Below are 521,328 nucleotides of genomic sequence, written 5' to 3' on the forward strand. Positions count from 1 at the left end.
GTGAACGTGTCCCGAAAATTATGTGAGATATATTGGATGTAGGTTTGACACTAGAATAAAAAATTCATCTAAATGGACCTATAGCTATAACAGAAATAAATCGGAGGGTAATGGTTATAAAACCTATAAATAGATTATCTATTTGAAGAAAAAATTGTTCTTATACAGTCTTAGAAATTTCTCAGTTCTGGAGGGCCCGACCCTACTATACTTTTCAAGGTTACCCCACTACATCCATAGATATAAGGTAATACCAGTGGTGGTGCTACAGGGAAATTAAACACTTGTTGGCAAATGTCAATCACAACTGATCACATAGGGGGTTAAGGAACTAGAGGATTTGCGATCAGGGAGGACTAACTAAAATTGATAGACCAAAGGGGTCTACATTAAGAGAGGAACCCAGGGAAATAATAGAGGGGTGCAGATGATTGGGAAGTTACACCTCACCATAAACCTTCTAAATACATCTATAACGTGTAATAGGGGAAGTAATAGGAATATATAAGAAGACCAAAGTTTTTTGTTAAGGCCACAGATGCTCAATTTTGGTAACTCTTACATTCTTTTTCTTGTTTTCCCATGAAACAAATTAGGCCCTATCCACACAGCTTGCTGATTGGCAGGGTCTCAGTGATGAAACCCCAACAGATCAGTAGATCGAGGGGTCTGATGGGGTCAAATGTACCCCAGTGAGACCCCCTGTCACTCCCCGAGTTAAGCGCAGCATCAGGATATGCATGGCCAGACTACCCATTCATCTCTATGAAGCTGTCGAAGATTGTGGTGTCCGGAAATCTCAACTCAATAGAGATGAATGGCGAGTCACACCATGCACGGCCAACTGCTCCGCTCATCCCGCAAAGTGAAAAGGGGTCCCTCTGGATAGGGCCACACTTGTTTTGTAGGAAAATCCCTTTAAAGGTAAAAACATTGTTCTCACAGAGCTCCATACTTCCACTAGAAATGATATTAATGGAACAGCATGATGAAATGGTTTTTCGATGCAGACTAGAGTAGCCTTACATTGCCATGCTCAATGCCAAGCACCAGCTTGAATGGGGAACAGAATGTAGCAGCAATGGACCTCTCCGGAATAAGATCATGTGTCACATGGCCAAGTTAGGAAGTATCAAACAAAAATATGGACACCAAAAACATGATCAGCGGGAATGGACTAGAAATTGGGACAAGAAAAATGGAGTTTAGGAAATCAGGTGTTGAATGTAGGGGTTCAAGGAAGTCATGTCATCACTGAGGAAATACTATAAGAACTGTATTGGGTACAATGATAAGGAACAACTTTGGAACAAAATAACTAAAAGCAGGACCTACAACAGCGACCATGGAACTATGCCAAAAGCTCCTGTGAACCATACATTTACACTAAGACCATCAGTAAGGAAGTGGAGGCCACCAGGATCAAATGCCATCCAATCAGTGGCAGGATCAGTGGATCCTCTGAACCACCGCGAGAGGTGGTACTAGCCGACACCTGGGATCAGAGTCTAAGTGGCTCCTGGTCTTCACCAGAGCCCGCCGCAAAGTGGAATGAACTTGCTGTGGCAGGGAACCACCATGTCATTACAAAGGAGCGACTAGCCCGCGGCAGAGATGCAGGATCAAGTCCAATCCGGGGTCAGCAACGGGAGGTCCAGGCTGGTGGGAACGGGAACACAGGCACAGGGGAGACAGGAACACAGCAACGCAGGAACCCAACAACACTGGTAACACAGGAACATGGAGGGATTCTGGTAACACAGGAACACGGCAACACAGGAACGGGCAAAACAGGACTCAGGAACACACTGGAACGCAGGAATACACAGGAACGCAGGAATATCACTAAGGAGCTGTTTCTAAGGCTGTGAGGCACAAAGATCCGGCAGGGCTTGAAAGAAGAGGCAGGGTTAAATAGATTACCTGAAAATGGCGATTTAAATCTCATGAAGCCAACGTACATCACGACCGAGTCAGGAGTACACGTGCACGACCAAAGACCAAAGCAGGAGCCGGGACCCGTGAGTTGCGCGGGGCATGGGTGAGCCCACAACCTGTGATATGGGTCGCAAGACCACACATGACAGTACCCCCTCCCCGTTTGCCTCCCCTTTTCTTGGGCTGGAGGAATCTCTGCAGGAAGTCCTGGTCCAGGATTTTGTCCTCGGGTTCCCAAGATCTCTCCTCCAGCCCAAACCCCTTACAGTCAACAAAGAAGAACCGCTTACCCCTCACCTTCTTCATATCAAGGATCTCCTTTACCTCATAGATGTCGGAGGAGTCGGCCACTGGAGCAGGAGGAGACAGCTGTCGGGGAAGCAGCTCAGGATGACAGGCTTGAGCAGGGAGACATGGAAGGAGTTCGGGATGCGCATGGTGGGAGGAAGGCGCAGCTTGTAGGAGACTGAATTGATGTGACTCAGCCCCTCGAAGGGACCCAGGAAAGGAGGACCAAGCTGGTAGCCAGGGATCTTAAGCCGGACATACGTCTTTTATCGGCCTGGAACTTGGTTCGGGCTGAAGCCTGTAATAAGGAAAGGCGAGTTTGCTCCCAGATGGCCTTCAGGTCCCGTACTATTTCCTCAACAGCAGGAACATGCAATGACAGGGGTAGAGGAAATGGAGGACGAGGATGCAGTCCATAATTGACAAAAAATGGTGCGGAGCCAGCAGATGCAGAGTCCAAGGAGTTGTAAGAGAACTCCACCCATGGCAACAGATTGGACTAACCATCCTGACAGGCAGAGACAAAATGACGTAGATAGCAGCCCAGGGTCTAATTAATTCTTTTCACTTGTCCATTGGATTGGGGATGATAGGCGGAAGAGAAGTCCAATTTCACTTGAAGTTGGTTGCAGAGAGAACGGCAGAATTTAGAGACGAACTGAAACCTACGGTCAGAGACGATGTGCTGGGAGTCCATGGAGTCGGAAGATGTGACAGAAGAACTGGCTGGCAAGACGTTGAGCAGATGGCAAACCTGGCTGAGTAACAAAATGGGACATCTTTGAAAAATGGTCAGTCACCACCCAAATGATGGTATTGCCTGATGAAGGCCATGGCCACATGAGTCCACGGACAGCTGGGTATCGGCAATGGCAGAAGAAGACCAGCAGGCTTGAGACGTGGTGGCTTATTCCGGGCACAGGAAGCACAGAAACCCACAAAGTCCCGAACATCCTTGGCCAGATCTGGCGACCAGTAGAGTCAAGAAATGAGGGCGATAGAGCGCTGCACCCCAGGATGCCCAGCCACACGTGAGCAATGTCCCAAGTAAGAATCTTCCTCCGTAGAGTCTTGCCAGGAGGTAATTGACGAAGATCCACAGGCACGGCCAGTACCAGTTGGTCAGGAGAGATGACATGACAAGGAGCCGGTTCTTCCCCAATGACATCCGAGGCACAAGAAAGGGGGTCAGCCTTGATGTTCTTAACAGCCGGACGGAAATGAATGAGGAAATCGAACCGGGGGAAGAAGAGTGACCAGCGAGCTTGATGTGGATTCAACATTCTGGAGATAGAGGAGGTTCTTGTGGTCCGTATAAAGGATGACCGGAAACTGAGCTCCCTCCAGGGGGTAACGCCACTCTTCTAAGGTAAGCTTAATCCCCAGGCTTCTCTGTGTCGGGACGCACCAGAATTAGAGCTGAAGCAAACATAGACCTGGAATGCAGGAATATCACTCAGGAACTATGAGGCACAAAGATCTAGTAGGGTTTGCAGGAGAAGGCAGGGTTAAATAGATTACCTGAAAATGGCCAGCGCCAATTGGTGGCTCGCTGGCCCTTTAAATATACTGAAGCTGGCGTGCGCGCACCCTTGGAGTTGGGAGCGCATGTGCACAGCCTAAGAGGATGGAGCAGGAGTCGGGACCCATGAGTTGCGCGTGCGACGTGCTGGCGGGGAGAGAGGGGCATGGGTGAGCACCCGTGACAATCAGTAATATGAGCTGTGGTTCTGCAAAAATTGGGTACAGAAGAACAGAGTTTAGGAAATAAGTTTGAGAACCAGGTGTTGAATCTAGGAATCCAAGGGAGTATTGTCATCAATAGGAAATACTATAAGAACTGTACTAGGTACAATAAGAAGGAACAACTGTGACAAGACAACTTGTAGCAGAACAGCTACAGTACCATGGAACAGTGGCAGAAGCTGCTGTGAACCTTTACACTCTGGCCATCAGTACGGAAGATGGGAAAAAATTCATCAGAATCTGGAACAAAAAATCATTGACTTGCTCAGTCCGCAACATGAGCTTGGAAAATGGAGATAAAGCAAATTAGGAGTAAATAATAAATAAGCGCAGGCCGTTAGGGTCAAAGGTCATCCAATCAGTAATATGAGCTGTGTGTTCCAGTTTCTTAGTAATTTGTCACAGTTAGCAAGAGTACATGGGAGGTACCAGGTACCAGGTACCCAGTAGTTTTAATTATACCACATCATAAAAAGTTTGATAACATGGAGCCTTTTTGCTTTGTTGTGTGTGTTGTGCCACCGCTAACTTAGTGTGGATGACCCCCAGAGCTTTTATTTCATAAGCGAAGGAAACAGCTATTAAAAGCATTATTGAGTTTACGTACAATTGTGTGACGGGAGGTTAATAACACTGTACAAGCTCAATGATGATCGCTATTGTATAATGCACATTTTTCAAAACAGACTCCAAAAGAAAATAGATTGAAATAAAAACTACAATGTGTCACTGTAAGTAAAACACAATAAAGAGTAAAGTGTTACAGCACATTTATGTCTCTGCGGGGAGAAATTGTTGATATAGAAATTACAGCAAACAAAAATATGCATTCATAAAGGGTTGATGGAAGTACAATACATAGAGGAGTCAACCTGCGGAGGCCAATCGGGGGAGTTAAAAAAAAATTCTCGGAGCTGACGAGAAAGTACTGGACAGGATGATAATTTTATGTTGTCAAACTAATGTGGTCCTTACTAGTTTCTACAATATGCAAAGACCACACAAAAAAAAAATTGTTTGACCAAACACGTTAAGCCAAGGTTTGCTTTGTTACATCATTGTGGTAAGTTCTAGAGCCAAAGCCTTTGAAGTATTAACAAGATCACGTAAATGAAAGGGAATCTGTCAGCGCTTTTTGACAAAATTTGAGCCATGAGAGGTTCCCGTATCACTTCTCCAAAATTGATAAAATTTACATTGATTAATGTATCCACACAGGGAATCTAGCGAGTCTAACTGGGCTTGTACTCTATGAGGGAGTCGAGCCACTCTTCCTCATCTTCTCCTTATTACCACACCTCCCCCCCCACGTTATCTGGCCGTCCGAATTCTTGCACGTGCACATTTGCCTCTGCTGGCTGTCGTGCAAAGTGAGCATCAGAGTGGGTCAGCGCCCACCACCATGCGCATGCGCAGCTTCCTGCTTAGTGTTGTTTGTCTAGATTGTGAGGCGCTGGTAAGCAATATGCAAATTCTGTAGCAGGTTGAGTATCGCTCAATGCTTAGCAACATTAAGAAGAAAGTCACGCATGACAGCCGGCAGAGGCTAAAGCGCATGCACAAGAATAAGGCCGGATGATTGAAGTGGGGAGACGTGGTAATAAGAAGGATATGAGGATGAGCAGCTTGACTCCCCTGTAGAGGACACGACCATTTCGACCTGCTAGATTTCCTGCCTGGATATCATGTACGGAAGCAAAGTCCAATTTAGTTGAAATATCAGCCCCAAAAATTAGCGGGTCCTCAATTTTGGTTGGATGATGGTCTCACTAGACTGCTTGCTAGAATAAAACATCCATCTCAAGAAATCAGCAAGATGTAAAATGGCAACACCCTCAGTTTAAACAACAATCAGCCAATAAAAGATATATCTGCCTTTGGGGACCTTGGTCTTAACTGTACATGAGGTTCCTAAAATGCAATCCCAAAAAACCTCATAAGACTTTAAAGTTAAATGGGTGCCATAGAGTAGCCAAGCCCGGAATGAACTGGTGCACCTTCATTACTGCATTTCCTTGCATCTTTTCTTGTGTTATCCAACAATTGGACTGCAAGAAGTGCCAACCTTGGCTAAGTAGCCTGCCAGAAACTCAATCTGACTCGACCAATAATCTCAACTTTCAGCTCCACACAAAACTGTATAATGTCTCCCATCCTCTGGTTTTCAACACTCTAACCTCGATCAGATGACCCACATTCTCTACCAAAGGCACAGAACATTCTGAATCTTCCCAGCAACCAGTCTTTTCACTTAAACCAAACCCCTTTTTGATGAGAGTTCAAAATGGCTGCTCCAAACCAAACCATGTGCCCGGGGTGTAAAATACCTTCTCATAGGTTCCTAATTCCGGAAGAATCCCTTGACGCTTAGCATCTCGTATACTTACAGTGCAGTGCTGACTGTTTTGTAGTCAGACAAAGAACATAGAGAAGAAAGAAACAAAGACAAGAGATAAAACCCTCCATAAAGTAATAATTTCATGGTCTGTAAACAGAACTAGCAATAAATGCTTAATATCCTCCGCAATCTCACTATCCAGCCTGTTCATCAAAAGTAAAGTTTATTGCAATTTTTGAACTCGGAGATAATTTCTTTTACTGAACCGACAGAAAAAAAAGAAATAATTACTCAACTGTTTAAAGTCTTTTTCTTTATCTAATGATAAACAGCAACAAGAGGGATCTATGACCCGTGTCCCATAAACTCCGGACACAGTAGATTCACTTTAGAGCCGGTGGATAACAATGGACAATGAAGCGAAGGGCCTTGGGTTGTGATATTGTCTATTGTATCCGGGTAATGAGCATCGTAAATAATTGTTATGGGCTGGACTATAACAACTGTGTATCTAGATCTAACATACAGGAGCTCAGCACAGTGCAAGCAAAACCAAGGCAAGCAGAAGGCGCAAAGATTCCTTAAGTATGATCTGTGCATAAAACAAGGAACATGATGAACTTTATATGCTTATGTAATGTCCATTCTTTAGTTTTATACCTTAAAGGGATCCTTTACCTATATTGTTCCTCCGCATGCCCGTACTGGTTTTGTTAGTAAACTTGACTCCATAGCTATGCAAATAAGTCCATTTGCATCTAATAATCATCCTAATTTGAGCTGAGTTCAGCATGTTCATGTTCTTCTAGCTCAGCCACACATTCAGCTTCCCCCTCCCTCAGGAATTCTATTCAGTGAGTCACACAGCCAGCATCTCTCTCATTCCTGAGTGGTTAGTTTGGCTGAAAAGAAAGCATAACCCTATGTCAATAAGAAAGCTGGCGGCATGGTTGAGGGGGAAGAACATGTAAATACATTGATGGTGAGTCAACTTTACAAACTGTGGAACTTTACAGGCATGGAGAGGAACAATATAGGGATAGTTCTACTATAGCAGTTTTCAAAGATTTGTTTAGTTAGTGTGTTAGTTCCCCTTGTCCCCTTAAGTTTGAAGGTGTAAAAAAAAATCATACGTGCCTGGGAGGGGGTGCTTGAAAAAAATAAACATTTACTTACCACCGCGGTCCCTCTTGGCATTCCGTACTGCCGTTTTTCTGGTCCACGCCGGGTGGGACCTTGGAAGTAAGTACATGTTTATTTTTTAAGTTTCAAGAATTTTTTTTTTCCAAAATTGCCATACAAGTACAAAAACAGTAGGATAATTACAATTATCTACGGTACCAATATCCATACATTTTTATATCATCTGTCTGTAAATGTTTATTTTTTAAGCAGCCCCCACTCGGCCATGATTTTTTTTTAAGGTCTCAGACAACCCCTTTAATACCATTATGAATACTAATCACAACACATGAGAAACTCATTGTCTCATCCCCCCACCTCTCTGGCAGCTCACCCCTTACTGTCCTAAGGATGATGTTTGTGATATTGGGCGCCGTACCCAATGCCTCCCTCATAATCATTGTCATTCCGGGATGCAAAAAAACTCCAAGTCTGGTTTTACAAAAGTGAAAATAACTCTTAGAAATCCCATAACAAACACATAGTGTAACCTGTACTTGATGTTCTGCCGGAGTGATTTACGCCTCCATCAATTGTTTTACTCCTTTACAACAAAGCTATAAAGATTGCCACTTCATTCTGCCTCTTGCCAGCTCTACCCTCGCTGGAATAGGTATAAAATCTGTTTAATGGACTATGATTTTGATTCATTGTTCCAGTTATTATGTATGAAATGTCCTGGAAGCTTTTTATTGGATTTGGTTACACAATGTATATTGTATAAGTGATATAATACTTTTAATATTACCGGAAGATATGCACAAACACAAGATACATTTGTATCAATTTTGTCCACTTTGTTAGATTACGACATCCCGGTCTGCGGTATATTAGAGTATAAAGGTTGGGTAATTTATGTAATTCTGGACTATGAAAGGCATCCGACAGTTTAATACGGGCAAGGACCAGAAGCTATTGTATGGCTGATTAGCTGTGAATATTCACAAGGGTTATAAAGCAAAGAACAGCAGTCATTTCGGGAAGAGAAGAATGATGATGGGATCTAAGGCCGGCCTTAAGGTGACCGCACGCATTACAATAACATGATTTTGGTTGGTTTAGGCAACTGTATGAAGGTGTCACAACTCTTCCCCAACACATCACATTGATCGATTGGCAGAACACAAGCATGGTCTACCCAGCCGAGCGTGCATGTATCAGGGTTATAAAGATTATCCAGGACTTTCTGATGACTATCTAATTGGTGGAAGGCTGTCACCAGATTTGCAGTCAGTTTGGTGGAATTTTTCCTACTATGTAGAAACAGAGAGCTCTGAGTGTACTGAAGTAACTACACAGTGTAATGAGCGTTGTGCTTCTATCTCTGTACAATGTATAGTGCCGAACCTAACTGTAGATCGAAACAACAGATCGGTACAGGGTCTGGTGCTCCCCCCCCCCCCATTCAGATATTAACATTCTATCCTTAGGAAACCCCCTTAAAATCAACAGTACTTGTTGTGAGTTGTCATTGTAAAGTCACTGTCTGGTGTAAGGAGTCATCTGTTTCTATCTCTGTACAGTGTATAGTACTGAACTTGTAGATTGAAACAGCAGATCGGTAAAGGGTCTAGTATTGGTCCCTCCTGAGACAGATATCAACATCCTGTTCTTAGGACATCCCCTTAAAGTCAACAGTACTTGTGAGTTCTCGTTGTAAAGTAACTACGCAGTGTAAGGAGTCATCTGTTTCGATCTCTGTACAATGAATAGTGCCAAACCTACCTGAAGATCGAAACAGCAGATCGGTACTGGGCCTAGTGTTGGTTCCTCTCGAGTCAGATATTAACATTCTATTCTTAGGACATCCCCTTAAAGTCAACATTAGGGATTAGTGTACTGGATCAGATTGGGCAGATTTGGCTAAACCTTGGAAAATTTTTGAGTATTTTGAGTTTTGAAACCTGAATTAAACTTGAATTGATGTCTTATGCCCGAACCGACCACTAAAACCCTTGATCGTGTGTTGCTAATGCCGGCACAGAACATGGGTGTTAGCTGTGAGGTTGAGACCAAAGTCGTAATGTTTGGCAATGACCAAAACATTGTGGTTCTGGTCCACTCATTCCTAATGAACAGCTATTAAAGCTGTATGAAATCCTTGCTTTGGTGGTGCTCAAGGCAATGCCTTCTAAAATGTTCTACCCACTACCGGCCACCATTGAGTATCCAAATCATATAAATATAACTTAGCTTAACAATGTTGATTGGGTTGTGATCTCCAAGTGCCTATGATAGTTACGCCCTATAGCAATATTGATAAGTGATCCTCCCTGTGTGGCCCCAGAGGCCTGTCCAGGATGTATCCTAATATTGAAGGGGCATTGTAGACAGGTGCAGTTCTCAGAGAGCGGAGGAGCTGGTGCACCGGACACAAAGCATAAATGTATTGTCCCAACCTAAATTCTTAGCCTCTATCCACAGTGTAGTAGATATGTCAGATCTCTGGGGGTCTAGTTCACACAGTGTGGCGGGGGTATTATGCTGCTGACTAAGGTGTGGGGTGTTATACCTCCTTGACTTTTTCCCATAGCGCAGGGGTCGTCAACCGTCTGAACCTGGACCAAAACTGATGAAGACCAGTGCATGAAAAATGATATTTTATTGTACATCGGATTAAAAACCATCTTATGGGACAAAGAGAAGTCCTTAGAAGAATCTCAACAGAGGACCCAGCACCATGCGCGCGACCGTTCGCGCATCTGAATAGGAAGTGGTAGGGCGCATGGTGCGCCGTCCGCGGACCACGGTGCGGGGAAGCTAGTTCAGATATAAAGATTAATAAAGTGTTAAAACTCTTTAAAAACATTTAAAAACATAACGAAGATAAGTGCCGGCACCCGCTCACCCTAAGCTGGTCCACGGCATGTAGTGCTTAGAAGCCCTATCCGAAGTGGTAGGTTTCCTTTAACACATGAATGTCCCAACAATCACGCAGGAAAGTTCTATTCATTTTACCCTTGGCATCAGGGCCACCCCTAGTAGGTTTGGGGCCCCTGACTGGCAAATGTTGTGTCCTTCCCCCTCCCTAGAGAATGATAATCCGGGTCTGTGTACATAGTGAGTTCCCTGCACCTGGGAAAGAAGGACGGTATTCTATGACTTGGGGCCCCTTCTCTTCCTTGGGGCCCCCTGAACACCGTCACGCTAACCCCCCCCCCCCCCCGATGGCAGCCTGCTCGGCCTAGAGCAGCTTCCTCCTATGCTCACTGTATCCATAAAGACGGACAACTTCTCAAAGCCATAGTACACAGAGCGTCAGGTGTGTTTTTGAAAAGCAGTGCCATGATTGATATTTTTGGAAATCTTTTATTTTATTTTATTTTTTTAACGTATTTACGCTTTATCGCACCACTGGCCCCAAATTATAGGATATTAAAGCCAAATGAAAGATTCTCGAGCCTCCGCTGTGCACGACAAATGTGGAGTATTTGGAAAATTAAAAGCTGTGCATTATGGGTATCACCTACGGAAACGCGTCGGCCCGTGGAAGGCGATTATTTGCATCATCACTTAATGGTAAGTTAGCGCGAGCGTAAATCGGTATTTTACTCTTTTTTGAACTTATATTGACTGCACGGAGGAGAAGTCGTCTATTCATCTCACTCCGCGCCGCGTCCGCTGACATTTAATCTTCGGAAATGCAGGTTTAAGTCCCTTATAAATACAAAACACCTTTTCAATGTCACATTGGTGAAATGTTTTCTTTGTGGGACAGACAAGGGATTTGGGACCCTGGAATTTGTGACACTATAGAAAGAGCTAATCTCTACGCACTCATTAATGTATGTTCATTCCGGGGCTCCTCCATACAAAGGCAGCAGACGACGGCTATGCCAGAAGAGAAGAATGATGATGGGATCTAAGGCCGGCCTTAAGGTGACCGCACACATTACAATAACATGATTTTGGTTGGTTTAGGCAACTGTATGAAGGTGTCACAACTCTTCCCCAACACATCACATTGATCGATTGGCAGAACACAAGCATGGTCTACCCAGCCGAGCGTGCATGTATCAGGGTTATAAAGATTATCCAGGACTTTCTGATGACTGTCTAATTGGTGGAAGGCTGTCACCAGATTTGCAGTCAGTTTGGTGGAATTTTTCCTACTATGTAGAAACAGAGAGCTCTGAGTGTACTGAAGTAACTACACAGTGTAATGAGCGTTGTGCTTCTATCTCTGTACAATGTATAGTGCCGAACCTAACTGTAGATCGAAACAACAGATCGGTACAGGGTCTGGTGCTCCCCCCCCCCCCATTCAGATATTAACATTCTATCCTTAGGAAACCCCCTTAAAATCAACAGTACTTGTTGTGAGTTGTCATTGTAAAGTCACTGTCTGGTGTAAGGAGTCATCTGTTTCTATCTCTGTACAGTGTATAGTACTGAACTTGTAGATTGAAACAGCAGATCGGTAAAGGGTCTAGTATTGGTCCCTCCTGAGACAGATATCAACATCCTGTTCTTAGGACATCCCCTTAAAGTCAACAGTACTTGTGAGTTCTCGTTGTAAAGTAACTACGCAGTGTAAGGAGTCATCTGTTTCGATCTCTGTACAATGAATAGTGCCAAACCTACCTGAAGATCGAAACAGCAGATCGGTACTGGGCCTAGTGTTGGTTCCTCTCGAGTCAGATATTAACATTCTATTCTTAGGACATCCCCTTAAAGTCAACATTAGGGATTAGTGTACTGGATCAGATTGGGCAGATTTGGCTAAACCTTGGAAAATTTTTGAGTATTTTGAGTTTTGAAACCTGAATTAAACTTGAATTGATGTCTTATGCCCGAACCGACCACTAAAACCCTTGATCGTGTGTTGCTAATGCCGGCACAGAACATGGGTGTTAGCTGTGAGGTTGAGACCAAAGTCGTAATGTTTGGCAATGACCAAAACATTGTGGTTCTGGTCCACTCATTCCTAATGAACAGCTATTAAAGCTGTATGAAATCCTTGCTTTGGTGGTGCTCAAGGCAATGCCTTCTAAAATGTTCTACCCACTACCGGCCACCATTGAGTATCCAAATCATATAAATATAACTTAGCTTAACAATGTTGATTGGGTTGTGATCTCCAAGTGCCTAGGATAGTTACGCCCTATAGCAATATTGATAAGTGATCCTCCCTGTGTGGCCCCAGAGGCCAGTCCAGTATGTATCCTAATATTGAAGGGGCATTGTAGACAGGTGCAGTTCTCAGAGAGGGGAGGAGCTGGTGCACCGGACACAAAGCATAAATGTATTGTCCCAACCTAAATTCTTAGCCTCTATCCACAGTGTAGTAGATATGTCAGATCTCTGGGGGTCTAGTTCACACAGTGTGGCGGGGGTAATATGCTGCTGACTAAGGTGTGGGGTGTTATACCTCCTTGACTTTTTCCCATAGCGCAGGGGTCGTCAACCGTCTGAACCTGGACCAAAACTGATGAAGACCAGTGCATGAAAAATTATATTTTATTGTACATCGTATTAAAAACCACCACAAGACGACTCAGTGTTTAATGATCAAAAAGTGGTCAACATCAAGTGCATCTTATTTTACTACAGGAACTTAGTACCATATGTGGTTATTGTTTCGACTGACACAAAGGTTTCCATAGTTCCAAAAAAATAAATTTGTATGCATCTTATGGGACAAAGAGAAGTCCTTAGAAGAATCTCAACAGAGGACCCAGCACCATGCGCGCGACCGTTCGCGCATCTGAATAGGAAGTGGTACCGCGCATGGTGCGCCGTCCGCGGACCACGGTGCGGGGAAGCTAGTTCAGATATAAAGATTAATAAACTCTTTAAAAACGTTTAAAAACATAACGAAGATAAGTGCCGGCACCCGCTCACCCTAAGCTGGTCGACGGCATGTGCTGCTTAGAAGCCCTATCCCAAGTGGTAGGTTTCCTTTAACACATGAATGTCCCAACAATCATGCAGGAAAGTTTTATTCATTTTACCCTTGGCATCAGGGCCACCCTAGTAGGTTTGGGGCCCCTGACTGGCAAATGTTGTGTCCTTCCCCCTCCCTAGAGAATGATAATCCGGCTCTGTGTACATAGTGAGTTCCCTGCACCTGGGAAAGGAGGACGGTATTCTATGACTTGGGGCCCCTTCTCTTCCTTGGGGCCCCCTGAACACCGTCACGCTAACACCCCCCCCCCCCCCGCCCCCCGATGGCAGCCTGCTCTTCCTAGAGCAGCTTCCTCCTTTGCTCAATGTACCCATAAAGACGGACAACTTCTCAAAGCCATAGTACACAGAGCGTCAGGTGTGTTTTTGAAAAGCAGGGCCATGATTGATATTTTTGGAAATCTTTTATTTTTTTAACGTATTTACACTTTATCGCACCACTGGCCCCAAATTATAGGATATTAAAGCCAAATGAAAGATTCTCGAGCCTCCGCTGTGCACGACAAATGTGGAGTATTTGGAAAATTAAAAGCTGTGCATTATGGGTATCACCTACGGAAACGCGTCGGCCCGTGGAAGGCGATTATTTGCATCATCACTTAATGGTAAGTTAGCGCGAGCGTAAATCGGTATTTTACTCTTTTTTGAACTTATATTGACTGCACGGAGGAGAAGTCGTCTATTCATCTCACTCCGCGCCGCGTCCGCTGACATTTAATCTTCGGAAATGCAGGTTTAAGTCGCTTATAAATACAAAACACCTTTTCAATGTCACATTGGTGAAATGTTTTCTTTGTGGGACAGACAAGGGATTTGGGACCCTGGAATTTGTGACACTATAGAAAGAGCTAATCTCTACGCACTCGTTAATGTATGTTCATTCCGGAGCTGGTGGTGGTTTAGCTCCTCCATACAAAGGCAGCAGACGGCGGCCTTGCCGGGTATGTTTGCTCATGTTATTTACCATAAGCGCATATTTGTCAAAGGTCTCAGAGGAAAAAAATCCTAGATTAACGTGAAATTGGAATTAGCTGCTCAGCTCCCGGAGGAAAATTCAATATTAGCAGACGGGTGTTTGATAGTAATAAGTATTAAAAGCTGTTGACGGGACAGATGTGGGTGCGGGAGAAAGTATTTGTCCTATATAGTAGAGATGAGTTTGATATGGTGTAACATGGTGCTGTAGAGATGTATTTTGTATTTAAAGTTTGACATTTTTAAGACACAGCACCACTATTGTGCAGAGGCTGGTTCTGGAATTGCAGCTCAGTCAAGGGAACTATATGGTTGGCGGCGGTTTTCTACTATATTCTTATCAGAGTGTAACTTGAGGGTCTGTGGTCTGTGGAGCACTTGTAAAGCAAAGTAGGCCTGGGATCCCCAAGAATTTGCATTGGTTAATCTGTCAGCCCCATAGTATATAGCCTGCCAGCCACCAGTAGTATATAGCCAGCCCTCAGTAGTATATAGCCAGCCCCATAGTATATAGCCAGCCCCCAGTACTCTATATCCAGCCAAACCCCAGTAGTATGTAGCCTGTCAGTCCCTCCAGTAGTATATAGCCAGCCCTATAGTATATAGCCAGCTAGCCCCCAGTAGTATATAGCCAACTCTATAGTATATAGCCAGCCAGTCCCCAGTAGAATATAGCCAGTCCTAAGTATATAGCCAGCCACCAGTAGTATATAGTAAGCCCTAAAGTATATAGCCAGCCAGCCCACGAGTAGTATATAGCCAGTCCTAAAGTATATAGCCAGCCACCAGTAGTATATAGCCAGCCCTATAGTATATAGCCAGCCAGTCCCCAGTAGAATATAGCCAGTCCTAAAGTATATAGTCATCCACCAGTAGTATATAGCCAGCCCTATAGTATAAAGCCAGCTAGCCCCCAGTAGTATATAGCCAGCCCTATAGTATATAGCCAGCCAGTCTCCAGTAGAATATAGCCAGTCCTAAAGTATATAGCCAGCCACCAGTAGTATATAGCCAGCCCTAAAGTATATAGCCAGCCAGCCCCCAGTAGTATATCACCAGCCCTGTAGTATATAGCCTGCCAGCCCCCAGTAGTATATAGCCAGCCCTATAGTATATAGCCTGCTAGCCCGCTAGTAGTATATAGCCAGCCCTATAGTATATAGGCAGCCAGTCCCAAGTAGTATATAGCCAGCCCTGTAGTATATAGCCAGCCCTATAGTTTATAGCCTGCCAGCCCCAGTAGTATATAGCCAGCCCTATAGTATGTAGCTACCCAGCCCCCAGTAGTACATGTAAATTGGAATTATTTCACATGCTTTAAATGTTTCAAATTTTGCACATAAACCAAATGGGCATTGAAAGTTTGGGCAGTTTTTTTTTTTATTTTAATCGGTTACTTCTAAGGGTGTGGTCACACGTGGTTTAAAACGCATCACAACAAATGAGAAGAGGAGATGTGCCTGGTTACATTGCGGTCAGCATGGTGTTTACAAAACATGCAGTAACACAATGTTAACACATGCATGTGTTATTACTATGTTAACATGCATGATAACATCTTGTTAACTGATGTATTTTGGAAATGCCATGTTGACAGCAATGTAATTAGGCAAATCTCTTCTTCTCAACTGTTTTGATGCTTTTGAAAAAACATCTGTTATACCATGTGTGACCGCAGCCTTATATGTCGTCATCTCCCTGGGGTGTGACTAGAGGGCTTAATAATGCAGTCCATGGCCTCAAATCCAAAATTTACAGTAGTGTCCATTCCTGCATATAACCCCTCACATGGCTTGTGTCCTCTCCTGTATATAACCCCCTCACATGGCTTGTATCCTCTCCTGTATATACCCCTCACATGACTTGTGTCCTCTCCTGTATATAACACCTCACATGGCTTGTGTCCTCTCCTGTATATAACCTCTCACATGGCTTGTATCCTCTCCTGTATATAACCCCCTCACATGGCTTGTATCCTCTCCTGTATATAACCCCTCACATGGCTTGTGTCCTCTCCTGTATATACCCCTCACGTGGCTTGTATCCTCTCCTGTATATAACCCCTCACATGGCTTGTATCCTCTCCTGTATATAACCCCTCACATGGCTTGTGTCCTCTCCTGTATATAACCTCTCACATGGCTTGTATCCTCTCCTGTATATAACCCCCTCACATGGCTTGTATCCTCTCCTGTATATAACCCCTCACATGGATTGTATCCTCTCCTGTATATAACCCCTCACATGGCTTGTATCCTCTCCTGTATATAAAACCTCACATGGCTTGTATCCTCTCCTGTATATAACCTCCTCACATGGCTTGTATCCTCTCCTGTATATAACCCCTCACATGGCTTGTATCCTCTCTTGTATATAACCCCCTCACATGGCTTGTATCCTCTCTTGTATATAACCCCTCACATGGCTTGTATCCTCTCCTGTATATAACCCCCTCACATGGCTTGTATCCTCTCCTGTATATAACCCCTCACATGGCTTGTATCCTCTCCTGTATATAACCCCCTCACATGGCTTGTATCCTCTCCTGTATATAACCCCTCACATGGCTTGTATCCTCTCTTGTATATAAACCCCTCACATGGCTTGTATCCTCTCCTGTATATAACCCCCTCTAATGGCTTGTGTCCTCTCCTGTATATAACCCCCTCACATGGCTTGTATCCTCTCCTGTATATAACCCCTCACATGGCTTGTATCCTCTCCTGTATATAACCCCACACATGGCTTGTATCCTCTCCTGTATATAACCCCTCACATGGCTTGTATCCTTCACTGCATATAACCCCCTCACATGGCTTGTATCCTCTCCTGTATATATCCCCCTCACATGGCTTGTATCCTCCCCTGTATATAACCCCCTCACGTGGCTTGCATCCTCTCCTGTATATAACCCCTCACATGGCTTGTGTCCTCTCCTGTATATAACCCCTCATATGTCTTGTATCCTCTTCTGTATATAACCCTCTCACATGGCTTATATCTTCTCCTGTATATAACCCCTCACATGGCTTGTGTCCTCTCCTGTATATAACCCCCTCACATGGCTTGTATCCTCTCCTGTATATAACCCCTCACATGACTTGTGTCCTATCCTGTATATAACCCCTCACATGGCTTGTGCCCTCTCCTGTATATAACCTCCTCACATGGCTTGTATCCTCTCCTGTATATATCCCCTCACATGGCTTGTATCCTCTCCTGTATATAACCCCCTCACGTGGCTTGCATCCTCTCCTGTATACAACCCCTCACATGGCTTGTATCCTCTCCTGTATATAACCCCTCACATGGCTTGCATCCTCTCCTGTATATAACCCCTCACATGGCTTGTATCCTCTCCTGTATATAACCCCTCACATGTCTTGTATCCTCTTCTGTATATAACCACCTCACATGGCTTGTATCCTCTCCTGTATATAACCCTCTCACATGGCTTGTGTCCTCTCCTGTATATAACCTCCTCACATGGCTTGTATCCTCTCCTGTATATAACCCCTCACATGGCTTGTATCCTCTCTTGTATATAACCCCCTCACATGGCTTGTATCCTCTCTTGTATATAACCCTCTCACATGGCTTGTATCCTCTCCTGTATATAACCCCTCACATGGCTTGTGTCCTCTCCTGTATATAACCCCTCACATGGCTTGTATCATCTCCTGTATATAACCCCCTCACATGGCTTGTATGCTCTCTTGTATATAACCCCCTCACATGGCTTGTATCCTCTCTTGTATATAACCCCTCACATGGCTTGTATCCTCTCCTGTATATAACCCCCTCACATGGCTTATATCTTCTCCTGTATATAACCCCTCACATGGCTTGTGTCCTCTCCTGTATATAACCCCCTCACATGGCTTGTATCCTCTCCTGTATATAACCCCTCACCTGACTTGTGTCCTATCCTGTATATAACCCCTCACATGGCTTGTGCCCTCTCCTGTATATAACCTCCTCACATGGCTTGTATCCTCTCCTGTATATATCCCCTCACATGGCTTGTATCCTCTCCTGTATATAACCCCCTCACGTGGCTTGCATCCTCTCCTGTATACAACCCCTCACATGGCTTGTATCCTCTCCTGTATATAACCCCTCACATGGCTTGCATCCTCTCCTGTATATAACCCCTCACATGGCTTGTATCCTCTCCTGTATATAACCCCTCACATGTCTTGTATCCTCTTCTGTATATAACCACCTCACATGGCTTGTATCCTCTCCTGTATATAACCCTCTCACATGGCTTGTGTCCTCTCCTGTATATAACCTCCTCACATGGCTTGTATTCTCTCCTGTATATAACCCCTCACATGGCTTGTATCCTCTCTTGTATATAACCCCCTCACATGGCTTGTATCCTCTCTTGTATATAACCCTCTCACATGGCTTGTATCCTCTCCTGTATATAACCCCTCACATGGCTTGTGTCCTCTCCTGTATATAACCCCTCACATGGCTTGTATCATCTCCTGTATATAACCCCCTCACATGGCTTGTATCCTCTCTTGTATATAACCCCCTCACATGGCTTGTATCCTCTCTTGTATATAACCCCTCACATGGCTTGTATCCTCTCCTGTATATAACCCCCTCACATGGCTTGTATCCTCTCCTGTATATAACCCCTCACATGGCTTGTATCCTATCCTGTATATAACCCCCTCACATGGCTTGTATCCTCTCCTGTATATAACCCCTCACATGGCTTGTATCCTCTCTTGTATATAACCCCCTCACATGGCTTGTATCCTCTCCTGTATATAACCCCCTCTAATGGCTTGTGTCCTCTCCTGTATATAACCCCCTCACATGGCTTGTATCCTCTCCTGTATATAACCCCACACATGGCTTGTATCCTCTCCTGTATATAACCCCTCACATGGCTTGTATCCTTCACTGCATATAACCCCCTCACATGGCTTGTATCCTCTCCTGTATATATCCCCCTCACATGGCTTGTATCCTCCCCTGTATATAACCCCCTCACGTGGCTTGCATCCTCTCCTGTATATAACCCCTCACATGGCTTGTGTCCTCTCCTGTATATAACCCCTCATATGTCTTCTATCCTCTTCTGTATATAACCCTCTCACATGGCTTATATCTTCTCCTGTATATAACCCCTCACATGACTTGTGTCCTATCCTGTATATAACCCCTCACATGGCTTGTGCCCTCTCCTGTATATAACCTCCTCACATGGCTTGTATCCTCTCCTGTATATATCCCCTCACATGGCTTGTATCCTCTCCTGTATATAACCCCCTCACGTGGCTTGCATCCTCTCCTGTATACAACCCCTCACATGGCTTGTATCCTCTCCTGTATATAACCCCTCACATGGCTTGCATCCTCTCCTGTATATAACCCCTCACATGGCTTGTATCCTCTCCTGTATATAACCCCTCACATGTCTTGTATCCTCTTCTGTATATAACCACCTCACATGGCTTGTATCCTCTCCTGTATATAACCCTCTCACATGGCTTGTGTCCTCTCCTGTATATAACCCTCTCACATGGCTTGTATCCTCTCCTGTATATAACCCCTCACATGGCTTGTGTCCTCTCCTGTATATAACCCCTCACATGGCTTGTGTCCTCTCCTGTATATAACTCCCTCACATGGCTTGTGTCCTCTCCTGTATATAACTCCCTCACATGGCTTGTGTCCATGTAGATTTTAGGCATTTGCAACAAAAAGTCACAAACAAAAAGCCAAAAGCCGCACCTGCCAGGATAGGAAACACTAAACTATAACAAGAAAAAATACATGATCATACATAAAGCACAAAAAAGACCTTCCAAATGCCTCAATTATTCACCAAAGGAAAAAAAAAACATGTCCTCCAATGACTCCCTATTAGAGATGAGCGAGTATACTCGTCCGAGTATACTGCTCGGTCGAGTATTAGCATACTCGGACCGGCTCGTTACTCGGACGAGTATCTCGCCGGCTCGAGATCGAGCAGTAAATTAATAAAATAAATTGAATAAAAGTATTTTTATTGTAAAAAAAAAATATTACACATGTTTGCAGATGTTTTACTTGTAAGAACACATTGAAATAACACTATTCTTCACTTTGCAGGTGTTCGCGCGTGTCTCCCGCTAAGTTAGGAGATGTTCAGAACATCTGGAATGTGAAGAATATTGTTCTTTCAATGTGTTCTGCACTTAAATGCTCCTGTGTTCACTGTTTTTAATGTTTTAATTCTATTCTTTACTTTGCAGCTGTGCGCGCGTATCTCCGAACCTATCGGGAGACACGCGCGCACACCTGCAATGTGAAGAATAGAATTAAAACATTAAAAACAGTGAATACAGGACCACTTAAGGGCAGAACACATTGAAAAAACACTATTCTTCACATTCCAGATGTTCGTGAACATCTCCTAACTTAGCGGGAGACACGCGCGAACACCTGCAAAGTGAAGAATAGTGTTATTTCAATGTGTTCTTACAAGTAAAACATCTGCAAACATCTGGAATTTTTTTTTTGCACTGTTCTTTTACTGTTCAGTTTTATAAAAAAAATGCTCGAGTCTCCCATTGACTTCAATGGGGCTCGTTAATCGAGACGAGCACTCGAGCATCTGGAAAAGTTTGTCTCGGATAACGAGCACCCGAGCATTTTAGTGCTCGCTCATCTCTACTCCCTATATATCCAGCTGAGCCACCACAACCCTGGAACCGGTAGCCAGCGCAAGAGCAGGGTAACTATCATTGTTCTTTACTTTTGTCATCCGTTCTGCGGCCCCATGGGGTTCTCAAGCATTCCTGAAAAGTTCCATTAAGCATAATATGAACTCTTTTTGCAAATGTAAAAGGGTCTAAACAGAATAATGAGACTGAATTCTCATGTACAATGTGTAATTTATTTAAAGAAAGTAATATTAAAAGTAATGTGTGATGGCAGAACTTTTCACTTTCCCCTCTCCCAGCAGGAAGTCCCAGCACGATTTGAGAATAATTTAGAAGTGAAATGGCAGCAGGCTGTCACCTGCATATAACTAAAGTTTTTACTGTGTTGAAACTCCAGGAGAGCTTTTTATCACTTGCAACAATGCATAAGTCAACAGTGTATAATTATCACACATATTGTGTGTGTCATGTGACAAACGTGTGGGAGTTGTTGCAAAAACAACATTCGGGGAGATTTACTTACCCGTCCAACTGAGTTCACCTCAAGTGCATTGTCCGACGATCGTGCGCCCGATATCCTGCATGTGTCACTTCCCCGCTCAGGTCCGCCGGAGGTCACCTTCTTCTTCCTGATGCATGTAAGTGCATTGTCTTGGGACACTCAGTCGGATCGTCCGGCGGCACACCACCCAATTTTTGTAGCATTAAAGTCAGCCGTGCCAAAAAACGATCGTGTGCGACCCAATCCCAGCGGAGACCCCTGTTAAATACCTGTCAAAGCTGCGCTAATCCCGAAAACAGCCGAACAGTCCGACGAAAATGCGATCCGCGACCCTTAGTAAATAAGCCCCATTGTGTTGGACATTGTTTTAAGCCTCCTAGACATATTTCTCTTCTTATACATCCTTTTTTTTTAATTAGCTTTATGTAAATTAGTTGCTTTGTTAACTGAGGGTGGGGCTGTGACTACTGTCACACTAGTTTCATACAAATTAGGTGCACCCTCAGTTCAACCTAATTTGCATATCTATGTATATATATTCATTTATATCCGAGAAATAGCAAAGCTGTCTACTAGTTACTACCAGCAATTGGCAGAACTGGGACACTTTGGTCCTAATTGTGACGACACACACACAAGCTTCCCCCTAGATTACTATGGAGTATGTTCAAGGGAGTTGAAGTTGGCCATCAGACCTTCTTCCCCACTTACTGTCTATGGCATTGACCAAGATACCCAAGTGCTGTACCCTGTCCTGGAGATCAGTGGGTTCTCTTGACCAGATCCAGACGATTACTTTTCCATTGGAACAGGGACTTCGGATGGCCATACTTGGTTTTGAGAAGGAATACATTTACTACAGGGGCCTATTGGCATCACCTTATTATTTTTTTTCTAAATTCATTTGGATTACAGCTTGGATATCATGGATCGGTATCATTCTTTGCCCTTAAGTTACTATGATCACCGGGAAGGTTCCATTGAGATTTTAGAACTCAGATTGTTGGATTCGGAGTCCAGAGTTATAACCATTACACCATGGAAAACATACATGTCTCCATATATATTTGGAATCATAGGAATATGCAGTAGGATCCTCTCTATGGCTGAATTTTCATATTTGCTCATATTTTCAAACCTGAGTGGAAGGATCAAAAGGATTTAGCCTTGATCCCCTCTTCCATAAGAAGTTTCCTCAAGGATCTAGATGACACGGTCAACTGACAGATGTGGAATGATCTAGACCAGTGGTGGCGAACCTATGGCACGGGTGCCAGAGGCGGCACTCAGAGCCCTTTCTTTGGGCCATCGCCCCATCAGACAGAACTCAAAGAATGTTCCTGCAGTTCCAAGCAACTTAAAAGATGCTGCTTTCGGTCATATATTAAAGTGATACTTACTTTGCTACTCGGGACTGTAGGAAGAGGGAGAATGAGTAGACAGGGCCAAATTATCTTTGGAGGACCTCCTGCTGGCCCCACGATTCTCTGTGTACAGAGGGACACTGGAAAGAATCTAAAATTATGAAGATTTTCCATCTTGTCCTCAGGAGGCCAGTATGATTGAACGTTGTTGAGGAGCAATAAGTTACTGCTTTAATTTTAGGTTGGCACCTCGCAATAAATAATGGGGGGGGGGGGGGTTGGGTTGCAGTTTGGGCACTTGGCCGCTTAAAGGTTCACCATCACTGATCTAGACTTTCTAGATACTAGACTCTAGTTCTAGAATCATTCTACCTTAAAATAACAAATCACGTAGCCTATTAATACCTTACTCACATCCCTCCCCCACCAACGTGCAACCTAATAAGAGGACGGAACATTCCGGAGCATCTGTTTTTATTTGCTGTCACATTCTCTTGATGCAGGACATAAATACTTTTTTATAAATATACATTAAAGTGTTAAATGGAATTATCTTCCCAGTACTCCCCAGGGATATGAGGAACGGCTTATTGTGGAAATCGTCTTCATTCGGCTCTTTTATTTAATTTGCGGAATCGACTGTCTCTCCCCATCTTCATCACTGTCTCTTTTAAAGTAGACGCCGGGGCAAGAGTGATTGCGCTGCCGAAATTTAAATAAAACATTTCTCTTGCAGATGAGTTTGTAAATGATATCTGCTGGATTTATGATGAAATATTCCCGTCAGAAGCTTGTTACCGGGTGAACTCTCGGTTAGCAGCTCCCAGTGATTTGTTTTTTTTTTTATCATTTTCTAGATTCAGGGCAATAAAAATCAAATGTAAAAATGTCCTCATTTTTGGCATGATGATAGATGATTGTATCGATAGGAATGACGGTCTGTCTGTGTTACACCTGGCGGGGTTATTTATGGGGCAGTACTAGGTATGAGCAGGTCAACTTAGGGTCTTCTCGTGTGGTGGTGGTGTCCATCATTTCTGCTACAGCTTCATGACCTCGTTGGGCTCAAGGATCTTGGATCATTATGGTTATGATTAGATACGATGACCAAGGTCTGGCAGGCAGGGGCTGGCTGGCTATATACTATAGGACTGGCTATATACTACTGGTGGCTGGCTATATACTTTAGGACTGGCTATATTCTACTGGGGACTGGCTGGCTATATACTATAGGGCTGGCTATATACTACTGGGGGCTGGCTATATACTCTATGACTGGCTATATACTACCCGTGGGCTGGCTATATACTACCCGTGGGCTGGGTATATACTTTAGGGCTGGCTATATACTTTAGGACTGGCTATATTCTACTGTGGACTGGCTGGCTATATACTATAGAGCTGGCTATATACTACTGGGGGCTTGCTGGCTTTATACTATAGGACTATAGTCCAAAAAATATATTTGTAAAATGGCTTCATATACGACCATTAACCCATTTCTCGCTGCTACTCCAGATGGCGGCTTGTTCTCTACTCTCCCAACATGTGCTCAGATGCTTTTTGGGGTTTCCAAAACTTCTAGTACTAAGAGATCCAAAAAATTGAAGCGGAAGAGCAGCACTCCTTGTTTTTCAAAATGTATTTACAAGTGGAAAGTACAGTGCAACGGTTCGGCTGGCTCAATGCAGCCATCTTCTGCATTGAGCCAGCCGAAACGTTGCACTGGATATCCGCTGGGGTTTTGAGTCGAATCCCTGGAGCCTGCACCCACTTTGGATTACAATCCTTTAGTCTCACTGTGCCGCCTGTATTTGTTTATTAGTACTTAGAGATAATATTGGATCTGACATTTTGCTATTCCCTACTAAGTTTCCGTTTTTAGTTTTGACCCTGGAGGATTTGGCACTCAGTATCAGACAAACAAATGTGACCGCTATCAAGTTAAGTTGTTGGCAACGTTAGCTCCGGCTTCATGTTTAGGTAGCAAAACCATAACGCAGATGCCAGAAGTAGGGATGAGGTAATTGCCATTTCCCCTCATTTTAAAGGAATTGGCCACTTTTCAATAAATCTGTTCCATTACACATGTTTCTGTATACTATATGTACCTGTAGCTTTGCCTCCTATGATAGTTTCAACCTTTCCTTGTTCTCACCATGATGCCTTCTACATATATACACAACCTCCTCTCACTCACTGCTCCAGCGCGTCCTCACAATCTGCCTCTTTCTTCTCAAAATCTGTCCTCACTAACAGAAGAGGAGAGGGAGCAGGATGAGTCATAACCTCTTGCTACAACTCCTTCTATTCAGCAGAGCTCAGACATGTAAACAAAGAATCACGGAGAGTTTGCAGACAGCACAAAGGTAAATATCAAGACTGCTGAATCACTTGATGAACATTCAAAGCTTATTATAAAGGCAGAAAAGGCACATGGGAAACTTATGTGAAATAGTGGCCAACCCCTTTAAGGCTAATAAATTCCTTCCAAATCCCAAATATAATAGTCCAAGCAAATCCCTGCTTCCTTAACCCATCCCTTGCTATACACTAATACACAGTTTCCTGCTATACTGACGCTACCTTACTTTGGTTGTGGCACATTCAGTAAGTATAGACAATGAAGCGGCTCTTCTAACATTATTACTTCCGTATGACTTCCAGTGGATATGAAGTGAAATTACTGAGCTTTTATGCAAACACTTTCGATAAGAGAAGAACTTGTTGATTCCTCCGGGAAAAGAGTCACTGTTATTATACATGGATAGATAACTTATTAACTGCACACTGCAGAACGGCTGCCAAAAATGTTCATTTTATACGACTGCACAAATAACTCATGTCAGGTTATTATGGATTAAACTAACAAGTGTACGGAAGAGCAGAGCGCTAGAAATAAGAGGTTTCTGAGCCAAAAGTAGATGAAGAAGCAGCATTTCAAATAATGTACACAACACACACACATACTGTACACAATACACTACCTACCTTACACAAACATACTTAATAGTACACACATAAACATACCCAAAACACACACAGTACACAAAAACAGTACACACATACATATGGGCATGCAGGGGTGTGTCTGCCCCTAATATAATCAGAACAAGACTGGTGCCCAGCGTCTTACCTGGGGGAACGATCATCAAGTGTGGACTATCAGTCCCCATTAGGCCCACACAAGGTAACTAACATACTGCATGATGATCCTACCCATGTATTTTGTACTCTGCTAACTGTATATATATCTATTGTGTGCACTGTTTGCCTAGTGTGCCCTTAAGGCAATTAAACATAAAATTAAAACCTGTGTTACACTTTTATCTCGATCCACGAATCCCCACGTCCGTGTCTCGGATATATATATATATGCTACTGGGTTGGTTTCTCACCCTATCTAATCCCGTTACGGCCTGGACTTATAGTAAAGGAGAGCTGGTGGCAGCTTATTTGGGTTGATAAGGTTCTGTTTCACTGAGGCTAGTGAAAAGGGTGTCTCTAAATCACTTCCTGCGCCTTCCAGAATCACTGCATTCTGGGAGTGTCTATAAAAGGATAATTAATTGACCTTGCATACCCCTCAGGGGTCCGAAATGTCATGTTTTCATCACACATATAAAGAACACAAACTGCTAGAAGCTCATACAGAAAGTATATATACATATTGTGCAACATTTTCTTATAAAAAACAATCATATTTATTTGCTGAAATGGGACAAACCATTTAAAGTGGATGTAACAAGTTAATGATTCTGCAATGGGTGACAGCAGCCATCTAGCTAGAAATGTTAGCCATTCGTTGTCCCTCTATCCCAGGAAGTGGAGCAATGTAGGATGATAATGAGGGTGCGGTCATATAGTAATGCTGATAGGGAACCTGTCAGGAGAATTGAGGGCACAAAACCCCCTATTTTATGGACCAGTTGTTTTGTATCCCAACTTACCCCATTCAAGTGCAGTGTGGGCCCAATTTAATAAAACCAAATGTCTAAACTTCCCTATAGATGAATGTCATCATCCGATGTTGTCCTCTGCTCCCGACTCCTACACAATGAGCCAGTCTATAGCCAGGGAAGAATCCTTCGGCTTCCCCATACAGGGGTCTGAGGTCTGGTTAAACTGAATCGCCTACAAGTAGCCCCAAGGTCTGCCATTACTTGATCACTGCGCCATTAAGGTATTTATGTGTCTCCAGTCAGAATCCCTTATCGGATGATTTGGGACACTATACCAGTCGTCCATAGTGGCGCCATTAGGATCAACGTATGTGTTTCCAGCAAACATGCCCGGAGTTTCTATGGCAAGATACATAAGCTGATCCTATTGGTGCCTATATGTTTTTAAATTTGGTACCATCAAAGCTGGAGTTTCAACAGAACTTTTGTTCTTAACAACATTTCTCTTCCCGTATCTTTGAGGTCCCTTCTCCCAAGGGCTTACATTCTATAAGGTATTTAATGTACCTTTATGTTAATTAGTGTGTATTTCCCATAATGCCATCTGCTAGTCCAATTTCCTATTTTCTAGATAGTTACATGGGGAACCAACATTGGCGTTTGCAGTAGACACCTACACTCTGTTATCGCTATAGTTTGCGGAAAAGGGTGAATGTATTTTTGTGCCATCCAGTTGCAGTTTCAGACTCGGGTTCTTGGACTCTTAAGCTAACATGTTCCTGGTGGTCTTTGCTCCATCATACCGGATGTCAACAGCCTATTAATTTGTTATATCCTGGGTAGTGATAAGCAGACCCGTTAAAATTCCTAAACGTGGCCAAATTGAAAAAATTTAAGGCTGAACGTGAACCCCCACCACGGGGAGCGCCAATCCTTCTCGAAATGGTGGCGCCCTACGCCAACGGCTTGCAAGCAAACTGACAGGCCATGCTAGCACCGATCCCAGGCATCAATGGGGAGGAGGGGGGGTTGTGTTGAAACTGGACCAGAACTTCTAATGAAGTTTGGTTCAAACTCCAACTCTGGGGGACGGATCCGCTCAACACTAAACCTGGGCACACCTGAGATTCCTCTGGTTCTCTGATGGGCCAATCCTGCCAGTTCTACTCTGATCTTTTCCTGGACATGACGGGAATATTACATGATCGGATGGATCATCTCATCATAGTAATCATGCAAGTATTATTAAGCATTTATTTGTGATATATTTTGATCCCTCATCATTCAACCCAACAAAATCTCTCCACTTGTCCTTATCACATTTTCTACCAGAACACAGAGAAATACTATCTGAACCTGCAATTATTGGTACGTGGCCTTTACCAGGGTGTTCTTTGCGGTTGTCTTCCATCGCTATAGACTTTCGCAGAGAGTTTTGCCCCCGAGCCAAAGATCACCTTTGAAATGTACCATGCTGGACTTGGCTTGTTTGATCTTGCGTGCATTGCTTTGATCAATGTTACCAGCCAAACTGCTATTTATGTAATATATATTTTGCTTGCTATGTGGATTTAATTAATATTTGGGGAGGGGAGAGCTGGTAATGGAAGGAACATTTGGCTATTTCACTGTTCAATTATTTATGTTCTAGAGGCGGTAGGGATGAAGGGAATGGAATGCGCTTTTGATATAAATAACTAGGCTGAAAAATGAAGAAAAATAATCCTGTATTAAAACGAAGGGAAAGAGGCAATTATTCACACACGATGGCCCTAAGTAACTAATATGTGTCCCTGCTGTTTCTTTTATTTGAAACATTTTTTTACTTTTTTAAAGAACTAAGAACATTCAAACTCTTGGACTTCCATCTCCACCCTCTGAATCGGTTATCTGCCGAAAGTGGAAGTTCTAGTATTGCAATCGGTGGGGTCGGTGAAGTAGGATACATATTTTAAGGAACACTTTTCCCATCCCAACTAAACAGATGATTGGTGTGGTTGGCCACCCAGGTCGCTGGCTGATCTTCTGATTGCAACAGTGCTCTTTTATCACGACGTTAGTGATGGAGCTGGAAGTAGACAACTCTGTCCCTGTTCTATAGTGGCCAACCATTCTCACTGCAGGAGCAAATGGATTAGAGCCATGGATGAAGCTGTCATATTCTGGTTACATCAACAATGTCAATCAACTGATTGGCAACAGTGATTGGTGCTGCTCTCCTCCAAGAAGAAGCCATCAAGGCGAAACTCTGAGTCCGGCAGACACTTGGCATGCTTATCACTTGCTGAGGCCTCATACAATATTTTTTGTGAGTAAAATAAAAGCCATTGTAAGTAGAGTGTGTGTACAATGTACACTATGTGACAATTCCTTTTCTTTGTCAAGTATTATTGCTTGAAGGTATAACAGGATCTGGAACCAAGCAACCGACAACTATTGTCCCTGAAGGAGTACCTGTCGACAGAACCTCAGAGAATTGGTAATTTTAGTATTCCAAAAGAACAAGCCCCCTCTATTTGATTAGGATTGCCTCATAGGATAGATTGTCTATTCTGATCAATAGATAAGGTTTCAGAGGTATTGGGGCAGATTTACTTACCCGGTCCATTCGTGATCCAGCGGCGCGTTCTCTGCGGTGGATTCGGGTCCGGCCGGGATTCACTAAGGCGGTTCCTCCGATGTCCATCAGGTGGCGCTGCTGCGCTGAAGTTCCCCGGAATGCACTGATCTTCACCGGCCTATTCCTAGTGAAGGTAAGTACGAGTCCCGTGACTCTTTTTTTTTTTAAATTCGGCGGTTTTTTGTTCGGCCAAGTCCCCCGATTTCCGTCGCATGCATGCCAGCGCTGATCCGCCACAAACCGATCGCGTGCGCCAAAATCCCGGGGCAATTCAGGGAAAACCAGCGCAAATCGGGAATATTCGGGTAACACCTCGGCAAAACGCGAATCGGCCCCTTAGTAAATGACCCCCATTGTGCTGATTAGATTTCATTGTAATGGAACATGGTAGTAGAGAAGGCTTTAGAGTTTGGGTGATGGACCTTCCCTTTTCTTCCTCTGCTTCACCTTTGAGCTGTTTCCCACTATTGCACGATACGCTCATTCATTTTCTGGTGTTTATTTATTTTTTCATTATTCTTTAGTTTTGTGTTTTTAGTTTATTAGAATTATAAGAAACTTCTTTAACAGCTTGATGGGAGGGCTTCCAGAGAGGTCAGCTAGGTTTCAGAGTAGTCGGCAGTAAATCCCCTTAAAATTTTATCAATAAATGTTATCATTCAGAAGTACCAAACCAGGAATATCCAAAGCTTTTGCCAGACAAATCATTTTATTAAAGTGGACTTCAAGGAATTGTGAATTGCAGTCTGTCAAGGGCTCTTTTAAGCATGTTGTGAAATTGTATTGAATAAGTTCTTGAAGGCCTCAACCAAAGTCAACCTATGCTTTAAGAGTGGACACTACTAGTTCTTGTGTCTGTGATTTTAACATTGGTTTGTCCTCAGCATTTCTCCAATATCTGTCCAAGATTCCACTATTTTTTGTGGTCCCTGAACAAAGAGGCTTTTAAGGGTTTACAGTTTGTCTGAACCCCTGGTGCTCTTTTCCATGGCTTGCTGGTTTCCCACTGAGGCCTTCAATGTGCCACATGTACAGCACTTTCTTCTGTATCACCTGGGGTGAAACCTAATAAGCATGAAAAGGTTTCCTATAAAGCAATGGTGGCGAACCTATGGCACGGGTGCCAGAGGAGGCACTCAGAGCCCTTTCTGTGGGCACCCGGTCCATCGCCCCAGCACACCAGACAGGACTCAAAGAATCTTCCTGCAGTTCCAAACAACTTAAAAGATGCTGCTTTCAGTCATATTTTGATACTTCGCTACTTAGGACTGTAGGAAGAGAGAGAATGAGTAGACGGGGCCAAATTATTTTTGGAGGACCTCCTGCTGGCTGCACATTTCTCTGTGCACAGAGGGACACTGGAAAGAAGCAAAAATTATGAAAATATAAAGTTGTTGAACAGGGAGCAATAAGTTACTGCTTTAATTTTTGGTTGGCACCTCGCGATAAATAAAGGGGTTTTTGGGTTCGGTTTGAACCGCTTAAAGGTTTGCCATCACTGCTATAAAGGAACCATATTTTCTCTACAGGATGCTAAAATGTCAGTAAAACTTGGCTCTGAAATAGTAAAGTTGTCTAAACACAGTCAAAGTCTACTTAGTGTGAGAGCCATGTTCTATCCTGTGAAGCTCTAAAGTCTACCTAGATCTTAGCTGGATTGAGCACAAATAATGGCAGATGCAGTTTGTGTTAGCAGGGAGATACGAAAAAGTATAGGTTGAGGTTGATCCAAGAGATATGGACAACATTATGATTATGTTATTACTATAAGAGAACATGTTTATTTCACTTCTGATGGACCTTGTAGTTTGCAGTCTCCTGGAAAGCCATGCCAGAACAAAAAGTTGCGGACCGAGGAATTTTGGTCATCTGCCATTGACGTAATTTTCTGATTATTCCCCTGTCAATCTCCATCCTACATATGTGAAGGACATACACCCACCACCTTTCAGGAAACTTTAACTTCTCAAACAGCATCTGCATGACGATAATTCATAACAATCTAGAGGAGTTCCTGGTGGTCTTCAAAGCTCTCACAGATTTCAGTAAGCCAGGCCGTTCTAATGCATGACCAACTCTCCGATTCATGGTTAGGTTTCTAATGGGGTCTGACTCAGAGTTGAAATGATCCATTGAAAAGGTCCATTAATCAATGGTGAAAATTATTCCATTTAAGTCCTGCCATCTGGACAATCCATTATTCACCCAGGACTGGTCACATTTGGGCACGAAATGGTCTGCTCCATATCTCTCCCAAACATTAGAGGAGCTCCTCATTGGGCTCCACAAACCGAATGTCTTGTGTCTGGTCTTCCAAACTATAACATCCCCTGGTTTTCAGGTAGCTGGAACTTCTCAAACAGCCCATCCTTATGCATGGCCAACTCGCCTATTCGTGGCTAAGTATTAATGGTGTCTTACTCACAGAGTTACAATGTGGTCAACTTACCATTAGTTAAAATTATTCCATTAAGGATAAATGTTGGGGGAGGGGGCAGCAGGTCTACAGGACTAGGAGCGTCTACGACTTCCATGTGTTCAGCAACTGTTGAGCCCCAGAATAAGAAGACTGCCTGACAGTGAGTATATACATATGTGTGTATGGGAATACTGTATAAAAGTATGGATGTGTATATGTAATGTGTGTATGTGTGTATATAGGCTGCATGTGTGTGCATATGGTGTATGTGCTGTATGTGTGTGTACTGTGTGTATATACTGCATGCATGTGTATATGGTGTATGCTGTATATACTGCATATATGTGTATATGGTGTATGTATGGTGTATATACTGCATGTATGTGTATATGGTGTATGCTGTATATACTGCATGTATGTGTATATGGTGTATGTATGGTGTATATACTGCATGTATGTGTATATGGTGTATGGCAGTGATGGCGAACCTTTTATAGACCGATTGCCCAAACTACAACCCAAATGCACTTATTTACCATGAACTTATTGCTCTCTGTTCTTCCACATCTTTCAATTGTATCAGCCCCCAGAGGCCACCAATACAGTTGACAGAAGAGGGCAAATTCAGACCTACATTGTAGCTTCTCTCCAGGTTCTCTCTGTGCAGGAAGAATGGTGGGTCCAGCAGGATGAGCTCCAAAGGTAATGCAGTTTTGTCAACACCTTATTACTATCCCCGCAGTTCAAAAAAGCCAATAAAGTGTCACTTTAAAATAGCGCTGAGCGTGTCTTAAGTTGCCTTGAACTGCAGGAAGATTCAGTAACATTTGGTGAACTCTGTCCTGGGACAATGGCCTGAGTGCCCACAGAAAGGGCTCTGAGTGCCATAGGTTCGCCACCGCTGGTGTATGGTGTATATACTGCATGCATGTGTATATGGTGTATATGCTGCATGTATGTGTGTATATGGTATATATACTGCATATATGTTTGTGAATTTATGTGTGTATACTATGTGCATATACCGTATGTTTAAATGTATATAGCATGTATAAATGTTTGTTTATGTATAAGAGTATATCAATGTGTGTAAGAGTGTAGAACTTTATGTGTGTGTACAGTATATAAGTATATACAAAAAATATGGTGGTAAGTTGTTCCAGATTAAATCAAATCAAAAGACGAGGGGGCACTGTCTCCGTTTGGAGAAAACAAGGTTTAATCACCGGAGGCGACAGGGCTTTTTTACTATGAGAACTGTCAATCTGTGGAATAGCCTGCCTCAGGCGCTGGTCACAGCAGGGACAGCATAGAGCTTCAAGAAGGTGCCTAGATGCCTTTTTACACCTAAATAACCACCATTGGTGGTTATGCTATATAGGATTGTTTCCCCTAAATCCCTTCCTCATCCAATCCCTTCCCTTCCTTGGTTGAACTTGATGGACAAGTGTCTTTTTTCAACCGTATAAACTATGAAACTATGAAACTATATTGATGGCAATGGGGACTACATGTAGAAGTCTGCTGTGGGGCCTGACCTCTCCCAGTTATATCCCTATTTTTGTGGCTTCCTTTATTGTTTTCAAAAGACGAATGACCTTTGGATCCGCCATCCCTGATCCTCTCTACCATATATTCCCTATATATGGCTTTCATGTCTTCATCATCCTCACTCTTAATCCTACCAACAAAACTTCCTTAGAAAGCAAACAGAGTGAAACACTATGCAACCACATAACGTTTGATATATTGGAAAAAAAGATCTTTATGCTCTCCACAGGCATCGTCAGTATTGAGAGCAGAGCGATGGAATATGTAGTATTATGAATTTTATTAGACTAACATAAACCTGAATTTACAAGCTTTTGGTCCCTCAATTTGTCATCAGGTACAAGTGAAGCCTACCAGGTCTGAAAGCCTATAAATTTAATTTTATGGTCGGCCAATAAATTGTATGACATCACCTATTCAGGCGGCTATTGGGCCGTATAATACATGAATATACACAGATAACACTCTGTATTCTATAAGCTCCAGTAGACATCTGAACTGATGGATTTTATGTTCTCCAAGAACCCAATCGTCTTAGAAGCCCCATTGATCATTCCGCAAATTTATCTGTGAGCATCTTCCTTTTTAGTAGCTTTCGGCTACCGACGTCATGGTTGTGTTTTTAAAAGGGTATTTGTATAATATTTCAGTTTTCCTCCAATAAAAAATGTAGAAGAGCTGGGCTTGACAACAAGGAAGTGATTTTTTATGTTCTTCACCTTCCCCCCACACTACAATAACGTTGACTATGTTGAATCGAAGATGTTGCTTAGTTCGTAAACCTTCCATATAGGACACAACGTCTTCAGGAACCAATGGCCAGTCTCATGGATCTTGCCCATAGCTCTACTCTCATGAGCTGGACCTATAAGGGACTATTTATCATTAGGTTCCTTGGGACAGTTATAAGTCTGTTTTTGAAGCTTCGCTGCCCATCAGATTCATTAAAGTGGCTTAAGGCACTACGATACTGTTGACTATGTTGAATTGAAGATGTTGCTTAGTTCGTAAACCCACCATATAGGTCACAACGGGGCAGATTTACTTACCCGGCCCATTCGCGATCCAGCGGCGCGTTCTCTGCGCTGGATTCGGGTCCGGCCGGGATTTATTAAGGCAGTTCCTCCGATGTCCACCAGGTGGCGCTGCTGCGCTGAAGAGCATCCGAACGCACTGGAATACACCAAGCCGGGCTGAGTGAAGGTAAGTGCAATTTTCGCGACACATTTTTTTTAAAAATGCAGCGGTTTTTCCGAATCCGTCAGGTTTTCGTTTGGCCACGCCCCTGATTTCCGTCAAGTGCATTCCGGCGCCGATGCGCCACAATCCGATCGCGTGCGCCAAAAATCCGGGGCAATTCAGGGGAAATCGGCGCAAATCGGAAATATTCGGGTAACATGTCGGGAAAACGCGAATCGGGCCCTTAGTAAATGACCCCCAACGTCTTCAGGGACCGATGGCTAGTCTCAGGGAGTTTGCCCATAGCTCTACTCTCATGAACTGGACCTATACGGTCCCTTTTGGACAGTTATATGTCTTTTTTTGAAGCTTCGCTGCCCATCAGATTCATTAAAGTGGCTTAAGCCCTTAATGAATGTTCTTATGGCCCAATTACTGTCTGGGTTTTCAAAAAGTCTAATAGCATAAAAAGTCCCAGCACACACACCAGCAACATGAACTTGAGTAAGTGTAAATAACAAAAGAGCCCATCTAAACCAATGATAAATAACCCTTATAGAGTGTAGCCCATCCCTATATGAGGTTGTAGACAAGGCCTCTTACACAATAGCTTGGCTAATCTTAATCTGAATAGGTGTAAATAGTTTACTTTTTTAAAGTGAAAAGTCCCAAATAACCTCAATGCAACTCTTTTGAGACTTTTTTACGCCAAAAGAGCCCAACAAAACCAATGATGATAAACCCCCATAGAGTGAAGCCCATCCCTATATGAGGGCGTAGACAAGGCCTCTTACACCGTAGCTTGGCTCCTCCTAATCTGGGTAAAAAAATAGCTTATTGGTATCCTGTAGCCAGCATCAACCAGCATCCAGGTCATATACCCCCCAGGTGACCCCCACGTAGCGCCACTGCCTATATCCTGAACAATGTTAAATGGAAAGAAAACATAAATATTTAGTTTTCTCAAATTGATGGAAATTTAGGTTTGTCCCAAAAAATCAAACACTTCCATAATTAAAATGAAATTTTGCCTTTGAGGTCTAATTTACCAGATTCACAGTGACGGTCAGTGCTCCCAGATACTGTACAAAATAGATTCAAATTTATTGATGAGAATAGCAGCACAAAAACAAATGTTTAGTCTGACGCGTTTCAGGCTAATATATAATTTTATGGACCATAACGGTCAGAAAATTATAACCATTGAGTATTTTCCTCTAATTTTATGGCGTTGTCTTTGGCTATTCACATCAATAAAGCTAAAGCCATTTTTTCCTGGATCTGATAGTGCCGACATCACTTTGCTTCCATTTTTATACAAAAACAAGGACTAAGAAAGTCAATGAAAGTCAAAGACAATGGAGTCGTGCACCCAGGATCTCCCCACCCTATGTCTAGTTTACTGTATAGGCAATCCCTGGGTTACGTCCATATAGGTTTGTTCTTCAGTTGAAAAGGTCGGAACAGGTATATTCACACTATTTATAGCTGATCATTATCTGGGGCTTAAAGGGGTGTTCCCATTTCGGTAAATGATTGTTATTGTTTATATATATGATGAAAAGTTATACAATTTTCCAATTTAATTTCTGTATTAATTCTTCACGGTTCTCTAGATCTCTACTTTATGTCCTTCTATGGAAAGCTTCTAGTGTACTTCCAGTGGACCGAAATCTGTCTGATATATATAAATCTGATGTAATGAGCCGTGCACCTTTGTGTCCATGGTCAGATTTCTGTCCACTGGAAGTAAACATAGAAGCTTTCTATAGAATGACAGCAAGCAGAGTTCTAGGAAACCATGAGGAACTGATACAAAAGGTATATTGGAAAATGTTATAACTTTTTATCATATAAACAATAACATCCCTTTAAGTAGAGTAAATTACCAGCATCCAGGGGTCATCTTTAGGTTGGGGACCACTCGGTCCTACAGTCCATATTGGAAACAGGTGTTTGATAAACTCCATATATAGATTCTACATGGAATGTAACATATGATGGCAGGGGAGCTCATATCCAATTCTACATATGTGAATAAAGCTTCTCTTATATCTTTATATTATTACTAGTAGATTTTCATTACAAACACGAGCTACGTCTATTAATACTTCTCTGCCATGTCACAAGTCCATGTGGACAGATCAGGAATGACCGTCCTGGGATTCTGTATTGACAAGAAATATGGATGCAGAAACCTTCTCATTTTTTGGGCTGTCACATGCAGTATTATAAAACACCTGCGGGTAGACCGGCACTAGTAAGTCACCGGCACGGGGCAGCATTCTCCTTAAATCATCACGCAATCCCTGGTAAATAAAGTCCTACAGACGTCCTTTTCTCTCCGGTTGTGATAGATGTAATTCAGTCATATTTTAGTTATAGCCACTTCTGGTTCTCACCTAATAGGTCAGCAGTGCAGAATATGGAACCTAAGGCTTCAGGTAGGTTCCTCCTTCCCAGTAAATTTTCTAATGTAAACCTATAATACCGCCATAAGATGCCAAGATCACATTTCTATATATTACCTTGTAATACCACTATATAGTGCACAAAGATAAGCAGCATCCAAACTTCACAATGGAAGAGTGGAAGTTCTGTATTGGGCAGTAGTGGATTATAATATGGGTGGTTTGTGCACTAGCCCGGGGCCAAGGCTTTTAGGGGGCCCATGGCCCACAAATTTTATAATGAGAACCTTCACCCATGAAATCCTCGTAATGTGTTCCTGCTCTCAATAGACATCTACATACAAGCCATTTCAGACACCACTAAAGGTCCTGAAACCACAGACTGAAAGCAGCAGAAGTGACACATCCTCCATTCCCCAAGAAGCTGATTCTAGTACCAGATATATACCAGGAAGTGATTCCAGACTTGTAGGGGCTATAAGATTCATAAAGTCCAGGCCCCATGGTGGTCTTATTCCACCACTGGTATTTGGCATACTTTACTGGGCACCAGTTTGAGGAATGGGCCCCCTGATGTGCACATTGGAATGAGGGTGGCATCTAAACTCCTGGATGTCATTCTAGGCAAGACTATACGGGTACAGGGTCATCATGACACCATGAGATGATATTAGGGATCATAGGAACACAAAAAAGTTGCACGATGTTCCTCATGGGCGGAGAATCAAAATTAAGTAGAGTTAAAAGCCTCCCTTGTTACCATTTTTTGTCAACGCTATGGACCATACCCTCTAGTCATTTGGGACCCCTCAGTAGGATGCAGCAGAGAAAAGGATGGAGCAATAATTGTGTTGAAGATGGAAGAAGTGAAACAGCTGACTTTAGAGGGCCGAGTCAACTTAAAGGAGTTTTACCGTTTTCAAAAGAAGGTAGGCCATCAGGTTGAGATCACTGGGAGTCTGACATCAAGCACCTCCCACTATTACACTTCTGCTTTGTAGGCCATGTACTATGGGGCTTGTTAGTCTCATCCAAGTAAATAGGGCTTCATAACAATAGCAAGCACATCCCGAGTATATAGTATGGTGTTATGCTCGGTAGGAAGTGCATGCGCTATGGCCTTTTGATTTCAATAGTCTTGGACAACCTATTCAAAGGATTTTTACATGGAAGTTGTAGGTGAAGCACTGATTTCATGGAGGACATTTATTAGGGTAGAAGCCCTGAGGTAATCACAATGCCCTGTGAACCACCAGGCATTGCAATTATTATCCCCTTATGTCAGCTCCATGTTGAAGAGACGTGGAAGAGCGAAACCCCGATATTGGGGTGTTTCGGTGTGAGTGGTTCGTACCCTGCGACTGCCACTACCTAGACCATCCAAACATTCACCTTAAAAGTTTGCATGGTTTTTGCACAAAACTTCGCTAGCTATCACCTTATCCTCTAGATGTATCCAGTGGTAGTGGAGCGGCAGGTCTTCTATCGTACGGTAGGTATGATAATTCTCCCCCATGACTCCATCGACGTCCACATAGCATGTACCAACCACTTATGCCTCATTTCCCCTATTGGCTTGTATTGTGTTCCATTGGTGTTACTCCCTGTGAACCCCATTAGATGGGAAAGTTTGGGGAAGGGGAAGTGTGGACGTCTACTGGTGCCTCATGATAAAGTAAGTGTAGCTCAATGGAGTGTAACCATTAAGATTTGTGCCTCCTTAAAGCTTTGTTTGCTAAAAACCAACATTTTGTAATGAGGCATAAAAAACCCACAAAATATGATTCTAATATCGGTAGAAGGTTTTATTTGGCCCGGGTGTTTTTGTCCTAGGAGGCGCTCTACCCTTATGGATTGTAATAGAATTCTTAAGACTACTGAACTGCAGCAACAGTAAAAACGAAAAGTCAGGCCAGTGACTTATTGACGTGAGATGGGAAATATTACAACTCCGCATATAAATTAGTTTATAAGCAGAAACGATGGGACTAAAAAAAAAAAAAGAACAAAAAAGTGATGGAATATATTTTTACCATCGGTGAAACCGGGATGGTGACTCAGTTGATAACCTTTCCCAGTGACAGGAGATGATGTATTTGCGGAAAGTTCGGTGTGACCTAGTCTGTTATGGTTCTAATTGGGCCGTTAATCTGGCTCACATTTACCGCGGCTGATCTATAGTCTCGCTCTTATTCCGTTTTAAGCAAAACTATATTATTTATTATATATATAGCGAGCAGGGCTTAAATCTCACATCCGCCGCACTCTGTGCAGCCGCCCATTCAACAATTAACTGGAATATGGCGTTCACTGTTTTACTTATAGGCAAAAAGCAAAGAATATAATCAAAGACTTGTTTATTCTTCAAAAATTTTCCTTCTCTTTTGGAGAAAGTAGTAAGTAAAAACAAAACATATATACACTCACCGGCCACTTTATTAGGTACACCATGCTAGTAACGGGTTGGACCCCCTTTTGCCTTCAGAACTGCCTCAATTCTTCGTGGCATAGATTCAACAAGGTGCTGGAAGCTCCTCAGAGATTTTGGTCCATATTGACATGATGGCATCACACAGTTGCCGCAGATCTGTCGGCTGCACATCCATGATGCGAATCTCCCGTTCCACCACATCCCAAAGATGCTCTATTGGATTGAGATCTGGTGACTGTGGAGGCCATTTGAGTCCAGTGACCTCATTGGCATGTTCAAGAAACCAGTCTGAGATGATTCCAGCTTTATGACATGGCGCATTATCCTGCTGAAAGTAGCCATCAGATGTTACAGGGTACATTGTGGTCATAAAGGGATGGACATGGTCAGCAACAATACTCAGGTAGGCTGTGGCATTACAACGATGCTCAATTGGTACCAAGGGGCCCAAAGAGTGCCAAGAAAATATTCCCCACACCATGACACCACCACCAGCCTGAACCGTTGATACAAGGCAGGATGGATCCATGCTTTCATGTTGTTGACACCAAATTCTGACCCTACCATCCGAATGTCGCAGCAGAAATCGAGACTCATCAGACCAGGCAACGTTTTTCCAATCTTCTACTGTCCAATTTCGATGAGCTTGTGCAAATTGTAGCCTCAGTTTCCTGTTCTTAGCTGAAAGGAGTGGCACCCGGTGTGGTCTTCTGCTGCTGTAGCCCATCTGCCTCAAAGTTTGATGTACTGTGCGTTCAGAGATGCTCTTCTGCCTACCTTGGTTGTAACGGGTGGCGATTTGAGTCACTGTTGCCTTTCTATCAGCTCGAACCAGTCTGCCCATTCTCCTCTGACCTCTGGCATCAACAAGGCATTTCTGCCCACAGAACTGCCGCTCACTGGATGTTTTTTCTTTTTCGGACCATTCTCTGTAAACCCTAGAGATGGTTGTGCGTGAAAATCCCAGTAGATCAGCAGTTTCTGAAATACTCAGACCAGCCCTTCTGGCACCAACAACCATGCCATGTTTAAAGGCCTCAAATCACCTTTCTTCCCCATACTGATGCTCGGTTTGAACTGCAGAAGATTGTCTTGACCATGTCTACATGCCTAAATGCACTGACTTGCCGCCATGTGATTGGCTGATTAGAAATTAAGTGTTAACGAGCAGTTGGACCTAATAAAGTGGCCGGTGAGTGTATATAGGTCTATGTTAACGACTAACCTAAGTCTGTGCCCTTCGTTGTGTGTGTAAGGGGTTTATGTCTGACTGTAAGTCTAAATCCAACTCTCCCTAACTGCTTTAATATGAATAGTGTATGTATAAAAAGTTTTCATTTTGAAACAATCACTAGGCAGAGCTTAGAGTTTCTAGGTTCTATTTACTTTTCTTCTATGGGATTTCCAATTGTCTAGAAAAAAACTTATGGACTTGGGTTGACCTGATGAGACAAGAACTACTTAACAAAACTTTTCATCAAAAGACTTGAGACATGACCTTTTTGTATTTCCACATTCAAGGCCCTGATGGGATATGGCTAGGATATGTAGCTTTCAGATTGGTAGAATTCAAACAAGCTCCCAATGTTCCTCCAAACATTTTTAGACTTTTTTTTCTCCAAAGTATAGCATGGGCCATATAGGAACATAATAGTGAATAGAACGTCTTGGGGAAAAGAAGAAGCTTTTAAGATCAATTGTAGATCTACAGATTAAGCCGACCAAAGACAACAGTGGAGGGTTGACTACATGGATATGTGTCTCTTGTGGTAGTTATCAATATCAATGGGAGTCCTAGAGATGAGATAATCCAGGTGCGTATCTAGTGTAAGATTGGAAACTGGGGGCATATATAATAATATTAATAATACAATATTTCCCCAATATTAGATTACCCAGGGCATATCTGGCAGAGAGATGACAACTTGGACTTGGGCAATTGGTGGTAGTTTTCAAAATTATTTTTGAAGATTAGAGCATCTTTAGGCAATAGATAGTTGAAGATTGGCAGCTAGGACATGAAGAGTTATCAAAATCAATGTGAGTACCAGAGTTTGGACCAATGAGGTGAGGATATATATTGGAGAGTGGTCTATTGGGCCATGTGCCACCAATTGTAGCTGTCAAAATTAATGTAAGTCCATCTAAGTCCTTGGAAGTAGACAAGTAGACAACCTTGGAAGTAGGCAACCAAGGGACATATAGGTTGGACTTGATGGAACAATGTCTTCTTTTACCTACCATGAAAGATATTGTATGGTTGGCTATTGGGACATTTTAGCTGTTAAAATCATTGCAATGATTAGAGATCAGACCACTCCGATCATGTGCATAATGAGTGAAGGGAAACTGGAAAGTGTGCCTTCAATGATGGTTGTCAAGATCAAACATTGTCCGAGTGATTAGACTACCCACGGTCATATCTAGCAGAAGGTTGGCAAGTCAGACATTTATTTTGGGTAATTGTTGTCAAGACGGTTCTAAATACTGGATTACCCAGAGGCATAGCGAATGGGAGGAGCAACTGGGACATCTTCTTCGGGTGACTGTTGTCAAAGGGTGGCAAGAAGACAGTATTCTGTATTTAGGTACCTAGTAAGGACATTGAACTGAACATTTGCCACTTGACGAAGAATACAGGTGGTCCCCTACTTAAGGACACCTGGCTTACAGACAACCCCTAGTTACAGACGGACCCCTCTGCCCTCTGGTGAAACTCTCTGGATGTTTTACTATGGTCCCAGACTGCAATGATCAGCTGTAAGGTGTCTATAATGAAGCTTTATTGATAATCCTTGGTCCCATTAAAGCAAAAAATTTTGAAACTCAAATTGTCACTGGGGCAAAAAAAAAAAAAAATTTGCCTCGAACTACAATTATAAAATATACAGTTTCGACTTACATACAAATTCAACCTAAGAACTGTATTTTAGTGTTGGCTCTACTCTTAGCTATCACAATATTGTTACATATTTTTGCAATTTTCCATACAATTGCATGATGGGAATGCCCCTTTAAGAAATATTAAACCGGCTTTAATATATTGGCTCTGCTATGAAACAAGTTTTCTTGTGTTCCCCAAATCAACACGAGCCATTAATGAGAACAATAAAGCAAAGTAAAGAAGATAATAGGTTTTATTTAAGCCTGATGAGTTTAGTTCAGTATTACATTTACTCCTCCATAAACCCATAAAACTTACCAAAATCTATACGCAATTTCACTGCTCCTACACGCCGCCGTTACAAATGACTGAAATGCGCTGATTTATTTTTAATTCTCACTTTCCGGGCGGCGCACTTCACTGCAGAGCTCCTGAATAATTCAGATTGTGATCTGTAAAAAAAGCAAAAAAAAGGGGCTAATTAGCGGAGATTTTTTGGTTAGTTAAGCAAAAGCAGCGTTAAAGGAATGAATAGTTTAAAAAATTGAGTTTTACCGTGTTAACAAGGAAAAGTTGGCTTGTTGTGATGGGTTTAACAATGCATCATAATTAAATATTATGGTAATGTCAGATCTGAAAATTGTCTGCGCTGCACAGGCCTGTGGGCGCCGCGCGTTGCGTGCCGCTGTAAAACGCCGGCGTGAACGCACCGCATGAGACGGGTCTATGGATGATGGGAGAGGAATTATACAGGTAACCGCCATCTATAGTATTAGGGATCCATTAGGGAAGGTGACTGCCACCAGTTTGCTCAGGTCTAAGGTTAAAGTAGAGGGCACAGCACATACAGACGGTCCCCTACTTAAGGACACCAGACTTAAAGATGACCCTCAGTTCCAGACGGACCTCTCTGCCCACTGTGACCTCTGGTGAAGCTCTTCGGATGTTTTTCTTTAGTCCAGGCTGCAGTGATCAGCTGTAAGGTGTCTGTAATGAAGCTTTTTTGATAATCTTTGGTCCCATGACAGCCAAAAATGTTCAAAATCCAATTGTCAATGGAACAAAAATTTTTTTTTGTCTGGCGCTACAATTATAAAATATACAGTTTCGACTTACATACAAATTCAACGTAAAAACAAACCCAAATAATCTATATTGTACGTAACCTGGTGACTGCCTGTACAAGTGAGAACGATGAATCTGTGGTATAGCCTGCCTCAGGCGCTGGTCACAGCAGGGACAGTGGAGAGCTTCGAGATCAAGTGCCAAAAATGTGACCCAAAACCCACTAACTTTTCATAAAAAGTCACCAGACAGTACTACCTCCTTGTTTCTAAATTTCAAATACAGTTAGTACACACTGATAGTACAACTTTTCATTCTGGCAATTCTGGACAGATAGTGCTACCTTCTAGTTTCTCTGTCCGTACAGCTATGTACAGTATACATAGCACTACCAGCTGTCTATCTTTCTATCTCGTGTAGACACTGATCGCACTTCTTACTTTTTGCTAGGCACTGGCAGAGTCCTTGCTCTTATTTCTCTCTGTTAATCATGTACATTAAGTACAGATAGAACTGACTCCTTGTTTCTCTACCTAAAATATGTATCCACTTGCAGTACTGCTTCTCTGTGTCTCCTGGACGTTTATGTAGCCAAAATGAAGAAGGTGTTAAAACTGTGCTGTTTCATAGTTTCATAGTTTCATAGTTTATACGGTTGAAAAGAGACACTTGTCCATCAAGTTCAACCAAGGAAGGGAAGGGATTGGATGAGGAAGGGATTTAGGGGAGACAATTCTATATAACATAACCATCAATGCTATTTAGGTGTAAAAAGGCATCTAGACCCTTCTTAAAGCTCTCTGCTGTCCCCGCTGTGACCAGCGCCTGAGGCAGGCTATTCCACAGAGTGACAGTTCTCATAGTAAAAAAGCCCTGTCGCCTCCGGTGATTAAACCTTGTTTTCTCCAGACGGAGACAGTGCCCCCTCGTCTTTTGATTTGATCTAATCTGAAGGTGTTAAAACTGTGCTGTGCCATTCCTGTAATATTCACACCTACTACACCTACTTTAGGTACAGATAGGGCTGTTTCCCTGTCTCATCCTCTAAATGTAATAGTGTTAATAGTTCTGGTTTATTTCCTCAGCAACTAATTTAAGTTTAGATTCCTGTCTCTGCATGTAAATTACACACCGTAGGTACAGATACTGCTGCCTCCTTGTCTCTCCATGTATATGATACACCCTAGGTACAAGTATGAGCTATCTCAGTGTCTAAAACTATGCAGATACAGCTCATACTACGGCCTCCCTGTATGTACTGCCGATTACGTAGTTGTACTACCTACCTGTCCCACCGTATAAATATGTAGGTACAGATAGTGCTGCCTTCGTCTAACTTTCTTCAAACAATGTCCTATGATATACAGATAGTGCTGCCTCCCTGTATCTTCTTGTAAATGTTTAGGAACTAATAGCAGTGCCTTTGTGTCTCTGCCTGCAAATGATATAGATACACATAGTGCTGTCTCCCTGTCTCTCCCTTTAAAGGATATAGGAACAGAGAGTACTGCCTTTATGTCTCTAATTGTAAATGATTTAGGTACATATGGTATTTCCTCTCTGTAAAAGATTATGGTACATATACTACTGCCTTTCTGTCTCTTCAGGTAAATTCTTTAAGTAACATAATACCAACCCATAGCTATAAATGTATATTAATATATTTTGTCCTTATATATAACTCCGAATTTTGAGGCTTGACACTAGATCATTTTAGAGAACTGTTCCAATCTATCCAAATCCAGCTCAATCTCTGAATACACCACAAACCTTTCCCCGGTAATTGGTGGACTCCCAATGGGCCTTTTAGAGCTTCATGCCGGTCAAGAAATAAACATAAGGAATAAATTCTCCATTCACTGCACATGTGTGTAGTCCAGCAGTTCTTGTGCTTTATGCTGGAACAATGGCGCTGGACTTTTCCGCAAACTACTGTATAGAGCCGCTACAACTGTCATGTATTCCTCCGAGATCACTACGAAGACACTGAGTAGCAAAGATAATGATGGAATATTTTATATGTCTCAGTTATTGGGCAAACATGTATATATTGAAGACCTTGCCTTCACTTCTCCTGACACTCGCTGTTCTCTGTTTTTTTATGCAGCCCTAAAAGAAATTCAGGTTGAATCTCGAAATTGGGCATTACTGTGTGCCAAGGGTAGAGCATTCCAGAAAAATGCGGCAGCTTGAGAAAAATCTTGGAAAAAGAAGTAGAAAGTTTCATTTTGGAAGATAGTTTAATAATACTGTCTTTCTTCTATAGGACCCAAATCCTCCTCCCAAGATGGACAATATTGTTCTAAGTAACTGGATCCTCAGAGGGAAGATCACAGTCGGTTTTAAACCTTTCTTCTATATTAGGTATACAACTTGACATGACCTCCTACTGTGAGGCCCCTCAAGCATTAAAATATTGGGCAGCTGTGTATAACCTACCGTGGGGTTGTTGTGAAAGACCTTGTATATCCTGCATCTCCATGATTCTCCACCATACCCTGTGAATCAAGTTAAATATTTTGTCTCAAAAGCTTCCAACAAACTTCAGTATTAAGATACCCCTTTAATGGGGCACCAGCCGTATCCCCAACTCATCCCCTAACCTCTCAAATGTTAAAGCTGGGAGGCCGAAAAATATGCCAATGTATTAGGCAGAGCCAGTCCTTCACTTCCCTTGCCTCTCCATAGCAATTTCAGATGAATCCAGGCCACATTTCCTCTCCATATCAGACCTAGAAAAAGTCAAGTTGAAAGAATCTAAGAGGAATTCATACTGGGAAATAATGTAACAAATACAAAATCTGTGGCATTCCAATTTTTTTTAATCAAATTGGTCCTCCCCACTACAGAGAGCAGCAGTTGACCATAGCAATCAATCTTTTGTCTAATGAGGTCGGTAAGTTCAAAGTTCCATAATCTGAAATTTGATGGGACACCTATACCCCCAGTATTGGGGTTTAAATTCTCTAACCACTTGTAACTTAAATTGAGTAACATCCTGGGCATCGACTACCAGCAGAATAGATTTCACCCAGTTAATCTGTAATCCAAAGAAAATGCTAAATTTCCCAATGAGTGACGTGACTACAGTTGAAGAAAACTGAGTATCGGTCAGAAAAAGAGAGCATCATCAGCATACAGTACAATGCTACGTTTTCCTGCCTCTTACTTACAGAATCCTTTCACTGACTCCCAACCCCTAATATATATAGTCAGGGGTTCTATAGCACTAGCCATGAGCATTGCCACCAAAGCACACCATGTCATCTCTTCCGGCCAAGTCTTAACTAAGGACTTTGAGAAAGGACAACCACTTACCAAATCACTGGCCACTGGTCCCCTCAAACTTCCGAATTTATCCTTCTAGTCCATCCATCAAAATCAACATCCAATCTGTGTATTACTCCAAAACATCTAGGCCTATGTTTTTTTTAATGGATTTACAATAAAGAATTCAAAATTTTATTGGATGTTCTGAAGCCTTTTCACTACAATTTTGGGATTCCTCCAACGAGATATTTTTTTCTAAGATCTTTTAACCCCCTACTCCTGAAACCTTATTAATCCTTAATATCAAATATAAAAAAAATTTAAAAATGAATTCTAAAAAATGTAAAAAAAAATTGGGGGAAGCAAAAAAAAAGTTACTACCCATAACTCTTAGTTTAATACACATTTCTAAGCCTCCTAATAATAACCAATAACACCACAAACATTATTAATACCCTAACTACATGATACATGACAATTTTTCAATCAGTAATGTCACAATTATAATAAAAATACTAAATATAAAAACTGGAAGGAGAAATGGCCACCAATTTCTCTCCAGCAGCCATTAGCCCCGCCTATGCTTATAACAGGTTACCACCCCTGCTTAACCCAAAACTCAATTAAGTACGTAAAATAATTCTTAACTTTCTCTCCACATTTAAGACGTTTTTATAAGACCATCGTCATCAATCATAGACTTTTTAAATACATTGATTCTTTCACCGGATCCATTCAAGTAAAATAATACGAAACCCGGTCTATTCTTACGTAACCCTCCTCCCTGGACTGCGAATCTCTCTAAAAGCTCAAGCTTTATCTCTCAGATGAGACTATTGATTATTTTGTAATGTTCCCAAAAGTATAGCCCCCGCGGCCCCTGGAAGTGAATATTGTGATAACTCCCTATTGAATCTAAGTTTAGTCTTTTGTATCTGTCTCACAAAGAAGAAGCTGTTTGCACTTTCATCCCACCACCAACATAATAACAAGCTGCAAGCTGAATGGGAAAGGTCATCCTCACAGTTTGTCGCTTTATTTGTCATATCCGCGACGTGGACGGTTTGTTTTTTTTTACTTATATAATGTCTTTTCATCAACAAATGCCTAATTATATGCAATTATGGAAAAAAAAACAAGAAAAAAAACAAGTAAACAAAGCATTATGGAAAACAATTAGATTTTGTACAGAGCATTTATCAAAGGCGCGTTGTCACACAACATTGGAATATGGTTTTGCAATCAATAAGACATATCTACAGGGGGAGGCTTGATAATTAATTGCTCGCTACTGAGAAAACATTGTATCCTCTTAAGGCCTTGAGAAAAGAGCTTCCTGCCGTCTGGGCTGCACTCCAAGACGTACGATAAGATAATGTTCAAGGCATGACACACTTGTATCAGGATAACCTACACAAAGATAAATTATTTAGGTAATTACCGATTGTACATTGCAAAAATTTCTTCCCTGAATTTTCTCACAACAATAATTCATTTGGAAAAAAAAATTTTGTGTCATTTTTTTTATTCCCTCGAAAAGAGTCAAAAGTTTTATGAAGTTTAACAAAGTATAACAATTATTTTTTATAATGAGGACCAGCTGTGTTCTCAATTATTATTGTATAATCGGCCCCTTTGTGGCTCTTAATGGCGTGTACTTACAAATTAAACAAATCCACATAAAGTTGTAGATTATTTGGAGGTTCATCCATTGGGGCTTCAGCCTTGCATGGAAGAATAATTGCAGTGGGAGGATGGGTATATTCGACCGAGACATGGAATTTAATTTTGCAAGATGACAATCCGGACAATCCGTAATGCTCATTGCCTGTTTTAATTGCTGTGCACCAAAAATAATGCACCAAAAAAATTAAGTTTGTGCATTCTGTGCAGTCTGTTAAGATATTTTTGCTAATTTATTCAACAATAAAAACTACACATATAACATTGTCATAAGTATTTGGACTCTTTGCTATGATACTCCAAATTGACTCATATACTGTGCATTTCCTTCTGATCCTCCTTGGAATGGTTCTACTCCTTCATTTGAGTCCAGCTTTGTTTAATTAAACTGATTAGACTTGATTTGGAAAGGGATACACCTGTCTATATAGGACCTCACAGCTCACAGTGAATGTCAAAGCACATGAGAATCATGAGGTCTAAGGAACTGCCCGAGGAGCTTACAGACAGAATTGTGAAAAGACACAGATTTGGCCAAGATTACAAAAGAATTTCTGAAGCAATCAAGGTTCCTAAGAGCACAGTGGCCTCCATTATCCTTAAAAGCAAGAAGTTTGGGCTAACCACAACTGTTCCTGAACTTGGCTGTCCAGCCAAACTAAGCAATCATGGGAGAAGAGTCTTGCTGAGAGAGGTAAAGAAGACCCCCAAGATTATTGTGGCTGAGTTCCAGAGATGAGGTACAGAGATTGGAATAATGTCCACAAAGTCACCTATCACTGCAGCCCTCCAGCAGTTGGGGCTTTATGGCAAAGTGTGCCGACAGAAGCTTCTCCTCAATGCAAGACATATGAAAGGCATATATTGGGGCAAATTTACTTACCCAATCCTGTCGCGATCCCCACGGTGCGTTGTTCGACGAGGATTCAGGTCTGCCACTAAGGTCGTGCATCCAATTTCCTTTATGTGTTGCTTCCCCGCTGAGATCCGCCGGAGTTCACCTTCTTCTTCCTGGTGCATGTAAGTGCTTGATCTTGCGACACAATTTCGTTTTTAGATTCCGCGGTGTGTCTGAATCCGTCGGGTTGTCCGACGGCATGCCCCCCGATTTCTGTCGCATGCAAGCCGGCGCTGATGCGCCACAATCCAATCGCGTGCGCCAAAAATCCAGGGCAATTCGGCGCAAATTTGAAATATTCGGGAAACCCGACAGAATCCCGGTCCGCAGACCCTTAGTAAATGAGCCCCATAGAAGGACTCCTAGATGAAGATTAAACTTTTTGGTGCTAATTCTAAGCTGTGGAGAAATACACATATACATATACACTCACCGGCCACTTTATTAGGTACACCTGTCCAACTGCTCGTTAACACTTAATTTCTAATCAGCCAATCACATGGCGGCAAGTCAGTGCATTTAGGCATGTAGACATGGTCAAGACAATCTCCTGCAGTTCAAACCGAGCATCAGTATGGGGAAGAAAGGTGATTTGAGTGCCTTTGAACGTGGCATGGTTGTTGGTGCCAGAAGGGCTGGTCTGAGTATTTCAGAAACTGCTGATCTACTGGGATTTTCACGCACAACCATCTCTAGGGTTTACAGAGAATGGTCCGAAAAAGAAAAAACATCCAGTGAGCGGCAGTTCTGTGGGCGGAAATGCCTTGTTGATGCCAGAGGAGAATGGGCAGACTGGTACGAGCTGATAGAAAGGCAACAGTGACTCAAATTGCCACCCGTTACAACCAAGGTAGGCAGAAGAGCATCTCTGGCTGTAACGTACAGTACGTCGAACTTTGAGGCAGATGGGCTACAGCAGCAGAAGACCATACCGGGTGCCACTCCTTTCAGCTAAGAACAGGAAACTGAGGCTACAATTTCCACAAGCTCATCAAAATTGGACAGTAGAAGATTGGAAAAACGTTGCCTGGTCTGATGAGTCTCGATTTCTGCTGCGACATTGCTGCTGCGAGATGGTAGGGTCAGAATTTGGCGTCAACAACATGAAAGCATGGATCCATCCTGCCTTGTATCAACGGTTGAGGCTGGTGGTGGTGGTGTCATGGTGTGGGGAATATTTTCTTGGCACTCTTTGGGCCCCTTGGTACAACGCCACAGCCTACCTGAGTATTGTTGCTGCCCATGTCCATCCCTTTATGATCACAATGTACCCTGTAACATCTGATGGCTACTTTCAGCAGGATAATGCGCCATGTCATAAAGCTGGAATCATCTCAGACTGGTTTCTTGAACATGACAATGAGGTCACTGGACTCAAATGGCCTCCACAGTCCCAGATCTCAATCCAATAGAGCATCTTTGGGATGTGGTGGAACGGAAGATTTGCATCATTGGATGTGCAGCCGACAAATCTGCGGCAACTGTGTGATGCCATCATGTCAATATGGACCAAAATCTCTGAGGAGCTTCCAGCACCTTGTTGAATCTATGCCACGAAGAATTGAGGCATTTCTGAAGGCAAACGGGGGTCCAACCTGTTACTTGCATGGTGTACCTAATAAAGTGGCCAGTGAGTGTATATATCTGTGGAGAAATACACATGCCATATACACATCCCAGCAGTGACACAGGTAGGGACAGAACCATTGGTTGCAATTGAAGGAATTGGAGGAAAGATGAATGCGGCCAAGTACAGAGATTTCCTGGATGAAAACCTCTTCCACAGAGCTCAGGACCTTAGACTTGGCCAAAGGTTCACCTTCCAACAATAACCCTAAGCCCACAGCTATAATACAAAAGCAGAGGCTTCAGAACATCTTTGTGACCATTCCTGACCGGCCAAACCAGAGCCCGGACCTAAACCCAAAGAAGCATCTCTGGAGAGACTTGAAAATGGCTTCCACCAACGTTCAACATCCAACCTGAGGAAACTGAAGTTGATCTGCAAGGAAGAGGCAGCGATCCCCAAATCCAGGGGTGAAAAACCTTTTGCATCTTCCCAAGACGACTCATGGCTGTACTAGCTCCAAAGCTGGAGAAAAGCTGTGGCCTAAATGCAGAGAACTATTCCAGCCATTATCTGCTGGAGATGTAGCATAGACAGAAGACACCATAAAATAATTGTCCAAGGTCATCAAGAAAGTACATAACACACTGGACGCCACCGTATTCACATATTGGATCCCAAAAGTGAAGCAAATGACAACCCATTTTGGAGGCTTCTAGGTTCTTTCTTCCTAAGAGTTGATAGAGTAGGCACCCAAAACAATTTTATATGGTGGGTCCAGGGAACCCTGTCTTCTTCCACTTTGTCTTGTTTTTTTTTTTTCAGAAAAATCCTTATAAAAACACATCATATCATATTGGATCCCAAAGGTGAAGCAGATGACAACCCATTTTGGAGGCTACTAGATTCTTTTTTCCAAATAGTTGATGGAGTAGGCACCCAAAACAATTTTATATGGTTGGGTCCAGGGATCCCCTGTCCTCTTCCACTTTGTCTTGTTTTTTTTCCAGAAAAATCCTTATAAAAACACATCATGTTGGACCCCAAAGGTGAAGCAGATGACAACCCATTTTGGAGGCTTCTAGGTTCTTTTGTCCTAAGAGTTGATGGAGTAGGCACCCAAAACAATTTTATATGGTGGGTCCAGGGATCCCCCGTCACCCTTAACTTTGTCTTATTTTTTTTCAGAAAAATATTTATAAAAGCAAAATATTTGGGGGACATGCTTAGAATAAACTTACATACCTTGCCTTAGATTACTGTCTTCAGTGATGCACATAGTCAAGCTATAGCTAAGGTCATAGATCCCCATGATGATGTCCTTTTTCTGTGTCCATGACCACCGGGCCAATTCTTCACCCCCTTTGTTTGATAAAATCACAGTTCTTTTGGAGTCACACCCTTGCCGAGAGGTTGAAAGGCAGATGGAGCCAATGCACATGGAGCTTCATATCATGGGCTTGGTCTCCTTCTACGGCATGAACGCCCTTGAGTGCTACACCGATGACATCACCGCTTTCCGCCTGTATGATAGATAACATTACCACTGAAGAATTATGAAGATGAATTTCCCCCGATATTAACGTTGCCTCTGTTTCATAAACCATTAATATTCCTTCCATTTCATGATGTAACTACGTGAACATCTAAAAAGCAAATAACATTTTATGTCATGAGATGTTTAGGCCATAACTTTAAGCTACGAGCTCTTAAATAATATTTATTACCATCAGGTACAAGGTATGAAGTGGTTTTATTAAATTCAATCTGTGGAGAGATTGTATCTATTTGGTTTTATCGTCATTGTTCCACAATAAACATCATATCAGCAAAAAAACAAAAAAACAAAGGTAAAACAACAACAAATAAAGTTAAAAAGTGTTAAAAGAAAAGTTGGGTGAGTAATTCTCAGAACAAAGCAGAATTTTATGGTAATAGTTTGTTTTAGTTTCTGAACAAGAACGTTGTAAATGGAAAGGAATAAATTCCTGTATTATAAGTAAATTGGAGCAAGAACATTGAAGGGATTTTGCATTCATTTGAATTAAAGGGAAATGTTCTCTCTGCTGCTCTGTAGTGTCTATACTGCTGCCCGTACGCTTCTCTCCTTAAGTTGCCATCTCGTATTATAACATAAAGATAGAAGTCATAGTGGTCTCAGATTCCCCTGTGTCCATAAGCCCTGAGGACACACAAGCCGCTACTCTACACTTTGATCTACCTTTCACAACGTGAAATTTAAGCATTGTAAATCCTTCAACCTTCCTGAACAAATGTGGCTTGTGTGAAAATATTAAAAGGAGAAAGCCTCTGTTTTCTAACAAGAACATGGAAGCATGTCTAAATATAGATTTTAGAATAGTCTTTAATAGGGATGAGCAGACCTGTTGAAGCTTCAGTTTGGCTGAAAACAAACCCATTCGGGTACCGATCGCGAGTGTCATCCTTTAACTGCCGCCAACAACCGTCTCCGGCCGCTAGTTTCTCGATGATTGCTGCTCCCCTTTGCCGAATCTATTTAACCTTCTAACAAGACAATGACCCTCAGCACACAGCTAAAAAAACAAAGCAGAGGCTTCAGAACATCTCTGTGACCATTCCTGACCGGCCCAGCCAGAGCCCGGACCTAAACCCAACTGAACATGTGGGTGGAGGGGAGCCGAACATGAACTTTTGGCCAAAATCTACATTCAGGTCTGCTCATCTCTAGTCTTTAAAGGGAACCTGTATCCTCCGCTACCCCTATACAACCACAAATAGTATTTGGTCCTGCAATTTGTAATTCTGCAATAGATGTTTTGTATTGTTTCTTAATGTTGTAGCCTGGCTGTATAAAAAAAGTACTTTTATGCATCCCCTCTCACCCAGGGTCCATTCACCCTGCATACCGCCGTGTGCTGGAGAGGAAGAGGAGGTGACCCCTCCTCCCTCCATAGAGAATAGCGGCGCACGGACGCACACACGCCAAAAGCATGCTCTATCTTTTTGCAGTGTGAGGGCCGGATCGGTGCCACACATTTGTGGCACCGTATCTGCGCCGCGCCGCTATTGCCGTCTATGGGGCCGTCTATGGGGCGCATGTACTTCCCCGCAGACGGCCATGTGAATGTGCCCTAAGATGCAGTCAAGGAGGTGGGGGAGCTGTCAAGCAACCCCGCCTCGTTATGGCTGTTTGCACTCCCCTTTCATCTATGTCACTCTCTTACTCATTGGAATACTTGCGTATGTGCACTGCTCCTGTGATCTTACCTACCTGACCACCTTCACAGGCACATGCGCATGCCCTAGACTGGTGAAATGCATAAACATCACCCACATTAAGACATTTACCCGGCGCTTTACTGAATAACCCATCAGCAACTTAAATCTCAACATTCCCAATAACACACACGGAGGCTCATGTGGGGTGGTGGAAAACCGGTCACAACTTTGCTTTCAAGTTATAAATATATAACAAACATTATAAAACTCTTATAAAAATACAAAACATCTCGAGGTATAACTCTCCAGTGAAATAAACGGCTTGGACTGCACTATGACCATCTGGCCTCCCAGATGACAAGTCGTCCAGACGAGCAAAGCATTATTTCCATCATTTTTTTTTTTTTTTTTTTACCTCCAGCTGCGATTTCAATGCTATAAAAACAGAAAACAAAGCAGTAAAACAAAACAAACACCAAACATAAGGAGGTGGGACTGCTTCCGGTGTTGCAGCGTAAAGAGGGTGAGCACAAGGTGCCAGACCCTAATGACAAGCAAGAAACAGGACAGAGCGGGGAGGAGACACAAAAATAATGCCCCTTCAACCTTAAAGTACCTGTTAACCCCTTATGGCACTTCTCTCCAGCACAGCATTCCCCAGTCTGTGTGCACCTTCCCTAGATAGTCAGGAGTACACCCCACACTACTTCACCACCAAAGCATTACTCAGCTTCATGGTCATGATGCAGGCTGGGTACGCACTGGGCTGTCGCCTTAATCAGAGGACCAGTGTGAATTCGCAAGTACTCCGGCAGGAAAGAGAGTGACATCGACGACAGGGGAGGGTGGGGAGTGCAAACACACGGCTAGAATGCTCCCATACCTCCTGGTCTGCATCTTTTTGAGGAGAGGGGATGAATAAAAGCTACAACATTGAGAAACCAAAAAAAACACCATTTGCAGACTTGCAAACTGCAGGACCGGGTACTATTTGTGGTTTAGTGGGGGTAGTAGAGGAGACAGGATCCCTTTAAGAGTAACAGTAGAACTAACATAGGAATATCTTGATCGAGTCATGTACAATACATTTAGATAACTCATCTCCCATGGCATATTCACACCAAGGCGCTCACAAGATAATAGTAAGAAGCCATGGTGGCACCCAACCGGATAGTTAACAAAGATCCACTTTTTTTCCGTATCTTCTTCTATAGAGTTGACACAGCAGGGAGCTTTACTCCCTTATCTTAGGGGAATTGTGTTCTTTGTACAAGAACTGAATATTTGTTTGTTAATGAACCAACACACAAATGTAGAAGTTTCTTAGGAATGAACAATGGCTCGGCACCCAGATCCTGTATCCCTCCGTGAAGCTTTTATATCCTCCAGCTCCATTGTGGGAAGCGTTGTATGCTCAGTGGCCCAGTAAAAATAAAATATGCCGAAAATATACATACAAATATGTGTTTTCATTACCGTTCCATCCGCTCTTGTCGCCCATTGTAACAAAATAAAAATTAACTTTACACAGATAGAGGCTTTTATACCCAGGCGTTAAAGCATAATCTGTAAATTCTATCAATGACGTCGGCTGGAATAGGATTGTAGTACGTTGCACATTTTTAATCAGCTCGTTTTTCCATATTTCGCACATAAATTCCGCGGTTTTGATACATTCTGCGATAATTTATGCAGAGACAATGTATCAGCTCTCGTCGGTGGAGCTAAACATTTCAAAAATAATTTTCACAATTGGCAACCGATCTAAAAAGGAAATGATCCGCCTAATTAAACCGGCAGAAGCATGGGAGGAACCGGGGGATGTGCATTTAGGACAAGGCTCTATAAGTTTAACCCCTGAAAGGCAGACAACATTTTTCTTAGATAAGCAGCCGGTACAGTGTCCAACTGATTGGAGTCCAGTGATCAGCTGTGACACTTGCAGGATGTCACCGTCCATGTGATACATCGAGGTCTGACAAATCAGAAAATTGCTGAACCCCTGCAGTGACATTGATATGGTTAAATAGGGGTTCTATGGTCCCTCCATCAATAGCCTGTTTTACAGCTCTGCCCTATCTGTCGCCACTAGCCCAGCCTTGCTTGTTACCCCCTGGTATGGGGGTCCTGTCAGTATCCTGCTGCCTAATGCTTATCTCTGACTGTCTCTGTTATGGGGTCCTGTCAGTATCCTGCTTCCTAATTCTTGTCTCTGACTGTCTCCGTTATGGGGTCCTGTCAGTATCCTGCTTCCTAATGCTTATCTCTGACTGTCTCTGTTATGGGGTCCTGTCAGTATCCTGCTTCCTAATGCTTATCTCTGACTGTCTCTTTTATGAGGGTCCTGTCAGTATCCTGCTTCCTAATGCTTGTCTCTGACTGTCTCTGTTATGGGGTCCTGTCAGTATCCTGCTTCCTAATGCTTGTCTCTGACTGTCTCCGTTAAGGGGTCCTGTCAGTATCCTGCTTCCTAATGCTTGTCTCTGACTGTCTCTGTTATGGGGTCCTGTCAGTATCCTGCTTCCTAATGCTTGTCTCTGACTGTCTCCGTTATGGGGTCCTGTCAGTATCCTGCTTCCTAATGCTTGTCTCTGACTGTCTCTGTTATGGGGTCCTGTCAGTATCCTGCTTCCTAATGCTTGTCTCTGACTGTCTCTGTTATGGGGTCCTGTCAGTATCCTGCTTCCTAATGCTTGTCTCTGACTGTCTCCGTTATGGGGTCCTGTCAGTATCCTGCTTCCTAATGCTTGTCTCTGACTGTCTCTGTTATGGGGTCCTGTCAGTATCCTGCTTCCTAATGCTTGTCTCTGACTGTCTCTGTTATGGGGTCCTGACAGTATCCTGCTTCCTAATGCTTGTCTCTGACTGTCTCTTTTATGAGGTCCTGTCAGTATCCTGCTTCCTAATGCTTGTCTCTGACTGTCTCTGTTATGGGGTCCTGTCAGTATCCTGCTTCCTAATGCTTGTCTCTGAATGTCTCCGTTATGGGGTCCTGTCAGTATCCTGCTTCCTAATGCTTGTCTCTGACTGTCTCTGTTATGGGGTCCTGTCAGTATCCTGCTTCCTAATGCTTGTCTCTGACTGTCTCCGTTATGGGGTCCTGTCAGTATCCTGCTTCCTAATGCTTGTCTCTGACTGTCTCTGTTATGGGGTCCTGTCAGTATCCTGCTGCCTAATGCTTGTCTCTGACTGTCTCCGTTAAGGGGTCCTGTCAGTATCCTGCTTCCTAATGCTTATCTCTGACTGTCTCTTTTATGAGGTTCTGTCAGTATCCTGCTTCCTAATGCTTGTCTCTGACTGTCTCCGTTAAGGGGTCCTGTCAGTATCCTGCTTCCTAATGCTTATCTCTGACTGTCTCTTTTATGAGGTTCTGTCAGTATCCTGCTTCCTAATGCTTGTCTCTGACTGTCTCTGTTATGGGGTCCTGTCAGTATCCTGCTTCCTAATGCTTGTCTCTGACTGTCTCCGTTATGGGGTCCTGTCAGTATCCTGCTGCCTAATGCTTGTCTCTGACTGTCTCTGTTATGGGGTCCTGTCAGTATCCTGCTTCTGAGTCCTTGTCTCTGACTATCTCTGTTATGGGGGTCCTGTCCGTATCCTGCTGCCTAGCCCTTGTCTCTGACTGTCTCTGTTATGGGGTCCTGTCAGTATTCTACTTCCTAATGCTTGCCTCTGACTGTCTCTGTTATGGGGTCCTGTCAGTATCCTGCTTCCGAGTCCTTGTCTCTGACTATCTCTGTTATGGGGGTCCTGTCCGTATCCTGCTGCCTAGCCCTTGTCTCTGACTGTCTCTGTTATGGGGGTCCTGTCAGTATCCTGCTGCCTAGTCCTTGTCTCTGACTGTCTCTGTTATGGGATCCTGTCAGTATCCTGCTGCCTAGTCCTTGTCTCTGACTGTCTCTGTTATGGGGTCCTGTCTGTTTCCTGCTGCCTTGTCCTTGTCTCTGACTGTCTCTGATATGGGGTCCTGTCAGTATCCTGCTGCCTAGTCCTTGTCTCTGAGTGTCTCTGTTATGGGGTCCTGTCAGTATCCTGCTGCCTAGTCCTTGTCTCTGACTGTCTCTGTTATGGGGTCCTGTCAGTATCCTGCTGCCTAGCCCTTGTCTCTGTTTCTGTTACGGGGGTCCTGTGAGTAGTCTTCTCCCAAGTTCTTGTCTCTGACAAAGAGAGTAAAAATTTTCACCTCTGCTCCTCTTCATCTTGATCCTGGCACCGCTAAGCTTGACACTCCGGGATCACCTAGAAAAGAAACTTATAATTAGCAGCACGGAGTGCAGGGACAAGATGTCCAGCGTTCCAGGGCTGCTAATTATGCATGCCCTCACCACCTCACTCTCTCACGCTGGGAGCATAGGAAAGGTAGGTGATGTCACATGAAAGCATGGGAGAGGGAGGTGTGGGGGTGCATTATTAGCAGCCCCGGACACCAGACATCTTGTCCCCCCGACTCTGTGCTGCTAATTAAGTTTTGATCCCGGCGTGTCAAGACTAACAATGGACAGCGCCAGGATCAAGATGAAGAGGAGTGGAGGTGAATATTTATAGCCTTTTTTTGTGTTATTAAGTGGTTGTTTTCCTTCAATCTTTGCGTGAACGCCAAGCTAAAATCTTACATAACCTTGAATAAATCTTGTAAATTCCATAATTCCGCACCATGAAAAGTACATGCATATATAATTCCTGTGACATGTTATCTACTCATTATGCATTTCTTGCTATTGCACAGTTACAGAAATATGACAAAATTAAGATGAGCCAATGGAAACTAAGTAGAAGTTTCTAGGGAGGGCTAGTACTGTAGTAGTGCCAGGACCTTATGTTTCATGATTAGATGTTGAATTAGTTATCAGCTTGGGGTGTGTGTAAGTTTAGCAATGTGGTCCCTATGGATTATGGATCCTACTTTTCAACCCTAACTGTAAGTATTACTTTGCCTTTTAAATAAATCCTTATATCATTTTTAGTAGTTTTTGTGTTCTTTGGTCATTTTACAAATAATTCATGAAGCTTTATTGATAATTGGCCAATGTGTGCAATATTAATGGAAATACAATACAATATTTTGTAATTACATAGGAGATTTATGGTCTCCTATCCTCTGGTGAGTTTGACTGAATTGTATTTTATCTGATTATGAAAAAAAAAGGGAAAGTTACCAGCTCACCTCTCCTTTGGCAATGGGCGCTTGTAGTTAGGTCGGCACGGACCACCACGCTGCTCAGGTAAATTCCAAATACGAAAAAGGTCACGGTCCAGCCAATTCTCCAACTCAACAAGACTTTATTTTACATGCATCATAAAAGGTTCCAATACATTTGTAGCGTCTTGATGTCTACGCGTTTCGAGCGGAAGCTCCGCTCTTAATATGTTTGTCATGATTAAGAGCGGAGCTTCCGCTCGAAACGCGTAGACATCAAGACGCTACAAATGTATTGGAACCTTTTATGATGCATGTAAAATAAAGTCTTGTTGAGTTGGAGAATTGGCTGGACCGTGACCTTTTTCGTATTTTATCTGATTACCAAAGAAGAAGATACTGGATGCTACAAGGAGAAGACAGTGGGGCACATTTACTTACCCGTTCCTTGGAGTTCACAGAAAGTGCATTGTCCGTCTATGATATCCTCTGGCGCATTGTGCATGTGTCGCTTCCCCACTCAGATCTGATGGAGTTCACCTTCTTCTTCCTGGTGCATGTAAGTGCTTGGTCTTGCGACACAATTTGAATCTTAAATCCCACGCTCAGTCCGAATCAGCCGGATCATCCGATGGCCCACCCCCTGATTTCTGTCGGATGAAAATCTGCACCAAAATCTGATCGCATGTGACACAATCCCCTTCTAAATGCTAGTAAATAAGCCTCAGTATCCATGATCCAGAATGGAGAATCCTCTTATTACCTTATTGTTAATGACCTCCCTTACAACTGTAATACCATATTTCTCCTGTGGGTGTGCTGTAGGGAAGCTTAACACTTCTACACAGAATAACCCCGATCACTGGAGATTCCAGCAGGGAAAACTTTCCTATCCTTTTATTGGTAAACCACCTCTCTGACAAGTAGGGATTGTCGGAAGCAGAGAAGCCCATTAAGGTTTTTATTTGGAAATGGTCAATGGTTATTGCAGGATTTATACCCCAGCTTTGTGCATCGAAGAAAGTGCATATAAATCAGCGTTTAGTGATTCAGTACTAATCAAGGGACAGATACAAAGTAACCTGGAGAGTAATGTCAGTAATTAGAGACGATCAATGGTCGTTGGATCAGACTTGTGTCAAGGGGCTTATCTATCAAAGTCTTCAAACTAGCGCATTTTAGACTACAAATGAGCAAGTGTCAGTAATAATGCTCTTCAGAAACTACTTAGAAAAATGCACGCCTTCTGGACATGAGTAATGATAATAACATCTAATCTTGCCACAAGCCAGTAGACACACAACATGTGGGATCAAAGCCGAAAATTCCAGGTCACTTGATGTTTTTGGAACATAGGAAGAAGCTTTAGGCAACCCACCAAAGAACAGGAGATCTGGTCATGGTGGACCTTGCCACCGAATCTCAGCCTGAAGGGGGTATCAGCTAGGGTAATATACATAAAAATAATAGCCAGATCCTTAAATCTAAGTGAGTCCTAAGTTATACGACTTACCATAAAGTTACTTTCGTAAATGTTTACTTTTCCAATGACTAATGATTAGTGAACCCGTTAAAATTTCAAAACATTTTTAAAACCTGTGCACCCAAACACAGGTCCAAACCAGTAACAACCAGATGCTGCCATTTTGGGGAGGGTTGTTCATAGTATCATAGTATATAAGGCTGGAAGGAGATGCAAGTCCATCAAGTACAACCTTTAAGAATTAAATAAATGTTTTATCCCCATAACCCGTGATATTTTTTCTCTCCAGAAAGGCATCCAGGCCTCCATTGAACATGTACATAGAGTCCGCCATAACAACCTCCTGCGGCAGAGAGTTCCATAGTCTCACGCCTCTCCTGTAGTGATGATCCTCCCCAAAATGCCAGCGCCCATCACTGCCCGCAAGTTAGTGCTGCTGTGTGCAACCACTTAGTTTTAAAGAGCCAGCGCCCATTGGTGCCATTACCGATTGTAGGTGTTAAAAGCGGTATGTGGCAGTTTCAGCCAAATGGCTTCAGGTCCACTGAACACTACAGTCAATGGGTAATTGGATTAATCATCAATGAAAAGGTTAAACTCTCAGCTCACCATCTTCTCATTAAGTATGGTGCTAATCCCCAATCAATCCCTTGTAAGGCAGAATGGAGAGTCACAAACAAGCAGCTCCATCTATTTTGTATCCGACCCATTCATCTCATACATGAACATCTCTTTGTTAAAATGGCCAGACTGTAATCAAAGGACACACATATCATACCCTGCAATAACCATTGGTCAAAACACCAGTTTCCACCTTAAATTGGTTGTCTTCCTTAGTCAACACGACTAAAAATGTTCCCATATGTCATGTGTAGGTTATGTGTAGGTAATGTACAGTTTTCCAATGCTTTCCTTGACCAAAACTATTGACCATTACCAACATCCTCATTGGTGAGCACACCAGTTTAATGCCCAGAGGGTCAAAACTATCGAGGGCTCCGGGAGGTCAGATAGGGCTCAACATAGAGAAGTGGAATCACCCCATTTGTCTCACCAAGTCCATGCTTGGGTTCCATGACATGGACTTGGTAAGAGAAATTGGACAAGTTTGGGGCTCCCATAACTGGGAGTATGTGGAAGACATCTAACACACACTTCCTGGAGCCTTGTGGAAGCCTTATCTAACCTCTTGGAGCCTTTTCTCAGTCGGTATAAAATTTATGTGAAGATCGGGAGGCTCTCAAAAAGTGACTGCCGATGACTTGAGCAGGGGTGGAGGACACTCCCTAGGAACTGCAGGACCTGAGATACAGGCTGGAATTGGTTTTTTATCTGAAGATCACATTTCCAACTATGTCTTTATCCAAATGTATCTCTAGTTCTGTAGATCAAGCCTGATAGATTCTTATCTTTAATGTGATGTCAAAAAAATGGAAGCTAGGAGTGTCTGAAGTCACACTCTTCAGTGCAGACAAGTCTGCAGCTCCACCAATCAAAGAAAACCTGCTGCATGTGATAAAGCCCTTTTTGCACTGAAGAAGCTACTGACGGGAAGTCCAGGTATTGTGAGCAGGTGAAGGTGGCATCGTAGTCGCGTCAGACCAAGGAGGAAGGAGGAAAGCGACAGGGTTTATGAGAGGCACTGGAGGCTACCTGGGTCATTGCTCTAGGCTTAGTTTTGTAGCTCCATGTAAATAAAGTTCATTTAAAGTTCTCTCTACTCTCCCAAGTTCTGCAGAGGTAAGTGGTAACCTTATCCCTCAGAGACGCAGCTGTCTTAAAGTTGGGATGAAATGCCATGTCAGCACTTCACCCGATCTCCAGGACAGTGGTCAGGAGGGTTTGGCAGTGCTGGATCCTCCTAATCTTAAATCTATAAAAACACAGTCACTTTTCACAAGATTTTTTCTGGCTAAAAAATTCATCTCATAATCTGAAAAATACGATATATTGGGGCACATTTACTTACCCGGTCCATTCGCGATCCAGCGGCGCGTTCTCTGCGGTGGATTCGGGTCCGGCCGGGATTCATTAAGGCAGTTCCTCCGATGTCCACCAGGTGGCGCTGCTGCGCTGAAGAGCATCGGAACGCACTCAAGTACACAGGCCTATTCCTAGTGGAGGTAAGTGCAAGCCCCGCGACACATTTTTTTTTTTAAATGCAGCGTTTTCTCCGAATCCGTCGGGTTTTCGTTCGGCCACGACCCCCCGATTTCCATCGCGTGCATGCCAGCGCCGATGCGCCACAATCCGATCGCGTGTGCCAAAATCCCGGGGCAATACAGGGAAAATCGGCGCAAATCGGAAATATTCGGGTAACACGTCGGGAAACCGCGAATCAGGCCCTTAGTAAATGACCCCCATTGAGTCCATATTATCAGAATCTTTCAGATCAGTTATGGTTTCTACCTTGTCATGAGAACAATCGAACATTCTGTCTTTTGAGTCGTCCACTGTTAGAAGGAAACTGATTATTCCATTTTTATTTAGCAATTACAATAGGATCAGCACGAGCCGCTACCTGCAGCACTGGCCCCGGTAATGCCCCACTGATCTCCCATGTGTAGTGCGCGGGGAAGTTTGTTTTTCACTTTTGCCTGAATCTTTAGAGAATATAGTCAGATGACACCGCAGCTTGTTACGCGTCCTGTGGGTCAGCTCTATTCGCGGTGGAAGCACATTTCTCTGTGCAGTTATTGAGCTCTGACAAAGGAATTCTCCGCTTCTGGCTTTAGATTTTTCTTTTTAAGTCTCATCAAAAGATGGGCAGACTATTGTGTGATAAATAGCCGCATACTATCTTTGAAGTAGACTGGAGTATTGTATTTTTTTACTCCATGGTAAATTGCAGGGTAACAAGAAGCTAATGTACGAATCCCTCAACGTCATCTGCAAATCTCGCTTCCAAAAATAATTTTTTGTAAAGTCTTTTTGTTTTTTAATTGGTTGAGATTCAATAATTACAGCATCCAGCCTACGAGGGAGAATTTAAAGGGACCCTCCATCTCTATATGCAGTATCATATTGGAATGGTTGCTTAGCAGTAGGGTCAATTTGCCCAAGGTGAAACACTTTCTTTACTGAGGTCTTTTGATATCAAAGGCTTTAGATCTTCATGTGTGATGGACTGTACCACACAGGCTCTGCACAAGTACAACGTAGCCCACCTGGGCCTAAGGGTATGTGAGGGCAGATGTTACTCCCGGGAGATGAGTGGCTGATGTCTTGGTCTCTTCCACACTCATAAGGCCCAAAAGGGTGGTGCAAGAAGAGGGGAGCTGTGTGGTGAGAAGTATTTTGGTCCCCAACTTCCGACCTAAGTTTGAGTTCGACATTCAAGCCCACACAGGAAAGTTGGATGTTGGCGACTGAGATATATATCAGCAGAGGTGTATGCATATCGTGTGCCATGAACAGGTGATGCCCGAATTATAAATGTGCTGTAGCTGGCGCCCAAACCCCCATCCCACAGTGGCCCACTCCATAGCCAGACACCGCTCTCTCTGCCCAAGTGGTTAGAGGGGAACCTAATGGCCGGTATTTAGGCATTCAAGCCGTGATAAATTCCCCAATCCCCAGATTGTCCACTTTTTGTGTGTGATTTTTTAAAGAGTAACTGTTGTTTCAGATTAATTTTGCTATTGTTCCGCCTCACTCACTGGAGGAGCACATGATTATCGGCGTCCATCAGGAGCGCACCCGCTCTGTAGCCGTCCTCTGCGGGTCCACAGCCCGTGTCTGCTCATTGATAAGGATGTCAGGCTGTGATGTGTGCACAAAGATGGCGCCCACTGCTCCCACCCACACATGGACACCGCGGAGAGACAAGGAAAGAGCGGCTCCCACAGTACTGGGTGATGGAGGTTAGCAGCTGCTCGCGGGACAGGGAGGGCTAGTTAGGTAATGGGGATGTAACTATGCTTAGGAAGGGAAAAAGCTGACGGTGGCCAATCCCATTAAGGTAAATCTGTTAAAAGAAATTTCATCCCACTCAGCCCTCACCAGAAAAAAACATAATAATAAAATGAATATTAAATATTGAATAAATGTATATTCTATAACACCAGTAACGTATGTCGCTTTGTTTTCCCCCGTGTGCAGACACAGCCAATTCCATCTCTTTATAGAAGAGTAAACGCAGCGTCCTCTGTCAGCGCCGGTATAGAGGAGGAGATGTACACACACAGCCGCTTCCTCTCCATCTGCTATATGTTTGCTGTGTCAGATTTTATGACAGGTTTTAATATATCGCTGTTTATTTTAGATCTAGATCATTTCCTGTAATGTTCTATTGGTGCTATATATCAGCACAGCTCCGCTCCTGTTTGTCTTCCGCATATACAGGATGTATAGTGTATACAGATGGAGCGCTATGCCAAGTGCTGCCAACAAAGGATGTGTACTCCTCCCGAGCCCCCCACGTATATCTATCTATCTATCTCATATCTATCTATCTATCTATCTATCTATCTATCTATCTATCTATCTATCTATCTATCTATCTATCTATCTATCTCATATCTATCTATCTCATCATATCTATCTATCTATCTATCTATCTCATATCTATCTATCTATCTATCTATCTATCTATCTATCTATCTATCTATCTATCTATCTATCTCATATCTATCTATCTATCTATCTCCTATCTATCTATCTCATATCTATCTCATATCTATCTATCTATCTATCTATCTATCTCATATCTATCTATTTATCTATCTATCTCATATCTATCTATCTATCTATCTATCTATCTATCTATCTATCTATCTATCTATCTATCTATCTATCTCATCATATCTATCTCATATCTATCTATCTATCTATCTATCTATCTCATCATATCTATCTCATATCTATCTATCTATCTATCTATCTATCTATCTATCTATCTATCTATCTATCTATTTCATGCCAATTCAATTCAAATAAGCTTTATTGGCTGGACCAAATACATGATTAGCATTACCAAAGCATTTAGAGACTATGATATTGTGGGAGACAGGGTGAGGAAGGGTAAAAAGGTTGATAGGAGGAATAATAATAATAATAATAATAATAATAATTCTTTATTTATATAGCGCAGACAGATTACACAGCAGTGGAGCAGGAAGTGGACTTCATCTTTGGTGGCCTCCTGGTCCTGTTGGCACAGTCTGCTCTCCCTGGGCATGTACGTCTGTGCCACCCAGACTCCATGGTCAGGTTGTGGGCACTCAATCTGTAGCATCACATTGATTGTGGCTACGGTCAGCCGTAATTGGTCCATGTTTGGGTCTGGCTGTGTTTGGGTTCCAAGGTTGCCAGGGACCTCCTGCTTCAAGGCTTTATGGCAGAAGGAATCCAGGTCACTGCTCTGAAGGTGAGCCAGGAATGACAATGCTCTCTTCTGGACTGTCATGTGTAAGGAAAACCCAGTTCTTCTTGACAGTCGCTGTTTGAGGTGCTTTGATGGACTTGGAGAAGGTGATTACAAAACTCCAGGTGGAATATTTCTGTTAGAGTGGAGTCCCACCTTGACCAGAGTGGACCCCAGACCTCACTGCCATACGGGTGATATGATGCAGTTCAAGATTTTTGACCAGACTGTCACTTTGGGTTGGAATCTCTACAATCATCTCATGGCATGATAGATTCTGTAGACCTATAGTTGCCTTAAGTCACAGATTGGTGGATTTCCAGGCCCAAGTCAGTGTACCAGCAGTCGGCAGCTGATCAACATGGAGGAAGGAAACCTGGTTGCTGTTATGTTTCTCCTCTGGAGTAACATGATGTTAGTTTTCTTCGGATTGCTGGGTAGTGCACAAGTGGTGCTGAATTTCTCCAGGATTTCCAGGTTTTCCTGGAGACCTCACTCAGTTGGTGACAATATCAGAAGGTCATCTATAGGAGAAATGTCATTTTAGTAGGGGGAGTCCTGGTGAGGAGGAGACCTCCAGGACTGTGACCAGCTCATTAATGGGTTGCAGCCTAAGCGTTGGACTTAGACTGCAACCCTGTCCGACCGTTCGGCTCTACTGCAAATACTGCATTCTCTTCTGTTTACCTTCACGCTGAAGATGATATCAGTGTAGGAGCTCTTGATGATACCATAGGTTTTCCCACTTATTCTGCTCTCCAGCAGTTTTAAAAAATAGACCAGGGTGCCACAAAAACTCCACAAAACATATATCATTCCCTGTTTTGTCTTGTGGACGTGGTTCTGCATGAGGCTGTGCAGGGTACGATGGATTGGCATGAACCTTGCTTGGCTCTTGCCGGGTGAGTAAGCTGGAGATAATCCTCTTCATGTAGCTTTCCTTACCATCACTGCCCGTGTGGTGCCATAGTTCCCAGAATGAGTTGGTGGAGATGTGGCCGTGTGGCTTTCCTCTCTCGGAGCTGTCTGGATTAAAGTAGGGGCACTGGCCGTGTTATGTAGGCTGCACAGAGTCATGTGGATGTCCCCTCAGTTTACTGGTCTTATTTGCTCATGGAGATCATCTTTGTACCAGACTAATATTCCTCCTGATCCGCAACCCTGCTTTCTGTTCTTATTTTTTAGGGCAGAGGCAGAGATTTCCCTGTATCCAGATGGCACCTGTGATTTCATCTCTTTCTTGGTCCATGTTTCCAGGAGAATTGGTAAGTCTACATTCATTATTCGTCTTTGCTTGAAGTCTGGATCTGAAGGCTGAGGCGTTGAGACCCAGATTGTTCCAGTTACTGATGATAAGAGCATGGTTGCTGTGTCCATATACCTTGTTATGAGCGGTACTATGTAGGACAATCTGGATGTTGACTGGTTGGTTCTGTCCAATCATATGAATCTTTTGCACAAGGTGATGAACAGGGTCATTATAAGGTTTAACTACTTTGACAAGTAACCATAAGGCTATGTTCACATTTGTTCCATTTCTTTCATTTTTCAGTTTCATTATAGCAGAACATCAGGGGTGGATAAGACCACTATGGGCTCTGGGCTGTATGAATATTACAAGACTGGCCATATCTATAAACCAACCCAAAAAACCCCCATCCGTCCCCCGTACAAAAAACTACATTGAGGCTGTCTGGATGAAAAAGTGTAGGTCGGCCACAGCTTTATTAAATAATATTTACAAAACTAAACTGACCTGTGGGAAATCCCGGACCCTTCCCGAATCATTCACCTTGCATGCCTGGCCCCGCTTACGCGGGGCCAGGCATGCTTGTTGGTCCGACAGGTGATTTCGCTATAAGCCGAGAGGGTCCAGATTCCACCACAGGCCACTAGGAGTACAGTGTACCCCTACACTGTGCTCCGACCCCCACACAACAGGAACAGGGCCCTCTCGATGGCGTCCTGCAGGCCCGAAATAAAAATATCCAGGCCAATTTCGTTCAGATGGACCCCATCCTCTCTCATAAGGCCCAAATTATCCCCCTCCAGCTGCCTGTGCCTTATAACTACGCCACCTCTGGACCTCACAAAGCAGGCTACACGCATATTGAGCATCCGCCTAGCCCTCTCGATGGAGTGGGGACTGCGGGCGCCATTCCAGATCACCCGTGGCACTATCTCCAACCACACCACCACTAAATCATTAAAAAAGGCTGAAAAACGCTCTAAATCCGACTTCATCACCAAAATCAAATCAGCGAGCCCCTCCAGGACAGATCTGCGGAGGTAAAGCCTAAATTCCGGCCTTCTGCCCTCCGCGCAGCCCAATGTATGTAGGAATGGCCGACAATCCAAACTTTAGGACGAGCAAACTCTGCAAAGAAAGAAAATCATGTTAATCCAACAGCAAATTTGGGCGAATATAATGCCTAAAGCAATCTGACTTCCACCTGCCAATGCGCATAATATCAGCATCCGAAAGCCCCTCCGAATCGGCCGTCGTCGCGGCCCCGATCCGGAACGAATGGGTCCCGAACTCCGACACAGGCGCACCTGCCCACGCCCCCGTCTTCTTAAACAGAGACGTAAACTGAAATTTCGTGAGGGGGGACCCGTTCTGATGACACAAAAGGGGGGGGGCTTTTGGGCACTGCGCAATGAAACTGCCCAACAAACGGAAAGGGCAAAAGGGGCCACCCACCTTGCCCACTGACAGCCAGCGACCCGCTCAATAAATGTCCGTTTTAGGTCTTCTCACCAGGACCTTAACAGCCGGGCCAAGTAACGCAGCGTAGTAGCCTTAGCCAGCGTTACTGCATCCCCTTGTTCTGCCATCAGCAAACTAAACCACTCTCCCCACGCCTTACCGTGGCTACTCCAAGTGCTCTCCGCCAAAGAGGACTGCATCAGTGGATTCAACTGTGCACCACCAGATCCCACAGGAAAAAGGGGCAGGGGGACCCCTCCTGGTCCACCAGGGGGTGGAAATCCCTGAAACGCTGAAGCTGAAAACGAGATAATACATCGGCAACAACATTAATTTCACCAGGAACATGTCTAGCCCTAAAGACAACATTCAATTGTAAGCAGCGCAACACCAGATGTCTGAGCAAGGCCAACACCTGCAGTGAACTTGAAGTTAAATTATTTAAAGCCTGCACCGTACTCTCGTTGCCCGACCAAAAACGAATCCTCTTATTTCTCATCTCGTGCCCTCACAGCTCCACCACCACCACGATCGGAAAGAGTTCCAGTAAGGTCAAATTCTTAGTGAAACCTCTCTCCACCCACTGCACAGGCCAACGCTCTGCCGACCACTTCTTTTCAAAAATAGCGCCATAGCCTATTGACCCTGCTGCATCCGTATACAGCTGTAAATCGGCGTTGTCAATCTCCTGTTCAAGAAAGGCTGACACTCCGCTATAATCAGTCAAGAAGGACCGCCACACCTTCAGGTCTTCCTTCAAGACCGCCGTCAAACGAATGTGATGATAAGGCTTGACAGTGCCGGCAGTAGCCAATGACAACCTCCTAGAAAACACCCTACCCATGGGAAAAATCCTGCATGCAAACGCTAATTGACCCAACAACGACTGTAAACGCTGCAGCATAATTTTTTCCGACAACAAACACAAATCAATGTCTCCATGTAAGCGTTCCAGTTTTTCGGCTGGGAGGCCGAGGGTCATGTTCTCAGAATCAATAAGGATGCCCAAAAAGGTCAGCCTTGTAGTAGGGCCCTCAGTCTTCTCAGTCGACAACGGAACGCAAAAATAATCAGCCATACAGCGAAAAACATTCAACAGCCTCAAACAGTCCGTAGAACCGCTCTTACCTATGAACAAAAAGTCATCCAAGTAATGGATAATCCAATTGGAACCAGACTCCAAACCAACTACCCACTCAAGAAAACTACTGAACATCTCGAAGTTTCTACAAGATATGGAACAACCCATAGGCAGGCACATGTCCACAATGAAAGACTCATTAATTTTGCAACCCAGCAAGTGAAAAGAGGACGGATGCACCGGAAGGAGGCGGAAGGCAGATTCAATATCCGACTTGGCCATAAGGGCCCCAGAGCTGGCTTTGTTCACCAACAGCACTGCCTTGTCGAAAGAAGTGTAAGACACAGCCACCTCCTCCCGGGGATTACCATCGTTCACCGATTCACCCGCCGGGTATGACAAATGATGGATCAAACTGAATTTTCCAGACTCTTTTTTCGGGACTAGACCCAATGGTGATACCCGCAAATTCTCAAAAGGCGGAACAGAAAAGGGGCCCGTCATTCTGCCCAACTCTACTTCTTTTAACAATTTTTCAACCACCAGCAACTCATTATCCCTAACCAAACGTGAAGCCCTCACGCAACACTTTTGCTTCCTGTTTCAGATGCTATCTGTCTAACCATGGCCGCATCCTATGCACCTGTACTGGTGTCCTCCCCCCTGCCTGGAGCAGCGGATTTAGATGTCTCTTAAAGCAGCGGAGGGCAGAGTGCACCCCGCCACATATGGAACATTCGTGTTTAAATCTGCAGGAGGCAAAGAAGCGGCAGTGTCCCTCATTGAAAAGCCAACAGGATCCCGGTCGTTTGGCGGCCGCCCCAGGCTGAGCGCTCGAGACGGTTCCCACCTGAAAGGGAACCTGAGGCTTCTGTGACATAATAATCTGTATCCAGACATCGGTCGCCTTTGACGCCCAACCCACCTCCGGGCTGTCTGCCAAGCGGCGTCTAAAATCCTCATCATATCTCCACCACCCCGCGCCACCGTGTAACTTGTGCGCAGTGTAAATGGTATCCATGTACACGAACAAATCCTGTGCACACTCAGGCCTCCGCTGAACCACAATACTTGCCATAATCGCGAATGACTGAATCCAATTACCGAAAGTCCTAGCGACCTTCGGTTTTCTATCATCACCTTTCTCGAACCATTTCTCCTTGTCAACAGTCAACTGCTCAGGAGATAACAATCAAATATCAATATATTCGAGCTTTACTATTTTTTTGCGTCACCCCTGGGGATGCACCTGCCTCCATCTTGGGCAGTATCTTGAGGTGTGGTGTTTGTGTTACTACTGGCCCCCAGCCCAAACCACCTGGCCGAGCGGCCAGGTTGTTTGGGTGGTGGGCCTGACTTGTCTACCCCAGCAACCTGCGCTGCGCTCACCGGCGCAGGCAAGTTGCCAGGGAGAGGAGGCACAGGAGCAGTTCTGTCCAACTCTTAGACTTGGCCGACAGCGCTCTGCCGACATCGGAGCCGAGGTCGGGTTCCTAGACGGAGCCCTCGCCCGGCCACTGGATGGCTGCAAAAAAGGAAAAGGGGGGCGAGTAGGGGTGGGGGTCAACAAACAGGAAAGGAAGGGGGGGGGTGAACACTGCCAGTACTGCCACCCCCAGGCTTAAACAGCCTACGGGCTGGGAAGTCTGGAATCACTTCCTACATCTGGTACTAGAAGCAGCTTCTTGGGGAATGGAGGATGGGTCCCTTCTGCCGCTTTCAATTGTTTCAGGACCGTTGGAGGACCTTCAAATGGTCCTGAAATGGCTCTTCTGTACAGGAACAGATCTACAAAGATCTCATGGGTGAAGGTCCTTCTCTGTATAAAATTTGGTGGGTGGTTACAGGGCGTACCACCTCAACCTCCTATATTATAATCCACTACTGGAAAACAGTAAAATTGCCTTGATTCCTCATGCACTATATACACAAGACAGACACCCAGGGAGTACAATAAGTGTGAGGAGTCCATGCTTACCAGGATTATTGGCCCTTTAATGTCTCAGACCTGCACTGATTTGATATTGATTGTAAAGGTTATCAATATCAGTGAGCTGGAATATCCCTTTAAGTAATCAGCAATTAATAGAATACAGTAATCAATAGAAGTGACTGCAAAAACATGTCTTATCAGAGGAAAGGGCTCCTTTCTCACCTTACTTTGGCTTTTATCCACCCATCTTCTTCTCACTCTGAAGTCTCTGCTGAATTTCATCTTGAAAGCAACAAGACAGAAGGTCACTTAGGTGTCAGATTACATAGAAGTCGACGGAGAAGGGAGGTGGAGGAGTGAGTCACAGCAGGTAGGTCTCCTCCCACCAACACAGAGAGCACTGCAAAGATCTCGAGAGCAGAGCTAAGAGCAGCTGGAACAGAAAGATTCAGATAATGACTAGTAATAATGATTCTCCTCAGGTACAAACATTGGACTACTGATATCTGCAAAGTTTGATATGAGAAGTATCAGGTCTGTCCAGGAGGTCAACTACTGGATGTGCAAAGAATACAGTCATCTAAAAAATTTACAGAACCTTAAAGAGGTTTTCCCACAAAGACAAGTTTCTTAACAAAATATTACATTATCTAATTCACTGTTATTAACAAAAATACAGCATTTCACAGATATAATCCCCACCCGTCTCTATCAGTCCTGCTGTACACAAATTCAGTTTCCCCTAGACATGACCCTGTAACTTCTCTTAGAGTCGGGCGCCATCTTGGATGAGATCCTGGACCTGAGTTTCTGTCTGTCTCTGCTGTGTGCCTGTAGCCCCTCCCCCTGCCCGGAGCTCAGAGACTCTCACTGATTCACATCCTGTCAGCACATGGTGAGCAGAGAGAGAGGCTGCAAACTACAAGGTGATAAGTGATCCGGGGGAAGGGGGAGGCAGGCACATATCTGTGAGATGTAGCAGAGCTGTGAGATGTAGCAGAGCTGTGAGATGTAGCAGTGCCCAGAGTGTAACAGTGTAATGGTCTATCACCCTCTGCGTAATAGGTATCATGCATCTCTGATCTGTCTCTTCTCTCTCACTATGTGTCAGTGTGTTAGTACAGAGACCAGATGAAAATGTATATACACCTTGTACCCTGATAATGTAACCACATTGTCACCCCACAGAACTAGATGAATCATAATGGGGCACATTTACTTACCCGGTCCAGTTGCGATCCAGCGGTGCGTTATCCGACACTGATTCGGGTCTGCCGGGATTCACTAAGGACCGTGCGCGCGATATCCAGCAGGTGTGGCTGGAGTTCACCTTCTTAGTCCCAGTGCATGTAAGTACTGATCTTGCGACACAAATTTTTTTGTAAATGCCGCAGTCTTTCGGAATCCGTCGGGTTGTCCGACGGCCACGCCCCCGATTTCTGTTGCGTGAAAGCGCCAAAATCCTGAGCAGTACGGCGCAAATCGGAAATATTCCGGAAACCCGACGAAAGTGCGTCGTTCAGACCCTTAGTAAATGAGCCCCAGTGTGTCTGCTTAGAGATTCCCTGCCCACACCCTGGGGTTTTACACTGAGCAGCCAAGGGAGTAATAGGAGGTAAAACAGCAATAAAACTGAGTAAAATTGTAAAGTAAGGGGTTAAAATGGATCTTTATTGTGTTAACATCACTAGGGGATTGACATGTGAGAATTTTCTTTCCTGGGAAAATCCCTTTAAGATTTCATGTACTTACAAGTAATGTACAGTTCCGATACAGTCGCATTGACGCTGGGTTCTGGGAGGGAGGGGGCAGGTAAGGAGCTAAGTCATGATTCACTCGGATTATAGGCGCTTACAGATTGCCACAAATGAGCGTTCTCTTCTATTATCGGAGTGACAGCGCTGACGCCGAGGCTTTGACTAAAAATAAAGAACCCCGCGCTCCCCAGCTGACCAATTAAAGGGTTTAATTTTCTGTTCTGTGATGTGGAGTGACAATAATGAGCTTTCTCCTGACGGGACTTACAGCCGCTAACAATTCCTGACAAAAGACGGAACATCGAACCAAATTTTCATTTCTGTTTCTTAAATCGAGACAAAAAGAATGAACCGCCGTCCTTTTTTTTTCTTTTTCTTCAAAGTTTTTGATTTTTTTCCCCCTGCTATCCGGATAATTGTTACCTTAGCAGTCAGGTGCGCCGGAGGCTGTGTGGGCAGACGCCACGTACACTGTCTCATCTAACCATCCCACAGTCACTCGGCTCATCCCTCGTTTAATGTACCGCGCCGCTCGGGGCCCAGAGGGAGGGCTGACATTTAAGAAAATGCAGAACAGGTGTAAGAAGTTTTTTTGTTCGGTAAATAGTTTGTAAAATCACCAGCAGTCTGTAGTTAGTAAATCTATTTCTAGTTACTAAACCTATCTTCAGGTATGTGATGGACACGGATGCCGAGAACAGTACAGTAAGAGTTTTCTAGTATTAGGGAAGTGCTAAGAATCTGAGACTCGTACTTCTTCCTCACCAGTGCTCCATTTCTTCTTCCTCACCAGTGCTCCATGTCCACCATGTGACCGTCAAAGCAGATGGTCGTGGACAGTAACTAAATGGTTCAAGTTTATTGATAATGCAGCAGCCAGAATGGTCTATCAATCCCGACACTACATGGATGCCTCCACTGTGCCCATCACCTTCCATTTTCAATTCAAACTAATCACCCTCATCCACAAAGCTCTGCATAGTGCTGCCCCTCACTGCCTCTCCTCTTTTTCCAAGTCTATTGCCCAGCCTGTGCTTGTCGATCCTCTGTGATCGAAGATTCCTTTGTTCCTTAATTTTAACCCCGCACTCACGTCTCCAGGACTTATCCTGAGCTGCACCTATTTTTTTGAATGCACTACCTCAAAAATATGGCTAATATCTTGTCATCCTCATAGACTATAAGCTCTTGTGAGCAGGTTCCTCATTCCTATTGTTACATCTGATTATGTAATGTCTTATATTATTGCACCTCATGATCTGTACAGCATTGTGGAATATAATATTACTAGATAAATAAAGCTTTATTATTATTGATTCTCCTTATCCTGTTCATCCTGAAGTTATTTTAAAGAGCAGAGCATCTCCTAAAATGGAACCTGTCACCACATTTTCACAAATACAGCTATTTACAGTCTTCCATACATCCCTAATAGCTAACTGACACCCTTCTTCTTTTAGCTACATTTTTTTCTACTCACATCCCCATAAAATCAACTTCATGTGATATTACCTAGCATCAGACGGGGCATGACCTGTTTGGCCAGCCCCACTAATCTACTCCTACCCTTCTCAACATGTCATGTCACCAGGGTGATGTCATATAAGGTCCTGTTACATTTGAAATGACTACCCCATGTATGTATCTGATGACCTGAAATCACAGCAGCCTCCATAGAGGATGGGGAGGAGTAAAAGTCCATGGAGGCTGCTGTGATTTCATGTCATCAGATACATATATGGGGTAGATGTTTCAAATGTAATTATGACATCACCCTGGTCACATGATATTAAATGCCACACAGCAGCATGTCCTAGCAGTGTGACCTATCAATCAGCAACAAGGAGGCGGGTCAATGCAGTGATCACAATATATATTACATATACAATACATATACTTCACTGTCATAAAACACTAAAGCTTCCCCTGCAAAACACTGGTTAACCATTACTGATCCCCTGTGTTTCAATGGAAATGCATATGGGATTGGGCTGAGCCCCTCTCCAGATGTTTGCCCCATGTGACTGCACCCTAAACATTCAGATAATACTTTTTCTTTTCTTGAAAGTATCGTATCGGTATCAAGTATCGTGATACTTCTCTGGGTATCGTATCGTACTTCAATTCTGGTATCGGTACAACCCTAGTCAGCTGCTTAATGACACAAGCGGAGGCAACGGCAGTGCACACAGAATGATGTTGGCAAGTGGCTGACGTCATAGTTTGTGTGTGAGCAGCGCGTGGGGACCCGAAGATGGAGCCGGAGGACCGCAAAGGTGAGCACAGAGTTAATTTTTTTTTATAGGCTGGGCATAATCAGGTTAGGGCTGCTGGCTATATACTGGGGGCAGGGGCTGCTGGCTATATACTGGGGGCAGGGGCTGCTGATTATATACTGGGGCATGGACTAGCTGGCTATATACTGGGGCAGGGGGTTGGCTAATTACTGGGAGCAGGGGCTGCTGTCTATATATTGGGGGCTGCTTGCTATATACTGGGGGGAGGGGCTAGCTGGGTATATACCAGGGAGCAGGGGCTGCCTATATAATAGGGGGCAGGGGCTGCTGGCTATATACTGGGGGCATGGGCTGCTGGCCATATATGGGGGGCAGGGGATTCTGGCTATGTACTAGTGGACATGGGCTGTCTATATACTGGGGGCAGGGGCTCCTGGCTATATACTGGGGAAGGGGGCTTACTGGCTATATACTGGGGGCAAGGGCTGCTGGCTATATTCTAGGGGCAGGGGCTACAGGCTATATACTGGGGCAGGGGCTGCGGGCTATTTACTTGCGGCAGGGGCTGTTGTTGTATACTAGGGGCAGAAGCTGCTGGCTATATATGGGGGTCAGGGATTCTGGCTATATACTACTAGGCATGAACTGGCTATGTACTGGGGGCTGTGGCTGCTGGCTATATACTGGGGGAAGGGGCTAGCTAGCTATATACTGGGGGAAGGGGACATCTGGCAATATACTGCCCAAGGAGCACAGAGACAGAATTGTGGCAAGGCACAGATCTAGCCAAGGTTAAAAAATAATTTTTCCTGCACTCAAGGTTCCTAAGAGCACAGTGGCCTCCATAATCCTTAAATGGAATTGGCTGCATTGATATGTAAAGTAAAGCTTTCTTTCTTAGATATTCCTATCCATAAAACAGCTGTCTATAGCAACAGCTGTCTATGGTTTCATTTTTTAAACCTGAACTCTGATTGGTTGCGATGGGCAACTAGAACAGTTCTGCTCTCAAACTGCTTTGATAAATGAGGCCCATTCCCTTTATGGCATTGACGCGTAATGATCCTCAGATCTGCAGTATTCATGTTGTGTGACTTATGTTCTTCTATATGCATACACCTCCCTGACTATTCAGGGTGCAGGGACTTCTCCCCCTTACTAATAATGGAATGGTCCATGTAGAAGCAAGTTAATAGGTTCCGTTCTCCTCATTATAATACCCCTGCATTCATTAATACTAATCAGAGATCTACAAAGACTTCGCTCCCCGCTTTCCATCAGACGTGGCCCCGCGCTCGTGTCTCCACAGATGACTCCAGCAGAGAAGAGTTAGAAATGTATTTGCTAAAAACTTTCTGCCGCTAATTGTTCTCCGCAGCCAATTTAGTCTTTTGTCATAAATCAGCCCCATACGGAGAGAACGGCACGTTCCTAATTTACTACCTGGCGGATCAGCTCATGGTCACTGCCCGCGTCTTCTCCTGCCGCATGTGGAGTTCTCAGCTTCTTGTACAACAAAGAGAGAAACAAAAATTACATGACCGAAGGAGGGGGCGCGGAGGAGCGTCTCAGAACCGACAACCGGCGATAGCGTGTCACCAGATACATAATATCACCTCTATCAACCTCTTCCCTGCCAAACAACAATAGAGATATGCAGTGCTTTGTGTCGTATAGTGGCTGTGCTTGGTATTGCAGATAGATACAGTAGGGCAGGGATCCAAACCTGGTGTCTCGTAAGTGTAATAGCACATATCTTCCTTACTATGCATGGGGGCGCTATAGCTATATCCAAAACTGGATAAGATTAATACTATGTAAGCCGGCGCCATGTAAGGTACCGACCAGAGGAAATGTGGAAACTTCACTGATGCTGGACAATGGCTGCATAAGTCTGTGAATAACAGGAGGGTGCTGCTATTAGCTCTCTGCATCATCACCGCTCCCCTGTAGCAACAGAGGAAGATGAGAAGATGCTGTTGTACCGGGACAGGTGACTATGTTGTGTTTATTTTTAAAAACATAATGGGGGGGATATGAGAGGTGACCCACATTATTGGGTTATGAGAGGAGGGAAAATATGGGGCATATGAGAAGGGGGCAAAATAGGGAGGATGAGGGGACACAATATGAGGGGGAGATGAGGGACCACAGTACGAAAGAGGAAATTAAAGGAAACAATATGAGGGGGAGATGAGAGAAGCCACAATATGAGGAGTAGCAGTAGGTGGGCCCCCAGAATGAATTTCTCTGGTGGGCCCTAGGCCCCCCAAATCAGACCTTGCCCCTAGGAGACAGAGTAGAGAAGACAAGTATATAATATAAAATGTGGGAAATCATTAAGCCCATCATGCATAGTAGCAATAATTTGTATAAAAAAATAAATAGTCAAAAACTTGTTTTTAAGGGAACCTGTTGCACTATTTTACGGTTGTTACATGTCCTAAAAGCCCATAACATGACGTGAGCGCCCAGCTGCGAGCATTGCCGGCACTTGTGCTGTGAGCAGGAGATGAGACTCTCATTGCGCAGGTCAATGACATACAGCGCACCGCGCAACCGCCCAAAAAATGAAAAACTGGCCAAAAACAGTAACAGGCAAATGACCAAATTCTGATGCGTACACTGTCGGACTGGCTCACCAGAGTACCAGAGGATCCTCCGGTGGGCCCCGGCTTTTCATCAGAAAACAACACAATTTGGAGGCTGCTAGAGTATATTTCCTGGGGGATAATGAAGAGTGGGCCCCCAGATTGATTTTCTCTGGCGGCCTAATGAAACCCAGTCCGACACTGGATACGCACACTTTAGTTTATAAGCTCCATAAGGTGCTGATTTCTGCAGGACAAGATGACATTTTCACTGATATCAATTTGAGGACTGGACGACCTTTAAATCAACTTTTACCTAAATTTTAATTTTGCAAACCGAAGCCTTGTTTGTGCCGTCTACTACATGGTACAAGTCTTAAAAATTAATTTGAGAATTTAAAAGCACCAAATCTATAAGAGGGGCAGCAGAGGAGTGAAATATCACAACTAAAGATGAGGAGACCCGATGGTCACCCCCTGGCCAATCATACCCACGGCTATTAGCTAGGGGCATCAATTTGCCGAATTGGCTGTTCGGCTGCCAATCCGGCAAAATGTCAGGGTCAGGCGGCTGATCAAAAGCACTGAATCAGAACCCAACCATCATGTCTCATGACAACATCTGCAAATTTTCTGTACAGGCAGCCCCCTACTTAAGAACACCCGAATTACAAATGACCCCTAGTTACAAACGGACCTCTGGATGTTGGTAGTTTACTGTATGTTAGTCCAAAACTACAATGATCAGCTGTAAGAGCTATCACAGGTGTTTACAATGAAGGTTTATTGTTATTCCTTATGAAAATCCAAAAGTTTTAAAATCCAATTGTCACAGAGACCCAAAAGTTTTTGTCTGTGGTTGCAATTATAAAATATACAGTTCCGACTTACATACAAATTCAACTTAAGAACAAACCTGCAGAACCGATCTTGTAGGTAACCCGGGGATTGCCTGTACTTTAAAACTGCCTATTTGCTGGATAAATCCCCACATTGTGTTATAAATAGATAATTAATAATGAATTTCTGTACCGTCCGCATTTCAAAGGTACAAATTAAGGCTAAAAAGACTCGTGAGCAGTGATCCAGCACCACGAGGACATGCGGAAGAATTGTGATGAGCGCTATTCAGGGAGCCAGCAGAATAAAAGCTGATGGCGTTCGCCTTGTTCAGACCTGAGTCTGCGTTCAGCTGGCAGCCATCGCTGCTTGTCATACTAGACTAATATAATACAGCGGAGAAATGTGAGCCCAGCGCTCCCTCATCCAAGATAATGCCGGGGAATGGTGCCGGAATTAATAGAATTAGAGAAGGCGTCAAGAAAGGCGGCTGTATCCTCCTGAATAGGACTCTTATCATCACTTCTCAGACGGGTAAAAACAAGAGCAGATTTGAAGGAGTTTTCTTTTTTCGGAGAACCAATCCCCAATCCCTCGCACCTTCCATTTAGAGTCCCGATTCCCTGCTGCAATCCGACTCCAACCTACACAGAGGAAATCATTCGGGATGCCAATGCAGCCAATCAGTGTCTGAGGCGGCTCACCACTCCCGCCAGTGATTGGGTAATTTGATGTTTCTAAGCATTTCCTGTGATAACAGGAAGTGGGCGGCAGTGAGGAGTCGGGCAATGTCTCGAGCAGAGGGTGCTTGGGATTGTGGTGAGATTGTGGTGTGATATTCAGCGGTAATAAGCAATTATATGAGCATTCTTATTCCAGTGGTAAAATGGAGAGAATGGATCAACAGATTTCATTTTGATTAACTAAGAACAGAAAACTTATTTTATGAATGTAATTTTTTTTTTCTTCTATTTTGTGTTTTTAATTATGGAGATGGTCCTTTTGGGAGGCCCTTAAAAACAGCATTTAGTGAATAACTTTACAGCAGACTCAACACCATAGGCCTCAATAGTCTGGATCCGATTTATAAAGATCTATGGAAAGTTTTTTAGGCCAGATATGTGCAGGAGATAAACAGACATCATCTATTGTCAGTAGTGATGTAATGATGGGTCAGTGTTATCTATATAGAGGTTATTGTACAGAGAGGAGGAGGAGATAAGCTGTGACATCATCTATTGTCAGTAGTGATGTAATGATGGGTCAGTGTTATCTATATAGAGGTCATTGTACAGGGAGAGGAGGAGATAAGCTGTGACATCATCTATTGTCAGTAGCGATGTAATGATGGGTCAGTGTTATCTATATAGAGGACATTGTACAGGGAGGAGGAGGAGATAAGCTGTGACATCATCTATTGTCAGTAGTGATGTAATGATGGGTCAGTGTTATCTATATAGAGGTCATTGTACAGGGAGGGGGAGAAGATAAGCTGTGACATCATCTATTGTCAGTAGTGATGTAATGATGGGTCAGTGTTATCTATATAGAGGTCATTGTACAGGGAGGGGGAGGAGATAAGCTGTGACATCATCTATTGTCAGTAGTGATGTAATGATGGGTCAGTGTTATCTATATAGAGGTCATTGTACAGGGAGGGGGAGGAGATAAGCTGTGACATCATCTATTGTCAGTAGTGATGTAATGATGGGTCATTACTATCTATATAGAGGTCATTGTACAGGGAGGGGGAGGAGATAAGCTGTGACATCATCTATTGTCAGTAGTGATGTAATGATGGGTCAGTGTTATCTATATTGAGGTCATTATACAGGGAGGGGAGGAGATAAGCTGTGACATCATCTATTGTCAGTAGTGATGTAATGATGGGTCAGTGTTATCTATATAGAGGTCATTGTACAGGGAGGGGGAGGAGATAAGCTGTGACATCATCTATTGTCAGTAGTGATGTAATGATGGGTCAGTGTTATCTATATAGAGGTCATTGTACAGGGAGGAGGAGGAGATAAGCTGTGACATCATCTATTGTCAGTAGTGATGTAATGATGGGTCAGTGTTAATTATATAGAGGTCATTGTACAGGGAGGAGGAGGAGATAAGCTGTGACATCATCTATTGTCAGTAGTGATGTAATGAGGGGTCAGTGTTATCTATATAGAGGTCATTGTACAGGAGGGGAGGAGATAAGCTGTGACATCATCTATTGTCAGTAGTGATGTAATGATGGCTCAGTGTTATCTATATAGAGGTCATTGTACAGGGAGGGGGAGGAGATAAGCTGTGACATCCTCTATTGTCAGTAGTGATGTAATGATGGGACAGTGTTATCTATATAGAGGTCATTGTACAGGGAGGGGAGGAGATAAGCTGTGACATCATCTATTGTTAGTAGTGATGTAATGATGGGTCAGTATTATCTATATAGAGGTCATTGTACAGGGAGAGGAGGAGATAAGCTGTGACACCATCTATTGTCAGTAGTGATGTAATGATGGGTCAGTGTTATCTATATAGAGGACATTGTACAGGGAGGGGGAGGGGATATGCTGTGACATCATCTATTGTCAGTAGTGATGTAATGATGGGTCAGTGTTATCTATATAGAGGTAATTGTACAGGGAGGGGGAGGAGATAAGCTGTGACATCATCTATTGTCAGTAGTGATGTAATGATGGGTCAGTGTTATCTATATAGAGGTCATGGTACAGGGAGGGGAGGAGATAAGCTGTGACATCATCTATTGTCAGTAGTGATGTAATGAGGGGTCAGTGTTATCTATATAGAGGTCATTGTACAGGGAGGGGAGGAGATAAGCTGTGACATCATCTATTGTCAGTAGTGATGTAATGAGGGGTCAGTGTTATCTATATAGAGGTCATTGTACAGGGAGGGGGAGGAGATAAGCTGTGACATCATCTATTGTCAGTAGTGATGTAATGATGGGTCAGTGTTATCTATATTGAGATCATTGTACAGGGAGGGGGAGGGGATATGCTGTGACATCATCTATTGTCAGTAGTGATGTAATGATGGGTCAGTGTTATCTATATAGAGGTTATTGTACAGGGAGGAGGAGGAGATAAGCTGTGACATCATCTATTGTCAGTAGTGATGTAATGATGGGTCAGTGTTATCTATATAGAGGTCATTGTACAGGGAGGGGGAGGAGATAAGCTGTGACATCATCTATTGTCAGTAGTGATGTAATGATGGGTCAGTGTTATCTATATAGAGGTCATTGTACAGGGAGGGGGAGGAGATAAGCAGTGACATCATCTATTGTCAGTAGTGATGTAATGATGGGTCAGTGTTATCTATATAGAGGTCATTGTACAGGGAGGAGGAGATAAGCTGTGACATCATCCATTGTCAGTAGTGATGTAATGATGGGTCAGTGTTATCTATATAGAGGTCATTGTACAGGGAGGAGGAGATAAGCTGTGACATCATCCATTGTCAGTAGTGATGTAATGATGGGTCAGTGTTATCTATATAGAGGTCATTGTACAGGGAGGGGGTGGAGATAAGCTGTGACATCATCTATGGTCAGTAGTGATGTAATGATGGGTCAGTGTTATCTATATAGAGGTCATTGTACAGGGAGGAGGGGATAAGCTGTGACATCATCTATTGTCAGTAGTGATGTAATGATGGGTCAGTGTTAATTATATAGAGGTCATTGTACAGGGAGGGGGAGGAGATAAGCTGTGACATCATCTATTGTCAGTAGTGATGTAATGATGGGTCTGTGTTATCTATATTGAGGTCATTGTACAGGGAGGGGAGGAGATAAGCTGTGACATCATCTATTGTCAGTAGTGATGTAATTATGGGTCAGTGTTATCTATATAGAGGACATTGTACAGGGAGGAGGAGGAGATAAGATGTGACATCATCTATTGTCAGTAGTGATGTAATGATGGGTCAGTGTTATCTATATAGAGGTCATTGTACAGGGAGGAGGAGATAAGCTGTGACATCATCTATGGTCAGTAGTGATGTAATGATGGGTCAGTGTTATCTATATAGAAGTCATTGTACAGGGAGGGGGAGGAGATAAGCTGTGACATCATCTATTGTCAGTAGTGATGTAATGATGGGTCAGTGTTATCTATATAGAGGTCATTGTACAGGGAGGGGGAGGAGATAAGCTGTGACATCATCTATTGTCAGTAGTGATGTAATGATGGGTCAGTGTTATCTATATAGAGGTCATTGTACAGGGAGGAGGAGGGGATAATCTATCTATCTCTCTTTCATCCTCTAGATACCCCTGTTCCCCGTGTCACTTGTCAGTAACCCTCTGTTACTCCAGTAATGAATTCCCAGGAATTAGCATATCAGTGATTATATATTCATGTGTTTAGCCAAGTAGCATATTGCGGAAGTAATCTGCTTAATCTGCTTGTTTTTTAGACACTGTGATAACCCTAAACAGGAATCATAAGCAACAGATGGTAACACTTGTGTGATGTTTCTTGCTTGGTTTAATAAAGCATTCAGATGAAACTGATCGCAGAGTATCCATCGCTTGCCGCGGTCGTTGTCATCATGCAGCCGCCACTTCTTCTCCTCTCGTTCTAGAGATTTGCCTTTATTGAAAGCAGATGTACTTGTTTTTGTTTAAATGAAAGATGAGCAGTATGGCGTCTAGTGCGGAGCCGTAGAGGGCAGGAGCGGACATCGCGTCCTCAAAGATCCTACAGCCAACACTCAATCCACACACATATTTCTGCAGTTTCTGAGCAGTAACTAGCGTAAGGAGGTGATAAACTAAGCAAGATGTGCCCAAACTCTGCTGATATGTCACTCAAAAAAACTCTAACCAGTGGTAGGACCGGGCCAGTTAGATAGGTATGAGAGAGATAGGGGGTCATTTACTAAGGGCCCGATTCGCGTTTTCCCGATGTGTTACCCGAATATTTCCGATTTGCGCCGATTTTCCCTGTATTGCCCTGGGATTTTGGAGCACGCAATCGGATTGGGGCACATCGGCGCTGGCATGCACGCGACGGAAATCGGGGGGGGCGTGGCCGAGCGAAAACCCGACGGATTCGGAAAAACCGCCGCATTTAAAACAAAAAAAGTGTCACTTGGGACGCGCTTACCTTCACCCAGCCCGGCTCGGTGTATTCCAGTGCGGAACGATGCTTTTCAGTGCAGCAGCCCCACCGGGTGGACGGCGGAAGAACTACCTTAGTGAATCCGGCCGGAACCGAATCCAGCGCAGAGAACGTGCCGCTGGATCGCGAATGGACCGGGTAAGTAATTCTGCCCCACAGAGTCTTCAGACAAGGACCCTCCAAGACGCTGAGGTGAAACGTCTCCAATATGCGGATGACCTTCTGATATTATCAGAGATGTCTCCAGGGCAATCTGAAAATCATTGAGAAATTTAGCTGCACCAGATAGATAGATCATTATCCACATAGGAATCAACAACCTACCGGACAAGAGGATAGAAGAACCCTGGCCCAGCTAGCTCACACTACATAGAAAGTTCCTGGCTGCAAAGTAATCCTATCATCCCTTCTCCCAAGAAAGGACATCCTTAACCACACCACTAATGAGATTAACAACCAGCTGGCAGCCAAAATCAGTGCCGCGGCCCACATCACCTGGTACAACACCCCTTCATCAATCATCACCACCTGTATGATAACAAACACCCCAACAAAAAAGTGGTCAGCATTGTGGCTGAAAAGAGAACCCCAGCTTGGACCCTACACAATGCCATGCCAAAACAGGGAGAGAGACATCACAGAGAGGAAAGATGCTCTTCTCCGGGCTCTGGGCAAAGTTCTCCTCTATGGAGACCTCAATGTCACAACTGGGAGGAAGAGACTTCATGACCTTGGATGATAACAACATCTACATAGTTGGAGCAGAGACTGGCTGTGGTAGCCCCATACACACAGATAACAGCAGCTATGACACAAACTGATTAACCGATCCCGAGGCTTAGGACTAGGTGGTAATTTCTGGTCTCTTTCTGGGAGTGCTGAGGAACAGCACACATCACAGCACAACGCCTGCAGACCATTCGTTGTTGCAGGTCTCTGAGCCCAAACCTGAGCCTGCCCTGGAGTACTACATAGCAACTCCTCAGCTCCAGCCTGAAACTACCTGTACCAGGCTGTGAGCAACCTCTGACGAACACCATCCAACCAGTGACATAGAACCAGTTTAATTGTTATCTGCTGTTGTGGCCTCAAAAAGCTGGGCCCCGATGGCCCATTGACACAGTCTGTAAGGAAGCAGGAAACCATGAAAAGAGAGCAGCCAGAACTAGGGTAACAGGGAAGTGTAGAATGTCCCTTATTCGATGGCTAAGCCAGGCTCTGCCTGCAGGTGATGGTCAGCTTCCCCCCGGACTAGTTCTGAATCCGACAACTTCTCTATCTCTGAACACGAAGACCTTTCCAGAAAGTAGGGAAGAGGACTGAAGGATACTATGGTCTGGTGTACTAAATGTCAGCCCCCCCTCCCTAATGAAACAATTGCTGCAAGTAAAACTTGATGAACTAGCAATCCCAGCATGCACACAAACACACGGCATTGGCATTGGCCACAAGACACGACTGCCCCAACACACTGCTGCGTAAAACAGGCAACTCATTACAATTAACTGACAAATGCATCTCCTTTGTGGACCACTTGAAACTAATCACCATTTCTTTAGTTTTAGATGTTTAATTGTAAACTATTAGTAGAGTACCAGAGACTAAATGATCGGTGTGATAAGGCAGTGAGTTCTGGGCGCACACACATATACCCAGATTGGTCAAGGTGAGACTCCAGTCAAACTTAAATATTCGACCTAGAACACTTCAACCTAGCACCTCAAACAGCACCTGTTGAGAACTGGGCAGATTCCCCCTATACATCACAGCCCAGAAGAGGGTGATATCATTCCTGGCTAACCTATGAAACAGCAGTCCAGATTCCTTCCATCATAAGCCTAGCAGCAGTAGGGGATCCCTGGCAACCTGGGAACCCAAACCCAGCCAGACCCAAACATGGACAAACCACAGCCTACCAAAGCCTAAATCAAGGTGATGATAAATAATGAAAGGAGAAATATAAGTCAGTGGAGCACAAAGATAGAGTCATCCTAGAAGCTGACCATCTACCAGAGTCTACAGTGAGACTACCTACTGGTCTTGTACCTGAAGAAACTAACAGACCCTAGAGACCGTCAGATCCTGAACCACTACAGACTAAGCGCCTACAACATGGCAATGGAGTCCAGGCAACACAGATAAACATATGTGCCCAGGGAGAGCAGACTGCGCCAACAGTGCCAGGACCAGGAGGCCACCGAGGTCTACTTACGGCAACACTGCTACAAATACCCAACTGTGAGGGACACTCATTTCAGGAGACTCTCAGATCCCTCCATGGAGGAGGAAAAGACAATCTCAATCCTGCTGGGGGAAAGGAGTAGTAGAAAAGCAGCTCGCCAAATTAATTCAGTTAGTTTCATTTATTCATTAGAGGTATTTCGACCACAAGGTCTTTATCAAGCATGGGGAAGAAGGAGGCCATAGCTGCACAATATGTCACTACCTGCCATCAACTGAGAGACGTGTGATACCCTGGACTACTATAACCCCTCGCACCCTTTGCCAGTCTCCAACATTCCCAAATTCTCTAAATGTTTCACCAATGCTAACTTGTATTTGGCACTGCCAATAAAGCGTCTTTGAATTAATGGAGAGATTTATCAGAAGTGTCTAAGAAAACAACTGTTGTAGTTGCTCTTAGGAACCAGAGCTCATGCCACGAGCAACTAGAACAGTTTTGCTCTCAAAAACTTCTCATAAATCTAAAAAAAAAAAATATTAATAATATTTTTCGCAAATAATTCAAGGCTTAATATATGTTAATAGTGTGAGAGCGGTAACCCCGGGCAGCTGCCTGACACTATCATCCGCTGGGCACATGGCAGTGTTACACGCAATACCTAAATAATGTGACAGATTCTTCCAAGTCTCCACCAGTTTCCAATAAACCTGATAAAACGTTTGGACCCGATCTCCACTTTCTCCCCTGTAGTCTATAAGCTTCTGGCCTCTGCTCCTCTAAGGTCGCTTTGTTCCAGTTTCTGCTCCAGCCTAAGCGGATTAATCTCTTAATTACATGCATGCCAGAACACAAGACGGAACGAGCGCCAACATTTCTCCTTTCCACTGGGTTTTTGACTGCTAAATTGTAATCCATGAATTGTATATAGCCTGATTTCAGCTTCTTGGAACTGAGTTCTTAATAATCCTAAGTGCACACTCTGCAGACTCGTCTGGCTCCATCAGGACCACCAACTGGCTTTCAAGATGCAAGATCACTTCAGCGTATCTGGAAACACTCAGAGGAAAGTCATCTTGACCTCCTTTCACAGCATGTACCATCTTAAAGGAGTTGTCTACATAGGAGCAGCATGCATGCGTGGGCTTTGCCTTTACTTTTCAGTCTTTCAAGTCTTTCTTCATCACCTGTCAATCGTCAAGTGTTACTGTCAACAAGAAGCAGCTCTTATTCTCAAGTGTTGGGAATCTGCAAGACTGAGGATAATTGTAGTCAAAGTCGTCCATCCATCCATCCATCCATCCATATGGGCTCCCTGGAGATATTGGTGGCTGTCCTGTTTGGCCCTGAGTGAATAGTACAACCTCTACTGGACTTCAAACTGAATTTCTTGAAAAGATTATCAAAACATTGGACCCACCTGTCTTTGATGGTGAAGCCCCATCACATAAAGTCTGGCATTTACAAGTATCGTTCTCATAAAAAAATTTGGTCAAGACTCTCTAAAAAGAACATTTAATGGGGTCTAAATGATGAATTGACTTCATAGTATCTTCTACTATCAAGTATTTGACCCTCAAACTATTGACTGTACCATGAAGTGACCACAGAGGAAACACAAAAATAACAGTACTGATGATTATGATCAGGAATTCTGGTAAAAACATTGATATCTGAAGTCAAGGAGTAGACCAACCAAGTGGTGACCTATACCTCAGCATTAGGTATCCTAAAGGTGGGCCAATACACACATTGGAGGGTACATACATTCCTCTTGGCCATTGATCAACTTTCAAGGTTCATGAACATTACTATAATCTATTTGGAAATGGATTATTTGGGCTGCAACCATTTAGTGATGGCTGAGTTGGGATATAAAGTGCAATGGATCCCTTATTTTTCATGCATTTTAGCCAAAAGGGACAGATCTTGATATGGAAGTGATGAGGATATGATCCCAGGTTCCAGTCCCAAAAATAGTCACCAGGTATCAGTTGGATGCATCAGGGGTGATGGAAAGAAAGGAGAGTCAGGAACAGAAGTAGGAGGTCATCATTAGGAGAGCACAGAGGTTGATGCTTACCACAGAACTCAACGGTCAAATCCAGGAAGACTGGACTGGAGCAGGGTCAACCAGAGCTGTGGCTCAAAGTACAATAAGGAGGATCACCGTTGAGAATGATGAGATGGGGAGATAAATTGGACTGGAGCACAAAACCAACTACCAGGTTGGTTGACAAGGAAGCAATTAATGGAATGAGGTGACTAAGGAATCCAGGCAAAGTTAGACAAGGGAGAACCCAGCGTTTAGGACAAGGATACATGAATAGTGGAACCAGAATTCAGTCACGAGCCAAAACCAGGAACAAGGCAGCCAAAGGCATAGTCACAGGTATAAGAATCAAGATGTCATCTGGTTGCCATAGGGACCCAAGTCCTTGCCACCATCAGTATTGACACATATCAGTTACCTAGCAACGAGGTACATGCACCAAAGGAACAGTAGAGGACATTGCCCGGACAGCGAGTGAGAACTACGGCATACTAAGTGTGACGTGGAACTTGGCATCAACTTGCTCCACAGGTTAAACTACCATGTTATCAAATATGAAGACCAACTCACCATACGGGGTATAAATAACCTACCTCAATACTTACTAATAGTATTTAATGTCACAAATTATCTTTCAGCAAACCTTTACAGAAAAATTGTTCATGGGAAAATTTAAAACATGGCAGTCTACTTTTGGGAGTTTATTATCACTGGTTGGTTGTTTTAAGTTGAAAATCTTTAAACCTCCTCCTCCTCCAGAATGAAGGTTTCTGGTCTAGTTGACTTCTAAGTCCTACGACACCTGGGACTATTCTCTTATGTAAATGTTTCTATGCCATGCTACCACCTCATTTACTGACCAGAATTGTCTGACTAAGCTCTGCAGAGCATTGCTTAGGACATCTGTTTGCTGTTTGCCTAGTCCTAGTTCTTACCCTACCATTTGATTACCTACCATTTGATTTGATGCAGTATGGAGCAAACATACCTGGAGAATGCTGTAGCTACACTGATGCAGGATCATATCTTGGTTAATCCCTGAGCTGAGTGGTTTTGCTAGTAAAACAGATATAACATTATGATAATGAAGCTTTGTGGCTTCTATATCTGCTCCAGCGCTTGCTTTCCCGTTTCTCATAGCAGGAGAGTTTCTCTCTGCAGGAGATGATGATGCAATCAGTTTTCTTCCTGCCAGACCGAATAATCAATTGCTGCACCATCCCCCAGCTGCTGTGTATGAGTGATTCAGCTCAAGTTGATTACTGCTTAACTAGTCATTCTTTACTTAGCAACCATTTGTTATTCCAACCTCCCATGTGTAATGTGTTACATGCTGACCCAGCCTTCCCAATGTCCTGAATGTTATAATTATTTTTTTCAACAAAACCACTCAGTTCAGGGATTAACCAAGATATGATCCTGCATTAGTGTAGCTACAGCATTCTCAAGGTATGTTTGCTTCATAATGCATGAAATCAAATATTATTATATGTATTATATTATTATAATATAAGGTGCTGTGCTCTGTGAGAAGTCAAAAGACCACTCTCCTGGGTCAAACAGCTGATGAGATCTGGGTGTTGGACCTCACAAAATCTGATATTAATCCTACCGTTGACTCCAAACTGGCCAACCATGGAGTTTATTGGCAACGTTTAGGGGTGAGCAAACCCAAACAGCAAAGTCTGGGTGAATGAAGACCTATCCTGAAGTTGAGTGTAAAGGCTCCTAAGGCCCACAAAGGCAACCAAGGTATGTAGGCCAGTCAAAGCCACCACATCTCTAAATGTCGGCTCCAGAAGAGTCAGTATGACCTGTTCCTCTTAAACATGTGGAGTAAAACCATCAGTAAATTGGACACTTGTGAAAACATAACCTTTAATCCAGAGGTGAACAATCGATGTAGTAATTGATATCCTCCATTACCCACCTGGTGGCCTTCAACGCTTTCCAGATGCCGCATCCATTCCCGCTAATGCCACCATTAACCACACATGCACCGCTGAATACATTGTGGCAGCTGCGTTGCTCGAGCCTTTATGCCATCAGTCATTGGCCATTAAATGTTAGCAGTTGAATGTATTACTTCCAGGCTGACCTTTTCAGTCACTTCTGAGCATTAATCCAGTGGTCGGGCGAAGCCGCAATATTGTTTTAAGAGCCTTTAGAATCCGATTGATGTGATACATTACAGGATTATCACCCGGATCAATGGCGGCCTTCCAGGGGGTCACTCATTACCATGGATTTATTTTCTACTGTACATTAAATTAAAAATAAATGCTTTGAAATACAAAGTGCGGCGGGCGGGCGGCCTCTCCAACCATCCACAGTGATGCTCATTTATAAGTGAGATCATAAAATAGGAGCTGATTGTGATTCATCTTCATTGACATAAATTGGCTTTCACATCAGTCTGGGAGGATTTACTTGGAGGTTTCCATCTTGTTATTCTGAGTCTCACAGGGAGCAATAAGGAAAGTCCTCCTACAGTCTAGCCAGCTGAAGAGTCCTCCACACCTCTACATGATGACGTCCCCCAATCCGTAATTATCTATAACCAGATATAATTCCCGGGGGAAATGTCAAATTATAGAACGTTATAACCCAAGGCTTGACCTGAATAATCACTTATTAATATGTACAAAGACGCCTTTCTCCAAGAATATTAATGCTCTAATGCTTCCTCCTATACACCAGGCTAAAATCACAACTATTGCTATACTACCTATATAAACATAAATATATATTATATAACACTTCCCCCGAAATATAACAAATAAACTGCCCCTATGTACAAGAATAGAACTACTATAATACTGCCCCCTATGTACAAGAATATAACTACTATAATACTGCCCCCTATGTAAAAGACTATAACTACTATAATACTGCCTCCTATGTACAGGAATATAACTACTATAATACTGCCCCTATGTACAAGAATATAACTACTATAATACTGCCCCCTATGTAAAAGACTATAACTACTATAATACTGCCCCCTATGTACAGGAATATAACTACTATAATACTGCCCCCTATGTACAAGACTATAACTACTATAATACTGCCCCCTATGTACAAGAATATAACTACTATAATACTGCCCCCTATGTACAGGAATATAACTACTATAATACTGCCCCCTTGCTGTGAGGACGTGTATGAGCTGAGCTCCTGAGTCTCTGCATGTCTGGAGCTAGCCCAGGGCGGGGCCACCCTGGGTGGGGAGATTCCCCAGGCAAGGCCCAGGCTTCCAGGCCTACACCGGGAGTGAACTCCCAAAAACCTTCTAGGGATGCAAATCCCAAAGTAAGCAGTAAAGATGGTGGACAGATTGCAGACAATGCGGTTGTGGTGAGAAAGAATGAAAAAGTGGAAGTAACTGAAGTAGCAATGAAAGCGTCAAGTTCTATGAGCAGCCAGCGTGGAGGAGCACAGGTGATGCAGCAGAGTGTGAGATCAGCAGCAGGTGCACAGCCCCCCACTCCTGCACCCAGACAGAGGAGAACATCATTGGAGAGACAGACCCTGCGAGAAAACCTGCAGCAGAGGGATGTGGTGTCCAGCATGGCCTGCACAGGCCGCACCAGGTCAGCAGTAAAGCCACAGAGTGTTACCATGAGCACTGCTAAGTGTGAACAGGCCCCTGCAAGTGCAAGCCACAAGCCTGGGAAGGAGATGGGTGCACCCAAACCATCTGGAGCTGCACCCAGACCAGCACAGCAGGGGAAGGAGACCGCGCGGGCACCGGAGCTGCAGTTGGCGGAGGAGATACCGACTCTGGTAAGGAGGATGGGGGAGCTGACTAATCACAAGAAAATGCTGCAATTGCAAATTGACTGTATGTATTCACTTAGAACTGCGCACCCTGAAAGTAGCACCCTGTATAACACCAAGCTGCAGGGACTAGGCATAGAGCTGGCACAGGTGGTCAGGGATATGGACTGTGTCCTGGAGAGGATGGGACCCCTGGCCGAGTCTTACAGGAACCAGGAGCGCTTCTCCCAGCAGAGGCAAAGCGGTGACTCTGGGCCCCGGGCCCCTACAGCACAAGCAGGACCTGTCCCCCCAGATGTACCCCAACGTGTGACACAGATTCTCAGGCCTGCGAGCTTCTCATTCCAGAAGGGACAGACACCAGATCAGCCGCAGAGCTCTGCAGCAGTCCCAGAGCAGGTGCATGGACCTGTAGTACCACAAGTCCCAGCAGTGTCTGTGCAGCAGCAAGATGGTGAACTTTTATCTATGGGTCAGGGTGATGCGGTGACCCAGGAGAACTCTAACGTGCTTGAGACTGGGGACACTGTAGGACATTCTGCTTTACCTGCGGGGTTGGGGGATGGAGGGGACCCTCAGTCTATCTGGGAGGTACAGCCACCGGAGGATAACATAGAGGTGGATGGGGGGCAGGGGGTGGCGCAGAATGATGCTTGTGACTTCCCCCCTTTAACATCGAGCCCCCTTGTAAAGTCAGGTCTCTCTAGATCAGACCCTCCCCCCAATACCCGTAGTGAGCCCCATCCGGAACCTCCTAAAAACGCCTGGAGCCGCGGCGCTCCCTCCTTCACCTCCGGCGCACACTACTCCGGGCAGGCGTTCAAAAGGAGGAATGTGGTGCGCTTTAAGAACAGAGGCGCAAAGGAAGATCTCCCGGATAGGAGGTTTGTGGTGCGGGATCTCCTTTGTCACCAGATGGGGTTCTCACCAGATGATATCCTGGCAGTCATCAACCTTCCAGACAGACAGGGCTACGATGTCAGCTTTAAGCTAATGTCAAGTCTGGACAGGTTCTGGGATAAACTCCCCCGGTTCAGGGACACTGATGGTTGGAGCAAGTTTGTGTTCGTCCCCATATCCAGGCCAGGTACCGTGGTGGTCAATGTGATATTCTGGAACGAGTCGGTTCCTCCTCAGGACATTCTAGTGTGGCTCAGGCGCCATTGTGATCTGCTGTCTGACCTCACTAAGAACCGAGACGCCGACGGTATCTGGACTGGAGGGTGGAAGGTTCTGGTGAAGTTGAGGCAGTTTAACAACATCACCCTGCACCTCCCCAACTCCTTCTATATAGGCAGAGAAAAGGGCGTCTGCTTCTATCCCGGACAACCACGAAAGTGCTTCAGGTGTGGTACGATCGGTCACGTGGCCAAAGTATGTACGGTAGTAAAATGCAACTTGTGTGGGGAGGTCGGCCATCTCAGTGCCACCTGTGAAATGGTCAGATGCAACCTCTGCGGAGAGATTGGGCACCCACACAAGGATTGCCCGGAGGCCTGGCATAACATCGCCAGGGTTTTTTCTGATGATGAAATGGTGCAGGAGGCAGATGCCTTAGAGAAGGAGGCCCTGGTGTCGGGGCAAATTCTGACCAGGCGGGAGGTACAGGGGTCAGGTGATGCAGAACCCCAGCAGTCAGTCAGCGCTCAGGGGAGTGTGGAGGTTGTAACCCAGGAGAAGCCTCAGGCAGCCACCTCTGTAACATCTACTGAATATGAGGAGGTGAAAAAGAATAAAAGGAAGAAAAAAGATAAATCCTCCCGTAAGCCTGAGGAGTACAGTGCGGAGCCTAAGACCAGGAGGAAGTCCAGCGGTGATGCCGGGGTCATGGTCCTCTCCAACAGGTTTGATGCTCTGTCAGAGTCTGATGGGGACTTTGAAAAAGAGCTAGAAAGAATTGATAATGAGTGTGAGGTGGACACAGGGGATCCTCCAACTAAGAAGAAGCCCCCTCCTGTAGAGACCGCTGAGGATTCAGACATGGAGACAGGTGGAAGACAGGGGGACTTTGACTCTCACTCATGATGATGGGGGTCGCTGCTCTGCTCTTTATCGTTGTAATGGCTGGGTTCTCTCTAAAAGTTGCTTCCAGCAACGTCAACAGCATTAAAGTAAGAAGGACCAGACACGCAGTATATGACCACCTGAGATATCTGGACGCTGATGTCATCTTCCTGCAGGAGACCCGTCTGACCACCTTGGGGCATCTCCGTGAGGCTGAGCGTGAGTGGCGGTCTGGTCCTTCTTACTGGTCACTGGCTGTGGAGCCGTACGCCGGGGTCGCCATACTGTTTAACACCACAGACGTGACGGTGCACAGGCTGACGGAGGTCGCTATGGGGAGGTGCCTGGTGCTAGAGGTGACCATCCATGGTAGGCGGCTCCGGCTGATCAACATCTATGGCCCACAGACAGTGACAGAGAGAATCCAGCTGTTCAATGAGGTGAAGCAGCATTTATTTACCTCTATCCCTGTGATAATGGCGGGCGACTTTAATGTTGTCATGACTTCAGGTGACCGGTCCTCAGGCAGAGCAGTGGTCAGGGACTCCAGGGTCCTACAGAGCATATTATCACAGGCAAACCTACGTGATGTATTTACCTTGGACGGGAGGAAGCCTCGGTACACCTATACGTGTGCTGACAGGCACAGCAGGATCGATATGGCATTTTTGAGTCCCTCAGAGAATGTTAGTGGTATAAGCGAGAAGGTTGTTCCATATTCTGATCATCTTATCTTATTGTTTCACCTAGGAGCCACTAACCGCTCGGACATTGGTCGGGGGTTATGGAGGCTCAATTCTAGCATCCTGGATGATGCCTATGTCCGGAATTGTATCCACTCCCTTTTTCAGGACCAGCTCCAGAGACAGGACTTTTATGACAACATATCTGACTGGTTGGAGAACGTCAAGGAGGAGATCAGGTCCCTCTTAAAGAGACTGTCAGTGAGAAAGGGTAAGAGTAAGTACAGCCAGTATCTCAAGCTGCGGAAAGAATTGGAGTCACTGTATTCGGCGGGAGGGGGGGGAAAACAAAAGATTGACCGACTGAAGTCTGAAATAAAGCAGTATCAGTACAGCCGCTACACGTCCCTGGTTATCGAGCGGGACTACGGAAAACTGAGCGTGCCTGATCCATATGAAAATTGCCGGGAACGTGTGGCCAAGAAATCGATCACAGGTCTCACTGACTCCCAGGGAGTTTTACAGGAATCTCGGGAGGGTATCCTGGGGGTGGTGAGATCCTACTATGCTGAGTTATTTCAGAAGAAGGTTTTGGATAAAGACAAAATGGCTCAATTCTTGGAGGCAACTCCAGGCCCTGACACTAAAGATTTGGACTTTTCTCCTTTGACAGCAGGAATAACAGAGGAGGAGGTTAAAGAGGCCATTGATAAGTTATATCTGAAGAAGGCACCAGGTCCTGATGGTATAACATGTGAATTCTATAAGAAGTTCAGAGACCTCTTAGCCCCGATCCTTGTGGATGTGTTTACCAATTGTCTAGAAAATCACCTGATGCCTCCATCCATGAGGGTCTCATCGCTAATTCTGCTGTCCAAAGGTAAGGAGCCTAGCGACATCAAGAACTGGAGGCCGATCGCCCTCTTGAATGTCGACAGGAAAATTCTGGCAAAAATTCTATTCTCTAGATTAGTCTGTTTGTCCCCGGCACTGTTGGCAGGCTCTCAGTACGGCACAGTAAGAGGGCGGAACATCTCTGGAGCAGTCCTCTCGATAAGGGAGATGTTTGAGAGATGTAAAGCCCTGAGGTGTGGGAGATATGTTGTAGGTCTGGACCAGGCTAAAGCCTTTGACAGGGTTGATCACGCTTATCTATGGGCCACTTTGTCAAAGTACGGTATTCCGGGACAATTTATAGATTGGCTGAGAACTTTGTACAGAGAGGCGAAGAGCTTTCCTCTGATCAATGGTTGGCAGGGGGACACTTTTGAAGTAGAGGCCGGGGTGCGACAGGGCTGCCCCCTGAGTCCACTGCTGTATGTGTTTGCCATAGACTTGTTTCTGCGATCACTGCAGCGGTGTGATTTTCGAGGGGTGCCGGTCCCCCATTGCTTGCCTTTGAAGGTAGTCGCCTACGCGGATGATGTGACTGTGGTGATATCTGAACCTCGTGAGGTGGAGATGTTATCTGCAGCCATCAGAAGTTACTCAGAGGCCTCCGGGTCTCTGGTCAACCTAGAGAAGAGTCAAGCTTTCTGGACATTGGATACTGCTCCTGGCTTTGATCTGCCACAATTCGCCAAGGCCTCCACCCATATTAAGATCCTTGGGGTTAAATTTGGGAGGGAAGATAATGCCAAACTAAATTGGGAAGAGAAGTTGGAAACCGGAAATGTAAAGGTTCAGCGATGGAAGAACTGGAGGCTGACCTATAGAGAAAGGGTTACTCTGATGAAGACTTACCTGGTCCCTGTCTTCCTCTACGTCTCTGTCGTATTTCCTTTGCCAGAATCCTTCTCCGCTAGGCTCTTTAGCCTGTTCTTCCAGCTTTTATGGGGGAATAGGTTGAACCCAATAAAAAGAGGGATCACCTACCTGCAGAGGAGAGAGGGTGGGCTGGATATGTTAAATCCAAGGGTTTTCTTTGACTCCATGTTTCTGAAAGTTAATTTCGGTTGCCTGGACTCAAACAATGGTCTCCTGTGGGTAAGTAGTGTCAGGGACTGGATATTGCCTTTTGCAGAGTCTTGGGTGCGAGGCGGCAGTCTCAAGAGGGGCCGATGGACTCCTGGCTTCCTCCCCCAGTATCTGGAGTATGGGATACGGTGTTTGAAAAAGTGGAGAATAGATAAGACCTATCTGGAGAGTAGGACCAGGAAGGAGCTGTACACTAATATCTGTAGGACCTTCTATACAGTACAGCCAGCTCTGAGGGACTGCACAACGGCCACCCTGCAGGAAAGCCTGAGGTTCCTCAATAGTCTGAGATTCCCTGCAAAGCTCTTTGATATCGCCTGGTTGTCCTTACATGGGAGGCTCTTTGTCAGGGGCAATTTAAAATTCTTGAGTCTCTCTGAGCGTTTGTGCCCCTTGGGATGTCAGCAGGAGGAGACCATGGAGCATTTCACTACTGAGTGCCCGGGAGGGAGGCAGATATGGCAGGAGGTGTCCCACAGACTCAAAATAGGAAGACTGCAGTCTCTGACCTACCCAGAGATCATCAATGGGGTAACACCACAGGTAGCCAGCATAGACCAAGGGACCATGTACCTGATCATCACCACAATTAAATACTATCACTGGCACACCAGGACCAGAGTGTCTGCACACAGTGAGTCCTTCCAGCCCATGACCGCAGTAACCCAAATACTCTCAGAGCTGAGGTGGATACGATCCATAGAGGTTAGAAAGAAGAGTAATAATGTTAAGTTATGGAGGAACATATGTCTGGGGTAACTGATCAAGTAATTATATTAATTTCCACATTTTTTTTTTTTTTCTTTTTACCAGTAATGGACTTTTTGAGTTAAGATTATTATGAATTTATTATTTTCTGATCAGTATGATATTTGTTAATTAACTGTTTGTTCATTCTGATGAGAATGTAGTGTAATATTTTCTGTTTGTTTATACTAATAAAAATTGCCCCCTATGTACAAGACTATAACTACTATAATACTGCCCCCTATGTACAGGAATATAACTACTATAATACTGCCCCCTATGTACAAGAATATAACTGCTATAATACTGCCCCCTATGTACAAGAATATAACTGCTATAATACTGCCCCCTATGTACAGGAATATAACTGCTATAATACTGCCCCCTATGTACAGGAATATAACTACTATAATACTGCCCCCTATGTACAAGAATATAACTACTATAATACTGCCCCCTATGTACAGGAATATAACTACTATAATACTGCCCCCTATGTACAAGAATATAACTACTATAATACTGCCCCTATGTACAAGAATATAACTACTATAATACTGCCCCCTATGCACAAGAATATAACTACTATAATACTGCCCCCTATGTACAGGAATATAACTACTATAATACTGCCCCCTATGTAAAAGAATATAACTGCTATAATACTGCCCCCTATGTACAAGAATATAACTGCTATAATACTGCCCCCTATGTACAAGAATATAACTGCTATAATACTGCCCCCTATGTACAGGAATATAACTGCTATAATACTGCCCCCTATGTACCAGAATATAACTACTATAATACTGCCCCCTATGTACAAGAATATAACTACTATAATACTGCCCCCTATGTACAGGAATATAACTACTATAATACTGCCCCCTATGTACAAGAATATAACTACTATAATACTGCCCCTATGTACAAGAATATAACTACTATAATACTGCCCCCTATGCACAAGAATATAACTACTATAATACTGCCCCCTATGTACAGGAATATAACTACTATAATACTGCCCCCTATGTAAAAGAATATAACTGCTATAATACTGCCCCCTATGTACAAGAATATAACTGCTATAATACTGCCCCCTATGTACAGGAATATAACTGCTATAATACTGCCCCCTATGTACAGGAATATAACTACTATAATACTGCCCCCTATGTACAAGAATATAACTACTATAATACTGCCCCCTATGTACAGGAATATAACTACTATAATACTGCCCCCTATGTACAAGAATATAACTACTATAATACTGCCCCTATGTACAAGAATATAACTACTATAATACCGCCCCTATGTACAAGAATATAACTACTATAATACTGCCCCCTATGTACAAGAATATAACTACTATAATACTGCCCCCTATGTACAAGAATATAACTACTATAATACTGCCCCTATGTACAAGAATATAACTACTATAATACTGCCCCCTATGTACAAGAATATAACTACTATATTACTGCCCCGTATGTACAAGAATATAACTACTATATTACTGCTCCCTATGTACAAGAATATAACTACTATAATACTGCCCTCTATGTACAAGGATATAACTACTATAATACTGCCCCCTATGTACAAGAATATAACTACTATAATACTGCCTCCTACGTACAAGAATATAACTACTATAATACTGCCCCCTATGTACAGGAATATAACTACTATAATGCTGCCCCCTATGTACAGGAATATAACTACTATAATACTACCCCCTATGTACAGGAATATAACTACTATAATACTGCCCCCTATGTACAAGAATATAACTACTATAATACTGCCCCCTATGTACAAGAATATAACTACTATAATACTGCCCCCTATGTACAAGAATATAACTACTATAATACTGCCCCCTATGTACAAGAATATAACTACTATAATACTGCCCCCTATGTACAGGAATATAACTACTATAATACTGCCCCCTATGTACAAGAATATAACTACTATAATACTGCCCCCTATGTACAAGAATATAACTACTATAATACTGCCCCCTACGTACAAGAATATAACTACTATAATACTGCCCCCTATGTACAAGAATATAACTACTATAATACTGCCCCCTACGTACAAGAATATAACTACTATAATACTGCCCCCTATGTACAGGAATATAACTACTATAATACTGCCCCCTATGAACAGGGAATATAACTACTATAATACTGCCCCTATGTACAGGAATATAACTACTATAATACTGCTCCCTATGTACAAGAATATAACTACTATAATACTGCTCCCTATGTACAGGAATATAACTACTATTATACTGCCCCCTATGTACAAGAATATAACTACTATAATACTGCCCCCTATGTACAAGAATATAACTACTATAATACTGCCCCCTATGTACAAGAATATAACTACTATAACACTGCCCCCTTGCTGAGAGGTTGTGTGCAGTGTGAGCTCCTGAGGTCTCTTCATGCCTGGAGCGAGCCCAGGGCGGAGCCACCCTGGGTGGGGAAGTTCCCCATGCAAGGCCCAGGCTTTCAGGCCTTCTCTGGGAACTAATTCCCAGCCACCAAAACCTATGGATGTAAATCCTAAAGTGAGCAGTGCAGTAAATTCTGTGCAGAGTGTCAGGAGTTCCGGTGTAGAAAGAACATGAATGCAGTAAAGAAAGCAGCAGTAGCAGCAGTAAGTACTTCTATGGTGAATCCATCTGCCAGTGTGAGTGTGAAGCAGGAACCTGTGAGTGAGAGCAGAGTGTTGGGAAATCCGCTGGGGAAAGGTGTGCAGGAGCAGAGGCAGCCTCCATTACAGGCCTCAGCTGTGCCCTCTACACCTCCATCATCCAGGCACAGGAGAACATCTCTAGAGCGCCAGACTATCCTGGAGAACCTGCAGAAGCCTGTCCTGATCCGGACTGAGAGAACCAGGTCTGGGAGTGGAGGGAACAGGACTGTAAGATCTGTGGAGGCCGAGGTGAGACCAGCAGGGAGGCCTCAAGCTGCCTCCAGCGCTGTCACTGGCAGGAAAGTGGGACCCAGTCCCCAACATGGACAATGTCACCCCCCAGTAGTGGCAGCCGCAGCACGCCAGAGCCCACCAGCGGCACAGAGGCCCGGAACCAGCAGCAAGTCATTACCCTCAGCATGTAACCAACCTGCAGCCTCTCCCAGTCCTGTGGCTGAGCGTGCACCTGTAGCCTCTCCCAGTCCTGCGGCTGAGCATGCACCTGAGCTCCAGCTGGCTGACCGGATCCCAGCACTTGTAAAAACACTGGAGAAGCTGAAGGAGCAAAAACTGCTGCTACAGAAAAAAATAGACTGTGCATATAAAATGAAAACCGCAAACCCTGAACGACACGAGCTGCTTGACAAAAGACTGGCTACACTGGCTAAAGACCGCGCTGATAACGTTACCAAGACGGAGGCCGTACTGGAGCAGATGGGACCTCTCGCTGAGACGTACAGGAACCAGGAGCGATTTCAGGCTCAAAAACATCATGGAGGATCATCATATCCTGTACTGGAGACCTGCGCTAATGGCGTCCAGCAGTCCTATGCAAAACCTGTACTGCAGCCGGCGACTTTCCCCTATAAGGAAGGAGAACTATACAGGAAAGACATTTCCAGGAATCAGCAGCCACTTACAGAGGCACCACAAGTCCCAGCAACCTGCAATCTGCAGAAGGCTCACAGCCGTCCCTCTGATGTTACCAGAGCAGAGAAAACATCACATGTCCCAACATTCAGCGTGCAACGTGGATATCTGCCTGATGGTAGCGGAGAACAAGCACCACAAGTCCCAGGTGACGGCTCACTGCAGAAGGACTGTGCACCTGATCCTGAAGGTAACGCTGTGGCATCTGAGCAGGATCATCAGGACTCTGCTGGGACTGATGGTACTGACATTGATGGGACTTCAGTGTCTGATACTGCTCATACATCAGTGTCTAATGCCTATGCTCCTACTGTCTGTGATACTGCTGCCCCTACTGTCTGTGATACTGCCGCCCCTAATGTCTGTGACACTGCTGCACCCAATGTGTGTGATAATGTTCCAACAGGGGAAGCGCAGTCTGTGTGGGATGTTGCCATAGGCAGAGCAGTGTATGGAGGCTGAGGACATAGAGGCTGATGGTGGGGAGGGGGTAGTACAGTCTGGTGCTCAGGACTTCCCCTCTCTAGTTGATGAGGTAGCAGACCCTCAGAGTGCAGGAGCCCAGCAGCCCCCGCAGTGCCCCCAGACACAACAGGGTACTGGCCCTCACCAGTCTTTTTCTGGCAACGCCTGGAGCCGGGGTGCACCATCTTTTTCGTCCGGCTCACATTACACCGGTCAGGCGTTTAAGTGGAGGAATGTGGTGAGATTTAGGCACAGAGGGGCCAAGGAGGACCTACCTGACAGGCGGTTTGTGGTCAGATCGCTATTGTGTGACCAGAAGGGTTTTTCACCAAGTGACATTTTGGCAGTAATTAACCTCCCCGATCGCCAGGGATATGACGTGAGCTTTAAGTTGATGTGCAACCTGGACCGGTTTTGGGCCAGGTTTAGAGATGCAGAGGGGTGGCATAATTTCAGCTTCATCCCCATCTCTAAACTTGGTACAGTCACTGTCACAGTCATCTTCTGGAATGAGTCTGTTCCCCAGAAGGATATTGTGCTCTGGCTCAAGAGGCACTGTGACCTTATGTCAGAGCTCACTAAGACCCGGAATGAGGACGGGATCTGGACAGGAGGGTGGAAGGTCCTGGTGAAGTTAAGACAATGTAATAACATAACCCAGCATCTGCCCAACTCCTTCTTCATTGGCCGGGAGAAGGGAGTATGCTTCTATCCAGGTCAGACCCGTAGATGCTTCAAATGTGGTAGAGTCGGTCATATCGCCAGTAATTGCTCTGTGGTCAAGTGCAGCCTGTGTGGGGATATCGGCCATGTGAGTGCGGACTGCCAGAACATCAGGTGTAACCTGTGCGGTGAGATCGGGCATGCCCACAGGGATTGTCCCAATGCCTGGCACAACATCTGTAAGAGCTTCCCTGATGAAGACCTATTGGCAGGGGCAGATGACCTGGGGGAGGAGGAGGCATTGTTATTAGGGTCAGATCAGGCTACGCCAGAACCTCAGCAGGTCCAAGAGTCAAGTGATGCTATACCAAGACCAGACCAGCCTCAGACCCAAACCACAGAGGGAGATATGGAAGTTGTCCAGCAGGTTGCACCACCCTCAGTGCTCATTCCCTCTCCAGCCACAACATCTGCTAATAAGAGGAGGAAAAAAGATAGGTCCACCCGGAAGCCTGAGGGTGAGTGGACCACAGTTTGCAAGTCATCTAAGATCAGAGTGGACAGTGGAACAGACATGACCATGACAGTGAATAGATTCAGTGTCCTCTCAGAGTCAGACACAGAGGAGGAGCTAGAGAGGGAACTGCAGAGGATGGTGGCAGAGTATGATGAGGATCCCGATGGTGACCCCCCCTCAAAACGTAGACCCCATAGGGTGGGGCCAGAGTCTGAATCAGACATGGAGACGGGTGGTGAAGAGGGGGGATCTGATCCAGATTTATGATGATGGGGACACTCTCTCTGATTCTTGTTATAGCTCTAATGGCGAACTTTAATCTAAAAATAATATCTAGCAATGTCAACAGCATTAGGGCAAAAAGGACAAGGCATGCGGTGTATGAACATCTACATTATCTCGATGCCGATGTCTTTTTCCTACAGGAGACTCATCTTAATAGCCTTAGTGTGTTAAAAGAAGCAGAGAGAGAATGGCGCTCCGGGCCGTCCATCTGGTCACTGTCTGTGGAGCCATGTGCCGGGGTCTCCATACTGTTTAATACCCACGATGTCACCATTCACAGACTAACCGAGGTGTCGATGGGAAGATGTTTGGTGCTGGAGGTTACTATCCGAGGTAGAAGGCTCCGGCTTATCAACATCTATGTTCCACAGACAGTGACTGACAGAGTCAATCTATTTAATGATGTGAAGCCATATTTATTTACATCTCTCCCAGTCATCATGGCGGGTGATTTTAACGCCACTAGGACATTGAGTGACAGACCCACTGGTAGACCTATAATGCTAGGGACTCTAAGGTCTTAAATGATATTATCACACAGTCAGGTTTATCTGATGTCTTTGTGCAGGGTGGTAGGAAACCCAAATTTACCTACTCCTGTGCTGGGAGGTATAGCAGAATAGACCCGGCGCTGGTGAGTCCCACAGAGGTCATTGGGGATAGAAGTGAGAAGTCAGTCCCATACTCGGATCACCAGGCCCTATACTTCTACTTAGGTAATACGGAACGTCCAGATATAGGAAGAGGCTTGTGGAGACTAAATTCTACCCTATTAGAAGAGGTTTTTGTCCAGGAGCAAGTCCACTCTCTTATACAGGGGGAATTGTAAAGAGTGTATTTCTATAATCATACATCTGACTGGTGGGAGGACGTCAAGGAGGAGATCAGGTCCCTCTTAAAGAGACTGTCAGTGAAGAAGGGTAAGAGTAAGTACAGCCAGTATCTCAAGCTGCGGAAAGAATTGGAGACACTCTATTCGGCGGGTGGGGATGAAAAACAAAAGATAGACCGACTGAAATCTGAAATAAAGCAGTATCAGTACAGCCGCTACACGTCCCTGGTTGTGGAGCAAGACTATAAAAACTCAGTCACGCCAGATCCATATGAGAATTGCCGGGAATGTGTGGCTAAGAAATCAATCACAGGTCTCACTGACACCCAGGGAGTTTTACAGGAATCTCGGGAGGGTATCCTGGGGGTGGTGAGATCCTACTATGCTGAATTATTTCAGAAGAAGGTTTTGGAAAAAGACAAAATGGCTCAATTTTTGGAGGCAACTCCAGGCCCTGACACTAGAGATTTGGATTTCTCTCCTTTGACAGCAGGAATAACAGAGGAGGAGGTTAAAGAGGCCATCAATAAGTTACATCTGAATAAAGCACCTCTTGGCCTCTTGGCTCCAATCCTTGTGGATGTGTTTAGCAATTGTCTAGAAAATCACCTGATGCCTCCATCCACCCTCCCTTATTCTGCTGTCCAAAGGTAAGGAGCCTAGTGACATCAAGAACTGGAGGCCAATCACCCTCTTGAATGTCAACAGGAAAATTCTGGCAAAAATTCTGTTTTCTAGGTTAGTCTGTTTGTCCCCGGCACTGTTGGCAGGCTCTCAGTACGGCACAGTAAAAGGGCGGAACATCTCTGGAGCAGTCATCTCGATAAGGGAGATGTTTGAGAGATGTAAAGCTCTGAGGTGTGAGAGATATATGTTGTAGGTCTGGACCAGGCTAAAGCCTTTGACAGGGTTGATCACGATTATCTATGGGCCTTTGTATAGAGAGGCGAAGAGCTTTCCTCTCATCAGTGGTTGGCAGGGGGACACTTTTGAAGTAGAGGCTGGGGTGCGACAGGGCTGCCCCCTGAGTCCACTGCTGTATGTGTTTGCCATAGACTTGTTTCTGCGATCACTGCAGCGGTGTGATTTTCAGGGGGTGCCGGTCCCCCATTGCTTGCCTTTGAAGGTAGTCGCCTACGCGGATGATGTGACTGTGGTGATATCTGAGCCTCGTGAGGTGGAGATGTGATCCACAGCCATCAGAAGTTACTCAGAGAACTCCGGGTCTCTGGTCAACCTAGAGAAGAGTCAGGCTTTCTTGACATTGGATACTGCTCCTGGCTTTGATCCGCCACAGTTCGCCAAGGCCTCCACCCATATTAAGATTCTTGGGGTTAAATTCGGGAGGGAAGACAATGCCAAACTAAATTGGGAAGAGAAGTTGGATACCAGAAATACAAAGGTTCAGCGATGGAAGAACTGGATAGAGAAAGGGTTACTCTGATGAAGACTTACCTGGTCCCTCTCTTCCTCTACGTCTCTGTCGTATTTCCTTTGCCAGAATCTTTCTCCACTAGGCTCTTTAGCCTGTTCTTCCAGCTTTTATGGGGGAACAGGTTGAACCCGGTTAAAAGAAGGATCACCTACCTGCAGAGGAGAGAGGGTGGGTTGGATATGTTAAATCCAAGGGTTTTCTTTGACTCCATGTTTCTGAAAGTTAATTTTGGTTGCCTGGACTCAAATGATGATCTCCTGTGGGTAAGTAGTGTCAGGGACTGGATATTGCCTTTTGCAGAGTGTTGGGTGCGAGGCAGCAGTCTCAAGAGGGGCCGATGGACTCCTGGCTTCTTCCCCCAGTATCTGGAGTACAGCTTGAAGAGTATCAGGATGTGGAAGCTGGAGAAGTCCTACATTGTCAGTAACACCAGGAGAGATCTCTATACTAGGATATGTCGGGCTTTCTACCACTCCCCACTTGCTCTCAGAGACTGTGTGACAACCACCTTACAGAAAAGTCTCAGGTTCCTCAATGCGAAGAGACTTCCCTCCAAGTTGTTTGATATCTCTTGGTTGTCACTACATGGGAGGTTATTTGTGAGAGGGAACCTAAAGTTTGTGAGTGTGGCAGATAGGAAGTGTCCCCTGGGGTGTCAGCAGGAGGAGACGATGGAGCATTTCATCTCTGAGTGCTGGGGAGGGAGGAAGATCTGGAAGGAATAGAGATGAGCGAGCACTAAAATGCTCAGGTGCTCGTTATTCGAGACGAACTTTTCCTGATGCTCGAGTGCTCGTCTCGAATAACGAGCCCCATTGAAGTCAATGGGAGACCCGAGCATTTTTCAAAGGGACCATGGTTAGGGAATAAAATGTGTTATTTAATTGAAAAAGAATGTCTTCTGAAAAGTTATCAGATGTATGCAAACATCTGCAATCTATTCTTCACTGTTCCATGCGTATATTATCTCCCGACAAGTTAGCAGATGTGAAGAACATTGAGGAATAGAATAAAAACAGTGTTCGGCACATCTGCTTACTTGTCGGTAGATACGCTGTCCCGGGATCCGCTGCTCTTCTCCCACTGAAGTCTCCCCGATCTCTCTGCCCTTCCCGATGTCTCTGTGCCGCTGCCCCGCTGTCTCGGTGCCTGCCGCTGCCTCGCTGTCTCGGTGCCTGCCGCTGCCTCGCTGTCTCGGTGCCTGCCGCTGCCCCGCTGTCTCGGTGCCTGCCGCTGCCTCGCTGTCTCGGTGCCTGCCGCTGCCCCGCTGTCTCGGTGCCTGCCGCTGCCCCGCTGTCTCGGTGCCTGCTGCTGCCCCGCTGTCTCGGTGCCTGCCGCTGCCATGCTGTCTCGTTGCTTGCCGCTGCCCGTGCTGCTCCCCGTGCCTGCAGCTGCCCGTGCTGCTCCCCGTGCCTGCCGCTGCCCGTGCTGCTCCCCGTGCCTGCCGCTGCCCGTGCTGCCTCCGTGCCTGCCGCTGCCTGTGCTCCTCCCCGGTGTCTCTGTGCTGCTCCCCGTGTTCTTCAATGTGTTCTTCACACATATATATTGTTCTTCACATACTATTTTGTTTGCACCGTTCCGCGCGTATCTTCCGACAAGTTAGCAGATGTGCCGAACATCTGTAAACTATTCTTCACTGTGTTCTTCACTGTGTTTTTCACTTAAATGATCCTGTGTTCACTGTGTTCACTGTTTTTATTCTATTCTTCGTTGTTCTTCACTGTGTTTTTTTAATTAAATGCTCGAACTCGAGCAGGGGAAATACTCGTCCGAGCAACGAGCCGTTTCGAGTACCTTAATACTCGAACGAGCATCAAGCTCGGACGAGTATACTCGCTCATCTCTAGGAAGGAAGTATCTGACCTGCTGAACATCCAGAGACTACAATTCCTACAGTACCCGGACATCATCTATGGTGTCCCATCTCCAGATGGTATTATAGATCCGGGAACCATGTATCTTATAATAACAGTAATCAAATATTACCACTGGCATGCGAGAACCCGGGTGTTCCTACACAGTGAGGACTGTAGTACTGCCCCCTATGTACAAGAATATAACTACTATAATACTGCCCCTATGTGCAGGAATATAACTACTATAATACTGCCCCCTATGTACAAGAATATAACTACTATAATACTGCCCCCTATGTACAAGAATATAACTACTATAATACTGCCCCCTATGTACAGGAATATAACTACTATAATACTGCCCCCTATGTACAGGAATATAACTACTATAATACTGCCCCCTATGTACAAGAATATAACTACTATAATACCGCCCCCTATGTACAAGAATATAACTACTATAATACTGCTCCTATGTACAAGAATATAACTACTATAATACTGCCCCCTATGTACAAGAGTATAACTACTATAATACTGCCCCCTATGTACAAGAATATAACTACTATAATACTGCCCCTATGTGCAGGAATATAACTACTATAATACTGCCCCCTATGTACAAGAGTATAACTACTATAATACTGCCCCCTATGTGCAAGACTATTACTACTATAATACTGTCCCCTGTGTACAAGAATATAGCTACTATAATACTGCCCCTATGTGCAAGACAATTACTACTATAATACTGCCCCTATGTACAGGAATATAACTACTATAATACTGCCCCCTATGTACAAGAATATAACTACTATAATACTGCCCCATATGTGCAAAAATATAACTACTATAATACTGCCCCATATGTACAGGAATATAACTACTATAATACTGCCCCCTATGTACAAGAATATAACTACTATAATACTGCCCCCTATGTACAAGAAAATAACTACTATAACACTGCCTCCTATGTACAAGAATATAACTACTATAATACTGCCCCCTATGTACAAGAATATAACTACTATAATACTGCCCCTATGTGCCATACTATTACTACTATAATACTTCCCCCTATGTACAAGAATATAACTACTATAATATTGCCCCCTATGTACAAGATTATAACTTCTATAATACTGCCCCCTTTGTACAAGAATATAACTACTATAATACTGCCCCTATGTACAAGAATATAACTACTATAATACTGAACAAGAATATAACTACTATAATACTGCCTCCTATGTACAAGAATATAACTACTATAATACTGCCCCCTATGTACAAGATTATAACTACTATAATACTGCCCCCTATGTACAAGAATATAACTACTATAATACTGCCCCCTATGTACAAGAATATAACTACTATAATACTGCCCCCTATGTACAAGAATATAACTACTATTATAATGCCCCCTATGTACAAGAATATAGCTACTATAATACTGCCCACTATGTACAAGAATATAACTGCTATAATACTGCTCCCTATGTACAGGAATATAACTGCTATAATACTGCCCCCTATGTACAGAAATATAATTACTATAATACTGGCCCCTATGTACAGGAATATAACTGCTATAATACGGCCCTCTATGTACAGGAATATAACTACTATAATACTGCCCCCTATGTACAGGAATATAACTACTATAATACTGCCCCCTATGTACAAGAATATAACTACTATAATACTGTCCCCTATGTACAGGAATATAACTACTATAATACTGCCTCCTATGTACAAGAATATAACTACTATAATACTGCCCCCTATGCACAAGAATATAACTACTATAATACTGCCCCCTATGTACAAGAATATAACTACTATGATACTGCCCCCTATGTACAAGAATATAACTACTATAATACTGCCCCTATGTGCCATACTATTACTACTATAATACTTCCCCCTATGTACAAGAATATAACTACTATAATACTGCCCCCTATGTACAAGAATATAACTACTATAATACTGCCCCCTATGTACAAGAATATAACTACTATTATACTGCCCCCTATGTACAAGAATATAACTACTATAATACTGCCCCCTATGTACAAGAATATAGCTACTATAATACTGCCCACTATGTACAAGAATATAACTACTATAATACTGCCCCCTATGTACAAGAATATAACTACTATAATACTGCCCCTATGTGCCATACTATTACTACTATAATACTTTCCCCTATGTACAAGAATATAACTACTATAATACTGCCCCCCATGTACAAGAATATAACTACTATAATACTGCCCCCTATGTACAAGAATATAACTACTATAATACTGCCCCCCATGTACAAGAATATAACTACTATAATACTGCCCCCTATGTACAAGAATATAACTACTATAATACTGCCCCCTATGTACAAGAATATAGCTACTATAATACTGCCCACTATGTACAAGAATATAACTACTATAATACTTCCCCCTATGTACAAGAATATAACTACTATAATACTGCCCCTATGTGCCATACTATTACTACTATAATACTTCCCCCTATGTACAAGAATATAACTACTATAATACTGCCCCCTATGTACAAGAATATAACTACTATAATACTGCCCCTATGTGCCATACTATTACTACTATAATACTTCCCCCTATGTACAAGAATATAACTACTATAATATTGCCCCCTATGTACAAGAATATAACTACTATAATACTGCCCCCTATGTACAAGAATATAACTACTATAATACTGCCCCCTATGTACAAGAATATAACTACTATAATACTGCCCCTATGTGCCATACTATTACTACTATAATACTTCCCCCTATGTACAAGAATATAACTACTATAATACTGCCCCCTATGTACAAGAATATAACTACTATAATACTGCCCCCCATGTACAAGAATATAACTACTATAATACTGCCCCCTATGTACAAGAATATAACTACTATAATACTGCCCCCTATGTACAAGAATATAACTACTATTATACTGCCCCCTATGTACAAGAATATAACTACTATAATACTGCCCCCTATGTACAAGAATATAACTACTATAATACTTCCCCCTATGTACAAGAATATAACTACTATAATACTGCCCCTATGTACAAGAATATAACTACTATAATACTGCCCCCCATGTACAATAATATAACTACTATAATACTGCCCCCTCTGTACAAGAATATAACTACTATAATACTGCCCCTATGTGCCATACTATTACTACTATAATACTTCCCCCTATGTACAAGAATATAACTACTATAATATTGCCCCCTATGTACAAGAATATAACTACTATAATACTGGCCCCTATGTACAGGAATATAATTACTATAATACTGCCCCTATGTACAAGAATATAACTACTATAATACTGCCCCCTATGTACAGGAATATAACTACTATAATACTGCCCCCTATGTACAGGAATATAACTACTATAATACTGCCCCCTATGTACAAGAATATAACTACTATAATACTGCCCCCTATGTACAAGAATATAACTACTATAATACTGCCCCCTATGTACAAGAATATAACTACTATAATACTGCCCCCTATGTACAAGAATATAACTACTATAATACTGCCCCTATGTACAAGAATATAACTACTATAATACTGCCCCCTATGTACAAGAATATAACTACTATAATACTGTCCCCTGTGTACAAGAATATAACTACTATAATACTGCCCCCTATGTACAAGAATATAACTACTATAATACTGCTCCCTATGTACAAGAATATAACTACTATAATACTCCCCCCTATGTACAGGAATATAACTACTATAATACTGCCCCCTATGTACAAGAATATAACTACTATAGTACTGCCCCCTATGTACAAGAATATAACTACTATAATACTGCCCCCTATGTACAGGAATATAACTACTATAATACTGTCCCCTATGTACAAGAATATAACTACTATAATAGTGCCCCCTATGTACAAGAATATAACTACTATAATACTGCCCCCTTTGTACAAGAATATAACTACTATAATACTGCCCCCTATGTACAAGAATATAACTACTATAATACTGCCCCCTTTGTACAAGAATATAACTACTATAATACTGCCCCCTATGTACAAGAATATAACTACTATAATACTCCCCCCTATGTACAGGAATATAACTACTATAATACTGCCCCCTATGTACAGGAATATAACTACTATAATACTGTCCCCTATGTACAAGAATATAACTACTATAATAGTGCCCCCTATGTACAAGAATATAACTACTATAATACTGCCCCCTTTGTACAAGAATATAACTACTATAATACTGCCCCCTATGTACAAGAATATAACTACTATAATACTGCCCCATATGTACAATCAACGCGACGGGTAAGTAAATGTGCCCCATTAACTGTTAAAATGCTGTCTCAATTTAAATCTAACTATTTCTGGATCCCTGGCACCTAGAAACACAATTTTAGGTTAATTTGAAAGAAGAGATTCTCCTCTCTCAATGGCCACTTTGCCTACCCATAGTGTTGGCCCTGACAGTCTGTCTTCTTTTGAGTGAACTTCACTTCCTCATTTCTTCTCCGTGTCTTTTATTCATCCTCACTTCTCGCCCCTGCCATACGATTTCAGGTTTTTGTGCTGTGTCCCAGACTTTTTGGATCCCGCTGTCGGCACTGATAATATTACAGTATAAAAGTGAGATGATCAAACCCCGGACGAATCAGAAGCCTCTTCCTGGAGTAATGCCCTGTGACATTAACCCTTTCATGTGTATGCAAATCACATCTCTCCGGAGGCGAAGCTGCCGACCTCAGGAGCTTTACTCCGAGACCAAAAACTAAATGGAAAAATATCCCAGGACTTCTCCCCGGGAGGATTCATGTTCTGGCGGCAGGTGTCAGCACAAACACTCACATTAGTCAGCGACCGGATGACAAATATAGAAATCCACATCATCTCATAGAAACACAAATGTTGTGATGATGGAATTCACTTCTGCCAAGTCATCCAGGAGGTAGATTTCATATGATCTCATTTAGTGCATTCTACAAATTTTTTATGAAGTTTTTGAAGTGAAAATTGGGGTATTTTGTATCGTAAAAAGACCTGATCCCCAACCGCCTGGCTGCTCTTCAGGACTGTGATCGCTTTGGCTCCATCATTTCCCTATTGAGTCTCTGCCACACGCATAAGAGCTTGTCGGATTCATAGCCGGACACAGGAATGTGGGAAATATTTGGAAGATTGAGGTGGGGGGATAGCAGAAAAGCGGGCTACAAAAATGAAATACATTACATACATTAGATTATATTACAGGCACTACTAGAAAAGGGTCATAAATTGGGGGCAAATAAAAGGGCGCATTATGGGTGGTTTCAGAAAGGAGACATCTTAATTGGGGCCGAAAAAAAGGGGGAGACTGCAGAGTGAGGGGTCACAGGATGGGGGCATTATACTATGGGCGGACCAGGGGCAGATTCAGACCATCATGGGCCCTGGGCTGTATGGATATTACAGCTCCTACAAGTAGGGAATCACTTCCTAGATCTGGTACTAGAATCAGCTTCTTGGGGAATGGAGGATGTGTCCCTTCTTTCAATCTGTGTTTTCACCTTTCACCTTTGGAGGACCTTCTAAGGTCTTGATATGGCTCTTGTATACATGTGTATTGAGAGCAAGAACAGATGTATGAGGATTTCATGGGTGAAGGTTCTTCTCAGTATAAAACTTGGCTGGTGTTTTGGATGGCCATGGGCCCCCTTGAAGACTTAGGCCCCTGGCTACTGCCCAAACCCCCTCTAAGGAGCGCATTCAGCAGTGGTACTTGAAGTTGATGGGTCCCAGTGCAAAGTCTGTCCCCTGAGCGCATTACATTGTACAGGACTAGTAAGGGGTGAGGATTTATTATAATTTTTGGGGATACTAAATTAGGGACAGAACCTGAAAACTGAATATTTGTATATTTGTAAAGAGCTACGGAATTTGATGGTGCTATATAAAGTCTATACAGTATTTGCCTCATTGTCTCTTGTTTCATCTCCTCCAAGATGCTACATGCAAGATGAAATAGTCGCCCCGAGGTCCTTGTAGAGGGCAGTAAATCATATATTTCATCCTTTTATATTGAGCACGAAATTTACAAAATTATTTATACCACAATCTTTCCATATAACCCGACACAAATAGAAAAACGTGACCCCAAAGTCCTTATTCTGCCGCCAAGCTGTGTTCATTCTTATCCCGGGAAGTGTCTCATTGTTGGTCAAGTGTAGATAATAAAGAAGACGTATGTGGAGAGTGACTTCTCCCGTCCGGGGAGTGCGGATAATGGAGGCGTTCTGCATTTCTTTATTTGTATCTACGCTTCTTGTATTGACAAGTATTTAACCAATGTAATGAACTGTAACCACCTCCTCATTACATGGCACTTTCCAGACACAGCTGATTACATACTGCCGGGAGACGCCACTGACCGTGAGCCGCGGGGGGGTGTAAGCGCCAACTTAAGGAACACACAAATGGACTGTTTCCTCTGATGTATTTAGTTGCTTCACCTGTGATGACTGCACTTAGGCGTCCAGCATTAATATTTAAAAGTGGACTTTATGCAGCGAGGATATAGAGGGGTAATTGAGTTAAAGTGTCTCAAGTACAAAGCCAGGTTCTCGGATACGCAACTGTGGAGCGGGAGCTGAGGAGGCGTCGGGGTAATCTCACTAACCTTAATGTGGTGCTAAAGAAAAGTCAGCAGTTTACTTAAAGGAGAACATCAGTCAAGTCAGGGAGGGAGACTCTATTACGAGTCGGTAAAAATGGAGCGCCGGCCCGTGAGTCTTGTTTGTGGGAAGCCCTATGGGAAATTAAAGCATGGACTGTAGAGGATGTGCTGTCACACTACATAATGAAGGCTCATTGTAGATTGTAGGGTTAGGTATGGAATTTACATTGAAGCAATTCATGGAAATTATAATAAGGGTGGGGGTTCTTAGGATTTGTTTTATAATGTTCTACTTTTTTTGGCATCTGCATGGACAGATATGTGAACCTTGACACAGCTCACCTTATGGGAAATCTACCATCAAAATCCATCATGATAAACCAGGATCGCTTACTCATAAATCCAGGCACCGTGACTGTTCTTATCCATGGCCTCCTTCCTGTTGGATCTGCAGCCCCTCTTCGTGTTGGGGGTTTGAGGAGCAGTGGGAGGTTAATATCTCTGTGTGGGCATTAAGAGAAGGTCATGGTGGTCTGGACAAGAGTGAGAAGAAAAGGTCCTGATGTTCTAAATTGTCCCATTAACCGCTGTGGGGTTTGGGGGTAACTTAGTGCAACACCCCTGCCAATGTGTAGGCAGGTGGGAAGTTGCGAATGGCAACTCTCCAGGTCAGGAGCTGTTAGGATGACTGATCACCTCTCTAGGAAGGTTCTAGAACCGGGGCATTGTGTAATTGCAGCTGTAGATGTTGCCTGGCAAGGCAACAGTGTATGTTGTTAGCCAATGATATGCTTATTAATTGTTGTAAGGAAATAGTAAGCTGGTTGGATGATCCACCTGAGCTGGACACACTGGAAGGTTCTGGTCCCATTTCCCTGAGGTATCTCCAGGGAGAACCCAAAGATTTCTGAGGCACAGAACTCCTCAGCACATCCCCTGCAGCCATGAGGCCTGCAGAGCTCCATCACCAGCTTTCTGCCTCAACCTTGCTGCTGTAGCAGCCCATCATCCTACATCCTGAAGCCACCTTGCCAGGCTGTGAGCCCATCATCCTGAGGAATCAGATCCGACCAGCTATCTCCTTCCAGAAGAAGTTTGCTGATGTTAGGCCGTTGCCTGCTGTTTGAAGCTCAATTAAGATCTGTAATTTGATTTGCACAGCGTTGCCTCTGTCTGATCCCTGGATACAGCTGTCTGCCACCACTGGCTCCCCCATCCATTACCCAGAAATCAGTGCGCCCTAGGCAGCAACCGCCAGCCACTCTGGTATTTTGGGCCCCGGCTGCCTCCAGACCCCAAGAAAAGGCTAAGCCCCGGTGGGGGATGTTTCTTTAGCATCAATGTTAGAAGCTTCTGGGCCTCACAGACGTCTTCTGTGGTGCTGAGTGCCAAAACAATAACGTAGGAGCTTGTAGCAATCCAAAAGAAACGGCTTTAAAACAATTACAGGAAGAAAAATAACAGCTTAGCCCATACATGGGGCACTACCTCAATACTTCGACCCTAGCTGCCCTCTAGGTTCAAGAAACACTGCAGAGGTCCCTCCTCTGGCTATCAGTGAGCTCCTTTCTAGATTGCACTCCTCTTGGGACAGGTCACCAGTCTCCAACTGGTCCAAAGTCCTCCTGCTAACTACAGGACACACAGAACTGCCCTGCTGTGAGCTCTCCCTCTGGAGCTGGACCAGGGTGTTCAAGGTGGTCACAGTTCAACCCTGGTTTTGGGTTGCTCTCCAGCGCCCCCTAGGTTTACATTCTTACACCACCTACAGAGATTTGTACTTTGAAGCAAGGAAACTTTCATCCCGGATAACTATCTCATGGATTGGACGGACGGAGTCCGGGTCAGGCAGAGTTTGTGGCAATTCGTGAGTCAGGGTCAGGTAACAAGCCGAGGTCAAACACAACTATAACGAAGATGTCAATTTAGGAAAAGAACTTGTGTAATAGCTCAGGGTTTTAGGTCCTTCCTGTAATTGAACTTTCTATGGAGAAGAAACTTTCAGGCATAAAATTTATGCATGAATAGTACGGGAAATATTAAAACACAGCGATTTTCGCCCATGATAAACCATTTCTAGCCAAACTTTTATGAATCGTTCCTACACTGGGCAGAGATCAGTCATCACATGATCTGATAGTCACAAATATTTTAATTCTATTTTACTATGTCATTGGCTGTCGCACTGTAGACGCCATACGGGGAGCGGGGACCTTGTACTCTGCCGGTCGCCAGTGCTCGGGACTGTTATTTGAATATTCACATGGAGTTTTCCTTCAAGGATCGATGGGCAGATGGCTCAACTGGGGTTTCGTTTCACCTTCCGTGGATCAATAGAAGTCAGTGCAGCATATGTTCTAGTAACGGCAGATTAATGGACCTTCGTCATTTCTCCGACACAGCGACAGGACCGGGAACGGAGAACGAGTGGTAAAACTAGGAGGACACATATTTAGCCGGTGTGAAGTGTCATCTACACTTAGAGGGTCTGGTTATGGAAGGGAGGGGGTTACTTATGTGAACAATTCTATATTTGAGGTTTTCTTCCCTAAAAAATTTCCAAGAGACACATAATCCCCTCTCCAGGGAGTCTCCCGGTTTCAGTAGAAGGGACCTGGTTCTGACAGAGCTGAAGAGATGATGACCCAAATTGTACATTGTGCAGCATGCACTTCATAAAGATGAGATTTTTGTGCATTTTTCTGGCACATCATCTCTGTTCTCGGTGTGAGCCATCAGAGGATCACAGGGTATCAGTGTTACATCCAGGGAAGCAGAGGTGACAGCCGGCAGCTGCAGAGCCGCGTCCTAGGATCCTGCGCTGTCTCTATAGATCACAGATGCTTTGTCACTTACCCTGTATCCATTATGTATAGTGATACAGAGGAGCCCAGGCAGGGGTATCTATATCTCCATACAATGTCAGTGTCACAGAACAGGAGGACACTTACAATCACAATCCATCCTGATAAACCCGAGACACTCAGATCCAGGCTCATAATCTTTTTATTTCTGTTATCTATGGCCTCCTTCCTTCTAAAAGCAACTTTTCTAATTATGTTATTAGGCCTGAAGGGCTGTCTGGGGTGTTACCAGATCCCCTCCGTGCTGTAGATTCTCATGCAATTACACTGTGAAGGAGAACCTCCCACCTTCCACTGTGTGAGGCAGGCAGTGACATCAAGCAGAGGGGGGGGGGGGGGGGCGTAGGGAGCAGGGAGACAGTGTAGCATCCTGTGAAGCTACAGCACAGAGGGGCTCTGGTAATGCCCCCACAACACTTATTAGCAGAATTTTAAAAATTGATTTTAGAAGGAAGGAGGTGAAGGATAACAAATATAAGAAGTTTACCATTGTCCCGGTGCCTGGATCTATGAGTAATGGCCCTGGTTTATCAAGATGGATTCTGATGGTCGATTTCCTTTAAAGACAAGGAAAATGATACATTTAGGTGTAGTCAGCACATCATATACATACAATAAAATATTATAATTGGGTTATATTTTGGGTTTCCTGTTGCATTCACTGCTGTGACATCATCTGTTATTGGGGGTCTGTATCTTACCCCACTATCATAGCACAGTCATTGTGATTGGGGCTCTACTGGACCTTGCGGCAGTCACTACTAGTGGGTTTTATTAGGGGGCACTGAAACTTGACCTGCTGTGGGGTCACAATGTCATCCCACGTTATTAGGGCACATTAGGGCTTTACCTGTTATTGGGATCTGTTGTGGGGGCACTGTGACAGTCACTGTTATGGGGGCACTGTGACACTCCGTGTTATGGGGGCAGTGTAGATTACCCTGCTGTGGGGGCACTGTGGCTTTACCTGTTATTAGGATCTGTTATGGGGGCACTGTGACAGTCACTGTTATGGGATTATGGGGCACTGTATACTGTGGCTTTACCTGTTATTAGGGTCTGTTATGGGGGCACTGTGACAGTCACTGTTATGGGGGCAGTGTAGATTACCCTGCCATGGGGGCACTGTGACACTCCGTGTTATGGGGGCAGTGTAGATTACCCTGCTGTGGGGGTACTATGGCTTTACCTGTTATTAGGATCTGTTATGGGGGCACTGTGACAGTCACTGTTATGGGAGCACTGTGACAGTCACTGTTATGGGGGCACTGTGACAGTCACTGTTATGGGGGCAGTGTAGATTACCCTGCTGTGGGGGTACTGTGACTTTACCTGTTATTAGGGTCTGTTATGGGGGCACTATAAGGGTCACTTTGAATAGCCGTGTGATGGGGGCACTGCAGCTTACACTGGTATGAGGACACTGTGGCAGTTATTGTCCTTGGGGCCAGGGGAGAACCTGAGGGACTACAGAGTGGCTGCCTCTCTGCCCCTTCCAATAGAAATGTATCAGGTTGTTTCTTAGTAAGTGGATTCTCCATGCAGTGTCTCCTACCAATACTGACATCAGATTCGAAGAGACTTAAGACCCTGCTTTGCAGGAGATAACTGCCCCCTATCTTGTTGCAGGTGGTGCTGCATGAGGCAAGAAGCTCAACCCTTCTCATGGCTGCTGCCCCCTGTGTTTGGGGTCTATAATTTGGGTACTGTAGCTTACACGGATATTGTGTCAATCATACTATAGGGCTGGGGGGATTTTCACTTTCAATCTTAGAGAACATAGTGTTATTAAAATTGGATAAATTTTGATAAATTTGGCAAATATTAGAATTTTTTTATAAAGGTCCAAAAAATAAACTGACTACAAAACATTCCCATCATTCACTTTCCCTACAGTGCCCCCAGAGGAGAAGTCAAGCATTACACACAGCGCCCCCAGAGGAGAAGCCAAGCATTACACACAGCGCCCCCAGAGGAGAAGCCACGCATTACACACAGCGCCCATTCACATCAATGTGTTGTCTGCATAGTGCAGTACATGACAGGTCCTCCAGAGCGATTATGATCCTAATCATAGGACCCCCAGATATTAACTGTAAATTCCCTAATCAGGTGTAACCCTGAGCTCATTGCAGGTCATTCCAGCTTTGTGTCCCGGATGTATGTTACAATAAATGCTATTCCGGCTGCTCCTGCGCTCAGCTCTCAGGATGCGATTTCTCGCCCTCCGATGTCTTGTAGCATCTCCCACCATCAATCTGCTTACACGCCGTGACTAATGACGCCAGTCATCTCCTCCTCCTGTACTGCCACCTAGTGGCCAATCAATGCTCTTACCAAATTACTCAACTCCAACATCTGGTTGCCAAGAAGCGAAGAAATAAACGTCAGGAATTTGATGTCTCCTGTGTGCGATCATCCGAGCACGGGGAATGTACTGGGATTATAATCCCGGAGCCGCCATGCTGGGGCTAATGAGGGATCATTACTAATAGACGAGACCTAACAAGACAGGACTTGCTCATTACTCTGTTACCGGAGTAAGTGACTTCATCATATGCCATTATCAGGATCTCCAGGAATTTTATGGGAAAAGGGGAAACCTCCAGGACTGCAGATAACAAGTCCTCATATGTCTCTGTAACAGCAAAAAAGTTGTGGGTTCTGAATGGTAGGGACAACGTGATGTACTATGATTTATTTTGGATATTTTCATGGAAGTTCAAGGAGAAGGGGGGGGGTGTTAAAAATGTTTTCTTTAATTTTCTTTGTTTTTATTTTTTATTTAACTATCAAAAATTGCTCTGATTGCTTTTAGATGGGGTTGTAGAGATTCGGATTATTATCCCGATCCATAGGCGGTCCGGCTGCTGGAAACAACACCAATCACAAGAACTGACCCCAATGTTCACGAGAATAGACTCCCACCGGTCAGGAGAACAGACCCTCTGATCACCAGAACAAAGCCCCACCGATAACTAGGACAGACTCCCACCGATCAGGAGAAAAGACCCTCTGATCACCAGAACAGAGCCCCACCAACACCGAGGACAGACTCCCACCGGTCAGGAGAACAGACCCTCCGATCACCAGAACAAAGCCCCACCGATAACTAGGACAGACTCCCATCGATCAGAACAGACCCTCTGATCACCAGGACAGAGCCCCACCAATAATGAGGACAGACTCCCACCGATCAGGAGAACAGACCCCCCGATCACCAGAACAGAGCCCCACTGATCATGAGAAAAGGCTTCCCCCATGAAAACAAGAACTGCCCCCCCTTCCCCCCACCACCACCAATCACAAGAACCATAGCTTGTCAAAGCTAAAAAAGTAAATTAAAACTCAGAGGCAACTTTCACTTTTCTGAAATACAATAAACACTCTATACATTGTGTATATATATATATATATATATATAGGTTACTGGTGTGCCGGCAGTCTGCTCTCTGTCTCCAAAACTCAACACTCCAGCTCTCCACTCAGAGTCCACTCCTCACTCCCAAAACTAACTTCCGGAACTCCAAACCTAAGGAGGAACCCCTTTTATTAACTTTAGGTTCTTCCTTCTGGAAGGTTCTAGGTGGCCAGCCAATCACGATACCTGCCTGCTACCATGTGACAGGTTTAATTATTACACCGTAAATATGAATATTATAATATTATAATAAGACGCAGTGTTCACAGTAGACAGTAGGTGCCGTCACAGGATATACCTAAAATGAATTAGTAGGGACCACACTGTGGGTCAATACAGTGTCATCACTAATCACACACTAACCTGTTACAAAGACTTTGTGACTGTGTCATCACAAGATAACTTGTTACACAGGTTGTGTTACTGCATTGTGCTCCCTCTGTGTTACATAAGTGGGTCATGGATAGAGTAAGTAGGGGAGTGGGAGGGTGAAGCGGGGGGGGGGGGGATGGGGGATTGGACACGGCCATAAATCTGTATAATCATAAACAACACATCCTATGCACATATGAAGAGCAGCCTGGGACATGTGTGGCTGAGCACGGTGACAAATTGCCTTGGTAATTGCTTCTCATTACACAGAACATTAGGACATGATTTATTAATAAGTGGTGGAGACAACCTTATCAATAGCAGGAAACATACTGTATTATCTTACACTACTTACCTTATCCCGGAGAAGAGGTCAGTACCTGACCCCGAGTACATGACCCATGAGTAGTAATTACAGAGAATAGCCTGTACCAATTTATATATAATTATGATGCCCCCAGTGGACAAGTGAGGAAGTTGTTGTCCATTCTTACCCCGGCCTTGGTGGTCTTATTATATTCCGTCCATATAGGCACCTGTATAATCTGCCCGGAGCAGTAATTCTTTATTTACACTGAGAATTACAAGGGTGCATCATCCAGTGAACAACTGCCCCAGGTGCCCCAGGTGTTGATGCTTCTAAAATATCCTTAGAAATTAGACAACGCCTTTCAATACGGCACCAGATAATTCACAATTACTTAAAAAATGAGCAACTAGAATTATGCGATGACATTTTAAAATGGGACGGACAGAACAGGAAGTCGGGAAACAGCAGGAAGTGATGTCAGGAGGTGTCGGTATAAAAACCTGTGCAGCAGTAATTGTATGTTCCTATATAATAAATTTATTGTGCACATCGCACCTTGGAAACTTTTAAAATTGTAAAATTGGTACCTTATATGATGCTAGTAGGAAAAAAATAGCTTACTTTAATCTAAGGGCCACATTTATCACTTTTGTGCGCCTAAGTGTAGTAGTTGCGCCTAAATTCTGGCGCACTGTTTTGCCAGAATTATCACAAGCTACAACCATCTGTGATAAGTATATTTTCTGCTTCTTATTAATCACTTTACTTTAACACAGTTTAGGCGCAGTTTAGGCGCAATGTTAGATTCGGGCACTTACATGTGATCCTGCTACAAGCTCCTCTCTGCTTCTCCCACAGCCCAGCATGAAGATAACACTCACAGCAGCACCCAGGTGTGTGACACCCTGCACCCAGTGACCTCCTCAGCAGCACCCAGGTGTGTGACACCCAGCACCCAGTGATCTCCTCAGCAGCACCCAGGTGTGTGACACCCTGCACCCAGTGACCTCCTCAGCAGCACCCAGGTGTGTGACACCCAGCACCCAGTGACCTCCTCAGCAGCACCCAGGTGTGTGACACCCAGCACCCAGTGACCTCCTCAGCAGCACCCAGGTGTGTGACACCCAGCACCCAGTCACCTCCTCAGCAGCACCCAGGTGTGTGACACCCAGCACCCAGTGACCTCCTCAGCAGCACCCAGGTGTGTGACACCCAGCACCCAGTGACCTCCTCAGCAGCACCCAGGTGTGTGACACCCTGCACCCAGTGACCTCCTCAGCAGCACCCAGGTGTGTGACACCCTGCACCCAGTGACCTCCTCAGCAGCACCCAGGTGTGTGACACCCTGCACCCAGTGACCTCCTCAGCAGCACCCAGGTGTGTGACACCCTGCACCCAGTTATCTCCTCAGCAGGGGCTTCTCCTGGAGGGGATCCCCCAGTGCTGAGCTCCTGCTGCACCCCTGTAATTCTGCACAATATATGACAGTAGATTATCCAAGAGGATTTCACTCCAACCCTACTAGTAGGACTATCTAGAATAGTCTCTTGTCATCACTGGCCATATTTGGAAGTGAGTTTTTAAGTCCCACAGCTGGACTGATTTCTGCTTCTATAAGCAGTAGGTTGCAGTTGTAACTGGTCCCATAGGCCCCGGGAACAACAACTCTAACTCCATTTGATGTCTAGATATCATAAATATTTCTCCTCCCTCAGAGAGTGAACACCGTTAGAGGCTGTCTATAGATAGATGGATGGATATGAGATAGATAGATAGATAGATAGATAGATATGAGATAGATAGATAGATAGATAGATATGAGATAGATAGATAGATAGATAGATGGATATGAGATAGATAGATAGATAGATAGATAGATATGAGATAGATAGATAGATAGATAGATAGATAGATAGCTATGAGATAGATAGATAGATAGATAGCTATGAGATAGATAGATATGAGATAGATAGATAGATAGATATGAGATAGATAGATAGATAGATAGATAGATAGATAGGAGATAGATAGATAGATAGATAGATAGATATGAGATAGATAGATATGAGATAGATAGATAGATAGATATGGGATAGATAGGAGATAGATAGATAGGAGATAGATATGAGATAGATAGATAGATAGATAGATAGATAGATAGATAGATAGATATGAGATAGATAGATAGATATGAGATAGATAGGAGATAGATAGATAGATATGAGATAGATATTATAGATATGAGATAGATAGATAGATAGATAGATAGATAGAAGATAGATAGATAGATATGAGATAGATAGATAGATAGATAGATAGATAGATAGATAGATAGATATGAGATAGATAGATAGATAGATATGAGATAGATATTATAGATATGAGATAGATAGATAGATAGATAGATATGAGATAGATAGATAAATAGATATGAGATAGATAGATAGATATGATATAGATAGATAGATAGATAGATAGATATGAGATAGATAGATAGATAGATATGAGATAGATAGATAGATAGATAGATAGATATGATATAGATAGATAGATAGATAGATATGAGATAGATAGATATGAGATAGATAGATAGATAGATATGAGATAGATAGATATGAGATAGATAGATAGATATGAGATAGATATAAGATAGATAGATATGAGATAGATATAAGATAGATAGATATGAGATAGATAGATAGATAGATATGAGATAGATAGATAGATAGATAGATATGAGATAGATAGATATGAGATAGATAGATAGATAGATAGATAGATAGATATGAGATAGATAGATAGATAGATAGATAGATAGATAGATAGATAGCTTTACATCAGCAGCAGCACAACCATCTATGTGAAGGGGTTTCACAGGTTCTACAACATTCAAATCTTTTCCGAAATGTTGTATTTAGGAAGCAAATAAAGAATCCAAAAATCAGTGTAAAGATGTCCACACCCTTTAAGGAAAAAAATGTTAAAATCTGATTTTTTTAATCTTCTTAAACTGCGAGTTGCGCCTGGCTCCATGTGCTGCGGACACTTGTGTAATCTGCTGGATGTGATGGAACAAATGTCTCTTGTGTTCTCCTGGTAATGATGGCTTTATTGCAGTTGCGCTGTCGCCAGATCTGAGAACCACAGGAGATGATGTTGCCTTTGTGTCATTTTTTGAATGTTTCTTGATCTGAAAGTTTTCCAGAAGCTCGGAGAGGTCTCCCGGATAACACAATCCTTCTTCTGCTCAGTAGATAAGTAGCCATATTCCTCTCACAGTGGCTGGGGGCACTCTGGGGGCCATCATGTGACCGGTAACGCTATAAAAAGTCTCAATAATACAACAATTAGGCTACGAAACCCCCATGTGCAGCCGATAAGTGCCGGAACGTGTGTGGACCTCTGGAGCAATGCTTTTACTGCTTCGATTCATCTTCAATACCAAAAACAAAGATGCAACGGCGCAAATATTCTTAATAAACATCTCCATTTATCGTTTACAGCTCTTGTGCCAACTAATGTGTCTCCATGGTTACAGACTACACACTAAGTCATTATTACTCTTCATATAGGAATGTGAACCCTTTGTTTCAGAAGTGAGAGATGTTCTAGGAGTCACAACTCTAAAACATGAGTACATGAGAAATACAAAATTCATGGGAGGCAGGGACCTGGGAGGGTCATATGAGAGACAAGCTGCTGCACCTCACACCTTACAGGGGGTGAGGCGATCCTGTCTGTAGGTTTGGCCTTTCTATTTTTTTTGCTTTTGATTCCTAAAATGTTTCTTTTGTGTAAAATAAGAAAAACGATCGACCCAAAGCCAGACTGTCTATAAACCCCTCAGATGCTGCTTTCAACATTGACCGTGGCATCTAAGGGGTGAAACAGCTCCATTCATTGCTGGTGTCTTGTGCCTGTGCAATCACTGAGAACCAGCTCTATGTCGACGTGTGCAGCGTAACTGTTACCCTGGACGTCCGGTAAAGTCAAGTTGTGCAGGGGGTTAATATAGTTTGGTCATTAGGTTACATTGTTGCATTAAGTTGTTCCTTGCTCTTGACATTGTGGTATTACTTGAGCCAGTTATGGTGGTATAGTTTTAGTACTGTATGGTGGAATTATTTTAGGGCTGTATACTGGTATTATTTGTACACCAAATGGTGGCATTATATTAATGCTGTATGGTGGTATTATTTTAATGCTGTATGGTGGTATTATATTAATGCTGTATGGTGGTATTATATTAATGCTGTATGGTGGTATTATATTAATGCTGTATGGTGGTATTATATTAATGCTGTATGGTGGTATTATATCAGGGCTGTATGGTGGTATTATATTAATGCTGTATGGTGGTATTATATTAGGGCTGTATGGTGGTATTATATTAGGGCTGTATGGTGGTATTATATCAGGGCTGTATGGTGGTATTATATTAATGCTGTATGGTGGTATTATATTAATGCTGTATGGTGGTATTATATTAATGCTGTATGGTGGTATTATATCAGGGCTGTATGGTGGTATTATATTAATGCTGTATGGTGGTATTATATTAATGCTGTATGGTGGTATTATATCAGGGCTGTATGGTGGTATTATATTAATGCTGTATGGTGGTATTATATTAATGCTGTATGGTGGTATTATATCAGGGCTGTATGGTGGTATTATATTAATGCTGTATGGTGGTATTATATTAGGGCTGTATGGTGGTATTATATTAGGGCTGTATGGTGGTATTATATCAGGGCTGTATGGTGGTATTATATTAATGCTGTATGGTGGTATTATATTAATGCTGTATGGTGGTATTATATCAGGGCTGTATGGTGGTATTATATTAATGCTGTATGGTGGTATTATATTAATGCTGTATGGTGGTATTATATCAGGGCTGTATGGTGGTATTATATTAATGCTGTATGGTGGTATTATATTAGGGCTGTATGGTGGTATTATATTAGGGCTGTATGGTGGTATTATATTAGGGCTGTATGGTGGTATTATATCAGGGCTGTATGGTGGTATTATATTAATGCTGTATGGTGGTATTATATTAATGCTGTATGGTGGTATTATATTAATGCTGTATGGTGGTATTATATTAATGCTGTATGGTGGTATTATATTAGGGCTGTATGGTGGTATTATATTAGGGCTGTATGGTGGTATTATATTAGGGCTGTATGGTGGTATTATTTGAGGTTTATATAGTTGGTATAGGTTAAGCACTGAATAGTGGAATTAGAACAGTATAGTGGTATAATTTGTATACCGTATTGTGGTATTATTTTAGGACTGTATACTGGTATTATTTGTACACCATATGGTGGTATTATTTTAGGGCTGTATGGTGGTATTATTTCAGTGCTGTATGGTGGTATTATTTTAGGGCTGTATGGTAGTATTATTTCAGTGCTGTATGGTGGTATTATTTTAGGGCTGTATGGTGGTATTATTTCAGTGCTGTATAGTGGTATTATTTTAGGGCTGTATGGTGGTATTATTTCAGTGCTGTATAGTGGTATTATTTCAGTGCTGTATGGTGGTATTATTTTAGGGCTGTATGGTGGTATTATTTCAGTGCTGTATAGTGGTATTATTTTAGGGCTGTATGGTGGTACTATATTAGGGCTGTATGGTGGTATTATTTCAGTGCTGTATGGTGGTATTATTTTAGGGCTGTATGGTGGTATTATTTCAGTGCTGTATGGTGGTATTATTTCAGTGCTGTATGGTGGTATTATTTTAGGGCTGCATGGTGGTATAGTTGAAGCACTGAATGGTAGTATTATTTGATCACTATATGGTGATATTATTTAAGGAGTGTATTGTGGTATAATTTGTGGACTGTATGATGGTGTTATGTGAGTCTGGTATGGTGTTATTATCTGAGCTCTTTATGGTGGTGCTATTTGAGCACTTTACAGTGGTATTATATTTGGTGGTATGTGGTGCTATTATTTAAAACCAGTCGATGGTAATATTTGAGCACACTATGGTGGTATTATTTGAGCACACTATGGTGGTAATATTTGAGCACATTATGGTGGTATTGTTTAAGCACATTATGGTGGTATTATTTGAGCACACTATGGTGGTATTATTTGAACACATTATGGTGGTATTATTTGAACACATTATGGTGGTATTATTTGAACACATTATGGTGGTATTATTTGAACACATTATGGTGGTATTATTTGAGCACATTATGGTGGTATTATTTGAACACATTATGGTGGTATTATTTGAGCACACTATGGTGGTATTATTTGAGCCTGATGTGGTGGTTTAGTTTAGTAATCAGTATAATGGTTATGTGAGCCCTGTGGCCCAGATTTACTAAGCAGTCTGTGCCAGAAATCGGGTGTAGACTGCACATAAATACATGTGCAAACCGGTTACACGTGTATTTAGAAAGTGTTTGCGCTAGTATTATGTCACGGCTGGACTATGAACACCACAACACAATCCTGTGCACAGAAAGGGGCGTTGCGGTACGTATCCGCACCGGCTGCCACATTTATACCGGAGAGTCTTATAGATCTGGTCTTCATGAAATCTGCCGCCTGCTGCACATTAGTGAGGCAAACAGCAAACTGTCCTTGTATGTTTGTATTATGAGTACTATATGTTGGTATTTCAGCATTATATGTTCTTCTTACAACTGTACGGCAGTGTTATAGGACCGATATAGGTCACTACTATATGGCCATTGCGCTTCACATCCTTCGTATGGTGCCTACAGCCAGGTGAAGATGTCCCCACCAGTGATGACCTCCTAGTGGTCTACAGATATGGCTAATTGATGGATAACATATGGATCCGGAGCGGGGGACGTAGAAGACGCCTCCGTCTCGCTGTAAGGGAAGGAGGTTCTTGCTTTGAACCTTATACAATTGAAGAAACGTAAGAACTTCTGCAGACAGTGACAGACTCGCCGCGTTCTCCCTCTGATCGATACGGAGTTGGTGACATCAGCTCTGAAGTTACGGGAGACAAATACTTCTGTTTACCGCGGACTTTGCACAAATATTGGCTTTGATATGTGAGGAGTAAACATGGGCGACCGAGGAGATCCGCAACCGCTCACCCATACTTGTCCCCGGAAAACTAATATCATCTTTCTAACTGCTGTAAAATTCTTGTAGATTTCACCCTTTATGACCGCGCCTCAGGGGCTCCAGAGCTTTCTTTATCGTCTCATTGACAACTTTACAGTAGACATAGAGAAGGAAGAGATTGTACTGGATCATAGATGGCGGTCTACCCAGACGACACCTATCACACTGGGTAATGGGCAAAGCTTGGGACCAGGTTGGAAGACTCAACCTTAGAAGCTTAACTTCCATTGTGGGGAAAGTATTGGAAGGGTTAGTAAAAGACTATATACTGGAGTATGTGACATCAAATAGCATAATAAGTGATAACCAGCATGGGTTTACTAAGAATAGAAGTTGTCAAACTAACCTTATCTGCTTTTATGAAGAGGTGAGCAGGTGCCTGGATGGAGGAGCAGCTGTGGATATTGTGTTCTTGGACTTTGCAAAGGCATTTGACACTGTTCCTCATAGACGCCTGATGGGTAAAATTAGGGCTATTGGTTTGGCAGAAATCATTTGCAATTGGATTGAAAACTGGCTGAAGGATCATATCCAGAGAGTTGTGGTCAATGATTCCTACTCGGAATGGTCACCAGTTATGAGTGGTGTACCTCAGGGTTCTGTGCTTGGCACACTACTATTTAATATATTTATTAATGATATAGAGGTAGGAATTAATAGCACTGTGTCTATTTTTGACACCAAGCTGTGTAGTGTAATACAGTCTATGGAGGATGGGAGTAGTAGTACAAGCTGTGTAGTGTAATACAGTCTATGGAGGATGTTCATAGGCTGCAGGGTGACTTGGACAAACTGAATGTTTGGTCATCCACTTGGCAAATGAGGTTTAATGTGGATAAATGTAAGGTTATGCATCTGGGGGCCAATAATCCAAAGGCAAAATATGTCCTTGGGGGCGTAAATCTGGGACAGTCCCTTGTTGAGAAGGACCTGGGGGTACTAGTAGATCATAAATTCAATAACAGCATGCAATGTCAAGCAGCTGCCTCTAAAGCTAGTAGGATCTTGTCGTGTATCAAAAGTGGTATGGACTCTCGTGATAGGGATGTAATATTACCCCTGTACAAGGCACTGGTTCGGCCTCACCTGGAATATGCTGTCCAGTTCTGGGCACCGGTCCATAAAAAGGATGCCCTGGAGCTGGAGAGGGTTCAACGTAGAGCCACAAAAATGATAAGGGGTATGGAGGGTCTCAGTTATGAGGAAAGATTAAAACAACTAGATTTATTTAGTCTGGAAAAGAGACGACTACGAGGGGACATGATTAATGTATATAAATATATGAATGGTCCATACAAAAAATATGGTGGTAAGTTGTTCCAGATTAAATCAAATCAAAAGACGAGGGGGCACTGTCTCCGTTTGGAGAAATCAAGGTTTAATCACCGAAGGCGACAGGGCTTCTTTACTATGAGAACGGTCAATCTGTGGAATAGCCTGCCTCAGGCGCTGGTCACAGCAGGGACAGCAGAGAGCTTCAAGAAGGGTCTAGATGCCTTTTTACACCTAAATAACATTGATGGTTATGTTATATAGAATTGTTTCCCCTAAATCCCTTCCTCATCCAATCCCTTCCCTTCCTTGGTTGAACTTGATGGACATGTGTCTTTTTTCAACCGTATAAACTATGAAACTATAAACTATGAAGAAGAACTCGTAGAACTATATCATAGAGACAACATCACCATCAGAAATGTGTGGGCTCCAGATAGCCAAGAAGTCCTGGTCTGCAGCCAATGAGTCAGGGCCAGGGGTGGACTAAGACGGCCATGGACCCTGCTCTGTATATAAATACTCGGCCATTCTTTTTGACTTCTGGCATTTTCATTGTGCCAGGCGCTTTATCCTGTACTATCTTGTGGATAAGGCTGCCTGATGAAATGCTACCTGCAGATTGTACATACTGTCCTGTCTGTTCAGCTCCTCCTGCTCTATACCATGCTGCCTGCAGATAATATCCTATGTACAATCTGCTCAGCTCCTCCTGCTCTATAACATGCTGCCTGCAGATAGGACACTATGTACAATCTGCTCAGCACCTCCTGCTTTATAACATACTGCCTGAAGATAGGACACTATGTACAATCTGCTCAACTCCTCCTGCTCTATAACATACTGCCTGAAGATAGGACACTATGTACAGTCTGCTCAGCTCCTCCTGCTCTATAACATGTTACCTGCAGATAGAACACTATGTACAATCTGCTCAGCTCCTCCTGCTCTATAACATGCTGCCAGCAGATAGGACACTATGTACAATCTGCTCAGCTCCTCCTGCTCAATAACATGCTGCCTGCAGATAGAACACTATGTACAATCTGCTCAGCTCCTCCTGCTCTATAACATGCTGCCTGCAGATAGGACACTATGTACAATCTGCTCAGCACCTCCTGCTCTATAACATGTTGCATGCAGATAGGACACTATGTACAATCTGCTCATCTCCTCCTGCACTATAACATGCTGCCTGCAGATAGGACACTATGTACAATCTGCTCAGCTCCTCCTGCTCTATAACATGCTGCCTACAGCAACTGTATGTTCTTTACATAATTAATTGGAAGTCATATTCAGGGGTCAGTGGATCTACTACTTTGAGCTTATTTAGAACTTTTTGCCTTTACCTTTTGCTTTGTTGAACCACAAAAAACGTGTGATAATAAAGAGGAATCCAAGATCTTGCTGAGTCACACAACAATCCATCACTGCAGCGGCTGAGGCTCCGCTCCACGTCTACGATTCGGAGGGATTTCACATCATCAAGACATTTTTGAAAACCAATTAAAATAATATAAATTCAAGTCAATCTAAGAGAATATTCTGGTTACATTTGCATAACTTTTAGGAAATAAAAGCCCAGTCAGTCTCTGCCTCTCCTCCCTTTATATCTACAGGAGCCGCTGGCCCTGATATCCTCCCGGATAACACTATGGTCCTAGTTAAATTATCTTTACTTATTCAAGCACTTTCAATATATTAATGGACCCAGGACGGGGATCGGAGCGTTCAATTAAATAAAAAAAGTGATTAATAATTTAATCAGAGAGAAAGTTATAGACTTGTAAGGAGACTTGGGGCAGAGTCGTGTACATGGAGCCTGCATGTGGTGGCTCACGGAGAAGCCATGGACATCCCATGACATCCCCAACATGAATGAGGACGTGGATCTCTCTCCTTCCGAAAGCAAGAGATAAGGGAAGGCTGGAATATTAGGGTTGGGTGGGGGTGTCCCTTAATTTAAAGCCGGGGAGGTGTTGGGTCGCAGGTATTGATGTTGGACCATCAGAGAATTGAAGCCATGGACCACATTGGACGTGAAATTTGTCATGAGTTCAGCTCATGAGGAACTGAGTTTCTCTCTCCTGGGAATCTGGGCCACGATTTCTGAACCCGATTGCAGACAGAGGGGTTTTCTGCCAAATCAAGGATTTTGTGGCCAGGGCAAGGTGAGTCCGACGTCTTTTAGCTCAGCTATTAGCTCTCTGCATCATCACTGTTCCCCTGCAGCTGTGATGCCAGCGGGTGCGGAGTGATGATGTCCTCATCTGTGGGCATCACAGCTTAGGAAGATAAAATGGAGGGGGGGGGGGGGCTGTCGGAGACAGGGACAGGTGAGTATGTGGGGTTTATTTGAAACATGCAAAAGAGGACAAATAAGGAGGCAGGAGAGGGTATGAGAGGAGGCCAAAACTTGGGGGTATAAGAGGGGGTCCACTCTATAAGGGAATATGATAGGGTTCTCACAATATGGGGGATATGAAATGGGGGGATGAGATGGGGCAACAATATAGGGGGGGCTATGGGGGGGCTGCAATATGGGGGGTTTGTGTGGGTACCACAATATACGCAATAGATAGGAGGGTCCACAATATGAGGGGATATGAGAGCGTCCATAATATGAGGGGTGATAAGGGGCCACAATATGAGGAGGAGATGAGAGGCCACAATATGAGGAGGAGATGAGAGGCCACAATATGAGGAGGAGATGAGAGGCCACAATATGAGGGGGAGATGAGAGGGGCCACAATATGAGGAGGAGATGAGAGGCCACAATATGATTAGGAGATGAGAGGCCACAATATGAGGGGGAGATGAGAAGTCACAATATGAGAGGGAGATGAGAGGCCACAATATGAGGAGGAGATGAGAGGCCACAATATGAGGAGGAGGTGAGAGGACATAATATGAGGGGGAAATGAGAAGTCACAATATGAGAGGGAGAAGAGAGGCCACAATATGAGGAGGAGATGAGAGGACACAATATGAGGAGGAGATGAGAGGACACAATATGAGGGGGAGATGAGAGGACACAATATGAGGAGGAGATGAGAGGACACAATATGAGGAGGAGATGAGAGGCCACAATATGAGGAGGAGATGAGAGGCCACAATATGAGGGGGAGATGGGAGGCCACAATATGAGGAGGAGATGAGAGGACACAATATGAGGAGGAGATGAGAGGCCACAATATGAGGGGGAGATAAGAGGTCACAATATGAGGAGGAGATGAGAGGTCACAATATGAGGAGGAGATGAGAGGCCACAATATGAGGGGGAGATGGGAGGCCACAATATGAGGAGGAGATGAGAGGACACAATATGAGGAGGAGATGAGAGGCCACAATATGAGGAGGAGATGAGAGGTCACAATATGAGGGGGAGATGGGAGGCCACAATATGAGGAGGAGATGAGAGGACACAATATGAGGAGGAGATGAGAGGCTACAATATGAGGAGGAGATGAGAGGCCACAATATGAGGGGGAGATGGGAGGCCACAATATGAGGAGGAGATGAGAGGACACAATATGAGGAGGAGATGAGAGGCCACAATATGAGGAGGAGATGAGAGGTCACAATATGAGGAGGAGATGAGAGGCCACAATATGAGGGGGAGATGGGAGGCCACAATATGAGGAGGAGATGAGAGGCCACAATATGAGGAGGACATGAGAGACAACAATATGAGGGGGAGATGAGAGGACACAATATGAGGAAGAGATGAGAGGACACAATATGAGGAGGAGATGAGAGGCCACAATATGAGGGGGAGATGAGAGGACACAATATGAGGAGGAGATGAGAGGACACAATATGAGGAGGAGATGAGAGGACACAATATGAGGGGGAGATGAGAGGACACAATATGAGGAGGAGATGAGAGGCCACAATATGAGGGGGAGATGAGAGGACACAATATGAGGAGGAGATGAGAGGCCACAATATGAGGGGGAGATGGGAGGTCACAATATGAGGGGGAGATGAGAGGCCACAATATGAGGGGGAGATGAGAGGACACAATATGAGGGGAGGTGAGAGACCACAATATGAGAAGGAGATGAGAGGTCACAATATGAGGAGGAGATGAGAGGACACAATATGAGGGGGAGATGAGAGGACACAATATGAGGAGGAGATGAGAGGTCACAATATGAGAAGGAGATGAGAGGTCACAATATGAGGAAGAGATGAGAGGACACAATATGAGGAGGAGATGAGAGACCACAATATGAGAAGGAGATGAGAGGTCACAATATGAGGAAGAGATGAGAGGACACAATATGAGGAGGAGATGAGAGGACACAATATGAGGGGGAGATGAGAGGACACAATATGAGGAGGAGATGAGAGGACACAATATGAGGAGGAGATGAGAGGACACAATATGAGGGGGAGATGAGAGGACACAATATGAGGAGGAGATGAGAGGCCACAATATGAGGGGGAGATGAGAGGACACAATATGAGGAGGAGATGAGAGGCCACAATATGAGGGGGAGATGGGAGGTCACAATATGAGGGGGAGATGAGAGGCCACAATATGAGGGGGAGATGAGAGGACACAATATGAGGAGGAGATGAGAGACCACAATATGAGAAGGAGATGAGAGGTCACAATATGAGGAGGAGATTAGAGGCCACAATATGAGGAGGAGATGGGAGGCCACAATATGAGGGGGAGATGAGAGGACACAATATGAGGAGGAGATGAGAGGACACAATATGAGGGGGAGATGAGAGGAGATACAATATGAGGGGGAGATGAGGGGCCACAATATGAGGGGGAGATGAGGGGCCACAATATGAGGGGGAGATGAGAGGTCACAATATGAGGGGGAGATTAGAGGAGCCACAATATGAGGGGGAGATGAGAGGACACAATATGAGGGGGAGATGAGAGGCCACAATATGAGGAGGAGATGAGAGGCCACAATATGAGGAGGAGATGGGAGGCCACAATATGAGGGGGAGATGAGAGGCCACAATATGAGGGGGAGATAAGAGGCCACAATATGAGGGGGAGATGAGAGGCCACAATATGAGGGGGAGAGGAGAGGAGATACAATATGAGGGGGAGATGAGAGGCCACAATATGAGGGGGAAATGAGAGGCCACAATATGAGGGGGAGATTAGAGGAGCCACAATATGAGGGGGAGATGAGAGGACACAATATGAGGAGGAGATGAGAGGACATAATATGAGGAGGAGATGAGAGGACACAATATGAGGAGGAGATGAGAGGACACAATATGAGGGGGAGATGAGAGGACACAATATGAGGGGGAGATGAGAGGCCACAATATGAGGGGGAGATGAGAGGCCACAATATGAGGGGGAGATGAGAGGCCACAATATGAGGAGGACATGAGAGACAACAATATGAGGGGGAGATGAGAGGCCACAATATGAGAAGGAGATGAGAGGCCACAATATGAGGGGGAGATGAGAGGACATAATATGAGGGGGAGGTGAGAGACCACAATATGAGGGGGAGATGAGAGGCCACAATATGAGGGGGAGATGAGAGGACACAATATGAGGGGGAGATGAGAGGCCACAATATGAGGGGGAGATGAGAGGACACAATATGAGGAGGAGATGAGAGGCCACAATATGAGGGGGAGTTGAGAGGCCACAATATGAGGGGGAGATGAGAGGCCACAATATGAGGGGGAGATGAGGGGCCACAATATGAGGGGGAGATTAGAGGAGCCACAATATGAGGGGGAGATGAGAGGACACAATATGAGGAGGAGATGAGAGGACATAATATGAGGAGGAGATGAGAGGACACAATATGAGGAGGAGATGAGAGGACACAATATGAGGGGGAGATGAGAGGACACAATATGAGGGGGAGATGAGAGGCCACAATATGAGGGGGAGATGAGAGGCCACAATATGAGGGGGAGATGAGAGGCCACAATATGAGGAGGACATGAGAGACAACAATATGAGGGGGAGATGAGAGGTCACAATATGAGGGGGAGGTGAGAGGACACAATATGAGGGGGAGATGAGAGGCCACAATATGAGGGGGAGATGAGAGGACACAATATGAGGAGGAGATGAGAGGCCACAATATGAGGGGGAGATGAGAGGCTATAATATGAGGGAGAGATAAGTGAGGCCAAATGGACATGAACTCTAAGGCCCAAGTAAATTATGGGACTTGATGGCTTTTGAAAATTGTCAACTATTTTAGTTTTCTCGTTATTTATGTCAGTGTGATGTCATCATGAAGTCTTAGTGATGTCACCAGTCCCAGTATACAGTAAACATCCTCCAATTTTCTTTGCTCTACAAATTCAATTGTCATGCCTAAACTATGGATTGACTATAAAACGATGGGTTGAACCAGCATTTTTGTGGTTTTGGAAAAAATATCTTACGTTTTGATTTTCTGAAATGGACGGATCTGAATAATGAGGAAATTATTCAGTGAGAGCTCACAAGGCTGCCATATATTAGCCAAAATCAATCTGACAAATTTGGATCAATTGATGAAGTGTCATGAGCTGGAATATATACTGTGTAGATAATTGACCAGGTCATCTATAACCAGGAGATGCTTTCTCCTGACTCACGAACTTTCTCTGGTGACACTTTGTGGAAAATAAATATGAAGGGTTGAAATTTTCGTCTTTCCCAAAAAAATTTATTTTTTTTCTTGCATCATAATTATAATACTGATGACCAATGGACAGCACTTACCACCTCCTACAGAGCTCCCATTTAAAGGGGTTTGCCCATGAAAGAAAGTTCTCAAATTATAACCCCCTAGTGATGTTCACACAACAAAGATCATTTTTAACCCCTTTCTTTACAGTTTTATTGCTGTTACTACTGTTACTAATACTACTATCGGTATGAGCTGGGGACTCTCTAAGCAGACACTTCATAATTTCTCTGTGCTATGAGATGCCATGTGATGACAATGTGCTTAGATTATCAGGGTACAAGGTTTATCTACACTTCATTTATCTTCTAAACATTCTACTAGTATCTGACACATAGATAAAAGAGATGAGACAGATAAGAGATGAGATGATGAGATGCAGCAGATGGATATAACGCACAATGACACTCTCAACACTGCTAACACACACAGAGACAGCTCTGATATGTGCCTGGATAAAAAACTTATCTTGTCTGTAGCTTGTAGAGTAAGTTTCTGCACACTGCTGCTTGCTGGCATGAAGTGCTTGTGTCTGAGCTGGTCTTGTAATGTAGGGGGACAGAAGGCAGAAAGCACTGTAGTGTGCAGACAGGAGAAGCTATTCATGAGAAGAATCTATCCTGCCCAACCATATACAGAAGATTTATGGTCAGATCGCAGGGCAGACAAAATCGTATACACCAGGACTAACAGGGACAGGTTGGAATTATATCTTTGAAATGCTGTTTTTTTGTTCATTAAATTTGTAACATTAAATTAGAGAAAATGTTATTTTGTTATCCTGAGTATATTTAAGAATATTGGGCCACATTTATCACTAGTTTTTTCTGTTGTTTTTGCGCCTTTTCATTCAGGCGCACCGTTTTTGCGCCATTTTTGCGATTAAACATCAAACTAGCCGTGCAGCACAAATAAGCAGCTTTCCCTCATCTATCTTACCAATCCAGATGTTTTGCTGAGCCTAATGATATTCATCACTTGCAACGTTTGCATTTAGGCGCAAAAACGGGCGCAAAAACACTCCAGCCCGAAGGTGGCGTTATCTGAGAAGAAAGCACCGAGCCCCTTTGCAGAAGAGCTCATTTCTAGCAGCAAAGCTCAGCCAGACACTAGTACATATAATAGATACATTAGATACTCTGCAGACACTAGTACATATAATAAATACATTAGATACATTACAGACAGGAGCTGCAGACTCTATTTACAGTTCATCACCTTCTATTTACAAAATATTCTGCAAAACGCTGAGCTCACAGCAAGAGAGAAGAGAACTCTGCAGAAGTTTGCAGAATGTTGCAGATACTACAGACAAGTGTCCCCCATGTAATTCTGCACAGTATCACCAGTGTGTCTGAGGGGGATACTGTGCAGAATTACAGGGGTGCAGCAGGAGACCAGCACTGGGGGATCCCCTCCAGGAGAAGCCACTGCTGAGGAGGTCACTGGGTGCTGGGTGTCACACACCTGGGTGCTGCTGAGGAGGTCACTGGGTGCAGGGTGTCACACACCTGGGTGCTGCTGTGAGTGTTATCTTCATTCTGGGCTGTGGGAGAAGCAGAGAGGAGCTTGTAGCAGGATCACATGTAAGTGCCTGAATCTAACATTGCGCCTAAACTGCGCCTAAACTGTGTTAAAGTAAAGTGATTAATAAGAGGCAGGAAATATACTTATCTCAGATGGTTGTAGCTTGTGATAATTCTGGCAAAACAGTGCGCCAGAATTTAGGCGCAACTACTACACTTAGGCGCACAAAAGTGATAAATGTTGCCCATTGTCTTTCTGGGAATACCCCTTTAACCCTGTCAGCCAACTTCAGAGGACCCAGGGTTATTTAATGCACCTTGCCCCTTGGACAATAAGGAACCCAGTATCTAGGGCCATGTAAAGATCCAATACAGTTTGTATTATCTGTGTAGCATCCACTGCCTGTTCAACCTCACCCTGATCCTGTTTCACTTGCCAGACCTCTGCCTGCCTGCCCTATTGACTCTGTGTCCCATGCCCTGACCTGTGCTTGAATACCCTATTGACTCTGCACCCCAGGCCAGATCTGTGCCTCAAGACCCCTTTGACTCTTTGCCTAATCCCCAACCTGAAAACCCTTTCGACTCTGCATTCTGCTCCAACCGCGACCTGTGCCTGAATACCCTATTAACTCTGTGTCCCCTGCCCCAGCCTGTGCCTGAATACCCATTTGAATTTTTGCCCCTGCCTCAACCTGTTCTTGAATATCCTATTGACTCTGCACCTCAGCTCCGACCTGTGCCTGAAGACCCTTTGACTTTTTTCCCATACCCAACCTGAATACCCTATCGACCCTGTGTCCCTAGGCCTTTGCTTGTATTATCCTAATAAATTTTTGCCCCAAACTTGGTTTTTAAAGGGACCACATCTCTGCCTGTCCTGCCTGGGTCATTGGTATTTAGACTACTCCTTCAAAGGAGTTCAAGGGTAAAAACCAGGAAGTCTCTTAGATATGGCCTTCAGAATTAGCCCCAAGAAAAATTGGTTCAGTAACGCATTGGACCTACATCTGATGACTACAACATATTCTGATTGTCCAGAATTCCCTATAGTTGCAGAGAGCATGTGTTGGTGCCATTTCTGATGTATAGGAGATTAACCCCTGGTTATCACCAAGGTTCCTTACGAGTGAGAACAATTTTGATACAATGACTTTCTCCCAGTGATGATATCAGTGAGATTGCTCTAAAATCTGCCATATATATACAGTCGTCACCAACATTATTCAACTGAATCATTTCTGAAATCTTTTCTTATTCTTTCTTCCTACAGCAAGAGCAGCTCAGAGAGTAATCAGATGAAATAGGAGTCTACGGAGAGGGAAGGGGGATGATGGCGCTAGGTTAACTTATTGGGGCTCATTTACTGAGGTTCCGAACGCCACACTTTTGTCGGGTTTTCCCGAATATTACCGATTTGCCCTGAATTGCCCTGGGATTTTGGCGCACGTGTTCGGATTGTGGCGCTACGGCGTCATCTTGCACGTGACAGAAATCGGGGGGCGTGGCCATCGGACAACCCAGCGGATTCGGAAAAACCGCAGAATTTAAGAAACGAATTGTGTCGCAAGATCACGCACTCACAAGCACCGGGAAAAAGAAGGTGAACTCTGGCGGACCTCGACGCAGCAGCGACACCTGCTGGATATCGGGCACACGACCTTAGTGAAACCCGGCAGACCCGAATCCTCGTCGGACAAAGCGCCGCGGGATCGTGACGGGACCAGGTAAGTAAATCTGCCCCATTGAGAATATCCATGGCAGGAGCCTGTGTCTAAATATATGTTTTGTATCGGATTCCACAATGTGAAATGATATCCATATTGGATTGATACAATATTAGGATATGATATCAATCAGTCCTGGGAGCCCAACACAGATGGAACTGGTACTGGTACAGACCCAGAACCATAGCTCCTTTCTCTCTGTTCTCTCCAAGGCAATTTTGGAACAATTCTTTTTGGACCTGGCCTCCTTTGAGAACCTGCAGGAATCAGATTTCATACTGGCGCAGACTTAATAATAAAGTTAAGTGGAGATGGAGGGAATTGCACCCAATTATAACTATGTAATAAATGATGTCACATCTGTATTTTTTGTCTTTTTTCTTTAATTTAATCACATAATAAAAAAAATTTGCCCCAAAATATAATGTTGCCCCAAAAAAGTAAAATACATTAAGGTTTCACACCACCTAAATCACCCATTTTGGACGCTTTTTGAAATGTCACGAGGGGAGTGGCTTATTAGATGGGGTGTGGTCTATCATAGTATATAAGGCTGGAAAAAGTCCATCAAGTCAAACCTTTAAGAATTAAATAAATGTTTTTTCCCCATAACCCGTGATATTTTTTCTCTCTCCAGAAAGGCATCCAGGCCTCTCTTGAACATGTACATAGAGTCCGCCATAACAACCTCCTGCGGCAGAGAGTTCCACAGTCTCACTGCTCTTACAGTAAAGAACCTTTGTCTATGTTAATGGTAGAATCGCCTCTCCTCTAGGCGCAGAGGATGCCCCCTGTCTATGGTGATGGTAGAACCTTCTCTCCTCTAGGTGTAGAGGATGCCTCCTGTCTATGGTGATGGTAGAACCTTCTCTCCTCTAGGTGTAGAGGAAGTCCCCTGTGTATTGTGATGGTAGAACCGCCTCTCCTCTAGGTGTAGATGATGCCCCCTGTCTATGGTGATGGTAGAACCTCCTCTCCTCTAGGTGTAGAGGATGCCCCCTGTCTATGGTGATGGTAGAACCTCCTCTCCTCTAGGTGTAGAGGATGTCCCCTGTCTATGGTGATGGTAGAACCTCCTCTCCTCTAGGTGTAGAGGATGCCCCCTGTCTATGGTGATGGTAGAACCTCCTCTCCTCTAGGTGTAGAGGATGCCTCCTGTCTATGGTGATGGTAGAACCGCCTCTCCTCTAGGTGTAGAGGATGCCCCCTGTCTATGGTGATGGTAGAACCTCCTCTCCTCTAGGTGTAGAGGATGCCCCCTGTCTATGGTGATGGTAGAACCTCCTCTCCTCTAGGTGTAGAGGATGTCCCCTGTCTATGGTGATGGTAGAACCTCCTCTCCTCTAGGTGTAGAGGATGCCCCCTGTCTATGGTGATGGTAGAACCTCCTCTCCTCTAGGTGTAGAGGATGCCTCCTGTCTATGGTGATGGTAGAACCGCCTCTCCTCTAGGTGTAGAGGATGCCCCCTGTCTATGGTGATGGTAGAACCACCTCTCCTCTAGGTGTAGAGGATGCCCCCTGTCTATGGTGATGGTAGAACCTCCTCTCCTCAAGGTGTAGAGGTCGCCCCCTGTCTATGGTGATGGAATAACTGCCTCTCCTCTAGGTGTAGAGGATTCCCCCTGTCTATGGTGATGGTAGAGCCTCCTCTCCTCTAGGTGTAGAGGATGCCCCCTGTCTATGGTGAAGGTAGAACCTCCTCTCCTCTAGGTGTAGAGGATGCCCCCTGTCTATGGTGATGGTAGAACCGCCTCTCCTCTAGGTGTAGAGGATGCCTCCTGTCTAGAGATGAGCGAACACTAAAATGCTCGGGTACTCGTTATTCGAGACGAACTTTTCCCGATGCTCGAGTGCTCGTCTCGAATAACGAACCCCATTGAAGTCAATGGGAGACTCGAGCATTTTTCAAGGGGACCAAGGCTCTGCACAGGGAAGCTTGGCCAAACACCTGGGAACCTCAGAAAAGGATGGAAACACCACGGAAATGGACAGGAAACAGCAGGGGCAGCATGCATGGATGCCTCTGAGGCTGCTTAAACGCACCATTATGCCAAAATTATGGGCAACAGCATGGCCATGACAGAGTGACAGAATGAAGCTAGATAGCATCTAAAACATGCAATAATTGACCCTGACACTATAGGGGACGGCATGCAGAGGCAGCGGCAGCAGGCTAGAGAGTGTCATGGCGACATACCCTAAATGGACTCAGGCTTCAAACCAATGGGTGGCAGAGAGGAACCAAAGGAGGTGAGCAAGAAGTGCTCAAATAATATCGGTACATGATAAAAGTTTGCCAGTATATTTTGTGGATTACACAGCAGGGTGGCGACAAAGTTAACATGGAAGCCATGAAAACAACCCAAAATTCTGCCTGACACAGCTCGTTTGATAAGGGGACCATGTATGGAGGCAGTGAACTAGTAGTAGATTAAAGGTGCTGCAGTTAAAACTATGTTAGTTGGATCTTGGCATGGAGCTGGCGTTCCGCTGCCAGGCGAGCTTTCGCCAATCCAAGCCCCTGTCTCTAGGCTACTCCCCAAACAGCACTTTTGTATAAGATCAAGTGTAGTAGCGTTCTTATAAGTTTAGGATATGCCGGGTGAGGGGAATGTAAACAGATGCGCAAGAAGCGCATGATGCGCATGGAGCTGGCGCTCCGCTGCCAGGCGAGCTTTCGCAAATCCAAGCCCCTGTCTCTAGGCTACTCCCCAAACAGCACTTTTGTATAAGATCAAGTGTAGTAGCGTTCTTATAAGTTTAGGATATGGCGGGTGAGGGGAATGTAAACAGATGCGCAAGAAGCGCTGAAATAATATCCCTAAATGGTAAAAGTTTGCAAGTATATTTTGTGGATTACACAGCAGGGTGGCGACAAAGTTAACAACTTTGATGTGGAATCCATGAAAACAACCCAAATTTCTGCCTGACACACCTCGTTTGATAAAGGGACGATGTATGGAGGCAGCTATATGGACGACTTTTGGAGGTAGCAATGGAGACAACGTGTGGAGGCTGCTATGGAGACAATTTAGTGCCTGTATGTGGCAGTCCCAAACATTTTTCAAACCAGAGGAGCAGGTAGGTGGCCCTCCAGTAAAATGGGATAGATTGAGTGCCTGTATGTGGCAGTCCCAAAAATTGTTCAAACCAGAGGAGCAGGTAGGTGGCCCTCCAGTAAAATGGAATAGATTGAGTGCCTGTATGTGGCAGTCCCAAAAATTGTTCAAACCAGAGGAGCAGGTAGGTGGCCCTGCAGTAAAATGGAATAGATTGAGTGCCTGTATGTGGCAGTCCCAAAAATGTTTCAAACCAGAGGAGCAGGTAGGTGGCCCTCCAGTAAAATGGGATAGATTGAGTGCCTGTATGTGGCAGTCCCAAAAATGTTTCAAACCAGAGGAGCAGGTAGGTGGCCCTCCAGTAAAATGGAATAGATTGAGTGCCTGTATGTGGCAGTCCCAAAAATTGTTCAAACCAGAGGAGCAGGTAGGTGGCCCTGCAGTAAAATGGAATAGATTGAGTGCCTGTATGTGGCAGTCCCAAAAATTCTTCAAACCAGAGGAGCAGGTAGGTGGCCCTCCAGTAAAATGGAATAGATTGAGTGCCTGTATGTGGCAGTCCCAAAAATTCTTCAAACCAGAGGAGCAGGTAGGTGGCCCTGCAGTAAAATGGAATAGATTGAGTGCCTGTATGTGGCAGTCCCAAAAATTCTTCAAACCAGAGGAGCAGGTAGGTGGCCCTCCAGTAAAATGGAATAGATTGAGTGCCTGTATGTGGCAGTCCCAAAAATTCTTCAAACCAGAGGAGCAGGTAGGTGGCCCTGCAGTAAAATGGAATAGATTGAGTGCCTGTATGTGGCAGTCCCAAAAATGTTTCAAACCAGAGGAGCAGGTAGGTGGCCCTCCAGTAAAATGGAATAGATTGAGTGCCTGTATGTGGCAGTCCCAAAAATTCTTCAAACCAGAGGAGCAGGTAGGTGGCCCTCCAGTAAAATGGAATAGATTGAGTGCCTGTATGTGGCAGTCCCAAAAATTGTTCAAACCAGAGGACCGGGTAGGTGGCCCTCCAGAAAAATGGAATAGATTGAGTGCCTGTATGTGGCACTCACAAAAATTGTTTCAAACAGAGGACCGGGTAGGTGGCCCTCCAGAAAAATTAAATGCATGAAGTATAGCAAGAGCCAGTGGGCCCTGTCAAAAAATAGCCATTTTCCTCTGCTTTACTGTACAAAGAGGAGGAGAAGGAGGAAAATGAGGAGGAGGAGGAGGAGTGGATCAATTATTCAGGTTGAGCTTCCTTCACCTGGTGGAGATTGGAAATTCTGAGAAATCCAGCCTTTATTCATTTTAATAAGCGTCAGCCTGTCAGCGCTGTCAGTCGACAGGCGTGTACGCTTATCGGTGATGATGCCACCAGCTGCACTGAAAACCCGCTCGGACAAGACGCTAGCGGCAGGGCAGGCAAGAACCTCCAAGGCGTACAGCGCCAGTTCGTGCCACATGTCCAGCTTTGAAACCCAGTAGTTGTAGGGAGCTGTGTGATCATTTAGGACGATGGTATGGTCAGCTACGTACTCCCTCACCATCTTTCTGTAAAGATCAGCCCTACTCTGCCGAGACTGGGGACAGGTGACAGTGTCTTGCTGGGGTGACATAAAGCTGGCAAAAGCCTTGTAAAGCGTACCCTTGCCAGTGCTGGACAAGCTGCCTGCTCGCCTACTCTCCCTCGCTACTTGTCCCGCAGAACTACGCACTCTGCCGCTAGCGCTGTCAGAAGGGAAATACTGTTTCAGCTTGTGCACCAGGGCCTGCTGGTATTCATGCATTCTCACACTCCTTTCCTCTGCAGGGATGAGAGTGGCAAGATTTTGCTTGTACCGTGGGTCCAGGAGAGTGAACACCCAGTAATCGGTGCTGGAATAAATTCTTTGAACGCGAGGGTCACGGGATAGGCAGCCTAGCATGAAATCTGCCATATGCGCCAGAGTACCAACGCGTAAGAATTCACTCCCCTCACTGGCCTGACTGTCCATTTCCTCCTCCTCCAACTCCTCCAACTCCTCTTCTTCTGCCCATACACGCTGAACAGTGAAGGACTCAACAATGGTCCCCTCTTGTGTCTCGCCAACATTCTCCTCCTCTTCCTCCTCATCCTCCTCCACCTCCACCTCCTCCGATATGCGCTGAGAAACAGACCTCAGGGTGCTTTGGCTATCAACAAGGGAATATTCTTCCCCCGTCTCTTGTGACGAGCGCAAAGCTTCCGACTTCATGCTGACCAGAGAGTTTTTCAACAGGCCAAGCAGCGGGATGGTGAGGCTGATGATGGCGGCATCGCCACTGACCATCTGTGTTGACTCCTCAAAGTTACTCAGCACCTGACAGATATCAGACATCCACGTCCACTCCTCATTGTAGACTTGAGGAAGCTGACTGACCTGACTACCAGTTCTGGTGGAAGTTGACATCTGGCAGTCTACAATCGCTCTGCGCTGCTGGTAAACTCTGGATAACATGGTCAGTGTTGAATTCCACCTCGTGGGCACGTCGCACAACAGTCGGTGAGCGGGCAGTTGGAGGCGGCGCTGCGCTGCCCTGAGAGTGGCAGCATCTGGGCTGGACTTCCTGAAATGCGCACAGATGCGGCGCACCTTCGTGAGCAAATCAGACAGATTGGGGTATGTCTTGAGGAAACGCTGCACTATCAGATTTAACACATGGGCCAGGCATGGCACATGTGTCAGTCTGCCGAGTTGCAGAGCCGCCACCAGGTTACGGCCGTTGTCACACACAACCATTCCCGGCTTGAGGTTCAGCGGTGCCAGCCACAGATCAGTCTGCGCCGTGATGCCCTGTAATAGCTCTTGGGCGGTGTGCCTTTTGTCGCCTAGGCTCAGCAGTTTGAGCACCGCCTGCTGTCGCTTAGCGACGGCACTGCTGCTGTGCCTAGAGCTACCGACTGATGGCGCCGTGCCCACGGATGGTAGTTCGGAGGAGGAGGTGGAGGAGGGGTGGGAGGAGGAGGAGGCATAGTAGGCCTGAAACACCTGGACCGAGGTAGGCCCCGCAATCCTCGGCGTCGGCAGTATATGAGCAGCCCCAGGGTCAGTCTCGGTCCCAGCCTCCACCAAGTTAACCCAATGTGCCGTCAGCGATATATAGTGGCCCTGCCCGGCAGCACTCGTCCACGTGTCCGTGGTCAGGTGGACCTTGTCAGAAACGGCGTTGGTCAGGGCACGGATGATGTTGTCTGACACGTGCTGGTGCAGGGCTGGGACGGCACATCGGGAAAAGTAGTGGCGGCTGGGGACCGAATACCGAGGGGCGGCCGCCGCCATGAGGTTGCGAAAGGCCTCGGTCTCTACTAGCCTATAGGGCAGCATCTCCAGGCTAAGCAATCTGGAGATGTGCACATTAAGGGCTTGGGCGTGCGGGTGGGTTGCACTATATTTGCGTTTCCGCTCCAGCGTCTGGGGTATGGAGAGCTGAACGCTGGTGGATGCTGTGGAGGATCGTGGAGGCGACGATGGGGTTTTTGTGCCAGGGTCCTGGGCAGGGGGCTGACTAGCAGCTGACACAGGGGAAGGAGCAGTGGTGTGCACGGCCGGAGGTGAACGGGCTTGTTGCCACTGAGTGGGGTGCTTAGCATTCATATGCCTGCGCATACTGGTGGTAGTTAAGCTAGTAGTGGTGGAACCCCTGCTGAGCCTGGTTTGGCAAATGTTGCACACCACAGTCCGTCGGTCATCCGGTGTTTCCTTAAAGAACCTCCACACTTCTGAAGATCTAGCCCTCGCCGCAAGAGCCCTCACCACGGGAGCTTCACTAGTTGACAGTGGCGCTGATGCACCAGCTCTGGCCCTGCCTCTCCGTCTGGCCCCGCCACTGCCTCTTCCAACCTGTTCAGGTCGAGGACTCTCCTCCGTCTCAGAAGCACTGTGTTCACCCGGCCTCTCAACCCAGCTTGGGTCTGTCACCTCATCATCCTCCGATCCCTCAGTCTGCTCCCCCCTCGGACTTCCTGCCCTGACAACAACTTCCCCACTGTCTGACAACCGTGTCTCCTCATCGTCGGACACCTCTTTACACACTTCCACTACGTCAAGAAGGTCATCATCACCCACAGACTGTGACTGGTGGAAAACCTGGGCATCGGAAAATTGCTCAGCAGCAACCGGACAAGTGGTTTGTGACTGTGGGAAGGGTCCAGAAAACAGTTCCTCAGAGTATGCCGGTTCAAATGGCAAATTTTCCTGGGAGGGGGCAGACTGGGGGGGAGGAGGCTGAGGTGCAGGAGCTGGAGGAGTGGGGATTTCGGTGACATGGGTGGACTGCGTGGAAGACTGACTGGTGGTGGACAAATTGCTCGAAGCATTGTCAGCAATCCACGACATCACCTGTTCGCACTGTTCTGGCCTCAACAGTGCTCTACCACGAGTCCCAGTAACTTCAGACATGAACCTAGGGAGTGTAGCTCTGCGGCGTTCCCCTGCTCCCTCATCAGCAGGTGGTGTCTCACCCCGCCCAGGACCACGGCCTCTGACCCCTGCAGTAGTTGGACGCCCACGTCCCCGCCCTCGTCCTCTACCCCTAGCCCTGGGGTTAAACATTTTTAAAATGAGAGTTATAACTTTTTTTTTTTTTTTACTTTTTTTTTTTTTTTTTGTGTGTTTTTTTGTGTTTTTTGTTTTTTTTTGTGTTTTTTGTTTTTTTTTGAGTTTTTAGAACCAAACAATCCTATCCTATTGCTATGGCTATTTTCTAGCCAAGTATCAAAGGAAGCACACTACTATGCCAGATGAGATGACACTGAGTTATTGCCTAATAGAAATCCAACCCCTACTGAATTTTGCCACTTCAGCCTTTGCTATGGATATGTGCGCCACTAAGCGCAGAACACAGCGGTCGCAAGTCTCACTACAAATTGCTCAGAATTGGCAAGTACATGCACTGCAGAAACTACAGCCACCAGCAGATCAACCAGAAATCAAATATATAGAACGCTACTGTAGGCTTCAAGAAGCTATTTGTATTCTCCTATGGCTATTTTCTAGCCAAGTATCAAAGGAAGCACACTACTATGCCAGATGAGATGACACTGAGTTATTGCCTAATAGAAATCCAACCCCTACTGAATTTTGCCACTTCAGCCTTTGCTATGGATATGTGCGCCACTAAGCGCAGAACACAGCGGTCGCAAGTCTCACTACAAATTGCTCAGAATTGGCAAGTACATGCACTGCAGAAACTACAGCCACCAGCAGATCAACCAGAAATCAAATATATAGAACGCTACTGTAGGCTTCAAGAAGCTATTTGTATTCTCCTATGGCTATTTTCTAGCCAAGTATCAAAGGAAGCACACTACTATGCCAGATGAGATGACACTGAGTTATTGCCTAATAGAAATCCAACCCCTACTGAATTTTGCCACTTCAGCCTTTGCTATGGATATGTGCGCCACTAAGCGCAGAACACAGCGGTCGCAAGTCTCACTACAAATTGCTCAGAATTGGCAAGTACATGCACTGCAGAAACTACAGCCACCAGCAGATCAACCAGAAATCAAATATATAGAACGCTACTGTAGGCTTCAAGAAGCTATTTGTATTCTCCTATGGCTATTTTCTAGCCAAGTATCAAAGGAAGCACACTACTATGCCAGATGAGATGACACTGAGTTATTGCCTAATAGAAATCCAACCCCTACTGAATTTTGCCACTTCAGCCTTTGCTATGGATATGTGTGCCACTAAGAGCTAAACACAACGGTAGCAAGTCCCCCTGCTAATTCCTCACAAAATGGTAAAAGATGCAAATTAAAATAAAAAAAGTAGAACGTTATTGTAGCCCTAAGAAGGGCTGTTGGGTTCTTTGAGAATCACTCCTGCCTAACAGTAAGCTAATAGAACACCCTAACGCTTTCCCTGACCAGCAGCAGCTCTCTCCCTAGCGGCATCCAGAGACAGAATGATCCGAGCAGCGCGGCCAGCGGCTAGTCTATCCCAGGGTCACCTGATCTGGCCAGCCAACCACTGCTATCGACGTGTAAGGGTACCACGTCATGCTGGGTGGAGTGCAGAGTCTCCTGGCTTGTGATTGGCTCTGTTTCTGGCCGCCAAAAAGCAAAACGGCGGGAGCTGCCATTTTCTCGAGCGGGCAAAGTATTCGTCCGAGCAACGAGCAGTTTCGAGTACCCTAAGCTCGGACGAGCATGTTCGCTCATCTCTACTCCTGTCTATTGTGATGGTAGAACCTTCTCTCCTCTAGGTGTAGAGGATGCCCCCTGTCTATGGTGATGGTTGAACCACCTCTCCTCTAGCTGTAGAGGATGCCCCCTGTCTATGGTGATGGTAGAACCACCTCTCCTCTAGGTGTAGAAGATGCTCACTGTCTATGGCGATGGTAGAACCTCCTCTCCTCAAGGTGTAGAGGATGCCCCCTGTCTATGGTGATGATAGAACCTCCTCTCCTCAAGGTGTAGAGGTTGTCCCCTGTCTATGGTGATGGTAGAACCTCCTCTCCTCTAGGTGTAGAGGATGCCCCCTGTCTATGGTGATGGTAGAACCTCCTCTCCTCTAGGTGTAGAGGATGCCTCCTGTCTATGGTGATGGTAGAACCGCCTCTCCTCTAGGTGTAGAGGATGCCCCCTGTCTATGGTGATGGTAGAACCACCTCTCCTCTAGGTGTAGAGGATGCCCCCTGTCTATGGTGATGGTAGAACCTCCTCTCCTCAAGGTGTAGAGGTCGCCCCCTGTCTATGGTGATGGAATAACTGCCTCTCCTCTAGGTGTAGAGGATTCCCCCTGTCTATGGTGATGGTAGAGCCTCCTCTCCTCTAGGTGTAGAGGATGCCCCCTGTCTATGGTGAAGGTAGAACCTCCTCTCCTCTAGATGTAGAGGATGCCCCCTGTCTATGGTGATGGTAGAACCGCCTCTCCTCTAGGTGTAGAGGATGCCTCCTGTCTATTGTGATGGTAGAACCTTCTCTCCTCTAGGTGTAGAGGATGCCCCCTGTCTATGGTGATGGTTGAACCACCTCTCCTCTAGCTGTAGAGGATGCCCCCTGTCTATGGTGATGGTAGAACCACCTCTCCTCTAGGTGTAGAAGATGCTCACTGTCTATGGTGATGATAGAACCTCCTCTCCTCAAGGTGTAGAGGTTGTCCCCTGTCTATGGTGATGGTAGAACCCCCTCTCCTCTAGGTGTAGAGGATGCCCCTGTCTATGGTGATGGTAGAACCTCCTCTCCTCTAGGTGTAGAGGATGCCTCCTGTCTATTGTGATGGTAGAACCTTCTTTCTCTCCTCTAGGTGTAGAGGATGCCCCCTGTCTATAGTGATGGTATAACTGCCTCTCCTCTAGGTGTAGAGGATGCCCCCTGTCTATAGTGATGGTATAACTGCCTCTCCTCTAGGTGTAGAGGATGCCCCCTGTCTATGGTGATGGTAGAACCTCCTCTCCTCTAGGCGTAGAGGATGCCCCCTGTCTATGGTGATGGTAGAACCACCTCTCCTCTAGGTGTAGAAGATGTTCACTGTCTATGGCGATGGCAGAACCTCCTCTCCTCAAGGTGTAGAGGATGCCCCCTGTCTATGGTGATGATAGAACCTCCTCTCCTCAAGGTGTAGAGGTTGCCCCCTGTCTATGGTGAAGGTAGAACCTCCTCTCCTCTAGGTGTAGAGGATGTCCCCTGTCTATGGTGATGGTAGAACCTTCTCTCCTCTAGGTGTAGAGGATGCCCCCTGTCTATAGTGATGGTATAACTGCCTCTCCTCTAGGTGTAGAGGATGCCCCCTGTCTATGGTGATGGTAGAACCTCCTCTCCTCTAGGCGTAGAGGATGCCCCCTGTCTATGGTGATGGTAGAACCTCCTCTCCTCTAGGCGTAGAGGATGCCCCCTGTCTATGGTGATGGTAGAACCTCCTCTCCTCTAGGTGTAGAGGATGCCCCCTGCCTATGGTGATGGTTGAACCACCTCTCCTCTAGCTGTAGAGGATGCCCCCTGTTTATGGTTATGGTAGAACCGCCTCTCCTCTAGGTGTAGAGGATGCCCCCTGTCTTTGGTGATGGTAGAACCACCTCTCCTCTAGGTGTAGAGGATGCCCCCTGTCTATGATGATGGTAGAACCACCTCTACTCTAGGTGTAGAGGATGGCCCCTGTCTATGGTGATGGTAGAACCTCCTCTCCTCTAGGCGCAGAGGATGCTCCCTGTCTATGGTGATGGTAGAACCGCCTCTCCTCTAGGTGTAGAGGATGCCCCCGGTCTTTGGTGATGGAAGAAACTCCTCTCCTCTAGGTGTAAAGGATGCCCCCTGTCTATGGTGATGGTAGAACCGCCTCTCCTCTAGGTGTAGAGGATGCCCCCTGTCTATGGTGATGGTAGACCCTCCTCTCCTCTAGGTGTAGAGGATGCCCCTGTCTAGGGTGATGGTAGAAGCACCTCTCCTCTAGGTGTAGAGGATGCCCCCTGTCTATGGTGATGGTAGAACCTCCTCTCCTCTAGGTGTAGAGGATTCCCCCTGTCTATGGTGATGGTAGACCCTCCTCTCCTCTAGGTGTAGAGGATGCCCCCTGTCTATGGTGATGGTGGAACCACCTCTCCTCTCGGTGTAGAGGATGCCCCCTGTCTATAGTGATGGTAGAGCCGCCTCTCCTCTAGGTGTAGAGGATGCCCCCTGTCTATGGTGATGGTAGAACCTCTTCTCCTCTAGGTGTAGAGGATGCTCCCTGTCTATGGTGATGGTAGAACCTCCTCTCCTCTAGGTGTAGAGGATGCCTCCTGTCTATGGTGATGCTAGATCTGCCTCTCCTCTAGGTGTAGAGGATGTCCACTGTGTATGGTGATGGTAGAACCTCCTCTCCTCTAGGTGTAGAGGATGCCCCCTGTCTATGGTGAAGGTAGAACCTCCTCTCCTCTAGGTGTAGAGGATGACCCCTGTCTATGGTGATGGTAGACCCTCCTCTCCTCTAGATGTAGAGGATGCCCCTGTCTATGGTGATGGTAGAACCTCCTCTCCTCTAGGTGTAGAGGATGTCCCCCCGGTCTATGGTGATGGTAGAACCTCCTCTCCTCTAGGTGTAGAGGATGCCCCTGTCTATGGTGATGGTAGACCCTCCTCTCCTCTAGGTGTAGAGGATTCCCCCTGTCTATGGTGATGGTAGAACCGCCTCTCCTCTAGGCGCAGAGGATGCCCCCTGTCTGTGGTGATGGTAGAACCTCCTCTCCTCTAGGTGTAGAGGATGCCCCCTGTCTATGGTGAAGGTAGAACCTCCTCTCCTCTAGGTGTAGAGGATGCCCCCTGTCTATAGTGATGGTAGAACCTCCTCTCCTCTAGGTGTAGAGGATGCCCCCTGTCTATGGTGATAGTAGTACCCCCTCTCCTCTAGGTGTAGAGGATGCCCCCTGTCTATGGTGATGGTAGAACCTCCTCTCCTCTAGGTGTAGAGGATGCCCCCTGTCTATGGTGATGGTAGAACCTCCTCTCCTCTAGGTGTAGAGGATGCCCCCTGTCTATAGTGATGGTAGAACCGCCTCTTCTCTAGGTGTAGAGGATGCCTCCTGTCTATGGTGATGCTAGAACCTCCTTTCCTCTAGGTGTAGAGGATGCACCCTGTCTATGGTGATGGTAGAACCTCCTCTCCTCTAGGTGTAGAGGATGCCCTCTGTCTATGGTGATGCTAGAACCTCCTTTCCTCTAGGTGTAGAGGATGCTCCCTGTCTATGGTGATGGTAGAACCTCCTCTCCTCTAGGTGTAGAGGATGCCCCCTGTCTATGGTGATGGTAGAACCTCCTCACCTCTAGGTGTAGAGGATGCCCCCTGTCTATGGTGATGGTAGAACCTCCTCTCCTCTAGGTGTAGAGGATGCCCCTGTCTATGGTGATGGTAGACCCTCCTCTCCTCTACGTGTAGAGGATGACCCCTGTCTATGGTGATGGTAGACCCTCCTCTCCTCTAGATGTAGAGGATGCCCCTGTCTATGGTGATGTTAGAACCTCCTCTCCTCTAGGTGTAGAGGATGTCCCCCCGGTCTATGGTGATGGTAGAACCTCCTCTCCTCTAGGTGTAGAGGATGCCCCCTGTCTATGGTGATGGTAGACCATCCTCTCCTCTAGGTGTAGAGGATGCCCCCTGTCTATGGTGATGGTAGAACCGCCTCTCCTCTAGGCGCAGAGGATGCTCCCTGTCTATGGTGATGGTAGAACCGCCTCTCCTCTAGGCGCAGAGGATGCTACCTGTCTATGGTGATGGTAGAACCTCCTCTCCTCTAGGTGTAGAGGATTCCCCCTGTCTAGGGTGATGGTAGAAGCACCTCTCCTCTAGGTGTAGAGGATGCCCCCTGTCTATGGTGATGGTAGAACCTCCTCACCTCTAGGTGTAGAGGATGCCCCCTGTCTATGGTGATGGTAGAACCTCCTCTCCTCTAGGTGTAGAGGATGCCCCTGTCTATGGTGATGGTAGACCCTCCTCTCCTCTACGTGTAGAGGATGACCCCTGTCTATGGTGATGGTAGACCCTCCTCTCCTCTAGATGTAGAGGATGCCCCTGTCTATGGTGATGTTAGAACCTCCTCTCCTCTAGGTGTAGAGGATGTCCCCCCTGTCTATGGTGATGGTAGAACCTCCTCTCCTCTAGGTGTAGAGGATGCCCCCTGTCTATGGTGATGGTAGAACCTCCTCTCCTCTAGGTGTAGAGGATGCCCCTGTCTATGGTGATGGTAGAACTGCCTCTCCTTTAGGTGTAGAGGATGTCCCCTGTCTATGGTGATGGTAGAACCACCTCTCCTCTAGGTATAGAGGATGCCCCCTGTCTATGGTGATGGTAGAATCACCTCTCCTCTAGGTGTAGAGGATGCCCCCTGTCTATGGTGATGGTAGAACCACCTCTCCTCTAGGTGTAGAGGATGTCCCTGTCTATGGTGATGGTAGAACCACCTCTCCTCTAGGTGTAGAGGATGCCCCCTGTCTATGGTGATGGTAGACCCTCCTCTCCTCTAGGTGTAGAGGATGCCCCCTGTCTATGGTGATGGTAGAACCGCCTCTCCTCTAGGCGCAGAGGATGCTCCCTGTCTATGGTGATGGTAGAACCGCCTCTCCTCTAGGCGCAGAGGATGCTCCCTGTCCTATGAAGAACGGGGTGTGGCCTCAGGTGGTAAATAAAGCATTTAAAATGTGCTTCTTTGTATTCTGCATCCATGTGTGAGTGTCTATTTTAAGCCAAGTATTAGGAGGCGTAAAGTCTTATAATTTATGAATGCATCAACTGGCTGAACAAAATTGGAATCGTTTGGGACTACTTAAGAACACCTGACTTACAGACGACCCCTAGTTACAAACGGACCTCTGGATTTTGGTAATTTGCTGTACTTTAGCCTTAGGCTACAATAATCATCTATAACAGGTATCACAGGTGTCTGCAATTAAGTTTTATTATTAATCCTGGCTCTAGTTTTATTATTAATCCTGGTTCTTATGACAACCCAACATTTTTAAAATCCAATTGTCCCAGAGACCAAAAAAGTTCTGGCTGGGATTACAATTATAAAATATACAGTTCCCACTTACATACAAATTCAACTTAAGAACAATCCTCCAGAACCTATCCTGTATGTAACCGGGGACTGCCTGTATTAGATAGATGAAATTATATAAAATTCTAATTATTTATTAATTATTAATAAATTATTTATATAATTTATTTATCACTAATCATTAATCACTTTATTGATTAATGATAAATTAATTCTATAAATCACTTATTAATATTACTATAATAAAAAATACAAAACCTACTGTACAAATCCAGCTCCTCTCATACAGCTGAATCTAAGAGGGAAGAAATAAAGTGATACAAATAAAAAAGGAAATAAGCAATTATTAAAGGACATCTCCCATCAGGATGAAGGATTGTAAACCAAGCACACTGAGATACTGGTGCGTGTACCCTCTGGCAGGATCTGCTCTACTTTAAGCTTTTTAAGCCCTTGTTTTTATGAAAAATAAAGTTTTAAAATTATGCAAATGAGCCTGATGGGCTCCATGCTCACAGTTTATAAAACCATTTTTTTTTTCGTAAAAACAAGGGCTCAAAAAGCTAAAAGAAGAGCAGATCCTGCCAGAAGGGGCACACACCAGTACGTCAGTGTGCTTGGTTTACAATCCTTTATCCTGGTGGTAGATTTCTTTTAACAATAATAAAATGTGTCCATGAAGGGTTAATAAACAACAAGGGTCTGCGCTCCATAAACCACATCTTGTGTCTGGCTGCACCCTCATCTGGCATCAGGAGATGTGTAGGACCCCCCAATTAATAGTAATCCCATGGGTGTACCCCTTTAATCACAGGCAGAATCCTAGGGGATGCATCTATGGTTGTCTTCAGCATTGGATATAAAGGTGGTGAATATGGGGGTGGGATCATCACACTTCTTATAGGTGAGCCATCATTGTATTATTCATAAATGGCTGATAACTGAGAACAATAGAAACAGGAGAGGAGATGGACTTTAACCTGTGGGTCCCTTTAAATCAATGCATAAGAGCAGCTGTATGTCCTGCAGTATTCTATGACTATGATATATGTTCCTCATGTACTCAGATGTAGCAGAGCTGAAGTTGTCATATTATCCTTGGACACAAATGACATATTCAGCAATCCCCCTCCCCTGCCCACAATAAGGGGGCACCCCAGGAGCTTGCACTCAGTGCTGGCCATGTGATTGATAGTCAGTGCTGATGCTCTGAGGCTGCTGTGTGGATGTGAGGGAGGTTCTGCTGCTGCTGCTCCACATCATGTCCCTTTAAACCCTCCAAAGCTCAGTGACAGCAGCTCTGCTCCAGTGCTGGGAGGATTGCATTACAGAGCATGGATGGAGTGAGGAGGCAGCTCAGAGGATAACCCCCATCCTGGATTGTACAAGGAGGAACCTACTCACTGGATACTAAGGATTTGGGAGCCCTGGAAAGTTGCAGCTGCCCAGGTTGAAGTTTGCAGCCATCAAACTTCTCCCATCCCCACATTTCACCCTCTTGGATTGTGAGCTCTGTACAGGGATTTTGTTTGCAGCTTGGATCTTAAAGGGGGATGTGTATAATACAAGGTGCGGAGCTGAGCTGGGAAGAGAGTGAGTTACACACCTGGAGCTAAAGCCTGAGAGGTGCCCAGCAGCTGTGCCAGAGCCCTGCGCCAGGGGCTCCATCCTCATCCTCACCATGAGCTCTCTCAGGCTGTGTGGATGTGTCCTGCTGCTGCTCATCTGCGGTAAGTCACCCTGCTGGGATCTCAGGTTGGCATTACATGGCTGTGTGCTTGATTGCACTTTCTTGTGTGCACACAAGCTGGGTAATCATGTGTGTACAGGCTGGCATGGAGTTGGCATTGCACTGAGCTGCGCACACATTAGCCTGGCACCCTGCTGCTGGGCTGTGCATACTTGTACTGGCATCCTGCGGTGGGCATTATACAGAGGGGCTGTGGGCACTGTATTCAGTCAAATGTGGTGCTTTTGCAGAATTGGGCATGGGTCTGGCAACATGATTTGTACAAGGGGCAGTATGGGCAGATGTGGGGGTAGGAATGTGTGTATTGGATGCCACTAGACTTGTGCCCACCGTGCAGGGGACGTGATGATGGAGCGCAATACTTATATTCAGGCAAGCATGAAGGGTTGGCATAAAGACTGGGATGTTCATATCTGCCACCAGAATGGACTATTTCTGTATATATATATATATCATGTATGGATATAGCAGAGCTGAGTCTATCATCCAGCATAACTCACTGTCACATTATTATTATCCTAAGTTATCACTGCACAGGCAAGGGAGATACAAATTCAGCTCTGCTACATTATATATATATATGTGTGTGTGTGTGTGTTTTAATTGAACTACACCTATGTTACATCTATGTATCTATATTGATCTCTCTCTCTCTCTGTACATCCTCTACCTACCTCCCTGCACTTTGCTCCAGGCAGGTCTATATTATTCATCAGGGCTCTTGGTGTAGTGTCTTCTCCTCTCACATGTTGTCTTCTCGTTGCCCACAGACACTTACCCCCTTCTGCACCAGCTGCCATGCCCCCTGCCCCCTCTATATCCTTATATGTCCACCCTCTACTGCTCCACAACTCCCTAATTCTGATACAGTGTCCCATTTAGCACCGATGTAGCAGAGCTGAACAGTCATTGGGCTCTTAGTGGTTGTAGTTCTGTCCTGTGATAGGTCTATGAGTTATGATAATGCAGTGCTAGCCCTAGCAGCAGTCCCATGTAAGTATGGAAGTAATGTGCTTCGAAAAACTCAGCTCAGCTGCATCAGAATGAACACTTTTTGCTAATCCTTCCACTATAATGGACACTGGTTAACAGTAATCAATAACCTGCTGGTAGAGATCATCACCCCCTCCACCAAACTGCACTGTGCGAGCCCCCAGACCCCCAACCACTCCTCAACCCCAAATCCTTGATCGCCAGCCCTCGACCCCCACAGTATTCACCCTACCAGTCCTTGCCCCTCACCATTTATCGACTAGTCCTCACCCCCAGCATTCACCCTCCAGTCCTTGCCCTTCGGTTCTCGTCTCCCAGTCCTGGCCCCCCAGTCCTGGCCCTACAGCCATTGTTTTCTCCCTCCCCCAGCCGTCACCCCCTAGTCCTCACCCCCCAGCATTCACCCCCAGTCCTCACCCTCCAGCATTCACCCCCAGTCCTCACCCCCCCAGTCCTCACTCTCCAGCATTCACCCCCAGTCCTCACCCCCCAGCATTCACCCCCAGTACTCACCCCCAGTCCTCACCCCCCAGTACTCACCCCCAGTCCTCACCCTCCAGCATTCACCTCCAGTCCTCACCCCCAGTCCTCACCCCCCAATACTCACCCCCAGTCCTCACCCCCCAGTACTCACCCCCAGTCCTCACCCTCCAGCATTCACCCCCAGTCCTCACCCCTCAGTACTCACCCCCAGTCTTCATCCCCCAGCATTCCCCCCAGTCCTCACCCCCAGTCCTCACCCCCCCAGCATTCACCCCCAGTCCTCACCCTCCAGCATTCACCCCCAGTCCTCACCCCCCAGCATTCACCCCCAGTCCTCACCCCCAGTCCTCACCCCCCAGTACTCACCCCCAGTCCTCACCCCCCAGTACTCACCCCCAGTCCTCACCCTCCAGCATTCACCCCCAGTCCTCACCCCCCAGCATTCAACCCCAGTCCTCACCCCCAGTCCTCACCCCCCAGTACTCACCCCCAGTCCTCACCCCCCAGTACTCACCCCCAGTCCTCACCCTCCAGCATTCACCCCCAGTACTCACCCCCAGTCCTCACCCCCCAGTACTCACCCCCAGTCCTCACCCTCCAGCATTCACCCCCAGTCCTCACCCCCCAGTCCTCACTCTCCAGCATTCACCCCCAGTCCTCACCCCCCCCCCAGCATTCACCCCCAGTCCTTGCCCTTCAGTTCTCGTCCCCCAATCCTGGCCCTCCAGCCATTGCCTTCTCCCTCCCCCAGCCCTCACCCCCAGTCCTCGCCCCCCAGTCCTCACCCCCTGCTCCCCCTCTCCCATCACATTGCTGTATAATCATTTCTCCAGCAGATGAGGTTACTCAGCCGGCACATTGCACATTTACTATCTATGTTACCGCCGTGTATTTTGCAATAGAAATGACTATTAGAGAGAAACGAGGAGCGTCGCGGAGTGTACGCAGCTCCCTGCTGAATCATGGGAAGAGAAGTGGGACCTGGATGAGAGGCGCTTAGTGCGAGCCTAGTAAACCGCTGGCAGGAATTAATGGCTTCTGGTATTAGCCCCATGTAATTGGCGCGGATGGAAATTGGCTTTCTAAGCGTCGTCGCCAAATTGGAAGATCCGGGGAATGGCTGATAATATCCGGGATGAGGAAAATCCCAAACCTGATGGGAAAAGTCACAGCAACCAAAGGAAAAAAGCAGGATCTCCATGATTTTTTCTTCTCATTTTAAGAATAAATATAAAATGATATAAAAGTTGGATAACAACTTTAAACACAAAGTATAGAATGAAATAAATAGTAACCACGAATCAAAGCGAAAAAGATAATTAATAATAATATTCGTAATTTTAAAAAGTGAAGAAAATAAATAATAAAAAAACCATCGATAAAAAGAACAATGAAGTAAAAATGTATAAAAACAAAAATCTAAAGAATAATAACATTGATATTAATCTTAGAAAAGATTACATAATTATTCTCCCCATGGTTCTATCGGGTGATGGAGTTACAATATTACAAACCCCCCCCCCCCCCTCCCCGGGGATTAACCCTGCAGCTGCTGGAGCTGGTATCTCGCTGCCTCTGGGTGTGTGGGTATCCAGGTGCCCGCGGTGTGTGATGCCAGGAGCTGCTGAGCGGCAGAGGCGCCGCTGCCTCTAGGAGACACTAGAATTCTGCGAATAATCCTCCTTTGTGTCTCTGCTGCTGAGACTCAGAGTTTATGAGACGGACGATGTCTGCGAGGAAGTTACTGGGGATTTTATGTTTAGAGATAGATAGTAAGGTAGATGTGGCCATCTGGATAATAGAGAGATAGATAGATAGGAGATAGATAGATAGATACATATGAGATAGATATGAGATAGATAGATAGATAGATAGATAGATAGATAGATAGATAGATAGATAGATAGATATGAGATAGATAGATAGATAGATAGATAGATAGATAGATAGGAGATAGATAGATAGATAGATAGATAGATAGATATGAGATAGATAGATATGAGATAGATAGATAGATAGATAGATAGATAGATAGATAGATAGATAGATAGGAGATAGATAGATATGAGATAGATATGAGATAGATAGATAGATATGAGATAGATAGATAGATAGATAGATAGATAGATAGATAGATATGAGATAGATAGATAGATAGATATGAGATAGATAGATAGATAGATAGATATGAGATAGATAGATAGATAGATAGATAGATAGATAGATAGATATGAGATAGATAGATAGATAGATAGATAGATAGATATGAGATAGATAGATAGATAGATAGATATGAGATAGATAGATAGATAGATAGATAGATAGATATGAGATAGATAGATAGATAGATAGATAGATAGATAGGAGATAGATAGATATGAGATAGATAGATATGAGATAGATAGATAGATAGATAGATAGATAGATAGATAGATAGATATGAGATAGATAGATAGATAGATAGATAGATAGATAGATATGAGATAGATAGATAGATAGATAGATAGATAGATAGATAGATAGATAGATAGATAAATGTTGGAAAGTCCAGAGCAGCACAGCAACTAAGGAGCCTTGATAAAGGCTCTACGTGAGCTGAAACGTTGCACATGGAATAAAGACACCCCATCGTTTTGATCACTATCCTGGAGTGCTGCCTGTTTTTGGAATTATAGATAGATAGGTAGATATGAGATAGATGATAGATAGATAGATAGATAGATAGATAGATAGATAGATATGAGATAGATAGATAGATAGATAGATAGATAGATAGATATGAGATAGATGATAGATAGATAGATAGATAGATAGATAGATAGATAGATAGATAGATATGAGATAGATAGATAGATAGATAGATAGATAGATAGATAGATAGAAAATCGATTGTAGATCTACTGTAGATAGATGGTAGAAAGAAGGTGACAGGTGGATAGATACGTAGATAGGAGACAGGTAGGTAGATATATATCAGAAAGATGATTGATTGATAGAAAGATAGATGGTTCTTAATTAGATAGATAAGAGATAAATATATGATAGAATGATAGATAGATAGATATGAGATAGATAGATAGGAGATAGATAGATAGATAGATAGATATGAGATAGATAGATAGATAGATAGATAGATAGATGTGAGATAGATAGATATGAGATAGATAGATAGATAGATAGATAGATAGATAGATAAATATGAGATAAATATGAGATAGATAGATAGATACATAGGAGATAGATAGATAGATAGATAGATAGATAGATACATATGAGATAGATAGATAGATAGATAGATAGATAGATAGATAGATACATATGAGATAGATAGATAGATAGATATTCAGGAAAAGGAAAACGGCAGCACTCCAAAATTGTGAACAAACAGTTGTGTTTATTCCACCTCCAGCAACGTTTCGGCTGTTAACTCAGCCTTTGTCAAGCTTGACAAAGGCTGAGTTAACAGCCGAAACGTTGCTGGAGGTGGAATAAACACAACTGTTTGTTCACAATTTTGGAGTGCTGCCGTTTTCCTTTTCCTGAATGCCTAATCCACTCAGACTGGTGTGAGTGTAAGGATAGCACCCGCTATACTTTATTACTGAAGACTGTGCTGCTGTATTTTTTCTTTTTTTAGATAGATAGATAGATATGAGATAGATAGATAGATAGATAGATAGATATGAGATAGGAGATAGATAGATATGAGATAGATAGATAGATAGATAGATAGATAGATAGATAGATAGATAGATAGATAGATAGATATGAGATAGATAGATAGATAGATAGATATGAGATAGATAGATAGATAGATAGATAGATAGATAGATAGATAGATATGAGATAGATAGATAGATAGATAGATAGATAGATAGATAGATAGATATGAGATAGATAGATAGATAGATAGATAGATAGATAGATAGATAGATATTGGATAGATTGTTTTAAAACAAGGCTGCAGTATCAGTAATGGCCACAGGTACAGGGGGGCGTACAAGTCTAATGTGAGCAATGAAGGGACCGTGTTGCTCCACCAAGTTCCAGGTCTGCACTTCAGGAGATTAGATGTGATATTGTAGATCTGTGGACACTGATGTCAGATATCAGCTATTTCGGTAAGACATTGGGTGTATGGAGCCTCGTTCCTCACATTGTAATAACTATAGGTGAATGGATCCTTATGGATGGGGCTCAGTGTGTCACCTCCACCTCCATTTCTGGCCACTGATGCACATCCAATCTTCTGCCTTGGCCCGAGTTCTTCTTTAGTTCTAGGGTCTTTGGTTGTATTTCTGAACAGTGACAAATGTTTGACCTCAAGTGACCCGGAGTGTTGTGTGATGACCTCCCATCCCTCACGCCCTCCCTATAACCTGCCCGATCCATCAGGATGTATGACCCCATCATCTGGATGGACATAAAATATGTAACAGAGCATAAAGAGACCTCTGACCTTTCCTCAGGACACATTAGTGCCGATCATCGGTGGGGAGATGGGAGGTGATAAATATTGTATATTCCGCCTCATAGATCCCTCCAGCGCTGAACCAATATTCTACCATTTTTTCTTATTATTTTTTATGTTTTATTTTAATTCTATGTTATTTATATATGTTTGATGTTTTATGTGTTTTTTATTCCATATTATTATATTATTTTATTATACAATTTTTTATTTGATTTTTATGTATTATTCTATATTATTTATATTTACATTTGATGTTTTATGTGTTTTTTATTCCATATTATTAGATAATTTTATTATAATATTTTTTTATTTGATTTTTATCTATTATTCTATATTTGGAATGTTACAATCATACATTTTTTTTTTAATTTTAGTTTTCTTTTTTTTTTCCCATTTGGGCACTTGGTGTTTCGGGATGCGGGCGCAGAGGATTGATGTGTTGTGTCTTGTGATATAGAGTGACTGTGAATTCTGAGCACGGCCTGTGAAAACATTCACAAATGGATCAGATATTGCCAGCGTCCTGTTACAGGGAACACTCCGAGGTCTCGGAAATAGATACAGAACATGTAAGGCCCCGGCGAATCACTGCTGGGAAATGATGGAGTCGTCATGGTCTTCAATATTTTATTATCAGATAGAAATACAGCATGCAGGAGTGAAGAATAACCTTGTAAATGATGTATAGACTGCGAGGAGATCTTATTATAGCATTGTTATTACTGCATAATATTACAGCCGGGTTTATATTCCAGGATTGTATATTCTGTAAGTGCTCTGTCCTCACACTGCTGTGCTCTTAACTCTCTACATTGAACTGTTCAACTGAGTTATAGATGTTTTGGGCTTGTGGTTGGATACTGCAATGGTCACTCAATACAGGGGGAGATGCTGGGTAGAATCGCTCCTTCTACACTGAGTAAAACATGTGTTGGATACTGCAGCAGTTACTCAGAGCAAGAGTAGGGGTAGTGGAGAAGCTTCCCTTCTAGACTGAGTAAAAGCTGTTGAAGCTTTTAGGTTGGATACTGCAGTGGTCACTCAGAACAGGGGGAGATGCTTTGCAGAAACTTCCCTTCTACACTGAGTAAAAGAAGTAGGTTTATGGTTGGTTACTGCAGCAGTTACTTAGTGCAAGAGTAGGGTCAGTGGAGAAGCTTCCCTTCTTCTCAGACTTTTGGTTGGATATTGCAACAGTCACTCTTAGCAGGGGGAGATGCTTTGCAGAAGCTTCCCTTCTACACTGAGTAAAAGAAGTAGGTTTATGGTTGGATACTGCAGCAGTTACTTAGTGCAGGAGTAGGGTCAGTGGAGAAGCTTCCCTTCTTCTCAGACTTTTGGTTGGATATTGCAACAGTCACTCTTAGCAGGGGGAGATGCTGTGGAGAATCTTCCCTTCTACACTGAGTAAAAGATGTTGTGGGTTTCAGGCTGGATACTGCAGCAGTTACTCAGAGCAAGAGTAAGATTAGTGGAGAAGCTTCTGTTCTAGACTGAGTAAAAGCTGTTGCAGCTTTTAGGTTGGATACTGCAGTGGTCACTCAGAACAGGGGGAGATGCTGTCTAGAAGCTTCCCTTTTACATTGAGTAAAAGAATTAGGTTTCTGGTTGGATACTGCAGCAGTTACTCAGTGCAGGAGTAGGGTCAGTGGAGACGCTTCCCTTCTTCTCAGACTTTTGGTTGGATACTACAACAGTCACTCAGAACAGGGGGAGATGCTGTGTAGAAGCTTCTCCTCTACACTGAGTAAAAGATGTTGTGGGTTTCGGGTTGGGTACTGCAGCAGTTACTCAGTGCAAGAGTAGGGGCAGTGGAGAAGCTTCCCTTCTACTCTGAGTAAAAGCTGTTCAGATCTGTTCATGCCATAAGCAGGAAGAGGAGGTGATAATCATTATCAGCCATTTTGAAGTGTACAGTTGACTCTCCTTGGTTACTTGGTTACTCCTCTCCCTATGGATAGTTGTTCATGCCATAAACAGGAAGAGGAAGTGCTAATCATTGTCGGCCTTTATGAAAAGTAGATTAGACTTTCTCTTTGGTTACTTGGTCACCACTCCCGTTCTCTTCCCAGGAGATACCACCTTTGGTACTTATATTTGTCACAGTATTAGGGAAGTACCAAGAAATACCAACCACAAGAAGAGGGACTCACATATGTAATAGTCACATGTGGAAGTAGTTTCAGGAGCTACAGACATAAACTTTCTTCTTTGAGATAAGTAGCTTCGGTGGAATGAGCTCCGGACAATCGTTAAAGGGGCTCCAGAGGGCTCTCCACACCTCCAGTGCTTTCAGCCCCATCAGGCCGGAGTTGATGAAGTAATGTCCATAATAATAGAACCAATCCAAGGTCTCAACAGTCGTATGTTGTTTATTCAGACTTGACCTCTGAGACCAGTCCTGTCGCTGGAGCCATGGTGTCCTTTGGAGACATGAGTAGGACCTTTTCTTCCACTTTCATACCAAATCTGGTTTATTTTTTTTACGTAGGTGACTGGATCTGTAAATTTCTCCTTAGTGTTTTTATTCACTTTTCTATAAGGTACAACCCAGGCGAATGCGATTAATAAATTCTCACCCTTTAATACTGCCCCCTATCCTCCAAGGCCCACGGGAGTATTCGACCCTTCAGGGTAGAGCTGAAAATTTCCAAATCCCCCGATTTATTCCACTTTGTGCAGCTTTACAGACCAAACCCAGTTTTCTCGATAACAGATATTTGTTCATTTTCTCCATATTGTCTCCTTGATCCATAACACAATTATACGAGGAAGGAAAATGTGCAGAAGCAGGAGGAATATCTGGGGAATTGAGCGCAGAACTTGTTAAGGAACGTGTTGTGTAGCATGAATATTCAGAGTCTCGGAGGTTATGGTGCCTCGCGTTGGGCCGGGCGCGCTCCATGAATCCCTATAAGGTGATATAAATTAGCCGGTCCACTTGTCATCCTTGATGAAGAGGGACAATTACCATGGGGCTTGTTGTAAAAACACATCCCCGCCGGCGAGAGGCTCGAGCTCCCCTCACAAATTCTGCACTTCTGACCCATCAGACGCTATGTGATGTCTATACACTAAGCTGCTGCCCTAGATTTCCTGCCTTTTTTGTGGATTCATGGCGCTTCACCACCTCGTAGATGTTCAGAAAGTAGGAAATGTTCCCTGAGGCCTCAAAAGGAGCATAAAAATAGTCACGTGACCACTAGTCGGAATTGGGAAGATTTACAAAACTTTGTATAGAAAATGTCCGTCCTTGGTTTACCAGATGTTTATGTCTTATTCAAAATACAATATTTTTATCATACTGGCCAACATTTGGGGGGAGACGAACAGAAGGTCAGTACGGAGCAAGTGGAGATGTTCTTTGCTGCTGCCACACCCCCTTTCTTAAACCACGCCTTGTTATGTGTCATGACACACCCTAACATGTGGCATAAGAAAACTACATACCAGCCACATTCAGTAAAAGGGTCATGACCTGCATATAGAGTGCTTGGGCCATGCAAAAGAGTCATACCCGTCATGGGGGGTGGTTTCAGAAAAGCTTCGCCAACACAAAAAAATTGCTCTGCAGATAAGGGGGGATTTATCATGGCTGGGAAAAGACGGTCAAGGCGTGATTTAGGTGCAAATCCTGGTACAGAGCCAGGAATTGGGCCTGTTCCACTCTTTTCACCGGTTGGACCATGCCGTGTGGTGGACCTGCACACGAGCTATGGCCTGAACCTGTTCGGAACAAGCTAAAGTGCAGGCTGAACCTGGTGTAGAGCTGTGCTGGGTGCTCGACGTGCCCAGCAATTCCGGCCACGCCGCCATATAACTATCAGGAGGCCGGGGTTTATGATACATCCCTACAAGGTTTACAATGATACTAGTGGATGCGGGAGCATGTTATCAGGCTCGGTAGACGTACCCACTGTTTCTGAACTACCTTAGGTACTGCAAAAGTTGTCATGATTTTTGGTTTGTACAGTGGACATGGTAGTGTTTTTACACCTCTGTGGGATCCACTTCCTCAATCCCTATTGATGAAAAAAATTTGGATACCAGTTGGATCCCATAGCTACTACTTTGGTAATTGCCCCTTAAAGTGCCGGAGGTTGGCACAAAGTCAATCTGCTGATCAGCTTTCTGAGGTGGCCCTGGCACTCATGTGAGCACGGTGGCCTTGATTTTGTTAAGTTATCTTGGTTGGCGCTGTACTGGGCATTGCCAACTTGTTCCATTAGAGAAACTAGGACAACACTGCAGTACGCAGTACATGGAACGACATTGTTTTGAAAACCCCTATTGTGCTGGGGTGCCAAGGATCACTAATTGAAAAAAGTTGGATAATTGTTTCTAATTGGTTAATTGTAATCTTCTTATGTCTTCATTGGCTTTTACAGCAGCCTCCTGACACTGGTTACTAATGTTCCATTTGCTCTCCACTAATAACCTAAATCTCCATTTGGCCAATTAAACACAAAGGAATTCACCAACACGGAAGTGGATCAGAGCCAATAAATAACCCATTTATCTATAAAAAAAATGATAGGTCAATGTTTCTTTTACTCATTCTATAAACACATTTATCTTCGCAGCAGCTGACGGACACTTGTTGGGATCCTTAGGTTTTTTGATCTCTGATACCCTCTAATTGGCCATATTAATTAAGAATTGGGAATGAACTCTTTACTGGGAGCTCTCTACTAATATGGCAGAACGTTGAAAATGAATGGAGTGGCAGATTCCATCAAATAGGAGTATCCCCCATGGATCTCTTATGTGCAGCCTTATGTGGGCCCCCGAGCAGCTCTGGGCCCCAGCACTTACCCACATATGCCCAGTGCTGGGGCCGGTTCTGCCTTCACCGATCCATGACTAATCCCCTATCCTGTGTAGAGATTAGTGATTCAATTCATTAATCTGCCAAATTTTGGCATAAAATCACCAAAAAAATTGGTACATAACTGCCTCTAGGCCCTATTTTACTTTGTTTATTTTATGCAAATGTATTGGTTATAATTGGGGTTACGGCTAGGGTAAGGCATGAACAAAAATCAGTGTTTTAGAGCAGTGTTCCCCAACCACCAGTCCATGGCCCAAGACCGCTGCAGGGGAACAGGGAAGGTGAGTATTTTTTTTTTTTTTAGTTCAGCTGGGATAGAAGAAGGTGGGGGGGCTTCTTCAGGAAATTGGACAATATAAGCTAGGCACACAGGGAGTTATGTGGGGCATGCAAACTTACATTTTTGGCTATGAAACAGAAACCAGACTGTATCCCCCCCACCTACTGGTCCATGGAGAAAATATATGTTTACAGCCGGTCCCTGGGCAAAAAAAGGTTGGGGACCACTGACAAGAGGAGGGTAATGTATATACCAATTTCCAGGACAATTGGAGCTACACGGTGCGTTGTCCGATGGTGGGCACACGTTGGCGCAGGGGAGAGGAGGAGAGTTGAGCGCTGTTCACCCACTCCCTTCTCCATAGTTATATATGGCGCTCTGCACCATATTCCGGGGAGAGATAGCACATGTCCTATCTTTCTCTCGGCTACGAAACGGTACGGTGCCAAATGTGTGCTGCACCGCACCGCTCCCGTACGGCGCCGTGCGCCCATTGCCGTCTAAGGAGGGCGTATATATGGTATAAATACGTTGGCCGTATATACGTCCTCCATACGTTTGTGTGAATATAGCCTTAGACCAATTGGATTTGGACCATGAATCGAAACTTTTGGAAAATTCTAAGGAGCTCCAGTTAATAGAATATTGAATGATTGGCTAATCTCTAATCTGGTTTATCTCAATGTTGGGGGTTGGATTTGATTATCTCATATACACCTAAGAAAGACAAAGCGCTATGTACTAGCCGCCGTGTCCGCGAGGAGCCGCATCGATCGCCGCTCATTGGAATGCAAATGAATTCAGTGTCAAGATGTCTATCAGCGGCGATCGGCCATATTAATTAACAATGCGAGTCCAGACCGGGGGGTGAACTCCTTACTGGAAGCTCTCCACATCTCTAGATCAATGATATCTGGATTTTTACGTCTTTTGAGCCCTTTTTTTTTTACTTACACAATCACTGTCTTTATTTCGGAGCCTAACAATATTAGAATCAATTTTCCCCTCTGCTGCCTGCAATTCATCTTAATAGTAGAGGAAACTCTACGCGCTCAGTTTTTTGCTAAACTTGCATTTTTTTTCGCTGGTCTCCAGTTTAAGGCTCGCAAATAATTTATTCGTCACTACAAATCCCACCGGCATCTCCGGCACTGGAACATATGGGATTAACACATTCTGAGCCAGGGGGGATAACACGTCTTGTGTTATAGCTCTGTAGCTTCCTAAAAGGGATCCCCTCGGGGCACAATGATGGTTTCCACTCTTCTGACCCTTTAATATCCTATTATAAAACTGGATAATTCATAGGCTTCCAGCTCACCATAGTAGAAGCAGATGTCTACACATACAGGCAGGAACAGATCTGCCCATAACATATCCCACGCATCTGTGGGGTGGCCCAGAGACAGGGTGGCCCCTCACAGCGGTGGGGTGCAAGTGCAACAGGAAGAGTTAAAGTGGCAGAAATTTTGGGGGAACCAAGAAGGAGCATAAGTATACATAAGTATGCTTGGGGCCCCAAAATGCCAAATCTGCCCCTGCATATGGAAAAAAACTTGGTAAGTCTTAAAGGATATCAACCACCAGGATCAAGGCTTGTAAACTAAGCACACTGACATACAGGTGTGCCCCCTTTGGCAGGATCCGCTCTTTTTTTAGCTTTGTATACTCTGGTTTTTATTTAAAAAAAAAAGGCTTTTACAATTATGCAAATGAGCCTGAGGGGCTCCAGACTCCATTGATGTTAAGCCCCTCAGTCTCATTTACATAATTTTAAAGCCTTTTTTTTTCTTAAAAAACAAGGGCTTATGAAGCTGAAAGAAGAGCAGATCCTGCCAGAGGGGGCACACACCAGTATGTCAGTGTGCTTGGTTTACAAGCCTTGATCCTGGTGGTAGATTTCCTTTAAGGGGAGTCTACCAGCTTCCAAATCAGTTTACAAGTAAAACCAGCATTGTGTAGGACACTTTATAAGCTTTCCAGATGTATCTGTGAGGTCAGTACTGTACGTGTCCTTTCACAATGGTTTACATTCCTTGTTTAAAAAGAAAAAGAAAGAAGAAAATGTAAGAGTAGTCACAGTCCCGCCCCCTTTGCTCCGACAAGGTCAATAAAGATAAATATTTCATTTTCTCGTAAATGACAGCTACCTGAGTGGTACATAGGGAGATTCAGGAACTGTGTGGGCCATCAGGCCATAATAAGAGAAGAGTGAATCTATTCTTCAATGTAGAGATTCAGTTCAAAATTGGCAATTTTCAGGCACCAAATCGAATCCAAATGTTTTGTGATTTGTTTCGGGCAGAATTTGTATATACAATAATAATATATAATGAATCGGTTAATATGCCCATTGATTTCATGAGACTTCGACGGATTTGATTATCGTCCATTTGCACTTCATCCATTAGGTTTCCGTTATTATGGTTCTAAAATTTGTAAAAAAAAAAAGAAAAAAAGTTTGCAAAAAAATTTAGAGTACAAGATTTACGAAAAAGTTGTGTTTGTTCTGGAACAGGTGATATACCAATTTTGAGAGAAATTAAAGGAACATTGGTTGGGAATATATCCGGACCTGAATTACATCTTACGTTGCGGTGGTCTCCTAGTTCTTGGCCGAAACTGCCGGAGGTCATGGGACCCACATCAGACACTATGGGGCTTATTTACTAAGGGTGCCGTGGCCGCATTTTCATCGGGTTTCCCGACTTTTCGGGGATCCTGCCGGGGATTGTGTCACACGCGATCGGATTGTGTCGCAATTGTGCCGGCTTTTACGCAACATAAATCGGGTGGGGGGGGGGGAGTCTGACAATCTGACTGATCCGGACTGAGCGCGGGATTTAACATTTAAATTGTGTCGCAAGACAATGCACTTACATGCATAAGGAAGAAGAAGGTGAACTCCGGGGACCTGAGCGGGGAAGCGACACATGCAGGATCTATGTGGATCGCGGCAGATTTGCATTCTGGCGGACATTCCAGATCAGGGATTGTGACTCGGACGTGTAAGTAAATGGGGCAGATTTACTTACCCGGTCCTGTCTCGATCCCGTGGTGCGTTGTCAGACGAGGATTCGGAGCTGCCGCGATTTACTAAGGTCGTGCGTCCAATTTCCTGCATGTGTTGCTTTCCCGCTGAGGTCCGCCGGAGTTCACCTTCTTCTTCCTGGTGCATGTGAGTGCTTGATCTTGCGACACAGTTTCGTTTTTAAATTCCGAGGTTTGTCCGAATCCGTCGGGTTGTCGGACGGCACGCCCCCTGATTTCTGTCACATGACAGCCGGCGCCGATGCGCCACAATCCAATAACGTGCGCCAAAAACCGGGGGGCAATTCGGCGCAAAATGGAAACACTTGGAAAACCCGACGGAATCGCGGTCCGCGGACCCTTAGTAAATGAGCCCCAATGTGTCCCATTGTGGCCTCCTGAAACTAAGGGAAGTCACTTTTGCTTGACTTTTTGCGGAACGTTCAAGGTTATTGTAACGTTGTTGTAAAATAGAATTTTTTTGTATTGTATAGGATCAGTTTTCCAATCCAATGCAAAGAAATTCTGGATTCTGTTTCCTTTTTATCCCAGATCCATAGAATTTTCGCTGGATTCTGAATATTTTTGAAAGTATCTCACTGGCGTTACTTCTTTTGTATTGTATGATAATCTATCTCCTGGTTATGTGGAATTTTTGATGGAATGGAGAATTATCTCAGATTAATAAAACTACAAGAGCTGATGATTAAAGAATACAGAACCAAAACGGTTCCCTTTGCCCCGGTTCTGGTCCATCCAGGCCTGGATATTGTAGGGTTAACATTCAGCAGTGAGATAGATGTCATGGACAATGCGGGGACTGTGAAGTGACATTGACAATCAATTCTTTGTCATACGCTTGTCCTGCTGAAGGAAACCGATAATCAATTTGTACATTCATTCTCTGCATAGAAAATGAGGGTCAGAGGTGAGTGTCCCGGGTGTGCAGGGTGCGTGCCGGGGGAGCAGACACTACAGGAGGCTTTCATCTGCTCTGTGTGTGTTCCTGACCCGGGAGGAAAAATTACAGGAAAGAATTTGGTGTCTGAAGATAAAATCCTGAGACTGAAAAGAGTAAAAGTTCAATAAAAAAATGTGCTAAATATAAAAAAAAAATAAATTATTATAATTTTACTGGATTTGAAAAACATTGATTTAATAGTAAAATAAATGTAATTTTTTAATTCTTACTGTTATAATAATAATAATTATTATTATTATTTTTATTATTATTTTTATTATAATTATTTTGTTTAGTATTATAATTGTTATTAATATTTTGATTATTATTATTTGATTATTGTTATTATTATAGTTATTATTATTATTTTGATTATTATTATTATCATTCCGATTTCACTGTTGTTATTATTATTGTTGCCAAGATTATGTTGATTATTATTATCATCATCACTATTATTATTATCATTATTCTTATCATTATCAGTATTATTATCAGTATTATTATCAGTATTATTATCAGTATTATTATTATTATTTTGGTTGTTAATATTATGACTGATTTATTTTAGAATAGATTTTACACAAAAAAAAAAAACATTTAAAAAAAAGGTACAAAGAACAATCACCGGTACGGAGAAGTTTCCATTCTGTTTTGTGTACTTTTTTACTGTTTTGGGAACTTTGTGACGAGTTGACGGAAGAGGCAGCAGCCTAAGGGCAGAGGTTTTGGGGGGTTTTCAAAAACCTCACCAATAAGGTTAGTAGTAATGGATCCAGTGACTTGGTATGATGCTGATCTTGAGGGTTGGAGGTGCCACTGCCCTGGGTAAAATCCCACACCGAATGGCGCCCCCCAGTGGGCTGTGTACTGGATCCCTACATACATTGAGGACAGTTATATGCTATACTGCTGGTTTTGAGTTGGTTGTCACCCAACATTTTTAGACACCTTACTATAAGTATGAGAGGTCCATCACTAGGACCTTCATGAGGATAAGACTGCAAGGTCCTCTGCTCTATTATTTCCTCTCCCCTAATACTGGCAGATGTGGTGCTGGAATATGTTCAGACCCCAGAATTATCCAACAATTCTCAATATGTCCCAACAACCCCCCCACTGTTGTAAAACTATAACTCCCAGCATGCTCCAAGCTAATGGAAAACTCCCAGCATGCCCTAACAGCCCCCAACTGACGTAAAACCACAACTCCCAGCATGCCATGACTACGCCCTAGCTGTTTAAGAAAAACTACAACTCCCAGCAGGCCCTGACAGCTCTACAACCAATGTAAAACTACAATCTCAGCAAGCCCTGACCGTTCTCTAGCTGTTAAAAAATCACGACCCCCAGTATACCCTGACAGACCCTCATCTGTTGCAAAACTACAACTCTCAGTATGCCAGGGGTCCCAAAGCAATGTAAAATTACAACTCTCAGCATGCTCTAACAGCCTCCAAAACTACAACTCCAAGTATGTCATAACTATGCTCTAAGTGTTTCTTAAAACTACAACTCCCAGCATGTTCTGACAGCCCCTCTGTAGAAAAACTACCACTCTCAGCATACCCCTGCAGCCCCAAACTGATGTAAAACTCCAACTCCCAGCATGCTCTAACAGCCACCAACTGTTGTATGACTACAACTCCTAGCTGTTTCAAAACTACACTCTCAGCATGCTCTGACAGTTTTCTAGCTGTCGAACAACTACAACTCCCAGCATACTCTGGTAGTTGCAAACCAACAACTCCCATCATGCCCTGTCTGTGTCCAGCTGTTGTGAAACTACAGCACAGAACATCCCCTGACAGCGGCCCACAACTCCCAGCATCACCCAACAGGACTGTCAGGACATGCTGGGAGTTGTAGTTCTGCCACAGTAACCAGTGTATGATCTTGGTAGTGCAGTGCGCAGTGCTGTAGGTGTCTATGAGGCCTTGCGTTGCGATGAGTGGCGGGTCTAATCCCGGCTGGGGGTCAGTGTCAGATCTCGCTGGATGAGAGTGAATAATGATGTGTTAGCAGATGAAAGGAGTCATGAGAAGGGGATTGAGGATGGCGCCTCCGCTGGTGGGAGTTCACGGACTGCGCCGCTTGTGTCGTCTCCTCGCGCAGTTTATCACGGGCAGCAGAGCGTAATAAATATGTGCCGGTAATTCTGAATATTTGTTCTCATAATTGCGTTCTGCTGTTATTCCTCCGCCGTCATGTTCTCTGCGAGACGCTTTACTTCCCCGGAAATTAAGACTTTAATTAATGTGGATGTGACAGAGCATTCTGCAGAAGGCGGAGATAAGGGACGAATCGCTCTTAGATCGACACAATGTGACAATCAGTGACTGGTAGAAGGGGGTCAACCTAAACTCTCTGCCGCCTGAGGCGAGATATGGACCCATGGCCCCCTCCACTAGTGATGTATCAGGTTATGTGGGTTCCCCGTGCCATGTCTAACACCCTCGCTGACATTGGGTGCTAAGATACAATAGTTTTAAGTTCTTGTTTGTAGAAAGTGACTGCGCACCTAATACTGCTGCAGTTGTGCTGCCTGAGGCAAGAAGCTCAACTCGCCTCATGTCTGGTCACTGGGGCAGAGGTCTGATGCCGGGACCACAAGGGTACCTACCTTAGAGGCAGAGCAGAGGGTGGACTCATCCACTTTACTACTTGTGTTATACTGCCCTATAGACACAGCCAGGGGTACCATATTGGGGTATGTTGGCCATACGTTGTGCTCTATATAATTTAGGCTTAGCATCACAATAATGGTATTTCCCTGTGACGGAGGCTCTTGGAGACCAGTTAGATAAAGACATTTTTCTAACTGATCCCCTGCAGCTCTAGTCCAGTCCTGCTATATTCCTCTGCTGCTCTAGTCCAGTCCTGCTGCTCCAATCCAATCCTGCTGCACTCCTCTGCTGCTGTAGTCCAATCCTGCTGCACTGCTCTGCTGCTCTAGTTTAGTCCTGCTGCTCTAGTCCAGTCCTTCTGCTCTAGTTTAGTCCTGCTGCTCTAGTCCAGTCCTTCTGCTCTAGTCCAGTCCTGCTGCACTCCTCTTCTGCTCTAGTCCAGTCCTGCTGCACTCCTCTGCTGCTCTAGTCCAGTCCTGCTGCACTCCTCTGCTGCTCTAGTCCAGTCCTGCTGCTCTAATCCAGTCCTGCTGCACTCCTCTGCTGCTCTAGTCCAGTCCTGCTGCACTCCTCTGCTGCTCTAGTCCAGTCCTGCTGCACTCCTCTGCTGCTCTAGTCCAGTCCTGTTGCACTCCTCTGCTGCTCTAGTCCAGTCCTGCTGCACTCCTCTGCTGCTCTAGTCCAGTCCTGCTGCACTCCTCTTCTGCTCTAGTCCAGTCCTGCTGCAATCCTCTGCTGCTCTAGTCCAGTCCTGCTGCACTCCTCTGCTGCTCTAGTCCAGTCCTGCTGCTCTAATCTAGTCCTGCTGCACTCCTCTGCTGCTCTAGTCCAGTCCTGCTGCACTCCTCTGCTGCTCTAGTCCAGTCCTGTTGCACTCCTCTGTTGCTCTAGTCCAGTCCTGTTGCACTCCTCTGCTGCTCTAGTCCAGTCCTGCTGCACTCCTCTGTTGCTCTAGTCCAGTCCTGTTGCACTCCTCTGCTGCTCTAGTCCAGTCCTGCTGCGCTCCTCTGCTGCTCTAGTCCAGTCCTGTTGCACTCCTCTGCTGCTCTAGTCCAGTCCTGTTGCACTCCTCTGTTGCTCTAGTCCAGTCCTGTTGCACTCCTCTGCTGCTCTAGTCCAGTCCTGCTGCACTCCTCTGTTGCTCTAGTCCAGTCCTGTTGCACTCCTCTGCTGCTCTAGTCCAGTCCTGCTGCGCTCCTCTGCTGCTCTAGTCCAGTCCTGTTGCACTCCTCTGCTGCTCTAGTCCAGTCCTGCTGCTCTAATCCAGTCCTGCTGCACTCCTCTGCTGCTCTAGTCCAGTCCTGCTGCACTCCTCTGCTGCTCTAGTCCAGTCCTGCTGCACTCCTCTGCTGCTCTAGTCCAGTCCTGTTGCACTCCTCTGCTGCTCCAGTCCAGTCCTGCTGCGCTCCTCTGCTGTTCTAGTCCAGTCCTGCTGCACTCCTCTGCTGTTCTAGTCCAGTCCTGCTGCACTCCTCTGCTGCTCTAGTCCAGTCCTGCTGCACTCCTCTGCTGCTCTAGTCCAGTCCTGCTGCACTCCTCTGCTGCTCTAGTCCAGTCCTGTTGCACTCCTCTGCTGCTCCAGTCTAGTCCTGCTGCGCTCCTCTGCTGTTCTAGTCCAGTCCTGCTGCACTCCTCTGCTGTTCTAGTCCAGTCCTGCTGCACTCCTCTGCTGCTCTAGTCCAGTCCTGTTGCACTCCTTTGCTGCTCTAGTCCAGTCCTGTTGCACTCCTCTGCTGCTCTAGTCCAGTCCTGCTGCACTCCTCTGCTGCTCTAGTCCAGTCCTGCTGCACTCCTCTGCTGCTCTAGTCCAGTCCTGCTGCACTCCTCTGCTGCTCTAGTCCAGTCCTGCTGCACTCCTCTGCTGCTCTAGTCCAGTCCTGCTGCACTCCTCTGCTGTTCTAGTGCCATTGCTCCCAGTACTGCTACACTCCCTAGTTGTCTCCTAGCTGAGATGGATCACACTCTAATCCTTTAGTGGCCTCCCCTATGTCTCAGGAAGTGCAGTGCAATGGGGACTGTACTGGAACAGTTATTCATCAGTATCCCTTTAAAGAAAATCTACCTAGAATCAACTTTTAAAATTATACTAATGAGTCTGAAGTACTCTGAGGGGGGGGGTGGAAGGGCTCCTACACAGTGTAACAGCCTTTGAAGCAGCAACAAGGAGTGGCACTGGCAACAACCCCAGAGCATTTTAGGCTCATTAGCATAATTTTAAAAGTAGATTTTAGAAGGAAGGAGGTCATGGATAAGAAATATAAGAAGATTACCACAGTCCCGGTGCCTGGATCTATGAGTAATGTCCCTGGTTTATTATAATGGATTTTGATTTTCTTTAACGTTTTCTGGAAAATTCCTTTAAACCGGAACAAAATCTACTCTATGCTTGAACAAGATCCAGAATCCTGGTCATGCTCAGCGTTACACCCCACATATGTCCTTTGTTTTTCGGATTGGTGGTGCAGCCATAGACTCGCTGTTATTATAAGTTTTCCTATTACTGTATAGGATATTCCAGTCCTATTTACCTCGGAAACACACAGAAAATAGACCGGAAAACGCACTTTTAATCAAAGCGCCGTACAAACAATTGTGACATACTGGTATGTCAGTGTGCTGGGTTTACAATCCTTCATCCTGGTGGTGGATGTCCTACGATTCTTTCCATTTTAAAGGGGTTGTCTATGGTTCTATGACAACCCCTTCTATGGAGCAGAATGAGCGCAGTTCCTCTGTAATCTCTGCTGATCAGGATACTTTGTGAGGTGCTCTCCTCTCTGCAGCAGAGGATGGCGATGCCCCCCTGGGAGCGGGTAGAGCGGCAGGGAGCGCGGCCGCTGGTATTCTTGCCATTTGCATAACTGGAAAATGTCACTAGTTATTTAATGCTGTTAATGTCAGAGAACGTGATGTTTGACAATAATTGTAATTGTTCATTGGTGACACAATGGTGCGAGATCCCCCCGCTCCTCCATAATTACGGCTATTTCTCATCATGGGCTTGTCACTGGCTATTTATTTTCCGGGACTGATTTGCACATGAGATAAGCGTCGCTCCCTCAACGTATTGGACAGACATTAATGTGACAGTGCCGGCCGCTGTGATCACTCATGCACCATTTGCCACTTTCCAAATCATGCAAAAACAGTTAAGAGCATCTCCCCTCCCCCATACTGTCTGCGCTGGGTTGTATAAGGAGGCATAACCTCAAGATAACCCTATAACCAGCAGCCCCCCTCCTGGTGTCAACTGCAAGAACATACAAAAAGTAGGAAGAACATGTGTTAAAGATAAATGTAAGCAATGCAGAGGCTGCAGCGATCACCTGGACACTAGAACCTCCCTCCCCCCATTCTACCAGCAGATTGTCAGGGGTGCAACATTTATATTGGGTCCCTAACTGAGTTGTATTGATGCAGTGACAAGTCCATTGCTTCTGTATTAATATATGTAAAAGCTTATTGTAAGCAATGACAAGGCTGCAGCAATCACCTGATCATCAGGAACCCCCCCCCCTCCCATCATCAGATAGTCAGGGAATGCACCACCTACAGTGTAATACAAGTGCTACAAAAAGTACAATATCTCCATATGTAAAAATATGTAAAGTCCAATGTAAATAATGCAGAGGCTGCAGCGATCACCTGAACATCAGGGTCTTTTCTATTAGCAGATTGGCAGAGGTGTAAAATTTATCCTAGTACCCAACCTAATTGTAAATGAGCTGACTTGTATAGCTGCTACGAAAAGTTTCTACTGGAATATATCTAAAATAATAATGAAGAAGTTGCAAGGATCACTCGATCATCAGGAACATTAGCAGATTGTCAGGGAATACCTGACCTACACTATAATGGGTCACAACCTGAATGTTTTTTTTAGATACAATTGCAAGTAGAAGCTTGAGGCTAGCTAGCAGGGCTGTGGATTGGCTGGCTGTATGGGTGGCTCGCAGGAACGTCAATGTGGTTCAGTGGTCTGTTTCTCTGGGAAGAATCTCCTATGGAGCCAGATGGACTCTGCTGCATCTGCAGCAATCTCAGCACAAAGAGATACAGTAACCGCACTAAAATCTTGAGACAGAGAATCATAACTCTAGATTAGACACATGGGGGGGGGATATTTATCATACGCTAGCCCCGCCGCTGCAAATTCGCAGCCCGATACATCAAGAGGCTTCTGCCTCTTGATGTATCGGGGCTTATTGCAGCGCAGCTCTTATCCTACGCCAGGCAGGGCGTTAAAAACAAAGGCATACAAAGCTACAAGAAAAGCATCTTCTGCCAGAGGGGGCATACACCTGTATGCCAGTGTGCTTGGTTTACAATCCTTCATCCTGGTGGTAGATTTCCTTTAAGCTTGTATTCACGAATGCTATCAAATGGTCCTGGAAGGTGATTGCTCATGGAAAGTGAGCCTTCTGTAACCTTTTTAAGGACAGGAATGGAAGCTGATGTGTTTAAAGAAAATCCCTGAACCAGGGGCTTTGCGTTACATATCAAGTGGGTGCTGCAGAAGTATTACTAGCTAATGGAGTATCTAATATCTGCCCCCCACACTTACAAACACATAAATATCTGATTGGTGGGGTCTGGTAATTACTGATACCCTATGGATATTTCCATATGTTCTTCCTTGACCGCCCCTTTAAGGTTACGGAGGAGTTAATTGTCCCATCATCTTGTTCCTGGCAGGGAATCTTGGTGTATAATGGAAGGTTTGATGGAGTCAATCTGTTTTAATCTCTTTTTAAGACTTTTATTGTCGTTATTTATTATATTTTTGATGATTTTCTTTATAATTTTTCGATGTTTTTTCCCCCCGTTTCATTGTGTGTGATATTATTTTGAGCCGCACATTTTGCGTTTCCAGCTGCTCGCGGCTTTATCACATCAGGTTGTTGCTGCGCTTGAGGGACAGGAAATTGTAGTCCTTCATATTCCATATATAAAGACATAATTATGATTCTAGGCTTGGGAACAACAATTTCTCTAGGTTATGTTTTGCAGGTGACTTAGTGGGGTCTTGAACACAGCGCAGCGCTTATTGGCATAGCAACCAGACAACGTTTTCAGGCCCGAACAAATGCACATGCATCAAGCCCCCACCTGCTGCGAAAATACAAAAGTGATCGCACTCTCATCACCATTACCGTCCAGACAATCATCGAAAAGGAACTCTCCCCGACATCCCATAATGATCACCATCGCCCCCCTCCCCTCTAAACCCACAGCCAGGAACATCCCATATTGATCACCCCCCTCCCCTCTACACCAACAGCCAGGAACATCCCATAATGATCACCCCCCTCCCCTCTACACCAACAGCCAGGAACATCCCATAATGATCACCCCCCCTCTTCACCAACAGCCAGGAACATCCCATAATGATCACCACTGCCCCCTCTACACCAACAGCCAGGAACATCCCATAATGATCACCACTGCCCCCCTCCCCTCTACACCCACAGCCAGGAGCATCCCATAATGATCACCCCCCCTCTACAACAACAGCCAGGAACATCCCATAATGATCACCCCCCCCTCTACAACAACAGCCAGGAACATCCCATAATGATCACCCCCCCTCTACAACAACAGCCAGGAGCATCCCATAATGATCACCCCCCCCCCTCTACAACAACAGCCAGGAACATCCCATAATGATCACCACTGCCCCCCCCCTCTACAACAACAGCCAGGAACATCCCATAATGATCACCACTGCCCCCTCTACACCAACAGCCAGGAACATCCCATAATGATCACCACTGCCCCCCTCCCCTCTACACCCACAGCCAGGAGCATCCCATAATGATCACCCCCCCTCTACAACAACAGCCAGGAACATCCCATAATGATCACCACTGCCCCCTCTACACCAACAGCCAGGAACATCCCATAATGATCACCACTGCCCCCCTCCCCTCTACACCCACAGCCAGGAGCATCCCATAATGATCACCCCCTCCCCTTTACACCAACAGCCAGGAGCATCCCATAATGATCACCCCCCCTCTACACCAACAGCCAGGAACATCCCATAATGATCACCCCCTCCCCTTTACACCAGCAGCCAGGAACATCCCATAATGATCACCCCCCCCCTCTACACCAACAGCCAGGAACATCCCATAATTATCACCCCCCCCCCCTCTACAGCCACAGCCAGGAACAGGGGTGTGTGGATTTTTGCCTTAATATTCTGTGACTTTGTATGTATTTAGATCTATCATTAATCTGTCCGGTAGAGTGCCCACCATAGAAACACAAAGAAGTCCCATATATAGTCCCAGAAGAGTTCCCTGTAAACAGTGCCAGCACAGTGCCCTAATATAAATAGTGTCCGTAGGGTGCCTCATGAACTTTGTCAGTAGAGTTCCCTATAAACGGTGCCAGTAGACTGCCCTGTATACATTTTCAGTAGAGTGTCACATAAACTTTGTCAGTAGACTGCCCAATAAATAGTACCAGTAGAGTGCCCCATAAATAGTACCAGTAGAGTGCCTCATAAATAGTACCAGTAGAGTGCCTCATAAACTATGTTAGTAGATTGCAACATAAACTTGGTCAGTAGAGTCCCTATTAGTATTAGCAGTGGCAGTAAAGTGCTATGTAAAGTGTGTCAGTAGAGTGCCCCATAAACAGTGCCATTAGAGTGCCCCATAAATAGTGCCAGCAGAATGCCGCATAAACTTTGGCAGTACAAAGTGCCAGTAGAGTTCCCCATAAAAAGTGCCAGTGAAGTGCCCCATAAATTGACAGTAAAGTGCCCCATAAATAGTGCCAGCAGAATGCAGCATAAACTTTGTCAGTAGAGTTCCCCATACGCAGTGCCTGTAGAGTTCCCCATTAAAAGTGCCAGTAAAGTGCCCAATAAACTGTCAGTAGAGTGCCCCATAAAGAGTTCCAGTAAAGTGCTACATAAGCAGTGCCAGTATAGTGCCTCATAAACAGTGCCATTAGAGTGCCCCATAAATAGTGCCAGCAGAATGCCGCATAAACTTTGTCAGTAGAGTTCCCCATACGCAGTGCCAGTAGAGTTCCCCATAAAATGTGCTAGCAGAGTGCCCCAAAAGCTTTGTCAGTAGAGTGCACCATAAATTTGTTAGTAGAGTGCCCCATAAATAGTTCCAGTAGTGTGCCCTATAAACTTTGTCAGGTGAGTGCCCAATAAACAATGTTAGTAGAGTGATCCATAAACTGTGTTAGTAGAGTGCCCCATAAGAAGTAGCCCTATAAATATGCCATGAAACCATAAACAGTGCCAATAGAGTGCTTCCATATAAAAAAGTGCTAGTGCCAAAATTCATTCCGGGACACTGCCCCTATATAAATATTGTTGGTAGAATGCACCGAAAGGATTGTCACCAGAATGCCCCTATAAAGCCGCCATTCAAATATCAACAAAAACTGTGCCCGTAGAGAGATGGGGGGCGGGGGTAGCATAAGTAAAAGAAATAAAAATTGCAAAATAAATGTGTAGTAAAAGTAAAATTGGGCCTTACAGTAGATCGCTGTTAAGCATGCACAGGGTTTATGGAATGTATCACTCATAAGCAGGGATAGGGCCCCAGCAATGGATCACTGTTTAGCACAGGTGGGACCTCAGCATAAGATCACTGTTATGCAAGGATGGGGTCTCATCATTACGTCACCTAGTGGTTGGGCCCTAGAAATAGATCACTGATAAGCAGTAAGGAAACCCCTGGAATAGATAAATGTTAAGCAGGGGTGGGGCTTCAGCGGTAGATCATTTTAAGCAGGGGTGGGGCTTCATCAATAGACCATTTTAAGCAGGGGTGGGACTTCATCAATAGATCATTTTAAGCAGCGGTGGGGCTTCATCAATAGACCATTTTAAGCAGGGGTGGGGCTTCATCAATAGACCATTTTAAGCAGGGGTGGGGCTTCATCAATAGACCATTTTAAGCAGGGGTGGGGCTTCATCAATAGACCATTTTAAGCAGGGGTGGGGCTTCATCAATAGACCATTTTAAGCAGGGGTGGGGCTTCATCAATAGACCATTTTAAGCAGGGGTGGGGCTTCAACAATAGACCATTTTAAGCAGGGGTGTGGCTTCATCAATAGACCATTTTAAGCAGGGGTGGGTCTTCAGTAATTCCTTTTTATCTACAAGTGTCAGTTAAGAAATGTCATCTCTTGTTAAATGGTGGGAGACAGTGCAGCACTTTTTGTGTATAGCATGCGCCTTTAACGTTGAGGTGGCTTGATAGTCATCTATAAGAACAATCTTCCAAATCCCAGCTCTGGTCTATAACGATGATTAAAATTCACACTGGAAACATTTGCCTGCTGAGCCAATAAAGCGGTCACATTACATAAATTATCTTGGTGATTCGGAGGACGTGTAAATTTGCCGGCATAGATCACATTTATTGAAGTGTTCCCAGATATCCTTTCTTTGTGTGTGATTAGTGTTTTACATAGTATATCATAGCCGGCCTCTCACTCGCTCTGAAGAGACACCCGGGACGCCATGTCTATACATCATTCCCATCATATTTCATTGCGACGTCCATGGAATATTCTGCAGGAGGATCTCATGATAAATGTCTAATGGGATAAGAAATCTCAACCTAAATGTTCATGTTCTTCACAGTTTTAGCTGAAAAAATACATTTTAGGCAGTTAAAGTATTAATAAATTGGTGTTTGTGCAGGTCAAATTTGGGCCTAAAGTTGAAGGTTCTCATTCAACCACTTCTTAAAAACTTGATACAAAAAATTGTTTTTACCCCTTAAACCACCATCATCACTATGAAGCGTCTCATATGTGTTGTTCTAGTACAAATGCAAATTACCTATTTTAATTAAAGGGAATGAAAATTCAAAAGCAGAAGTCAAGCTCTCCCCATCCCAACATGGTCTTTCCACAATGATAGACATCCCCCTGCCTCTCTGTTGTCACTTCAACTGCAGGAGAGGAGTGAATACATTGCCTGTGCTATGGATTTTTTGAAAGCCTGGCGCATGCGCAGAGAAACCAAGTGTACTTTCCCCTCAGCATCTCACAGCACATGTGCTATGGTTTGTACCACATGTGCAGTGATGCTCTGAAGCCAGGAAGGTAAGTGAAGCCTGTCTGCGATTGCACCAAGGGGGGGATTGGGTTTGGGCATGGGGAGCTTGTATTCTGTATGTACCTTACTTGTCTTATATGAAAAGGGGGGAATCCAATGACATAGATCAAGCTCTCCTACTATAGTCCTACTGTTTTCATTGACATCTCTGTCATACCAAAACCTTAAAAACCTTTAAAGCCTTGTGCATGCGCAGAAAAACGGTACATCCATTCCCCTCCTCAGCATGTCCCTGCACATGCGCTAGCGGTTGTACATCGTATACCTCTAACACATGTGCAGTGATGCTCTGAAGCAAAGAAGGTAAGCAATGCCTCTTTGCGCATGCACAAAAGGGGTTGGCTTAGGGCGTGGAGAGCTCGTAATCTGTATGTAACTTACTTGTCTTATATGAAATGCAATGACAGAAGTCAAGCTCTCCACATCTTGGTATAGTCCTTCTGCTTTAATTGACATCTCTGTAATCACTGTAACCCAAAAATCCAATAAAGCTCTGCGCATGCACAGAAAAGTGCTACATCCATTCCCCTCCTCAGCATTTTACTGCACATGCGCTAGGGGTTGTACATCGTATACCTCTAACACATGTGCAATGATGCTCTGAAGCCAGGAAGGTAAGATACGCCTCACTGCGCATGCACTAGTATTCACAGTGCATGCGTGATATTCTTCACAACACTTAAGGGCAGGAGCTGGTCCTTTGTAATATTCTATTTGGGTCTGACCTAGAGAGTGTGACTTTTTCCATTAGATCTCCTCTTCTCTTGACGTGGAATATGTATTCTCATCCCTAGACGCTTAGGTAGATGAAGCCGGAGTCACATATGTTCCTGTAAGCCGCCAGCCGTACTCCCGTCGCGTTGCATAGGTGTCCTGCGGAATTGAAAGTCCCTGATTTGTGAAGTTTTGCGAATAAGCTGGTTCTAATCCTCGGCACACATCTGCCTTATGCAGATAGCAATAAAAAATTCATCCCCACGCCTCACATAGACCATAACCAGCGCTCCTATTACTTATATTTGACGGTTCAGAGCTGCGCATGAAAAATAAATGCATTTCATGGCACCTCGGAGTGAGCGGGGGCATCATTTTACTCCGGCTTTTATGAATTGGCACATTGATGCCCCCCGTCCTTCATCACATAGGCATATGCTGTAATAAGGAATTAGTCCAGACGAGGATTTTGGGATGTTTTTGTGATTTTTTTTTTCCCCGTCTAAATCTGACACGTTCACGGTCAATGCTGTTAACCCGAGATAGAAGGAGACAATGGAAACGAGAGAGAGAGAGAGATGATAGAGAAAAAGTAACGAGACAGACGCCGAGCCGAGTATTTCATGTGCTCAGGCTGAGAGGCACCAAATCATTTTTATACCCTCCATCTGTATTCAGCGAAGAAATGTTACCTCGAACGACGAACGCATAAAACATATATGACGCCATAGAGAAGTTATGAATACATTCCGCTCATTGTAGTTACATTTAATGGATGGAGGGGTTAACCCTCCCTATACCCTGCTGTAGCTTAGTATGTGCCAATACACTCCCTAAGCACATTCTTACTCTTAGGCAGATTGATAAATCTTCCCAATTTAATCTATGTTGACCCCCCTGATGATATATATTTTCCTTTCTGTCATCTCGGTGGTCACAAGCTCCACCTTCTCCTATGACAGTTACTGCTGATGATTAGGCCGGCTCCCATCACACAGTTACGATTTACAGGATGACATTACTGCCTCCCTGACTGTATTCTTATGGTCCATTAGATTTTTTTTTTTAGCTTTTATAGAAAGAAGGATAATCACACCAATAGGCATGGATTGTACATTTTCTAACAGCCCATGTGATGCTGTGCTGAAGCATCATTGGAATGATGGAAGATAGCAAAAAGAGAAATCTTAACAGTCATAATTGTGCATTATCAGAGAGGTCAGGAAAGGAAATTAGTATCTCTCAGTCTTTTCACTTTTATTATTTACGTTGCAATTAGATATTGAGATTCAGATCATTTATTATTGATAGGAGTTTTCACAATTGTGATATATGTGAGTTGCAGGCCCCAATAAAGATCCACTCATGGGAGCGCTCTTCTACTCCAGTATGGTACATACCTTTAGACTTCAGTAGTGTCTGTGCATGTGTGACCACTGCTCTGTATTGGTGGTCGTGGGGATCTTAGCTTCCCCACGCCTCAATCATAACTCTTTATGAACGAAGTATGAACTTTGTAAAAGTGCCAGAGGCCCTCAGGCTGACGGCGCCCGAGCTCCTCTCGGCTTCCCTGAACCTTAATTTATGCATGCCCCCCACTGCAAACCTCCTCCTGCCACTGATCGGGGAACTAGGAGAGAGTACAGCCCCGCTTATTCCATGCCCGGTTTTGATGTCACCGAACGGATCGTAATTCCACAGACAGAAGCTGGAGGAGGCTTACAGGAGGTGTGTGCATAAATTAAAAGCCCGGGAAGGAAGCCAAGAGGCGTTCAGGTACCATCAGCCTGAGCGCCACTGGCACTTTTACAAAGTTCAAATTTTCATTAATAAAGAGGCACTTAACCAGGACCCCCATCCCCTAGACCAGTGATGGCGAACCTTTTAGAGACCTAGTGCCCAAACTACAACCAAAACCCAAAGCCAACATCGAAATTTAAGCAGAAACTAATTGCTCCCTGTACGTCTACAACTTTCAATCGTATCGGCCCCTGAGGCCAACAATACAGTTGTATGATGGAGGGCAAATTTGGACTATCATTGTAGCTTCTCTCCAGGGTGTCAATGTACAGGAAGAATCATTGGATCAGCAGGAGAACCTGGAAAGATAATCCAGCTCTGTTCACACCTTCTCACTCTTCCTGCAGTTCCGAACAACCAAGGATGTGTTACTTTAAAGTAGCACTAAGAGCGGCATCTCAAGTTTCCTGGGACTGCAGGAAGATTCTCTGACTCTGTCCTGGGGTGATGGCCTGGGTGCCCACAGTAAGCACTCTGAGTGCCGCCATTGGCACCCGTGCCATAGGTTCGCCACCACTGCTCTAGACCAAACGAGCAGTATAATTAGGACACTCTACCACCAGTAATCTGGTGATAGATATCCTTTAAGAGAATCTTTAAAAAAAAAATTCTCAAGGATATGGTTTACTGAAAGCCCTCTCCAACAAGAGAAAGGTTCTTACAGATCCTTCACAGGCCTTCAAAGCAGAAGGCCCTACAAGGGTTAGGGATTAATGGCCTCTCTTTGAGAACAGTTAAGGACAATGGGGCAGATTTATCAAGCAGTCTGAAAGTCAGAATATTTCCAGTTGCCCATGGCAACCAATCACAGCTCAGCTTTCATTTCACCAGTGCTCATGAATATTTTAAAGGGGAGCTGTAATTGGTTGCCATGGGCAATTGGAAATATTCTGACTTTCAGACTGCTTGATAAATCTGCCCCAATATGTTTTGCAACTGGCGAAAAAAGACTTGCAATAATGTCCGGGAGCCAAAAGACTAGCTCCAAGGGTCAGGGACTAGTGACCTCTCTTCTCTTAAGCTTCAGTGCCCCTGTATTTGCACACCTACTGCCACCCACACATCCACTAATTCTTCATTCATTAGTTTCACCTCCGACCCATTACATTGATAGATTCCTGGTACAATTGTAGGTAGATTTTCAAACATCAGAATATAAGAAGGCCATCTCATTGTGTTAACTGGAGTCTAAAATAGCTTATTAATATTTTTAGATCTCCAATTAGAATTGTCATATGGCACATCCAGTCTTATATGCTGGGATTTCATGGCCAACCTTGAAATTGTCACACGAAGGAATGTACAATAGATGTTGAAAGAGAAGCTTCGTGGAGGTCACGTCATAAAAAAGGAGCACGTGACGACTGAAAAAGTATTAAACATGAAATCCATAGAGGGGAGAAGAGTCGTCGGTGACAGACTGTATCAAGGATGAAAGCTGTTGGCAGTCATCGCCTGTGAATACTTCTTAAGTGTTGATCCGAGCGCGTATGCAAATGTGTCAAGAAGAAATGGAAATCAACATGAAGTGCAATGAGCAAACAAGTCAAAGCCGGCATCGAAAAATGTCACGGAAGAAACTTCTTCTGTATTAATGATGAGGTTTTCATATGTCAACATGCTGTTATATGTTTATAATACAACATCAAGTCTCTAGAAGCGTGGAGCTGTCATAAAGTGGGGATCTGGGCCATAGATAAGCACCAGGGCTCTAAGTATATGTGTCTGGTTTCATCATCTTCGTAGATCTATGTATATGTGTCTAGTATTATCAACTTCATGGATCTATGTATAGGTGTCTGGTTTCATCGTCTTCCTAGATCTATGTATATGTGTCTAGTATTATCAACTTCATAGATCTATGTAGACTTCTCACAGGTGGTTTTCTTCCATTTGGAGATCTCAATGCAGAGAAATGACGTTGAGGAAATGCATCCTGCAGTCAGGGGTCTTCTTTCCTCAAATATGGTAAATGTTTGAAATGGAAGACTCAAGACCCCAACTAGGAATGTTTTTCCTTACTTGCTTGTTCTATGATGTTGGATTTACATTCAACTTTTTACATTCAAAAAGTGTATGGTCATCAACTTCATGGATCTATGTATATGTGTCTACCAACTTCATGGATCTATGTATATGTGTCTACCAACTTCATGGATCTATGTATATGTGTCTACCAACTTCATGGATCTATGTATATGTGTCTACCAACTTCATGGATCTATGTATATGTGTCTACCAACTTCATGGATCTATGTATATGTGTCTACCAACTTCATGGATCTATGTATATGTGTCTACCAACTTCATGGATCTACGTAGACTTCTCACAGGTGGTTTTCTTCCATATAGAGATCTCAATGCATAGAAATGATTTTAAGCATCCTACAGTCAGGGGTCTTCTTTCCTCAAATATGGTTAATGTTTGAAAAAAAAAGACTCCTTACTTGCTTGTTCTATGGTGTTGGATTTACATTCAACTTTTTACATTCAAGTGTAAGATCGTAATCTGAAGCATTCGTCAACCCCATTCCCAAAAAAACATCCATAAATTTGAAAGACTGAACAGAATTAGGATAGCAAATAAGATAGTGTCATGCATGTGATAGGTAGCTCAACAGTGTCATGTACATTTTTAGAGGGGTTTTTCCATGCACGTAAAAATTTTTGTTTTGTTTACATGCCGTGGATGGCTTTTCCCGTGGCACGTTATTCATAACACTCGTGATCTGTACCAATACTGATCTAGGGTGTTACATTTAAAGGGCTGAACCTGCAATATTCTATATGAACCTCAACATTGCGGTCTCTCTAGAAAAGTGATATGACCAGTAGGGGTTCAGAGGGGGTTTGGAGAATAACCATTGGAATAACCATTGGAGAATAAACCATTTGAACAATAGATAGAAGACACCCCTAAGGGAGAAAGGCTTCAAAACCAGACACAACCCATGGAGGCATGCAACACTCATGTAGGTGCTTTTCCCTCTGTTCACCGTTGGACCAGTCCAAGCATGGTATGGGATACAATCTTCGATTTTGTTTACTGGTGAAGCTAAATTTGTGGTAGACCAAGTGTTTTCACCCATACCCATTACCTTACTAATTAAAATCCACAAGGAATAGATTATATTTATTCATTTGTTACATTAGTGTTTTAGTGTCGTCTAGTTAATTTGGTCCAAAGACATCTTGTCCAGTGTCTCCAAGATTTGAGAAAACCATTCTTCAGAAGAACATAAACCCAATAAGAGACAGCCGTAGACTTCCTCATCGTCAGCGTGCCGCGCCGGCTAAGTGGTTTTCTTCTCTCGTATGCATTTTTTAAACATTGTGAATAGACTCGAATGCAACATTAAATGTGCATTACCATACTGAACGTCATGAACGTCATGTTCACAATATGGTCCTGGCTGATCTTTATACATCAGTCGCACTCATAAATTCAGCGAGGCAAGGGAGCACTTAGGAGAAATTGTTTATATGATGGCTCTCCATTGTGCATAAGATAAATCCACCCTGGTGAGCAGATATCTAGCTAAATGTAGCTCAAAGAAAGGACTGTAGGATTGTACTCCATGTGATAGGGAGGATATTATCACAAATTAATTCACAGCACTGATGGCCTCCTTGGGTGCATTATAGTCCATAAAGGAAGTGTTACCATGACAAAAACTCTAAGGGGGTTGTCGGTTTTTAGTAGAAGCCCAAGACAGTTGAGTATGTCAGGTTCTTGGGACCTCAATCATCTCTAACCTATGGAGACATCAAGTGATAACTACTTAATTTCCCTGCAGTGCCACCACTGGGGAAATTAAGTATTACAAGGATGCCACTAAACTAAATTCATAAAGAGACCTTTAGAACAAGAGATGATATATCAGTGGTGGCGAACCTATGGCACGGGTGCCAAAGGCGGCACTCGGAGCCTTCTCTTTGGGCACCCAGGCCATCACCCCAGAATAGAGCTCACAATACAGGGCTCAAAGAATGCTGGCCCAATGATTATTCCTGTACACAAGGACCCTGTAGAGAAGCTGCAATAGTCCGTATTTGCCCTACTCCTTCCTTACTGCCTAAATTGCTGTGCTGGCACTTTGCGATAAAAAGGTGGCTTCTGCTTGAAGTTTGGGCACTCATGATCTAAAAGGTTTGCCATCACTGCGATACATGCTTTATTAGATGAAGACCCTTAACCTGAAACATTCATTCCCTTTAATTCCATATTTAGGTGTGTAAAAATATGTCTTCTAAACCAGACAAGTCCATTAAGAGCTTTCTGACATAGTTCCTCATAGATTTGATACTGGAAATATTTCTTAAACGTAGAGTTAGTCAATGGGGGGGCACAAACCAATGACACTAGTAGAAGGAGTTTTTAAGTTTTATTGGGAATTTTTAACTGTTGTAAATCTACTTGGCCTTGTCTCTTGTAAAATGGTTCCTCGTGATTGTAGGTTCTCTGTAGGGGAATTCTTTAGTCCAATAGAAAGCTGGAAGAAAGCATTGACCTGGCAGAAGATGTGTTTCTGACCGGTAATATTTGGGCTTTGGAAGCCATGGGTATGTAAATCATATTTTGGAAAAGGGAAACAAAACAGAATTTTCCAGCTAGGTGAAAGAATAACTTACATTTATAAATTGACACTCTCCGAGTGTTTAATGGTTATGACGATATTTGGAATTTAAAACCTGGGGCAAGAAAAAGAAAGAGAAGGTCTTGAGGAGCTCCAGGCCGCCATTAAGACACGTTCTCCAGAGCTAAATAATAGCCATAATAACCATTGTGCCTGTAACCCGAATGAAGCTCAAAAATATAATAAAACCAAGGCGGCGATGAGAGCCGACGTAATATGTGTGACATTAATAAACCCAACTCCAGATCCCGTCACCACGTCTCATTCCCTATCATCATTTTTTCCTCCTCCTTTCGAAATTGATAAGAAAATGAATAGAAAGGGACGTGAGGCTGTAGAAGGATATAGCGGCCGCCCGCGTGCCTTCCCCGTGTTGATTTGTATGGGAGTATTTTTTACAAATGACAGGAAATAAATCACTTCATTAAAACATCTCTGTGGGTTTCCTATAAGCTCTTGCAATATTTAACAGATAGTGTCTCATTGTGAGTTGCATTCATGGCCAGGGCTGTTTGGCTCAGAGAGGAAGCTCCGAGATTCAGAACATTAGCGGCTTAATCTGCCTCTGAATGGCCTCGAGAACCCCAGTGCTGTTTATAAACCCAATAAGAGATAGTGGTGGGAGAACCAGATGCTGCCTCAATGTCATCTGTGTAGGATTTGGCCATGGGACTAGCATATGGCGCAGAACTTATCCTACTGGGAAGTAGGTGGACACGTTGTACTACATCGTACCTGGAAGTAAATTGATTTAAAGTTGGAAGATAAATGGATCCTACAATGAGCCCAGTAATTAATTGCCTCTAAATTCATGTTCATTGGGACACAAAATCAGGACCAGGATGTCTTATGGCTGGGCATCACATTCACTTTTTTCAATGTGGCCATAACTGTAGAGCTTGGGCATCCAAACCCACCCAATTTGTCAGAATCAGCCATTTAATGTGTATTAGATGTTCAGACAACTTCACTTTCATTCTTGGACTAGACAATGGTTTACTGCTTTGGTTGTTTGTAGCACTGCAGAATTTAATGGTACCATTTCTGGTAGTGTAGTGCAGTGAGTGTGTCTTTTGTATTATCTAGATAACCAGTGTGAGTTATCTCAGCTCTCTCCGCTGGTAAAGGGTGTGCACATGGAGCTACAAGTGTGTTGGGTGTTTTATCAATCATCTTCTGTGGAACTATCTAGTCACAGCATAAATTCCTCTTTCACCCATATACAGGTGTCTGGTATGCAAGTCTTCTGGTTAGTATTCTCTGTATATTCTCTGTGCTTTCTCTGTATATCTGACCCTTTGCTTGTTGCTTTGACTACTCTTTGCCTTATGATTTTGTACCTCACTGCCATCTTGGTTCTAATTCTTGACCTTACCATCTGCCATCTTGACCTTACTATATGTCTGTCTGTTCTGTGCACAGACCCAGAGTAGGGGCCATCAACCAGTTGTCATCTGTGATCAAGAGCAGAGCTGGAAAGTAAGCAGGGAGGCAGGGAAATAAGTTGTGAGAAGTGCAGGGCTTGTGATTCTTCCCTTCCTTGACAGAAAAATGTAATGCTTATGCTACTGTTGATGTAGGGCAGCAATTGGTTTATTAGTAACAGCTCTGGTGGTCTAGGGAAATTAATGGTTTATTGGTTACTCTACTGATGGTGTAATGGTTTAGCAGAAAAAAAACCCTGGTGGTCTAGGGAAGTGAATGATTCTATGGTGAAAACACTTAGTGATTGTGGGTAGAACATAGTTCAATGGTAACACTCCATGTGATCTCAACTTCTTCCTGCCATGAAAAGGTTAATCTTTAATACCAGGCTGCTATTTCTCCTCGGTGAAGGGATTGGCAGGTAAATATTTTCCGGTCTTAGCTACAAACTTAGTTTTTTTATTATTAAAAGGTAGAGAAAGCGACAATTATGTCCATTTCGCAGAATTGCTAATTGTTTTCTTTCTATGAAAACACCAGAAAGACGCTTTTAATAAGCGTCTGGAAATAAGGGACATGTGATAAAATCCATAGCAACTAATCGGACGTTAAGCTTTTAAGTCATGGTCTCTCCGCATTCCCTTTCGCCTTTTAATGATCTAATACAAAAATCTGCTGAATTCATTACGCACGTGGAGCATTACCAATTTCACCAATATGTCGGAGCGAGGCATTAAAAGCTTCCTGTAATTGCACCAAAATCGGACCCTAATGATGTCTTCATTAAAAAATGTGAAAGCTTTCTTAGGAATAATACATCCATTATGCGTCCATTATATGGAATAAGACCCCAGCATTACAGATGCTCAATGTCAAAGTCTATCGAAGAGTTAACCATTTGCCTCCCAGAAACCCCCTTTTCTATCATTTTTAAACCCCAATCTTGTTTCTGTCCATCCCCTACCAGGCAGCTATCTCCAAGATCAACGTAGAAGAAGTGACGGTGGTCTACCATCATTCGCCTCTGATCTTAGGAGATCACCTGTTGTCATTTCCCAACTTTTAGATCTATCCTAATATACCATGTGTCACGGGTGTCCCTGCAATCCATGCCGTCCTGGCTAGGCCACGTGTCCTCGCTCCCTTGGGTGCGCGTGCGCCGCCACTCAAAGGGCCAGTGCATTGTAGAGTGGCGCCAGCCACTTCCGGGTTCCCTTAATTACTGGCGGCTCCCATCATTCCCCGCCGGATCTTTGAGCTACCAGCCTCAGTGAAAGCTTCCCTTGTGTGTTCCCGTTGTTCCTGCCTTGCCTTGATCTCCTGTTGTTGACCCCGGACCTGAACTCTGACTTCTGCATCTCTGCCGCCTGACCTGATGACCTGCCTGTACCTGACCACGAGCCTGGACTCCGATTCGGTACCATGACCTCGGCTGCCACCGCGGGCTAGTCGCACCTGTGGAACGACCTGGTGGTATCCTGCCGCAGCAAGTCCATACCGCTTTGCGGCAGGCTCTGGTGAGGACCAGGTGCCACTTAGACTCCGGTCCTAGGTGTCAGCTAGTACCATCTCCCGCAGTGGTCCAGGGGATTTGGTGACCCCGAGTCCTGACACCATGTACTTCCATTGTAACCTCCAAGAAGCCTAATACAACAAACATGAAATTTTGTCAATAGAAGATATGTTTCCATTCGTTCGCTAACCGATTTGGCTTAGAGCTAAACAAGAGTGTAGAGTCCATGGGTTTATGTTGTCTATGATTTTTTTTTATTGATAGCCTCAGGATTGGTCATTGATGTCTGATCAGTGGAAGGCCAACACATTAATTGTTTGGGTCTGAAATTGATCCTCCACAGTATAAGACGTATGGACCTGGAAGAAGATTTGTAGATGCCTACTACAGGAATGCTTCAAATTGAAATAAGTCAAGCCTGCAGATGGCCTGAGGAAAGATCATCACAAAAAATAAATAAATCATTGACAACCCATTTACCCCCTGAAAGGAGAAATTACCCCACCCAGAAGTGGCGACTTAGAAGCCTGTGACTTCTATAAACCTTTTATCTACAGTATGGTACTGTGAGTCCAGAATGAAAATTAGCCAAACATTATGATGCAGAGTATTTCCACACAAGACTTGATGCTTGTTTCCTACATTACGACCTTTAAATGACTCTTTAGAAAAAATTCCCTATTTTTGAGGCCACCTTGTAGGTGTGTGGAGACTACTATCCATAGATGCTTCTCTAGGGGAATCAGGGAAATATGAAAATAATTTTTTTAGGATGGGATAAGAAAAAACATGCTTCTATTAGCTACCATGTAAGGCAGCCTCCTTGACATCAAGCATGACTTTCAGGAAGCCTAATAACATGATGCAGTATTAATAACCAAACCAGTTTATCTATTCCAAAAGGAACAGATTACCAACTGTAGACAGCGCTGTTTCGACCTGGTTGTGTCTCTTCAGTGCAGCATAGGGATCTGGTTTGGCTGTGTGAGAGGCTTTTGACAAGGGTCGGGGAGTAAGAGTTCTCCTTACCAAGGCCACCTTGTAGGTCTGTGGAGACTATTATCCATAGATGCTTCTCTAGGGGAATCTGGGAAATATGGAAATATGTTTTTCAGGATGGGATAAGGAAAACCATGTTTCTTTTAGCTACCTTGAAAGACAGCCCCCTTGACATCAAGCATGACTTTCAGGAAGCCTAATAACATAATGCAATATTAAAACCAAACCAAAAGAAACAGATTCCCAACTGTAGACAGCGCTGTTTCAACCTGGTTGCATCTCTTCAGTACAGCATAGGGAACTGGTCTAGCTGAGGGAGAGGCTTTTGACAAGGGTCAAGGAGTAAGAGTTCTACACACAGTAGAGTATGTTCAACCTAGTATCAGTGAGTACATTGATTTTGGATGCTGGATTCCATGCACCTTTGTCCACGCCCAACAAAAATACTCAATTTCAGGTCCATTGCCTCATTTTCTTGATATTTTCCACCATGTTCAACCTACTTGCAGTAATTCCCTGCAAGAAATATAGAAGCAGACAGGACGCCTCGCCACTGGGAGGGGAGGAGGAGGGAAATGATTTCATAAGAATAACACGTATTACCTTTTCTTATCTATTAATTTAACACTATTCTGAGCACACTCTTCCCCGTCCTCCCTTCAAAACGAAAAAAAAAAAAAAAAAGCTGCTTTGCAACGGGAGAATATCCAAGGAAGTGTGTCAAATTACAGAGGACAACAAATAAATCAAGTCGCCTGCAGACGTGTCATCTTTGAATAATAACTTTATTAACTGCGCTATATTGGAGGCGCTCTACTCCATCCTCTCCGTACAGAAAGAAAATGAGTCTGAAAATTGTGGGTAACTCGACGTATCAGCAGAGCCATCACTACAATACTCATTTATTGTGCCTTGCTCTCGCTCCTTCGATGAATGTCTCTGTCGCGTTGCATTTTCCACCCCATAATTCCTTGTTCTTTGTGCAGGAAGGTTTGACCCTTTGTCTGGGAACGTTTTGTGCTTCTCAGGCCCATAGGATGTAATGGACATGGCCATTGGCTTTCCCACCAGGAATATTTGACCTATAGAGCCTCCTAGGACAGGAATAAAACCATATGTAAATGAAGAGAAAATATTAGGTCATGTTGTACCTTAAAGGCGCCCCTGTCACCATAAATGAACATTTCGGATGCAGCAGCACGTGAAAAGGTGACTCTTGTATCAGACATTTGGGTTTCTTTAAGAAGATGAGATTTTTTAGATTTTATTTGTATTTTTTACCCAATATGGTCAGTTTTCGTTTAAGTGATTTTGGGCAGATTTAATCTAAAAATAATAATTTTGATGCTTATTTCCTCTCCATCGATCTCATCTTTTCATCATATTGCTCCTTTAAGTGTCAAATAAATTCCTCATGTGTCTTGGATGCTAAGACAACAGAAAGAAATGTCCTGCCTCTACGACAGGCTTCTATAGTAATTTTTAGAAAGTTCTTTCAGACTAGTAGTGTCAGATCCGCTGGAAGGGACACCGTGTCTGCTGGTCCTTCCACCCTCCATGCTGACAATGCTAGCGGTCTTCCCCCGAGTTTCTGCACGTCTTGGCACTAACTCTGCCCCCTGTCCGCAGTGAGTTACCCCTGCTGCTCTCTCAGGGAATTTGATGCTGTCTGTATCTGAATCAGCCTGGGTTCCTGCTCCTATGGGATCCTGGTGGTGGATCTCGGCTGCATACATCGGATCTGGACCTTCCTCCTGTGCCAGTGTTTGTCCTCCTGGACCTCACAGCCGCTGGTTTCCTGGTCTCCTGCGCCCCCTTAGCGTTGTTGTTTCTCCCCGGTATTGTATTCACCGGTTAGTTACTTTTCCTTGTCTAGCGGTTCTGACCTTGACGTACCCTCTGGTGTGACCCGGCAGTTCTGCTCACTCTTCTATGTTCTGTGTCTGTACATCTTTAGTTCTCTTTTCTTGCATCTGCTTTAGTTTTCTTTACTGTCTTAAATCCTGTTTATTTCATCATACAGTCCTGTTTTTTCCCTCTGTCTGAATACAGTCCTAACACCCACACTGCAGTTTTCTATCCGTATCACCTCACAGCGGCTGACAGACCTATTTGGGTTCCTCTCACCTCCCTTGGCCCTGCAGGGTAGATAGGAGGTTCCTGCGGCAGAGGCTCCCTACCTTCATGGGGGTTTCTGTCTTGGTAGGGTCTAGTCTTTAGATCAGCACAGGGTTAGTTTGCCCTTCTGTCAGCCTGCACCTAGACTTGTGTGGTAGTTCTCTTTGTGTGAACTGTATTCCAGCCGTGAGTTTTCCTAACAGTAGGACCATGAGAATAACTGAAGAGTTTCAAAAATTGAACTAAAGATCACTCTTGGCTCCTCAGGGGAGGGGCATATTTGACCAACTCAAGCTCCCTTATACGTTCTTCCAGAAGAAGTTGTCATATACATATGAGTTAGATTCAAAAACACAGAATCCTTTATAACATATACTCAATAAAGTCCCACACCTTTTATCCTTCTATATCCAAAACCTGAGACATTTGTGTTATCTGGTTTCTACTCATCCCTAGTCAATCAATGGAGAAGAAGTCATGGTGGCCTGCCACATTGATCACACCAAAGAAATTTCATGTTGTCACCGAAAGCTACTGCTATTTGCTGAAAGCAGATTGTACATGTATTCCCATCATCATTAGAAATAATTTTGGAAGGACATTCGATAAAAATGAGTCATGGGACCACTCTGGACCCCCTAGGGGAGGGACAAATTCTATGAATTGCTTTAATTCTCCCTTATCGGTACTTTTTAAAGCTGTTGACTAAGCACAATTGTGTCCGTAGGGAACCTTAAATATCTAATAAATGTAAAAGGTCTTGTCCAATGAACAAAAAAACCTTTAAGTAGTTTTTCATTGTAAAATCAATCAGCAATCGGCTGGGGGAATCCATTTATAGTCTCGTTTCATCTCGTAAACTCTTTAGTCCTAGCAGTAGCAAGATCTGGGCTTTATTGTGTTTTTTTTCTTTTTTGCATTGACATAAGTTAGAGGATTAGTTAAAAATTCCAAAACGCATTTAATATTATTTAACGCCCCCCTGTTGTGACCTGATGTGAATGTTGCATATTGTACTGAATCCTGTGTTCATGTTGATGGTTCTGCTGTACTTCTGTTTTTTTCAGAGGCAGCAGTTAAAAAAAATCCACTTTCATCTCTCACTTGACTGTTACTTTTTTAGTTGGACCCACCCACTGCTTTAGTACCGCCCTCCTGAGTACCTCCCCCGAGGAGCCTTCCCAGATCTATTACTCTATCACTTTTTTCCTAATCACACTATTTGCATTTATTGGATTATCAATATTCACGTGATTGTAAGGGGGTAAAAATCTTACCCTGATCAAGTCCATTGTGGTCATGTGACCAGTGAAAAACATTTTGTGCCATGTGATGGAGGCCTGGATAGTTTTTTGGAAACATTTTGGATACATTATGTAAATGAGTAAGTTTTCTAGATTACAGGGTACAGTACAGTAGAATGTTCCTTGGGATTATCATGGACCCCCTGATTTTATTGGACCCCATTAATGCTACATACCAATATTTTTAAAGTGACCTTCCACCTAGAAAATGAAATTTTACTGTACACACATAATTCATATATATTTGAAGTATAACCGTCATTTCAGATGATTTTTGATTCTGAGTGGGGAGGGGGAGTGTTGTGAACATTTTTCTTATAAACGTCATCTAGAAATTATCCATAGTGTGTAAGGAAACAGACTGCAATTGGTAGAAATGTGTCTACCAGATTGAAGGCGGGTCTCTCTCTCTTCACCTATTGATTACACAGCTGTGAGTGTTAACCCTTTCCTCTCTCTCCCTGGCTGTAGTATGCTATGAGCAATATATTTAAACAACAAGCTGAAAGTAAAGGGGTTAATCAAACAAAAGAATTAGTGGTCAGCTAGCTCACCCAACACGTACGACCCGTGGATTCCGCGTCTATGAAGTGCACGATGTGATAAGCTGAATCCCGCCAGGCACAAACATGGAACAGGAAACCAATCAGCACCCTGTGGGATGCCTGGGAATCTTGTAAACAGGTCTCCTTTATTCCAGCTAATAAGTATGAGATTAGTGATTGCATCACTGCCTTGTTACCCGTTCGTATTTATTATCTGGAATAAAAAAAAAAATATTTACAAGATTCTGAGGCATCATACGGGGTGCTGATTGGTTTCCTGTTCCATAAAGCAGTTACTCCTCCCTTCTCAGAGCTGTGTAACCAAACACAGGAAGATTAGAAGTAAGCTCATGCAGCCTGCATAGACACACACATGGTACAGGCTGAAATATGCATCTCTTGGGGAGGGAGGAGCTTGATTTTGGTAATGAAGTATATTAGTGAATTGCTCCATAAGGCTCCCAAATTGGTTTAATTTTTACAAAAATGACCACTGACTTTGCAGGGAAGTTGCCTCAAAGTCAAAGACTTTGTCAAAGCCCCTACATTGTCCCAGTATAAGGCAACGGAGAGAGGTGTATCTGTGCTTTACAGGTAAATTCCTTATACAAGTTAGTGGCCATTTTTGGAGAGACTAAGTGAGGGATGCATCATGACCACCTGAAGAAGAACAGAGGACTGTGGGTAGCTGGAGGTATGCTGGTTTGAGGCTGACTTTAAGGTGGAAAGCCCCTTTAAGTAGGAATAACTTGTTATTAATCTAGTGCAAATATTTTGAAACACTTCTCTGCCATAAAGGAAGTCTCTGGATGAAGTGTTTTCTGGCAGCGCGGTGCAGCTTGTGTATCTTGTCGTCCTCTCTCTCGGGCACCAGTCAGATGTGCGTTCGGTGCCTCGGGCACTTTACACTGTGCTGTGAGCTGTGGCAGGAACTGATTGTGTTTGTATTATTGAGACTCCATCCATACCCCCAGGTAAATGTGGCTCCACCGCAGCTACAAGGGGAGGAAATGAAACCGTCATTAAGGAAATTACTCCTACAGATGTATTAATGAGGAATTAGATTCCTCTATGTATTCATTAGAGCAACACTGTATCAGCCTGATAGGAGTATATATAACACACTGTATACTGTATCATACGCTCTATCATGGGAATGAAGGTTCAAAGTTCTCTGCTGACTTAGTTACTAAGCTGCCTCACTAAAGACAATTATACCCAATTATACCTTGTAATCTCTATACTGTTACATTACTGTGAGCATTGTCCCTTTACTGTTATATCAATGTGTGTATTATCCCTGTACTGTGACATCACTGTGTGTATTATCCCTGTACTGTGACATCACTGTGTGTATTATCCCTGTACTGTGATATCACTGTGTGTATTATCCCTGTACTGTGACATCACTGTGTGTATTATCCCTGTACTGTGACATCACTGTGTGTATTATCCCTGTACTGTGACATCACTGTGTGCGTTATCCCTGTACTGTGACATCACTGTGTGTATTATCCCTGTACTGTGACATCACTGTGTATTATCCCTGTACTGTGACATCACTGTGTATTATCCCTGTACTGTGACATCACTGTGTGTATGATCCCTGTACTGTGACATCACTGTGTGCGTTATCCCTGTACTGTGACATCACTGTGTGTATTATCCCTGCACTGTGACATCACTGTGTGTATTATCTCTGTACTGTGACATCACTGCGTGTATTATCCCAGTACTGTGACATCACTGTGTGTATTATCTCTGTAATGTGACATCACTGTGTGTATTATCCCTGTACTGTGACATCACTGTGTGTATTATCCCTGTACTGTGATATCACTGTGTGTATTATCCCTGTACTGTGACATCACAGTGTGTATTATCCCTGTACTGTGACATCACTGTGTGTATTATCTCTGTACTGTGACATCGCTGTGTGTATTATCCCTGTACTGTGACATCACTGTGTGTATTATCCCTGTACTGTGACATCACTGTGTGTATTATCCCTGTACTGTGACATCACTGTGTGTAATATCTCTTTACTGTGACATCACTGTGTGTATTATCCCTGTACTGTGACATCACTGTGTGTATTATCTCTGTACTGTGACATCACTGTGTGTATTATCCCTGTACTGTGACATCACTATGTGTATTATCCCTGTACTGTGACATCACTGTGTGTATTATCCCTGTACTGTGACATCACTGTGTGTGTATCCCTGTACTGTGACATCACTGTGTATCCCTGTACTGTGACATCACTGTGTATCCCTGTACTGTGACATCACTGTGTGTATTATCCCTGTACTGCAACATCACTGTGTGTATTATCACTGTACTGTGACATCACTGTGTGTATTATCTCTGTACTGTGACATCACTGTGTATTATCCCTGTACTGTGACATCACTGTGTGTATTATCCCTGTACTGTGACATCACTGTGTGTATTATCCCGTACTGTGACATCACTGTGTGTGTGTATTATCCCGTACTGTGACATCACTGTGTGTATTATCACTGTACTGTGACATCACTGTGTGTATTATCTCTGTACTGTGACAGCACTTTGTATTATCCCTGTACTGTGACATCACTGTGTGTATTATCCCGTACTGTGACATCACTGTGTGTGTGTATTATCCCGTACTGTGACATCACTGTGTGTGTGTATTATCCCTGTACTGTGACATCACTGTGTGTATTATCCCGTACTGTGACATCACCGTGTGTGTGTATTATCCCTGTACTGTGACATCACTGTGTGTATTATCCCGTACTGTGACATCACTGTGTGTGTGTATTATCCCTGTACTGTGACATCACTGTGTGTATTATCCCTGTACTGTGACAGCACTTTGTATTATCCCTGTACTGTGACATCACTGTGTGTATTATTCCTGTACTGTGACATCACTGTGTATATTATCCCTGTACTGTGGCATCACTGTGTGTATTATTCCTGTACTGTGACATCACTGTGTATATTATCCCTGTACTGTGACATCACTGTGTGTATTATCCCTGTACTGTGACATCACTGTGTGTATTATCCCTGTACTGTGACATCACTGTGTGTATTATCCCAGTACTGTGACATCACTGTGTGTATTACCCCTGTATATACTGGTGTGGCTAGTAGTTTTGGGTGCTGGCTTGTCGGATATTTGCAGTGCCGTCATCCTTGGCTGTAGACTCTTCTCCGTATACGGTACGCAGCTGCTTCCAGCAATAATGGGGTTTTGTGAACAAGCTAAATCTCATTAACTGGTAAATCAGGAGCATCTTATGAACTATTTGTTTGTTCCCTTCTCCGGCACAGATAACGCTGGAGGTTGTCAGCGTATTTAGCTTAGAATTCGGTAACGCAGATAAGATATACAGCATGCGGCTTATCCTCTACTTCTCCTTGCCTCATAATGGAGAAATGTTTTTTACAAGGCGAGGAATTACAGCGTATAGTGTAGCGGGAGGCGTGGACTGCGGAGAGAGATGTGAATATGGCGCATAATACTGCACAATAACCTATAGAAGACACCCAGAGACCATTCATTGTGTAATGCGGGAAGAGGGAAGAGTGATGCTCCCGTGGTCTGGAATACGTGGCTGGTTATTGGATACATTTCTTATGTATCTTGTCTTGGGTTTGTTGGCTATTTCTTTCTATGAAAATCCATAATAGAAATTCTTGAGACCGTTGGTTCCAGAAGGTTGAAATTCGGAACCGATATAAATTTTAATTGTTTAACCACATGGTGACGCGGTACGGACCTTAATTCCAATCTAACGAAAGCCGACTCTAGCTTGGAGTTTGTAGTTGTTCTCCTGGTGTTTGGGGTGATTTTCTCGCACGTTTGTGTTTTCTTATACATACGTTATAGATTCTCTAATGTACCAGTTAGGGTTATGGAGGTGCAGGACCCCTTGTTAGAGGGTTTTTTCTCAAAGTCTCCACACTCATTTAATGTCCGTTGGCTTAGTAGTCATTCGGTGGACACGGGGCTGGATTATAGGGAGGGCACCTGGGGTGCGAGCCCTAGGGCCACCACCAGTGAGCAGGAGGAGGGAGCCCCCACAATCCTGCCTGCCCTGACTCCTGCCACATGATCAGCAATATTGGTGTTCTGTTGAGTGCTATGCAGTACAAGGAGTCAACTTACTGTATGTCCTTGTTCATGATAACCATAGCCGCGGGGCAGATGCTGCAGAGCTTTTCTCGTGAGTAGGCGGGGCCTTGTGGTGAGGGGCGGAACTTCCACCATGCATTCCTGGGACTATGAACATAAGGGCAGTGCCCTAATTTGTAAATTGAAAGAAGCAAGGGTGTGCATGGCATATTATGAGGTTCTACAGCATCTGTGGCATGTATTATGAGGTTCTGCAGCAGCTGGTGCATGTATTATGAGGTCAGTATCAGTCTTGGAGCATTACTGTTACTCATAAATAATCGAGAGCCCCCACCAGTTTTTTCGCCCAGAGGCCTCTACCACCCTTAATCCGGCACCGGTGGACATGCTTGTAGACTTCTTCGTGCTTTTGTTGTCATTGAGAAGACTCCTCTGGTGGTGGATTACTTTCCTTGTGAAGAAACGATCGGACATGCTGCATTACAACATGCCTAATCCATTTTTTATATTGGCCAAATCATTATTGACTTAACATCATATATGGATTCGAATATCAGCCAGCCCTGTCCCGGCAAGATTTGCCGACCTTGGTGTATAAGCAACGTTACACCTTGATGAGATCTTTACCTTCAATTGTTTTGCGTTTTTTCAGGTCCCCTCCATTTATTCTTTCGCTCTATTTTCAAATTCTTAATTTTCGAGGGGAAGAGGGGGTGGGTGGTCTTTGAACACTGTAGACAATGATGGACCCTTCTCTCATATTATAGGATCCCGAAATTACTTGTTTAATTCGATGACTTTGTGTTGGATTTCAAAATTTTCCTAATTTCCTTTCCTTCACAATAGACGCCTCCTCCTTCTCTTTAGCTTTATTGTTCGCTTGATGATGAATTGACTAGTTCGGAGATTTCGCTGCGTGCTCCTTACTTGTCGGCGCTTGCAATTTTTTTTGCTCTTCTTTTTGAAATTATATTTAGTTTTAGTCAATTATCTTCTGTAAACTTATTAGCCGGAGAGCGGCAATGGGAGTGATCGATGGCTCGTTAGGTAAATGCTTTCACAATGTTGATTTCCAGCTCCGTTCTAAATGGGACTAATAGATAAAATGACCAAGATAAGAGATTTGCATGTCATTTGCATAATCAGCTTATGTTGTGTATTTTATTGTTACTTCAAACATCAGAACATTTTATATTAAGCTTATTTGTGGATAAGTCCAACGCTAATGGACAATAACATCTTATTCTTGCTTCCGCGTGAAAGGAAATTGGTGTTTATCTAATTTTAGGTGTTGAAATGCAAGTTCTAACGAAATTGCCCAGCTTAGAGAATTAAACATTTGGAAACAGACTGAGATTCATTTAACTAATGGCTTCAGAGGCTTTGAATAGGGAACATTCAATAAAGATAAAAGTACATTTGTTACGAGAGTTCTGGGATATTGTGTATTATGCAGAATCATTGTGCTAAATGATTGGCAGACGACTTGTGATGGGGAAGAAGTTGGTGCATCACTTGTATTCACATTGGACACAGATGTAGGCTCCACTGTGTCCTCCCCCCTTAGTAATTTCCTAGCTGTGGGGTTGACCACCTCTTTCGGTCTCTCCTATGCCCTAGGGCACTGGTGGCGAACCTATGGCACGGGTGCCAGAAGTGGCACTCGGAGCCATTTCTGTGGGTACTCAGACCAAAGTTCACCAAGTATGACCAAATCCACCAAATCTTCCTGCAGTCCCAGGCAACTTAAGAAACACTTAAGTGACACTTCATTGGCCGCAGGAACTGCGGGAAAAGTGAGAAGGTGTTGTAAGAACTGCAATATCTTTGGAGGTCTTCCTGCTGGAACCACCATTAATCCTCTACAGAGAGCCTGGAGGAATCTATAATGAGTCTAAATTTGTCCTCCTTCTTTTAACTGTATTGGTGGCCTCAGGGGGCTGATACGATTGAAAGATGTGGAAGAACAGGTTGCCAGAAGTTACTGCTTAAAAAGCCATGTTGGCACTTCTCTGCAAAAAAAGTAGATTTTGCTTGTAGTTTGGGCACTCTGTCTCCAAAAGGTTCATCACCACTGCCCTAGGGTGTTCATTTTGGCTCTTGATGCCTTAAAAATGAGGGTCATGGACCAACTTAACTGTCCACACCAATCGTGACCAGCACTTGCCCATAAATTTAGTTCCTTTATGGATTTTGCAGTTTTCACTCACCTGTGTCCTGATCTTTTCACATGTTGACCATGGCTGGTCTTTGACTTAAAAACCAGTACTGTCTGCCCCAACGTTTAGCCTGATATTCACACCACAAAGCATTCACTGTGACCCATGCCTGATGACTCCCTATTGCATGGTTCTTTGCACCAATTTCTTTTGGTCCTAGGCCAGCAGTCACCTACACAAGGACCTCTCTGAGGGTTGGTAAACTGGTGGTCACCCTTTGGCAAAAGTCCAGACATTTGTATACGTGTTTAAGTGTAAAAACCAGAAAGGAAATATAGATGTAACTTTTACGAGTGACCGGAAGCCACATTGACCAGATGACTCTGCTGGTCTACAAGCCACTGACCACAAGCCATATAGGTTACCTTTTTGTTTAAGCTACTTTAACTAGAAGAACTTTTATTTAGAGTGAAATATATTGTAGACTACAGAAAATGTTTTCGCAGCTTGAAAACAGAATGAACATTTGGGACTCTTTTCCTCAGCTTTGATGGTTTTTTATATTCTTTGATAGATCCCTTTGAAGAACATCTACAAGAGAAGCCTGGTCTTTGCCTGCCCTTATTAAATTGAACATGATTTCATTATTCAACTCTAGGAAATGTTCAAGCAATTATACATAATGTGCAAAAACAAGAGAAATCAGGAGATACTGAAGTCTTCCGGATTCTAACAAAGTTTTGACACATCTCTTACGGCATGTGGAATGTTCGATCACTCCCAACACATTTTGGACATGTTGTTTTTATGAATCAGCTTTTTGGACTATACCCAGTATTTCAGTATGGTGGTGGCCATGGGTTGCCCCCCATTTATATACACTCACCGGCCACTTTATTAGGTACACCATGCTAGTAACGGGTTGGAGCCCGTTTTGCCTTCAGAACTGTCTCAATTCTTCGTGGCATAGATACAACAAGGTGCTGGAAGCTCCTCAGAGATTTTGGTCCATATTGACATGATGGCATCACACAGTTGCCGCAGATTTGTCGGCTGCACATCCATGATGCGAATCTCCCGTTCCACCACATCCCAAAGATGCTCTATTGGATTGAGATCTGGTGACTGTGGAGGCCATTTGTGTCCAGTGACCTCATTGTCATGTTCAAGAAACCAGTCAGAGATGATTCCAGCTTTATGACATGGCGCATTATCCTGCTGAAAGTAGCCATCAGATGTTACAGGGTACATTGTGCTCATAAAGGGATGGACATGGGCAGCAACAATACTCAGGTAGGCTGTGGCGTTGTACCAAGGGGCCCAAAGAGTGCCAAGAAAATATTCCCCACACCATGACACCACCACCACCAGCCTGAACCGTTGATTCAAGGCAGGATGGATCCATGCTTTCATGTTGTTGATGCCAAATTCTGACCCTACCATCCGAATGTCGCAGCAGAAATCGAGACTCATCAGACCAGGCAACGTTTTTCCAATCTTCTACTGTCCAATTTCGATGAGCTTGTGCAAATTGTAGCCTCAGTTTCCTGTTCTTAGCTGAAAGGAGTGGCACCCGGTGTGGTCTTCTGCTGCTGTAGCCCATCTGCCTCATAGTTCGACGTACTGTGCGTTCAGAGATGCTCTTCTGCCTACCTTGGTTGTAACGGGTGGCGATTTGAGTCACTGTTGCCTTTCTATCAGCTTGAACCAGTCTGCCCATTCTCCTCTGACCTCTGGCATCAACAAGGCATTTCCGCCCACAGAACTGCCGCTCACTGGATGTTTTTTCTTTTTCGGACCATTCTCTGTAAACCCTAGAGATGGTTGTGCGTGAAAATCCCAGTAGATCAGCAGTTTCTGAAATACTCAGACCAGCCCTTCTGGCACCAACAACCATGCCACGTTCAGAGGCCTCAAATCACCTTTCTTCCCCATACTGATGCTCGGGAGAACTGCAGGAGATTGTCTTGACCATGTCTACATGTTTAAATGCACTGAGTTGCCGCCATGTGATTGGCTGATTAGAAATTAAGTGATAACGAGCAGTTGGACAGGTGTACCTAATAAAGTGGCCGGTGAGTGTATATTGTGATTTACTTTTATATGGCTATTCCTAAAGTTGACCGTATATCTAGGATTTCCAACTTGGCTCAGATGTTTATAGGAACCTCAAGAGTTTCAGGGAGCAACTAGGAAGGGGCTATACTTCAACAGGAGGGGGAGTTTTCTATTTTGAGAAAAAATTGGAACCCCCTTTATTAGGTTATGTCCCCCCTCTCCCATTACATTCAGCACTAACCATATAAAGTAATCCCCATCTTCCAGTATCCTGGATTACATTACCCATATATATTGGTTTGGGCTACGATCTGTGGGTTGTCATGGGATAATACACATTAGAATATAAATTAAACTTTTTGTGATGTATGTTATTTTTTAATGAAGCTGATTAAGCATGAAATGAGAAAAAAGACCCCAGTCTAACACTCAATGTGGCTTTTAATTTCTAGTTATGCTCATAATTATGAAAGATTGACTCCTAAGACTGTTGGGTGCCAAAAATAGACTTGGGTATTCGACAGCTTATGCTTTATTTGGTCAATGGAAGTCACAAAGGTGGAGATACAGTGAACCGTGATGAAAACATTTTGTATTTTTAGATTCTTCAAAGAAACCACCAATTGTATTAATTGGCAGGTTGGCTTATGGTTGACCGCAAGGGAAGGCAGACAGGTACCATATATGGTGAGCACTTGGTGGCTGCCTTTCCTTGTTTTAAGCCATCCCTAATTCTCCTGGATACAAACCAGGTGATAGGACAGGGCAATCCATATGCCAAGTTTCTCAAACAAAGCATGGAGGTTAGGTCATCGCCCTGTCGTAAAACGTGAAAGGACTCAATTCAGTTCACCATGCTTGTGGCCACAAAGTCTGGTGCTCCTAGAACCTTCTCAGGTAAATGAAACTTGATGCACCCATGGAATATAAGTCAATACTAATTTTTGCATTATATATAAATATTAGTCTCGAGGAACAGTCTACAATAAGGACTAATCTCAATGACTAACACATCTCGCAACTGTGGCTTGGGTGTGACAACTACTCCTACACTCCCGTAAGCAGTGTTGACCAACCTATGGCACAAGTTCGTCTTCTTCCTGCAGTTCCAGGCATCCTAAGAGATGCTACTTTCAGTGCTATTTTAAGGGGACACTTCCATGGCTGCTCGGGATTGCATGAATAATGAGAAGATGTGGACAGGGCTGAATTATCTTTGAAAGTCCTTCTGCTGACCCCACAACTCTACCTACGCAGAGAGATCCTGGAGAGAAGCTACAAAGACAATGCAAAATTGCCCTCTTTCTTTCAACTGTGTTGGTGTCCTCAAGAGGCCGCTATCATTAAGGACTTTCAAAGACCCGGTAGAAATAAAGTTCTACTTAAATTCCTGTGTTGGAACTTTTTGATAAATAAGTGGGCTTTGGGTTGGGCTCTCAATCCTTAAAAGGTTTGCCATCACAGCCCTAAAGCTCCATCACTGGTTCTTAGCTATCAGATCCTTCTCTATGCATATAAACATATTCAGTAATTTTCTTTCATACGTCATTGTTCCTCCACGCTACATAAGCCCATTGGTATTCAACGCCAATACAAGACAACATCCTGCTATCAACCTTAATTATACCGCTATAATGAAGTCACACGCTTAGGTTGGCAATTCAAATTAGACCCTACCCAGATGTAGTTAGATATGACATGACCTCATCAGTGATCAAACATTGCTTTATACACCCAACAGCCCTCAGGAAATAAGTGCACGTTTATCATAGTCGCCAGTCCGTAAATCCCCATCCATGCGTTATCATCGCCATCTATAGCTACATTTCACAGAAAATAATTCCAACTAATGCAGCCTATTTCACAGCACGTCATAAGATAACGCATATTCCCGGGTGCTTGCAAAATCTATTTTACAACGGGAACATCAACTTCCTCGAGTAAATCTGTTCAAGGAATAAGAAAAAAAATAGTCTCCATGCATTCATGGGAGAAGTCGACTTATCAATGCCTTTTGCGGAGAGGATAAGCATGTCTGTTTTCCTATGGCAAAATACAATGTTTCTGCGAGTCGTTGATAACCGGCCTGTGCTGTCTGCCAGATCGCAATCTTAGGCCCCAGCGTCTTATATCAGCGAGGCATAGAAATGCAAAATGTTTAAAATAAAGGCTGTGTATGAATGCAGAAGCAGGACTTCATTTTCTTCCCAAAGGAGGCCAAATGACATTGAAGACATTTATCATTTCCATAACTTATTGCATCGAAGAATTTTACCATCAAAAACCATTTCACTCTATCGGAGTAAATGGGGCTATGCTGTAGTACCACACAAGACCTGCTGCCTTATGCCTTGTAAGGTGTCCCCAGTGGGCTATGTGGGCAAAGTAAAGGGGGATTCTTATCCACCAGTTTCCTGTTTCCTCAACTTTGGGCGTAACCGGGAATGGGGCGGGGATTTGAAAACCTGGCCCGCTAGATTTACTATAGTCTCTAACGGAAAATCGTTGGAGACTATAGCTAAAAACTCAGTTCGGTCCGTGTTTACAGTCTGGAGTTTGCACCCGAATTTACTAAGAGGCCGGAGCATCTTAGTAGAAATGAGTGGCAGAGTGCCGGCAGGGAAGGGGGATGCCGGTCTTGATGAATTCCCCCTGCATTGTGCAGCTCTACATGAACATTGATTGGCTTTATATGGACATTGTGCCACTCTTTCTGGGCAAATGAACAAGCTTAGTCTCGAGGAGCAGTCGGAAGCAGGGATGAGCAGACCCAATGAAGTTCCACTTTGCCGATGGCATTTAAAGGGTTAGTACCCGCGATTAGTGCCACCAATGATAGCAGTTGTTGGTGGTGGTTGTTGGTTGTTGGAGCCGGACCTGAATTTATGACTGAACATATCTTTTGTTGGAAGGGTCTACTGAACATAAGTAGACCATAGACTGTTCCACTGCTCGAAACTTAAGAAATTAGATGTCAAGTAGCACTTACTTTAGGGAAAAAAGTTTTATGGTTCCAGCCTAAAATTGAAAATATAATCTGCATCCTGCTGAATAAGAGATGCTTCTCGAGGCTCCATGAGGCTCAGAATCTGGTTAATTGATAGAGGTGGAAGTCCCAAATGATTCACTACATTTATAGACAGGGCATAAAACAAATATGTTGTGCCTCACGATTTATCTTGGTTTTGGATATCCGAAGATTACCAGAAAGGAGAAAAAAATGCTATTTTTTATTTTTTTTTAAATTGGTTATCTTCAGCCACTTATCTCAGAAAGTTCCAAGCCAGAAGTGATGGTATGAAATGCAACATATGAATACAGTGAACTATGGTCTTCTCCTGGAGGAATTTCAATTTTTTGGGGCACTATATATGATTTTTTGGGGGGTACAATTTTACAGTACTTTGTACTATTTAGAACTTTGTGCTCCAACTATAGCATTGTGGTGATATGGCTATAAAGGGTGAACTTGCCCTGGTTGTATCATACAGGACAAAAATAGTGTACTATGTATCTGGACTTGAAGTTAGAGAGGTTATATACATGGACAATTGTCTTAGAAGAGTCTACTGAAAATAATCTGATCAAAAACCTTATTTTCCCTTGGGATCCAAAAAATTTACTTGACTTCAGTGGAACTTCGGAGCAAGTTTCAATTTCTCAGCAGTAGCAGTGTAGAGAAAAGTAATCATTGCATGGTGCCCTATCATCTCAACGGGCTGTTTCTCCTAAAGCAGCTATCCAGGAATTGCAGTTGATTGTCTATCGCAAAGATCAGGTATCAGTGTCCTATCTGTGGGGGCTCAGTGCCTGGATTGATCTTAATTGTAATTCCCAGAGACTCCAGATTCTTTTAATGTGTTCTCCATAAGAGCATTGTTTTTGGAAAGGGCCTATTGGTCACTAAACCCTGATTTTATCTCAACACTTAAATCCACTTAGAGGAAATCCTTGGCTATGGCTGGGTGGGGGGAAAGTAAAAAATGAAAACAAAATTTACTTCTGTGACTCTTAACGTTGGCTCCATTTTCTCTGACTGGGATAGAAGTAGCAACGGTTATGTCACCACTTGGCCACCGTAGTAGGTGGTATCACCACCAAGTGGACTCTGATTGGATATAAGTGACCACCCCCACAATTTTTCTTCCCCATCATTGCCCCGGGGGTTTTATACTTTAACTAAAAAGTTTTTTAAAGAGGATCTTCCACCAATAACCCCAACTCTTGTGAGCATCATTTTATCGGATGGTTCCACTGATTGCACAACTGGAATCATTTCTGTGTATTCAAGCCCAGGATCATCTGTCTAACAGAAAATAGTAGAATAAGCATAGTTTCAGTTTAGTTTTAGTATTAAAAATGGTAATTATTCTAATTAGGCTCCACCCATCTAACAATTGAGATCCAAAAATAATGACATTGATAACTTGAGAACGAATAGGACAAGAGAGAATATTCCAACTGCACAAGAATCGGTAAAAGGGCACGAAATAAAGGATGAAAAGAGCTGGGATTGAAGGAAATGGTGAAATGTCCCCTTTAATTCTGTTTATAATGGCATTTAGAGGAAAAACTTGCATTATCGGGTCGAAGTTTGGCAGAAACCTGCCTGTCTCTCCCGGATCTTTGTGTTCCTCCTATTACCTGTAGGATGAAGCAAACAATCAGATAAACTCGACCTGCTCTTTCTAATCTCGCTGTACTTTGTAGACACTTTGTGGCTATCATTAAAAATCCAATCCTCTGAAAACACATTTAGATCTAAGTTTGTGTTATAGTGCAGCCGCAATCCCCCAAGCCGAGCACTTTTTATGTTCAAAAGTTCATAAAGATGAAGAAGTTATTGACTTTCCTCCAATCTCTCGCAATCTCCAGTGTATAATTTAATACTTCTTGCTGGACTCCCGATATCTCAAAAAGAAGTGGAAGAAGAAGAAGGAGACTCATTTTTTATTTTTTATTTTTTTTTTGGCCTTTGCAGAATCAAAAGGTAATGTAAATTGGAATATTTATTGTCACTTGTCTATAAAGAATCCAATGTATTTAATGTCAGTGGTGCCTGCGCAATAGGACAAATTCATCAAATTCCTAATCTCGATTTGTGTTATTGAAAGTCGCAAATGGGTCACATAGTAGTTAAACGTCTCCTATGATGAGCAGAATGTTTCGATAATCATGTCACATATTCCAATCACATCCATTACTGAATTTAGAATTCATCTGATGATTACTTGGAATCAGTCAACATAAGGAAAGTCCCACCTCTAACTGCTCCAATGTGATTCTATTATGCAGTTTACTCTATTAAATACAACAAAATAAGAACACAAATTACATAATGCAATGTGCAAATAACACCCTACAATTTTGCAAGTTGATGGATTAACTGATCACCAAGATGAACTGTTTAAAAAATAGAGTTTATCCCACAAAAAACAAGCCCATGTGATGTTATATTGATAGAAATCCAACACAATGATGATTCACTGATAAAAATATATTTATACGGTCTATTAGGGAATTCAAAGGGGGGGGGGGCATCTCCTATGGATCCCCATTTCTTGGCCAAATGAAAAGTAGGAACATAGTGAGACATTTATCAGCTTGTAAGGCAAACAAGCCCTAAAATAGTCACAATTCCCTAAACACGTTGATGGATTGGGACTATTTACCCCACTACACCATCTCCATGCCAAGTGGGCAGGGAAGGAAGTGAGGGAGGAGCCCCTAGTGGCGAAGTGGGCCAGCACAGATCCTGCCCCATACCCGCGCTGGCACCAGCCCGCTCCAGGAATTGGCACAGGCTATAGCGCAATTTTACGCCAGACAGGACCTGGTGTGGAACTGCTCCACTACACACCACTCACTACATATACCAGGAGGCTGGAGCCTCTCGATGCATTCGGCATGTGCAGGGGCGGGTGTTCCTTTCTAAGAATTCCCAGTCCTACATTACACACAGAACCCATTGATATAAGTAAACTCACATCCTTAAAGAGTAACTAAACTTTTGAAACATTTTTTCTATTATTTCTGAGATGTTTAGTACAGGTGATAATAGTAAACTTTGTGATTTATGTGAAAAAACACTTCTCTGTGCCTTTTTGTGCTTCTACTTTCTCCTGTAGTGAGCAGTATATCTAAAGGAATATATATATCTGAGGAAATACATTAACTCTTTACCTAGAGAAGATTTCCCTCAATGATCCGGCTCTCCAAGGAGATTGAACTATTCAGTGATTGAGTTAAGCATTGAAACACTTTATCCGGTTCCTTTATCTCTCAGATGTCAGTGGATACAGGACGGAAAACTGATTTACACACACTGCTTCAATGGGGAAGAAAAACACAGGATAAAGAAGGATATAAAGATTACATTACAAAGTTTACTATTATAAAACATTTACTATTCATTTATAAAATTTTGTTGAACTTTTAAAATGTTTTACCCAATTTGGCCCAATTTTGGAAACAAATTACCCACCCTCAGAGCATCTGCTCCAGTTTTTAATAAACCCTTGTAAAACGTAATGACTATCTAAACCTGAGAACCATGTTCATGGGTTAATATCATATTCCCACCTGAGAGGTGCATCTTATAACTTGACCCTTAGATGTTCACAAGACAGCTGCTCCATGACCATGAAACCATAGAAGACCACAATAAACCAATAAATAGTAGCCGATTTTCCCTGAATTGCCCCGGGATTTTGGCGCACGCGATCGGATTGTGGCGCATTGGCGCTGGCATGCACGCGATGGAAATTGTGGCCGAACGAAAACCCGATGGATTCGGAAAAACCGCCGCATTTTTGAAAAAAAAGTGTCGCGGGACTTGCGCTTACCTTCACTAGGAATAGGCCGGTGAACTTCAGTGCATTCCGGCGGGCCTTGGGGAACTTCAGCGTAGCAGCGCCACCTGGTGGACGGTGGAGGAACTACCTTAGTGAATCCCGGCCGGACCCGAATCCACTGCAGAGAACGCGCCGCTGGATCGCGAACGGACCGGGTAAGTAAATCTGCCCCAATATATCAAGTCAATGATGTAGTGGAGGTAGTTTAGCTTTATTTGCCGATGAGTCGTTGAGTCTCTTTCTCCACTCCCCCCCCCCCCCGGTTACACATCAAGATATCAAAACGACAACGTCGGCTCTCCTGCATCTGCACAGGATCTTCTCCCCGTATTCCATTAGACCCCATCCTGTAATATTCTCCTTCTGTCACTCAGGCTTTAAATAACAGCGTTGGCACATCCATATATCCGAGGCATAATCAGCTTCCCTGTCGTCTCTCGGCTACAATTTTCCCCCCCATAACTGGATTCCTATAATAAACAGGAGACATTTGGGGTTTTTTTTCTATCTCCCAATGACAGTCTTTAGTTAAACTAAATTGTTGGTGCTGCCATTAAGTGGTATGATAAGTATGAAAGCTTTTTTAACCTTGAAAGCATTAAAAGAATGACCGCCGGAGGAACCGGGAGGCTTCACGCAATCTCTCCGTGACACATTCTTCAGACCACGTTGACTCGAGAGAAGCTTTTGTCATTCCATTACTAATATAACCTTTGTGAGTGAGTTGATTGAATAGGGGGTCGTAGCCCATATGCTTTTAGGAGAAAGCGATATGCTGGTGACCTTTGACCCCCCTCGCATTCGCCTCGGTGAGCGTTGGGTTTCTGACGTAGATAACGAAACTTGAGGTATCGATCCAAAGTCATCGTCAAGTTAACGGTGTATAGAAAAGATGAATTTCTAAACATTGGCTTTGGCACTTTGCAGGTTTTTACGAGGGGCCACGTGTCCAGTCAATCATTTTTCATACCTCTAACCATCCATTTCATGTCCTTATGACTGTCTACGACGACCGCCATTATCTCCAGATTACTGCTTGGTAAATAACATGGCAAATCGACCGGCACTAGTGAGAGCGTTCACAGAACACGTTCGAACACAAGAATAGGAATTTGACATTTCATAAAAGGTGGAAAAAAAACTCTTGATCTTTGAATATTTTTTTATGTTTTTGGGGGTATTTTATTTTGAACTTTTTAGTTTACTGTCTATAAATAGGGAGCGGTATATCAGATGATCTATGAATCGAAGATCATTGTGGTCCATAATTTTTAAGTCTTGGATGTATTGACCGATTTTTCATAACTTTATACAGAGGAGCCTTGGATTAATTTTACAAAATTTGTAACTTGGTTTGCAAGCAATACAAGCTTGGGTGCAGCTCCCCACAAGGGTGGGGCCTCTACTGTACTGTACGTCCCCCTCTCTCACAAAATGGGATAACACAATATTGAAGAAGTAGAAGAAATATAGGGGCTGGATGTTCTACTACACATGACTAAATATTTATGGGTTTGGAACCAATTATCTGTGTTTCAATGATTTCCTATGGTAAAACCCGCTTTGATGTACAAGTGATTGATATCATGAACATGAATTCTCCTTGTTAGAGATAAGCGGATATGAAGTGTACGTTTGCGTTTGGCGTTCAGTCATTTTCCTCCTGACCCAGACATATCCTAACTCTCAGAGACTCCCTTAACAACTTGCCATGCCTATGACTGGCCAGAGGGACAGCTGAACCCCAACCGAAACTTTAGCTTCCCTCATCTCTAACTGCTTGCAATCCAAGGTCATCCGTCATTTTGGAACCAATCATTTGGGTTTCAATGATTTTCTAAGGGGAAACTCGCTTTGTTATATGAGCGATTTGGATCACAAGTACAAATTCTTCCAGTAATCCAAGGTATTCGGTAGTTATGGAACCATTCGTCTGGGTTTTAGTGACTTCCTGTGGGAAAACTTGCTTTGATATATGAGCGATTTGGAACACAAGTACAAATTCTCTTCGGTCATTGTGGAACCAATCGTCTGGGTTTCAATGATATTGCTTTGATATACAAGATATTAGGATTACAAACATGTTCCCGGAACAAATTATGCTAATAATCCATGGTTATATATGTCTTTTTGGTTGCCACCGTATATTGTAAACTTAGAACTTACTATGAAGAACATTGGGTGATACTATAGGATTTAACTGTGCATATAATTATCCATCAACACCACCTGAACCAACCTATTTGAACACGTTCATCCTCCAAAAGAAAGGATGAAACGATCCCTCTATAAAGAGGTTTTCCGGAAATCCTGGGGTCAAGGAACATGTGATAAAGGAGACATCTCAAAGACATCACTTGTCTGCTGAGTCCACTGACTGGTCAAAGAGGTCCTTTTTCATCTTTCACATTGGTTGGAAATCACAAAAATTTTATGATATCATATCCTTTTTGATGTGACCTGAAGTGCAGCCTCATTTTCATTACAGACAGGTTATAGAAGCCCATCAAATCTGCACTGCAAATATTCTTTTCTGCTTTCTCTAAGCATTTGCATTACAATATAATTGTGTGTTTTAACTTGCCTTTCACCCTGACAGAATCCTATGTGTAGTCCCAGGGGTTGGCCTTTGGTTTGGATGCATTTCAAAAAACAACACGTGACTTGTCTGTGCTACAGACTCCTCAGCCCCCACCTTTGTGCTCCTGTACAGCTCTGCCCTCCTGCTCCTTCACAGCCTGGTGAGATGACATCAGTGGGGGAGGGGGGAGCTGTACAGAGCTGAGCAGTCTGCAGCACAAACAAGTCACATGTTGTATTTTGAAATGTATCCAAATTAAAGCCCAACCCCTGGAACTACACAGAGGATTCTGTCAGGGTGCAAGGTAAGTTAAGACACACACTTTTATTGTAATTGAAATGCTTAGAAAAGGCAGAAAGACATATTTGTAATGCAGGTGGGATGTGCTTCTGCAGCATGTCTTTAGGTCTTTAGTAAAAAATGAAGTCCCTGGTGATAGGTTCCCTTTAAATCATTTCTGGGCATATTATTTCTTGGAGCATTCACATTGTAAAATGGAGAAGCATTGAACATTGTTAATAAATCATCATACATGAATGTTTTGGATACAAACAAATAGAACCTCACAATATTTATTCCAAAAAATGTTCAGACCTGTATATTGGACTATAAACAAAAATGACCATTAAGGGGACTGAAAATATTGAGGACCTATTCTTAGGAAAGGTTTTTCAAATAAGACACCTAGAACCCCCCTTACTAATCAACCAACCAGAGATCCTTGTTCAGTGATGGCGCCATACACTGTATAGTGTCTGTGCTTGGTATTGCAGTTTATACTTATGCATTTGATTAGGAAAAAAAATAAAGGTTGTTTTCCCAGTGGACATAATATTACAAGCCTATGAAGTGGAGTAGAACAGCTGTTGATGGATCCCCTACCAAGGCATTGATGACCATGGATGCCAAATGTTGGGTTGAGGATGAAAGTTCTGGATGCCTTGGCCATCGGTGTCTGTGGACAACATGAAGTATCTGAATAACCTTTGTCCATAGACCACCTTTGTTCATGGTAGATGTAGATGATGGAGGAGGTCACATCTCATGTATAAATATAACACTATAGTCATAAATGAGTGCAAAAGCTTTTGATTTTCCGTGCTCACAGAAATCTCCATTCCTTGTAGATGAAAACATTCATTGTTCCCAGATAACACGGTCCAATGTGACCTGAAACAAGGGCAAAAAAAAAAACTAAGATGAGAAGAAAAACTTTTGCTCTTGGCCCGCGGCTACTGACACCTTTGTAACGGGCAGAGCCTCGGCTTGCGCTGTCAACTTTTGTTGTAATTTGCAATGGAGGCTATTAGATGTGCCGGTGACAGGTCATTTCGAGCTATACCTCGTCTGCATTGACAATTGACAACCTATAATTTCACAGCAGAAGAGTTTTATCTGGTAGAAAGTACATCAGCGCTTTGAAGGGTGCTTTTATCCTCTTTAAGTGTTACTTAAAAGACGGGGAGTCAACCAAAAGCAAAAAGGCATAGACAGGGCCGGGGGGTCATTGCATCTAATGGAGACGCTCTTTTCAACCTTATCAGGGCTAGTAAATGCCGGCTTTAAGATATTGGTTTTATCTCCGGAGGAGCGGCTGCCGGTACGCCGCACTATATACACATTTTTTACCTGTCCGGGGCCTGAAGACAAAGCCTTTCCATCTCTTTTATGTCCGCTGGGTTTAGTGGTCGTAAAAGCAAGTGCATTCACAGAATGAGGTCATAAACAAGGAGCGATATTACTGAGCCCTTCTTTATACACCGCTGCCGCTGTCTGTAAAGCGCCCGGGAGGACGTGTCTGACGCTGCCCAATGATGAATGATGTATGGCCACCTACTGAAGAGGGCATGATCTTACCCCTGATGACTTGTAGGTCGGTGCCGTGTCATTCATGTGACCCTTTATTACATCGGAAGTTATTGATAAAGCAATGAAGATCCATATTTCTAATTCTACTGTTCCGTGATCAATACATATAATCATACATGCACTGCACTCACTATTCTGCTGTTGGAGTCACTGGGGCTCATTTACTAAGGGTCCGTTGGACGATTTCCATTTTTTGCCGAATTGCCCTGGGATTTTGGCGCACACGATCGGATTTTGGCGCATCCGCGTCGGCTTGCATGCGACAGAAATCGGGGGCAGGGCCGCCGGAAAAGCCAACGGATTCGAACAACGCACGGTATTTAAGATTTAGAAATGTGTCGCAAGACACGCACTTACAAGTACCGGGAAGAAGCAGGTGAACTCCGCCAGACCTCGGTGGAGAAGCAAAGGATGCAGGAACTCGGGCGCATGACCTCAGTGAATTGCGGCAGACCCGAATCCTCGTCGGACAACGCACTGCGGGATCGTGACAGGACCGGTTAAGTAAATCTGCCCCACTGTGTACATACAGGACATAAATTATATACATTGGGGCTTATTTACTAAGGGTCTGCGGATCGCACTTTCGTCTGATTTTTGAAGATTTGCTCCGCTGTGCCAGGTATTTAACTGGGGATTGTGTCGCACGTGAACGAATTGTGGCGCAGCTGTGCTGCTTTCATGTGACAGAAATCCGGGGGGCGTGCCCGTCGGATGATCCGACTGATTCGGACTGAGCGCAGGATTTAACTTTCGAATTGTGTCACAAGACAATGCACTTACATGCACCAGGAAGAAGAAGGTGAACTCCTGCGGACCTGAGCGGGGAAGCGACACATGCACGATCTTAGTGAATCGCGGCAGAGTGCATTCCGGTCGGGCAATGCACTTTCTTGGAACGTGACAGGACAGGTAAGTAAATGTGCCCCATTGTTTTTTGATTGTCATTGCAAACTATTGACTTTCTCCAGTCTCTGTTCTTTAAAACTCAAGTTTGACCCTGGCACATTGGGGCACATTTACTCAGGTCCTTGCAGCAGTTTTATTTCAAAATTTCCACATTCTTTAAGGTACAAACTGCTTGCACAGGTATTCAAGAAGGGTCCGTGTCACATTTGTGTTGCACTGGACCGTTTTGTGTCACGGCTGCGCTATTCTTCATGCAACACAAATTCCTGCACATAAAGGGGGGTTCCGGTGCTCAGTCAGACCATGCACTAGATTTATCAGGCAGAGTCCAACAGAAATATGTCACACGCCCCATGTTAAAGGTGCACCAAAGTGGTTCCCTCTGTCGGAGGAGTGCAGGGGGCACCAGATTCATGCGGAAGAATGCAAGAAATCCTGAATCTGATGCCCCCTGCACAATACACAGGACACTGCACATAGTACACACTGCACATAGTATACCCTGCACATAGTACACAGGACACTGCACATAGTACACCCTGCACATAGTACACAGGTCACTGCACATAGTACTCACTGCACATAGCACACAGGACACTGCACATAGTATACCCTGCACATAGTACACAGGACATTGCACATAGTACACACTGCACATAGTACACACTGCACATAGTACACACCTCATATAGTACATACAGCACATAGTACACACTGCACATAGTACACACAGCACATAGTACACACAGCATATAGTACACACTGCACATAGTACACACTGCACATAGTACACACTGCACATAGCACACACTGCACATAGCACACACTGCACATAGTACACACTGCACATAGTACACAGGACACTGCACATAGTACACACTGCACATAGTACACACTGCACATAGTACACAGGACACTGCACATAGTACACAGGACACTGCACATAGTACACACTGCACATAGTACACACTTCATATAGTACATACAGCACATAGTACACACTGCACATAGTACACACAGCACATAGTACACACAGCATATAGTACACACTGCACATAGTACACACTGCACATAGTACACACTGCACATAGTGCACACTGCATGTAGTACACACTGCACATAGTACACACTGCACATAGTACACACTGCACATAGCACACACTGCACATAGTACACACTGCACATAGCACACACTGCACATAGCACACACTGCACATAGTACACACTGCACATAGTACACAGGACACTGCACATAGTACACACTGCACATAGTACACACTGCACATAGTACACACTGCACATAGTACACAGGACACAGCACATAGTACACACTGCACATAGTACACACTGCACATAGTGCACACTGCACGTAGTACACACTGCACATAGTACACACTGCACATAGTACACACTGCACATAGCACACACTGCACATAGCACACACTGCACATAGTACACACTGCACATAGTACATACTGCACATAGCACACACTGCACATAGCACACACTGCACATAGCACACACTGCACATAGTACACACTGCACATAGTACACAGGACACTGCACATAGTACACACTGCACATAGTACACACTGCACATAGTACACACTGCACATAGTACACACTGCACATAGTACACACAGCACATAGTACACACTGCACATAGTACACACTGCACATAGTACACAGGACACTGCACATAGTACACACTGCACATAGTACACACTGCACATAGTGCACACAGCACATAGTACACACTGCACATAGTACACACTGCACATAGTACACACTGCAAATAGTACACAGGACACTGCACATAGTACACACAGCACATAGTACACACTGCACATAGTACACATTGCACATAGTACACAGGACACTGCACATAGTACACACAGCACATAGTACACACTGCACATAGTACACATTGCACATAGTACACACTGCACATAGTACACACTGCACATAGTACACACTGCACATAGTACACAGGACACTGCACATAGTACACATTGCACATAGTACACACTGCACATAGTACACACTGCACATAGTACACAGGACACTGCACATAGTACACATTGCACATAGTACACAGGACACTGCACATAGTACACACTACACATAGTACACACTGCACATAGTACACAGGACACTGCACATAGTACACACTGCACATAGTACACAGGACACTGCACATAGTACACACAGCACATAGTACACACAGCACATAGTACACACTGCACATAGTACACATTGCACATAGTACACACTGCACATAGTACACAGGACACTGCACATAGTACACAGGACACTGCACATAGTACACACAGCACATAGTACACACAGCACATAGTACACACTGCACATAGTACACATTGCACATAGTACACACTGCACATAGTACACACTGCACTGTTCTTAGTAAATGAGCCCCACATTGGAAGAGTCATCAACACATCTGTGCAGTGTGACATGAATTCACCATGGATTACTAGAGCTTCTTATTCTTTGATGATATTTCATAACTATGTGACTCTTGTATAGTAAGCTGATTGTCCAACCTTCCTCCATGAAGGAGAGGTCAGTGTGTCGCTGGTATATACAGCTATTTATACCCCTGTAGGATGAATGTTTATGCAGCAGGTGGCTGGATTCTTCACATATGCCGAGGCGCTGCCCCCTATCACCTTGGACGTGGCTGATGTACTTCCATATGTCTAATCTTTATTCCCTCCGGCTGTGGAACTTCTTCTATATACACTAAGTACCTCGCTGCTTCTTCTGCCCCGTCACATCCATACTGGAGCTTTCACAATTTGCTTCTGTTGTTTTTGCCTTGTATCCTTCATGTACCGGTCTTTGTGCTGATGTTGTTTTTGTCTCATACCCTTCATCAAAAAGTTTTGCTATTGTTGTGTTATAGATACGGAATAGACAAATTGTTGTCACTGGTTCAACCTTGTATCCTAAAAATGTTCCTGCCACAGTTTGTTCTTTATATCTTTGATGCAGAATTTTCGATAACGTTTTGCCTTGTATCCTTCATATATTGGACATGTTTTTGCCGTCTCCTCTGTGACCTTGATGAAGAAGATTTTGCTGCTGCTGTTTATGTCTGCTGTCCTTAATGTACAAGTGTTTGTCTTGTATCCTTAATGTACTTGTCCATTTTTACCTTGTGTGTGTCATATACAAGTTTTACACGGAATTACCCGGCTACGGTTATGGTTGCCACATTGAGACAACTTGGCAGGAAGTTCCAGGCTGTTTCGGCTGATTAGCGGCTTCTCAGGGTGAGAGGACCCACGTAAGTTCAGCGAGACCTGAACTTAAAGGGGTATTCCGGGAATATGAACGTCTGATACAAAAACCCATAGTGCTATAAATAAATGAATGTAACAAAAGTTAATGTCATTAGTCACACAATGGAGCTTAAATAGTTTGATTTTATGATTCACAAAATTTGATGGCCTCTCTAAAGTTATCACCAAGATGGCCGCCACTGGAAACTACAAGTCCCATGATCCTTTAGTTCTCAGTAACTCCTCCTACCTCTCAGGCTCTGCTCCCAGTGATGATGTAACAGGTTTTCTTGCTCTGTTACCATAGTAATGATGTGTAACTGCCATCACCACAACACTGACCATACTGGATGCGCTGCAACCAACTGACTACAGCCAAACTTAGTGGTGATCACATGACCTGCCCAGACAGGTGCAGTACATGTGATGTGGACATGTGACCAGCAGCCATCTTCTGTCCTGTGTATGCTTTGCAACGGACCGCGCAGAGGAAATTAACGGACTGATTAAAGGGCCAGTAGCATTTTAATTCTCCATTACAGTCTATGTCACCAGCATTTTCTGCTAAGGGGAGCAAAACAACTAATTACACATTAGCTTATATTTTAAGGACCCATTTGTATATGAATTATGCTGATTCCTGGAATACCCCTTTAAAGGACACCTGTCATCAGGTCTGTGTCACTTGTCCTGTCACTACTACCTGTCAGAGCAGCTCACAAGGATCCATCCCAGCCTTTATCTAGTTATTTCATACATTATTCATTGTAAAATCATCTATTCTTTATCATGTAAATGAGGCTGGTCACATGGTCAGAGGCAGTGATGTCACCCCTGTCCCCCCTCCCCTCTCCTCCCCCTGCTCATGTCTGTGTGTAATGTATAGTAAAGCATTGTGTGTGTGTGTGCTGCATCTGCTGACATGCTGCATCCTCCTAATACACATGTTCTGCTATAACATGGCTGCCTGGAGCTGCTGTATCTCTCCTATACACACACACATGCACACACAGGCTGCAGGGGGCGTGGCCACCAGCACCAGGAAGCACAGCATTATACAGCCTCACATCATTATACAGACTGTCAGTCAAGCACTGGGGGTGTGGCTGTGCCTCCCACTCATGAATAGGGTGGACAGCTTAAATATGCTAATGCTTCATTGGACATTTCACAGGTCATTTGCATACAGCTTTAGGACCTCATTGCTTAGGTTTACAGGCATGTAGAGGGACAATGAAGGGATAAAGGCAATGCTCTCTAATGGCAGTTTATGAAAATATATTTAGATTATTTTGCCTGACGGGTTCTCTTTAAAACTCTAGTTTGTGCCCCGGTTCCAGTACCAAACCAGGACCATGTTCCTTGTAACACCCGTGATCTTTGCTGACATCGATCGCAGGTGTTAACTGTTTAAATGCCTCTGGCAACATTTAAATGCTATATAATGCTATAAATAAATGAATGCCTCTCTAAAGTAGGTGGAGTTATCACCAAGATGCTAGAAACTACAAGTCCCAAGATCCTTTAGTTCTCAGTAACTCCTCCTCCCTCTTATGCTCTGCTCCCAGTGGTGATGTAACAGGTTTTCTTGCTCTGTTACCATAGTAATGATGTGTAACTGCCATCACCACAACACTGGCCATACTGGATGCACTGCAACCAACCGACCAAAGCCAAACGTAGTGGTGATCACATGACCTGCCCAGGCAGCTACAGGACATGTGATGTGGACATGTGACCAGCGGCCATCTTCTGTCCTGTGTATGCTCTACAATGGACCGCGCGGAGGAAATTAATGGACTGATTGAAGCCGGTAGCATTTTAATTCTTCATCACAGTCTATGTCACCAGCATTTTTCTGCTAACGGGAGCAAAAATTTAAAAAACAACTAATTACATATTATCTTATATTTTAAGGACCCATTTGTATATGAAATATGCCGATTCCTGGAATACCCCTTTAAGTTAATGCGGCACATGCGTGCTGGTACTAATGTGCTGGCATGGCCATTTTGTGGAGGATCAGCGATTCCCATGTCACCAACTAAAATGCATCTCACGACTTTGCTGGTAGAATATGAAAAGTTGACGACGGTGAACAGTGGCAGCAGTGAGGTGGGTTGAGCCAGACCTGATTCCGAAACCCCCGGACCAGAGAACTTTAGGTCTGCTAATTTCAAGTGGATTTCCCTGACCACAGGCCTTACGGGTGAGGTGGGTTGAGCCAGAACTGATCCCGAACCCCCTGGACAAGTGAACTTTAGGTATAGTGACTTCCTCTGACCACAATCGGTCACTTTGTCTAATATCATAAGTGACATCCTCTGTGGGTTCCTTGATCTGCAGCTTTTCCAGCCAAGTCGTTGTTGGTGAAGACCATCATGACGCAGGAACCGGCAGCCAGAGAAGGATAACTTTTATGGACCACACAGGATAACTGGGATTCCTGGGAAAATCCAAATAAAATCTAAGTTTTTGACTTTTATTCTCAAGTTTTTGCTACTACTTTTGTCTCGCATCCTTGATATACGAATAAATACAGTGCTTTTAGATAAGTAAACATAGTGTATATGTATATGTCGCTGCAGGTGAAGGAAGCGCTGTCGACGCGTCCGGTAACCAATGGTGGCTGTTAGTCTTTGTTATGGCTTATCTAGGTAAGAGACTGAAATGTCCCCAAAACCGCTGACTAGGTCATTACAAGTCTTCGGAGAAGAGGACGACTCAGGGATTTCCTCAGGCCATTCTTCGATTTTAGGGTTATATTGACTTCAGTTTTATCACCTCATATTATTTTAGTCTCGGGTCTTCAGATATCAGTCCAGAGCCAACATCTTCCATATTCAAAGCGTATCTTCTCCAGCCGACAGCCACGCTCTGCGCAGCCCAATCCCTCTCTCTTCTTCACGGGAATTGCCTCATATGTTTTGAAGGTTCTGTCATTGCTCAGCTCACCTCCGAGCTACTCTGATGTGTTTCAGAAATCTATAGCCCTATAAAAAAAATCACATTAAGTGTTTGGGTAACTTTGTACCATTCCCTGCCTGCGGGGCCCTATTTTATGTTCTTGGCTAGAACTCTGTCATGTAATTAAATGAGTTTTCTATGAAGCTTCACGTTTGATGGAGAATGAAATCCAAACAGGAGTAGCGTTTCCTCAACATGCGTTTATGACCTCCAGCCATGGCGGTGACTGACGAAGCCATGGAAGGATTCATTGCTAATGCAATAAAAGATTTAAGAGCTGGAGTTACTCTGATACATGTCTTTTAAGAGTCCCTGAACAAAGATTACACACAAGGACACCTTGTAAAATTCACCTACACACAAATTACATCAACAACAGGTTCAAAAGTATGTGACCTATAATTTATACTCTGGGTCGTTTTCACCTAATGAAGGTGCATAAAGAGTAAAATATGGGCAAGAGAGGACCAGAGAAGGGATTTTATGGCACCGGTGCATAAAAAGGAAGGCCTGGAGCTGGAGAGGGTACAACGTAGAGCCACGAATATGATAAGGGGTACGGAGGGTCTCAGTTATGAGGAAAGATTAAAACAACTAGATTTATTTAGTCTGGAAAAGAGACGACTACGAGGGGACATGATTAATGTATATAAATATATGAATGGTCCATACAAAAAATATGGTGGTAAGTTGTTTCAGATTAAATCAAATCAAAAGACAAGCGGGCACTGTCTCCGTCTGGAGAAAACAAGGTTTAATCACCAGAGGCGACAGGTCTATGAAAACTGTCAATCTGTGGAATAGCCTGCCTCAGGCGCTGGTCACAGCAGGGACAGCAGAGAGCTTCAAGAAGGGTCTAGATGCCTTTTTACACCTAAATAACATTGGCGGTTATGTTATATAGAATTGTTTCCCCTAAATCCCTTCCTCATCCAATCCCTTCCCTTCCTTGGTTGAACTTGATGGACAAGTGTCTTTTTTAAACCGTATAAGCTCTGTAATTTTATCATGGTCCTTAGTAGACAAAGTTGTAGCTCAGACTCACCATGGACCAAGGTTCAGGTCATTGCCATGGGCCTCCAACTCAATACACTGGACAATGCAAGTTGGCTTGTTGATGCCCCTTTTAATATACCCAAATCAGCCCTCTCCTCAGTTATGATTCTGGTGAGTGGTAAAATGTCATCCCCTGTCATGTATAATTGAAGACCCCATAAATACAGGGTAGCATGGAAGGAAGTAGAGACCACCTGCCTTATGTGAAAGCTTTTGGTTACAGACCATCTCATGATCCGCAGCCAAATTGTAGGAATTACTTGACTACGTAATTCTGTGGGAACTATGGGACTTCTTAGATTACGTCACTATGGTTGTACATATCTGAGGTCTCCAGAACCAATGTTATACCAGACATGTAGGGTAGCTTGTATAACTTTGCTTGGAGGCCTTACAGTCTGCAGACCTACTGTTTAAAGCCTCTTAGATTAGGTTTGCATGATTATACAAGTCTACGATCTCAAGGAACCAAGAGTGTGTATGGTTTACATTCTTCTGGGTTAAAGACTGTCTCTTGATCCGTAGCAGAACATCTCACAAAAGCCTCTTTGGGTTTGCATAGTAGCACACAATGGAGAACTCTACACGCAATGGCTGCATGTGGTTGTATGTATAATTTTAGTTGAAGCTTCTCCAGGCTACATAAAATCCATTGGTCTTGGGTACCATAACTTTCATTAGCTTCATAGATTTGGTTTGCATGATGAGGACATCACACAGGACGCCTCAGGGCTTCATTACATTCATACTGTTGTTTGGTAAATCCCTCTAACCTTTTGGAAGCGTTGTGGACCTTTGTGTTTTCAGTTTGGTCACTTTTTTCCTGAAATCTTTATCTTTATGGGTTTATACTTGGACATTTTGGAGTATTTTTTACATATGGCCTTCAAAAACCTGATTATTTTGCTTTACTTGCCTATATTCATCCTGAGCCACAATTATCTGATTTCCTGAGTCTCAAGTGTCCGTCCAGACCTTGCTTCAGTAATATGTATTCTGGAAATGAAACCTTTATGCCATAATAGCCCCAATGCATTGTGGGTGCTGTCAATATACTGTCAATACGTTGCTCTTGTCACTGGAAGCAAATATGAAGCAAACTAAAGGATGGGACTTTTTACTAGGTCAGAAAATCTGACTTCAGTGTCGTTCTGCTTTAGATGTGACAGACAGTATGTGATGAGACTGTACAGACAGTACGGAGAACATATTGTAGGATGCTTTAGGAAGGACAAGTGAAGGTCAAATGTCCAATTGTACAATGGTACGAGGAGATCAGTGATGTAGTCTGATACCAGAGGTCCCGCACAGTGACAGACTTCTGAGGAACATCTGCAGTACCCGTATCTTTGATATTTTGCTTCTTGCAAAGGAAGAGTAATATTCCAACATCTAAATATAAAAGGTTGTGAAAGAAAATTGTCAAAAGACTAAAAATAAAACATGACTGCCTTATTCTAATACAGGAAATTATGGAGGAAGAGAAGGCTTCAAAAAAGGTTGTCTTCTAAGTACTGAGACTGTGGCCCAGGTGCTGGGTGCAAAAAGGCTACTTTACCTTTTCTAATGTATTTATGCACAGGCCATTTATCCATGACCTCCTTCCTTCTAAAATCAACGTTTTAAACTATGCTAATGAGCATGGAGGGATCCTGGGGCTGTTACCAGAGTCACTCCATGCTGTAGCTTCATAGGCTGATATGCTGTCTCCTGTTCTGCTCCTTAAAGAGGACCTGTCACCTAAATTTTCGGCACTAGGAGATGTTACTAAAGTAAGCAGCTCCTAGTGCTAGAACAAACGCCGCAGTGTTAGAGTGATATTGTTGCCGGAAACCTCCGGTAACGCTATCTAACACTGCGGCGGGGTACAATGTAATTGTCGGACAGCTCGCAAAGCTGTCCAACGTATTCATGAGGGGGCGGAGTTGGATCGTGGCTAGGGGTGGTGACTGCCGCCTAGCGCGCGGCAGTCACTGCCGGCCTATGGAGCCAGCCGGGCGGTCCGGGGAAGAGACAGCGCCTCGGACCGCCCCCTCATGAATACGTTGGACAGCTTTGCGAGCGGTCCAATGATTACACTGTAGCCCGCCGCAGTGTTTGATAGCGTTACTGGAGGTTTCCGGTAACACTATCACTCTAACACTGCGGCGTTTGATCAAGCACTAGGAGCTGCTTACTTTAGTAAGCAGCTCCTAGTGCCGATAAATGGGGTGACAGGTCCTCTTTAGGCACTTCCCCCTCCCTCTGCATGATGTAATCTCACTTCAGCAGAGGAAGTTTCAGCACATAGCGGGAGGGGCTACTGCTCCTGCACAGTGTAATAACCTGTAAAGCAACAGCCTGGCGGGGCTCTTGTAACGGCCCTGGGAGACCATGAGCCATATAAACATAATAAGAAGAAGGTCATGGATAACAAACATAAGAAGATTACCACAGTAACAGTGCCTGGATCCATGAGTAAGAGTCAAAATGAAGCATCAAAATGCTTCATTTTGATGGTGTATTTCATCACTAGTGATGACTATAAGATGGTTTGAAAGACATAAGGTGTTCTATAATAACATATGGGGTAGTGAGTGGCCCCCATACTGTCCCTGGATAGATTGTAGGAGGTCATCGAAGAAACGAAATAAGTAAGGATGTAAAAAGGGAAGCAAGAAAGGAAGATAGGGAGGGACAAAGGAGGAAAGGTAGGAAAAAAGATTGAAGGGAGGGATGGATGGATGGAAGAAGAAAAGAAAGGAGGGTAAAAAAGAGTTATAAATAAAGGAAGGAAGTATTGAAGCATTGGAAGCCACAAAGAAGGAATGAACGGAATAAGGGTTAAAGTGAGGGAAGAAAGAACGAAGGAAGGTAGTAAAGGGAGAAGCAAAGTAGGAAGGGTGAAAAGATGTTGGAAAGGAGGAAGGATGGGAGGGAGGGATAAAAGGACGGAAGGAAGGGAGGGATGGAAGAAGGCAGGGTAGAGGAAAAAAGGAAAGGAAGAAAAGAGGAAGGAAGTGAGAACTGTATAGGGATAACAAAGATGTAGCGAAGAAAAAAATAAAGGCATTTAAGAAGGAAGAGAATATTTCCAAGAAGACAGTGAGGGTAAAGAAAACTTGGAGAGGGAGAGGAGGTGGTAAAATGGGAAAGGAATGGAGTAAAAGTTAGGTAAAAAGAAGGAAAAATGTATCAGTCTGCGTCAGTTTTCTGTCTGACTTTGCAGTGAAACGAATGTGCAAACTGCTTGTACATGTAGTTATAAAGTGTCTGCACCAGTATTGTGTCCGACAAGACAGAAAAAATGTGCCCCTAAAGGGGTGAGTAAGGCATTGCTAAACTAGCCAAACCGAAATGCGTAGATTGCTGTATTTGCACCTTGGGATTCCCTTCCTTTTTCTACATATTGGCGACCATTTCATCCCCGGGTCTGTCCGAGCACCGCTAGGACAAAGGGGTGAGCATGTGTCTTTCTTTGTTTTTAGACTATTATTAAAGGGGTGGGGTAGCACTTAGTCGGAGTTTGCGACACATTTAATTCAGCAACTCGACAGACACTCGACACATTGGGGGTCATATACTAAGGGCCGAATCGCTTTCTTACTGCGATTTACCCAAATTTTTCAATTTTGCGCCAATTTTCTCTGAATTGCCCCGGGATTTTGTCGCACGCGATCGGATTGTGGCGCATCGGCGCCGGCATGAACGTGACGGAAATCGGGGGGCGTGGCCGTACGAAAACCCGACGAATTCAGAAAAACCGCTGCATTTACAAAAAAAAAAATTGTGTCGCTTGACTCGCGCTTACCTGCACAAAGCAATAGAAGGTGAAGTCCGACGGACTTCAGTGGACCACGGCGCAGCAGCGACACCTGGTGAATATCGGCGCACGGACCTTAGTGAATCCCGGCCGGACCCGAATCAGCGTCGGAGAACCGGATCGCGACTGGACCGGGTAAGTAAATCTGCCACTATGTGTTAAAGGTGCACCAAAAAAAGATGGTGTATAGGGCATCAGATTCATGAAGAGCGTCCCCAGTATTAAGTAATCTGCCGCACCCTGCACATTTGTGAGGTCACTGCACATAGTACAGACTGCTCTACTTTTAATAAATCTGGATCAACTTGTAAGCAGTTTGCACGTTCTGTGTAAAGTCAGACAGAAAAGTGGCACAGTTATTAGATCTGGGCCAAAGGGTTCAGCCAGATCTCCCCTAACTCACTGACGTGTATGATCGGCCGGTCATGTGCACATTTAATGGATGGAGATAGAGGGGCTATTTTGAATTGGTTGTACTTGGCTTTTTTGGTGTAAAAATAGTGGCATTGAGGTTTTTTGAGACTTTTCACTGCTAAAAAGTCTTGCAGGACTATTTCCACCTCTTCATTAATCTGGCGTTTACATAGAACTACTGTTAGTGCAACACCGGGCAAAGCCAGAGTCATGATTTGGGACTTTTGCAAAAAGTCCCATAAAATGTCTCACAGCTACTCCAGTCCTCTGCTGATCTATGTGCAGGGACGTTTTATGCATTTTGAGACTTTTTGGGGACTTTTTGAAAAGTTGGCAGTTAGAGCATAAGAACATTTATTAAAGGACCAAAGCCACTTTAATGAAGCTCCAAATAGAACTGCCCCAAGGAGCCGCCTAATGATAAATTACCCCGAGAGCGGTCTCTGGTAGCAGCTTATCCCACAAAAACGAGAGGAACAGGGAGTTGAATTTCGACCTGTCCATTCACATTAGATGGTTGACTAAATGCAATAAGATTGACCAACTTATATGATGGGCTCCAGATAAAACTGGATTATTTTCCCTTGTATATATGATGGGCCAGAGCCTTAGCTGCCCATGTACATTAGATAGATGCCAAAGCGGAACACAGACCCTCACATAGGAGAGTAGATGTAGAATCTGCCAGACATCAGGTGGTAGATTAGGGGTATCGACATGTTTAAATCCAAGCTCTCCACCCCTTCTATCCTCCAACCTTGCACAGCAGCGTTAGGACGCAGGGGCGTAACTTGAAGTCGATGGGCCCCAGTGCAAAGTCTGTGCCAGGGCCCCGACTATAATGTATGGTTTATAGTAATAGTCTTCTCATATGGGAAAGTGAGACCTTATGGGCCCCAAAGCCTCTTAGGCCCGGGTGCGATCCCTCTCATGTTACGCCCCTGATAGGACGCCATCATCAGGTTCCATCCACCTTACCCCGTACTTCTATGTCTCTCCATGCTCATGGCGTGTAAGTGGTTAACCTTTCAGAAAACTGCAAGTGATACATAAAAATAACTACTTTTGCGCGTCTCGGGCCCGGTTCAGGTGCTGTATCAGCAGATGTCCGGGGCCACGCAGTTTTTCTTGATTTATACGGCGACATTAAGATTAAATCGGAGCCTTAAGTGAAGCTGATTACAACTTGTATATACATAAAGACAACTCAGATGGCGGAGCGGAGCCTTGTGAAAAACACACCAAAAACAGCCCGTAATAACAAGGAGCGCAATCTGCCTGGTTAATTAGGACAGAGATTTATGGGGATGACCCGCGCGTCCTCCAGCATCCCTCCCGCTTGTAAGCGCTGATCTAACAACAGGACGGGCGCCATGGCGGCAGCTCATTAGCACATTCACCGCGCTCGTATGCTAATGTGACATTAAAAGGGGCAGGAACGCTTTCCGAATATTACATTTCTACAACAAGATGTGACCAGGACATTAAAGGTGCTAATGGTGTCTACACGTGATGCTTCACAACATAAAGTGCATTGTATCAGCCTCAAACTATCTCTAATTCTTAAAGGAATAGTCTAGACACAAATATCTTTCACATTTCCTTGTTTGCCCCTAGCAACCAATCACAGCTCAGCTATCATTTTGTATTCTTGGTTTGAAAAATGGAAGCTGCGCTGTGATTGGTAGAGAGTGCTACACAAACAGATTTTTACAGTCTGCCCCAAATTTTGACAAAATGCTGCTGTTTTTCAGAGCGACTTCCTGTCACATGACCATGGAGGTCAGTGGTGATGTCATTATGATGTCACGCGGTCACATGACGCGCGTTGGTAACAATAGGTGACTAGGTATAATGGCTGTTAAATAATATGTTACGTGATTTTAGTTACGAAAATGGTGACTGGGAAAATTTGGCCCAAGATAAAGTCAGCCTGATGCCCCCGACTATAAATTAACACAATGGGGCACATTTACTTACCGGGTCCTGTCGCAATCCCCGATCCGGAATGTCCGGTGAGGATGAAGTCCGGCGCGATCCACCAAGAGCATGCGCTCGATATCCTGCATGTGTCGCTTCCCCCGCTGAGGTCCGCCGGAGTTCACTTTCTTCTTCCCGGTGCATGTAAGCACTTGGTCTTGCGACACAATTTGACATGTTAAATCCCACGCGTTGTCCGAATCCGTCGGTACGTCTGACGGCTCGCCACCTGATTTCCGTTGCATGAAAGCAAGCGCCAATGCTCCAAAATCCAATCACGTGCGACAAAAAACCCTCTAAATGCGGCGCACATCGCAGGTGGGTGTAAAGTGGTCTATGACAAGATGGCGCCCGTGGCCTCAGGTACTGGACGTGTTCTACGCTGATTCAGAGTCAAACATGTACTTTGCCTCCCGCTTACTCGTGTGATTAGCGCCTCATAATGACAGCAGAAGCCGTCACCGTGTGACTAAGAGACGAGCCTACTGTGCCGATCCACCGGCACCGGTGACAATACAAGGTTACATGGTGTGGAATTCTGATTCATCAAAATGACGGAAAATCTCGATGTTTGATGAATCAGCTGGAAAGAAAAAAACCTTCAGTGATTTTTTTTTATTATATCCGCCTTCTGGGAATGGAGAACCGAGACGATAACAGCTCAGAGCTGGTGCATCATGGCGCATGGAGGTCTCTGTCACAACAAGTGTTGATATTTTTATATACTTTTTCAGGTCCTGTTATTGGGCCAATAATCTGTACGTAAAACTACACAAATGGGAGGGCCATCGTTCACTCGGGAGCGATAATGTACAGTGGCACACCTGTGTGGGCACCGTCTATGGGAATGCATTTTCAGCCGGATATACATCCCCACAAAATCCATGTTAAAGACGCCTTCATTGGAGTCCACCGAGGTCCCTGGAAGTTGCAAATACATACAAATACTCTCTTGGTGGCCTAACAGTGACAATACACGATAGTGTGAGGAAATAGAAATCCATTTTTTCACAGCCCTGCTGCTACTAACAACATACACAAGGGGAGGATCAAAAAAACTAGTTGCCTGCTACAGCTCTTACTCACAGCAGAGAGTTGGGGCTTGAAAACAGCTCAATCCAGAGAGCTGGGAACACAGCAGTGTGAGCAATAGGAGTCCATTTTTTCACAGTCCCGCTGCTACGTACAACGTCGACACAGTTATGATTAAACGACCAGAACCATGCTGTAGCTTTTAATCAGATAGTAGGGGGCTTTGCAGCAGCTCGATGCAGAGAGATAGTAACCCATCAGGGTGAGGAATAGAAATCCATTTTTCACAGCCCTGCAGCTACTAACAACATACACAATGGGACGATTAAAAAAAACAAAACAGTTGCCTGCTACAGCTTTTAATCACAGGGGTGGGGGGACTTTGGTGCAGCTCAATTCAGGGAGCTGAAACCGCAGCAGTGTGAGGATTGTGAATCTATTTTATCACTGTCCTGCTGCTACTAACAAAACACACAATGTACGGTTACAGATATCTGCAGTTTGCATGGTCAAAACTGATAACAGATTCTGTTGTGTTGTGACAGAACTCAACACTAAGACTAAGGGAATGTGAGATGTGTTTGGTGAGAGCCGCGTCCACCTGGTACCCGCACATCTCCGCCACCCCAGATGCCGCGCAGCGGGGACACCACTATCAGACCTTGGCTCCTCGTCAATGTTTCCGCCTTTTTGCGAATGGCATGAACAAACAAACATTCACCCCGGAGCTTTCTGCCTCCTGATTAATTCATCAAGGCGTCGCGTTAATTCTCCGCCGACTCATAATTAAATTGTGTAAGCATGGCGTGCGGGCGGTGATCCGTGCCGAGGACTGCCGAGCACCCCCCACCGAGCGAAAGACTTCTATGTCACAGGCAGGGAGAGGGTTAAATTATGGCATAGAATTGCAGCAAAACCTCAGCTGTGAAAAGAATTCATAGTGCAATGATTTTCCAACATCCTTTAATCTCCTTTGCTGTCAGTGAATAGAAACATCTTTATTTATACCTAGAGAATTTGTACAGATGCAAACGTTTCAACAGCTGAGGGTTTGCTGCAGTTGTTTCCAGTCTGCAAATCACATGATTGTTGCAATGTAAAATGTTTATTTTACAGAACATAGTCTAGACCAGATACAATTGTAGCAAACTCTCAGCTGCGAGAAGAATGAAGTTGTTCAAGTTTTAACTCTGAAAAAAAAATTGTTTTTTTTTTTTATCTTTTCATGGGCAGCAAATAGAGTGGCTGAGACTGGAGATACAAAAAATAGTAAAAGTTGCATTAAATTAGGCTTACAAATGTTACTTAAAGCTGAGGATTTGCTACAATGTGGAGATGAATTCACTAGCAGCATCTGTCATTGGCTTAAAGGAAATCTACCATTTGCTTCTATGCATTATGAACCAAACAAACCTTGAGAATGCTGTAGTTACACTGATGCAGAAACATATCTTGTTTAATCCCTGAACTGAGTGGTTTTGCTGAAAAAACAATTATAAAATTATGATAATGAGGGTCTGTCGCTCCTGTGGCTGCTTCAGCGCTTCTCCTCACCTTAATTATACAGTGCTCCAGCCTTGTCCTGCCCAGCATAAGCAGAGAATACGTCATCACTGTGTTGTCCCTGACAGACAGAAGTAATCAATCGCTGCACCATCCCCCAGCAGCTCTGTATGAGTCATCCAGCTCAGGTTGATTACTCCTGTCTGGACTCTTCAGGAAGCTCTGTTTGCAATGTGTTTATGTAGGCAGCCAGCAGCACCCAGCTTTCATAAGGTCCTGAATTTTATAAATGTTTTTTGTGCAAAACCACTCAGTTCAGAGATTAAACAAGATACGTTTCTGCATCAGTGTAGCTAAAGCGTTCTCAAGGTATGTTCGGTTCACAATGCGTTAAAAACAAAAGGTAGATTTCCTTTAATGCATCAGTCATGTGAAATGTACCAGTCCGGTGTGATAGTCAAGGCTGAATACAATTAAAACAGACCCTCAGCTGTGAGAAGTCTCAGGTCTGTATGGGAGTTTAGAATCTGTACTTAAAAGAAGTCTATCACATGGATGAAGTATTGTACACAAAGCATACGGTACTTACATACTTACCCTGAATGAGAATTCATAGTTCCTTTATCTTCTAGCGGGCTCGTTTTGGATGAAATCTACTTTTAAAGTTATGCAGGGGAGCCTCAGGGGCTCCTGTCTACACCATAGATGCCCCTTCTGGCTCCTTCTTCTGCTAATTTTGAAATCATTGGCTCTCTGGCTGAGGAGGGGAGGAGGTGGACAGTATCTCTGTACAGAGTTTGCATAATTAGGAGACTGTAGCGGAAACTGTAGGTGCTTCTTTGACATAGACCGGAGCCCCGGAGGCTCATTTGCATAATTTCAAAAGACAGTTGCTTTAAACTAGGCCATTAGAAGATAAAACAAGAACAGATCCCGTTTCAGGGGGCACACACTAGCATGTAAGTGTGGTTAGTGTAAAATATTGCGTCCAAGGAGTAGTGATTCCGCTCGCAGACAGCAAGCAGAGATCTTAGAACTGGAGATATCAAATATAGAAGAAGGTTGCAAAACTTTGCTCTGAATCCCAAATACTTCTCAAAGCTGAGTATTTGCTACAAATGTATCCAGCATGTAAAATCAACTGTAAACTTTATTCATCATCAGCATCCATTTTTGTTACAATGTGTCAGTGAACTTTATTCATCATTAGCATCCACCTTCGTTACAATTTGTCAGTGTTGGTAAGAATACTTATCTTCCTAAAATTGTTTGCTTTACAGAATAGGATACAATTAAAACAAACCTTTGACTGTGAGGGGTTTTACATCAGAAATGAAGCATCTTGCTGACTAATGTTTCCATTCATGCACAGCAAACAGAGATAGTAGGAAGTATAGAAGTACAATAAAAAGTGGAAAAGCTTTGCAATAGGCTCAGAATACTGATTTATTCGCACAGCTGATGGTTTGCTACAATTGTATTCAATTTAGGAAATGATACTGGAGTTTACAAAGCGTGTTCTGTAATGGATGCAATAAAAACAAACCCTCAGCTGAGAGAAGTCTTAGGTTGTTAACATTCAAATGAAAACGGGAATAATCCATTCATACACAGCAAGAACAGATAGTGATAAAATGTATAGCAGAACGTTGCACTAGGCTCAGTGTACTGTATACTTCTCACAGCTGAGGGTCTGCTACAGTTGCAGCTGCGTCTTCTCCGCAGAGATTCCAGAATAACCAATGTGATATGATATTTAGGTGTTGAGCACATTAATAAGTTGGTGTTTTCCGCTAGTTTTGTGTAAACGGTAATAATTTGTGATAATTTGCGATGCTGAAGTGTTAGACGAGACTCCGCTGTACGATAATTAGGCGAATACGGGAATAAACACAATGAGCACAATATTTATTTGCGCCTCGTAGCTTTGTGTCAGTGTTATCTCCGGAGATGAAAGTTTCGCTTCACACTTATCACCCCCCGAGTCACACATCCCTTCTATTCTAGTGCAGGTCTATGGAAATAGACAATATGGGATACAGTCCAGGGTGGGGGCGTGGGGCTCATTCACAGCGGGGTGCACCATGTGACCCTGGCCGAGCCCATTATACTGGAAGTCACTGCAGGACTAATAGTGTCCATTCCCTGATATATATCCGCCTTCATTTCCACATTACTACTACAGATCATCTTCAATTACTTGTGCCCCCATGTTTATAATGCCCCACAATTTACACTGCCCCCATGTTTATAATGCCCCACAATTTACACTGCCCCCATGTTTATAATGCCCCACAATTTACAGAGCCCCCATGTCTACAATGCTCCACAGTATACATTCCCCCCATGTCTACAATGCCCCACAATTTATAAAGCCCCCATGTTTGTAATTCCCCCCAATTTACAGTGCCCCACAATATACAATGACCCATGTTTATAATACCCTGAAATGTATAGTGCCCCACTGTACTGTGCCCCAATGTTTATAATGCCCCACGGTTTACAGTGCCCCCATATTTGTAATGCCCTACAATTTATAGTGCCCCCATATTTGTAATGCCCTACAATTTATAGTGCCCCCATATTTGTAATGCCCTACAATTTATAGTGCCCCCATATTTGTAATGCCCTACAATTTATAGTGCCCCCATGTTTGCAATGACCCACAGCTTACATTGCCCCAATGTTTATAATGCCCCTATGTTACCATGTTACTGTATGTATACTCGCCTTCCCTCTCCCCCCTACAGCAGCTTCTCTCCTGCCTCTCCTGTCACAGCTGTGTCGGCAGGAGAGATGACATCATCACATCACGTCTGCACCTCTGTGCAGCTCACAGCAGGGGCAGTTGCTCAGTGCTGATGCATGGAGCCGGCGGCTCCCTGCGTCACCGTCCTACCATACTCAGGACACCATTGCCTGGGACCTACCTACCACCATGCGGGGCAACAGGAGAGTAGGTAAATGTGAATGTATTTAGTCTAAAAAAAGAGGTGACCACTGAGACTAGGGATTGGCAGCAGCAGTAACCAAAGGGGTCAAATACGTTTCTTTTATTTATTTGCATTAATGGTACTCAGTGTTTGAGTCATACCAACCCCTTTAATTGTGACATAACGTATAGACACCTATTGAGGGCCGCTGCCTGCTTGGTATTGACCTCCACATGTGATGCGTGAGCCCCTGTTTAGGCCTCCATTCATCATCCTGATAGGCTGCACATATATTTCACTTCCATTAAGCTGGATTGCAGATTTCGGCAGCAGTATTGAGCCCAGCATGCTCAGCCCCGCATTCTGCCCCCCCAGGGGTAACATCTCTAGGTCCCGCTATTGGCTTGTTGTCCTGCAATTAGCTGAAAGCCGAGGCTCCGGTCAATAGCGTCTGGCAGTTTGGATGTATATTGATTGGAGACATGTATGCTAATTTTTGCTGCAAATGTAGCTCAATTACTGCCGACCTGACTAATTAACATGTTTAGGAAACGGGAAGAGGATCACTTACTGGAAATGTGCTCCAGACAAAGCTCCTATAGAGACGAAAGAAGGTTTCCCTCTACACAGCCCTGTATCAGAATACAATAGCCAGGCTCCTCATGACACTAACCAACCTGGTCACATGTTACATATGCTCCTCCCCTGGCCACGCCCCTGAGGAAACCTCAGTTATATAATACCCAGCATTCCTCTTACTCTAGGTAGCAGGATGCCAACATCAGCAGGAAATTATGTGTAATTCTTAGATTTTGGATTATGAACTTCATACCTTTTGTTCCTGCTGAGGGTAAGTTGCGCCAGTTGATGATTACATAGTTACTGCATTTTTATTGCTCAGTGTTTGTCTGTGACTGCTGATTCTATTATTGATAACCCATAGACTTTCCAAAATATGGCATGTATTTATTCAGAGGGTCTGTTGTGTGCATTCGTTTGGGGTCTGATCTGGGTGAGTATAAGTTAAGAAAGTTTTATCTAGGTTATGGGCAGCACGGTGGCTCAGTGGTTAGCCTTACAGCCTTGCAGTGCTGGAGTCCTGGGTTCAAGTCCCAGGGTCAACATCTGCAAAGAGTTTGCATGTTCTCTCTGTGTTTGTGTGGGTTTCCTCCGGGTCCTCCAGTTTCCTCCCACATTCCAAAATATACTGGTAGGTTAATTAAATTGTGAGCTGGGGACAGGGACTGATTTGCCAAACTCTGTGCAGCGCTGCAGAATCTGTGTATGCTATATAAATACAGGAATTATTATTATAAGGGTGTGTATTAGTTTCAGGGTCTTGGGCCTGTATTAATTTAGGAGCTCAGTGTCTGTATTTCTGTAGGCTCATGTACATTAGTTTAGGAGGTTATAGTCTGGGGTTTGTACTAGTTTACTGGACCTGATCTAGGTCAGTATTAGTTTAGGGGGTCTGATCTGGTTGTGAATAAGTTTAGAAGCTCTTATCTTGGGTTTTAGTTTCAGGGTGATGTCTTTATTAATTTTAGGAGCTCGGTATCTGTATTTCTGTAGGTTCATGTGCATTAGTTTAGGGGGTTCTAGTCTGGAGTTTGAATTAATTTACTGGGTTCGATATAGTTCTGCATTAGTTTAGTGCTCTGATTACATTAAGAAGATCTGATCTTGGGTGTGTTTTAGTTTCAGGGTCTGGGGTCTGTATTACTCTAGGACCTCAGTGTCTGTATTTCGCAAGGCTCATGTACATTAGTTTAGGGGGGGTTCTAGTCTGGGGGTTGTATTACTCTAGGACCTCAGTGTCTGTATTTCTGTAGGCTCATGTACATTAGTTTAGGGGGGGTTCTAGTCTGGGGGTTGTATTACTCTAGGACCTCAGTGTCTGTATTTCACAAGGCTCATGTGCATTAGTTTAGGGGGTTCTAGTCTGGAGTTTGAATTAATTTACTGGGTTCGATCTGGTTCTGCATTAATTTTACCGGTCTGATTACATTAAGAAGATCTGATCTTGGGTGTGTTTTAGTTTCAGGGTCTGGGGTCTGTATTACTCTAGGACCTCAGTGTCTGTATTTCACAAGGCTCATGTACATTAGTTTAGGGGGGTTCTAGTCTGGGCATTGTATTAGTTTACTGGGCCTGATATTAGTCTGTATTAGTTTAAGGGGTGTGATTTAGGTGTGTATAAGTAACGAAGGTCTGATCTTGGGTGTGTTTTAGTTTTAGGGGCTGGGGTCTGTATTACTTTTCTGTGCCTGTATTTCTATGCATTAGTTTGTATTATTTAGGTTGTGAATAAGTTATGATGGACTGATTTAGGGTGTGTTTTGGTTTAGGGGGCTGGGGTCTGTATGAGCTTAGGTTGGCTGGGATGGGATCTGTATTAATTTAGGGATGTTATGGAAGATCTCTTATGGATTATTTATGATTTCCATGTATAGGTTAGCAGTGTGCGCTATATAAATAGGTGAGGAGGAAGTTTCTATAAGCTCCATAATGGGCCCTCAACTATCTGATCTGTATAACCAGTTCCCTGCAATGTACCAAAGATTCCGGTAACATATTCAGCTCTGCTACATGTGCAGCGGATACATCCCTGGTGTGTGATACAGCTTTCTAGAAGTAAGAAACTGAGACTATTTTGGACACGACCCAAGCCAAGTTCCTGTCGTCCGCTCACAGGTCCAATCCCAGGGGTCAGGAAACGCGAGAGAAGAGACGACAGAGGAAAGTCTGCGATGTTCTGTAATATTATTACGGAGCAGATCTCCGCACTCCGGCTCCTGTGACCGAGCCCTTACTGATCAATTGTAGGATTTTATTATGACTGTAGATTATTTTACGGGATTTTTAATGGATTTTTTTTTTGTTATTATTTAATTTTTATTCTCCTTTTCCACAAAACTTTCTTAAATGAGACCCTGCAGTATAGCGTAAACTCATGGCTTGACAACTGTATCTTACTTGTCTCATACAATGCAGAGGACGCAGAGCCCAGCAGTGGGAGGAAACACCCCCTGTTTTTTTTTGAGGAAACCAAAATCCTTTTATTTGAAAAGCACTTTTGATTGTCATGCTTCTACTATCGACATGGACAATTCAGGGATTACAAAGATTTAGGGACATATATAATGCTGGTTGCTGAGAACACAGAGCACAGCAGTGTGAGGACACCCCCCAAGTGTTTTCACTGTGATATAAAACCATCTTTCATAGTCATGCTTTTACTATCAACGTATACAAATGAATGATTACAAAGATCTCAAGGGACAATACTTAATACTGGCTGCTGAGAACACAGAGCACAGCTGTGTGAGGATACATCAAAGTCTTTTCACGGAAGCTACAATCCTGTAGCCATGCTTCTTCATGATGTAGTCATGCTTCTACTGTCAACATACACAAAGGTATAATTACGCAGCTCTCTATAGACCAGGGAGCACAGCAGTGTGAGGACACTCCCCCAGGGCTCTGTGAGACGCTACAATCTTGTAATTTAAATCAATTTTTCACAGTCCTGCTGCTACTAACGACATAAACAAAGGTATGATTACACATCTCTTCGGGGGACAATACATAACACTGCCTACACAGAGCCCAGCAGTGTGAGGACACAACCCCAGTGATCCTGAGAAGCTGCAACCATTCTTAGTAAAACTAAAATCCATTTTTCACAGTCATGCTGCTACCAACAATACACACAGATCTCCAGTTTGACATGGGTTAATGACAGAGCCCTTTATCGGCTTATCTCTGTTATGCACAAGAAGGTATGAATGCTATACATTTAGCATAAGGAATCGCTCTTCTTCCCATCTAGACCCCTCCCTCCGCGCCCTCGCTGTCTCCGTATCCCCATGCCGTCCGCTCTTTACGTCACATTTGGGCTCGCAGACGATCCCATCTCCATATTTCCATGTGGTAAATGACCTAAACTGCGGTTTTATTTCCGTCCCTCGCCATAGATGTCGCGCGGCTGTTTAAGATTCCCATTTCTCCGCCGCTTTTTTTTTAATTTAGCCGTGCAAGAACCCCATTTCGCGGAGCGCGTCCTGTGATAAAGGCGCGATCTGTTCAATATGTATAATCCTTAAATCACGCCGCTGATTATATTTACTGGAGAAAAGCTAAGATGCGGTCATAAATGGAAGTAATGTTTTCTGATCGCAGTCGGGGGGGAGGGGGGGGGGGGCGCTAAATACAGGCGTTTTCTGTCCCTACTTAACCCCTTCATCCTCATCACCTATAGAACATATTGCTATGGAGAGTATAGAGGTCACATTTCCCATGGCATAAGGGGCATTCCTACATACCGCCAACATTCATATAAAAAGTTTTGAGGGGTTCACTAGGCCCTGACCTGGTGTTAAACCCTTTTTGTGACACACAGAATGGCGGTCATGCCCTATAGAGGATGTAACCAACCACTAAATCAATTGCTTTCTGTCTTAGCGGAATTTGGATATGCTTAGGGACCATGTTGAATAATGGAGAAATACAGGTTATTTCTACCAAAATTGTTTACCTGAATACTGGACATACATATTCCAGGATTGTGAACTGGGGACGTACCCTCACCCTGCTGTGCTCTTAGTTCTGTGCATTGGACTGCTGTACAGCTGCTAACAAATGTATGATTAAACAGCTCCCCAAAGCCAATCCTAACGCTGTGTGTAGTCGGCATGGTCAAAACAACAGAGATTTTTTCTATGTAAAATACCACTTATCCTGCCAAAGACAAATACAGTAATTTTCATGCATTGTCTTAAAGGGGTTGGCCACTCATTTTTATAAGTTGCCCATAATTAATACTGCCTTAATAATTATCCCTGAATGTTCATCATTCATGATTCGGCATGCCTGATACTTCCTTTATTGCTGTCTGCAAACGCTCTGTGATTCTTTGATTACATGTCCGAGCTCTGATGAATAGGAGGAGCTGTAGCAGGACAGTCATCCTGCTACCTCTTGTCTTCCTGACTCTGTCTGTGAGGACAGACAATGGGAGACGCTATAAGCACAGCCAAGAGCAGAGTAAGTTGTGTATATGCAGAGGGCAGCATGGTGAGAATAGGGAAAAGCTGAAGCTCTTAAAGGAGGCAGAGACACTTACAAGTGATCAAGGCAGAACAATTCTGATACTTAGCAAACTGATTTCCAAATTTACAGTCTTCGCTTACCACTATCCTGGAGACTACATGGCGAGGGGTTCATTCTATTCTATGGGTTAGGTTGGTACCAGCCCTCTAGGTTCAGTTTTGGACTATTCTGACTAGTACCCATGTACCCTGCTTGTCCGAGCTTCGGGCTATTATGTCTTTTCCATCTGCAGTGACTCGGTGAGCTCCGCCGATCGGCAGCTGACAGTCTCTCGAGTTCTTCATGTCTATTGCTGAAGTCAGAAGTGTAATAATTATCCCTTTTTCTGTGTTTATTTCAATTTCCAGTCTATTAACACATAATCCCAATGTCGGAAATCTGTAAATATATACAGCTGTTTCCAAAAACCTCTGCGCACCCCCCATAGACACTATGCTAATGAGCACAGGTGCAGATCCAGTCACTGACAACGCCATAGAAGCTGCCAGCCCGCTCAGGCTTAGATACACTGGTCCAGCAGTGAGTACCGCTCTTGTGTTTAGATACACTGGTCCAGCAGCGAGTACCGCTGTTGTGTTTAGATACACTGGTTCAGAAGCGAGTATCGCACTTGTGTTTAGATACACTGGTTCAGCAGCAAGTATCGCACTTGTGTTTAGATACACTGGTTCAGCAGCAAGTATCGCACTTGTGTTTAGATACAGTGGTTCAGCAGCGAGTATCCCACTTGTGTTTAGATACACTGGTTCAGCAGCGAGTATCCCACTTGTGTTTAGATACACTGGTCCAGCAGTGAGTACCGCTCTTGTGTTTAGATACACTGGTCCAGCAGCGAGTACCGCTGTTGTGTTTAGATACACTGGTTCAGCGGCAAGTATCACACTTGTGTTTAGATATACTGGTTCAGCAGCAAGTATCTCACTTGTGTTTAGATACACTGGTTCAGGAGGAGGGAGTATTAGACTTGGATTTGGATACACTGGTTCAGGAGGAGCGGGTATCACACTTGGATTTAGATACACTGGTTCAGGAGGAGCGAGTATCACACTTGCATTTAGATACGCTGGTTCAGGAGGAGTTACTATCTCACTTTGATTTAGATACACTGCTTCAGGTGGAGCAAGTATCACACTTGTATTTAGATACGCTGGTTCAGGAGGAGCGAGTATCACACTTGCATTTAGATACACTGCTTCAGGAGGAGCGAGTATCACACTTGCATTTAGATACAATGCTTCAGGAGGAGCAAGTATCACACTTGTATTTAGATACACTGGTTCAGGAAGAGCGAGTATCACACTTGTATTTAGATACAATGCTTCAGGAGGAGCGAGTATCACACTTGTATTTAGATACACTGGTTCAGGAAGAGCGAGTATCACACTTGTATTTAGGTACAATGCTTCAGGAGGAGCGAGTATCACACTTGTATTTAGATACACTGCTTCAGGAAGAGCGAGTATCACACTTGTATTTAGATACAATGCTTCAGGAGGAGCGAGTATCACACTTGTATTTAGATACACTGCTTCAGGAAGAGCGAGTATCACACTTGTATTTAGATACAATGCTTCAGGAGGAGCGAGTATCACACTTGTATTTAGATACACTGCTTCAGGAAGAGCGAGTATCACACTTGTATTTAGATACAATGCTTCAGGAGGAGCGAGTATCACACTTGTATTTAGATACACTGGTTCAGGAAGAGCGAGTATCACACTTGGATTTAGATACACTGGTTCAGTAGGAACGAGTATCACACTAAGGCCTAGTCCATCAAGGCCATTTAGTAACACTGCTCTTATTTTCCTAAGCAACCAATCAGAGTTCAGTTTTCACTTCTCAAACTGCTCTGGTAAAATGTAAGCTATGCTGTGATTGGCTGTTATTGTCCATCATTGTAATTTTGATAAATACATATACGTTAGTAAATCCTGGCCGGGCTGGTGCTAGATTTTTTATTGTTATAAGTAATTTCGGCTCCTTAGCTCCTGTGTACAGCAGCCAGGACGCTTACCATGGCTTGTCATGATATAAGACTTCATTATAAGTTTATTATAACATTTTATAGCCAGGGAATGGATCTTGTCAGCAGTGACGTGAAGAGTTAAAGGTTTCCTAAGTAATATGCTGGTTATTACCCTCGGTCCATGTATTATTGATGCCGCCATTATAATTGCGCGTTACCGGGGGTCATCATTCTAGGAAATTGGTTTAAATGGACACACAATGAAACCGGCATTAATAATGGAGGAACCTGGAAGTGTCCTGAGGTGGGGGCCCCGGACAATGTGCACTGAGGCTCCTCCAGAGTCTTCCTCTAATGACAGGTCCTATAGGCACATACAGAACCTAGTGCTATTTGGGATTTATTTGGGAGACGTAAGGGCTGAGGATATCGGCCTACGCATTACTGATCCACTAAAAGTGCTAGACCAAAGGATAAAGTATTCTATTTATGAATCAGGAGGAACTGGATGTGCAACTTTGAATAACATTGTAGAATCCATCAATAGTGAATCATAATATAGGTTGTTTGGTGGCAGCCCGGGGCCCAAGGCCACTGAAACCACCCACCAAATCTTTCCCATGAAATGCTCTCAATACACATGTTTGAAGGCCCTTTAAAGGTCCTGAAACCGCAGATTGAAAGCAGCAGAAGGGACGCATCCTCCATTTCCCAAGAAGCTGATTCTAGTACCAGATGTAGGAAGTAATTCCCAGACTTGTAGGGGCCATAATATTTATACAATCCAGAGCACATGGCAGTCATATCTACCCCTGGATTTGCTATCCTCCTCCTGTATGGACAAAGCAGTTGCTGTCATTAATGATTTTGCCGCTGGTAGCATTGGTACCAGATGTGCCGCTAGAAGGACTGGGCCCATGAGTCATGGAGGCCGATAGACTCTTCTTACAGCCCAGTGATATGGATTGATGTCTAAGTATCATAAATTCTCCCCTGCTCTCTGCACTGAGATTTATTATACACTCACCCTACACATGTCCCCTCCATGTAGATTATTAACCTTTAAAAGAAATCTACCACCAGGATGAAGGATTGTAAACCAAATGCAGATACATACCAGTGTGTGATCCGTCTGGCAGGATCCACTAATTTTTTAGCTTCTTATGCCACTGTTTTTATGAGAAAAATAAGGTTTTTAAAAAGTACACTGGCATGGTGCAGGAACGCCCTATGCCCGCATACTGCACCGACAGCCACGTCCCTCTATATCCCCTCCATGCCCATATGTCATGTAGGTGGCGTAGTCGCATAATAATCGCAAATTCTTACAGTGCACAAGAATTTGCGATTATTTGACTATTTCCTTTTCTTTTCCTCTGATATCTTATCCCTTCATCAGATCGGCAGTTGATCACTTCCAGATTGGCTTCCACCCATTGTACCCAAATCCCAACATTAACAATTACAGTGTAATTTGCATACAAGTTATCATTCATTATATCTTGGCGTGACTCTTCTATAATGTGATTACTCTGCAAAGCTGAGAGGAACAGCTTGATAAATTAGCCTGATGTCGCTTTATTTGTTCTATAATTAAGTCACACACAGATCCATTACACCAAAGTACTGGAGATAACGTATCCTGCGCTCCGTCATCATCACCCTCATCCCAGCCGAGCACCTAAACAGTAGCGCTCCGACCAGCACTGACACATAGTGACTGCAGCAGCAGAATGGTGATTGCAGCTCTGGAGTATAATACAGGATGTAACTCAGGATCAGTACAGGATAAGTAATGTCATGTATGTACACAGTGACTGCACCAGCAGCAGAATAGTGAGTGCAGCTCTGGAGTATAATACAGGATGTAACTCAGGATCAGTACAGGGTAAGTAATGTCATGTATGTACACAGTGACTGCACCAGCAGCAGAATAGTGAGTGCAGCTCTGGAGTATAATACAGGATGTAACTCAGGATCAGTACAGGATAAGTAATGTCATGTATGTACACAGTGACTGCACCAGCAGCAGAATAGTGAGTGCAGCTCTGGAGTATAATACAGGATGTAACTCAGGATCAGTACAGGATAAGTAATGTCATGTATGTACACAGTGACTGCACCAGCAGCAGAATAGTGAGTGCAGCTCTGGAGTATAATACAGGATGTAACTCAGGATCAGTACAGGATAAGTAATGTCATGTATGTACACAGTGACTGCACCAGCAGCAGAATAGTGAATGCAGCTCTGGGGTATAATACAGGATGTAACTCAGGATCAGTACAGGATAAGTAATGTCATGTATGTACACAGTGACTGCACCAGCAGCAGAATAGTGAGTGCAGCTCAGGGGTATAATACAGGATATAACTCAGGATCAGTACAGGATAAGTAATGTCATGTATGTACACAGTGACTGCACCAGCAGCAGAATAGTGAGTGCAGCTCTGGAGTATAATACAGGATGTAACTCAGGATCAGTACAGGATAAGTAATGTCATGTATGTACACAGTGGCTGCACCAGCAGCAGAATAGTGAGTGCAGCTCTGGAGTATAATACAGGATGTAACTCAGGATCAGTACAGGATAAGTAATGTCATGTATGTACACAGTGACTGCACCAGCAGCAGAATAGTGAGTGCAACTCTGGAGTGTAATACAGGATGTAACTCAGGATCAGTACAGGATAAGTAATGACATGTACATACACAGTGACTGCACCAGCAGGAGAATAGTCAGTGCAGCTCTGGGGTATAATACAGGATGTAACTCAGGATCAGTACAGGATAAGTAATGTCATGTATATACTGTACACAATGACTGCAACACTAGTAGAATAGTGAGTGCAGCTCTGGAGTATAATACAAAAATATTTTTTTAAAAGTGTCCTAGGTGTGAATGGAGCTGGGCCAGCAGGTGAGTAATTCTAAATATATTGTATAAATTGTATATAATGTTTGGCTTATTTTTTGTGTTATTGTTGTGTTTTATATTATATATTTTTAATAAAAGATCTACAGCCACTTGCAGAAAGGCAAGCAATTTTTCCAATAACTGTTTAATTTATGAATTAAATGTACGGTATGTGTATTCTGAATATTTTCAGCTGTAAAAACTGCAGAATTGTGAATGTAGCTCTGGAGTATAATAGAGCTGAGACCTCCTTCCAAGCTTTAGTACAAGGGTCCATAGTTTTCATAGAGCGGTGGTCATGTCTGCGCTATTGAACGGACATCATCTCCTCTCTAGGTCCATATACAGGCGGTCCCCTACTTAAGGACACCCGACTTACAGACAACCCATAGTTACAGACGGATCCCTCTGCCCCATGTGACCTCTGGTGAATCTCTCTGGATGTTACTATAGTCCCAGACTGCAATGATCAGCTGTAAGATGTCTGTAATGAAGCTTTATTGATAATTCTGGGTCCAATTACACCAAAAATTTTGAAACTCCAATTGTCACTGGGGCAAAAGAAATAAAATTGTCTAGAACTTCCATTATAAAATATACAGTTTCGACTTACATACAAATTCAACTTAAGAACAAACCTCCAGACCCTATCTTGTATGTAACCCGGGGACTGCCTGTATAGGGGAGATATTGGGCTGCTCAGGACTCTAGACCTAGAGCCGCAGCACCAGGCACATCCTGTAGTGGCGCTGTTTCTTATCTCATCTACCTGATTTTGTAATAACAAGATGGCAGATAAGATGGCGGTAAGTGACTTGTATACACAGGATATAACGGCGTATCGCTCATCTACGACTCCTCGATGTAGTGCTTTAGCTTTGTCAACCACGCTCGGGAGCACCTTCATAATACATCAAGGAGATAGCAGTCTTGTTCCTCAGGAAATATGAGCCGCGATACAGGAAAGATGGCTGCAGATACGGAGAACAGCTGGATCAAAACCTGGAAGAAAGCGTTCTCATCCGTCTGCGCGGCGGTGACTGTAATATCAGCATGTTCTTCTGAGGAGTCAGCCATCTTTGATCTCGGGAGCCATTTGTCACACGGGAAAGATGAGGTTGCTGCTTCCAATCTTACGAGAAAAGCCATTGTGTCCTTCTCCCTGCGAGGGTCATCTTACACCCCGCCAGGAGGGGGATATTGATGATGAAGGATATGGCGCTGGATGGCCGTATACGCTGATATACTGCCGAGATTTCTGTCAGGCAGGAGAAATGACATCTGGCCACGGATATTTTCCGAAGGACTTCTGAGGCGAAGTGTGACAGGAATTGTGTGTTGTTTCTCTAAAGTCTGGAAAGGATGGATGAGACATGTGCGCCATGTCGCTACCTCCTCTGTGTAATGGGGGGGGGGCTTATTCTGCCGTCTTTCATACCCCTTAAATTCGCTTTCCTTTAGTTGTGATTTTATTTCAGTGTTTGTATAGGGTATAGATCCTTCACTGTACATACTGTAAATTACCTCCTTTAATGACCCCATTAGGCTACATTCACATGACCGTTGGGGGACGTATATACAGCCGCAAGCTTGCGGCCATATACATCCCCCATAGGCCGGCAATGGCTGCACAGAACGGTACGGAGCAGTACGGTGCTGCACACTCTGTACCCTGGGAAAAAATAAGACATGTCCTATCTTTCCCAGTATAATGGCGCCGTGCGCCATGTATCTCAATGGAGAGGGGCAGGGCGATCAGCGCTCACCCCCTCCCGTATGCCGACGTGTGCCCCCCGAGCCGTATGTACTCTTTCCTATGTGCTACTGGGGACCAAATTCTTCACTTCATTTCCCTATCTCTATGTGGCCTCCCACTTGTCCACTCCCCACATTATAATACTGACCCAGTCCTTACTATTATCATCACATAAGTGGACAGGTCACAGCATACCACAACATAAACACATTCTCCTGAAATACTCTGTGCTGCTGGGTGACTGTCATTTTAACTCAGTTTTTGACCTCCCATGTGTTTTTCATTGTGTTACCAGGAATGTATGAACTCAATTCCTGCCTACAGTATTTTGCCCCCTCACTCACAATCCTACCATCATTACACAAGTTGTCATTACCCCTGCAATATGAAAATCACCATAATATTATGTCACTTTAATCCTCTGTGCTGCTCTGAACACTTCTCAACTTCTCAACTATGTAACTGCCAATCTGTTACCTTTATTCACCCCCTAAGAGTTAGGTGAGGGTTAAAACGTTGAGTGGCTCAGCTGCCTCTCAGTTATCTCATTTTCCAGCTATATACTTGTGGCTGGGCATCTCTGCCAGTGATTGGTTTACCTCCTCTAGTGTGCTTATTCTGCCTGATCTGGATTTGAGTTATGTGACCTTCTCCTTCGCTTTCTTACACCCTTTGCCTTCTGATTCTGTATTGCTTTGTAATCTAGTTGTGACCTTGGTTTGTTCCATTCAGTTTTTCTAATTTGGGATTTTGTAGTGGCCTACCCTCTCAGTTTCTACTAGAATTACTGACTATGGCTACATCTTTACTCTCCCCAATCTGTTGATTATTCAGTTTAGAGAACAACATCCAGTTGGGGTGAATTATTCAGGATGATGGTCGAGTAGATAGGACATCTAGCAACAGTCGGCCATTTTACTATGCATTGTTTCCTTTGGTCATCTAGTCATCCAGTCACCCCACCTCTAGTCAGTCTTGCAAATATTGAATTATGATCTGTCTCCATGTATTATATTGGTTATACAGGGAACCCTCCTACAACCAGGCAGTAATGACCACATGACACATAGCAACCACCTATAACCAGGAATTAGCAACCACGCGACGCATAGCAACCACAGTCGGCCATTTTGGATTCTATGACTTTAGTCATCCATTCTCCCTTTTCCCATATAATATTCAGCCATGTGCTTTCTGTGGGTATTGAAATACTCTTATTGGCAAGTCAGAAAGGCGCGTCCCCGCATAACCGCCCACGGGCACCCTGAAAGTTACATTTCCAAACTTTTTCCTTCATTCCCCCCCTCATAGAACATTTATGGCGGATCCAGCAGTTCTATAAGACACTGTGAGACACAAGTGCAGATCCTGTGCGGAAGGAGGATAAATGGGAGTGATTGTTGTCTGCGCCTCTTCTGACCCTGGAAGCGGGAGGGTAGCGCTGGGTTTTTGTCTGGTCCCCGCTCCGGCTGCCCACCAGCTGACACTTCATGATAGGAGCTAATGACTTCCCGTGTGATGTGTGCGGCCGCCACCATCCTCCATGACACATCCTCTGCGACTCATACAAGAAAGGCCTCCTGTATTGTCTGATGCACATAATTGTGTCTGAGTGCACGGAAAATACATCTCACATCTTCCAGACCTTGCTCTTAATTACTTGGTGCCACAAAAGATCCAATGTGACACATCTAACATTAGGAAAGACGCTTTGTCTGCTGGAGTCTTTGGATGTGTTCACATGGTGCAGTATATTGTGATGAGCAGTGTTAGGTATTATCCCTTGCCTGGAGAGATATGAATCCTCACACTGCTGTGCTCTGTGCTCTATGGGGCACATTTACTTACCCGTCCCGTCCCGTCGCCATCCCGTGGTGCGTTGTCCGACAAGGATTCGGGTCTGCTGCGATTCACTGAGATCGTGCAATTTCCTGCATGTGTCGCTTTCTCCGATCAGGTCCGCCGATGTTCACCGCCTTCTTCCCGGATCATGTAAGTGCATGGCTTGCGACACAATTTTGAATGTTAAATCCCGCGTTTAGTCCGAATCAGTCGGGTTGTCCGATGGCCACGACCCCCCCCCCCCCGTTTTGTGACACATGAAAGCCGGCACGATTGTGACACAATCCGATCACCTGTGACACAATCCCTGGTGCGATACCCGAAAAGTCGGGAAACCCGACGAAAATGCGGCCATGGGGCCTTTAGTAAATAAGCCCCTATGGGGCACATTTACTTACCCGTCCCGACGCGATCCCCGAGGTGTGTTGTCTGACAAGGATTCAGGTCTGCTGCGATGCACTAAGATCGTGCGTCCAATTTCATGCAGGTGTCGCTTCCCCGCTCAGGTCTGACGGAGTTCACCTTCTTCTTCCCGGTGCTTGTGAGTGCTGATCTTACGACACAATTTGCTTTTTAAATTCCGTGGTTTGTCCGAATCAGTTGGGTTGTCCGACATCCACGCCCTCGATTTGTGTCGCACGCAAGCCGCCACCGATGCGCCACAATCCAATCGCGTGCGCCAAAAACCTGGGGCAATTCAGCGCAAAACTGAAAAAAAAAAACGCAAAACCCTACGAAAATGCACTGTTCCCTTAGTAAATGTGCCCCTATGTGTCTAACAACATACACAAAGGTGTGATTACACATCTCTTCAGGGGCAATAACAAACACTGTCTGCAGAGAACTAAGACCACAGCAGTGTGCGGACACACTCCCAGTACAATGGAGAAGCTATGAATATAAATCTACACTCACCGGCCACTTTATTAGGTACACCATGCTAGTAACGGGATGGACCCCCTTTTGCCTCCAGAACTGCCTCAATTCTTCGTGGCATAGATACAACAAGGTGCTGGAAGCATTCCTCAGAGAACAATACTCAGGTAGGCTGTGGCGTTGTACCAAGGGGCCCAAAGAGTGCCAAGAAAATATTCCCCACACCATGACACCACCACCACCAGCCTGAACCGCTGATACAAGGCAGGATGGATCCATGACACCACCACCACCAGCCTGACCCGCTGATACAAGGCAGGATGGATCCATGACACCACCACCACCAGCCTGAACCGTTGATACAAGGCAGGATGGATCCATGACACCACCACCACCAGCCTTAACCGTTGATACAAGGCAGGATGGATCCATGACACCACCACCACCAGCCTGACCCGCTGATACAAGGCAGGATGGATCCATGCTTTCATGTTGTTGACGCCAAATTCTGACCCTACCATCCGAATGTCGCAGCAGAAATCGAGACTCATCAGACCAGGCAACGTTTTTCCAATCTTCTACTGTCCAATTTCGATGAGCTTGTGCAAATTGTAGCCTCAGTTTCCTGTTCTTAGCTGAAAGGAGTGGCACCCGGTGTGGTCTTCTGCTGCTGTAGCCCATCTGCCTCATAGTTCGACGTACTGTGCGTTCAGAGATGCTCTTCTGCCTACCTTGGTTGTAACAGGTGGCGATTTGAGTCACTGTTGCCTTTCTATCAGCTCGAACCAGTCTGCCCATTCTCCTCTGACCTCTGGCATCAACAAGGCATTTCCGCACACAGAACTGCCGCTCACTGGATGTTTTTTCTTTTTCGGACCATTCTTTGTAAACCCTAGAGATGATTGTGCGTGAAAATCCCAGTAGATCAGCAGTTTCTGAAATACTCAGACCAGCCCTTCTGGCACCAACAACCATGCCACGTTCAAAGGCCTCAAATCACCTTTCTTCCCCATACTGATGCTCGGTTTGAACTGCAGGAGATTGTCTTGACCATGTCTACATGCCTAAATGCACTGAGTTGCCGCCATGTGATTGGCTGATTAGAAATTAAGTGTTAACGAGAAGTTGGACAGGTGTACCTAATAAAGTGGCCGGTGAGTGTATATTTCACAGTCCTGCTGCCACTAACAACAGACATACAGGTATGATTACACATCTCTTTGGGGACAAAAACTAACAGTCCGCAGATATCTAAAGGCACAGAAGTGTAAGGACACACTCCCAGGTCTCTTGGAGGAACTACAGTCCTGGAATATGAATCCATATTTCATAGTCCTGCTTTCACTAACAACATACACAAGGGTATGATTACACATCTCAGGCACAATAACTAACAATGTCTGTAGAGAACTAAGAGCACAGCAGTGTGAGGACACTTCCCCAGTACACTTGGAGAAGCTACAATCCAGGAAAATAAATCAATATTTCACAGTCCTGCTGCTACTGACCACTTATACAAAATTATGACCACACAGATCTCCTGGGCTGCTACTATAATAAGTGGATTTACAATTTTAGACAACTGCAGCTTTTATGCAAGACATAGGGAAGTGGTTTTAAAGAAGCTGAAATTAGAGAGCTAAGAGAACAGCAGTGTGAGGACATTCCTGCTTTTACTAACAATCCAAATTAAACTGTGAATCTGCTGCATGTGAATACGCCCCTGAATAATGAATGACGATAGAGGGCACGGTGCGGAGTACAGGGGGCAGCCCTGATAATCCGGGTTATTCTGTGTAATGTGAAGGTTTCAATCTAGGACAAACTTAAAGACAATATTGACCTTTGTTTCTAATTGATTCTCAGTGGAAAAGGCCGGAATGTGAAGCTTCCAGCAGCACGAGGCGAGATACATGCGGGCTCAGCCGGCACACGCGGGCACAGGAATTTATAATAGGATGATAACAACTACAAGCACGGAACATCCAAATCCATCCGAAATATTTATCCACATAATATAATAAGCAGATAAGATTGTTACACCAACAACACAGGGAACAGCAGGAACAAAGGCTTCCTAGACATGGATAAATGCATGGATGGATGGATAGATAGATATGAGATAGATAGATATGAGATAGATAGATATGAGATAGATAGATAGATAGATAGGAGATAGATAGATAGATATGAGATAGATAGATAGATAGATAGATACATGATAGATAGATACATGATAGATAGATACATGATAGATAGATACATGATAGATAGATACATGATAGATAGATAGATAGATATGAGATAGATAGATATGAGATAGATAGATAGATAGATATGAGATAGATAGATACATGATAGATAGATACATGATAGATAGATACATGATAGATAGATACATGATAGATAGATAGATATGAGATAGATAGATAATGGATAGATAGATAGATATGAGATAGATAGATATGAGATAGATAGATAGATATGAGATAGATATGAGATAGATAGATAGATAGATAGATATGAGATAGATAGATATGAGATAGATAGATAGATAGATATGAGATAGATAGATAGATAGATAGATATGAGATAGATAGATAGATAGATATGAGATAGATAGATATATATGAGATAAATAGATATGAGATAGATAGATAGATAGATAGATAGATAGATATGAGATAGATAGATAGATAGATAGATAGATATGAGATAGATAGATAGATAGATATGAGATAGATAGAGAGACAGATAGATAGATATCTGCATATTTATTATATTTTTCTTCCCATGAGGCATTGCCTGAAGTCTTTCCTCCAGTGTTTCTCTTCAATAAGAAGTATAACCCTAATGGTGGGATAATTCTAGAAGTATTTGCCTTAAAGTAACAGTACATGGAGATCTCCCTAGTCCTCTGCACGTGTGAACGCGGCCATAACCCATAAGTAATGTCAGCGGATCCTGAGAAGACGTTCTCACAAGAGGCCAAGTATAAACGTGAAGCATGAGATAGGGATCAGTGGCCGCTCCCAGCATTGATCGCTCCCCATCCCGGGGTCTCCGTACTAGCGGATGCCCCTGTACATCGCTGCTGTCAGCCCCCCGCACCGCGCTCCACAGGAAGGAGATAAATGGAGGCTTAATAAAATATATTAGCCTCCTGCTTCCAATTTCCTCTCTGCGTTACCTGCGTCAGATTGTTTCTCGTACTATTTCTAGAGAATATTGAGGATAGTACAGAGAGCGACAACAGCAGCCGCAGCAGCCGCCATATACTGTACAGGATAGATAGGAGATAGATAGACGGCAAATTGATACAAAGATGTCTGATAATAGAAAGACTGCAGCACAGAGAAAGATTCTGAATATAAAAACATTGGGGCACATTTATTTACCCAGTCCAGTACCCGCGGCCCGTTGTCCGGCGTGGATTCGGCTTCTGCCGGGATTCACCAAGGTCCGTGCGCCCGATATCCAGTAGGTGTTGTTGCTGCGCCAAGGTCCCCCGAGTTCACCTGCTTCTTCTCGCTGCATGTAAGTGCTTGATCTTGCGACACATTTCGTTCTTTAAATTCCACGGTTTTTCCAAATCCGTCGGGTTGTCCGAAGGCCACGCCCCCCCCACCCGATTTTTGTCGTGTAAAAGCTGGCACGATTGCGCCAAAATCCAAACGCGTGCGCCAAAATCCCGGCGGAATTTGGTGCAAAACTGAAAAATTCGGGAAACCCGATGAAAGTGCTGCTGCGGAGCCGTTAGTAAATTAGCCCCAGTATCTGCAGGTCCCAGCAGTCACCAATCAGTATGGAGAGCACAGGACCTCAGCCCCGGCCACAGGACCTCACTGGTCTCTCTGCTCTGCTAGGATCTGCTCCGCTCTTCTTCCAGTCTCTTCCACAGTTCTGTGACTGTTGTGGGTTTCTTGGCCATAACTTTGTAAGTGAGGATTTTCCAGAGGTTTTCTATTGGGTTTGGATCAGGACTCTGGGTCATTTAATTGTTTCAGTGTTTTCTGTTTCAAGGACCTGCTTTACCGGTTTTGCAGGCATAGTCCTGCATGTGTTGTTGAAAAAGGTTCTGATACAAACTTGCATCACTCTGCCATGTATCTGTATGAGAGGTCCTTCTCCTGCTGCAGAAAACATTCTCCAAACCATGACACTTCCTCCACCACCTTCCACTGACTTATTTACATATTTTGAGTAAAGCTTTTCCCCAGTTTGTCATATGACATAGTGCTGTGTGCACTTATTTTTGGTAGAGAGAAGAGGAAAGTACTATCTATGCCAATACGATTCACTGGGAAAACGAATGACTCTCTGTACTTACATCATTATCAAGCATTGTCAGGTGGGCAGTACTATCGGTATGAATATCACTGAAATGGGGAGAAAGGATGCAGTACTATCTGCCCCTTTTGTCATTTGCATGTAGAGGCAAGGTTCCAGTTGCGGTTGCACCTTTGTCTGTACCTTTATCATTAACAATGAGAGGCAAGGACGTGCCCGCCCCCTGATTTGTGTTACATGCAACACAATCGCCTGCTAAATACCTGTCCCAGCAGCGTGGTCCCCGAAAACGACGTAAAACCTGACGGAAATGCGATCTGCGGACCCTTAGTAAATAAGCCCAAATGAGGCAGCATTATCTATATCATTGATGAGGAGAGACAAGGAGGCAGCATTATCTGTACATTGATGAGGAGAGACAAGGAGGCAGCATTATCTGTACATTGATGAGGAGAGACAAGGAGGCAGCATTATCTGTACATTGATGAGGAGAGACAAGGAGGCAGCATTATCTGTACATTGATGAGGAGAGACAAGGAGGAGGCATTATCTGTACATTGATGAGGAGAGACAAGGAGGCAGCATTATCTGTATCATTGATGAGGAGAGACAAGGAGGCAGCATTATCTGTATCATTGATGAGGAGAGAAAAGGAGGAGGCATTATCTGTATCATTGATGAGGAGAGACAAGGAGGAGGCATTATCTGTATCATTGATGAGGAGAGACAAGGAGGAGGCATTATCTGTATCATTGATGAGGAGAGACAAGGAGGAGGCATTATCTGTATCATTGATGAGGAGAGACAAGGAGGCAGCATTATCTGTATCATTGATGAGGAGAGAAAAGGAAGAGGCATTATCTGTATCATTGATGAGGAGAGACAAGGAGGCAGCATTATCTGTATCATTGATGAGGAGAGACAAGGAGGCAGCATTATCTGTAGCATTGATGAGAATAGACAAGGTGGCAGCATTATCTGTACATTGATGAGGAGAGACAAGGAGGAGGCATTATCTGTATCATTGATGAGGAGAGACAAGGAAGTAGCATTATCTGTATATAAAAATTACAAGGAGATAGTACTATCTGTGCCTATATGATGTATGATATTAGTTCTGCTCTTATCACTCATTACGGCATAGAGGAGAGATGTTTTCTGTAGGGATGGAAGGAGTTAAGGCTGATGCGGCTTTGTCCACTTGTCAGCATTCATGCGTGCCCTGATGTGCGCCAAAGAATAATGCTGAAATCAGGAATTACTTTTTTTTTTTTTACTTGTGGCCATGTTCATTATAGAAATTGTGTTAATCAAGTGAGTTTTGTGACATTCCATCTGACACCTAGAGAAATCCCGGGCACAGATGTAAATTCTAACCTCCAGTTATGAAACGCATGACCTAAATCAGGGCCGCGCAGCCGCCAGACGCGGGGATTTGTGTTGTGTATTTAGCTGTTTTATGCAGTTTGTGGAGAAAGAAGAATTTTATATTCACGGATATGAAAATCTGCTGAAGCCTGACCATTTTCTTGGCACGGTTCGCCAATGGCATAAGCAGCGATTGCGTTTAGTTTTTCCTAAATACTCGCTGCATGAGCGGAATGGAAATGTACGTGTAAAAAAGCGACGCGGGAAGCGTTCATCTAGGAATTTAGGGGGGAGGGGGTCTCGCACCCTAGAGGAAGACATTGTAGGGGGGCTCATGTAAACGTAAAATGAGTACAGACAGTCCCCAGGTTACGTACAAGATAGGTTCCATTTGGTTTGTTCTTAAGTTGAATTTGTATGTAAGTCGAAACTGTATATTTTATGATTGTAGATCCAGACAAAAAATTTTTTTGTCCCAGTGACCAAGGATTATCAATAAAACTTCATTACAGACACCTTACAGCTGATTATTGCAGTCTGAGACTATAGTAACATCCAGAGAGGTCACCAGAGGTCACAGGAAGCAGAGGGGTCCGTCTTTAACTAGGGGTTGTCTGTAAGTTGGGTGTCCTTAAGTAGGTGACCGCCTGTAATTGAGTAATACCATGGGGGTACCTACTGGGGCAGTTAAAATCAAGGGGTAGCATGGCAGCGTTGGAGTCCTGGGTTCGAATCCAACTACATCGACTTAAGAACACCGACTTACAGATGACCCCTAGTTACAAACGGACCTCTGGATGTTGGTAATTTATTGTACTTTAGCCTTAGACTACAATAATCAGCTGTAACAGTTATCACAGGCGTCTGTAATGAAGCTTTAGTGTTACTCCTGGTTCTTATGACAATCCAACATTTTAAAAATCCAATTGTCACAGAGACCAAAAAAATTTGTCTAGATCTACAATTATAAACTATACAGTTCCAACTTACATACAAATTCAACTTAAGAACAAGCCTACAGAACCTATCTTGTACGTAACCCGGGGACTGCCTGTATAGAGAATATATGTTCTCCCCATATTTAAATGGGTATCCTCTGGGTTTTCTTATTTTTCTCATACTCCATGTAACTATTCATAGGTTAATTTATATCCTGAACAGGGACCAACGTGAGTACAGACAGCGTTACCAAATATCCTTGTTGTTATATACTGTAGATTGATTTTGGGGAGTTACTAGTAAAGCAGTGAAGAAGATATTTGGGAAAATCATGTAAATCATTGAGAAATAATAGTTGTTCGTTCATGGAATAGGTCATCAAAATCTCATCCAAGTTGCTATCTCACCCTAAGTGCTTTATTCATGTTAGTGCAGGTTATTGCCTCTCTATAATCCCCTACACAAGGCTGCTGGGGATTTTGAATGACTCGGGTGCAGAAAAAGGTTTTTGGAGATATCAAAAAGTTTCTATCTAACTCCAAGTGCTTCATTACCATCACTACATATTAGTAATTATCTATACCATCCTGTATGATCTTACTGATGCTTCTGTGTGTGAGAGGAGAGACACAGATACAGACAGAAGCTGCTAGAGATTACAGTAAGTTTCTATCTCACCCCAAGTGCTTTATCCATGTCAGTACAGGTTATTTCCTCTCTATAATTCCCTAGATAAGGCTGCTGATCATTTTGAATAGACACAGGCACAGACAGAGGTTATTGGAGATATCTATACTATCCTTCATGATCTTACCGAAGTTTTTGGTGTTAGAGGCGAGACACAGATAAGCTGCTGCTAGAGATTACAGTAAGTTTCTATCTCACCCCAAGTGGTTTATTAATGTCAGCTCAGGTCTTTAGCTCTATATTATTGTATATAAACTTGCTATTGCTTCTAGTTGATAGGGGAGACACACAGGTACAGACAAAAGTAGGTTTCTATCTCACACCAAGTGTTTATTCAAATTTTGATTCTATATTGGCCTATAAGATCCTGTTGATGCTTCTGATCAAGAGGTAAACAGTAAGATGAAGTAACTTCTCCTCCTCTTCCTGTGTACAGTGTACGGGAGACATTGGGGGTCATTTACTAAGGGCCCGATTTCCGTTTTCCTGACGTGTTACCCAATTTCCCCTGAATTGCCCCGGGATTTTGGTGCACACGATCGGATTGTGGCACATCGGCGCCGGCATGCACACAACAGAAATGGGGGGGCATGGCCGCACAAAACCCGACGGATTTGGAAAAACCGCCGCATTTAAAAAAAAAAAAGTGTTGCGGGGCTAGCGCTTACCTTCACCCGGTTCGGCTTGGTGAAGATCAGTGCATTCCGGGGGAACTTCAGCGCAGCAGCGCCACCTGGTGGACGTCGGAGGAACTACCTTAGTGAATCGCCGGAAGACCCGAATCCACTGCAGAGAACGCGCTGCTGGATCGCGAATGGGCCGGGTAAGTAAATCTGCCCCATTATTGTAGCTAGTCTCGATGCACTTGAGAATTATAGATGCAGCCTAAAGAAGGAAAAACTGCTAAAATACACAACGCAAATCATATTTGGCCAGAAATAGTGTCACTTCTTATGTATACACTTCCTAGTAGAGATTAAGTTTTTTTGAAAGGTTACATATAGTTTATTGCCACAAGTTTTATATATAAAAAAATATATCAAGTATATAATCGTTCAGATATTACAGTAGGCCGTATCACTGTCAATGTAAAATCCTCCAAGGCAGGAAATTAAAGAACAGAAAAACTTACGGCTCATCAACTCAAAGACTGTCACCGCTGGGGGAAAAACTTGCGATTTGATGTGTGTTTATCATAAGTAAATAAGCTTTTATTGATCTATTATGTATGCGGAGGGTTGGGGGGGGGGGGGGCTGTTTGTCAGACGCTGCCTAGAAGTCCTGAGCGGCATCGGCAATGGATTCCTGCGGCGGAGACATCTCCAGATTCCCAAAGTCACCTTCTATATTTGTATGTTGGGGAAAGGCTCTGATTCTAGCAAGGGGCTATTTCTAGATGTGGTCGCAGAGTTTTGACTAGGTCGTAAGTGAGTGCGGTCACATATTCAGCCTCATCAAGGAATGGAAAGGATATTGATTCCTCATTTTATGGCTGAACCTCAAATGAATCTTGGAGTCGTAGGATTTTATTTTTATCTAAAAATTACAATGGTTAAGGGTTCTGGAGCCGTATAAGATGCTCGTACTGACCCAACAGAGAAACGGGGGTCTTAAAGGAAATCTGCCACGTAGATGCGGTGTTTCTACACCAAGCACACATACACGCTGGTGTGTGCCTCCTGAAACAGGATTTGTTCTTATTTTTGAGTTTTAATAGCTTAGTTTTTGAGAAAAACATAATTAAAATGTATGCAAATTAGCCTCAGAGGCTCCTGTCTACGTCACTGCTAATTATTCACGCCTCCATTCAGGGTTTTTGATTACCTCCCCTCCCCAGCTGGAGAGAGGCAATTCCCAAACTGCTCATTGAGGAGACGATCGTGCATGTGTAGGAATTGCCAAGAGCCGGTTGATGTCACCGACTCTTTAGATGCTTTTAAAAGACTTGTTCCTCCCAAAAACTAAGGATAAAGGGCATATCTTGTTTCAAAAGGTACATCCATGTGGTAGTTTACTTTCTAGGGTCTCCTAGAAGGACCATGAGCAGTTTCAATCTGGTGCTACTTGAGCCCAGGATCCATCAAGCTCTAGGGAGTAGACCTTAAACCTTCAAAGTGGATTGTCTTCAGCTGGACCTTTGGGGATAAGGGCCTGGACCCACCGGTGGAGCCTCTGGTCCTCTGGTGAGCCCATCCAACACTGAATGAAAGGATCAAATATACCGTACCATCAGGCATCAATTGAAGGTTTGTGGTGGTCCAACACTTTGACCCTGCAACAACTCTTATATGTATAGGACCATAAACAGACAGACAGCTTTACTCTGCAGTGGCCATGTTGTGCTATTGCGCCTAAGCTCCAATTCATAGGCCATTCTTATACAGTCCTGAAGGATCATTTTAGAAGGTCCTCTAAGCTAATAATGACCTATCCAAAAGATCAGCTATTAGCGGATCCAACACCCAAAACCCTTGCACTACGGAAGGAATGGGAAGCAGAGCGATTCATCCATAATTAGAGATGAGCGAACACTAAAATGCTCGGGTACTCGTTATTCGAGACGAACTTTTCCCGATGCTCGAGTGCTCGTCTCGAATAACGAACCCCATTGAAGTCAATGGGAGACTCGAGCATTTTTCAAGGGGACCAAGGCTCTGCACAGGGAAGCTTGGCCAAACACCTGGGAACCTCAGAAAAGGATGGAAACACCACGGAAATGGACAGGAAACAGCAGGGGCAGCATGCATGGATGCCTCTGAGGCTGCATAATCGCACCATTATGCCAAAATTATGGGCAACAGCATGGCCATGACAGAGTGACAGAATGAAGCTAGATAGCATCTAAAACATCCAATAATTGACCCTGACACTATAGGGGACGGCATGCAGAGGCAGCGGCAGCAGGCTAAAGAGTGGCATGGCGACATACCCTAAATGGACTCAGGCTTCAAACCAATGGGTGGCAGAGAGGAACCAAAGGAGGTGAGCAAGAAGCGCTCAAATAATATCGGTACATGATAAAAGTTTGCCAGTATATTTTGTGGATTACACAGCAGGGTGGCGACAAAGTTAACATGGAAGCCATGAAAACAACCCAAAATTCTGCCTGACACAGCTCGTTTGATAAGGGGACCATGTATGGAGGCAGTGAACTAGTAGTAGATTAAAGGTGCTGCAGTTAAAACTATGTTAGTTGGATCTTGGCATGGAGCTGGCGCTCCGCTGCCAGGCGAGCTTTCGCCAATCCAAGCCCCTGTCTCTAGGCTACTCCCCAAACAGCACTTCTAAGAACCTTTCGGATAAGATCAAGTGTAGTAGCGTTCTTATAAGTTTAGGATATGGCGGGTGAGGGGAATGTAAACAGATGCGCAAGAAGCGCTGAAATAATATCCCTAAATGGTAAAAGTTTGCAAGTATATTTTGTGGATTACACAGCAGGGTGGCGACAAAGTTAACAACTTTGATGTGGAATGCCCTGTAATAGCTCTTGGGCGGTGTGCCTTTTATCGCCTAGGCTCAGCAGTTTCAGCACCGCCTGCTGTCGCTTAGCGACGGCACTGCTGCTGTGCCTAGAGCTACCGACTGATGGCGCCATGCCCACGGATGGTAATTCGGAGGAGGAGGAGGTGGAGGAGGGGTGGGAGGAGGTATAGTAGGCCTTTGAGACCTGGACCGAGGTAGGCCCCGCAATTCTCTGCGTCGGCAGTATATGACCAGCCCCAGGGTCAGACTCGGTCCCAGCCTGCACCAAGTTAAGTGTAGTAGCGTTCTTATAAGTTTGGGATATGGCGGGTGAGGGGAATGTAAACAGATGCGCAAGAAGCGCATGATGCGCATGGAGCTGGCGTTCCGCTGCCAGGCGAGCTTTCGCCAATTCAAGCCCCTGTCTCTTGGCTACTCCCCAAACAGCACTTCTAAGAACCTTTTGTATAAGATCAAGTGTAGTAGCGTTCTTATAAGTTTAGGATATGCCGGGTGAGGGGAATGTAAACAGATGCGCAAGAAGCGCTGAAATAATATCCCTAAATGGTAAAAGTTTGCCAGTATATTTTGTGGATAACACAGCAGGGTGGCGACAAAGTTAACAACTTTGATGTGGAATCCATGAAAACAACCCAAATTTCTGCCTGACACACCTCGTTTGATAAAGGGACGATGTATGGAGGCAGCTATATGGACGACTTTTGGAGGTAGCAATGGAGACAACGTGTGGAGGCTGCTATGGAGACAATTTAATTTGGATAGTGCCTGTATGTGGCAGTCCCAAACATTTTTCAAACCAGAGGAGCAGGTAGGTGGCCCTCCAGTAAAATGGGATAGATTGAGTGCCTGTATGTGGCAGTCCCAAAAATGTTTCAAACCAGAGGAGCAGGTAGGTGGCCCTCCAGTAAAATGGAATAGATTGAGTGCCTGTATGTGGCAGTCCCAAAAATTCTTCAAACCAGAGGAGCAGGTAGGTGGCCCTCCAGTAAAATGGAATAGATTGAGTGCCTGTATGTGGCAGTCCCAAAAATTGTTCAAACCAGAGGAGCAGGTAGGTGGCCCTGCAGTAAAATGGAATAGATTGAGTGCCTGTATGTGGCAGTCCCAAAAATGTTTCAAACCAGAGGAGCAGGTAGGTGGCCCTCCAGTAAAATGGGATAGATTGAGTGCCTGTATGTGGCAGTCCCAAAAATGTTTCAAACCAGAGGAGCAGGTAGGTGGCCCTCCAGTAAAATGGAATAGATTGAGTGCCTGTATGTGGCAGTCCCAAAAATGTTTCAAACCAGAGGAGCAGGTAGGTGGCCCTCCAGTAAAATGGAATAGATTGAGTGCCTGTATGTGGCAGTCCCAAAAATTCTTCAAACCAGAGGAGCAGGTAGGTGGCCCTCCAGTAAAATGGAATAGATTGAGTGCCTGTATGTGGCAGTCCCAAAAATTGTTCAAACCAGAGGGGCAGGTAGGTGGCCCTGCAGTAAAATGGAATAGATTGAGTGCCTGTATGTGGCAGTCCCAAAAATTTTTTAAAACAGAGGACCGGGTAGGTGGCCCTCCAGAAAAATGGAATAGATTGAGTGCCTGTATGTGGCACTCACAAAAATTGTTTCAAACAGAGGACCGGGTAGGTGGCCCTCCAGAAAAATTAAATGCATGAAGTACTATAGCTAGAGCCAGTGGGCCCTGTCAAAAAATAGCCATTTTCCTCTGCTTTACTGTACAAAGAGGAGGAGAAGGAGGAAAATGAGGAGGAGGAGGAGGAGTGGATCAATTATTCAGGTTGAGCTTCCTTCACCTGGTGGAGATTGGAAATTCTGAGAAATCCAGCCTTTATTCATTTTAATAAGCGTCAGCCTGTCAGCGCTGTCAGTCGACAGGCGTGTACGCTTATCGGTGATGATGCCACCAGCTGCACTGAAAACCCGCTCGGACAAGACGCTAGCGGCAGGGCAGGCAAGAACCTCCAAGGCGTACAGCGCCAGTTCGTGCCACATGTCCAGCTTTGAAACCCAGTAGTTGTAGGGAGCTGTGTGATCATTTAGGACGATGGTATGGTCAGCTACGTACTCCCTCACCATCTTTCTGTAAAGATCAGCCCTACTCTGCCGAGACTGGGGACAGGTGACAGTGTCTTGCTGGGGTGACATAAAGCTGGCAAAAGCCTTGTAAAGCGTACCCTTGCCAGTGCTGGACAAGCTGCCTGCTCGCCTACTCTCCCTCGCTACTTGTCCCGCAGAACTACGCACTCTGCCGCTAGCGCTGTCAGAAGGGAAATACTGTTTCAGCTTGTGCACCAGGGCCTGCTGGTATTCATGCATTCTCACACTCCTTTCCTCTCCAGGGATGAGAGTGGGAAGATTTTGCTTGTACCGTGGGTCCAGGAGAGTGAACACCCAGTAATCGGTGCTGGAATAAATTCTTTGAACGCGAGGGTCACGGGATAGGCAGCCTAGCATGAAATCTGCCATATGCGCCAGAGTACCAACGCGTAAGAATTCACTCCCCTCACTGGCCTGACTGTCCATTTCCTCCTCCTCCAACTCCTCCAACTCCTCTTCTTCTGCCCATACACGCTGAACAGTGAAGGACTCAACAATGGTCCCCTCTTGTGTCTCGCCAACATTCTCCTCCTCTTCCTCCTCATCCTCCTCCACCTCCACCTCCTCCGATATGCGCTGAGAAACAGACCTCAGGGTGCTTTGGCTATCAACAAGGGAATATTCTTCCCCCGTCTCTTGTGACGAGCGCAAAGCTTCCGACTTCATGCTGACCAGAGAGTTTTTCAACAGGCCAAGCAGCGGGATGGTGAGGCTGATGATGGCGGCATCGCCACTGACCATCTGTGTTGACTCCTCAAAGTTACTCAGCACCTGACAGATATCAGACATCCACGTCCACTCCTCATTGTAGACTTGAGGAAGCTGACTGACCTGACTACCAGTTCTGGTGGAAGTTGACATCTGGCAGTCTACAATCGCTCTGCGCTGCTGGTAAACTCTGGATAACATGGTCAGTGTTGAATTCCACCTCGTGGGCACGTCGCACAACAGTCGGTGAGCGGGCAGTTGGAGGCGGCGCTGCGCTGCCCTGAGAGTGGCAGCATCTGGGCTGGACTTCCTGAAATGCGCACAGATGCGGCGCACCTTCGTGAGCAAATCAGACAGATTGGGGTATGTCTTGAGGAAACGCTGCACTATCAGATTTAACACATGGGCCAGGCATGGCACATGTGTCAGTCTGCCGAGTTGCAGAGCCGCCACCAGGTTACGGCCGTTGTCACACACAACCATTCCCGGCTTGAGGTTCAGCGGTGCCAGCCACAGATCAGTCTGCGCCGTGATGCCCTGTAATAGCTCTTGGGCGGTGTGCCTTTTGTCGCCTAGGCTCAGCAGTTTGAGCACCGCCTGCTGTCGCTTAGCGACGGCACTGCTGCTGTGCCTAGAGCTACCGACTGATGGCGCCGTGCCCACGGATGGTAGTTCGGAGGAGGAGGTGGAGGAGGGGTGGGAGGAGGAGGAGGCATAGTAGGCCTGAAACACCTGGACCGAGGTAGGCCCCGCAATCCTCGGCGTCGGCAGTATATGAGCAGCCCCAGGGTCAGACTCGGTCCCAGCCTCCACCAAGTTAACCCAATGTGCCGTCAGCGATATATAGTGGCCCTGCCCGGCAGCACTCGTCCACGTGTCTGTGGTCAGGTGGATCTTGTCAGAAACGGCGTTGGTCAGGGCACGGATGATGTTGTCTGACACGTGCTGGTGCAGGGCTGGGACGGCACATCGGGAAAAGTAGTGGCGGCTGGGGACCGAATACCGAGGGGCGGCCGCCGCCATGAGGTTGCGAAAGGCCTCGGTCTCTACTAGCCTATAGGGCAGCATCTCCAGGCTAAGCAATCTGGAGATGTGCACATTAAGGGCTTGGGCGTGCGGGTGGGTTGCACTATATTTGCGTTTCCGCTCCAGCGTCTGGGGTATGGAGAGCTGAACGCTGGTGGATGCTGTGGAGGATCGTGGAGGCGACGATGGGGTTTTTGTGCCAGGGTCCTGGGCAGGGGGCTGACTAGCAGCTGACACAGGGGAAGGAGCAGTGGTGTGCACGGCCGGAGGTGAACGGGCTTGTTGCCACTGAGTGGGGTGCTTAGCATTCATATGCCTGCGCATACTGGTGGTAGTTAAGCTAGTAGTGGTGGAACCCCTGCTGAGCCTGGTTTGGCAAATGTTGCACACCACAGTCCGTCGGTCATCCGGTGTTTCCTTAAAGAACCTCCACACTTCTGAAGATCTAGCCCTCGCCGCAAGAGCCCTCACCACGGGAGCTTCACTAGTTGACAGTGGCGCTGATGCACCAGCTCTGGCCCTGCCTCTCCGTCTGGCCCCACCACTGCCTCTTCCAACCTGTTCAGGTCGAGGACTCTCCTCCGTCTCAGAAGCACTGTGTTCACCCGGCCTCTCAACCCAGCTTGGGTCTGTCACCTCATCATCCTCCGATCCCTCAGTCTGCTCCCCCCTCGGACTTCCTGCCCTGACAACAACTTCCCCACTGTCTGACAACCGTGTCTCCTCATCGTCGGACACCTCTTTACACACTTCCACTACGTCAAGAAGGTCATCATCACCCACAGACTGTGACTGGTGGAAAACCTGGGCATCGGAAAATTGCTCAGCAGCAACCGGACAAGTGGTTTGTGACTGTGGGAAGGGTCCAGAAAACAGTTCCTCAGAGTATGCCGGTTCAAATGCCAAATTTTCCTGGGAGGGGGCAGACTGGGGGGGAGGAGGCTGAGGTGCAGGAGCTGGAGGAGTGGGGATTTCGGTGACATGGGTGGACTGCGTGGAAGACTGACTGGTGGTGGACAAATTGCTCGAAGCATTGTCAGCAATCCACGACATCACCTGTTCGCACTGTTCTGGCCTCAACAGTGCTCTACCACGAGTCCCAGTAACTTCAGACATGAACCTAGGGAGTGTAGCTCTGCGGCGTTCCCCTGCTCCCTCATCAGCAGGTGGTGTCTCACCCCGCCCAGGACCACGGCCTCTGACCCCTGCAGTAGTTGGACGCCCACGTCCCCGCCCTCGTCCTCTACCCCTAGCCCTCGGGTTAAACATTTTTAAAATGAGAGTTATAACTTTTTTTTTTTTTTTACTTCTTTTTGTTTTTTTTTGTGTTTTTTTGTGTTTTTTGTTTTTTTTTGAGTTTTTAAAACCAAACAATCCTATCCTATTGCTATGGCTATTTTCTAGCCAAGTATCAAAGGAAGCACACTACTATGCCAGATGAGATGACACTGAGTTATTGCCTAATAGAAATCCAACCCCTACTGAATTTTGCCACTTCGGCCTTTGCTATGGATATGTGCGCCACTAAGCGCAGAACACAGCGGTCGCAAGTCTCACTACAAATTGCTCAGAATTGGCAAGTACATGCACTGCAGAAACTACAGCCACCAGCAGATCAACCAGAAATCAAATATATAGAACGCTACTGTAGGCTTCAAGAAGCTGTTTGTATTCTCCTATGGCTATTTTCTAGCCAAGTATCAAAGGAAGCACACTACTATGCCAGATGAGATGACACCGAGTTATTGCCTAATAGAAATCCAACCCCTACTGAATTTTGCCACTTCGGCCTTTGCTATGGATATGTGCGCCACTAAGCGCAGAACACAGCGGTCGCAAGTCTCACTACAAATTGCTCAGAATTGGCAAGTACATGCACTGCAGAAACTACAGCCACCAGCAGATCAACCAGAAATCAAATATATAGAACGCTACTGTAGGCTTCAAGAAGCTGTTTGTATTCTCCTATGGCTATTTTCTAGCCAAGTATCAAAGGAAGCACACTACTATGCCAGATGAGATGACACTGAGTTATTGCCTAATAGAAATCCAACCCCTACTGAATTTTGCCACTTCGGTCTTTGCTATGGATATGTGTGCCACTAAGAGCTAAACACAACGGTAGCAAGTCCCCCTGCTAATTCCTCACAAAATGGTAAAAGATGCAAATTAAAATAAAAAAAGTAGAACGTTATTGTAGCCCTAAGAAGGGCTGTTGGGTTCTTTGAGAATCACTCCTGCCTAACAGTAAGCTAATAGAACACCCTAACGCTTTCCCTGACCAGCAGCAACTCTCTCCCTAGCGGCATCCAGACACAGAATGATCCGAGCAGCGCGGCCAGCGGCTAGTCTATCCCAGGGTCACCTGATCTGGCCAGCCAACCACTGCTATCGACGTGTAAGGGTACCACGTCATGCTGGGTGGAGTGCAGAGTCTCCTGGCTTGTGATTGGCTCTGTTTCTGGCCGCCAAAAAGCAAAACGGCGGGAGCTGCCATTTTCTCGAGCGGGCGAAGTATTCGTCCGAGTAACGAGCAGTTTCGAGTACCCTAATGCTCGACCGAGCATCAAGCTCGGACGAGCATGTTCGCTCATCTCTATCCATAATGTAACAGCTATTCTAATATGAGTTAATGAGAACATTTGGAAATGAGGACATTTCTAATGGGCTTATGATACAAAAAAATGGCCTGAAGACCCTGTGGAGCTATGGCGGGTCAGTCCAAATAGTTGTCATTTATCAAGACCTTCAATTTCCTATTGAGTATGTACAAGTTAAAAGTGATTTTCAGGTGCACATAAGAGTCCAAGATAATCAATGGCCATTCACTGTCAGTCATTGAGCCTGGAAGTAGACAACCCCATCAGATACTTTAGAAACTGGATGTGTTCTGTTTGTTGGTGGATCCTTAGAAGGGGAAAACCAAGGTAAACTATGAACATTTGAACCTAATCTGCATGACCACATCTGAGCATGCATGGGTTTAGAGAATACCTTTGGTGATATTGTCCTGTTGCGTCTTTTCCCACGATGTCTACTGAGATGTGGGAGTTAGAAGGCCCCAAAAGTGGTTGAAATTTATGGATTTGGCCAATCCGGACCTCAGAAATTGTGTAGTTGTCACTACTATTCTTCTACCTTTAGGCAAGTAAAGCTGGCAGTGCATAGCAGATCGTTGTCTAACACGTCTTTGCCCAACAGCAACTGTATGCAACCATGTATGGATGGACATGGACACTTGGCTTGGCCAAACAGTGTGTGTGTGGTGAATGGGAGGGAAAAAAGCCAAGAAAACAATCATTGGGTGGTGGAAACTCCGACCTCTGCCACGAGGTCCACAATAGGTCATCTGGGCTCTTCAAAGTCAACACGTTTGCTCCTTCTGAATTAAAGCTGTAGCTTCATCTTGTTGACTACCACCAATTTCTCTCTAATAGGTGTTCATTTATGGGGGGGAGGGATAGAAGAACCAGTGGGGACTAGCATTTAGGATCTCTTCAAATATTAGGATATTTAGGATCATCTTCGAACTCCACTTTTACGGAGAAATCTGCTGCGGTCATCTTACTTATTCTGCTTGTTGTTACCCCTAACGGGTTTACGGGACGAGATGATGAGAAGGAAAAACCCATCAGTGCACGGAAATGTTATTGAAACGGCTCATTTAATGATCCCCTAAACAGTGATGTTTTCTCTGTCCCGCTGCCATGTGCTTCACAACAAGCCCCTGCGGCTATAAAAATGCAAGACTTCTCGGGTCACCGCGACCGTTATAAGTTGAAGCGATTGTCTCAATGTGAGGAGCATTTTCGGCAATGGCCACATCCAGGAACTCGAGGCGCAGTGTTGGAGATATTATATGTCTAATAGAAGACATTGCCGCCTCTAATTGGCAGTAAAGTTCCGGTTAATGAGCAGATTCTTCACCAGCTTTAGCGGATTGTTGTCTGGAGCCTACGGCTTCTGCTCCTTCAATGTTTATATTGTTGTTGTAGACACAAACACTCTCACGGACAAGCTTCTTACCCAGGCTCAGTGCAAAAATCTTCTTAAGTGGCTACACAAGGTGCATAAAGAACACCCGTGGCCAGAAATAAAGACTTACCCAAGCTCCGAAAACTTCATGTCCATGAAAATCTTCATAGAAAAACTGCTAATCCTGGTCCTACAGTCAATTAGTTGCAACATTAGTGGATGAAAGGTCCAGGAAGGGCAGTAGTGAAGGTTCCCGTATTAAGCTCTGCATAAATAAATGGATTATGTGGTATTGGAAGACTTCACTCATGAATTTTGCACACACTGTCACACTTTATGGATGGATTATATGGTATATAAAATATTAGATGCATATAGGGTTCCCCCAGCCAAAAAGAACTCTCATGAAACTTCATGTTGAGAAACTCAAGAAGAGGCATAGTAGACCTTACTCACCCCCCACTGTGCCTTTGTTGCAGACGTCCCAGCTTAAATTTGATTGACAGGTCTTCTTCAAGTCTTAAAGATATCTTTTGCCAATTTGAATTTTTAGGTTTTTTCATTATAATTTTTTTTTTAAACTTTTTTTTATTTTTATTTTTACTATTTTTCAGACTCCCTAGGGTACTTTAACCCTAGGTTGTCTGATCGATCCTATCATATACTGCCATACTACAGTATGGCAGTATATGGGGATTTTCCTTCTCATTCATTACAATGTGCTATCAGCACATTGTAATGAAGGGGTTAAAACGAAATAGCCTCAGGTCTTCGGAAGACCCGAGGCTACCATGGAGACGGATCGCCACTCCCCAATTACGTCACGGTGAGCAGCGATCCCAGGTAAGATGGCGGGGCCCATGCGCTGCTATCTTTTTGAGGCTGTCGGCAGCCATCGCTGTAATAGCACCCGCGATAGGTGCTAGCAATATGCAGCAAAGACTTACCGGCTATGGAGAGGGCACAGCCCATGAGCCCTCTCCATGTATTCACGGCGGCGGTCGGGTCGCGAACCGGTTAATACATATGGAGCCCAGAACCCCTCATTTGCATAATTTTAAAAGCCTTTGTTGTAAAAAAATAACTGGACAGAAGAAGCTAAGAGAGCAGATCCTAAGAGGGGGCACACACTAGTATGTCAGCATTCTTGGTTTACAATCCTTCACCCTGGTGGTAGATGTTCTTTAAACTATCACATATGGCATAGATTTGTATATTTTCTGTCTGTAATATATTTCCTGTCTTGAGATATCATTTGCTGTATCTGCTGCTGAGATGAAACCCTGTTGTGTTTGACTGTTGCTTTGTAAAATAGATGAGATGGCACCTCATAATCTGTCTGAGGAAACCTTACAACTACTACTACAGTTCGTTTAAGTGTCAGCTTACGGTTCTTTGGGCCCTCAAGGGAACTTATTCTCAGGGCCTAAGTTGAGTCCATCTGATCCATGTATTTGCATACAGCAGAAAAAGTAGCTTCTCTTACCACCAAATGATCCGCCGGTTGGCCCAGATTCGAACCCAATACTGACCCCTTGGGGGTCCAGCTGCAGACAAGCCACTTCGAAGGCTATAAGAATCTTCTGGATGGTGGGGCACCAGGAGGATTTTCTCTAGTAGTAAGAAGAAATCCTGGTTTGAACTACATTCGTTGTCCTCCTAGGAGACCTACCTATATTTTCTATACAAACTTTACCCTAAAGTATGGTGCCTGGAAAGCACAGACTGGGAGAGCCTTCCATCATAGGAGGAAGTAGTTCTCTGGTGGACTACCCTCTTGTGAAAACCCATATCAATGGCTCATCATGCCGACATAAGGTCCATCTCAACTCTATTAAGAAATGTTCTATACCCAGTAAAGTGGTTCATCTGTCTGCAAAGTTTTGCATGAAATCCTGTAGTTGTTTCCTCGCTTCTTTATAAAGTCTTGAGATGCCGTGGTTTCCATATTGTTTATATTGAAGAGGTTATTTAGGAAGAGAGCTCCAGTAGAGTTTGTAGCTTCAGTTCGCTACCCTGTGGGCACGGCACACTCCAGCAAAATTAAAACTTCAAGGGCAAGCGTCATTATAAAATGTCGAGCCTTATCAGCTGTTATGAAACATATGGTGAATTGTTTTCCGTTCGGAAGGACTGAAAATATTGCATCGCTTTGTGGAGTATTTAGCTCCCGCTCATGCTGCTTCTCGCAGAGAACCGGCTCAGCTGGGTGTACAATGACATCCCCATGGAGGGTTCTCTGCCGCAGCCCTAGATTTAACAAGTTCCCCATATACTGTAGATCCCACTGATTCCTTCCCACAATAAATGGCCAGAGAACATTCCTTATTCCGACCACAATGCTGCAAATCGGGAAAGTTTCAAAGTGGTGATTTGCAAATGCATCTGTAATGATGGAAACTTGTAGACTTTACCTTTCTATTTGTTCTTCTTGGCCTCCAAGTAAATCCTAAATATTTAAGATGTATCTGTCATTGCATAATTATAAGCTCTGCTCTACTGTTCAGTATCTTAAAAACAAGGACTTCCGGTTTAGACAAGACCCATTCTGATGCCCCATTTTAAAGAGAACCTGTCAGGCAGTCGGGGTTGCAAATCCACCATAATGGGGCACATTTACTTACCTGGTCCAGTCGCGATTCCGCGGCACGTTGTCCGTCGAGGATTCGGGTCTGCCGGGATTCACTAAGGTCGTGCGCCCGATATCCAGCAGGTGTCGCTGCTGCGCCGAGGTCTGCCGGAGTTCACCTTCTTCTTCCCGGTGCATATAAAATAAATAGTTTTTTAAATTCCGCGGTTTGTCCGAATCTGTTGGGTTGTCTGACGGCCACATCCCCGATTTCTGTCACGGCGCAGATGCCCACAATCCGATCGCGTGCACCAAAACCCGGAGCAATTCAGCCCAAAACGTTGCAAATTGGAAATATTCGGGAAAACCCAACGGAATCGCGTCCGCAGGACCCTTAGTAAATGTGCCCCAATGCCTTAAAACAGCTAGGATTTAGGATCCCTGTGATATAGGTCTACATAGGGCCGCATGCGCAGTGAGCCAAAGGAAGAACAGCTCGCTCCACTGAGTAGTCATCCAATATCCCAAGCGGGTGGTGCACTGCTCTCGGTAAACCAGGTGCACTGTACATCCACCGGACCAAGTCCAGCGTTCCCATGGTACCTTTTCACCTTCTCAGAGTTGCAGCAGTAGTAAGCTGAATATATTTGGGATCCTACACCCCAACTGTATAAAGGAACGGTAGCGTTTAAAGGTTGCCCGACGGACAAGGCAGATTTGACCAACAGGTTGCCTATAAAGTTTTACAACTATTCCTCCATGGGAGGAGTTGTCTAAAATATATTTCATATTTCACCGCTAACATGAACCCTATTATTTTTGCCTAAAATGTAGTGTTATGGTATCTATCCCCAGCTAAATTTGACTCCCCAATAGAGATGAGCGAGCACTAAAATGCTTGAGTGCTCGTTATTCAAGACAAACTTTTCCCGATGCTCGAGTGCTCATATCGAATAACGAGCCCCATTGAAGTCAATGGGAGACTCGAGCATTTTTCACTGAAAGAACACATTGAAAGAAGAACACTGAAGAACACATTGCAGATGTTTCCGTACATCTTCTAACTTATCCGAAGACACGAGCGCCGAACGGTGTTCTTCACAATAGTATGTAAAGAACAATATGTGTGAAGAACACATTGCAGATGTTTCCAATGTGCAATGAGAAAATACCGGCCCAAAGGGGGGGAAGCCACCACAAACCTTCTCATGGTAGAAGATCAACATCATTTTCAAAATGGCCACCATTTCTTTACCATGATATCCTAAAATTTAGGGGTATTGCTAAGGATAGTCAGCTGCTCCTTCCAGAATCTGAAATTGGATGGAGCAACTAATCGCAAAGAGTCTACAATTCTATCAACAAGGCATCACGTACAACAATGTCTTGAAGGAAAAGACGGGAAGACGAGGATTTCTGCAGACGTCTTTCTATTTCAGTTCTTTGCGGTGAAAAATCTTAGTTATTATGGGGCAAATTTACTTACCCGGTCCATTCGCGTTCCAGCGGCGGCTTCTCCGCTCTGGATTCGGGTCCGGCCGGGATTTAATAAGGTAGTTCTTCCGCCGTCCACCAGGTGGCGCTGCTGCGCTGAAAGTAAACTCATCGCGCCGGAATGCACCGAGCTGGACCAGGTGAAGGTAAGCGGTCCTTATGCGACACATTTTCGGGTTTTAAATGCGGCGGTTTTTCCGAATACGTCGGGTTTTCGTTCGGCCACGCCCCCCGATTTCCGTCGCGCGCATGCCAGCGCCGATGCGCCACAATCCGATCGCGTGCGCCAAAATCCCGGGGCAATTTAAGTACAAGCGGCGCAAAACGGAAATATTCGGGTAACACGTCGGGAAAACGCGAATCGGGCCCTTAATAAATGACCCCCTATGTGTCTACTTCTTGATGCACTTAAAGTTCCTGGGGCTCTTGAAGTGACTTTTCGGCACAGCATGCCTCCAAAAGAGAAGAATGAAATGATGAATTCCCTTTATTCTAGTGTTTCTCACTATATGTTCCTGTCAATGTTTTGCAATAAAATTAAATTTACAAAATTGTAATAATACAAGTTCTGCACTTGGCGTCCGAGAAACCTCAGGAACACAATGAAATTGCAAAGTGCAGCCATGAGATGTTTCAAGGCACTGGGGGAGGATTTCAAAGTTTGTGCCACTTGAAGGCAATGATTACAGTAAAGCTGTTATTTGTCAGATTCCAGGAATTTCTCATCTTCCTAAAAAACAGAAAATCCTACAGACGACTTGCTAGGGTTAATCTTCTGCTTATATGCTCCATCCTTGGAGAATGGGTAAGGAAGCATGATGTCACAGCTTATCTCCTCCCCCTCCTGTACAATGACCTCTATATAGATAACACTGACCCAACATTACATCACTACTGACAATAGATGATGTCACAGCTTATCTCCTCCTCCTCCCTGTACAATGACCTCTATATAGATAACACTGAGCCATCATTACATCACTACTGACAATAGATGATGTCACAGCTTATCTCCTCCCCCTCCCTGTACAATGACCTCTATATAGATAACACTGACCCATCATTACATCACTACTGACTATAGATGATGTCACAGCTTATCTCCTCCCCCTCCCTGTACAATGACCTCTATATAGATAACACTGACCCATCATTACATCCCTACTGACAATAGATGATGTCACAGCTTATCTCCTCCCCCTCCTGTACAATGACCTCTATATAGATAACACTGAGCCATCATTACATCACTACTGACAATAGATGATGTCACAGCTTATCTCCTCCCCCTCCTGTACAATGACCTCTATATAGATAATACTGACCCATCATTACATCACTACTGACAATAGATGATGTCACAGCTTATCTCCTCCTCCCTGTACAATGACCTCTATATAGATAACACTGACCCATCATTACATCACTACTGACAATAGATGATGTCACAGCTTATCTCCTGCCCCTCCCTGTACAATGACCTCTATATAGATAACACTGACCCATCATTACAACACTACTGACAATAGATGATGTCACAGCTTATCTCCTCCCCCTCCCTGTACAATGACCTCTATATAGATAACACTGACCCATCATTACATCACTACTGACAATAGATGATGTCACAGCTTATCTCCTCCCCCTCCCTGTACAATGACCTCTATATAGATAATACTGACCCATCATTACATCACTACTGACAATAGATGATGTCACAGCTTATCTCCTCCCCCTCCCTGTACAATGACCTCTATATAGATAACACTGACCCATCATTACATCACTACTGACAATAGATGATGTCACAGCTTATCCCCTCCTCTTCCCTGTACAATGACCTCTATATGGATAACACTGACTCATCATTACATCACTACTGACAATAGATGATGTCACAGCTTATCTCCTCCCCCTCCCTGTACAATAACCTCTCTATAGATACCTCTGACCTATCATTACATCACCACTGACAATAGATGATGTAACAGCTTATCTCCTCCTCCTCCCTGTACAATGACCTCTATATAGATAATACTGACCCATCATTACATCACTACTGACAATAGATGATGTCACAGCTTATCTCCTCCTCCTCCCTGTACAATAACCTCTATATAGATAACACTGACCCATCATTACTGACAATAGATGATGTCACAGCTTATCTCCTCCCCTCCCTGTACAATGACCTATATATAGATAACACTGACCCATCATTACATTACTACTGACAATAGATGATGTCACAGCTTATCCCCTCCCCCTCCCTGTACAATGACCTATATATAGATAACACTGACCCATCATTACATCACTACTGACAATAGATGAAGTCACAGCTTATCTCCTGCCCCTCCCTGTACAATGACCTATATATAGATAACACTGACCCATCATTACATCACTACTGACAATAGATGATGTCACAGCTTATCTCCTCCTCCTCCCTGTACAATGACCTCTATAAAGATAATACTGACCCATCATTACATCACTACTGACAATAGATGATGTCACAGCTTATCTCCTCCCCTTCCTGCACAATGTCCTCTATATAGATAACACTGACCCCTCATTACATCACTACTGACAATAGATGATGTCACAGCTTATCTCCTCCCCCTCCCTGTACAATGACCTCTATATAGATAACACTGACCCATCATTACATCACTACTGACAATAGATGATGTCACAGCTTATCTCCTCCCCCTCCCTTTTCAATGACCTCTATATAGATAACACTGACCCATCATTACATCACTACTGACAATAGATGATGTCACAGCTTATCTCCGCCTCCTCCCTCTACAATGATATCTATATAGATAACACTGACCCATCATTACATCACTACTGACAATAGATGATGTCACAGCTTATCTCCTCCTCCTCCCTGTACAATGACCTCTATATAGATAACACTGACCCATCATTACATCACTACTGACAATAGATGATGTCACAGCTTATCTCCTCCCCCTCCCTGTACAATGACCTCTATATAGATAACACTGACCCATCATTACATCACTACTGATAGCAGATGATGTCACAGCTTGTCTCCTCCCCCTCCCTGTACAATGACTTCTATATAGATAACACTGACCCATCATTACATCACTACTGACAATAGATGATGTCACAGCTTATCTCCTCCCCCTCCCTGTACAATGACCTCTATATAGATAACACTAATCTATCATTACATCACTACTGACAATAGATGATGTCACAGCTTATCTCCTCCCCCTCCCCATACAATAACCTCTCTATAGATACCTCTGACCCATCATTACATCACCACTGACAATAGATGATGTAACAGCTTATCTCCTCCTCCTCCCTTTACAATGACCTCTATATAGATAACACTGACCCATCATTACATCACTACTGACAATAGATGATGTAACAGCTTATCTCCTCCCCCTCCTGTACAATGTCCTCTATATAGGTAACACTGACCCATCATTACATCACTACTGACAATAGATGATGTCACAGCTTATCTCCTCCCCCATCCCTGTACAATGACCTCTATATAGATAACATTGACCCATCATTACATCACTACTGACAATAGATGATGTCACAGCTTATCTCCTCCCCCTCCCTTTACAATGTCCTCTATATAGACAACACTGACCAATCATTACATCACTACTGACAATAGATGATGTCACACTTTATCTCCTCCCCTCCCTGTACAATGACCTCTATATAGATAACACTGACCCCTCATTATATCACTACTGACTATAGATGATGTCACAGCTTATCTTCTCCTCCTCCCTGTACAATGACCTCTATATATATAACACTGACCCATCATTACATCACTACTGACAATAGATGATGTCACAGCTTATCTCCTCCTCCTCCCTGTACAATGACCTCTATATAGATAACACTGACACATCATTACATCACTACTGACAATAGATGATGTCACAGCTTATCCCCTCCCCCTCCCTGTACAATGACCTCTATATAGGTAATACTGACCAATCATTACATCACTACTGACACTAGATGATGTCACAGCTTATCTCCTTCCCCTCCCTGTACAATGACCTCTATATAGATAACACTAACCCATCATTACATCACTACTGACAATAGATGATGTCACAGCTAATCTCCTCCCCCTCCCTGTACAATGACCTCTATATAGATAACACTGACCAATCATTACATCACTACTGACAATAGATGATGTCACAGCTTATCTCCTCCCCCTCCCTGTACAATGACCTCTATATTGATAATACTGACCCATCATTACATCACTACTGACAATAGATGATGTCACAGCTTATCTCCTCCTCCTCCCTGTACAATGACCTCTATATATATAACACTGACCCATCATTACATCACTACTGACAATAGATGATGTCACAGCTTATCTCCTCCCCCTCCCTGTACAATGTCCTCTATATAGATAACACTGACCCCTCATTACATCACTACTGACAATAGATGATGTCACAGCTTATCTCCTCCTCCTCCCTGTACAATGACCTCTATATAGATAACACTGACCCCTCATTACATCACTACTGACTATAGATGATGTCACAGCTTATCTCCTCCTCCTCCCTGTACAATGACCTCTATATAGATAACACTGACCCATCATTACATCACTACTGGCAATACATGATGTCACAGCTTATCTCCTCCCCTCCCTGTACAATGTCCTCTATATAGATAACACTGACCCATCATTACATCACTACTGACAATAGATGATGTCACAGCTTATCTCACAGCTGCTGTAAAGTGTAACCCTAAGAGCACAGACGAGAAGAAATTATAAGAATTGACAGAAAAAAGGAGATCAGAAAAAATCAGAAAGCAGAAGCCGATTAGAAAAAAAAAATATACATTTTCTTGTCTTGAGTCCACATGAAGATTTGGGACCCCTTCCCTTAGGTGATACGTCTTTGGCACGTGATTCGGTCTGCACTCCCTGTGTTGCGGGTTTCCTGCTGTTTCCTATAGAGCTTCTGTTTTCCGCCGCTGTCCGTGGTGCTGATCCCATTCCCCTACAGAAAATCCCCTTAGAGAAGTCATTGCCTTCATACACCCCTCCAGAACATATGTGATGTGTTTCTGACCAGCCCTGCCTAATCCCCCGGTAATCTGCAGCTTGTACGGCGGAGAGCGAGATCTTCATGGTGAATAAAGCACATGTGTACGAGCTACATCCCCGGCCTCCAGCACTTCTCCGGGGGCTGAGACATAAACCAGGGACAAGTGCATTCAGGAGGATAGACATGTCAGGTGACCAGGGCCATAGCTAGAGAGGGGTCACCGGGTGCAGGGCCATGCAGACACCTACACAATGTCTTGTCCTAGGGGCTATGCCTGGTATTACAGCCAAGAATTGAGCAAAAAACAGGCAGAATCCATGTGTAATCCATGTCCAATCCCTTTAATTCAATGCATAAATTTTAGGGCAAGTCCTATTGAAAATCACAGATGCAGAAGCGCAATGTATCAAGCGAATGACAAATCCAAGGGGAGCAACGATATTTAAGAAAATGGCGGCACTTGGGAGCTCAGGTTCGGTACTCGAACCCAACCTGAAACAGAATATTGAACTTGATTTGATCCGTTCATCTCTAGTTGTAACCTTTAGTTTACAATTTAATGGGGTTGCCCATCCAGTTTTCACCCTATACACAAAAGAGTGAATAACTTACTGATCAGTGGTGGGACTCCCATTTATCATGAGAACAAGGGTGCATCGTAGCCCAAAATGTACAGAGAAGCTGGTTGTGCACATGTATGTTCTTCCTGATGCTCCTTTAATTTGGGGTACAATGGTCACCTGTTCTTATTACACTTGGAGGGTCCCACCACCTGAGACCACCACCAATCTGCCAGTTATGTACTAGTTGTGACTAGACAACCCCTTTAAGACACGATATTGTAATATTTTTGAATTAACAATGAGAAGCATTTTTTAGGATGGGGCACTAACTCCACACTATGAGTATTGGTAGAGAACCCTTTTCAATATTCAACATGGAATCCTATCTGTTTTATGGCCGACTTAAAAGTGAACTCTCCGCCAAATGCTTCCTTTTCAGAAAATCTGTAAACCTCCCCGCCCCTGGGAACTTTGCAAGGGTGACCAAAAAAAGAAATGGAAGTATACACATTGCGGAGACCATTCCCACCGGGATCTCCTGCGACCAATCACTGATTCTCATAAAACCTCCATTCTGTAGCAGTTGCAATTTTTCCTCTGACCCCCAACATATAAGAGTCATTAGTTCTGGCACCCAATATAATTGTCAGATGGGCAGTGCTCCATCTCAGGACCACCCAATTGACAATAAAAATCATATTAGCATATAATTAGCATATAACTTGTGGCAGTAACTGTTAAGGAGTAGAGAAAAATAAATTCCAACTGCTTTTGGATCAATGGAACGATCCCTATTGATTGATAATAGAATGTTCTGCTGGTTACAATGTAACATAATGGATTCTACGGGATAATTTGGGAGACTTGAAATCACTTACAGGGTAAAGAGTAATTGTGTTCTTCTATGTGTGTCATCGGGGCTGAGTAGTGACTGATGGAAGGGGTGACCCGCTATAAGTCATAGTTGGACAAGCTGAGCCGCTGCCTGTAGCCCCCACAGGTGTGAGCAATAGCAGGAGCGCATGATGTGTGTCTTAGGACCTGACTCAAATCCCAAATCCGACTGAATGTAGCTGAGCCGTGTTGTCCCCCACAAGTGATGCATCTGTGCTGGGAGCTGCTGACAGAGATGTATGTGTCTGCGGACGGGTAACCTTTCACTGATTGCCACTGTCAGGGCTCCGACGCGTTTCGCTACAATTGGGTCAGTGCTGTGATGAAGCCTCACATTTCCATTAAACCTTGTTAGGATCGGGGGGTGGGGGGACTTTTTCTACTATTGACTTTCTCCAAAATGTTGAGATTGGGTCATTCATCAAAATGTTGTCTTAATACACAGGCACATCACCATCACATGATATATGGCGATACCCAATGCCAAGTTATTACACTCTCCTGAAATACTCTGTGCTGATGGGATTTGTATTCCCCATAACTATTCATGATCACATGAGTGTAGACTCAACACATCTCCCAAAATATAGTCTGAGACCCATCGTATCACTGCCCCGTCATATAAAGCTCCGTCCTAGTGTCATCACAGGTCAGGGGTGGATGAAGAGGATCATGGGTCCGGACTGTAAGAAAATTGTGGGCTGTTACAAGTCTAGTTATTTACTCGTCTCTACTTCTTCCATATGGTACTAGAATCAAGCTACTTGAGAAAAAAGGGGTCTGCATTTAATTCTACACTTTGAGGCCCTTTGGAGGACCTTCAAAGGTCCTGCATGGCTGCTTGTATACATATTTGTTGAGAGCATGAGGATTTAATGGCTGGAGGTCCTTCTCTTTATTGTTTTTACAGGACAGTATCAAACTTGGCCATAGGTTCAGGTGGCCACGGGTCCTCTCAAAGCCTTGGGCCCCGGGCGGCCACCCAAACTGCCCATAATTTAATCCACTACTGAACACTCTCATCTCCTGAAATTCTCTGCACTGCTAGGAGATCAGGATTATCTTACGTAAATGAAGATCTCCTTAAATATTCTGTGCTGTCAAGTAGATTTCAAATGAAACCCAGGTTCCTAATTAATAGAAGTATAAGAGGAGCTGCAGGAGGAGCTGCAGGAGGAGCTGCAGGAGGAGCTGCAGGAGGGTCTGGGCTCCGGTCACCAGCAGGATACGCACTTAATTACTCATCTAAAAGCCAAATATACAAGACTATTAATGCGCTAATTACAGAGAGCATGGAGGGAGCATCCCCCCAGACAGCTGCTTATACACAGTCTGACTGGTTATACATAGACAGCTTAGAATTCTACACAATGGGGGTCATTTAAGGGCCCGATTCGCGTTTTCCCGACGTGTTACCCGAATATTTACGATTTGCGCCAATTTCCCCTGAATTGCCCCGGGATTTTGGCGCACGCGATCGGATTGTGGCGAATCGCACGCGACGGAAATCATGGGGCGTGGCTGAACGAAATCCCGACGGATTCAGATAAACCGCCGCATTTAAAAAAAAAAAAAATCTGTCGCGAAAATTGCACTTACCTTCACTCAGCCCGAGTCGGTGTATTCCAGTGCGTTCCGATGCTCTTCAGCGCCACCTGGTGGACGTCGGAGGAACTACCTTAATAAATCCCGTCCGGACCCGAATCCAGCGCAGAGAACGTGCCGCTGGATCACGAATGGACCGGGTAAGTAAATCTGCCCCAATAACTTTGAAGGGAACCTGTCATCAGGATTTCACATTCTGACCTAATGACAGGTTCCTTTACTCTTTTAAATACTAATTCTCAAGCTCCTTTTAAAATACTTGGCCCCCAGCCAGCGAGGAGGATCAGGTCATGGGGGGGGCGACGATTCCCTATGTCATCGCTGCTCTCCTTGATCTCCCCCTCCCTCCCGCTTCCTCATCTCATGCGGATGGGACCTGACAGAGATTGGCTTGCAGCATGGGGTAAGCTCAGGGGCAGACAATTCATATAATGGAGTTTGTTAACTCTACCTGTATCACATGGTCACACCTACATTTTTTGACACCTACCACAGAATGGGGTCACTTTTAGAGTTTTTCCAGGGCCATTTTACATTCTGAGTTTGCCCCTGGGTCTCCTCAGGTCTGCACTAGGGGAGGTGGGAGGAGTGAGGGGGGGGGGCTAGTAGATGACACAGAGCCTCTTATACATTGTATCCTCCCTTATCTACAAGCCTCTTATATACTATGTTATACCTTACCCATCAGCCTCTTGTATGTGCTACATGTTCCCTACCCAAGAGCCTCTTATATACTACATCCTCCCTTACCCACTACTCTCTTATATACTGCATCCTCCCTTACCCACTACTCTCTTATATACTACATCCTCCCTTACCCACTACTCTCTTATATACTACATCCTCCCTTACCCACTACTCTCTTATATACTGCATCTTCCCTTACCCACTACTCTCTTATATACTACATCCTCCCTTACCCACTACTCTCTTATATACTACATCCTCCCTTACCCACTACTCTCTTATATACTACATCCTCCCTTACCCACTACTCTCTTATATACTACATCCTCCCTTACCCACTACTCTCTTATATACTGCATCTTCCCTTACCCACTACTCTCTTATATACTACATCCTCCCTTACCCACTACTATCTTATATACTACATCCTCCCTTACCCACTACTCTCTTATATACTACATCTTCCCTTACCCACTACTCTCTTATATACTACATCCTCCCTTACCCACTACTCTCTTATATACTACATCCTCCCTTACCCACTACTCTCTTATATACTACATCCTCCCTTACCCACTACTCTCTTATATACTACATCCTCCCTTACCCACTACTCTCTTATAAACTACATCCTCCCTTACCCACTACTCTCTTATATACTACATCCTCCCTTACCCACTACTATCTTATATACTACATCCTCCCTTACCCACTACTCTCTTATATACTACATCTTCCCTTACCCACTACTCTCTTATATACTACATCCTCCCTTACCCACTACTCTCTTATATACTACATCCTCCCTTACCCACTACTCTCTTATATACTACATCCTCCCTTACCCACTACTCTCTTATATACTACATCCTCCCTTACCCACTACTATCTTATATACTACATCCTCCCTTACCCACTACTCTCTTATATACTACATCCTCCCTTACCCACTACTCTTATATATACTACATCCTCCCTTACCCACTACTCTTATATATACTACATCCTCCCTTACCCACTACTCTCTTATATACTACATCCTCCCTTACCCACTACTATCTTATATACTACATCCTCCCTTACCCACTACTCTCTTATATACTACATCCTCCCTTACCCACTACTCTTATATATACTACATCCTCCCTTACCCACTACTCTTATATATACTACATCCTCCCTTACCCACTACTCTCTTATATACTACATCCTCCCTTACCCACTACTATCTTATATACTACATCCTCCCTTACCCACTACTCTCTTATATACTACATCCTCCCTTACCCACTACTCTCTTATATACTACATCCTCCCTTACCCACTACTCTCTTATATACTACATCCTCCCTTACCCACTACTATCTTATATACTACATCCTCCCTTACCCACTACTCTTATATATACTACATCCTCCCTTACCCACTACTCTCTTATATACTACATCATCCCTTACCCACTACTCTTATATATACTACATCCTCCCTTACCCACTACTCTCTTATATATACTACATCCTCCCTTACCCACTACTCTTATATATACTACATCCTCCCTTACCCACTACTCTCTTATATACTACATCCTCCCTTACTCACTACTCTCTTATATACTACATCCTCCCTTACCCACTACTCTCTTATATACTACATCCTCCCTTACCCACTACTATCTTATATACTACATCCTCCCTTACCCACTACTCTCTTATATACTACATCCTCCCTTACCCACTACTCTCTTATATACTACATCCTCCCTTACCCACTACTCTCTTATATACTACATCCTCCCTTACCCACTACTCTCTTATATACTACATCCTCCCTTACCCACTACTATCTTATATACTACATCCTCCCTTACCCACTACTCTCTTATATACTACATCCTCCCTTACCCACTACTCTCTTATATACTACATCCTCCCTTACTCACTACTCTCTTATATACTAAATCCTCCCTTACCCACTACTCTCTTATATACTACATCCTCCCTTAACCACTACTATCTTATATACTACATCCTCCCTTACCCACTACTATCTTTTATACTACATCCTCCCTTACCCACTACTCTCTTATATACTACATCCTCCCTTACCCACTACTTTCTTATATACTACATCCTCCCTTACCCACTACTCTTATATATACTACATCCTCCCTTACTCACTACTCTCTTATATACTACATCCTCCCTTACCCACTACTCTCTTATATTCTACATCCTCCCTTACCCACTACTCTCTTATATACTACATCCTCCCTTACCCACTACTTTCTTATATACTACATCCTCCCTTACCCACTACTCTTATATATACTACATCCTCCCTTACTCACTACTCTCTTATATACTACATCCTCCCTTACCCACTACTCTCTTATATACTACATCCTCCCTTACCCACTACTCTCTTATATACTGCATCCTCCCTTACCCACTACTCTCTTATATACTACATCCTCCCTTACCCACTACTCTCTTATATACTACATCCTCCCTTACCCACTACTCTCTTATATACTACATCCTCCCTTAACCACTACCCTCTTATATACTACATCATCCCTTACCCACTACTCTCTTATATACTACATCCTCCCTTACCCACTACTCTCTTATATACTACATCCTCCCTTACCCACTACTCTCTTATATACTACACCATCCCTTACCCACTACTATCTTATATACTACATCCTCCCTTACCCACTACTCTCTTATATACTACATCCTCCCTTACCCACTACTATCTTATATACTACATCCTCCCTTACCCACTACTATCTTATATACTACATCCTCCCTTACCCACTACTCTCTTATATACTACATCCTCCCTTACCCACTACTATCTTATATACTACATCCTCCCTTACCCACTACTCTCTTATATACTACATCCTCCCTTACCCACTACTCTCTTATATACTACATCCTCCCTTACCCACTACTATCTTATATAGTACATCCTCCCTTACCCACTACTCTCTTATATACTACATCCTCCCTTACCCACTACTATCTTATATACTACATCCTCCCTTACCCACTACTCTCTTATATACTACATCCTCCCTTACCCACTACTCTCTTATATACTACATCCTCCCTTACCCACTACTCTCTTATATACTACATCCTCCCTTACCCACTACTCTCTTATATACAGCATCCTCCCTTACCCACTACTATCTTATATACTACATCCTCCCTTACCCACTACTATCTTATATAGTACATCCTCCCTTACCCACTACTCTCTTATATACTACATCCTCCCTTACCCACTACAATCTTATATACTACATCCTCCCTTACCCACTACTCTCTTATATACTACATCCTCCCTTACCCACTACTATCTTATATAGTACATCCTCCCTTACCCACTACTCTCTTATATACTACATCCTCCCTTACCCACTACTATCTTATATACTACATCCTCCCTTACCCACTACTCTCTTATATACTACATCCTCCCTTACCCACTACTCTCTTATATACAGCATCCTCCCTTACCCACTACTATCTTATATACTACATCCTCCCTTACCCACTACTCTTATATATACTACATCCTCCCTTACCCACTACTCTCTTATATACTACATCCTCCCTTACCCACGACTCTCTTATATACTACATCCTCCCTTACCCACTACTATCTTATATACTACATCCTCCCTTACCCACTACTCTTATATATACTACATCCTCCCTTACCCACTACTATCTTATATACTACATCCTCCCTTACCCACTACTCTTATATATACTACAACCTCCCTTACCCACTACTCTCTTATATACTACATCCTCCCTTACCCACTACTCTCTTATATACTACATCCTCCCTTACCTACTACTATCTTATATACTACATCCTCCCTTACCCACTACTCTCTTATATACTACATCCTCCCTTACCCACTACTCTCTTATATACTACATCCTCCCTTACCCACTACTCTCTTATATACTACATCCTCCCTTACCCACTACTCTATTATATACTACATCCTCCCTTACCCACTACTATCTTATATACTACATCCTCCCTTACCCACTACTCTCTTATATACTACATCCTCCCTTACCCACTACTATCTTATATACAGCATCCTCCCTTACCCACTACTATCTTATATACTACATCCTCCCTTACCCACTACTATCTTATATAGTACATCCTCCCTTACCCACTACTCTCTTATATACTACATCCTCCCTTACCCACTACTCTTATATATACTACATCCTCCCTTACCCACTACTCTATTATATACTACATCCTCCCTTACCCACTACTCTCTTATATACTACATCCTCCCTTACCCACTACTATCTTATATACTACATCCTCCCTTACCCACTACTCTTATATATACTACATCCTCCCTTACCCACTACTCTCTTATATACTACATCCTCCCTTACCCACTACTCTCTTATATACTACATCCTCCCTTACCCACTACTCTCTTATATACTACATCCTCCCTTACCCACTACTATCTTATATACTACATCCTCCCTTACCCACTACTCTCTTATATACTACATCCTCCCTTACCCACTACTCTCTTATATACTACATCCTCCCTTACCCACTACTATCTTATATACTACATCCTCCCTTACCCACTACTCTTATATATACTACATCCTCCCTTACCCACTACTCTCTTATATACTACATCCTCCCTTACCCACTACTCTCTTATATACTACATCCTCCCTTACCCACTACTCTCTTATATACTACATCCTCCCTTACCCACTACTCTCTTATATACTACATCCTCCCTTACCCACTACTCTCTTATATACTACATCCTCCCTTACCCACTACTCTCTTATATACTACATCCTCCCTTACCCACTACTATCTTATATACTACATCCTCCCTTACCCACTACTATCTTATATACTACATCCTCCCTTACCCACTACTCTCTTATATACTACATCCTCCCTTACCCACTACTCTCTTATATACAGCATCTTCTCTTCCCAAAAACCGTGTATATTCTACATCCTCCCTTACCCATAAGCTTCTTATATTTTACATCCTCTCTTACCCATAAAACTTGCAGGTACCACAACCGCCTTCACCCCAGCTTCTTTTGTATGTTACCTACTAACCTCTCCTTTACCTATGAGCCTCCTTCGTCTAATTTACCCACCAGCCTTCCATGTGTGACGTCCAGGCTTTCCTGCTGAAGCACAACCTCTGTTACCCACCAGCCTCTATCAATAATGTATAATAACTGAGTGATAACTCTACATAATCACTAATGGATGATTTCTATTACTTTTACATATTTTCATAATATTACCAGTCTCGTCTGCCAACTTGTGTACAGCGTCTTGGCCAAAAGCCACGTCTGCAGAGAAACGTAGGAGAATTATTGGATAATAATGAGGTTATGTTGCTGAATAACTGCACGAACATCTTGACATACAGCGTGGTCTTTCTAATACTGTTACGAACCTCAGCAACTGTTGGGTTTCTTGAGAAATTGATAGTTTACTGGAGAGACGTGACAAATCGTGGTCATGAGAAGTATCTACAATAAAGCAGTCGTAAAAATCTGGTGCATTAAGTAGGTTTTCCCTTGAGCAGTGGAAATAACCTGATAATTTTCTCATTGAGTTATGAATGGAACAGCTCGATGGGGGTTCATCTACTTATCAGAGAGTACAAAAACACTAGCGCCACTTGTGTCAAGTAATCTGCCTCTTGACGGGCACAGGCTTATAGTTAATCTCTACTTGGATGTAACTTTTCTGACCCTAGAGCGGAGTATAAAGTATCAGATCAAGTCATGTGAACCCATACAGTTCCTCATAGAACAAGGCAGGAAGCTCAACCAAAAATTCATTCAATTGGTTGATGTCTTCGGTTTTTGAAGGCGTACACAACTTTATAGGTAAACTACCTCATTCATCTACTGGTCTACAGAAATGTTCATCTTCTGTGCTGCCCACTGATGGATATCCAAATGGAAAAGCTTTCGCAAAGCGTAAAAGAGACCACGCCTTGGGGCAGATTTTCTTACCCGGTCCTGTCGCGATCCAGCGGCGCGTTCTCTGTGGAGGATTTGGGACTTCCGGCGATTCACTAAGATAGTTCCCCCAATGTCCACTAGGTGTCGATGCTGCGCTGAATTCCGTCGGAGTGCACTGAAGTTCACCAAGCCGGGCCGGGTGCAGGTAAGCGCGTGTCCAGCGATGCATTTTTTTTTTTTAATACGGTAGTTTCTCCGAATCCGACGGGTTTTCCAACGGCCACACCCCCCGATTTCCGTTGCGTACATGCCGGCGACGATGCGCCACAATCCGATCGTGTGTGCCAAAATCCTGGGGCAATTCAGGGAAAATTGCCGCAAAACGGTAATCCAACGTAAAAACGCGATTCGGCCCTTAGTAGATGACCACACTTTGTGTCCAAGTCACTTCACATTGGTCTGGAGCTCATTCTTCTCAAAAATATTTCTTTCCAGAATATCCATAGTCACTTGACTCTATGTTCTCAATGAGGAAAGGTAAAGTAAGTTGCATGCCAGACAATGATAACCTCAGTTCTAGGGGTATCTCCAAGATGGAAGATATTCTTCCTACTGCTGAAACTGTAATGCCAGTGGACCCTAAGCTATCTGTAGTATACTTTGCCCCTGACAAGCGTAGTGTCATGACCATGGAAGATGAGCATGCCTTTGGTGGAGCTCCAAGTTTGAAGGTGGTTTTCATACAACCTAAACCATTAAGTTTCACCATGATAATTCTACTCTACTATGGACTTGTAAGGCATACTGCCATGAGCACTGAAGTCATGGCTACCGTAGTGCTTATATTGACCATACTCTTAAAGAGGACCTTTCAGCACCTTACGTATTTGGAGATGGACAAACCATTATGTAGGGGCTGCTACATAGATTCTGGGGCATATTGAATTTTCTTTCCAATGCTCATGACTTACCATTATAATCCTCTCCACTGCCAGAGAGGAGCAGCTGGAGCTCCAGATCCTGCTCCTAGATTATAAAGGGCAGATTCTGGACTCTCAGATAACCATGGGGGCTAGAAAGAAAATTCTAAGTGCCCCCAAATCTATCTAATGACACACAGAAAGATATGTCAATCTTTATGGGTGTGAGGAGGTGAAAGGTCCTCTTTATTGGCATGTACATGTGTGGACACATCAGAACTAACCACAACTACTTATTCTACATTCATTTATTGCAATGTATTCTTCGGCAAAGGGAAAACGACTATTGACCTGTTGTATGGCACCAGTCTTGTCCGGGTGGGCTAAGAACAAGTAGTCTTCCTATTTTGGCTCCATAGTAGAATCCCTTAGGTCGGTGTCATTCCTAAAGTTACTGTATATGTTGCAAGTAGAAGAAAAACACTAAAAAATACATTAAAAGTAATACGTTGAGGAATAGAAATGAAAAAGAACTGTTCTTGTCTGTCTCTAGATGTACATTGCATATACATCACAGAGCCACCTCAGCAGAAGACACAAAGGGCAGGCTTGTTTCTCAATGCTAGCAGGACAAAAAGGTCAATCTCGAAAACTGTCTAGAAGAAAACTTCACAAAGTTGAAGGAAAAGTCTTTTTCTTGCTTATTGGAGCTTTTTTTTTTTTTGGCGGGGGGGGGTAACTAAAGGTTAATTAAATCACAGATCAATCTGCCAACTCTGATGATTTAGTACAAGGGGTAATGGCTCCCATACCTTGGTGGAACAAACTCGGAACGTTGCAAATGCCACGTAACGCTCAACATTGATTTGGACAGGTGATGGACGGCCGGCTGACTCTCCAGAACCAGAGGATTGTCTGAACGCAACAAATTCTGGAAATAATGATACAATTTGATGTTCCTCTTCAGAAATAGGACAGACTACAGCATAAGGGAGTCCTCCACCTTCTGAAGTCACCATGCAAATACCTTGTCTGGGAAACATAATCCATATATTGTCTATATTTCCCGGACTGAAGACTGTACTCTAATGGGAACTGACAACATTTTAGTATATTTTACCATAGAAATGAAAGTTTTAGCCTCAGAAATCTCCAAAACAGTTTTATTCTATAATCCAATATGATTGTGGCCAGAATTTCTGAAGAACCCATCATCCCCTCAACTGAAACATGGACATTCGGAGATGTATCCATCAACATGACTCCCATGTGAGTTCTCATGCATTACCGTAGGCTATATCGTGGGAGATGGGTGCTGTGACCATGGACTTGAGCAGGGGGTGTGTCCATGTTTCCTTTAAGGGGGCAATACTGTTAAAAAGTGGAAAGATGTTGAGGTTGACAAGAGTTACGGCCCATAAAACGAACAAATTGTTTTGTGACCACGGCGGTTCATTCAGCCATAGAAAATGTATTTATAAAGATACGTCCAATCAGCGGCCTCAGCCGTCACAGGACATTCTAAATAATAATAATAATAAGGAAAATAAATAAGAAGATTCATCAAAATGTAACTGTCATTTGAGCTGATTTTTATATTGGGGGGGGATGTGGGAAACGTTTTTCAAACTTTTTTTTTCAATACTTAATTAACAAATTCAGCTCAGTCTATAAGAATAGAGATGCATATTCCAGCCTATACAGAGTGTGTCTATGCAGGCTGAATGAGCACATCTACTCTCCCTATGTTTGGTTAAACAGCTTTGAGAAGGGAGGATTTACTTTCAGCCTATTGTTTGAATATACTGCTCATTGCATACTACAGCCAGGGAGAGAGCAGGAAGGGTTAACACTCCCTTACAGCTGTGTAACAAACAGGAGAGGAGGGAGAGACGGGTCTACAATCTGGTAGACAGATCTTCTATGGCAACGTAAAAGTAACATTGTAACTACGGGGCACTGTCGCGATCCATGGCACCGTATTCTTTAGAAAAAATACTAGGGAACAGTACAGTGCCGCTCGTGTGCGGCAACGTACCATTCCCGTACGGCGCCGTGTGCCCCTTGCTTTCTATGAGGGACGTCTACAGCATATATACGCCCACCATATATACGTCACCCAAATATTTCTTAATATAGTATATTAGAAAAATGTTCCCAACATCCCCTTCCCCAACACAATATCAAAAATTATCTGTACTGATGGTTACGCTTTAAGAATGAATAAATGCCTGATACATTTCTTACTTGTTCAATTCATGAAATTAACCAAGTAAAAAAAGCATAAGCTGTAGATAAAAAAAATATAAAATGAAATAATTAGGGCAAGAACATCAAACCGATAAAACAAAAGTCAAATACAAATGCGGACATTGACAAGAAAGAAAAAATGGTAGATAAAAAACAAATTACGGTACATGAAAAAAAACTAAAAATAATGAGATAGTAAGATTCAAAATTCAATAAAAGTAAAGAAATGCATTAATAATAAAATGAATAGAAATTCCACCTGTTTCGGGCTTTTAAACTTGAATAATGGAGTAAAACAGCGACGGCGAGGTCAGAGATCGTCGCTAGCAAACGCTTCAAGAGCGTTTCAGGAATGGCAGGCTTTTTGCATGCATAATAGCATTTAATAAACTGCAGTGGACTACAAGTGCGCATCTATTATTCATCCGGAGCGGCGACAGCGCAGCACAAAACGCCCGTGTTCTGACAGATGGCAGGAGAGGAAATAATTCCTATAAAATATATATCATTTTCAGAAAAAAAAAGTTATTGAAAAAGACTGATATTAAGATTTGATCTCATTTTTCTCTTTCATGTGAGGCAAAAAAAAAAAATCCTGACAACCCGAGATTCTATAAAGTTTCCCGGCTAACAGAGTGTATCCAATGTGATTAACAGGCTTCTAACGGCGGCCGGGGCTGCCAGGAAGAAGCAATTTTGCGGTTATGGAGAAGGTGTTTTTTTCGTACTATTTATGTTTTCCTCGCTGTTGTTTTTTAGAATGAAGCTTATATTTTGTGCCAATGACATTGTTATATATCCCTAGAAAGTAGAAGGGGAGAAAAAAAGGGCCATATTTGATTTAATAGAGAAAAAGATAATATTTCTAGATATTTCCGACGTATTTTTCTTCTTTGAAGGGGTCTTGACGTGTTGGGTAAGAAATTGTAATATAGCGGAACTACGTTACGTTACATTGCAATCTAGAGTTGACCCCTGTCCTGATGCTTTTTTTTAGGAGATATAGGGGGTCATTTACTAAGGGCCCGATTCATGTTTTCTCGACGCGTTACCCGAATATTTCCGATTTTCGCCGATTTCCCCTGAATTGCCCCGGGGTTTTGGCGCACACGACCGGATTGTGGCGCATCGGCACTGGCATACACGTGACGGAAATTGGGGGCGTGGCCGAACGAAAACCCGACGGATTCGGAAAAACCGCCGCATTTAAAACAAAAAATCTGTTGCGGAGCTTGCACTTACCTTCACTCAGCCCGAGCCGGTGAACTGCAGTGCGTTCCGATGCTTTTCAGCGCAGCAGCGCCACCTGGTGGACGGCAGAGGAACTACCTTAATACATCCCGGCCGGACCCGAATCCAGCGCAGAGAACGCGCCCCTGGATCTCAAATGGACCGGGTAAGTAAATCTGCCCCATAGAGGTCATGGTGGAAGGATGTCCTCTTCTCAGAGCCTAGTTTTGTGAATTGATGTTTATAAGTCACCTGTGACTGGTAAGGTCCTGCTTCCTGGTCATGATCAGTGTTGGACTGACCCACCAGAGTATCAGTAGATCCTCCAATGGATCCAGGTTCTTAAACAATAATGGACTGCAGAATTCCATTGGTAGACAATCTAGTCCAAAACTCTACTTGAGTCCATTTCCATGTGGATTGATGGTGGGCCACCAGGATAATTTGATCAATGAATCCCAGTCTGACACTGATGATGACCATTTTGTGCCTGTGTGTATTCCTTCTTCTCCTTTCTTCTCCTTTGTCCCTCACCAAACCCTTATGATATCTACTGGTAAAAGGAAACATCCTCCATTGGAAGGTGCCTGAGCAATAAGGTTTCTAATTCACTTGCATCCTGTGAAGATCTCCTGATTTTTGACTGACTATCATGTAGTGACTCTTGACTTGACCATCAGTTACATTCCTGAATTTTGTTTCTGAACTTCATGTTCTCTCATAATGACCTTGGCTGGTCCTGATAATAAACCTGGTCAGCCCATCCTTGCCAGTGGCCTCATCCTTGACCCTAACCACCAGGGGCATAACTTGAGGGGGTGCAGAGGGTGCGGTCGCAACCGGGCCCAAGGGGCCTTGGTGGCCCATAAGTTCTCACTTTCCCATATGAGAAGATTAGTAATATAAACCATACATTATATTCGGGCCCTGGAACAAACTTTACACTGGGGCCCATCAGCTTCAAGTTACGCCACTGCTAACCAAGGATTGTTCCTTATCACTCTCTGCCTCATTCCTTTGCACTTGCAACCTTAGATTTGCTTGTGTCAGCTGCCAATCATACTAGGACTACGCCAAACAGCAGCAGTCTGGTAGTACTGAGCAGTGGAATATAGTACAAAGATTCAAGGACACCGTCATTGGAATAAGGCCCTTAGGAGAAAATCTTAGCCAAACTGGTTAGGAGACACAGTGGGTCCACAAACTTCTGCCTGATACGTTAGAAGCACTGGATTTACCTACAAATCAGCTAAAAAATGCAACTCAATACAGCTAAAATCTAGGCAGGATATGGAACAGTAGACCCGGACGTGGAGCAGAAGAAGGCCTACAGTAATTTTGAAAATTTGTCAAAAATTTGCTATTGACTTCTTTGATGTCCTTAGTCCTTTGAGTGCACAGTGATACTCTGGTGTCCCCTGCAGTGCAGCCACAACAGATTAGACATTGCCCATTAAAATCAATGGACTGACTGCAGATTCAGGATGCATTGAGTCTTAAAGATGGAGACGTTCTTTGTAGTTGTCCTAACAATATGGGGAGTAGAGGGTCAATTGACCTTCATCTTCATTGATCTTCTAGGAAGGAAGCTTTGGAAATCAAAACTTTTCTGCCGTCCTGTGAAGAATACAAGAAGCCAAGCCCTAAATTTAGAATCTGTATGTTGTATAACGGGATCCTGTATTACGTAAAGTGTAGCTCGATAGAACATGGTCACATGCCGAACTCCGATCACCTCCGGTTCGGCCATGTCTGTCTCCATGTTAAGCTCATGCAATGTCATGCAAGTAATGGGAATATTTACCTAGAAATGTACAGTGCCCATTATACACAATATAATTAGGAGTACTTAATAAAAGTGCAAATACTCAATGTGGCACATCAAGCTGTGTAATTACGGAGAGGTAATTGTATATCCCAGCATGCAAGAGGCAGGCAACGTAAGCAGCTCTCTCCTGTAAGCATATGAAAGCAAGGTACAATTATCCTCACGATCCCTCGAAAATTACATACCGCTGGAGAGTTTTATTGCATTTATATATTGCAATTATGTGTATATTGGAAAAAAAAGCAAAGTAGAAAACTAAATCCACCCAAGAATGCACTTATATCAATGAATTAATGGATAATACATACATTAGCCCCTACACTGGAGGCCGGGGGCGAGAGGCGTTAACGTGAAGGCGGACAATCGGATTGTTTACTGGTTCGCTGTTCATATATTCAACCAAAAATATGTTTTTGTTTCTTTTTGCTAATTTTCGGTAACAGGGCATTCCGTCCTAAGAGTGGACCCCCGTTGTGTTCATTTTCAACAAGCCTATTATGAAGGTGATTCAAAGGGAAACTTGCAGAGAAACACTGACTTCTGCTCCTGGTCTGCAAGATGATGAGATACAGGCGGTCCCCTACATAAGGACACCTGACTTACAGACAACCCATAGTTACAGACAGACCCCTCTGACCTCTGGTGAAGCTCTCTGGATGTTACTATAGTCCCAGGGTGCAATGATCAGCTGTACGGTGTCTGTAATGAAGCTTTATTGATAATCCTTGGTCCAATTACAGCAAAAAATTTCGAAACTCCAATTGTCACTGGGGGAAAAAAAAAAATTGCCTGGATCTACAATTGTAAAACATACAGTTTTGACTTACATACAACTCAAGAACAAACCTATGGACCCTATCTTGTACATAACCCAGGGACAGCCCGTACTCGTACTCGTCAATCATATTTAAAGGACCGTTGTGTCTTGGAAGTATCTTCTGACTCGTTGCAGTAAAGCTGACCTCCGACTGTTGACTGAGGAAAGAGACAATGGGGAAGATTTTTCAGTGGTTTTTTTTTTTTGGCGGAGAAGCGCTGATATAATAGGAATTTCTTGTGCAATGCAAGAAATTGTGATTATTCCAGACTACGTCACCTCTATGCTGTGTTGTCATGGAGGGAGGCAGCCGCGCAAATGACTGGGAAATTTTTAAAAATCACCAAACATTCACCACTAAATGTTGGCTGATTTTTTTTAAAACTTACAACAGGTTGGTCTCATGAGGTCTAAGCCCATTTATGTATCCAACATATTAGCGGGGGGGGGGGTCGTGGCTTTAACATACGCAGGCGCGTGTATCCCTATATATAGATAGTGGGGGACATTTACTAAGGGCCCGATTCGCGTTTTCCCAACGTGTTACCCGAATATTTCCGATTTGCGCCAATTTACCCTGTATTGCCCCGGGATTTTGGCGCACGCGATCGGATTGTGGCGCAGCGGTGCCGGCGTCCACACGACGGAAATCGGGGGCGTGGCCGAACGAAAACCCGACGGATTCGGAAAAACCGCCGCATTTAAAAAAAGAAAAGTGTCGTGGAGCTTGCACTTACCTTCACTAGGAATAGGCCTGTGAACTCCAGGGCGGTCCAATGCTCTTCAGCGCCACCTGGTGGACGTTAGAGGAACTGCCTTAATGAATCCCAGCCGGACCCAAATCCACCGCAGAGAACGCGCCGCTGGATCGCGAATGGACCGGGTAAGTAAATCTGCCCCAGTGTGTTGACTCCTCATGGCCTGATTTTAGATTCTAATGCCAAATAGTCTCCAAAAAGACCACAATAGTTCACAAATGACCATCAATACAGTGCTCTTGTATTAAAAACCGAGAATTGTGGCGGGATTCAACCTCTATATTAAGATGTGAGATAGGTTAAGACATTGGTGGACGTTTGGGTTGGAAGTTTGAGAAGAGTTCAGTTTCCGAAGTTAAGGTTGTCGGATTAAGAGTTGGGCTGAGACTTAGGTGGACAGTTGGGTTGAGAATTGTTTCAAAATTCAGTCTATAAATCAAGATTGAGATTTGGTGGACATTTGGATTGATTGTGTTGGACAGTTTGGTTTCTAAGTTATGGTTTTAGGTTGGATTAAAAATTAGGCAAACAACAAAAAAAATCCAAATACCTAAACTATTCACAAGGTTGAGAGTTGTTTTTAGAGCTGAGATAACTTGGGTAGACAATTGGGTTGATGCAGAGTTTTAACGATAAGTTAAGATAATGGGGGATCGCCCTGCCGCTGCAAATTCGCAGCCCGATACATGAAGAGGCTTCTGCCTCTTCATGTATCGGGCTGCCAGTTGCGCAGCGTTTATCCTACGCCAGGCAGGGCCTGGCGTAGAAAAAAAAGCAACCGGCGACTTTTCACGTATGAAAAGTCGCCGGCAGCAGCGAGTGCGCAGGCGCGGGGACAGTAACGCCCCGCGCCGGCCCACTCCCGTCCGGCCGCGCCCCCCGCTCGGCCGGCCGCGCCCCCCCCCCCTTCACGCCCCTTCACGCCCCACTGGCGTGGGGAAAATAATCTCAAAAGCTAGCAATAAGCTAGCATTTGCGATCATTTCAGGGCCTCTGCGCCACTGGCGGTGCGCAGAGGTCCTGATAAATATGCCCCAATGAGTTGGGTTAAAAGTTGGGTGGTGATTTCACTCCTTAAAGTTGGCAAATTATGTCTGTCAGATTCTCTACTTTGAACATACTGAATAAAACATCTTTCTGTCTATCTCCCTGTGCTCAATGGAAAAGATTTTTAAGCTTTAATTAAAAATAATACTTTGCATTCTTTTGTGAGAGCATTAGACTTGGGTAAGAACTTCGAAAATTCCAATGAAAGGCTTTCACATCAATAAGATCCGTCTGTTCCATGCCATAGGGTATTACTGTTATTAGTAACGGAGTTGTAGTTCAGTCTTGAGGAATAGTTCTTAGCAGATATTGGCTTCTGGACGGAGATGCTAATTCAGACTTGGCCAAAGTTGCTCATGGTTTCTCCGTAAAAAGTGGGTTCTGTCTTAGATAATATGAAGTTCTACAGCTTTATTTTCTAGAGAATCCGTCATTAGTTTGGACCACAATAACCTGCAGACAGTGCTAGGTATAGGAATTGGAGAGCTGTGGAATGATACATTTGTGTATGAAATGTGAAAATTGTATCCTGCAAATGCTTTGGGAGGATCTTTTATGCTGAAGAGCTTTCTGCTCTTTGAAATAAGCTGTTCCAGAGCCTATCCCCTCTGCTATGATTGACTGCTGTAAATATCCAACCGAAATCCTGATACCACACTTACTCATAACATAGGGGAAGGGCTGTGGAGCAGCACAGTGCAGAGAGCAGAAAGCTCTTCAGGCTAAAAGACCCGCCCAGAGCCCTTGCAATAGTTTCAAAAAAGAATTATAGCTTCATTTTTCACGGTCCTGCTGCTACTAACAATATCCACATAGATATGAATGATTAGACAGATCTCCTGGGCTGCTACATACCACTGTTTGCGGCTTAAACTACAGACAGATTCCCCAAACCAGTGGTGTTGGTACTATTGGTACTCTTTAGCAACTATTGGCTTGTGGACAGGGGTTTTAATTTTTAACAGACCCACCCCCTTCCCATAAGCAGAGTCAATACCTTATCTACATTGTCACTACACAATGGGGCTTATTTATTAAGGGGCCAAATCGCCGGGTTTCCCGAATATTACTGTTTTGCGCCGTTTGTCCCTGAATTGCCCCGGGTTTTTTGTGCTCTCAATCGGATTGTGTCGCATCGGCATAGGCTTTCACGCAAGGGGCGTGGCCATCAGAATTGGTATAACCGCGGTATTTTAAAAAAAAATTGTGTCGCAAGATCAGCACTTACATGCACCGAGGAGAAGAAGGTGAACTCCAGCGGATCTTGGCGCAGCAGCGACACCTGGTGGACTTCGGGAGCACGACCTTAGTGAATCCCGGCAGAACCCGAATCCTCATCGGAGAACGCGCCGCTGGATCGCGACTGGACCGGTTAAGTAAATGAGCCCCAATTAATCCAACCTCTATTCTCACTTGGAAAATAGACCCTACAAAGCCTACAAATGGGTAAGACTTCTGCTTGATCCTCTGGTGGGCTAGTCCAACTCAATTTTACTCTGGTGGGCAAGTCCAACCCAATTTAGCAAGGGGACAAATCAAAATGAGAGTCAAATTTTGTATAAAGAATTTGTAATAATCCCCTTTAAATCCTTAAGATTGCCCCCGCACATCCTGTAGACCATCCACAGGGTTTGATGGACCTGCCGTTGTTTTTTTAAAGTTAAAATATGTAAAGTTTGCAATTTTCTGGTGGATCTATTAAAATGAAGGCTTTGGGACGTCTCCGATGTGCAGACCGTTCCTCGCGTTGTTGCGTGTAGCAGTATGTCAAGGTTCTCTCAGTTGGAAGCTGCAGGTTGTTGTGCCTGTGGTGCTTCAATTTAACCCACAGATGGGGATCTTCAGGAGGAGGCGGCATTGCTAACTAGCACGGGCGTCCTGGCGCTCGCTACCTCGTGCTTAGTTAAGTCTGAATATTGCTCAGCTTCTGCTTAAGCTGGAAAAACCCAAATCCCTCTTTTTTTTATCCAACGCAGAGCGAAATTAATTTATATGTAAACTAGAATAAATATCCGAGCTGTAAGTAAGAAACATATTGGCAAAGTGCGCGCTTTCCCGCAGAGAGACGTTCTCATAAGTTCCTAATCACACTATGGAAATTTCTGATGAGCTATAAAACAGGAAAAAAATATCCAGTGTATTATTCAACGGAATCGCCCAGAGTCTCTAAACAATTTACCAAATGGCGAGATGGTTGTATATAACTATCACTGCGCAACCTGCCAGCGCACTGCGGAGCGCGCCGCCACAAGCCACTCAGGACTCTCAGCATAATTTCATTTTGTTTTTTAATTTCCTTTATCATTTTTGTAATTTTTTTCTTTTAATTGGAAGGTTCATTTTTAATTTTTTTTTAAATCTTTGATTATTATTATTATAATTTTTATTGCTTTTGGATACAATTTAGAGCATTCTGTCTGCGGTTAAACTGATACAGTTTTAGAAGTAACAAATTGAAAGTTTATCTGTATTTTTAATAATAAGTCCTTTATTTATGTAGCGCTCACAGATTAAGCAGCGCTACACAGAGCTTCCTAAATCAGTCCCTGTCCCCGTGGGGCTCAAAATCCAATCAACCTACCAGTATGTTTTGGAGTGTGGGAGGAAACCAGAGGAAACCCACACAAACACGGAGAGAACATACAAACTCTTTGCAGATGTTGACCTGGATGGGATTTGAATCCAGGACCCCAGCGCTGCAAGGCTGTAGTGCTAACCACTGAGTCACCGTGCTATTTTAGCTGTTACATATATATATATATATATATATATCCCTATACTAAGGTGGGAGAAAGGAATATCTACTGTAAGAGCTGTGGGCATTCGAAATGTGTCCTCTTAAAAATATATGGGATTATTTTCTGTAAAATGCCTTGCCGTTTCAATATTTAGTAGGATATTTTACAATTATCACATCTGTGCAGGCCTCTTCCCAGTCTCTGCTGTAAGACTGAGGAATCGCTAAATTTCTTGGTATCTCACTTACTTTTGCAGTGTGAACAGAGGTTGCTGGGCAGCTTTTTGAATTGAATCACACCCATTTCTCTACAGATCAGCAGTGACTAACACACTGTGACTGACGGACCTCTGATCCAATCACCTGAGCCAGAGTTCTGACTGCCTATACAAAACCTTTGTTCTGGTTCCTCCATTCCCTTTACTTGCTTTGTATCCTGTGAGAGTGAGACTCAAATATCCGTATTTCGGATTATCCAATCTTGGCTTTCGTTTTTTGTGACAATCCCTTTGTATCTCTGATTCTGTTCAGTTTAGATATCTCTGTTGTGACCTCAATTGTGACCTCAATTGTAGTTTGTCTTGTTTTGTGTTATCACTCTGGGACAGGGAGGGTCTATCTTTGTGGTTGTCCTGTATCACTCAGGATACGCAGAGGCAAGCAGGCAGGGCGATTAAGGCTGGAGCTTAGGCTTCATTGCTCCTTCTTGTTTGTCCTCCCTAAATCCAAGTTCTCCATTACAGGACCATGGGATACAATTAAAAAAAAAAACTTGTATAATGATTCTTTGCTGTAAGAACTACTATCTATAAATTTGACTCTTATCTTCAAAAATATAGAAGAGTTATAAACAGAAAATCCTTAGAATGTGCTTCCATGGAATCTTTGATTGTGGTTTTTACTCTGAATACATCATGAACGGCTCTCCAGAAGTTTGGTGCATGATGTCAATCACGATGGAGGGGACATTCTGAGGAGGGGAGAGCTTGACTTCAGTGTTAAACTCTCCTCCTTCATGACTTTATATGACCATTTTACTTCAAAGTAGATTTTCTGGATGATGCCACCACACTGGGACATGAAAGAAACATGACCCGAAAGGTGTTCATCTGCTTGACAACATACTGGTAGTGGTTTATTAGGTCAGTTTCTGCTGATAGGTTCCCTCTAAGTAGTTAGATGCAATGTCTTTACTGTAAGAGCTATAGACACATCATCACCAATGAAAACTGATTATATGATTCTTTACTGTAAAAGCTGTAAAATCTGTTACTTGAATTACTATAAAAAAAACTTCAGTGAAATGGGAAACTCCACCCAGTTTACTCAAAGGATAAGTGATTTTTCGACCATTGATTCTCCTCGTCATTAGTGGAAATCCGAGGAGTCTTTGAGCACTGGCTCATCTTCAGATGTCCAATCTAAATTGACAGTTACATCATAGGGAGTAAAGGGGCTGTAATACATTAAAAGCCAAGGATCCAAGTCTTTGGAAGAGACCTCCAGGGGCATTTAACTTATCACTTTTTGGGAGTCCAAGTAGATAAAGACATGTAATAATGACTTCTCTCAGCAGTTTTGGCCGATCAAAATGCAGCATTTAAGGGTGTGTTTAGTGGGAGTTTTCAATATTTTTATATTCATATTCCCTACGTTCTTAGTAGCCATAAAAGGTGGACCTTAAATCTGGGCTGGCAGCTCCTGCAAGGGCTCTATGTAGCACTTTTATCCTGAAGAGCTTTATGCTCTATAAATTCAACTGCTTTACAGCCCCTCCCCTCTTCTGTGGGTAAAGACTGTAGTAGCCTTCTGGTTGGATACTACATTAGCCACTTAGAGCAGATGGGAGGGGCTCTAACCGACTGCTTGGGTAAGAAAGCTCTTCAGGCTCAAATTCCTACCCAGAGACTTTGCAGGAGCTGTAGACTTGGGCTAAAAGTTCACTTTTCACAGTCCAGCTGCTACTGATAACACACACAAAATATTATGATCACACATCTCTCCAGGACCAAAACCCTAAACTGTCTGTATGGTCCCTTTCACGAATGGCGCACATAAGAGGATCACTCTATGTCCTTTCTAGTGTACTAATGACACATACACATTAATGCAGACACATGTTTTCCTATTTAACCCTATGTCACATGGGTATTAGAAGACGCAGGCGAGTAAATGAGTCGCTTTGTTTGTCGTCAGTGCTTGACTAATTGCCACCAGTAATTTCCCCTGTGTGGTGTACGGTGGTTACTGCGGTCAGAGAGGCCCTTTACAGCCTCGTACAGGAATCCCGAGGAGATACATTAACTTCATATCACAAAGCTTTGTTTGCTGTGCGTTTATAATTAATAATCACCCCCTACCACATGGCGGGGGGGCTCATCGCCATCGTGGATCAGAATCCCTACACGGTACACCGCCCCCCCCCCCAACCCAATGACAGCCATCTATGGCGAATCACTCTTCCAGACTGTGAGTATGAGGATTGCAGGGTAGGAAGAAGAGCAGAACTATGGATCATTCAGTGTTTTATGAGATGCAAAATAATTCGTCTGAAATGTGTGATCTGCGAGCGGCCGGGGGGGGGGGTGGAGAACGAGGCTGATGAAGAGCTGAATGGAATAGACTTCTATTCACTGGGATTCATTACAATTAGTGGGGAGTCTGGCGCTCGTACGTGTCATCAGGCTGAATAAAACATCAGCAGAGGCAAGTCAGGGGGGGCAGGGGCATGTGTAGTGTACTATAGACCCCACTGGTGTTATAGATAGGGACTACTGCTGGGAAAAGTTGTACCAAATAACAAAGGCTTGGAAAAAAGGAACAGAGAGAAATAGCGCCTCCTAGAGCAGGGTTACCCTTATAAACAGGATAGGTGGAGGAGTAAAATATTTTACTTACCTTTATTGGTTGCGCTAATTACAGGCACAACTCTCATGGGAACGTATTAGTATAACTGGGGTACCGCAGCCTCGTCCTCTCCCGAAAGTGTCTGGTGACACTGGAAGGCGACTATCAGAGTAGTAGTGTGAGAGAGAAACTCACAATTACACTAAGGCTACATTCAGATGAACGTATGGGGGACGTATTTATGGCCGACGTATATACGACCGATATACGTCCCCCTTAGATGGCAATGGGCGCACGGCACTCAACGGGAGCGGTACGGTGCTGCACAAGTGCGGCACCGTACTGCTCCGTACCGCGTAGGAAGATAGGACATGTTCTATCTTTCGACGGAGTACGACGTTGTGCCCCATATATTCTGATGGAGAGGGGTGGGGGTGAGCGGTACCATCCCCGGCACTGCCGTGTGCCCGCCATGCTACAGTACGGCGGGCAACGACAGTGTGAATGTAGTCTAAAGGGGACATTTTCGTGCAGCCGATATAATCAAAGTTCCCAGGAACACAGATCAGTTTAAGGAAAGTTTAAAGTGAACAATAGTGCGTTAGGCACCTCCACAATGGGTGCTACATCAGGTCTATATGGTACCTCTGTATTCATCAGACAAGCAGTCTAGTTAGTAGCAGCAGGACTGTGATATATGACTTTATATTCCAGGATAGTGCAGTGGGGATGTGACCTCACACTGCTGTGCTCTCTGCTCTCTGTTGGCAGTGCTAGGTATTGGCACTGAGGAGATGTGAAATCATACCATTGTGTATTTTATTAGCAGCAGGACTGTGAAATGTACATTTATATTCCAGGATATTAGATCCTCCAAGTGCACTGGAGACATGTGCTCACACTGCTGTGCTCTCTGCTGGCAGTGCTAGGTTAATGTCACTGGGGAGAAGTGTAATCATACCATTGCATATGTTAATAGCAGCAGGACTGTGAAATATGCAATTGTATTCCAGGATATTAGATCCTCCAAGTGCTCTGAAGACATGTCCTAACACTGCTGTGCTCTGTTCTCTATACACTGAACAGTTCCACAACCCCTGCACTGCTATTAGAATGAGTGCAAACTCGGTGCAGATATCGCCTTAGCAGCTGCGGCACTCCTCTCCTATCTGTATCCAAGTGACTGCAAAGGCGACATAAGGTGGGGGAGCTACCTAAAGCATAGCTCCCAACCGTCCCGATTTTGACGGGACTTTCCCGTCAGCTATGAGATTGTCACAGATTCTCCCCCCAGGTCCCGGCGCTGTGTCCCCATAGTAAATACTTTGAAAGTCTGAACTCACAGTACAGAATGGCTTCTACAGACATCGGGAGGGAATCCTTTTCAGAGAAGTGTCGGCTTAGCGGAGAGAGCAGGGACCACGTCATCAGCTTCAGATCAGCATCTGTCCATATATGGTCAGTGCATCTCCTAGGCTTCCCCAGAGCAGACATCGGGCAGGGAATCCTTTTCAGAGAAGTGTCGGCTTAGCGGAGAGCAGGGACCACGTCATCAGCTTCAGATCAGCATCTGTCCATATATGGTCACTGCATCTCCTAGGGTTCCCCAGAGCAGACATCGGGCAGGGAATCCTTTTCAGAGAAGTGTCGGGCTTAGCGGAGAGAGCAGGGACCACGTCATCAGGTCAGATCAGCATCTGTCCATATATGGTCTCCAGGGCTTCCCCAGACACAAGCTCTTTATATAATTAAATTACATAAAGTTTTGGCCAGGCTGAGATTCGAACCTGGGACCCTCTGCACCATAGACAGGAGCCTAACTAACTGAGCTATAAGCCCAGTGATACAGAGCTGAGGATTTCTGGTAACTAAGAAGTGTTATCTGCCAGTTACACTGTGACACAGACTAATGCACTGATATATAGAGAGGGATCTTCTCAGAGATTATTATTGTAATTATTGAGACTATTATTATGGGGGAGGGGGTGGGGCATCCATAATTTTGCTATGGGGCCTAGTTATTTCGAGTTACGCCCCTGAGAGCACAGCAGTGTGAGGATACAGCCCGATTGTATTTGAAAAAACTATAAACCTGGGTTATGAATCCATTTTTCACAGTTATGCTAAACTTCCTTCCTGAACGGGAAAGACTCTATACACCACAGTGCTCCGGAGAGAGGACTAGACATGGATACTCTTTGTTCCTGCGAGGGAATCCTCTCTGAGAAGATGTCAGACGGTCGAAACCCTTTGAGTTGATATGTTGGGTGTCAGCATAGCAGGAACCAAGGTCATCAGGGAAATCCCATCACTGGTCCTTATATGGTTTCTCTACATCTCTGAGGGCTTCTCCAGACAAAAGGGATTTATTATGACTGATATTTTCTAAGCACCAATCCCGGCACTCGAGATATACTTTTCTGCTATAGTCTCCATTGGTTTACCGGGAGAGATTATCATGTATACGACGGGCCGGGGCGATGACAAGACACTTAGCTATCACGTACAGCACCTCCTGTGGTGAGGTCATATATGGTCTACATGGAAATAACGCTTTAGGCCAAAATATATAAATTCTGCAAATCGGGGAACTAAATTTACAACAATTCTACAAGAGAATGTTTCCAAGAAGACTTTGTAAAAATTCCATAAATTGTAAGATCCGGATCGTGTGAATTTTGACATGAGGACCCAGAAACACAGTTACGTCTCAGGCTGAAGGTATAGGCCCGTCATGAGCTGATATTACAGTTATCTGCATTGGTAATATTGGAGTCCTGACCACCAGAGATCTGCTGTCAGGACAGACCGGAGATATATAGATATTTCCCACCTCCCGGTAGTGTCTATCGGTTAAGGTCTACAAGTCTTGATGATAAATTTGGCCTTGGACTGATGTGATGCAGGGAGGAGATCACATTGCAGAGCCGTATAATATATGCCATGTTCACAGAGATTGCAGAAGTTTATAAAGTATTGATGTGAACATAATAGCATAATGCAGAATGTGTAGGGGGGTAGACAAGGCTCTGCTTACCTCATTGCTACAAGAAACCCATAGGGATAGCAGTTCCCTGCACACAGTACATAGACAGTCTGTGTTTTCTTACGAGCAGCGCCATCCTGGTCTACAGGTTGCGTCTGGTATTGCATCTTAGCCTCATTGAATTGAGTACTCCTTCTATCTTATTTCATCAAAACCCTTCCAGATCCCTGTCCATACATATATACCCTTCTAGGACTCCCGTGCTGTACACTAGTGTCTGGTTCCTGCTCTGTTGGACTTGGCCTAGGTCATGTACTACATTATATGGTAGGTTAATAATATGCTGCAAACATCTGAAGCTGAACTGCTGTGTGAAATTTGAAGATTCTTCCAATTCTTCAACCTTAACCCCACTATAGAGTTATGGACAATTTCAAGCTGGTTCCCAAGTCCTGACCTCGTTGGGAATGACCAATTGGTCTCGGAAGTGCTAAAGGTTGTGAGGTTACTGGATGTAAATATTGGATGATATGTAGACTTTGTCAAATGACAAAGGATCAAAACTAGGAGTTGGTCAGTAAGCAGAGAGTATAAGATGAGACAGTAGAGGAAGCCTCAAACAAAGTCAAGGTCTGCTTGAAAGCAGAGGACATAGCTTGAACGCAAAGACCTAGGCGAGAAGTAATTGTTGACCTCAGTTAAGTAGGGCACTAGGTCTGATAACAGTCATGAGGTTCGATCTCTGTGGATACAAGACAATGGGGGTCATTTACTAAGGGCCCGATTCGCGTTTTCCCGACGTGTTACCCGAATATTTCCGATTTGCGCCGATTGTACCTGAATTGCCCCAGGATTTTGGCGCACGCGATCGGATTGTGCCGCATCGGCACCGGCATGCACACGACGGAAATCGGGGGGCGTGGCTGAACGAAAACCCGACGGATTCGGAAAAACCGCCGCATTTAAAAAAGGAAATTGTGTCGCGGAGCTTGCACTCACCTTCATCCAGGATAGGATCGTGAACTTTAGTGCATTTCAGGGAACTTCAGCGCAGCAGCGCCACCTGGTGGATGTCGGAGGAACTGCCTTGATGAATCCCGGCCGGACCCGAATCCACCGCAGAGAACGCGCCGAAACGAAGGCTCTTAATACATGGGTGAGGTGTAAATGATGACCTCGCTCTAAGAAGGGCGTCAGGACTGACTACAGTTTGGTCTCTATGGATACCTAATAATAAGTTAGCCCCAGAACTTGAAGGACAAATTTAGGCTGCCTTATTGTGTAGAACATCTGATTCAGTCAACAATCCTCTGGTGGTCTGGGTGTTCAGGAACGAGATGGTATAAGAGGAGTCGGTAGAAGAAGTTTCTAACCAAATCACGGCCAGCATCAGAGTTCATAGTTCAAAAACAAATGCTTATAATATAAAGGGGAGGGATAAATGGTGACCTCTCTTTAAGTAGGGTGCCATGTCCCACTGTGGTTTAGATACTTAAAATTAGTTCCAGAACCTGAAGGACAAAGTTTGGATGCTTTATTGTGTAGGTCTGAAGGGGGTTGCCCATGGGAGCCGGAGATGTCACCTTTGTAACTAAATAATGGCGACCTCAACAAGGATGGGACCCAAAATTAGCAGATCCCTCCACAACCACAGAATACTGGCCTCTATTTATTTTTTTCTGGTGGCCAAAAAGACAAAAGACACCAGTTAGGTGGTAAAACTAATTGGAGATAAAAGACGTAGATAATAACTGTACTGTAACCCTTCCCCACAGAACTAACAGTAATGGGGTTTCGAAAGGAATATCTGAAGGGATGTAGAGTTTCCTCGTCACAACTGGTCTCAAACAAGATTTCTGATCATGAGCTTTGGTTGGACCCCAATGATGAGTCAGGTAGTCTCCACAAAGAAGTATTGCCGGTCGGGTATGGTCCATAGGTGTCTGCACAGTGTGGCTATCAGGGGCGTAACTTTAGGGGGTGTAGAGGTTGCGATCGCACCTGGGCCCAAGAGGTTTGGGGGGCCCTTATGGTGTCACTTTGCCATATTAGAAGACCATTACTATAAACCCTACATTGAAGTCGGGGGCCTGGCACAGACTTTGCACTGGGGCCCATCAGTTTCTAGTTTACCCACTGGTGGCTATGCTCAATGTATGGCTATATCCATTACATTACTACAGTCACACAGCACAATCCCAAAAATCCTCTAATAAGCAGATAATGTTGAAGTAAATGCAGACGTTGAGCTCTGCTCTTAGTACATTAGGGACCCCGCTCACCGTTTGATGTCTTTATCTCGCAACCCGATACAAAGAAACAAAAGTTGCCTATTCCAACAATTCTCGGTGAGATACTTTTTCTTACGTGACTGCCTGGGGTTGTGTTTTTCTTAGTGAATTTCTCCGCTTTCGACACCTTTTTGATGTAAGGAGAAAAAAAAATAAAAAAAGAACGGCAAAGACACAAGGCAGTTATTATATCAATTGGTAATATGATAGACATTATATAAGCGGCTTTAAAGTCCACATAAAAGGCTGAGGACTAAAATGGGCACAATTGGATCGTGTGGCGCTTAAAAGCTTGTAACCGTATAATCACGACGCTCACTGAGCCTTTCACTAAACTCGACTTCCTACAGCCTGCGAATATGGAGATGGCGTTCTTCCTCCGTAACCTCGGGGATGGAGCGCTCTCGCTCTCTCTCTCTTTTCTTGCAGCTTATTTGCATAGGTTACATCAAATCAAACACATTCCTACTAAAAGCCCTTGAACTTTAGAAATGTGTATGGTGAATATGAGACCGCATACTGAAGTCGATCCCGCGAGGGAATGTTCATTGACAGCTTCCAATCTACGCGGCCTCCGATATTCAATTCCACGGATTCTGCAAATTGCATACTCCTCCTGCAAAGACACTCAGCCCTTCAATTCCCTTCCCATCTATTACATCTTCATGTTTAGATGAGATACCCTTGTGCCTTTATTGGGAAGAATCCCCCACATTCATCTTGTTAGCAAACACAATGGGGCAGATTTACTTACCTGGTCCTGTCACGATCCCGCAGTGCGTTGTCCGACGAGGATTCAGGTCCAGCGCGATTCACTAAGGTCGCACGTCCAAGTTCCTGCATCCGTCGCTTCTGCGCCGAGGTCCACCGGAGTTCACCTTGTTCTTCCTTGTGCATATGAGTGCTTGATCTTGCGGCACAATTCCTTTTTGTAAATTCCAGGGTTAGTCCGAATCCGACGGGTTGCCCGACAGCCCTCCCCTCGATTTCTGTTGTGTGCAAGCCGACGCCGATGCACTAAAATCCGATCACGTGCGCCAAAAACCTGGGGCAATTCGATGGAAAATGGAAATCATTGGGAAACCCTACGAAAATGCGTCCGACGGACCGTTAATAAATGAGCCCCGATGTGTGGTTTACGTCATGGTCACCCATCTATGGAGATCAATAAAAATTGATATTTGTTTTCAATATAGAATGATCATGACTTTTAATCCAGTGTGATTGATGTGGCGACCATGGATCCTCAGGTGGCCATCACTCCTGTCGGGCGCGTGGCAGTAGTGTTGGGAAACAAGTGAACAGTCAGTTGAAGTCGGTCTACTAGAAATAGAAAGAATAAGAAGGAACTTGGATAAATTCTGCCATAGATAACTAGGTCAGAACAGTTCTAAACTGGAAGGGGTGTTATGATATGTAGAGGCTAGTACTTACCAAAACTAGTGTGAGGACGGACCCGGAGAACCAGAGAACTGGCTACATGGTCAAGGTCAAGGACATCCATGGGCGTCGGGAGCAAAAGTTGTTTTATCTGATCTTACACCACAAAAGAAGAGTTCCTGAAGGTTTCGATGGATAGTATTAGGACATGATAGCTCGCTATGTATGAGGCGGTGTAGTCACAAACCGGTTAGATAGACCATGTATATATAATGGGCCAGCGAACCTCATAACTTGACAACATAGCGCCCTGAATCCTTTGTTACATCATGTAGATTTATCGTATGATCACCTTGACAAGGTTCTCCTAGGAAATCTCATACCTTGGCATCTTGTGGATGTAACTGTGACACGATCCACCTACCCTACATTGGACGGACCTTCATGGTAGCATGGCCCTTTGTGAAGGTCATGTAAACCTGCCAAAATTGGTGGATTAATATGATATGTAATCTAATATCTATATCTTGCGGAGCAAATGTTATCACAGTTGACATGGTAAAGAGTGACCATTACCGGTAAGATCCTCCCCTTTAATAAGCCCCACACAGGAAGAGCTGGAAGAACTGAAGATTTTTGCTGTTTTCTTAGAAATGATCAATCTTCTAGATGGTTCAATCTGAAGATGTGATTGTCATCGGCTATTACTGGAGATATAATGAGCCCCATGCTGTGTCGGAGGGGTTATCTCTTCCCGCTCCGTATGTATGATAATTATACTTCTTATTATATGCACTATACATATTATACATAATGTTCACATATGTTCATAATGTTCTGTTCACGTATGGTTCTTCTTCTAAGTGTAATTGGCCTTCTCTCTATTGAACGTAATAAAAACCTTCAGAGGGTATTCTGCAATGTATTTGTAAGTCACCAATCCTTAGGGCATATGGGTTTGGGTCCAACACCCGGCACCATCACCAACCAGCTGTTGGAAGGGACATTTCAAGCAGACAAGTGCTGCTTCTACTTAGTGCAGTGCCATATGTTGTACAGTGGCGGTGCTTGGTATTGCAGCTCAGCCAAGAAGCCTAGTGCTCCCTGCCAGTGCTTCAAACTGTATCCTGAGGGAGACACTGCGGAGCCCCAAGCCTGCATTGCTTCATGGGTAAATCTGCCAATCTAAACAGTAGTCAACAATCTATTGTGCTCTCACTATTGACTACTGCTCGCCCATGCCCTGAAAATTCAGGGCATGTTGAGAGTAGTAGTCATTAGTAGCCCACAATACACACATGAATGCACACACTTCTGCATTCATCTTAAGCATAAAAAATATGATATACCCGCATGTTTTTTTCACATATCACATAGATACAATATATACACCTCAAATATGCCCACATCATGTACACATATACAGTACAGTTACCCTGTACATATAAAGTGCACATACAGTCCAGTAACCCTATACACCTCATGTGCATGCACATCCAGTATATACACATCTTGTATACACACATCCAGTATATACACATCATGTACATACACATCCAGTATATAGACTTCATGTAGATACACATACAGTATATACACATCTTGTATACACACATCCAGTATATACACATCATGTACATACACATCCAGTATATACACCTCATGTACATACACATACAGTATATAAACATCTTGTTTACACACATCCAGTATATACACATCATGTACATACACATCCAGTATATACACATCTTGTATACACACATCCAGTATATACACATCATGTACATACACATACAGTATATACACCTCATGTACATACAAATACAGTATATACACATCTTGTATACACACATCCAGTATATACACATCTTGTATACACACATACAGTATATACACATCATGTACATACATATACAGTATATGCACCTCATGTACATACACATACAGTATATTCACATCTTGTATACACACATCCAGTATATACACATCATGTACATACACATCCAGTATATACACCTCATGTACATACAAATACAGTATATACACATCTTGTATACACACATACAGTATATAAACATCATGTACATACACATACAGTATATACACCTCATGTACATACACATCCAGTATATACACATCATGTACATACACATACAGTATATACACATCATGTACATACACATACAGCCCTGTACACCTGATGTACATGCATATACATTATATAGACATCATGTACATACACATACAGTACAGTAACCCTGTACACCTTATGTACATGCATATACAGTATATACACATCTGTTAAACATACATCTAGTATATACATATCATGTACATACACATCCAGTATATACACATCATGTACATATACATACAGTACAGTAACCCTATGCACCTCACGTACATGCACATACAGTATATACACATCATGTACATACACATACAGTACAGTAACCCTTTGCCCTTCATGTAATATACATCCAGTGTATACACCTCATGTACATACACATCCAGTATATACACATCATGTACATACACATACAGTATATACACATCATGTGCATACACATACAGTACAGTAACCCTATGCACCTCACGTACATGCACATACAGTATATACACATCATGTACATACACATACAGTACAGTAACCCTTTGCCCTTCATGTAATATACATCCAGTGTATACACCTCATGTACATACACATCCAGTATATACACATCATGTACATACGCATACAGTACAGAAACCCTATGCACCTCATGTACATGCACATACAGTATATACACATCTTGTATGCACACATCCAGTTTATACACCTCATGTACATACACATACAGTATATACACATCTTGTATACACACATACAGTATATACACATCATGTACATACACATGCAGTATATACACAACTTGTATACACACATCCAGTTTATACACATCATGCACTGTACATACACATAGAGTGCAGTAACCCTTATACCTAATGTACATGCACATATTGTATATAGACATCATCATTACAGGGGGGGCAGAAGGCCACAGTTAGGACAGCAGCCAAGTAGCTGCAAAGTGGATGGATGAAGTAGACAGAGAACCTAGTCCTCCTCTCCTGACGCCCCTCCCCCACTATTTCTTACACTGAGCTTGTGCTGTAGAAGATGTACAGCAGGATATGTACAGCTGTACGTTATCCATTCTTTGCAGTGTGTCAGGTCGGCTGTTCGGGCCCTCTAACACTACGGGCCCCATAGCAATTACTATGGCTGCTACACCGGTAGTTATGTCACTCATTGCCGGTGCACTGGGAGAAAGGCCAGATTTATTTGCCCTGCCTATCATAGTACTTGTCAATCTTTGTGTAAAAGGGGATGCTGTGTCGTGTTAGAAAAAAGATAAAGAAGAAATCAGGTTCCCCTATAGACATGGCCCCGCCCACAGTGCACAGAGGAGCTCATTTACATATATATATGGGAATGAAATTTCCTGTAAAACGACAGATCACTGGGACATAAAAATAGTAAGTCTGGGATTCTGATAAATTCCATTCTTTTCAGCAGGGAATAAAAGCGTAAGAGTCGGCCGGTTCCCATTCTTCCCCTATAGAATGGGACTTGCAGTTGGCTCCGTTTCTAAAAAAGATTGGTGAAAAATCTAAGGGGAGCGGAGAATAAGCCTTGGCGGTGCAGATTGATTTATTCTATCCCCAGTGAATGCCCCGCGTTCAGGCCTATCGAAGCTTCTTTAGAATTTTCACCTCAAAAGAAGTTCAGCGTAACCTGATCAATGGCGTTTATCAGAGATACCACATGAAAGAGGCGTCTCAACTCGTGCAGGAGCAGAAGACTCGTGATTTATCTCCTTCTCCTTAATGATTAATTCAAGACGCTCCTCAATAATGTTTTTTTCGGAATTCGGATTTACATTTTTTGCAAATATTAAACCGGAGGATGGAAAAAATGTAAAGTTTGGGGGGTCATCACAATACGGGACGGCGGGGGTGGGCTCTTTTCTTCAAAAACGGTAACAGAGTGAGAGGTGCCCAAATGTAACAGCAACAAAAGTGTAGAAAATGTAGAAATGATGAAACCTCAGAAGTTTAAAGAGATGAGCTATCAAACAACACATTGGGGGTCATTTACTAAGGGCCCGATTCGCGTTTTCCCGACGTGTTACCCGAATATTTCCGATTTGCGCCGCTTGTACATGAATTGCACCGGGTTTTTGGCGCACGCGATCGGATTGTGGCGCATCGGGGCCGGCATGCGCGCGACAGAAATCGGGGGGCGTGGCCGAACGAAAACCCGACGTATTCGGAAAAACCGCCGCATTTAAAAACCGAAAATGTGTCGCTTGGGGAGCGCTCACCTTCACCTTCTATGGGATGGTGCATTCCGGGGCGTTAAGATTATTTTCGGCGCTGCAGCGCCACCTGGTGGACGGCGGAGGAACTACCATCTTAAATCCCAGCCGGACCCGAATCCTGTGCAGAGAACGCGCCGCTGGATCGCGAATGGGCCGGGTAAGTAAATGTGCCCCATTGACATCTGACGTGCCTGTGACCTGTGATGGTGCTCGGCAGTCCTTTGGTATATTGCCAGAAAATACACCAAAATACACCAAGATCTTTTGTTTTGTAAAACATATATAAAATGGTCTAAATCTACGAACAAAAGGATCTTGAAGTCAAAAAACCCAATGTCCCTGATGGTCAAGATAATCAAATTTGTATGCAGATTCAAAGAGCTGTTCCAAATTTGATTGTTATGCGCAATATAGGGGATAACAATCTTATTGGGATCTGACTCTTGGGACTTTAATTTATTGTGAAAACAGGGATCTTGTTTCCACTTACTGATGGGTCCATCATGTGTCCTGCCACTCCATTCAGTACTGTGGGAGTTCTGTGTTTGGCAATGTCTGATATTCCCATAGTATTATATGCAGTTGAATGACATCCATTATCGTGATCGTTGGGGCTCCATTGTTTTCATCATTGGTGCTCTTTTCTTGTGATTAATGGGGCTTTATTCTCCTGATCATTGATGCTCGGTTGTTTTGATAAGTGAGGCTCTGTTTTTGTGATCAGTGGAGCTCTGTTCTCGTGATCGGTGGGGCTTTATTCTTGTGATTGGTGGGGCTCTATTCTTGTAATCGGTGGGGCTCTATTCTTGTGATCGGTGGGGCTCTATTCTTGTGATTGGTGGGGCTCTATTCTTGTAATCAGCGGAGTTCTGCTCTCATGGTCCATGAGGCTTTGTTCTCGTGATCAGTGGGGCTCTGTTCTCATGATCAGTGGGGCTCTGTTCTCCTGATCAGTGGGGCTGTGTTCTCCTGATCAGTGGGGCTCTGTTCTTCTGATCATTGGGGCTTTATTCTCATGATTGGTGGGGCTTTGTTCTCATTATCAGTGGGGCTCTGTTCTCGAGATCAGTGGGGCTTTGTTCTCATGATCAGTGGGGCTCTGTTCTCATGATCAGTGGAGCTGTGTTCTTGTGATCAGTGGGGCTCTGTTCTCGAGATCAGTGGGGCTCTGTTCTCGAGATCAGTGGGGCTCTGTTCTCCTGATCAGTGGGGCTTTGTTCTCATGATTGGTGGGGCTTTGTTCTCATTATCAGTGGGGCTCTGTTCTCGAGATCAGTGGGGCTTTGTTCTCATGATAAGGGGGGCTCTGTTCTCATGATCAGTGAGGCTCTGTTCTCATGATCAGTGGAGCTGCGTTCTTGTGATCAGTGGGGCTCTGTTCTCGAGATCAGTGGGACTCTGTTCTCATGATTAGTGGAGCTGTGTTCTTGTGATCAGTGGGGCTCTGTTCTCAAGATCAGTGGGGCTCTGTTCTCGTGATCAGTGGGGCTCTGTTCTCATGATTAATGGAGCTGTGTTCTTGTGATCAGTGGGGCTCTGTTCTCAAGATCAGTAGGGCTGTGTTCTGATGATCAGTGTGGCTGTGTTCTTGTGGTCAGTGGGGCTCTGTTCTCGAGATCAGTGTGGCTCTGTTCTCCTGATCAGTGGGGCTTTGTTCTCATGATTGGTGGGGCTTTGTTCTCATTATCAGTGGGGCTCTGTTCTCGAGATCAGTGGGGCTTTGTTCTCATGATCAGTGGGACTCTGTTCTCATGATCAGTGTGGCTCTGTTCTCATGAGCAGTGGAGCTGTGTTCTTGTGATCAGTGGGGCTCTGTTCTCAAGATCAGTAGGGCTCTGTTCTCATGATCAGTGGGGCTGTGTTCTTGTGATCAGTGAGGCTCTGTTCTCGAGATCAGTGGGGCTCTGTTCTCATGATTAGTGGAGCTGTGTTCTTGTGATCAGTGGGGCTCTGTTCTCAAGATCAGTGGGGCTCTGTTCTCGTGATCAGTGGGGCTCTGTTCTCATGATTAATGGAGCTGTGTTCTTGTGATCAGTGGGGTTCTGTTCTCGTGATCAGTGGGGTTCTGTTCTCGTGATCAGTGGGGCTGTGTTCTCGTGATCAGTGGGGCTCTGTTCTCGTGATCAGTGGGGCTCTGTTCTCATGATCAGTAGTTTTCTGTTCTCAAGATCAGTAGTGTTCTGTTCTCGTGATCAGTGCGACTCTGTTCTTGTGATCAGTGCAACTCTGTTCTTGTGATCAGTGGGGTTCTGTTCTAGTGATCAGTGGGGTTCTGTTCTCATGATCAGTGGGGTTCTGTTCTCGTGATCAGTGGGGCTATGTTCTTATGATAAGTGAAGCTCTGTTCTCATGATTGTTGGGGATCTGTTCTTATGATAAGTGAAGCTCTGTTCTCGTGATCCATGAGGCTTTATTTTTGTGATCAGTGGGGCTCTATTCTCATGTTCCGTGGGGCTTTGTTATCGTGATCTTTTCTCATAATCACCCCTTGATCAGTGGGGCTACATTCTAGTTGTTGGTGGGACTCTGTTTTTGTGATTAGTGGGGATTTATTGTCCTGATCAGTGGTACTGTTTTCATGATCAATGGGGCTCTGTTTTGGTTATCAGTGGGGCTTCATTTTTGCGATCAGTGGGGCTCTATTCTCGTGATCGGTGGGGGTTTGTTCTTATTGTATACAGGGTTTATTTTTGTGGTCAGTGGGGCTCTGTTCTCTGTCTGTGAGTTAATTCTTGTGATCAGTGGGGCTCAGTTCTCTTCATAGTCTGTTCTTTTCATCATTGGGGCTCCGTTCTTGTGATTAGTGGGGTTTTATTGTCGTGATCAGTGGGGCTCTGTTCTTGTGATCAATAGGAATTTGTTTTTGTGATCAGTTGGACTCTGTTCTCAGTATCATTGGGGCTTCATTCAATCCTTGCAGTCCAATAGGTGGACCTCTCAACAACTTTTAACTCCTATATTGTGGGCATGAGATAATCAAACTGGGCACAACCCCAAATCTATAGGTGCTTCAATTGGGCAGCCTACTCTCTAATTTACTGTATAATACAGTGCGGGTATATAGAAATCGGTGTTTCAAGTATCAGAATGCAAATCTATTCTACAGTTTGCAGGTTGCATCGAGCATCTTATATTTGCCGCAACCTCCGCATTACTCCGGTGCCTCCCCACAGACCCAGAGAACTCGCTTTCCCTGCGCAGAAAAAAAAATCAAACAACTATTAAAAACAAGAGTAAACAGCGAAAGAAGAGCCCGAAACATATTTAAAATGTAAAATTGTTTTGCAGCAGACACTCTTTTAATATTAAAGTCATGAATATCATTTAGCCGCATTATAAATAATTACACATGTTCCCTATGAAATACGAAGGATGTAATTAAATTTCAAGATTCTGCTTCTGTAAGTGCTTGTACCACATTTATGTTTTATGATGGGAACAGAATTCTCCGCATGAATTATAGGCTTGTATATAAATCAGGTTATTGGGGATTATTATATTCTGGGAAAAAAAGGGAAAAAAAATCCCCCTTACAATGGATGAATCTCTTTTGGGCGTGTTGGCTCAGACCGGTTCTCGCTACGAGAAAAGGAGATGGATTTTCTCCCCCTTTCCTCTTAAGGGTTTATAAATTACTTTTAGTATACACAGTTCATTCTCCAAGGAGACATCTATTACTGATGTTAAAATCTTGCATCACCAGCAGTCTGGGGAGGTATATTCATTTTTTATTATATTCCCCCGCTCTAGACACTATGCTAATAAAGTATAATTTTGCTAAGAGATAGAAAAAAAAAAAAATCACAATAGATGGTTTAGTACTATCAGGTCTTTCTGGGTAATGACTTGTGTATTGTAAAAGCTGTAACGTAACTAATTAAGGGACGCAACAAATATGGCAGACGCCTCAAAATAAGCCGGAAATCACTTTTACGAGTCAACTCCGCGAGTGTGTTTTTTTCCATCGTGTCTCTAATGGACTTTGTAATGATGTTGTTTAGATACTTTATCCATATTGTGAATGAGTTTGGAGTAGCAATGGGTAAGGGGGGGTGGAGATTGCCCTATGTCCTGCAATGCAATGGACCTAAGGTTTATCCACATGAAGGGGTTCTCCAAAAAAATGTACACCCTGTTACCGAAGGCTGATGTATAAAAATGGGGGTCCTCTAAATATTGGATAGAATGGAAATTATGGAGCTTATTTTACTAAGGGTCCGCGGATCGCATTTCCATCAGACTTCCCGACGTTTTCGGGATTTGCAACGCTTTGACAGGTATTTTGAAGGGGATTGTGTTGCACGCGATCGGATTTTGGCACAGCAGCGCCGGCTTTCATGCAACAGAAATTGGGGGCCGGGCCGACTGATTCAGACTGAGCGTGGAATTTAAGATTCAAATTGTGTCACAACCAATGCACTTACATGCATCGGGAAGAAGATGGTGAACTCTGCTGGACCTGAGCGGGGAAGCGTCACATGCAGGATCTCGGCCGCACAATCTTAATGAATCGGGGCACAGGGCAATGTCGTCGGACAATGCACTTTTGGGAACTCCTCCGGACGTGTAAGTAAATGTGCAAAAAGTGTCTTACATTCATGAAGTCCTGTTCTACATTACCCAGACAACCTATTGATACTTCTATACTAAGACCTCACCTTCTGGTGGCCTTTTCTTTGGTCCTTTGCACAGGGTTCATGACAAGTCAATTACTTCAATTGCTCAAAATATTCTCTCTCTGTCCAGAGTAACTCAGCACAACACACCCTTGTCTTCCTCAAGACTCTTTTAGCATACAATCCCCTCCTCTTCCTCTTCTCTGAGCCTATCATATCTCACCTATTTGGCTTTCTACTTTTTCAGTCACAACTCTTTGCCTCGAAAGATCTCTCAATCTCTTGGACAAGTGGTCACAAAATAGTCCCTTGTAATGGTAACCCTGTCCTGTGGTTTGGTTGAATGTTTAGTTGGCTACACATGACCACCAACTCTTCTCACGGGTCTATAAGAATGCTAAAAATAACCTCTATAAATTCTTAATTGGGTTTAGGTCCGGGCTCTGACTGGACCAGTCAGCAATGGTCACAGAGATGTTCTGAAGCCTCTGCTGTGGTATTTTAGCTGTGTGCTTAGGGTCATTGTCTTGTTGGGAGGTTCGGCCCAGTCTGAGGTCCAGAGCATCTGGAAGAGGTTCTCAACCAGGATATCTCTGTACTTGGCCACATTCATCTTTCCTTTCTTTCTTTCTTTCTTTCCTTTCTGTCCCCGCCCTCATAGCATGATGCTACCCCCACCCTAGGTCACTGCTGGGATTGTATTTGGCAGGTGATAAGCAGCGCCCGTTTTTTCCACCACGTAGAATTAACACCCAAAGGTTCAATCTTTGTCTCATCAGACCAGAGAATCTTATTTCTCATAGTCTGGGAATCCTCCATGTGTGTTGCACACTGTATGCGGCTTCCACTGAGGAGAGGCAGAATCTGCCATAAAGCCCCGACTGGTGGAGACTGCAGTGATAGGTGACTTTAGGAACTTTCTACCATCTCCCTAATGCTTCTCCTTTACCTCTCTCACACATTGCTTAGTTTGGACAGCCAGGTCAAGGAAGAGCTGTGGACATCCCAAACTTCTTCTGTTTAAGGATTATGGAGGCCACTGTGCTCTTAAGAACCTTGAGTGCTGCAGAAATTCTATTGTAACCTTTGCCAGATATGTGCCTTGCCACAATTATGTCTCTGAGCTCCTTGGGCAGTTCCTTGGACCTCATGAGTCCCATGTGCCCTGACATCCCCTGTGAGCTGTGAGGTCTTAAATAGCCAGGTGTATGTCTTGCCTAATCAAGTCTAATCAAACACAGCTGGACTCCAATGAAGGAGTATAGAACTATCTCAAGGGGGATGAGAGGGAAATGGACATCATGTGAGTTAAATATGAGTGTCACAGCAAAGTGTACAATAATGAGCTGAAAAATAACTTTTTTGATCTTACCAATTGGCTGTAAAAACACAAAAGGTAAAAATTTAAAGGGGTCTGAATACATTCCCTGTATGTCAGTAGCAGCAGGACAACCAGCTGAGGAGTTCTACAGACTCTACAACAGCCTTATGCCAAAACTTTTCTACTGAAGGCTGTATACAAAATATCTCCTACTCAAAAACACTCACTCTCTACAATTACAGGACTCTGTTGAGCTCTTATTTAGGAACCTGAGCTGACTGGTTGATCCCCTGGTGCTCCGGTGGGACAGTCTAACCAGACATTCTTAACGGACTCCATACTGTCTTGAGCTGAGCTGAACGCAATAAGTCTGACCAATTGAAGCATCATGGATTGTTTCGGCCCAAAAGAGTGAACTTTTTGACAGTTTCTATCCGACCCAAAATCTTATACAGTTCATTAAACCTAACAAGGTTCTTCTGCCAAACTCTGCGTCTATGGGTTTACGACCCTGGATCCAATATCCTAAGGTTTAGATACAATCCCTGACGCTGAGCGGCCCCAGGGGTATTGACTCCGAGGTAATGGGTCTAGTATCAGGGGGCCGAGGTATAAAAAGAATCTGATTTCTGCTTATCTGAATATTGAACTGGTAGCGGCAGTATAAAGCGATATCTTCTATGCAGGAACGCAGGTTACTAAGCAATGGCATATCGCGCCAATCAGCGAAACATTGTTGAGCTTGATTAAAGGGACGGAGCCGGAATCCACAGGCTGACCTTCCTGCGGGTTAAGGAGAGGGAACACATTAGATTCTGCTGCGTAAAGCTGCTGCGTTACAACACTGCATTCAGGGAAGAAATCACATTACCATTTACGGTTCCTGTAAAATATTGTACAATGTGTACGTGATGAGCGCCGGACTCCCGCAAATCACACAACAACTCCAGAGGTTCTTCAGCAGCAGAGCAAAACAAATAAATCAGAAATTTATAAGCTCAAAACAGTTTTTTCCTTTTTACCTACATTTATTTAAAGGGCCAGGGGACGGGACAAGTTATATTCTTGTACATAGGGGGCAGTATTATAGTAGTTATATTCCTGTACATAGGGGGCAGTATTATAGTAGTTATATTCCTGTACATAGGGGGCAGTATTATAGTAGTTATATTCCTGTACATAGGGGGCAGTATTATAGTAGTTATATTCTTGTACATAGGGGGCAGTATTATAGTAGTTATATTCTTGTACATAGGGGCAGTATTATAGTAGTTATATTCTTGTACATAGGGGGCAGTATTATAGTAGTTATATTCCTGTACATAGGGGGCAGTATTATAGTAGTTATATTCTTGTACATAGGGGGCAGTATTATAGTAGTTATATTCTTGTACATAGGTGGCAGTATTATAGTAGTTATATTCCTGTACATAGGGGGCAGTATTATAGTAGTTATATTCTTGTACATAGGGGCAGTATTATAGTAGTTATATTCTTGTACATAGGGGGGCAGTATTATAGTAGTTATATTCCTGTACATAGGGGGCAGTATTATAGTAGTTATATACTTGTACATAGGGGGGCAGTATTATAGTAGTTAAATTCTTGTACATAGGGGGCAGTATTATAGTAGTTATATACTTGAATATAGGGGGGCAGTATTATAGTAGTTATATACTTGTACATAGGGGGGCAGTATTATAGTAGTTAAATTCTTGTACATAGGGGGCAGTATTATAGTAGTTATATACTTGAATATAGGGGGGCAGTATTATAGTAGTTATATTCTTGTACATAGGGGGCAGTATTATAGTAGTTATATTCTTGTACATAGGGGGCAGTATTATGGTAGTTATATACTTGTACATAGGGGGGCAGTATTATAGTAGTTATATTCTTGTACATAGGAGGCAGTATTATAGTAGTTATATTCTTGTACATAGGGGGCAGTATTATAGTAGTTATATTCTTGTACATAGGGGGCAGTATTATAGTAGTTATATTCTTGTACATAGGGGGCAGTATTATAGTAGTTATATTCTTGTACATAGGGGGCAGTATTATAGTAGTTATATTCTTGTACATAGGGGGCAGTATTATAGTAGTTATATTCTTGTACATAGGGGGCAGTATTCTATTAGTTATATTCTTGTACATAGGGGGCAGTATTATAGTAGTTATATTCTTGTACATAGGGGGCAGTATTATAGTAGTTATATTCTTGTACATAGGGGGCAGTATTATAGTAGTTATATTCTTGTACATAGGGGGTAGTATTATAGTAGATATATTCCTGAACATAGGGGGCAGTATTATAGTAGTTATATTCTTGTACATAGGGGGCAGTATTATAGTAGTTATATTCTTGTACATAGGGGGCAGTATTATAGTAGTTATATTCTTGTACATAGGGGGCAGTATTATAGTAGTTATATTCTTGTACATAGGGGGCAGTATTATAGTAGTTATATTCTTATACATAGGGGGCAGTATTATAGTAGTTATATTCTTGTACATAGGGGGCAGTATTCTATTAGTTATATTCTTGTACATAGGGGGCAGTATTATAGTAGTTATATTCCTGTACATAGGGGGCAGTATTATAGTAGTTATATTCCTGTACATAGGGGGCAGCATTATAGTAGTTATATTCCTGTACATCGGGGCAGTATTATAGTAGTTATATTCCTGTACATAGGGGGCAGTATTATAGTAGTTATATTCTTGTACATAGGGGGCAGTATTCTATTAGTTATATTCTTGTACATAGGGGGCAGTATTATAGTAGTTATATTCCTGTACATAGGGGGCAGTATTATAGTAGTTATATTCTTGTACATAGGGGCAGTATTATAGTAGTTATATTCTTGTACATAGGGGGCAGTATTATAGTAGTTATATTCTTGTACATAGGGGGCAGTATTATAGTAGTTATATTCTTGTACATAGGGGGTCGTATTATAGTAGTTATATTCTTGTACATAGGGGGCAGTATTATAGTAGTTATATTCTTGTACATAGGGGGCAGTATTATAGTAGTTATATTCCTGTATATAGGGGGCAGTATTATAGTAGTTATATTCTTGTACATAGGAGCAGTATTATAGTAGTTATATTCCTGTACATAGGGGGCAGTATTATAGTAGTTATATTCTTGTACATAGGGGGTAGTATTATAGTAGATATATTCCTGTACATAGGGGGCAGTATTATAGTAGTTATATTCTTGTACATAGGGGGCAGTATTATAGTAGTTATATTCTTGTACATAGGGGGCAGTATTATAGTAGTTATATTCTTGTACATAGGGGGCAGTATTATAGTAGTTATATTCTTGTACATAGGGGGCAGTATTCTATTAGTTATATTCTTGTACATAGGGGGCAGTATTATAGTAGTTATATTCCTGTACATAGGGGGCAGTATTATAGTAGTTATATTCTTGTACATAGGGGGCAGTATTCTATTAGTTATATTCTTGTACATAGGGGGCAGTATTATAGTAGTTATATTCCTGTACATAGGGGGCAGTATTATAGTAGTTATATTCCTGTACATAGGGGGCAGCATTATAGTAGTTATATTCCTGTACATCGGGGCAGTATTATAGTAGTTATATTCCTGTACATAGGGGGCAGTATTATAGTAGTTATATTCTTGTACATAGGGGGCAGTATTCTATTAGTTATATTCTTGTACATAGGGGGCAGTATTATAGTAGTTATATTCCTGTACATAGGGGGCAGTATTATAGTAGTTATATTCTTGTACATAGGGGCAGTATTATAGTAGTTATATTCTTGTACATAGGGGGCAGTATTATAGTAGTTATATTCTTGTACATAGGGGGCAGTATTATAGTAGTTATATTCCTGTATATAGGGGGCAGTATTATAGTAGTTATATTCTTGTACATAGGAGCAGTATTATAGTAGTTATATTCCTGTACATAGGGAGCAGTATTATAGTACTTACTCTTGTACATAGGGAGCAGTATTATAGTAGTTATATTCTTGTACATAGGGGGCAGTATTATAGTAGTTATATTCTTGTACATAGGGGGCAGTATTATAGTAGTTATATTCCTGTACATAGGGGGCAGTATTATAGTAGTTATATTCTTGTACATAGGGGACAGTATTATAGTAGTTATATTCTTGTACATAGGGGGCAGTATTATAGTAGTTATATTCTTGTACATAGGAGCAGTATTATAGTAGTTATATTCCTGTACATAGGGGGCAGTATTATAGTAGTTATATTCTTGTACATAGGGGGCAGTATTATAGTAGTTATATTCCTGTACATAGGGGGCAGTATTATAGTAGTTATATTCTTGTACATAGGGGGCAGTATTATGGCAGTTGTATTAAATTCTTGTAAATTCTTTGTTAAAGCCGAATAGACCCTTCATAAGTAAAACTATTACATATTCTGACGATTCATAAGCTGACATTTCATGAATTATAAGAATATAATTTATCTAGTTTTCTTGCAAAAAGCACATTTCTATACTGTATGTCCTTATAGGATGTTAGCGGCAGCACCTGCCTGATATGTATGTTCCGCCTGCAGATAATAAGCCTTTGTAAATGTGTAATCCGCGTTCCTCCTAAGTGCACCTTCCTGCAGACACAATATTGCTGTGAATACATTTTTCTCGCTGGCCTAATATAACATTATCTTTTCATAGATTCCATCCTGCACATGTGCGCGCCGTTACATACAGTTCTTATTAAGTGACTCAATTAGGACTATTACAAAGCGACCAGAAAAGCTTTTACTCTATTTGTTTTCTGATTAACAATAAAAGCCTTTACATTAAAGCAGCGACTCCCGAATACACAGAAAAAAACGGAGATGAAAACGTGGTCGAGTTTTCTACATCTATTTAGGCAAAAAGTGGGCCTTTTCACTGATTTATATGTACAGACAGTCCCCGGATTACATACAAGATCGGTTCTGTAGGTTAGTTCTTAAGTTGTGTTTGTATGTAAGTCGGAACTGTATATTTTATCATTGTAACCCCAGCCAAATTTTTTTTGGTCTCGGTGACAATTGGATTTAAAAATGTTGGATTGCCATAAGAACCAGGATTAATAATGAAGGTTAATTACAGACATCTTCAATAACTGTTATAGCTGTTTATTGTAGCCTAGGCTTAAGTAAAGTAAATTACCAATCCGTTTGTAACTAGGGGTCGTCTGTAAGTCGGGTGTCCTTAAGTAGGGGACCTACTGTATTGAACATCTCACAATGATCCTCCATGGTCTCCCTTAAACTATTCTCCTCTATGTACTTTGTTGGGTGCCAACTTATGGTGATCACTACTATGAGGCCCAGCGCCCTCACAAGGTCACCTCCAATGTCAACAATAGAAGACCTGAATACTATTTAGTTTTGCTAGCTTATATTTTTCAGACTACATACATAACATTTATTCCAAAGGGGGAAACATTTGAGATGTCTTTAGCCGGTAGTGAAGGGAATGAGAACATCTCTTGTCAAGGGCAGGACGTGTATAGAAAGTGCTGCCTCAGCTCTAGTCATCGTGATGGTGTCCTGACAGCTCTGTACCATGTGAGCGACTAGTAGTCACCGGTGAGTGTCAGCAAGATAATTTCATTTGCCTCGAGCAGTTTTATTGACTTTCTCTTTATCGTTCAACTTTTATTTTTTTCGTATCCAGATCCGTCTCGCACGTTAAAGGTGATGTCCTATAAAGGGCGCGCTGTGCTACTGCTGCTGTCATAGTGCAGGGTTGTGGAAAGAATTGATGACCTATGAGTAAGGTCTCGATCACATAGATGACTTATACCCCTGTTTAACCCTCTATTATCCAAATGTTATGATGGGGACAGATTTCCACCGCCGTGTCCTACTGAATCCAAATGCTGTACATGGGGTTAGGTATTGTTTAGTCATATTTAGGTTAACCCTAGAGTAGGTTTTGTGCACTTTTCCATCAAGTGCATCTCCTAGGCATGGAATCAGCATGCCCAGACCTTGGCCTGTAGACTATGCTTCTGCTTGTCCTCCTGAAGCTGCCTCATTGGGGCTCATTTACTAAGGGTCCGCGGAGCGCATTTTCGTCGGGTTTCCCGACTACTTCCGAGTTGCACCGCATTTAACAGGGGATTTTAGCGCACTTGATCGGATTTTGGCACATTGGCGCCGGCTTTCATGAAACAAATCTGGGGGCGGGTCGTCGGACGATCTGATTCGGACAACACACGGGATTTAACATCGGAAATTGTGACGCAAGACATGCACTCACATACACCGGAAAGAAGAAGGTGAACTCCAGCGGACCTCGGCGGGGAAGCGACGGATGCAGGAAATCGGGCGCACGAGTACCGTGAATCGCACCGGACTTTATCTTTGTCGGTCCGTCCAGATCGGGGATCCCGATAAATTTGCCCCATTGTGTCTTACAATCCATCTTCGATACCCTTCACCAATCTCACAACAACTCCAAGAGGTAGTCACCTGGTAGTCAGTCCATACCAAAGCCCAATTTCTGCTGACAGATTCCTTTTTAATTTCCAGCTACAAGGCAAGCTAAAAAGGTTTTGGATCCTAAAACCCAACAGTCTATAGGTCTGTTGGGGGGTTTTATGTTCTCAAACAACCTGACAGATTCCCTTTTAAGGAAAAATTTAATTATAATTGAACATGCCATCAACCGATTTAGTTAATAAAGCCAAATTACAACCTTGCTAATAATATTTGGTAAAAGTGTTTGGAACACTTTGTCCCAGAAAACCCATATATAAATTAGTGCCAAATTCTAGATATATTTCCAAAAAATGGGTGGACAATTTCTTAAACTGGTCAACTGGGAGAACACAACGATTCCATCTTCTATATCCTATAAAGAGATTTTACGTAAGAGATGTGTCCGACTGGGGACTCCCAAACCAAATGTTATATCGGAAAGATAGGAAGAGAAAAAACACTGTTATACTATTTGTGTTGGAATATCGCTAAATAAAATATTTTACACTAAAAACACATGTATACGACCGGAGAGACAAGTGAGATTAGCAGTTTAATTTCTGGGTCCTACCCCCCCCCCCCCTCCTCCGCATCAACTCTTTGAAAACTCATTTTACAAGTCCTTTGATAACAGGAATGGTTTGTGCTCTCTGCCAGAAATTTATTTTGATTGCTCGACGCGCTTTATATATTACGGAATGGCATCACATTATATTTACTTCAAAGCACTTTGGGTCGCGAAAACCAATCTGAAATTCCTCGGCTTATTAAACGCTGAGAAAGAAGATGTATTGAAGGGTTACCTCACTTCTCCACGCCGTCTTCTGACTGAATTAACTTAAATGAGTCTTACGTATCCTTCTCTTCCCACCAGAAAAAAAAAACGGAAATAGAAAATATTTTTGACGTATTCTTTATCGCTGTTCGGGGATAATTTGGTTTATTGCAGATTTCTGTGGGAATGTATCAGTTAGTTATGCTGCAGTGAAAGGAATTATATGAAAGTGGGTGTAATGGACAACATGGGGGTCATTTACTAAGGGCCCGATTCGCGTTTTCCCGACGTGTTACCCGAATATTTCCGATTTGCGCCGATTTTCCCTGTATTGCCCCGGGATTTTGGCGCACGTGATCGGATTGTGGCGCATCGGTGCTGGCATGCACCCGACGGATTCGAACAAACCGGCACATTTAAAAAAAAAAAATGTCGCAAGACTTGCACTTACCTTCACCAGGAATAGGCCGGTGAACTTGAGTGCATTTCGGCGGGCGTCGGGGAACTTCAGCGCAGCAGCGCCACCTGGTGGACGGCGGAGGAACTACCTTAATGAATCCCGGCCGGACTCGAATCCACCGCAGAGAACGCGACGCTGGATCGCGAATGGACCGGATAAGTAAATCTGCCCCCATGTGTCTTTATCCTCATCCCTGGGGTCATGTATGGTGTCTATGCCAAACAGTCATTCAGAACCTCTATTGGTGGTTTATCTCCTGGGAAAATATGATAAAATTCTATATGTCTCACCCAGAATTATCGGTTGGGGGAATCGTGGGCGTCAGTTGGTTTTCCAGAAGAAGATCATGGTTAGTTCCAATGGTTTTTTCAATAAAAATATTAACTGATGGTTTTAACATGGCGCAAAGTCCTAAAAATGTCTTAAAGACATGATGACAACACATTTTGCGTCACACATAGGAAGCTTCATCAGTTGACAGGTTTGGACACCTTCAGAACCGAGACCAGTGGTGGGACAAGTCTCTCCACTGTGTAACTCTCAAATTGGTTCTAGAGTCAAAATATTGTGACATGTTGCCAAATGTTTTACCAGGATCACACGTGTAAGGTGACATATATTCCCTCATAGTTCAGTCTTTCATAGAATAATATCTAGTGGTGGTCCTCAAAATTATAAGCCTTCACCAATGACTCCAGTTTTGGTGCACATCAATTGGAGCCTGAGGTATTCTAAAAAAAACTCTTTATAAGCTGATACTAATACTTATTAAATGCTGCAATATTGGCTCATTTGCATAAGCTGAAGCCCAACACAATCTCAGGCAGTTGATTCTCAACACTCAATCACATTGGGGGGGGGGGGGGGGGGGGGGGGCTCATTTACTTAGGGCTTCCCCAACAATTTCCGTTTTGCGCCAAATTGCCCCAGGATTTTGGTGCATGCGATCAGATTCTGTCGCATAGGCGCCAGCTTGCATGCAACAGAAATTGGGGGCGTGGCCGTTGGACAGTCCGACGGATTCGGACAAACCACAGAATTTAAAAAGGATTTGTGTCGCAAGATCAAGCACTCACATGCACCAGGAAGAAGAAGGTGAACTCCGGCGGACCTCAGCGCAGAAGTGACGGATGCAGGGACTCGGGCGCATGACCTTAGTGAATCGTGCCCGACCTGAATCCTCGTTGGACAACGCACTGCAGGATCGCGACAGGACCGGGTGAGTAAATCTGCCCCATTGTCTCCAATGGCAAGACATTCAAACCTCAACCGGAGATCCATCATAAAGTACTTTCTACTCTTATATAAAGGAATATATGATCTTGATTTAACAAAATTCATGGATCCTAAGTTCAGATTCATCCAGGGTCCTCATCTGCATCTCCTGTGGTTTTCTCCAGGTGTTTTAGTTTTCTTCTAGTTGTGATGACCAAGTAAGTAGTTATTTCACAGACTTTTGTACAGCACTTTGGAAACTAATAGCACTATAACCAATTGAAAAATTGATGTTGTATAAATTCTTCCATTGGTTGTCCCATTTACCTAACTCTGAAATGTTCTTTTAACAAGGTTGGATAAAGCTGAACCGGGGAGAGAAAAATACTCCATCCTTCGTCTATATGGGGCATTGATCTGCCGTGTTTGCCAGAAGGCAGTTGAGGGCCTGTGTCTATGGGGTCCTGTTATAGAGGGGAGTTTTCAAGCATATCATGAAATCAGAAAATTATGATAATTGTCAAGTCCAAATGGACCCCATATTGGGGCGTGTTCATATTCGGTGTCTAGGGCAGTGAGATCCGTAAATATGGAACTGCACATAGAGCTAAGAGTAGTTGGAGATCACCACACCGAGGAACATAGGCTTCCAGGTTAGAGTCCTTGTTACCCAGGTCACTCACATGGTCCCAACCAGATAGAAGCTCCAAGCCGATGCCTGCCCCATGGTCCTTATAACTCTTGTATTACTACCTGCTTCTTACACCGAACGCCAGGCCCTAGTAGGCAGCGAGCTGGGAATAATACATGAGCCGGGCGGCTTTTATTGTGTCCTCCGTCTCTGAGGCGTAAGAATCATGTTTTGTTTAGAGCCCTTTATCAGCTCCGCACTGCTAAAAAAACATGACAAAATTGGTCCATGAACTCCGGGTATAATGTTACAATTCACCATAAGAATCCTGCAGGGGGTTTTACATCTTGTTTTAATTAAATGTTGTGACACCTACAGAAATTTCATTAGAAGAGGGAGAGACGACGTCTAATTGGAAAATTGCTCTGCCCGTCTTCATGTTAATGCTGCAGGGAGAAAAATCAAACAGCAATTAAATATTGCCATTTTTTTTGTCATTTCAATGTATTTAGATGTCTATATATTGGCCATTTTATGTGGCTGCTTATGTGCAACCGAAAGCAGAAATGGTCCTACTGAATATTTGAGTCTAGATGTATAGAAGAAGACAACCCAATCTAGACTTTACTAGTGTCTATTTCATAAAAGGTGGGCCCCAGAATAGTATATCTTGTTGGCTAAAGGTGCCCCATTTCGACCTTGCTTTCACTTGCCATATAGCCCCCCCCCCCTCATGTTTTATGGAACAAACTAGGATTGGAACCTATGTAAGAGAATTCTACCCTCCTTAAAGGATTTCTCTGGTTTAGAAAACACATTCGCTTGCATTCTTTCAAGATCCCTATTTCCTTGGCAAAGGGTAGACCAGCTGCAACGGAACATTTATCACCCTAGAAGACATGACCTGCATTGTGTAAATGGACACCTTGTAATACCTAATTTCTCCTGTGGTGGCACTGTAGGGAAAGTAAATACTTACTGGGGCAGATTAACTTACCCGGTCCATTCGCAATCCAGCGGCGCGTTCTCTGCGGTGGATTCGGGTCCGGCCGGGATTCAATAAGGTAGTTCCTCCGACGTCCACCAGGTGTCGCTGCTGCGCTGAAGTCCGCTGGAATGCACTGAAGTTCACCGGCCTATTCCTAGTGAAGGTAAGCGCGAGTCCCGCGACACTTTTTTTTTTTTAATGCGGCGGTTTTTCGAATCCGTTGGGTTTTTGTTCAGCCACACCCCTGATTTCCGTCGCGTGCATGCCGGCGCCGATGCGCCACAATCAGATCGTGTGCGCCAAAATCCCGGGGCAATACAGGGAAAATCAGCGCAAATCGGAAATATTCGGGTAACACATCGGAAAAACGCGAATCGGGCCCTTAGTAAATGACCCCCATTGTCTTGTCTTTCCACAGATCAGAACCGATCACGACAGACCCCAGCAGAGGAACACTTTGTAATATGCACTTTAGATTTTAGATAGACTGTAGATACCATCGTTATAACACATTGAGAAAGTCCGGAGCTACAACTTATATTGTGCTTCGGAGCTGCACTCACTGCAGGTTGTTACTGGAAAAATTTGATGAGCATTGCCCCAAACATGACCCCCCTAAAAAGCCAGAACAATCAGTGAGTTGCCACTTGGCTTAAGAGGGATACACAGGCCCAGGAAAAGCCTAATAGAGTTATACACAGAGTTTTAGGACTTAGGGTTTGAAGATTTGGGTGGAAGTTGGAGGTTTGGGAGAGTCAATCAATTTAAGCATCTGATTGGATGATATTTGGAAGAGTGTAAATAAGAAGGTTGGAAGTTAACCAAGTGCAGCATAATGGCATCATATCAGCAGCCAAATACTAGGTCATGGATTCAGGAACGAGTGTGGGCGATATCCGGGGGCCAAAGCCTTCTAGGGGGTCCATAGCCACCCAAACCACCTTCCGAATTTTATATGAAATCCTTGTTCCTGCTCTTAATGCAAATTCGATCAAAACACACGAAGGTCCTCCAAAGGTCCTCACAGAAGACCTGCAGACAGAAGGGATGCATTCTTCGTTTCCCGATTTACCACATGTAGGGAGTGATTTCAGACTTGTAGGAGCCATAATATAAATACAGCCCAGGGCTCATGGCAGTCTTAACATGAGGGACCTTCTAAGAAGCTCCTATCGGTGACCTTAGTTATGTCCATAATGAGTCGTATTGTTATATATAAAGTATTATATAACAGTATATGACGGCACAATCACTTTTCCCAGAGTATATATAGCCTATTGTGACACCACCGAAAAATGGGGGCAAAGCCAAAGCAGAAAATCACACTAGAATATACAGTGCAACAATACTTTATTAATTATTCATAAAAAACAGAATATCACATTAAAATATGTGCAGTCACAGATGGTGGTATACATAACAAGAGGAGTCATCCTACTCCGACACTTATAACCTCAAAATCACATCACACATCATATACAAAAAAAACGGGAGATCTATAGCATGAAAATCATGGCCGTATAATGTGTAACACTTATCACATAGAACATATCCCAGAGTATAAGTGGGCTCTTCTTACCCATGTAAAGAACTGTAATGGATTCAGTGTCCTGGGTGGCTCCTGCCCCGACGCGCGTTTCGGCTCGGATGAGCTTTCGTCTGGGTGTACAGTACCGGGCAAGATTTCAACTTTGAAGCCTGCAAACTTATGAATACAGCTCCGAAGTTTAACGGGACAAGACAAATAAAAAGTTTACCTGCTGGTAGGACTCTATCCTTTCTTCACATATTTAATGTCATGATCCCCTCATTACTGTATATATACAGTATAATACTATAAATACTCCTCTAATACTGGAATCAGGGTTGTATCCAGCACATATACCCCTACCGTGCACCATATGCAAATAGTCCTCTGCCATTTTCATGGAGGGTACATAAGCGGTCTCATCTAGAACGCTGTCAGATGGAAAATGCATTTGATATACTGGTGTGTAAAGCGGTCTACCTGCTGCCGGGGTTTTATCACCAGTGACTGTTTAATATATTGGTTCAATAAGCAGGCCTGTCACACTAGTATTTTTCAAATGAAGATTAATAGCGGCATGCCGGCTCTCCCATGCATCATAAATATGTGCCGGACGCAGATTGTTTTTCAAATACTAAACTTTCCGGTACCACCGCGCCACTAAAGGAGAAGAATTGCCGTAATTTACACCCTGGTAAATTATTGTTGCAAATTGTGGATACTTAGAAGCTAAATAAGTGATATAGGATGGGCCAGACGGGTAGTCGGTGCTCGGCACATTGTGATGTTCTGCTGATAATTTGTAGAAGAATTGTCTACGCTCCACCGGCACAGCGTGTGGGGTACGGTAACTCTATGGAGTGCAGAGGAGGCGTCGAACCATTAGGGGGGCACGAAAACTCATACTAACAAAACAAGACCAACATTATTACTACAATGAAGTTATGGCTCTTCTACAAATTTTACATGTGTGTGATACCATTGTCCTTTTGTCTTTCTTCCTGGCTTTACTTGAAGATACCTACTCTAGCGTTTAAGCCTTGTTGAGCGATACGTTATTTCAGTGGGAGCAGGAAGCACAGCTGTAGTGTAGACTGCTTCTCCATACTCCATAACTACATAGACTTGTTCTGGCCCCTCCCACTTGTAACACTGTATTCTCCCTATTTCATTTATTCCCGGTTGCTAGGTTCTGATCATCCCCCTCCCGGTCTCGGAAATATCATAAGAGTCTGAATTTTTGGTCTTTTGTCCCAGCCAATCCCCTATAAACCCTGGATATCATAGGAAGGTGCCTGAGCAAATAAAGTGTTCTAGAGTGCTATATCCTGCAGAGATGGTCTACACTCCTATATACTGACTAGGCCCCTGGCTAGCAAGACCATCAGACTGCAGAACTGTGGCTTCATTGGAAAGGGGACTGGGTTCATGCAGTGTTGGGATCCATTAGTTTGGAAGACAGCAATGGGGAAAGTGGGTTGTTAAAATCCCCCAACCCATGATAATGAAAAGAGAGTTGTTATCAGGGTTAGTTATGCCCTATCTACAGAGCATCAGAATTCCCATAGTTGTAAACAGAGGAAAATGAGTATATGCCATAACCTCTACACACACCATAGCTCTGAGCCAGGGTCATCGTGCTTGAGGGAGATATGAGTCCCAGTGATAGGGACTTCATTGCTTATCCGTTGGATCTCCTAAGCTTTTTTCTAGTCCTCTAAGACTCATCCATTGAAAATCCAAAAAAGCTTCTCAGTAGATCAGGACTGGTTTAAATAAATTACACCTCACCTCAATTCCAGAAATGTCTAAGAAGATTCTACAACTTGAATTTAGAGACAAAGTTAAACTCACAAAAGTATAAGGAAAGCCCTTAGGGTCTAAGGTCCAGCCCGAGTACGGTGTTAGGCCAGTAGGGGCCCCAGACATGATGGGACCTGGTCCTCCTCAGAATTGCATGGTATACATTAAGTTACAGTGCTATGTGCTTAGGGAAATCCTGTCTCTCAAAGGCCCAGGGGTAGACGGCCAACAAACCTGTTCACCCTAGTGCTATATCACCGCCTATTGTAAAAAAAAAAAAATGTAGGTATCCAATTTTCCATAACAAATCACATAGTACAGAAAAAACCTTCTTCTCCTGGGATGATGTTACAGGAGCCGTAATCCAGAAAACGGCATCTGGGTGGAATGATATCACTAATGTAATGTACGAGTTCCACACGAACTCCTAATTCTCCAAGTCCATTTCACCCATGGAGTGTCCGCTAACTTGTTAACGCAAGTCTATCGATTGCTCCTCTAACAAAGTGTGATCCATTAAAAACATCTCGACGCAACAACCTTGCAGCGGGATCATTAAATAAATCAATAGCATCTGCATAAAGAAAAGCTAACAAGCATTTTATAAGACAAGTATCAGAAATATCTCAGAATATTGTGCGTGGCGGGTGACAGTGATGAATAGAGCGTCGGAGCTTTCATCTCTTGTATAGATTGAGGCCAGTTTACTGTTAAATAGACCGTCTGTCACCATCAGTCGTGGCGTCACGTTAATCTCTGCTTCAAATATTCACATATATAATACAAGGACAGGAAAATTAGAATGGTTTCATAAAAATACATATTTAAAGGGGTTGTCCAGAGAAATAAAAAAGTTGCTACTCATCCAGTACCAGACCATTCTACAAAAAGTATACCTCCAGTGATCTGGCTCTTGAGGCCTATGTTGCTCGGTCTCCTGGTCTCCCAGTTGGGCCAGAAGTGTCTGGAGGAGATGGATTAACTAAAGCCAATGGATTAACTTGGCCAACTGAAGCCAATCCTTTTGGCCAAAGGCCATCCCATGACCACCGTCACTTACGGACCAACCAGCATTGCAGAAGTAGCCATAAATATAGAACCTGGAGTCATGGGGGATTTCTAGGATTCCTTATTTTAGAAGAGATTTAGAAGAAAGAAATTTGGATTGGTCGATTTCCTTAGTCAAGTTTCAAAGCTCTGTAGTGGGTTGGACATTGGGGCACATTTATTAAGGGTCCGCGGAACGCATTTCCCTCGGGTTTCCCAAATTTTTCTGTTTTGCGCTGCATTTAACTGTGGTTTTTGGTGCACGAAATCAGATTTAGCCGCAATGGCACCAGCTTTCACGCAAAACAAATCAGGGGCCGTCGGTCGATCCGACGGATTCGGAAAACATGCAGGATTTAACATCTCAAATTGTGTCGCAAGACATGCACTCACATACACCATGAAGAAGAAGGTGAACTCCGGCGGACCTCAGCGGGGAAGCGACACATGCAGGATCTCGGGCGCATGATCTTGGTGAATTGCGCCAGACTTCATCTTCGACAAGGATCACGACAGGACCAGGTAAGTAAATGTGCCCCATTGACTTTCAGAATCTATGAGTGACACTATGGAAATAGTTTTCTTCCTTATGGAACGGGACTCATTAGCACAAACGTTGTATTCTCGTCGGTAATCAGGTTACACCGCTATAATCGGCTACCAGCGAAGGAGGTATATACAGGAAACATTATCAGTACAACACTTAAATTACATTGGCGCTATACAAATATAAAATAAAAATGCAAAATTACACATAAAAATGATATGCAGATTTGGAGAAGTAATACGAGCGGCAGCACATAACCTCGCAAAGAGATTAAGACTCAGGTAGATGGAGGGTTACGGAAACATCCGCCGCGGTAATTGCATCTGAATGGTAAGTGGTCGGGAGATTCGGGACAAAATGGCAATTATTTAGCTGATTGCATAAAGAAGATATAAAAGCGAAGACCAAAAAGACCCTTCGCACACTTAAGGAAGATAGTAGGCAGGCTGGCGGGACAGACACACATAGTCTGGCTAAGATTAGGAAGAAAAACAGTCCTTAGCCGCCTCATTGAGTTTTCCTCTCCCGAAACAACTTCCTCATTTGTGGCTATTAAGGAAATGGCATGTGAAGAGATCTTCATTTTACATGGCGGACAGATTCAATGCTAACATCCATTATACGATGAGGCTTCTTACCAGAAGCGAGAATAGAATGAGGGAGAAGAAGACATCTATGGTCTTCTTTAACTACTGGGAGATTTTCAATGGAATACAAATGAAACGTAATTGTGACGCCCAATTTGACAACTTGCGGTAATTTGATCCTCGATTGTCTGGCGTTCCATAGAGTAGATGGAGACGATGCATAATCGAGGCCGTTGAGTTTGAGTGGAGGAGAGTGAAAGGTTGTGCGGGAGGGAAAAAAAAAAAGGAAATTTTAATTGCATCTTGAGAGATGAGCGCTTCATCTTACGGGAAAGAGAATCCATCTCTTAATTAGGCTTCATTAAGCTGTTTGTCATCGCTACAATCACTGCATATGTGTCTATAGAATGGGTGGAGGAGAGCCGAAGACCGCTCTTCATGAGACCGCTCTTCACAAGATGCTTTAGGAGTTTAATGCATCTCGAAAATAATGGCGTGGGCGTAGAGACCTGGAGAAAAGTAACCGGAAGATACAGCAGATGTTGCCAGAGTTCTGAGGAAAATATGTAAAAAGCTTTGAGCGGGAACTCTGCGTAGGAAATGGAGATCTATCTGTAGGTCTGTCCTAAGGTAGGACCATAGATGGTGCAATGTCCAACCACTAAAAGTGGCCAAATCTGAAATTGTCTTCATATTGTGTATGAAGATTAGGCTGTTTCAACATGTCCAATACTTTTGATCAAGGAGAGATTAGCCGCAGCTCAACTGCTGATAAAATGTATAGGCAACTTTGTTCTATCATAAATACTTCACCTCTAGAATTCTAGGTTGCAATGACCTGGGGGACCACTGATGATAAACTTTAAGAAAGATGGAATACCCACAGAGCAAAACCTGACTTGTAAGTGGTCTTCCAGCCTGCAGGTGGTAAATCGTGTGACCTTTATGTTATTAAAAATAAGACCAGGAGGCAAGAGAAGTCACCAATAGGCAAGCTGACAACTCAATTGACACAGAGACATGGCCCTGGCTTCTGCAGTACTCCATTGTTCTGTATTTCCGTATTCCGTGGACCTCAATAATTACCATATCTGTAGCCCTTCCTGACTTTTCCATAGGCTCCTGCTGGCCTCAATACCCAGGACAGCCTCTTGTCTGCTCTCGGTGTTCCTTGGGGTGCTTGTCTCTCAACTTCTCATGTCTCAACTCAGCCTATTTTTCTGTGGATCTGTGAGCTGGGTCTTAGTAGTATGGAGGCGTCTATAGTGGTAATACTCCTGCTCATGCAGATGATGACAGAGCTGCCCTATATTTGGCCGTTCTGCCGCCTGAGGCTAGCTATAGATGGCACCCAACTCTGCCCCATCCAGTATTAATATATCAGGTAAGTTTTTTTCTGTAGATGGGTTCTGCATGCAGTGCTTTAAACTCACACAAGATGTGAAGAGACACTATTTTTAAGTGTCAGGTCCTTCTTTGTAGCTGGTTATGACACCTTTTATGCCGCCGCTCATCTTTCTGCAGGTGCTGTCGCCTGAGACGAGAGGCTCAACTTGGATGGTGCACCCATGCCTCTTCTCCCAACTAAACCAACTATATTGTATGATCTTCGTCTTACTATCGGTATTGCTACAACTTTTTATCTTGTAAGGAGTCCGTAACATAGTAGGGCTTGGACCCTAAAGTTTTATCACACTTTCTTAGTAAAAAGACTAGTCATAGCTGAACACTCGTATTTTACGTAATTTATCATTATGACAGCGTATTGAACCAACGTATCTTGAGATATTAACCGTGGTACAATATGTAAGGACCTAAGGATGAACTTGGGACTCTGCACTAGAATTCAAGAGAACAGGTTTGAGCTGCAATGCCCGAAACAGCCTGCTGACCGGAGTGGTGCTGTCTATGATGGGTTACGCTGTATATGCCTCCTCCCAGGCAGAGAAATTGTTACCTAAATCTCACCCCAAGCTATTGCGTACATGGCCTTTGTTGGCAAGAGGAGATATAATATCTCCATAGAAATATCCTATCAGTGCCGGAGAGAACAGGGTCATGACAGAAGCCTGAAAGAAAGAGGAGTTTTATTATTACACAACAAGTATGTACTTGTATAAAGTGATGGAGCTGGCGGCCCAACGGCCTCGAGAAGAGACGCTGCAATCACAACTAACAAACAATGTTCTGCTGTTTTATGTGTATGTAAAGGTTATCTCTATGGAGAATGGGGATGTTTATATCAAAGTCGCAGGAGGGCGATTCATTGAAGTATTTGTTTATCCTGCTGTTATATGCTTATTAACCTGCTCGGAAATCCGGATAAAATACACTAAACAAATGTATCATATCTAGATGTAGATGTCGCAGGACTGAGATTGTCATCTAAATATCAATTTACACCTTTGAGATGTACAGTATAGCATGTTTAGCATGTATGTGTAGCGAGTACACTAATATACAGAATCTATAGTATGTATGTTTAGTATGCACATCAAGAATTTAGATTTTTATACAATATGTTACTGAGGGTCGGGGTGCACCCACCATTCTTCTCAGTAGATCCTTCCTGTGTTGTATCGTCACACCCAGGTATCAGATGGCCCCTGGGCGACAGAGCCTCCGTGGGCCCCTTTGCAGTAAACTCACTTGACGGCATTAAAAATTCAGAAACTAATACAGTTCCCTAAAATACTACCTAGTTCATCATCCCAAACAGCCCACTCATGGTCATTTTATATAAAGCTCCGCTCACCCCCTAAAGATTCATTAGATAAAGCCCCCCTCACCTCCATGGATATATTATGTACCGCCTTATTTTGGCCCCTCCCCTCCAGAAGCTCTGGGCCCCAGTACTTGCTCGGGTATGCCTAGTGCTGACGCATGCATGTGATTTCACCACGGGGTTTCCAGGCTTGATGGCACAGCAAAGCTAAATATTGTACATGCGCATCTTTTTCTATGGTATGCTCATGCGCAATATGTGCAAATTCTCTCTCTGTTTTTTCTCATCATTGCATGCATGTGACTTTATCAGGGGGTTATTGTGCATGCGCATCATGCTCGGTGGTCTGAGCATGCACTGTATGTACTTGTCTTCTTTCATCGTAGTGCGCATGCGCAGACCTTGGGAACACCATGCATGCATTTGAAATAATTCGGGGGTAAAAGGTTTGATGACAAAGAATAGCAAACTGTTGTGCATGCGCATCATTCTCTATGGCCTGCACATGCGCAGTATGTACAGATTTTCTCCCTGCCTTGTTTCATCATAGTGCGCATGTGCAGACTTTGGGAACTCCATGCATGCTTATTATTTGTCCAGGGGGGTTGAAAGTTTGATGACACGGCAAAGCAAATTCTTGCACTTGCGCATCATTCTCTTTGGCCTGCACATGCACAGTTTGGGATAATCATCTGGCTGGCTTTTTTTTTGTCAAAACACATTAGAGTGACCTCTCCCGCATGCACGGTAATCACCAAGGTCAATGCATGGACAGATTCTCTGACTGCGCTTTTTTACACCCCTGCCTACCCCAGCTTTCATTATAATACTTTATTATTTATACTTGTAGACCTCATTTAATGTAATGTAAAGATTTTATTGATGACCAGGCGTAATGATTAAGCAGAGTAAAATCTTGCGCATGCGCAGTTTGGCCAGGATCTTCTGCAGAATTTGCAGTGCGAATTTTGGAATGGTGCAGTTTGCTACCGTGTATTAGCACAGACAACATTTACCAGTCTCTTTAGATGGATGGAGACAGTCTAATCACTTCAATAGGGGCTCAGTTGCATCTTGTGGTGCCGACCGGTGAACAGCGAGTGGAGCTCTACTACTGGCTCTGTGTTCTGGGAACTGTGAGGGTCTGGATGTTGGACCCCTCCTGATACTGTTTCCTGTAGGTCCTCAATATATGAAAGGTGGAACCAGGTTTGCGCCAGCCATGGGGCAAGTTGAGCCTCTTGCCTCAGGCAGCACCACCTGCAGTAAACGGGGGGCAACATCAGGGATGTAGTAACCTACCACGAACCAGGACCTGACTGACCTGACCTGACTTAAAAATAGTGTCTCAGACACTGCATGGAGAACTTACGTACTAAATAATATAAAAATAACATGATATTTTGCTACTGGATGGGGTGGAGGGGGCGCCGTTCTTTAGTATGCCTCAGGCAGCAGATAGTTTGTGTTCACCCCTGGATGGAATCTGTCTTTTAAGCTATGAAGATAGCAATCTCCAGGTCCTGATAAAGACCACCTCACACATCCCCTGACTTTGAGGGTGCACTTGAGGAGCGAGTCCTGTGATGTCTGCTGCGAGAGATTAGTGCCCTCCTCCTGGCTGTGTACCGCCGCTGCATCGATTTTCTCATCGGGGCCATTTATCCTGTAATCCAGAGGTGGCTCTTTGAAGTGCTGGATTGATGGCTGCAAATAGGTTTTCAGGGTCAGATTAACGTGAAATCATAAAAGCGATGGTGGCATGAATCTGGCCCAGAATATACGGCGGCTTTACACTCACTTTCTAATTGCCTTTTAATACAGACCTTCCCTATAAAGAAGGAGCGTGCGGTTAAGTCATTGCGAGGCCTGCACCGAGCGGCGCCTATTACCAGCGCTGCATAATTCACACCTAATAAATTGCTGAGTGCTTCAGACGCAGGACGCGGCTCTATCTCCGCTGCTTAAAAGCTTCATGTCTGGAGACTCAGGACAGCAACACTTTACTAAGGAAATTCCATCAGATGGAGAGAACAACCGGCTGTACATTACCGGCAGCAGCGGGCGGGTGGTGTACAGGCGCTGGGGACCAGGACGCGGCACTAACGATATTATACCAACAGGTGGTTGCTAAAGTCTTCATACCTTTTGGATGTTTCTTAATTTTCAAGTGTTACAACCACAAACTAAAACATTTTTTATCGAGATTTTTTGCTATTTTTTGCAACACAAGTATTGTAGAACTGTAAATAAATTCTATATACGTTTGCAAATTTTTGTGACTTAAAAAATTGAAAAGGATGAGATGCCTATGTATTCACCCACCTGAGCTCTCCCAAATATTATCCAGTGACTGCGTGTCCAATAGCCATTAGAGGTCTTAGTTAATACAGAGGTTCCCCTACTTAAGATTACCCAACATACAGATTACCCCTAGTTACAAACGGTCCTCTGGATGTTGGTAATTTACTGTAATTTAGCCTATCAGAGTTGTCTGTAATGAAGCTTTATAGTTACTCCTGGTGACAACCCAACATTTTTAAAATCCAATTGTCACAGAGACCAAAAAAATCTGACTGTGGTTACCATTATAAAGTATACAGTTCCGACTTACATACAAATTCAACTTAAGAACAAACCTATAGAACAGTGGCTCTTTTGTTGGCTGCATCTGGCTCTCAGACATATCTGTAATAGATAGTGATGGCTGCTGTGTGTTAGACTGATCACTGAACACAGGCAGCGATGTAACCATTGTCTACGTCCTTTGTACGACCCAGACGTCATCCCCGACATCGTCTAAGCCTGGGTCTTAGAGAAGAGCGTGGGAGTGATGAGGAGCTGGCTGCAGGGAGCGCTGGTAAGTGAATATTAACTTTTTTTTTTTGCTGGGACTACTTATCTACTTGGGGCATGTGCTGTGGTTGCCCATATACTGGGGGACATGTGCTGGGGCTACCCATCTACTGGGAGTATGTGCTGGGGCTACCCATCTAGTGGGGAACATGTGCTGTGGCTACCCATATACTGGGGGACATGTGCTGGGACTACCCATCTACTGGGAGTATGTGCTGGGGCTACCCATCTACTGGGAGTATGTGCTGTGGCTACCTATCTACTGGGGGAACATGTGTTGTGGCTACCTATATAGTGGGGGCATCTGTTGTGGCTACCTTTCTACTGGGGGACATGTGCTGTGGCTACCTATCTACTGGGGGACATGTTCTATGGCTCTATGGCTACCCATCTACTGGGGGACATGTGCTATGGCTACCTATCTACTGGAAGTTTGTGCTGTGGCTACCCATCTACTGCTGGTATGTGCTGGGACTACCTATCTACTGGGAGGCATGTAGTGGGTGTCAGGATTTGGAGTAGTGAACTCCCTGGACCACTGCGGACAATGATGTAAGCAGACACCTGGAACCTGAATCTAAGAGGCACCCGGTCTTCACCAGAGCCCACTGCAAAACAGGATGGTCTTGCTGAAGGGTGGTACCACCAGGTCGTTCCACAGGCACGCCTTGTCGACGGTGGCAGCCAAGGTCAAGGTACAAGAACACTAGGCAGTCTCATGGTCAGGAACAGGGAGACGGTCAAGGCAGGCGGCAATGATGCGAGGTCGGGGACGGAGCAGGAGGTCAGGGCTGGCAGCAAAGGAGCAGAATCAGGAACAGGTCCAGGGTCACAATGGGAGGTCAACACTTGGGAAGGAAATACTATGGAAAACTTCCTCATAGGCATGAAGCAGTAAGATCCGGCGGTGAAAGCTGGGAGCCGCCGGTCTTTATAGGAACCCGGGAAGTGGGCAGCACCAATCAGTGCCGTACTGGCCCTTTAAATCTGCGAGTGCCGACCCGCACGCTGGCCAGCCGGGACGGGAGCCAGAAAGTGGCAAGTTGAGTGAGCTTGGAAAGGGGCGCCTCCACGAGAGGGGCACGGCTGTACCTGCGATCGCAGGGGCACCCGTAACACTGGGACTACCTATCTACTGGGGGGCATGTGGATATGGTACGGCTCTTAGGGAATCACATTTTAAAATATGTGGCTCTCTCAGCCAAAAAGGTTCCTGACCCCTGGTGTAATGTGTATGTGTGTTACACGTAATATCTGTCTCTGTGTATACAGTGTAATGTATATATAATATCTGGCTCTGTGTGTATACAGTGTAATGTGTATGTGTGTATAATATCTGGCTCTGTGTGTATACAGTGTAATGTGTATGTGTGTATAATATCTGGCTCTGTGTGTATACAGTGTAATGTGTATGTGTGTATAATATCTGGCTCTGTGTGTATACAGTGTGTAATGTGTGTATAATATCTGGCTCTGTGTATACAGTGTAATGTGTATGTGTGTATAATATCTGGCTCTGTGTATACAGTGTAATGTGTATGTGTGTATAATATCTGGCTCTGTGTATACAGTGTAATGTGTATGTGTGTATAATATCTGGCTCTGTGTGTATACAGTGTAATGTGTATGTGTGTATAATATCTGGCTCTGTGTATACAGTGTATATAATGTCTGGCTGTGTTTCTGTGTATAGTGCAGGCTTTATCTCACCCCCGCCACATCCCTCACATCTCCTAGAGTTCCTATTGATGGTTATCATCTCTTATGGAGTGTCCCAGGCACAGATCATAGCATGCGGCCCTGGGAGACCACTAACAGGCCTGAGCGCTGTCCAGCTGGACTCAGATAAGGCTATCTGTAAATCCAGGACTGTAATCGGTCCCTGAGGACTACTTGGAGGTGTAGCCAGCCGGACGAGAGGAGCTGGAGATGCCCGGCCCTTATCTCCCGTTTGTCGCCTTTATTATTTGCTTCATATATTATGCTTGCATTAAGTCTGCGTTTTGCAAACTGAGGTCAGAGCAGTGAAGAATATTTTATGGCTGGAGCTCTGGAGGGAGAGATTGCCAAAGGCTGCGAGCGCTCAATAATTAAATGTATATCACCTTATTAAATTTTTAGCTGTTTGTGTTCTTTTAAGGCAGACTGGCAGCAGAGGCGGCGGTGCGTGTAACGCAGCCAATACGTTGTCACCTTACATCCCCTATTGCCGTACAACGTAGACTGGAGATGGGGGGGGGGGGGGGCTTAGAGTGAAGCCAACATTAAAAACTGGCAATATTTTGAAGTCCTTTCAGTTTTCTCTCCTTTTAATTGGATGTGAGGAAGCAAGAATTCTATACAATCTATCTTATTTTATCATAACAAGATATTTTGAAGCTGTAAAATTTTTTGTGATTGTCTCTTGAAATATATTTAGAGCTCTGACAGTAAAGAACCCGCTCCTGGGCTATTCTACAAATTCCCATTTCATGAAATAAACAGTTCCCGAGGTGAACTGATGTACAAGTTCACATCTCTACCATCAAGAACCGGTCCCTGAGCTGGCTGGACCATAGAGACACAGCTCTTATAGGAAAGAAGCAGCTCCTGTAGGAGCCTGTTTTTCCATATTTACAGTCCTAACAGCACACATAAAAACTTAAAACTGTAATTCTACAGATTCACAACTCATATATCAAAGATTAGAGATAAGCGAACATGCTCGTCCGAGCTTGATGCTCGTTCGAGCATTAGCGTACTCGAAACTGCTCGTTGCTCGGACGAATACTTCGCCCGCTCGAGAAAATGGCAGCTCCCGCCGTTTTGCTTTTTGGCGGCCAGAAACAGAGCCAGTCACAAGCCAGGAGACTCTGCACTCCACCCAGCATGACGTGGTACCCTTACACGTCGATAGCAGTGGTTGGCTGGCCAGATCAGGTGACCCTGGGATAGACTAGCCGCTGCCCGCGCTGCTCGGATCATTCTGTGTCTGGATGCCGCTAGGGAGAGAGCTGCTGCTGGTCAGGGAAAGCGTTAGGGTGTTCTATTAGCTTACTGTTAGGCAGGAGTGATTCTACAACAACCCAACAGCCCTTCTTAGGGCTACAATAACGTTCTACTTTTTTTTTTTTTTATTTGCAGCTAGTACCATATTGTGAGGAATTAGCAGGGGGACTTGCTACCGTTGTGTTTAGCTCTTAGTGGCACACATATCCACCTCAAACACCAAAGTGGGAAAATTTAGTAGGGGTTGGATTTCAATTAGGCACAGTCTGCCATTTTTCCTTTTTTATTTTACGTTTATTTTGTTTAATAACTCAGCGTCATCTCATCTGGCATATTAGTGTGCTTTCATACTTGGCTAGAAAATAGCCATAGGAGAATCCAAACGGCTTACTTACGCCTACAGTAGCGTTATATATATTTGATTTCTGGTTGATCTGCTGGTGGCTGTCCTTGCTGCAGTGCATCTACTAGCCAATTGTGAGCAATTTGTAGTGAGACTTGCGACCGCTGTGTTTTGCGCTTAGTGACGCACATATCCATTGCAAAGACCGAAGTGGGAAAATTTAGTAGGGGTTGGATTTCAATTAGGCACAGTCTGCCATTTCCTGTTTTATTTTACGTTTATTTTGTTTAATAACTCAGCGTCATCTCATCTGGCATAGCAGTGTGCTTTCATACTTGGCTAGAAAATAGCCACAGCAATAGGATAGCATCGTTTGGTTTTAAAAACTCAAAAACACAAAAAAAAAAAAAACACAAAAAAAAGTTAAAAAAAAATTAAAGCTATAACTCTCATTTTAAAAATGTTTAACCCGAGGGCTAGGGGTAGAGGACGAGGGCGGGGACGTGGGCGTCCAACTACTGCAGGGGTCAGAGGCCGTGGTCATGGCCGGGGTGAGACACCACCTGCTTATGAGGGAGCAGGGGAACGCCGCAGAGCTACACTCCCTAGGTTCATGTCTGAAGTTACTGGGACTCGTGGTAGAGCACTGTTGAGGCCAGAACAGTGCGAACAGGTGATGTCGTGGATTGCCGACAATGCTTCGAGCAATTTGTCCACCAGTCAGTCTTCCACGCAGTCCACCCATGTCACCGAAATCGCCACTCCTCCAGCTCCTGCACCTCAGCCTCCTCCCCCCCAGTCTGCCCCCTCCCAGGAAAATTTGGCATTTGAACCGGCATACTCTGAGGAACTGTTTTCTGGACCCTTCCCACAGTCACAAACCACTTGTCCGGTTGCTGCTGAGCAATTTTCCGATGCCCAGGTTTTCCACCAGTCACAGTCTGTGGGTGATGATGACCTTCTTGACGTAGTGGAAGTGTGTAAAGAGGTGTCCGACGATGAGGAGACACGGTTGTCAGACAGTGGGGAAGTTGTTGTCAGGGCAGGAAGTCCGAGGGGGGAGCAGACTGAGGGATCGGAGGATGATGAGGTGACAGACCCAAGCTGGGTTGAGAGGCCGGGTGAACACAGTGCTTCTGAGACGGAGGAGAGTCCTCGACCAGAACAGGTTGGAAGAGGCAGTGGTGGGGCCAGACGGAGAGGCAGGGCCAGAGCTGGTGCATCAGCGCCAAATGTGTCAACTAGTGAAGCTCCCGTGGCGAGGGCTCTTGCGGCGAGGGCTAGATCTTCAGAAGTCTGGAGGTTCTTTAAGGAAACACCGGATGACCGACGGACTGTGGTGTGCAACATTTGCCAAACCAGGCTCAGCAGGGGTTCCACCACTACTAGCTTAACTACCACCAGTATGCGCAGGCATATGAATGCTAAACACCCCACTCAGTGGCAACAAGCCCGTTCACCTCCGGCCGTGCACACCACTGCTCCTTCCCCTGTGTCAGCTGATAGTCAGCCCCCTGCCCAGGACCCTGCCACAAAAACCCCATCGTCGCCTCCACGATCCTCCACAGCATCCACCAGCATTCAGCTCTCCATACCCCAGACGCTGGAGCGGAAACGCAAATATAGTGCAACCCACCCGCACGCCCAAGCCCTTAATGTGCACATCTCCAGATTGCTAAGCCTGGAGATGCTGCCCTATAGGCTAGTAGAGACCGAGGCCTTTCGCAACCTCATGGCGGCGGCCGCCCCTCGGTATTCGGTCCCCAGCCGCCACTACTTTTCCCGATGTGCCGTCCCAGCCCTGCACCAGCACGTGTCAGACAACATCATCCGTGCCCTGACCAACGCCGTTTCTGACAAGGTCCACCTGACCACGGACACGTGGACGAGTGCTGCCGGGCAGGGCCACTATATATCGCTGACGGCACATTGGGTTAACTTGGTGGAGGCTGGGAGCGAGTCTGACCCTGCGGCTGGTCATATACTGCCGACGCCGAGGATTGCGGGGCCTACCTCGGTCCAGGTGTTTCAGGCCTACTATGCCTCCTCCTCCTCCCACCCCTCCTCCACCTCCTCCTCCGAACTACCATCCGTGGGCACGGCGCCATCAGTCGGTAGCTCTAGGCACAGCAGCAGTGCCGTCGCTAAGCGACAGCAGGCGGTGCTCAAACTGCTGAGCCTAGGCGATAAAAGGCACACCTCCCTAGAGCTATTACAGGGCATCACGGCGCAGACTGATCTGTGGCTGGCACCGCTGAACCTGAAGCCAGGCATGGTTGTGTGTGACAACGGCCGTAACCTGGTGGCGGCTCTGCAACTCGGCAGACTGACACATGTGCCATGCCTGGCCCATGTGTTAAATCTGATAGTTCAGCGTTTCCTCAAGACATACCCCAATCTGTCAGATTTGCTCACGAAGGTGCGCCGCATCTGTGCGCATTTCAGGAAGTCCAGCACAGATGCTGCCACTCTCAGGGCAGCGCAGCGCCGCCTCCAACTGCCCGCTCACCGACTGTTGTGCGACGTGCCCACGAGGTGGAATTCAACACTGACCATGTTATCCAGAGTTTACCAGCAGCGCCGAGCCATTGTAGACTACCAGATGTCAACTTCCACCAGAACTGGTAGTCAGGTCAGTCAGCTTCCTCAAGTCTACAATGAGGAGTGGACGTGGATGTCTGATATCTGTCAGGTGCTGCTTAACTTTGAGGAGTCAACACAGATGGTCAGTGGCGATGCCGCCATCATCAGCCTCACCATCCCGCTGCTTGGCCTGTTGAAAAACTCTCTGATCAGCATGAAGTCGGAAGCTTTGCGCTCGTCACAAGAGACGGGGGAAGAAGATTCCCTTGTTGATAGCCAAAGCACCCTCAGGTCTGTTTCTCAGCGCATATCGGAGGAGGTGGAGGTGGAGGAGGATGAAGAGGAAGAGGAGGAGAATGTTGGCGAGACACAAGAGGGGACCATTGTTGAGTCCTTCACTGTTCAGCGTGTATGGGCAGAAGAAGAGGAGTTGGAGGAGTTGGAGGAGGAGGAAATGGACAGTCAGGCCAGTGAGGGGAGTGAATTCTTACGCGTTGGTACTCTGGCGCATATGGCAGATTTCATGCTAGGCTGCCTATCCCGTGACCCTCGCGTTCAAAGAATTTATTCCAGCACCGATTACTGGGTGTTCACTCTCCTGGACCCACGGTACAAGCAAAATCTTTCCACTCTCATCCCTGCAGAGGAAAGGAGTGTGAGAATGCATGAATACCAGCAGGCCCTGGTGCACAAGCTGAAACAGTATTTCCCTTCTGACAACGCTAGCGGCAGAGTGCGTAGTTCTGCGGGACAAGTAGCGAGGGAGAGTAGGCGAGCAGGCAGCTTGTCCAGCACTGGCAAGGGTACGCTTTACAAGGCTTTTGCCAGCTTTATGTCACCCCAGCAAGACACTGTCACCTGTCCCCAGTCTCGGCAGAGTAGGGCTGATCTTTACAGAAAGATGGTGAGGGCAGGGCCGATTCTAGCATTTTTGCTGCCTGAGGCGAATATTAAAATGCTGCCCCCCCCGCTCCCTGTTAAGTAAATTCGGAAAACTTTACTAACAATTAACAACCCTACAGACAGCTCCCTGACACTGTGTGACTGACTACAGGATCTGAGAGACATTAGTGGCATCTAGTACCTTATAGATGACAATCTCTTCCATCAGGAGGACTTTATTCCGGGTTCTCCAATCCATGACGTATCACTGCTGAGTTCACGGCCGGATATCTTCAGCTCCGAGCAGCACCTCCACCCGGCGTCCCTAAAAATACCACAGTCACTTACAGTATGAAGTATATACCCCTCACAACACAACTGACCGCACTCTCCACACATATAAAACATCCCTTCATTATCCCTGCTCTCATATATTTAAAGGCCTCGTTATTCACCACCCAATTAAATTATATACAGCTCCCAAATACAGATCCCCTACAGCTTAAATAAAATCTTGCCCCACATATACAGCCCCCCAGCTTAGTAATATACTGTACCCCATATACATCCCCCAGCTTAGTAATATACTGTATCCCATATACATCTCCCAGCTTAGTAATATACTGTACCCCATATACAGCCCCCCAGCTTAGTAATATACTGTATCCCATATACATCCCCCAGCTTAGTAATATACTGTATCCCATATACATCCCCCAGCTTAGTAATATACTGTACCCCATATACATCCCCCAGCTTAGTAATATACTGTACCCCATATACATCCCCCAGCTTAGTAATATACTGTATCCCATATACAGCCCCCCAGCTTAGTAATATACTGTATCCCATATACAGCCCCCCAGCTTAGTAATATACTGTATCCCATATACAGCCCCCCAGCTTAGTAATATACTGTATCCCATATACATCCCCCCAGCTTAGTAATATACTGTATCCCATATACATCCCCCCAGCTTAGTAATATACTGTATCCCATATACAGCCCCCAGCTTAGTAATATACTGTATCCCATATACAGCCCCCCAGCTTAGTAATATACTGTATCCCATATACAGCCCGCCCAGCTTAGTGATATACTGTATCCCATATACATCCCCCCAGCTTCGTAATATACTGTATCCCATATACATCCCCCCAGCTTAGTAATATACTGTATCCCATATACAGCCCCCCAGCTTAGTAATATACTGTATCCCATATACATCCCCCCAGCTTAGTAATATACTGTATCCCATATACATCCCCCCAGCTTAGTAATATACTGTATCCCATATACAGCCCCCAGCTTAGTAATATACTGTATCCCATATACAGCCCCCCAGCTTAGTAATATACTGTATCCCATATACAGCCCGCCCAGCTTAGTGATATACTGTATCCCATATACATCCCCCCAGCTTAGTAATATACTGTATCCCATATACAGCCCCCCAGCTTAGTAATATACTGTATCCCATATACAGCCCCCCAGCTTAGTAATATACTGTATCCCATATACAGCCCCCAGCTTAGTAATATATGTATCCCATATACAGCCTCCCAGCTTAGTAATATACTGTATCCCATATACAGCCCCCCCCCCAGCTTAGTAATATACTGTATCCCAAATACATCCCCCCAGCTTAGTAATATACTGTATCCCATATACATCCCCCCAGCTTAGTAATATACTGTATCCTATACAGCCCCCAGCTTAGTAATATACTGTACCCCATATACATCCCCCCAGCTTAGTAATATACTGTACCCCATATACATCCTCCCAGCTTAGTAATATACTGTATCCCATATACAGCCCCACAGCTTAGTGATATACTGTATCCCATATACAGCCCCCCAGCTTAGTGATATACTGTATCCCATATACATCCCCCAGCTTAGTAATATACTGTATCCCATATACATCCCCCCAGCTTAGTAATATACTGTATCCCATATACAGCCCCCAGCTTAGTAATATACTGTATCCCATATACATCCCCCAGCTTAGTAATATACTGTATCCCATATACAGCCCCCCAGCTTAGTAATATACTGTATCCCATATACATCCCCCAGCTTAGTAATATACTGTATCCCATATACAGCCCCCAGCTTAGTAATATACTGTATCCCATATACAGCCCCCCAGCTTAGTGATATATAATATATAGCATCCCCCCCCAGTATAAAATAATTAAGGCCCCATATAATACATATAGCATCCCCCCAGTATAAAATAATTATAACCCCAAATCCCCAAATAAAATATAGCATCCCCTCCCCCTAGTATAAAATAATTATGGCCCCAAATAATACATATAGCACCCCCCCCCCCTAGTATAAAAGAATTATGGCCCCATATGATATCTATAGCGTCCCCCCCTCCCCCAGTATTAAACGTTTTCTAGCCCTATATAGCCCCCCCCCCCCAGTATTAATTATTAGCTACATTTAATTAAAGTACTTGAAAAATAATAAAATCTTACTCACCTGCAGGCAGCTGCTCCCTCGGCGCGGCTCCGGTCTTCACGCGGCCTTCACTCCGGTCTTCCTGTGAGCCGCGGCTCCGCAGTGACACAGGCGCATGACGTCATGACGCCTGTGTCACTGCTTAGGACGGAGCGCGCAGCTGCCGGAAAGGCGCTGCGTCGCTCCGCATATAAATCGCGCCTGTGTCTTAAAGAGACAGGCGCGATTTATTTAGCTGGTGGGCGATTCGGGCGTTAATGGACGCCCGAATCGCCCACTTTAGAGCGGCAAATTTCGCCGCCCTTTACAGGGACCCGCATTCTGCCGCCTGAGGCGAGATTTTCATCTCGCCTCATGGCAGATGCGGCCCTGGGTGAGGGAGTACGTAGCTGACCATACCATCGTCCTAAATGATCACACAGCTCCCTACAAGTACTGGGTTTCAAAGCTGGACATGTGGCACGAACTGGCGCTGTACGCCTTGGAGGTTCTTGCCTGCCCTGCCGCTAGCGTCTTGTCCGAGCAGGTTTTCAGTGCAGCTGGTGGCATCATCACCGATAAGCGTACACGCCTGTCGACTGACAGCGCTGACAGGCTGACGCTTATTAAGATGAATAAAGCCTGGATTTCTCATAATTTCCAATCTCCACCAGGTGAAGGAAGCTCAACCTGAATAATTGATCCACTCCTCCTCCTCCTCATTTTCCTCCTTCTCCTCCTCTTTGTACAGTAAAGCAGAGGAAACTGGCTATTTTTTGACAGGGCCCACTGGCTCTAGCTATAGTACTTTATGCATTTAATTTTTCTGGAGGGCCACCTACCCGGTCCTCTGTTTTAAACAATTTTTGGGAGTGCCACATACAGGCACTCAATCTATTCAATTTTTCTGGAGGGCCACCTACCTGCTCCTCTGGTTTGAAAATTTTTTTGGACTGCCACATACAGGCACTCAATCTATTCCATTTTACTGGAGGGCCACCTACCTGCTCCTCTGGTTTGAAAAATTTTTGGGACTGCCACATACAGGCACTATCCAAATTAAATTGTCTCCATAGCAGCCTCCACACGTTGTCTCCATTGCTACCTCCAAAAGTCGTCCATATAGCTGCCTCCATACATCGTCCCTTTATCAAACGAGGTGTGTCAGGCAGAAATTTGGGTTGTTTTCATGGATTCCACATCAAAGTTGTTAACTTTGTCGCCACCCTGCTGTGTTATCCACAAAATATACTGGCAAACTTTTATCATTTACCAATATTATTTCAGCGCTTCTTGCGCATCTGTTTACATTCCCCTCACCCGGCATATCCTAAACTTATAAGAACGCTACTACACTTGATCTTATACAAAAGGTTCTTAGAAGTGCTGTTTGGGGAGTAGCCTAGAGACAGGGGCTTGGATTGGCGAAAGCTCGCCTGGCAGCGGAGCGCCAGCTCCATGCGCATCAGCCGCTTCTTGCGCATCTGTTTACATTCCCCTCACCCGCCATATCCCAAACTTATAAGAACGCTACTACACTTAACTTGGTGCAGGCTGGGACCGAGTCTGACCCTGGGGCTGGTCATATACTGCCGACGCAGAGAATTGCGGGGCCTACCTCGGTCCAGGTCTCAAAGGCCTACTATACCTCCTCCCAACCCTCTTCTACCTCCTCCTCCTCCGAATTACCATCCGTGGGCATGGCGCCATCAGTCGGTAGCTCTAGGCACAGCAGCAGTGCCGTCGCTAAGCGACAGCAGGCGGTGCTCAAACTGCTGAGCCTAGGCGATAAAAGGCACACCGCCCAAGAGCTATTACAGGGCATTCCACATCAAACTTGTTAACTTTGTCGTCACCCTGCTGTGTAATCCACAAAATATACTTGCAAACTTTTATCATTTACCGATATTATTTCAGCGCTTCTTGCGCATCTGTTTACATTCCCCTCACCCGGCATATCCTAAACTTATAAGAACGCTACTACACTTGATCTTATACAAAAGGTTCTTAGAAGTGCTGTTTGGGGAGTAGCCTAGAGACAGGGGCTTGGATTGGCGAAAGCTCGCCTGGCAGCGGAGCGCCAGCTCCATGCCAAGATCCAACTAACATAGTTTTAACTGCAGCACCTTTAATCTACTACTAGTTCACTGCCTCCATACATGGTCCCCTTATCAAACGAGCTGTGTCAGGCAGAATTTTGGGTTGTTTTCATGGCTTCCATGTTAACTTTGTCGCCACCCTGCTGTGTAATCCACAAAATATACTGGCAAACTTTTATCATGTACCGATATTATTTGAGCGCTTCTTGCTCACCTCCTTTGGTTCCTCTCTGCCACCCATTGGTTTGAAGCCTGAGTCCATTTAGGGTATGTCGCCATGCCACTCTCTAGCCTGCTGCCGCTGCCTCTGCATGCCGTCCCCTATAGTGTCAGGGTCAATTATTGCATGTTTTAGATGCTATCTAGCTTCATTCTGTCACTCTGTCATGGCCATGCTGTTGCCCATAATTTTGGCATAATGGTGCGATTATGCAGCCTCAGAGGCATCCATGCATGCTGCCCCTGCTGTTTCCTGTCCATTTCCGTGGTGTTTCCATCCTTTTCTGAGGTTCCCAGGTGTGCAGAGCCTTGGTCCCCTTGAAAAATGCTCGAGTCTCCCATTGACTTCAATGGGGTTCGTTATTCGAGACGAGCACTCGAGCATCGGGAAAAGTTCGTCTCGAATAACGAGTACCCGAGCATTTTAGTGCTCGCTCATCTCTATCAAAGATCCATTTGTAGAACAAGGCTATTTCACAGATTCACAGCTCTTACAATAAAGCCCCAGTTCCAGATGTTGGCTATTCCACCAATTCACCACTCTTACAGTGAAAAAGGAAGAGCTGCTTATGTAGGCTTCTCCACAGCTTCACATTTAACTAGCCATTGAAGGAGTCTAGTTCACAGATTCACAGCTCTTACATTAAGTAACCAGGTCATGAAGGATCTGATTCACAGATTTACAGATCTTACAGTAAAGATTTAGCTCCTGGTGTAGGCAATCCCATCAATTCACTAATCTTACAGTGAAAAAGAAAGATCTCCTGATTTAGGCTTTTCCACAGCTTCACATTTTTTACATGACCTTTTTACAGTCTAACATTATGTTAAACTGTGCAGGAACACTTCCCCCGCCTACTGTGTGCTTGAAATTCCTCTGCAGTGGTAATATAATAGGCAGAGGGAGAAGGGAGTGCTTAGGGAGCAGAGGGGAAGACACTGTAACACAGAGGGGCCCTAGTAACACCCCTAGAGCCCTTATTAGCATTATAACAGTTGAATTTGAAAGGAAGGAAGCCATGAATAACAAATATAAGAAGATTACCACAGTGGAAGTGTCTGGAGCTATGAGAAAGCGTCCCTGGTTTATTATGCTTTATTTTTATGGTTGATTTCCAGCCCATGAGGAACTCTCTTTTACAGATTCACAGCTCTAAGAGTAAAGAAGCAGCTCATGAAGGGACTCTATTCCACAGATTCATAGCTCTTACAGCAAAGAACCAGATCCTGGTGTAGACTATTCCACCAATCCACTTCTTTTACAGTAAAAAAGGAAGAGCTCCTGATTGAAGCTTTTTCACAGCTTCACATTTAACTAGGCACATAGGGAGTCTATCTAAAAGATTCACAGCTCTAACATTGTGGATCATATCCCTCATGACCTGGGTACTCAATGTAAGAGCTGTAAATATGTAAAATAGACTTCTTCAAAAGCTGGTTCTTTAATGTAAAAAAGTGAAGCTGCGGAAAAGAATAAATCTGGTGCCCTTCATTTTTCACTGTTAGAGTAGTATATAGGTCGAATAGCCTACATCAGGAACTGGTTCTTTACTGTAAGAGGTGCTAATCTGTGGATCAGATCCCTCATGACTGGATGCTCAGACTCTTACAGTGAAAAAGGAAGAGCTGCTTATGTAGGCTTCTCCACAGCTTCACATTTAACTAGCCATTGAATGAGTCTAGTTCACAGATTCACAGCTTTTACATTAAGTAACCAGGTCATGAGGGATCTGATCAACAGATTTACAGATCTTACAGTAAAGATATAGTTCCTGAGATAGGCTATCCCACCAATTCACTCTTCTTACAGTGAAAAAGTAAGAGCTCTTGATTGAGGCTTTCCACAGCTTTACATTTTTTTTCCATTAGAGACCCAGCACCTGCAGGAGTCTATTCTACAGTTTCACAGCTCTTACATTAAAAGTCAGTACCATACAGGACCACGTAGAACCGGTATTTCCAGGCAGCTTTGTTCTCCTCCACGGGGACGCAGGCTCTTCCAGGGCCCCAGCACGGCTGTGTCTGTAATTCTGCCTTCCAGATAACCACATCAAAGTATGCAAATGGAAAAATAAGAAATCTGCTTCCCTGAAAATATAGCAATGGGGCGGATGAATCTTCCAGAAGATTATCCTCCATCTTGAAGGTATAAAACAAAGAATGTGATTACTTCTTTCTAATCCTTCCTCCAGTATTGTGCGCTGAATACCTTTGAATTCCAATGAACAAGTTACGAAAGTCCTTATTTAACCGGCAATTTCAGGGAAGGTGGAGGGGGGGATTGGATTTTTGTTGCAAGCTGGTTTGGGTGATAACTCGGGAAGACGTTCATAAGCCGCGGATGTCACCTTATCCCTATTGGGGCCGCTAGAGGAGTCTCATCTGTAGGCAGGTCCTTTATCAGCTCATAAAAGGTGGCGGCAGAGAGTCCCGGACGCCGGTGCCCTCCAATCAAGGTTTTATTTTATGCGCGATCCCCACAAATATATATAATCATGTGTCGAAGGCGACCGGGGAAGCGCAGAAAGGATGTTGATTGCTTTCATATCAGCTTCACCCAGAGAAAAGAAGTGAAGAAAAATGGAATTAGACTCGGCCAACACATGCCGGAGGCTGGAAAGGAGGGAATATAATTAGAAGCGGCGGTGAGTGCTGGCGGTAGTGGCGGCAGAGGCAGCGGAGGCTTTGAGACAAAGACATTGGTGATAATTAGTCAGAGATGATCATGTGTAATGACCATGTACCAATGGGAGGGACCCCAGGGCGGGGCTTAACGCCATAGACCCATATCACCACCAGGGGGAAAAGGTGGAACATGAAGCTACTACCGGTACCACTTATTAATTAGGTCAATAGGGAAGAATTAGTCTTGAAGATATTTTGTAGGAAGAAGGATTAACTTCCATTTGGTCTCACTAAGGGATTTGGTGATTTTTAGGTCTTTAACAGCAGGAAGGGGAAGGGGTCCTGCTGCAGCCGGTTGTTTCACAGACCGAGGCTGAGACAAGGAGATAGATAGATAGATAGATATGAGATAGATAGATAGATAGATATGAGATAGATAGATAGATAGATAGATAGATAGATAGATAGGAGATAGATAGATAGATAGATAGTTTGGAGATAGATAGATAGATAGGAGATAGATAGATATGACATAGATGATAGATATGAGATAGATACATAGATATATAGATAGATAGATAGATAGATAGATAGATAGATAGATAGATAGATAGGAGATAGATACATAGATAGATAGATAGATAGATAGATAGATAGATAGATAGATAGGAGATAGATAGATATGACATAGATGATAGATATGAGATAGATACATAGATATATAGATAGATAGATAGATAGATAGATAGATAGATAGATAGATAGATATGAGATAGATAGATAGATATATAGATAGATAGATAGATAGATATGAGATAGATAGATAGATAGATAGATAGATAGATAGATAGATATATAGATAGATAGATAGATAGATAGATAGATAGATATGAGATAGATAGATAGATAGATAGATAGATAGATAGATAGATAGATAGATAGATAGATAGACATTACTGGTATGACTCTCCGGTGTGATTGTACATGTAGACCTCATGGCTGGAGCTGTGGGGTTTGTGCAGTGTTGCATATTTCCTAAACTGGGTTAACGTTAGAGAAGTTCCTTATTCAGCAAAACCTCAGTATAGATTTCTCAGAAACTGAACACCTTCCCTTCCTGCGGCGAGTATCAGGGGATTCTTAATTATTGTTTTTTTTTTTGTCCTTTTTTGAATTTTTTGCTCCATCAGTTTTATGGCCAGGACAAAAAAAATTCTTACATTGACCACATAACCACATTTGGCATAATTCTGGGAATATCCATCATCTGATGTCTTTTTTTGGCTTAGTAGATAGTTTTTCCACTCTTTCCAGTGGCAGGTTCTGTAGTATCTGCTGTATGGGAGGCATCTGACTGAAGAAGAAACCTTCCCTATTGTATTGTCTGTGGTAGTGACCAGTATAATAAAGCTAGTGTCAGACTGGCCCACCGGAGCATCAGAGGATCCTCCGGTGGGCCCCAGCTCTTACCTAATACTGGATCCTAGAGGTACAGCAGAAGACAATGGGATCTGTTTCCTAGGGAATGATGAAAGGTGGTCCTTCAGAATAATTTTGCCTGAAAGTGATACTGGTCACTAAAATAGAAGGCAAGGCATATATAAGAAGGGAAGGGTGCTAATCATTGTGATCGAGGAAGGACCATAGGATCAGAACTGACGTGATCACCTATTGATACCTTGTCTCTACCACTCAAGGTCAAGTTCTCGTGGCCACCAAAGTGGAGGTCACCTCATCTCATCGTCCATGTATGACGCACTTGGTGGTCTCAGCTTTTATACTTGTTGCCCCTGAAATTTAACCCCTGTAAGGGATTAGGTCCGGGATCGTCGTCTCCTGGGGTAGACGGGCACCATTCACCAGCACATAAGTAACTTCATTGTCCATACTGTGCGACTTGGGTATAACTGACCTCAGCTGGATGCAAATGAATCCTCATCAGTGGCAAAAACACCCAGCTTTCCCACATCCATCCGGCAACATACTCATTCTACACCCAAAATCTACTGTAGTGGCAGCTACCCTGCCACACCCCATAGATCTGAGATATGAGCTGTAAGGCTGACGCTTCTTTCTCCTCGCCTGTGATTGCCATCCAAATCTTCACATTGTACGTGATCCACGACTCTCACTCGTCCTTCTGCAGATCCCCTTTGGGAAGAATTTTTTTTTTTTTTTTTATGGCTTAAGGTTTAACTAGCCTTGGACCCAATGTACCAGCGCGGTGCGGGATTATGCACAAGGGGCCCAGGGGTAAATTTTACATTTTGATAAGTATTCATATTAGTGTGTGTTTTTCAGGTGCCGCCGCTATGAGGATTGCATGAGGAATATCCAGACATTTTGGAGGTTCTTCTTTTGCTTAGATCCATATTCACGGTTTGTGATTCCCCAGCATCATCACTCAGCAAAATACATTACTCAGCAGTAGGTGGCGATACTGAGCACAGGGAAAAGCCCCACCCATATACTAGGATCCCCCCAATCTATCCTTCTATCATCACATAATGAAATACAGGCGGTCCCCTACTTAAGAACACCCGACTTACAGACGACCCCTAGTTACAAACGGGTCTCTGGATTTTGGTAATTTACTGTACTTTAGCCTTAGGCTACAATAATCAGCTGTAACAGTTATCAAAAGTGTCAGCAATTAAGATTTATTGTTAATTCTGGTTCTTATGACAACCCAACATTTTTCAAATCCATTTGTTACAGAGACCAAAAATTTTTTTCGCTGTGGTTACAATTATAAAATATACAGTTCCGACTTACATACAAATTCAACTTAAGAACAAACCTACAGAACCTATCCTGTACGTAACCCGGGGACTGCCTGTAATCATCAGGCCCAGAAACTGACATAATATGGTGTCATAAATATGAATATGGGGTTCACACTATATGACGGTATTATGGGTGGTATTTTTGACCACTATATGTACAGGATCACCATGAATCTATGTTACCATATTTTCTGGGGTACTATATAAATAGCGCACAAAACTATGGCACCAAATGTGACTACTTCCCCCCTTATGCCATCTACACCCCAAGTGGGCGGAAATAAGCGCAATTCCTGGCCATATGCTGGGAATTGCACGTATTTCAGGGCCTGTATGACACAAAACTGGTGCACAAGACGTGATAAATGTGCCCCAGTATTTTTAGGGACTTTGGGGACCTTTTTGGGACAAGTGTTTTCTAGGCTGGCCTTGATACCCCCATGGCACAGGACTTATCATAAACTAAGCACACAGTTGTCTTAAGCAGGAGACTGGAGTCCATTTTGGCAAGCTTTGGCGAAGGGCAAAGCAGAGGACGTGGCCACGTTGGCAAAAAAGCTCCAAGATTAAGAGAAGAACCAGTGGTTAGTGCCTTTTTCTACTCCAAAAAGAGCATGATCCATTCTCCCCGTTGGGTCGGCTCCTATTTCGGGATGATTCTGCACATTATTATGAGGCCACGGACTGTATCTTGCAAATAAGTAGGTGCCTACGGGTGCATAGACCGGAACCTCACATATCCATGCCCTCTTCCATGATAGTCCCCCCTGGACTAGAGCTGCTCTGTACAATACATCATTCACACCCTCCGAGAGTTCATCTGGAAAACAGACACCCAAGACCTTGGCTTTGTCTATTGAACACAGTCGTGAAATTCTAAACCTCCCGTCCAGGGAAGCGCTGGGGCAGTGTAATTTTAGGAAAAAAAAACAGCAGAAAGAAAATCAATGCCTGGAGCAGGTAATGGGTCCATCCTCCTATCTATGACATGTTGAGTAAGTGGATTCATAAAAGAGGAGCAGAACTATATGGAGCATGGAGAGGAGGCTCGTGTGCATTATAAGCTCCCATGCTTGAAAGTCACATTTGTGGGAAGCTGGATATGTGACTCCAATATTAGACAGAAGCTTTTAGCTTATACATTTATCGCCGTGGTTTGTGGTTATGAAGTCAAAGATACCAGGAGTTGAGCAAGGTGACCAGAGCGCCGGAAGAGACACAGAAATACCAGAGCCATATACTACTGATCGCACCCCTTATAGGGTCCGCACGCTTATAGGATGGGGCATTGTTGGTCTGCCCAAATATCATCTCCTTATCTCTGTGCTATATGAACCAAGCACTCCGTATGGCCCCTTATCTCTATCCTAATTATAATACCGTATTTTTTAGACGATAAGTCGCACCGGATTATAAGGCGCACCATCAATAAATGCCTGCTAAAACGTCTAGGTTCACATATAAGGCGCACCAGATTATAAAGCGCACCTGAATATAAGGATGAATGACCAGCAGGTGGCAGACCTGTGCACAGTTCAAGGCAGCTGTTGTCTGTAAGTAGGGTTCATATATAAGGCGCACTGGACTATAAGGCGCACCTTTGAAGGAATTTTTGTGCGCCTTATAGTCCAGTGCGCCTTATATATGAACCCTACTTACAGACAACAGATGCCTTGAGTCGCACCTTTGAAGGATTTTTTGTGCGCCTTATAGTTGGAAAAATACGGTAATAATAATCCTTTATTCATATAGCACACACAGATTACGCAGCGCTGCACAGATCTTGCCAAATTGGTCCCCAAAGGGGCTCATCATCTAATCAACCTACCAGTATGTGGAGTGTGAGAGGAAAGCAGAGGACCCGGAGGAAAACCAATGCAAACACGAGAGAACTTACAAACTCTTTGTAGATGTTGACCCTGGGACATGAACCCAGGTCCCCAGCACTGCAAGGCTGTAATGCTAATCCTATATTGACCCTGCATATACAGTATGTCTAGTGTGACCCTGATATCTGTGCCCATAAGGAAGAGTTACCCACTCTATGTACTCTACATGGGCCATTTAGGTATGCCCTGAATCGGCTGTAATATATATATATATATATATATATATATATATATATATATACCATGTGTGCCCTGTATGTCTCTGCTCTGTATAGCCTTGCATAGCACTACAGTATATGTCCTATATGACCCCATTATATATGTATCATGTTTTATCTGTGGGCCACTACGACAGTAAGTAATTGTAATTTTACAATACGTTATAATAGTATTAGATTTGTCCTCCCCTTCTTATTGCTGCCCATTTCTTGCTACAAGACTCCTCTCAAGCTGCCCCTTTTCTCACGATTCCTCTACCTCTGAAGCATCCAGCTCATCATTTTTCTTCCATCCTTTGGACACTCTATTCGTCCAGTTCTGAGTACATACTCCCTTCTTTATTATTGCAAGCCCAGAAAAATGCCTTCACAGCCGCAGAACGAGACACGGCTCTTTCTCATCCAATGGGTTTTCACAGCGTTGATCGCCTGGCCAGCCCATGTCCCAGTTTTAATTAATCACTAGAGATGAGCGAGTATACTCGTCCGAGCTTGATGCTCGTTCGAGTATTAAGGTGCTCGAAACGGCTCGTTGCTCGGACGAGTATTTCCCCTGCTCGAGATCGAGCATTTAATTAAAAAAACACAGTGAAGAACAATGAAGAATAGAATAAAAACAGTGAACACAGTGAACACAGGATCATTTAAGTGAAAAACACAGTGAAAAACACAGTGAAGAATAGATTACAGATGTTCGGCACATCTGCTTACTTGTCGGGAGATACGCGCGGAACGGTGCGAACAAAATAGTATGTGAAGAACAATATATATGTGTGAAGAACACATTGCAGAACACGGTGAGCAGCACAGAGACAACGAGGAGCAGCACAGAGACACCGGGGAGCAGCACAGAGACACCGGGGAGCAGCAGCACGGAGACATGGGGCAGCGGCAGCACGGAGACATGGGGCAGCGGCAGCATGGAGACATCAGGCAGCGGCACGGAGCGGCACGGAGACATCGGGGCACAGAGACATCGGGGCACGGAGACATCGGGGAGCGGCGGGGAGCCGCACGGAGACATCGTTGCACGGAGACATCGGGGAGCGGCACGGAGACATCGGGGCACGGAGACATCGGGGCACGGAGACATCGGGGCACGGAGACATCGGGGCACGGAGACATCGGGGCACGGAGACAGCGGGGCACGGAGACAGCGGGGCACGGAGACAGCGGGGCACGGAGACATCGGGGCACGGAGAGAGCGGGGCACGGAGAGAGCGGGGCACGGAGACAGCGGGGCACGGAGACAGCGGGGCACGGAGACAGCGGGGCACGGAGACAGCGGGGCACGGAGACATCGGGGAGCGGCGGGAAGCCGCACGGAGACATCGTTGCACGGAGACATCGGGGAGCGGCACGGAGCGGCACGGAGACAGCGGGGCACGGAGACATCGGGGCACGGAGACATCGGGGCACGGAGACAGCGGGGCACGGAGACAGCGGGGCACAGAGACAGCGGGGCACGGAGACAGCGGGGCACGGAGACAGCGTATCTCCCGACAAGTAAGCAGATGTGCCGAACATCTGCAATCTATTCTTCACTGTGTTTTTCACTTAAATGATCCTATTCTTCACTGTTCTTCACATCTAACTTGTCGGGAGATAATATACGCGCGGAACAGTGAAGAATAGATTGCAGATGTTTGCATACATCTGATAACTTATCAGAAGACATTCTTTTTCAATTAATTAACACATTTTATTCCCGAACCATGGTCCCTTTGAAAAATGCTCGAGTCTCCCATTGACTTCAATAGGGCTCGTTATTCGTGACGAGCACTCGAGCAACTGGAAAAGTTCGTCTCGAATAACGAGTACCTGAGCATTTTAGTGCTCGCTCATCTCTATTAATCACCATAAATTTAAATGCTTCACTTTATTGAATACATCTGTGTCCCGTGCTGAGTATTTTAGGCTGTGCGGCTCGTTGTTCTTAGGACCCGCTGTGTGCGCTTGTATATAACCCCGCCGAGCCGGAGAAGAAAAATATATATATTTCTGCAGCATTTTATCCATGTGAGTGCCCGCGCTGTATGTTCAGCTCTATAGAATACCTGAATATACCCCTGTGTTCCAAATAGCACTTTGTCTCGCAACAAAAAGACTGCGCTCTTCTATTTTCCTGCTTCTCTTTTAACAAAAGTGGCTTATTTTTCACTGTTGACTGAAATTACGCTGCAAGATAATGGCTTGGTACGTCAAAAACCGCCCTGTTTAAATCACACGGCGCCATTAGCTGACCGACTCATAGCTAAGGGACAACATAAAAATACACAGGGACGTAGGTAAAATAAAGGAAAAAAAAATTGAATTAAAAAAAAATTCTAAAGTTGTAACAAATTGATCAAAAAACTAAAAGAAATGAGAAAATGTAGCATTTTCAAAACTCAAATAAAAGTTTAAATAATTTTTTCGGAATTGGAAATTTTTAAAAAAAATTACAAAAAATGAAAATGCAATTTAAAAAAATATCGTGAATTTTTTTTTTTTTTTTTTTTTTTTAAATCGTAACTTTTCAACCAACTTTGCATAAACTGATAGTACAACTATACAGGAAGTAAAATTTATTATCGGAGTAAAATGCTTCCTTCTCCACTTGCTTTGACTGTTTGATCATCTGATTTGTATTCATAAATCTCTACGTCTGTGCATTCCCACATTGAAAGAAATCCACCATCACAATCCATCATGATAAAGAAGGGGCACTTACTAATAGATCCAGGCACCGGGACTGTGATAATCTTCTTATATTTGTTAGCCATGGCCTCTTTCCTTCTAAAATCAACTTTTACAATTATGCTAATGATCTGAAGGGCTTGTGGGGTGTTACCAGAGCCTCTCTGTGTTGTAGCTTCACAGACTGTAACACTGTCACCTTTCCCTACTCCCTTTATGCTTCTCCCTTCCTCTGCCTGCTGTAATCTTACTCAGTGTAATATACTGTGAAGCTGCAGCACGAAGAGGCTCTGGTAACACTCTATGGAGTCTTTCTAGCTCATAAACATAATTATTAAAGCTGATTTTAGAAGGAGAGGCTATAGATAACAAATATAAGAACATTACCATAGTCACAGTGCCTGGATCCATGTGTAAGTGCTTGATTTTGATGGTAGATTTATTTTACGGTTTTCTTTTGTAGTTCTTGATGTCCCAATCAGTAGAGTTAAAAAAGAGAAGGAGTAAGCGCCTCTCCGTTATGTGCTCCCACCCATTATGACCCACACCTGTTTTTGGCTTCAAAAACTGCATCAGAAAACCTAAACATAAGCTCTTAGAAGGGAGGAGTAACCCCGTCACTTTCAGCTTGATTAAAAAAATGGAGCTATTCCCTTCCCTAGAGATGCATATTCCAGTCTGTACAGTGTGTGTCTATGGAGATCACATCTAATCTCCTTATGTTTGGTTACACAGCTCTAAGAAGGGAGGAGTAACCACTTCACTTTAGGCTTGATAAAAAAAAAATCAAGCTATTCCCTCCCCTAGAGATGCATATTCCAGCCTCTACAGTGTGTGTCTATGGAGATCACATCTAATGTGATCCCTGTGTTTGGTTACACAGCTCTGAGAAGGGAGGAGTGACCCCGTCACTTTCAACTTGATCTTTGAAAATACTGCGATCTTTGAAAATACTACTCATAGCATACTACAGCCAGTGAGAATGGAGAGCCCCCCTCCACACACACACACAATATCGAAAATCATCTGAAATGACGGTTACGCTTTAAGTACACATTCAATTTTAATAAAAAATGTTAAAAATTTCAGAAATGAAATTGACTTTTTCACAAATACTCAAAAACGTAAGGTTTTTAATTTCCCCTCTTCTTGTCTCATTCCAGCTTCAAGCAGCGGCCAGAGAAGCAACAGAAGAAAAACAGCCTCCGAAATCTCGAGCAACAGACAGAAGACAAAAGGTTTTTATATGGATCTATTTAACTAATTGTGTCTTTAAGCCGTAAAGTGCCTCTTATAGGAAAAAGAGAGAGAGAGAGAGAAAGAAAAATTGCAATTGTTTTCGACTGAATAGGGAAATCAATGTCTTGTGTCTGGGAGGTAGCGCTCCTTCTCTATTCTCTGGATACAAACACGTAGGGGGGGTGGGGGGGGGGAGAAAAAAATGCGTATTTACAGTGGCGGGTAAGAATTTCCACATAAGGACTCGGTGAATAGGAAATATAATGACTTCTTTCTGCAAACCTATTATCTCTGTAGTGCATTAGAGTGTAATCTCCGCAACATGTGTCATGAATAGGAGCGCCGAGGCTCGCGCCAATCTATATGTTTATCGTTATCCCGCGCTACTTTCCATCTGGCTGCTGTCAGGAGACTGCGGGACGTCCGCGCTCCATCCCCGGACCCGTCTCCGGTGACATTTATAATAGCGCCATAGCGCCTTCCCTGGCTGGGTTATCCGGCTACTTACTCATTCAACAAGGCAACCTGCAAGCCGGAGATAAGCCGCCACCTTTACAGATAAACATATACGTTTCACACTTCACGCATTCAATTAAAAAGTAAAAAAAAAAAGTAACAAAAAAAATTAAAAAGTAAGAAAAGAAAAAAATTGACAAAACTTTTTCCAAATGTGTTAATCAGCGGAGACGTGAGGACACCTGTCTGGCAGTGGATACAGCGATTTTTAGAATATATTTTAGGGGGGGGGGGTGATGTTAAGATTTGGCAATGTGCATAAATTTACAACACAAAAAAGGTTAAAATTGACTCATCCGAAGATTCGGGATTCAGAACGCCGGAGTCAGGCGTCGCGAGCAGGGAGCCGGGTGCCGGGAGGGGGACTTAGAGACGATACTTTTAGGTTTTGCCTGAGGGGTCGGAATGTGTTGGAATGTGAAAGGTCATGGGAAGATACATATGGAAATGTCTTTACAATTCTATGTAGATGATAGTTTATGGAAATTATGTATTTAAATGTTAAAGACAGGAGGAAAGGAAAGTAATGTACAGCGTGTGCACAATGCCGGAGATTTATCAGTACAGAAGTTTTCTGTCATATAAGCCCTAAAATAATCGCAAAACCGAACCACCAGGAATTAGTATTATTTCCCACTTTATGCCACCTACACCGCAAGTCAGCATAAAGTGTTGTACAGCCAACAGTGGAGTGCACCAGTGCAGGGCTATCCTGTCTCATGTCTTCAATTGTTTAGCCCTGAACAGTCATCAGTAATAGCGCAATTCTACAACAGGCATACAATTGTACGCCAGCTGGATATGCCACACGGTGCACACTAACGTATATTATAATAGTGAGTGCAGCTCTAAAGTATAATAAAGGATGTAACTCAGGGTCAGTACAGGATAAGTAATGTCATGTATGTACACAGTGACTGCACCAGCAGCAGAATAGTGAGTGCAGCCCTGGAGTATAATACAGGATGTAACTCAGGATCAGTACAGGATAAGTAATGTCATGTATGTACACAATGACTGCACCAGCAGCAGAATAGTGAGTGCAGCTCTGGAGTATAATACAGGATGTAACTCAGGATCAGTACAGGATAAGTAATGTCATGTATGTACACAGTGACTGCACCAGCAGCAGAATAGTGAGTGTAGCTCTGGAGGATAATACAGGATGTAACTCAGGATCAGTACAGGATAAGTAATGTCATGTATGTACACAGTGACTGCACCAGCAGCAGAATAGTGAGTGCAGCTCTGGTGTATAATACAGGATGTAACTCAGGATCAGTACAGGATAAGTAATGTCATGTATTTACACAGTGACTGCACCAGCAGAATAGTGAGTGCAGCTCTGGAGTATAATACAGGATGTAACTCAGGATCAGTACAGGATAAGTAATGTCATGTATTTACACAGTGACTGCACCAGCAGAATAGTGAGTGCTGCTCTGGAGTATAATACAGGATGTAACTCAGGATCAGTACAGGATAAGTAATGTCATGTATGTACACAGTGACTGCACCAGCAGCAGAATAGTGAGTGCAGCTCTGGGGTATAATACAGGATGTAACTCAGGATCAGTACAGGATAAGTAATGTCATGTATGTACACAGTGGCTGCACCAGCAGCAGAATAGTGAGTGCAGCTCTGGGGTATAATACAGGATGTAACTCAGGGTCAGTACAGGATAAGTAATGTCATGTATGTACACAGTGACTGCACCAGCAGCAGAATAGTGAGTGCAGCTCTGGGGTATAATACAGGATGTAACTCAGGATCAGTACAGGATAAGTAATGTCATGTATATACACAGTGACTGCACCAGCAGCAGAATAGTGAGTGCAGCTCTGGGGTATAATACAGGATGTAACTCAGGATCAGTACAGGATAAGTAATGTCATGTATGTACACAGTGACTGCACCAGCAGAATAGTGAGTGCAGCTCTGGGGTATAATATGGGATGTAACTCAGGATCAGTACAGGATAAGTAATGTCATGTATGTACACAGTGACTGCACCAGCAGCAGAATAGTGAGTTCAGCTCTGGAGTATTATACAGGATGTAACTCAGGATCAGTACAGGATAAGTAATGTCATGTATGTACACAGTGACTGCACCAGCAGCAGAATAGTGAGTGCAGCTCTGGAGTATAATACAGGATGTAACTCAGGTTCAGTACAGGATAAGTAAAGTCATGTATGTACACAGTGACTGCACCAGCAGCAGAATAGTGAGTGCAGCTCTGGAGTATAATACAGGATGTAACTCAGGATCAGTACAGGATAAGTAATGTCATGTATGTACACAGTGACTGCACCAGCAGAATAGTGAGTGCAGCTCTGGGGTATAATATGGGATGTAACTCAGGATCAGTACAGGATAAGTCATGTCATGTATGTACACAGTGACTGCACCAGCAGCAGAATAGTGACTGCAGCTCTGGAGTATAATACAGGTTGTAACTCAGGATCAGTACAGGATAAGTAATGTCATGTATGTACACAGTGACTGCACCAGCAGCAGAATAGTGAGTACAGCTCTGGAGTATAATACAGGATGTAACTCAGGATCAGTACAGGATAAGTAATGTCATGTATGTACACAGTGACTCCACCAGCAGCAGAATAGTGAGTGCAGCCCTGGAGTATAATGCAGGATGTAACTCAGGATCAGTACAGGATAAGTAATGTTATGTTTGTACACAGTGACTGCACCAGCAGCAGAATAGTGAGTGCAGCTCTGGGGTATAATACAGGATGTAACTTGGGATCAGTACAGGATAAGTAATCTCATGTATATATACAGTGACTGCACCAGCAGCAGAACAGTGGGTGCAGCTCTGGGGTATAATACAGGATGTAACTCAGGATCAGTACAGGATAAGTAATGTCATGTATGTACAGTGACTGCACCAGCAGCAGAATAGTGAGTGCAGCTCTGGGGTATAATACAGGATGTAACTCAGGATCAATACAGGATAAGTAATGTCATGTATGTACAGTGACTGCACCAGCAGCAGAATAGTGAGTGCAGCTCTGGAGTATAATACAGGATGTAACTCAGGATCAGTACAGGATAAGTAATGTCATGTATGTACACAGTGACTGCACCAGCAGTAGAATAGTGAGTGCAGCTCTGGTGTATAATATGGGATGTAACTCAGGATCAGTACAGGATAAGTAATGTTATGTATGTACACAGTGACTGCACCAGCAGCAGAATAGTGAGTGCAGCTCTGGGGTATAATACAGGATGTAACTCGGGATCAGTACAGGATAAGTAATGTCATGTATATATACAGTGACTGCACCAGCAGCAGAACAGTGAGTGCAGCTCTGGGGTATAATACAGGATGTAACTCAGGATCAGTACAGGATAAGTAATGTCATGTATTTACAGTGACTGCACCAGCAGCAGAATAGTGAGTGCAGCTCTGGGGTATAATACAGGATGTAACTCAGGATCAGTACAGGATAAGTAATGTCATGTATGTACACAGTGACTGCACCAGCAGCAGAATAGTGAGTGCAGCTCTGGAGTATAATACAGGATGTAACTCAGGATCAGTACAGGATAAGTAATGTCATGTATGTACACAGTGACTGCACCAGCAGTAGAATAGTGAGTGCAGCTCTGGTGTATAATATGGGATGTAACTCAGGATCAGTACAGGATAAGTAATGTCATGTATGTACACAGTGACTGCACCAGCAGCAGAATAGTGAGTTCAGCTCTGGGGTATAATACAGGATGTAACTCAGGATCAGTATAGGATAAGTAATGTCATGTATGTACACAGTGACTGCACCAGCAGCAGAATAGTGAGTGCAGCTCTGGAGTATTATACAGGATGTAACTCAGGATCAGTACAGGATAAGTAATGTCATGTATGTACACAGTGACTGCACCAGCAGCAGAATAGTGAGTGCAGCTCTGGAGTATTATACAGGATGTAACTCAGGATCAGTACAGGATAAGTAATGTCATGTATGTACACAGTGACTGCACCAGCAGCAGAATAGTGAGTGCAGCTCTGGGGTATAATACAGGATGTAACTCAGGGTCAGTACAGGATAAGTAATGTCATGTATGTACACAGTGACTGCACCAGCAGCAGAATAGTGAGTGCAGCTCTGGAGTATTATACAGGATGTAACTCAGGATCAGTACAGGATAAGTAATGTCATGTATGTACACAGTGAATGCACCAGCAGCAGAATAGTGAGTGCAGCTCTGGGGTATAATACAGGATGTAACTCAGGGTCAGTACAGGATAAGTAATGTCATGTATGTACACAGTGACTGCACCAGCAGCAGAATAGTGAGTGCAGCTCTGGAGTATAATACAGGATGTAACTCAGGATCAGTACAGGATAAGTAATGTCATGTATGTACACAGTGACTGCACCAGCAGCAGAATAGTGAGTGCAGCTCTGGGGTATAATACAGGATGTAACTCAGGATCAGTACAGGATAAGTAATGTCATGTATATACACAGTGACTGCACCAGCAGCAGAATAGTGAGTGTAGCTCTGGAGTATAATACAGGATGTAACTCAGGATCAGTACAGGATAAGTAATGTCATGTATGTACACAGTGACTGCTCCAGCAGCAGAATAGTGAGTGCAGCTCTGGAGTATAATACAGGATGTAACTCAGGATCAGTACAGGATAAGTAATGTCATGTATGTACACAGTGACTGCACCAGCAGCAGAATAGTGAGTGCAGCTCTGGAGTGTAATGCAGGAGTAAACTTATAAATCGATATATAAAAAGAAACATTATTAAAAGCTATATATTCTCTCAGAGGATATATCATCCCTTTATTGCCAATACAGTTTTGCTCCTTGTGCACTTGCTGTATTATCGTCACAGATGCTGTAATGATAAGCACTTGATCTTTTTTCCCATAATGCTTTGTGCTGTAAAGAAAATGTAACGGAGCATCAGTCACTTGGATAGCAGCTGGGTAATAGTATGCAGGGATGGAGACAGCCATTGGATGACCTAGGGAAGACCTTCTTATAGTGTATTCTAGTGCGTCATGTCTTTCAGATCAATACCCGCATTAAACGCTACCCTTATAGTGTAATTGCCTCCTGCTAGTTAAGAACTTAAGATCAAGGCTTAGAGTCCATGGATGCAATACATTACTCCAATGATAATGCTCTCTTAGTGTGCACTGCTCAGTTTATGTTCAGCTGAGTAGGGGCTTTCTTTCTTTAGATGGTATATATACTCATCTATAATCCTAGTTCCTAGTCTCACAGGTTACAAAGGTCCTTGTACATCTGTATAGATGGAGCAGTTTGGAGCTAGGAGGTAGGTGGTGGAGCAAGAGGGGAAGCTGAAGCCTCCTGAGGTATCTAGTGGTGCCAATGGGACAGGTACATACACTGGCGCTCATACTTATGGTTAATCCCCCTCCCATGACTTCAATTTGGGACCTTCTGAGCTGAAGAATGATAATATTAATGATATTCTAATATTTGTTGACTGATGCTTCCCGTTCTGCTGCGGTAGAGGAAGAGAGAGCTGTTACACAAAATGATTTACAGAGTTTATTCAAAAAATAATATTTTAAAGTCATAAGTTACATAATTTTAAATTTTTTTACTGTGTATGAGGGTTTTTGCTTAAAATATAATATGACTATAGTGGTAATTCTGGCTATGAATTATAGATATTTTATTAACTGACTTGTCAAATTCCCCTGTAACACGAATCCCCTCTCCTGCTTTTGAATAGAGATATACAATCTAAAATGGGATTAAAGATGTCCATCAGAATGTGTAAAACAAGACTGGTGCTTCCCGTTCTGCTGCGGTAGAGGAAGAGAGAGCTGTTACACTCAGTGCCTTGACACAAAACAATTTACAGAGTTTAGTCAAGAAATGATATTTTAAAGTCATTAGTTACATAATTTTCAATTTATTACTATGTATAAGGGTTTTCACTTCATGATATGATATGACTTTAGTGGTAATTCTGTAATTATGGCTATGAATTATAGGTATTTTATTGACTGACTTGTGAAAGGCCCCCGTAACGTGAATCCCCTCTTCTGCTTTTGAATAGAGATATATAATCTAAAATGGGATTAAAGATGTCCATCAGAATTTGTAAAACAAGACTGATGCTTCCCGTTCTGCTGTGGTAGAGGAAGAGAGAGCTGTTACAGAGTTTAGTGAAAAAATTATATTTTAAACTCATTAGTTACAAAAATGTAACAAAAATGTTAAAAAGATGTTTTACTATGTATAAGGGTTTTTGCTTTATATAAGAAATGACTATAGTGGTAATCCTGTAATTATGGCTACAAATTATAGATATTTTATTGGCTGACTTGTCTAAGATCCCTGTAACGTGAATCCCCTTCTCCACTCCTGAATAGAGATATCATGTGTATAATCTAAAATGGGATTAAAGATGTCCATCAGAATTAGTAAAATGTGATCAAATTAAAGCAGAGATTAGTAATATGTGCTCAGAGGTTAAAACATACAACATTTTGCATATGTAAAGGTCACGTAATGCTAATGCCCTTATCAGGGCTCGCACTCAGACAGCCATTATGTGTCTGGGTACACACGCCAGATAGCTGGTGGCCCTAGGCTCATTCGACAGGGAGCGATTCTTCCCAACTTCTCTGGCAGCAACTAGTTACCCCTGGACTGTTACCCATATGGTGATGCAAGGTTGGTAGACGTCCATCACAATACGACCTTGATGTAGATCTAAAAGTAACTTTTCTGGTGGGATCATTTATTCTGCATTATTACTTTAAAAATGTAAACTTTGTCTCAGTTAATTCCCAGGTTGGTCAACACCCTGTTCTACATCTACTATACCTACCTATCCATAGGTAGTGATGAGCGGTACCAAACCTCAGTGTTCATGTTCATATGGAACACAAGTGGTTCAGGTCCACAGAGTACAAACCCAGACTTCAGTCAGAAGTCAGGGTTAGGTTCACCCCTCTCCCTGTCGGATAACCCCTTTAAAGGGTCAGCCCACCCACCATTAACATAATGAGTGTTACCGGTGGGTGAACAGACTCATTTAAATGGTTGCACCAGTCGTGGATATTCCAATTCAGGTCCAATAACCTACCAGACCCAAATACTGATAGGTCCGCTTATCACTATCCATAAGGCTTATCCAACATTCTTTGACCCCGTTGCCCTTGAGCTTCCCAACTGGTTGGTGGTATTATTGCACAGGCCTCTAGAAGCAGTGCTTTGGTTGGTGCATGATAAAGGTTAAAAAAGTGGATCCAAAATAAAAACTTCATGCCCATTTTTCCTTTGTTGCTAATGGGTTAACACCTGAAATCGAAGGTATCTCCAATCGCGGGTGTTAGAGGCGGGTGTCGGCTGTAATATACAGCTGACACACGCAGCTTCTGATGGTCGCCTCCGTTCCTCAGCTCATGCCAGGAGCTTGACATAATAGTACTTCATAATGCAGGAATACACGTGATTGGATTTTGGCTCAATCGAGCCAACTTTCATGCGACAGAAATCTTGAGGCGGGCTGTCGGACGATCCAACGGATTCGGAGTGAGAGTGGGATTTAACTTTAAAATTGTGTCGCAAGCCATGCACTTACATGCATCGGGAAGAAGAAGGTGAACTCCTGAGCGGGGAATGTTAGTGAATTGTGTAGGAGTGAATGATCGTCGGACACTCCGTATTTCGGGAACTCTGTCGGCCGGGTAAGTAAATGTGCCCCATTTTGTCTGTCTGCTCTGAGCAATAATTGTAGGGTCAATTGGAAAACACAGGCTTATTAGAAAGTTGATATCACTGGTTGATCTGTAGGACATTCACCCTACAAGCAAAAACTCTACTTTTTTCCCTTGTCTATGGTTCTTCCATGATACGAGACAGCCTCTGTCAGCATTACGGCTGTAGACATGTCGAAAATGAACACTTCGATGATGAAGATTTGAAGGTCATTCCATCATGTCACCCGTTTGAAGGATCTGTCATCAGGTGGAGGCCTCATATCTAGAAATTGTTCGTGTGGCAACTTCAAAATTCTTGTCACAGAAGATCAGACGTCAAATTGTTCTCCCGTGACAGATTCTCTATGGTTCTAATGATCAATGGCCGCCTATTTCATCATTTGACCAATTTGATTCCTCAAACAAACCTTGGCGTAAAATGTCAGGGCCACATTAACAAGTCATCACTCCTTGTCAAGTGAGATTTCGGATATATTGACAGCACCTCATAAATTTTCTAGTCATAACCCATTACACCGCTGACACATCCTCCAGCATTTAATGAGACGTGCGATACTCAGCTCTCTCCTGGAATGACAGAGAAATTGGTGTGTACCTTCTTTTAATTGTGACACTCCGGAAATCTCGGGCGACACAGGTAAAACAATGTAGCAGCTGTTCAGACTCATTGTATAAACGGAGGGGCTGATCCTCTAAGGGGTGAGGGTAAATGTCTTAAGCGCGAAATCTTACTAATTACTGGCCTTGTATGTCATAGACCTGTGTGATCACATAGTATTGAAGGTCAAGTTTCCTCGGGGGTGGGATTCCAATTTCTAGGAACAGGTCCCCTAGGATCAAAGTAAATTAATATTATGCAATTCACAATTGTTTTTACTTCGGAAACTATAAAACTTGTTCTTATTTTAGTATAAGCCATGATTTAATCCATGCCATGCCGAGGGAACGGCCGAAACTGTATGCTAACCTCTAGTACTCATTGGTCCATCTGCTTGGGGGAGGGTCAATGTAGATGGTTACTTCGAGGATTTAGATGCACCTAGCTGATCTGGTGGCTCAATCCTTGGATCCAAATCCATTGAGAATCTTAGGAGATATGGGTGCTATGACTCAAAAATTATATAAAATATAACAAGGATATGACAACATAGTCAGGTAATCTGGGTTGGAAGATACAGTTACAGCACCAATGACTCAAAAATTATCACCAGTTGACTTGGAAAGTAGAGAAGTCAGATATGTGCTACACAATAGTTGGTAAATCACAAGTATATCTGGATAGGTCATGGATTTGGTACTGGTAGAGTTGGGTATTGGATACAGCAAAGCAGAATAGATGGCACACAATCTTGTCCAAGTCCATTGAATGTCCATTTGCTGCAATAGATCAAAAAAAGAGCCGAAACTTGAACAGTAAAGAATTTATTTTACTGAAAGCAACAATCAGTAGAAAAAGTAGTTGGTTTTTACGGTGGGGGAAGGGATTGCCAATAAAAAGACAAGCAACCCTTGCATTAAACATACAAACATCCTTAAAGGACACAGACATGTCCTACTAAGATGTTCCTCAGATGTTTTTTTTTAAATTATAACTCTATACCCTTCGATTGTGTAAATATAGAATTCTAAAAATTATTCTAATTAGCCTGGGGAGCTGTGGTTATGGAACCAAAGCCTCTCAAATTTTTGTTTTTTCGCTCCCCTGTTGCGTTAGCAGTCCCGCCTGCTCCGGCCCGTCAGCTGCTCTACCAGGAGGAACTGCTAGTGGAAGGGGGATAGTGAATATATTGAAATACAAGGCCCTCTGAGGTGCTAAGGTAACGTAGCCCCAGGCTAATTAGAATAATTTTTATAACTCTGTATTTCTACAATCGCAGGGTATAGCGTTATAGTAAAGGAAGTCAAGAGGAATATTGTTCCTCAAGAACATCTTAGTAGGACACATCCACATGCTGGTAGATGTCTTTTAAAAAGGTATTATGCTCTGAGGTTTAACTAAATGTGGAGGACCGGTTCCCCTGGGGCCACTAGATAAAAATTTTGGCATACAAATTGGGTTGTCTTCAGATCGACTCCTGCAGTCTTGTGTGTGGTAGGAGCCTGGAACCATTGGGGGATCCTCTGGTTGGGCCCATCCGACTTTGTAGGTCCCTATTCCCTCAAATCGGAGCCTTCACCCTAAACAGTGACCCTTCCAACCAGGACCTGCCTCTCACTGCACTTACCTTAAAAAGGCCTACCTTAAAAATACCGAAACAGAGTGTCATCCCCCACCGGTGTGTATAGGAGGAGTATAGGGTTATTCCAACAGGAACTTGAGGTAGGTAGTCTTGGAGAAGATTTTTAAATAACCCACAAATTGACCATGGATCAAGAGTTTTTTGGAGGCTCTAAATTTACTAGTTGCTCCCAGAAGAGTCATTTTTGTATGACTGATGTATACGTTCCTTACACCTAACTAAAATTAGTTTATCCCAATAATCCCGATATCCGGGGATGTGTCTATCTCATAGAGTAGAATGGACCATACTGACTCTATGGTCCGAGGTCCACTGGTGGTCTCCATCGGTTACGACTTATTTCTATGTGGCTGGTAGGTCCGATAATGTATAGATTATCGGACCCCCAAGAGGGTTCCCAAATTATAAACTGTTTTTGTTTGCTATGAGAGGTAAATATGAATATCCCAAAATCCAATGATATCAATAGGAGGGAAAGTAATAGCAAACAAAAATGGGTCCAGGACAGTGAGTGAAGCCCATCATAGATTTTACTTCTACCAACACACACTCTGCATCAACATAGATATAAGGTATAACGCTGCATTACCCGGAGATCTCCTGCTCCTCCCGCATGATGGGGAAACGCTCGGCACAATTACTGACAGATGTTCCTTCCTCCTGACCGTATAAAGCTGCGATATTAAAAGCTGAAGACAAATAAAATTGTATTGTTTTAGCAGTAATTAGATTGGGACTTGTCGTACAAAGTGACGGAAACTCAGCAGTGGTAGAGAATAGCTTTCTGTCTGCAGAGACTAAAGGAAAGCAGCGGCCTGTGTGCGGAGGAGGACACTGTGGTCACGTGATCTATCATACTATGTATTCATATCTGTGTCATTATTACCAGAATTCAATTATTTGTATAATTTTATTCATTTATAAAACGCACCTTACTATAAGACATACCTTACTATAAGATGCACCTTACTATAAGACATACCTTACTATAAGACGCACCTTACTATAAGACATACCTTACTATAAGACATACCTTACTATAAGACGCACCTTACTATAAGACGCACCTTACTATAAGACATACCTTACTATAAGACGCACCTTACTATAAGACATACCTTACTATAAGATGCACCTTACTATAAGACATACCTTACTATAAGATGCACCTTACTATAAGACATACCTTACTATAAGACGCACCTTACTATAAGACATACCTTACTATAAGATGCACCTTACTATAAGACATACCTTACTATAAGACGCACCTTACTATAAGACATACCTTACTATAAGATGCACCTTACTATAAGACATACCTTACTATAAGACGCACCTTACTATAAGACATACCTTACTATAAGATGCACCTTACTATAAGACATACCTTACTATAAGATGCACCTTACTATAAGACATACCTTACTATAAGATGCGCCTTACTATAAGACATACCTTACTATAAGATGCGCCTTACTATAAGACATACCTTACTATAAGACATACCTTACTATAAGACATACCTTACTATAAGATGCACCTTACTATAAGACATACCTTACTATAAGATGCACCTTACTATAAGACATACCTTACTATAAGACATACCTTACTATAAGATGCACCTTACTATAAGACATACCTTACTATAAGATGCGCCTTACTATAAGACATACCTTACTATAAGACGCACCTTACTATAAGATGCACCTTACTATAAGACATACCTTACTATAAGATGAACCTTACTATAAGACATACCTTACTATAAGACGCACCTTACTATAAGACATACCTTACTATAAGATGCACCTTACTATAAGACATACCTTACTATAAGATGCACCTTACTATAAGACATACCTTACTATAAGACGCACCTTACTATAAGACATACCTTACTATAAGATGCACCTTACTATAAGACATACCTTACTATAAGATGCACCTTACTATAAGACATACCTTACTATAAGACATACCTTACTATAAGATGCACCTTACTATAAGACATACCTTACTATAAGACATACCTTACTATAAGACATACCTTACTATAAGACATACCTTACTATAAGATGCGCCTTACTATAAGACATACCTTACTATAAGATGCACCTTACTATAAGATGCGCCTTACTATAAGACATACCTTACTATAAGATGCACCTTACTATAAGATGCACCTTACTATAAGACATACCTTACTATAAGACGCACCTTACTATAAGATGCACCTTACTATAAGACATACCTTACTATAAGATGCGCCTTACTATAAGACGCACCTTACTATAAGATGCACCTTACTATAAGACATACCTTACTATAAGATGCAGCTTACTATAAGACATACCTTACTATAAGATGCACCTTACTATAAGACGCACCTTACTATAAGATTCACCTTACTATAAGACATACCTTACTATAAGATGCACCTTACTATAAGACATACCTTACTATAAGATGCACCTTACTATAAGACATACCTTACTATAAGACGCACCTTACTATAAGACGCACCTTACTATAAGACGCACCTTACTATAAGATGCACCTTACTATAAGACATACCTTACTATAAGATGCACCTTACTATAAGACGCACCTTACTATAAGATGCGCCTTACTATAAGACGCACCTTACTATAAGACATACCTTACTATAAGATGCACCTTACTATAGGACATACCTTACTATAAGATGCACCTTACTATAAGACATACCTTACTATAAGATGCACCTTACTATAAGACATACCTTACTATAAGATGCACCTTACTATAAGATGCACCTTACTATAAGACATACCTTACTATAAGATGCACCTTACTATAAGACATACCTTACTATAAGACTCACCTTACTATAAGACATACCTTACTATAAGATGCACCTTACTATAAGACATACCTTACTATAAGATGCACCTTACTATAAGACATACCTTACTATAAGACATACCTTACTATAAGATGCACCTTACTATAAGACATACCTTACTATAAGATGCACCTTACTATAAGATGCACCTTACTATAAGACGCACCTTACTATAAGATGCACCTTACTATAAGACATACCTTACTATAAGATGCACCTTACTATAAGACATACCTTACTATAAGATGCACCTTACTATAAGATGCACCTTACTATAAGACGCACCTTACTATAAGATGCACCTTACTATAAGACATACCTTACTATAAGACATACCTTACTATAAGATGCACCTTACTATAAGACATACCTTACTATAAGACGCACCTTACTATAAGATGCACCTTACTATAAGACATACCTTACTATAAGATGCGCCTTACTATAAGACGCACCTTACTATAAGATGCACCTTACTATAAGACATACCTTACTATAAGATGCACCTTACTATAAGACATACCTTACTATAAGATGCACCTTACTATAAGACGCACCTTACTATAAGATTCACCTTACTATAAGACATACCTTACTATAAGATGCACCTTACTATAAGACATACCTTACTATAAGATGCACCTTACTATAAGACATACCTTACTATAAGACGCACCTTACTATAAGACGCACCTTACTATAAGACGCACCTTACTATAAGATGCACCTTACTATAAGACATACCTTACTATAAGATGCACCTTACTATAAGACGCACCTTACTATAAGATGCGCCTTACTATAAGACGCACCTTACTATAAGACATACCTTACTATAAGATGCACCTTACTATAGGACATACCTTACTATAAGATGCACCTTACTATAAGACATACCTTACTATAAGACGCACCTTACTATAAGACGCACCCCGATTTTGGCAACCAAAAAGGAAAAATATATCTGACACCAATTAAATCCACCAATAAATCACAGACAAGCACAGCACAAAGAACTGTATTGCAACTATACACTCACTCACTCACAGCTCTGCTACATGTATACACTCACACAAAGCTTTGCTACATCCATTCACACACACAGCTCCGCTACTTCCATTTATTCACTCAGATACGGCACTGCCACATTTATAGACTCACACAAATCTCTGCTATATCCACTCAAACACACAGTTCTGTTACTTCTATTTATTCACTCACACACAGCACTGCTACATCCAATAACACAAGCAGCTCTGCTACAACCATTCACTCACTCACTCAGGCCTGCTACATACATTCACTTACATGAACACACTCACTACTGCTACAACCATTACTTTTGCTCATATATATATATATAGGTATACACCTCTTCATATCAAGCCCCAGCCAGAACTTCATCTTTAGCTTCTCTGCCCCATTCCCTAGGACAGTGATGGCAAACCTTTTAGAGACCGGGTGCCCAAACTACGACCAAAATCCACTTATCTATTGCAAAGTGCCATCACGGCACCTACCTGTTCTACCACAACTTTCAATCATATTGGCCTCTAGAGGACAACACAACAGTTGAAAGAAGAAGGGCAAATTTTGACTAATGTTGTATCATCTCGCTATGGTCCACCTGTATGGAAGAAAGGTGGGGCCTAGAGGAGCTCCAAGGATAATCCTCCCTTTTCCACATGGTCTACCTCTTCTCTTCCTGCAGTCCCAAACAATCAAGAATGTGTTTCTTTAAAATAGAACTGAGAGCATCATTTCTTGAGTCTCCTGGGACTTCTATGTTGAGTTCTATGCTGACGGCTTGGGTGCCCAAAAAGAGGGCTCCGAGTGCCACCTCTGGCACCTGTGCCATAGGTTCGCCTAGGTTCGCCATCACTGCCTAGGAGCATAAAGGAGATGCAGGAAACATGTGATCAGTCACATGCTTCTGACATCACTCTAAGTCCTGCAGGTAATGCTCATGCTGGGACAAGCAGGAAGAGTGAGCAGTGCAGAGCCTGTGCTCCCTCAGAAATCTGGTGAAGAGCTACGTCGGCGCTTCACCCGATCTCTAAGACCTCCGAACTATAAGACCCAGGCACCTTTTAGCAAGAATTTATTTTGCTAAAAAGTAATTCTTACAACCCGAAAAATATAGTATGGTTATTTTCATAGTTTCTATTATCCCAAAATTATGATTTATTGTCTTTTAATAGCTATGTATATTTATAATATTACATTATTATTTCTGGTAGTTTACTATGTATCTTATGATAATTTAGAGTATTTTCTTAATTATATTTAATTTTATGATTTCTTTTTTTTTGTGCATTTGTTTATTTGTATAATTAATATCAAATAATTATTTCTGGTATTATTTACATCATATCATTTTATTTATTCTTTATAATTATGTGCTCCTCATTAGTTTTTCTTTATTCCATATATTATATAGTTAGCATATACACTATATATATACATATATAACAGATTGTTGCTGATCATTAATAATTGCAATTAAATTAGTTATTTATTTTTCTCAAAACTAGTAAAATGATTGCATTTTAATAGGAATCGACATGAATAATTAAAGAATATCCTATATGTAAATTCAAGATTAGAATTTGGATGGATAATAATAATACTGAAGTGTTCTAAGCTCTTTGCAGTGACGGCTCTACAACCCTTCCCTAGAGCCCATCCTGGAGCCCACTATAGAGACTACTTCAGCATCAGGTCCACTTGTCGTCCTTCCAAGCACCAGGATCAAAAAATTTCTTGATGATGATAGTAAGAACATACACAACATAATGGGGGTCATTTACTAAGGGCCCGATTCGCGTTTTCCCGACGTGTTACCCGAATATTTCCGATTTGCGACGATTGTACCTGAAGTGCCCCGGTATTTTGGCGCACGCGATCGGATTGTGGCACATCGGCGCTGGCATGCGCGCGACGGAAATCGGGGGGCGTGGCCGAACGAAAACCCGACGGATTCGGAAAAACCGCCGCATTTAAGACAAAAAATGTGTCGCGAAAATTACACTTACCTTCACCAGGTATAGGCCGGTGAATTTCAGGGCATTCCAACGCGCCTCCGGGGAACTTCAGCGCAGTAGCGCCACCTGGTGGACGGCGGAGGAACTACCTTAGTGAATCCCGGCCGGACCTGAATCCACCGCAGAGAACGCGTCGCTGGATCGCGAACGGACCGGGTAAGTAAATCTGCCCCAATGTAGTTCAAGAGACACATCCAGAAGAGCAAAAAAAAAAAAAAACATTTAAAAAAAATATTTTTGAGAATCTTCAATCCTTAGTGTAAAGCTGAATAACTCCCACCACACAAACCCTCAGTGAATCCATATTCTGCTGCAAAGGGCCATAAACACAACAAATTTTATGAATAAATTGATAACTCACAATCTATCACTTAGCCAATGATGAAAGCTGTATGGCCACGCCCCCAACAGGTTATATACAGTTGTAAATTTTTCCAAATTTGTAGGAGAAATTATAGGAAGAGCATATAACAGAGATCTATGAAAAGAAGCTTCAGAATTGTTACAATATGGAGATTATAACTATTATTATACAACAGACATATCTGACTGTCATTTTGGCCTTGAACTGGATAGGGTAGGAGATAGGAGTTCGGGTACCCTATGTGTCACCAGACCAGTTTGGTTTGGGGCTGGTCTCTAAGGTGTTATCTAAATGATCTTGTTGGTTTTCAACTTTTTACAACAGGGAGGGCATTTCTGGACTTCAAAGTGACAGGGTCACAAGGACAATAGCTTGGGAGTTGTCCTGGTAATGGTGGCAGCTAGCCTCAAGGGGTCGGGAGACTTGAGTACAGAATACCTGGGGGTCGGGCAGGGAATCCTCTCAGACATATGATGGTCAGTGCATCTGGACTTCACAAGGCCAACAGATCAGGAGTTGTCCTAGTGTTAGAGGCTCCTCCGAGAGGGCAGAAGACTTTAGTGCTAAACAAAACAGGGGGTCAGGCCCGGAATGCTCACTGATGGTCAGGGCAGATGGAGGTCAAGCAGAGACAAGGTTTTGGATAAAAATGTTCATATAGTCAAGTCAAACCAGTATCCAACAAAATCGTAGGACAGGGAAAGAGTCGAATAACGGTCTCGGGTCAAGAACACGGACATCAGATAATAAAACTATACAACTTCACTAGCGGACTCAAACCTATAATTCTCAGGCACCTTCTTGTAACCAGGGATCATTAACGATTGATAGTGGACACTTTTACGGGACACCACCACCCTACGGGAGCTTTGCATGCTACGGAGAAGAGTAGTCGGAAGGGTAGATGACCACCATAGGGAAGAGGCATCAGTAGTCCCAAGCCCTTGGCATTACCGAAATCTTTGTGATAGTCAAGAACTTGACATGACTTTTCTGAACATCCGAATGAACCATTAACTGTAAAAAGTTGGTTAATAAAATGTTTACATGAACTCATTTGGTAAGACTCTTGCAAGTATTTGTATACGATCAAGAGAAGAGATAGTTGAGGTAGTCCGCAATCTGCCGGAATCGATGCTAATTTACCAGGGTCGCATAACCGTAGCAGCACAATACACAGCACCATAATGGGAGGATTAACGGAGATCTCCTACAGTGTACACTTCACAAGGCAGAGAAGGCGGGCGGGCGGGCAGGCACGGAGACGACAATGCCGCCAAGTGTAATAATGACACATATTGTAAGTGACAGGCACAATCCTATTATACTTTAAACAGACTCCCTCACTACGCCCGACTAATTCATGTTTGCTGCCCATGATCAATATTGATCTCCCCTTACATCTGTATTACACAAGATCCTGGCAGGCTGAACTCTGGGGAGGCCGTGATTGACAGCTCTCATCTTAAGCTTGGGAGTACGCGCCATTTATATTAATGCCGCGCTCGCTACTAACAAGGTAACAAAAATCAGCCGCGCCATGGAAATCACATCATAATTTAGGAATCAACACCCGGCCTTCCTTGTGTTCTCATCAGCCGTAATGATTTATGCGCGGGTGTCGTCTTATCCATTCCGCCCGCATCCGCCACCACACGTTCTGATTTTTGTTTCTTCTAGAAGTTGCTGCAGAAACACAGAATTAGTAACAATGTCTCATGAATAAGTGATTAACCTGGAGATTAATTTGCATAATTTATAAATGTACACCACAGGATGGCTTTAGTGTATCTCGGTTGTGTCGTAGGGTAAATAAAGAAAAAAAACTTGAATAAAGGAATTGTCTAGATTAGGAAACCAATTTGTAATACATTATGGGGAGACCCCCCCTGTAAGACCCTCATCAAGGCAGTTTCAAAGGGAATCGTGTTCTGGAGGACTTGTCATATCTGTACATTACATGGACATCTTATGGGTTTTAATGTGTAATTCTTCCTGTCTCCTGCAGTGGTGCTGTAGGGGAATTGGACACTTGCTGTTGGACTCAGATCTGATCATTGAAGATCAAAACAGTAGAAATGTGTTCAAGTAATTCTGAAACTATTAGGATTAGGGTTACAAAATGGTATCCCTACTGCCTTCCATGCGTGTCACATCTTTCCCCTTCTCATTTGGACATCACCGTAGACAAGGGGCATCCTCTACGCCTAGAGAAGAGGCGGCTCTACCATCACAATACACAGGGGACTTCCTCTACACCTAGAGGAGAGGAGGTTCTACCATCACCATAGACAGGGGGCATCCTCTACACCTAGAGGAGAGGAGGTTCTACCATCACCATAGACAGGGGGCATCCTCTACACCTAGAGGAGAGGAGGTTCTACCATCACCATAGACAGGGGACATCCTCTACACCTAGAGGAGAGGAGGTTCTACCATCACAATACACAGGGGACTTCCTCTACACCTAGAGGAGAGGAGGTTCTACCATCACCATAGACAGGGGGCATCCTCTACACCTAGAGGAGAGGAGGTTCTACCATCACTATAGACAGGGGGCATCCTCTACACCTAGAGGAGAGGTGGTTCTACCATCACCATAGACAGGGGGCATCCTCTACACCTAGAGGAGAGGTGGTTCTACCATCACCATAGACAGGGACATCCTCTACACCTAGAGGAGAGGTGGTTCTACCATCACCATAGACAGGGACATCCTCTACACCTAGAGAAGAGGCGGCTCTACCATCAAAATACACAGGGGAATTCCTCTACACATAGAGGAGAGGAGGTTCTACCATCACCATAGACAGGGGGCATCCTCTACACCTAGAGGAGAGACAGTTCTACCATCACCATAGACAGGGGGCATCCTCTACACCTAGAGGAGAGGTGTTCCTACCATCATCATAGCCAGGGGCATGCTCTACACCTAGAGGAGAGGCGGTTCTACCATTGCCATAGACAGGGGGCATCCTCTACACCTACAGTAGATGTGGTTCTATCATCACCATAGACAGGGGCATCCACTACACCTAGAGGAGAGGCCGTTCTACCATTGCCATAGACAGAGGCATCCTCTACGCCTAGAGGAGAGGAGGGTCTACTTTCACCATAGACTGAGGCATCCTCGACACCTAGAGGAGAGGCGGTTTTACCATCACCATAGACAGGGGGCATCCTCTACACCTAGAGGAGAGGCAGTTCTACCATCACCATAGACAAGGGGCATCCTTTACACCTAGAGAAGAGGCAGTTCTACCATCACAATACACAGGGGACATCTTCTACACCTAGAGGAGAGGAGGTTCTACCATCACCATAGACAGGGGGCATCCTCTACACCTAAAGAAGAGGCGGTTCTGCCATCACCATAGACAGGGGGCATCCTCTACACCTAGAGGAGAGGAGGTTCTACCATCACCATAGACAGGGGGCATCCTCTACACCTAGAGGAGAGGAGGTTCTACCATCACCATAGACAGGGGGCATCCTCTACACCTAGAGGAGAGGAGGTTCTACCATCACCATAGACAGGGGGCATCCTCTACACCTAGAGGAGAGGAGGTTCTACCATCACCATAGACAGGGGACATCCTCTACACCTAGAGGAGAGGAGGTTCTACCATCACAATACACAGGGGACTTCCTCTACACCTAGAGGAGAGGAGGTTCTACCATCACCATAGACAGGGGGCATCCTCTACACCTAGAGGAGAGGAGGTTCTACCATCACCATAGACAGGGGGCATCCTCTACACCTAGAGGAGAGGAGGTTCTACCATCACTATAGACAGGGGGCATCCTCTACACCTAGAGGAGAGGTGGTTCTACCATCACCATAGACAGGGGGCATCCTCTACACCTAGAGGAGAGGTGGTTCTACCATCACCATAGACAGGGACATCCTCTACACCTAGAGGAGAGGTGGTTCTACCATCACCATAGACAGGGACATCCTCTACACCTAGAGAAGAGGCGGCTCTACCATCAAAATACACAGGGGAATTCCTCTACACGTAGAGGAGAGGAGGTTCTACCATCACCATAGACAGGGGGCATCCTCTACACCTAGAGGAGAGACAGTTCTACCATCACCATAGACAGGGGGCATCCTCTACACCTAGAGGAGAGGTGTTCCTACCATCATCATAGCCAGGGGCATGCTCTACACCTAGAGGAGAGGCGGTTCTACCATTGCCATAGACAGGGGGCATCCTCTACACCTACAGTAGATGTGGTTCTATCATCACCATAGACAGGGGCATCCACTACACCTAGAGGAGAGGCCGTTCTACCATTGCCATAGACAGAGGCATCCTCTACGCCTAGAGGAGAGGAGGGTCTACTTTCACCATAGACTGAGGCATCCTCGACACCTAGAGGAGAGGCGGTTTTACCATCACCATAGACAGGGGGCATCCTCTACACCTAGAGGAGAGGCAGTTCTACCATCACCATAGACAGGGGGCATCCTTTACACCTAGAGAAGAGGCAGTTCTACCATCACAATACACAGGGGACATCTTCTACACCTAGAGGAGAGGAGGTTCTACCATCACCATAGACAGGGGGCATCCTCTACACCTAAAGAAGAGGCGGTTCTGCCATCACCATAGACAGGGGGCATCCTTTACGCCTAGAGGAGAGGAGGTTTTACCATCACCATAGACAGGGGGCATGCTCTACGCCTAGAGGAGAGGAAGTTCTACCATCACCATAGACTGGGGGCATCCTCTACACCTAGAGGAGAGGGGGTACTACTATCACCATAGACTGGGGGCATCCTCTACACCTAGAGAAGAGGAGGTTCTACTATCACCATAGAGAGGGTCCATCCTCTACACCTAGAGGAGAGGAGGTTCTACCATCACCATTGACAGGGGACATCTTCTACACCTAAAGGAGAGGTGGCACTACCATCACCATAGACAGGGGACATCCTCTACACCTAGAGGAGAGGAGGCTCTACCATCACCATAGCCAGGGGGCATCCTGTACACCTAGAGGAGAGGAGGATCTACCATCACCATAGACAGGAGGCATCCTCTACACCTAGAGGAGAGGAGGTTCTACCATCACCATAGACAGGGGGCATCCTCTACACCTAGAGGGGAGGAGGTTCTACCATCACCATAGACAGGGGGCATCCTCTACACCTAGAGGAGAGGTGGTTCTACCATCACCATAGACAGGGAATCCTCTACACCTAGAAGAGAGGTGGTTCTACCATCACCATAGACAGGGGCATCTTCTACACCTAGAGGAGAGGAGGTTCTACCATCACCATAGACAGGGGGCATCCTCTACACCTAGAGGAGAGGCGGTTCTACCATCACCATAGGCAAGGGACATCCTCTACACCTAGAGGAGAGGAGGTGCTACCATCACCATAGACAGGGGGCATCCTCTACACCTAGAGGAGAGGAGGTTCTACCATCACCATAGACAGGGGACATCCTCTACACCTAGAGGAGAGGTGGTTCTACCATCACCATAGACAGGGGACATCCTCTACACCTAGAGCAGAGGAGGCTCTACCATCACCATAGACGGGGGCATCCTCTACACCTAGAGGAGAGGAGGTTCTACCATCACCATAGACAGGGGGCATCCTCTACACCTAGAGCAGAGGAGGCTCTACCATCACCATAGACGGGGGCATCCTCTACACCTAGAGGAGAGGAGGTTCTACCATCACCATAGACAGGGGGCATCCTCTACACCTAGAGGAGAGGAGGTTCTACCATCACCATAGACAGGGGGCATCCTCTACACCTAGAGGAGAAACGGTTCTACCATCACCATAGACAGGAGGCATCCTCTACACCTAGAGGAGAAACGGTTCTACCATAACCATTATTTACTGAAAAAGCAGTGAGAGACTATGGATCTCTCTGCCACAGAAGGTTGTTTTGGCAGATACTTTGTACATGTTCAAGAGAGAACTGAATGCTTTTCTAGTCGGAATCTTACTATGATGTTGCAGACAGTAGCTGCAGTACTTATCCCAGAGTATGTGATTTGGAAACTTGTAATGCGCCCTATATACTGAGCAAAGGAAAATCCATCCTATATATTCCCTCACAGCCCTTGGCAGCTGAGATTTGATTTGTTCAGACTGAATCACATTTCCTTGGTCCTGAAATAAAAAAAGAAGCATTTTATACGTTCTTCGACCTGGGATCTGCTGAGCGGCGTAATGCCATAAATCATCCGGTAATAGCCATTGTTTAGCAGCTCCTTGGGTTCGCACTGGAGGAGGTGTAAAATTAGATCACTTTAAATCAAGGAGTTCTATTAAATAACAAGGAGAGGGAAAAGTTTCACTTCTCCAGATGGTGATAAATGACGGCTCCGCCACCTTGTAAACCCATGTGGTTTCTCCAGTGGTTGCCAAATGTAATGCTGCCTCTACGACCCTTATACCTGTCACTGCAACCCCCAAGGGCCAATTCAAGTTTTTTGTAGTGGGAAAGAGGGGCTGGGGTAACCCCTCAGGCTCATTAGCATAATTATAAAAGTTGAGCATCTTTGGATCTATGAAAAGTTGTGGATTTTTGAGTAAATAAAAATGAAATTTGATTTCCTTTAATGCCTCATATCTCTGATTCAAGACACACGTGTGGGTTAGTTAATACCTAGTTGATACCTATGATGTCTGGAGGTTTAGGGTGGGCTAGGAGGGCATTATATTCCTAATTCTTTGGGATAGTAAAATGGTTAATCTGAATATTTTTTCTAGTACAGGGCAGTAAAGTCCAGTTATCATCTAGATATCTATTGGTAGGCATCAGATTTGTTTTTCTGTATAGTTTTCCATATTATTACATCAAATTATTCCTACTTGCTGCCACCACTAGAGGGAGCAAAGTGCATACAACTGAAAACATCCATATGTAAGTTGTGCCCTCTAGTGGTAGTAAGTAGAAATAATTGGCAGTGAGCATCCAAAACTGATTTTGCAGGACAATCCCACACAAACTGGACAGTTGGGTTGCATAACAGTCATGAAAACTAAATTATTGTTGTTTGTGGTTGACACCTTACTTAACGAAATATTATTATAAAAATGTGTGTTGGAAATGTTTGGAAAATTAGGTATCCATATAGCACTCTTGTAGCCCCCATTGTGTAACAAGATGATATAAGTGATTACCAGGGATTGTTATTTCTACCATTTCTCTGGCTGCAGTTCTACGGCATATAGACATGGTAGTCTGAAATATGGTGTAATGTCTGGTGGGGAGAGTGGAACCTGATAAGAATCCCCCACTACACACACAATTCTTACATGACAGTCACACAAGGCCCCAAACTCCAATACTCCACTGATTGAAGTGATGGATAGGAAGCAAAGAAAACTGAAATGAAGGTCAATAAACTAAGCCAAACCGAGAGAGTAAATCAGGGACAAAATCATAGTCAAGAGAATAGTCAGAAACTGAAGTTAAACACTAAAAGGTGACACCCAACAGAATCAGGTGGAAAAGGGTTGAAATGAAATGCAGCTAAACTTACAACCAAAATCACTGGCACAGAAATCCAGCACCAGGGATAGCAGAATAGCTGGCGAATGAGATAGCGGAGAGGCAGCTAAGAAAGTCAGGTAAGGTTTTATGTCATCCCTACTTCTCAGAGCAGCACTAGTGACAGGGACTGGGACATACAACTCCTCTTTCATCCCAAAGTGCAGTTGCTATTCTGTCCCTTCCACAATTTCTAAAATAAAGGGTTCCCAGAAGTTTTACAGAACACCCCTTCCCCAGAAAAAATAAAAAGTTGCCATCACCTGGGCTATGAAATCAAAGATAAAATTTGGGTAGGGGGGGTTGCATCTTTTGATCTTGTAGATCTGCTTTTCCGGATTGGCTGATGTGCACAAGCAGAAGCCCCCCATGAATGCAAAGGTCACTGCTATGGGGCCCCTAAATAGAGGATCCAAAATCTGAATGTTCCAATCACAGAAACACAGAATGCCTAAACCCTGTGATGTTAAGCAAGAGGCATCAAAGTGTCCCACGAGGGCGGACGCACAGGGACAACTTACAAGACTATGAAAACTTCACCAGAATTAATTTATGGCTAAAACTGTAATGAGATTTTGTCATTAAACAGCAGCACAAAGCCGCCATCTGCTCTGGCGCTTTATAAAAACGTATTAATACCGCCAGCCTGTCGAATAAAGCGCCATCCTCCCGCCTCTGCCATTCATCACTGGGGGACACTGTTGACTTTTGTTAATTTATCTGGAGACACAAGTCATGTCTTCCTAATTGTTACATGGCTTTTAATGAGAAGGTGATGAATCCCATGGAACGGACACATGCGCCGATGTCATCTCCGGACGGACGGGAAGATATTGTAGAAGAAAATGATTCACTTAATCACCGATGGTGACGGAGATGATCCCTTTAAGCCACTTCTATACTGATATGGTAAATAAAGGTAAGTCCAGGTCAGACAGGAGGTAATCTACAAAGATGAGCTCTCTGTTCCAATCCAAAATCTACATAACAAAAATAAGCAAATGATTATAACTTCATGGACTCCGCCTTTAAGACTCTCTCTGAGAACAATTGTCCTTTTCTTTTTTCTCAGTGACACTGTTGTCTAGAGGCCATGTGTGGTATTGCAGCTTAATTATTGGTGATGGAACTGGAAAATAAGTAATAGCAAGAGGACAAGAGCAGCTATGGGTATTAAAGGGCATCTACCAAATGAACCTGAGGGGATCCAGGCACCTATGGATCCTGGAGTCGCTCAGTTTAATTTGCATACTGTTCTACACCCTTAAATGTAGATAGAAGGACTATAGCACAACAGCAAACATACCAAAACATGGCCACCACCATCCACTGACAGCCCAGACAAGGAGTAGCCAAGAGGAGCCAATAGGAAAACCATTACACATCTACCAATACAGAAGCAGTCGCTGCTGAGCTTTTGAAGCCTATTTGGTCCAAAGTCTCCTCTAAAACATTAAAAACACCAGTATAGCGCAAGTAACACATGTACAGGCAGCTCCTCTATGCCATTACTATGTACAAGCGGCTCCTCTATGTCAGTGCTATGTACAGGCGGCTCCTCTATGTCAGTGCTATGTACAAGCAGCTCCTCTATGTCAGTGCTATGTACAGGCGGCTCCTCTATGTCAGTGCTATGTACAGGTGGCTCCTCTATGTCAGTGCTATGTACAGGCAGCTCCTCTATGTCATTACTATGTACAGGCGGCTCCTCTATGTCAGTGTTATGTACAGGCGGCTCCTCTATGTCAGTGCTATGTACAGGCGGCTCCTCTATGTCAGTGCTATGAACAGGCAGCTCCTCTATGTCAGTGCTATGTACAAGCAGCTCCTCTATGTCAGTGTTATGTACAGGCGGCTCCTCTATGTCATTACTATGTACAGGCGGCTCCTCTATGTCAGTGCTATGTACAAGCAGCTCCTCTATGTCAGTGCTATGTACAGGCGGCTCCTCTATGTCATTACTATGTACAGGCGGCTCCTCTATGTCACTACTATGTACAGGCGGCTCCTCTATGTCAGTGCTATGTACAAGCAGCTCCTCTATGTCAGTGCTATGTACAAGCAGCTCCTCTATGTCAGTGTTATGTACAAGCGGCTCCTCTATGTCAGTGCTATGTACAGGCGGCTCCTCTATGTCAGTGCTATGTACAAGCAGCTCCTCTATGTCAGTGCTATGTACAGGCGGCTCCTCTATGTCAGTGCTATGTACAAGCAGCTCCTCTATGTCAGTGTTATGTACAGGCGGCTCCTCTATGTCAGTGCTATGTACAGGCGGCTCCTCTATGTCAGTGCTATGTACAAGCAGCTCCTCTATGTCAGTGCTATGTACAGGCGGCTCCTCTATGTCAGTGCTATGTACAAGCAGCTCCTCTATGTCAGTGCTATGTACAGGCGGCTCCTCTATGTCAGTGTTATGTACAGGCGGCTCCTCTATGTCATTGCTATGTACAGGCGGCTCCTCTATGTCAGTGCTATGTACAAGCGGCTCCTCTATGTCAGTGCTATGTACAGGCGACTCCTCTATGTCATTACTATGTACAGGCGGCTCCTCTATGTCAGTGTTATGTACAGGCGGCTCCTCTATGTCATTACTATGTACAGGCGACTCCTCTATGTCAGTGTTATGTACAAGCGGCTCCTCTATGTCAGTGCTATGTACAGGCGACTCCTCTATGTCATTACTATGTACAGGCGGCTCCTCTATGTCAGTGTTATGTACAGGCGGCTCCTCTATGTCAGTGCTATGTACAGGCGGCTCCTCTATGTCAGTGCTATGTACAGGCGGCTCCTCTATGTCAGTCCTATGTTCTGATGGCTCCTCTATGTCACTGCTATATACAGACGGCTCCTCTATGTCACTGCTATATACAGACGGCTCCTCTATGTCAGTGTTGTGTACAGAAGACTCCTCTATGTCATTACTATGTACAGGCGGCTCCTCTATGTCAGTGCTATGTACAGGCGGCTCCTCTATGTCAGTGCTATGTACAGGCGGCTCCTCTATGTCAGTGCTATGTACAGGCGGCTCCTCTTTGTCAGTGTTATGTACAGGCGGCTCCTCTATGTCATTACTATGTACAGGCGGCTCCTCTATGTCAGTGCTATGTACAGGCGGCTCCTCTATGTCAGTGCTATGTACAGGCGGCTCCTCTATGTCAGTGCTATGTACAGGCGGCTCCTCTATGTCAGTGCTATGTACAGGCGGCTCCTCTATGTCACTACTATGTACAGGCGGCTCCTCTATGTCACTGCTATGTACAGGTGGCTCCTCTATGTCAGTGTTATGTGCAGGCGGCTCCTCTATGTCAGTGCTATATACAGGAGGCTCCTCTATGTCAGTGCTATGTACAGGCGACTCCTCTATGTCAGTACTATGTACAGGCGGCTCCTCTATGTCATTACTATGTACAGGCAGCTCCTCTATGTCACTGCTATATACAGGCGGCTCCTCTATGTCAGTGCTATGTACTGATGGCTCCTCTATGTCAGTGTTATGTACAGGCGGCTCCTTTATGTCAGTGTTATGTACAGGCGGCTCCTCTATGTCAGTGTTATGTACAGGCGGCTCCTCTATGTCAGTGTTATGTACAGGCGGCTCCTCTATGTCACTGCTATATACAGACGGCTCCTCTATGTCACTGCTATATACAGACGGCTCCTCTATGTCAGTGTTATGTACAGACGACTCCTCTATGTCATTACTATGTACAGGATGCTCCTCTATGTCAGTGCTATATACAGGCGACTCCTCTATGTCATTACTATGTACAGGATGCTCCTCTATGTCACTACTATGTACAGGTGGCTCCTCTATGTCAGTGTTATGTACAGGCGGCTCCTCTATGTCACTGCTATATACAGGCGGCTCCTCTATGTCAGTGCTATGTACTGATGGCTCCTCTATGTCAGTGTTATGTACAGACGACTCCTCTATGTCATTACTATGTACAGGATGCTCCTCTATGTCCCTACTATGTACAGGTGGCTCCTCTATGTCAGTGTTATGTACAGGCGGCTCCTCTATGTCACTGCTATATACAGGCGGCTCCTCTATGTCAGTGCTATGTACTGATGGCTCCTCTATGTCAGTGTTATGTACAGGCGGCTCCTCTATGTCAGTGCTATGTACAGGCGACTCCTCTATGTCAGTGCTATGTACAGGCGGCTCCTCTATGTCACTACTATGTACAGGCGGCTCCTCTATGTCACTGCTATGTACAGGTGGCTCCTCTATGTCAGTGTTATGTGCAGGCGGCTCCTCTATGTCAGTGCTATATACAGGAGGCTCCTCTATGTCAGTGCTATGTACAGGCGACTCCTCTATGTCAGTACTATGTACAGGCGGCTCCTCTATGTCATTACTATGTACAGGCAGCTCCTCTATGTCACTGCTATATACAGGCGGCTCCTCTATGTCAGTGCTATGTACTGATGGCTCCTCTATGTCAGTGTTATGTACGGGCGGCTCCTCTATGTCAGTGTTATGTACAGGCGGCTCCTCTATGTCAGTGTTATGTACAGGCGGCTCCTCTATGTCAATGTTATGTACAGGTGGCTCCTCTATGTCAATGTTATGTACAGGCGGCTCCTCTATGTCAGTGCTATGTACAGGCGGCTTCTCTATGTCACTGCTATGTACAGGCGGCTCCTCTATGTCACTGCTATGTACAGGCGGCTCCTCTATGTCAGTGTTATGTACAGGCGGCTCCTCTATGTCACTGCTATATACAGACGGCTCCTCTATGTCACTGCTATATACAGACGGCTCCTCTATGTCAGTGTTAAGTACAGACAACTCCTCTATGTCATTACTATGTACAGGATGCTCCTCTATGTCATTACTATGTACAGGCGACTCCTCTATGTCATTACTATGTACAAGCGGCTCCTCTATGTCACTGCTATGTACAGGTGGCTCCTCTATGTCAGTGTTATGTACAGGCGGCTCCTCTATGTTACTGCTATATACAGGCGGCTCCTCTATGTCAGTGCTATGTACTGATGGCTCCTCTATGTCAGTGTTGTGTACAGTCGGCTCCTCTATGTCAGTGCTATGTACAGGCGGCTCCTCTATGTCATTACTATGTACAGGCGGCTCCTCTATGTCAGTGCTATGTACAGGCGACTCCTCTATGTCAGTGCTATGTACAGGCGGCTCCTCTATGTCACTACTATGTACAGGCGGCTCCTCTATGTCACTGCTATGTACAGGTGGCTCCTCTATGTCAGTGCCATGTACAGGCGGCTCCTCTATGTCAGTGCTATGTATAGGCGGCTCCTCTATGTCACTACTATGTACAGGCGGCTCCTCTATGTCACTGCTATGTAGAGGCGGCTCCTCTATGTCAGTGTTATGTGCAGGCACCTCCTCTATGTCAGTGCTATATACAGGAGGCTCCTCTATGTCAGTGCTATGTACAGGCGACTCCTCTATGTCACTACTATGTACAGGCGGCTCCTCTATGTCATTGCTATGTACAGGCAGCTCCTCTATGTCACTGCTATATACAGTCGGCTCCTCTATGTCAATGTTATGTACAGGTGGCTCCTCTATGTCAGTTCTATGTACAGGCAGCTTCTCTATGTCAGTGCTATGTACAGGCGGCTCCTCTATGTCAGTGTTATGTACAGACGACTCCTCTATGTCATTACTATGTACAGGCGACTCCTCTATGTCATTACTATGTACAGGATGCTACTCTATGTCACTGCTATATACAGGCGGCTCCTCTATGTCAGTGCTATGTACTGATGTCTCCTCTATGTCAGTGTTATGTACAGGCGGCTCCTCTATGTCATTACCATGTACAGGCGGCTCCTCTATGTCAGTGCTATGTACAGGCGACTCCTCTATGTCAGTGCTATGTTCTGATGGCTCCTCTATGTCAGTGTTATGTACAGGCGGCTCCTCTATGTCAGTGCTATGTACAGGCGGCTCCTCTATGTCATTACTATGTACAGGCAGCTCCTCTATGTCAGTGTTATGTACAGGCAGCTCCTCTATGTCAGTGCTATGTACAGGCGACTCCTCTATATCATTACTATGTACAGGCGACTCCTCTATGTCAGTGCTATGTACAGGCGGCTCCTCTATGACAATACTATGTACAGGGGGCTCCTCTATGTCACTGCTATGTACAGGTGGCTCCTCTATGTCAGTGTTATGTGCAGGCGGCTCCTCTTTGTCAGTGCTATGTACAGGCGCATCCTCTATTTCAGTGTTATGTACAGGCGGCTCCTCTATGTCAGTGCTATGTACAGGCGGCTCCTCTATGTCATTACTATGTACAGGCGGCTCCTCTATGTCACTGCTATATACAGGCGGCTCCTCTATGTCAGTGCTATGTACAGGCGGCTCCTCTATGTCATTACTATGTACAGGCGGCTCCTCTATGTCACTGCTATATACAGGCGGCTCCTCTATGTCAGTGCTATGTACAGGCGGCTCCTCTATGTCATTACTATGTCCAGGCGGCTCCTCTATGTCACTGCTATATACAGGCGGCTCCTCTATGTCAGTGCTATGTACTGATGGCTCCTCTATGTCAGTGTTATGTACAGGCGGCTCCTCTATGTCAGTGTTATGTACAAGCGGCTCCTCTATGTCAATGTTATGTACAGGCGGCTCCTCTATGTCAGTGCTATGTACAGGCAGCTCCTCTATGTCAGTGCTATGTACAGGCGGCTCCTCTATGTCATTACTATGTACAGACGGCTCCTCTAAGTCATTACTATGTACAGGCAGCTCCTCTATGTCACTGCTATATACAGGAGGCTCCTCTATGTCAGTGCTATGTACAGGCGGCTCCTCTATGTCACTACTATGTACAGGCGGCTCCTCTATGTCACTGCTATGTACAGGTGGCTCCTCTATGTCAGTGTTATGTGCAGGCGGCTCCTCTATGTTAGTGCTATATACAGGAGGCTCCTCTATGTCAGTGCTATGTACAGGCGACTCCTCTATGTCAGTACTATGTACAGGCGGCTCCTCTATGTCACTGCTATATACAGGCGGCTCCTCTATGTCACTGCTATATACAGGCGGCTCCTCTATGTCAGTGTTATGTACAGGCGGCTCCTCTATGTCAGTGCTATATACAGGAGGCTCCTCTATGTCAGTGCTATGTACAGGCGACTCCTCTATGTCACTGCTATATACAGGCGGCTCCTCTATGTCACTGCTATATACAGGCGGCTCCTCTATGTCACTGCTATATACAGGCGGCTCCTCTATGTCATTACTATGTACAGGCAGCTCCTCTATGTCACTGCTATATACAGTCGGCTCCTCTATGTCAATGTTATGTACAGGTGGCTCCTCTATGTCAGTTCTATGTACAGGCAGCTTCTCTATGTCAGTGCTATGTACAGGCGGCTCCTCTATGTCAGTGTTATGTACAGACGACTCCTCTATGTCATTACTATGTACAGGCGACTCCTCTATGTCATTACTATGTACAGGATGCTACTCTATGTCACTGCTATATACAGGCGGCTCCTCTATGTCAGTGCTATGTACTGATGTCTCCTCTATGTCAGTGTTATGTACAGGCGGCTCCTCTATGTCATTACCATGTACAGGCGGCTCCTCTATGTCAGTGCTATGTACAGGCGACTCCTCTATGTCAGTGCTATGTTCTGATGGCTCCTCTATGTCAGTGTTATGTACAGGCGGCTCCTCTATGTCAGTGCTATGTACAGGCGGCTCCTCTATGTCATTACTATGTACAGGCAGCTCCTCTATGTCAGTGTTATGTACAGGCAGCTCCTCTATGTCAGTGCTATGTACAGGCGACTCCTCTATATCATTACTATGTACAGGCGACTCCTCTATGTCAGTGCTATGTACAGGCGGCTCCTCTATGACAATACTATGTACAGGGGGCTCCTCTATGTCACTGCTATGTACAGGTGGCTCCTCTATGTCAGTGTTATGTGCAGACGGCTCCTCTTTGTCAGTGCTATGTACAGGCGGCTCCTCTATGTCAGTGCTATGTACAGGCGCATCCTCTATGTCAGTGTTATGTACAGGCGGCTCCTCTATGTCAGTGCTATGTACAGGCGGCTCCTCTATGTCATTACTATGTACAGGCGGCTCCTCTATGTCACTGCTATATACAGGCGGCTCCTCTATGTCAGTGCTATGTACAGGCGGCTCCTCTATGTCATTACTATGTACAGGCGGCTCCTCTATGTCACTGCTATATACAGGCGGCTCCTCTATGTCAGTGCTATGTACAGGCGGCTCCTCTATGTCATTACTATGTCCAGGCGGCTCCTCTATGTCACTGCTATATACAGGCGGCTCCTCTATGTCAGTGCTATGTACTGATGGCTCCTCTATGTCAGTGTTATGTACAGGCGGCTCCTCTATGTCAGTGTTATGTACAAGCGGCTCCTCTATGTCAATGTTATGTACAGGCGGCTCCTCTATGTCAGTGCTATGTACAGGCAGCTCCTCTATGTCAGTGCTATGTACAGGCGGCTCCTCTATGTCATTACTATGTACAGACGGCTCCTCTAAGTCATTACTATGTACAGGCAGCTCCTCTATGTCACTGCTATATACAGGAGGCTCCTCTATGTCAGTGCTATGTACAGGCGGCTCCTCTATGTCACTACTATGTACAGGCGGCTCCTCTATGTCACTGCTATGTACAGGTGGCTCCTCTATGTCAGTGTTATGTGCAGGCGGCTCCTCTTTGTTAGTGCTATATACAGGAGGCTCCTCTATGTCAGTGCTATGTACAGGCGACTCCTCTATGTCAGTACTATGTACAGGCGGCTCCTCTATGTCACTGCTATATACAGGCGGCTCCTCTATGTCACTGCTATATACAGGCGGCTCCTCTATGTCAGTGTTATGTACAGGCGGCTCCTCTATGTCAGTGCTATATACAGGAGGCTCCTCTATGTCAGTGCTATGTACAGGCGACTCCTCTATGTCACTGCTATATACAGGCGGCTCCTCTATGTCACTGCTATATACAGGCGGCTCCTCTATGTCAGTGTTATGTACAGGCGGCTCCTCTATGTCATTACTATGTACAGGCGGATCCTCTATGTCAGTGCTATGTACAGGCGGCTCCTCTATGTCAGTGTTATGTACAGGCGGCTCCTCTATGTCATTACTATGTGCAGGCGGCTCCCCTATGTCAGTGCTATGTACAGGCGGCTCCTCTATGTCAGTGCTATGTACAGGCGGATCCTCTATGTCATTACTATGTACAGGCGGATCCTCTATGTCAGTGTTATGTACAGACGGCTCCTCTATGTCATTACTATGTACAGGCGGCTCTTCTATGTCAGTGTTATGTACAGGCGGCTCCTCTATGTCAGTGTTATGTACAGGCGGCTCCTCTATGTCATTACTATGTGCAGGCGGCTCCTCTATGTCAGTGCTATGTACAGGCGGATCCTCTATGTCAGTGCTATGTACAGGCGGATCCTCTATGTCAGTGCTATGTACAGGCGGCTCCTCTATGTCATTACTATGTACAGGCGGCTCCTCTATGTCAGTGCTATGTACAGGCGGCTCCTCTATGTCAGTGCTATGTACAGGCGGCTCCTCTATGTCAGTGCTATGTACAGGCGGCTCCTCTATGTCAGTGCTATGTACAGGCAGCTCCTCTATGTCAGTGCTATGTACAAGCAGTTCCTCTATGTCAGTGCTATGTACAGGCGGCTCCTCTATGTCAGTGCTATGTACAGGCGGCTCCTCTATGTCAGTGTTATGTACAGGCGGCTCCTCTATGTCAGTGCTATGTACAAGCAGCTCCTCTATGTCAGTGCTATCTACAGGCGCATCCTCTATGTCAGTGCTATGTACAGGCGGCTCCTCTATGTCAGTGCTATGTACAGGCGGATCTTGATAGCCCCTAGGCGCATAGCCGTTGGGCTAATGACTGCTCAAAGATGGCTAGCAGTCTGAACACAATAAAAGATGTGTGGCCCCTTTAATTGGAGGTTGCTCTACCCTCTCTCATCTTTATTCATCAGAGGGATGTGCTGGGGGCATGGCTAGTAACGTGGGCGGTACAGGAGGTGGGCACATGCTCAAATACTCTGAGTAGCAGAGACTCAGCCTCTTTTTCATCGGTTTTCCCGCGTGTTCTGTGCTGTCTGAGGGTGCGCCGTCATCTGCAGGCCGAGGGTTCAGCATGGCTGCGTCACTCCTGATGGAAACCACCATGGCTGCTTCCCCCTGCTGTACTGGCTCCTACAACCCTGCTCCAGGCTCTGGTAGGAAGTCACCGCCGAGTCCTCTCTCCTGGCAGAGCACGCGAGTTCTGCACCCCCAGCCCTGCTCCTGCCTGGCCCCCCCTGCACCCCCAGCCCTGCTCCTGCCTGGCCCCCCTGCACCTCTGTCCCACCACCTCCCCTGCAGAGACAAGCCTTGGCCTGCTCAGTCACTCCAGGTATGGCTGTCTCCTGCCACCTCTCCCCTATCATCAGGGCCGTCTGGCAGTAGCTGTAATGAGCCTGTCCCCTGCCCCAGGAGCTGCTTGTACTCCTGTACATGCACCCACCACATGGTCCCTATAGTGCTGCCAGGCAGGGAGTAGCTCTAGTGCACCCCCAGTCCCAGCTTGTACTACTGTACATGCACTCACTACATGGTCCCTATAGTGCTGCCAGGCAGGGAGTAGCTCTAGTGCATCCCCAGCAGCTGCTTGTACTACTGTACATGCACACACCACATGGTCCTGATAGTCCTGCCAGGGCTTATCTATAGTAAATCTCCTGCCCTGGCACCTTCACTTCCAGTGCCCTGAGCAGCACACTGTCCCTCCCCCACCCTCACTGCCCTCTGCTTCTAGCAGCATATTTAACCCTTGCAGTGCTGCAGGATAGAGGCTCAGCTGCAGTCATGTATTACCAGCTCCTTATTCTGGCTGCTGGATCCTTCCCTCACATGTGGTGCCCCAGGGCAGGGGCTTCTGCTGCTGTGAGTCTATAGCCCCCTGCCCCAGCTATGAGTAACACCCCACCCCCCATCATACCCTATAGAATTTGAGGTCCCTGATGAAGACCTGCTCCCCCCCCCCCTTTCTATGGGCAGCTTATGCTCCCCAACTTCCTCCATCCCAGGGTGCACCATGCTAACTGGTGATGTGGGGCTCTGTTATATACGATTTTAGGATGTGTACTGCAACCCACTCCTACTGGCTATGCCAGTCTGGGGATTGGCGCAGCTCTTCCACATCCAGGTCGCCAGGTCTTTACAATCCCATGACCTGGGACTCGATTATATCCTCCTGCGTTTTCCTGGAAGTGCACTGCAACCCACTCCTACTGGCGATGCCAGTCTGGGGATTGGCGCAGCTCTTCCATATCTAGGTCTTTAAAATCCGATGGCAGTGCTCCGTCCCGCTGTCATTCCCTCAGCCTCCATAGCCGCCGATCTCGCAGCGGCTCCTCTAGGTCGTCATGCGGCGTTCCGATACCTCCAGCGCCTCTCGTAGTCCACACGGCTGTGATCAGAGCACCAGTAGCTCCTGCACCTGTGGGTGAGTTCCTCTGCTGCAGGATTGGGGGTCTTTGTCTTAATCTGCAATTTTGTGTCTTGTAGTTCACCTTTGGGGATGGCATTTGGGCGAACGCTTTCAAAAGAGAGGTAGTTTGCTGAAGCGTCACATATATTATGGTCACATCTATTATCACCCCTAGCAGTCGTAGCGTTAGTGATACTTATTTCTGTGATGTTTCTCCTCTCAGTGCTCACCTGACTGATGACACCAGGTCTAGATCCTACAGAACCAGCACTTGGACATTTGGTCCTTGTTGTCTGTGGATTTGGTGATTGCTTACAAGCGGCGCCATTCTGAGTGCAGTGTCATTAATTAAATCAAAACACTCAAAATTATGGCCATAATTATATTCAAGTTTTACCAGATTTTGGTTGCGATATTACACAGAAAATGTCCTGATCAGTTTCTCCCCTTCCCACGGGGATGTGACTGGCTGAGATGTGATTTAGGAGGAGGGGAAAGTCCTGGTGTTGGTTGGGACAATAGTACTAATAATAAATCTGTAGTTATATATTCTGTCATATTCCATAGCGCTGTACAACTCATGGCGCTTATATACAAGTTCTCAATAATACGTATTTATAGAGCGCATTGTCATATTCCACAGCGTCTTACAGATCGTTACCTACCTATGCAGACAAAATAAGACGTTGCAGGGTCAGAAGGACCAAACGGAATAAGGACCCTGCGCACAAGAGCTTACAGTCTTTCTAATACACTTCATAGATTGTATTTTCTACCCTTCATTTAGCAGCCTTACAAATAACATAAGACATAACAGTGACATATCGTAGCCACGTAATACAATGAGTGAGGGCTTGCCCCCCCCAAGAACTTAGTCTATGAGGAGAAGGGGTGATGCAGTTCATGATGGGGCTGGTACAATAGTCACAAGAGCTTACAATCCATGAGGAGTAGGACACAGGAGGTGGCAGCACTGGTACAATGGACCAGCCATTCATTAATGAGATCACATAATTGAAGTAAATTATTCTGTATTATGAGGTTACTAATGTGTGGCTTTGTGCCACGATTACCACTATGCCCTTAGTTGGGGCATCTTCCTTTTGCTTTTCCACCTTGGGGTTTCTCAGGTGGCAGTGCGGAGGTCTGCTCCATGCTGTACAGCGGCCACTGTCTAATTTATGGTGCCTGTAAGTCTGGCGTGTATAGTCCAACTGTTGGGGCAATAATTGCACCATCCAGTGTCCTTGTCCTGTGGCTGGCCCTTCCTGCCCTCAGAGTGGGTTACCCAAAAAAGCAGAGTAATTCATACATAGGGCAGGTTTCTCTTAGACTCATTTGTTCCTTGTGTATTTCTCAGTTTTTTTTCATAATTTCTGAAGGTTGCTCTCAGGATTTGTAGAGCAGTTCAGGTTGAGCCACAAACCCTCACCGGTGCGGGTCCTAAAAGCATTATGAAGGATCTGGTATTGGTATCTTATGTCTCCCTTGTTAGAGTGTTGAGTGGTTTACAAGGCGAGTCTGGGGCCCTTATGGCAAATCGGACGCTGAATCTGTCTTATACTTATTATCTGTTCCTGAAGTGTCCAATAATTGGGTCGCCAGCTGGATGATGTCTTATTAGATCGTGTTTACCGGTGGGCGGCTTCATTTCATTGTTAAGTGGTTTTAGTATATTTTTGGTGTGGATCTGGTGGGATAGGGGTCCTCTTCTCTGGTTACTGGTTACTCTCATAATTTTCTGTTGGTCCTTGTGACTCTCCTCATTGAAGTTACCTGCTTATTTTCTTTCCTTTCCTTCACTGTCTTTAGGTTGTCCCCTCTTCGGCTGAATCCTATTTTAGTCGTATTGAAAATTTATTTTGGGGACGGTATTTTGCCTGAGAGAGGGGTAAGTCGTTACAATGCCTTGCGCTGTCTTGTTGTCCTGGTTGTGCGAGTCGCTTTAGCAGCGTGGTCAGTCCTGGGCCTTCTGGTTTCAGTATGTCAGGTTATGACGATGGGGGGGTTTTTTGCTAGTAGGGGCTCCATGTCCACAATGGGTGTAATCTCCCTGTATCAAAGGGTTTGGATCATTAGCGCCATTGAGGTTTTTAGAGCTGTTTTTGTTGATCATAGCCGACAGATGTGTTGTAGGGGCTGATGCCTGTTCCTGGCCCTGGCTTTATGTAGATGTCATTGTGTCAAATAACTTGATAAGGGTATTGGGCTGGCATTATGGCATTTTTTGGGGTGAGACTTGTCATGTAATTGAGGTTTCCTTGTATTTGTGTGCGTGGGTTTTGCTCCTGCAAATCAGTTTCCTGCGAGTTGTTTACAATTTGCTGCTGTTTTATGAAGGGTTTTAGTGAATTTGGACTCCTTCTAAGGAATATAGTTCACTCTCTTAAAATTGGCGCTACACTTACAGCTAGTGTGTAAGGTCTTTTTAGTTTCAGGGGTGGGATGGATAAGGTGCTGGCATTCTAATTGTTTTGCAGGTTATATCACTTTAATTTTGCTTCTTTGCTAATGCATTCTCTCTTTCAGGTTTTCACTCCAGCATGTGATTGCTAGGACACTTGTGTGTCTATTGGGCAGATCAGCACGTGAATATCCGTCTGGGTGGTGGAACTTTGGGCTTCTATGGTACCAACATCTGTGGGTGAGGTCTCCGGGTCCTGCACTGCTTGCAAAAAACAGCTTGAGCTTACGATAATCGGCCATTATTCAGTAGTCGTCATTTAAGGGGTGTCGTCATCTGCTACATTCACCTTAGGTGACAGATTACACTAATCCAGTCCGACCTGGAGCGATTTCCGTCTTTCTTCTGCTACCCCGAGTTGGCGTGGTAGGACATAATCATAAGGGCAGTATGGTACGAGGCTAGCGATGCAGCAATAGTGGATGTGACCATACCTGGGTGTCGCAATTTGTTTGCGCCAGAGGAAAAAAGGTGTATCACATCAGCTGGTGGGCACCAGTGATGGTTTGCTGTTACCTGTTGGCGTCCATCTTTAGACGGATATGGATATGGTGTGGTTTTTGGTTGGCTGGGGGTCGGAGGGTCATGTAGTTGTGGATACATGACCTCCTCCGTGGCGGTTTTTTAGGGGTAACACTGCCCTACATGCCCTTACATATGGCAGGCATACAGGGTGTTATCTGGTGTTATGTAAAGTGGAATGGTTAAAAGTGTCTATATATTCAAACAAAGAAATGGTTAAATTATCAATGGTTTCAATAAAGCTGTGGCCGACCCCGAGTCAACCCACTATTGAGAATGGTTAAGCAATGGTTTCTGTGTGGTTATTTATATTTGGGGTATGCGGTATTAAAGGGGCCAGCCGGCTCCGGGTTAGTACGTGTTTATTATTTGAGCAGTCTTGATAGCCCCTAGGCGCATAGCTGTTGGGCTAATGACTGCTCAAAGGTGGCTAGCAGTCTGAACACAATAAAAGATGTGTGGCCCCTTTAATTGGAGGTTGCTCTACCCTCTCTCATCTTTATTCATCAGAGGGATGTGCTGGGGGCGTGGCTAGTAACGTGGGCGGTACAGGAGGTGAGCACATGCTCAAATACTCTGAGTAGCAGAGACTCAGCCTCTTTTTCATCGGTTTTCCCTCCCTCCCTCCCTTTTTATATCGTTTTCGTGTATTTTTTGTCACAGCGGGCGGTTTTTTAGGGGTAACACTGCCCTACATGCCCTTACATATGGCAGGCATACAGGGTGTTATCTGGTGTTATGTAAAGTGGAATGGTTAAAAGTGTCTATATATTCAAACAAAGAAATGGTTAAATTATCAATGGTTTCAATAAAGCTGTGGCCGACCCCGAGTCACCCCACTATTGAGAATGGTTAAGCAATGGTTTCTGTGTGGTTATTTATATTTGGGGTATGCGGTATTAAAGGGGCCAATCCGGCTCCGGGTTAGTACGTGTTTATTATTTGAGCAGTCCTCTATGTCAGTGCTATGTACAGGCGGCTCCTCTATGTCATTACTATGTACAGGCGGCTCCTCTATGTCATTACTATATACAGGCGGCTCCTCTATGTCATTGTTATGTACAGGCAGCTCCTCTATGTCAGTGTTATGTACAGGCGGCTCCTCTATGTCAGTGCTATGTACAGGCGGCTCCTCTATGTCAGTGCTATGTACAGGCGGCTCCTCTATGTCAGTGCTATGTACAGGCGGCTCCTCTATGTCAGTGCTATGTACAGGCGGCTCCTCTATGTCAGTGCTATGTACAGGCGGCTCCTCTATGTCAGTGTTATGTACAGGCGGCTCCTCTATGTCAGTGTTATGTACAAGCGGCTCCTCTATGTCAGTGCTATGTACAGGCGGCTCCTCTATGTCAGTGCTATGTACAGGCGGCTCCTCTATGTCAGTGTTATGTACAAGCGGCTCCTCTATGTCAGTGCTATGTACAGGCGGCTCCTCTATGTCAGTGTTATGTACAGGCGGCTCCTCTATGTCAGTGTTATGAACAGGCGGCTCCTCTATGTCAGTGCTATGTACAGGCGGCTCCTCTATGTCAGTGTTATGTACAGGCGGCTCCTCTATGTCAGTGCTATGTACAGGCGGCTCCTCTATGTCAGTGCTATGTACAGGCGGCTCCTCTATGTCAGTGTTATGTACAGGCGGCTCCTCTATGTCACTACTATGTACAGGCTGCTCCTCTATGTCAGTGTTATGTACAGGCGGCTCCTCTATGTCAGTGTTATGTACAGGCGGCTCCTCTATGTCAGTGTTATGTACAGGCGGCTCCTCTATGTCAGTGTTATGTACAGGCGGCTCCTCTATGTCAGTGCTATGTACAGGCGGCTCCTCTATGTCACTGCTATATACAGGCGGCTCCTCTATGTCAGTGTTATGTACAGGCGGCTCCTCTATGTCATTACTATGTACAGGCGGATCCTCTATGTCAGTGTTATGTACAGGCGGCTCCTCTATGTCAGTGTTATGTACAGGCGGCTCCTCTATGTCAGTGTTATGTACAGGCGGCTCCTCTATGTCAGTGTTATGTACAGGCGGCTCCTCTATGTCAGTGTTATGTACAGGCGGCTCCTCTATGTCAGTGTTATGTACAGGCGGCTCCTCTATGTCAGTGTTATGTACAGGCGGCTCCTCTATGTCAGTGTTATGTACAGGCGGCTCCTCTATGTCAGTGCTATGTACAAGCAGCTCCTCTATGTCAGTGCTATGTACAGGCAGCTCCTCTATGTCAGTGCTATGTACAGGCGGCTCCTCTATGTCAGTGCTATGTACAGGCGGCTCCTCTATGTCAGTGTTATGTACAGGCAGCTCCTCTATGTCAGTGCTATGTACAGGCGGTTCCTCTATGTCAGTGTTATGTACAGGCGGCTCCTTTATGTCAGTGTTATGTACAGGCGGCTCCTCTATGTCAGTGTTATGTACAGGCGGCTCCTCTATGTCAGTGTTATGTACAGGCGGCTCCTCTATGTCAGTGTTATGTACAGGTGGCTCCTCTGTCAGTGCTATATACAGGAGGCTCCTCTATGTCAGTGCTATATACAGGAGGCTCCTCTATGTCACTGCTATATACAGGCGGCTCCTCTATGTCAGTGCTATGTACAGGCGACTCCTCTATGTCAGTGTTATGTACAGGTGGCTCCTCTATGTCAGTGTTATGTACAGGTGGCTCCTCTATGTCAGTGTTATGTACAGGTGGCTCCTCTATGTCAGTGCTATGTACAGGCGGCTCCTCTATGTCATTACTATGTACAGGCGGCTCCTCTATGTCAGTGTTATGTACAGGCTGCTCCTCTATGTCAGTGCTATGTACAGGCGGCTCCTCTATGTCATTACTATGTACAGGCGGCTCCTCTATGTCAGTGTTATGTACAGGCAGCTCCTCTATGTCAGTGTTATGTACAGGCGGCTCCTCTATGTCAGTGTTATGTACAGGCGGCTCCTCTATGTCACTACTATGTACAGGCTGCTCCTCTATGTCAGTGTTATGTACAGGCGGCTCCTCTATGTCAGTGTTATGTACAGGCGGCTCCTCTATGTCAGTGTTATGTACAGGCGGCTCCTCTATGTCAGTGTTATGTACAGGCGGCTCCTCTATGTCAGTGCTATGTACAGGCGGCTCCTCTATGTCACTGCTATATACAGGCGGCTCCTCTATGTCAGTGTTATGTACAGGCGGCTCCTCTATGTCATTACTATGTACAGGCGGATCCTCTATGTCAGTGTTATGTACAGGCGGCTCCTCTATGTCAGTGTTATGTACAGGCGGCTCCTCTATGTCAGTGTTATGTACAGGCGGCTCCTCTATGTCAGTGTTATGTACAGGCGGCTCCTCTATGTCAGTGTTATGTACAGGCGGCTCCTCTATGTCAGTGTTATGTACAGGCGGCTCCTCTATGTCAGTGTTATGTACAGGCGGCTCCTCTATGTCAGTGTTATGTACAGGCGGATCCTCTATGTCAGTGCTATGTACAGGCGGCTCCTTTATGTCAGTGTTATGTACAGGCGGCTCCTCTATGTCAGTGTTATGTACAGTCGGCTCCTCCACATCTCTGAATATTAAACTCTTCAGATTTGAAGCTACTGTGACTAATTGAGGGAATGCACTGAAATCTTACACATGTTTGTGTTCTCCAGGGATTTGGGCCAATTACAGTACCTGCATCTAAGCTCTGAAAAATGTGTGATGCAAACTGTGAATTTTGTATAATTATTTCAAAATAGCTCGGAGCAATTATCTGTGCAGATGTTCTGTGGTTTCCATCAAAAGGGCCCTGCGAAAAAAGAACCCCATGTAATGTACAGGAGCTGATCTAGGGACTATGGACTGGAGCAGATGTGTAATGTCTGACATAGTACTTCATAGGAATCAGTTTTATGAAGTTCTATCCATCTATGACATAAATATCTAAGCACTTCCCTAAATATATATATTGGGGTTGAACTTATCATGGCTCGTACTCTTGTACACATGTCACAGCAATTCCTGGCACAACGTTGAGCGGCTCTGGGCAGTGGAGTGAGTGCAACCATTTGGGAAAAGAATTACCGTATATACTCGAGTATAAGCCGAGGCCCCTAATTTTACCAGAAAAACCTGTGAAAACCTATTGACTCGAGTATAAGCTGAGGGTGGGAAATGCATTGGTTACAGCCTCCCTATTATATAGCCTTCCGGACCCTGCCCCAAAGTATATAGCCAGCACCTGCCCCCCAGTATATAGCCTGGCAGCCCATATCCCCCATTATATATCCAGTCCCCCGGCCCCAATATACACATTCGGCTTCACAAATCTACTAATCATAGAGATAAAGCATTTTATCTATTTTAATGAAGTTATATGTCTAGGATCTTAGTAATATTTGCTCCCTGCAGTACAGGAGGGTAACGGCCAATCAAACCCAAGAAGCAACTTATATTCACACAATGATGTCTGCGTATATATATGACCCCCCCCCCTCCTCTGTCCAAATAACACCCACAAATTTAAATAAGCTCCACCTCCTTGCAGTCCAGTTTCTCAACATCCATGTATCCTGGTTCTGATTGAGGTATGTATTTTTTTATATAGCCTGGTCTGGGGGTCTGTATTTGTTCAGGCAGTCTGGTCTGGTTTTTGCATCTCTATAGGGAGTCAGATTTTTGGCCTGCAGTATTTTAGGTTAGTTTGTTTGAGATATCTTTTATCTTGTAATCTGGGGTTTATATTATTTTAGGTGATGTAGTCTGGGCTCCGTATTTCTTTAGGCGTCTGGTCTGGGGTCTGTATTACTATAAAGAGTCTTATCTAAGGTCTGTATTTTTTATTTACGGGGGCTGCATATCTATGTGGGGTCTGATCTTGGGCCTGCAGTACTTGAAGTTAATTTGTTTGGGATGTCTTTTATCTTGTGGTCTGGGGTTTATATTATTTTAGGTGATCCATATTGATTTATATATTATATTGGGCTGTATTGCTTTAGGCATCTGGCCTGGGGTCTGTATTACCATAAAGAGTCTCATCTAAGGTCTGTATTTTTTATATACGGGGACTGCATTTCTATGGGGGGGTCTGATCTTGGGCCTGCAGTACTTGAGGTTATTTGGTTTGAGATATCTATTATGTTAGGGTCTGGGGTCTATTTTGCTTCAGGTGTGTGGTCCGAGGACTGTATAACCATTCAGCTACATAAAATTCATATTGGCCCTCTATTTTTCAATGTATCCATAATTTAGTTCTACAAACCACTTATGAACCAAAAGGGTCTGGGGTCTGTATTTACATGGTCCTTATTATGTGGATTTTTATACTCTATTAGGGGAGATTCTGCTCTGTGGTGAAGACTTTTGTAATGCACTTTACCGGACCGATAATGGCTTTTTATGAAGTTTTTTGCAGATTTGCACTTTATGTACAGCATAAAGCAGTGATGGCGAACCTTTAAGAGACTGAGTGCCAAAACTACAATAAAGAGCCGCTTATTTATCGCAAGGTGCCAACACAGAAATTGAATTTGTGATTTATACCCCCTTCTCTGTCACAGTTTTCATTGATACCAGCACCTGAGGACATCAATAAAGCAGAAAATAGTCCCAGGTAGAGCTGTCACTTTAAAATACCTCTGCACAGCAAGTCCTGGGCCGTCTGGGACTGCAGGAAGATACCTGGAGTCATCTCTGGTGATGGCCTGAGTGCCCACAGAAAGGGCTCTGAGTGCCACCTCCGGCACCCGTGCCATAGGTTAGCCATCACTGGCATAAAGGGTTAAAAAAAACCTATAAAACCCTCCGGCTGTGGCTGTAACAGTGAGATTTTCTTCGAGTTTTTTTTTTTTTTTAACGTCTTCTATTTACAAAAGAAGAAGATAAAAAGACGTCTCGGACGGGGAACAGATCTTACAATCATGAGTTAGCGTTCCATCGGAGAGTTTATGGGGCGCCGTATCTCTCCCAAGGACGCTTCTCCGTGTAATCACTGGATAGAGTAGCGCTCAGCACCTTCCTCCGCCGTGAATGTAAAACACTGGGACAGGAGGGCGTCGGGAAAGCGTGTGCGCGGCAGAGTCATCTAGCGGAGATCAGATCCGTCATAGTTCACTGACCATTACATGGCACGAGCCGAGTCCGTACGGCCGTTTGGGGTCTCCTTACTGATGTAAAAGTCAATATTTCTTTATGAAACGCTCTGGGGTAATTCTCGCAGGAAGCGCGGGAGCTCACCGGCGATTAGCCTACTCCGAGTGATTATCCGTCTGAAATATATCTTCATTCTGCAGCTGCTTGCAGAAAAAGCAATGATTTCCTCTGCGCCTCGTGTTCCTGCTGACTTTTACCTATTTTACCTGCCGGGGAGCAGATATATGGGGGTGTAGCAGAGCCGGATTTGTCAGTCCATTCTTAAGAGCTGTGTTTGTGCATCATAATAACTCTCTCTGACAAGCTTTTCCGTCTAAAGGTCTTATTGTCAGATGATTCAGGGTCAGTGGAGCTACACTTGTAACCAGCACACTAAAAGCACTAAAACTACAGGACAACACAAAACAGCACTCACAAAAACACTGCTGTGCAGCACTAAATAGCAGTACTGAAATACCACATAACAGACAATAATAAATAACACAAACTGGGTAGCAGCCATAGCCGCTGCTGCGGGGCCCGTAGGGTTAGAGGGCCCGGCAGCCAACCTGACACACTGCTAAGAATGAAGGATGTGCCGCTATATACTGTATGACATTGGCACTGTTGAGCCCTCCATGCTTTATTGGACCTGTACACCGATCTTCCATTCTCCTCCCCTGGGGGGCCCTTTATTATCCCACCTTACCCGTGGTTGGACAAATATTGGCCATTATATTACAAACCAACACATAAAAAATTTACAGCTGAAATAACCATATAAATAGTATTTTATACTTACTTACAAAATATTAACTGCTAATTCCAACTATAATGGGAGGAGATCCTTGGAGCTATGAAAGAGAGTATGCCGTTCTGCCCACATACTGATATCTTATCCCCAATCACCCCCGCTGGTTCAAGTGCACCGGACCCCAATGTAGAACGGCTAAAACTCCTCCCATTCTCCTTCAGCCACTCCCTAGGACACCACCCAGAAAGAGTCCATACCGTCACACTATTTCCTGGAAAACAAACCACCATGTTTCACTACCCCAATTTCCACTAACTCCAAGGACCTCTCACCCTGCCCCTCCCCCAGCTGCCATGACGAAAACATGTACCCGATCTCTGCAGGACCCTTACTGTGCTGCTGACTGTCTGCTGGACATCTTCCACAGCACAAAAATCTGAGCATCTTTGGCTCAGAGAAGAAATACTTGGAAAGTGTAGGGGGGGGGGGGGGCAGTGGCAGAGGACTAGGTCCTGCAGTCTACATCCTCCATGAACTTAGCAGCTACTTGGCTGCTTTCTTATCTGTGGCCTTCTGCCCCCTCTCCTTGTAATAGGAAAGTGACAACATGTGATAATGATGAGAAGTCTGCTGGACTGTGAGTGTATATACTGTACTGTATGTGAGTGCCCATGATGTGTATATATTGTATGTATTTGGTGTATATGTGAGTGCCCATGATGTGTATATACTGTATGTATATGGTGTGTATGTGAGTGCCCATGATGTGTATATACTGTATGTATATGGTGTGTATGTGAGTGCCCATGATGTGTATATACTGTATGTATATGGTGTGTATGTGAGTGCCCATGATGTGTATATACTGTATGTATATGGTGTGTATGTGAGTGCCCATGATGTGTATATACTGTATGTATATGGTGTGTATGTGAGTGCCCATGATGTGTATATACTGTATGTATATGGTGTGTATGTGAGTGCCCATGATGTGTATATACTGTATGTATGTGTGTATATTTTGTCTATACTGTATTTGCATGTAAATTTTGTTTATATACAATATGTGCATGTACATTATGTTTATATACCGTATGAGTGCACATGATGTGTATATACTGTATGAGCATGTATGTGATGATATGTTTATATACTATAAGTGTATATGTATATGGAATGTGTATAAACTGTATGTATGTTTTTATGATGTGTATAAACAGTTTTGGGCGTATAAATATGTTTTTTTATGTTTAAGAGGAAGGGGAGCCCCATGCAGAAGACTGCTATGGGGCTCAGTCTCTCCTACTTTCCCTTCCAATTACACAAACAATACACAACAATAAATTCAAACTCCATATCATGTAAGACATAATATTATAGACCCCCGACCAGACAAGAAATTATAATAGAAACCCCAGACAATTAATAATACATACCAGACAATTAATATATCAGATCCTAGATGATACAATAATAATAGATTCCAGTCCAGACGAGGGCAGCCAGGCAGTGCCAGGTCTAAAGGCGGACAAAGAGGATCCGGGTCTTCATCCTGATCTTTCCGGGTTCCCCCGAGGTACCGAAATTTTACCTCCCAATCCTTTTGAACATGCAGTGGTATGGTACATCCATTGTGTGGCGTCTCTAGGTCTCTGTGGTATGGGTAAATCTGCCCCCGTGGGAGGGATTTACAAAATGTGGAGGCACTGAGGGGGTTTTATTATGTGTGAGGGCAATTAGGAGCTACACAGGATGCTTCATCTCTTTGTGTTACGGAATAAGCACTATAAATCTATGTGTTGTGGTCAAATGGGATGAGTTGTGGCTTAGTCCATCTAGATTTTATCCCTCTTAGGGTTGGGTTGTATGGGACGGGCTTTTGGGTCGTGACTTATTTTAGATTTTATTCCCGACAGAATTTGTGACAATCTTTTGGCACAGCTCTGTATTCTGGCTCCTGTTGGACAGAGTAGGGGACCCCCTTATTTGATGTGTAGCGATCCATATAAGGGTCAGAGAGTTATAAAACATAAATTCCCGTCCTCCGGGGATCTGTGTGTCTGTCTCCTATGACAGACTGTAATATGAGTTGTGTAGAGTTAGACATCCTCTGGATGTAAGTTTCTTGCAGTGTTTTTGGCGCAGTCATGGATGATGTAGCCCTCGGCGGTAACACAGTCAATCATATCATCATCACACAGCGGAGAGCAGGCAGTGCATTGGGAATAGGAGAATTAAGGACTGATGTTCCCCACATTATCTTGTCAATCTTGGGTAAAGACGGAGACTATTTCACCGGCGAATCAAAGTCTCCTGGTAGCTGTAATGGAAGCGAAAATTGTTCCATATTTACCAAGAAATATCACTTGGAGGTAAGAGCTTGTGCTGCCGCATTGATCCGCTCCCTTTATGTAGCTGAGCCATTGTGATGTATAGTATAGATCTGAGCGTACATCGGGCCACCACACTGAGAAGACATCAGCCCCATCCGGGGAGGGCGCCTGCAATTGGATTATTGAGCTGGGAGTAAGTAGCGGCTTTGAAATAATAGTCTATTACCTCTGAGATGTAAATTTCCCGGGGATTGGAGGCTGAAGATGGAGATTCAGCGGAGGTCAGAGATGGATGTGGCACTTGCAGTTTCGACCACAGTTGACACATCCCTTATACATTGAGCACCCGCTCATAGACGTAGTAGGTGTAGGGGAACCTGGGTGACAACTCTAATCCCCTGGAGTTGGAATTGCAAAAATGAAGCCTGGAGTTCTTACTTAATGGACCCAGTAGGACTGATCACCCTACTATTCTCTACAGTCCTGGTGCCCACCCAGTTTGTGGCCCTAACTCATTCTCTTTCAGGTTCAATCACACTTTATAATCCTCCTGGTTAGGCTGCAAGGTACACCAGCACCAAAACAAGTGATGTCCTTGTACACTACCTGTTATGTGTCTGTATGTGATAACCTAAGGGTTAATGGTTTACTTGATGTTGTAACTTTTCTGAGGTATAGCAGGCTGTGATTGGACGGCATCTCCAGAAGCATCTAAACTGAGCTATCTATAAATAAAAGTTTAGATCTGGCTTCTGGGTTTTCTGTTAGTCTCTATTCTGCGATTTCTGTGTGAACGCACAGACCGTTGGTCCATTGCTGCTGATGCACCAGAGCCGACGCAGCGCCCTGGAGACCGATCTCAGCCAAATAGAAGTACTACCAAAAAGAACCAGAGCGGCAAAAAACACTTATTTGTATAAAATAATACTCTTTACTGAAAGCAAATACACAAATTCAACATGTATATCCCCCAAGTGGGAAAGTATAAATACAGTATATGGGGGACACAAGTAGCCCCAGATGGAAGATAGGGCAGCACAGAAGACCAGTGGCCACCCCTATTAGCCCAGGGTCCTAATAGTATGTTTAACAGTATTAACAATTCAGTCAAATGTGAGACCAGAGCAAGAAGGGGATAAAGTGGCAATAGTGCAGTGAAACTGGTGGTACCATCCAGTATTCAGAAATTCATATTGCTATTGCACACTTACCCGCAAACATGATGAGCTGACACTGGGCAGATCAGCGGAAGGCCAAGGGGTACACCCCGACGCGCGTTTCGCACTAATGCTTCGTCAGGAGGTGAAGTACTACCCTTCCTGCTATCTGGAGGCCTTGTCTCCTGCCACAGCCGACCAACCAACATCCATGCCTGCCCTCGTAGGAAGGAGTCCTGTGAGCACGGAGCCTGATGCAGGTGGGCGGAGAGCGGGCATGACTAGCTGGACTGGGAAGGGGCTATAAACTTGGGTTGAGCTTATTGGGGGGAGGAAATGCAGTGTGAGGTGATAGGGGGTTTTAAAATGGGGGGGAGGAGTATAGTGGGCTTATAAGGGCTGGCAGGAAGGGCAAGCCTCATTCTGGCCAGAAAAATTTTTGTCCCGCCCACCCTCCCTTAGTTTTTGTTGTATAGGGACGTTTATGCGTGTTATGGGAGTAGGGATACACGTAGTTTAAAAACTAATTGTTTGAGGGGTAGGATAGGAGTAGTCAGGATGCAAGGTGTAAGGTGGCGGGTTCTTGGCAATACCCAGTTAGTGCATTTAAATTTCGGTGGTTATGCAATTTAACCACTATAATAAGGTTGGTGGTTTGAGAACAATAACTGAGTTCCCCCGGGAGGGCTTTACCGGGAGGAAGGTGGCGTTTTAGTCTCCAATGGTTGGTCTAGGGCCACACCTTCGCTCGCCACTGAGCTAGGAGGTTGACGGCAAGTGGAGCTGGGGGTGTGGTTCTCGTGCGCTGAGCGTGCAATTTTGGTTTCAGGAGACTAGAATTTATATTGAATGTTTTTTCGTTTAGCCGGTAAGGCATGCGATTTTAGTGGTGTTGCCAAAATACTCATCAGTATTTTGATGTTATACAGGTTATTTCATTGAATAATTGTAATTTTTTCTATTTTCAGATTGTATTCAACAATTATTAATAAAGCTGTGACCATTCATCTTTCCAACAGATAACTGTCTCTGTGTTTTTATTAGGTATATGGGTGGTTAGGCTAGTAGTGTATGGTTTTTTCCCAGCCCTTGATCTCAGTCATCGCCGGGTCATGACCAGCCTGTTACTTTCCGCCGATGGACGGTTTCATGAAAGTTTTACTAACAAAGGAACCGTGAGTTTACATTATCTCTTCTGTGTGTATCTCTGGTTAGGCTACTACTGGTGAAGAAGCAGGACGCTTCGAAACGCGTTTAGCAGAAGAGTCATTAACAGCAACGTAGTATTTATAGAGACGTCCCGAATCTAAGAGTCCATTTGCGTAGTACAACAAAGATCAACATGATTTTTTCGTAAAGAGAAACTTCCACTAAGAAGTCTGAGAATATTCCCATCGTGTGATTTAGAAATCTCGTATGCGGCTTATAGATATGACAAAGAACCAACCCTGTTACGATCCGGGCGTAACATTCTTTCGATCACGCACATAGACGGACTAAAAGCTGAGTCATTTTAAGTCGAGAAAGACGCACCCACAGCTTCCTCGTGCAATCATTCCCAACAACGCCGAGATTTATTCAACACAGGACGTGTAAAAGCAAAGCTGTGAATGTGAATACGCTCTTCATAACCGCGAAGTCTCTAAAAAGTATCCAACTACTATTGGCTGTATCATTTTTTTGCATAATAATAACAACAACAGGTCTGCAAATATCGAGTCTTAGTATCACACCCAACACACTGACCGGAATAAGCGGTTTAACTGACTACTCATACCGGAAGTCGGGACTCACATTCTGATACCATAACCCTCCAGGATCCTACAGAACAATTGCTCACATTGGGGCTCATTTACTTACCCGTCCGTTAGCGAGTTCACAGAATGTGCATTGTCCGGCGATAATGCACTGTGCCGCAATTCACTAAGATCGTGCGCCCAATACACTGCATGTGTCGCTTCCCCGCTCAGGTCCGCCGGAGGTCACCTTCTTCTTCCCGATGCATGAAAATGCAAAATGTTTTGCGAAACAATTTGAAAGTAAAATCCATTCCTCAGTCCGAATCAGTCGGATCGTTCGATGGCACCCCCCCCCTAATCTCTGTCGCATGAAAGCAGCGCACATGATCCGATCGCATGTGACTAAATCCCCTGTTAAACCTGTCACAGCCGTGCAAAACCTGAAAACATCAGGAAGTCCGACAAAAGTGCGTCGCAGACCCTTAGTAAATAAGCCCCAATATCTTAGACACATTTTTTCTATGTACTACAGAGTAAACTAGTATATACATCCCAGGGATGATTTACATATGGTATAAATTGTATTGTTTTTTTCTGTATTGTATTTTATAAATTTGCCTTGCTATCAAATACCGTATTATACGAGTTTCAGTGCCCACATGATGTATGTCGTGTAGTATGTAGTGTTGTGAGTTGGTAACTGTATGATGTATATATTATGTGTGTATAATATTATCATGTGGATTGTCCTTATCCGTAAGCAATGCAGGATATGTGTCTGCGCCCCTCCAGTGCCTCTGGCTGGGTAGTACAAGGTTAATGCCCATCAGAGGGTCAGAGTACACTATCAGCGCCCCGCAGGGTGGTAGATGCTTTGGTGGCCCTGATCTCGGTGACCTCTCTAGGTCTCTTCTTCTTTCGGCGCCCTCCATCTCCTCAATGAGGAACGAGCAGAACGTGCTGCACCTGTGTGACGGCCCCGGCGCCAGCAGTGTTATCACACACTACAGATGGACCTTCTCTCATTGTTCCTGAGCAGAACACAGAGGATACAATTATAACTGGGAATGTCACACTGTCCGCACCAGAGAATGGCCCCTGGAGGTCCCGGCCGCCCCACAAAGGCTACGTAAAACTGGAAGCTTAAATAGCACTTCCAGAATGAAAGGTCCCGGTCCTCACAATAAAAAAAAGAGGCGACATCAGACATTGTAACACCATCACTTACCTGACTACACAGGAGACAACTATTGAGCTCAACACTTATCCATTGAAAGTTCTGATGATCCATAGATCTGTACACCGACTGTCATCACTCAGCACTGTACACCGACTGTCATCACTCAGCGCTGTACACCGACTGTCATCACTCAGCGCTGTACACCGACTGTCATCACTCAGCACTGTACACCGACTGTCATCACTCACCACTGTACCCCGACTGTCATCACTCAGCACTGTACACCGACTGTCATCACTCAGCGCTGTACACCGACTGTCATCACTCAGCGCTGTACACCGACTGTCATCACTCACCGCTGTACACCGACTGTCATCACTCAGCACTGCACACCGACTGTCATCACTCAGCACTGTACACCGACTGTCATCACTCAGCACTGTACACCGACTGTCATCACTCAGCACTGTACCCCGACTGTCATCACTCAGCACTGCACACCGACTGTCATCACTCAGCACTGTACACCGACTGTCATAAGTCAGCACTGTACACCGACTGTCATCACTCACCACTGTACACCGACTGTCATCACTCAGCGCTGTGCACCGACTGTCATCACTCAGCACTGTACCCCGACTGTTATCACTCAGCTCTGTACACCGACTGTCATCACTCAGCGCTCTACACCGACTGTCATCACTCAGCACTGTACACCGACTGTCATCACTCAGCACTGTACACCGACTGTCATCACTCACCACTGTACCCCGACTGTCATCACTCAGCACTGTACACCGACTGTCATCACTCACCACTGTACCCCGACTGTCATCACTCAGCACTGTACCCCGACTGTCATCACTCACCACTGTACCCCGACTGTCATCACTCAGCACTGTACCCCGACTGTCATCACTCAGCACTGTACCCCGACTGTTATCACTCAGCACTGTACCCCGACTGTCATCACTCAGCACTGCACACCGACTGTCATCACTCAGCACTGTACACCGACTGTCATCACTCAGCACTGTACCCCGACTGTCATCACTCAGCACTGCACACCGACTGTCATCACTCAGCACTGTACACCGACTGTCATAAGTCAGCACTGTACACCGACTGTCATCACTCACCACTGTACACCGACTGTCATCACTCAGCGCTGTGCACCGACTGTCATCACTCAGCACTGTACCCCGACTGTTATCACTCAGCTCTGTACACCGACTGTCATCACTCAGCGCTCTACACCGACTGTCATCACTCAGCACTGTACACCGACTGTCATCACTCAGCACTGTACACCGACTGTCATCACTCACCACTGTACCCCGACTGTCATCACTCAGCACTGTACACCGACTGTCATCACTCACCACTGTACCCCGACTGTCATCACTCAGCACTGTACCCCGACTGTCATCACTCACCACTGTACCCCGACTGTCATCACTCAGCACTGTACCCCGACTGTCATCACTCAGCACTGTACCCCGACTGTTATCACTCAGCACTGTACACCGACTGTTATCACTCAGCTCTGTACACCAACTGTCATCACTCAGCACTGTACCCCGACTGTCATCACTCAGCACTGTACACCGACTGTCATCACTCAGCACTGTACCCCGACTGTCATCACTCAGCACTGTACCCCGACTGTCATCACTCACCGCTGTACCCCGACTGTCATCACTCAGCGCTGTACACCGACTGTCATCACTCAGCGCTGTACACCGACTGTCATCACTCAGCACTGCACACCGACTGTCATCACTGACCACTGTACCCCGACTGTCATCACTCAGCACTGTACCCCGACTGTCATCACTCACCACTGTACCCCGACTGTCATCACTCAGCCCTGTACACCGACTGTCATCACTCAGCACTGTATACCGACTGTTATCACTCAGCTCTGTACACCGACTGTCATCACTCAGCACTGTACACCGACTGTTATCACTCACCACTGTACCCCGACTGTCATCACTCAGTACTGTACCCCGACTGTCATCACTCAGCACTGTACCCCGACTGTCATCACTCACCACTGTACCCCGACTGTCATCACTCACCACTGTACCCCGACTGTCATCACTCACCACTGTACACCGACTGTTATCACTCAGCTCTGTACACCGACTGTCATCACTCAGCACTGTACACCGACTGTTATCACTCAGCTCTGTACACCGACTGTCATCACTCAGCACTGTACACCGACTGTTATCACTCAGCTCTGTACACCGACTGTCATCACTCAGCACTGCACACCGACTGTCATCACTCACCACTGTACCCCGACTGTCATCACTCAGCACTGTACACCGACTGTCATCACTCAGCACTGCACACCGACTGTCATCACTCACCACTGTACCCCGACTGTCATCACTCACCACTGTACACCGACTGTTATCACTCAGCTCTGTACACCGACTGTCATCACTCAGCACTGTACACCGACTGTTATCACTCAGCTCTGTACACCGACTGTCATCACTCAGCACTGTACACCGACTGTTATCACTCAGCTCTGTACACCGACTGTCATCACTCAGCACTGCACACCGACTGTCATCACTCACCACTGTACCCCGACTGTCATCACTCAGCACTGTACACCGACTGTCATCACTCAGCACTGCACACCGACTGTCATCACTCACCACTGTACCCTGACTGTCATCACTCACCACTGTACCCCGACTGTCATCACTCACCACTGTACCCCGACTGTCATCACTCACCACTGTACACCGACTGTTATCACTCAGCTCTGTACACCGACTGTCATCACTCAGCACTGTACACCGACTGTTATCACTCAGCTCTGTACACCGACTGTCATCACTCAGCACTGTACACCGACTGTTATCACTCAGCTCTGTACACCGACTGTCATCACTCAGCACTGTACACCGACTGTTATCACTCAGCTCTGTACACCGACTGTCATCACTCAGCACTGTACACCGACTGTCATCACTCAGCACTGTACACCGACTGTCATCACTCAGCACTGCACACCGACTGTCATCACTCACCACTGTACCCTGACTGTCATCACTCACCACTGTACCCCGACTGTCATCACTCACCACTGTACCCCGACTGTCATCACTCACCACTGTACACCGACTGTTATCACTCAGCTCTGTACACCGACTGTCATCACTCAGCACTGTACACCGACTGTTATCACTCAGCTCTGTACACCGACTGTCATCACTCAGCACTGTACACCGACTGTTATCACTCAGCTCTGTACACCGACTGTCATCACTCAGCACTGTACACCGACTGTTATCACTCAGCTCTGTACACCGACTGTCATCACTCAGCACTGTACACCGACTGTCATCATTCAGCACTGTACACCGACTGTCACCACTCACCGCTGTACACTGACTGTCATCACTCAGCACTGTACACCGACTGTCATCAGTCAGCACTGTACACCGACTGTCATCACTCAGCACTGCACACCGACTGTCATCACTCAGCACTGCACACCGACTGTCATCACTCACCACTGTACACCGACTGTCATCAGTCAGCACTGTACACCGACTGTTATCACTCAGCTCTGTACACCGACTGTCATCACTCACCGCTGTACACCGACTGTCATCACTCATCCATGCGCACCGACTGTCATCACTCAGCGCTGCACACCGACTGTCATCACTCAGCCCTATACACCGACTGTCATCACTCACCGCTGTACACCGACTGTCATCACTCAGTACCTTTCTTGCTTTGGAATTAGAGCTAATTTCCATACCACTCTCCCATGCAGCATTGCCAGTGCTCCTACACCACCATCATGACCAGTTTCATGACCTTTCATGCTATTTTGCATACGACACAGGAATTTAGGGGCGGGGCACAAGTGATATTTCCCTCTAATTAAGGTAATTTGTCAAAATTTCCTACAATTATAGAGTTTACAAGTTAATTAAAGAAGTAAATATCATGTGAGCGCCTTGCGGTGGCTGGAGGGGAGCGCGGAGATCATTAGCGCTGGCAGGAGGTTCGCTCCTCCGTAACTTGTGTACAGGTATACATAATTAATGTATATTCTACAAATATATAATTAAGACTGTAAGTGGCACTCGGAGTCCCCGTGTGGCCGCCTGGGGACGCCGCTCTCCATATTTAATGAATCCTGTTGTGTATATAACAGCCGAGCTGCCAGATCCATATTGATAATAGGATGTCACAGCCGCTATACGGCTCCTGGCGCGCTCCACGTTTTCGCTGGCTCATCGCTGGGTACGACACCTTGTGTAGAGCCGCATGCAGAGTCATCACTTCTCACAACTTTATTTTGGGATGAGGGAACTTGCATTATAGCACTTTATGGGCTGTATTATATGGCTGGGAGTATTATGTAGTGATTTAGGTTGTGGTATCACATTAGAGTTTAAATGCTATAGTTATTATACTCATAAGGGTAATATTATACATTGATTCACATGGGGGTACTATTATATAGTGATTCTCATGGGGGTAGTATTATACATTGATTCACATGGGGGTAATATTATATAGTGATTCACATGGGGGTAGTATTATACAGTGATTCTCATGGGGGTACTATTATATAGTGATTCTCATGGGGGTAATATTATATAGTGATTCTCATGGGGGTAGTATTATACAGTGATTCACATGGGGCAGTATTATATAGTGATTCACAAGGGGGTAGTATTATACAGTGATTCACATGGGGCAGTATTATATAGTGATTCACAAGGGGGTAGTATTATACAGTGATTCTCATGGGGGTACTATTATATAGTGATTCTCATGGGGGTAGTATTATACAGTGATTCTCATGGGGGTAATATTATATAGTGATTCACATGGGGGTAGTATTATACAGTGATTCTCATGGGGGTACTATTATATAGTGATTCTCATGGGGGTAATATTATATAGTGATTCTCATGGGGGTAGTATTATACAGTGATTCACATGGGGCAGTATTATATAGTGATTCACAAGGGGGTAGTATTATACAGTGATTCACATGGGGCAGTATTATATAGTGATTCACAAGGGGGTAGTATTATACAGTGATTCTCATGGGGGTAATATTATATAGTGATTCACATGCGATAGTATTTATAGTGATTGATATGGCAAGTATTATACAGACTCACATCAGGGTAGTATTATACAGACTTTCTAATAGGGGTAGTATTATATAGCGATTTACATGGGGATAGTATTATATAGTTATTCACGTGGTGGTAGTATTATACAGAGATTCACATGGGGATAGTATTATACAGTGATTCTCATGGTGGTAGTATTATACAGTGATTCTCATGGTGGTAGTATTATACAGTGATTCTCATGGTGGTAGTATTATATAGTGATTCTCATGGTGGTAGTATTATACAGTGATTCTCATGGTGGTAGTATTATACAGTGATTCTCATGGTGGTAGTATTATATAGTGATTCACATGGGGGTAGTATTATATAGTGATTCTCATGGGGGTAGTATTATACAGTGATTCTCATGGTGGTAGTATTATACAGTGATTCTCATGGGGTAGTATTATACAGTGATTCTCATGGTGGTAGTATTATACAGTGATTCTCATGGTGGTAGTATTATACAGTGATTCTCATGGTGGTAGTATTATACAGTGATTCTCATGGTGGTAGTATTATACAGTGATTCTCATGGTGGCAGTATTATACAGTGATTCTCATGGTCGTAGTATTATACAGTGATTCTCATGGTGGTAGTATTATACAGTGATTCTCATGGTGGTAGTATTATACAGTGATTCTCAAGGTTGTAGCATTATACTTTGACTCAAATGAGGGTACTATTATACCGCGATTTTGACAGAGGTACTAATATGCAATAATTCTTATGAGGGTAGTATTCTACAGAGATTCTCAAACGGGTAGTACTATATCATGACTCACATGAGGGTAGTGTTATACAATGATTCTCATGGGGATAGTACCATACTATGACTCACATCAGGGTAGTATTATACTATGACTCACATAAAAATTTTATACAATGATTCTCATGGGGATAGTATTATACTATGACTCACATCAGGGTAGTATTATATAAAGATTATCATGGAGGTAGTATTATATCATTATCATACTATGACTCACATTAGGGTAGTATGTAGTGATGGACATAAGGAGTGCCATTATTGTCTATAGTAATCGGAGAGGTATTATTTAGTCATATTAGATACTGATCCACTTTGGGCTCTTGCATTTCAAAGTGACTCATATAGAAGTCCAGGAGATTTGTCCCTTGCAGATAGTGAAGTCCAGTGATGCTTTACAGCAGCCGCCTGGCATTGTGCCTCCAGATCATACACTTGCTACCAGGGCTAGTGGGAGAGCTGCAATCCTAGCACTGTGCCAGGTATACAGTGACTGAGCGCTCAGCTAGGTCCTTACTACTATCTATGGTGGAGACTTTGTCTTCAGAGGATAGGCGGGGGGGAGCAGCATCTGTCTGTGATCAGGTTCATCACACACAACCTATAGCACAAGGATAGAGCGGCTCCACATCTCTTATCAATGATCATAATACAGTATCCAAGAGACAGGCCCGAAAATTACAACAATCATTTAAAGGTGACCTGACGGGCCAGCATCCGAGAGGTCAAGGGAGGGTGATATAGTGAGGATGACTAGATGAGGCCCTAGAATCCGGCAGAAGATAATAAATGCACCTCCGCCTGAGGACAGGTACCACCAGCCGCTCAAGGACTTCTGTACATTAATGCTGCAAGCTAAGAAGAAGGAGATGAACACACGAATACAGAGGCGGCAAGTGTAAGAAAAACGAGATGAAAAAACATGCCTGAGAGTGGGGAATAATTCACGTGGTGTGAGGGACACTGATCTTGATCTGATGTATAAAATGGCCCCACCACCAAATTCACGACCAGACTGATATCATTGGAGGAGGTCCAGACTACACAACCAGACTGCTATCATTGGAGGAGGTCCAGACTACACGACCAGACTTCTATCATTGGAGGAGGTCCAGACTACACGACCAGACTGCTATCATTGGAGGAGGTCCAGACTACACAACCAGACTGCTATCATTGGAGGAGGTCCAGACTACACAACCAGACTGCTATCATTGGAGGAGGTCCAGACTACACGACCAGACTGCTATCATTGGAGGAGGTCCAGACTACACGACCAGACTGCTATCATTGGAGGAGGTCCAGACTACACAACCAGACTGCTATCATTGGAGGAGGTCCAGACTACACAACCAGACTGCTATCATTGGAGGAGGTCCAGACTACACAACCAGACTGCTATCATTGGAGGAGGTCCAGACTACACAACCAGACTGCTATCACTGGAGGAGGTCCAGACTACACAACCAGACTGCTATCATTGGAGGAGGTCCAGACTACAGAACCAGACTGCTATCATTGGAGGAGGTCCAGACTACACGACCAGACTGATATCAGTGGAGGAGGTCCAGACTACACAAATAGACTTTAGCTATAGGAGATGGTCCAAACTATAGGGTCAGACTGCAGTTATAGGTAGGGGGGTCCACCCTACGCAATCAGACAGCTGTAGTAGAGGGAAGTCCAGACTACGTAGCCAGACAGCTGTAATAGAAGAGGGTCCAGATTACACAACCAGACTGCTATCATTGGAGGAGGTCCAGACTACACAACCAGACTGCTATCATTGGAGGAGGTCCAGACTACACGACCAGACTGATATCAGTGGAGGAGGTCCAGACTACACGACCAGACTGATATCAATGGAGGAGATCCAGACTACAAAACCAGAATTTAGGAATAAGGGAGGGTCCAAACTATAGGGCCAGACTTCAGGTATAGGGGGGAGGGTCCACACTACACAATCAGAAGGCTGTAATAGAGGGAGGTCCAGACTACAAATCCAGATAGCTGTTAAAGGGATGAACCACACATAACAGCCAGACTGCTAACTTTCGAGATGGTCTGGACTGTAGAGCCACATTAGTTTTAGCGAGCATGTTGTGGAGTCCACATCCAGATTGCTGTTATAGGAAGAGGTATAAACCACACAGCAGACTGCTTATAAAGGGAGGTCCAGACTACACAGCCAGACTACTTTTATAGGGTGTGATCCGGACTATCCAACCAGATTTCTTTTATAGAGGGAGGTCCAGACTACACAGCTGTAATAGTGGTAGATCCGAGCTACCCAACCAAATTTCTTTAATATGAGGAGGTTCAGAATTCACAGCCAGACTGTTGGTGCTAGAATGGTGTTATAGAGGGATGTTCAGACTACACGGCCAGACTGCTCTAATTGTGGGATTTTCAGACTAGACTGCAACCAAATGAGGAGGTCCACTCTACACAACCAGACTGCTATTATAGGGGGAGGTCCAGACCTGTTACAGAGGGCGGTCCACATTACAAAGACATAATTCAGTTATAGGGGGAGGTCCAGACTACAAAATTTTACTATTATCCACAGTAAATCAGATATATTTCATTAGAAAACCAAAACGCAAACTTAATAAAAATATTAAACTTTAATTAAAATATACATTATTAAAAACATGCATTGATGTGACATAATGGACTTCTTGGGGTGGTTAGAGATATTTGATTTCTTATCTCGCACATTCTGTATTATTTATAGCCCTGTATGTCTTTTGTCACACTGTCTCTCTTTGTTTTTAATTATGCGTAATATATATAGTGGGGTATTTTTTATCATGTTTGTCCTTTGGTGTTCCAATAAAATGATGTATATTAATTATTAATGATAATAGTGATTTTTTTACTCAAGTTGGAGGTTTTGTATTTAGGTTGTAGAATGAGTCTCGAAATTAATAGACTTATGTCAGTAATGTCAATCTCATTTTAAAGGCAGGGGGGCACATCAGCCTTGTGGTTGGCTTAAAGGGGCCGAATATCATGCTGTTATAGGGGGAGGTCCAGACTACACTGGCAAATTGCTGTTAAAGGGGGCGGTCCACTCAATGCAGCCAGATTGCTGTTATAGGGGGCAGTCCAGACTACACAGCCAGATTGCAGATATAGTTGACGGTCCAGACTATACAACCAGATTGCTGTTATAGGGGGTGGTCCAGACTATACAACCAGATTGCTGTTATAGGAGGCGGTCCAGGCTGCACAACCAGATTGCTGTTATAGGGGGCGGTCCAGACTACACAGCCAGATAGCTGTTACAGGGGGCGGTCCGGACTACACAGGCAGATTGCTGTTATAGGGGGCAGTCCAGACTACACAGCCAGATTGCAGCTATAGTGGACGGTCCAGACTATACAACCAGATTGCTGTTATAGGGGGTGGTCCAGACTATACAACCAGATTGCTGTTATAGGGGGCGGTCCAGACTACACAGCCAGATTGCAGCTATAGTGGACGGTCCAGACTATACAACCAGATTGCTGTTATAGGGGGTGGTCCAGACTATACAACCAGATTGCTGTTATAGGGGGCGGTCCAGACTACACAGCCAGATTGCTGTTACATCGGGCGATTAAGACGGCACAACCAGATTTCTGTTATAGGGGGGAGGTCCAGACTACACTGCCAGATTTCTGTTATAGGGGGAGGTCCAGACTGCACAACTAGATTGCTGTTACAGTGGGGCGGTCCAGACTACACAGCCAGTTTGATGTTATAGGGGGCGGTCCAGACTACGCAGCCAGATTGCTGTTATAGGGGGAGGTCCAGACTGCATAACCAGATTGCTGTTACAGTGGGGTGGTCCAGACTACGCAGCCAGTTTGATGTTATAGGGGGCGGTCCAGACTACGCAGCCAGATTGATGTTATAGGGGAAGTCCACACTACAGAGTCAAACCATTATTTCGGGGGAAAGGGGTGCACCGTAGACTACACAACTACTATTTTCTAGAATACACAGTAAAACTGCTGTTATAGGGGCTCTCCAGACTGCGCATCCTGTGGTGTAGTGGTGGTCTATATTTCACAGCTTGTATAGGGGACGCTCCAGGTTTCTCTATTTACCATGTTATAACATTTGAGGACCCTCATACTACGGCAGATCTCTGTTATCTCCTACATATCAGGACCCTATATCTCACCTCTGTATGAATCCTTTTTATAATGCGGGATGTAATGTTGTGTTTAATCCTCCGCCTGTTACAGTTTGATTCATTGTTCTGCTACAATCCTGATATTTGGCTACAGGCGTTGGATCCATAAATTCCCTATATTATTCCTCTTCCCTACATCTGTAATACTATCCCACCGGGGTCAATTAGACGTGTAACTGTAAAGTGTAATATGGCAGATTTATAATTGAGGAACATTCAGGGAAGTTCTGCTGAGAATCCGAGTCATTTTAATTCTGGGGGAAAAGAATCCATTCTTCATGCATCACAGTCACCAGTGCGGAGACATTAGCGCTGGCGATGTGCTGCGCGGACAGCGGGAGAAGCCGTGCCAGGAGCCCCAGCTCCCATCCAAGAATTAGGATGTGACTCCAACACCTCAGTACTGCCAGCATCCCTATCAGACCATGCATAATTCATGCGCTCATTTACATTCACAGGAGGCAAATCACCGGAGATTAGACAAAGCCTTCATTCTGTCATTTTGTTGGGTTTTATTTTCAATTGTACATATTTTTATGCCAAAATATATTTTTTTAAAAAATTGTGCTGAATCCTGAAGCTCATGTATTTATGTGTCTATAAAGGGCACATATATACTACACACACAGGGCAGCACATATATATACTAGAAACACAGGGCAGTACATATATACTGCATACACAGGGCAGTACATATATACTACATACACAGGGCAGTACATATATACTACACACACAGGACAGTACATATATACCAGCATACACAGGGCAGTACATATATACTACACACACAGGGCAGTACATATATACTACACACACAGGGCAGTACATATATACCAGCATACACAGGGCAGTACATATATACTACACACACAGGGCAGCACATATATATACTAGAAACACAGGGCAGTACATATATATACTACACACACAGGGCAGCACATATATATACTAGAAACACAGGGCAGTACATATATATACTACACACACAGGGCAGCACATATATATACTAGAAACACAGGGCAGTACATATATATACTACACACACAGGGCAGTACATATATATACTACACACACAGGGCAGTACATATATATACTACACACACAGGGCAGCACATATATATACTAGAAACACAGGGCAGTACATATATATACTACACACACAGGGCAGTACATATATATACTACACACACAGGGCAGTACATATATATACTACACACACAGGGCAGCACATATATATATACTAGAAACACAGGGCAGTACATATATATACTACACACACAGGGCAGTACATATATATACTACACACACAGGGCAGTACATATATATACTACACACACAGGGCAGTACATATATATACTACACACACAGGGAAGTACATATATATACTACACACAGGGCAGTACATATATATACTACATACACAGGGCAGTACATATATACTACATACACAGGGCAGTACATATATATACTAGAAACACAGGGCAGTACATATATACTACATACACAGGACAGTACATATATACCACCATACACAGGGCAGTACATATATACTACATACACAGGGCAGTACATATATACTACATACACAGGGCAGCACATATATATACTAGAAACACAGGGCAGTACATATATATACTACACACACAGGGCAGCACATATATATACTAGAAACACAGGGCAGTACATATATATACTACACACACAGGGCAGCACATATATATACTAGAAACACAGGGCAGTACATATATATACTACACACACAGGGCAGTACATATATATACTACACACACAGGGCAGTACATATATATACTACACACACAGGGCAGCACATATATATACTAGAAACACAGGGCAGTACATATATATACTACACACACAGGGCAGTACATATATATACTACACACACAGGGCAGTACATATATATACTACACACACAGGGCAGTACATATATATACTACACACACAGGGAAGTACATATATATACTACATACACAGGGCAGTACATATATACTACATACACAGGGCAGTACATATATATACTAGAAACACAGGGCAGTACATATATACTACACACACAGGGCAGTACATATATACTACACACACAGGGCAGTACATATATATACTACATACACAGGGCAGTACATATATACTACATACACAGGGCAGTACATATATATACTAGAAACACAGGGCAGTACATATATATACTACATACACAGGGCAGTACATATATACTACATACACAGGGCAGTACATATATACTACATACACAGGGCAGTACATATATACTACATACACAGGGCAGTACATATATACTACATACACAGTGCAGTACATATATACTACATACACAGGGCAGTACATATACACTACATACACAGGGCAGTACATATATAATACATACACAGGGCAGTACATATATACTACATACACAGGGCAGTACATATATACTGCATACACAGGGCAGTACATATATACTACATACACAGGGCAGTACATATATACTACATACACAGGGCAGTACATATATACTGCATACACAGGGCAGTACATATATACTACATACACAGGGCAGTACATATATACTACATACACAGGGCAGTACATATATACTACATACACAGGGCAGTACATATATACTACATACACAGGGCAGTACATATATACTACACACACAGGGCAGTACATATATACTACATACACAGGGCAGTACATATATACTACACACACAGGGCAGTACATATATACTACACACACAGGGCAGTACATATATACTACACACACAGGGCAGTACATATATACTACATACACAGGGCAGTACATATATACTACACACACAGGGCAGTACATATATACTACACACACAGGGCAGTACATATATACTACATACACAGGGGAGTACATATATACCAGCATACACAGGGCAGTACATATATACTACACACACAGGGAAGTACATATATACTGCATACACAGGGCAGTACATATATACTACATACACAGGGCAGTACATATATACTACATACACAGGGCAGTACATATATACTAGACACACAGGACAGTACATATATACTACACACACAGGGCAGTACATATATACTACATACACAGGGCAGTACATATATACTACATACACAGGGCAGTACATATATACTACATACACAGGGCAGTGCATATATACTACATACACAGGGCAGTACATATATACTACATACACAGGGCAGTACATATATACTACATACACAGGGCAGTACATATATATACTGCATACACAGAGTGGTACATATATACTACATACACAGAGCAGTGCATATATACTACATACACAGGGCAGTACATATATATACTACATACACAGGGCAGTACATATATACTACATACACAGGGCAGTACATATATACTGCATACACAGGGCAGTACATATATACTGCATACACAGGGCAGTACATATATACTACACACACAGGGCAGTACATATATACTACACACACAGGGCAGTACATATATACTACACACACAGGGCAGTACATATATACTACACACACAGGGCAGTACATATATACTACACACACAGGGCAGTACATATATACTACATACACAGGGCAGTACATATATACTGCATACACAGGGCAGTACATATATACTGCATACACAGGGCAGTACATATATACTACACACACAGGGCAGTACATATATACTACACACACAGGGCAGTACATATATACTACACACACAGGGCAGTACATATATACTACACACACAGGGCAGTACATATATACTACACACACAGGGCAGTACATATATACTACACACACAGGGCAGTACATATATACTACATACACAGGGAAGTACATATATACTGCATACACAGGGCAGTACATATATACTACACACACAGGGCAGTACATATATACTACATACACAGGGCAGTACATATATACTACACACACAGGGAAGTACATATATACTGCATACACAGGGCAGTACATATATACTACATACACAGGGCAGTACATATATACTACATACACAGGGCAGTACATATATACTAGACACACAGGACAGTACATATATACTACACACACAGGGCAGTACATATATACTACATACACAGGGCAGTACATATATACTACACACACATGGCAGTACATATATACTACATACACAGGGCAGTACATATATACTACATACACAGGGCAGTACATATATACTACATACACAGGGCAGTGCATATATACTACATACACAGGGCAGTACATATATACTACATACACAGGGCAGTACATATATACTACATACACAGGGCAGTACATATATATACTGCATACACAGAGTGGTACATATATACTACATACACAGAGCAGTGCATATATACTACATACACAGGGCAGTACATATATACTGCATACACAGGGCAGTACATATATACTACATACACAGAGCAGTACATATATATACTACATACACAGGGCAGTGCATATATACTACATACACAGGGCAGTACATATATACTACATACACAGAGCAGTGCATATATACTACATACACAGGGCAGTACATATATATACTACATACACAGGGCAGTACATATATACTACATACACAGAGCAGTACATATATATACTACATACACAGGGCAGTGCATATATACTACATACACAGGGCAGTACATATATACTACATACACAGAGTGGTACATATATACTACATACACAGAGCGGTACATATATACCAGCATACACCGGGCAGTACATATATACCAGCATACACAGGGTAGTACATATATACCACCATACACAGGGCAGTACATATATACTACATACACAGGGCAGTACATATATACTACATACACAGGGCAGTACATATATACTACATACACAGGGCAGTACATATATACTACATACACAGGGCGGTACATATATACTACATACACAGGGCAGTACATATATACTACATACACAGGGCAGTACATATATACTACATACACAGAGTGGTACATATATACTACATACACAGAGCGGTACATATATACCAGCATACACCGGGCAGTACATATATACTACATACACAGGGCAGTACATATATACTACATACACAGGGCAGTACATATATACTACATACACAGGGCAGTACATATATACTACATACACAGGGCGGTACATATATACTACATACACAGGGCAGTACATATATAATACATACACAGGGCAGTACATATATACTACATACACAGGGCAGTACATATATACTACATACACAGGGCAGTACATATATACTACATACACAGGGCAGTACATATATACTACATACACAGGGCGGTACATATATACTACATACACAGGGCAGTACATATATACTACATACACAGGGCGGTACATATATACTACATACACAGGGCAGTACATATATACTACATACACAGGGCAGTACATATATACTACATACACAGGACAGTACATATATACTACATACACAGGGCAGTACATATATACTACATACACAGAGCAGTACATATATATACTACATACACAGGGCAGTGCATATATACTACATACACAGGGCAGTACATATATACTAGACACACAGGGCAGTACATATATACTACATACACAGGACAGTACATATATACCACCATACACAGGGCAGTACATATATACTACATACACAGGGCAGTACATATATACTACATACACAGGGCAGTACATATATATACTACATACACAGGGCAGTACATATATACTACATACACAGGGCAGTACATATATACCAGCATACACAGGGCAGTACATATAGTATATACCACCGTACACAGGACATATATACTGCACACACCAGGGATCAGGATTACTGAACTATGTGGGATCACTTGATTTTCTCAGAAATAATGTAACTTCCATTGATGAACATTTGGGGTCACCGGGTCACTAGAACGGGGTTTTACAAAATTACCAAAGTATCAACATAAAACCTTATATTGCAAACAATGTGATGATAATTAGAGAACAGCAATGACTGGGGCACAGAGAAAGATCATAATGACATTTACTGAAGGTCCCAGCAGTCACCAATCAGTAGGGAGAGCACAGGACCTCAACCCTGGCCACAGGACCTCAGCCTCGGCCACAGGACCTCAGCCCCGGCCACAGGACCTCAGCCCCGGCCACAGGACCTCAGCCCCGGCCACAGGAACTCATCCCCGGCCACAGGACCTCAGCCCCGGCCACAGGACCTCAGCCCCGGCCACAGGACCTCAGCCCGGGCCACAGGACCTCAGCCCCGGCCACAGGACCTCAGCCCCGGCCACAGGACCTCAGCCCCGGCCACAGGACATCGCTGGTCTCTCTGCTCTGCTGGGATCTGCTCCGCTCTTCTTCCAGTCTCTTCCACAGTTCTGGGATTGTTGTGAGTTCCATTACTTTGTTAGTGAGGATTTTCCAGAGGTTTTCTGTTGGGTTTAGGTCAGAACTCCATTTCATTATTTCAGTGCTTTCTGTTTCAAGGAACGGCTTTTCCCATTTTGCGGGCAATGTCCTGCATGAAAATTTCTGCTGATAGAGTGATGAGTGCGCGGAAGGAGCCACATAATGCATCACTCTGCCATGTAGCTGTATGAGAGGCAGAAAAAACATTCCCCAAACCATGTCACTTCCTCCACCACCTTCCACTGACTTCTTTACACACTTTGGGTTCAGTCTTTCCCCCGTTTATTAACTTCCATAATGTTTCTCAACAGATTCAAATAAATTAAACTTGCATGACCTGAGGACACTTCTCCACTGTCCGCACAACCTGTAGAGATGAGTGTAGCCTTCTCCTTCTCTCTGCTAGTGAGAGGTTTGGTCACTGCAGAGTTGGATTTCAGTCCAAATGTTCTTAAATGTAGAGACACTGGGGGTCATTTACTAAGGGGCCGATTCGCGTTTTCCCGCCGTGTTACCCGAATATTTCCGATTTGCGGTGATTTTCCCTGTATTGCCCTCGGGCGCACGCGATCGGATTGTGCACGCGACGGAAATCGGGGGGCGTGGTCGAACGAAAATCCAACGGATTCGGAAAAACCGCTGCATTTAAAAAAAAAAATTGTGTCACGGGACTCGCACTTACCTTCACCAGGAATAGGCTCATGCATTCCAGCGGACCTCGGGGGAACTTCAGCGCAGCAGCGACATCTGGTGGACGACGGAGGAACTGCCTTAGTGAATTGCCGGAAGACCCGAATTCACCGCACAGAACGCGCCACTGGATCGCGAATGGGCCGGGTAAGTAAATCTGCCCCATTGTATGACAAGACAGATCCTTCCCCTGGTGAGCTATTCCAGCTGTAGTGATAATACAATTACCCACGGAGATTCTCCGCATTATCCTGTCCTCTCCTGCATTTGTCTTGAAAAGATGCGATATTCTCCAAATTACAGACTAGTAATGACCAACTTCTCTCGTGATAGCTGAAAGTAAGCCGCCAGTTACATCAGGTTTTTTCGGATAATAAAGGAAATTAGCCCCAGGTGCCAGATAAACACCAATAATGTTCCCTAATTTTGATCTGTGTCTTTTATAATGATCTCATTTACATATTTATTCTGTGCTTTAGAATCTATACAATGTATGAGATAAGCTTGGAGTATTGATACATTACACATGGCAGGATATAGTCACATGACCTGGATATTTAGGAAATTGTGTTGTTCTTTAATTTTGATCTCCAGTGTATACATCCCTTGTCATTGCTATTCACAGGAGCCGGAGGCTAACGCCAAATTCCTCAAATATTAACTTTAATTAATTAGTTTAAGTGACATCATTTGCGGGTGATGTCCCCGGGGATTTAGAGGTTAATAAATATGGAACAAAATAGTTAATATTACCTATGACCCTGGCGGTTTGGTACCAAATGAGCCTATTTTTAAATTGTCAACGTTTTATGAAAAGGTTAATACCTAATGACCCTGGTGGTATAGTGGTAAATATATTATGATTGTAATGGTTTGATGGTTGATGCTTATTGACCCTGGTGGTATAGTGGTAAATATATAATGATTGTAATGGTTTGATGGTTGATGCTTAATGACCCTGGTGGTATAGTGGTAAATATATAATGGTTGTAATGGTTTGATGGTTGATGCTTAATGACCCTGGTGGTATAGTGGTAAATATATGATTGTAATGGCTTGATGGTTGATGCTTAATGACCCTGGTGGTATACTGGTAAATATATAATGATTGTAATGGCTTGATGGTTGATGCTTAACGACCCTGGTGGTATAGTGGTAAATATATAATGGTTGTAATGGCTTGATGGTTGATGCTTAATGACCCTGGTGGTATAGTGGTAAATATATAATGATTGTAATGGTTTGATTTTTGATGCTTATTGACCCTGGTGGTATAGTGGTAAATATATAATGATTGTAATGGTTTGATGGTTGATGCTCAATGACCCTGGTGGTGGACTGGTTAATACCTAATTACCCTGATGGTTTGATTGTTAATGCCTGATTTCTATTGTTGTCTAGTGGTAAAAACCTATTGGCCCTGGTGGAATAGTGGTTAAAAACTAAACAATATGGCGGCTTAATAATCAATACTTAATGACCCTGGTTGTTGAATGGTTCATACCCAGCTATAAGCACCTCTCAATGTCTCTGTATAAGTTGTATACCTATAGTATATACGTGCAGTATATGATGTATGATCTCTTGCCCCCCACAGATAGGACGCCCCCCGCCACGTCCTCCAGCAGAGACTGTCTACAGGCCGGAGAATCCTGCAAGCACAACCCCAGCTGCAGCTTCAATCTCAGAACATTGCGCCAGTGTATAGCGGGGAACGGGGCCAACAAGCTGGCGCCCAATGCCAAGAGCCAGTGCAAGCGCACGGTGGACGCCCTCCACTCCAGCCAACTGCACGGATGCAAGTGCAAGAGGGGGATGAAGAAGGAGAAGAACTGCCTCAATATCTACTGGAGCATTCACCACACCCTGATGGAAGGTCAGTGCTCACCACAGGGGGCGCTGCTCGGTGTATATGTGTCACTAATATAGAATAGGAGCCATTGTGCTGTGCCCATATGTACAGGATAGGAGGAGTCGTACTGTGCTGTGCTCAAATATACAGGATAGGAGTAGTAGTACTGTGCTGTGCCCATATATACAGGATAGGAGTAGTAGTACTGTGCTGTGCTCATATATACAGGATAGGAGTAGTAGTACTGTGCTCAGATATACAGGATAGGAGGAGTAGTACTGTGCTCAGATATACAGGATAGGAGGAGTCGTACTGTGCTCAGATATACAGGATAGGAGGAGTAGTACTGTGCTGTGCTCATATATACAGGATAGGAGTAGTAGTACTGTGCTGTGCTCATATATACAGGATAGGAGTAGTAGTACTGTGCTGTGCTCATATATACAGGATAGGAGTAGTAGTACTGTGCTGTGCTCATATATACAGGATAGGAGAAGTAGTACTGTGCTGTGCTCATATATACAGGATAGGAGGAGTAGTACTGTGCTGTGCTCATATATACAGGATAGGAGTAGTAGTACTGTGCTGTGCTCATATATACAGGATAGGAGGAGTAGTACTGTGCTTTGCTCATATATACAGGATAGGAGGAGTAGTACTGTGCTGTGCTCATATATACAGGATAGGAGTAGTAGTACTGTGCTGTGCCCATATATACAGGATAGGAGTAGTAGTACTTTGCTGTGCTCATATATACTGGATAGGAGTAGTAGTACTGTGCTGTGCTCATATATACAGGATAGGAGGAGTAGTACTGTGCTGTGCTCATTTATACAGGATAGGAGTAGTAGTACTGTGCTGTGCCCATATATACAGGATAGGAGTAGTAGTACTGTGCTGTGCCCATATATACAGGATAGGAGGAGTAGTACTGTGCTGTGCTCATTTATACAGCATAGGAGGAGTAGTACTGTGCTGTGCTCATATATACAGGATAGGAGTAGTAGTACTGTGCTGTGCCCATATATACAGGATAGGAGTAGTAGTATTGTGCTGTGCTCATACATACAGTATAGGAGTAGTAGTACTGTGCTGTGTCCATATTTACAGATAGGAGTAGTAGTATTGCGCTGTGTCCCTATATAAAGATAGGAGTAGTAGTACTGTGCTGTGCCCATATATACTGGATAGGAGTAGTAGTACTGTGCTGTGCTCATATATACAGGATAGGAGTAGTAGTACTGTGCTGTGCCCATATATACAGGATAGGAGGAGTAGTACTGTGCTGTGCCCATATTTACAGATAGGAGTAGTAGTATTGCGCTGTGTCCCTATATACAGATAGGAGTAGTAGTACTGTGTTGTGCCAATATATACAGGATAGGAGAAATAGTACTGTGCTGTGCCCATATATACAGGATAGTAGTAGTAGTACTGTGCTGTGCTCAAATATACAGGATAGGAGTAGTAGTACTGTGCTGTGCTCATATATACAGGATAGGAGTAGTAGTACTGTGCTGTGCTCATATATACAGGATAGGAGTAGTAGTACTGTGCTGTGCTCATATATACAGGATAGGAGTAGTAGTACTGTGCTGTGCCCATATATACAGGATAGTAGTAGTAGTACTGTGCTGTGCTCATATATACAGGATAGGAGTAGTAGTACTGTGCTATGCCCATATATAAAGGATAGGAGTAGTAATACTGTGCTGTGCTCATATGTACAGAATAGGAGTAGTAGTACTGTGCTATGCCCATATATAAAGGATAGGAGTAGTAATACTGTGCTGTGCTCATATATACAGGATAGGAGTAGTAGTACTGTGCTGTGCCTATATATAGAGGATAGGAGTAGTAGTACTGTGCTGTGCCCATAATACAGGATATGAGTAGTAGTACTGTGCTGTGCCCATATATACAGGATAGTAGTAGTAGAACTGTACTGTGCTCATATATACAGGATAAGAGTAGTAGTACTGTGCTGTGCTCATATATACAGGATAGGAGTAATAGTACTGTGCTGTGCCCATATATACAGGATAGGAGTAATAGTACTGTGCTGTGCCCATATATACAGGATAGGAGTAGTAGTACTGTGCTGTGCTCATATATACAGGATAGGAGTAGCAGTACTGTGCTGTGCTCATATATACAGGATAGGAGTAGCAGTACTGTGCTGTGCTCATATATACAGGATAGGAAGAGTAGTACTGTTCTGTGCCCATATATACAGGATAGGAGTAGTAGTACTGTGCTGTACCCATATATACAGGATAGGAGTAGTAGTACTGTGCTCTGCCCATATATACAGGATAGGAGTAGTAGTACTGTGCTGTGCTCATATATACAAGACGGGAGTAGTAGTACTGTGCTGTGCTCATATATACAGGATAGGAGTAGTAGTACTGTGCTGTGCCCATATATACAGGATAGGAGTAGTAGTACTGTGCTGTGCCCATATATACATGATAGCAGTAGTAGTACTGTGCTGTGCCCATATATACAGGATAGGAGTAGTAGTACTGTGCTGTGCCCATATATACAGGATAGGAGTAGTAGTACTGTGCTGTGCTCATATATACAGGATAGGAGTAGCAGTACTGTGCTGTGCTCATATATACAGGATAGGAGTAGCAGTACTGTGCTGTGCTCATATATACAGGATAGGAAGAGTAGTACTGTTCTGTGCCCATATATACAGGATAGGAGTAGTAGTACTGTGCTGTACCCATATATACAGGATAGGAGTAGTAGTACTGTGCTCTGCCCATATATACAGGATAGGAGTAGTAGTACTGTGCTGTGCTCATATATACAAGACGGGAGTAGTAGTACTGTGCTGTGCTCATATATACAGGATAGGAGTAGTAGTACTGTGCTGTGCCCATATATACAGGATAGGAGTAGTAGTACTGTGCTGTGCCCATATATACATGATAGCAGTAGTAGTACTGTGCCTACTACTCCTATTGAGCACAGTACTTCTGCTCCTATTCTGTATATATGAGCACAGCACAGTACTACTACTCCTATCCTGTATATATGAGCACAGCACAGTACTACTACTCCTATCCTGTATATAAGGGTACAGCACAGTACTACTACTCCTATCTTGTATATATGGGCACAACACAGTACTACTACTCCTATCCTGTATATATGAGCACAGCACAGTACTACTACTCCTATCCTGTACATATGAGCACAGATCAGTACTACTACTCGTATCCTCTATATATGGGCACAGCACAGTACTACTACTCCTATCCTGTATATTTGAGCACAGTACTACTACTCCTATTCTGTTTAAATGAGCACAGCACAGTACTACTACTCCTATCCTGTATATAGGAGCACAGCACAGTACTACTATTCCTATCCTGTATATATCAGCACAGCACAGTACTAATACTCCTATCCTGTATATATGAGAAAAGAACAGTTCTACTACTCCTATCCTGTAAATATGAGCACAGTACTACTACTCCAATTCTGTATATATGAGCACAGAACAGTACTACTACTCCTATCCTGTAAATATGAGCACAGTACAGTACTGCTACTCCTATCCTGTACATATGAGCACAGCACAGTACTACTACTCCTATCCTGTATATATGAGCACAGCACAGTACTACTACTCCTATCCTGTATATTTGAGCACAGTACTACTACTCCTATTCTGTGTATATGAGCACAGTACTACTACTCCTATCCTGTATATTTGAGCACAGTACTACTACTCCTATTCTGTGTATATGAGCACAGCACAGTACTACTACTCCTATCCTGTATATATGAGCACAGCACAGTACTACTACTCCTATCCTGTATATATGGGCACAGCACAGTACTACTACTCCTATCCTGTATATATGGGCACAGCATAGTACTACTACTCCTATCCTGTATATATGGGCACAGCATAGTACTGCTACTCCTATCCTGTATATATGGACACAGCACAGTACTACTACTCCTATCCTGTATATATGGGCATAGCACAGTACTACTACTCCTATCCTGTATATATGAGCACAACACAGTACTACTACTCCTATCCTGTATATATGAGCACAACACAGTACTACTACTCCTATCCTGTATATATGAGCACAGCACAGTACAACTACTCCTATCCTGTATATATGAGCACAGCACAGTACTACTACTCCTATCCTGTATATATGGGCACAGCACAGTACTACTACTCCTGTCCTATATATATGAGCACAGCACAGTACTACTACTCCTATCCTGTATATATGAGCACAGCACAGTACTACTACTCCTATCCTGTATATATGGGCACAGCACAGTACTACTACTCCTATCCTGTATATATGGGCACAGCACAGTACTACTACTCCTATCCTGTATTATGGGCACAGCACAGTACTACTACTCCTATCCTGTATATATGGGCACAGCACAGTACTACTACTCCTATCCTGTATATATGAGCACAGCACAGTACTACTACTCCTATCCTGTATATATGGGCACAGCACAGTACTACTACTCCTATCCTGTATATATGAGCACAGCACAGTACTACTACTCCTATCCTGTATATATGAGCACAGCACAGTACTACTACTCCTATCCTGTATATATGGGCACAGCACAGTACTACTACTCCTATCCTGTATTATGGGCACAGCACAGTACTACTACTCCTATCCTGTATATATGGGCACAGCACAGTACTACTACTCCTATCCTGTATATATGAGCACAGCACAGTACTACTACTCCTATCCTGTATATATGAGAACAGCACAGTACTACTACTACTATCCTGTATATATAGGCACAGCACAGTACTACTACTCCTATCCTGTATATATGGGCACAGCACAGTACTACTACTCCTATCCTGTATTATGGGCACAGCACAGTACTACTACTCCTATCCTGTATATATGGGCACAGCACAGTACTACTACTCCTATCCTGTATATATGAGCACAGCACAGTACTACTACTCCTATCCTGTATATATGGGCACAGCACAGTACTACTACTCCTATCCTGTATATATGAGCACAGCACAGTACTACTACTCCTATCCTGTATATATGAGCACAGCACAGTACTACTACTCCTATCCTGTATATATGGGCACAGCACAGTACTACTACTCCTATCCTGTATTATGGGCACAGCACAGTACTACTACTCCTATCCTGTATATATGGGCACAGCACAGTACTACTACTCCTGTCCTGTATATATGAGCACAGCACAGTACTACTACTCCTATCCTGTATATATGAGCACAGCACAGTACTACTACTACTATCCTGTATATATAGGCACAGCACAGTACTACTACTCCTATCCTGTATATATGGGCACAGCACAGTACTACTACTCCTATCCTGTATATATGGGCACAGCACAGTACTACTACTACTATCCTATATATATGAGCACAGCACAGTACTACTACTCCTATCCTGTATATATGAGCACAGCACAGTACTACAGTGTATGAAGTGTTTATAGTTATATTATTTTCTTGGTGGTCTATTAATCTGTTACTTATGAATAATGCAGTGTCCTTCAGTCTAGAGGGTCATGTCCCTGGTGGGCTAGCGATATTGTAAAAATAATCTTGAGTAATTTATACAAATATATACAATGCATAATGATTACCACGTCCCAAGGTGTATCCAGAGATGGATGACTGCATAGATAATAACAGGTAACTGTATGCACATAATAGATATAAGTATAATTTCCTATATATAGCTGCTCTGTACAGTACTACTCCTATCCTGTATATATGGGCACAGCACAGTACTACTACTCCTATCCTGTATATATGGGCACAGCACAGTACTACTACTCCTATCTTGAACATAGAAACACAACCTAGTACTACTGCTACTATCCAAAATATCATAATGTTACTTTTATCTTGCATACATAGGTACAGTACTACTACTCCTATCCTGTATACTGTGCTATGCCCATATATAAAGGATAGGAGTAGTAATACTGTGCTATGCCCATATATAAAGGATAGGAGTAGTAATACTGTGCTGTACTCATATATACAGAATAGGAGTAGTAGTACTGTGCTATGCCCATATATACAGGATAGGAGTAGTAGTACTGTGCTGTGCTCATATATACAGGATAGGAGTAGTAGTACTGTGCTATGCCCATATATAAAGGATAGGAGTAGTAATACTGTGCTGTGCTCATATATACAGGATAGGAGTAGTAGTACTGTGCTGTGCCTATATATAGAAGATAGGAGTAGTAGTACTGTGCTGTGCCCATAATACAGGATAGGAGTAGTAGTACTGTGCTGTGCCCATATATACAGGATAGTAGTAGTAGTACTGTGCTGTGCTCATTTATACAGGATAGGAGTAGTAGTACTGTGCTGTGCCCATAATACAGGATAGGAGTAGTAGTACTGTGCTGTGTCCATATATACATGATAGGAGTAGTAGTACTGTGCTGTGCTCATTTATACAGGATAGGAGTAGTAGTACTGTGCTGTGCTCATATATACAGGATAGGAGTAGTAATACTGTGCTGTGCTCATATATACAGGATAGGAGTAGTAGTACTGTGCTGTGCCCATATATACAGGATAGGAGTAGTAGTACTGTGCTGTGCTCGTATATACAGGATAGGAGTAGTAGTACTGTGCTGTGCTCATATATACAGGATAGGATTAGTAGTACTGTGCTGTGCTCATATATACAGGATAGGAGTAGTAGTACTGTGCTGTGCTCATATATACAGGATAGGAGTAGTAGTACTGTGCTGTACTCATATATACAGGATAGGAGTAGTAGTACTGTGCTGTGCTCATATATACAGGATAGGAGAAGTAGTACTGTGCTGTGCCCATATATACAGGATAGGAGTAGTAGTACTGTGCTGTGCTCATATATACAGGATAGGAGTAGTAGTACTGTGTTGTGCTCATATATTCAGGATAGGAGTAGTAGTACTGTGCTGTGCTCATATATACAGGATAGGAGTAGTAGTACTGTGCTGTACTCATATATACAGGATAGGAGTAGTAGTACTGTGCTGTGCTCATATATACAGGATAGGAGAAGTAGTACTGTGCTGTGCCCATATATACAGGATAGGAGTAGTAGTACTGTGCTGTGCTCATATATACAGGATAGGAGTAGTAGTACTGTGCTGTGTCCATATATACAGGATAGGAGTAGTAGTACTGTGCTGTGCCCATATATACAGGATAGGAGTAGTAGTACTGTGCTGTGCCCATATATACAGGATAGGAGTAGTAGTACTGTGCTGTGCCCATATATACAGGATAGGAGTAGTAGTACTGTGCTTTGCTCATACGTACAGGATAGGAGTAGTAGTACTGTGCTTTGCTCATATATACAGGATAGGAGTAGTAGTACTGTGCTGTGCCCATATATACAGGATAGGAGTAGTAGTACTGTGCTTTGCTCATACGTACAGGATAGGAGTAGTAGTACTGTGCTTTGCTCATAAGTACAGGATATAGTGCATGTTCCCATATCAGTGCCTTATATTAGAAACAGTCTGATGCAGGGTGTGACTACGGCTGTAAAAAAAAAATATATATTCTCTTCTAAATTTGAGGAATTAGTGAATTAGTGTCAGGTATTATCTATCCAGGGGCCACAAGCATGGATATTACTGGGGGGGGGCCTGGACATCAATGATTATATAACATGACGGTGGGCGCTATTACATCCCGTATTATCATCCACCACTGGTCACTACAGACACACAAGTTTATGGATTAGGAGTAGGACACAAGATCCTGTTATTGGCTCCGAAAATAGAGAACATTTGCGATGGTTTATCATTGAAATATAATAGCGGTGGGAATGTGCGACAGAGCCGGACGCCACATTATACCGCGCACAATTCCACTGCTGAAAATGGAAAATTGAATCATTTTACTTTTGGCTTTGAATAAATATTGTCCCTGTCAGGAGCGGAGGACCTCCTGATAGAGGCGAGTGATGCCGGGGAGCACTTCCAGACGTAATGTTCCCTTCCATGGGCCTCATCACTCGGCCGAGAGCGCAGGAAACCGACGGTCAAATGTTACCTGTGTGGGAAGTGAAAATAATGAGACTGTAAGAGGAGATTTCTGAGGGACGGAGCCCGGGGAGCGGCACTAACCCTCTGCCTTCTGCTTTCTTCCAGGTGTAAGTGTCTTAGAGAGTTCACCCTATGAATCATTCGTCAGGGGCTTCGACTACGTGAGGCTGGCGTCCATCACAGCAGGTAATAATAGCGCAAAATACACGACATCACATAATACAACACAGGGGGCAATGACTGACAGTGAGGAACTACTACCGACCCCAACATCATCTACAGGGACCGGACCACCATTACACAGCAGATATATACAAAAATACACTCACCGGCCACTTTATTAGGTTCACCTGTCCAACTGCTCGTTAACACTTAATTTCTAATCAGCCAATCACATGGCGGCAACTCAGTGCATTTAGGCATGTAGACGTGGTCAAGACAATCTCCTGCAGTTCACACCGAGCATCAGTATGGGGAAGAAAGGTGATTTGAGGCCTTTGAACGTGGCATTGTTGTTGGTGCCAGAAGGGCTGGTCTGAGTATTTCAGAAACTGCTGATCTACTGGGATTTTCACGCACAACCATCTCTAGGGTTTACAGAGAATGGTCCGAAAAAGAAAAAACATCCAGTGAGCGGCAGTTCTGTGGGCGGAAATGCCTTGTTGATGCCAGAGGTCAGAGGAGAATGGGCAGACTGGTTCGAGCTGATAGAAAGGCAACAGTGACTCAAATTGCCACCCGTTACACCCAAGGTAGGCAGAAGAGCATCTCTGAACGCACAGTACGTCCAACTTTGAGGCAGATGGGCTACAGCAGCAGAAGACCACACCGGGTGCCACTCCTTTCAGCTAAGAACAGGAAACTGAGGCTACAATTTGCACAAGCTCATCGAAATTGGACAGTAGAAGATTGGAAAAACGTTGCCTGGTCTGATGAGTCTCGATTTCTGCTGCGACATTGGTATGGTAGGGTCAGAATTTGGTACAACAACATGAAAGCATGGATCCATCCTGCCTTGTATCAGCGGGTCAGGCTGGTGGTGGTGTCATGGTGTGGGGAATATTTTCTTGGCACTCTTTGGGCCCCTTGGTACAACGCCACAGCCTACCTGAGTATTGTTGCTGACCATGTCCATCCCTTTATGAGCACAATGTACCCTGTAACATCTGATGGCTACTTTCAGCAGGATAATGCGCCATGTCATAAAGCTGGAATCATCTCAGACTGGTTTCTTGAACATGACAATGAGGTCACTGGACACAAATGGCCTCCACAGTCACCAGATCTCAATCCAATAGAGCATCTTTGGGATGTGGTGGAACGGGAGATTCGCATCATGGATGTGCAGCCGACAAATCTCCGGCAACTGTGTGATGCCATCATGTCACTATGGACCAAAATCTCTGAGGAGCTTCCAGCACCTTGTTGTATCTATGCCACGAAGAATTGAGGCAGTTCTGAAGGCAAAAGGGGGTCCAACCCGTTACTAGCATGGTGTACCTAATAAAGTGGCCGGTGAGTGTATAGTAGGGGGCAGTATTATAGTAGTTATATTCTTGTACATAGGGGGCAGTATTATAGTAGTTATATTCTTGTATATAGGGGGCAGTATTATAGTAGTTATATTCTTGTACATAGGGGCAGTATTATAGTAGTTATATTCTTGTACATAGGGACAGTATTATAGTAGTTATATTCTTGTACATAGGGGGCAGTATTATAGTAGTTATATTCCTGTACATAGGGGGCAGTATTATAGTAGTTATATTTTTGTACATAGGGGGCAGTATTATAGTAGTTATATTTTTGTACATAGGGGGCAGTATTATAGTAGTTATATTCCTGTACATAGGGGGCAGTATTATAGTAGTTATATTCTTGTACATAGGGGGCAGTATTATAGTAGTTATATTCTTGTACATAGGGGGCAGTATTATTGTAGTGATATTCCTGTACATAGGGGGCAGTATTATAGTAGTTATATTCTTGTACATAGGGGGCAGTATTATAGTAGTTATATTCCTGTACACAGGGGGCAGTATTATAGTAGTGATATTCCTGTACATAGGGGGCAGTATTATAGTAGTTATATTCCTGTACATAGGGGGCAGTATTATAGTAGTTATATTCTTGTACATGGGGGGCAATTTTTATTAGTAAAAACAGACAAAAAAAATATATATAACAATACATTCTCATCAGAATGACCAAACAATTATTTAACAGAAATCATACATATCAGAATATAATAAATTGATAATAATATTAACTTAAACAAAGTCCATCACTGGTAAGAAGGGAAATTAGGAAATAACATGACATGATCAATTACCCCAGATATATGTTCCTCCATAACTCAACATAATTACCCTTTTTGCTAACCTCTATGGATCGTATCCACCTCAGCTCAGATAGTATTTGGGTTACAGCGGTCATAGGCTGGAAGGACTCGCTGTGTGCAGACACTCTGGTCCTGGTGTGCCAGTGGTAATATTTGAGAACGGTGATGATCAGGTACATGGTCCCCCTGTCTATGCCGGTTACTTGTGGAGTCACCCCATAGATGATATCTAGGTATTTGAGAGACTGCAGCCTTGGTATTTTTAGCCTGCGGAACACCTCCTGCCATATCTGCCTCCCTCCCGGGCACTCGTTAGTAAAGTGCTCCATAGTCTCCTCCAGCTGACATCCTAAGGGACACATACGGTCACAGACACTCAGAAACTTTAAATTACCCCTGACAAAGAGCCTCCCATGTAAGGACAACCAGGCGATGTCATAGAACTTTGCAGGAAGCCTCGGACTATTGAGGAGCTTCAGGCTCTCCTGCAGGGTGGCCGTTGTGCAGTCCCTCAGAGCTGGCTGTACTGTATAGAAGGTCCTACAGATATTGGTATAAAGCTCCTTCCTGGTCCTACTCTCCAAAAATGTCTTGTCTATCCTCCACTTTTTCAAACACCTGAGACCATACTCCAGATACTGGGGGAGGAAGCCAGGAGTCCATCGGCCCCTCTTGAGACTGCCGCCTCGCACCCAAGACTCTGCAAAAGGCAATATCCAGTCCCTGACACTACTTACCCACAGGAGACCATTGTTTGAGTCCAGGCAACCAAAATTGACTTTCAGAAACATGGAGTCAAAGAAAACCCTTGGATTTAACATATCCAGCCCACCCTCTCTCCTCTGCAGGTAGGTGATCCCTCTTTTTACTGGGTTCAACCTGTTCCCCCATAAAAGCTGGAAGAACAGGCTAAAGAGCCTAGCGGAGAAAGATTCTGGCAAAGGAAAGACAACAGAGACGTAGAGGAAGACAGGGACCAGGTAAGTCTTCATCAGAGTAACCCTTTCTCTATAGGTCAGCCTCCAGTTCTTCCATCGCTGAACCTTTGCATTTCCGGTTTCCAACTTCTCTTCCCAATTTAGTTTGGCATTATCTTCCCTCCCAAATTTCACCCCAAGGATTTTAATATGGGTGGAGGCCTTGGCGAACTGTGGCAGATCAAAGCCAGGAGCAGTATCCAATGTCCAGAAAGCTTGACTCTTCTCTAGGTTGACCAGAGACCCGGAGGCCCCTGAGTAACTTCTGATGGCTGCAGATAACATCTCCACCTCACGAGGTTCAGATATCACCACAGTCACATCATCCGCGTAGGCGACTACCTTCAAAGGCAAGCAATGGGGGACCGGCACCCCCCGAAAGTCACACCGCTGCAGTGATCGCAGAAACAAGTCTATGGCAAACACATACAGCAGTGGACTCAGGGGGCAGCCTTGTCGCACCCCTGCCTCTACTTCAAAAGTGTCCCCCTGCCAACCATTGATCAGAGGAAAGCTCTTCGCCTCTCTGTACAAAGTTCTCAGCCAATCTATAAATTGTCCCGGAATACCGTACTTTGATAAAGTGGCCCATAGATAATCGTGATCAACCCTGTCAAAGGCTTTAGCCTGGTCCAGACCTACAACATATCTCCCACACCTCAGAGCTTTACATCTCTCAAACATCTCCCTTATCGAGAGGACTGCTCCAGAGATGTTCCGCCCTTTTACCGTGCCGTACTGAGAGCCTGCCAACAGTGCCGGGGACAAACAGACTAACCTAGAGAAGAGTATTTTTGCCAGAATCTTCCTGTCAACATTCAAGAGGGCGATCGGCCTCCAGTTCTTGATGTCACTAGGCTCCTTACCTTTGGACAGCAGAATAAGGGAGGACACTCTCATGGATGGAGGCATCAGGTGATTTTCTAGACAGTTGGTAAACACATCCACAAGGATCGGGGCTAAGAGGTCTCTGAACTTCTTATAGAATTCACATGTTATACCATCAGGACCTGGTGCCTTCTTCAGATGTAATTTATTGATGGCCTCTTTAACCTCCTCCTCTGTTATTCCTGCTGTCAAAGGAGAAAGGTCCAAATCTCTAGTGTCAGGACCTGGAGTTGCCTCCAAGAATTGAGCCATTTTCTCTTTATCCAAAACCTTCTTCTGAAATAATTCAGCATAGTAGGATCTCACCACCCCCAGGATACCCTCCCGAGATTCCTGTAAAACTCCCTGGGAGTCAGTGAGACCTGTGATCGATTTCTTGGCCACACGTTCCCGGCAATTTTCATAGGGATCGGGAACTCCCAGTTTTCCGTAATCTCTTTCTATTACCAGGGACGTGTAGCGGCTGTACTGATACTGCTTTATCTCAGATTTCAGTCGGTCAATCTTTTGTTTGCCCCCCCCTCCTGCTGAATACAGTGACTCCAATTCTTTCCGCAGCTTGAGATACTGGCTGTACTTACTCTTACCCTTCTTCACTGACAGTCTCTTTAAGAGGGACCTGATCTCCTCCTTGACGTTCTCCCACCAGTCAGATATGTTATCATAGAAGTCCTGTCTCTGGAGCTGGTCCTGAAAAAGGGAGTGGATACAATTCTGGACATAGGCATCATCCAGGATGCTGGAATTGAGCCTCCATAACCCCCGACCAATATCAGAGCGGTTAGTAGCTCCAATGCAAAACAATAAGGCCAGGTGATCAGAATATGGGACAACTCTCTCGCTCATCCCACTTAGATTCTCTGAGGGACTGACAAACGCCATGTCGATCCTGCTATGTCTGTCAGCACAGGAGTACGTGTACTTAGGTGTCCTACCACCCAGGGTGAATACATCACACAGATGGGCCTGTGATATGATGCTCTTTAGGACTTTGGAGTCTCTGACCACTGCTCTGCCCGAGGACCTGTCACCTGATGTCATGGTAACATTGAAATCACCCGCCATTACTACAGGGATAGAGGTGAAAAGATATTGCTTCACCTCATTGAACAGCTGGATTCTCTCTGTCACTGTCTGTGGGCCATAGATGTTGATCAGCCGGAGCCGCCTACCATGGATGGTCACTACCAGCACCAGGCACCTCCCCATAGCGACCTCCGTCAGCCTGTGCACCGTCACGTCTGTGGTGTTAAACAGTATGGCGACCCCGGCGTACGGCTCCACAGCCAGTGACCAGTAAGAAGGACCAGACCGCCACTCACGCTCAGCCTCACGGAGATGCCCTAAGGTGGTCAGACGGGTCTCCTGCAGGAAGATGACATCAGCGTCCAGATATCTCAGGTGGTCATATACGGCGTGTCTGGTCCTTCTTACTTTAATGCTGTTGACGTTGCTAGAAGCAACTTTTAGAGAGAATCCAGCCATTATAACCAGAAAAAGCAGAGCAGTGACCCCCATCATCATGAGTCAGAGTCAAAGTCCTCCTGTCTTCCACCTGTCTCCATGTCCGAATCCTCAGTGGTATCTACAGGAGGGGGCTTCTTCTTAGTTGGAGGATTCCCTGTGTCCACCTCACACTCACTGTCAATTCTTTCTAGCTCTTTTTCAAAGTCCCCATCTGACTCTGACAGAGCATCAAACCGGTTGGAAAGGACCATGACCCCGGCATCACCACTGGACTTCCTCCTGGTCTTAGGCTCCGCACTATACTCCTCAGGCTTACGGGACGATTTGTCTTTTTTCTTCCTTTTATTCTTTTTCACCTCCTCATATTCAGTGGGTACTACAGAGGTGGCGGCCTGAGGTTGGTGTTGAGTTACAACCTCCACACTCCCCTGAGCACTGTCTGACTGCTGGGGTTCTGCATCACCTGACCCCTGTACCTCCCGCCTGGTCAGAATTTCCCCCGACACTAAGGCCTCCTCCTCTATGGCGTCTGCCTCCTGCACCATCTCATCATCAGAGAAGTCTCTGGCGATGTTGTGCCAGGCCTCCGGGCAATCCTTGTGCGGGTGCCCAATCTCTCCGCAAAGGTTACACTTGACCGTCTCACAGGTGGCACTGAGATGACCAACCTCCCCACACAGGTTACATTTAACTACCGTACATACTTTGGCCACGTGACCAATCCTACCACATCTAAAGCACTTCCGTGGTTGTCCGGGATAGAAGCAGACGCCCTTTTCTCTACCTATATAGAAGGAGTTGGGGAGGTGCAGAGTAATGTTGTTGTATTGCCTCAGCTTCACCAGCACCTTCCAACCCCCAGTCCAGATACCGTCGGCGTCTCTGTTCTTAGTGAGGTCAGACAGCAGATCACAATGGCGCCTGAGCCACACCAGAATGTCCTGAGGGGGAACAGACTCGTTCCAGAAGATGACATTAACCACTACGGTACCTGGCCTGGAAATGGGGACAAATGTAAATTTATTCCAGCCGTCCTTGTCCCTGAACCGGGGGAGTTTATCCCAGAACCTATCCAGACTGGACATAAGCTTAAAGCTGACATCATAGCCCTGTCTGTCTGGAAGGTTGATGACCGCCAGGATATCATCTGGCGTGAACCCCATCTGGCTGCACAGGAGATCCCGCACCACAAACCTCCTGTCTGGGAGATCTTCCTTATCGCCTCTATTCTTAAAGCGCACCACGTTCCTCCTCTTAAATGCCTGCCCTGAGTATTGTGCGCCGGAGGTGAAGGAGGGAGCGCCGCGGCTCCAGGCATTTCTGGGAGGTTCCTGACGGGGCTCACTCTGATGACTGGGTGGAGGATCTGATCTAGAGGGACCTGACTCTACTAGGGGGCTCGATGTTAAAGGGGGGAAGTCACAAGCATCATTCTGCACCACCCCCTGCCCCCCATCCACCTCTATGTTATCCTCCGGTGACTGAACATCCCAGATAGACTGTGGGTCCCCTCTGTCCCCCGACCCCTCAGGTACAGCAGAATGTCCTACAGTGTTCCCAGTCTCAAGTACGTTAGAGTTCTCCTGGGTCACCGCATCACCAAGACACATAGATGAAAGTTCACCATCAACAGACACTGCTGGGACTTGTGGTACTACAGGTCCATGCACCTGCTCTGGGACCGCTGCGGGGGTCTGTGGCTGATCTTGTGTCTGTCCCTTCTGGAATGAGAAGCTTGCAGGCTTGATAATCTGTGCAACACGTTGGGGGACATCTGGGGGCATGGGTCCTGCCTGTGCTGTAGGGGCCCGGGGCCCAGAGTCACAGCTCTGCCTCTGCTGGGAGAAGCGCTCCTGGTTTCTGTAAGACTCAGCCAGGGGTCCCATCCTCTCCAGGACACAGTCCATATCCCTGACCACCTGTGCCAGCTCTATGCCTAGTCCCTGCAGCTTGGTGTTATACAGGGTGCTGCTTTCAGGGTGCGCAGTTCTAAGAGAGTACATACAGTCAATTTGCATCTGCAGCATTTTCTTATGGTTAGTCAGCTCCCCCATCCTCCTTACCAGGGTCGGTATCTCCTCCGCCATCTGCAGCTCCGGTGCCCGTGCGGTCTCCTTCCCCTGCTGTGCTGGTCGGGGTACAGCTCCAGATGGTTTTGGTGCACCCGTCTCCTTCCCAAGCTTGTGGCTTGCACTGGCAGGGGCCTGTCTGCGGCTTTACTGCTGACCTGGTGCGGCCTGTAGCGGCCATGCTGGACACCACATCCCTCTGCTGCAGGTTCTCTCGCAGGGTCTGTCTCTCCAGAGACGTTCTCCTCTGTCTGGGTGCAGGAGTGGGGGGCTGTGCACCTGCTGCTTGTCTCACACTCTGCTGCATCACCTGTGCTCCTCCACGCCGGCTGGTCATGGGACTTGCTGCTTTCACTGCAGTATTCACGTTCAACTCTTTCTCTTTGTTCACAACAACAACATCATGTCCACAATCTTCATTACATGTTACTTTGGGATTTGAATCCCTTGTAGAAAGTTTGTGGGAGTTCACTCCCGATGTAGGCCTGGAAGCCTGGGCCTTGCCTGGGGAATCTCCCCACCCAGGGTGGCCCCGCCCTGGGCTAGCTCCAGCCATGCAGAGACTCAGGAGCTCAGCTCATACACGTCCTCACAGCAAGGGGGCAGTATTATAGTAGTTATATTCCTGTACATAGGAGGCAGTATTATAGTAGTTATATTCTTGTACATAGGGGCTGTATTATAGTAGTTATATTCTTGTACATAGGGGGCAGTATTATAGTAGTTATATTCTTGTACATAGGGGGAAGTATTATAGTAGTTATATTCTTGTATATAGGGGGCAGTATTATAGTAGTTATATTCTTGTACATAGGGGCAGTATTTTAGTAGTTATATTCTTGTACATAGGGGGCAGTATTATAGTAGTTATATTCTTGTACATAGGGACAGTATTATAGTAGTTATATTCCTGTACATAGGGGGCAGTATTATAGTAGTTATATTTTTGTACATAGGGGGCAGTATTATAGTAGTTATATTCCTGTACATAGGGGGCAGTATTATAGTAGTTATATTCTTGTACATAGGGGGCAGTATTATAGTAGTTATATTCTTGTACATAGGGGGCAGTATTATTGTAGTGATATTCCTGTACATAGGGGGCAGTATTATAGTAGTTATATTCTTGTACATAGGGGGCAGTATTATAGTAGTTATATTCCTGTACACAGGGGGCAGTATTATAGTAGTGATATTCCTGTACATAGGGGCAGTATTATAGTAGTTATATTCTTGTACATAGGAGCAGTATTATAGTAGTTATATTCTTGTACATAGGGGGCAGTATTATAGTAGTTATATTCTTGTACATAGGGGGCAGTATTATAGTAGTTATATTTTTGTACATAGGGGGCAGTATTATAGTAGTCATATTCTTGTACATAGGGACAGTATTATAGTAGTTATATTCTTGTACATAGGGGGCAGTATTATAGTAGTTATATTTTTGTACATAGGGGGCAGTATTATAGTAGTCATATTCTTGTACATAGGGACAGTATTATAGTAGTTATACTCTTGTACATAGGGGCAGTATTATAGTAGTTATATTCTTGTACATAGGGGGCAGTATTATAGTAGTTATATTCCTGTACATAGGGGGCAGTATTATAGTAGTTATATTCCTGTACATAGGGGGCAGTATTATAGTAGTTATATTCTTGTACATAGGGGGCAGTATTTATAGTAGTTATATTCCTGTACATAGGGGGCAGTATTATAGTAGTTATATTCCTGTACATAGGGGGCAGTATTATAGTAGTTATATTCTTGTACATAGGGGGCAGTATTATAGTAGGTATATTCTTGTACATAGGGGACAGTATTATAGTAGTTATATTCTCGTACATAGAGGGCAGTATTATAGTAGTTATATTCCTGTACATAGGGGGCAGTATTATAGTAGTTATATTCTTGTACATAGGGGACAGTATTATAGTAGTTATATTCTTGTACATAGGGGGCAGTATTATAGTAGTTATATTCTTGTTCATAGGTGGCAGTATTATAGTAGTTATATTCTTGTACACAGGGGGCAGTATTATAGTAGTTATATCCTTGTACACAGGGGGCAGTATTATAGTAGTTATATCCTTGTACATAGGGGCAGTATTATAGTAGTTATATTCCTGTACATAGGGGGCAGTATTATAGTAGTTATACTCTTGTACATAGGAGCAGTATTATAGTAGTTATATTCTTGTACATAGGGGGCAGTATTATAGTAGTTATATTCTTGTACATAGGGGGCAGTATTATAGTAGTTATATTCCTGTACATAGGGGCAGTATTATAGTAGTTATATTCTTGTACATAGGGGGCAGTATTATAGTAGTTGTATTCTTGTACATAGGGGGCAGTATTATAGTAGTTATATTCTTGTACATAGGGGGCAGTATTATAGTAGTTATATTCTTGTACACAGGGGGCAGTATTATAGTAGTTATATTCCTGTACATAGGGGGCAGTATTATAGTAGTTATATTCTTGTATATAGGGGGCAGTATTATAGTAGTTGTATTCTTGTAAATAGGGGGCAGTATTATAGTAGTTATATTCCTGTACATAGGGGGCAGTATTATAGTAGTTATATTCTTGTACATAGGGGGCAGTATTATAGTAGTTATATTCTTGTACATAGGGGGCAGTATTATAGTAGTTATATTCTTGTACATAGGGGGCAGTATTATAGTAGATATATTCCTGTACATGGCGGGCAGTATTATAGTAGTTATATTCTTGTACATAGGGGGCAGTATTATAGTAGTTATATTCTTGTACATAGGGGGCAGTATTATAGTAGTTCTATTCTTGTATATAGAGGGCAGTATTATAGTAGTTATATTCTTGTACATAGGGGCAGTATTATAGTAGTTATATTCTTGTACATAGGGGGCAGTATTATAGTGAGATAGGTAACTAGGTCCAGACTTGGAGATAAATAATTTCCTTCCATTCTCTGCTAATGAGATGTCAGATTGCTGGAAGGTACGGATCCAGCACTGACAGGAAAAACAATAAATCCAGAATACGGGGGGGCAGAATCATTCTTGCATTTGGGGCTCTAGAGAGTACAAAAATATGTATTCTGCAAGCCACCCAGTGAGTTAGAGGAGCAAATACTGGGATGACATCAACCTTCATGAAGAAAGTCAGCCAAGATCCTCCTAGCACTTGTCTATGTAACACCTGCTTTCAATTATCCAGCCTCATCCGTGGGGGGTGTTAGGGGCCGCATGTGCAACCCCTGATACACGGGAGGCTGAGGATTTATGTGCTGTGAACATTGCCTTTCAGGCAGCACATGGAGGAGCAGGCACCAAGGAATCTTCGTATGATAGATGAAGATATTAAGTGACCAGCTGTCCCGCTTTCTTGGGGTTTTGCTCTAGGAAAAAAAAAATGGCTTTTGTAAGAAATTAATTTTTAAGATGCTAAAAACAGAATAATTTCATGCTCCATCAGATGTGTCATAGCTGAAGAGGTCCAATGACTTGAGATGTTCCTCATTGGACTTAGAGTATTAGGACTGTTATACAGACTTGGAGCCACGACTTGTTACTCATGTAGATGACAGAACCTACTGGTGGACCTTCTTCTGAAGCACTGTTGGTTTTTGTCTTCTCATAAAACGGTCACATATTTTGGAAATACCCTTAGAAAATATGGAGGAAAAGGTCCCCCAACCAGACATTCCACTATTATCCAGGACAAGAGGGGCCTACTAATGGAAATTTTGTCTAAAATCTCTAAAATAACATTTTTGAGATGTTACGTGATGAACAGCCACCCTTGATCTGCCATTGACTATGCTGGTGTCTTACCATATTGTAGCGGGGCTTTGGACTGTCATAGAAACTACACTCCTGGGGCCAAGACAGCTCAGCACCCTCAATAATCAGCACCCTCAATAATCAGCACCCTCTATAATCAGCACCCTCTATAATTGGGTTACTTTTTGCTTATCCAAAGCTTTCTTCTGAAACAAGTCAGTATAGTACGATCTCACCACCCCCAGGATTCCCTCCCGAGACTCTTTTAAAACTCCCTGGGAGTCAGTGAGACCTGCGATCAGTTTTTTTTCCACACGATCCCGGCAATTCTCAAATGGATCAGGTGCCCCAAAGGTCCCATAGTCCCTTTCCACTACCAGGGAGGTGTACCTACTGTACTGATACTGCCTTATCTCAGATTTCAGCCGGTCAATCCTTCAGGAGACTAGAGACTAGAGAAATGATCAACAAGGTTTCAGAAGGAGGTTTTCTCCTATGATCGCCTTGTCGCTATGGGATTTGTTAAATTAGAGGGGGAGTTCAAACTCAATAATTCCAAATTTGTGCTTTAGATTTCTCCGAGGCTTAGTGGTAGGTCAAATTTTTTATAACAGTAGACCTCTACGGGGCAGTAGGGTCTTGCTTAAAGTTGAGCTTGTAAACCTACCCTCTTACACCTGGCCAAATCGTAGTCTCCTGGTACAATACCAAAATCCCACCTATTTATAGCGGCTTTACCAACATTGTGTCGATAATGTATGCATGGGGTAGTTGCGGCAGCAACAGGAAGTTGCACTTTTATCCAATTGCTGCAGAGCAGGAAGTGATGCGGCAGCAACAGGAAGTGGCACTTTTATCCAATTGCTGCAGAGCAGGAAGTGATGTCAGAGAGGGTGTGTCCAAAAATGCAGCAGTAGTTGTTATAGATAGAATTATTTTGCCGGTGGTTCACTTTAAGTGCTCTTCAAGCTCCTGTGTGAACGAGGACATATATTGATTGACTGGTATATAATTGCCACATGTGTTTTATGCTGGGACAGGACGTGATGTGGGTTAAAATATCTATTCATTCCAAAGAACACTTTCGCTTGTTGATAACTGCTATGATTACTACTTTTACAACCTTTAATGGGGTTTTTTATACTTTCAACCCATTAGGAGTTCTCTTATACAGCTACAAGTCCTCCAAAATAGCCTGACTTCAATAGCTGTTCCTCCTATTAAACACACCCTCTATAACAGAGAAAAATAGGAGCGGGCAAATAGAAGGAACATGACTTTTTCCCGTTTAACTGCAGCCTTGCGATAAACAAAAGCGGTCAGGTTGTCCAAACTTGTGACGGAGATCGAGTTAATGTCTCAGTAGCAGGGTCACAGTGACCCCATCATGAGTGACACCTCCGGGCTATTACAAAGATGAGCTTATAATGGCAAATACTGAGCGGTTGTGAAAAACAGAACAATTGCCAGAAAGAAATGGACATGGAACAAAGGCAAAAGTTTTTTAGATTTTTTATTAACGGGGCTCAAATAATAGAAATTCAAATTTATAGTTGAGTGAAAAGTGGCCACAAAAAGTCAATGTTGGGTTCATAGGGTTTGGCTAAAGGCTATGGAACCCTAAGAAATTGACACAAGTAGCCTCCAATTTGGGTTGTCTTCTGCTTGACCTATGGTCAATGGCTTACAGTTTGGGGCCATCAGAAGATCCTCAGAGACGCTGGTGAGACATTTTGACTCAGCAAGGGATGTACAGAGATGTAGCCCTTTCTTGGTGTTCCCTGGTCAAAAAATGTACTTTCTTTAGAGGACCTAACAAGGATGATCTCACCCACCAAAGCCATAAAAAATAGGTTCCCAAAACCACTACCAAAGAGTCCCCTACCTATATCTTCTTGTCTTATTCTACACCAGATACATATAAGTGTCTGGTGCTGGATGATAAATCTGTCCTAGTATCAGACTGTCTAGTCGTACTCTGCACCTCCAATTAGTTGGCTTACTTTATACCAGAAAATGAGTGCACAATTCTGTCGGGTCAGCAGTATTTCTGGCACATGGACCGTTTTGGCATGAGGCCACGCCCCCTTTTATCAGGCCACTCCCTTTTGTTGAGCTAGTTGTAAAAGAGCCAGAAAACTGTGTAAAACACTTTATTTATGTGGTGCAGAAAGTTTTTAGTTCAAACTACGACAGAATTCTGTCATAGACAGATTAATAAAGCTCTACTTATGTGTTTGTGTGCACAATGTCAAAAACAAAGATCACCATTCCTCTAAATGTGGAGATCATTCCTTATTTATTGATGAAAGGTGGACCTCAATCATTTCCTTTTGTAGGACAAATGAACCCAAGTCCTTGCCCAGCTGTAAGGTTCAGAAGAAGAAATGAGGGTGATGGGTTAATAGGATCTAAAAGACTCCTCTGAAAAGTTTGAAACTTGTAGAAGAACATTTAGGTGCTACCAATGGTGGAGGAGAGAATGTTGTAGTGTTGTACATTCATCTGTTCTTTATTCGTTTCTCTTTGGAAAAAAACATACCAGTGCCATGTAGACAAGCTGGAGGTGTCTACATCAAAACCTGCACTAAGTACTACCTCGACCATTTAGGCGAAGGGGTGTTATGCTTCTGCCCCTCTATCTTAAACAGCTACGTAGCATTGCACTGGATGTGTGACCTCTATGGGGCTTCCAATGATGTAAAGGGCAAAACCAGATGAAGCCAAGGCTATTACGCACAGAGGGACCACATGTCCTCCATTACTTTGGTCATACGTCCTTTTAGCAATAGGAGGAAGCATTTATTGCCCAACATAAAAATTGCATCCTAAAAACTTTCCTGGTCACATCACTGAAGTCCATCCAAACAAGTTCCAAAAACAACCTCTGAAATGTTCCCTGGATGGAAACACTGTGACCCTGCAAAGAATTTGCAGTGATTGATGCACAGATTGAATTTGTTACCTAGACGAAAACCTAAAAAGCTATGAAATAAAACTATATATATATATATATATATATATATATATATATACACCTCGTCACAAGATTACCTCCGTTATCTGCACCCCCTGAGCCTCGCTCTACACATACAGGAACTTACCGCACTATCATGTTATTCTTCCATCTTTTCCGTTACTTCCCTGCATTTTAACAATAATGCTGAAGGTTATGTATGTGACCTTCCCGTGTCTGTGTAGCATGGAGAGGCAATCTGATGTATAGTATGTTCTTCAGGAGTTTCTATAAAATGTTATCTATCCAAGTCTACATATTATTCGATGAGGTTTATGAGGCTTAAAGGCTCAGCCCAGATTTGAAGCTGTCCTATATCCACCATTGGATAGGTGTAGCTTGTGTATCAGTACAGTTCTGCGAGGACCCCCATCAATCAGCAACCTCTTCTACAACCCTGTAAGTAAAGAGAAAGCTTGATCCATCCCCAACATCCCTCAAGATCAGTGTTTTTGATTGTAGGATACACCTAATTTATGATGAGGAGATGACTTTTTAAAGATGGTCTTGGCAGTTAGCTGGCGTAAAAGATGATAAATCAGCAGAGACCCAAGATCCTCTCTGCGTATCCCTAGCTTGTGCCCCTTTTACCAAAATTACAAAACTCAATGCTCCGAGTGTAACGAAATTTCCCATGTTTGTCCAGGAGCTTCCATTTTGTTGGGGGAGTAGTATTTATTCCTGTGAATGATGGGTGTCTCTGCTTTTATATCTAGGATAGGAATAACGATTTAGTTATTGGTGGTGTTCCCAAATATTTAATATTGATCCAATGGACAAATCCTATCATGATCGAGAAACACAAAAAATTGAGCTTTCCCAGCAGATATTTCTGTCCCTTGGTCTCTAGGATTCCACCACTTGCTTGTCCAATGGTTTCCCGTTGATGTGAATGGTGACTCATTCCATCCATGAGCCAACTCTTTCTACCTTATACCATTGGAACAGAGGTTGGAAACCCTGTTTTTATTTTCAATGAGCATCAATTCCAGGAGGGGGGGATTCCATGAATCCATGAATTAACACAGTCCATATACTGTAGAGCAGATCACCTTTTCTGTACAAATATCCTAAATCAGCTGATGGCACCTTAGCCAGAATCAAAGAAGTCTGTAACAGGTAACACTTGTAATGTTAGTATACAGTATTAGCTGAAACAAGGTGGCTGCCCCTTTCTCATATCCTACTACACGTACTAGAAGTAGAAGCGGTAATAACTTTCTCAGATGAGGAGCAGGAGCGAGGTGCACATCTTGAGGTCATACATTTGCCACCAGACATTTTTCCCAATATTCTTAATGAAATGTGTTAATTTTGCATAAATCCAAGTTACCTGATTATAATTGAACTTCCAGATTCTCGTGTGATTCCCTTGATGTGTTATTTCTTAATGCCGTGCTCATTCCTAAATCGCTTTTTCCAGGTTCTGAGAATGAAGTAACCCAAGTCAATCGTTGCCTGGATGCGGCCAAAGCTTGCAACGTGGACCCCACCTGCCAAAAGTTAAGAACGGAGTATGTTAGCTTGTGCATACGTCCCATGGCACGGACTGACTCTTGCAACCGTTCCAAGTGCCACAAGGCATTGAGGAAGTTTTTTGATCGAGTTCCTCCTGAGTACACTAGTGAACTCCTCTTCTGTCCATGTGAAGATACGGCTTGTGCAGAGCGGAGGCGGCAAACCATTGTTCCAGCTTGTTCTTATGAGGCCAAAGAGAAGCCCAACTGTTTGACCCCACTGGAGGCTTGTAAGGGGGACTACATCTGCCGGTAGGTTTCTTCACGCCTTCACTATATATTTGTAATGAGAATGTATAGCATACAAAGTGAGACCATGTGACTACTGGGTGACATTGGAGTAAAGTGGCCCAGATTTGGTTTATTTCGTTGTTAAGTGTCTCTTCAAAGGAACTGAATTGTTGTCAACGATGCCAGATGCCAGGAATTGGAAACAAGTGTGGAGGGGGAAATAAATACAAGCCCTCACGTATCTAAATATTTCATTGGTTCACAAGATCAATTCTCCTTGAGTTTCAAATGGAAAATAATCTGGTTATAGGATGGTTAGAACTAAAGGGTTATAAGCCACATCTAACCATGGTTTGAAAGGTGGCCACACAGATACATACTGTAAGTTCAGACTACATGTACTTTCCTTTCGGAAATGGGAGAAAGTCACTGTCAAACATCTTAGATGGTCATCAAGGTCCAAATTAAAGTGACTACTCAAAACAAAACTCAAATAGTCTTATCCCTGCTCAACCCCCATCTTGTCGGCACCCAGGCAAGGCAAGATACTCATTCAGTTGGTAGTCCTTTCTTTCATAAGGCATACAGCTAAAAAATCGATGGAGCTGGTCCTCCAAAGTTAGGACTAGTCTATGTAACAGGTTGTCCCTGCTTTTTTAAAGGGAATCCCGAGCGGTTGACATCTATCTCATGGTGTTATATTATCATATCCCTTTAAATCTGGTTCCCCCCCTATTTTGCATGATAAGCAATTGGACAATAAAAAACTTACACACAATAAGAGGCAAAATCAACTCAAATTATGATCCCTTAGGATTTCCTATCCTGAAGAGTAACTACAACTCGCAGCACGTCCCGCCTTCAATGCTACATCTCAGTCCCACAACACCAGACACGAGCTGTATATCACCTCACATTGCCGGAGAGAGAAACGCCATACTTTTTAATTATCGGTTCGCTCCTGACATTTAATATTCTCCTGAGGATTTTAAAGGTCCTTGAGTTAAAGTCCAATAAACCGTCGACTTAGATACGCTACAGGACTCATAATGGCAACGACCATGAGTGATTGTGTGGCGAGTACTAGAGGCAGCAAGTCAATATCCATCGTGGAAGGTGTCATAGATCTTCTGACAGTAGATGTGAAGAGGCCTAAGAGACGTAATGTATCTATTCTTCCTTGTCTGGGATCAGCATTGACTAACACCATACAGATGGGAGCTTAGGTAAGGGATGGTTGGCCGCTGAGGAATGATTGTATGATAGTGTACTCTAGAAAAGACTTAAAAACTTCGGATTGCACAAGAGAAACATAACTGGAACTTGTGCCTACTACTTATACTTAAGAATGTTCCACATGGTCAGGTCCTTATAGGGTCCTTTAAGCGCTACGGAATATGATGGCACTATATAAAGATTATTATTATAAGGGTGGTCACCCCATTGACAGCACTTTTTATTAGTAGCAAATTTTTGGGTATTTCATTCTGTTTTTTTGTAATCTGAACCTATGTTCAGCCTACAATTGCACCCAGGTTCTTCTTGCCTTTCCTAGACTCCTCGAGCTATAAAATTTAACCACTTGGATTTGGAAACATAACTTGAAGTTCTTAGGTTCCAGGACTCCAAACTTTGATATTCCATTTATTATACCGGAATTTTCTTATGTGGTAGAACAGTCTTCAATGCCAAGTAGCACCACCCTAATGGCAATCCCCTGCTTGGATATATGGTGGCACTGGTTGAATGGGAATTCATTCAAAACATGGTAAAAACCAAACCCCCAAAAACTAAGGTAGAATAGCTTTAAAAAAAAAATTTTTGTTTGCCTTCTCATAACACATTATAGAAATAATCAACTGGTGTTGTTAATAAATACAACTTTACTCAAAAATTTGTGTGAAGAAAAAATAGAAATCCGGTCCCGCAGAGGTTAAGTGCTGGACGCATCTCTCATTGTATCTGTCACACGCGTTTCAGGTGCCCATAACCAGAAATATCATTTCTATTAAAGAATGTTCACACTTGATTAGTTCTCTCCACCTCGTAGACCAGGAAACCTGATTAGGAGACTTTTTTCTGTGAGTGTGTCCTGACGCTGTCATAACCAGTTACTCCACAAAAACATCCTAATCTCATTTCATCCTCTGGAGCCCCTCATGATGTTTCTTCAGAGATCACGATTTCACGCTTCAGGATTAGTTTTCCTTCTGTCTTGTCTTCGGTAGATATAGGGTATTGTGATACAAAAAAACCTCTTCTTAAGGGGGATCTTTTCCTTAAATCACAGGTGGGAAGCTTCAATGGGGTTGGCCACTTTACCTCATGTGTTTTGTAATGTGTGTAAGTGGGGGGCAGGATATTAGGTGAGTTACCAATATACATCTAATAATAGTTCTGCTCCGCTTTCTTGATATGTAAAGTGAGGCCTCCTGTCTTTTACCTCATCAGCCAGAGATTCCTGGCCATAAAATGGCCGCAGATAGAGGGTCTTATCTTTTCATGAACAATCGCCCTGCCAGGACCTTATAATGTTTTTCTTTTAAATATTATATTAAGGTCCTGGCAGGGCGATTGCTCATGGACAGATAGAGATCACATGACCCTCCGTCTGCGGCCATTTTATGGACAGGAATCTCTGGCTGATGAGGTAAAAGACAGGAGGCTTCACGTTACATATAAGGAAACAGGAGCAGAACTATTACTAGATGTATATTGCTAAATTACCTCATATCCTGCCCCCCACACTTACATACATTACAGTATGAGGTAAAGTGGCCAACCCTTTGACTATTGTGGAGAGTCCCATGATTGTTCCACCACCGAGGGGCTAAGAAATTGTAAAATATATTTATAGAATTTGAAAACAATTTATTTTATGATTTCTACTGTGTTTTCTCATGTATGTAATGAAATGCTCCTTTATTTCAATGTTTTTGTGTCTGCGGTTTATGTATGGCTCCCTACTAGATCTATATATCAGCTCGGCCCGCTATAAATATAGCAATACATTTAGGATGTGTCATTGTGCTCTGTAGAATAAGATGTATCACCCCTTCCTTACGAGATGCGTGACCAGGCGGCCGCCCGATGTGGTGTCGGGATTCTTGGAGGAATGTTTCTATCTTCTTCTTATTGTTCTCCGCTCAGGTCCCGGTTAGCCGCCTTCCAGCAGGAATGTCAGCCATCAGCGCAGTCTGTGACCGGATGTGCACGGGAGAACCATGCCGCCTGTCTGCTGGCGTACACTGGGATTATAGGTAACTTGTCTACTAGTCATCTGGTAATTGCTCTGCATAACTAATGATATTCAAGAGTCGTAGCTACTCAGGTCAGAATAAAGTTGTGATGCCATTCAAGGTTGTACAAGCCAAGGACGAAGCCATTCCGATGGTCATTAGGGAAGGAGTCCAATTTAGGTTGCCTCTTCTTAAAATGCCAAGGTATTTTTCATGGATTGCTTGAAGACACAATATCACAGATGAGGGACCTCATTATGTTCTTACTTTGGGCAATACTCTCCCAAAGTCCTCCTTGGTCAACCATGGTCCGTCCTTCTTGAAACGGATCTTGGTTTTCTCATCATATAGTTCCATAGAATAAACTGCAGCTACTTCTTCAGTATGGGGAGTCCTCAGAAAGGTAACTCCATGCTCACATTACTAAGAATCACCTGCAGGTAGGATTTGTGCTTGAGCCGATAATCTACTCTGATACAAGCTGCCCCGTAGTTCAACCCGGAGCTGGGAACAACAGCTGCTGTCAGACTCGGCCTAGCGAGAGATACTGATGAGGGCATGTGGTGTGGAGCCATGCATGAATTACCTAAGCCTCGTCCACACTAATGAGATGTGCGCTGCTGCCTACCACTAAATGTTTGGCTATAATCTGTGAGTCTCTCGAATGATGCTCATAAAAAGAGATAGAACGTTCTACCACTACGTCTATCCCACCTTTGTATCACACACATAGGTGTCATAGAGAGTGAAAGGCTGTGTCCACTAGCCGGTTTACAGAGGCTCTGCCCAAGGATTAGCCAAATTCACTCTGCATGCCCCTTCCTCTATGAAATGGACAAAATCCCTGCAGAATTTTCACTAGAATATAAATATGATACATCCAAACCACTTGAAGCGGAGGTGGACTCTTAGCAGATCTGATGTAGTCTGGAATCCATCAAAAATATTCATAAAATCTGGAAGTGAGAGATAAATATAAGAGTCAAGTTCTTTCCCCAGTCCCATTCCCAGTCTGTTAACTCTACACTCGTTCTAACGCTTCTTCTCTTGTTTCTTCATATCTCTTCTACTCCTCCTTCTTCTCATTGTTCAACCTCAATTCTTCTTCCTCTTCTTCTAATTTTGTACCTCTCCTTTCATTCTATTATCTCTTCCCGTTTCGTAACTTATTTTTCTGTACTTTTATCTCTCCTCGCATTTTTCTATTTCTTCTCTTATCCTACCACCTCTTCCTTCCACTTCTCCTCTTGTCCTTCCTCATTCCACTTCAGTCTCATGTTCTTCCATCTTGTCTGATGTTTCTCCATCTCTTCTTTCCAACTGTTCTACTCATATCTTTCCATCTCTCCTCTCAATCCTTGACTATTCTTATTATTTATACCCATCTATTGTTTCTTTCCTTTTCCTCTTGTTTTTCCAACGCCAATGATCACTCTACTTTCCTATTGTTCCTCCTATTGTTCAATAATATCAATCCTACTAATTGTGTAAAATGGCCCATCTCCAGGGTTATCATTGGTTGTAATGATCCAGGAGATACAAACCCATCATCGTAGTGACGGTAGAGAGAACCTAGAGATCACTCCGATTGAGAAGGTGCCTCAAACTGGAGGCTCCTATTAGACAGTCCACTTCATACCTCTATTTACAAGATGGATGGAATACGGTGGCATATCTTCTGCGACAATGTGCTTCAAATCAGTTTTTTACATTATTTACAGGTAGTCCCATCACACCAAACTATGTGGACAACTCATCCTCAAGTGTCGCTCCCTGGTGCACCTGCAACACAAGTGGAAACCGGCAGGAAGAGTGCGAGAACTTCCTCCACTTCTTCACAAACAACGTCTGTCTACGTAAGTTTCCACTGATGATATAACAATTACCTGTAGGACCTATGGTGGGGGGATTGAGAAATTAAAGGGGGATGTCCGAATTACCAAAACATTGTAGATATAAGGTAGAGATGTAACACATTAGCAACATTTACCATTCATTTTAATGGAATGCAATGTATTAAATATGAGGATAACGTTGGCTACATCTGTAGGTAAATTTTTCAGGGAATTTAATAATCTGTAAAGCTTTACAACACTAAACTTCCCCCGATCAGACATTAGAGCGGAGCAGCAGCTGTGCGGAGGGGACCGCGCTCCAGGACTGCTCGCAGAGTGCAAAGATTAATGTTCTGCATTTGCCATTTTGATTCGATCATTGGCCTCTTTAATGGGCCGGCTATCATCGAGGAGCCGCTCATTCCACTCTCACAGTGGAACATCTGATCAGACTCGCATAAAACTGCTTTTTCCTACAAACCCTCTAATGACTTCCCAGAACACAACCTGGCGGGTATCTTCTCTGCAGGATCGAGCTACATTATTGTTTTATCAATTTGGGACATTTTATGTAATGGAATTGTAACTTTTTATACATCTTCTATTAGATAAGTTATGATTTTTTTATTGCTTCGTAGAAAACTCAATTCATGCTTTTGGCAATGGGACCAATCTGAACCTGGCACTGAATCCATCCGTGGCCTCTACAACACCCGGGCACAAGGAGGAGAAGTATGCCAATGCCTCTGTCCCTGCAGCCAAGGAAAGTGTCAATGTCTACAACCAGCCCACAAAGGTGAGAGGAACCGCTCCTCAATATTAGGATTATGTATATTTTCCTTATATAATTCAAGGCAGTCAGACAAGAGATTCCTTACGGTATTTAGAGGGTGTTATATAACGATTTCCATAACAATCCATTGCAAAAGGGAACATATATAACTACTCCATACTCTGGCCTAGAGATGTGGATGCTAATCATACTAACCACCTCTATTAAAGAGGTTTTTTTGGAAAAACAAGGCATCACTTACTGGATATGCATATACTGGATAAAGTGTAACTTGTAGATTGGTGGACTGGTTGGAAGGGAAAGGGTGGAGAAATGAAGCAAAGAGAGGGAATGGGAGAGAAAAGGGAGGGAAGGGATGGAATAGAGGAAAGGGCTGGAAAGGAAGGAAGGGATGGAAATGAAGGAAGGGGAGGGAAGGGATTGAAAGGAAGGAAGGGAAGAGAAGGAGAGGAGGGAAGGAAGAAATGAAAAGGAAGGAATGCCAGGGAAGGGATGGAAAGGAAGGGGAGAGAAAGGGGAGGGAAGGGATGGAAAAGATGAAAGGGCTGGAAAGGAAGTAAGGAATGGAAATGAAGGAAGGGGAGGGAAGGGATGGAAAGGAAGGAAGGGGAGAGAAGGGATGAAAGGAAGGAGATGGAAGAGAAGGAAAGGAAGGAGAGGAGGGAAGGAAGGAAGGAAGAAATGAAAAGGAAGGAATGCCAGGGAAGGGATGGAAAGGAAGGAAGGGGAGGGAAGGGATGGAAAAGAGGAAAGGGCTGGAAAGGAAGTAAGGGATGGAAATGAAGGAAGGGGAGGGAAGGGATGAAAGAAAGGAAGGGAATGGAAGAGAAGGAAAGGAAGGAGGGGGAGAGAAAGGGTAGGGAAGGGATGGAAAAGAAGGGAAGGGCTGGATAGGAAAGAAGAGGGATCAAAAGGAAGGAAGGGGATGGAAAGGAAGAGGAGGGAAGGGATGGAAAGGAAGGAACAGCAGGAAAGGGATGGAAAGGGAGGGTAGGAATGGAAAAGGAAGGAAGTGGGAAAGAAGAAAAGGAACAAAAAAAGTAAGGGAGGGGAATTGATGGAAGGAAGGAAGGAAGGAATCAGAGGTAAGGGAAAATTTTGGATATAGAGACTTTATCTTTGAACATCAGGGATTTTAATCTTTTTATAGTATAGAAACTATTGTCCAATTAAATTAAACATTTCAAAAATTCATTCAGTACAGTAAAAAAAAAAAATGTTATTTTATACTAAAATCCATAAAATATTTTTCAGGTCCCAAAGGAGGAGCCTTTCCTTGAAGGATCCAATGAAATTAAGTCTGAGGTCTTCAACTCTCTCGTCCCATCTTCTAGTTTCCAGTTGATCGGTGGTGGATGTTCTTTGCTCGTCTCTATATTTTTTCAAGTCTTTATTTGAAGACATTGAGAGAGTTTCATTTTACACTTAAGAAGAAAAAAAAAACACAAATTTCTGGGAGAGAAAAAATTTAAACTGTGTCTTCTCTATTTTTTTATGTTATTTCATGGTAATCTTACAAGTCCTTCCGTTCATTTATCGTCTTTTGGAATAATGCAGATTGTCTCACAGACATGAATTTCAAACACATTTCGGAAGGCCGGGTGACAGTCACCTGGAGGCGACAGGGACATTGGCATGGTGTCTGTGCCAGCTTTGCCCATGGCACCCAGTGGAGCTTATAGGAGAGTGCACAAAAATCTAACGGGATTCGGTGGCGCACAAGGACAAGAATTACCGATATGCGTAACGTGGTGAAATCAAAAACATTTTTGGATCGAAACTGTTGAAATGATGTTCTTAAATCCTAGTACGTAGGGAAAAAAATACATAAAAGAGTGAAAAAAAAAAGTCCTGCTCAGTTTGCATTTTCTGGACTCTTATTTTTTACATTCTGGATGGGGGGAGATGTGTAAATATCATGTATTGGATTCAGAGCGAGCAAGAGGACATCGTTCCATGAAGGACTTGGTTCTCCTAAGATGGTCTCATCTCCTAAGCATCTTCAGTGCTTGTGTTCCTTAATCCCTCAACCAAACCTTTTCTTGATGGTCATCTGAGACGATTTCTACAAGATCTGATAAGATAGCGCTAATGCAGATTTGCTTCAACTGATGTCGACAGAGTTTTATTTTCTCATACCTCAGTTTCCCATCCCCCAACCCAAACCCTGAAACTTTTTTTTTTTTCCTTTCAGATCAGTAAGATTTTTATCTTTGGATTTTCCCTTTTTTTTTTCTTTGCTTTTTTTTCTTGCTTATTTTATTTTTTTGGAAAGTAGCATTAAATTGTACTATACAAATGTGGGTGTCCAACGTTGTCTTTTGTTTTAGTTTTCTGTAACATGGCTATAGGTCGTTGACCACAAATGTTGAGCTTTCCTACATATTGATATGGATTTCTCTATCCGTCTAATATTGGCATACAAGAGTCTAATGAGTGGTCCTATCAGTAATCAGTGATCTCTTATACAAAGTAGAAATAGTTATTATAAAATTATCCTAAATCTTTTAGAATATATAGATATACTGGGGCTCATTTACTTACCCGGTCCTGTCGCGATCCAGCGGCGCGTTCTCCGATGAACCGATGAGATTCCAGTTCACAATCATATTCCTGGTGCAAGTAAGTGCGACACTTTTTAAAAAAAAATAGCACAATTTTTCAGAATCCGTCGGGTTTTCCGACGGCCATGCCCCCATTTTTCGTCGCATGCAAGCCGGCGCCGTTGCGACACAATCCGATCGCGTGCGCTAAAAACCTGGGGCAGTTTGGCGCAAAACAGTAAAATTCTGAAAACCCGTTATTCGGACCCTTAGTAAATGTGTCCCACAGTGTCAATCTTCCAAGCCCCTCTAGGTCTAAAACTGCTCTTCGATAAGACCAAGTTTAGTGTGAGTTTCAGAGACCTCACTGGTCATTGGAGCCAAGGGAGGTCTAGTACAACAAAGCAAGGCAAATGTACAATATAAACTACCAAGAGCATAACTTTCTACCAATTTCTTCTTGCGCTTGTCCAGCTTCCAGTTGTGCCTTACTTCAGTTTGTTGGTGCACAGGTCAATATGTGCATGGGAGGTCACACGTGACAGCAGGAGTAGTGGCAACCTGTGGGCTAACAAGACTACAAATTTTCGAAACTGGGTCTTAAGACCCACCAACGCTTCCCACTGGACACTTTCTAGCCTATAACCAATTAGGTCAAGAGACCTCAGTACAAAATACAGTAAAATTAACTGACTTATGGTTATTTAGGTAACTTACCGTATGTTCTAAAGATGTGTCCTTCAACGTTTAGTGAGATGACCATTTTTTTTTTAATCCAACATGCACGTTTTTGTATCTTACATGTATCTATTTGCAGCCTATCAATGGTCAAATTTTATAAGATTTTGTTTAGCTTTGTTTCCTGAGAAAGTGGAGAACTTAACCAAACCTGTCTGTGATTTTCCTAAATTGGAAAAAATCAGCAAAAACAAATTCCATGATTAAATCTGGGTCAAAATTTTTTTTAATTAAAAGTAATATCAATTATTCCCTTCCTCAAATAGTAGTCTACATCTTTAAGTAACTAAGAACTATCAGAGTCCATCTACTGTAGTACATAAGGAGAACTTGCATGAATGAAATTGGAACTCTAGTAGGAACAGTCGGAAGATGTATATTTTGATGGGTAGGGTAAGGGGTGGCTGCGTTCTCCGAGGGCATAGCTGCAGGGGAAGACGGGAACCTTCACATGGACTGGTGGAAGGCTGACATTATACAAAATTGCCCTAGGTATACTGGGATGAGAAAGTTGATGGGTATTCATCAATAACTGATCTTCCAAAGCTGGAGAAGAAGAGGACTAAAGTATGTACCAATGCATGACCAGGGAAATACTCAATGACTGTATGTTCAATGCCTTATTTTCCAAGTCATCTACAACATCTTGTAGGGGTGTTGGACATGATGTCTCTACAGTATTTTGTATTTACTACTGGGCCTAGTGGGCTATCAGATCTTGGAGGTGATCCACAATATAAAGCCCCATTTCAATAACCCTGTGATTGGGTTAATTATTGAGGATCATTGAAGATAATCCATTGAACTGGATGGGGGAGGTACAATTGATGTAGCAATCAGTGAAAATGACCAATGAAAAGAAGTGGCCATTAACATGTCAAGTTGTGTTAATGAACCTTATTCGATTATCCATTTCGCAGCTTGTTCCAGATATCTTGTACCAAAAATTAGGCTTAAAGGTTCATTTACATGGGTTGTGTGTTGAGCTGATAACTGGAGGCTGATTGTCAATATATAACAACGATTTGCATTGACCATTTACAAGAGCCGATACAAAAAACAATCCCAAAAGGATTGTTGCCTCTCCATTCAGGTCTATGAATTATTGGTTGCACATCCCCTTTTATGCAGGAGGGGGTACTACCAGTAATCCCAATAATAGGACCGTGCATGTTAGTTTTAACCCTGCAGAAGACCAGAGGGTCTTAAATCTTGAATGTGATGTCCATCTGTGTCTTGAAATGTCCACCAATTGCACCTAACATTACCCTGCTTGGTGCTCTCTATTATTATCAGCTACACCATAAAACAATTAAAAAAATCAAAGTTGGGGAAACTCAACTCTTTTAAACATAAAACAGTAAGACCCATTATAAAAAAAAGACTCATGCGGAGACTGGACTTGCCCTACTGGGGCTTTCAGACCTTAGTGTGCCATCATATGTGTATGTTCTCTGTCCCAGTTTCTCTCTGGTGCTGTATCTATGCAACAACTGGTACATGTATCCTGGATGGCTGAATCTGGTTCACCATATGGTCATCGGTGGTGTCCTGCTCCTGTAGGTGTGACGCAACCTGAGCCGGTATAAGTTGTACATGCAATCTGTTGAGATCTGGGACTGGAAACGCAAAGTGGACCCCATCCATACAGAACATCCATACATAGTGGTACCAGTAGTATGCCAGTTGGGTTGTAGAAATTGTGACCTCTAAGTAGTACATAAGGACATGCTATGTAGCCTTGGCACCGCACAACTAGAAGACAAGCCTGTGGAGCTCAAGATCCATTACCCTTGTTTAACAACGACTGCTCCCGTATGAGAAACACACTATTAAAAATGTAACGTTCACATCATCTTGGAGACACCATTACCAGCTTCCAGGAAGATCTAAGAGGGTAGTGTTTGAGGAATCTCTGAGTGACGGAAATGAACAACAGGAGATCCAATATGACCAACAGGAAGCAGCAAACAGTCTCTAATCCCCACCCTAGAGACTATTTAGAAGGTTTCGGGAACAAATATTGATTACTACACATCCTACTCCATATTCCAGATACTATCCTTAGGCTACGAGGAAGGTATCAATATCAAAGGAGTCGATGGCCGAGCTCCAATTTGCATGGATAATAGTTTCGGAACCTGATCCCTTAGGCAGAAGTCCTTCCCTACCGTAACGTTAATGTATAAAAATGTACATACACGATACACGCTGTAGATGTAGACGCCAGCTAAGCCATAAGCAAGTGTGAGACGGAGCGTGTTTGCCTTTGCTAGGATGAGGCGGCCGTCTGGCAATCCATCTCAATCCTCATTTATATTCTGATATAGGGTCGGAGACTGGCGGCTGAGCTAAATTATTATGTGCGTAATAAAACCACCTGTTAAATAAGATGAGCCTGGGCTTTGTTCTCTCTATGTGCTTCAAAAAAGACTATAAGCTTCAGGTGGAACAGGCATGAATTTGCCTCTTCCATTCTCCCTTATCCAGAATTTCAATACGTGGCCCAGCAGGTGCCTCGCAAAGCATTAAAGTGTTAAAGGAACAGTCACGTTATTTTAGCGAGCGAGGAATGAGAATTTAATTGTACGAGTCTCATTGCCCCGGCAGAACAACACGCAGTTATGTATCTCAAAAACGAAAAGAAAAAAATTCTGAAAACCCGCCAGCGCACAATAGACGATAGAAAAACTACAGGCCCAAAACAAAGGCACCCGGATGCAATGGAAATAAAGCGGCAGAACGGCAAAGTATAATGTATCTTTTATAGTCTACGCTCCCGGTCCCTTTATACAAAGCTGATCGTTAAAGGAGTGGGAAGGGATGTGAAACGCAACGGGAAGGTTAGTATTTTTCTTTGTGTAATAAACGTTAATGGAAGACAAAATAATAAAAAATATCATGTGAAGGAACAATCCAGATGCGTATGAAGAGCCTCCGAGATTGGCCACGAGTCTATTCAGTCCATTCATGGCGATGGCGCTGGTTATGAATCATTTGTGGTCATTATTACTCTTCATTTCCACCTGCCGTAAGGTTTTTTTTTTTCTATCTCGGTCAAAAACAGCCATTTTTCTCCCAGACAATCATGAATGGTCCTATTCTTCCTTGGACGTCATACGTGTTCCGAATGTGGAAAAGATAAAAGCGATTATCACAAGATCTAAATACAATAACGCACCCAAACAGGTGGATAAATCAGAGGTATTTGGGTTGCAAAAAGGGAATTAAAAATGTAATATAATTCTGTATTATCACTTAAAAAACGGTTTTCCACCGCCGAGGCAGGGGTGGCCATGCTCTGGTTCCCATATTTCTCCAGTATTTTCAGGTTTTCTGCAGTGATCCTGACCAGAAGTCCCGACTTTGGCTAACGAGAGGCCTCCAATGACCATGGACTTCACTTCCTTTGACCACAGGAAGTCACTTCCTTTGTTTGTTTCCTTTGTTTGTCACCAGCTCCCAGGAGGACTGGCCTGATGTAGAGCTAAAAAAGCAGGAGTACTTTAGTTAAAGCAGGATCAGGTCCCCTTAGGGTATCTATGTTCCTTTGGCTCCCAAATCCTGACGCACGATTCCCCAATATCTTATTTTCACCTCCGATGGTCAATGGTCATGTTTATGATGGATCAGTTAGTGCCTAAAGCAGTTACAGGATAGAGAAAAAGGTCATGACACTTTTGAACCACCAACACTTCCAGCCAGAGGTGAACTGGCCATATGACCCACAGGGGGAAATACCGGTGGGCCGACTAGTTTGGGAATGGTGGGGCATGCCAAAAAATTAAACACCATGTACTCACTTTTCCAACGCTCCCCCACAGCTTCGCTGATGCAGTCCCAGTGACAGCTCCCTGTCTACCGGCTTTGCACAGAATATGTGAGCCGCCACCGCTGGGCAGGAAACTGGTTGGCTGTATACTGGGGGGGGGGGGCAGGCTGGTTATATACTGGAGGGGCTGGCTGTATACTGTAGGGGGCTGTCTGGCTATATATAGGGGGGCTGCCTGTATGCTGGGGAGGGACTGGCTCGCTGGTTATATACTGGAGGGGCTGTATACTGGGGAGGGGCTGGCTGGCTCTTTACTGGGGGACAAGGGACTGGCTGACGGTGTTATATGGCATAGTAGTAGTAGTAATAGTAGTTATATTGTTGTACATAGGGGGCAGTATTATAGTAGTTATATTCTTGTACAAAGGGGGCAGTATTATAGTAGTTATATTCTTGTACATAGGGGGCAGTATTATAGTAGTTATATTCCTGTACATAGGGGCAGTATTATAGTAGTTATATTCTTGTACATAGGGAGCAGTATTATAGTAGTTATATTCCTGTACATAGGGGGCAGTATTATAGTAGTTATATTCTTGTACATAGGGGGCAGTATTATAGTAGTTATATTCTTGTACATAGGGGGCAGTATTATAGTAGTTATATTCTTGTACATAGGGGGCAGTATTATAGTAGTTATATTCTTGTACATAGGGGGCAGTATTATAGTAGTTATATTCTTGTACATAGGGGGCAGTATTATAGTAGTTGTATTCATGTATATAGGGGGCAGTATTATAGTAGTTATATTCCTGTACATAGGGGGCAGTATTATAGTAGTTATATTCTTGTACAAAGGGGGCAGTATTATAGTAGGTATATTCTTGTACATAGGGGGCAGTATTATAGTAGTTATATTCCTGTACATAGGGGCAGTATTATAGTAGTTATATTCTTGTACATAGGGGGGGAGTATTATAGTAGTTATATTCTTGTACATAGGGGGCAGTATTATAGTAGTTATATTCTTGTACATAGGGGGCAGTATTATAGTAGTTATATTCTTGTACATAGGGGGCAGTATTATAGTAGTTATATTCTTGTACATAGGGGGCAGTATTATAGTAGTTATATTCTTGTACATAGGGGGCAGTATTATAGTAGTTATACTCTTGTACATAGGGGCAGTATTATAGTAGTTATATTCTTGTACATAGGGGCAATATTATGGTCGCTACATTCTTGTACATAGGGGGCAGTATTATAGTCGTTATATTCTTGTACATAGGGGGCAGTATTATAGTAGTTATATTCTTGTACTTAGGGGGCAGTATTATAGTAGTTATATTCCTGTACATAGGGGGCAGTATTATAGTAGTTATATTCTTGTACATAGGGGGAAGTAGTATAGTAGTTATATTCTTGTACATAGGGGGCAGTATTATAGTAGTTATATTCTTGTACATAGAGGGCAGTATTATAGTAGTTATATTCTTGTACATAGGGGCAGTATTATAGTAGTTATATTCTTGTACATAGGGGGCAGTATTATAGTAGTTATATATTCCTGTACATAGGGAGCAGTATTATAGTAGTTATATTCTTATACATAGGGGACAGTATTATAGTAGTTATATTCTTGTACATAGGAGGCAGTATTATAGTAGTTATATTCTTATACATAGGGGGCAGTACTATAGTAGTTATATTCTTATACATAGGGGACAGTATTATAGTAGTTATATTCCTGTACATAGGGGGCAGTATTATATTAGTTATATTCCTGTACATAGGGTGCAGTGTTACAGTAGTTATAGTCTTGTACATAGGGGCAGTATTATAGTAGTTATATTCTTGTACATAGGGGGCAGTATTATAGTAGTTATATTTTTGTACATAGAGGGCAGTATTATGGTAGTTATATTCTTGCACATAGGGGGCAGTATTATAGTAGTTATATTCTTGTACATAGAGGGCAGTATTATAGTAGTTATATTCTTGTACATAGGGGCAGAATTATAGTAGTTATATTCTTGTACATAGGGGCAGTATTATACTAGTTATATTCTTGTACATAGGGGGCAGTATTATAGTAGTTATATTCTTGTACATTGGGAGCAGTATTATAGTAGTTATATTCTTGTACATAGGGGGCAGTATTATAGTAGTTATATTCTTGTACATAGGGGGCAGTATTATAGTTGTTATATTCTTGTACATAGGGGACAGTATTATAGTAGTTATATTCCTGTACATAGGGGGAAGTAGTGTAGTAGTTATATTCTTGTACATAGGGGGCAGTATTATAGTAGTTATATTCTTGTACATAGGGGGCAGTATTATAGTAGTTATATTCTTGTACATAGAGGGCAGTATTATAGTAGTTATATTCTTGTACATAGGGGCAGTATTATAGTAGTTATATTCTTGTACATAGGGGGCAGTATTATAGTAGTTATATTCTTGTACATTGGGAGCAGTATTATAGGTAGTTATATTCTTGTACATAGGGGGCAGTATTATAGTAGTTATATTCTTGTACATAGGGGGCAGTATTATAGTAGTTATATTCCTGTACATAGGAGGCAGTATTATAGTACTTATATTCCTGTACATAGGGGGCAGTATTATAGTAGGTATATTCTTGTACATAGGGGGCAGTATTATAGCAGTTATATTCCTGTACATAGGGGCAGTATTATAGTAGTTATATTCTTGTACATAGGGGGGGAGTATTATAGTAGTTATATTCTTGTACGTAGGGGGCAGTATTATAGTAGTTATATTCTTGTACATAGGGGGCAGTATTATAGTAGTTATATTCTTGTACATAGGGGGCAGTATTATAGTAGTTATATTCTTGTACATAGGGGGCAGTATTATAGTAGTTATATTCTTGTACATAGGGGGCAGTATTATAGTAGTTATATTCTTGTACATAGGGTGCAGTATTATAGTAGTTATATTCTTGTACATAGGGGGCAGTATTATAGTAGTTATATTCTTGTACATAGGGGCAGTATTATAGTAGTTATATTCTTGTACATAGGGGCAATATTATGGTCGCTACATTCTTGTACATAGGGGGCAGTATTATAGTTGTTATATTCTTGTACATAGGGGGCAGAATTATAGTAGTTATATTCTTGTACTTATGGGGCAGTATTATAGTAGTTATATTCCTGTACATAGGGGGCAGTATTATAGTAGTTATATTCTTGTACATAGGGGGAAGTAGTATAGTAGTTATATTCTTGTACATAGGGGGCAGTATTATAGTAGTTATATTCTTGTACATAGGGGGCAGTACTATAGTAGTTATATTCTTCTACATAGAGGGCAGTACTATAGTAGTTATATTCTTGTACATAGGGGCAGTATTATAGTAGTTATATTCTTGTACATAGGGGGCAGTATTATAGTAGTTATATATTCCTGTACATAGGGTGCAGTATTATAGTAGTTATATTCTTGTACATAGGGGACAGTATTATAGTAGTTATATTCTTGTACATAGGAGGCAGTATTATAGTAGTTATATTTTTGTACATAGAGGGCAGTATTATAGTAGTTATATTCTTGTACATAGGGGGCAGTATTATAGTAGTTATATTCTTGTACATAGAGGGCAGTATTATAGTAGTTATATTCTTGTACATAGGGGCAGTATTATAGTAGTTATATTCTTGTACATAGGGGCAGTATTATAGTAGTTATATTCTTGTACATAGGGGGCAGTATTATAGTAGTTATATTCTTGTACATTGGGAGCAGTATTATAATAGTTTTATTCTTGTACATAGGGGGCAGTATTATAGTAGTTATATTCTTGTACATAGGGGGCAGTATTATAGTTGTTATATTCTTGTACATAGGGGGCAGTATTATAGTAGTTATATTCCTGTACATAGGGGGAAGTAGTATAGTAGTTATATTCTTGTACATAGGGGGCAGTATTATAGTAGTTATATTCTTGTACATAGGGGGCAGTATTATAGTAGTTATATTCTTGTACATAGAGGGCAGTATTATAGTAGTTATATTCTTGTACATAGGGGCAGTATTATAGTAATTATATTCTTGTACATAGGGGGCAGTATTATAGTAGTTATATTCTTGTACATTGGGAGCAGTATTATAGGTAGTTATATTCTTGTACGTAGGGGGCAGTATTATAGTAGTTATATTCTTGTACATAGAGGGCATTATTATAGTAGTTATATTCTTGTACATAGGGGGCAGTATTATAGTAGTTATATTCTTGTACATAGGAGGCAGTATTATAGTAGTTATATTCTTGTACATAGGGGGCAGTATTATAGTAGTTATATTCTTGTTAATAGGGGGCAGTATTATAGTAGTTATATTCCTGTACATAGGAGGCAGTATTATAGTAGTTATATTCCTGTACATAGGGGGCAGTATTATAGTAGTTATATTCCTGTACATAGGGGGCAGTATTATAGTAGTTATATTCCTGTACATAGGGGGCAGTATTATAGTAGTTATATTCTTGTACATAGGGGGCAGTATTATAGTAGTTATATTCTTGCACATAGGGGCAGTATTATAGTAGTTATATTCTTGTACATAGGGGGCAGTATTATAGTAGTTATATTCTTGTACATAGAGGGCAGTATTATAGTAGTTATATTCTTGTACATAGGGGCAGTATTATAATAGTTATATTCTTGTACATAGGGGGCAGTATTATAGTAGTTATATTCTTGTACATCGGGAGCAGTATTATAGGTAGTTATATTCTTGTACATAGGGGGCAGTATTATAGTAGTTATATTCTTGTACATAGAGGGCATTATTATAGTAGTTATATTCTTGTACATAGGGGGCAGTATTATAGTAGTTATATTCTTGTACATAGGAGGCAGTATTATAGTAGTTATATTCTTGTACATAGGGGGCAGTATTATAGTAGTTATATTCTTGTACATAGGCGGCAGTATTATATTAGTTATATTCCTGTACATAGGAGGCAGTATTATAGTAGTTATATTCCTGTACATAGGGGGCAGTATTATAGTAGTTATATTCCTGTACATAGGGGGCAGTATTATAGTAGTTATATTCCTGTACATAGGGGGCAGTATTATAGTAGTTATATTCTTGTACATAGGGGGCAGTATTATAGTAGTTATATTCTTGCACATAGGGGCAGTATTATAGTAGTTATATTCTTGTACATAGGGGGCAGTATTATACTAGTTATATTCTTGTACATAGGGGCTGTGTTATAGTAATTATATTCTTGGACATAGGGGGCAGTATAGTAGTAGTTATATTCTTGTACATAGGGGGCAGTATTATAGTAGTTATATTCCTGTACATAGGGGGCAGTATTATAGTAGTTATATTCTTGTACATAGGGGGCAGTATTATAGTAGTTATATTCCTGTACATATGGGGCAGTATTATAGTAGTTATATTCTTGTACATAGGGGCAGTATTATAGTAGTTATATTCTTGTACATAGGAGGCAGTATTATCGTAGTTATATTCTTGTACACAGGGGGCAGTATTATAGTAGTTATATTCTTGTACATAGGGGGCAGTATTATAGTAGTTATATTCCTGTACATAGGGAGCAGTATTATACTAGTTATATTCTTGTACATAGGGAGCAGTATTATAGTAGTTATATTCCTGTACATAGGGGGCAGTATTATAGTAGTTATATTCTTGTACATAGGGGGCAGTATTATAGTAGTTATATTCCTGTACATAGGGGGCAGTATTATAGTAGTTATATTCTTGTACATAGGGGCAGTATTATAGTAGTTATATTCTTGTACATAGGAGGCAGTATTATAGTAGTTATATTCTTGTACACAGGGGGCAGTATTATAGTAGTTATATTCTTGTACATAGGGGGCAGTATTATAGTAGTTATATTCATGTACATAGGGGGCAGTATTATAGTAGTTATATTCATGTACATAGGGGGCAGTATTATAGTAGTTATATTCTTGTACATAGGGAGCAGTATTATAGTAGTTATTTTCTTGTACATAGGGAGCAGTATTATAGTAGTTATATTCCTGTACATAGGGGGCAGTATTATAGTAGTTATATTCTTGTACGTAGGGGGCAGTATTATAGTAGTTATATTCCTGTACATAGGGGGCAGTATTATAGTAGTTATATTCTTGTACATAGGGGGCAGTATTATAGTAGTTATATTCCTGTACATAGGGGGCAGTATTATAGTAGTTATATTCTTGTACATAGGGGGCAGTATTATAGTAGTTATATTCTTGTACATATGGGCAGTATTATAGTAGTTATATTCTTGTTTTTATGTATTGTAGTAGGGTGTATTTTGTGTATATATAAGTCAGTATTAAGTTGTGTTCCTGTAAAAAAGCAGCTGTATTTCTGTATAAGGGAGGCATATATATGAGTCTCTTTCTCTGCACTGTACATGTTGATTTACACCATCTACAAACACTTTGTCTGGTGTTTAGTAACTCCACCCACATCACATGGCCACTTTAAATTCCCAGTTCACCCCTGCTTCCAGCCCAGCAAAACACAGGAGCACCGCACCTCAGAAACGCAGAGCTGAAGGGAAGTACCATTTTTTCCAACCCCCTCCCCCTGTGATTCTTACTGGCCAGGGGCTCTGAAGCTACACTGAAAATTCTCTTAAACATGTATCACCTGCCACGGAAGGGACATTAAGATTGAGAGGAAGTTAGGCTCACGTTGTACAACTTTTACCCTAGGATAACATATAGCATAGCATATTATACGGATTGCAAAAATCCTTGAATTTCGAGGTTCGTACTACTTTTTTTTTCTAACTATTTTTTTCTCTTAAACTGAGAAGTGCAGCCTTCAGTATTTCACAAAAAAGAGCAAAAACTGTGAATTTTCACGTTTCCGAATTGTAAATTGAATTCAACGAGCTGCGGTTTTTGCACTTCTCTAGTTATATTACACCTCGTAGTAAGTGGTGTATACAAGGCACTGCATGCCAACATGGGAAAGGCTACAGAGATATGACAGCACCTCCACTATATAACTTATATACAGCCAGATGGTATATATACAACATACATTACTAGTGGACTGCATATCATATACAGTTATCACATTATACAGTGGATAAATATTACCGCCACACTGTTACCACTTACTATACAATGACTAATATTACAAATAATAACAAGAGCCTAAATAATACCGCCCCACCATTACCCACAACATAAAGAAGAATATTACCACTATGTGGTTTAAAAAAAGAAAATACACTGAGCAAATCCCAAATTTTACATCCTTCCAGTTATAAATATTACTGCTATCATCTTACATCAACCATTATTACATAAAATACCATCAATACAAATAATACCGCCACAACATTACCTCCACAAAGCAAAGAATAATACCAACATATGGTTAATCAACATGGTGCACAATACTTTTACCAATGTTATTAATATTACCGCTATACTGATACAAAACAGAACTCTCTATATAAGGATCAGTATAACAAAACATAGAACTATAGGAGGTGCAAATACACTGTTGACACTACATAGCGAACAATATTATCAACATATGGTTACTGAACAAACTCCCCTAAGCAATGACCAGGGACCAATATTACCTCCCCCTAATGATAAATATTACCGCTATACTGTTATCAAGAGTTACTACAGAATTCAATATAAATGGACAAGTATTATAAGTATTACCAATATACAAGACCCAAATAATACCGCCACACCATTACCACCGCATACTGCAGAATAATACCGCCACACCATTACCACCACATATTGCAGAATAATACCGCCATACCATTACCACCGCATATTGCAGAATAATACCGCCACACCATTACCACTGCATATTGCAGAATGATACCGCCACACCATTACCACCGCATATTGCAGAATAATACCGCCACACCATTACCACTGCATATTGCAGAATAATACCGCCACACCATTTCCACCACATATTGCAGAATAATACCGCCACACCATTACCAACACATATTGCAGAATAATACCGCCACCCCATTACCACTACATATTGCAGAATAATACCGCCACACCATTACCACCACATATTGCAGAATAATACCGCCACACCATTACCACTACATATTGCAGAATAATACCGCCACACCATTACCACTACATATTGCAGAATAATACCGCCATGTCATTATTGAACTAAAAACCACAATGGAAAGACCACTGTTACCTGTTGTGTTTTGGGTGTTTGGGCAGCACCCTGGACCCATATAGTGCACCGGATCAATATAAGAACCAACAAAGTGTTTTATCCAATAAATCTATTCCAAAAACTGAAAGGAAAAAACTAAATCACAGAGGAGATAAATTCTGAAATAAATACGAGCCAAGAGGCATTGTCATCCATCTGCTGCCCCGTGCCAGGTGTGGTGTGAGCCCCGAGATGTTTGGCACATCATCAGAGGAAGCAAGAAAATATATATATATATATAATGATAGTGTCCAGAAAATAGACGCGGCTCCTGGGCACCATGCCAGCTCCTGGCACCTGTTACCGCAATACGCTTGCCCACCCGAGGCAGGAACCGAGTTCAAATGAATTTTTGAGCATTTTGCAACAGAGCTGGAATTACTTAGACTTGAGTGGGTTTGTGGTGGGGCCATCTCATATTCACTGTAATACCGTATAGTGGTGAATATATAGAGACATACCCATCCATACTCTGCTTCCTACATCAGACAGAGTAGGAGTGGTCCATCAGAGGATCCTCCGGTGGTGCCAAGTGCTGGCATGCCCAACCAAAGTCCTACAGGACTATTACATAGATGGCCTACTATTAGGTTATTTCTGCATGGTGGAAATCCTAATTCTGGACAATGGAAGGGGAGAATGAGGAGATAGAATTAGCTCCAGGTCTGGATTTAGAGTTATGGTCACTATCATCATGCTGATCAGTAGGGAGTCCTGGAGGCTGGACCTTCTTCACGAGATTAACAATGAACTCTCCAAAAACGAGGCCTTCAATGAAGTAGCTCTGAAGAACCATTATAACTTCTGAAAACAAACTCCTCCGATGTCGACTTTAGAAATGTTTTTATGCTGCACAACCAGAAATAAAAATCCCCCAAAAAACTAAAATTACTTATAACCAAGGCACTGGACACCACAGTTGATGTCCTTATAAATTGTTGTTAACATGTGAGGTTTTTCAACATCTTACAGTCATAGATCCAATATCCAGTGATGAGAAATGGGAGGCCAACGAAAAGTTTAGGTGTAAACCCAAAACTGGTGAGTCCAGAGTGATCAAAGCATCAGGTCAAGTAGAATCGTACAAAAATCTTCACATTTATGGAGTGTAGACAACAATTAGGACCCGGCGTCCTGTGGTCTTTCTGGTCCGTTCTCTACCACTTTCTGTACAGGAGGGTGGAGGGAGCAGGACTCAAAGATTTTCACAATTAGGGTTTTGTCTGTTACAATTGGGGGCCTTAAATATAGTTCTGTTTCAGAGGAAATCTGAAATTTTCTCTAATTACTTTCTTCTATCCCCCTTTGTCAAAAACAGTGGTTCATAACATCCATACAAGTGTCACATGACCATTTCATCCAATCACTACATTGCCCTAAATACCACTACAATGGATTCATTGGGGGACACCTGGTGGACGTCGGAGGAACTACCTTAGTGAATCGCCGGAAGACCCGAATCCACTGCAGAGAACGCGCCGCTGGATCGCGAATGGACCGGGTAAGTAAATCTGCCCCATAATTCTACATGTGCCCCTGGTCGCACAGGAGTGGGGTAAAGATACGGGCAGCAGATATTCCCATATAGTCAGGCCTGTACATGGTATGTATTATGTATTACCTCTTATCAGTCTTTTCTGTGGTTATTACATACGATATTCTGGTTGTCACAACTACCAATCAGCACGTGCGCCTCCTCGGAGACCTCTGCTCAGACACCGAACACAGACAGATGAATCAGAACAAACAAGTCATTGAACATAAGTGTCCCATTATGATGCCAGGCACACGGCGCTCATCATACATGGCTCCCAGCACCGCATACAGTCAGGGGCACCTGAGCCGGGTCAACGAGAAGAGGATTTCATCAGATGTGATTGGAATCGCTCTCCTCTAACGCTCCGCAAACTTATTAATATTTACTGACATAAAAAGGAAGACGGGAATTATATGATATTACACTGCGAAACCTAAAGAGGAAAGAGAATTACCGACCACAAAATCACCGTAATCTGAATACAAAGTAACAGCACACAGAGAAACATCATCAGTATTATAGTGGTTATATTCCGGTACACAGGGGGCGGTATCATAGTATCATAGTATATAAGGCTGGAAAAAGACGCAAGTCAATCAAGTCCAACCTCTAAGGATCAAACATGTTTTTTTCCCCATAAACCGTGGTATTTTTTCTCTCCAGAAAGTCATCCAGGCCTCTCTTGAACATGTACATAGAGTCCGCCATAACAACCTCCTGCGGCAGAGAGTTCCACAGTCTCACTGCTCTTACAGTAAAGAACCTTTGTCTATGGTCATGGTAGAGCCTCCTCTCCTCTAGGCGCAGGGGATGCCCCCTGTCTATGGTGATGGTAGTACCTCCTCCCCTCTAGGTGTAGAGGATGCCCCCGTCCATGGTGATGGTAGAACCTCCTCTCCTCTAGGTGTAGAGGATGCCCCTGTCTATGGTGATGGTAGAACCTCCTCTCCTATAGGTGTAGAGGACGCCCCCTGTCTATGGTGATGGTAGAACCTCCTCTCCTCTAGGTGTAGAGGATGTCCCCTGTCTATGGTGATGGTAGAACCTCCTTTCCTCGAGGTGTAGAGGACGCCCCCTGTCTATGGTGATGGTAGAACCTCCTCTCCTCTAGGTGTAGAGGATGTTCCCTGTCTATGGTGATTGTAGGACCTCCTCTCATCTAGGTGTAGAAGATGCCCCTGTCTATGGTGATGGTAGAACCTCCTCTCCTCTAGGTGTAGAGGATGCCCCCTGTCTATGGTGATTGTAGGACCTCCTCTCATCTAGGTGTAGAAGATGCCCCTGTCTATGGTGATGGTAGAACCTCCTCTCCTCTAGGTGTAGAGGATGCCCCTGTCTATGGTGATGGTAGAACCTCCTCTCCTCTAGGTGTAGAGGATGTCCCCTGTCTATGGTGATGGTAGAACCCCCTCTCCTCTAGGTGTAGAGGATGCCCCTGTCTATGGTGATGGTAGAACCTCCTCTCCTATAGGTGTAGAGGACGCCCCCTGTCTATGGTGATGGTAGAACCTCCTCTCCTCTAGGTGTAGAGGATGTCCCCTGTCTATGGTGATGGTAGAACCTCCTCTCCTCTAGGTGTAGCGGATGCCCCATGTCTATGGTGATGGTAGAACCTCCTCTCCTATAGGTGTAGAGGACGCCCCCTGTCTATGGTGATGGTAGAACCTCCTCTCCTCTAGGTGTAGAGGATGTCCCCTGTCTATGGTGATGGTAGAACCTCCTCTCCTCTAGGTGTAGAGGATGTTCCCTGTCTATGGTGATTGTAGGACCTCCTCTCATCTAGGTGTAGAAGATGCCCCTGTCTATGGTGATGGTAGAACCTCCTCTCCTCTAGGTGTAGAAGATGCCCCCTGTCTATGGTGATTGTAGGACCTCCTCTCATCTAGGTGTAGAAGATGCCCCTGTCTATGGTGATGGTAGAACCTCCTCTCCTCTAGGTGTAGAGGATGCCCCTGTCTATGGTGATGGTAGAACCACCTCTCCTCTAGGTGTAGAGGATGCCCCCTGTCTATGGTGATGGTAGAACCGCCTCTCCTCTAGGTGTAGAGGATGCCCCTGTCTATGGTGATGATAGAACCTCCTCTCCTCTAGGTGTAGAGGATGTCCCCTGTCTATGGTGATGGTAGAACCCCCTCTCCTCTAGGTGTAGAGGATGCCCCTGTCTATGGTGATGGTAGAACCTCCTCTCCTCTAGGTGTAGAGGATGTCCCCTGTCTATGGTGATGGTAGAACCCCCTCTACTCTAGGTGTAGAGGATGCCCCTGTCTATGGTGATGGTAGAACCTCCTCTCCTATAGGTGTAGAGGACGCCCCCTGTCTATGGTGATGGTGGAACCTCCTCTCCTCTAGGTGTAGAGGATGCCCCTGTCTATGGTGATGGTAGAGCCGCCTCTCCTCTAGGTGTAGAGGATGCCCCCTGTCTGTGGTGATGGTAGAACCTCCTTTCCTCTAGGTGTAGAGGACGCCCCCTGTCTATGGTGATGGTAGAACCTCCTCTCCTCTAGGTGTAGAGGAATGTTCCCTGTCTATGGTGATGGTAGAACTTCCTCTCCTCTAGGTGTAGAGGATGTCCCCTGTCTATGGTGATTGTAGGACCTCCTCTCATCTAGGTGTAGAAGATGCCCCTGTCTATGGTGATGGTAGAACCTCCTCTCCTTTAGGTGTAGAGGATGCCCCTGTCTATGGTGATGGTAGAACCACCTCTCCTCTAGGTGTAGAGGATGCCCCCTGTCTATGGTGATGGTAGAACCGCCTCTCCTCTAGGTGTAGAGGATGCCCCTGTCTATGGTGATGGTAGAACCTCCTCTCCTCTAGGTGTAGAGGATGCCCCCTGTCTATGGTGATGGTAGAACCTCCTCTCCTCTAGGTGTAGAGGATGCCCCCTGTCTATGGTGATGGTAGAACCGCCTCTCCTCTAGGTGTAGAGGATGCCCCTGTCTATGGTGATGGTAGAACCTCCTCTCCTCTAGGTGTAGAGGATGTCCCCTGTCTATGGTGATGGTAGAACCTCCTCTCCTCTAGGTGTAGAGGATGTCCCCTGTCTATGGTGATGGTAGACCAACCCCTCCTCTAGGTGTAGAAGATGCCCCCTGTCTATGGTGATGGTAGAACCTCCTCTCCTCTAGGTGTAGAGGAATGTTCCCTGTCTATGGTGATGGTAGAACTTCCTCTCCTCTAGGTGTAGAGGATGTCCCCTGTCTATGGTGATTGTAGGACCTCCTCTCATCTAGGTGTAGAAGATGCCCCTGTCTATGGTGATGGTAGAACCTCCTCTCCTTTAGGTGTAGAGGATGCCCCTGTCTATGGTGATGGTAGAACCACCTCTCCTCTAGGTGTAGAGGATGCCCCCTGTCTATGGTGATGGTAGAACCGCCTCTCCTCTAGGTGTAGAGGATGCCCCTGTCTATGGTGATGGTAGAACCTCCTCTCCTCTAGGTGTAGAGGATGCCCCCTGTCTATGGTGATGGTAGAACCTCCTCTCCTCTAGGTGTAGAGGATGCCCCCTGTCTATGGTGATGGTAGAACCGCCTCTCCTCTAGGTGTAGAGGATGCCCCTGTCTATGGTGATGGTAGAACCTCCTCTCCTCTAGGTGTAGAGGATGTCCCCTGTCTATGGTGATGGTAGAACCTCCTCTCCTCTAGGTGTAGAGGATGTCCCCTGTCTATGGTGATGGTAGACCAACCCCTCCTCTAGGTGTAGAAGATGCCCCTGTCTATGGTGATGGTAGAACCTCCTCTCCTCTAAGTGTAGAGGATACTTCCTGTCTATGGTGATGGTAGAACCTCCTCTCCTCTAGGTGTAGAGGATGCCTCCTGTCTATGGTGATGGTAGAACAACCTCTCCTCTAGGTAAAGAGGATGTCCTCTCTCTATAATGATAGTAGAACCTCCTCTCCTCTAGGTGAAGAGGATGTCCCCTGTCTATGGTGATGGTAGAACCTCCTCTCATCTAAATGTAGAGGTCCTCCCTGTCTATGATGATGGTAGAACCGCCTCTCCTCTAGGTGAAGAGGACACCCCCTGTCTATGGTGATGGTAGAACCTCCTCTCCTCTTAGTGTAGAGGATGACCCCTGTTTATGGTGAAGGTAGAACCTCCTCTTGTACATAGAGGCAGTATTATAGCAGTTAAATTCTTGTACATAGGGGGCGGTATTATAGTAGTTATATTCCTGTACATAGGGGGCGGTATTATAGTAGTTATATTCCTGTACATAGGGGACGGTATTATAGTAGTTAAATTCCTGTACATAGGGGGCGGTATTATAGTAGTTAAATTCCTGTACATAGGGGGCGGTATTATAGTAGATAAATTCCTGTACATAGGGGGCGGTATTATAGTAGTTAAATTCCTGTACATAGGGGGCGGTATTATAGTAGTTAAATTCCTGTACATAGGGGGCGGTATTATAGTAGTTAAATTCCTGTACATAGGGGGCGGTATTATAGTAGTTAAATTCCTGTACATAGGGGGCGGTATTATAGTAGTTAAATTCTTGTACATAGGGGGCGGTATTATAGTAGTTAAATTCTTGTACATAGGGGGCGGTATTATAGTAGTTAAATTCTTGTACATAGGGGGCGGTATTATAGTAGTTAAATTCTTGTACATAGGGGGCGGTATTATAGTAGTTAAATTCTTGTACATAGGGGGCGGTATTATAGTAGTTAAATTCTTGTACATAGGGGGCGGTATTATAGTAAATTCTTGTACATAGGGGGCGGTATTATAGTAGTTAAATTCTTGTACATAGGGGGCGGTATTATAGTAGTTAAATTCTTGTACATAGGGGGCGGTATTATAGTAGTTAAATTTTTGTACATAGGGGGCGGTATTATAGTAGTTAAATTCTTGTACATAGGTGGCGGTATTATAGTAGTTAAATTTATGTACATAGGGGCGGTATTATAGTAGTTAAATTCCTGTACATAGGGGGCGGTATTATAGTAGTTAAATTCTTGTACATAGGGGGCGGTATTATAGTAGTTAAATTCTTGTACATAGGGGGCGGTATTATAGTAGTTAAATTCTTGTACATAGGGGGCGGTATTATAGTAGTTAAATTCTTGTACATAGGGGGCGGTATTATAGTAGTTAAATTCTTGTACATAGGGGGCGGTATTATAGTAGTTATATTCTTGTACATAGGAAGCGGTATTATAGTAGTTAAATTCTTGTACATAGGGGGCGGTATTATAGTAGTTAAATTCTTGTACATAGGGGGCGGTATTATAGTAGTTAAATTCTTGTACATAGGGGGCGGTATTATAGTAGTTAAATTCTTGTACATAGGGGGCGGTATTATAGTAGTTAAATTCTTGTACATAGGGGGCGGTATTATAGTAGTTATATTCTTGTACATAGGAAGCGGTATTGTAGTAGTTATATTCTTGTACATAGGGGGCGGTATTATAGTAGTTATTTTCTTGTACATAGGGGGCGGTATTATAGTAGTTATATTCTTGTACATACGGGGCGGTATTATAGTAGTTATATTCTTGTACATAGGGGGCGGTATTATAGTAGTTATATTCTTGTACATAGGGGGCGGTATTATAGTAAATTCTTGTACATAGGTGGCAGTATTATAGTAGTTATATTCTTGTACATAGGGGCAGTATTATAGTAGTCATATTCTTGTACATAGGGGGCGGTATTATAGTAGTTATATTCTTGTACATAGGGGCAGTATTATTGTAGTTATATTCTTGTACATAGGGGCAGTATTATTGTAGTTATATTCTTGTACATAGGGGCAGTATTATTGTAGTTATATTCTTGTACATAGGGGGCAGTATTATAGTAGTTATATTCGTGTACATAGGGGGCAGTATTATAGTAGTTATATTCTTGTACATAGGGGGCAGTATTATAGTAGTTATATTCTTGTACATAGGGGCAGTATTATAGTAGTTATATTCTTGTATATAGGGGGCAGTATTACAGTAGTTATAGTCTTGTACATAGAGGGCAGTATTATAGTAGTTATATTCTTGTACATAGGAGGCAGTATTATAGTAGTTATATTCTTGTACATAGGGGCAGTATTATTGTAGTTATATTCTTGTACATAGGGGGCAGTATTATAGTAGCTATATTCTTGTACATAGGGGGCAGTATTATGGTAGCTATATTTCTGTACATAGGGGGCAGTATTATAGTAGTTATATTCTTGTACATAGGAAGCAGTATTATAGTAGCTTTATTTCTGTACATAGGGGGCAGTATTATAGTAGTTATATACAATTTTGAATTTAGCGAGCTTAAAGATTTAGCTACTGAATGAATTGGCTTCACAAAATGTTGCTCTTTCTATGGTGGGGGTATTAATCACTTTTCCATCAAATGCTTCTTCCTGGTAAACTGGATCCCACCCGTTACCTCCTCTCACCTCACATCGTGTATAATGTGCACCATATGGCGGTGTAATTCCTGATTTCTCAGGTGGGCTCATACGTCCAGATCTTGCAGTAGTCTGGGATGAAGAAGCTCTGGTAGTTCGCGCTGAAGATTTAATGGAGGTAGAAACATTTACATGAATATATTCTGTATTTAGCCTAAACATCTACTGTCCTACACATCAGTCCTCACCCACAGGTCAAACAACTTACAGGCTCACCCATAGTCCTTATTATCATGGATGGAAGTGAATCTCTCATATAGAAAGATCCTACTATAGTAATATATACACTCACCGGCCAATTTATTAGGTACACCTGTCCAACTGCTCGTTAACACTTAATTTCTAATCAGCCAATCACATGGTGGCAACTCAGTGCATTTAGGCATGTAGACATGGTCAAGACAATCTCCTGCAGTTCAAACCGAGCATCAGTATGGGGAAGAAAGGTGATTTGAGGCCTTTGAACGTGGCATGGTTGTTGGTGCCAGAAGGGCTGGTCTGAGTATTTCAGAAACTGCTGATCTACTGGGATTTTCACGCACAACCGTCTCTAGGGTTTACAGAGAATGGTCCGAAAAAGAAAAAACATCCAGTGAGCGGCAGTTCTGTGGGCGGAAATGCCTTGTTGATGCCAGAGGTCAGAGGAGAATGGGCAGACTGGTTCGAGCTGATAGAAAGGCAACAGTGACTCAAATTGCCACCCGTTACAACCAAGGTAGGCAGAAGAGCATCTCTGAACGCACAGTACGTCCAACTTTGAGGCAGATGGGCTACAGCAGCAGAAGACCACACCGGGTGCCACTCCTTCCAGCTAAGAACAGGAAACTGAGGCTACAATTTGCACAAGCTCATCGAAATTGGACAGTAGAAGATTGGAAAAACGTTGCCTGGTCTGATGAGTCTCGATTTCTGCTGCGACATTCGGATAGTCGGGTCAGAATTTGGCGTCAACAACATGAAAGCATGGATCCATCCTGCCTTGTATCAACGGGTCAGGCTGGTGGTGGTGGTGTCATGGATCCATCCTGCCTTGTATCAGCGGGTCAGGCTGGTGGTGGTGGTGTCATGGTGTGGGGAATATTTTCTTGGCACTCTTTGGGCCCCTTGGTACAACGCCACAGCCTACCTGAGTATTGTTGCTGACCATGTCCATCCCTTTATGAGCACAATGTACCCTGTAACATCTGATGGCTACTTTCAGCAGGATAATGCGCCATGTCATAAAGCTGGAATCATCTCAGACTGGTTTCTTGAACATGACAATGAGGTCACTGGACACAAATGGCCTCCACAGTCACCAGATCTCAATCCAATAGAGCATCTTTGGGATGTGGTGGAACGGGAGATTCGCATCATGGATGTGCAGCCGACAAATCTGCGGCAACTGTGTGATGCCATCATGTCAATATGGACCAAAATCTCTGAGGAGCTTCCAGCACCTTGTTGTATCTATGCCACGAAGAATTGAGGCAGTTCTGGAGGCAAAAGGGGGTCCAACCTGTTACTAGCATGGTGTACCTAATAAAGTGGCCGGTGAGTGTAGATGTGTTCACCTTACTTGTAGGTAAAGAGGTTCTACATCCCCTGTATCACTCAATAGTCAAACCAGTATTTTTTACTGCCCCATCTCCTCTACATTATGTAGCCCCTACTGTATATATGACAATGTTATTTACTAGCAGTCACCCGCGCAAGTTCCCCTGGAGTAGACTGGACTACATATCCCAGCACCACCTACTTCCCTGTGCCACTGCCACCTAGAGGAGGACTTGTAGAGTAGAGGATTGATTGTAGTGGAAAGGGATTATGGGTGAAGGAAACTGAAGAAGATGTAGAGACCACATGTGTGGCAGAAAGAAGGACTGAGATCACATGGCAGAGCGGAGAGAGTCCTGCATGGAGACAGACAGAGGACATGGGACCAGTCAGCAGCTCAGCCCCAGAGGACGTGGGACCAGTCAGCAGCTCAGCCCCAGAGGACGTGGGACCAGTCAGCAGCTCAGCCCCAGAGGACGTGGGACCAGTCAGCAGCTCAGCCCCAGAGGACGTGGGACCAGTCAGCAACTCAGCCCCAGAGGACGTGGGACCAGTCAGCAACTCAGCCCCAGAGGAGAGGAGGACCTGCTGGAGAACCTGCACACAACTGTTATTTCTTCTTTTTCTTTCGATTTTCTCCCTTTTCGGGTTTCCCATTTGGGTGATGTTTCAAAAAAAGAGTCTGAAAAATTCCACCTTATTCGCCCTCTGTATTTCCACAAGGGTCTCTCGGTTAATGATGGCATTTTCTCTGAGGAGTCTTCTGTGTCGTATACATCTTTCGATCCAGCGGTGTCCCTCCTGTGGAGCAAAATCTGACACATAAACGGCGTTTAGACTGCTGCCGCTTCACCCGGATTGCTATGGCTTCTTGGGTGTTGCTTGGATGGTCAGTATTATTATGATATATGCTTGCCAATGGGCTGCTCCATATCCTGCTGCTATTTCGGGACCCTTAGCACCTTCTTAGAATGGGTGGTTTGTTAGGAGACTGGCCAGAGGAGAAGATGGACGATCCTCGTGTCGAAGTTTAGGTGGTGTATATGAATTTACTGTGATCACCTTCTTGGGTATCGCCTACCGGATGAAAAGCTGGAGAGGCTCCTCAGTTTAGAAGATGTTTTTTGTTCTGTTCGCAAGGTTACCCTGCAACAAGTCCAGTCACTCTTGTGCTTGTTGTTCTGCCCAAGTAGGGTCATGCCCACAGGTCACAATATTTTTTTAGGCATCTGCCATTGGCTACCAAACAGAGTCACTTAGTCCGCATCACTCGTCACCCTTTTTGTTGTCATACAATGGTCAGATCTGTTGGCCTGCTCTGCGGTCATCAATAATGAACTTTTGTGGCACAGAGGCACCTTGCGGACATATCATTCCATTTGTAACTCTTGGGATGGCCTGATTCTCCAAAAGTTTTCAAAGTACGGCAGATTGTGAAAGGTTGGTCCTTTGGGTTGGTCCCTATCCAGATTTGCCGTTAGAAGATACCTATAGGAACGGTTTCTGGGTCAGACTGCAAGCAGTGGATGGGTTTTATAATTCGGTTATCTAGGTTGGGCATATTTTGTCCCTTCCGTTGCAGAGAAATATTTTCCTCTTGCACAAGGACATTTCGCATCTTACTCGTTTTCAATTTAAGTCGTTGTTTATTAAGTGCTTGGAAACTACAGGTCCCCCCTCCCTGTGAATATGGTGCTCATTCCTTCCACCAAGGGAGTGGCAAGTGCTGGGCTTCCAGATTCGGAGGTGATGCATATGGGGAGATGGCGTTCTGTATGTTTTTCAAGGTACATCTGCCCTGATTTGTTGAAATGAATTCAATGGAAATCCTGGAATATAAATCTACATATCACAGTCCTGCGGCTACTAACACAAACAATGGGAGGAGCACAACTCCAGGTTTAAGGTATACAATGAGAATGAGTCCCGCACTTTCATATATTATTCCTTTAAACAGTGTTCCTTTAAAGGGGTTTACCCACAAAACTTTAGGCCCTATCCTGTATATAGGACCTAACTTGATGATTGGTGGGGGTCTCAGTGATAGGGCCTAACTTGCTGATCGGTGGGGGTCTCAGTGATAGGGCCTAACTTGCTGATCGGTGGGGTTCTCAGTGATAGGGCCTAACTTACTGATCGGTGGGGGTCTCAGTGATAGTGCCCAACTTACTGATCGGTGGGGGTCTCAGCGATAGGGCCCAACTTACTGATCAGTGGGGGTCTCAGTGATAGTGCCCAACTTACTGATCGGTGGGGGTCTCAGCGATAGGGCCCAACTTACTGATCAGTGGGGGTCTCAGTGATAGTGCCCAACTTACTGATCGGTGGGGGTCTCAGCGATAGGGCCCAACTTACTGATCGGTGGGGTTCTCAGTGATAGTGCCCAATTTGCTGATCGGTGGGGGTCTCAGTGATGGGGCCTAACTTGGTAATCGGTGGGGGTCTCAGTGATAGGGCCCAACTTACTGATCGGTGGAGTTCTCAGTGATAGTGCCCAACTTGCTGATCGGTGGGGGTCTCAGTGATGGGGCCTAACTTGGTAATCGGTGGGGGTCTCAGTGATAGGGCCCAACTTACTGATCGGTGGGGTTCTCAGTGATGGGGCCTAACCCGCTGATTATGGGGGTCTCAGTGATAGGGTCTAACTTGCTGATTGGTGGGGGTCTCAGTGATAGTGCCTAACTTACTGATCGGTGGGGTTCTCAGTGATGGGGCCTAACTTGCTGATCGTTGGGGGTCTCAGTGATAGTGCCTAACTTACTGATCGTGGGGGTCTCAGTGATAGGGCCTAACTTGCTGATCGGTGGGGGTCTCAGTGATAGGGCCTAACTTGCTGATCGGTGGGGGTCTCAGTGATAGGGCCTAACTTGCTGATTGGTGGGGGTCTCAGTGATAGGGCCTAACTTGCTGATCGGTAGGGGTCTCAGTGATAGTGCCTAACTTGCTGATCAGTGGGGGTCTCAGCGATAGGGCCTAACTTGCTGATTGGTGGGGGTCTCAGTGATAGTGCCTAACTTACTGATCGTGGGGGTCTCAGTGATAGGGCCTAACTTGCTGATCGGTGGGGGTCTCAGTGATAGGGCCTAACTTGCTGATCGGTGGGGGTCTCAGTGATAGGGCCTAACTTGCTGATTGGTGGGGGTCTCAGTGATAGGGCCTAACTTGCTGATCGGTAGGGGTCTCAGTGATAGTGCCTAACTTGCTGATCAGTGGGGGTCTCAGCGATAGGGCCTAACTTGCTGATTGGTGGGGGTCTCAGTGATAGTGCCTAACTTACTGATCGTGGGGGTCTCAGTGATAGGGCCTAACTTGCTGATCGGTGGGGGTCTCAGTGATAGAGCCTAACTTGCTGATCGGTGGGGGTCTCAGTGATAGGGCCTAACTTGCTGATCGGTGGGGGTCTCAGTGATAGTGCCTAACTTACTGATCGTGGGGGTCTCAGTGATAGGGCCTAACTTGCTGATCGGTGGGGGTCTCAGTGATAGAGCCTAACTTGCTGATCGGTGGGGGTCTCAGTGATAGGGCCTAACTTGCTGATTGGTGGGGGTCTCAGTGATAGGGCCTAACTTGCTGATCGGTAGGGGTCTCAGTGATAGTGCCTAACTTGCTGATCAGTGGGGGTCTCAGCGATAGGGCCTAACTTGCTGATTGGTGGGGGTCTCAGCGATAGGGCCTAACTTGCTGATTGGTGGGGGTCTCAGCGGTAGGGCCTAACTTGCTGATTGGTGGGGGTCTCAGCGATAGGGCCTAACTTGCTGATTGGTGGGGGTCTCAGCGATAGGGCCTAACTTGCTGATTGGTGGGGGTCTCAGCGATAGGGCCTAACTTGCTGATTGGTGGGGGTCTCAGTGATAGTGCCTAACTTACTGATCGGTGGGGGTCTCAGTGATAGGGCCTAACTTGCTGATCGTTGGGGGTCTCAGTGATAGGGCCTAACTTACTGATTGGTGGGGGTCTCAGTGATAGGGCCTAACTTGCTGATCGGTGGGGGTCTCAGTGATAGGGCCTAACTTGCTGATCGTTGGGGGTCTCAGTGATAGGGCCTAACTTGCTGATCGTTGGGGGTTTCAGTGATAGTGCCTAACTTACTGATCGTGGGGGTCTCAGTGATAGGGCCTAACTTGCTGATCGGTGGGGGTCTCAGTGATAGGGCCTAACTTGCTGATTGGTGGGGGTCTCAGCGATAGGGCCTAACTTGCTGATTGGTGGGGGTCTCAGTGATAGGGCCTAACTTGCTGATCGGTGGGGGTCTCAGTGATAGGGCCTAACTTGCTGATTGGTGGGGGTCTCTGTGATAGTGCCTAGCTTAGTGATCGTGGGGGTCTCAGTAATAGGGCCTAACTTGCTGATTGGTGGGGTCTCAGTGATAGGGCCTAACTTGCTGATCGGTGGGGGTCTCAGCGATAGGGCCTAACTTGCTGATTGGTGGGGGTCTCAGTGATAGGGCCTAACTTGCTGATTGGTGGGGGTCTCAGTGACAGGACCTAACATGTTTTGTGGGAAGACCCCTTTAAGTACAGGAAAGGATCAAATCTCCAAGAAGTATCACTAGATTTATCCTACAGCATCCCACCTGAGACCTCACAATTGTCTCCATCCCCGGTAAAGCACTTGCTGTTTCTGCCTCCGGCGATGGACGCCCGGTGCGCGGCGCCTCCTGACGTCCTGCACACTTTCTTCCTCTGTTCTCTTCTGTCACTTTTCTCGGTGTGTAAAGCTTTCACTTCGAATGCTGATTTTTTTTTTTGCTATCATGAAAAGAAAGCACTTAGCTCCCGGCTCTATCAGTGAAACGCGTGGGGACGCAATAAATCCCCGGAGAACTACAATTCTTCATCAATTTATTTGTCATTCCAGGGCTGAGAATTTTTCTTATGGAAATTAAATATCCGCATTATTTATTTGTTAATATGTACGGCCTGAAGCGCAGCGAGAATGATGGCGCAGAGGAAGATAGAATAATTCTACAGTAAAGCACGCTGCGAGAGAGGAGATGCATCTCACTGGCATCTGCTGCTGAAAAATTAGCGGTAGGTAATCGGTGGATGTATAGGGAGTCACATTCCCATCTATCTGATAGAAGATTACCCTAACTATTTTGAGGATAATTTTTAATGAATGAAAATGAAAATTTAAGAATTTTTATCATCACTGGATCACGACTTAAATTGAAACTTTAGTGTTAATACATACTATAACTTCCAGTAATTTTCCTCCAATGGTCTTTTCCCCAAATCAGCAGCCAAGAGGTTACTAAACTAAGAGAAGAACAGACCCAAAAAAATTTTTTAAGCTTTTTCCTGACTACGACTACGCCTCCACACATACATGAAAATAGCTCATACCCAGTGGTTTTATTGAGAATTGCAGTCAAGGATTCTGCATGTACAAAACATAAGTCCTGCTCTCACAGCTGACAACACAGCCATGGTTATGATTGGCCAGACGGTGGGTGGGGGTGTCCCCTCGCTAGTTGCTAGGAGCATCAATTTGCCGGATTTGCTGTTGATCTTTGGGTCTGCCCATCTATATTTAGTAACAAAGGACTAAGTTTGGGGTCAGGCTGGTCCAGCAGGTTCCCTGGATAACAATGATGTTCCACACCGCGCTCCTAAAAGTGTTAAGATAAACGTAGCTGACAGATCAAATCTTGTCATTTCTACTTGTCTTATTTTCCTAAAATATACTGTAATAGAAACAATGAACTCAAGATGGCGCCGAGATCTTAGACCGCACCTAAAGAACTTCGAGGCTAAGGAATGTGAAAGTGACGTCAACATGCGACAGCAGGGAATCTCTCCAATCAGGAGACTATTTCTGATATTGTTATGCTTCTAACGCTCGTCCTTTCCTACTTTTTCCTATTTTTCTATATAGACTGATAGAACAAATAAAGCTTGCGCAGTGCTGATTTTTGCCCAGGGCTATAGCATTAGCGAGACTTGAATCAGCAGTAGTCTGAATCATTTTCTTGCGACCATGCACAAATGCATTTAAAACTCATTTGAAACACAACAATTGACGCACTATAAAGAGGATATCTTAAATCCTACCCTAACAAAAGAAAGCCCCTAGGAACACAACTGACCGCACTGTGCCTCAGCATAAAAAAATCAATGCGACTCCGCCATAAATTATAATAATTATTATACCCCCTAAATAAATTTGGGAGATTTTACAACCATTTTAGAACCTCGAAAGGTCTCCCTCTATTTTCTGGAGCCTCCCGGAGAATCACTTGTTACTGGGATCTGTTTTGAGGCCATTTACTTGTAACTGGACATGTTCTGGTTCTGGCATGGGTAATGATGAAGTAAAGAGGTTATCGGGGAACCAGGACTAAAACCCTTATAAAAGGAAAGGGTGTTGTATGTAGGATATCGACTCTATAACAGGAGTCTTTGAGGAATATAGGCTGGCTCATCCTCAGTTCTCCTGAATAGTTGGGGTCTTGGAGTCAGAAGAATAGGCTATTATTGTACATTCCTCGAAAACCCTTTAACACCAGTGAATGGGACTGAATATTTCGGTGATTGCTTATGGAGAATTGTACAGTAAGGTCGCTGTCCTTGACGGCCAGACTCACAAATAATAGGAGTGATTTTCCTCTTGTAGCTGAGCTGAATGAGCGATGATGGATGACATCAGAAAGTAGGCTACAGTGATTTACAGCGTGGAGGCCCGATGACACCCGAGGAGGCAGAGGGGGGCACTATATCGCTCAGCCTCATCTAACAGGGTGAGCGATGGCCCTGCAGAAGGTCAGGCACTTAGAACACATTGATAAGTATGCGCACCCCACAATACTCGGTAACCTTTACACTGACAACCAATTAAGAAGAAGAATATTCCATCAGAACCTAATATACATCGATACAAGGTCCTCTCCATGTGTCTACAGTCATTGTAGATCATAAGTCCATGTCCTGGTACCACATGAGCTGTATGAAATGTCCACGCTCTGCTGTCATACGTCCATCTTTCTCATCACCTCGATGCTGAACAGTGCTCATATGTTGTGGTTGTGCTTTTGAACCGATGAGAAGAAAGTGTAGATTTCTGCTGGTAACCAATGTGGGGGGCTTATGTAAGCGTGTACGCCAGGTGGTGAATTTTTCCCCCACTTACGCCATCTCCAAGTCAAGTAGACATGAAGGGGGCCCGTGCCGGGTGGCAGAGTGGGCCGGTGAAGGACATTCCTGCATTGCTTCAGAAGGCTTGAGAAAGCGCAGTGTTTGTGCGCGAAGCGACCCATCGCCTTGGCGAGGTGGCGTCTTGTCCTGTCCTGTTGCCTCTTCAATAAAAGAAATTTGATGAACTTCATCCCGGTGAGTGCCATGATTCTTCCTTCTTGCCGTGTTTCTGCCTTGCGCCTGTGCCCCGGTAGGACCTGCTTTAGAATTGACCGAACGCTGGATACATCAAGAGGTTGGAGCTGTGTTTTCAACCAATTGTTAACGCACCAAGTTCTTTTTATGAAGCAGAGACCTTCTCCTTCCATACACCAAGTACTGGTTCAGTCCGTTTCTAATTGAAGCTGTACCATCCTAACCGCGGCCTCTTAGATGCAGCTCTTACATTCTTTTTCTTGCTTTTACTTGTTTTTTCTTAGAACTGCATGGTTTGACCTTGGGGTAAATGTGCCCGAATGTCCACTTGTAGGTTGATTTTTTCGCTTCTGACTAATCTTTCTTACTGTAGAGAGATGGACTCGATGAGAACGGCTTCAGAACTTTGCCAGATTCATGGGAAACATCAGTGGCTGAACTGAGATCACTGCTGGTGTCTTTTTTCCTTGCAAAACCTTCTGCTTTTAGCACAGTTATCCTCTTGTTTACGGAGTGTAGTCCATTCATGTTCCACATGATCACTTTCATGGCTGCCCGGTGTACATGACCATGGACTTCCTTTCTTCTGACAGTTTGTGCAGAATCCTATACCCCGGACACATAAAACAACTGATATGGGAGCATGAAAAGCTTTTCCCTGATATACAGATTCAGAATCTGTCTTAACAAGAAGTCCAAGACTCCACACTAAGGCAAGTTTTGAAGGCTACGAGTGGTAAATCAACCATACAACATTGTGGAGCAGTGAGCTCAACGTACCCTCTCACGTGTGCCGACGGTGGTGCCGATAGTCCCATCATTAGCTTTCCTGTCTGGATCCACTATGGGTCTAATGTAGGTGGCACTTGTCCATATGAGGTGGCAGAGGGGCCTTTCCTGATGGCGTCGCTCACAGATGCCAGGAATCACTTCTTGGATGTCTCAGTATATCTTCCGGGTGTGGAGCAGAGTCCTGGGGCTGAAGATTATTCGTAAATGGTAAACCTGCCGTTTTGGGGGTTTTGAAAATGAATCCAATTGATATTATATATGTGTAGTCAGCGCTCAAGGAACTTACGGGACCTGTGTTAAAGGGTTCCATAAAATGCCCAATTTACTATTAAAACAGAATCACTTATTGTCCCCCATTCTGGGTCCAAAGCCTCAAGAGTGTAGCAGACATTGGAGAATAACTTGTAACCTCCCCTGAATAGGGTAAAGATAACATCACATCTCTTCAGTAATGGGGCACGTAACCTTGATAGGCCGGCAGAATCTACTCCATATCTGCATAGTTAAGGTACTTAGTGATAGTTTTCCTTTGTCGCACAGTTTCCTTTGTCTTCGGTTTCTTAAGACGGCAAATAAGACAGGCTCTTTCCACTACTATCCTGCCTCCCACGTCCAGTACTCTAGGAAGATCTTCTTCATATACTGTCATTGCTTAAGTTCTTCCCCTGGGACTTCCTCCGACAGGTCCACTAACCTCAGATTACCCCATCCCCCCCCCCCCGGGATCCATTCTGCAAATCTTTAATGTGGTCCATGCCGCACTGAAAGACTGCTACAACTCCAAAGGTTTTGTGCCTCACGCCACTGCACTTGGTCTATGACTCCATTCAGTTTTTCATGGATCGGTCCCGGGCCAGAAGTTGATGATTTTTACCATTGAGGTCATTTGTTTTTTATGATTCAGGTTTGGAGAGGATCGCAGTCTGTCATGTTGGAGGGAGGTGTAGCTGCCATTTTTGGAACAACTCCTGCTCTATCGTATGTCTGTGCGTTTGTGCACACTGTACATGTATTACTCTATACCAGTGGATCTCAACCTTTCTAATGCCGTGACCCCGCAATACAGTTCCTCATGCTGTGGTGACCCCAAACCATGCAACTCGCAGTAAAAACACAGTAAAATTTCGGCTCCGATGGCTTTAGACGACCCCTGGTTTTGGTCGTCCGACCCCCGCTGGGGTCCCGACCCACAGGTTGAGAACCACTGCTCTATACACTTCTCTGGGGTGTCGTAAGTGACCACTGTTGTGGTCAGAGCTCAACTAGAAGTTACATATGCAATTAGGAGCTGAATTTGAAAGGGGTGGGAGGGAGGGGGGTGCAGGAAAACGCTCATTATGCAGCCACACTGTACATTGCTAGAAAACCTCTGCTTTTACTGAGATGGTCACACTTGTTAAAATCGGATTGCCCTCATTAATTTAAAGGATATCTACCACCAGGATGAAGGATTGTAAACCAAGCACACTGACATACTGGTGTGTGCCCCCTCTGGTAGTATCCGCTCTCCTTTAAGCTTCTTCTGCCCTTGTTTTTAAGAAAAACAGGATTTAAAAAGTATGCAAATGAGCCTCAGGGGTTCCAGGCTCCATTAGCACCTATAGAGCCTGTAGCCCATTAGGCTCATTTACATAATTTTTAAAGCCTTTTCTTGTAAAGACAAGGGCATCAGTCACTAAAAGAAGAGCAGATGCTGCCAGAGGGGGCACACACCAGTATGTCAGTGTGCTTAGTTTACAACCCTTCATCCTGGTGGTAGATGTCCTTTAAACTCACTGCTTCTGCAGTCTTCTCCTATTTTTTTGTAAACAGATAAGCCACGTGGTGGAATTTAATGTGTGTTGTTCATCTGAAGGTTTTATTTTGCGTTGTTTTAAAATCAGATGTATTTTTAGATATTGTTGCCGTGACCTCCCATCCTCTATCCATCCCCCACACACAGCACTGTTATTTGCAGGGTTTCTTTGACTATTGATTTGCCATTGATTGTGTAACCTACTTCATTATCTTATGCCGAGCCTGGACGAGGGCGGCCGGGGACAGGAAAGTTATGTCCACTGTCAATTGTGTTTAAAACTTGACCAAGTGTGAAGTATACGCAGAATTGATTGTGCCGCCATCAATGTTACATCCGGCCTCCCGGTGCTGATAGATGCTCCACCCCTCACCCCCCCCCCCCCCCCGGACCTATCCATCAGGGGATTGTAGGGAAATTCATGTGTGTTTTACCAAAATTTCAGTCAAAGCAAAAGCATCATGGGATATAGATCAGAGCACAAGGTTACAGCATTTACCCTGATAATTCCCAGCAGCCTCCACTCACAGAGCCATAGATGGCGATCATTACTGGTGTGCAAGCTGGGAGAGATAAGAAGACTGATTCATGGGAGGAATCCGACTTCAAATCCATCAACAACATCAGGGAAAAAACTAATCTACAGAAAATATTCACCTCTGAGCAGATATTACACATAATGTAAAGATAATTAATCTATATGAAAAACCGAAAATATAAGTGCATTCATTAATTTACTGATGTGTATTATACTCGAGAGCTGCACTCACTATTCTGCTGCTGGTGCAGTCACTGTGTACATACATGACATTACTAATCCTGTACTGATCCTGAGTTACATCCTGTATTATACCCCAGAGCTGCACTCACTATTCTGCTGCTGGTGCAGTCACTGTGTACATACATGACATTACTTATCCTGTACTGATCCTGAGTTACATCCTGTATTATACCTCAGAGCTGCACTCACTATTCTGCTGCTGGTGCACTCACTGTGTACATACATGACATTACTTATCCTGTACTGATCCTGAGTTACATCCTGCATTATACTCCAGAGCTGCACTCACTATTCTGCTGGTGTAGTCACTGTGTACATACACGACATTACTTATCTTGTACTGATCCTGAGTTACATCCTGTATTATACTCCAGAGCTGCACTCACTATTCTGCTGCTGGTGCAGTCACTGTGTACACACATGAAATTACTTATGCTGTACTGATCCTGAGTTACATCCTGTATTATACCCCAGAGCTACACTCATTATTCTGCTGGTGGTGCAGTCACTGAGTACATACAAGACATTACTTATCCTGTATTATGCTCCAGAGCTGCACTCACTATTCTGCTGCTGGTGCAGTCACTGTGTACATACATGACATTACTTATCCTGTACTGATCCTGAGTTACATCCTGTATTATACCCCAGAGCTGCACTCACTATTCTGCTGGTGCAGTCACTGTGTACATACATGACATTACTTATCCTGTACTGATCCTGAGTAACATCCTGTATTATACCCCAGAGCTGCACTCACTATTCTGCTGCTGGTACAGTCACTGTGTACATACATGACATTACTTATCCTGTACTGATCCTGAGTTACATCCTGTATTATACTCCAGAGCTGCACTCACTATTCTGCTGCTGGTGCAGTCACTGTGTACATACATGACATTACTTATCCTGTACTGATCCTGAGTTACATCCTGTATTATACCCCAGAGCTGCACTCACTATTCTGCTGCTGGTGCAGTCACTGTGTACCTACATGACATTACTTATCCTGTACTGATCCTGAGTTACATCCTGTATTATACTCCAGAGCTGCACTCACTATTCTGCTGCTGGTGCAGTCACTGTGTACATACATGACATTACTTATCCTGTACTGATCCTGAGTTACATCCTGTATTATACCTCAGAGCTGCACTCACTATTCTGCTGCTGGTGCACTCACTGTGTACATACATGACATTACTTATCCTGTACTGATCCTGAGTTACATCCTGTATTATACTCCAGAGCTGCACTCACTATTCTGCTGGTGCAGTCACTGTGTACACACATGAAATTACTTATGCTGTACTGATCCTGAGTTACATCCTGTATTATACCCCAGAGCTACACTCATTATTCTGCTGGTGGTGCAGTCACTGAGTACATACAAGACATTACTTATCCTGTATTATGCTCCAGAGCTGCACTCACTATTCTGCTGCTGGTGCAGTCACTGTGTACATACATGACATTACTTATCCTGTACTGATCCTAAGTTACATCCTGTATTATACCCCAGAGCTGCACTCACTATTCTGCTGGTGCAGTCACTGTGTACATACATGCCATTACTTATCCTGTACTGATCTTGAGTTACATCCTGTATTATACCCCAGAGCTGCACTCATTATTCTGCTGGTGGTGCAGTCACTGTGTACATTATACTCCAGAGCTGCACTCACTATTCTGCTGGTGTAGTCACTGTGTACATACACGACATTACTTATCTTGTACTGATCCTGAGTTACATCCTGTATTATACTCCAGAGCTGCACTCACTATTCTGCTGGTGCAGTCACTGTGTACACACATGAAATTACTTATGCTGTACTGATCCTGAGTTACATCCTGTATTATACCCCAGAGCTACACTCATTATTCTGCTGGTGGTGCAGTCACTGAGTACATACAAGACATTACTTATCCTGTATTATGCTCCAGAGCTGCACTCACTATTCTGCTGCTGGTGCAGTCACTGTGTACATACATGACATTACTTATCCTGTACTGATCCTAAGTTACATCCTGTATTATACCCCAGAGCTGCACTCACTATTCTGCTGGTGCAGTCACTGTGTACATACATGCCATTACTTATCCTGTACTGATCTTGAGTTACATCCTGTATTATACCCCAGAGCTGCACTCATTATTCTACTAGTGGTGCAGTCACTGTGTACATACATGACATTACTTATCCTGTATTATGCTCCAGAGCTGCACTCACTATTCTGCTGCTGGTGCAGTCACTGTGTACATACATGACATTACTTATGCTGTACTGATCCTGAGTTACATCCTGTATTATACTCCAGAGCTGCAGTCACTATTCTGCTGCTGGTGCAGTCACTGTGTACATACATGACATTACTTATCCTGTACTGATCCTGAGTAACATCCTGTATTATACCCCAGAGCTGCACTCACTATTCTGCTGCTGGTGCAGTCACTGTGTACGTACATGACATTACTTATCCTGTACTGATCCTGAGTTACATCCTGTATTATACCCCAGAGCTGCACTCACTATTCTGCTGCTGGTGCAGTCACTGTGTACATACATGACATTACTTATCCTATACTGATCCTGTATTATACCCAAGAGCTGCAGTCACTATTCTGCTGCTGGTGCAGTCGCTGTGTACATACATGACATTACTTATCCTATACTGATCCTGTATTATACCCAAGAGCTGCAGTCACTATTCTGCTGCTGGTGCAGTCACTGTGTACATACATGACATTACTTATCCTATACTGATCCTGTATTATACCCGAGAGCTGCACTCACTATTCTGCTGCTGGTGCAATCACTGTGTACATACATGACATTACTTATCCTGTACTGACCCTGAGTTACATCCTGTATTATACCCCAGAGCTGCACTCATTATTCTACTAGTGGTGCAGTCACTGTGTACATACATGACATTACTTATCCTGTATTATGCTCCAGAGCTGCACTCACTATTCTGCTGCTGGTGCAGTCACTGTGTACATACATGACATTACTTATGCTGTACTGATCCTGAGTTACATCCTGTATTATACTCCAGAGCTGCAGTCACTATTCTGCTGCTGGTGCAGTCACTGTGTACATACATGACATTACTTATCCTGTACTGATCCTGAGTAACATCCTGTATTATACCCCAGAGCTGCACTCACTATTCTGCTGCTGGTGCAGTCACTGTGTACATACATGACATTACTTATCCTGTACTGATCCTGAGTTACATCCTGTATTATACTCCAGAGCTGCACTCACTATTCTGCTGCTGGTGCAGTCACTGTGTACATACATGACATTACTTATCCTGTACTGATCCTGAGTTACATCCTGTATTATACTCCAGAGCTGCACTCACTATTCTGCTGCTGGTGCAGTCACTGTGTACATACATGACATTACTTATCCTGTTCTGATCCTGAGTTACATCCTGTATTATACCCCAGAGCTGCACTCACTATTCTGCTGCTGGTGCAGTCACTGTGTACATACATGACATTATTTATCCTGTACTGACCCTGAGTTACATCTTGTATTATATTCCAGAGCTGCACTCACTATTCTGCTGCTGGTGCAGTCACTGTGTACACACCTAACATTACTTATCCTGTACTGATCCTGAGTTACATCCTGTATTATACTCCAGAGCAGCACTCACTATTCTGCTGCTGGTGCAGTCACTGTGTACATACATGACATTACTTATCCTGTACTGATCCTGAGTTACATCCTGTATTATACTCCAGAGCTACACTCACTATTCTGCTGCTGGTGCAGTCACTGTGTACATACATGACATTACTTATGCTGTACTGATCCTGAGTTATATCCTGTATTATACCCCCGAGCTGCACTCACTATTCTGCTGCTGGTGCAGTCACTGTGTACATACATGACATTACTTATCCTGTACTGATCCTGAGTTACATCCTGTACTCCAGAGCTGCACTCACTATTCTGCTGCTGGTGCAGTCACTGTGTACATACATGACATTACTTATCCTGTACTGATCCTGAGTTATATCCTGTATTATACCCCAGAGCTGCACTCACTATTCTGCTGCTGGTGCAGTCACTGTGTACATACATGACATTACTTATCCTGTACTGATCCTGAGTTACATCCTGTATTATACTCCAGAGCTGCACTCACTATTCTGCTGCTGGTGCAGTCACTGTGTACATACATGACATTACTTATCCTGTACTGATCCTGAGTTACATCCTGTGTTATACCCCAGAGCTGCACTCACTATTCTGCTGGTGCAGTCACTGTGTACATACATGACATTACTTATCCTGTACTGATCCTGAGTTACATCCTGTATTATACCCCAGAGCTGCACTCACTATTCTGCTGCTGGTGCAGTCACTGTGTACATACATGACATTACTTATCCTGTACTGATCCTGAGTTACATCCTGTATTATACTCCAGAGCTGCACTCACTATTCTACTGCTGGTGCAGTCACTGTGTACATACATGACATTACTTATCCTGTACTGATCCTGAGTTACATCCTGTATTATACTCCAGAGCTGCACTCACTATTCTGCTGCTGGTGCAGTCACTGTGTACATACATGACATTACTTATCCTGTACTGATCCTGAGTTACATCATGCATTATACCCCAGAGCTGCACTCACTATTCTGCTGCTGGTGCAGTCACTGTGTACATACATGACATTACTTATCCTGCACTGATCCTGAGTTACATCCTGTATTATACTCCAGAGCTGCACTCACTATTCTGCTGCTGGTGCAGTCACTGTGTACATACATGACATTACTTATCCTGTACTGATCCTGAGTTACATCCTGTATTATACTCCAGAGCTGCACTCACTATTCTGCTGCTGGTGCAGTCACTGTGTACATACATGACATTACTTATCCTGCACTGATCCTGAGTTACATCCTGTAAATCTTTTATTTTATATAAAAATGAAAAACATAACAACCATAAACATAAATCAAGCCATAACTTCTGGCAAAATAAAACAATAATAATAATAATAATAACAAAACAATAATACAAACTAAAAGAGTCTTACGGAAACCTCCTGGCCCAGCCACACACACACCACACACTCAGCATAAGAACAAACAAAACCATCACCCATTCCCACCACCTAATTTTTTTTTTTTTTTTTTTTTTGAAATACACAGCAAAATACACATAAACGAACAAGAAATAAACACAGAAATAACAATGAATATAACTGAAATAACATTAATAACATTAAATAACATTAAATATAGCTAACTAAGTCCCACGCCCATCACCCTCCCCCCCAGACACTGGTCTAACGTCCAAAGTTCGCGTTATATAGTCCAGACCAGTGCCCAGGATCGTACAGTCCAAGTCCCGTCCACCCCCCTCCCAACCTAACACCCTAACACCAACACCCCAAAACCAACCAACCTATAAACACACACAAGAACTATAACTACATATAACTATAAATAAATAAATACACAATGTACACAAGATACAAACACATTAAACAAATCAACATAACAAATCCAAACCACATAAAGCCCAGGTTCGGCGCCTGCAGCCCCAACATCACTATAACCTCAGATACAAAACAAAAATCTACAGTGTCAGCTTCAGCCCAACACCAGGAGAGGAGATGACGGACTAAGGGACACTAAAGGAGAACCCCCTCCAAAGGAGAGAGGCCCTCCCCGTGCCCAGCCTCTCATACTCCAGAGAGCGCACCTTCACCAGGTCACCCAGAATGTTCCTAACCACCTCATCCACCGGGAGGATTTTACGCTGCGTCGACACTAAACACCGTGCGTTCCACGTGTGGTACCTGACCACTAGGCTAACTAGGAATAACGTGCAGCGGTCCCGGCCACCCAGGCCTCTGAATGCTCCATAGGCCCACTCCGCATAGGAGAGACCGGCCAACCCGGGCCAATGGATGGAAGCACCCACCCGGTTGTACACCTCTGTGTTAAAGGGGCACTGAAGCAGGAAGTGGTCCATGCTCTCCAGCAGGCCACCGCACTCCTCCCGGGGACAACCCCTTTCCTCAGAGCTCCTACACTTCAGATTGTCCCTCACACACAGCTTTCCATGGAAGCAGCGCCAAGCCAAGTCCCAAAACTTCAAGGGGATCCTGATGGAATTCAAAAGACCTAAACCCACCCCAAGATCCCGACTTGGGCAATCCCTGAGGGCCAGAGGCTTCTGGAAACGGGCAAACAGAACCCTCTTGTCAAGGAGTTTCCTCGACAAGGTCCTGATCTCCCACATTCCCAGACCCCACCGGCGAATCACCTTCAGAACCGGGGTAGCGTAAGCCGGAAGATGCCCATGCGGTGTACGAAGATCCTTCACTTGCCCTCCTGTCTCCCATTCCTGGAAGAAAGGCCGAAACCATCCCCTACAGGAGTATACCCACGGAGGAGCCCTCTCTTTCCAGAGGTTTGCAACATTGATCTTAAGAAAGGTATTCACTAGGAACACCACAGGGTTGACCATACACAACCCTCCTTGTCTCCTCGTGCGGTAAGTAACCTCCCTCTTGATAAGGTTCAGCCTATTCCCCCATAACAGCTGGAAGAACAGACTGTACACCCGAGTCCAGAGGGGCTCTGGCAACATGCACACACTGCCCAGATATATCAGCAATGGGAGCAGGTAAGTTTTAATCAAGTTCACCCTTTCCCTGAGGGTCAAAGACCAACCCTTCCACTGGTCCACCTTCTGAGCGGCGATCTTAAGCCTGCCGTCCCAGTTTTGCATGGGGTAATCCCCCTGGCCAAATTCGATGCCGAGAACTTTGGCAGAGTCTTGGGGCCCTGGAAGAGTGTCCGGGAGATCAAAGCCTGGACCTCCCTCTCCCAGCCAGAGACTCTCACACTTATCCCGGTTGATCTTGGACCCAGAAGCCTCTGAGTAGCGGTCAACCTCTGACATCACCCATTGCGCCTCCCCTCTCGAGGACACAAAAACGGTGACATCATCGGCATAGGCTACCACCCTTAGAGTGGCTTCCGGTGCCGCCTGGTCCATCCCGACTCCCACCAACGGCCCACGATCAACCCTCCTAAGGAATGGGTCAATCGCGAACACGTATAAAAGTGGGCTCAGAGGACAACCCTGGCGAACACCAGACCCGACCTCAAAAGAGCGGCCAATCCAACCGTTCACAAGCGGGAAACTCTCTGCCCCTGCGTACAAAACCTTTAGCCAATTGACAAACTCCCCCGGCAGGCCATACCTCAGAAGGACAGACCAGAGGTACTCGTGGTTAACCCGATCAAACGCTTTTGCCTGATCCAAGGACAGCAAGTACCCCTTCCAGTTACCAGCCCTGCCCTGCTCCACTGCCTCCCGGACACAAAGCACAGCACTAAATGTACTGCGGCCTGGAACAGAGCAGTGCTGGGTCCCCGAAAGGAGCCGGGGCGCAAACTGCACCAGCCGATTAAACAGCACCTTTGCCAAAACCTTTCTGTCCGTATTGAGAAGCGCTATGGGACGCCAGTTCTCAATACGAGATCGGTCCTTACCCTTTGACAGGATGATCAGGGCAGACCTCCTCATTGACTTCGGCAGAGCGCCCGAGGAAAGACACTCATTGAATACCTCAGTCAAGAGGGGAACCAAGGCGTCCTTAAAGGTCTTATAAAACTCAGATGTTAAGCCATCCGGACCTGGCGATTTCTTGAGGGCGAGCCCTTCAATCGCCAGGCTGACTTCCTCTTCCCTGATCACTTCGGTCAAAACATCAAGAGAGGGGTCTACTCCTGGCTCAGGGACAGTTTCAGCCAGGAAAGCCGACATCACATCCCGATCTAGATCCTTTCTGCCCAAGAGGTGCGAGTAGAAGGATCTGACGACCTCCAGGATCCCTGATCTGGACCTTTTCAGGGATCCCGTACTGTCAACCAGTCCCGTGACAACTTTACCATTCACTGACATCTTGCAGTTTCTGTAAGGGTCGGGCGAGCGGTATTTCCCATAATCCCTCTCAAAAACCAAAGATGCGTGTCTATCGTACTGACACCTCTTCAGCAAGGATTTCACTCTGGAGATGTCCTCACGACTACCTCCAGTCGAGACGAGATGCTCGAGTTTCCTCCTCAGGCCCTGATACAGGCGGTACCTGTCCAGGCTCCTGAGGCCCGAGAGCTGGCGGAAGAATCTCGCCAGCCTTTTCTTGAGCATCTCCCACCACTCTGACTTACTGCTACAAAGGCCCAGCAATGGTACCTGGCTCTGAAGAAAGTCCTCAAAGGATTGTCTTATCTCTGCTTCTTCCAGGAGAGACGAATTGAGCTTCCAGTAGCCTCTTCCCATCCGGGGGGTCTCTGTAACATTCAGAGAAAACAAAATTAGACAGTGATCGGAGAACTCCACCTCAACAACGGACACTGCTGAAGAGATGGCTTCCTCCTTTAAATAAAACCTGTCTATTCTAGACCTGCAGCTACCCCTATAATAGGTGAACCCCGCGTGGCCTGGGGTGTGCCGGATGTGGACATCCACCAGGCGAGCCTCACTAGCTATGCTATTAAGAGCGACGCTATCATAAGTCAGCTTGTCTCTGGAACCTCCCCTATCCTGGGACCTCGTGACAGCATTGAAGTCCCCTCCAAAGACCACCTGCCGACTTGTAAAAATGTAGGGCTTGATCCTCATAAAGAGACACTTCCTGTCCCACTTGGACTGGGGACCATAGATGTTAATTAGGCGAAGTTCTTGTCCCTTCATGAGGACATCCAGGATCAGGCACCTCCCCATTTCTAACTCAATAATTCGTCAGGATTCTACCGGTGCGGTAAAGAGGACCGCCACTCCGCTATACGGCTTGGCCGCAAGAGACCGATAGGAAGGCCCGTGTCTCCATTCCCTCTTAGCTTTAAACACGGCCGCCAAATCTGGCAGCCTGGTCTCCTGCAAAAATAAAATGTCGGCTTCAACACGGCCGAGAAAATCAAAGGCCGCAAATCTAGCCGCATCAGACTTAATGCTGGCGACATTAATGGACGCCAGCGTCAACGGAGTGGGTGCCGCCATCATGAGTGATTGAGTTAGACGGCTTTTTTCTTACTACCTCCCTTCCCTCTACTGTCCTCTGAAGATGAACCCTTTTGCCTTTTCCCTTCAGAATTGGGGCAACTTCTCTTTAATGAAATTGAGGTGTCCATGTTATTACTGGCCCCCAAGGACACACCCGGACCACCCTCTCCTTCGTCCTTGTCTCCTGACTCTGAGTCAGTCTCCCACTCTGAGGACCCAGCATCCCCAGAGGATAGAGACTCGGCGCCCCCTGCAGGCTGCTCCGCCGCCACCTCCAGAACCCCACCCTCAGCCTCTCTTCCCGAAGAGGCGGTCTCATCGAGGGTGAGGAACCGGTTGGAAAGCTCAACCAGAGGGGAGGAAGTTTTCCCTTCCTTAGGTACCTTAGATACGCCGCGTTTTTTCTTTTTCTGCTTGCGCTTATTTTCTAGCCAAATCCTGTTATCCTCATCCATACTCTCATAATGGGAGGACGTGGAGGACATGGCACCTTTCTCGCGCTCCATCCTCCTGACCTCCTCATCCAACTCATCATCCCTCAGGGCCTCAGTAGCATGACCAGCCTCTGAGGAAGGACCAAGGGTCACCCCAGCAACCTGAGGCTTCCCCAGTTCTCTCCCTTTTTGTCTGGCTTCAAGCCGCCTCAACTGAGAAGGTGACTTATTCTTGCTTTTCTTCACAGGCCCCTCAGCTCCTCCACCTCTGCTGGTACCTTCCCCAGCAGAAGCAACCTCATGGCTCTCCTCCACTGGGGTCACAACCGCATTGGCAAAGGAGCGAGGACAACGGCTGAAAGGGTGACCGAGCTCACCACACAGGTTACACCTAATGTCCTTACAGGATGCAGCGAGATGACCTAGCCCACCACACAAAGCGCACTTCTGCACTTGGCAGCTGGCGCTAAAGTGTGTGGGGTCACCGCACCTGTGACAGACCTTCGGCTGCCCCTGGTAGAAAATCAGGATTCTGTCCCGCCCAAGAAAGGCTGAAGAGGGAATGTGAGCGACTGTGCCGCCTGAACACTTCAACTTCATCATGAAGGTCCAGGCCCCAGACCAAATGCCAAATTCATCGCGGTTTTTCTGAGGTACCTGTACAACTTCACCATAACGACTTAGCCAAGTCATGATGTCCATGCAAGAAAGTGACTCGTTACGGGTCAAAACGGTCACTTTCTTGACTGCGTTTTGGCGAGACACTGCTTGCACAGCAAAGTCTCGCCATGCGGGCTCGTTCTTTGCCAGCTCATAATTCGACCAGAAGAGCTCTAAGCCCTCCGGCCGGACAAAGCTGACATCGAACTCCGGAGTACCATAAGGATGTATCAGGGCAAAGATGTCACTAGCCTTGAAGTTCATCTTCAGGAGGAGCTCCACCACCCTTGACCTGGGTGGGCATGCGTCACTGCCCCTCCAGCGAAGACGAACCACATTCCTACGGGCAGCTCCGGGCCCAGTTGTGGGTAAAGACCATACAGTCTCTCCCCCCCTTTTCTCTTGGAAGGCTGCCAGGCCATGCCTGTCTGTCCAGAAGGACAGATCAACCTCTCTCCCCTCTACAGTGATTGACTTTTCCCCTCTCCTGAGAGCCTCCAGAAGACGCCTTTGCAAAACGCTATTCCCAGAGTCAGGAGACAAGGAGTTAACCCCACTTGCCCCAGCGGTGACACTCGCATAGCTCCTTATGGGAGCGGCCACCACTGGGGGTGCAGAAGGTCCAGCACTCACACCAGGATCCCCCTGAGCACCATTCACCACCCCCACATTCACCACACTATGTGCATTACTGCCTCGCTTCCTTGCATCACTCACACCAGCTGGGCCAGGAGGACCTGGGGTTGCCTCGGCGTCACTGGGCACTGGAGGTAGAGCCACCTCCATAGCTGATTCAGCCTGAGAAGAGGCAGCTCCAACCCCGATCTTACTTGTGCCCTCTGCCTCATTGGCATTAACCCCTTGTTGTCCTGCTTTTCTTTTAATATTTGTCCACCGCTGCTCGCTGGATGCAAGAAGTCTCTTATCTTTATTAATTCCAGAGAGTCTCTTATCGCCATTTCCAGGGTCTGATGCACCGATACAAAATGACATTTTTCCTGCGCTCTTTCCCGCAGGCTGCACAGGACGCTTGGGAGGCGCCGCACCACAAGCCCCAGCAGCCCCATCACACTGCCGCTGCTCACCGGAGCTAGATGCAGCCACAGTGCTAGGGGCCACAGGAGCTACCGCCACTGCCCCTGGCACAGGGCCACCCCCCCCTCCCACTGGGGGGCAGCGCACAGTACCAGGACCTGCTGGATCGCCCTCACTGTCCGGCCTTTCGGCCGATGCCTTCCCTGCACCATCCTTGCTACTGCAAATAAGGCTGGTGCTCTGCGCCATGATGGAACGTGGCTTTGCAATCTCCCCGCACCCTGGCACCGAGTCCACTGCAGGATTCGTGCTGGGCTGGGTAACGGGGCCTACACGACAGGCTGACACTGCTGCCCGCCCGGAGGGAACAGGGAGGGGACGAAACACCAGATTCACCTCCTGAGACGCCTTGATCTTCTTGGCTCTCTTCTTTCTCTTTAGGTCGTCGTCAGGCATATCATCGCCGAAGGAGAAGTTTTGGAGGTGAACTGGGGACTCAAGCTGACGGATCTGAGCCATTAGCGCCCCCCCCCTGGCCGCTGTCATCACTTTCCTCCTCCAGGTTGGCAGAGCCGCAGCCTGATGGTAATGGCGCTTGCTCTGCAGGCAGCCTGTCGTGCGAGGCCTGCTGGTGTTGGCGCAGGCCACCAGACGGACACGGCTGGTCTTCCTCATCCTCCTCATCATCGCCATCATCCGCCTGGACCTGAAGCCCCTTCAGCTTTCTTAACTGCTCCTGGCGCATGTCATCAAACCTGGCGTCGTTTTCAAGTTTTTCACGAAACGGACCACTGTGCTCGCGGATAAGATGACGCTTTTCCTGCAGAGCGGTGACCTCGGCTTTAAGCCTGTTGATGGTGATAAGAAGATCAGGTTTCTTCTTCTTAGTGGCCACCCCCGCTAGGGCCAAGGTCTCCCTTATCTCCTCCTGGAGCCTATTCATCGCCTTGCCAGCTTCCTCGTACTCACGGAGGTGCTCAGCAATCCGGGAGCCATAGATGGAAGCAGACTCCCGGGCCTTAAGATCACCCCATGCTTTTTGCACACCTCCGTGAGCACCCAGCTTTTCAGCTGAACCACCCAGCTTTCCCGCACAGTCACTCAGCTTTCCAGGAGGAGCATTCAGGCTGATGTTACTTGCCTTGATCTTCTGTGAACCGGAGACCTTGCGGCTTCCCTGGGTCTTGGGGGTGGCAGCCGAGGTCACATCGCTGCGTCCGTGGCTCCGGGCAGATCTTCTCACCCCTTCTGCTTTGGCCGGTAACTTGTTTCTCCTGCCTCCCGCCGGCCTGGTCCGGGAGACAGGAGCCTGGGACTTTCCTGCTTGATTCATCCCAGAAAACCCACTCCCTCCCTGGGGAGGAGAGAGCAGGCCTGGGTGGATGGAGATTGCTCCAGGTGGTGCAGGAGCTCAGCAGCACACAACCACACCCGTCAGCAGTTCACAGCAAAATGAGTTAGCACGAACTATTCTGCTGCTGGTGCAGTCACTGTGTACATACATGACATTACTTATCCTGTACTGATCCTGAGTTACATCCTGTAATATACTCCAGAGCTGCACTCACTATTCTGCTGCTGGTGCAGTCACTGTGTACATACATGACATTACTTATCCTGTACTGATCCTGAGTTACATCCTGTAAATCTTTTATTTTATATATAAAAATGAAAAACATTACAACAATAAACATAAATCAAGCCATAACTTCTGGCAAAACAAAACAATAATAATAATAACAAAACAATAATACAAACTAAAAGAGACTTACGAAAATCTCCTGGCCCAGCCACACACACACCACACAATCAGCATTATAAAACAAAACCTTCACCCAATCCCACCACCTAAATTTTTTTTTTTTTTTATATAATTTTTTATAAATTTTTTTTTTTTTTTTTTTTTTCATAAATAACTAAAGAATACACAGCAAAAAAAAGACAAACAGGAAATAAAAACATTAAATATAAACTAACTAAATCCCACGCCCATCACCCTCCCACCCAGACACTGGTCTAACGTCCAAAGTCCGCGCTATATAGTCCAGACCAGTGCCCAGGATCATATTGTCCAAATCCCGTCCACCCCCCTCCCAACCTAACACCCTAACACCAACACCCCAAAACCAACCAAGCTATATACACATTAACTATAACTACATAAATACACACTGTACACAAAATACAAACACATTAAACATATCAACATAACAAACCAACCACATAAAGCCCAGGTTCGGCGCCTGCAAGCCGCTACATCACTATAACCTCAGGACACAAAACAAAAATCTACAGTGTCAGCTTCAGCCCAACACCAGGAGAGGAGATGACAGACTAAGGGACACTAAAGGAGAACCCCCTCCAAAGGAGAGAGGCCCTCCCCGTGCCCAGCCTCTCATACTCCAGAGAGCGCACCTTCACCAGGTCACCCAGAATGTTCCTAACCACCTCATCCACCGGGAGGATTTTACGCTGCGTCGATACTAAACACCGTGCGTTCCACGTGTGCTACCTGACCACTAGACTGACTAGGAATAACGTGCAGCGGTCCCGGCCACCCAGGCCTCTGAATGCTCCATAGGCCCACTCCGCATAGGAGAGACCGGCCAACCCGGGCCAATGTAGGGAAGCACCCACCCGGTTGTACACCTCTGTGTTAAAGGGGCACTGAATCAGGAAGTGGCAATAGAAATATCAAAAAACAGTAGAAACGGCACTCACCAATCTTCTTCTTTTTAAATGTTGCTTTATTATTGCATACTCACAAAAATTTTTTTCTTAAAATCAGTTGACCAAATGGCAGGGGTAAGGGAGGACACGGACAGACTCACGAGACAACCAAACACATGACAGCTGTTTCGCGCCGACAGCGCTTCATCTGACCTGTTTGTTAACACACTACAACACAATGGCTTTTAAAGCTCCATAGCTCCTCCTCTTCCCCTCCCTTCTCGGACTCCTATTGGTGTATTGGCTCTCGATAGTAAAATGAACTGACATATTGTATAACTTATATTTTTAGCAACTTGCCATAATCCTTCTGTGTATCGCTGTCCTATTAGACATGGAGCTGCTTAAATATGTGCTACTTACTTGAGCACTTTGTCTCTGCAGACTCGCGTGAGCGGGAGACGTATGGGGCCGTCTTGCCATCCCCAAGATGGCGGCGGCGCACGGTGTACGATGCTGCCCGGCGCCAACCAGGGGGAGGGGGGTTGGGCTCGTCACGCCCCCTCAAGGCTCGTCGCCTCAGGAGGTGTGTCAGTAATGCCGTGTCTATTGTTATGATCGCTGAGACCGGGGCTGTTGCCGGTAAGTAGTGCAGCTATCTTGTGCATATGAATATGTACAGTATGGGAGGGAAGAAATGAAGACGGGGGAGACAGTGGGTGGACTGGGAGCTTTTAGTTTTACGTCTAGCCACAAACATGTATACTGCTAAAATATTAGTAATGTAGTATTACTATGGGACCGGACTCAGCCAATTGGAGGTAGATATGTCTCCATGGTGGTCCTTCCTATGAATTGTCTCTCAATACAGTGCAAAAGATAAAAGAGGGGATGTTTACTATTTTGAAAACTGTGAAACCAGGTATATGATGTTATATCGCCGTAGTATAGCCTATAGAAAGACACTCATGTCTAATTTATCATTCAGGCCTGCGGGTCCCAGGGCTCCTGTCTTTAAGATCCATCTACCTTCTTTTTGCAGGAGTAGGCGCTGTCTGTCCCCTCCTTTTTTCATAACGGGGACTCGCTCTATTCCCATTATTTTGAGGACTCGTGGGTCTGAGTTGTGGTCCTTCCTGACATGCTCTATTAGTCTCGGAGCACCATTCCCTGTCTTTATTGATCTAAGGTGTTCTCTGAATCTAACGTTCAGTTTCCTTATCGTCTTCCCTATGTAGAACCTTTCACATGTACATGCGATCTTATAGACCACGAAGTCTGTTTTGCATGTGATCAATTGTCGGACTCTCACCTCCTGTCCTCCACACTGGACCGTTTTAGTTTTCACGAATTGAGTGCAGTAGTTGCAACTACCGCAGGGAAAGTTGCCTTTTGGAGTGCTTTTCTCTAACCAATTCTCAGTCTTTGGATCGAGCCCACTAGTAACTAGCTCAGATTTGATAGTTTTGCTTCTACGAAAAGTGACCAAGGGACCTCTCATTGCTATTTCATTAAGCTCTCTGTCTTGTTCTATAATGTACCAATTAGATCTTATAGCCCTTTTTATTATATCTGCTTGGGGGGTATAGGAGAATGAAAATGTAAATCTTTCTTCCTTCTGTCTAGTACTTTTCGTATAAGTGTGTCCCGCTGTACGTTTTAGGGTTCTATTCCTTTCCACCCTTTGGAAAGCTTCTTCTATTAGTGCCTCCGGATACCCTCTGGAGGATAACCTCTTTTTCAATTCCTCTGACTGGGCTATAAATCCCTCGTCTGTGTTATTAATGCGTGAAATTCTCACAAATTGGCCATATGGCAGGGCTTTTTTGATATAATGTGGGTGGTAGCTTTGATAGTGAAGCAATGCGTTTTTTGCCGTGTTTTTCCGAAACACTTTTGTTTCAATGCCAGACTGCTTAGCTTCCACTAGGACGTCTAGAAATTCTAAGCGTTGTCCCCCTATATTGTAAGTAAACAGCATATTCATTGTATTATGTACATTAAGATAATCTACCATGTCTTGGAAGAGTTGATCCGATCCCGTCCAAACAATAAAGACATCATCCACATAGCGTCTGTACACGCGTATGTAGGCTAAGTAGGGATTATTCTCTGAAATTATGTATTTGTCCTCAAATACGGCCAGGAAGAGGTTCGCATAAGTGCAGGAGACCGGAGTCCCCATAGCGGTTCCCTCTCTCTGGCCGTACCAGGTCCCATTGTGCTGAAAGGCATTATGTGAGAGTATAAATCGTAACGCTTCACATACAAAATTGATAAAACCAGCATTCTTATTCGCTTTGACTAATATGCTTCGTATGGCTTGTATTCCTGTGTCATGGGGTATTCTTGTGTACAGGCTTTCAACATCTATAGACATTAATTTGTCACCTGGCTGCCATTGTAAATCATTAACGATGTTTAAGAAATGCTTTGTGTCTTTAATATAAGATGGTATATTCTGCAATGCTGGTCTTAGTAGCCAGTCCACGTATTGGGATAATGGCTCCGTTACCGAACCTATGGCAGCGACTATCGGGCGGCCTGGGGGAGCTTCTATGTTCTTGTGTATTTTGGGGACAAAATACCAGTTTGGCTTCTTCGGGGTGAGTGGTAGCAATTTTTCTGCTGTCTTTTTGGAGAGCATTCCTTTCTCCACATTCTCCCTTAGAAAAGTCCTTAATTGGGAAATGTACTTAGACGTGGGGTCTCCTCTGAGTTGTTCATAGGTTTTTTGATCCCCTAATAGTCTTGCTGCTTCTTTAAGATAGTATTCCTTAGTTAAGAGTACCGTCCCCCCCCCTTTATCTGCCTGTTTTATTATTAAGTTCTCTTCCTTCTTTAAGGTTTTTAAGGCAGTCCACTCGGCTTTACTGATGTTGGATTTGTCTTGTCTGTACAAGAGAGACACGCGAGTCTGCAGAGACAAAGTGCTCAAGTAAGTAGCACATATTTAAGCAGCTCCATGTCTAATAGGACAGCGATACACAGAAGGATTATGGCAAGTTGCTAAAAATATAAGTTATACAATATGTCAGTTCATTTTACTATCGAGAGCCAATACACCAATAGGAGTCCGAGAAGGGAGGGGAAGAGGAGGAGCTATGGAGCTTTAAAAGCCATTGTGTTGTAGTGTGTTAACAAACAGGTCAGATGAAGCGCTGTCGGCGCGAAACAGCTGTCATGTGTTTGGTTGTCTCGTGAGTCTGTCCGTGTCCTCCCTTACCCCTGCCATTTGGTCAACTGATTTTAAGAAAAAAATTTTTGTGAGTATGCAATAATAAAGCAACATTTAAAAAGAAGAAGATTGGTGAGTGCCGTTTCTACTGTTTTTTGATATTTCTATTGGGACTCATCCGCATTTTTTGGAACCAGAGCACCACCTCACTTTTGATGTCAGATTTATGCCTTTATGATAACTATGTCTTCACACCATAACATGACCATGGTATAGTGCCACCCTACTTCTTCATCTACCAAGATTTGAATCAGGAAGTGGTCCATGCTCTCCAGCAGGCCACCGCACTCCTCCCGGGGACAACCCCTTTCCTCAGAGCTCCTACACTTCAGATTGTCCCTCACACACAGCTTTCCATTGAAGCAGCGCCAAGTCAAGTCCCAAAACTTCAAGGGGATCCTGATGGAATTCAAAAGACCTAAACCCACCCCCAGATCCCGACTTGGGCAATCCCTGAGGGCCAGAGGCTTCTGGAAATGGGTCAACAGAACCCTTTTGTCAAGGAGTTTCCTCGACATGGTCCTGATCTCCCACATTCCCAGACCCCACCGGCGAATCACCTTCAGAACCGGGGTAGCGTAAGCCGGAAGATGCCCATGTGGTGTACGGAGATCCTTCACTCCTGTCTCCCATTCCTGGAAGAAAGGCCGAAACCATCCCCTGCAGGAGTATACCCACGGAGGAGCCCTCTCTTTCCAGAGGTTTGCTACATTGATCTTAAGAAAGGTATTCACTAGGAATACCACAGGGTTGACCATACACAACCCTCCTTGTCTCCTCGTGCGGTAAGTAACCTCCCTCTTGATAAGGTTCAGTCTATTCCCCCATAACAGCTGGAAGAACAGACTGTAGACCCGAGTCCAGAGGGGTTCTGGCAACATGCACACACTGCCCAGATATATCAGCAATGGGAGCAGGTAAGTTTTAATCAAGTTCACCCTTTCCCTGAGGGTCAAAGACCAACCCTTCCACTGGTCCACCTTCTGGGCGGCGATCTTAAGCCTGCCATCCCAGTTTTGCATGGGGTAATCCCCCTGGCCAAATTCGATGCCGAGAACTTTGGCAGAGTCTTGGGGCCCTGGAAGAGTGTCCGGGAGATCAAAGCCTGGATCCCCCTCTCCCAGCCAGAGACTCTCACACTTATCCCGGTTGATCTTGGACCCAGAAGCCTCTGAGTAGCGGTCAACCTCTGACATCACCCATTGCGCCTCCCCTCTCGAGGACACAAAAACGGTGACATCATCGGCATACGCTACCACCCTTAGAGTGGCTTCTGGTGCCGCCTGGTCCATCCCGACTCCCACCAACGGCCCACGATCAACCCTCCTAAGGAATGGGTCAATCGCGAACACGTATAAGAGTGGGCTCAGAGGACAACCCTGGCGAACACCAGACCCGACCTCAAAAGAGCGGCCAATCCAACCGTTCACAAGCGGGAAACTCTCTGCCCCTGCGTACAAAACCTTTAGCCAATTGACAAACTCCCCCGGCAGGCCATACCTCAGAAGGACAGACCAGAGGTACTCGTGGTCAACCCGATCAAACGCTTTTGCCTGATCCAAGGACAGCAAGTACCCCTTCCAGTTACCAGCCCTGCCCTGCTCCACTGCCTCCCGGACACAAAGCACAGCACTAAATGTACTGCGGCCTGGAACAGAGCAGTGCTGGGTCCCCGAAAGGAGCCGGGGCGCAAACTGCACCAGCCGATTAAACAGCACCTTTGCCAAAACCTTTCTGTCCGTATTGAGAAGCGCTATGGGACGCCAGTTCTCAATACGAGATCGGTCCTTACCCTTTGACAGGATGATCAGGGCAGACCTCCTCATTGACTTCGGCAGAGCGCCCGAGGAAAGACACTCATTGAATACCTCAGTCAAGAGGGGAACCAAGGCGTCCTTAAAGGTCTTATAAAACTCAGATGTTAAGCCATCCGGACCTGGCGATTTCTTGAGGGCGAGCCCTTCAATCGCCCGGCTGACTTCCTCTTCCCTGATCATCTCTGTCAAAACATCAAGAGAGGGGTCTACTCCTGGCTCAGGGACAGTTTCAGCCAGGAAAGCCGACATCACATCCCGATCTAGATCCTTCCTGCCCAAGAGGTGCGAGTAGAAGGATCTGACGACCTCCAGAATCCCTGATCTGGACCTTTTCAGGGATCCCGTACTGTCAACCAGTC

At 44.1% G+C, this 521,328-nt stretch overlaps 1 protein-coding gene across 1 annotated transcript; it reads left to right on the plus strand.

Annotated features, from left to right (window-relative positions):
• The first annotated feature begins 155,183 nt into the window (after positions 1–155,183).
• GFRA4 (GDNF family receptor alpha 4) lies at positions 155,184–468,101 on the plus strand. The gene is made up of 9 exons (XM_072126343.1): positions 155,184–155,727; positions 365,105–365,179; positions 436,086–436,364; positions 444,534–444,614; positions 460,383–460,728; positions 463,858–463,967; positions 465,668–465,802; positions 466,420–466,577; positions 467,829–468,101. Exons 1-9 carry the CDS (start codon positions 155,679–155,681, stop codon positions 467,970–467,972), a joined length of 1,377 nt encoding a protein of 458 aa, XP_071982444.1. The 5' UTR covers positions 155,184–155,678; the 3' UTR covers positions 467,973–468,101.
• Positions 468,102–521,328: the final 53,227 nt, after the last annotated feature.

This window comes from Engystomops pustulosus, chromosome 1 (assembly GCF_040894005.1).
Source record: "Engystomops pustulosus chromosome 1, aEngPut4.maternal, whole genome shotgun sequence".
NCBI classification, from domain to species: domain Eukaryota; kingdom Metazoa; phylum Chordata; class Amphibia; order Anura; family Leptodactylidae; genus Engystomops; species Engystomops pustulosus.

Excerpts from the sequence above, each read along its gene's own strand:
- GFRA4 (XM_072126343.1), top strand. The coding sequence starts at position 155,679 with ATGAGCTCTCTCAGGCTGTGTGGATGTGTCCTGCTGCTGCTCATCTGC. Across the intron at positions 365,180-436,085 it reads CAACAGACAGAAGACAAAAG|ATAGGACGCCCCCCGCCACG; the intron begins GTTTTTATATGG and ends TGCCCCCCACAG. Across the intron at positions 444,615-460,382 it reads GCTGGCGTCCATCACAGCAG|GTTCTGAGAATGAAGTAACC; the intron begins GTAATAATAGCG and ends CGCTTTTTCCAG.